Source organism: Colletotrichum lupini, chromosome 3 (assembly GCF_023278565.1).
Source record: "Colletotrichum lupini chromosome 3, complete sequence".
Classification (NCBI taxonomy): domain Eukaryota; kingdom Fungi; phylum Ascomycota; class Sordariomycetes; order Glomerellales; family Glomerellaceae; genus Colletotrichum; species Colletotrichum lupini.
Window position 1 is genome coordinate 7,088,640 of NC_064676.1, and position 443,510 is coordinate 7,532,149.

The window sequence follows — 443,510 nt, forward strand, 5'->3', positions numbered from 1 at the left end:
TACGAGCCCATATCCAATCAGATGTGGCTGACAACGCATTACTATTTCCCCGCGGGCCTCACTGCGGTGTGACGTCTAGATCGCCGAATCCTAAAGAACCGAATTCAAAAACCCACATAACCCTGATACCCGGTCAAGGGCATTATTCACGTCTCCATTTCACTTTCTCTTCGTGTCACGAGGAATCGACTACTGACATTTTGTCGCCTTTATTCTGATAATTCAAACTTCCAAGAAAGACATGGCAGTCACGTCCACACTTTACACTCCCTTGGTGGAAACCCATTTCTACTCCACAGGTGGTTACCAGCTCTCCACTGTGTATACCTTGCAGCCACAAACGACACCCTTCACACCGAGAGATAGTACCTGTTCCATAATTATTGGTATCCCTATTACAGGGTAGTTGGTTCGAACCGTAGTTAACGAAGAGATTAATTGAACTATATAAATATCTGCGTCGTAGGTATAAAAAGGAGGTTCTAACTATAAGTTAGGCTAGTTACGATAATTATAAATAGGGCCCCTAATTAGCCCCTGCGCAGTCGGCTATATGCCATAGTTAAATTAGACTTCTAATTTAATACTAACTTTCTCTTTTTTTTATTAATTTAATTACTACGGTTAGAGGTATAATTTGACCTCGGGCCCGTTTACTAAGTCGTCTCCTTTTCCCCCTTTTTTTTACTCTTTTTATATAACCTATCCCTCTATTTATATAATAACTTTTCTACTACTTATAAATTATTCTAATCCCTTATTTAGTACTACTTTTATAAAAGCGTTTACGAAGTTATTTTTACTATTAATCTAACGGATCTTAAGTATCTCGCGCCTTTCGTATAATTACTTAAGGGCTATAATATCGATTATAAGCCTCTTTTCTTTCGTCGTTCTTAATTTAATAAGGTATTCGTATAGCGAGTAAGAATTAGTATAAATAACCGTTAGAATAAGTAAAAGGCTAATTCGATCGGTAATCTTCTTTAGCGTTATTAAAATTATATAAAAGAGGTTAACGCCGTTAACTATACTATAAACCTCCGATATTAATATACTTCTTATTACTCGCTTATTTTTAGTTAATAAGTAATAGATTATATTACTATATATAGTAAATTCGCTCTCGCCTATACTCTCGTTAACTAGGATAATAATGTACCCTAATTACGAAATAAGGTCGTTATTATTCGTAAATAACCTATTAATAAAGACGTAGAGCTTATTAGTCGCAGGGTCGATTAAGTAGTAAACGAGACCTCGATCGAGATTCGTTTATTACTACTTAAGCCGCTTATTAAGTACTTTAATATCTCGTTTAGTTAGATCTATAGCCTATACTACCCTAGCGTAATTAAAAATTACTTTAAGCTAATAAATACTTATAATATATACCCCTCGCGCGAGCTTAGCCTTATATTACTTCTTAATATTAATTACGTTCGGATTAACGAGGTTAATCTTCTTACCCTACCCCTTTTATTAAAAAATAACGGTCTCCCCTTTAATTATAAAAATCCCGTTATTAAATACTAAGGGGGTATTTATTATAAAGACCTCTTTTAGCTTTACTACGAAGCCCGCTTTTTAGAGCTCCTTATCCTCCTTTTTTATAAAGTTAATATTAGATAGGCTTAATATATCGTCGGTCTATATTCTAACGATCCTAAATTAGTTACTTTCGTACTCCGTAACTAGTAAATACGGGTCGTACGTAGAGGTAATTATTAATAGTTAATTAATATAAAAATCGTAATAGGTAGCCTACTAATAGGTGCCTAATTCTACGAGCCTATATAGTAGCTTAAGCACTTTAATAATCGTACTTTTTAAGTACTTACTAGCCATTTCTTTTAGTAAATAGGCTAGGATTTTCCTTATAAGCCCTGTGGCCGATTAGGTATAGGCCTAGGTAATATTACGGCTCTAAATCTCGTATCCCTTCTTCCGTAGTAATACTATTAATACTATTATTAATCGTTAGCTATAGCGCTATATAGTGGGCGATTATATAAGTAGCGTTGCCTTTTTAACGTCGCCGTACCCCTAAATTACGTATCTAGACTTCTCGTACGGGTAGGGTGTTCTTTTTTTTTAATTTTACGAACTATTTATAATTTAAATATGCGGAGGTTTATATATTTTTTTAGGTCGTATAAGATAAATCGATAGACCCCTCGATTATAAAGAGTATCTACTTCGATAAGATCTAATCCCTTATACGGCTTTTTAGTAGTTATAATTATACCTTCTTTACGTAGTTTAACCGCTAGCTCGAAATCGGCTTTCTCTTTTATTATATAAAAGGTATTAATTACCTCGTCGCTAGTAATAAATTGCCGCATTAGGGCTTACTATTGTGGTTTTTTATAACGTCTTGCTAGTAGTATTAGTGCCCTTTTAGCAATTTCCTTTTCCTCGTCGTTTATTAGTACTATTATAACGATTTCGTTAAGGATAATTTCCTATGCCTCTACTACGGGTTATATAGTTTCCCCTAGCTCTTTTTCTTTTTATAAGTTAGAAATTACCTCGTTAAGATCTATATAGTACGGTCTAACTATTATAATTAATACTTCGAGTAGCTAGTTACGATCTCTTGCGACTATATAAGAGCGCTCGTTAATAGAAATTAACTTATATAGCCTAGCCTACTATTAAGTAATTTCGCGCTATACTTATATATCCGAATTTAGTAATATATTTAGATTATCCCTTATATTGGGCCTATTACGCGTAGTAATTACTTCGTTAACTTGCTTTTTTATACTTACCTCGCGCAATACTCGTATTATTTTTTCAATTACTTAGGCTCGTTAGCTTATATTTAGCGACGGTAGCGAGGCTAAGGTCGTTCTTAAATATACTCTAAATACTAATAGCGTTAGTATAAGTCCGTTAGGCCCTATAGTATTATTATAATATTTAAGTACTATCTAGAGGCATTCGTCGTCAGTAAAATCCGGATTTTCCTCTTTAATAATTCTAAACGCCCTTTTTAATTATTAATATACTCTCTTTACTTTTTTAATACTATAGTGCGCTTTAATAGGTACGACTTTTAGCTATATACTATAGGCCGTCGTATTATCCCTAAATTTTACTAACTTAAAGCTAGTACTAGCGTCGGTTCTAATACCGTCTAGCGGTCCCTAGTATATATCGATCTAGCTTTTTTATAGGGCTACCTATACTATTTTTATTTATAGATCCCGGAGGAATTGCCCTACTTAGAAAGATATAGCTACGTTGATTATATATAGTACTAGCTAACTATTTAAGTAAAAGATATTAACGACGATTTCCTAATTAAAGTTAAGCTTATTACGCAATTTAAACTTAAATCTACGTAGGCTTTGCGCATTTATTTAGTATTAGTAATATACTTTTATTAACTACTCTAGCGCCCCTATTTCGATATTATTATTATCTAATTACTTTAAGAAGTTATATAGCCTCGTAACTAACGGGTACCTAAATCTCTGGTATAGTTTTCTAAGCTTACTTTTTATTAAGTAATTAATCGACTTTGTGTCGTTAGTAAGCTTTATAAACGTATACCCCTATCGTCGTTCGACTACCTCGAAGTGCTTACCGCTAGAGATTCTATTCCTCGTATTATTAAATATAATACCTAGTCGATCTATGTCTTTTAGATATAAGAGAAATGGGGTATTAACGAGTAAAATATAAAAAGTTATCGTTCCGAAGTGCGTCTCTACTTTTACTATACCTAGGGCGACGATTTCCTTACTTAGGCCGAAACTAATCTCTATAATACCCGCTATTAACGTATTAAGCGTTATTAGTGCGATCTTTTATAGTACTTAGAATTACCCTTTTCCTCTAGTTAACTATTGTAATACCCTAGTATTTAGAATAATCCTATATAAATTATCTAAGCCGTACTTTTCGCTCGCGTAGAATACTTATATAAGCTTAATATTTAAGGGATCTAAGTAGTATAAAAAGGACCCCTCTAGCTACCCCTAGATTTACTTAGTACTATATTCCTTTTTTTTAGATATTAAGAGAAATAGCGTCTTCTCTTTAATTATTAAGAGAATAGGCTTCGGCCTTATTAGATTTGCCCTTTTAGCCGCCTCTATATCCGTTATTTAAGGGACCTTCCCTTACTATCCGTAAATAAAAGCCTACTTATTAAAAACCTTTACTACCCTCTATTCGTTTAGCCTCGTATATCCTCTAGAGGCTAACGGGGCGAAAAAAGAGTAGTTAATATCGTCGATTTCGTTATAGTCTAATTCGTTAATATAGGGGGTAAGATCTTCTTTATTTTCTAAATCTCCTATAAGGGGTGTATATTTTAGGCTACTACTTTAGCTACTATTACTAAGTTCTATACCCCCGGATCTGCCCTTATATATAACGAGGAATTAGTTAAACCGACGAGGGCTAGTTTTATTATCTATTACCCTCGACCTTTTATACTATTCGTACGATTTAGTACGCTCTTTCTCAAAGTAGTTACTTAACTAATATCTATCCTTTTTATAAATATAATATTACTTCTTTTATTACCCTACTTATAAGTTAAATCTCTGCCTATTTAACGAATCTAGGCCTCTTTACTAGCGATTACTATATCTAGCCTCTTTTCCTTTTTTATTATACGTTCGATCGACTTAATATTACTAATAAGGGCCGTCGTACGCTTAGAGGTAGGTTTAACGCGGTATTCTCGCTTTAATATTAAAACTAGATCTTAGCCTCGAGTAGAGCGTCTCGTAATCTTTAAGTGCCTAGTATAATATAATCTTTACCTCTAGTATACGCTAAACTATAATATAAAGATATCTAACTTTTTACTCGTTTATTCCCTTATTTAGCTAGGTTTTCGCTAGCTTATCGATTCGATTAATAAGCTCTTCGAGGATCTCTACTCGTAATTTACCCTCTATTATCCTAGCTATAAATATAAAAAGAATCGCTCGTAGCTTAGATAGGAGCTCTAAGTTCTTATTATAAGTCTCGAAGCGGCTTTAGATTACGTTAATTATACTAAAAAAGTCGTTTTAATCGAGATTACGTACCGCTTCGTAGTAATAATTAAAAGCTTTGCTTATAAGTACGATATTAATTACTAAATAGTACTAGTATTCCCTAATTCTAACTTTTTTATAGTAATTATAAAATATCGTTAGGGTTTCTTATAAGACCTTATACTTCCCCCTAGAGTATAATTTCTTTTTTAAAAAGATCTTTTTAAGGTTTATAAATTACTTTATATTCGCTACTAGACTTTTAGTATCTATATGCGAACCCTACGTCGCTACGTATTATTAATAACTTCGGGTCGTCTACCTTTTTTTTTATTAGCCGATCGGTACCGAATTTCGTATTAGTAGCGGTAACGAGTTATAAATCGAAATAGGTAGAATTATTAATTATTATACTTCTAGTACTATATTTTGCCCCGGTATATCTTTTTACGATAATAGATTTCCGTTAGTAATTATAAGGAGGAAATCTAAGTCGTTTACCCTTTTTTTAAATTCGTTAAAGCGATTATACGCTCTATTAACTTATACCTAGTTTTATAATATAAATTCCTCTTTTATAATTATTACTATTAGTATTTCGTATAGCTCTCGCGATTATAATTATACTAATAATACCCCTCGCCTATAAAGGAATTTATTAACTACTTTTACGATTCTTAAGCTTATACTCGCGAACTATTCGTTTAGCTAGTAGCTAAGGTCGTTTACGATCTTATAAAATAGGGGTTACCCCTATAGCCCCTTTTTTTTATAAACCTTAGTTAAATAGATTAATACCGCGTTAATTTACTCGCCGTTAGGCTAATTTGCGATTCTATATATTTACGTCCCCTAATAGTCCGGGTTAATATTTACTTATTTATAAGGGATTAGGATTCTATTTAGGATTAGGTTTCGTCCTCTTTTTCTTTACCCTAACTCGCTAAGGGGCGTGCTTTAACTTATACCCGTATTAACGGTCGCTAGCGTATTTAATCTTAACGAGGATATATCTAATCTGCGCACGGGTCGTAATAAATCCGTACTTTCGCTACTTAATAAATTTATCGGGGTCTAAGAGATTCCCGCTTCCTCTTACTATCTCGCTACTACTCTCGTTTTTATTATTTTAAGTAATTATTACTACCTTTTTAGATCGCTAGCTATTATACTTATTAAGATCCTCCTTTTTATTTAATAAAAAAGGGTAGGTTTTAGTAGTTCTTTTTAATAATAATAGCAGTAGACGTTTATATTACCGTAAGAAGATATAGTAATTAGTCTCGGGATCTTTACTAGTTACCGATTTCTATTATCCCGTATACTTCTAGCCTCTTAAGCCTCGTGCTCTTTATAATCTCTAAATAGTTTCTTTAGTTAATTTCTAATCGCGGGCCAGCTACGGAAAAGTCGTTTAGTAAAAAAGCTACTCGGGGCGATAGTAAAAGGCTAGTTACTTAAGTAGTTCCGTTAATTAACGTAGTTTAATATAGTAAATATCGACCTCTCGTAAGTAATAAAGGGCTATAATTACTTAATTCCGTATAATATTTAAGAATTACCTCCTTTTTTATCTATTTTCGTAAGGTTAATTAGTACGAATCTCCTATCCTATGCGGTATTAAAAGGTCGTCTCTTTTACGTAACAAGATACCTTACCGATTTATAATAGTAAAGTTTAATTACTAATTAGTATTAATATCCCTATTATAAAGTAGTTAGTTCGAACCGTAGTTAACGAAGAGATTAATTAAACTATATAAATATCTGCGTTATAGGTATAAAAAGGAGGTTCTAACCGTAGGTTGGGCTAGCTACGATAATCGTAAATAGGGCCCCTAATTAGCCCCTGCGCAGTCGGCTGTATGCCGCGGTCGAATTAAACTTCCAATCCGATAATAATACCTCGAGCTATCCGGTGCGTAGAGGCCAAAAGTGAAGATATCACATCGGGCTTCACTTGTTACGGTCTACAATTTGTGGGAGAGATAACGACATCGGTACTAACACAATGCTTTCCGGAGAGTTACATAAACATCTGGAGACCTTTCGACGAGTTTAGTAGGACCTCCTTGAGCCATGCCACACAAACTACCATAAGCAGAAAGTTAGCCTTGAAAGGTGTACATGTACTAACAATTTTCGAATCAAGGTGATATCCCGAGTTTGGCTTACCCAGGCACTGCGTGCATTAGCGGGTGGACAACTGCGTGTTCCACGGATGTCACGGAGACAAGTGGAAAAACGCATGCACAAACTTGGTGCTGCCCCTCTGGCTGGGGCTGTCTCAGTGCTTCGAATGGTGGTATCCCTCACCGGGAATGTACAAGCCTCCTGAGTACTCCGACTGAAGTGTGGATCAACAACGTTGTAACTACGAGAGAAAGTGAAAGCACCATTACGACATCTTGGACGAAAGTCTTTCTCTCAAACCTGCCTAGAGGGGGCCCAATCATTATCAATCATCCTGTTTTTCCACTTTACGGCAAAGTTCCGCCTCGTCAGGTTGAAGGTGCCAGAGAGACCTCGTTATCTGGAGGGGCAATTGCTGGTATTGTAGTTGGAATCGTGGTTATACTCATGGCTCTCATTGGTTGTAGTTGGTCTATATGTCTTAAGAAGAGAAAGCAAGAACGGGGAACCCGGCTGCTACAAAGAGACACTGCCGTTGGGAGGGGAGAGCACTCTTTTGTGAGAGAAAACCATGACTCGAAAACGAAGTCACCAAATCATGATCGAGACGCTCAAGAGATGTGTACGTTAAGGCCATCTGCGGTAGAGCTCCCGTCCCATAGCCGAGCTGCCGAGGTCGAGGGAGATAGTCGCCCAGTTGAACTGGAATCTTAGGTAAACATTAGTAAAAGGAGCAACGAGAGCAAATTCGAACAAAAAGAAGCTACGTACTACCCCAAAGTCAAGGTCCATTACCGGGCGAGGAAACGTGTTCTGATATTCGACGCAGAATTAATCCTGTTTTCCAGATTATTTTAGCCCTTATGTGCGTGAAAAGCTCAGCAATTGCAAGTAAATCTTTCCTCCATGATTGTTTGGTAGGGTATACTTGCATACACGTATTTTCCGAGGTAAGTCATCGCAGAGTATCCTATAGATATATCCAGGATCTTCGACCTAGTATCTACGGCATCCTTCTGATAGACACAGGCCTCGAACGGCTACCCCAAAACATTACATAGTTGGAACGCGACGCTGCAAACTTGTATGTGCTTTGATGACCAGTTATGCCAAAGTTGGATTGAAATCACGCCTACAGCACGCATGGAATCGGACAACAGCGTGACCAATACCGTCCACAAATCATTGAAAGCTTATCGACAAAGAAGCCATTTGTTCAAAGTTGAGCAAACATCGCCGGGTTCCCTGTATTGAGACGTGAAGACTAATGCTCGCAGGGGCAGAGCCCGTGACGTAATGTGGAGCTTGAATTCAGGATCAGAAGAAGACGCATGCTTCATTTGACAATCTTCATCCCATGTAGCGAGCGGAGCTATGCCTACCTACCTTACCTAGTATTCAACACGCCTACTGTTCAAAAAGCAAAAACAGAGCCACACCGCCCAAGAGTGAATAGCCACGAAAGTGTTACTGATCAGATTTAACACTTGGAGATAGGTTCAGATGGCCATATCAATGAAGTATCTCTTGAGAATTGATGCAAAAAGGGACCGCCTTCGTAACTGTAGATCGGATGTTGGAGATTGAACCAGCCATCACCAGGCTGCAACTAAAAGTACGTTTGCCAATACTTGAAGTATTTCGGTACAGTTTTCAGCCATCGCATCTTAACCATGCATTTGCTCACTCATGTGATGTAAAAATGTTTCAGCCACAGGACCGCAAACATCTCCTAAGCTTGGTTCAAGATCCATTAGCAGGCCGTGGATGTTTGCCAGTAAATGCCTTTGAAGCCTGGAATTCCAAGGCGATCATGGCTTCAAGCTGGTGTAACATGACGTTTGTCTCGACTACTTGTAGCTCACGTCACCGTGCTCTTCATTGTAACTGGCAACGTTTGCTAACATTGCCAAACCAACAAACAAAACAGTCTGCTTGCCCCTTAACATATTGTGCAGCTTTTGGCGAATGATGTGATGACATCCGAAGAGCACGAATAGAATATCTTGACGGCTTCTGTTGGATGGTGGTGCTGGACGCGCAAGTCTGACCATTTGACTCTCCTGGACTTTCCAAATGCTTCTGGAGAGCTGGAGTCAATCTTTTGTACATCTTCGTTCTGATTGCCTGGGACGCCTGATAGATGTTCTTGGAAGTATTGGTTGCAAAGAGGCTGCATCATAGCTGCTAAGCGGGCCAGTGAGATCAATCGTTAAGGGGGCACGCATCCTCGGAACATGCAGGGAAGCTTAAGGAGATCAGATTCGTCGACTTCCTTTTCTTTGAGCCAAGAAAATAAGTGGAAAGAGCGGAAACCCTTGAGTTAATGATGCCCATTGCGAGATCAAGTCTTAACAGTGCTCTACGGTCTGCCAATTGTCCATGTCTGTTGGTTTGCTTGATTTTCCGTAGAGTGAGATTACGACACCACCCGTCCATGAAGATCAATTGATTACCTTTCCTATTTTGAGTAGTGTAGTCTCGATGTAGGATTGGATTCATGCAGCAGCTGAAGCTAGTAGGCAATCATGCATGGTTGGTCGCGATTGCGTCCTTCAAAGGAGTTAAGCAATAATACTCGATACGAGTTTTGGTTGCCGAGATGTGAGATACGGCTTCATGTTCATTTTAGGGGTTATAAGTAGCGATGGCTCTTCCTTCGTACGAGATCTTTTGATATCATCCCAAGGTCCAAACCAGCACATACACGCTTTATCCAAATCTAACCTGCACAGCAACGCCCACCATGCGAGCCAGCCTTCTTCATTTGATGTCATCAGCCACGATGATTGTTGCTGTAAGCTTGAACCCGACCAAGTCTTTGAAGCAAGAGCTAACTGATCAGGCTGTTATTCCCACGGATGTGCCCAAGGGCTACGGGCTGTACATTCCCGAATGGGAGTTTCAGACTCCAGAAGGAGAGAACATCACCATCAAGGGTACAATCCAAGAGGTCTATGCTACCCTCGGTAGTCTTAGTCCTCAGATGGCCCAGATGAATGGCTTCGACCTTGAAGCAATTTCGAATATTGCTCGTAGTGACGTGGAGAAGCGCGCCAAATTTCCCAGGGTCGATTGCCAGAGCTTGGAGGAGGGTCACACCGACATGTATGAGACGACCATGGAATACCTCAGGAGAGTTCCAGGGAAACCGAAGAACTCTGCTGGCCCGAGAGAATGTGGCCGCGTTAGCTGTGCTTGGAAGAGTGCGACTTGGTGGTGCAATGATGTGGGTTCTCCACCAGACTTATTCCTCAATTCTCCTTCATGAGGGTTGCATGGTTTTTGCTGACAAAATTCAGGCTCTGGAGGAGAAGGAGCTTAGTTCATTCGGTGAAATTGCCGATGGCGTACAAGTGATCTATCACGAATGCACCGACGTCGATAAACACTACTGGTGGTCCTCTGGTGAAGCTTACACCGACGATGATTGGAGTGTCCAATTTGGGTACGCACCATGCTAGGGCGGTCAACCAGATCAGAGGAACTCTATGAATTTCGTGCACTGCAAGAATGACGCTAGACACTAGAGATCGTACTTTTTTCGCTCAGTTACCTTGGCATGCCAGCTTATGGTTTTCTGCCATGAGGAAAGTCGATATCATAGTGGGAGAATACCTTGAGTAAAGGAAAGAGGGGGAGAGCTGTCAATACTCACATTTCCTATTCGACCTATCATTTTTTGGCTTGCCTGCGATCACAAATTTACAGTCCTTACTTTCAGTAAACTTAAAACTATATTGCAACTACCGAATGCATTAGCAACTTGAAGCGACCATAACTTCCGTCTATATTAATGCGGGACACAAATTGAAGTCTAGAAATCTGAGCAAAGCAGGGTCACATTTGAATTGTGCATAGTGACATGAGTTACAAACTTCCACCGTTGAAGAAGCCGATATCTCCGGCGAAGTTTCCGGCATCCATTTCTCTACTTTAGAGGCTCACTACCTAGGTGTTTCAGCCGAGTACAATGATCCCTCTTTTCTATTCACACCCATGTTGTTGGGAAATCATGACCTAAAGCTGACCGAGACCTCTCCGTCTTCTCTTGCTTAAACAGACCAATAAGCGCACGCTAATAGTCGCATATCTTTGCCTTTGGATGATGTTGACGGCTCCTCCGGAAAGAATGAGCAAAGCATGGATGGAATCGCGCCGTGAAAGGAAGGCTACGACAGCGCAATCTCCTATAGCATGTACGCAGCTTGATTCCTACTCTCGGCCGAATACCTCGGCTATTAACCCCTCTCATCTCGAAACTGCCATTTACAGAAGAAAGACGAGCTGGCCTTACAATACTATGTCGTACCGAAACTTCATGATTTGGTTAGCTCTGCTGATCCCCTTATTCATGCGCCCGGTAACCGTACGGCTAGAGGCCCGAGTGGCTCCGCACCGTGAACGTGGGGCTCATCCGAGCATCGCGGGCTGCTCCGCGTCGCCTCATGTCATGGCTACAATTAATATCTTGACTGATCCAGACCACAGATTTTGCCCTAACCTATCTGTACGCGAAAGGCTTGATTGATAATCAGCCCAATAATAGCTCAGTGCGTTGAACACTAACGACAGGCTGGAAAAAGGGGATGGGGCTGAAGATACACCCGACGCGTCATCTACGAGTACAACAGCTTATTACACCATTGCGTATATAAGCTTGTCTTGGACACCATGGAACTCTACCTAGCCAGATTTTCTGGGATATTTCAACACTCTTTTCTTTCCTATACTCGAAGAATTCGCCATGAGGGGTCGTTCTCTTACTCTCGCCACTTTGGCGTTAACAGCGCAGCTCGTTTCAGCGCTTGCACCCGGTCTTGAAATCGCCCTTACCTTGGACCGCGCAACTCAAGGCATCAGTATCTCGACTGATGGACGAAAATTCTTGACGCAGAGATATTCTACGACGGATGCACCTCAAGCCGTAGAGCTTCTTAGCAACGGCACGACTGTTCTGTACCCCGACTCAACGTGGAACTCCTGGACCTCAAACTCCACCCTGGACCCCAAGAAGGCCTTTGTCAGCATTGATGGTGCTCGCATCGGCCCCGATGGACGATTCTGGATCGTCGACGGCGGTACCACTGATAGTGATCGCAATCTTATCAATGGATCTAGCAAGCTCGTTGGCATCAACCTCGAGAGCAACCTCGTCGACAAGGCATACTATCTCGATAACCTTACAGAGACCGGTAGTGTCATCGACGATGTCCGTTTCAATGGAAACTACGCCTATCTCAGCGATACACTTGGCGCATTGGTGGTGATGGATCTTACCACTGGTCAAGGTCAGCGTGTACTCGTGGGTCACAGCTCGGCTCTGGCCTGGTTCCCCATGGCCTACAACGGTAGTCTTGTGCCGGGGTACCAGGGCGGAACCAGCACTCTTTCCGTTGGCCTCGATCAGATTGAGGTGTCCCCTGATGGTGTCTATCTGTACTATCAGCCTTGCAACGGCGGCATGTACCGCGTTAAGACCGAATTCGTCAACGGAGCCTTGACGAACAGCACTCTTGCTGCCAACCTCGGAGACTACGTTGAGCCATTCGCCCTGACCCCTTCCACTGGGGGCACCACTATTGACGGAGACGGAAACATCTATGTTAGCGACACCAACCTCCTCGCTATCTGGAAAGTCAAGCCGGACGGAACTTCGTCCATCCTTGTTCAGGATGATGCTCTGGTCTGGACCGATCTGATGTGGGTGGATGCGAACAAGACCCTTTGGCTTCCCGCCTCGCAGATGCGGCCCGGGGCGAACGGACTAATGGCCGATGGGCCTCACAACATTTTGACCTTTCCCATCGAGGCAGGTCCGTCTTTGATTGACCATGCCTAAAGCCAAGCTCACAGCACCACCATACAACTCTTACATCTTCTGTAAAAAACTACCATCTATAGACCCTGTGTATACATTAAATCTGATGACTCTTTGGGTTGGAACCCAAGACAGTCGAAAGTTTCCTGCTCATATCATGACTCTATATCTTATGGTTCCTCCCCCTCTCCGATAAGACGATGCCTTGCCTCCTTAGGTCTAAAAAGCTTCTTCTTTCATGTGTCTGAATGACACGGCTCTCACCACGCAATTGGTTTTGCGTTCAAAACTTGCAAACCCCGCTTTTGCACTATTTTGATCAAGAGACTTCGTGAATCCTCATCTACGTATGAAGTGGGCTGGTGGTATGACGTCGTCCAGGCAGGAAATCATGACTTGCTTGGCAGATGCCAAGTCGGAGAAATTCCGACTAGCAACATGAAAGTCGAGGTCCACTACACGGTGAAAGGTCCCATCATCCTATTTGCTCCAAATCCTGATTGTCCAGTCCGTAAATGTGATTTACCCAACGTTGAGAGGCCGCAAATTTCAGCATGAGATATTTGTGGTGGGGTCTTGCAGAAATGCACTGAAGCTTAGACTGACACACTGCGGCGATGTCTGCTTGACAGGTTGACACAAGCGTGAAGAACTCTGGAGCCACCTCGAGTGGAGCTAGCTTCCACTTCCCCCTCATTACATCCCCTGTACCTGTAATATTGGTGGCTTCTCGCGCTGGATCAAGAGATCCAGGCCATTCACGGCTTTGAGCCTTGAGTAAACTCACTTAAAAACTTGGTAGGCGGAATGGCAGGGTTCAACAGAGCCTTGCGCCATGCGATCCATCAAGCTTGGAGCTCACTCCGAGAAGTCTTCAATGACGTGGGCAGCTGAACGGTAGCATTCAACGTTGAAGATATCAGTGTGTGAGTGATGTCTCTTTCCCCGAATCACATCTTCTCCAGACCTCTCTTTTGCCCCTCGTTCGTCCATCACCCCACGTCAAGGTCTCACAATAACACGGCCAGCCGAACGACAAACCAACAGCATGTTTTCCCTTGCGAATCTGTATGTCAGACCGGGACGCCGCATAGTGGGGCGCTCGCGTCATCCCGCTCCGGTGATTCGACCGAACGACGCCCTTGGCTCCGTCCTCGGTCTTGGCCGGACGGATACCGGTGCCTCTCGCGCCCTCTAGGGCCTTGTCGCCAAGTCCGCCGAGCCTTGGGAGACCGGGATAGTCTCGCATCTCCGCCCCCAGCTCCCACCCGCGATGTCACGACAAACGGCTGATGGAGGATTCGCTAAATCTCTTGTCCTATGTAATTCCAAGACCTTATATCCATTCTCCACTTACTACAGCGCGTCGCGCTTATGAGTGGTCTTTCGTGAACCCCACGAAGCGTAGACTGAAAAGCAAGATTGCGTGCTTGGGATGAACGCCTCCTGGCGGCGGGCGGAAAGTGGAAAGTTCTGCAGTCCAGCCGGGTCGCGTTCAATATTTCTCGAACTCAATAAGTAGACAAGCATCGACAAGCGGTCTGGTACGTACCAAGGCACTGAGAAAGCTTTCTTCCTCTCCTGTCCTTTTCCTCTCCACCTCGGACTATCTTACTCAAGGCGATCTCTTGTCCCTCAGGGTTTCGTCATCCAAAGCCAGTCGCATCTCATACTTTGTTTTGCACTCACATGTTGACGACCAAAACTGCAACCTTGATATCGCACTCTCGCCGAACGAAATCCGGCCTCTTCTGTCGGACCGGACCGGACCTGCGTCTTTCTCGGGCCGCAAGCATCAACACGTGGTGATGGACGTGCTCAAGAAAATCGGGGGCTGGTTTGCTCCTCCGCCGAACAAAGCAGAAGACGGCCGTGATGCGTGGCCCTCAAGGGCCTCCTTTCTTCTAGCATCCATGGGTGGCTGCGCCGGAATGGGCAACCTCCTTCGGTACCCATCCCAGGTGTACAACAACCATGGCCTGCAGTGGTACATCCCATATCTGATGGCCGTTTTCATCGTTGCTATCCCGGTTCTCGTACTCGAGATTGCCATTGGACAGGCCTACCGTGGTGGTAGTGTTGTGGCCTACGCGAATGTCAACCAGAGACTGAAGGGGTTGGGACTATCGTTGATCTACGTTGGCTTTGTTGTCACGCCATACTTCGTCGTCAACTTGGCGTGGATTATGAGCTATTTCCGACATTCCTTCACCAGCCCATTACCATGGACCAACGAGCCCGATTACTTCTTCAACCGAAAGGTCGTTGCCAACGTTGACCCAATCGAGGGCAATCTAACGGCAGATGGCAGCAGCGTTTTGAACTACACCGAGTATCCCGGTACCGCTCTATTGGGGGAGACGACCGGATGGGCGGCCTTCACCTTCTTCCTCATGTATATCTCCATTTTCCGCGGCGTCGGGCTCACTGGCCGCGTCGTGTACTTTACGATGGGCCTGCCTATTGTTGTCACCATTGTGCTGATTGGTAGGTCTGTATCGCTTGAGAATGCGGGTGAAGGTGTGAAGCTCTACTTCGCGACATGGAGAGGCGACCAACTCGCAAGAGGTCAGGTCTGGCAGACAGCTTGTGGTCAGGTACGAACGCCCTTATCTACCCGCTTTATGTTGAACTTCGAGACTCTTCTCAGGGTACTCATTGAAGATGCATTCCACAGACCATGAACTGACCATTCTCTAGGTCTTCTTCAGCACGGGAGTGGGTTTCGGTTACTTTACATCGTATGCCTCATATAATCGACAGTATTCCAACGCAGTCATGGATTCAATCTTGATCGTTTGCAGCAATGTGCTCTTTGAGAACATCGCCGCATTTGCGGTCTTCGGCGTGGTCGGGTACCTCGGCATGCGACCCGACCCAGAGAACCCCATCGGAGGCTTCAGCGTTGGCTTCCTCACTTTACCTCAGGCAGTGGCCGAAATGCCCGGTGCCAATTTCTGGGCTGTAGCATTGTTTTTCACACTCATGGTCCTCGGCTACAGCTCAGCATTCGCCATGTTGGACGCCATCGTCACCCTGGTGATGGATACGGGAATCAAGGCTAGCAGGCCTATAGTTGTCACGACTCTTACGATCATGTCCTTCCTTCTGTGCCTTCCATACTGCACGGAGTTCGGCTACTACCTCCTGACTGGCATTGACCGGTGGACGAACGATGTTGCATTAGTCTTCGTTGTCTTTGCCGAATGCATTTCATCAACAAGTGTTTACCGTTGCAAAGATGTTATTGGACAAGTCGGCAAGCCAGCTTTTCTCATCTACAACACATGCTACATCCTAGCTATGGTCCTGGGAGTGGCCATCGCCCACGCTGTGCACCCAGGAGCTGGAGCTGGTGTTGGGTTCGGTATCTTCATCGGCGGAAGTATCGCCTCAAGTATCATTGGCAAAATCCCAGACTCCATTCCACCGAGGTTCTGGGGAAAGAACGCTTTCATCAGCAAGTTTTGGTATCTGGCCTTCTACTCTGTAAGTGTTCGTCTTCCGTTACAAAGACAATCAGTCTAACATTGTTGGTCAGGGAAACCAACTTCGGAGGGATCTCAACGTAGTCATCGGCAGCGGAAAGAACTGGAATATTCCGACATTCTGGCCCGTATTACTTCGCTACATCTCAGGGCCGATCTTGGCTATCGTCTACGGCTTTTCATACCCATCATTTTATGAACTCCGCTACGATCCATTGCATATCCTAGGCTTTGCTGTCGGCCACGTCGCTTTGATCTTGATTTTAGCCGGCTTCATAGTGCCGCGCTGGTTCAACGTCTTCATCCCAGTGCACCGTCGGAATGAAGGCAAGATGGCTTACGCTCCAAACGTCACCATCGGTGCAGACGAGGCTCAAGCTATCGCTGCTGGGACAATGGAGCAAGGAAACTCGCAGGCTCACTCGCACTCGGACGAGGGTGTTGGCAGAAAGGAGTCGCCTACCAATGACGGCCTCATTACAGAGGAGGAAAAGAAGACCGCCTTATAGAGCAGCTATGTGCCTGCAAGAGTATACAGTAAAGCGAAAGGGCGATTGAATTCACGGAGGACGATACATTACGTTGGATTGCAATTAACATGACATAGAATAATGTATCTCATCACCTTTCTCGGTATTCACTTGGCAGTCGTTGAATCCATTTCCGCTGGCTCCATAAGACATTCCGCTCACCGTCCTAGGTGAATGTTTCGACTAGTGTACGTAGAAGATCAAAGGCCAGTTCACCAAACCAGCTCGAAGCTCAGTGCAATTGAGTCAGGACTCTTGATTCAAAATTCTTTGAACAATTGTCGATCGACGCTCGGGGCATGTCGAAACATCTGAAAAGCCGGACAAGCCGAGGCTTGTTGCATTCTATGCGGAGGGGACACGGTTCGCCGGTGCGGGGAGGACGGCTAATGGACTCCAGCTAGAACCTTGAGAATATCATGATTAAGGTACATATGGATCATCTACAACTAGAGCAACTCCATACAACTCGTTGATTCTTCGGAAACTAGCTAAAAAAAAACTTCCTTGCCTTATTCCTTCGCAAGTCAACCAAATTTGATCATGCCTCTCAGGACCAATCTCCCAGGTCATCTCGCATCGCGCGCAAATGACACCGCGCGCATAGCATCGGCGTCCGGATCTGCAGCAGATAGGCGCCATGGGCTTGCTGAGCTCGCTCGAAATGAAGACATCCAGTACATTGTCGGCGACTGGATGTCAGAGTACAACATGACATCAAGGGGTGTCGCGAAGGCGACTGATCCCACAAACTCGTCTGAATTTGAGCCTTCATTTCTCGAAGCTATCGAGCCTGCGCTGCAATACTTGGATTCCAGGCGGATCAAACTTGCCGTCAATGCTGGCGCAAGCGATACGAAGAAGCTGCATGATGTTCTAGTTCACATGATTAGCGAGAAGGGCTTGAAGCTTAAAGTCGCCTGGATTGAGGGCGACGAGGTAATTGATGTTGTTAAAAAGGGGCTGAAGTCTGGAGAAGGATTTAAGAATCTGACAACGGGTACTTCACGACCCAACCAATCCCATGGCTTATGGTGCTAGATGCTGACAAGTCTAGGCGAGAATATCAAGGACTGGCCTTACGAACCCATCTACGCTCAGGCATATCTGGGCTGCTGGGGAATAGTTGAAGCATTCAAGCAAGGGGCTCATATCGTGTTGTGCGGCCGTGTAGCTGATGCTTCGCCGACCATTGCATGCGCAGCATACCATCATGGCTGGAAGCGTGATGACTACTCGCAGCTGGCGCACGCACTTGTTGCAGGTCACTTCATCGAATGCACGACTTACGTGACGGGCGGAAACTTTTCTGGGTTCAAGAGCTTGCCTGGTACTTCTGTCGAAATTGGATTTCCGATTGCCAAAGTCGAGGAAACTGGCGAGTTTACCGTCTACAAGCAAGCTCGAACGGGGGGTATGGTGACTCTGGAAACGTGCAAAGCTCAGCTTCTCTACGAGATCCAAGGGCCATATTACTACAATTCAGATGTCGCGGCCATCCTAGACAACATCAAGATGACACAGGTGGGACAGGATCAAGTGTATGTCGCCATCACAATACCCATTGAAAACTCCCACTGACATCGCTACAGTCGAGTCTTCAACGTCGGCAGTATGAAGCCTCCTCCGACTACAAAGGTTGGCATTACAGCCAAAGGCGGATATCAAGCCGAAGCCCATTACTTTCTTTGCGGCCTCGACATCAATGAGAAGGCGGCATTGTTTGAGCGTCAGCTTCGCCACGTTCTTGACGTAAAGTCTTTCTCTTGTCTCAAATTCAGCACCAACGGCTCTTGTCCAGAGAACCCCAAAAACCAAGATGCAGCAACTGTCGATCTCCGCATCTTTGCACAAGCGCGCGACCAAGCAGCGTTGTCGCCCTTGAAGTTCCTGAAACCAATTGTGGATAACATCATGCAAAGCTACCCCGGTGCAACATTCCACCTAGACACGCGACAAGCAATCCCAAAGGAGTACCATGAGTACTGGGTTAGCATTCTCCCGCAGAGCGCAGCAAAGCACGTGTGCCATTTACCGTGGAAGAGTCAAAAGGTCGACATTGAGCCCCCGCGGGACGCAGTGGACTTTTTGTACGACCAACCGACGTACGAGACCAAAAGCCCGACTGATGTGGCGACCTTGGGGCCAACTACAAGGGCACCGCTTGGGTATGTCGTACATGCGCGGTCGGGCGACAAGGGCTCCGACAGCAACGTTGGATTCTTTGTGCGGAATGCCGACGAGTGGGATTGGTTAAGGTCGATGTTGACGGTCGGGAAGATTCGTGATTTGCTAGGAGAGGATGACAAGGGTAAACCGGTTTTCCGTTTCGAGCTCCCACATCTCCATGGTGAGTTATTCTGTCCTTTAAAAAGGTCGATGGTGTCGTGTTTAACTGACTTGGAGGTAGCCGTGCACTTCCTATTGAAGGATCACCTGGATAGGGGCGTCTCTGCTAGCTCGTCTTACGATTTCCTTAGCAAGAACTTGGCAGAGTATCTACGATGCAAGCATGTCGACATCCCGGACAGGTTCTTGGCTCGTGGCAGAATCTGAAGGGCGAAATGGAGATATTCTTGTGAGGCAAAGACGCCGGAAGAGGTACACATAGGTACTTTTGCGATCCAAGATGGGTTACACCGAGGATCTGCGGCGTCAGCGGTGGAATTACGGGCTAACCTTTGACCGTAGTATGACGAGCCTCACGATGATGTGGCTGGGTGACGATTTGGTACACCACAGAAGGAAGAGTTGTGGTAAAGCGAATCATGCAACGGGAGAAAAGAGCCGAGCTCTTTGGTTCCTCTGTGGCTTATTACCCCGCCAAAAGCCTGACGACATAGCGTTGGCTGCCGCTTATCTTTTTCGCCGTTTGATGGCTGGGGTCGAGTTAGCTTGCAAAGCTTCTTGTCTCAGGCATATTCACCGGTACACTGAACCCGGCCCTTTAGATCAAACGAGACTTTGATTGTCCCTTCTGGAATTCAGAGAGTCTTGCGCAGGAACACAATAAGAGTCACGTTCTTTGGATGTTGGTTGGTTTAGATAACGAAGGTCAGCGGCGCAACACTGTCTTCCCTGTCGTGGCAAAGCCGACGTACGTGCCATGGTAATAAAGTTGCCATAATACCGGTTTTACCTTGATCCGTTTGCTCATCATGTTTTAGTGCTAGGTATTGACTAACGGAACATTGAGGGTACATAGTAGGTTGAAAGCCCACGTGGCACAGTCTGACGGTCGACACAGCTCGCCAGATCCCAAACCCTAGCATTCGGAAACGGCTTGGGGTGACGCGATGATGATAGAGTGGCGGACCAGAAAGAACAGGGCTGAGGCCCAAGGGCACACTCTTTCTCATGATTGCCAAACAAATCACCGTCCGGAATTCGCAACCGGATGCGTGGTCTACCATGCCGGAATAGGCAGTTCTTGATGCCGGTCAGTCATCCTTAGGGGGCCTTTGGGGGCGGAATCCCCAACCCAACCCAACCGCCGGACCACTCACTCCATGAATCCACGTCTCCGGAGCGGCTGCTCCACTTCGCGCCGGGAGCTCGGGGGGTCTAAAAGATGTCCCACTGATCTCCTTTGCTTCTCGGGATGCTGCAGCCTGTAAGCCTGCAAAGCCACCACGGATACCAAGGTACTTTGACAGGACCCCTCCCTTGCTGTGCTACTGTTCCTGGAGTGAGTGAGAGTGAGCGAGGGAAAGAGTGATAGCTTATCGGAGACTACTTGACAAGCTTGGGCAGACATGGCGGTGTCTGTCAGGTATCACAATAGGATCAGCCCCTGGTGAGACGCCATAGCCATGAGTCTCCGAAACGTCATTTGTGGGCTTGCTTACTTACTTTAGGCATGGGATTCCCTCTCAGTGGTCAGATTGATGATCTTATTCAAAACCATCTCTACCAAAGTTCGCGGGAAAACTCACCTTTTTCCGGTTGCCGTCCACCAGCACCTCAAATCCAACGAGTATCACCGTTCTATTTCGCCAGCTTCTCTTTCATGCTTCGAAGTAATCGGCCTCAGCACTATTCACCTCAATATCCGACCACGAAACATCAACATCATGACGAGACTCAGCGACGCGATCAAGGATGACCATCGGAAGATCGAGCAGGCATATCGATATATCCTCACATCAACCACTCTAGAAGACAAAGTCCGATGGAGGAGTGAGCTCAGCCTCGAACTGGCAAGGCATTGCATCAGCGAGGAACAAGTCCTCCTTCCAATCCTCACAGATCGACTGGCCGATGGCGAGTCTCGTAGCGCCAGGAATCACACGGACCGCGAAAGCGTAAGTTTAGCGTTGCCGCCCACCCATAGTCACATCGGCAAATTGACCGGTCGCTTTAGTTGAAGGAAAAGATTTGCCGCCTCCAAGCGATTCCAGTCGACGATGACAGCTTCGAAACCGAGTTAAGGGCTCTCTGGGTAGACCTGGCAGCCCACGTCCGCGATACCGACAACCAGGACGTGGCCCGGTTGGAAGAGTGCCTCACCATGACCGAGTCTGAGGAGCTTGCGAGGCAGTTTCGGCTCACGATGTCCTTGGCTCCGACGCGGAGTAACCCCTCGCCTGATCGCGGTCCGCCGTCTCAGCAGATCACAGACTTCCTCGCCACCAAAACTGGGCCTTGAATGCGCATGGCCCGATTTTGCGGGGTTGGTGAGGAGGGAATTCTGGGGAAGCATGGGTGAGACGTCCGATGATATACGGCATTATGACGGAGCAAGACCCTAGTGGTCACAGTAAATATTAATCATTATGGGTTTCTCTCAGTATGCTGGTTGCACCCAAGATAATGGCCTGGATTTCAATACTCTGACTACATCTCTTTTCTGACCTCGCATGTACTGTAACAAAACACATGATAAGCCTGAAGCCGACCGACCCGGAGTCGAGCAACTCCGGATGGGCCCGATCGGTGTCGACCACGGCGAGTTTGCCCCGGTATCTCTTTGTCACTTTCACGTCATAAGACCACGGCTTGCAGCACTTCCAGCACACCAGGACCACATCCATCTGTCTTCCAAATTTTCGCAGTTCATCTTTTCCTACGTAATCTTGTTGCGCAGGTACCCTCAGCTTGCGGAGCCAGTGAAGGTAATAGTGACTGCGGCATCGGAAACCGCCGGAGTCAACTCCGTTAGATACCAAAACTGCCGATGCATGACATGTGCCATAACTCTCTTCGTTCATACTTGGTCGCTCAATCATGCTTTGGCAATGCGCGCCAAAGCCAAACCTCCATTTGCTTGTAGTCCAAAGCTACCAAAAACCTGATTTAGCTCACAGTTCCAGACAGTGAACGCATGTAAGTTCATTACATGTGAGAGCATTTGCTCCACTTTACCATCACAAGGTGGTTTGAACCTTAGTCAAAGATGCACTTTCTTAGAACCTGATTGGAAACACTGTTACCCATCCGACCGTGAGCTTACATCACAATTTCCCAATATGCAGTCCTGAGAGGCAAAGTCCCTATTCCCCACAAGACTTTCTGTGGTCGGCGAGATAAGCGGAGGTCTAGTGCCCTTGGCCTCTGAGTTGTCGATTCCTGTCATGTTATTTAAGCTGGCTCCCCATGATACGGCCATGAAAGCCTATGGAGCTCTCATCTACGAACTTCTGAAGCCCCCGAGATTTCAACTCATCAGTCAACATTCAATATGTCGTACAAAGATTACGATGTACGGGACCAATACTCAACCCGCCGGCGGCACCACTCACCAGCCTACTCCGACTTGAGCGTCGGAAGTCCAGGGTACAGCCCGACAAGGGATGCCGGCGCTGCCCACGTCGCACACCAGCACTACGAGCCTCCCGATCGCAGAGGCCGCGTCGAAGTCTACGAAGAAGATAGATACAAACCAAGAATTAGAGACTATCACTACGAAGAGAGGCGTCCACGATCGCGACCAAGATCCGAGGTCTACGACTCCGACCGCAGCCATCGTAGCCACAGGGATGGGCACCATCGCCACCACAGCCACACACACAGCAGAAGCAAACGGAGGCATTCCACCTCCGGGCCCAATTGGGGTCAGGCCGCTGTTGCAGCTGCTAGTGCCGGTATCATTGAGGCGGGTCTGGCGCGGCATGACAGGGACCGAACGGCAAGAGTGATGACGGCGGCGGCGGGAGCCGGGGCGATTGACGCCGTCGCTGGGAAGCATGGAGAGAAGCCGTCTAGGACTTGGGAGAATGTTGTCGGAAGCACTGTTGGCGGCTTGGTAGTTGATCGTGTGGCTCATGGATCGGGACGCCGGCATTGTTGAGTTCACGGCGAGGGGCGCCCGGGTTCGGCGAGACGCAGCGCTTGCGTCGAGCCATGGAATTTCTTTAGCAAACACTCACGTAAAACCAGAGATATGCAACACTTGTTCAAGTTTTTCCCAGATCGTATCGAGTTAAGCAGTTCGTCTACGGCAACTGTTCTGGACCCTCGTCTTCGGAAACAGTCCCGAATTCCCAGCTCACGATCTCCGAAGTCCGCAACTGGCCGCCATCCGATCCATGTCGGTAAGACCAACGAGAGGTCCTCCCATCTGATTCCTGCCGGTGGGTGTCGGTGCCATTGGCTAGAACACCACTTACTTGAGACTAAGGGCGGCTCGATACAACACTATCGCCAAGCGATTCGCGGAGGATAAACGAGCTTAATCTAAATGCCGGATGAACTGGCCCCGCCAAGCTAGCATTGGCACCTTTATTCCATTATCAGTCTCACTTAGCGATGCAATCCGTTCTTGCCACCACCTCATGACCTTCCGCTCGTGGGATGCCGGAAGGGGTCGCCCCGTGCTCGCCGGCCTGGAACATCGTCGCGGTTGAGGGAGTCGTAAAGTCCGTTATGGACCATGTTCACGGCAGATTCGATATAAAATGATGAATGACCTCCCTTTCTCATGACCTACGCCGTGCGCGTTTGGATACTTGATGCTAAAGGAAAAGCAATAACTTTACAACATGAAGCTTCTCGGTCTCCTCGCTGCTGCCGGCCTCTGCCAGGCCCACACCATCTTCGTCTCCCTCGAGGCCGACGGCGTCAACAGCGGCGTCTCTCAAGGCATCCGTACCCCGGAGTACGACGGTCCTCAGACCGACGTCACGTCCCAGTACATCGCCTGCAACGGTGATCCGAACCCGACAAAGTCAACCGACAAAGTCATCACCGTGACAGCCGGGTCAACAGTGACAGCCGTCTGGCGCCACACCCTGACCAGCGGGCCTGAGGACGTCATGGACGCCAGCCACAAGGGACCAACTCTTGCCTACATGAAGAAGGTCACCGACGCCAAGACCGATCCCGGTACTGGCGCGGGATGGTTCAAGATCCAGGAGGACGGGCTGAGCAGTGGTGTCTGGGGAACGGAGCGCGTCATTGGTAATGCTGGGAAGCAGGCTATTACTATTCCCAAGTGTATTGCCAACGGACAGTACCTTCTCAGAGCTGAGATGATTGCCTTGCACGGCGCCAGCTCCTACCCGGGTGCACAACTGTACATGGAGTGTGCTCAGATTAATGTCGTTGGCGGGACCGCGGCCAAGAGCCCGTCGACTGTCAGCTTCCCTGGTGCTTACAAGGTCTGTTGTTGAATCGTTACCATCAAGCCACATGAGATGCACTGTTTACTGACTATCGTCTCAGGGATCCGATCCCGGCATCACAATCAACATCTACTACCCCGTTGTCACGAACTATACGATTCCAGGACCCGCGAAGTTCGCTTGCTAAATCTCAACATGTGCTTTCAGCGCTTTTGATGCATCAGTATCATTAGTCATCAGTACCATTAGTGGTACGGATGAACTCTTTGATGGTTGGAGACGGAGATTAACTTCATGTACATATTACCTGAGGAATCAAACTTGCACACACTGTGAAATTTCGATAGCTCTCCCAGACCTATGTTCCATTGCTTCAGAGCCTCTTGTATCATAGCTGGGTAATCGGCGCCAAAGCCTTCCGTTTATGGAATTCCGTAATGAATTCCGTAATGAAGAGCTTGCAGTCGAACTAAGAATCTTTCTCCTCCCCTAACACCACGCATAATGCTCATTGTTAATCAAAATCGGAGCGTCCTCTGGTCCCAAATCCTCGCCATCCTCGAACCATAGTAGACTAGCAATGCTATTACTCTGCCTCTCAACGTAAACGGCATCTAAGTCGCTTTGATCCAAAAGGTCCTTTACCATGGGAGATGGATCCCATAGTTGTACCTGGTCTAGCCTCCAATCTGCCGCCTCTGCTTGAGCAGCCTGCATCACAGCCTTCAACGCAGCAGCTTGCTCTGCATAATCTTTCATCGATATCGTGATGTTTGCTTCGCGTGGCTTGTTCGCAGTCTCATCCCCTTCTACCACAAGGCGTAGAATATAAAGAACATTCTTATTATCTGCACCCTCAATGCTATGGGGGTCTGGGTGCCTGTAGTAACGACGAACCCAAGTAGCCCAGACCTGTTTCCCAGCCACTCCAGTGATGACTCCCTTTATCACTGCCTTTTTACTAAAGATCTGCTTGGTAGCAAAGTCTTCTTTGCGAATGTGCCATAACATATGATTCAAGTCTGGTAGAATAACCACCCGCTTGCGTGACGGACTCGGTGTGGCCATGTCATTTTGTATCATGGCCTTGTCCCTGAGGCATAGGCTCTCCAGATCCGATTCGAAGATTGGCCGTGAAGTCGCAGGTTTCTTCATCTTTGCAGGCGGCAACACCAGGTGCCCGTTGATTGGGTTTGGTGTCCATCCCATCTTGGTATAAAACTCCTTTCCTATGTCTGAGTACAGGACGCTTCCAATGATCCTTCCGTTCTCGGACTGCCAACCGCGCAGAACCGTCGCTAACTCCTTCATGTGACGAGCTGCGAAGCCGCGGCCGCGAAACCTTTCTGGACAGAAGACGCTGGCGGCCCCATGAACGATTCTCTCCGTCATGTTCCCCATGCTATCGCTCACGAGACAGCGTTTGCGAAAGGTTTCACATGAGCAGAAGATATTCCGCTCATTTGGCGGCGAAGTTTTGTCAACGAGAACCCAGGTCGTCATGCCTCCGTCTTTTGCAAGTGGGACTGTGGTGAGGTACGCGGACTCGAGCATGTACAAGGGCTTAGTCAAAGAATCTTTCCATTCATCAGCCGTAATTGTCCATATCTGGATGCATTCTTCGGGTGTAGGATGGTCGAGGTGAAGATCTGAAGAGGAGGAGCTAGCGATTGCGACTTTAGACTTCGCCCGTGTACTTGTTAAGGAAGCCATTGTTTGTCTCAAGAAACCATGTGGCCGATTGAAGTTCAATTTGAGGTGATTTGAAGTCATCGGAAGCTTAGAGTTATTCCAGAAGTTTAAACTGAAGTTGCGCTAACAAGACAGCCGCTAAAGCCCTGAACAATTTTATGACCCCCCTGCATATTGCACACTTTGATGAGCGGGGTACCCCTAAAGTTGCTGTTGATACCTGGATTCGTGATCAAGACAATCCGTGCTTTCATCAGTGATAGCAGTGATGGAAAGTTCGCTGGCGTCTCACTTGACGTTAATAAGATAGCTTGAGGTTTTAAATCTTCAAAATTTACCAGTCTATTTACAGGTAATGAGTTTACAACTGAATCTACAGATGAATTGAATCGAGCTTTTCATACACAACATCCCCGCGCTCAGTGGCGGTGGGGAGCTCTTCCAAGACGCATGGGTCTGCTGCGAGCGTGCCTTCTGGCATGCGTAGCAGCTGGGGCCGCGGTGGAGTTGGAAACAGGGCACGAGGTGTACATGACACCGCGGCCGTTGGTACCAACATAGACAACGTTGGCCTCGTTGGCGGAACCAACTAGAGCAGCGCCGTCGAGAGCGCCAAAGCTGTAGGTGCCCTGGAGGTCAACCCACGAAGCACCGAGATCGGCGCTGGCGTAGAGCTTCTTGCCGTCGGCGGCCTCGCCAAAGACGTACAGGTTCCAGGCACTGCCTTCGCCCTTGCCGACGGAGACGGCGTGGGCGTTGGAAGGGCCAGAGATGGAGGTGAAGGTCTTGCCAAAGTCGGTGCTGTGGAAGACGCCCGAGTTGGTGGAGACGAATAGCTCGCCGGCTGTGGCGGGGTGAGCGGCAATGAAGCGGATTTCGGTGACGTTGCTCAGGGGAGACTCTGTGAAGGTGGCTGCACCGTCGGTAGAGACGTAAAAAGTGGCCTTGGAACCGGCGTAGAAGACGTCGTTCTTCTTCTTGTCGCTGGCGATGACGCTGCTCGCGGGGAGGGTGCTGTTCTCGGGCTTGCCTGCGTTGCGGATGACCTGGACGCCCTCGCTCTTGGAGGACCAGAGAATGACATCGCCGTCGGCAGAGTAGGCAACGGAGCCGTCGGTGATAGTGTTGCCGGTGGAGTTCACAACGGACCAAGTCTCACCGCCGTCGTTGCTGAGGGCAAGCTGAGGAGAGTCGGTGGCCTTACCGATGCGAGCAACCTTGTTGGGGCTGTTGCCGGCAAAGTCAACGTCGACACTGCTGGCCCACCAAGGGTTCGTCCAGGCGGATTGAGGGGCCTTGTCGACATCGGCGGCGGTCTTGTAGGTGAAGCCGTTGTTGTCAAGAGTCGCGAAGAAGAGCTCAGGGCCCTCAGCGGCACTGGCCAAGGCACCGACTGCCATCTCCTCGATACCGGAAGCAAGACTCTGGATGGTGATGGTCTTGTTCTTGTCCCAGTTGGTCAGGTCGTTGCTACCGTACAGGGTAAGGCCGGTGCCGTAGAAGAACTTGTCGCTGTTGGTGGGGTCAATTGAGAGGGACTCAATCATCCAGCCGAGCTTCTTGGTGTCGATGTCGAGGAAGTTCGTCTCGATCCAGGGAGCGTTGGGGGCGCTGATGGTGTACTGCGGCGCAACCTTGCCATCGGCACCGTAGCTCCAGATTCTCTTCCAGGTCGCGCCGGAGTCAGTGGAGCGGAAGAGGATGGCATCGGGATACCAGCTGTTCAGGGTGGCGACAACGATCGTTCCAGGCTTCTGCATATCGACACCGAGTCCACCAAAGCCGTAGTAGAGATCGCTACCAGTGGTGGGGGTGATATCGGTCCACTTGCTCGAAGTCAGGTCGTACTTCCAGACACCGCCCTGGGTGCCATCGTAGGGGCCGGTTCCATCGGAGTAGGTGAAGTAAATGACCTTCTCGGCGGGTTGGAGCACAGCCTTGTGGGGGAAGAACTTCTTGGGCTGGCCATCGACAGGGCCCCAGGTGGCACCGGCGTCAGTGCTCACGTAGACGGATGCAGTGGTGTTGTCGGCGGTTCCAACAAAGATTCTCGAGGTCGCACCGTTGACGACGTCGGAGGTCTCGTCGAAGGTGACGAAGGTCAGACCTTGAAGGTCACCGTTGTAGGCATCGCTCGCTGCGCCAGGGCGGAAAGTACCGACGGCCTCGAAAGTAGAGACCTTTACGGCAGACTGCAAGAGGCACTCCGCCAAAACCGTTCTTTTTAATAGACCTATAGCTACCGTAAATTTAAGGCATTAATAGCGCAACTTTCTTATATATACAAATAAATATTATAATAAATCCCGTACATTATTATAAGGAATTATTTACGACTATAAGTAGTAGTAATTACGTAAGGGTGATTACGCTGCTTAGCGAAAGTAAGGTAGCTAGGGGGCATATTCTCTTTATTAATTTCTATTACTAATTAATTTCCTTTTCTTCTTAACTAACCTAATATTCCTTAAATAAGGTAAGTAATCTACTTACGCCCCTATAGTTACTTATTAATAACTATATTTTACTTTATTATACTTTATACCCTTTTTTACTTTACTTTTATTACTATTACCTAATTATGTATGCAATTATAAGTATAATATTCGTAATTTACTAATTAAAAATATTAATTAAGTATAATTAGGTAATTTATATATAATTATTAATATAATTTTTACTAATTAGTAATTATATTTCTTTTTAAGTTAATATATGCGCAATTATAAATATAATTACGTATATATACCTATTTATAATTTAATTCTTTTTATTTACTTTTTTCTTTAGTATTAACTATTTATATATATATACTAATAATTTCGTATAAGACACTCCCTTTTTTAATAATCGTATATACTATATAATACTTATAATAAGCGCTTAATATAGCGTTCTAGCCCGTATTAAAAGTATATAGCTCCTAATAGTCCCTATATACTAACTTATATAATACCTTAACGACCTTATATCTTATAAAATAACCTCTTACCTCCTTATTAATACGTATACTTCTATATAATAGCTTCTTTATTATATAAATTCTTATATTATTTATAAGCTCTTTATTTTCCCTTTTAAAAACTTTTTATTAAATCTATAACTTTAATATTATATAGGTTAGTATATACTACCCTATATTATTTAATATTATTATACTAACTTATATAATCTAGCCCTAGCGTTAAATTAAGTTTAACCCTAAAATTACTAAAAATAGCCGTTATATACCCCTAGATATTACTATAACTCGTACTTAAGCTACTAATACTATTTAAATAACCGTATATAGTAATGCTAAAACTAGTACTAAGTTATATACTTATTATAAAGCTAGTAAAAGCATTTTTACTAATTACGTTACTTTTACGAATAAGGGCTACTCTAATTATAATTATATATTTATTATATACGAGTATACGCTTATTACGCCTCCCGTTATTATTTATATATTACCCTATATTACTTTATATTTATTTATAATTTATTAATAATTTATATTAACTCGTAATACGCTTACTAAGGTTATTAAGCGCGGTTATAACTATAAAGGTCGTAATAAAGTCCGTATTAGCGCTCTACTTAAGTCTTTAAGTACTATCCCCGCTATATACCTCCGTATAATAATAAAAGCCCTTAAATAAATAACTAAGTAGGCTAAAAATAATAAAGAGGGTATATATAATAGTATATAGGATTATAAAAAGCGGTACTAACTTATATAAACTCTAAATAAAAAGTAATTAATTTAATATTTTTATATAATATAGTATAGGAGTTTATATAGGTATATATTAGGATATAGTATAGTTAGGTTTAATACCCGGGTAATAAGGCCCCTATAGAGTTATAGGGTACTTATTAGCTATAAGCTAGAGTATACGCGCTTAGTTTAGCCCGTAAGAGGCCGTAATTAATTATATAAAGGCTCCCCCTAAAGTTTAACGTTTTTAATAAAATTATAAAACTTTTATTTATTATATATTATTATTATATACTTTTCTATCTTTTTTAATATTATAAATCCCTATAAGTATTTATATTTCTATATATATACTTATAAGACCTTATAAATAAAAAGATACCCCTATATATTACTATAATTATATATAAATATTTACCCCTTATTTAAAATTTCTTTCTTAGTTTCTTATTTTATATATTACTACTTTTTTAAAATAGCATAACCGCATATTAATCTTTTACTATATTAAACGATAATTATTATAAAATTAAAAAGTAATTAGACTTATAATATAATTATTATATATATCTTTGTAATTTTTGATACCAGAATTATAAAGCGAACTTTCGAATATTAACTTTTAAAATAAGACTTATAATAAGAAAAATATACGGTCTTTTTTAAAGATCTATTAATTTATATCTAAGAATTATTCTTTCAATAATACTTAAATAATAAAAATATTCTTTTTTAATTCTAGTCTAAAAGATTTATAATTACGGCTATAGGATTATTAACACTTCGTTAACAAAATTAGCTTTAGTAACGATAAATACTAAAATAACTCGTAATTATATAATAATAATTAAAAAAGTTTTTTTTTAATATACTAGAGGTTACTTACCGTACTAAAGGGTATAGTAAAAAGTATTTTTATATATAGGTTCGCTAATAAGCTTATATTATTAACTAAAATAAACTTTATTTTATATATTACAAAACCTTTCTATAACAAATTTAAAATCGGTTAAGTAAAATAAAATACTAGTATAAAAGGTTTATAACTCCTAAACTAAATTATATTTAGTTTTTAAATACGTGTAATAAGCTTTTACTATTTAAATTTAAAATCTATATTAATATTAATACTTATTTATAATTTATTATATAGTTTTATATAGGGGTTTTTACTTATACGTCCCGGAATATACTTATATAATATCTTATTATTATTTAATAACGGGGATTTACGCTATTACGAGTTCGTTTAGACTAAAACAAAAAACCGTTCTTATATCTAATATTTATTACTACTTTTTTTAATACCGTTTAATAATAAAAAGTCTAATTATATTCTATAATTATTAAATCTTTAATAAAAGTATTTATAATATTAAAATTAAGAGTTAGTAAAATCGTCTTTATTAAAATAGATTAGTATATTAGTGGGTAAGTAATATATATTTTAATATATATAAGTATACTTACGTTTATAAAAATATTTCTAACTACTTAAGTTCTAAGGGCTATTTTATATAGATATACTCTCTAACTAAATTATATTTCTATTTATATATATACTACTAATTCGTTCTAATTTTATTAACTTCGTATAAATTTAGAACTCTTATTAAATTCGTTATTAAAAAGGTCGCCCTTATGTTATTTCTAATTAGCTATAGTAACTATATTATTAACCTATATTACGAACTATATAAAACTTTATATAGCTAATTAACTAAGACTAAGTTTAATAATTATTAAATACTATTTAAAATAGTAATAATCTAAACGTATATCTTTCTTAAGCTATTTTATAGATTTATACCTTAATTATTAAGGGCTCCCTAACTATATTAGCTAAAAGTACGAAGTTTAGTAAGGCTAATTATGCTTATTTTAAAGCGTATTAATATTTTCGTATTTATTTAAAATAGTATATATATAATAAGCTTTAACTAGAAGTTATTTTACTTAGTAAACTATAAAGTAATATTATATAAATTAAATAGAAATTAGAAAACTTTAGAATTAATCTTAGAGTATTAAATAGCTTCGTAATTATAAATAATACTAAGGACGAAAAGAAATTATAAATATAATTATAATTTATTCTAAACTATTTACTAACGAGAATACTCGTTTCTATCTTTATAATATACTAAGTTATTTATTATTATAAACTTTATCTTCTTATCGAACTATTATAATCTCGTTTTTTTTATTATTTTTATCTTTTTTAACCTTTTTCTTAGCCTTTACCTCCTTCTTAACGATCTCCTTTTCTTACTTAACTAATAATTCCTCTTTAATTTTTATTGTTAGTTTAATACTAATACTTATTAAAAGCCGTGTTTTTAAAACATTTCTATACGTCGTTTTACCTAAAGTTTTAGTTATAATTAGCTTTATATAACCTTTTCCTTTTTTTATTAGCTAAGGTTTAATAACTAGCAACTTAATTTTAGTTTAAAAAATAATAAAAAGTTAGTAATTATCTTTTTTATATAAAATCGTAGCTTTAAAAAGGAATCTCTCTAAATTTATAGCTTCGTACGCTACTTTATAATATTCTAACATTTTATAAAAACAATTTATATTAATTAGAAATACTATCTACTCTATTAAAAGAATTTATTAGTTTATTATAAAATATAAAATAATAAATCGTATTATATTTTAATATAAAATAAACGTTAAAAAGTAATTAAACTAAACTTTCTTAATAAACTTTTTAATGACTTAAATATTAATATAAGTTATTACTTAGAAACCGTTAAGTTCGTTTTTAAAAAAGAATGCGTTATATAATATAATAAAAATATTAATTATTAGTAATTACTTTAGCTCTTTTTTGATTTATTAAATACTTCGTTCTCGCTCTTTTAAACTTATAAAAAGAGATTTTATTAATATTAAAACTTATACGTTTATATATTCTTATTATATCAAAAAGGCAAAGCTTATATAAGTATTATTATTAATCGGTCGTTTTAAAATAGCTTTATAAAAAGGTATTATAAAGTCGATTAGTTTAGTAACGTCTTATATAAAGACTAAAAGTTATTATAATCTATATTATCATATTTATAAGTGAGCTATTAGTTTAATAACTTAAATAAAGAGTAATTTTTATTTATAAAAGGGCAAAAAGTAGTAATTACTTCTATAATAAAATTATAAAAAAAAAAAAAACTTTTATATCGGGGTACGATATTATATAATTTTATATACTATTATATAATTTAATATATTATAAAATTAAAATATTTCTTAAACCGTAAATCTTTATAACCCCTATTTATAAGTTACTATACTAATCTAGACCCTATCTTAAGCAATAGGGTAACTGTAAAATACGATTTCTACTTTAATATATAAAAAAAGTGTTTTAGCAGAGTGCCTCTTGTAGTCTGCCGTAACCTTGGAGAAAGTCGCACTTAATCAATTATACTCTGTCAGAAAACCGAATTGAGGGGAGATCGTGGATGGAATTCTGCTCACCAGCGTCTGTGCTCTTCCACAAACCGTTGCCGCTGCGGGCACCAAAGAAGATAATCTCCGAGTTCTTGGGGTCGACAGCCAACCGCTCACCGGTTCCGCGACCGGGCATGTTGCCGCCGACCTTGAAGGGAAGAGTGGTGGTCTCCCAGGTCTCTCCCTTGTCGGAGCTGCGCGCGAAAGTTCCATTCTTGGGGTCCCTGCTATAGTTTAGCTTCGATGCGGGATGTCAAGTTGAGCTGCAGAGCAGTGCTTACCAGTCGTTGGTGTACATGCCAGTAGCAATGTAGACCTTGTTCGCATCCTGGGCGTCAACCGCAAGAGCGTCGATGCCCCATCGGTTCCAGTTGGCGTCATCGGCAAATCCGTTGGCGTCGGTAATGGGAGTCCACGAGTCGTCGGCGTTCAGTCTGTACAGACCTCCAATGTCGGTGCGTGCGTATGCGACTCCCTTCTCGGTTGGGTGGAAGACGATGGACGGCACGAAGCCGCCACCGCCTCCGGTGTGGACGTTCTTCCACGAGCACGCGGCGCGAACGGACGCCGCGGCCGCCAAAATAAGACCGGCGCTTCTCATGATTGGATGTGGTAGGCTAGGTCACTCGAAACTTGAAAGAATGGTGAATCGTAGATGGACCAGCCAAGTGAAATGAATGTTTGGTACTGTTAGAAAAAGAGTGAATGTCGCGAAAGCGAACGTGGTGAGAAAAAGAGAGTAACTGAACCAGAAGATAGACAGACAAGAAAGTCATACGAAACTGCTCCATAGGGGACTGTCAACTATTTACATCACTACCAGTTCACCCCCTCGGCTCGGCCAGGACGACCATACTTGGTTAGTAAACAGGATACATGAGCCGAATAGGCGCGAACTTCCTTCTTCGCGATGCACTACCAGGGGAAGAGCTTCTGGAATAGATTGAAGGCATCCCCACGAAAGTTTAAACCCAAGAAAGTTGTGGGCAGAATGCCGAAACCGAGTGATTAACGCGGCCCGCCCGATTCACCCAGCAATCAGAAGCATCCGGTTACAGCAAGACGACATGGTTGTTGGCTCCATCAGCAACTCAATAATCCACCAGTGACTGCTCGGTTTGGCGAAGAAGGAGGTAAAGTGAGGCAATTAGCTTATAACACGTGAGGCCATGCCATCCCGGAAGTTGAAGATGGTTGAAAATCTTAGCCAATTACGCTGTATTTGCGCTGTGCTAGTGTGTCAAGTTGAGCTGGAGCTCCTTGGGACCTTTGATTAAGGGGTCAATGGGACAAACCAGCTCGTCGGTTTTCAGATACTAGCGAGCTATATCCCTGTCCCTTCAGAGGCTGAGCTCAACCTGACGAACTTATGTAAGCGGGTTTTCAGTGTTTTTACGACCGAAAGAAGAGTCAGTTGCCCTTCGCGGCTCAATGTGGTAGTTGTCTAATTGATTATCGAACACTTATTCAAAACTTGGGCAGACTTTCTACAAGATTCTAGTTTACATGCCAAACTCAAGAGTGAGGGGCCTTTGCGAAGCCAAAGGCTCTGGAGTCGAGTCAATCTGACGTCTATCGTAGAAGTTACTTTACCTAGTTCAATCGCAAAAGTGGAACATTCTCCCTTTCCAATCATAACTTCCAGCAATCTTACTAGACTAAGTACATGCAATGAAGGTAGAAAATCAGGACCCCATCGCTTGATGATTGGGATCATATATCGGACAAGACTTGCAACAAATAAACTCTCGCGATCGTTGCGGCGAAAAAATCTCACACCTCTACGACTCTACGTGCTCGAGTCAATAGCGCAGGAGAGACCCACAGGTCGTTCGCCCCAGCGGACAAAGCCTTCAGTACTCTGGAGCGACCTGGCCTTGCATCAATAGCTAAAATCGTGATAAAAAGCCTATATGGAAGACTTTCATCTCTCCTTTACGGACCAAAAGTTTCATCAGACCCGAGCCTTCACAGGTAGTCGGACATCTTTTATACCAGCCAACCTTGCCCAAGTGAATGAATTGAGACAAATTATTTTTGTACGCGCTCATTCCTGCCTCTATGCATTTTGAAGCCTTGGAAGGGTATGTTGTTGTTTGACGTTCCATACAAAATGAATCGGCTGATTGGCTATTTTTCACAAGCTTGCTTGAAGTCAGCATTGCAAGCAAAAAGCAATGTCAGCGCAGATCTTAACTATTCCTTCATTCATTCATGCTGTCAGCGAGGCAATACTTTATTTATGCTGACCAATGTATGCGCCTGGTGTGACACGGTGATCATGGCTAGAGCAGCATTGGTGTGAAGATCCAAAAAGGTCATGTCTCCCTGATTCAAGGGCCAAAATTCCTGTCACTCCCTTCCCATGTTACTAGCTCACATGCGTGAGTTCTTGTTTTTGTGTTTATTCGAGAATTTTCGCAATTGACCATTCAGGCATCGTCTTGACGTTGAACGAGATCGACGCTAACATGATTATTTGAGATTTTGGTCCACCTACACATCTAGCAACTCGACTTCACAGGGCTCGGCGGATCGTGAAACAATCCAGCTTGCTGTCTCTGCTTAATTGAGTCCAGGTAGGCGGTTCTCGGTCTGCAGCTTAGTGGCCTACCTAAACTAACAATGGATCGTTGACATCATGTTCCGCCCAGAACTGGGCTAAATTCGCAAGACTTTGTCGGCAACAGCCGCCAAAATACCAGATTGGGCCTACAGGTCGTCCTGAAGTCTGTCGTTCGATCTATCGCCTGCGTCTAGGCTGTTAAGGTTCGGACGAGCGACCCTCTGAACCTCGCCCGACTCTCCCCTGAGCAAACAGTCAAAAGTCAAATTCTGACTAGCGTCATGGTTACATCCCCACAAGCTCCCGTTGCCCACGTTTCCGTCCCTGGAGATCTTGGAAAAATATGTCCCTGAACCAATCTTCATTGTTCACGAAATACTGAGAAAGGGTCCAAGCAGTAAGCCGCTGTCTGACCAGAGGACCCTAAGAACGGTGGTCATCGGTGTAAGCCCCAATTTCTGCGGTGGTGCAGTCTGTTCACGCGCTAATGCAAACAAACTTAGCCAGGAACGCAATAGACTATGTCTAGCGTGGACAAAATGAGCGTGATCTTCTAGCGCCCGCCTCCAGTCTAGCCGAATATGCACTTCAGCTCTCGTAAACACTCGCGACAGGATCTATTCCGGGCAAAGCTCACAGCGTCCGGTGGGATGGGGATCGAATGGAGGAAACATGTCATACGATATAAGTGTCTTGTCAATCCTTTTCACTTCCAGATATTGTCTATATACCTCCAAGTCTCACGGGTCGACTGATCACTCTCTTTTTCATCTAACTTTTCCTATACTCTCCTTTCAAAATGCGTGTCACTTGCGCCGTTTCTACGTTCATTACCATATTGGGCTTGACCCATGCCGCCCCGGCTGACGAGGAGGCACGATTCCACGCCGAGCACAAACGCCAGCTCGGCACCAGCGCAGGCAGTCTTGGAAAGGATGCGACTTTCGACTATGTCATCGTCGGCGGTGGCACTGCCGGTCTGGTGATGGCTAACAGACTGAGCGCCAACCCCGATGTTACCGTAGCTGTGATTGAGGCCGGCACGTTCTACGAGATCACTAACCTTCTCATCGGCCAGACACCCGCCGGCGATACTCTTTTCGCTGGCGCTAGTCCTCTTGACACGAACCCTCTCGTGGACTGGAACTTCATCACGCAGCCACAGACCGGTGCCAACAACCGCAAGATTCACTATGCTCGTGGCAAGTGTCTCGGTGGAAGGTGAGTTCCAAAGTCGTGAAGTTACATTTAATTTGGCAAATAGTCTAACGCAACATCAGTTCCGCTCGCAACTTCATGATCTACCAGCGCGGTACCAAGCAGTCCTACCAGAAGTGGGCAGATGCCATCGGCGATGATAGCTACACCTGGGACTCCCTTCTTCCGTACTTCAAGAAGAGTGTCAAGTTTACCCCGCCCGGCCCTACTCGCTTCCCCAACGCCAGCGCAGAGTACAACCTCGACGCTTTCGATGCCGCCGGAGGCCCTCTTGACGTCTCCTACGCCAACTATGCTCAGCCTTTCAGCACGTACCTCGAGCCCTCCCTCAATGAGATCGGCATTCCCCAGGCCCAGGACTTCAACAGTGGTGAGCTTATGGGTGCGCAGTACTGCTCCGACACTATCCAGCCTAGCAAGCAGCAGCGCGAGTCCAGCCAGACCTCGTTCCTCAACGAGGCCATTGGCCGCAAGAACCTCAAGGTTTACCAGCTGTCTCTGGCCAAGAAGATTCTCTTTGACAGCAACAAGAAGGCGACTGGTGTTGTTCTTACTTCCAATGCTGGCATCACCACCTACACCCTCAAGGCCAACAAGGAGGTCATCCTGTCCGCCGGTGCCTTCCAGAGCCCCCAGCTTCTCATGGTCTCCGGTGTTGGCCCTAAGGACCAGCTCAACAAGTTCAAGATCCCCATCGTCGCTGAGCGCCCTGGTGTCGGCCAAAACATGGAGGACCACGTCTTCTTCGGTCCCACGTGGCGCGTCAAGGTCCAGACTCTGACCCGTCTGGCCAACGACCTCATCTACACTGCTGCCCAGTTCGCCTTCGACTACTCCATCCGCAAGATCGGCCCCCTCACCAACCCCGTCTGTGACTTCCTCGGCTGGGAGAAGACCCCTCGCGACCTCATCTCCTCTGATACTGCTGCCATCCTCGACAGCAACTTCCCTGCTGACTGGCCCGAGATCGAGTATCTCACCGCCCCTGGCTACGTCGGTGACTTCTCCAACCTTCTCCTCACCCAGCCCAAGGACGGCTATCAGTACGCCACCATTCTCGGAGGTCTCGTTGCTCCCATGTCCAAGGGCACCGTCACACTCGCCTCCGCCGATACCAAGGACCTGCCTCTCATCGACCCCAAGTGGCTCACCGACCCAACTGACGTTGCCGTTGCCGTTGCCACCTTCAAGCGCCTCCGTCAGGCCTTTGCTAGCAATGCCATGAAGCCCGTCTTGGCCGACAACAAGGAGTACTTCCCCGGTCCCAAGGTCGAAACTGATGCCCAGATCCTCCAGAACATTCGCAACACTGTCATGACCATTTGGCACGCCAGCTGCACGTGCCGTATGGGCAAGTCTGACGACCCCATGGCTGTCGTCGACAAGGATGCCAAGGTCATCGGTGTCAGTGGTCTGAGAGTTGTCGATGCTAGCAGCTTTGCGCTTTTGCCCCCTGGCCACCCCCAGAGCACTGTTTATGTCTTGGCCGAGAAGATCTCTGCCCAGATTTTGGCCGGATACTAAAAAATACTGAGTTGGTTTTTGTCCTAAAGAGTCGAGGGACTTGCATATAGATAAGATTATGTCTTTTGAGAGGAGCGATACATACAACAAGTGTCACTGAACACTCTAATGTAATTAATGTCTGTAATTATATGAAATTCATGACGAAAACCTTTCACGTTGTATAACAAACCCTATAGACGTTATTGAGGGACTGTTGTTAATTGCATACCTTTATCGTCGCTCCGACTTACCTCAAACCCTACGACGAGGAACTGAGTGGAACGGAGTGGAACGGAGTGGAACGGAGTGGAACGGAGTGGAACGGCAAACTCCAGCCGTGGGATTGACCCCCTGCCCTAAAGAGTGGATGGATTTCGGGCATAGTTGCCGAGTCGAAACCCACTGGCGTGATCGCCTCATCCGATCAACTGACAGATGTGGACTCTGATTGTCATTTTTGTGGGTTGATCTCGGCAAACCTGTACAGTGTAACCGTTCAGTCAGTGACCGAATGCGCCATGCCGAAGATCTTAATTACCAATAATTGATAGAAGACCTATTGTATCTATGCTTAGTCTCTTCTTCCTTCAAAGCCAATCACCTACCTCGAGTAGTTAAGCCATAACACAAACTGCAACCACCTTCAACTCAGGTCAAGAAACCTGAGGTATCACTACTTGCCTGCGCCAATATGCCTGTCAGCAACAATCAAGCAGGCTAGGACGGGCTCAGGCTTGGGTTCGCCGCAACGCATGTAGAACCTCAGTTGGAGAACACCACTTCCTGAGTAGACCCTGTCATCTTGTTGGACAAGGTGCATCTGGTCTCCCCATTGGCAACACCCAACGAATGGCTCTCGGCGAACTTGCTGCACATGGTAACTATGTTCTACGCTAAGCCGGGATCACTTCCATGTTCTGCATCTCATGCCTCCATATCTCGTTCTCCCAACAGCAGCACCTCCGAATGTCCGATGCGTTGATGCGGCGTAGCAAACCGGTACTTATGTCCTACTTAAGAACTCATCTACGAACGCGAATATTCACCTTGGACTCTTTCGTTGCCCTCATCGTCTCAGTTAGCATTACCAGCTCACCAGTGGCGATTGGTAAAGGCACTGCATCTTATTTATTATCCGTTGCCACCAATACTCCCCGTACCAAGGGTCAAGATGTCATCGTTCATCGGAGTCGCTCTTGGCGCTCTGTCATTGGTGTCAGCAGCAATCATACCCACGGGTAACAAGACAACTATCATCGAGAGAGATGTTGTGATTCTAGGCGGAGGTGCTTCTGGAGCTCACGCAGCCGTAAGACTCCGCGAAGACTATAACAAGACAATTGTCGTCGTGGAAAAACAGAACCGCATTGTAAGTGCGAATCAACTGGATCTGAAAAGAGTGAAGAGCCTAATGCCCACTCAGGGCGGTCACGTCGCAACCTTCACAGACCCCGAAACTGGAAATCCATATGACTTTGGTGTAAACTCATATACGGATTACGGCGGCGCCCGCGATTTCTTCGCCCGCTTCAATATCCCTGTGCAGACTCCAGTCAGACAGGTATTGACGACCACGTATGCCGACTTCAGCACAGGAAAGACAACCAACTACTCCTTACCGGCTTCCGCGGACGCTACAGCTGCCCTGAAGGCTTATCTCGAGCAGTGTGAGAAGTACGAATCGTACATTCTTCCCTCCTATGCAAACTTCCCAAACACAACCGTTGGTGTTCCTGAAGACCTCACCCTCAAGTTCTCCGACTTCGTCAAGAAGCACAACCTTCAGGCGGCTGTTCCTCGCATCTTTCAGACCACCGGTCTTGGTCTGGGCAATATCGCCGACCAGACAACTTTGTACGTCATGCAGGGCTTCGGCGCACCCATCACTCGGTCATTCCTGGGCACGGTTGGTTCCTTCGTGCCTGTATCCAGGCGAAACCAAGACATTTACGATGCCATTGCAGACCTCCTCGGCGACGATGTCCTCTACTCGTCCACAGCTATCAAGACCTCCCGTACCGAGGATGGCGTGGAGGTTCTTGTTTGTGGCCCCGACAACAAGCAGACACTGATCAGGACCAAGAAGCTTCTTGTCTCTTTTGAGCCTACAATTGCCAATTTTGACGGCATAGATATCAGCGACGAGGAGGCGGCTGTCTTCTCGAAGTGGGAATGGACTACCGTCCACGCCGGCATCGTTTCCCACCCTTCCTTGCCCATCAGCTACTCCCTCACGAACAATGTTCCCACAAACTGGATCTCCCTTCCTAAGACTCCCTTCGTTGGGCGCTTCGATTACCTCGGCGGCAACAACTTCCGCGTGCTGATCACCGGCTCCTCCAATTACGATAGCACTCAGGCACAAGCTCTAGTCAGAAAGTCCCTCAAGTTGCTAGCTGACGCTGGTACGATCCCGAGCCTCGGTACCGAGCAGCTCAATGTGAAAGCCTGGGCTAACCACGGTGCCGTGAGCCTGCGTGTGCCTGGCGCTGAGCTGGCAGCTGGACATATCACTGAGCAATACGCTCTTCAGGGTCGTAGAAGCACATACTACACGGGAGCTGCATGGTCTGCGCAGTTCACCACCATCTTGTGGGAGTACAACAACCAGTATCTCCTACCAAAGCTGCTGGCAGAGTTTTGAAAGGTCATGATGTCGCTTTGAAGGCTGTTGATGAGGAACATGCAGCTACCTTAGACCAGAACATGATGGATAATATCATTATCAAGAAGGGCCAAGGTCGAAGTGACAACACTTAAGTGTTTATTCCATCTCGCTATCCAGAAAGTCAACATAGAGCAGGCAGTGCAAACTTCAGAGCTGGGTGGCAACAGAATCTCTTCGGTGCTGCAGATGTCCATGATCTCGTCACGGCAACAGAGTGGACTCAATAACGAATCGGTGGGAGTGTTTGCACGCCTCAAACTGAACCGCGGAGTCCGCCAATCTAGCAAGCCCGCAATGCCCGGAATCTCGCCACTTTCTACAGCCCACCTGCCATCTGATGTGGAATCTGCTAAATTTCTTAGGTCGGAGACGTGCTTCAACGGGATCGCATCCCGGGAATCCCTGAAGTGACTGCAAGGAACGAGCCCCAGCTGCAGTGCATCGGGCTGGGGCCTCACTCCACCCGCTCACAAGGGCCCCTGTTCCAGGATCTTGTCAACAAAAGCGCCATTTTCGGCCGAAGAATAACAGGATATCATCCCATCGGAACGCGATCGCAAGAATGGCTCCATGGTAGCAGCTTTTGTCTCATCCGTCGGACCGCACTCGGACATTGTCAGGTCATGAGTGTGTATGTTAGACTTCAAGGCTGGCCTGGAAATAATCACGAGTGAAGTGCCTTTGGCGAACCATTGAGAACTTGGTGCGGAGAGGGAGGTCAGCTCACGTATGCGGCATGGCACATACATGCGTACGTGTTGTTCCACTGCATATGCAATCAGATACTGAAATGTCTATGAGTCATCTTTCTCGTATGCCGCTCATGAACGGTTGGAAATGCTAGTCAAGATGTTCAGATCTCCTGGCAAGCTCAGTAGTCTTGATGATCCCATGCAAGTTGCTCGACTGGACTTGTATCGCAGTTTCTTCTTCTATGCGCAAGGCCTTACTTCGATCATACTCGCTGAGCATTATGCCTGCTGGAGGTTGCATGGTCTGCAGTCTGATTTCATCCGTTTGTGTGCCATATCGTGTATCCAAGGCCCATTCATCGAGTTCGTACTGATCGCTTCTGGTTGTCCCGTCAGTACGGCTGCGGAAGGTGTCGTACTCGAGCGTCCTCGGTCCAGTGCCTGTCTGTTGCGACCGCTTGCCACATGCGTCTGGAATATGCTGATTATATGCTGATAGGTTGAGCAACTTGTTGACAAGAGGTTTCAAAGCCGGTGCGCATGCCGCGATGATACCGACCTGCAACTGTAGGCTAGGTGCGAAAGAATTATTAGTTTCAAGCCACCGAGCATTCTGTAATTGTACCTACAAGCCCCAGAATTGGATACTTCTGTTGAAAGTTTTATCAGGGTCGCTGTCGTTGTTGAGCTGGTATACTGCTTTGACTATGCCCATCGCGACAGCACTTGGGATTTCATTAGTCACGGGAGTCGAGCAATCATGACTTTGAATCATTCGATACTCACAAGTAACCTAAGCTCAAGATTCCAATTGCGTAGAGACGAAGTCTGCGCTTCATCTGCAAGTTCCATATGACTGGCACAGGTAGGGTGGCTAGAATTACGTCGGTGAAGATGTTGAATCCTGAAAGTGCGTGAGCGATATCACCATGGCACCGAGGCCATGAGACACAGGAACCCAACTTACCTGTGTTTATTATACCAAACAGATTAATGTTATTGCCATCTTTACACTTTGGAGGTGGTGTCGTGCTCCTGTCCCAAAATCCTGACATGGGTTTGCAGTGAAGGAAGAACGGAAACATGCCGCCAATCGAGTAGAACAAGACAAGAGCTTATTCGGACCGTCAATACTTGTCGGAAGAGGCCGACGAGTGTGATTTACCTACCAATAGTTGACCACAACGCCCACTTGTACCATCCAGTCTTGCTCAGACGCAAGAGACTAAGGGCGATAGAGACCTTAAGAAACATGAGAGCGCCGGCGGCGGAGATGATCGCTTGCCAAAAGGCGACGTAGTTGAACACGATGTAGTCATACTTCTTGTCGATGGTCGAGAAGTGTTTGCCAAGACCGTATTGCGCCTGAATCACGAATGAGATCCATCCTCCCCAGGCGCAGATCTACACACCCGACCAAGTCAGTCTCTGCGAGCAGCAGGATTGGAGCTCGATGCGGTGTACTTACCGCCGATAAGACCATGACCGTATCGTCCCACCCAGGCGCCTTGATGACCCATATTCTGGCGTATATCCGCAGCGTAACGCTCAACTGCGCCAGGAGATGAAAAACAGTTACGACAGCGATGATGCGCGCGGTGTTACTCTCAGCTGCCCATGCCGGGTTAAAAGGCGCGGGAGCCGTTCCGTTCGTGTTGTTCATGTCTGCCCATCATAGATCGTCACGAGTAGTGTCCTTTTCAGATCGCCAAGTTGGAGGCGACCGGTAGAAAAGGTCTGGTGAGAAGCAGAATGGTCTGTGTGTGCTGAAGTGACGGGAACTCTCGTAGTTGTTCAATTAGTGAAGCGAACGCGAGTTGAGAGAAAGAAACTTTGAAGGTGAGGGAACTTTGAACTATATGCGGCAATACACAACAAGCGGCGGTAGTTAAAACTTGCTGAGAACTGTTTAGAGTTGGCTATAATAGCCTATTCAAACTTCAGACCAGAGCATTTTCCGATTCATGGATCAGACTACGTAGCGAGGGCTGGAGATGCAAGTTGAGTCAGATATGTCACAAAAACGTTGCCTCCCTCGGTTTCAATGGTTTCGGTTAATATGTGCATGTTTTCAATGTTGCATAACGAATTTGGACTCTGTTAAAAAGAAATCCGTAATATTCATAATATTTTCGTCAGGTCTAACTCTATAGCAGGCTGCACGTTGCTTGTTGTGGATACCTCGAGCGGGTAATCGAACTGGGTTGCTTTTATGTGGAGGGGGGGTTGGACGTGATACCCTCTTAGAGCCAGAAGGGCGACCATTTTTTCCAAGAAGCACCGTCCTTTGTAGTCGATGGCCGAGCGGTATGATTCTCGCCCTGAGTGGTGAGAGCATATGTTGGCTCACGGCCCTACATAATGCCATGGATAGCTTCTTTTTTCAAACATTCTTCATCATAGTAATTTTGGTGCAGAGCAATGTTACCACGTGTTACCTGCGCATTCATATTTGTAACCTTTGTGATGGAATACGAGGACACTTCCAGATGGTAGCGAGCTCGAGTCGAGATTTCCTTTCCTTTTTTGCCCTCTCCCTCTACAGGAAGAGAAACAGCGAGAATACCAAGTAATCCGGGCTTTCACCATGAACAGCGTCAATTGCACACCGAGGCAGTCATGAGGCAATTACGAGACGAGCACCTCAGACTAATTATCACTGCTGTCATTCATTCAATTGAATTATAGTACACGTGATCTTGTCATTCATATTAGGGTAATGTGCAGTAAGCAATATGTACATCAGAAGCAGACTAAACACAAGCAAGGGACATTATACACAAGTCCAGCTATCAGGAGAGTTGGGGTCTCCGGACTTGTACACGTTGCGCGTGGGGTATTTGCAGTGCTTCCTCGTGAAAGCAACCTGGCCGCCCTGCGTACCATTGACAAAAGCAGTGCCGAGGATCGAATCCGGCGCGACGCCCTCCTCAACCCACCGGACAATGGCCGAGAGAACATTGCGTTCGGGCTCGAACCCGGCAACAGCAGAGTCCTTGTTGCCAATGAAGCTGGCGCCGGGACCGCCGCTGCAGTGGTTCATGCCTGAGATGCGGAAGTACCGGTAGAACTCGTCGAGCTGCGCGGACGTGAGGCCCATGGTGCGCGAGACGTGGTTGTAGTAGCGCGCGCTGTTGTCGCTGCTGATGATGGGGTCCTGGAGGCCGTGGTAGTGCAGCACCTTGGTGCCGCGGTCCTTGACGCCGGAGAGGTCGCCCTTCCAGGTCTCGATACCGCCGGGGTTCTGAGCGGCGGCGGCGGCGAAGTCCTTGGGGCCGATGGTGGCCGGGTCCCAGGTCGTGTCGTTGTAGATGACGTTCTGGAACCAGTCCGTGGTGTAGGGGAACGCGCGGCCGGCGAGCAGAATCTGGGTGGGCTGGGCACCGGGTTGGAGGCGGGGGTAGACGAGACTTCCGTCCTGGCCGTACAGGTCGGAGAAGACGGTGCGGACCGTCTGGGCCTGGACGCCGGTCAGGCAGTTTGCCGTCTGGTTGGCACCGCAGATGAGAGACTCGGGGCGGTACTGGCACAGATCAGGGTCCTCGATGATGCCGTCGACGTGGCCGTCGAGACCGTCGCACTGGTTAAGCAGGTCCTTGTAGACGAGAGTCCAGAGATCCGCCGACAGGAAAGTCGGCTTGTCGGAGGTGCCGGTGGCGGTGAAGAAGTGACCGCTCCAGGATGTCAAGTTGTTGAAGGCGAAGGCGGGCGCACCAGCCACGATACCGTCAAAGTCGTCGGGGAAGTCTTGGGCTTCCTTGAAGCCCTGCCTTCCACCAGTCGAGCATCCAAGGTAGTATGACTTGGTGTGCTCCTTGCCGTAGAGGGCTTTGGTCGTCTCCTTGCCAATGACGACGCCGGTGTGGAGGGATCGGTAGGCAAAGTCCTCAATGGTGCCGGGGTTGTTGAGGAAGGGCGAGCCAATGGTGCCGTTGTGTCCATTGTTGGCGCCGACTGCAGCGAAGCCTCGTGAGACGGCGTAGGCAATGTCCTCGTATTGAATACATCCGCCAGTGCCTCCATTGCCGGTGCTTAAGAAACGGCCGGTCCAGTTGGACGGGAGCCAGGCCTCAATACTAACGTTGCTGATGGGTCCGGTAGTGGTCAACATGGACACACGGCAAATGTCGACTCCGACGACCTGACCAGGGCGGGTACATGTCGGGTGATTCTCTGGGAAGGTGATATTGGTTCCGGCAGAGACGGGAGTGGAAAACCAGACGGTGGTGTTTGGGAGCTTCAAGTTGTTGGCGAGGGCGCTGCAGTCGTCGGCGAAAGCGCTCATGACGTACTGAGCCGCTGGCACCAGCAGCATCGCAGAAAGGTTGACGGACTTCATGTCGGCGAATGGGCGTTGAATAGGACAGATTCCAAGGTCCATTCGAGACTGGCGGTCCTCTACGCCGAGGTGTTGGGGCTCAATGGCTTCTTTTATAATGGCAATGGAGTAGGTACTGTAGTCGAACTGGTATCCAGAAGTAAGGTAGTCTCCAATGTGACGATGCCAGGCCGTTCATCTCAACACAACCCTGGCAAGAAGACTAGTAGCAAATCGATGCCCACCCTCGGCGATCCCTTCGGGTGGCGTGCCGGTCGGCGTGGAGTGACGGCAGTTAGCCACGGCATGACTGGACAAGGCGAGCTTCCAGACAAAAGCAAACACTGGGCGGTCTATGCCCGATTCAAGGCGAGCATCTGGGAGAGCTCTGACAGCATTAGAATGAGGCATAGCGACCTGCCTTTTTCTCCCCACACTGGTAGACTACACGTGTTAGCTTGAGGGGATAACCATGCATCGGCAATGGCGAGTGCGGAGAAGGCGACCAGGTTGGGGTATGCTCTCCGGGGGTTGATCGCGGCGGAAGAGTCTTCTACCGGGCGGAAGACAGGCCTCGTCATGTTCACTTTGTGGCTTTTGCTCATGTGAGCAAGAGTCGTGCCAACTCACATTGCTCTGAAGCGGAAGTTGGGTCGCGCGCGGCAGGCAAGGAAGAGACGACGAATCTAGAGCCAGTTCAACTCTAAAACTGTGATGAAGCTTGTTTGGATGGTGGAGGCTTTTGCTGACGAGAAGAGCGGAGAGTGGAATTAGCGTAGCCTGTGCGATGGGGAAGAACTGGAGAAGCGCATTTCCCCAGTGTCACTCGATGCAATGAGACGCTTCTCCACGTGCGGGGAGACGCCGGTTTACCCGGGGGCTGGGTAGTCTGGGCCTTGGAAACCCAACATTGGTAGCGTTTGTGACGGAGGAGCTGGAAATCGATATCCCAAGAGAATGGAGGGTCGTTATTGAGCACCGGGTTGTTGAGTAATCGTATGCCTACGAATATCTACACAACTCGAGAGAAGTGTGATATACGTGTTTCGAGAGCTTCAGAGATCACTGTACGGGTGTTCCCTCGTTGTTTCTCTTGCGGATCCATTCAAAGTGCCTCTGTGAAAAAGTTTGATGTTTCAAGAGTCAGGACTCTGAACAAAACACGCAAAAATCCGCTGGCAGAGGCCCTCGGATCGTTCGAGTCGCGCGGCGGCCCGACAAGCAACACCCATGTATCTGACGTTGCCTCTTTCGTTGCAACCATTTGCGGGAGTCCCTGTAGATCTGACCCTCTCGAACTCCTCGACACTGACAGTTCTCTACTACGGAATCAATTTGTTTCCTTTTGCTGATTTCTTGCTTATGGATCCTACCTGCATACGCGTCCAGATGGCCTTTACTCCCCTTAATATCGGAGAACGAATGACGTTCAGAGCGGCCTGCCAAAACGAGACGTGTGAGAGGGCTATACCTGCGGCATTATCCTCGGCGTCATCTAATCTTTTTTTCCATCTACGACGTTGCACACATGACACCTTGGCATTCCCCAAATGGACACTTTTGGATTTCTTTCAACCACGGATCATGAGGTTTTAGACATAACCCGTGCTGGCTTCCCGAAGATTTAGTGCAGAGGGGTATTTGGGGTTTCGGCACGCTGCGTGACTTAGCTGCATGATGTTTTGCGCCCCCAGGAGGGGGGAGTTGAGCCGTGAGGAACGCAAAGTCCGACTGACTCGGAAAACCCGGCCTCCATGTCATGTCCCTTCAACAATCTCATCCATCTGGGGACCCGCCGACCGAAGCCAAGTCGGCGCAGCCGTCGATCATCACTTCCAAGCCGTAGCGATAGAGTACTGACTGAGGCACTTTGTCTCTTTCGGTCCGTTGATACAAGGGCTATCGCAGACTTTACACCGCGGAAGATTCCGCCTGCTTGTCAGTCATCCGATCGAGAGAAGAATTTGACGCTTTGATCACCGCTCCGGGCACCACTGTAACGCTCCGTATGGAGACGCGACTGGAGCAGAGTAGTCGTTGATATCCAGTGCACTACAACAGTAGTCAAGAGATAATCCGTAATAATGCCGCCTACAAATCCGCTGTGTTATGTCCGTAGGGATGGCCTCCGACTAGATCTTGGACCCGACGACGCGGAGCTAAAGGATGTGTTAGTACTAATCATAGGGCCGGCCGGCAACCACGATGCCGGGTTTCCGCCTTCTATTAGCGCACCCACACAAGCAGGTGGATTTATCGACCGCTGCGGTCGTAGTCGCTGTCTCTCCCTTCAACCTGACGTCTTGAAGCACCCTTCATCGATCAGCAAAAACACTAACACACGTTAAAAAGAGTACAAAATGTGTCATTTGAATGATGCTCTCAGCAGCCAATGTAGCGGTCCGAAAGACAATCCGTGCGAAGGTTTCGGACCGAGCCACCGTAGTAGCTTTCTTCATCGACTCATTCGCTTCCATGCCAGAGAGAAGTCTATGTACTCCCTAGCACCTCGTGCTCTTCACAATGAGAATCGCGGCGAAAATGTTGGGCGACAGGTTAAGTAGGTACTTTGAGCCAGGTCATCCTTGGAGTCAGAGTAGCAGTCGGATTGAACGAGAAGCTTTATTCAAACTCGTAGTGAATAGGTCAAATTTAAAGAATTTTTGAATCTCGGCTCTAAAGACTGAGCCTTAGTTCGTGAACCCTCACCTGTACTGGGGATAGTTTTCCGCAAGTCACTTCTGAGATAGTGTCAAGCCCAGTTCCGATCATCACACCATGGATACGAACGTATCAACTACATCAGCCAGCTGGGCAGAGTTTGCAAGCCTAAGGCTATCCTCATCGCTTCCTGCGTCCAAGTCCAGCCTCTATTGGCTAGCCTTACTCGTACTAGCTTCAATCATCGCAGCACCTCTTCGACACAAGTTCCAAGATGTCGAGATCTACCCAGTCATCAACAAGACTAAGGAGGAATACCTGACAGGCGGGCGAGCCCTCCTCGCCAAGGGAGCCAAGAAATACGGCGGCAAGCCATTCAGAGTCTTCACCGGCCAGGGCAGCACCCTCACGGTTCTGGCGCCTGAGTTCTGCCACGATGTGAAGAATGATAACCGCTTGAGCTCGACCGAGTTCCTCCTGGCCTACTGGCAGGCCGGGACACCGGGGTTCGAGCCTTACTTTAGCTCAGGAAGCGAGCTCATCCGTGAGATGATCCGAACTCATCTCACTCAGAGTGATGTTGGTGAGTCTTTGGAACCCAGCCGGCCTCACAACGTGCTCATCTAGGCCGCGCAGCCAAATTATCACAACCGCTCGCAGACGAGGCAGCCAACGCTCTGAAAGACGTCTTCACGGACAACGAAGGTACATCTAACCAATCATCTCATACCCTTATTTGAGATACTCATGTCCTCTCTAACACCATCTCAGAATGGCACGAAATCATTCTCGCCCCGACAATCGCCCAAATCGTCGCCCGCGTCTCTGCCCTGGTCTTCCTCGGCCCCGAACTCTGCCGGGACCCAACCTGGCTCACCATCACCATAAACTACCCCCAAAAAGCCATGGCCGCCGCCAAAGTCCTCCGCTCCTACCCGGCCCCCGTCCGCCGCTTCGTCCACTGGTTCCTCCCCTGCTGCCGCGAGCTGCGCCAGATGCTCCGCACCGCGCGGCAGGCTATCGAGCCAATCTTGCAGAAGCGGCGCGAGCAGGAGGCCGAGAAGGGTGGGGTCGTGTTTGATAACGCGTTGGCGTGGATCGAGAAGCTGGCGAAGAAGCAGCAAGATCGGACGGCGCAGAATGCGGCGTTTCAGCAGCTTGGGTTGTCGATTCTTGCGAATGCTTCGAGTACAGATATGGTGTCGCAGAATTTGCTGGATTTGTGTGTGAATCCGGAGGTGACGGAGGCGTTGAGAGGGGAGATTGTGAGGGAGACGAGGGGTGGGTGGAAGAGCTCGACGTTGTATAATCTGAGGCTTTTGGACAGTGTGCTGAAGGAGACGTTGCGTCTCAAGCCCATTGCGTCGGGTCAGCTACTTTCATCGACTACGCATTGTGCCATTGCTAACTTGCAAATAGTGGCTCTTGGGAGGCGCGTGATGGAAGATGGCGTGAAATTGAGTGACGGCACCGTGCTGCCCAAGACGACCGGCGTTGCCGTATCATCCGCGAACATGTGGGATCCGGTAAGACATTCCATCTCTTGTCGGCGGTCTATGCCGACCAGATCGCTAACTTCCTGAACACAGGAGATCTATCCAAACCCAGAAACCTTTGACGGCCGACGCTTCCTCCGGATGCGCGAGGGCGGCAACAACGAGCACAACGCGCAGCTCGCGAGCGTGTCGCCGGAGCACATGGGCTTCGGGCTCGGCTCGCACGCGTGCCCAGGTCGGTTCTTTGGCGCGAGCTCTGCGAAGCTGATCATGTCGCACATCTTGCTCGGGTACGAGTTCAAGCTGGCGGATGATGTGGACAAGAGTAGTGTTGAGCCTATGCGTTTTGGGTTCTCTACTCTGGCGAATCCTAGGGCCAAGGTCCTGATCAGGCGTCGCAAGGATGCTGTCTGAGGCACGAAGGGAGACTTTACTGAGGCTTGCGTGCTGCGGATATCTGGTGTAAACGGAAAGACAATACGGCCAGGCGACAAGGCTGTTGGAGCTACCGCCTTGTTGAGGTGACCCGGTCCAAGGCCTCGTCCTAAAGCAATCATGTCATGAGACTAGTGGAGACAATTAATCGCCTAGGAATCAGGAATCAGGAATAGCCCAGAATGATCTCAGAAGCTACTTCGAACGAAAAGCGTGTGCGATATCGAGAAATCCGGGACATCGGCTCGACGGGCAGCAATGCGAAACCGAGAAATTTCTCGTCAATAAGCTTCTCTTTTGGGTAGCACTAATACCACGTAGCCAAGCAAGATATATTGTTTCCCGAATTGATCGCGGAGCCTCTGAGCAGTCAAACTCCCAAGAACGGGAATCTCCGCCCAAGCGATTGGCGGAAGAAGTTTCCGCGCTGAGGACTGCATGGCGGGGTTGGCTCGAGAAGCTCAATCATCATCGGAGGGGGTAACTTTTGCTGCTCGTTCTCGATACTTCTTAAATCTTGAACACGATTTCAAGCTGGAATTCGCAGCCGTCTTTCCTAGGAGGCTTCCCGCAGATACCTCCGAAAAGAGTTGACTGTATTTGGGAACTGAGGCCCGCTACCCGCGATGGAGGGGCAGAGAGCAGCCGCATCTCGCCTTGAGCACACACACGTTCTCCATAGGTGAGGGATGGTTAACGGAAGGATAGGGCAGGTCTGCGGGAACAGGAACAGAAGCTTAGTAGCTGGGACTGCACATCGATGAAGCACTCGAAGTGGAAAGAATGGTACGGATGCGGCCGAGAAGTGGCGGGGGATGTGCAAGCCTGATCGACGCGATGTCACTTGGCTCACGGATACGGAGGCTTACGATCCGGGGCACTCATTGAAGCAGGCCGTGTCTGCAGAAAACCTGCAGGACAGGGCTTGGCGAAGAGATAGATAAATCCTCAAAAGAAGCCTCGTCACGGACCCTTCAAAGGAGATTATTCGTGGTTCACCCGCTCGCCCCATCAACCCATCGCCGAGATGAAGTCCATTCTAGGCATGGCCCTCTGGGTCCTAACCCTCCTCAATATCGCCCTCGGCGCCGAAGTCGTCCCCCGCGCAACCTTCACCGAGGTGACGGACTACGGCTCGAACCCGACAGGCACGCGCATGTGGCTCTACGTGCCGCAGAACCTCGCCGCCAAGCCCGCCATCGTCGTGGGCATCCACTGGTGCAGCGGCAGCGCGCAGGCATACTACCAGGGCAGCCAGTGGGCGCGGTACGCCGAGACGTACGGGTATATCGTGATCTACCCGCAGACGCCGTACACGCGCGACAACTGCTGGGACGTGGCGAGCAAGATGACGCTGACGCACGGCGGGGGCGGCGCGAGTAACTCCATTGCGAATATGGTGAGCTTTGTGATTGCGCAGTATGGGGCGGATAAGAGCAAGGTGTATGCGACTGGTATCTCGTCTGGTGCCATGATGACGGTATGTTTTGACTTTTGCTCACCATCTCACGTCCTCTCCTTGCCAAGTATGCTGATAGGTGATCTTTGGTAAACTTGAAGAACGTACTGGCGGCGACATATCCCGACGTCTTCGCGGCCGGCATCGCCTACGCGGGCGTTCCGGCCGGCTGCTTCATGTCCGCGGACGACATCCCCGACTTTTGGAACTCGACGTGCTCGACGGGCCAGTCCATCTGGACGCAGCAGCAGTGGGCCAACGTCGTGAACAACATGTACCCGGGGTACACGGGGGCGCGGCCCAAGATGCAGATTTATCACGGCGCGGCGGACGAAACGTTGAACGTGCAGAACTACTACGAGACGATCAAGCAGTGGACGGGTGTGCTTGGGTACTCTGCGACGCCGCAGTCGTCGGTGGCAAACTTCCCCAGGAGCCCGTATACCAAGTACGTGTTTGGGGATAAGTTGCAGGTGAGTCTTGATGCTCTAATCACTGGTTGAGACAACATGTTGATCTTTGATTTGGAAGACGTTCCTGGGTACGGGCGTGACCCATTCGATTGATGTGTTTCCGGAAGAAGACCTCAAGTGGTTCGGTTTCGTGGTAAGTCTGGACAGGATTGGAGTTCCGGTGTAGACAAGCTGGCTGCTGACTGCTGCTCTAGACGCCGGTGAGCTCATCCGCTGCTGCGACGGTCTCTGCGACGACGAGCCGCGCATCTACGACGCTGCGAACCTCCACGGCGGCAGCGACAACGACCACGGCAGCCGGAGGATCCGGGACGGCACCTCAGTGGGGTCAGTGCGGCGGGATTAACTGGACGGGACCGACTGCGGTATGTTGCCACGGGGTGATGAGGAGACTGAGCTGAGTGCTGACATTCTTGGGGTAGTGCGCGAGTTCGTTCACGTGTGTCAAGGTCAATGACTGTGAGTGCCGATGATGCTTCTGTGAGTCTGATTGGGTGTGCTAATGGGTGTGAAGGGTACTCGCAGTGCCAGTAGTTGCGCGGAGTGATCATGACAGTTGAGTTGATGATTGAGCTGAGCATCACCAGGAAAGGATCATGGAGGTCGGGTCGAGATTCAGATTGACGAGGATGAGGAATGCTGATGAAAAACAAAGAATCCCCTGTTTTCAGCGTCAAGGTCCAGGTCTAGACTTCTAGAAGACAGACGAGAAGGGAAGCAATAAGCATCCAGCTGGCCTTGGCTGTTCCCTCATGACGCTGCTCGCAGGCACATGTGCACGTGTTTTCCTGGATTGATGGTGAGGTTGTGAAGATGGAATGCGACGAGGTCTGCAAGCGGCCGTGCAGCAGCGAGCGTCGGCCATCTTATGATGGTGTCGCTTTGAAAGGGCGATTGAGGATCTAGGTAGTACAGGTCTCAGATTTGGGGGAGAAACCCTTTCCGCGAAACATGAGCATTCCAGCGGTAAAAAGCAAACATGTGTCTCGGCAGAGGGGGACCGCGATGAGGTCTTGATCTCACAGTCTCACTTGAGACTGACGGAATGAGACAGTGGCCGATGAGTGAAGAAGTGCTCTGAATGTCACCATTTGATGTTTCATGCAATCGGTCGGCGGGTGAGTGAGTGAGCAAACGAGGACCGTGGCAGGTGAGTGAGTGAATAAGTGAGTGAGTGAGGCTATTCCCGGCAGTTCGTGATCCATCAAAACAAATCCACGTGGGTCATTGAGAGGCGACCATTTGATCATCATATTGTTGGATGGCATGGACCACGTGATGCTGGCCGCTGGTTAGCATCGGACGAGACCCGATCGTTGCTCGGGCATTGGGTTGGGTTGGGACCTTTTTTTGCATTTGCTCCGGCAAGCCTACAGGCCTCGACTTTTCTCATTTTTTTTAGTCTCTTTTTCAAGGGTCCGTCGGGTGGCGTCATTGGCGGCCCCGCTGGAAGATTTGCTGTGAGAACCTGGAAAGTGAGTGAGAGTGAGCCACGGAGTGAATCTCATAATGAAGAACAAGAGTGACATTGACACACACACCTTCAGAGGAATGCATTTCCAACGCCCGGAATAGCAAGTGTCATGTAAAAGACATGTCTGGGACAGATCCATGATGACGAGCAATCTACTGCAGACCGAGACAGGTCTGTGAAGGGTAACGTGATCTCGTGTCTCTCCCCTGGGCCCTCCTGTCTGAGCTTGGTGTCTCACCCCACAAGGACCGTGAGGGAAGTCGGAGCGTCGAACTCTTTTCTTCAGTCCTGTCATCACTCATTCGCGACTTGGAGAGTTCAATGTGATTCTCTCACCGCCATAAGCTGGCGGCAATTCCTCTCGTCCGGGGGCCTAGCATTGACCGTTTATATCTCCACTGAGAGGCAAGTTTGTGTGGTGCGTGGCAGGGTGAACAGTTGGTCAAGCTAGGCGCCCCTCCTCTGGCTCCTCTGGTGGCCATTGGTGCTGTTCTCGCGGCCCCAGAAGTCGCGCTTGTTCCTGCGGACTGACGTATCGCCTTCTCACGATCCTTGGCCTCAAGGGTGAGTGTGGAGAGTGAGAGAGAGCAGAGAAAGTGAGAGTGAGAGTGAGAGAGGCAGTAAACCCCATGCGGCATAGCTCCTCCTCGTCTGCATCTGCAGTACTTTTGAACCGGGTCTTTCCTGTGTTCCCGCTCTTCTCTCGTTGGTTCTTTTTCTTTTCCACTTTGTCTCTTCCCCCACCCCCGCGATAGACGTCGACTTTACACAACTTCTTCTCTCCACCATCATCGGACCCTTTTTTGCCCAGTCATCCCATCCATCACAAGTATTCCTCTATTTCTTTTTCCAGCTGTGTACTCGGTTACCCATGCATGAATCCGCAGTGGGGTCCGCAAGCGGCTCGAGCTTCACCAAGTCAAGTGTCCACACCAAACATTGACCGACCTTGAAAAACAAACGTTGAAGCTTTTCACACTTTCTTCCCATCCGCTCCAATTCCCAATTCCCCACGATCCCATGACTAGAGCTGCGACCGCATCCTCGTAGTCCGCGAGCCCAAACATCCAAACTTGAACCGAGGCAACCCTTCCTCAGAGTTCGGCTCTCTCTGTCTCTCTCTCTCCACCTCTTCTGCATCTTTCTTCATCGTTTCAATTGCATCTTTGCATGGCCCGGGGATGCTCACAAGCATAGACTTGACCTCCAATTTCTCTTAGTCCCCAGCATCCGTCGTGGTTGTTTACCCCAAATCCTTCCACCACTCAATAGCATCACCACGACATCATCATAGACACCACCTCTGATCAGCATCCCCCAAAAACATCCACCGCCATGTCCGACACACCCTCGTCCACAGAGGACCGCCTGCGCAGTGCCGTAATCGCGAATCACCTCCCCTCGGGATACGGCACAAGCTTCGACGGCACACGAAACCTCTCCAACGGTGACCTCGCTCACATAAACTCCAATTCCGCCCCGAACCTCCCCGCCACCGAAAATGACGACGGCGACAACGTCGAGGAGGCATCCTCCCTCCTTCTCCCCGGCGGAGACATGCATCGCGACCTCTTCAAAATTTCGGCTAGGGAACAAACCTTGAAGCGCGCCCAGACTTTCTCCCACCCGCGCCGCACCGAGTCCGGCCACGAATCCGACCTGCCCGCCGCCGAGATGCTTCTGCCCCAGGGCTTCCGCCGCCAATTTGTCATGCAAAAACACAACTACACTGCCGCCACACTCCCCATTACCCGCAACTTTGTAGAGTTCCTCGACTTCTACGGCTCCTTCGCCGGTGAAGATCTTGCCGATTCAGACGAGGAGGCCATTGTCTCGGACGACGAGGATGAAGAGGAGGCCCAAGACAGACCCCGCGGTGCACCTACCGAGACCCGTCCGCTGCTGGGAAGACGGCGGTCCTCGCGCTTCGCCAAGAAGGCCGGCGATGCCAGCACCACAAAGACCTTCTTCACAACCCTCAAGGCTTTTATTGGCACGGGCATCATGTTCTTGCCCAAGGCCTTCAAGAACGGCGGCATCCTCTTCTCCTCTCTGACCATGCTCGTCGTGGCCGCAATCTCCATGGTGGCCTTCCACCTGCTCCTGCAGTGCCGCACCCGCTACGGCGGTGGTTACGGTGACCTGGGCAAGGAAATCTCGGGCCCGCGCATGCGCTCCCTCATCTTGGCGTCTATCACTCTGTCCCAGATTGGCTTCGTTTGCACGGGTCTCGTGTTTGTGGCCGACAACTGGTTCTCCTTCTTGAAGGCAGTCACGGGCGGCGCGAATCCCCTCGACTCAACCGCCCTCATTGCTCTGCAGGCTATTGTCATTGTGCCCCTCGCCTTTATCCGCAACATCTCCAAGCTCGGCCCCGCTGCCCTTCTCGCCGACGTCTTCATCATTATCGGCGTAGGATACATTTGGTGGTACGATATTTCGGCTCTTGCTACCCGCGGCATGGACCCCTCCGTCAAGCTCTTCAACCCGAGCTCCTACACCCTTACGATTGGCGCCTCCATCTTCACGTTCGAGGGCATCGGCCTCATCATTCCCATCCAGGCCAGCATGAAGAAGCCGGAGCACTTTGAGCCCCTGTTGGCGGGCGTCATGCTCCTCATCACCTGCGTCTTCACCTCGGTCGGCGCCCTCTGCTACGCGACGTTCGGAGACCGCACAAAGATTGAAATCATCGACAACTACCCGCAAGACAGCCGCCTCGTCAACGCCGTGCAGTTCATGTACGCCCTCGCTGTCCTCGTCGGCAACCCCGTCCAGCTCTTCCCCGCCATGCGTATCATCGAGACCAAGATCTTTGGCTACCGCTCAGGCAAGAAGGATCTCCTGACAAAGTGGAAGAAGAACGCCTTCCGCACCTCCCTCGTCGCCCTCTGCATCGCCATCTCCATTGCCGGCTCCGCCAACCTCGACCGCTTTGTCGCCCTCATTGGATCATTTGCGTGCGTGCCTCTCGTCTACATTTACCCGCCCTACCTGCATCTCAAGGGCATCGCCGAGACGAGAAACCAAAAGATTTGCGATTACGCCCTCATGGCCCTTGGCCTTGTCGGCATGGTGTACACCACCGCTATCACCGTGGCCACCAGCTTCCTGTAGAAAGCGTAGAGCCCGAGAGCTCAGAGTCACAAGATTGGTAAAGACTTGAAAGACTTGAGAAGAGACTTGTTAGAGTAAAAAAAGCAGACAATGCCGGAGCGTTTGAGCTTGTATATGTGTATGTTTACGACCGGAAAACAAAATTAATACAGCGTAGAATTCATCTTCATTCATCTTTTTCGTCTACCTTGTGCAATGTGTGATGGATCTAATGCCTCTCAACGCCGATAATCAATCCTCCCGCCACCGAATAGACCAATCCCCCTTTGCAAAGCTAGGCTCAACAACCTTGCCCTGTCTGACAGCCTCACACTTCTTCCTCTCCTCGCCATGCCCAACCAGAAACCCAAACACAACCCCCCTCCGAGCAGCACACCTCACCATCTCCCTCTCGTGAGCCTTCCTCTGCCCCTCAGCCCTCTTCTCCCTCATCTCCTCCGTCTCCTCAACCCTCTCCGCCCGCCCCTTCTCCCCGCCCACGCTCCCATTCACCTGGCTCTGCGTCTGCGGAGGCCTCACCCTCGTCCCGCTGCGCACAGAGAGGCTCGCCTGCACGCTAGGATCCAGCTCTGTGGATTTGGTGCGGTCTACGCCTAGCATCTCGTCGATTATGTCCTCGCCTGCGTCTTCGTCGTAGGAGCGGCGTTCGCGGAGGGAGATGCCCTCGTCTTCGTTGTCAGAGGAGGACGATTTGGCGGTGATGACGCGCGAGGCGCGGTTTTTGCCCCGGCCGTAGATTTGGTCGGGGCCTTTGCGCTCGCCGAAGAAGGCTTCTTCGACGACGTCGCAGGGGACGAGGATCCGGGTGTCGCCCTTTGTTTTCTTGGGTTTTGTTTTTGCCTCGGTTTGGATTTCTTCCTCGCCTTGGAGGAACCGGACGAATACTTGTTCGATTTCCTTGTCTAGACGGCTTGGTTTCTTTGCGCGGCAGCGGGAGGAGCAGTATTTTGCTTCGACGGGGGGTTTTTGGGTTTCGGAGGCTTTGTCCTTGTTGGAGGTTGACTTGGAGGATGTGTTTGTGGCTGCGGTCTTGCGGCTGGAGATGACGCGGCCGCAGGTGCGGCAGTAGGGCGTTTGGTCGCCGTTGGGGAGGAGGTAGAAGGGTGCTGGCGTGGCTTGGGATTTGCCTGGTCGGGACCAGGAGTCCATCCAGCTCATTGTTGTGGTGTGGAGGGGTGTTTGTTGCGGGAGTTGATGGCTGTGGTTGAGGGGCCGGAGGATGGGAGTCGTGGAGATGATGGGAGCTCCGTGGGTGAGTCGAAGGCCGATGTCGAGCTGTCGTGGTCGAAGTAGCATCTAGAGGAGAATCTTGAGGACAGCGATGGTGTTTTGAAGCAAATGGACAAAGGGAAGGTAGCGAGTTTGGGGCTCGGAGGTTGTTGACCAGTGAGCTACGTCATCGATGTCATTCCCCGATTGGCCAATCATCGCCTCTCATTTAAGCGTCAGTCACGAAGCCACAGCGTGAGACCTCAGCTTCGTCATAAGCAGACAGATTAAATGGAAGCTTGGGAATAGTGTTGAAATGTAAGATGGTCTCCAATTTTCTGGAGTGATTTGAATGGAGAAAAGTCACATTAACCTCAATACATATAGCTCTTATTGTTGCATGCTGCTTACAAGCTGCTAACATAAATGATGAGTGCTCAAGTTATAAGAAGAAGATTCCTCATAGCGTCGCCTTCATGGATCCATTTGCCCCATATCGTTGACCATGGTGCCGTTCTGGATTGAGGCAATGTAGCTCTCATGTCTCTAGAGGAAGCATGCATGTGGATGCCCTCATCTATGAATGAGTAAGCCACATAGCATTTATGCCTGGGTATTTGTGTTGAGGTAAAACTCGACAGATAATCATCATCCTCATAGCTTCCCATCATTATTTCTCAAATGAAACAATCGTTCTATAGTGCAAGGTGTACTTTGTTCTTTCCTAAAGTACAATCACAAGCTCCGTAGATATGCCGGTGGGAAGCTCAACCGCCCCTTCCTGCTTTATCATGAGGCCCTCCTTCCTCTTGTGCACCACCTCACCCCCTTCCTTGGACGAAATTTCATCGCGCTTCATAGCCGTCCCTTCCCTCACTTCGTCCGTTCTGCTCCTTCCGTCGGGTCTTTCAGACGGTCGTTCATCACGTGAGGGCGGTTGAACGACCTCTTGAGATCTTCCGGCCCTCCCTCCTCCCCATTATAAAAGGCCAGCCTTTCTCCCCGACTTCACCCATCCTTCCTTTCTTCTTTCCTCTTCACCCCGACTCAGGTCCTTGACCTTGAGCTCAAAGTGGTTCCCCTCTAACTACCCCGAACAGCTTCTGGAGCCACCATCGGGGGAGTTCTTTCACTATTTCCACTCCTTGTTCGAATCCTCCGTCCAATTCAACACGAAGCAGGCTGGTAAGTCTTCATCTGCGTTCTACCCATTCGTCCGAGCAGTCGCTAACGCCATCGCAAGGTTACTCTTTGGACGGAAGGACTCGGGACCTTCAGCAGCGTCTCATGTCTCCTTCCACTCATTCCGAAGTGTCTTCATGAACGCTTCAATGTCTTCTTGAACGCTTTGAGTCCGGCACCAAGAGAATTGTATGTGGTTATCCCCTCGTCCCTTCCTTCGTCTGAGAAATTACTGATTGCCATCGCAAGTCTTGTCATCAGACGGAAGGAATTGGCACCTCCCCTTCACACCACTCAACACTCTTTGTGAAACAGTTTCTTTTCTTCACTTTCATTGTTCGAACACTTGTTCACCTCGAGAACACCAAGTCAGCCGTAAGTACCTCATCGTCCGTCCTTTATCATCCTCGTCTGAGCAATTGCTAACTCCATCGCAAGTCTTGATGTTGGACGGCAGAGCTCACCAACCCCGAGTTGCTTGCTTGAATACATGCTTCATAACTTGGAGCTGGCTCCAAACATTCATTGCCTGTCTACCAGAGGTATCGACAGCCAACAATAGCTTCATTCAGCGCTGGCGCTGTGGCATATTTTCGACAAATTTCATCACGTCTGCTGGTCGCCATCACCATCCGCAGCCCTCAGGTCGTCACTAGTAGCTACCAGCTGTTGCAAAGACTCGTCGACTGGGTGACATTCTGCTTAGCAAAGAGCAGCAGCATGCGCAGAACTGCAAAACGATTTGGTGTGTATGTCCTGCTTGTGTCACCCGAGATGGTATCAGACTGACCTTTTGTAGGTGTTCCACTACCAACCCAGCCAACTACACGATCCTTTCGCAATGTGGCTGTCTGGGAGGTTATTTCTGCCTGCCCAGATTCGTCCACACTCACCACGTCACGAACGGTCTGCAGCCGATAAGGGGTCAAGGACAGAATGGTCCGAGGGGTCCAAAAACGGCATTCTTTCTTCCTTTGCAGGCGGAGATACCAACACTACTTCTCCTCTTACCTATGGGCCCGCCACTGCCCACAGGGTCAGCGAGCACCATTGCTACCATCGAGATGGTTATGGCCCGGAAGGACGTGGCCCTATTTATACGATGGCTTGAGGGGGTTCGGTCGCGAATCCCCTCAAGATATTTCGGCCCAGGTACGCCATCAAGAGAAAGCTCGAGATCATCATGAAGACGCAGTTCGAGGGTCTCCAGGAAAAGCGACATCGCTTCTTTTTGGGGCCAGAGAAGAACAGGGCCCGAGACCTTGTCCAATGGCTCAACGCCCTTTCCGACCGGCCTCTGGAGCCACCTCGACCGGCAATGCCCACACTCGCGCGGCTCGGCCTACCTAGTTCAAGGACAACTGGGTCAGGATATTTTGCTCAAAACGACTTAAGACTGTCGCACTTTCTACGAATATTTATTGTTTTTGCCTTCATCGCCTCGCCCATGTGCTCGATGACCACAATCTGCCTCTGCCAGGCGATTTCAATCACTGAGACGAAGAATCTCGAAACATGTTCAAACCTTCAGCCCGGAATGCAGGCACTAGCCTAATTCAAGGACAGCATGCACATGATGTGGTGGGAAACCCCTCACATGTGTTGCTGTGGATCCATCTTTTGCTCCAAGCATCATCATCACTATCCGCTCCACAGCCTACTTCAAATGATCTCCAAAGACAGGCTGGCCTTGGCTCAAGGATAGTTCCTCTTGTTCAAACAGAGGTGCTCGAAGAAGGGCAGCATGACTCAGGTATGTCAACTTCTCGCCGAAGGCCCTCTCTCTTCAAATGACAGTAAAAGCTGACGTTCTTCCCGCTTGCAGAAAGATCAACCGACGCAATTTCACCTGTGATCGCCTCTTGCGCAGAACGCGGCTGGACCTTTACGTCGAAGAAACGCCGCGGCTTTCGCGGTCCCGGGCGTGGATTGTATCTACATCAATCCTCGTACTGATGAGATCTCTCTTGGCTAAGTCTCGCGTGCATCATCATCAGACGGATGATTCCGAAGACGACTTCGATGGTCTCTTCAATGCCAAGGTCAAGAACATTTATATTTCTTGGGAGTCATTGCGAGGTCTTCGAAGGCCTCTTCAAATGGGGAATTCGTCTCTCACGTGAGAAAGCCGCAAAACCATTCATTGCTCTGCTACTCGAACACATCATGAAGGCCGAAGGAATGTAGCATGTTCGAATGGAGGATTAAGCATCGTGGAGGAGAATGAGCTGGACCTATGACCTGCACTGGCAGAAACATCTGGGGATCACGCAGATTCACGATGGGGTTTCGACAGTAGCGAAGCACAAATGGTGGCAACGAATCAGGAGACTAGAAGTACAAACTGAGAGCAAGAATCGCATTTGAGGACTTCCAAGAATCATCATTGCAGACCCTCTGCACATATATGGGCAATGACTGGGTGACAACATGTATTCACGCATTGCAAAGGCTTTTGCGAGATGAGTGATTCGATGGTGTCAGAGATGGGCATGTTACATGGTTGATCATTGAAGCTTTTGTTATTTTACAGTCGCAACTTGGTATCTTGGCTAGCAGGGTACTATATATGTACAGCGATGCGTGTGTGAAGACATGGTATAAAGTACAAGAAAAAACCTTTCCCTTCCGGAGGCAAACGAGCTCAGCTCTTGAAGTGGCCTAGCACATTTACTGTCCAAAGGTGAACTCGGGGATATCAATGGTGGTGACGGTCCAGGTCTTGCCGCCGTCGCTGGTGGACATGTCGCCGGTGACGCCGTTGCCCTTGCCCATGGTGTTGATGTAGTTGGCGTCGGCCTTGTCGAGGATGATCTTGGTGTTGATCCAGGCTGTTGGAGGTCATTGTCAGCACACTGATTCGGTGATCAGGAGAGATGGAAATGGGACGGTGCACTTACAGTGAGCACCAACGGTGCCGCAGTCCTCGGCCGCGCACTCAACGGCGCTGCCCCAGCCCTGGGCCTCACCATCCTTGGTGGACAGGGTAGCGACGACCTTGTCGTTGATGGAGACGGTCTGGGTGTAGTTCTGGGACGCATCATCGAACTTGTCTGTAGGTTGATTTCCCGTTAGCAGCAAGCCACAACCTCATCAACCTCAAGAGAGCAGCTTACAGTGCATGGTGATCTTGTCACCCTCAGAGGCGTCGGTGCCCTCGGTCTGAACAGGCATCTGGGAGTTGGCACCGGTGCTGAGAAGGGTGTAGGCGAAGATGGACCACTTGTCGGTGCCGGTGTTGTCGTAGTTGGAGTTGTCGGCGATGGACTGGATCAGGTCGCCGTTGGAGGTGCCCATGCCAACCCAGAGGGAGGCGCTGCCTTTGTTGTTGGAAGGGGCGGCGGGGAGGACGAGGGTGGAGGTGGCTTCGCGGATGAAGGAGTCGGAGGCGACGGGACCGGTGCTGAAGGCCGGGCCCATGGCGGCCTGGACGCCGGCGACGGCCGTGACGGCCAAGGCGGAGAGCATCTGGGTGGTGGAAGGCATCTTGGCGGTGATGGTGGATGAAAGTTAGAAGTGAATGTTGGTAGTTGGTGAAGTGAAAAGAATGACTGTTTGTGAATTGAAATGGGCTGCGAACGGCTGATCGAATGCCGAGAGAGGCTAATCACCTTTCTTTATATACAAGCTTCAGTGATGATGTAGCCACGCTGCCTTATTGGTGGAATCATCCAAACTTACAGTTGCCATAACAGTTCATATCATCTCGAAATGGGTTTTCTCGCCTCTGGATCCAACAATGTTTCAACGATACAGCTTTTTAGTGGGTTTGATACTACGAATGGGCTGGACAGGCGCGGGACACGCAGGGTTACAGGCATACGGAGTATTACAGACTACAGTAGGACATGTTGGCTCGCTTTCGCTCCTCTTTGAGAGATCACTAAACCCGTGGGCCAGGAGTCGAGTGTGTATTTCCCTTTTTTGGCGAGATCTACATGTACGGTTGATGGACCCGGAGGACGTTGCCGGCGCCTGGTGTAACAACTCTGGGCCCTTTTGTTTTTAGATCAGGGATTCCCTGTGGACGGCTTCGACGGAGTAGCCCAGATTGCCTCCACAATACAGTATCCGTATGCACCTTACGAGACGGAGACCAATTACTATGAGATGACATGACACTGGGTCTCTGGAATGGTTCAGTCAAAGTCGGTGCGGGTTACTAATCGATGGTCGTCTAAATTGAAGCTGTCTCGTGTCTACCCTATAGAAGCGGCGTTTAAGTATCTGTTTTGGTACGCTATACGCTTATTTTGACTTTCTTGGCTGGCCATCAACGGACGTGACGCAGCAAGTTTACTGCCGTATGATGCAAAAAACTTCGCATTCCTCTACGAATGATACTTCTCGGAAACAGGCACGCGCTGGCCATATTGGGGGCCGTGTTGCCGTGTAAGAGGCCAACAGTAACCCAACGGCAATTAAAGTGACGCGCGAGTTTAATCAACTTGCCGCGGAGACTAACAGAAATAGGCGCCATCTGTGCCCATCAGTACGGCGAAATGTTGCCCCCTTTGTCTCCACTGGAACCACCACGCACACAACACACAAAACCCCTACTCCATGTTCGGTGTCAAGCGAAATTGATTCGAGCTGACAAAGTGCCAAAGTGGATGGGCGATGATGACACAGGACGAACTGGCAGCACATCAGGAGTCGTCCGAAACGACAGAATCAGTCAACGAGGGGGCAATACGAGAATCCCTACTCCGTTTGCGACCCAGTCTCATCAGTAGTGTTCCTCTATTCGCGAGGCATGGGTACGCAGTGATAATGTACACAGTTCTCGGTACTCGGAATGGGGAGCTTGCATGGTTGTCTCGCGGAGGAAATCCCCACGATTCACGGAGACTGGGCGTTGGCCAAGCGGCCAAGGGCGATCTACGCTACTTTCCCCTGAACTCCCGTCTTGAGGGTTCTCGCCTTTTCCTTGCCTCACTCGGATGACGGCTAGCATTTCCTGCACCCTTTCAGCCTCAGAGTTGCATCTCGAAAACTAGTCCTTGGCTCATTCTTACGACAAATGGTTCGATTGACAAGCTGTGAGATTGTTAAACTCAATTGCTGACAATCGTCAAAGACCGAGCTCCAGGTGCAGCGTTTTGAGTTAAGGTAAGTCCGCTAACTACGATTACCCGAAACTCTGATGCGCACCGGCTGACGCCAACAGCTAGGGAAAAGCATCATTTCTGCTCGGCTTCCGGAAGTGTGGGGGACCCAATCAATTGGTGGATTTACGGATACACAATCACCAAGTAAAGCCTGTGGGAAACTTTGTTTTATTCTTGCTCAGAATATGCCCTTACATGTCTTCGCCGCGAGTAATACTCAATCGTCAACCCATGGCGATGCCTTTGTCAATCTGACCTGACCTTCTCAACGTTTGAAGACAATGGAGCAATCCTCACTCATTGAGCACGGATGCTGGCCGGTCCACCGAGGCCACTGAGCAAGTTCTCCTTGCGCTGCTTGAGAAGGTAGTAGTACTGTCCCAAGTCAATCTGGTTGTTTGGTGCAGCAGCATCGCCCTTGTATGTGCCCTTTCCATGGCCATCAAAGTGAACCTTCCAGGCTGTCCGGATTGTTAGCATTGCTCTTTGAGAAACAAACGATTACATGCGACTTCAAGAGTGCACTTACTGCTGGCATCAAAGCCAAGGTACGACCAACTGTCGTTCAGGTACGCCTTTTCGCTGCCGACCTGGATGGTCTTGACGATGCCCATCTGGCCCGGTGCCGGGCGCAGCTGCTTGAGATCAGCCGCGAGCTTGACGAGTCCCACCACGAAAGTCGTGGCAATGTCCTTGGCCAAGCACTCGTGTTGGCCGTAGCTGAAGGCAGAAACCTCCTCGGCCTTGCGGTTCGCGTCGAACTTGTCGGGGTTGGCGATCTCCCCTGGGTTTCGTCCAGCGCCGCCCTAGGAAAGAAGATCATTGTCAGCACATGATCAGATAACGGGCGGAGAGAGTAGACTCACAAGAAGCATCACGACTGCAGTGCCCGGCTGGACTGGCTTGCCGTCGATCTCGGCCGGCGCCGTCGCAACACGCACGTTACGCTGCCCGCTGGTGAGACGCTGTGCCTCGCGGACGTAGGCGTGGAGTCCTGCGTCGTCTTTGTTCTGTGCTAGGTTCTGTACCTCTGCCCAGATGGAGGCATTCTCTTGGCGCAAGAAGAACGACAACACTTCGTAGAACTGGAGCAAAGGTTAGTCCATGATATCTTCACCGTGGTCAAAGAGGGGCAAAGCTTACCGTTGTAACAGGGACACCGATACCGCCGAAAGCAGTCAGCCACATGTTGTCGACTACTTGATCGACCGAGTTTCCTTGCGCCAAGAGCTCCTCGACAAACTTGTAGCCGCACGACCGCAGCGAATCTTTCTTGAAGTTGGCCCTGCGACCGACCGCGCTGGAGATGGCGTTGGCGATTCCAAAGCCAAGGCCACGACCGGCATGGACCTCCTTGACGGGGCCAGCCGTCGACTCGATAATAGCGTTAACGCTCTCAATCGCGCGGCGGCGACGGTTCCATGACTGAGCTGGGTCGTTGTCATTGACTCCCCAGATACGGACATTGAGCAAATGGTTGTAGAGCTCAGCATGGCCAAGGGTACCACCAGGGTTCTCGTCAGTGCGCAGATCAAAGTAGAAGAGGTCAGCAAGAAGCTGGGCGTTCAAGGGGATGGCAACATCGCGGATGATGTCCATCTGGTGCAGGCCCTCCTTCATCTTGAACGTCTCCTTCTTGACGAGCTCTGCGCCCACGCGGTCGATGAACTCGTGGATCGCGTTGTGCAGAGTCGGAATCTTGCTGAGCGCCTTCTTGATGTTGATGCGGTGTTGATAGTTTTTCTGCTCGTCACCCGCGAGCATGAACCAGCTGATGTCCCGCTTGGAATTCGTGAACATGGCCTCGAGAGGCCGGAGCCACGGCAAGACGAATTGCTTAGGGTTGCTCAAGACATACTTGATGGCCCCGCTTGATTGGGTGATGATGGCCTTGCGTGGAGGTGTTGGGTCTTCCAGGGTGTAGAGGTGGAAGGTGCCAATCTCCCTTGCAATGGTCTCGTTCATCTTCTTGGTGTACATGGGCTGCATGACGGCTACCGAGTTGTAGGGGAACCAGTTAGGCAGTCCTCGTTGGATGAGCTTGTACAGCATCGAGCCACCGAGGGTCTTGTAGTCCTGCTGGACCTCGTTGAAACCCCATGCCGTCAGGTTGCTAACGGTGTAGTCAATGGTGTTGAAGCGATCTGAGCGGACAAGAGTCACGGCGTCAGAGAGGACAGCTCGGCCGACAGAGTATGTCGGGCAGATACCGCTGCCAGTGTTGCGTACCGGCTTGATGTCCTCAATCATGAGTCCTGTGATGCGTTAGATATGTCTCAAGGATGAACTTCTGTCAGAATGAGCTTACCAGGGTAAAGCTCAACCATGTCAGGGTCGGTGTAGAGCTTCTCAAGGAGGCTGGCAATATCGGGGTTGGAGTTGATGTCGGTGAACTTGTCATACTTCTTCAAGCCAAAGAACTCTCGGAACTCGTTCAGCGACGCGACCTGCCACCTGCGCGCCTGGTTGATGCCCAGAACCTCGATGATCTTGAGGGCCTTGGGCACCATGCGAGCACCGAAGCATCCAGCCGGGTCATTCATGGCCTCCTTGAGGATACGAGCCAGATCCTCGTCCTTGAAGGTGCCGTCTTCTTGTCTCTTCAGGCCGTCAAAGGTGCGGACACTTGGGTCCTTGGGGATTGACTGCTCGTAATCAACGAAGGCCTTGCCAAGCTCCTCGATGCTGATATTTTGGAGGTCCGCAGGCTGCTTGCCCTTGAAGATCTTACCAAAGAACCCGTCGATCCACTTCTCATCCTTCTTGGAGATGCAAGAGTGGAAGCGATACAGCAGGTTGAACTCGACACTGACTTGGTTCCCAACGCCGCGGGGCACGCCATCGCTGTCGAATTGCTTGTTAATCTCAACGCGCGGGTCGAGGGTCCAGTCGCTCTTGGAGTGGTGCGTGTTGGTGATGGCTCTCAAGTAGTCGTGCAACGAGATGTTGATGTAGAGACCACCCACAATGAGACGTGCCACGTTGAAGAGGTCATGGTCTTGCTTGGCAACAGCCTTGGCCTTCTCAATGTCGGTGGCGTTGGGTTTGGTTTGCAGTGTGAAGCGCCCGTTCTCATTGATCTTGAGCAGGATATCGGCAACGTAGTTGTGGAAACGAGAGTACATGACCAACATGACGTTGACTCCCGCGGGCTGCCCAAGGAGACGCTTCTCGTGGAATGTGTCAGGCTTGAGTTTTCCTTCCTTCATCGTTCTGATCTCAAGCTGGTCCTTTAGAGATGAGCCGTACAAGGGTGCCAAGTCGAGGTAAGATGATGTGTCGCTCTTGTTCATGTCGGTCCGGTTGGTTCTGAAGATGTCGTGAATAATGATAGAGGCGTGGTAGAACAGCATCGAAGAGATACCGGCCGGGTTCTCCTTGAAAGACCCCTCGTCACGAGCCATCAACAGGTCAAACAGGAGACCCGGGTCAGGCTTGACGCCGTGAAGTCTCTTGGACGTCCTGACCGACTTGGCGTACGGCGTTCCAGCCTTGCCCAAATTTGGCTCGAGGATGTTGTTGAAACTGCCATCGGGAGAGCGGTAGTGGTGCAAGCCGTCAGGCGCCTGCGGTACTTGTTCGCGAAGACGGATATTGGTGCCAGGAGCAGTGAACTCGATCGAGTCTGTTGCTTGAGGCTCCTTTGTCTGTGGCTGCCCGTTGCTGTCGAGGACTACGCCTTCTTCATTGAGAGCGTCGTACTTGATGTCACCACCGACATAGCTCAGTGGGGGATGCTGAAGATTTCCCCATAATGTGTCAATGAGCTTGTTGGTGAGCATTGTCCTGGCCTTGGACGTGGCAGGCAGAGATGTAAGAATGCCAATGAGGATCTCGGTTGTTCTGCTTGACGTTAGAATTGGGCCATATCAAGCTCATTGGTGGTCGTTCCTACCCTTTCTTGTCATCAAGAGGCTCGCCCTTCGAGAGGAGCTCTTTGATGAGGCCGACAAGCTCCGCCGGGGAGGTTTGACCGCGTACGGAGACATAGTCCTTCAGGATATCGGCTGCAATCTTCGCCGGGTCATTGAAGAAGTTGGCCGAGTCTTGGCGCGCATCTCCATAAGACTCTCCAGCCTGGAATTTCTGAGTAAAGTTGGTAGCCATGATTCACCCGCTGCCTTAGAGTATAAGGGTGATAGATCAGGGGGAGCAGATGAGAAGTGAGGTTCGTGACTCCATGGCCCACACCAAGAGGCTCTGCAATGGTACTCATATATCAATCTCAACACTCAATCAAATGGCACCCATATCTGCTGACCGCTTGGCCAAGAGATACAAAATACCCCCTCACCTCGAGATTTCCAAGATCCCCTCACTTCATGATGGAGACTTGAGTGGCGTCCAGTCAAGCGGATGTTCACTGCGGATCTGCATGAGCACGAAGGGTATGCCGGCGCACCGAGGCATTTCCATTCGACCTCAAATACAAGGTAGAATGTGAAACCGTACTGAAAAAACCCTCCCAATGCGGTAGAATGACTGAGACACATCGTCGACATGTCTGGAGCCAAAATGCCAGCATTGCCTGTCGTGCCTGTTTCCTATGCCAGCCGGAGACATGCAGATTGTGGCGCCCTGAAGTGAGGGGAGGATGTTATCAGGGAGCCAGTCATGATTGAGGTTCACGTCGCAAACCGTGAGTTTGGCAGACTCGTTGTGCTTGGAGGAGGTTGAGATGGTGGAGGTTGAGAACTGAGTAGGAGCGTCGCTTCTTGCCAAGGGCTGTCACTCGTGAGACATATCTAGCGCTGTGTTATGTCGGTCAGCAGGCGGGGGGGAATTCCGAAGGTGAGGGGAAAGGGAGCATTCCGCAGCCGCACAAGAAAAGCAAAGACATCGGCCGGGTGTGATGTTTGATGCCCGAAGTAGCACGCTGGTGCAAACGGCTCCAAGCGTCCTTCGGACGGGCCGCACCGCCTGCAGGATTTCGGACATGATGAGTATTCTAACCTCATTCATTGGAAGACGGAGATCGCCGACAGGGTACATGACATGCCGATCGCCTGTTGCTGGCATGTCGTACAGGACAGTACGAGGCAAGACATTTCATGTGAGTTGAGGGCATGTCTCTACGATTGGTCTGAGACATACTATCTGATATGCTTTCCCCGCAAAGCAGAGCTTTTTGAGCTTTCACCGCAGATGAATTCAGATTCATTTACTACAACGCTATTGGTCAATGTTCGCTAACACGGCAGATCATTCTTGGCCTTACCGCAGGAGCAAATTAGGGCAAAGGTGGCTTGGCTTCATGTCTGGGCTATCCTGGCCTGATACGAACAAATCTGGCCCTCACCGCAACATAGCGTTCACCGGTGGCATCTCATCGCATATCAGTCTCAGCCATCATGAGAAATATCTCCGTATTGGGCGGCTCGCTGAGGTCTCAGGGGGCACGACAGGTCGAAAGTGGACAGACATTCCGCCCCGGATGCTAGTTATCCGTCCGCCCGTTGCGTGACACCATCAGCTCATGGGTGAATCACTACATGCCACTGGTGACTGGTTGACTTCCCTTGCTGGTCGATGCTGGACTAATTTGCGAATCAGAAAGAATCGTCACAACCGCTCTACTCTTTAATTAGGGAGCATTGTCCCTAGCGCACTGTTAGCCTTAATTAAGGCAATTCCTGGTTTCTATTCCTACGGTGAAATGGTCTGTACGGCAAATGGTATGGGGATGAATAGGAAATCAGTCTGTATTGAAAGCACGAGTATAGATAACCGATCTGCAAAAGGTTGACTATCGGTGGCTTCGTGCTACTACCGGTGTTAGTTCGAGTGTCTCGGTGCCGCATCGAAGCCACGAACAGCGCTTATACCTAAACAAATAAATCAAATATGAGGTTCATATTTGATTGTTTAATTGATTTCTCGCGCTATATTTAATTATTTAACTTATTTAATAAATAATTAATTAATTTAACTAATTTCTTAATTAGGAATTAAATAAAGCTATTATAAAAGTCCTTATAATACTAACTTATAAACTTAATCTCGATTAGCTTTTCTAATTAAAAAATTAACTTCTTATTTCTATAGTATTATTATAAAGCTAGTTCTTAAGATATTAAACCTCTTTTAGTATAGAGGATCTTATTAATAATTATTATAAAGTTAAAGTTAACTTCGCGAGGCTAAATACCCTCTCGTAATTTATTATTATTATAAGGATTATAAAAATATTAAATATAAGCTTATTTAATATTAAACAAGTTAGTTAATAATTAATTTATTATTAAATTAAGTTAAGGACTAGCTAAGGGATAATTTATAAGTAATATTAATTAAACTTAAGTACGTAGTTAATTACTACCTTTATTATTTAAAATATTAATATTACGGCTAGCTAGTCATAGTGAGTATATTAGTAAAAGTTAAGGCTACGAGTACTAAGTAAATAGTATCGTAATCGTAAATAGCTTCCCTAAAGCTATATTTATAAGTTATAAAGTAAATAAGGCTTTAGTAATTAATCGTAGTCTTTATTAAAAAGAGTTCTTAATAAAGATAGCTAAAAACGATTATAAAATCTAATACTAAGTTAATTACTAAAAAAGCTATAAAAAGTCTATCCTTAAGCCTAGCTTAAGTCTATATTATATATAAGTCCGCTTATAAATATATTCTTTATTAATAATTACTCTTATTCGTTAAGTAATTACTTAGTAAATATTAATAAGTAATTACTTAGAATAATTATAATAATTACTTTATTATATAATTACTACTTCTTATTTATATATAACTTATTTATAGTTCTTTTATTCCGTAAGAGTTATTTTATATTCTCGTACTTTTATATATATAATATACTATAGCTATTATAAGCCTATAGAGCGGGCCCTAGTTTTAGTTATATATATTAAGTCGTAATATTAAGTCTCCCTTTTAAAAATCTTATTCCTATAGACTTATAAATAAGTTATTATAGCCTAGGTTAGGGCTCGTTAAGTAGTTTTTTTAAAAATACTAAAATATTCGCTAGATCTTTAATATATTACTAATTAAAGCTTACTTTTAAAATCAAAGAGCGAGGATTCGAGATTAAAATACCTTATTTATTTTATTATTTATTAGAGTAAAAATATAAAATACTAAAGGGTAAATTAAGGTATTATAAGTATATACGTCGTAGTCGTTCTTATAACGCGACTACTAGTACTATATACGATCATAAGTTTCTTTCTTTTTTTATTAATATTTTTTATATTAATTATATTTATAATAAATCGTCTTTTATTTAAAGCTAATAAGCTAGAACGTAAAAAAGAAATAAAAGAGCTTCTTTTTTAAAAATAGATAGAGGCCTTACGTCGTACGTAAACTAAAATAGATTAGGTTTTATTAAAGTTAGATCGTTTTAAAAAAAAAAAAAAAGTATTTAAAAAGGGAAAAGCGATTCCTAATCCTCCTAATATTATTAATAAAAATAAGTTAATTATTACGCAAAAAGCGTAGTTTAGTAATACTTTTAGAGTAATTAACTAAGATATCATAATAACTAAGAGTTCTAGTTTTAATTTTAACTTTAGTATTTTAAAAGGGATTTTTAAGAGTTCTAGAGATTCGTAATAAGTTCTTATATATTTTTTTTATATCCGTGGTTTTTTTATTTAATTAAGAATTCCCGTATTTTATTCTTAACTCTATAGTTAATAATTCGTTCGACTTCGTACTCTAGTTAGTTTAGTTTAATAATATAATAATCTTTTATATATAAACTTTTTAATATAAGTTTAAGTAGTAAAATATAAAAAACGGGATAATATCGTATTATATTTAATAATCTTAATTCGTAATTAACTAATAAGACTTTCTTAATAATTTTAAAAAGTTTAAGTTTTTTATAATCTAATTTATTACTTAGTCGTTTTATTTTAATATTATAATAAAAGAAATAGGTACTATCCCCCTTTTTTAAAAATAGTCCTCTAATCCTTAATCTATTTACGTTCTTTTTTATATATTATTATATAAACTCGAGGTTTAGTAAGGCTTATTTATAAATCTCTTTAAGTTTACTTACGTTTATTATAGCTTTTATAGCTTATAATCCTTATTATATTTCTCTATATACTATTAACTAAAATCCGTAATTAAAATAAAACGGAGATTTTTTTATACTTTTACTAACTATATTATTATATACGAACTAGGCTATTAATAAAAGTACTACCTAATTATCCTAGTTATAGTTTATATAATAATAAAAATATATCTCGAGGATTTAATTAATTCTTTCTATTTATCTATCGGTTTACGAATAAAATAATATCGATAGTTTATAATCTATACTAAGTTATAAAATTAGGGATTTTTAAAATTTTAAAATAAATAGCTTATCTCTGTTAAAAATAATTTCTTTTAGTAAACTATAGTTTAAAAATATAACCTTAATAAATACGTATAATAAGTCTTTTATAGTACTTAATTCCTTATAGGGAATAAAGTATACGAATTTAGTAAGTCGATCGACTATAACTAGGATACTATCGTACTATACTTTAATAAATAGTTCTTTAGACTTTAATAGTTTAATAATAAAGTCCTATATAATTAATTACTATATTTTTATTAATAATTATAATAGTTATAGCTCGCTATAAGGCTTATATGAGCTATTTTTATTTTTTTTATAAGTTATATAGTTTTTAATTACTTCCGCAATTTTAGTATATATAGCGGATTTATTATAGTACTAATAAATCCGTTTTTACGTTTTAATAATTCCTTAATAGCTATATATTAGTATATTATAAATTTCTATAATAAGCTTAGGGGTTATCTTCTTAATTAAACTAGTATTAATCTTTTTAGTTATTATAAAAAGTTTCGTAGTTAGTACGAGGCTACCGTCCTTTTCTTATTTAAAAATAACTTATATTTTTTCGGGGACCACAACTTTATAATTAAGTTTTTTGTTAAGAGCGTCTACTTTACTATTTTCTAAACCCTTTTAATAAATAATTTAAAAATTATACTTAAATAAGAATTCGCTCTATTTAACTTATCGTTTATTTAGATTCTTATTTATTATAAAATTTATAAGGTTCTTATAATTTATATAAACTATAACTTCGTACTTAGTTCTAAATAACTATAGTCTCTATTCTTAAAATACTTTAATAATTATTATTAGTTCCTTATTATAGATTTACTAATTTAATTCTGCTCTATAAAATACTTTAAAATAGAAATAATATAAATAAAGCTTTTTTTACTTATTTTATTATCCTAGGACCGCTCCTATAGCGAAGTTTAAAGTATTAGTCTTAATTTTAAAAAGTTTTCGGGGGTCCGGGATTATAATAACTAGTTTAAAAACGACTATATTTTTAACTTTTATAAATACTTCTTTATACTTAGGATCCTAAATAAATAAGGTATTTTTTTATATCAGGTTATTAAGAGGTCTAATTATATTAATATAGTTTTTAAGGAATTATTAATAAGAATTAACGAATCTTAAAAATCCTTATATATCCTTAACGTTCTATAATATAGGCTAGTTCCTAACTACTTCTATTTTTAATACTTATATATAGATTTATTTTAGTATAATAATATATTTAAAGAAGTTTATTTTTTATATATAGAACTCGTACTTAGAGAGTTCGGTATATAGCTTAGTATTTTAAAGCTTTTAGAATATTATATAAATATACTTTTTATATATTTTAAAGTCAGAAGAGAAGATAAAAATATTATTAATATAAATAATAATAAAAATATCGACGTACTCCTAGAGTACGTAGTTAATTATTATTTAAAAAGTTATTAGAGTATTAATAAGTCCGAAGGGTATAACGAGGTATTTAAAGAGTCCTTTACGAGTTTGAAATACCGTTTTTTACTCGTCTCTTTCTTTAATTCGAATTTAATTAAATACTTTCTTAAAATCTATAATAATAAACTAGTTAGCTCTATAAAATAAATCTCTAAGCTTAGTAATAAGTAATAAAGGGTAATAATTCTTCTTCGTAATTTTATTAAGTCTTTTATAATTAATAATAAGTCTTAATTTTCTACTTTTCTTTAATATAAAGAATAAAGGGAATTTAATAAGAGAATTTAATAATTGAATATATCTCTTCTCGAGTTTCTTATTAATATATTTATTAAAATACTCTTATTTTTCTTAATTTATTAAGTATATTAAATAGAACCTAGGTTATATCCCTTTTTTAAGTTCGATTTTTATATCCTAGTTACTATATTTTAATAATCCTATTTCTTTAGGTTCTATAAATAATTTTATATATATTTAATACTCCTTAAGTATAATCTAAAGTTATTATAATCCCTAATTATTAATATTAGTTATAAACTTCTTAGAGCTTTTTATTATCCTAATAAAAGCTATATATTATATTTATTCTCGTTCTTTAGGAGTTCTTAGAAATCCGTTTAAACCCTTTTTTTTTTTAAGTTATTTAGTAATTAGATTTTTTTAGAGGATCTAGTTAGTAATCTAATCTATTTATAGGTTATGCTTTTATAACTACGAGAGTCCTAAAATAACGTTAATATTTCTAATCTCCGTAATATTATATTATAGTTATTTTTATTAATTATTAATATATATCGAGAGATATATAGTCTTTTAATTAATATATTTATAATTATAATTAACTCGTTCTCTTTTTATTATCTATAATTAGTATAATTTATCTTTATATACTTATAATAAGTTAAGTTTATTTACTACTCTTAATAAAATATAAGTTTTTTATACGCCGTTATTAATAATAGTATTTAATTTTTATTTATAAATATTGAGGTTAACTTATAAGTATATATCGTTATGTTATATAGTTATATATAAGAACTTCTTTTTTATTTTCGCCTCTTATCATTCTTTTATAATTAGCTTTCTTGGTTTTTTATTATTTATTTCTTTAAATAGGTTTCTTATTCGTATTTCTTTTAATACTCTTTCTAAGCCTTAGCTTTTTTAATATAATAAATCTAGTATTAGTTATATTTATAGTCTTCTTATTCTATATATTTATTATTAAAGTATTTTATAAAAAAGTTAGGGTCTAGACCGAATATAGCTCTATTATTATTATTAAAGCTTAGTAACGTCTAACTAAGTAGTTAATCCTCTACGTAGACATCCTTAATAATTTTATTATTACGTCTTTATAAATAAAAACGACTATCTTATTTGGATATAAAATACTAAAGGCATTTATTATCTAAGTATTTTACTTAAAATAATTCCTTATAAAAGGGGTCCTTAGGGTTAAATAAAAAGTAATCCTTATTTATATAGGGGGTTATTATAACCTTTTTACTTTCTCTAGTTCTATAAAACTAAATAACTTAGTTATTTTTAAATAAATAAATATATTTATACTATAATTTATTATTATCCTTTTTAGAACTAGTATTGTTAATACTAAGTAATACTTTATAATCGATCTTTATCTAAGTATATTATTAAGTAATATTACGAAGTTTATTTAAATTATAAAGTAATTTTATTTTATTAAAATAAAAGGAACTAGTTCCTATTTCGATATCTTCTTTTTTAATTTTAAAATCGATTCTTTTTTTATGAGTAATTCCGAAGTTAAGAGTTAGTCTCTTAAGTACTTCGATCTTATTTTCGTATACGAGGTCCTTAAGCTATTCTTTAACTTTATAAATAAATTTCTTATTAGCGTTGACTTATTATATTATATAAATAGACTTAGTTAGTATTTCGTTTAAATCGAGTTCTTTTTAAAACTTAATAAGTTATTTTTAGTTTATTTTATCTCGTTACGCTATATATACGAGGCTACTTATAATTTTTTTTATATTAGGTCCTTTTTTTTTAAACTTAAGGAGCTACTCTTTTATATTAACTAGGAGTTTTTATTTAATTCGTCTTTCGAAGAGGTTAAGAGTATTTTTTATAACGGGGTCCGTTTTATTCTTTTTTATTTTATTTTTATAAATTTAAAAGAGTATAGTAAGGTATTTAATATTATTCTCTTTAAGAGTATAGGGTTAATAAGTAGGTATCTCTTCTTTTTTTATTACTATTACTAAGGTTTTAATAAGTAATAAGGTAAGTCGTTTATTATTCTTAAATTATTTAGGGTACTATCCTATTTATTCTTTATTATTTTAGTAAGTAAGGTAGCTATTATTATAATAGGCTATTTATAAGAGTTATTTATAAAGAACTTTTTTACTTATAATATTAACTCGCTTTTTTAAAATAGGTTAGTATTAACTATACTTAGGTTATTAATAATCTCTAGCTATATATCCTAGCTTATTATAGTTATAGTATCTAAGGTCCTTTTTTTATTAAGGTTATTTTTTTTTAATAACGCTAAGGTTTATTAATCCGCTATAGTACTTAGTTATAATAATCGTTAGTTTATATTTATATTTATTATTAAGCTTAGATTAGTTATTCTAAGCGTTTTATCCTTTACGTTCGAAGCGTCGTTTATAAAATTAATTATTAATCTTAATTATTATATTAATATAATTATAGAGTTTATTAGGTCGGTTTTAATAAGAGAGGTTATTCTTAATTTCTTTTTTTAAGCCGTAATAAAAGGCCGCTATAAGTACTTTATTACCCTAATCGAGCTTAAAAATAATTTATTTAAATTTAGATATATACTTATTAACTAATCCCTTTTATATAAAGGTTATAAGCTTTTATTTAGTAATTCGTTCTTTATTAAGGTTACTAAAAGTTTCCTTAAGTCTTTTTTTAAACTTATTATAATCGTTAAAAATCTTTTTAATATTTTCGTCCTAGATATTACGTTCGTTCTCGAGGTAGTTTTTTATAAAAAGTTCGAACTAAGTAAGGGTATTTTTAAAAAAAAATAAAACTACGTAATAAACCTTATTAACTTTAATAATAAAAGAGGTTTTATAATAATATAAATAGGCCCTAGTTTAAGTAAAGAATTCTTAAAGAGTATCTAAGGACTTATTATAGGGTTTTAGTTTAAAGTACTTAGTTCTAAGTATTAAGAGAGGTCGGGGTATTATAAGCTAAGTATAAAGCTACTTATTCTTATTCTTAAATTTAAATATTATATTATATAGTTACTAAATAGTAAGTATAACTACTTTAATAAGCTATATTATACTATTATTATTAATAATTAATATATTCGTACTATTTAGTTAGTCTTTTATAAGATAAACTTACTAAATAGGAGTAATTAAAGTATTATAGTTAGCTAGTTATAGTAAGTATATTAATAAAAGTTAAGGCTACGAGTACTAAGTAAATAGTATTATAATTATAAATAGCTTTTTTAAAACTATATTTATAAGTCGTAAAGTAAGTAAGGCTTTAGTAATTAATCGTAGTTTTTATTAAAAAGAGTTCTTAATAAAAATAGCTCAAAGCGATTATAAGATTTAATATTAAGTTAATTATTAAAAAAGCTATAAGAAGTCTATTTTTAAGCTCGGCTTAAGTCTATACTATATATAAATCCGCTTATAAATATATTTTTTATTAATAATTACTCTTATTTATTAAGTAATTACTTAGTAAATATTAATAAGCGATTATTTAAAGTAATTATAATAATTACCTTATTACGTAATTACTATTTTTTATTTATACGTAACTTATCTATAGTTCTTCCGTTCTATAGGAGTTACTTTATATTCCCGTACTCTTATATATATAATATACCGTAGCTACTATAAGCCTGCGGGGCGGGCCCTGGTCTTAGTTATGCATATTGGGTCGTAATAATTAATTATTATTAATGCTATAAGTCTTTTATAATACTTTTTAAAATCGTAAGGATAATAAAAGTAGTTTATAATTATTATAATAAAAGAGGAGAACTTAAATAATAAGGAAGAGGAGGACTTACTATCTCGTTTATATACTATTTTTATTAATAATTATAAAGTCCTTTTTTTATATTAAATAATTAATAACTTTATTTAAGTATATCCTACCTCTTCTTTAGCTATTTTAATCTTTACTTAGGGTAAAGAATAATTATTATAATATAGAGTAGAGAGTTACTTAATTTAATATAATACTTATTAAGGACTTACTAAGTATTAATAACTAATAGTTAGAAGTATCTTTATAAGTTAAAATTATTATTAAAAAGTAACTCCGCCCGCTCTTTAAGTATATACTTAAACTAAATATAATAAGGGATATTACTTAAAGTTAAAGATTAAAAAAGAGGTTAGGATATAAATTAACGACGAGCTAATTACTAACGAGGTAGTATTATTTATATTAACTACGATTATAATATTATAATTTAAAAAGTTATAAAATCTATCTTTTTTTTAAAAAGTTTATTATATAACCTTTTCTATTTTTTAAAATAATTAATAAAATACTTAAAACTTATTATTACTTTTTATAAATAGCTATAACTATTTCTTTTACCCTAGCCCTAGTATTTTATTATTTAAAAATAAAGTAGCTTAAGTACTACTTTTAGTTTAGCTAGTAATTATTAGTTATTATTGTTAAGAACGTCCTTAATAAGGATCCGTTATTTTAGATCCTTATAAGCTCGACTAGTTATTAAAAAAGTATAAATTTACTTTCTTTTTTATAAAGAGCGCTATATTATAAAATATATCGAATTTATTTTATGTTATTATTAAGCGTTAATATAAGCTCTTATAATAACTCCTTAAAAAAATATATCGTTTTTATTAATTTTATTATTAACCTTGAGGAAGGCTTTATATTATTAAAATAATAAGTAAATAAATTTAATAACGTTCTAAAGCTTATTAATAGGGCCCCTTATATATTAGAAGTTAAGATCTTTTTAAAGTTACTTAGTATTAATTAATATATCTAATTTTTATTTAAATACTTTTTTATTATTACTAAATAAAAAGGCTTTACTAACGAAGTTAAGGATATAACCGTAATACCTAATCCTCTAGTTGAAAATATCTTTTTAAATATAAATATAAAATAATATAGGATATAAATAACCTAGGTAAGTATCGTTATTTAAAGTATTATAATAAATAATTACCCCGATTTAATTACCTAATTCTTAGTTATTTATTATAAACTTTATAATCTAAATAATATTAGCCCTATCGTAAGTACTATACTATTATTATAAAATAATAAGGTATTATATTTATTACTTAGTATAATTTAAAAAGTAAGTAAAGACGGTAATAATAGTATTTTATATTAATAAAGTTTATAAATCGAATAATAAATAGACTTTTATTATTAACCTCTAGATTTCTACTCTAATTATATTCTTTTTTAAATAAAGATCCTACTTAGCTCCTTTTTTATATTTTTATATAATAATAAGAGTTCGTTAATAATATTATAATTTAATTAATAAAAAGGGCCCGGAGGTAAGGATTTTAAAAAGTTATAGATAGGTTATTATTATTAATAATATACCTAATTACTAATCTTTTAATTCTTATTACTTAGCCCTTTATAATAGTATTAAAAATAAGTTTCTATTTTTTAGGTATAAAGTCGTACTCTAAGGATTTTAATAAATATAATAACTCGCTAGAGCTTAGATTTATTACTTAGTATTTTAACTTTAAGTAAGTCGTTACTAAGCTCGTAACTATTATTTTAAAATAAGTAATAATACTTATTTTATTATAATAATAATAAAACTAAAAGACTTTATTTTAACTATTTTTATTATAAATCTCTTAAATAAAGACCCCCTCTAAATAAATTTATAACTTCCTTAGCTTTATACCCTTTTATAATATTAAATTATTATTAATAAAAGTCCTCCCTTTTTAAATTATTTTTAAAAAAGTAAGGAAGTTATTACGATTCTTAAGGTTAGTTAATAATACGAAGCTAGTATTAATTAGGGTTTATAATTATAAAGTAATTTAAAATAGTTACTACATATTAAAAATCGTACGACTTATTACTAATTAATTAATTATAATATAATAAATTAATTAATATATAATTTAATTAATTTTAATAATAATTATAATAGTTATAAAGGGTTAGAAATAGTAGTACGTAACTTTATTAGTTTTATTAATATTAAAAAAAAAAGTACTAGTTAATTAGTATAGGTTTTTTAAATTCCTAGATATAATAAGATACTAAATCTAGCGCTTTATACTACTTAGGTTTCTTTTTTTTTATAATTATTATTAATAATCTATTTAATTAAGTAGTATAATACCGAACTTATAGTTATAAATAAGGAGTCGTAGGTTCGAATCTTATTATAAGTATTTATATTCTTAATTATAAACTTCTATAAGGCGTAGTTAGGAATATTAATTTTTAATTAGCCCGGCCCCGGATTTTTCTTTTTTTATATAATCTTATATTTAATTAAATATATTAAATATAGGGCCTTATGATATTTAATTATTTAACTTACTGAAATTCCTATATTTAATTGTTTGTTTGACTTATTTGTTTGATTGATTTGAATGGGTATGTGCGCTGGCCACGAACAAGTCTTTTTGAACTGAACGAATAGATGCCGTGTCCCATGTCGTGAGACGTGGTGACGTACTCTCCCCTCCCTATGAAAGCTAGATGAACATGATCGCCGCCCCTCGGCCGCTTTGAGACAATATTCTCTAGTACTGTACCTAGCGAGAAATGCCGCGCTTTAGGCTTGATTGGCAACCTGACGGCTGCGCTGCGATGATTACCAGGGAGTTGCTCTACGTGCAGATGGTCGAACATGTCCTCAGGTGTCGATATGTAAAGACATATATCGAGGCCTTTGGCACTTGCCAGTGGTACGGATGAAGCCCAGTTTAGCTTTTCTGGCTTGCAATCACCCCTATTCTCGCATACAAGTCCAATTCTATTGAGTATTCACCACATCAATCATACTCAGTTGCCTCCTTCCTTTCGCAGAGTCGTGATGGCCGACTTTTCTACCCTCAATGGCAATGCCAATCACGAGTCAGAAAAGAAGAGAACTCCCAGAAAGCTAGTTCTGTGCTTTGACGGCACCGGCAACACCTTCACCGGTTCCAACTCCGACACAAATGTGGTCAAGATTCTGAGTAAACTCGATCGCAACGATCCTGATCAGTACCATTACTACCAGAGTAAGTTGGTACCAGCACGCTCTCAACTGTTTCACCGCTGACAGATGTACTCGCCTAGCTGGCATCGGCACATACGACATCAATGATGAGTCTGTTAACAAGGGTGTAATTGGCGAATTCAAATCTTCCATCTCGCAGACTATCGACCAAGGAATCGGAACGACTTTCGATGCTCACGTTATGGCTGGCTACCGGTTCCTGATGCGTTATTATGATTCTGTACGTCTAAGTCCTTACCTACCTGGCATGGCGAGGAACTTGACGACTAACAAATGTGCGTTAAAGGGTGACAAGATCTACATGTTTGGATTTAGCCGTGGCGCCTTCACTGCCAAGTTTCTTGCTCGCATGGTTCATACAGTTGGGCTACTTTGCAAGGGAAACGAGGAGATGGTCCCCTTCGCGTACCGTCTCTACCAGCGCTACTTGGCTGGGGAGGTCGAAGACTTCATTGTGTCCCACCCCAAGAAGTCCAAGAAGGAGAAGAAGCACAAGAAGAACAAAAAAGCCCCCGCCAATGGAGATGTACCGACACCGCCACCTGAGCTAGAAGACGAAGAGCCGTTGCATGAGGGTCATCGTGATGATGAGGACCCGGCAACCCACGGGGCGAAGTACGCAGTCGCTAGGGACGAGATTGCCGCCTTCAGCGACACATTCTGCCGCAAGGAGAAGGCGATGCACTGTGGGAAGATGGAGGAGTCCAACATCAAGGTCTTCTTCCTCGGCATCTGGGACTGCGTCAACTCCGTCGCTGTCTTGGAGCGAACTGCACCGGTACCCGTGCCTGTTGTTGGCACTGCTCACCATGTGCGCCATGCTGTAGCAGTCGACGAGCGACGCGTCAAGTTCAAGGCAGCTCTCCTGGCCCAAGACATGAAGGAGTCAGACCACAACCATGAAGACATCAAGGAGGTCTGGTTCCCGGGCTGCCACGGTGACGTTGGTGGTGGGTGGCCTGCGTCTGCTGAAAGCAAGCTCGACAATGGCATCGAGATGACCTTCTGGGAGCGCGTCAAGAACTTTTGGACGACACGGAAGGAGAAGGCAGCCAGCAAGGCTTTGGGTTGTGACCGGCTCCAATTGAGTGATGTTCCGCTTGCTTGGATGATCCGCGAGGTGAAGCTTGTCGGCCAAAGAGAGGAAGTTGCGGCACTGAAATGGCGCGAGAACCTCGAAGTCTTTGAGAAGCGATTTGCAAAGAAGAAGGATAAGGCAACGATGGGTGTCATCCACGATTCACTGGCGTATGGCCGAGGTACAAGCTTCTTCCGCGTGCTCCTGTGGAAGCTCATGGGTAAGATCAAGTTTCCTCTATGGCCTCTATACAACGATACTGACTTCATCCAACAGAATGGCTGCCTTTCATCACTCGCTGGGAGCTTGAGGACAGTGGCTGGGAAAATGTTCGTTTCCCGCTCAACAAAGGCAGCACGCGAGACATTCCCAAAGACGCTGTTCTCCACGAGTCTGTTCTCTGGCGATTGAAGAACGACTCAAAGTACTGCCCGCAGAACAACCACGGTGGTCGGCAGCTCCCCTGCTTGAAACACGAACACAACATTGCGGAATGTCATCCTGTGGAAGAGCACATCCATGATGAAAATTGTGACCATCAGATCTACAAAATTACAAGGTCTGCCTCTGATCTTGCTACTCGGACTTAGGGGGGAGACGGTGGATACTGGAGCATGCGGTCGCGCAACCTTGCAAATGAGTCTGAGAAGTGGAAAATGGGGTGACGGGAAGTTTGGAAGAGGACTGTGTAAATTCATCTCGGAGCAAAGCAAATTGGTAATCGTTGATGATTGATGGGACCGCCCGCTATCGGACTATCCTCAAACTTGTTGTTACTAAAAGACTAACACGCACTTATGGGCCAGCCCCAATGATCGATCATCTCGAGAGCATGTCTAATCTGCTAGGCTTGTAGTTACTAGCTTTACGTATCAGAGCCTCCGTCCAATGGCTTGATCCGGCGATCGGTCTCGCTTCCCTCTTATCTCAAGAATTCCTCCTAGACATCACATGCAACGAAAAGCACCTTGGATGTTGGGGTTTACCCCGATGCTCATGCGACCAATTGCACATCACGGATGACAGCGGCGGAGCTGCGCCAATGTGGTTTGCTGACAATCGGCACCATGTCGTCCTTGGCCGACAGCCAGAATGTCACTCTGCGTGGAAATAAAGACCATTACCTCCGTTCACAGCCAGGGATTCGGACCCGACCATGTGGAGAGGTTGGGGCCGCTCTCGGCACCAAAAGACGCTATTCTCCAAAGCCGGATTCTCCAAGTTTTGATAAGGAATGGCCGGCGTCTTATCGACGTCGGGTTATCATCTTGATGTTCTTGATAGTCAGAAGGTTGGTGACACACAGAAATGATGCGGTTGAATCCTTTGGAAGAGTTTGTGTGATGCTACTCACATATAAGACAGTTACTCAGGTCGCGATGTTGCCCAGTAGAAAGGCAAGTGCCGGCGTTACTGCACCGGGATTTACCAGCAACAGTCACCAGCTAGCAGCTGTGCTTCTCATAGAATGCGGTCCTTCGCTTTTATCCTGGCTTCTTTCCGCCTAGCCAGCGCCAACTACGTCAACCAGGGCCAAGTGTTGAGTTTCAATGGCATCTCATACTATGCCGGCGGGATTGCTGTGGGCCAAATAGAAACTACAAACGCCTCGAGTCTCTCGCTTGCAGCTGCACAATTTCCCGGTCAGGACCTGTTCCCACTTACTATTATCGACACTTCGAGCAACGTCCCTTCAGGGGATGAGCTTCTGAATCTTACTACCGCTTACGATAGCTCGGATGACGTCTTTCAATCTGCCTTTCTACATGCGATCTATCTCCGCCCAAGCACAACCAATGCTCCCGCTAGGTCCAACAGTACTATGTCTCTTGACTCCCAACTATCACGTCAAGGCACCTCTTTGGTTCTATCATCCAAGGAGATCCATGGCCTTAAAAGTAGCGTCGTGACTGGCGTAACTGTCTTGAGTCTCCCTCGAGGACCCTACTTCGTCTCGGTCCACACTGGAAACGTGTACAAAGCCTACCGGCTGTACGACGATGATCACCTCGCTTTTGTACAAGGCGTAATTAGCGATGAAGAGGGCGCTTTCACTACTCTTCCTGCTGTTACTGAGAATGTAATGGCAAAGAGCATCGCGGTCCCTTCACGGTTGTATTACACTGAGACCGAGGAGCAACCCCTCGCCGGCCTCCGCTTCGGAGTCAAGGACATTTTCCACGTCAAGGGGGTAGGCACGAGTGGTGGAAATCGTGCCTACTTCTACCTGTACGGACGACAAAACAAGACTGCACCCGCAGTGCAACGGCTCATCGACCTTGGTGCTGTCCTCGTTGGCAAGATGGGCACTGTCCAGTTTGCCAACGGTGATCGTCCCACTGCTGACTGGGTTGATCTCCATGCCCCCTTCAACCCCAGAGGTGACGGGTATCAGGACCCCAGCGGCTCGTCCACCGGCCCGGGAGCTGGAGTAGGTGCGTACGACTGGCTTGATCTTGCTGTCGGCAGCGACACTGGTGGTTCCATGCGCGGTCCGGCGGGATCTCAAGGCCTCTTCGGAAACCGGCCTTCTACGGGCGCCATCTCTCTCGTGGATGTCATCCCCTTGAGTCCCGTCTCAGATACCGCCGGAATGTTCGCCCGCAGTGGCAGCCTCTGGGCCAAGGTCACCCAGGCTTGGTACCCTGACTTTGCTTCCAACTACACTTCCTACCCGACGACACTATACCGATCAACGGCTAGAGGAGGCGCTTGGTCCGGAGGAAACGTCAGCGAGGACGCCACCAAGGTCATCACAAGCTTCGTAGGAAAGCTAGAAAGCTTCCTACAAGCCAAGTCAACTCCAGCAAACTACACGCAGCTCTGGAGCGAAACTCACGGAGAAGCACCTGCAGATGTCAACGAGATGCTGTACCTCACCTACGGCGTCTATGTCTCTCATGATCAGTGGCAAGAACTCGGCAAGCCATTCTTCGAGGATTACGCAGCCAGGTTTGATGGGCGTCAGCCATATATCAACCCAGGACCCCTCGCCAGATGGCAATGGGGCCAGGTCCATTCGACAGAAGAAGTCTACGCACAAGGTCTCCACAACATTTCCCTCTTCAGATCTTGGTATGAAACTGAGGGTTATGGGCGACATGATCCCGAGTCATGCTCTGAGGGACTCTACATCTATCCTTGGTCTGTGGGCCAGCCATCCTATCGCGATGTATACATCCAGGCCCGAACTACACCGCCGCTGGGCTTTGACGACTCTTCAGTCCCGGTCATGGCCGGTGCACCGGAAGTCGTGATTCCAATCGGAGAGGTTCCTTACAACAGCACCAAGTCGCTGCACACGGAATATCTCCCAGTGACTATGGCTTTGAGAATGGCCAGGGGATGCGATCATCATCTTGCGAATCTGGTTAGTGATCTTGAGAAGGAAGGGATTCTTCGCCCAGTGGCTGCGGGTCGCCGCCTGTACCCTTAGGATTATGTCTCGTGCTAGTCCCCGACTGACCGGCCTGCATCGGGATCGGCCGGCGGGATCTGCATGTAGCTGTAGAGCGACCTAGGTCGTGTTACCCCGCAAAGTAGATGGTTGTGACGTCGATATACGCGCTTCGACGTTCAAGACCCCTCATAAGATGTAATCAGATTACTGATCTAGCTCAAGCCTAGGGTTATCAATGATATTGAGGTGCTGACGAGAAAAAAAGACCTGTCAATCCCTTCATTCGATGCATTGCTGAACAGTGTTATTATCGGAAGTCTGATACCCTTATTTGATCTTCAGCACTGAACAATACACCGGTGATACACTTCAGTCTTTGATCAGCGCGTTTACATCATGCCTTTCTACCAAATTTACCATACCTATCCTCTTGCCCAGAAGCAGCGGGAATCCATTGCGCTGTCCATCACCAATCTCCATTGTAGCACCTTTAGCACACCCGCCTTTTTCGTCCATGTCAACTTCATCAAACAAGAGCCAAAGTCCGATGATGGAACGTACTTCATGGCCGGAAAGTCGCACACCAGCAACTCGAACCGCATCGTTGCGCTAGTTCGAACGTCGGCTTCTCGCACGAAAGATGACTTTGACGCACTGGCAGCCAAGATCGAAGACGCCTGGAACGGCGCTGTCAAAGAGCCGGGTAAAGAGGCCGAGTTTGATGAGGCAAAACGGCTTTTGATGGTCGTGTTTACGCCGATGTTGGCGATCAGGGAGGGCGGGATGGCTATTCCCGACGCTGGCCACGAGGAGGCGTGGCTCAAGCAGCAACTGCCGTATTTCAAAGAGATGAGCGAAAAGCACGGAGTCAAAGACTTTACGGACTTGCTGGAGGAGTTGAAACAGATGGAATCGCTCAGGGGTCTTCTGATTTAGGTTATTAGATTGCGTCAAGCAGTCATAGTACGATCAAAAGTGTAACGCATTCCCTTGTTTGGCTTCTTGACATCCAGTTGAACGAGACCGTTACTCTCAGACGTGGTTCTCCTAAATTTCCACTTTTAGAAGTCATTTCTCAGCCCTCCCCACGTTTTTCTAAGTAGAGCTGGTGAAGGTTTGCGAAAACGGCCCCTTTAGCAGAGAGGGAGGGCCATTTCCAAGCAGCTCTGCATCAGACGGTTCAAGGACGATATGAACTGGGTGTGATACTTCAGACAAGCAAGGCAAGTTATGCTACGGACCGGGAAAGTCTGCAGCTAGTCCTCAAGATTGAAAGTTTCTCTCGAAGTGAATGGAAAGAATAAGTCGAGCGTCGTTGTAGATCGGCCACCGAGGCGCTATGTCAAGAGGCGCGGGGCTCAGATGATCTAGAACCACAGAAAGATGGCGGTTGACGAGAAAAGACTGCCGTTACCCACGTTTTGCGTTAACGGCTGGACGCTGATCGTCTAACGAGGCGACACGATCATCCAAATCATGCGTAAGGTTGATGCACTGACGACCTCCCTTTCATGGCTTCAGACGGGGGCCCAAAAACCAGTAAACTGTGTCGAATTTCGGGGTATTCCAGAGGTCCAACTGACGGAACAGGGAGCCGGTCGGCGCAACGTGGCAAAAGACTTGCTTGCGGGCCGTAGACAGGATGAATCCTTGCGTGAATCCGAGAAGCAGACCGGAGGTGGGATGATGTTTCCAACAAGAATCGGTCGATACCATGTTGCGATTTGATTAGGTTATGCCTCCTGGCAGGCTACTTGGTGTTGAAACTCAGTTTCGAACAACTGTGCAGGAAATTATTATCAACACCCTTGACGGAGTCGACAATTTATCAGGTCTTTCACGAGGGAACGGGTTCAAATGGTGATATCCTGATTCAAAGAATGCATTCAACGCCTAGCTAATCCAATCTGTTTGGCTCATTGCTATGACCATCGTCCGACCTTGATTACATGAGCCCAGTGAAACCCAGCAAATGCATGCCTTACCAGAAATAAATCACACATGCAAGTATGCCCGAGGATGCGTGTGTCCCCAACCGCCGCGCACGGAACCCCCTCATGCCTTGAGGCCCAAGTCGCCAGTCCTCCGCCGGATCTCGAGCATGGCCTTGGGGTCAACCTCCATAGTGAATCCAAAGTTGATTGTGTTGGGCTGCTGCTCAGCCGCCAGTCTCCAGTCGTACTTGAGAAGGAGGTGGCAGAGAATAATCTTGACCTCGTTGGCGGCGAAGAAACGTCCAGGGCAGGCGTGCTGACCGTGACCGAAACCAAGGTGCTCGGGCGAGGTGCTAACAAAGTGCGCGGCTCCATCGTTTCCGGCGCCAAGGGACTCACGCATGCGCAGGTAACGGTATCCGTCAAAGCGGCTGGGGTCCAAGTAGACGGAGCCATCGGTCATTCTTTGACAGCTGACAGCGATGCGGCTGCCCTCAGGGAGTTCCAGTCCGTTGGAGAGGTTCACGGGCTTGGTGGCTTCACGGTGCATGGCAACTAGACAAGATTCATATTAGTGATAGTTATCAGGGAGGTCAAGCGGAAACTTACCGATGCCAATGGGGTGAAGACGCTGAGTCTCCTTGCAGAAGGAGTCCAGGAGGCGCATCTTGTAGAGACCCATGCGAGCCCAGCCATCGGTGCGAATAACGTCGGTAATTTCCATGCGAAGCGGCTCAAAGTAGTCGGGGTACTTGGCGAGGTCGAGCATCACCTGGGTGATCAGATCAGAGGTGGTGTGGAGAGCGGCGAAAGAAAGTCCAAGCTGCATCATCGCAGGGTCCGATTTGGCGTCGTCGGATGCTTCCTCACACCAGTCAAGACAGTCATTCCACTCAGGCTCCTCCTCGCCGCGATCCAAAGCTGCCTTCTTTTCCTTGCGGCGCTCCTCCACAATGGGGTTGATGATCTCTCTGGCCTCCTTGACTTGCGCTTGGAGTTGACGACAGATGGGAAGGACCTGATGGGCAAGGTTACGTAGAGACTTGGGGAACATTCGGAGAAACTCTGAGGCGAGGAAGCTGGTTCGGGCGTATTCGGAGGTAATCTTGATCCAATCCTGGTTGCGACAGAGTTGCTCGCCGCCGAAGACGCGGGTGGACACTCTGGCTACGACCTTGAGCATGTTCTCCTTGATTACCACGGTGGACCACTCTGTGTTCTGTTAGCAGGCTATCCCAGTGCCGCTAAACTGGGATTCTTACCCTTATCCTCTCCCAAAACGTCGGTCAATGACAGCGTTGTCTCGTCGGAAACGGGAGATGTCAGCTTTGCTGCGGGTATGTTAGCTTGGGTAATGGGTCTCGGTGAAGCAATGCCTTGACTCACAAAGGAACTGGGTCAATCTTGTACGAATAACGTATTTGAGGACGGACTTTTGCGCGTTATTCTCCTTCAAAGGCTCAAAGCCGGGCATCTGGGCGTGGAAGTTCTACACCATAATCAATATGAGCTACACAACTTGTCGAACGAGAATACCTACCTTATCAAGAACGCGGTCGAAGCTGAGGTCCTCGTGGTTGCGAATCTCGTTGGCAAAGGGTACCGCGGGAAGGATCGTCATATCTCCCATGTCCGTCAAGACCTGGTAGGCCTCATCGGGGTTTGTTTTCGCCCTCTCCAACACGATATTCCGGACCTTTGTGATGAAGTCATACTTGACTTTTAGCCCGGTAAAATCCCACTTGTGCTTAGGGTTGACAATCGGCAGATCTGTGTGAGGCGCCTGCTCTGCTTGCTGTATAGAGAAGTAGAAGACGAAGAGCAAGAAAGCTGTGATGAAGTATGGTACTGGTTTCTCCAATGGGCTTGGGAATGCCTGCAATGTCTCGAGGGGTCCCCAGGAGGACTGGTTGGAAAAGGAATCGTTGGCGGTGGCCATGGTGGATGAGGATACACTCGTCGCTGTAGAGACAAGCTTCCTGCTGACAATACGGTGTCTTCTAGTTGGATAAAATTCTGGAGAATATTCCAAGAACTAAACGAACTAACGACGGGGAAGCTCAAAGAAAAGGGAAGCCGGCAAGCGGCCCAATACATGGTGTCGTAGACCAGGCATACTGGACGGACGTATCTTGGCTATGCCCGCGAAACGCCTATCGAGACACCAAAAGATGAGCTCAAGAGCTTGGGGCGCTGTGCTCACACCCGCTGGCGTGACAGCTGATGGGCGGTGTTTGGTTTCAAGGGACTTGCAGCCGCACAGTCCCGCAAGGTTTCTGTCGCTGCTATCTCGGCGCATGGACCGCATACTCGGACGATCTCAGCGCCGATCTGGGAGCTTAACAGTTGGGAGAGCACGGGAGAAGCAAAAGGCTTGGAAGCTTCGAGTTGGAGTGATCTCGGGTCCTTCTGTTGTTGGAGGCTTGAGAGGGCAGCTCGAGAGCACGTACGGGGCATTCGGGACCACGAGGTGACCGGGCTTTGTTGCTTATTTCAAGTTTAGGGACAACGGTGCTCTGCCACAGAAGGGCTGCAAGGGGGGAACTCTCGGTGGGGGTCGAGCTACATCTGCGACCAGACCCGACTTGGAATCGCGTCACGGAGAATTAAGAAGGATCCCGGTGTGGGCTCCGGAGCACGCGCAGGCACTTCCGTGCGGAGGACTGTAGATCCTCGGTGCCGGGGCATAGGCTGGTAGCCGGTTATGTCTATATCCCCTTATGTGGTTTGTCTAGTGCTTGTGCAAGCACTAATGTGTCCTTAATCTTGATTTCCAGCCACGCGCTGCGCATGAGGCTGGGTAGATAAAATAAAGCTCTTTTAGAAATTTAACATGTGCGTATGATAATTCCAACATATGTCCCTTACTCGCGGGTCATTAAACCCATTCCTAAAAATTCTCGACCCGATTTTCTGGCCTGATGCGATGATCGTCTTGTATCATTCAACTTGACGCCCGCTTCTAACCTTCCCGGCATTCCCTGCCGTATCATGCAGGATAAGAAAGCAAGAAGAGGGTGCTTCTATGGTAAAGGCTAGGAAAACCCCACATGAGAGGCGGCATCGGAGGCCGTTGAGCTGAAAGAGCGTTTATCTGTAATTCTCAATTTCTCAAATAAATTCATTTCCTCTTTTCTTCTGATGCCGGCACTGCAAAGCCGCTCAACGTTTACTCGAAACGGGCTCCGTTTGGTCTCTCGGGAAACAATAAGAAACCCGTCCAACGCTGAAACATGCAGGTGTTGGCTTCTAGAACACAGAATGGAACCCTTCACAGCCAATCACTACCATGTTTTCTTCTGTCTGAATTCCATGCTGGAACCATTGGGCAGTGTGTATGCCAATGCGGTGTAATTGGTCGTAAATTCCAGTCAACCTATATTTGCCTGCCCGGCGCATCATGATATGAAATTTCTGCAACTTGTCTAATTCTGGCAAAGGTGCTTGATCCAGACCGCGATCTGAGTTTTCGAGACAAAACGTACATAGCCCTTCAGAACAGCAGTCCAGCCAGTGATACTCCCCGAAGGTGCTGTTTATGTTTTAAATGATACAATCATGTTGCCTGTGTCTTATGGCAAAATAGACTTAGCTTAAGGCGATAAAGACTCGAAGTGTAGACTTTCTCAAAGAATTCGCCTCCGCATCGAAGTCTGGAATAACGCCGTCCAGATACTATACGTTTGGGAGTGCCGAAGACGCTGACTGGCTGGATGAGCTGGGCTGTCTTGGGTTGCCTAGCTATGGCCAGTGGTTCAACCCGAGTGAATATAAAGGCTTCTCGCGTAGGCGTCGTTTGTCGAGTTGAAGCGTGCATTATCAGCGTTTACGTTGATGGACTTCATGAAAGAGTCAGGCAGCTGTGAATCACAAACGACAGAAGCACTCTAAGTAAAAAAAAAAAAAAAAAAAACCATTGGTATGTTCATGTATGATGTAATTACCGCGCAGATTTGACACTTCTGTACGCCATCTTGACTATAATCCTAATCGAGAACATAGAGGAAAAGTCCGCTACGGATCTAAATGAGTTTTCGCATATCCATTACACGTATAAAGATGTCAATTAGCTGTATGGTGTCCCAAGTCTGAGTGGTCAGGTGTATCCGACTCCAGAACTTGCATTATCATCGTTCTTCTAAAGCCAATTTAAGTGTACGGTCAATCTTGAGTCGGCAAAAGAAAATTAACGTGAGTAATTTCGCTACTGCTAAGAAGCTCCTCAAGATCTAAATCATTAATGAGAGACGCGATGGCCGAAAGCATATGATGTTCCCCTTTAGGCGGTGGTGGAGACAGTTGGGCAAAGTAACTGCATGGCTACAAGCATACAAGGACTGTCCTCTCGAATATGCAAAGTGTCTAACGACAGAAGAAGTGATGAACTTATTCTCTTGACATCTGCTAAGCCACCAGCCCCTTGAATCGATTGGCTTCGGATTGTAAGCACCTGGCGGCTTAGACGGACGATTGCAACAAGCCCAGTCCTGCCACGTCTTTCAACATTTGGCCGTTGCATACGAACACTGCTTTTTAGTTAGGGCGAGGATATTCTGCCAGCAGCTCCCGCTATTCTGCCACCAAGTGTGGCTGCGGCAGGCCCTACCTCCGACCACAGAGCCCAGCTGCCCATACCCACCCACTTACCTACCTACCCACCCACTTACCTACCTACCCACCCACTTACTTACCTACCCACCTATAACTACTACTTCGTCGACCTCGCCGTCACTACCGCCGTTAATTAAAGCTATTCCTAACGTTAATATACTATAAAAAGAGAATAATTACGAAATTAACGATCCCTTTATTTATTAATATACCGTTAATTATAATAATTATAATTACGTAAAGTACGATTACTTATTTTATAACTAGCGCTTTTTTAGCTTATTTAAAACTAAAGTAATACTTAACGAGGCTATTTACGAGGCTAGCTTTATAATCTAAATTATTTAATATAAGCCCTTTATTAAGGTATTAATTATTATTACTTATTACTATACTTATAGCCCGTATTATAGTTAAAAATAGTAATATTTTATAAAGTTAACTTATTTAAATAAGCGTTATAAATCCTCGACTTTATTTATAAATTATTATTAATAAATTACTATTAACTTTTTAAATAATAATTAGCTCTTTTATCCTATTATTAGTAACTTTTATAACTATTATAACTACTTATTTAATAATACTAACGTTTTTATATATTATTACCGCGCGCTACTATATAATAAAAAGGACTAAATCGTTAATTAATAAAATAAGGGCATTCGACCTATTTAAATCCTTTTAAGCTTACGGTTAAAAAGTAGTAATTATAATAATATCGTCGCTTATAATATATTTAATATATTAATTACTTATTATTATAATAAATTAAGTAATAGGACCCTTATTAAGTAGTTATTTTACTAATTATATAATTTAACGAAGTATTAATACCGCTTCTAACGCAACGACGCGGGCTATATTACGAGCTTATTTATTATACTTATTACTATAATTTCCTTATTTTAATAATATCTAAATATTTTATTAATAGATTCTATATATAAAACTAACTAATTTAATATACCGTTATTTAATATTTACGGAGTAGTTAATAATAATTATACTTTTTAAATCGCGAGCTACTTTTTATTTAGTAAGAAAGAAGCTAATTATAATTAGGTTATTAACTAGTTATTAATATTATTCTAAGCTTATAAAATTCCCTTTTTATAAGTTATATATACGGATCGCGAGATTACTCTATTTAATACCCTTAATAATAATACTTAATTTAAAGTAGTACTATACGTACTTTATTATTAATACGTTAACCTTAACGTATTAGCCCGGACCTAGTATTACTTTAGCCTAGCTACGAAGGATAAGATTAATATAATTATATATAACCCTTATTTTTAATAATTCCTTATAAATTAGGGTAATCTCTTTTATAGCTAATTAATAACTATATACTATAACTAATTATTCGAATTTTAAATTACTAAGTACCCTATAATAATAGTCGATTATATTATTAATACTTAGCTTAAGCCGTAGTATAAAAAACTCGTACTTACTTAGGTTAACTAAATTAAGTATTTTAGTTATTTAATTACGTTAATTATTAAATCTTTATACGTAAGTATTAAAATACGAGTTTATTATTATACGGGCGACTTTAAAGCCGTATTTAATAAATTAGTTATTTTTTAAGTAAGTTAAGCGGCTATAATTAGTACTTATTAAACCCGTTACTAAGCTAAGATATTAAGTACTATTACGGGATTATTTTAAAAAAAGGTACGTCCGTATATATATTATAATACCTTTAAATAACTTTTATAAGAACTTAATATACTAAGTAAATAGCTAAATTTAAATTTATTAAAAAAGCTACAAAAGAGTATATATACTATTTAATTTAAACTACTTATAAGCTATTTTATTATTACGTCCTTTAGTAATATATTAAGGATATTACTTTAATATTATTAAAAGAGATCTATTTATATTAATTTTAGTAACGTTTAGAGCTTATTATTAATAATAATACTTCTATCTCCCTATTTAATCCCCTATAAGTCCGAGGTAAGGGTTATTTATAGGGCTTTATAGTAAGTATTATAATAGTTATAATAAGTAAGTTAAAAAAGCTAGCTATTAATTAAAGTACTTTTTTTAAATAAGAGCCCTTTATATTTAAATACGAGGAAGCTATTAAATACGTAAAAGTAATACCTATATTAGTATTACTATTATTAATAGTACTTTTAGTACTAAGTAGGGCTATTTTTACTTAATAAGGCTTTAAAATTATACGTAATTCTAATACGTATAAGCTTAATATAAAAATATAGTAAAAGTACTAGCGGGCTATTACTAATAAAGTAATTAACATAGTTAATAATAATATAATTAATCTTATAAGGGCTCCTCGGCCGTTAATATTTATAAAGTCGTAATCCTAATTAATTAGTAATTTTATATAGTTAAACGTATTATAGGATCTAGTTAACGAGGATTATATTTATAATATTAATTTTATAATAAAAGGCGAGATAGATAGACTTATTAATAAATACGAGGCTAAAGTAGAGTACGAGGCTAAAGTAAAAGAAGTTATTAAATTACGGACTATGGGCTATACGGAGTAATTAATAATTAATTAAGTAGTTAATTAAGTAATTAATTAGGCTACTTCGTTAATTACGTTAAATTAAGCTAATTCGTCGATTACCGTACTTTTTATTAAAATAATTTAATTAATTATAAGTTAATTAACGGCCTTTAATTAGTCTAATTTATCTAAATACTAACTACGCAAAGCCTAGTTTACGTATATACCCGAGACCGGCGGTCGTGTAGCGGCCGTAGCTACACTTGGTGGCAGAATAGCGGGAGCTGCTGGCAGAATATCCTCGCCCTTTAGTTATTTCTCTATTACTGAAGCGAGGGAGATATTCTCCAACGCACTGGAGAACAGGAGACTTCAAGCATTTGAACTCATCTCGGGAGCTTCTTCGAACCTTTTCGCCGGCAAAGTTCCCTTGGATATCCATGTAAGCGGAACCAATCGACGTCTTGGCGTTGCGGTCTCAAAGAGTCTATTATATTGACTCACTACCGCTTCAGGGAGGTAAATATCGCAGACGTTGTGGCTGGGAAAATTGAGTTCTGTGAGCCTGCAGGGCATAACTTTTCGGATGAACCGGATATAGCGCCAAGGTCACGATTCCCATGCTTCTCGATATTGATTCAGGGACTTGGTTGATCGCGACTCCCTGAAAACCATCACGGGAACAGCGAGGCAATTCTGGCAAAACGGAACAATTGGGTTTCTTGATGCAACTCCAGGAGATGGGGCCGGGCCAATTGACGGTCTGAACTGATTTCATCAACGTTTCTCTCGCCCTGGATCGAGTGGACACTGGGCACTATTTCGCTTCCGATAATGACTCGCACATGGGCGACCCTCGTAAACAAGTCGTGAACCTTAACCGGCGTGGTTTCTTTTGAGCGGGGTGATACTTGGCAGACGGGCTTTTTGAAAACAAAAGTAAATGAAATGAAAAGCCCCCGAACTTATTTAAACAGACGGTCTCCTCCTCCGTATTCACTCTTCATCCCTTTTGCGCCACCCTTGATCTTGAGTTGCTTCAGTCGCGATTTCTCGAGTACATACGTACATAGGTACCCAGCGTTCTTTATATACAGCAGACATCATGCAGCTCACATCTCTCACGTCGGTCGTGCTGGCTTCTTGGGCATTCCAGCAAGTCGCTGCTCTTCCCGAGATCCAAGAGAACACCAACATTATCACTGTTGCCCAGAGCGTTCAGGAGAAGCACCCCGAAGCATTCGCTGCGTTCCAGAAGTCGAACCTGATTAACCTCGTAGCGACCAACGAGAAGCGGCAAGCAGTTCCTGGAGATGGAAATCCCGACCCCAACCGCCCGCCCGTGATTCCTGAGAACATCTTCCTCCTCCAATGCTCCGAGGCCGGGTTCCTCGGCGAGTGCCTCTCGTGGGGTGCTCCTCCCGGACGATGCGGTAAGTTTAGATATATGCCGGTGGCCTGACTCACTCAAAGCCTCAATTGCTGATGCAGAATCCCATTTAGTCAACTACTCCAGCTTCAACAAGACCCAGGCTTTCCTTGACAAGTACGAGAATCAGACTACTTCTTTGAGCTCAAACACCGGCGGACTTTGCCAGTTCTACAAGTTCATGTCAGTATCCTTGTAGACTAGTTCTTACTATTTCTCAACTGACATGCCAATAGCAACTGCAACAACAAGGGTGATGACCGTGGTGTTTCGCTTAGCTACAACTACAACCTCGCTGTGGCAGATGACCAGGGCTACTCGGGAGACTATGGCAACCAGATCAGCTCTTGTAAGTGTTGACGAAAACATGGACCAGCTTTTCGAGTGTTTGCTGACAACTGCTGTAGGGAGATGTTGAATCCCTCAATGGAGTGAGATGGTCGTGCAGTATGAGAAATGACGACAGCCATGGCTCTCGGGTTGAGCTTGTGTGTATATGAACTGACTTGCGCGTTGACGCGAATCAATAAACATGATTGAAACGAACGTTCCTGTGGGTTGTTGACTAGTGGAAACGAAGCCGATGTAGCAGGCCACTCTGTGTTGTGAGCAAGCCAACGTAGCACATGGTGTTTGGCTTCTAAGAGCCTGGCAATATGGCATGATGTAACAAATGAAACACGTAAGTAGGGGGGCGACAAGATCGTTGGAACGACAAGATCGTTGGAACAGGCGGACTAATTGATTCCTCTTTTCTTCTTGTTGCTCGCTGTGATGAGAAACTCCAAAGTCTCTATCATGTGAGTAATAGAAACTAGTAGATGACAACTGTATAGTGTTCTTTAAATATACAGGTAGTATTCTCTATGGAAATGTGGTATGATAACACGTCTAGTAGTACCGGGAGAACTGTCTAACGTGTCTCTTCCTGAATTTGGTGTCCTCAGTGGTGTTGTTGATGCTAGCCGCCAGGGTAGCATCCAGCTCAGTGACAACGCCCGTGTCAACCGGCTTGCCCAAGTTCTCCGACATAGGTCTAACAACGTCGCAACGCAAGGCTTGAGCAGTGCTCATTCTCTCCATGTGAGTGTTGTTCGTCTGCACAAAAAGACGCTCACGGCCCTCAAGACCAGTGAATGGTCTCCACTCGGCAGCACCCTTTTCGCGATCGGTGTTGGGGTCCAGGTTGCGGATGAACGAGACCCAGTACTTGCGGAACTGCGAGATGATGGGCTTGTTGATGGTGAAGTACGACTCGGGCGCTTGGCCATCGGTCCTGTTGTTGCCCCAGAAGGCGTAGGTGTTCACAGTGTGGTACGCGCCGAAACCTTCGGCCTCGTTCTTGGGGTCCTGGACGGCGAACTTGTAGTTGTAGGTGATGGCTTCGTCGCGGGCCAGGTAGTTCTGGATGTTGCGGATAATGCAGTGGTTGCCAATGTCACCGATCGCGTCGGCGGTCTGCCTCCACTTGGTTCCGGAGTCGGGGTAGACGGTGCGAGGAGTGTTGATGTACAGGTCGTCAAGGATGGCGAGCGAGGCGTTGGACAGGGAGGGATCTTGTCCCAGGAGCCAAGTGTTGGCTTCTTCGGTAGAGTTGGTAGATTGAGGAGCAGAGTACATGGTTCCCTCCTGAGCGCAAGAACCCCAGATGGTAGGGACTTTGTTGTACTTGCCTTGCTTGAAGAGGTTGACCATGCTGTCGGTGAAGAGCTCGCCATCGATGCCCGGGTTGAACCAGCAGCTTGAAGAACGGACTTCAGACTGATTCAAGGCGCGAAGGCAGGTGAGAGAGTCGGCGGCCTCGGTGCAGTTCTTCTCCTTAACGAGGCAGTCATACTGGCCCTGTCCCTGCTCCATGGTGCGCATCGTAACCCAGCCGCCAGACTCCGCGATACCTCCTGCAAAGAGCTGCTTGCTGCCGAGATCAGCCGTCATGAGAAGACCGACAGCTGAACCGCCGGCACTGACACCGTCAAGAACAACCTGCTCAGGGTTTCCGCCAAAGTGGCCGATGTTGGTCTGAACCCACTCAAGAGCCTTCACCATATCCTTGACTCCGGCGTTGAGCCCGCCGCTAGCGCGGACCTCCTCGCCCTGTAGGAAGCCATACATGCCAACTCTGTAGTTGATTTGAACAACAATGACGTTTCCATCCGAAGCAATCTCGCTGGCATCCCAGTTTGCGTTCGAGTTGGACCCAAATCCACCGCCCTGGAGGAAGAAGACAACGGGCAGTCTAGAGTCGGTCTGCGCATCTGAGGGGGCTGTGACACTCAGGTAGAGACAGTCCTCATCGACGGTGAAGCGCGGATTGGTGCTGGAAACGGTCCAATCGGTGGGCTGTTGGGGAGGGCAGATGGGACCGTGTGCCGTGGCGTTGACAAGTCCAGACTGGACCGGGTCGGCCGGCGCGGCGAAGCGGAGGTCGCCGACCGGAGGGGCAGCAAACTGGATTCCCTTCCAAGTTGTCACGCCCAGCTCAGCGTCAGTCACGGCGCCTTGGAACTTGGCGTATCCGACATCAACGAGGGTGTCAACGGCCTGGACACCAGAGGCGAAGAAACCCGCTGCGGTGAGGATAAAAGCCAAGTGCGATCCTTGCCACATCTTGTTGGTAAGTCTGGGGTTTTTGGTGGTGAAATGAATGTAGTCGAGGAAATCTCGAAGAAAGAATGGAACGGTTTGCAAAGCGACCTTAGAGAAAAGAATGAAAGTAGTGCAAGCACTTGCGAACGAGAAGACGAAAGATAGATTGAGAAGTCAGTCAGGATCCTTTCAATTCCATCACGGACGTCCATACTCCGGCGGTTATGTACATCTTGTATGCAGACTCTTCAGCCTATTCCAACATCTCCTTCCTCTAGATCTGGAGGCTTGACAGCCCCGAAAGGCCATGTCTACAGTGCTACTGTACGCTTTCGAGTCAGGTCTCCGCTCTCTACTTGAAACGCTGCGGACGGTAGCGCTCCTTGGAGCTAGCACGCCACGGAGCAGTCCGTAATGCCACCCCACTACAGCGGAAGTTTAATAGATGGGACGAACCTTAGATCTTCGCCTGATTGCTAGAGAATCACCACCCCTGAGCGGCCACGAAGTTGAGAACTGAGGTACTGTGTCAAATCCCGGGCTTAGTAGATTACTTATCCTCTCAAACACCAAAGACTTATAGCGGCCAAAAATGTGATGAGCGCCGTGAACGCACTATCGTCTTCACCATTGGGCCAGCAACAATGACTTCGCCTATCAGACAAAGTCCGAGATCTCTAAATTGACAACTAGAGTTTCACGTTAATGCCGACCACTATGTACCTTCACTAAGAGTACGTACGATTGCGAACCCGAATGCTCGGAACGACCTATGGATGGTATCGTCTAGGGGCGGAGAGTGGGAGGTGGGTTCTGATGGAGAGTGGAATGCCAAGATAGCATAGATGAAACGTAGTCGCATCTGCCAGCACTTTTATACAGCGGTCCTCGCACACTAAGTGAAGTCTGAGACCCCAAAGGCACAGGGCTGCGGACTTTTCCGCCGCTGGAATTGACGATTCGACGAGGAATCCAACACTTGACCGTCTACGTCTACGTACAGGCAGAGGTTGTCGCCAAGCATCGTTACGTTGGAACAGTGGCGCAAACTCTGTCGGACCTACTGCTCGAATCCGGTGGCTGCTGGATGTGAGTTAATCACAGAACCAGGCCTATTCTCTCACACCTACGATTCCCTAAACTCTGATCTCCAGTACAACTTGCTATTCAATCAATTCCGCTGTGAGCTCAGGCTCTGGAACTTCATTCTCGCTTACCAAGTCACCCCTGAGGCCAGACCCCCGTTAAGCTTAATCACTTCTCGACTCAGGATGGTCAACCGGCCTTTGATAGAGAGATTAGAATCAATCATTCTGCGGGGACGCAGTCGTACTTGCTTGCACCTGATTGGCAGCCAGGCATCATCCGTGGACGGACCTTGTTCCGTAACGCGTACTCACAAAAGCAGCCCCTAAACTCATTTGATAGGAGAGGCGGCAGAGACACCAGGTAAGGCTTTGGCAGAATCGACGCGCAGTTGATTGAAGCAGCATGCGCTGAATGAGCGGTGAACACTTGGCTTTGGCTACGAGTTTGCGGCATTCCTTTGATACGGCTGCCGCTGTTCGTAACACAGTCAAGCAAGGGAGGCCAGCATTTCGTACCCGTTACACAGGCCCATAACAGTATTGATGACGCCTGAGACACATGGTAAAGTAGATTCGATTCTCTGGAGATAGAACCTGGCCTTGCAATGGGCTCCGCCTTTGGCCGCTTGAGTGACTTTGTTGTCTGACGGGCAGCAATGGCTGACGAATGGATCTGAATCTGGTGCAGTGTTCGTTTGTGTTCAGTGTTGAGGATAGTTGAAAAGAAGCAAGAAACGAACAGAATCTGATACGCGTAGACTCGATCACCGGAATCCTTCCTTGACGCGGCTACAGGGAGGCGTCCTCACAAAGTCTTTGAGTGGGCAGCCCGTTCAGTCAGCCCCGTGAAGCAGACAAACGTCAATGATTTAAGCGATAAGCCTGCCATGTTGCACGGCAGTGCTCAATGGATCCTCTCTTCCACCATCATCATCCGCGTGCTACATTGGCACATCTTGTATTTGTATCGTTCAGTATTTCGGTCTTGGCGGTCATGTGGGAAGGTTGTCAAGGCTGTCTGTTCGCCAGTTTATTTGCTGGCTATCCGACCAAGCCATACACAATGTCGAAAATCACACATAAGCGCATTCGTCTCACTCACGAAGATTGATGCTTCGAAGACATCGCCTCAACTCGCCAAAACCATCCCAGAGTTTTCGAATCGAACTTGCCCTACCCAAAATGGCTATCCTTCACCTCCTGACTCTCGGCCTCACCGCAGCTGCGATGGCATCTCCGGCCCCATCCAACGACGCAACACCCACAGACCCAAAGGAGGCCCTCGTTAGAAAAGACGACTGGGACAATTATCTCAAATACAAGGCTAGCTTGGGCACTCAGGCTTCCGGCCAGGCAGCTGTGCAACGCATATGCGACCTGGTCCTCTGTCTGGGTCCAAATCACACCGGGGAATGCAGCCTTTGGTGCCACTACAAAGGAAAGCTTCAGAGCTTTGAAGAAGCGAAGCAGCGAGAGATCACAATGTCGACATATTTCACAAAGTCCGATCGCTGTAATTTCTACGCGTATGTTGTGTTTAGGCCCTTACAGCACCAAGCCATGAATCAGAGAGCTGACTATGGAATGCAACTTGACTAGTTCTGGTGCGAAGAAGTGTGACATACCAACCCTGATGAGCCAGGATACCTTCCACCAGCTCATTTATCACGGAGGGGTTATACCTGAAGGTAATTTCATGGACAGACTAAAGGGAAAGATGGGATGCGTGGTCTGCTCCGACGATCCCAACCTGCATCCTGATTCAGTGCTTTGAGAGACCGAAGGCCGGTTAGGATGGTGCTGAAAGGTTTTGTACACGTTGGTGTCTACCCTAAGCTATGGAAGTATGAAAAGACGAATAATTCGCATGAAAACTAAGAATAATGAGTGAATTGATGGTGCCACCTTGACGTGATATTTAGGATTAGTAGTCGCTTGGCTTGAATACGGTATTTGGGGTTCCGAAGCTTGGATCTTGAGAGAGACTGGGTTTGCACGCCTGGCGTAACGGCATGCACGCTACCTGCTGCAGAATGTGACCGCATTACGTAGAAAGGTTTGTGAACCTGTTCCACACGGAGACTGGTCAAGTCGGCTACTAAAGAGCCCGGGAAAGTGATTCTCGGCTCCGGGACTCCCAGGCCGATCTAGAGCTTCGTTACCGTAGAACTTGTACTACGGCGAGAGCAACGTACGGCAGACTATAAGAGGCACTCCGCTAAAACACTTTTTTCATATGTTAAAGTAGAAATCGTATTTTACGGTTACCCTACTACCTAGGATAGGGTCTAGACTAGTATAATAACTTATAAATAGGGGTTATAGAGATTTATAACTTAAGAGATATTTTAATTTCGTAATATATTAAACCGTATAGTAGTATATAAAATCGCGTAATATCGTACCCTAATATAAAAGTTTTTCTTCTTTTTATAACTTTATTATAAAAATAACTATTACTTTTTACCCTCTTATAAGTAAAAATCACTCTTTACTTAAGTTATTAAACTAATAGCTCGCTTATAAATATTATAATACAAATTTATAATAACTTCTAATCTCTATATAAGACGTTACCGAACTAATTAACCTTATAATACCTCTTTATAAAGCTATTTTAAAACGACTAATTAATAATAATACTTATATAGGCTCTACCCTTTTTATATAATAAGAATATATAAATATATAAGCCTCGATATTAATAAAATCTCTTCTTATGGGCTTAAAGAAGCGGGAACGAAGTATTTAATAAATAAAAAAGGAGCTAAAGTAATTATTAATAATTAATATTTTTATTATATTATATAACGTATCCTTTTTTAAGAACGAACTTAACGGTTTCTAAATAATAACTTATATTAATATCTAAGTTATTAAGAAGTTTATTAAGAAAGTTTAGTTTAATCGCTTCTTAACGTTTATTTTATATTAAGATATAATACGATTTATTATTTTATATTTTATAATAAACTAGCAAATTCTTTTAATAAAGTAGATAGTATTTCTAATTAATATAAAGAATTTTTATAATATCTTAGAGTATTATAAAATAGCGTACGAAGCTATAAATTTAGAGAGATTCTTTTTTAAAATTACGATTTTATATTAAAAAAATAATTACTAACTTTTTATTATTTTTTAAATTAAAATTAAGTCGCTAGTTATTAAACCTTAGTTAATAAAAAAGGGAAAAGGTCGTATAAAGCTAATTATAACTAAAACTTTAGGTAAAACGACGTATAAAAATATTCCGAAAATACGGCTTTTAATAAGTATTAGTATTAAACTAACGATAAAGATTAAGGAGGAATTGTTAGTTAAGTAAGAAAAGAAAATTGTTAAAAAGGAAGTAAAAGTTAAAAAAAAGGTTAAAAAGAATAAAAACGATAAGAAAAACGAGATTATAGTAGTTCGATAAGAAGATAAAGTTTATAATAGTAAATAACTTAATATATTATAAAAATAAAAACGAGTATTTTCGTTAGTAAATAGTTTAAAGTAAACTATAATTATATTTATAATTCCTTTTTATCCTTAGTATCGCTCGTAATTATAAAACTATTTAATATTCTAAAATTAATTCTAAAGTTTTTTAATTTTTATTTAACCTATATAATACCGCCCTATAGTTTACTAAATAAAGTAATTTCTAATTAGAGCTTATTACGTATATACTACTTTAAATAAATACGAAAATATTAATACGCTTTAAAATAAAAATAATTAGCCTTACTAAACTTCGTATTTTTAGCTAATATAGTTAGGGAGCCCTTAATAATTAAGGTATAAATCTATACAGTAACTTAAGGAAGATATACGTCTAGATTATTACTATTTTAAATAGCGTTTAATAATTATTAAACTTAATCTTAGTTAATTAGCTATATAAAGTCTTATACGGTTTATAACGTAAGTTAATAATATAGTTACTATAGCTAACTAAAAATAACATAAGGGCGACCTTTTTAATAACGAATTCGATAAGAGTTCTAAATTTATACGAAGTTAATAAAATTAGAACGAATTAGTAATATATACGTAAATAGAAGTACAATCTAGTTAGAGAGTATATTTATATAAAATAGCCCTTAGAACTTAAATAGTTAGAAATATTCTTATAAACGTAAATATACTTATATATACTAAGATATATATTACTTACCCGCTAATATACTAATCTATTTTAATAAAAACGATTTTATTAACTCTTAATCTTAACGTTATAAATACTTTTACTAAAGATCTAGTAATTACGGAATATAATTAGACTTTTTATTATTAAACGGTATTATAAAAAGTAGTAATAAATACTAAATATAAGAACGGTTTTTTTCCCTCAGTTTAAACGAACTCATAATAACGTAAATCCCCGTTATTAAATAATAATAAAATATTATATAAGTATATTCCGGGACGTATAAGTAGAAACCCCTATATAGAACTATATAATAAACTGCGAATAAGTATTAATATTAATATAGATCTTAAATCTAAATAATAAAAGCTTATTATACGTATCTAAAGACTAAATATAATTTAGTTTAGGAGTCGTAAACCTTTTACGACGGTACTTTATTTTACTTAACTAATTTTAAACTTATTATAAAAAGGTTTTATAATATATAAGGTATAGTTTATCTCGGCTAATAACATAGGCTTATTAATAAACTTATATATAAAAATACTCTCTACTATATTTTTTAATACGGCGAGTAACCTCTAGTATATTAAAAAAAAACTCTTTTAATTATTATTATATAATTACGAGCTATTTTAGTATTTATTATTATTAAAGCTAATTTTATTAACGAAGTATTAATAATCCTATAGCCGTAATTATAAATCCTTTAAACTAGAGTTAAAAAAGGATATTTTTATTATTTAAGTATTATTAAAAAAATAATTCTTAAATACGAATTAATAAATCCTTAGAAAAAATCGTACGCTCTTCTTATTATAAGTCCTATTTTATAAGTTAACGTTCAAAAGTTCGCTTTATAATTCTAGTATTAGAAACTATAAAAATATATATAATAATTATATTATAGGTCTAATTACTTTTTAACTTTATAATAATTATCGTTCGATATAATAAAGAATTAATACGTAGTCGTACTATTCTAAAAAAGTAATAATATATAAAATAAGAAACTAAAAAAGAAATTTTAAATAAGGGGTAAATATTTATACATAATTATAGCGATATATAGGGATATCTTTTTATTTATAAGGTCTTATAAGTATATATATAAAAATATAGACGCTTATAAGGATCTATAATACTAAAAAGGATAGAAAAATATATAATAATAATATATAATAAATAAAAGTTCTATAATTTTATTAGAAACGTTAAACTTTAGAGGGAGCCTTTATATAGTTAATTATAGCCTCTTATAGGCTAAACTAAGCGCGTATACTCTAGCTTATAGTTAATAAGTACTTTATAACTCCGTAAGGGCCTTACCGCCCGGGTATTAAGCTTAACTATACTATATCTTAATATATACTTATATAAACTCCTATATTATACTATATAAGAATATCGAATTAATTACTCCTTACTTAGAGTTTATATAAGTTAATAACGCTCTTTATAATCTTATATACTATTATATATACCCTCTTTATTATTTTTAATTTACTTAGCTACTTATTTAAGGGCTTTTATTATTATATAGAGGTATATAGCGGGGATAGTACTTAGAGACTTAAGTAAAGCGCTAATACGAACTTTATTACGGCCCTTATAGTTATAACCGCGCTTAATAACCTTAGTAAGTATATTACGAGCTAGTACGAACCGTTAGTAAATTATAAATAAATATAAGGTAATATAGGGTAATATATAAGTAATAACGGGAGGCATAACGAGCGTATATTTATATATAGTAAATATATAGTTATAACTAGAGCAGCCCTTACTTATAAAAATAACGTAATTAGTAAAAATACCTTTACTAACCTTATAACGGGCGTACGACTTAGTACTAGTTTTAATATTACTATATATAGTTATTTAAATAATATTAGTAACCTAAGTACGAGTTACGGTAATATCCGGGGGTATATAATAGCTATTCTTAGTAATCTTAGGGTTAAGTTTAATCTAACGCTAGGGCTAGATTATATAAGTTAGTATAGTAATATTAAATAGTATAGGGTAGTATATACTAACCTATATAATACTAAGGTTATAGATTTAGTAAAAAGTCTTCGAAAGGGAAGATAAAGAGCTTATAAATAATATAAAAATCCGTATAATAAGGAAGTTATTATATAGAGGTATACGTATTAATAAAAAGGTAAGAGGTTATTTTATAAAATATAAAGTCGTTAAGGAACTACGTAGGTTAGTATATAGGGACTGTTAAGAGCTATATACCCTTAATATAGGCTAGAACGCTATATTAAGTACTTATTATAAGTATTATATAGCGTATGCGATTATTAAGAAAGGGAGTATCTTATACGAAATTATTAGTATATATATATAAATAGTTAATATTAAAAAAAAAAGTAAATAAAAAGAATTAAATTATAAATAGGTATATACGCGTAATTATACTTAGAATTACGTATATATTAGCCTAAGAAGAAGCATAATTACTAATTAGTAAAAATTATATTAGTAATTACACATAAAATTGCCTAATTATACTTAATTAATATTTTTAATTAATAAATCGCGAATATTACACTTATAATTACGTATATAATTAGGTAATAGTAATAAAAATAAAATAAAAAAAGGTATAAAGTATAATAAAGCGAAATATAATTACTAATAAGTAATTATAGGGGCGTAAGTAGATTACTTATTTTACTTAAGGAATATTAGGTTAGTTAAGAAGAAAGGGAAATTAATTAGTAATAGAAATTAGTAAGGAGGATATACCCCTTAGCTACTCTACTTTTACTAAGTAGTATAACTACCCTTACGTAACTACTACTACCTACGGTTATAAATAATTCCTTATAATAATATATAGGATTTATTATAATATTTATTTATATGTATAAGAAAGTCGCGCTATTAATGCCTAAAATTTACGGTGGCCGTAGGTCTATTAGAAAGAACGGTTTTGGCGGAGTGCCTCTTGTAGTCTGCCGTACAACGCCCCGCCCGCTCCACCGTTGCGGGGATCATCTGGAAATGATTTCTAATACATGCGTCATCCTTCAAGTCTCGAAGGGCTGTTTTTCGCCTCGTCGAGATCTCAAAAGCAAAGCAGGAACCAAGTGAAGTGTGAGACGTCACGGATACATCCAAATAGAAGGGACAGAGACAACGACAAGCAATTATGAGCACCGGCACGCAAGTCCAACGCTGGCAGACCCGTCAAGACGGGCTGGACAAGCTCTTCCTCGCCACGGCGTCCCTGCCGCAGCCCGGGCCCGGCGAGGTGCTCGTCAACATCAGCGCCGTGTCTCTCAACTACCGAGACACGGAGGTGGCCATGGGCCTCTACAACCACCACAAGACAATCAACCCGGCCGAGACAGACCCAATCGTCCCGGCTTCGGACATGTGCGGCTCCATCATCTCTATAGGTGATGGCGTCAGCAGGTGGAAGGCTGGCGATCGCGTCTTGTCGATTTTCAATCAGACGCATCTCAAGGGCCAGATTAAGCCGGTTGATATGAAGAGCGGTCTCGGTTTCCCGTTGGAAGGTGTCTTGCAGACGTACCCCGTCTTCTCTGCTGAGGGGTTGGTCAGGGCGCCCAAGCACCTGAGCGACGAAGAGGCCGCGACTCTTCCCATTGCTGCTGTGACGGCTTGGATGTCAATCAACCAGTTCCGGCCTTTGGGCCAGCCTGGTGGCCAGGGCGAGGTTGTGGTATGTCAGGGAACTGGTGGTGTAGCTATTTCGGGACTGCAAATCGCAAAGGCTTCAGGGGCCACGGGTAAGTGATGGACGCGCCCAGGGCTTACGGCTTTGTTGATTGCCGCTGACAATGATCTCGATAAGTCATCGTTACATCTTCCTCGGACGAGAAATTGGAAAAGGCAAAGGCTCTCGGGGCGGATTACACCGTCAACTACCGCACCACGCCCAACTGGGACGACAAAGTCAACGAATTCACCAAGGGCGAGGGCGCCAACCTCATCCTCGAAACGGGCGGGGCCAAGACGCTGCGGCAATCTTTTGAGGCGATTGGCTTCGGCGGGCAGATTGCGTGCATTGGATATCTCTCTGGTAAAGTCGACGATGTGGAGGACCGGACGAACGTCAACTTGCTCGCGCTCAAGAAAACTGTGACGCTCAAGGGTATCATCAATGGTCCGAGGGAGCGGTTCGAGGAGATGATTGAATTTTACGAGGAGAAGGGTATCAAGCCTGTTGTCGACCGGGTCTTCCAGTTCAAGGAGGCGGATAAGGCGTACAACTACCTGTACAGCGGAGGACACTTTGGCAAGGTTGTCGTCAAGGTCCAGGAATGAGCGTAACATTGAAGCTATGGCCAGATATCCGTGAGATCTATTGAGATGAACTCATGGCTTTCATGCGGAATTAAGAAGACTGACGAGGGTGGCATAGTGTAATGGGGATACGGGGTTGACAGCTCGGTGAGCCGAGGCATGTCCCGCAAGCCGATGGACTCGGACAATGATACCCCGCACCGGGGAAGCAGAAGAAGCATGGGGAAGTCAGGGACCCTGAGCTGTTTAGCTGACTCGGGGGCTGTCAGAATCCCCTGCAACTCGCCCGTTGCAGCTGTGTGTCGCCGGATGCGATGGTACTGCAGCTCATCTCACTCAATTGGAACTCACATGTCAGCTGTGCGTCTCGTCAGCTTAGTGAGCTTCGTTAGCTTCACTGTGAATCTCATCTCATGCTTCATCTCACTCTCTCACTCTCACTCTCATTCGTCTACTCAGTGAGCACATCACTCATCTCCCCACCTTGTGCTTCGTATCACAAAACATCTCCATCTCACAGAGAAGCAATCAAATAATCTTTCCGATCCTCAAGCACTATTCCCTGAGCTGCCGCGTGCCGGAACAGACGGCGTCGCAGATCGGTCTTCCGCGGACTTTGCCCCCCTGCGCCTCAATTCACGCCGTCGGACCAGAACAGTGAAGCACCCAAGCTCCAAGAGGCAGATAGAAACCGTGGGATCCCCCCCCCGCAGCCGAGAACATCATCCCACCACATACATACACGTTCGTGCCTCTTTCTAGCAGGTCGTAACACCATAAGCCAATCTGCGAGCTCTGGGAACACAGCTCCATTCGGCCGGGACATCTCTTTTCAGTCTTCAGTGACCCGAGAATCAGGCAATTCGTCCGCCCAGCCCGCCAAGATACTACCTTGACATCCCGACCAACCCACCCCTGGACCTCCCATCTCACCTGGTCTACCGTATTCATTCATTCCTTCATAAAGCCGACAGACAGCCCGTCTTCCCTCCTCTGCAAACACTCAAACTCACAAAAGGGCCATGGCGCCTCAACTGCAAAACGTGCGCGACATCTTCCCCCTCCCCCAAACACCAACCCAAACCCTCGCCACCCTCGCCGGCCTAGGCGCCTCCGCCTGGCTCCTCAAGCTCATCGTCCGCCACATCCTCCTGCGCAGCCCCGCGAAACCCTCCCACGGCTCCCCTTCCACAGCGGGTCCGACTTTCGCCGCAATGAGCGCAGACAAGAAGAAGGAGCTCCTCGAGCGGCCCGCCATCATCGTCGGCGGCGGTCTAGCGGGCCTCGTCGCGGCGTTCGAGCTCTCGGAGCGCGGCGTGCCGACCATCATCATCGACCAGGAAAACGAGGCGAATCTCGGCGGCCAGGCCTTCTGGTCGCTCGGCGGCATCTTCTGCGTGGACTCGACGGAGCAGCGAAGGATGGGCATCAAGGATTCGAGGGAGCTCGCTATGCGGGACTGGTTCGGCTCCGCGCAGTTTGACCGCGAGAAGGAGGATACCTGGCCGAGGAGGTGGGCCGAGGCCTTTGTCAACTTCGCCTCGGACGAGATGGAGCAGTACGTCAAGGCCAGGGGCATGGGCTTCCTCTTCAACGTCGGCTGGGCTGAGAGAGGCGCGGGTATGGCCGAGGGACACGGCAACTCGGTGCCGCGGTTCCACGTTACCTGGGGCACGGGGCCGGAGGTCGTGAGGGTGTTTGAGGAGCCCGTGAGGCGCGCGGCCAAGAACGGTGTCGTGCAGTTCCGGTTCCGACACCGCGTTGACGAGATCATCACCGACGAGACGGGTCGCGCCATCGGTGTTCGTGGAAAGGTCCTCGCCCCCGACGACTCTGCGCGCGGCGTCAAGTCCAACCGTGACATCGCAGGTGATTTCGAGATATTCGGGTCCGCGGTGGCGGTAACATCCGGCGGTATCGGAGGAAACGTTGAAGCCGTGAAAGCAGCGTGGCCCATCGACCGTCTCGGGCCCAAAGTCCCCGAGAACTTCGTCGTCGGCGTCCCAGCCCACGTCGACGGCCGCATGATTGGTATCGCGGAGACAGTCGGCGCCAACGTCATCAACCGCGACCGCATGTGGCACTACACCGAAGGCCTGCAAAATTGGAACCCAATCTGGCCCAACCACGGCATCCGCGTCCTCCCAGCCCCGAGTTCGTTGTGGCTCGACGCGACGGGCAAGCGTCTCCCGCCCTTCCTCTTCCCCGGCACCGACACCCTCGGCACGCTGAAGCACATCTGCGCCACGGGGTACGACTACACCTGGTTCATCCTCGACCAGAGCATCATCGCGCGCGAGTTTGCGCTCTCTGGCTCGGAGCAGAACCCGGACGTCACAGGCAAGAGCATGTGGCAGCTCCTCACGCGCGTGTTCGGCAAGAAAGGCACCGTCCCCGTGCAGAATTTCCAAAAGTACGGCAAGGACTTTGTCGTCAAAGATAACCTCGCCGACCTGGTGCAGGGCATGAACGAGCTGCAGCGCGAGCGCGGCGGGCCGGTGCTGAGCCTGGAGGACATCAAGGAGACGATTGAGATCCGCGACGGGCAATTTGATAACGCCTACTCCAAGGACGCGCAGGCCATGCTCATCAACAATGGACGGACGTACTGGGCTGATAAGAGGAGTCGCATCGCGCCGCCGCATAAGCTGTTGGATCCCAAGCATGGTCCGCTGATCGCCGTGCGGATGAATTTGTTGACGCGCAAGACGCTGGGCGGTATTGAGACAAATCTAGAGAGTAACGTCATGAAGGCGGATGGGGAGAAGTTCCCTGGTCTGTATGCGGCCGGTGAGGCAGCAGGCTTCGGCGGCGGTGGTGTTCACGGATACAACAGCTTAGAGGGCACGTTCTTGGGAGGCTGCATCTTTTCCGGAAGGGCAGCGGGACGCGGGATGGCGGATGAGCTCTTGGGGCCAGCGGAGGCGAAGGGACCAAAGTCGTACTTGTGATTGTCAAAGTGTGAAGTGTAGCAAATGTCTGTAATGGATGAAAAGGGCGCGATGGACGTCTTCGGTTGTCAACATTCAAACTTGAGTGGATATCATTACTATCAAACATTTGGTATGGCAAAACTTTCATGAGTCTGGGCCCTTCAGGAAGGCCGACGTTCGCACTCTCTCCATCTTGACTTCCGTCGTCACTCGGATCTGGCCCTGCCTGGCCCATTCTCCGCCGACCAAATCATCCGACTTTCGCACCTCGACAGTCATGCCTGATGCTGGCGATCGTATCCCTCCGGCGTATCCACGCTCCTCGTCCCCGCCCATATCACTTTCCGTGTCTACCGTCTGCTTCTTCGATCGTGCGGTGAGCTCCACCTCGTCATCGCCGCGTCGCGGTTGTGTGTGGTTCTTTGAGTTGGTCACTTTGGACATGGAGTTGCTGGCTTGTGATATCGTCTTGCGGACCATGGACTTGAGCCATGGCGGTGTGTAGTGTGAGATCATTGGTCGCAGGTGGGGGAGGCATGCGGCGATGATGTAGGTTCCTGTTTCGATGATACTCCAGCCGACGAGACCGACGGATGCCCCTAGTCGGAGTGTCAGTCAACTTGCGCATCTTCAAGAGTCACTACCAGGTATCACTTACATGTACGGTCCGAAAAGGCAGAGTTGCTAAAGAATATGACGGCCCTGATGATACTGGCAACAATGCCGCTGCGAAATCGTCAGTCTCGGGGACACCTTCCGCTCCCGCCCAACGCGGAATAAACTTACAAACTGCCGATCATGAAGATGCCGATGAGTGCAACGCGCTTGTGCGTCGGCAGCTTCAGGTCCCAAATAGTCTTGAGCGGTAAAGTCATGATGAAAAAGTCCAGCACGAAGCCCGGAATGCTCTGTGCATGGAAGAAGGCCTGAACGTCGACACACTTTCCGCCTGGAATCGTCCGGTCCCACCAGAATTCAATGGGCTGGCACTGGAAGCAAGCAGTGATGATGAAGGAGAAGCTCGTCGCGGCCAGAGTCACCAGCAGCACGTAGGCCGTGGTTCGCATAGCCCCCTTCCAGTTGAAGACGCGCAGGTACAGGCAGACGATTCCCATCTTGGGCAGCGCGACTGAGGTGAAGTAGATGATCTCAAACGCGAGGATGCACTTCGCCCACCCGGTCAGGAGGGCTGGGTGAAACTCCTCGACAAATTCTACATCAAGTCCCCCCCCCCTCTCAACGACGTTGAACAGCCACACGAAGGACACGAAGGACACGAAGGGGGCCTCTTAGTTCAGCCCGTATGAAACGTCGCGTTCTAGAATGATCGTGGAAAGAGAGTTTGAGATGGACATGGGGTAGCCTTGTCGTCATGCTGCGGCCCTCGAGGCGATCGGGCACTGGCTTCCCTTCCCATTCGTCGCAGCAGGGTACGACTCGCGACAATTGTAATCTTGAGCTTCTCCACCATCCTGGAAGCCGTCCTGTCCTAGGCCCGAATCGGACCTGTGCCGCAGCCTGCTGGCCACATCTTCCTGGTGTTGCCTTGGATGCTTCGACAAATGCTTCCTTGGAATCCCTTTCCTCTCCGCCGAGGATGACGGGGGCTGGGAAGGTGAGTTTCTGATTCACGTCGATGAGACGTTGGAGTATGACGGAGGGGGCACAGCATCAAGAAGCCAATTTCTGCCTTTCATTGGTCTAGACCCCGCGTGGTTGATAGAACTTTGGAGGTTACCGCAGCCATCTGATCATCTCGTTGAAGAGAAACTAATCATGTCCTGGCAAGCCTGGAAATAGACAAACACACCAAGCCTTGGGTGTTTCCTCTCCCACCTTGTTGCCCTTATTCTTCAGCATATTCTGCCCGAGCGCGGAAGTTTCTTTGCATCCTCCCTCGTTCTCGCTGGGAGACAGCAGAATATGGTAACTCCCGGTTGCGTTCGTTGGTGAACGGCAAAAGGCGACAGCACAGATGACTCGTCTCACTCTCGCCCGCGCGTGAAAGCTCTCGTCAGCCTGGCTTTCAGCGCGGTGCCGCAGCAGCGAACAACTGACCCATGCGCTCGTCTGGAGTCATGGGGTTCCTTGGTGGACACGAAGCCGATTTTGCAGGATTCATGCTCGACCTGTGGTTGCGAAAAGGCAGGGAAAAGCTGAGGGAAAAGAGCTTCAGCATGCGGACTATTGTTCAGGGCCCCACGGCGATCCGTCGGCTTATGGATACGTTGAGTGGATATTGACTCCATCGCGGCCGATCCCCGATCTTGCTTCGCCTCGGTCCTATTTCCTCTTTATGCTGGCTGCGACCCGGCTGGAGATGGAAATCTCTACTGTGTAAGCTGCCGACGCGTCAACCCTCGAGGTATTTCAAATGCGCCATGTGTCGCTACTGCCTGCAGGTAAGATATCCAGGAGATGAACACCTTATTTGATGCCGCTATCATGTTCGTTCCTTGACTGCTAGTCTTTTAGCATGTGCGCATAAAGACGGCTCATGGTGCTGACTACTCACTCACCTGCTGAAGAAGCTGCATCGCACATCTTTCTGCACCAGTCGACTTGCTCCTTGACGATCGTGATCGGCAGCGGGATTCTGGAGACGACTCCGTTCCTCCAGCGTCCAAAGCCGGAGTGACTGCTCAATTGGGCCCAACTTCGATTTCGTGCGTCGAGATCAGAATCCAGTGTATTGGTAAAGGCTGCAACCTGTACAAAGTATGCAGTGATTTCAGCGCTAGCTGCTGAGCCTCGGTGGTAAAGATCACAAATGTAACCGTACAGTCCTGGTGGGCGTTTCAGATCCTCATGGAGATGCATCCCTAATTCTCTCAAAAATCCGACCAGGTCTTCCCGCACCACGATTTCGACAGCCTGGTCACTCGTATTCCTGCAGCCAAAGGATCATTGGCACGAGTAGTATCGAGCAAAAGTCCCCCAAGGGAAATTTTTCCATCGGCTCGTGAGTCGTGACTGGTAGAATGGCACGACTGCGTCCAGACTCGAGAAGTAGTCAGCCAATTACGGAATATTCAGTTCGAAGCCGGTGCTGTAGGCTGGGATTCGTTCCATGATTAGAAGGGCGTGCCGGTGAGAGGAGAATACTCCACGACATTTGCAACCGAAAGACAAGTGTTCGGCCAACAGTCTTCGTCCGTTCTCTGTCTCACTCGAGCTATTAGACGTCGATTCCCTGCGTATCGTAGAAAGGTGGACGTGGACTGGCGATATGCGGTGCCACAAACGCATCCCAGCCTGGCATCACGGCAACTACCCTTTGCGACCGTGGTGATACTGCACACCTAATGCTCGGGATGCGACGCAATGCAGGCTCGACTTCAAGCCGTTGATTCCAAACTTGCTCTCGGTGATGCATCAATACTGCATAAGTAGTCGTGGCCCAGCGTTGCTGCAGTTCAAATGATGCCTCGATGCCTGGCGGCCCGCTGGTGCAGGTTGAAGAGAAGAGAGATGACAGGAGGGGTTACCATGCCGGCGAGGAGATGGTCCATCTGGGCGTCATGTCCAGGGATGGCCTTGATAGACTCGGAGTGACTGTGTCCCGTTTGTCAAGACATCTGACTGGATGCTCGCCCGAAATCAACCAGGTAGGAGAGGCCATCCACATCTTCAGTTTTGCAACTGCGGCAACCACCAAGACATGGTGCTCTTGGACCACGTATGCGACGAGGCTCTTCGCGTTGATTCGACGATCAAGGCAACTTTGGACTCTTTTTGAACATCGGTCAGGGGGAATTCCCGGAGGTGGTATCCAGCATCGAAGAGAACGCCTCTGGCCCGCGCTTCTGTAGACATCGAGTCCCTACTTCGGTACGGAGTAGTGCGCGCTGCATCCTGCCTAAGCGTTGCGGTTACATCGTGGACAGCATACTTCGAGGCCGCGCTGGTACCATTTCACAGGTCGCAGTCTAGTCGCATTTCGTGATGAATGAGAGAATGCTGGGGCATCGAGATCGAGATATTTCTCAGTGCGCGGGGAGGCATGACAGCACGCCGGTCTGTTAAATTGGTCCATTACAGCTTGGCTCTCCTCCTTCTCAGTGCCTTGGTAGGTGGCAAAGCTGTTGATTGGGATATAGTGTCGCTTCTCGGCCCATCATTGATGCGAGCTTCCAAAGTGCCTTGTCTGAATTTGGACGACTTGTCCGCTCGAGGCAATCGGCGAAGCGGAATCACTTGTTGCATGTGTATGCGGAAGAACATGGTGAGCGATGAGGTTGGCTGTTGGAGTGGTAGATGAGAAGTTGATGCCTCAATTATACACAGGAAAGAGTAGCTCGTGGCCTGAAGGCAGGAGAAAGTCACTGTCCCGATTTGACGAGGTGCGTTATCGATATGGGATTATGTCATCTTTGTTATGGGCCTTATCGATTAGATAATCCTAGACGTCTCCTCGGGAAACCTCCAAGTTCACCGCGGGAAACGGCCATTTACACCACAAACCCCTCGAGATAAGGATGAATAACATCAATAGCCACGGCCAATTCGGCAGACTATGCAACGACTTTGCCTCGATATTACCAGAGAGACACCTCGAACATCAGAACTATGGCGTCCGAGGCTGACAGCGGCTCCTTGCCCTCGGAGCGCCCCTACCGCTCCCACCTTCGCCCGGCCTGCCTGGCCTGCCGGAAGCGCAAGTCCCGGTGTAATGTCGACAAAAATGGAGGAACATGCTTGACTTGCCGAGCTCACGGAACACAATGCGAGTTCCCACCGGCTCCTGGTGGAGCTTCGCCGCGGCCGAAGTCTGCTTGGAGAAATGCCCAAGCCCGTACATCAAAGGACCTGGGCCACCGCCCGTCCCCGCCACCTCAGCCCCTGGCTCCGACGTTCTCCTCGGAGCCTCAGTACAATGACCAGACGAACCAGCTTACGTTGGCCGAGGCAGACCGGCGTGTGTCAAAGTCCTCAGATGGCCATCCTCCCATATTCTCACCCCAGAACAAGCGGTACCCTGAGCCCATTGGCGATGGCGGCGAGGATGAGGCACATATTGTAGGACCAGCAGACATTGAAGATACTCAAGTCTTGTCCACGTACTTGTCTAATGATTCGTCTGTTTTGAACCGGGGTAGGATATCGGTGACGAGCCCACGGCAAGAGCACGGAGGTGGCTCAAGGAAACCCGTTGTCTTTACCACGGTGAGGAAGCAGCCTATCGGTCTTCCTGACGACCGCAACCCGGCCTTCTTGAAATGCCAGATGATTGAGAAACTTCTTGAGCCAATGCTACCCGATGTTGTCCAGCTGTAAGTCGCAGTCAGCTTCTACTGATGCGTGTCGCGACCTGACTTGCATTCCTAGCTTCTTTGAAAAGCCCAACCGTTGTTTCCCCTTGTTGGATAGACAGTCCTTTGAGAAACGGTTCGCCGAGGACAGGAGGCACATATCGCCGGCCTTATTGGCCTCACTCTATGCGCATACAATGACCTACTGGGCGCAGTCCCCTGAACTCGTCACTCAACACCGGCCCGATACCAGGTTTATTTGGAATCAGGCCAACGATGCCCTTTACTCGGAAATGCACCTTTCCCTAGGCATCTCGACTTTGCTAGCCATCCTTCTCAATATCGCCGGTCGGCCATTGACTTCGATTATCGGCAACGGCCTTCAGCTTGGTTCCGCTATCTCTCTAGCTCACTCACTCGGCTTAAACAGAGACTCTTCCGATTGGGATATTCCAGAAGCCGAGAAGCTCCTGCGAACGAAGATCTGGTGGGCCATCTTTGTGTATGATAAGTGGTATGTGCAAGCACAACGCAAAGGAGCAATTCGCTTTGGCTAACGATTACCCAGGTCGAGTCTGGCGTACGGCACGCCGCCGCAGCTCAGGAGCGGCCAGCACGATGTCGCTCTTCCTACGGTAGAGCAGCTATGCGGCTCGGCACCGAATCCTGTCGACCACGAGGCAACGTCTGTATACTTGGCATTCGTCGCTCTGTCCCGTTTCCTCGACAGATATTTGGAGCGCATATATGACCTAGAAAAGACCTCAACTACCGGTCCTTGGGACCTGGAGGTCTCGCTCACGCAGTGGGAAGACTCACTGGACAACAACATAAGGCGGAGGATCATCCGCGGGGGCGAGAGTCTCGACATACCAGGTTCAGCGAACCTACGTCTCGCGTATCTCTACATCAGGCTATTGCTTCGGAAGTGGGAACTCGACGCCGAGAAGGCAGCCAACGCCGACCACACGTCTTCGATCCCCATGCGTTGCTATCTTGAAGTACGACGGGCGGCCGAGGAGATTGTGCTTCTGGTTCAAGAACTTAAAGATCCTCAGCTTGGCGACTACTGGCTCCCGCTTCTCACCTTTGCATTCACGTCCACCACCAAGTTCCTCCTCCGCTGCGCTTTAGAAACAGAGAACACCGTCAGCGGACTGGCGCAAAGTATGTCGCTGAAGCTGGCACGCGATCTCATCAATGCGCTGCAAATTCATCGCCAAAAAGCCTGGGACGTGGGAGACTTGTGCATTGCGCAGTATTCCGAGGTCATTGAGAAGCTAGCTACGTCCACATCGAGCGCAGAATTCTCCGAGCAGCCAGTCGATATGCCCGAGCTTCAAGAGTTCGTGTCGACAAGCGTGCCTGACATTGATGAGCTCTTCCCTAGTCTATGGGATATGTTTGGCCAGTAATAGATGATCGGGTGATCTTCAATGGCAGTCTGCTGCGTCGCCAGACCCCATATTGGCAATGCCGACTTCCGGACGGAAATAATGCGGACGGACTAATCCGACGGACTACTCCGTCCACAACTTCACATCATCAACACCTAACACTGGCAAGAGCCCCAATCCCATTGTACATCAACTTCAGCATATCAAATACCGCGCTGAGAGAGGCGACCCAGTACTTTGAATGATGAACGCGGTTGGCAGGCCCTTGAGAGTTAGATTTCCAACCAGGATCGCGACTCATTTACCCCGCACCCTCAACGCCAACTCTCGTAGGCTGTTTGCCATCACCTCACCCCGGAACTCATCGATAGACTCACATAACATGGAGTCGAAAAGAGTCGCTGTGCTCTACCAAGCCATAGATCCTCCTATCATCAATGGGGTGCGCAAGCCGATGAAGCCTGGTGGTCAGTCTTATCTCGTAAACATGCTTGCCCCAACTTCAACTAACAAATCTTAGGATACCGCGACTCAGGAGCCGATATCGCCTTCAACCTCCAAGGCAGCAAGTCTTTCAATGCGGTTACTCCAGTTTCGACGCCCTCGCCAGAGAAAGATACCGAGTGGTGCTTTCCGGATACCGAAGAGGGGATTCTAGACGCTATCAAGAAGGGAGCAACTCATCTCTGGGCCAACACAATCTTATTCGCATCTCACCCACTACAAACTTCCACGTCCCTCGGGAGTGTCCAGGATACACTCAAAGCGGTCGGGCATGGGCCTCTTGTTGTTGAAAAGTACGATGACAAGGAATATGTGAATGATTTGCTTCGCCGCATCGGTGGCTTTACGATGCCTCGCTCCTGGACAATCCACTCCGACCCAGCAGTAGCAACAAAGATTAAGCAGCTCCAATTGCCGTTCCCGATCGTCGCAAAACCCATTCGCGGACGGGGAAGTCACGGCGTTCGAGTCTGCCAAAATCTCGAGGATCTCACTGCCCACACCAAAGTCCTCTTCCAAGAGTCGCCGAGCATCATGCTGGAGGAATACCTCTCTGGCGAAGAAGCCACCATAACCGTGATGCCGCCGAATGGGGAGAAAAAAGACTACTGGTCCTTGCCCATCGTCACACGCTTCAATCATCAAGACGGGATCGCCCCCTACAACGGCGTGGTAGCGGTCACTGCCAACTCGAGAGTGATAACGGCAAAGGAGGAGGAGGACCCTGCGTATGGACGGATCGCGAGGGAGTGAGAGGCAGTAGCGAGGGCACTGGGCGTAGCAGCCCCCATTCGTATCGATGTGCGACGATTTTCTGAGAAGCCTGGATCCGACTTTGCTCTATTCGACGTAAACATGAAGCCGGTAAGCTTGTCTCTGCGATTATGCATGTCATTCGAAAGACTGTTAACAAGCCATCAATGTAGAACATGACCGGCCCTGGACGGCCTGGGCGGGATGACCAGGCGAGTCTGACGCTTCTGGCAGCTGAGGCGCTGGGGTGGGACTACCCAGAGCTGTTGAGGCAGGTGTTGAGCACATCGTCGACCTTGAAGACACTGAGGGGATTGAAGCCAAGGGAAATTTAAAGAAATGACGAGGTCTCCTGCAATGGCACACATTTGAAGCACTAAATCAAAAATAAGAAAAGAGAAAATACCAAAGGGATCATCGTGACTTCCCTCAAGGAATTCATTACCATGGAGCCTTTAGGGCGGTGTAGGTGGTAGAGGTAAACAAAAAGCCCAGACAGAAAGACATCACAGGTCACACAAATTGACAAAGAGAATGAGAAAGACGATTGTTTGTAATGCCAGTGTATTCTTTGTCACACCGGATGAGCAGCCTTTAGCTGCCAACGACGAGCGAAAACCTGATGCTCGTCGAAGCTGAATCACAATGAAGAATGAATGACCCATAGACCTGAATCCTCCTTGATGCCTGTTCTCAAACCCAGTCCGTCTTGATTCCCAAGTGTTCCCATGAATGAAAATGAATCCTCCACAAGTATGCCCAAAATCCACCGATCCAGGTTCCTTCCCAAACTTCTCAAGATGCTGAGATCACAGGAGTGTAGAGGTGTCATGAGACCTAAGCTGAGGCCGTAACGAAGACAGTCTGAGTCTCGGTGATGACGGGCTCGACAGTGGTGGCACGAGTAACAATCGGGGCGCCGATGATGCTATACTCAGTGGACGAGGTGGCAAGAGGAGTCGAGGTAGAAGCAGCGGCGATCATCTCGGGATCCTCGCTGAAGGTAGTGAGGAAGAAGCTGGGCTCCGAAGTGGTAGGAGTAGCGAAGGGAGTGTAGTCGGGAGCGATCGAGGGCATCGCAGGATCCTCGCTGAAGGTAGTGAGGAAGAAGGAGGGGGTGGTGGGGGTAGGACCAGAGAAGGGAGTGTAGATGAAGGTGGCAGTGCCAGGGGGACGAGGGTAATTATCCACACCAGCGGTGCAGATGTAGGGCTTGGAGCCATCGGTTCTAGTCGCGGTGACGCACCAGCTGGAGACGCGCTCGTGGATCTCCATGGTGGTAGACTGCTCGACAGGAGCAGCGGTGGCAATCTCGATGGAGAGAGCGGAGGTAATGTGAGGAGCGGTGACAATGGGAGCGTTGACCTGCTCGAGAGTGGTCTTGGTTCCAATGTCCATGTTGAGAGTCGTCTTCATGGGAGCACACATCTCCATGATGCCAGTGAGTCCAAGAGCGGGCTCGCTGATCGGGAAAGTGGTGCACTTATTGACCTCAGTAGCCATGGGCTGCTTGTGGTCGGCCATGGTGGTGGTCTGGTGAACGACCAAGGCCTCGGAGCTGATGCTCATGATGGGCTTGGAAGCGTTGAAGCCAAGATCCTTGCGAATGTTGTGCTTGAAGCCAGCGATGCCAGCCTGAGCGGGAATCTGAGCGCCAAGGCCGTTGACAGCAGCCTGGTTGTCCAGAACGGGCATACCGTTGACGGCAGCACCGATGATGGCGCCAGCGGCGGTGATGGCAACGTAGGACTGGAAGCGGAATATTTGTGAGTTTTCAGAACGCCAATATTTCTTTTGGGGGGAGGAGGAGGGATACGAGGCACGGGAACAAGCGGAAAAAGATCACAAACGAACCTTCATCGTGACTGAGATGAGTGAAGAATTGGAATTCTTGGTTGGTGATGATTTGTTGGTTGGAAGTGATGGATTGCTTTGTTGTTTGCTTGTGAATGTGAGTGTGAAAGTTGTTTGTGAAGAAGAAAGTGTGTGGTTTGTGTGAGAAAAAGAGAAGAAAGTGGGAGTGTGAGGATGAGCGAGAAAGGACTGAGTGGAAGAGGTGGGCGGTCGAAAGGCAGTGGGTGGGCAGGGCAAGAGATTTTCCGTGGGTAGGGCTAGCTTTTGTGATCCTTTCTATTCAGGCAAGAAGAAGAAAGAAAGAACGAGGCAGGAGCGATCTGAAGTATGTGAGTCGGTGGTGAGATGGAATACGCATGGAGGGATCGAGAAGGTGAGGTTATTCAGGGGCACACGTGACCGGGTGGAATATTGGGGGTGAGGCTGGCAACCACCTCTGAATGGCCTCACAAAGCACGCTAGCCTTGCCATCATCTTAGTCACTAATTGTTGAGAACCTGTGGTTGGTCTATTGTTCGATATATCACGTGTGTCCTCAAACAAGGCCATGTGAGTAAAGTATCACCACCGCCCCTCGCCCTCCACCTGCCTCGAATTGATCTCTCGCTTATCTGGCATTGGTGGATCTTTTCTGATGCTTCTGGGGATCTCTCGGATGTTTACTCATTTTTATCAAGAGTAACGCGATGTAGCTTTGGTCTTGCCTGGCTGGACAAGCGCCCAGGTCGGACTGTCTGAACAAGGCTGCCTCAACGGGTCAACCATGGGGCAAGGAGAGGGCCAAGGGAACATCACAGAGAAATTACGTAGTTAATTAGATCCAAAAACTCGAATAACTAGTTCTTGAGACTTGTGTTTCCTCCTCTAGTTCATGGTTTACGTATAGACATGTCCAGTTGTAGTTGCGGGTTGGTCGTACTTGAGTCTCATGCCATGAGGCAAAGTAAGGTAGTTGCTGAGCAACACGAGCTAAGGTACCATCATCAACACCACAGACATGGCTTACAGCTGACGGAAGTACCTCAACTCCAACCAGGTGCTCTTTGACCTTGATTGAGGCGTAGAAATAAAGCAATCCGTATGTCCCAAAATTATTCCGAGCCGGTGGCCTTCGGCCCGAGAACGACGCCACTAACAGCCTCACAATCCGCAAAGCCTGGGGTGGCCTTAGTTACGACTGTCCACAGAGGACATTTCTTTATTTCAAATGGGAAGGAGCATCTTTGGCGAGATGCAGATTGCTCTTGCCCGTGCCACGTCTGATGTTCATGCATTGGCAGTCTCCGGGGATAGTCAGGTTGCCAAATAAGCGCTTTGTTTTCCTCAACTACCTTCCGAGGTGGATCCAGCCAACATTATCTTACTTCGTGACCGTAATGAAATGCCAGACTCCCACGTGCCTGCTGTTGTTTGTAAATGATACCTTGGGCTGGCTTAGCCAATAGCTAATGAAGCTAGCTTCACGTGGCGACGTTACAATGCCTCAAGCCCGGGAAACCGGCTCAGGTGTTCTGACAGAGCTGATCCAATTGTCAAGGGACATTCCTGCCGGAGATCATCTTGGCGTGCATCAAGCCATCGCCGAGACGGGTAGACCCAAGACAACCGATTCCCGGCTGAATCTTGACTAGGAGAGCCGCACCCCACGATGAGAAGTTTCCATCCTTTGTACTCAGGCCAAGGATTCGCTAACGTGCCTGTTCCAGGACAGCTTTGGACTTTTTGACGTTCGTTTCTTCCTACAGCTTGTATCGTGAACAAGCTCTCTTATGTTTATCATGTGGTCCAGCCCTCGGCCGAACAGAGATTTCTGTCTTCGGCCGTCAAGTGCTCTTGCAAATCGCCGCTGAGACTCGGAGATCGAGTCAACAACTCGGCTGGGCAAAATTGGCACGCCAAGCCAAGCACAGGCCGGCGAAACGGTCCACCATCGACAGCAGAGTCATGTAACGGTCTCCCTCCGGCACTCTTCCCTCGGCCCTTTTTCGTCCCAAAAAAAGACCTCATACACTCGGGAAATCTCACCAAACAAGCTCAAATTTCAAACGACCCAACTGTCTACGGACAGTAGACGACCGCTTTGTCGGGCCCGCACACGCCCAATCTCTCGCTGCCTTGCATCCCATGTGTATGACCGTCAACATCCGTAGTTGCGATGGCGTTGTCCAGCCTACGTCTGTCGTGTGTCAAGTTGAACAGAGTTTTGCTATCACGTAACAGGGACAGTAATCGCACCTCACAAAGTGCCCGTCACGTGCTAAATCACGTATCTATCTTAAATATCATATATATAGACCTTTTCCTTTTATCTATTTCTACTTTAATAATTAAACTACTTTTATTATACTCCGTATACTTATTATTATATATTATAACTTATAATAATTATAAGCCTAGCTCTTAATTAAGACCTTATATTATAATAACGTACTTATTAATACGATTTTTATAATTTTTTTAAAATAACTAACTTACTTATACTTACTTTAGCCTAAACTAAATTAACTAATTACGATAATTAAATTAAATAGTTTAATATACTTTACGCTATAAATAAGGGCGTTAGGGTTTAGAAGTACGTTAATTTAAACGCTCTAAATTTTAACGTATTCCTCGACCCCTTTATAATACTTACTTTACTTTTAAAATTCGGACGATTAGTTATAACCCGTAATAAAAAAAAATTACGAACTTATTAAGCCTATTATAAGACGTTTAAAAATAACTAAAAAAACTAAAAAATCCTTTACTAATAACTTTTAAATATAATTCTTAATATAAACTTTTTAACTTCCTTAAGTATAAATAACTTATAAAACTAAGCTAGGTTTCTTTTTATAAAGCTAATTATACTATTTATTTTACGTAAATAAATCTATTCTTATACTATACTTATAAAAAGGATCTATATACTTAAAAATATTTAAAAATAATAAGAGCTTAATACTAAATACGAGTAACTTATAGCTTATAAACGTAATATTATTAATATATATATTAAAGTTATTACTCAGTAATTAATAAAACTAATTAACGCCATATTATATAAATACGTATTTTAAAAAGCAACTAAGAACGGCGCTAAGTTTAGTATATAGCGAATTATTAAATATTTAAAATAGGAATTTACGCCCCCCGAATTAGTAATAAAAAATGCGGTTCGAGAGGAGTATTAATAAGCCCTTGATAAAGCGAGGACTAGAATTAACTTTTAATACTAATATAAGGAGTAATAGTCTACTTACTTCCGAGCTAAAATATATAATATTTTAAAAATTAATAAAGAGATTACCGTATTTAACTTCTTAATTATAATTAAATCTAGACTTAACCCTATATAGGGCTAATATATATATAAGACTTTTAGTAAATTAATAGTTTTTAAAACGTATACGAGGGCCCTTAAAGAGATTATATATATATTTAGCTTAGTAACCTAGGACGTATATATTAAACGATTTTTAAGTTAAAGAGGGGCTTACTTTATTTTTATTAAACGCTCTAACTTAGTTAACGATATAAATAATAAGGGTAACGTTATATACCTTTATAATTACGTATACCTATAGTACCTTATAATATATTAAAAATTAAAATAAGTATTTATAAACTAAAACGCTAATAAGTTATTAATATAAATACTAAAGAGCTATATAAAAGAAGTCCTCGCTATTATTAAATTAAATAAGTAGAAATTACTTTATAATAAGCTTAAAAAAACTAATTAGTTAAGGAATAATAAAACCCCTAAGAAACCTAGGTTTTTAAGAGGATCCTCTGATTAATTTATAATAAGTTTATTAATAAACTAAAACGAGGGCTATATAATTATTATATTTATAAAGAGTTAGGACTTAGAAATAAACGTAATTTTTAGTACCCCTATAAGTAGCGCTTACCCCTTTTTTCAGAGTATAGTAATAAATAACTATAAAATAATATATTTAATTAATAATAAGAGCTTATTTAAACCTAAGAGTTACGTATTATTAAGTAATAAAAACTACGTTAAATTAAGAATTACTATACTACTTATTATTATATATAGTACTCGTATTATAAAAAGTATTTTAAACGGACTTAAGGAAAAGGGAACTTATAATTTAAAGCTCTAGAACGTTACTTATATTAAGGGATTTTATATTAATATAGTCTTAGAAACTCTACTAAATAAAAACGTACTTTAATATTACGGTCTAAATTATACTTTATAATAAGGAACGTTTTATAAGAGTATTATTAAAAAATAGCTTATTTAAAAAAATAATCTAGTCTTTTTTAAATATAAGCTCCTCTAATCCTATCCTTTTTTTATAAACCTTAAGTATATTTTATAGAGCTTAGTTAGTATTATATTATTAATTAATTATAAAACATTCCGTTACTTATATTAACGTATTTATAAAAGGTTTAATAGCGCGCTCTTTTAATACTTTAAAATAAGTTATTTCGGATTTAATACTCTTTATTAATTACTGTATAAGACTCGAGGTATATATATTAAACCTCTATTATAAGTTAAATATAAAATATATATATTATTTAAAATTAAAATAGTAATTTTAAAAGGACTACTTTTAAAAAGAGCCTTACGGCTATAATACTATATATACTAAGATCTTTTTTACTTCGAACTATTTTTTAATAAATAATAATATATATTTATAGTTTTTAATAAATATAATAAGTAGCTTAGGAAGTTCTCTTTAAGGACTAAAATAGAAGAGGAAGTACTTTTCGTATTATAAAGCCTCGAAGTAACGATTCGTTATTAAAAAGGAACTTTAATTTACTTTTTTAAAAATAATAATAAAACCGCTCTCTTAACTATAAACGTTAAATACGTATATAAAACGTAATATAATAAGCTAAGAATCGGAATAGAACTTCTACTTTTATATATATAAAAACCTATAAGTAACGTTAAAAAAATAAGTTAACTTATAATTATTAAAACTCGTAAAATATACCTTTTTATAAACCTCCTTATAAATTTATAGGACGAAATAGTACTAATAGTAATTTTTATTTATAACATTACCCTATAGGAGGCTAATAAAAAAAATTCGCTTATTATAATAAAAATTAACTAATAAAAACGGTATTAACGCTAATAATAAATAAGTTATTAAGTATAGAATTTTAAACTAATTACCCTATATCTTAGTAACTTTTACGTATATAGTTATTAAGTATACCCTTTTTATAAAGATCGTAAAAGGGGTATACGTTAAAAAGAGTTTAAAATACTTCCCTATAGGTATATAAAATACTTAATTAAATATATACTAAAAACGTATAACTTATATAAGGTCTAAGTACCCGCGCTTAAGTAAGTATTTATTATAAAAAGTATTAAGTTTAATAAAAAAGTCTTTTATAATCCTATATATAAAGAATAAACTATCGTAAGTAAGTAAGTAAATTTAATAATTTAAAAAATATAAAAACTCTTTAATACTAATAATAAGTTAGTTCGAGTACTTAGGGAAGTAGATCTAGACTTTAGAAATACTAATATTTAAAATAACTCTATAGTTAAGGATAGTATTATTATTAAATTTTTAATTATTTAGGACGCTAAGTAATTAATAAATATACTCTAGGGTATAATAAATAAGGCTAAAGAGGTTAATATAATCTTATTATTATTACTAACCCCTAAAATAACCCCCTTACGTAAGCTCAAGAATAAAAATAAAAAAGGGGATATAATAACCGGGTTATAAATAGCTTTACGTAGTTTATAGTCCTCTTTATAAGCGCTTATATATATTATAAAAGTTCTTAAGCTTTTAATTTTTAATAGCTTTTAATAAAACGCTAAAATACGTAATAAACGAGGTATTAATTATAAAGAAGTAATTCTTAATACTAAAGTTAATATTAATAAAGAACCCTTATAATAAACCTCTATTATTATATAAAAATTGAGCTTATAAAAACTACTTTATTAAGTACTAAATAAAGCTTTATTAGGTCTTAGATATTTAAACCGGGCCTATAGACCTTTATAACGCTTTAATAATAATATTTTTATAACGCTCTTATATTTAAATATAAAAAATAATAATTATTATAACTATTTCTAGGACTACTTTTTCTCTACTTTTATACTTAATTAGTAAAAAGCTATAAAAAAATAGTATAGGATATATAATACTTTATTAAGTAATAAAAGGAGTAGTTTATAGGACCTACTTAGAGCACTCCGAAGGAATTTAAAAACTACGACTTACTAAAATTAATTTCTAAAGCTTATTAAAAAAGTTTAGTAATATTAAATATCTCCTATTATAATTATAAAAACTACTTAGGGATATTATAAATAAAAAAATAAAAAAGCTAAGGGATATTAGTATATAAAAAGAGATTGATTATAATTTTAAATAAGGGATCCTATTTTTATTAAAATAAGTATATATATATAAATACGACGTTAATAACGAGGTTAGTAAGGTAAAAATACGTATATATATAAAGGGGGATATATAACTACTTAACCCCTTATAAAATACGTATATTTTAACGCTTATTATAAAGGCCTTTAGGCTTATAATAATAATAACTACCTAATTTAACCTTAAAATAGACTAATATAATATTATTAACGTATTCTTTAACGCGCTTCTTAAAAATAATAAGCTAGTAATTATTAAACTCTTAGAGGGATATAAAGTTATTAATAAAATAAATAAGCTTTAACGCGCTCTATATAGCCTCTAAGACTCGCTAATTCTCTAGTTTTAAACTTTACTTCTATACTTTATAATATAAATATAATATATAATTACGAAGAGATCTATATTTATTAAACCGTAAATAAAAAAGTAATATTAATATTTTATATTAACGACTTTATTATTCTATATTATTAAAACGACCGAAAAGTAGCTTAAGGGATTATTAATAATATAAAAAAATATATTAACTTTAAAGAAAATAAACTAGTTAATTACTTCTTTAAAATATAAATTTTACGAAACCGTACTACTTATAAAGTTTATTTTATTTATAATATATATATTAAATAAGTTACTAAGCGCTTTAACTTTATAAATTTATTATATCTAGCTACCCCTCTTTTTTAAAAAAAGTTTAAACTAAACGAGGGGTAAGTAATAAAAAAGGAAATAAAGAGTCATTAAGAAAAGGTTAGGAGTATATTTTATATAATTATTATAATTAGACTAGACGTCGCCTTTATTTACTTATAATTATTATAGTTCTTAACTAACCTAAGTATAATTTATATTAAAATAATTGATTACTATATTTAATATCTCTATATAACAAAATATCTTATGCTTTATTACGGTAATATACTAAGTACGTAATTATTACTTCTAGCTAAAAATACTAATTTCGTAAATAATACAGTAATATAACGATTATTTTAAAAATATATAATATTCTTTTTTAGTAACTTAATTTAATAAAAATTAGTACGCTAAGTAATAATTACGACGTTAATTACTAAGGCTAAGCTTCTTTATCTTAAGGAAATTATAAAAAAAACTATAGCTCTAAAGTGCTTTTTTAAGGATATTACCCTTAACCTAAGAAAAGTATAATTAATTAATTATAATAATTAATAAACGATTTAACTCGTTATAGGGAAAGGAGAAAGAATAGCTACTTAATTTTATTATATTAATATATAGAATATATAGCTAAAATAAGAGTATACTAAAAATAACTTCGAGGTTACTTATATATTAATAAAAAATATATTAATAAATAAACTTATTAAAAACTTTTTACGAGCTAAGTTCGAATATTTTTATATATTTCTTAACCTCTATAATACGTAAAAAGCTATTATAAATAGCTAAAATAGTTAAAAATAATTAATTTAAGCTATACTTAGAAAAACTTAATACTTAAAAATAAACGATAAATAGAACTTAGAGTACGGCCCAGAGGCTTAAAATAAATAAAATAAAAACCTCTTATAGCTTAAAAACCTAAATTCTTAAAATAACTTTATTTTATAGAATATATATATATAAAAATAAGACCCGGGCTTATATTTATTATATAAACTCCTAGTTTATAAAATATATAATTATTAAGAATATAATATTATTAAAAAAGAGGGTTAGTATACGTATTAAAAAACGCGTTTTACGTATTTTAAAGTTTATAAAACTAAGAATAATAAGGGTAGCGGGGGGTATAAGAGTTAAAATAATTATTAAATTAACGATTTAAAATATAAAAGCGAGTAGCGTAATAAGAGGTTAGTTATAAATAATCATAATACATATAAAAGAGGACCGGGGGTATATATTAAAAAAGTCTTTTATATAAAAGCCGATATAGTTCTTATATATCCTTTAGTTCTTATATATTTAATAAATAATATTACGGAGCTTAGTAATATTTTATTAAAACTATAGTTAAAAGTGCGCTTTTTAATAATAAAAAAAGATAATATATGTATAAAAAAGGGAGTATTACTTATAATAGCCTTAGTAAGGGCCTAGGCTATTAATTATAAAACGACTAATATATTAATATACCCTTTAGCTAAATAGCTATTAAAATAGTATATATACTAGCTACTACTTTTTATAAAATAACGATTACTATCCTTAGTATTAATATATTAAAAAGCTATTTTAAAATAAAATAAATATTAAATCTCCTATTCTTTAAAAGCCTCTTTTTTAAGCTTTTTAAGGACTAAGTATATATTAAATAAGCCTAAAATAATAAAAAGAACTATATTTATTATAAGGGGTACCTTAACCTCTTAGCGTTCTTTTTTACTTCTTATTACCTTTTTAAAAAGAGCTAGCCTTATATTTTTTAAATTTTAAAATAATATTAAATATAAACTTTTAAAATAATAAATATATAATATGCTTTTTTTAAAGGGTTTATTATTTAAACTAGTCTTATTTTTATTTTTAAATTCTAAGGGGGGGATAAGTAAAAGCTTATTAAAGCTTTTATTATTATTATTTACTTTATTATTACCCTTATTATAATTATTAAAAAAAGCTTTAAACTTAATAAAGTTCTTAGCGTCTTAATTAATAATTTTAATATCTTTTTAACTAAAGAGAGAGAGCTTAATAGCCGGGCCTTAATAAGTAAATAAGAGGTCGTAAGGGGGGGTAATAACTTAAAGGGGCTCGTTAATATTATTACTTATTTAAACTCTTAATAAACTATATAATACGTATATAAGAAGTATTATAAAAATTATACAAAACTTATCATTATTTTTAAATATATTAAATATTTATATTTAGAATAAAATTAGTAAACGATTTAATAATATAGGTACTCGCGCGTAATAAACGGGGGTACTTATAGTAATTACGAAAGATTAAAAAAAAATAATAACTAAGTAATACTATAAGAATTTAGATATATATAAAGCGGCTAAGTAGCCTTATTTTTAATAATTTATATACTAAAAGTAGTAGAATATACGCTATTTTAAGTTAGGATTCTATTTATTTTAAATAAAGGGATATATTTATAATAAACGTAGTTTAAAAAACGCATATCCCTTACGCTTATTTTTTATTTATTTATATTTAACTAAATTAGGCTTTTATAAGAGTATTTAGAGATTCTATTTTAAGTATAATAGCTCTTTAATAATAGTAATTAGAGGGTATATTACGTAATAGGGATAGTAATTATACTTTATAAAGTACCTATTACGTACTAAATTACGTATTTATTTTAGATATCGTATATATAGACCTTTTCCTTTTATCTATTTTTATTTTAATAGTTAAGCCACTTTTACTATACTCCGTATGCCCATTGCTGCGTGCCATAACTCGTGACATTTGCTCTAGTAAGGGGGACTTGGGATGAACGAAACAAGATATTTTGCAGCCAAGACTATGCGCCTCAGCGCCAGCAATCAACACATACTCGTCTCGTCCACTTCGAGAGAGACCACCATGCAGCCCAATACCGTACAATGCCGTACGCGCGAGGGGTAGCTGTCAATAAGCTTGTTTGTAGGGTTTAGAGTTACATAATCTCCGCAATCATTCAAAGATCGGCCCTACCAGCCCCTAAAGGCGATCGCCGTTCCTGTCTTAGTCTTATTTGGCGTTCTCTGGCGTCTCCGCACCGTCGTCAACCTCTGACTCTCGTAGGCTCTATTCTAGGAGCACCGGAGTTAAAGAACACCAAAAGGGTTCTCGAAGAAAAAGAGTAGTGCACCCCAGAGCCCTGGTTGAAGGTCTCCAGACTCCAGAGCCAAGAGGCAGAAGGGAAAACTCCCGGTAATTGTCCGCAGCGCATATACAGTCGTACCGCTGCATCGTGAACCAGAGCAACGACTCGCGGAGATCCACCGAGGCCACGACGTCCGAAGCCGGACTTCATCCCGTTGGTGTTTTGGGCTTGCAAGCCAGGGATAGTCGCCAGGGATGCGCCCATCTCTGCGGGGGAATGGTCCCATAGTGCCAAGCCAAAGAGCAGACATTTTTGGCTTCATCAAATTTCACTACCCTCTCACATTTCTCTACTGCCCAGTTCCCACGACTCGTTCGGCTCTACCATGATCTCCGCTGCCCGCATGGTCCGCAGTCCGTACCAAAGACCAGCTTACCATCCGCCCGGTGTCAACCTGTTACGTAATAGGGATAGTAATCGCACCTTACAAAGTGCCCGTCACGTGCTAAATCACGTGTCTATCTTAGATATTATATATATAGACCTTCTCCTTTTGTCTATTTTTATTTTAATAATTAAGCTACTTTTACTATACTCCGTATGCTTATTATTACGTATTATAACTCGTAATAATTATAAGCCTAGCTCTTAGTTAAGACCCTATACTACGATAACGTACTTATTAATACGATTCTTACGATCTCTTTAAAATAACCGACTTACTTATACCTACTTTAACTTAAGCTAAACTAACTAGCTATAATAGTTAAATTAAATAGTTTAACGCACTTTACGTTATAAATAAGGGCGTCGGGGTCTAGAAGTATATTAACCTAGACGCTCTAAATTCCGACGCATTCCTCGACCCCTCTATAGCGCTCACTTTACCCTTAAAATTCGGATAATTAGTTACGACTTATAATAAAAAAGAACTACGAGCCTACTAGGCCCGTTATAAAGCGTTCGAGAATAATTAAAAAAACTAAGAAATCCTTTACTAATAGCTTTTAAACATAACTCTTAATACGAACTTTTTAACTTCTTTAAGTACGAGTAACTTATAGAACTAAGCTAGGTTTTTTTTTATAAAGCTAGCTATGCTACTTACTTTACGTAAATAAATCTATCCTTATACCGCACCCATAAAGAGGATCTATACGCTCGAGAGTATTTAAAAACAATAGGAGCTCGACGCTAAATATAAATAACTTATAGCTTACGAACGTAATACTATTAATACGTATATTAAAGTCCTCGCCTAGTAGTTAGTAAAATTAGTTAACGCTATATTATATAAATACGTATTTTAAAAAGCTACTAAGAACGGCGCTAAGTTTAGTATATAGCGAATCGTTAGATATCTAAAGTAGGAATTTACGCCCCCCGAACTAGTAGTAAGGAATGCGGTTTAAGAAGAATACTAATAAGCCCTTAATAAAGTAAGGACCGGAATTAACCCTTAACGCTAATATAAAGAGTAATAGTCCGCTTATTTCTAAGCTAAAACGTACGATATTCCGGAAATTAGTAAAAAGATCGCCGTACTTAACTTCTTAATTACGGTTAAGTCTAAACTTAACCCTATATAGGGCTAACATATATATAAGACCTTTAGCGAATTAATAGCCTTTAGAACGTACACGAGGACCCTCGAGGAGATTACGTATATATTTAGCTTAGTAACTTAAGACGTATATACTAAACGACTTTTAAATTAAAGAGGGGCTTATTCTACTTTTACTAAACGCTCTAACTTAATTAACGACGTAAATAATAAGGGTAACGTTATATACCCTTATAATTACGTATACCTATAGCGCCCTACGGCGTATTAAAAATTAGAATAGGCACTTATAGGCCGAAACGTTAGTAGGTTATTAATACGAATACTAAGGAGCTATATAAAAGAAGTCCTCGCCGCTATTAAATTAAGTAAGTAGAAATTACTCTACGATAAGCTTAAAAAAGCTAGTTAGCTAAGGAATAATAGAACCCCTAAGAAACTTAGGTTTTTAAAAGGATCCTCTAACTAACTTATAATAAGCTTATTAATAAACTAGGACGAGGGCTACGTAGTCGCTATACTTATAAAGAGTTAGGACTTAGAAATAAACGCAATCTTTAGTACCCCTATAAGTAGCGCTTACCCCCTTTTTTAGAATATAGTAATAGATAGCTATAGAGTAATATATCTAGTTAATAATAAGAGCCTACTTAAACCCGAGAGTTACGTATTATTAAGTAATAAAGACTACGTTAAATTAGAAACTATTATATTACTTATTACCGCACGCGGCACTCGTATTATAAAGGGCATCCTAAACGGACTTAAAAAAAAGGGAACCTACGATCTAAAGCTTTAGAACGTCGCTTACGTTAAGGGATTTTATATTAATATAGTCTTAGAAACTTTACTAAATAGAAGCGCACTTTAGTACTACGGTTTAGATTATACTTTATAATAGGGAACGCTTTATAAAAGTACTATTAAAAAGCAGCTTATCTAAAAAAATAATCTAGTCTTTTTTAAATATAAGCTCCTCTAATCCTATCCTTCTTCCGTAAACCTTAAGCGTATCCTATAGAGCTTAGCTAGTATTATACTACTAGTTAGCTATAGAAAATTCCGTTACTTATATTAACGTACCCGTAAGAGGTCTAATAGCGCGCTCCTTTAGTACCTTAAAATAGGTTATCTTGGACCTAATACTCTTCGTCGATTATTATATAAGACTTGAGGTATGCATATTAAACCTCTATTATAAGTTAAATATAAAGTATATATATTATCTAAAGCTAAGATAGTAGTCTTAAGAGGACTACCCTTAAAAAGAGCCTTACGGCTATAGTACCGTATATACTAAGATCTCTTTTACTTCGAACTATTTCTTAGTAAATAATAATACATATTTATAGTTTCTAACGAATATAGTAAGTAGCTTAAGGGGTTCCCTTTAAGGATAAAAATAGAAGAGGAAGTGCTTTTCGTACTATAAAGCCTCGAGGTAGCGATTTATTATTAAAAAGGGACTCTAATTTACTTCTTTAAAAATAATAATAAGACCGCTCTCTTAACCGTAAACGTTAAACGCGTATATAAAATATAGTATAGCGAGCTAGGAATCGGAATAGAACTTCTACTTTTATATATAAAAGAACCCGTAAGTAACGCTAAAAGAGCAAGTTAACTCGTAATTATTAAAGCTCGTAAAATGCGCCTTTTTACGAACCTCTTTACGAATCTATAGGACGAAATAATACTAGTAGTAATCTTTATTTATAATATTACCCCACGGGAGGCTAATAAAAAAGATTTGCTTATTATAATAAAAATTAACTAGTAAAAGCGGTATTAACGCTAGTAGTAGACGGGTTACTAAGTACGGGATTCTAAACTAGTTACCCCGTATCTCGGTAGCCTCTACGTATATAGTTACTAAGCATACCCTCTTTATAAAGATCGTAAGAGGGGTATACGTTAAAAAGAGTTTAAAGTACTTCCCTATAGGTATATAGGATACTTAGTTAGATATATACTAAAAACGTATAACTTATATAGGGTCTAAGTACCCGCGCTCGAGTAGGTATTTATTATAAAGAATATTAAGTTTAATAAAAAAGTCTTTTATAATCCCGCACACGAGGAATAAGCTATCGTAAGTAAGTAAGTAAATCTAGTAATCTAAGAAATATAAGAACTCTTTAATACTAATAATAAGTTAATTCGAGCACTCGGGGAAGTAGATCTAGACTTCGGAAATGCTAGTACTTAAGATAACTTTATAGTCGAGGATAGTATTATTATTAGATTTTTAATTATTTAGGACGCTAAGTAACTAATAGACGTACTTTAGGGTACGGTAAATAAGGCTAAAGAGGCTAATATAGTCTTATTATTATTATTAACCCCTAAAATAACCCCCTTATACGAGCTTAGGGGTAGGGGTAAAAAAGGGGATATAATAACTAAGTTATAAACGGCTCTGCGCAATCTATAGTCCTCCTTACGAGCGCTTATATATATTACGGAGGTTCTCGAGCCTTTAATTCCTAACGGCTCTTAATAAAACGCTAGAGTACGTAGTAAACGAGGTACCGATCGTAAAAAAGTAATTCTTAACGTTAAAGTCGACGTTAGTAAAGAACCCTTATAATAAACCTCTATTATTATATAAGAACAGAGCTTATAAGAACTACCTTATTAAGTACTAAGTAAAGCTCTGTTAGGTCCTAGACGTTTAAACCGGGCCCGTAGACCTTTATAACGCTTTAATAATAGCATTTTCGTAACATTCTTATATTTAAATATAAAAAATAGCGATTACTATAACTATTTCTAGGACTGCTTTTTCTCTACTTTTATACCTAATTAATAGAAAGCTATAGAGGAAAGTAGTATAGGATATATAACACTTTATTAAGTAGTAAAAGGAGTAGTTTATAGGACCTACTTAGAGCGCTCTAGAGGAGTTTAGAAACTACGACTTACTAAAGTTAACTTTTAAAGCTTATTAAAAAAGTTTAGTAATATTAAATATCTCCTATTGTAACTATAAAAGTTGCTTAGGGATACTATAGACGTAGAAATAAAAAAGCTAAGGGATATTAGTATATAAAAAGAGGTCGACCGTAATCCTAAATAAGGGATCCTACTTCTATTAAAGTGGGTATATACTTATAAGTACGACGTTAATAATAAGGTTAGCGAGGTAAAAGCATATATATATATAAGGGGGGATATATAACTACTTAACCCCTTATAAAATACGTACGCTTCGACGCTCGCTATAAAGGCCTTTAGGCTTATAATAGCAATAGCTACCTAATTCGACCTTAAGGCAGACTAGTATAATACTATTAACGCATTCTTTAACGCGCCTCTTAAGAGCGAGAAGCTAGTAATTATTAAACTCCTAGAGGGATATAAGGTTATTAATAAAATAAGCAAACTCTAACGCGCTTTATATAGCCTCTAAGACTTACTAATTCTCTAGTTCTAAACTTTTACCTCTATACTCCGTAGTATAAATATAATATATAGCTACGAGGAGATCTATATTTACTAAACCGTAAATAGGAAGGTAATATTAGTATTCTATATTAATAACTTTATTATTTTATATTATTAAGACGACCAAAAGGCGGCTTAGGGGATCGTTAATAATATAAAAAAATATATTAACCTTAAAGAGAATGGACTAATTAATTACTTCTTTAGAGTGCGGATTTTACGAGACCGTACTATTCGTAAGGTTTACCTTATTTACGACGTATATATTAAGCGAGTTATTAAGCGCTTCGACTTTATAGATTTACTATATTTAGCTACCCCTCTTCCTTAAGAAGAGTTTAAACTAAACGAGGGGTAGGTAATAAAAGAGAAAATAAAGAGCTACTAAAAAAAGGTCGGGAGTATACTTTATATAGCTATTATAATTAGACTAGACGTCGCCTTTACTTACTCGTAATTATCACGGTTCCTAACTAACCTAAGCGCAACTTATATTAAAGTAATTAATTACTATATCTAATATTTCTATATAAGGAGATATCTTACGCTCTATTATAATAGTATACCGAGTGCGTAATTATTATTTCTAATTAGAGATACTAGCTTCGTAGATAACGAGGTAATACGACGATTATCTTAGGGATATATAATATTCCTTTTTAGCGGCCTAATTTAATAAAAATTAGCACGCTAAGTAATAGTTACGACGTTAACTACCGAAGCTAAGCTTTTTTACCTTAAAAAAACCGTAAAAGAGACTATAGCTCTAAAGCGCCTTTTTAAAAATATTACCCTTAACCTAAGAGAAGTATAGTTAGTTAACTACGATAATTAGCAAACGATTCGACTCGTCGTAGGAGAAGGAAAAAGAATAGTTACTTAACTTCGCTATATTAATATATAGAACATATAGTTAAAACAAGAGCACGCTAGAAGTAGCTTCGAGGTTACTTATATATTAATAAAAAACATACTAATAAATAGACTTATTAAAAACCTTTTATAAGCTAAGTTCGAACATTTCCGCACACTTCTTAACCTCTATAATGCGTAAGAAGCTATTATAAATAGCTAAAATAATTAAAAATAATTAATTTAAGCTACGCTTAGAAAAACTTAATACCTAAAAGTAGACGATAAACGGAACCTAGAGTGCGGCCCGGAGGCCTAAAATAAATAAAATAACCTTGCCCTATAGGGTATATATATATAAAAATAAGACCTAGGCTTATGCTTATTATTTAAATTCTTAGTTTACGAAGTACGTAATCGCTAGGAGTATAGCGTTATTAAAAAAGAGGGTTAGAATGCGCGCTAAGAAACGCGTCTTACGTACCTCGAAGTTTATAAAACTAAGAGTAGTAGGGGTAATAGAGGGCGTAGGAGCTAGAATGACTATTAAGTTAACGACTTAGGGTATAGAAACGGGCGGCGCAATAAGAAGTTAGTTATAAACGACTACGATAAGCATAAGAAAAGACCGGGGGCGCGCGTTAAAAAAGTCCTCTATATAAAAGCTAATATAGTTCTTATATATCCTCTAGTTATTATATATCTAGCGGACGATACTATAGAGCTTAGTAATATCCTATTAAAACTATAGTTAGAAGTACGCTTCTTAATAATAAAAAAGGATAATATACTTATAAAAGAGGGAGCGCTACTTATAATAGCCTCGGTAAGGGCCTAGGCTATTAGCCGCAAAATAACTAGTATATTAATATACCTTTCGGCCAAATAGCCGTTAAAATAGCGCGCATATTAGTTACCATTTCTTATAAAATAACGACTACTATCCTTAGTATTAATATACTAGAGGGCTACTTTAAAATAAGGTAAGTACTAGATCTCCCGTTCCTTAGGAGCCTCTCTTTTAAGCTTCTTAGGGACTAAGTATACGTTAAATAGGCCTAAAATAATAAAAAGAACTATACTTACTGCGGGGGGTACCTTAGCCTCTCGGCGTTTTTTTTAAATTCTTACTACTTTTTTAAAAAGAGCTAGCCTTGCGTTTTTTAGACCTTAGAATAATATTAAATATAAACTCCTAAAATAATAAGTATACGATATACCCTTTTTAAAGGGCTTATTATCCGAACTAGTCTTATCCTTACTCTTAGACTCCGAGGGGGGGATAAGTAAAAGCCCGTTAGAGCTCTTACCGCTACTATTTACTTTATTATTACCCTTATTACGGCCGCTAAAGAGAGCTTTAAATTTAATAAAGTCCTCGGTATTTTAATTAGTAACTTTAATATCCTCCTAACTAGGGAGGGAGAGCTCGGTAGCCGGGCCTTAATAAGTAAATAAGAGGTTATAAGGGGGGGTAACGACTTAGAGGGGCTCGTTAGTATTATTACTTATCTAAACTCTTAGTAAACCGCATAATACATATATAAGAGGTATTATAGAAATTACGTAAAACTTATTATTACTTCTAGATATATTAAATATTTATATTTAAAATAAAATTAATAAACGATTCGACGGCGTAGGCGCGTGCGCGTAGTAAATAGGGGTATTTATAATAACTACGAGAGGTTAAAAAGAAAAAGAAAAATAATAACTAAGTAACGCCGCGAGAATTTAAATATACGTAAAGCGGCTAAGTAGCCTCGCCCTTAGTAATTTATATATTAAAAGTAGTAAAATACGCGCTATTCCGGGTTAGGATTCTATTTATTTTAGATAAAGGGATATATTTATAATAAACGCAGCTCAAAAGACGCGTATCCCTTATACTTAATTTTCCTTTATTTATATTTAACTAAATTAGGCCTTTGTAAGGGTATTTAGAGATTCTATCTTAGGTATAATAGCTCCTTAGTAATAGTAATTAGGGGGTATATTACGTAATAGGGATAGTAATCGCACCTTATAAAGTGCCCGTTACGTGCTAAATCACGTGTCTATCTTAGATATCGTATATATAGACCTTCTCCTTTTGTCTATTTCTACTTTAATAGTTAAGCCACTTTTACTATACTCCGTATGCCCATTGCTGCGTGCCATAACTCGTGACAGTCTCCGAGTCAAACCGCTTCATATACAGAAGACGGCATTCTACGCCGCATTATGGCCGTGTTTTTCTCGCGTTCGACCGCACGTTTGAAGGATCAAGTTGCATGGGATTACCAAAAGAGTGATAAGACCTTGGGTGACAAAACTCCAGGTCAAACCTAACCCACTTGTTAGTCTATGTTGGGCTGAGAGGCAGGCGGGTACCATACCAACAGCTTCAACCCAAGTATTGATGAACCAAGGGACAAGGAACGCAGAAATCTATAGGCCGCATAATATTGAGTAAGCTTGTGTTCTTTTTGCATCTCCTAGAGTACATAATGTACAAAAAGATCGCCTCACATTGTAGAGAAACCCATACAAAGATATGACTTCCAGGACCTGATCTGGGAAAGCAGCCATCGAGTAGGTTATCACTGTTACGTTTCCCATTTGAATCCTGCAGCGACTGCGCCATACATTAGTTAAGGGTTCCCGGATGAGGGGTTGTCTTCTCATAGATGAACAAAGCGACCTCTCCTATCATGAAATGCCAACTGCGATCAATCAAAATACCCCACAAGACGCATCCTCCCGCCCCGAGTAGTGCCGCGGGATATGCAAGCCATAGATACATCGCGGGTGCAATTATATCATTCTTGCTTCTGGCGAGCTGGGACGCGAGTTTGTCAAGAACTAGAACACACCATTTCGATAGTACTAGTGCCTAGGATGAGGCCAAGCCAAAGCAAACCCTGAGTTTGGGTGCTGAATTGGGCATATGCCACTGGCCCCATTGTGAGAAAACAGACGACCCTGGACAGATCCCGCTAGATAAAGGACTCTCGTAACATTGTCACCTGATTTTGGCAGTGTATTTTACCACCAATACTGGAAGAATATGTAAGGAATGACTGCACACAAAAATCGAGGCTGGGCCACAAGCTTCATGAAGTGGATGGCCGGCATAAACATCCGCCTCTTTGACCCTACTTGAAGCTGCCGTACTCCCTGCAAAATCGTGAGGATTTTGAAACAGCCACGGTGTAAAAAGACTTACCCAGAGCCTCAAATTCTTTGTTATTTTGACGATGTTCCACTCTTGGTCCAGTAAGACACTGTCTGATATAGATTTTCGTAGGTAGAATGTTTCCGGTAAGAGTGATATCTCGAGTAGGAGGAGAACTCCGAAGGCAATTGCAGCATGATACTGCACGCATAAGATCCCAGCATCAACAACAAATCCTCCGACTATACCCAATATCAGGGCTGTTCACGTTTCTCGGGTGATGCAAGCAGGTCCGGCGGCCAAGGCATCGGACAGTGAGTCATTGATGTAGAGTCGTGCATGGAATCTCGGCGATTCCCAGTCATTGGACTACAAGAGACCAAGCTTGTATTCACTGCAAGATCATCCAAGGCGGAGTCCATTGCGTCGTAACGGACTGGTCTTGCTCCGGGCTTCTCCGCAAATGTTCCTTAGCACTACAAGTTGCGATTAATGCCAATTGCCCAATCAATGCAGGTTTCTTTTGTGCATTGGGTACGAACCCTCCGTCTCCAAGCGACAGCTAAGACCCCTGGCCCTTGGCACTTGAAGTTCACAAGCCTATTTGTCAAACATCGTGAACTGTTCGGTCAGAAAAGAGAATGGTTCGATAACCTACATCTTCGATTTGGACCCGTCGTTCAAATCGCGTGCAACGAGGTTTCGTTCGCAAGCTACATAGCAGCAAAGCAAATCTACGGCTCGGGAAGTAAGGACTTCTCAAAAACGGAGCTATACTCTCTCGTTCAGCAAGACGGTCACATGTAAGTGCCTTGCCACGGGTTTGTTTTTGACGCTTTTTGTGCTCATGGATCTGACATCTGCAGCAACCTGTTCACAGCCCTCGACTCAGATACCGTACCTATGACACTCTCTTCCAAATGTAAGCTCCGTGCTCTATGGCTAACGTAACCGATGATAGCATAGGACTATACGGCGCCATCTCGATGGCCGGTACTCCAACTCATCGGTTCTCCGACCTCAGATCATCGAGATGATAGACGAGCGGGCAGGAGCCTTTGGGGCGGTGTGTGCGGTTCCAGATACGGCAGACATTTACGTGAGATACCCGAGGTCACCCGCATGAATGTGGTTTCTGACTGTGTGCGTTGAAATATTAGTTTTACCTGCATGCATACGCTCTCGATTGTGTGACTGGGATGTTGTTTCATCCTCACAGAACAGACTCACTTGTCGACGCTGGTGACCAGCAGATGGTCAAGCTGCTATCTTATGCCGAAACCCGAGAAGGTAGATTCTCATCAAAAGCGCTTTAGAGTCAAGAAACTCTTTGGGATGCGTTCTTAACACTAACAAGTCTAGCTCACGACTCTGGGAGGCCTTGTTCCCGAAGCTGGTCGACCTGGAACAAGGAAGCAACTTTTTGCGAAAGTTTGTGCAAGACTCGTTGGAAACCGGAGACCACTCCGACTTCACCTTGGCACGACAGCTTTCAGAATCGAGCCATGTAAGCAGGCCTCTGGCAGAAGCTGAATGCCTCGACCACATTGGCGCTGGGATCGAAACTATAGGTGATACCTTGTGTTGGCTCATTTGGGAACTCTCTCGGCCCAAACATGAGGGAAGAGTCCAAAAACTTCACAACGAGCTTGTCGAAGCAGGGAATGATCGGCCTCTTCACGAACTGCCCTATCTGAGCGCTGTTGTTCTTGAGGACTTGCGTTTATTTGCCCCAGGAACGATGTCGCTTCCACGTTACGCGTCAAAACAGAGCGCCTTTATTGATGGATATTTCATCCCCAAGAATTCGATCGTGGCGTGTAACTCCTTTAGCATGCATCGCCTGGATGAGAGTACGTTCCCGGACGCATGCCAATTCGTTCCTGAGAGATGGTTGGATTCAGAAGACAACACTGATCAACAACGTTTATTTCTTGCCTTTGGGCTTGGCCCACGGACTTGCATTGGGCGGCAGTAAGCTTGGATACTTCATCCACGTCGAGTTAGAGGTTCTTGGTCAAGGGGTGAATCGCTAACGCAATGTGCGCTTTGTAATCTTGCTATGGCTGAGATGAGAGCTTGCTTGAATGCAGTCTACTCCAAGTATCGTACTAGACCCTCCCCGGATATGCGGTCGAGTATGGAGATGGACGATCAAGTTCTAACATCCCGTCCTCGAGATCTGTGCTACAAGACACAGTTCGTACCTTGGGACCTAGAGGCGTGGTTCTCCAGAGTGCCTTCATCACACGCAGTTGAGGATCACTGGCATCTGTTGCTTGGCAATCGGGCTGGCACAGGTATCCCATCGACTGCTACAAGGCGACAGTACAATGGTCTCCAGCTTTTCTCCAAATTCTCTGAGATGTGGATTTTTTTATTTGCGGATATAGTGGAAATAAATCGGAATAACGCCTGATTAGTTCTTCCCCCGCACTCGGATGTACTGTCGCCTTGCAGCAGTCGATGGGATAGAAGCTTAGAATATGAGCCCTAATTCCGGGTCATCACTCAACTTCCAGAGATCTTCTCAGTACTGGAAGGGTGGCCGAGTTGGTTATGGCGCCAGGTTAAGGTCAGCTTAACATCTGTTTCCTCGTGGGGCAACCCGCGCGAGTTCGAGTCTCGTCCCTTTCAAGATTACCTTTTTGCATGTCGTGGTGATATTGATATCCATTGTCCGATGATTTTTTTGGTGCGATTTGACGAATTCGGTGAACTCCGCCGATGCGTCTTTTTTGGGTACGTACCTCGAGAATTGAGTTCCGTCTGCAGAAATTGTTAGTGCAACGGAACGGACCAGTAGATGGGGCAGAAACGGCTCAGAGTGGGTTCTTCGGATACGAGGGACCTGTGAGAACTCTGCACTGGTGGGGCCGTCACCGACAATGTGCCGTGGACCAACCAGGGACGGTATTTCGTCGTGCACAGGCCACTTTCTCGCCCGATTCATCCCCGACTGTGGGTCCGGGCCTGGATTGATGTTTGCCCCATTCCGGACGTCCTCCGACCGGTCTTCCCAGCTGCTGTCGACTCGTCTCCACGCAGATGTTACACTCGCTGAAATTGTTGGAACGCACCATCATTTCATGAAGATTGCGCTGCTGCAGCCTTAGCTTCGGGGGGCCACGGGGGACCCAAGCGACCCAAGGTCCTCAAAATACAGGGGCGATGGATGCTGCAGGCATGTGCGCACTGCGCAGCGCTGCCTAGCGCTGTAGTCCACTGTCCACTGGTCCAGAGGTGCAATGTACCGAGGTGAAACGCGGTATTTTGCACTGAGTACTGGGACTGACGAAGACTTCAAGCCAAAGAGATATGTCTGTCAGAGCGGCAGAGCAATTGTTGAGACCCGACAGTTGTTGGTTACTGGTGGTCCGGTTCTTGGCCAATCGTTGCCGACCGTTGCAAGTACGCAGTACGCAACTTTGTGGATTCGAGCCTCTTGGACGACCTGGTCTTCTTCACGTGCGGACTTGCTCTGCTCCGCAATGCCTTGTCTTGCGTCGTATCATCCTACTGCTGCGCGTCCCAATTCCCTCTCGTAGTCGTCGACTACACTAGACCATATGGGTTCCTGGGAACTGTAAGCAACAGCTGGCCATGCGCAGCGCATCTGAGCGTATCTTGTCTCGTAAGATCACAGCTGCGCCGTTTGCTGCCCATCGCGATCGGCCCAGAAATTGGACGTCGGATGCTTTTCGCAGACACCGACCACGTGAGCGGTGGAAGCAGTATCGTCTCCGATCAAGGTGCTCGACGGATGCGCATGCCGCCCAGATAAGAGTACGGCTTGCGAGTGTCAACCTCCAAATGGTGTCGTATCTTTGGGTTGTTTCCGAAGGTCTGGCCGCAGACTTGTTTCGTAAAGCTAACAGCGTCTTATCTCGGGCGATAGGCGATTGCTGTTTTCGAACGGCGACCCAGGCAACCAGGAGCGACAAGGGGTTCAAGGGGATTCCTCGGCGTCCACAATTCCATCCTTGAGCCTTGAGATAAGCAACCACAGCAGTCTGGGGTTTCGGTAGGTCCCCCACGCAGTGATGGAGGAGGCCCCTTTCCGCCCCTACATCGAGTGGGCTTCTTGATGGCCACGGTCAGCAAAGTCCCCGTAACGTATCAGTTCGGATAGTCGTACATTGCGCAGATGAGCAGGATGTCTTTCCCCGAGTCCCTGGTCTGAATGGTAAGCTACGCCGTATGCCTTACCGAGGCGGGTGGTGTTTGGCGGCTATAGTCCTATCTTCGAGGCGCGCTGGCGCGGTCTGCGACAAGTTGACGTCTTGGTCAGGAGACACTTGTGGCGTTATCAAATCGGTTTCCCGGCGTGTAGGCCGCCCCGTGTTTGTAAATGCCGGGATAGCCATTGGTCTCGCTCAGTCTATACCGGCTGAGTTTCCTAGATTTAGGAAGACGTCGCGTGATCTGCGTAGGATCGATATTCCCGAGGGCTAGAAGTCGGTAGTTGGAGATGTGTTCAGGGCTAAACGTCGTCGTCACTCCTGTCAGGGCGGCCTGCTTGTCGGCCGCCTTCGTTCTTGCAAGTACCTCGCTAACAGGGTACAGAGTCGGTAGAGTCGGAACTGATGTTTCTCTGCCTATCAGTACCTTAGCCCATGGTGTATCGATGCCCTTGTGCCGTCCAGCACTCTGTATCAAGGATCTGTTCCGATGAGATGTTGGTTGCTTCGTCTACTCCGTACAGAGCCATGTGAGCGTCCCCGGCTGTCAGCGTTTATTGTCTCGCTGGGTGACATTACTCCGTTAATTAATCGCACGAGTGGTGTAGACGGCATAGAGTATGGCTTATCCGTACATACATAGGAGATGTTCCTTGGTCCCGGTCGATGGCAAGGGATTCAAGATTCAAGGATTGATGCAGCCGTAGTTCGCATCCTGCAGTCGAGCTAACATGGCCATGTCTAGAGCAAGGAGTAAGGATCTTCGTCAATGGAAAATGGGAGACTTTGGCGATGGCCCAGGAAAAGATGGAGGCGTCAGAGGGATGCGGTTGCCGCAAGGCTGGAGAGGATCCAAGGCGTCGGTGGAGGAAGGCACGGGGTGGGTCTGGTCACTGTCAGCCTTGAGGAAGCCACGATGTGAGGCAGGTGTGACGACGGAACCTGCGCACCTTCCGTTTGTTCTCCAAGATATTGCAGGTGGAAGGAAGGGAAGGTGCGATGTCCCCCTTCTTGAGATGCACCTTCCCGCCCACTCCATCTGGACGCAACCATGTGCTTCCGATCCGACGACATCTTGCCGCATTTCTCAGGCTACAGACGCGAGGTTCACTCCACTCAACTTCATGTCAAAATACGCCAGCGAACGTGTTTCTCTTGGTCTTCAACTCCACGTCGCATCCCGCTCTCATCGACAGCTGCCGTGGTCTTGGCGCCTCTAAACAACCTTCCTCACTCGAAGACCTACAGCGGGGTTCCCTATTAGACGGTCTCCCGTCCTGGACTACTCCCGACTCCCCCATGTACCTTGCCTTGCCCTCTCGGCTCCCGCATGGCTATCTACATACTGTTGCACTGCACTGCAACGGAGAATCTAGACGCAGATCTCTTCCAGGGCAAATGTCGGTTCATGGATGCTGTTGGTCACCGCCATGTGATGCCCTCGCTAATTCGTTTCCAGCTGCGGCTCAGCGGCACCTAAATGTTTTGACGTACGGGAACGAAGGATGAGGAGGAACCGTTCTCGAGACCCTGCGCGCGTGTCTGCGGGCGTTCGATCACCCTTACCAAAGTCACTGACCAGGTACACCTACCTGTACGCTGGTATCCTTATTCTGCATACGAGGTCTCAAATTCAACGTCACTTCGTCTAAATGGCTTCTAGTGGTGGTTGTATCGGGCTCTCCGGAAAGGCAATCGAACCTTTTACTTTGCCCGATTCATACGCTTTCTTTCGGGACTCCGCCAAGCAATTTGTCGGTCTGCACTCGGTGTGTTAAAACTCGCTCTCGCCATCCCCACTTCACCAGCGACCGTCATCGCGCGCGCCACACCCGCTTCCATCAAAAGCGAGGCATTGCGCATTTTGCTGCCGTCGCTGGGCCTCATTGGAAAGCCATTGAGCTGATCATGATGCAAGGCTATCGATTTGTTCCATCATGCCATCTCAGCCTTTCCCCGGATTCGATACGTATATACGTATCGTGAGTGTGCCCCTCCTGTTCAGCCTGGCAGTGGACAGGGTCTCCAGGGTCTAAGGGTACCAATTGCGCCATCAGCGAGCCTTCAGGCTTCAGCGCAAGTGGACGACCCAGCATGGCGGGACAAACGTCGACGTCCTTGTCGCGTGTGCTGCGATCGGGTGTCATCCCCCGGACTGGCCTGGCTTCCCTCCACCAAATAGCCGGGTTTGGCGCTGAGCCGGCTCGATAGGTGCTGAGGGAGAAATTTCTTGGCCTGACGACTCGTCTGTCTTTCCCATCAAGGAATCGAACGCTTTCCTCGCATCCCGACGACAGACATGAATGGTAGACTGACAGCCACCAACGATTGTCACCGACAAGTATCTCACCCGCGTTAAGCCGGCGCAGAGATACTCTTACGTACGACTCGGCTTGGCTCTAACTTGGTGCGGCAGGTGGGCGGATCATCACTGGAGTACCCTCTGTGACATCAGCACCTATTCAGGGCCTCCTCAGAGCCACTTCAGAACCACTTCTCACGGGAGCTTGCAGGCCTCACGATCCTAGTGGGCTTGGTTGTATCAGGGAGTTATTCAAGGTGTGCCCCCCGACCCTGTGTTGGCGCGCAGAGACAGCCTTGGGATTCCCTGTGCAGAACGGGGGGAGCCCCTGTCTCCCCCCCCATCTGCTCCAGTCTCCTCCATTTTCCTCCATTTCTCTCCATTCTCTCTCCATCCAAGCGCGTCCACTTGGCTCACTTTTCAAACGCTCACTCGCTCGCTTTGCGACCGCCAACCGTGTCGTCCTCCACCGTCGTCGGGATCAAGACGGCAAGACGGAAGATTGAGAGACTCCACGACTCGCACCGGGCGAACCAACGGTCTGCATTTGCGTGGAGAGCATGCGGCGCTAGTCGGGCAACTGGGACCACAGCACTACGTCATTACGCATTATGTGCATTGAGCAGGTCGAGGATGAGGACTGATGGAGAAATGGATCATTTCTTTGCTGTCTCAGAGGTTGACGATTTTTTTGTGCTGCCGCTGCCGCTGCCTCTAGGCACTCGGTCCCTGATTGTTTCCCCTCGACACGACGAGGATTATTAGACGTGGAGCGCAAGCCGCAACCACAAAGCGTAACAACGTGGAACGTTGGAGCCTCATCCGACGCCTCGCGGCTTCACGGCTCCTCGGGGTCATCCCTTTCGGCGCCGACGGGGGAGGGGAAAAGAGGAGAGTTTTCGAGGAGAAACATGGAAGAGAGCGTTGACAAGGCCTCAATTCTCAAAGTACCTACACATTTCCAACAAGTACGGATGGCTTGATTATTCGTACATCGCCCCCAACCCACCCGTGCGGGACAACACACATGCGCAAGAAGCCGCGAAGAACACACGAAGAATAATGCCTCCATGGGTTCCTAGCGTCAGCTAGCGGACAGCCAAACCTTGACCACTTGTCGAACCGCGGCACTGTAGTGCGGGAAAAGGATTTGCAAAGTCTCAATGTCTCGCCATCCCGCCGCCACTCTCCATGGGACTCTCAGGCCTAATCCAAGTCGTGCGACACACAGGCGCGGAGCAAAGTCCTAAGGCGCGCGGACCAATGTCCAAAGGGCCGCAGCCCAATCGGCTGATGATTAGGGACACAGGGCAGAGGAAATGCAAATGCAAATGCAAGACAGGCTGACAGGCTAGAGCCCAAAGTACCGCCGATAAATCCCATTTACCTTGGGTCGGGTGTTCCAACGATGGGCTCAATATGCTTTAGACCTGCGGTCGATAGCGCGGGACAAATTACCGCAACCAGGCCCAGAGCCGACACCGTCTGGCTCTACACGCGCTCTTACAGGCTCACTTCTTCGGCCTGGGTCTTGGCACCACACCAGATACGGCTGTTGCGAGCGATGCGATGCTTGAATGCTTCGATACGGCTGACGCTGGCCACATGCCAGGCACCTCAGCTCTATCTTCTCGGCCTTGCCTTGCACGGCGTTGCGTTGCCCTTCACTGTGCCGCAGGACGTCGTCCGTAAGCGAGAGAGAGAGCGCCCATGCTACCCGCGCTGACTGCCCGGCAAGTCTTGGGAGGCCAGAGTGTGGGCAACAAGATTGCTGTGGCACCGGTCGAATCCACCGGGGACCCCGAGTCAGACCAAAGAGGCCGCGAGAGATAAACAGACACAAGTTGAGGGAACCTACGCTAAGAAACCCTTCATCGACATTGTGCGAGCCCGCCCGCGCCCAGCAGTGCACACGGCGCCTGTATCCTGTATGGACAGATAGGTACAAGGACAGCACTGATAGGACGAGACATGCGACTACATATGGACGGACAAGGGGCTGAGAGGGGGGGCAAAGGACATGGGCATGGGCATGGGGGGTGTCGAAGGTACACTACAACTCTTTGGGAGTTTGGTCCCGCAGCCTACGTCCATGTCCAATGAGATGGACGTCATTCACCCATCCCGGCGAACGCGACACCAAGGAGTGAGAGAGGAACCGACTGATAGCCCAGTACGGGACGGCACTGAATGGAAGTTGTACAGTGAGGAGTAAGGACTGCCTCAACTCAATCGAGACCTTCCCTGCCGGCTGTTCTGTCTGTCAATCTGTCTCCGGCAGCCTGTCTGTCTGATTTGTCTCGTTTGTCTATTTTTTCGACCCTTGCCGGTTTTTGCCTCTTTTTCTTTTCCTCCTTCCTTTTAAACTCTTCGTCTTCCCATCTCCTCGGCTCTGGAATACTTCAGTTCCAGTTACACACGGCCGATCCTCCCCCAAATAAACTTCCCTTCCTCTTGGCTTTCCAAATCACATAAGGCCTTCACTGTCCCTCATGTCAATTGGAAGAGTCGTCTCACCTTTTTAACCTTTCTCTCCTTTCCGGTCCTCCCTCTCGTCGCCTCGGAGCCCGATTTTGACTTGCTACTCGACAGATAGTATAGTCAAACAACAAAACGGGCTTTCATCATGGCGCATGTGCTCTCGCAAGACCCCGGTGCTCGCGAGCACGATCTCGGCTTCAACAAGGGCGATATCAAGGATGGCTACACTACCCGACCCTCCCGTTCCGACGATGGCGGTGCCGATAACATGCTCGAGTCTCTGGGTTACAAGCCCGAGCTGGAGCGTAATCGCTCAACGCTGCAGGTTGCCTTCATGTCCTTCGTCCTCGCTGCTATCCCCTACGGTCTTGCCACTACCATGATCTACCCCTTGGCTGGCGGTGGCCCTGTGAACATTATCTGGGGATGGCTCGGCGTGTCTTTGATCATCATCTGTGTCGCTGCCTCGCTCGGTGAAATCACCAGTGTCTACCCTACTGCCGGAGGTACTTACCAGCTTTTCTTCTCCGTCATGTTTGCCGTTGCGACGGCCGGCCGGCTCCGAAATTCGCCAAATCCGGACTTTATGCTGACGACTTCTCTCTGATAGGTGTCTACTACCAAGCCTTCATGCTTTCCTCTCCCAAGTACCGCCGCGTGGCCAGCTGGATTTGCGGCTGGTTGTACGTGGTGGGAAACATTACCATCACTCTGGCCGTGAACTTTGGAACTGCTCTGTTCATCGTCGCATGCGTCAACGTTTTCGAGTCGGAACCTGGTGTCGGCGTCCTTGCTGGCGAGCCGTACCAGGTTTTCCTCATCTTCCTGGGTTTGACCTTCATTTGCAACATTGTGTCCTCGCTCGGCAACAGGTGGCTGCCCATCCTTGATGTAAGAATGCTTCTGCTCCCGCGTGCCCGGTGTTGTACAGTTGTGAAATGAAAGCATACTAAACTTTTCGTGACTTAGTCCGCGGCTATTTTCTGGACATTCGCTGGTGTCTTCGCCATCATCATCTCCGTCCTCGTCGTCGCCAAGAACGGCCGTCACGATGCCAAATACGTCTTCACCCACTTCGAGGCCAACTCCGGATGGCCCGATGGATGGTCTTTCTGCGTCGGTCTCCTTCACGCCGGATACGCCACTTCGTCCACTGGCATGGTTATCTCCATGTGCGAGGAGGTCAAGAAGCCCGCTACTCAGGTCCCTAAGGCACTCGTCCTCACCGTCTGCCTCAACACCCTGGCCGGTCTCCTGTTCCTTATCCCTCTCGTCTTCGTGCTCCCCGACATCACCTATTTGATCAACCTGGCTTCCGGTCAGCCCGTCCCCGCCATCGTCAAGGACGCCATGGGAACATCCGGCGGTGCCTTCGGACTCCTCTTTCCTCTCATTGTCCTGGCCATCCTTTGCGGTATCGGCTGCACCACCGCCGCCTCTCGTTGCACCTGGGCCTTCGCTCGTGATGGTGCCATCCCTGGCTCCCGCTGGTGGAAGGAGGTCCACCCCAAGCTGGACGTTCCCCTGAACGCCATGATGCTCAGCATGGTTGTCCAGATCATTCTCGGTGTCATCTACTTCGGCTCCAGCGCTGCTTTCAACGCCTTCTCCGGTGTTGGTGTCATTTGCTTGACTGCCTCGTACGCCATTCCCATCGGTATCAGTCTCTTCAACGGCCGCACCCACCTTGTCGGCAGCCCCTTCAACCTCGGCAAGTTTGGTGTCGCCGCCAACGTCATATCTCTCGGTAAGTACACTTTCCAAAACAAATTTCATCATTAGGTCCAAAGCTAACTCTTTGGCAGCCTGGTCTGCTCTTGCCATGCCCTTGTTCTGCATGCCCACCTTCGTTCCCGTCACCCCCACGACCATCAACTACGCGCCCGCCGTCTTCGTCGCCGCCTGCCTCATTTCCGGTGGATGGTACTTTGCCTGGGGCAAGAAGAACTACGCCGGGCCCCCTACCAACGAGGAGCCTGCTTTCTAAGCTCTCTACACAATTGAGCCCGAGGATATCTGCGACGGTCAAAGGCCGAAATGTTTTTGAGCTTTCCAGCATCTTCGGGTCGAAAAATTAAAAGTATCGACAACATACACTTGGCAACAGTGTGCATCCGTATGGGTTTCCTGTCACGCTTGGAAACAGTGAATTAGGAGCAACCCATTGGCAGCATTTGCCAGGAGGCGCCTATGGATTATGGCGCATCGGGCAAGGATACCAACAAAAAAAAAGAGAGAGAAACGAAGGCGGTCATGTACATAGGAATGATACCCCCAGTGCTTAAAATTCAAATTTTCAGTTACAACAACCACTTGTCGTCATTTGCTATTGTGATCTATTTCGCAAAACAGCTGCAGTCAGTTAAGCACCAAACATATTCTCATCCTCAAAATACAAACCGTTGAGGCCATTCGCAGTTACCTATCCCAAATTTCCGAGTCTTGCCACCCAAGCGTAGAGTATTGTTGAAACACCACATCGCCGAGGTACATCCGACCAAAAGCCAATCCTCCAGCTTTCGTCTGATCAACAAAAGCCCATTGTGAAGTTTGGGCCCAGCCAAACAATCGACACTGTACTGGACTGTACAAAGTGGACAGGGACTACCCTTAGTACTCCTCCGTGCCTCCATTTCCCCCCTTTTTCGGGAGGAGATTTTCACTGCAGTATTTTCTCTCTTCTTAATGGAGTTGTTTTTCTGGGTCCCCCGTTAGAGAAGCGTTGAACTTTTCAAATTGCCAAGAACCTCCATTCCGGCCGCCTTGCACACCCGTCCGCCCCCATGGGGGCACGGGGGCAGGCCAGACTGGGATAACACAGGCGGTTTAGAGGATGGGGAGTCAGATGATCCGTGATCCTCTCTTTGTTATGCCTAATTTGGATATGATCAAGGTGAAAGTGGGAGGAGGTCCCGGAAAATTTTGATCTAGAGAGAGCAGTATCGGCATTGGATGGAGTGTGTGGTGTGAAACAGTGCCTTGGTGTGGGCTCGCGCGGTCCCTCAGATACATACAATCCTTGGGTAAAGGGACCAGCAACCAACGGCGGTGACGTTGGAGCTCCTTACTCAACCAACGTCCTTTGCATACCCGGCCCCGCCCTTGGTTGCCCATTTAAACGCCGACCGCTCCTTCATGTCCAGAACGGGGTGGGGAACGCGGTCAGCGGAACTTGTCCGGTGGATTTGCCGTGTTTGATTTTTTAATGTTCGTGGCTCAGCCTGATTTTGATGTGAGGAGCTCGGGACACTCGGTGACTTGGTCACACACACACATATGCGGACTCTCGACTCGAGGGACGGGAGTGGATGGTAAGGAACTTGTTCATTCTTACGGCATGAAAGTCCACTCACACGTAAAACGTCCCTTTCGCATCTCAGAGCCTTGTCTTTCTTTTTGCTTGATATAGTCTCAAATGTGTAGACCCAGGGTCTCAGGGCTTGTCCCTGGGCAGAACGTGCTAGGTATCGATACATGGACCTGAATGTTCTTCAACGGGTCGATCCAGTGTGGCAGTCTTGAAGGGTGTTCACGGTCTGGCGAATCAGGACCGGAGGAGTCGGCGAGAGAGGGGGATGGGATGCGATGACGTCTTTCGTTCAGGTTTTCTAGAAGATTTCCGTTTCGGGGGCTTCTTTGTGTTGATCGTTTTCACCCCACTTTCTTCTCGGGATGGCAGGGCGTTGCGCTCACCTGAGACCTGAGTCGGTGAGGATGCCGAAGGTTCCGGGGGTTCGGTGAGATACCGTCGAGGTTGAGATCAGGCCTGGTTGAGCCCTTGATTTCGCGAGCGAAAAGATGAGGGCTTCACGCCTTACTATAGTAGGGCGCTTGAATTTGCTCAGAAGTTGCCGTGCTTGGAGGTTCCAATCTCCAGTATTGGCCTAGTCGAGATACATTGGCAAGTGAGAATTTTGATGGATGGCTAGACGAATGAGAGTCATTCTCATCTAGATTCTGATACCCAAGAACGAAATATGAGACTCCTAAATATTTGCAACTAGCTATGTACTCTTGTAAAGATATACATTCGAATGAAGCACACATGCATGAGAGTCTTGACTGCCGTCGCAAGCAGCAGTAAACGAGTTCACCTTGATCGAGCCTCCCAACTGCTTAGTAGCAAAGTTGAAAATACCAAAGCGATACGCAATGAAGAACTCCCACCCAGAGTTCAGTTTATACGCATCACCAAGCTTAGTAAACTCAACACCATCAAAACTGTAGAAAAAGTCGGCGTCCCTAGTCCCCGTCGGCCGCGCATCCAGTTCAGCCCGGAACCATATCTTGGCAGCGCCGCTCGGTACAGGTGCTGAAGCTACCTCCTTGCCTGGGTCAACGGGATTACCCGACTCCGCGTCGATGATGATACCCTGGATTGCTTTGAGGGTGTACTCGCTGCCGTTGCGATGGATACCGATGTACGCAGTTTGGTCGCGGAACGCCGCCAGCCCGAACCTGTCGCCGTCGGCCATGTTGCTAAAGTCGATTTCGACGGTTCCCTTGGGGAATTCTCCGTGGATTCGGTGGGTGAGGGTGTTTCTCGCAGAGTAAATGTCTTCAGTGACGCTGGCGGTGCGCAGGATCACGCCGTTGTTGACCTCGAAGCTCGCGACGTCGGGGTTGTGATTCCATTCCCAGGTGGGACCGAGTTCGCTTTCAAACGTGTAGGTCCGCGTCCAATTGTACAAGGGCTGAGATGAAAGAGGTAGAGGGTAGGAGGAGCCCCAACCACCGTTGCTTCCTTTCACGATCTCGGGGAAGCCATCCGCGCCCCAGACAATGGGTGCCAGCACAGGCATGCGGCCGGCAGGATACGCCCAAGTGAAGGACATGAAGTACCAGTCCCCTTGTGCCGTCTTGATGAGACTTCCCTGGTGAGGCGAGTTCCCTCCCTCCAGCGGCGGCGCAATGTTTTGGCCCAGGATCTTGGCTTCGTAGGGACCCCACGGACTGCTCGACTTCCAGATATAGGTCGTGGATCCGGGCTGGTCGTTGAGGATGTAGTACGTCCCGTTGATTTTGTACATCCTGTTACCCTCCACCGTCTCGGTATTGACATCCGATGCCTGAAGAACCTGCTGCGTCTTCACAACACTAAGACCATCGGCAGCGAGCTGCGAAACGCTGATTTTCCCGTTGCCGTAAACCACATACATCGTATCATCATCGTCGATCAGCAACCCGTTGTCATACATGCAATTCCCACCACCAAAGTTGGCGCGGTTATACCAAGGCCCCTCCACGGACGAAGCAGTAAAGACCCAGGTGATCCAGAAGTTGGTGCACCCAATCCAGTACCATAACCCATCACTCTCGCGGTACCGCAGCGTCGAGGCCCAGGTACCACCTCGGTAGGCACGGGGCCCGCCGGGCGGGAGGTCGTAACCGTCGCCGAAATTGAGACGGGGAATGGAGTGCCCGACGGGCTCCCAGTTGACAAGGTCGAGGGAGCGGAGGATCGGGGCGCCGGGGCTGTAATGGAAGTTCGAGGCGGAGAAGTAGAAGGCGCCGTCTGGGCCGACGGAGATGTCGTTGTCAGGGTAGTCTTCGTAGAGGACTGGGTTCTGGAAGGTTTCCTCGCGACATTTTCTGATGGTTGCGGCCGAGGTGAGGAGGAGTAGGGCTGCTGAGAGCAGCAGAAGACGGGTCGACACCATCGTCGAAGAAGCACTGGCAGGGGCAGCCCAGGAAATTGAGAGCTTTGTTCAGACTTTGGGAATCTGATCGATCATCACGGGACGCTTTCAGCTACATATACTGGAATGTTCTTGAGGCGTCTCCTTTGGCCTTTCTGGATTACTTCGGAATCATTGGTGCGGGAGGAGAGTGTCAGCCATCTGCAGGAACTTCTCGGCGGGTTGACGTCCGCTTCCTTAAATCGTCAAATGCGACGCTGTCACTTTGCGGGGTGAGAGATGCCAAGAAGAGAAACCCGCCCTAATTTAGCCATCTCGGTTTCCTGGTCTCCAGGGTTTAGCGGGAAAGGCCATTTCTTTTGGAAAAACATAGAGATCTTACCCGATTTCCAAGCCAATGATCTCGCCGCTACTATGTTGGTGCAGGATGACGTCCATCCTGTTGCGTTTTGGCTTGAGCAACGTCGCTTGCCTTAGTAGGACTTACACAGAGGGGCTAAGCAACATCCCAAGAAGTCGGGAGGCGGAATTAGACGCGGTGGGCGCTGCCGACAAGTTGTGATGTTGGCAAAATTATTCATTGCATCAGGATAGCTGGTAACTGAACGAAATGTCGGGTTCTTGAATACAACAGAGGACAGAGGAACTAAAGCACTTTATTCTTAGTAGCAGCTATTACCATAACGAACACTGAGCGGCCCCTTTTCATTCCCGTTGCTCAAGCTTCTGCTCGTAGACAACATGACTGTAAAACTTGTCAGAACCAATCTTTTCTTCTCAAGTGCAACAGGCAAGGGGGGCATTTCAGTGAGACTCACAAGTGCAGGTAGACGTGAGTCTTGCAGGCCTTCATCTCCTGGCGGACCTGCGAGAGCAACACAAGCGCCCCCTCCCTAGTCCCATCCAGTGCGGTGGAAAATAGCTTCAGGGTAAATGCGTCAAGCCCTTCGAGCATCTGGATAAGGTTGCCCATGCCAATGTCCTTGAGCGAAGGATCCTTTGCCCAAGGCCCGATGGGAATCTTGTAGTGTCGATGCTCGACGTTTTGAAAGCCGAGGTCTCTCACCCATGCATTCAAACTTGATCCAGGAGCTCCGTCTCGTCCAAGATTTGCGCAGGCTTCCATGAATAGGGTGGCTCATCGGTGTGTCTGGGTACTGTTGAGGGACCCATCGTTTGAGTCTAGCATCAGACTCAGTCTTGGAACTCCGCCCAGCCGCCAGGCGTCAGATTCCTAAATAGTCTCATTGTTACTATTCATCTTTCAAGTGCAGATGGTTGAGGGACCGCTCACTTAAAAATTCGGCTGATGTACAGTTGCCAGTCCGCGATAGAGCCAGCCATGTAACGGCTGAAGATGAAGGTGTACTTCTTGTTCCCTACCTAGGGGCTTTCGACGTCGTCGACCTCGAACTTGACGTTTGGAGGTACCCAAGACGGCTGAATGGGACTCAAATCAATTCCGGTTACCTCGGCATTAGGGAAGAAATCTCCCATCTCGGTTGCCCCTACAATGACATTATCAGTCTCGTTCACGAGCATTGGGGTCACATAGAAGCATCCAACTACCGGTCCCGGTGCCTATGTCTAGTATGCGATGCGTCTTAGTTTCGTTGATTGGTGCAAGGAACAGCGTGTTTCCAATGGTCTTGACCATCACGGTATGCGTTAATCCGAGTCTATCGGATTCTCTCTATAAAGAATATTGCAATCAGTGACTTTAACTTTAAGAAGCCGTTATTGTGAAAACTTCACCTCGTCATTTGGAGAATTATAGGCTGTGTATGTCGTTACCAGGTATGTCGCTCACAATGGGGACGATACGGATCAGCTAATGCTACTCACAGCCAGCTCGAAACGCGTGATACGTTCGACCATATTCAGTCGGATAGTCCACCATTGATGAAGACAGAGAGGCAGTATAAGAAGACCTGGTCCAAGTTCCCATTAGTCCTGCTTGGACCGAACCTGTAGCTGACGGTTTCAGGATTAGGACTGAACTCACATGCGATCATCCATGGTCGAGGCATCGTTCTGTTCATAAGAAACGCAACAGTCACGTCAGATTATTATAGAACTTCAAGATACGAACCCTAATCACTATTACTTCGTTGTTAACTTCGATGTCGGCTGATGTTGATGGGGCGTCTGCCGTAGATGCCGCGGTTGGCTGGACGGGTTGTGCCTCGACCTCACTAATTGAGCCGGACATGATGGTACCTGCACGCGCTGCAACTGTTTTCTGACACAACTGAGGGGATTCAAACGAGGTACAGGAGGCCCTCAGATAATGCCATCCCAGGAAGCGGGATTTCTGAGGTTTATCGTATGTTGGCACCAACGTAGCTTGGCGTCGCTTAGTTGTAGCAAATATCTGGATCTTCTGCAGAGCGGACGCAGCACTTACATGGAGACAGCGCATCTCACCAATTGAGGGTAAAAGTCCGGCTGGGTTATTGCTTTTGTCCTCAAGTGAGCCAACATAGCAAGGTCGAGTAGTTCTAATTTGACACGGATATGTTGCTAGGAATTAACAGCCCATCTGAGGCATCCAACGCCTCTAGCTGTCATCTAATAAACATATATGCATCGTCGTAGCTCATATGATACAGGACAGTGCCATTGACGGCTGCGTAGAAATTCTCCTTCATATCCCATTCTGCCACCTCAAGTGTCAATTCTTGATAACATAAAACTGAACCTCCGCAATCATTGAGGTCTCAGAACGTATTCTGGCACCCTTGGAGCCCCTGGTCTCATCGGCGGTTTCGCCATCTCCATCTGCCCCTTTTGATTCGGTTGGTCATCAATATCAGATGTCCACTGGATTATGCCTATCATCGGCTCCGCGTGGTTCAGTATCGGGTCGTTCTTGTTGTTCAACTCGGTCGTAAACTACTTGCCAGACACTTATCCGAATGTTGCAGCTTCAGTCTTTGCGGGCAATGATTTTTTCAGAAGCGTCTTTGGTGCGGGGTCCCCGTTGTTCGCAAACGGAATGTATACCAAATTGGGGGTTGCACGGGCGAATTCGCTTCTGGGATTTTTGTCGCTTCTGTTCATCCCTATCCCTTTCATGCTATACAAGGTAAGTCGCCACAAGTCTGTAAAATGATTTGCCATATCGCTGATTGCAGACACAGGTCGGTCCGAAGCTTTGCAGAGTGTACAGCAGACATGCGCGGAAGAATATCTAGAGTGACCTACACACCATGCCAGTCGTGGTTCCCGTGACAACAACAAAGGATCGCGAGTATTACAAGATCGGGTAACATTTTCACCATTCATAATTCTATTTGTTTAAATGTATGTATGTTCTCTAGTTTGTTGTGGAATCCACTCACATGAAACCCATGTTTAACGTTCACCTAATGGTGTTGTAAAGAAGAGTGCTTCATGGGCCTTTGTGATCATTGAACAATGATCAACCATTGAATAGGGATTAAACATTTGCTTTACTAAAGAGCCATGAAACAGCGGAGTAGCTATATTCTCCCAAAACCATTCTTGCCAGATCACCTCTGTGTCTACTTAGTTCCCTTATGCCATCGCGCACTTAGATACTGTATCTGAAGAGTTTGTCCTGTTTATCTGTCAAGTCACTCTCAGGAGCACCACCTGCATCCAAGACGACCTCATCCTGGCTCTGGATATTCTGGCCATCAGATTGAGCAGCATCTCTCTTCTTGTTGTCCTTTGCACAGAGCCATCTGTACACGACAATCTCGACAAACAGCAAGCACCACGTGACGATAGCTGTGACAACGCCGTTGAAATAGCGCGGCTTCTTGGTCCAAAGCTGAGGTGCGCCGATGCATCCTGCGCAGTACCCAACGAAGAACATTGCGTTGAAGATGGCGCGTTTTGTGTTTCCCTTCACGTTTGATGCCGTAAGGGAGAGAAGGATCGACCATACGGCGGTAATGCACGATGCCTGAGCATACAAGGTCAGTAAGATGTCAGGACACAGTGTCGAGAATGTTTGACTTACGATCCAAGATGCAGCAATCATACCCCACCCGGCATTGGTGGACAGTTTCATAAGAAGTACGTTGCCAATGAGGGGCGGCAGGATGAGGACGAGAGCCACCAGACTTCGTTGCTTGGGGAAGAGCATGCAGCCGCAGACACCTATCCACAGCATCCCAATCTGAACGGCGCCTATAAAACGATATTAGATACGAATCTTAGTCAATGTAATCCGACGACATACCAGATGGAGCAGTGTATAGCATGGTCTGGTACTTGTCGTAGCCAATGCTGTTGATAACAAGAGAAGCGAACTGGAGCATCCACGGTCAGCTGTTATCGCGATTTTGAGATATAGATGAGACGAACCGTAAGGACCGGAGACTGCATGGTGACTAGAACACCGAACCAGAACACAAACCAGGTTCTGATATCAAATACAGCCTCCTTGAGCTGCGTCATAGAAAAGGAGGTCTTGTCGCCACCTTCACGGTCCTTGGCCATGCGCATAGACAGGACTTGTTTCTGGCGCTCGTTCAAGAACCACGCATCCTTGGGGCCATTCGGCATGAAGAGGTAGAAGAGGACTCCGGCGAAAGAGGTAATTGCACCACAGACGAGGAACAACACTCTCCACGGGGCGAGGGCGTGGGTGTTCTTGGCGATGCCGTACATCAGGAGGGAACCGCAGATCTGAGCGACGCCGTTCATGGTGATCCAAAGCCTATCCATTATCAATAACACGGTATGTACGTCGGCTTTGGGAGATCTTACGCTGTTCGGAGGGCATGCTCGTTGCTTCGGTACCAGATACTTGTGATTGTGATGAAGGCGGGAGAGACGGCCCCTTCGGCGAAGCCTAGTAGGAATCGAACGGCAGCAAAGCCGGCGTAGTTGTGCGGGGCCGCGAGACACATGCAGATAATGCCCCAGATGACGCTGCGAAAGGGGTTGTCAGCAGCTGTATAAAGAGATTGCAGAAAGGGATAGACTTACACGGTGACTCCGACAAACTTGGTAAGGTGGAATCTGCTCATCAAGTAGATGAAAGGATATTCCGATACCAGCTGACCTGTGACGCGATGGTTAGAAACTGGATAGCTCGGGAAGCATCGCAGATGTACTTACCAACGTAGAAGATAGATGAACACCACGAGTATTGCGTGCTAGTCAGGTTCAGGTCGGTGATGAGGCCGAACACCTATCATCTTGTGGTTAGCAGCTTGAAGTTGGGGCAACATTTGATGGTTCCAGAACATAGGCAGCTTACACTGGCGTAACTAAGACTTTGCTTGTCCAAGTATTGCAGAAAAAAAACGAAGCACATCTAGACAAGCAAATCAGTCGAGTTGTCCATCAGTCATGGTTGCTAAAATTAGTTACTCACCATTGGCAGGATGGCCAGGTCGATCTTGCGGAGAACTTCCTTTTCCTCTTCAGGGGTATAGCCATCCGCAAGATCAACAATTTGTCCAGTCTTCTCCTCCATTGCTTCTGAAGGGACGTCGCCTCCTTGTTGCTTGGTCATCGCATCGATCTTGGTATCGCCGGACGAGGCCATTGTTGCCAGTGCTCGTTTGGAAAGTCTGAAGTCAAAGTCAAAACAGCCTTCGTCGACTGTCTCTCTAGAAATCCCACCCTCTCGGAGAACGGCAGAAGTGCCGGTTTTAAGATCCACGAGTTCGTCGTCTCCACATGTCGCATGGCATGTCATCTGTCGACCCGGGGTTATGTTTCCATCCCCCGCACTAAGAGATGCATATCAGGACATTCTCCAGAAATCCCTTCGATTGGATGTGACTAGTGAAGATAGCGGTGATACCGGAGGTGGGGCGAGCCATGTTGCCGACGACAAAGGAGGTTCGTGACAGATACCCGACGCGGGTATCGGCAACATGGCTCCGTGCTAACCAGGTTCCCGATGATAGACTGCCACGCTACCGATAAGTCTAGTAATGTCAAATGTAAGTGGTTGATAATTGCAGGATGGCGAAGTGCCGTGAAATGAAGCCAATCGGATAAATAAACATCTGTGGAAAAGAGTGAGCAGATATCCGAGTTGCAGGCACTGGAATTCAGCATTTGTAAACTCTTCGCTCCTTTTTTTGACTTTCCCCTCACCTCCGCCTCCATTCCAAGCTTGGCGTAGACAGCCTAACCTTTCAGAAGTCTTCTGACATTCACCATGGTCACCGAAGCCGACTTGAAGCCCTGGCTCCGTAGCCCCGTCCGACGATACGTCCTCACCAACGCCACCATCGTCGACGTGACAGATGGCAGCCTGCGCCCCAACGCGGCGATTCAGCTCAAAGATGGCTACATAGACACAATCACCGACTCGACAGACTCAGCAATCAAGACCGCTGTGGAACAAGGCTTCGAGGTGATTGACTGCTCCGGCAAGTTCATCTGCCCGGGCCTTATCGACTCGCACGTCCACTTCGTCGCGGTCCCTGGATTCGGCGACCTTTCTAAAGCATTCGGCAACGCCAACGATGTCTCACTTCTTCGCCAACCATACGTCGCCGCACAGATGCTACACCGCGGGTTCACGAGTGTGCGAGACTGCGGCGGTGCGCAGCAGGCACTGAAGGAAGCCATCAACGACGGTGTCTTTCCTGGCCCGAGGCTCTTCATCGCGGGACATGCCCTGTCGCAAGCGGGTGGCCATGGGGACATCCGTGGTGTTCACGATCACTCCGAGTGCTGCGGCGGGTCAACAAACGGGCTCGGAAGGCTATGCAACGGCGTACCGGAGTGCATGACCGCCGTCCGAGAAGAGATCCGCGGCGGAGCCGACTTTATCAAGATCATGGGCTCCGGCGGTGTTTCGACACCAACCGACAGAATCGACCACCTCCAATTCACCGGCGCTGAGATCCGAGCCATGGTCGAATGTGCCTCGAACGCGGGCACCTACGTCACAGCCCACGCATACACAACGAAAGCTATCCGGCATTGTATCGATAACGGTGTGCGGGGGATTGAGCACGGCAACTTTGTCGATGCTCCTACGGCGAAGCTCATGGCGGAGAAGGGCGTCTATCTTACTCCCACCCTCATCACATACGCTCAGATGGCGTCGCCGAAGTGGAAGGGCTATTTGCCGCCCGAATCCATGTCGAAGAACGAGGAGGTGCTCAATGCCGGGTTGGTGGCGCTCAAGACTGCGTACGACGCCGGTGTGACCATTTGCTTCGGTACAGACCTTCTTGGGCCGCTCGGAGCAGCGCAGTCGTTTGAGTTCTCGTTGAGAAGCAGAGCTGTCCCATCGCTAGCTGTGCTGCAGAGTGCGACGCTCAATGCCGCAAAGATGGCCGGCAGAAAAGATTCGCTAGGTCAGATTAAGGAGGGCTTCGAGGCAGATCTTCTCATCACAGACGCCAACCCTGTCGAGAATGTATCCATATTTGATGACCCCGAGGCTCACGTGTTTGGTGTCTTGAAAGAAGGCAGGATATACAAGAGCAGATGGAGCGGTCTGGTCGAGGATGCCGCAGTACCCGTCAGAATCAAGCCGGCGTTGTGAGATCTGTTTGAAACTTGGAATATTTGGAGATACTTAGCAGAAGAGGAGCAGCTTATAGAACCGCAGAAATCAAGGAAACTGCGTAATGAGATGGGGAAAAAAAAAGGCAATAGAAACCATGACGTACAATCAGCTGAGCATAGCAGAGTCAGCGACGCGTCGAGGTAACCTCGTAAAGTCCATGGAACTTGTGCCCTAACGCGTGACCGGCAGGCTTCATTCGCGAGAAAGGCCAGTGACAGGAAAAGTCGGAATCCCTCTCCAATACCGACGGGATGGGACGGGGTTGGAAACACAATGGTACTCTCCTAAATGAGGTGAGGCGAGGTGAACATTTTCTTCCTTTCACATCGCCGAACAGCTTCACCTCGACGCGTGATCCCTGCCGCCACAGTGGGGTCTGTTCTTATCGGCAAAGCGTCCGAAATGCGGAGAGACCCCAAGAACAACCATCTGGCTTCAGACATCTTTCTTTCTTCCACACCAACTTCCTCCCAGCACTGAACGCTCATCCCAGAGTTATCCGAGTCTCGAAGACCAAATAGACTCTCATCCATCATGACGATCCCATGTTCGTCATATGAAAGCGACACTTCCGCCAATGGAGTCTCCCGCAGAGCGCCGCCGCCGCCGCCGTAGAGTCCCGGATGCAATTCGAAAGCGGGCACCCCGGGCGTGTGATCGATGTAAGGCACGCAAGAACAAATGTATCGAGACTCCTTCTGGTGTATGTGTGCGATGTACTGAGGGATCTCATCCATGCCGCTTCGAACGGGAGCGTAGCCCAGCTGGTGAAGAACATGAGGCCTCGACTTCGACAATAACTTCGATAACCGCGGGCACAAGATCTATCGGCATTCCAGAGCGAGAGTCGAATCGGACAAACAACGATGTCTCTTTTACTCTCAGTACACCTTTGGGTCAAAGCATGAACGACGAGTTCTCTCCCGCAGATAGCGCGCCTTCAGAAGCCTTCATGTGGCCGCGCTTCCTATCCCGTCTACGGGATGCCTTTTGTCTTGACTCACAGCCACCATCGGGAGATCAGGATCTAGCAAGCCTGCAGCCTCGAATATCGGATACACCTCCAGCTGATCCTGCCGAGCGTAGGCGCATCAAGAGAGCAGTGAAGAGCTTTCCCCCACGCGGTGTCGCCGACTTTCTGGTGTCGGTTTGCATCGCTTACGGGACCGATATTTTCTTCTACCTTGACCAGAGCCACTTCATGGCAGAACTCGATCAACTGTATAATGACGAACAGTCGACTTTGAGAGAAGATGCCGGTTTTGTTTGTCTTGTCTTGGCAGTCTTCGCGCTAGGGAGTCAGTGGACAGCGCTGGCAAGACCGGAAGACCTGAGCAGTGCAGCCTCGACGGAAGATCGGAGCGTTGATCCTGGCCGGATATTCTACAATCAGGCTCGCATTTTGATCTCTGATTTACTAGACCGGCCTTGCATCAAGTCAGTTCAAGCGACTTTCATTCTGGGCGTTTACCTAATGCCGGCCAGCGCCATCAGTGCCTCCTATGTGTACATGGGATTAGCACTGCGAAAGGCTCTGGCTATTGGGCTCCACCAAGAACCTGACGACCCTTCTTTGACCGAGGACGAGAAGGAAACCAGACGGAGGCTCTGGTGGTCGATTTACTCCCTTGAAAGGTATGTCTCCTTCTGCTGCACCATGCCTCGAGACTTGCGCTAACAGCGATAGAACGGTCACCATCAAGCTCAATCGACCGCGATCCGTAGACCAGGAGATCATCACAGCGGGTCTGCCGAAACCAACTTCACGGGACGCGTCTCAGAAGTTTGACAACTTACAGCATCAAATAGCAAATGCAGCGTTCGTCAGAATCATTGACAAGCTTTCAGAGCCTGGGTCAGTTGACTTGAGTAGTCCTAAACCATGCCCGAAGGCTAATGTGCTCAGCAGAGGATGGTCGAATACCAATCATTCGCACACAGGAGCTTTAAGACGTCCCACAGATGCTCAAATATCTCTAAAGGCATGGAAAAAGGGGCTCCCGTCATCACTCAAGCTGCAAAATGTCGATCCAAAGTCATCCAGCTATCGCGCCGTTTTCCACCTGCACCTCAACTACTACTTCGCCTGGATCGACATGGGCAAGGTCTCCGTGGTGACTGTTGTCCGCGCTCGTCTGCAAACGATTTTCCACGCAAGCGCCGGTCAATCCGATGTGCCTAGAGACGTAGAGCAGTCCTCAGAAGCATGCATCAAAGCAGCCAAGAAGATGCTGGAACTTTTCGAGGGCCTTTGTCGCGGGGGCAATATGGCGCGGTTCTCCTTCACAGACTTTCAAGGATGCAGCATTGCCACGATTATCGTCCTCCTTGCCGGAATCCTGGACCGTGATTCTGGGTACGAGGGGCGGGTGGCTTTTGGACTTGACTGTCTCCGCAAGATGTCCAGCTTCGGGAACACGACAGCAAAGATGGGAGTCCGCTTCGTTGAGGCCCTACAGTCCATCACGAATGAAGCTAGGTCCAAGCTGGTGATGGCTCGGAGAAGAGAGATGAGTCAGGCTCAAGAAGCCTTATCAGGACAGGCAGAGGGCTACGGACGATGGGCAGAATGGCTGGCGACTGCTGAGGTGGTTGGCAGCCCTTCGAGCGACGAGTCCGATCTCGAGGGGGAGCAGTCGGGGCAGCCGCCGGCTCCTGCTCATGGCCCATTGATATCACCAGACATCATGCTCTCGTCTCCATGGGAAGAAGCAGCAGCTCTCCAGTTACAAGAGATGTCAGCCTCGAGTTTCGGCATGCCAGCGCCGGAAGGGGTGGCAGCTGATGAAACCACGTTGATGCCCTTGCCCACGGGAGAAGAAGCCTGGCTGCCATCTTTTGCATGGAATGATGACCAGATGTACTTGATGGGTTTGACTGGTATGGATGGACTAGACTTCATGGGAGGGATTTCATAGTGCTGTCGGTTTGCCCTTTGGACATAAACGGAGCAAGGATACATACAATCTGAAATGGCAACTGATCATGTCCACTTGCTAGGGCCAGCTCCTTGTCATCTGAGTTCACCCTCGTTCCCCTCGACTGCTTTGGATTTGGTCACTTTTCCATTGCCTCCAATACCTGCTCTTGGCACTCGTCTGGATGCTTCGAAGTGTCGACGACAACCACGTTGCCGTCGGGTCTGTACGGGTTCTCAATCCATCTTCGAAACAAGGCCTCCTGTTCGTCTCGTCCTTGGCACGCATTGCTGTCAACCGGAGGACTATATATCCCCGTACGCTGACTTCTCATCGCTACCCTCTTCTGCAATCTCTCATCTAGCACATCAATGTCGACTTGAGGTCTGCACTCGATGTACCAGTACTCAAAATCTACTTTTTCCGCCAGGGCTCTCCCACTCGTGATTACTTCTTCGTAGTTGCAGGTGCAGTCTACAATGAGATTGCGGCCCTGTATGAGCATGCTGCCGGCGAGCGCCCAGAGCGTTGAGTAAGCTAGCTTTGCGGCCTGCTCAAATAGTACCCCATTATCGAGGAGAGAGGACTTGATAACGTCAAGATCGAGGATGACGGCATCAAGAGGCTGGGCTAGGAGATTTGCTGTGGTGCTTTTGCCCGCGCCCGGCGCTCCTGACATCTGGAGGAAAAGCCGCCGTGGCGGACTAGAATCTTGAGAAGGCATTACGATAGCTGAGACGCTGAGTTGACCGTGTCTGTTACCAAGCGGGCTGCTGACCAGGTTTCCTCTGGCGCTGTGGCTGCAGAGTGTCTGCACAGACTCGAAGTCTTCGGGTGAAGCAAAGAAAGAGGCAATCAAGCTTAGAAGTACTTCGTGCTTTGAATATATTTATCGTGTCCCTTTGGCGTTTAAAGCCAACACTGAATCACTGACGAACATTCCTCCCAAAACCTGATCTCATATACTTTGTGCGTGCACTGCCACAGTGACGTGTCTCGATCTGCAGCATTCACTTAGCTCCCAGCCACAACGAACCGACGCCGCAATGTGAATGCAGCCTGAACCATTGGTACTTGCTTCGAACATCGACGCCTAGACTCCTAAAGCCCATCACCGAGCTCTCTCTAGTTGATTGCTGTTTCCTTGCCCGACCACTTGCTTCTCTGTCATCTCATGGACTAGGGCTTCTCCTAGTAAGCTCGTGTCCCTCCGGATCCTGTCCCAGTGGAATCCTTCCCCTCCTCCTAGACAGCCCATGCTTCATGGTTGCAAAAAACCCGGGCATGTCCGACCCTTCACCATTCATTATCATAGCCGGATGTACCACGTTGAAGACCGCAATGGCGAGAAGCATCGGCAAAGCTTCCAAGACGTAGAAGTAAGCCTCGTGTGTAATCAAGACATTGTCAATCCCATGGCCCGAAGAAAACTCAATCAGGCGGTAGATGATCCGTACTGAGATCATGCCGAGGGAAAAGTAAAGCGCCCAAAGCAGAGGTTTCCAGGAGCGGGATTGCTTCCCGGAAAGCTTGTCTAGGCTTTGCATCTCGACCTGGAACTTCAATGCCAGGGCGACGAAGATGAGGATGAAGAACTCTTGGAGTCCGATACCGCCCATGTAGATATGAATCGCCTTCATCTGTTCCGCGGGTGGCGCTGTTGGGCCGGCCATGCTGCCTCCAGTGAGTTGAACAGCAAATGATATGATGTCAAGTGCGACAAAGATCGCGGCGAATGTTGCGGCGGGAATGCGGAGGAGAGAGCGCGAGGGGTGAAAGAAGTAAATCATGCGGCCCAAGGTCATGTATGCAAAGGCGTTTACCCCTGAGAAAGCGTTAGACTTCTTTCAGTGGAAATGCAGCTCAGATCTTTGTACTTACAGATAGGCGCAAGCAAGATGAAAATCTGAAAAACGAGGTAGATGCCGTTACTCTGCTGATTCTTGCTGCTTGCAGCTCGGAAGATGAAGGCCAGAGTTTCCCAAATGCTCGCCATTATAATAACCCAACACCATCTCTAGATGCTAGTCAGATACTGAGCAACTCACGTCGACTTACTAGCAATGCTAAAACGTACGAACCTTCTTGTGCTTGGCGGCCTGCCAGATGTGGACGGCGGTCAAAATGCCGAAGAGAGCCGCAAACACCGCCGCAGCCGCGAAGCTAGGGTAGTAGTTCCAGATGGCACCGCATTCGCCGGGTGGGATGTAGCCATTGGCATCGGGCTCGATCGTCTGGACACACGTTGGGATGGCGATATCGATGGTCTTTGCTGGGACTGTGACGTAGCTATTCGTAACGCCGAGAATGGTGATGTACTTTGTCGCGATGAAGTCTCCCGTCGGAATAGATGATGTTGATGAAGAAGTTACAGTAGAGTCTTGACGATTTGCCAAAGAATTTGGCAAAGTGGGCGTGGGTGAAGGTCCTGATGGCAAAGCCAGGGCGGTCGCAGCCGCGGCCAACGTGATCCAAGACAAGTGCATCGTGATGAGTGTCGAAAGATGTGGAATGACGAGGAGAATTGAGCTTGATGATGTTGAATTTTCTTCATCTTCACAACGAAGTCTGCCATTCTCGCCTTTATAAGTGAGATTCTTAGGCCTTCATCGCTGGTGTAAGTGAATGTCGATAATCGCGGTGCCTGGCGATGCACAGCCCCCCACGTTCGCAGCTGTTATGTAAAGAAGCGAGCCGACCAATCGTAGACTCTCAAGGGGCGCAGCTTGTCGATGATAGCAATGTAGAGTGTGAACCCCTGCAATGTCAGCACGGTAGCTTGAGACCTGGCCGCGTGTGAGGCGTAGCCTTCCTTCGAGAGGTTTAGCGTCATCGAGAGAGAGACGTGCGGAGGGAAGCAGGCCCTGGGCAAAAAATAGCAACTAGATAATCATGGCTTGCGCTTCAATTGTACTCGAAACCACTCCTCCTGGACAGTGATAGGCCCTCCGTGCTCCCTCATCAAGAGAGCGACCTTCTTCCACATGGCGATACCGCCATTCTTCTCGTGGACGAAGCGTACCTCATCTTGCATAGCCGAATCTTTAATTCGCCGTCCTTCCGGTGGTAACGTCCCGTCATCGACGACATTGGCAATATGCTCATCGTGTCCGAGGTCCAGCTCGTGCTCAAACTCGACAATCTTGCGTCCGAACGCCAGAACAGTGTTGAAGTCCCAGAGGTTCTCCCTCTCGTGCGCAATCGTCTTCATGAGACTCAAGGCGGCGATTCGCAGTGACAAGGACCGGCACTTGATAAAGACGAATCCTAGCAGTGGGCTGAAACCCATCTCAAAGGTGAACTTGGCCCGTCCGATCCTCTGCCACATTTCTCGGAAGATACTTTCGACTTCGCGACCAAGCTCGATGATCCGTTGGAACTTGTCCAGATGTAGATCGTATACCAATTCGCCGCGAGAAAAGCACGTGCTGAGCCAAATCTTGCCTACGTGCCACTTCATCTCAAGCAGGCGTTCAACGAGCTCTTCTCGCATGGCGGCGCGCTGGCAATTATTCGGGGACTTTTGCACCATGTACGCTTGAAATGCCGCAGCCCAGTCATCTAGCAACTCGTCCATCTCATCTCTTTCCTGCATTGTTAACATATCCGGCTTGGGATGCGTCTCATCACCAAGGCGATATTCGTCAGCGGCCCGTACAAAGCGAATCGCGCGCACAAGTAACGGGTCCAGCGCTGCTTGAACCTGCTTTAAATTGTAGAACGGGGGGACTGGAACTGGATACGAGTCTGGTATGGCCGGAAACGTTTCCGGTCGGGCACCGAAGAAGAAAGGGAACACTCCAAGGCGACAGAAAGCCGGCGTGAGGTGCTCTCGAACGAATCGCGACGTAGACCTGGAACCATTGAGGATGTTTATGCCGTGCCTGCAATGGTCGATGGCACCCTTGCATTCGCCACGGAGCATATCGATACAAACGAAGAGGATGCACACAAACAGGACCGTCTCCTGGTTGTTTGTTGTTCGGAGGTGTTTGATCGCCTCGTTGTAATGCGCAACCGCGAAGGAATTCTTCTCCGAATGCCGGTCTAGGGGATCCTCCTTGAACTTCTCGTACAGCGAACTGATGGCCAATGCGGCATGTTTCGCAGCAAGCTCCTGGTGAGAGACCTGAGAGACAAGATGGGTCCAGAAGTAACTATCCAAGGGCCCGGACAAGACGGGGGCGACGACTTTGCGGAAGAAACTCAAGGCCCGGAGTTCTGCGTCCGACGCGGCCTGGGTCGGAGGTGGATGGATGCGGAGCAGCTGAGCCCAGGAATATGTCCCCGTTGGCGGTGTCACATAGCCATCGCATCTCCGGCCCGTGCTGACGCACCTGTTGCATGCCGGGCGTGCTTCATCACATTTAACTCTTCGGATTCTACGTTGGTTAGCTCTGACGTACGTGTATGAATGATGCCGTAGAGCTTGCGGCTGTTGGACTCACTTGCAGGTTACACAGCCCGTCTTAACCTTTGCTACCCCGAGTCGAGCCATTTGCGCGCCACAAGAACAAGCAAGCAATCAAGCGAGATGTTAGGGCTGTGTGGTTGTTGTGTGATGGAGGTGGAGATGCGCCCTGAGAGACGCGTTTCTCACCTATCTCGTAAAGATGCGAGGTGGCCTATGAAGAGACAGGGAGTCGATAGTAAGGTATGTTTGTTGTCAGGGAACGAGCCTCCTCAAGTAATGCAAGCTTGCGTATGACTAGTCCCCGCGCCCTCGTGTCGACTAGGTAGGTGGACGGACTAGGTGATGTGCCATGGAACTGAATCCCGAGCCACATAGCGTGACGTTGTCGTTCGACGGTGTTCGTTTCAGAAGCGGACAAGAGAGCCTGAGACCAGAAACGCAGCATAATACACAGTTTCCTGGCGTGTCTTTGTGTCCAGGTTGACCACCCTCCCTTGCACACAGCTCGTGTCACCATCAGCCACCTACTCCCATCCACGCAACTATACCAAAAGAAGATCGGCCGGCCGCTTTTGAAAATAAGCCCCGAATCCCTCAAGTAAGAGTCCACTCTCTGCGGGGCAAATGCGACCGGGCCAATCGGGCGCCGTGGACTCTAAATAAGGTCTGCTTATCTAAGTTGTTCTCTCTCGCTTCTTCCTTCGCTTCAGTGTCATCTCAACTTCAACAATGACATGACAAGACACCTTCATCTTTGTCTCATTACATGATTCCGTCATTACAGAGTCCAGACGCATTACCGCGTTACCGAGCAAGAGGAACCTTCCAATAGTGGCATTCAACCTATTGATGCCGAGCCTACTCGAAGTCAAGCGCGTCTACAGTCCAACGAATCACCTCTCGATGAACACGAAACTGTGCTGATAAGTAATGTCGGTGCTCATCCTCAGCACCGCTTCTAGGTCGAACTAAAAGAACGGGAAAACGGCCCGCAAGAATGCGGGAAGCTTCGTGGGCATCCGAGATCGGGCCCGGGAGGCATTTGGCATACCGGCCGATCTTGAAGACGCCGGCGATGGAGCAGCGGCACGACAAGTGAACACGCTGCCGTCGGATCTGATCGAGCATAGATATTGTGAATCATCAAGTCATATTCTCGAGCTGGCTTCTGGTAGATGACGGCCTCACGAAGCCGTGTCCGACACTCCCAGCTCTTCCCAAAGCGCTCAGCAAGATAGCAACGAACCAGACCTCCAGCTTCTACGTCCTCGTCGCATCTCCGACTTATCCGGCCAATGCTACATATGGCTCTCCGTCCGATGTCGTCCTTCCGACCCTCGCTAACTTTCGAAGCCCCGCTGGAGCCGGGCGAACATTGAGTCCTCGACCTGGCCGAGACTTTCCCCGCGTGCGCATTCACCACGGCGGACAAGGCGGGATTACGACGACACCGATGCCCGACCTCCCCGAACTGTTGCCCCCGCACGTCACTTCTGTCAAGTTGTCAACACACCTCGAAACACTCAGTCAGACCTCTGTCGCAGCTTGACGTGAACCGGCATCCCGTCAGAAATCTGCGGTGTGCCCTTTTCAGTCTGGTAGCACCGGTCTCCCTCCACAAGCATTTTGGGGTTTGTGGTATTCCCGCTGCGCAAAGAGTCAGCATTTAGGTCCCCATGATTGAACGAGTTCTTGAGGTATGCGGTTTTGGGAACTTACTTGAGGGCATCCCACTCATCCCAGGCGCAGTCAATCTCAAAGTTGCGCGCGAGGGAGACCAGGACCAACTTCATTTCAACTACGGCTAGCTCTTGGCCAATACAGGCACGGCTTCCGAGTCCAAAGGTCCTCCATCCGTGCTTCTTTGGGTGCAATGGATCTTCCGGGTCTGTCGTCATCCATCGCTCTGGCACGACCTCGTTGCCTCTCGGCCACAATTCCTCGTTGCGAGACTGCGAACGTAACCCGTCCCATATGAGGAATCCGCCGGTGGGATATTGCTCTCCTGTGATGCTGTCGGTGATGCGATAATGCGATTGTCCGTCTCGAATGACAGGAGGACCGGGAAACAAGCGCAGTGCTTCCTTGATAACTCCGCCTGTGTAGAGGAGGGAGTTGAGCAAGTGCGGCGACTCTCTGATCTTGGCGGTTGCATCTGCGGGGTCTTTGCCCAAGACTTCGTCGTGTTCAGCCCGTAGCTTTTGGCCAACTTCGGGATTCTTGGCGATGCAGTGTATCGCCCAGCAAAGAGCCGTGGCCGTCGTATCGTAACCGGCAAACATGAAGATCTTGAGCTGGGAGACGACTGTCTCTAAAAATAACCGGTCCACATTGACCACACCAGACATGGGCTTCAGCGCCAAGTCGATGATGGTCTTCAGCCCCTCCTTCTTCTTTGTTCCTTTGAGGGATCGCTCGATCGATGGTAGTAGTTCGCTGTACATTGTCTCCCTGTTCTCTTTGATAGCAGCCAGCCGCCACGGGCTGTACCACTTCCACATGGTGACAATATTAAGATGGAGAATCACCCTAGAAATCTGGTCCATGAGAGCACTTCTGAATCTGCTAGGTCCGTTTGTCTGCTCATGAAGCTCGATATCAAGCACCGCTCGGCCGATGACATCCATGGTCAAGTTGGTCGTGGTCTCCACGAGCGGAAACACATCACCCCAAGAGCCGTCGACGCCAGCTTTTTCCCGCATAATATCGGCGAACACCTCGACATCCTCCAACATTCCGGGAACAAGGCCGAGAACGTTTTTGTTACTGAAACTGGGGTTGAACCTCGCGCGCCACGTCTTCCACGGCTCGCCTACCAAACATGCGAGGTCCATTGCTTCCGTGATCGGGGCCAATGCCTTCTTGGTCCAGTCACTACGCGGCACGCTGGCGTCGAACATGTAGTGGCCTGCTGCTTCCGGGTGCACAGTGAAAACTAGCGGAGGACCCATAGGCCACATGTCGGCATAGATTGCTGAGGGACACGACGTCCGGCCGGGGAAGAGCGTTTCCCAGTTGTCGACGATGGCTTGAGCATAGTAGTTGAAGTGTACCTCTTTGGGTAAGTGCGAGGTGAGCTTCATGAGTAGGCGCAAGTGGCCAAATAGAAGCGAGTGAGGCATCATTGGCTATGTCGTGTTAGAAGCCTGGCTTCCCAAGTGTGCTTGAAAACTCACGACTCCTTGTCTCTGAAGCTTGCGAAACGTCATTCGCTCTTGGACCATTCGAGCCAAAACGTAGCCGATGCCAAGTGCTGCGGCCAGACCCAAAAGGCGGAACATCATTGCCATGGGGCTCTCGACCCCCGAAGCTGCGAAAAAGCCCATTTGAGCGGTCTCCTCTCTGATGTTCCGGCAGAATCTGCGGGTTCTCTCTCAAGTCACCTTCGTAGCTCTCTCTAGCGACAAGAGTGCCGAACCACCGTCTCTCTTATACATAAGTATAACGGGAGGACCCGTCAAGGATTGACATATGCCGCGGTCGTAAAATGACAAAAGGCAAGGCCATCATTGGTTCCACGATCAAATACCCCTCTCAGACCAACGGTGGTATCGCAGGCCGAGGAACAAGACTGATGTAGAGTCGGCCGCCTTCTTCATATGTGCATGCCCCCGCGGGACTCTGCATCGGGATTCTCCATTCTTCAGGCTTGGCTTTGCAGAAACGGGTCGAGAAAGCCGTTCGTTGCGGGTGCTTTGTGGGAACTTTGGGCGGGGATCTGGCGGCTTCTGGATCTGTGAGCAAGGGTTGTGCAGGGCTTCCGAGGGTAACCTGACTTATCGTAACTGCGCCGTTGGTCGGTTGGTTGAGTTTGGTTCTTTGGTATGCGTAGTGTAACGGTGTAACGATCGACAGCGGATAAGTGATATGTGCTCGCATATCCGTATTGGTGTTGGTGTCGCACATCATTTGATCATCGCGAGGTGGCTCTGAGTACCTCAACTTCGAGTGGTGTCATTGGAAAACTTTCTTGGTACCACAGCAGCCTTGACGTGACAAGTATCTTGACGTGATTGCAATTACTCGACGTACAACGAAACTCGTTGTTTCTTTCACTTGCCGCATTAACTACATCGTCGCTTGTTCCCAGGTGAACACATCTTACCTACTTCATCAACGAGGCCTTAATTGATACAAACTTTCATGTTATGAGAGACCCTGTATATTTTTCTCGGCCCATATTTCGTTGCACTGTCATTCAGCTCAGCCCATTCTGTGGCTGGAAATGTCGCCAGGCGTCTTCATACTATTTCGGGGTGAGTCATGCGGCAAACACAACTAACCCGATGAGACTCAACACATAATTAGAGCGCGATCTGAGCAGCGCCACCAATACACCTTTAAGAAGGAGGCAAAGACCCTTCTCTAAATCGAGATACTTACTAAAGAATAGTTATGGTTCAAGAGACCAAAGACCAAATTCATTAAGTGGGGTAATCTTTTCTTAATAAACTCACCTTCGTCCCCAAATGACTGCCAATATTAGTATCCCTATTACAGGGTAGTTAGTTCGAACCGTAGTTAACGAAGAGATCAATTGAACTATCTAGATATCTACGTAGGTATAAAAAGGAGGTTCTAACCGTAGGTTAGGCTAGCTATAATAATTATAAATAGGGCCCCTAATTAGCCCCTACGTAATCGGCTATATGCCGCGGTCAAATTAGACTTCTAATCTAATACTAACTTTCTCTTTCTTTTATCGATTTAACCGCTATAGTTAGAAGTATAATTCGACCTCGGGCCCGTTTACTAAGTCGTCTCCTTTTCCCCCTTTTCTCTATTCTTTTTATATAACCTATCCCTCTATTTATATAATAACTTTTCTACTACTTACGAATTACTCTAATCCCTTATTTAGTACTACTTTTATAAAAGCGTTTGCGAGGTTATCTTTACTATTAATCTAACGGATCTCGAGTATCTTGCGCCTTTCGTACGATTACCTAAGGGCTATAATATTAATTATAAGCCTCTTTTCCTTCGTCGTTCCTAATTTAACGAGGTATTTGTATAGCGAGTAGGAATCGGTATAAATAACCGTTAAAATAAGTAAAAGGCTAATTCGATTAGTAATTTTCTTTAGCGTCGTTAAAATTACGTAGGAGAGGTTAACGCTATTAACTATACTATAGACTTCCGACGCTAATATACTTCTCGTTACCCGCTTACTTTTAATTAACGAGTAATAGATTATATTACTATATATAGTAAATTCGCTCTCGCTTATACTCTCGTTAGTTAAGATAATAATATACCCTAATTACGAAGTAAGGTCGTTATTATTCGTAAATAACCTATTAACAAAGACGTAGAGCTTACTAGTTATAAAGTCGATTAGGTAGTAAACGAGACCTCGATCGAGATTTATCTACTACTACTTAAGCCGCTTATTAAGTACCTCGACGTCTCGTTTAGTTAGATCTATAACTTACGCTACCCTAACGTAATTAAAAGTTATTTTAGGCTAATAAATACTTATAATATATACCCCTTGCGTAAGCTTAGCCTTATACCGCTTTTTAATATTAATTACGTTCGGGTCGACGAGGTTAATCTTCTCGCCCTACCCCTTTTATTAAAAAACGACGGTTTCCTTTTTAATTATAAAAATCCCGCCGTTAAATACTAGGGGGGTATTTATTATAAGGACCTCTTTTAGCTTTATTACGAAGCCCGCTTTTTAGAGCTCCTTATCCTCCTTTTTTATAAAATTAATATCGAATAGGCTTAATATATCGTCGGTCTATATTTTAATAATCCTAAATTAGTCGCCTTTATACTCCGCGATTAATAAGAACGGGTCGTACGTAAAAGTAACTATTAATAATTAATTAATATAAAAATCGTAATAGGTAGCCTACTAATAGGTACCCGATTTTGTGAGCCTATATAGTAGCTTAAGTACTTTAATAATCGTACCTTCTAAGTACTTACTAGCTATTTCTTTTAGTAAATAGGCTAGGATTTTCCTTATGAGCCCTATAGCCGATTGGGTATATACCTAGGTAATATTACGGCTCTAAATCTCGTATCCCTTCTTCCGTAGTAATATTATTAGTACTATTATTAATTATTAGCTATAGCGCTATATAGTGGGCGATTATATAAGTAGCGTCGCCTTTTTAACGTCGCCGTACTCCTAAATTACGTATCTAGACTTCTCGTATAGTTAGGGTATTCCTTTTTTTTTAATTTTACGAACTATTCGCAATTTAAATATATAGAGGTTTGCATACTTTTCTAAATCGTAGAGGATAAATCGATAAACCCCTCGATCGCGCAGAGTATTTACTTCGATAAGATCTAATCCCTTATACGGCTTTTTAGTAGTTATAATTACGCCTTCTTTATATAGTTTAACTACTAGCTCGAAATCGGCTTTCTTTTTTACTATATAAAAGGTATTAATTACCTCGTCGCTAGTAATAAATTGCCGCGTTAGTACTTACCGTCGTAGTCTCTCGCGACGTATTAATACCCTTTTAACAATTTCCTCTTCCTTATTATTTATTAGTACTATTACGACGATTTCGTCGAGGATAATTTCCTATACCTCTATTACAAGTTATATAGCTTCCCCTAGCTCTTCTTCTTTTTATAGGCTAAAAATTACCTCGATAGGATCTATATAATATAGTCTAATTACTATAATTAATACTTCGAGTAGCTAGTTACGATCTCTCGCAACTATATAAGAACGCTCGTTAACGGAAATTAATTTATATAGCCTAGCCTATTATTAAGTAATTTCGCGCTATACTCGTATATCTGAATTTAGGGGCATATTTAAATTAACCTCTATATTGGGCCTATTGCGCGTAGTAATTACTTTATTAACTTATTTTCTTACGCTTACCTCGCGCAGTACCTATATTATTTTTTTAACTACTTAAGCTCGCTAGCTTATATCTAGCGACGGTAGCGAGGCTAAGGTCGTTTTTAAATATACTCTAAATACTAAAAGCGTCGGTATAAGCCCGTTAGGCCCTATAGTATCGTTATAGTATTTAAGTACTGTTTAGAAACATTCGTCGTCATTAGAATCGGGATTTTCCTTTTTAATAATTTTAAACGCTCTTTTTAATTACTAATACGCCCTTTCTACTTTTTTAATACTATAGTGCGCTTCGACGGGCACGACTTTTAACTATATACCGTAGGCCGTCGCATTTTTTTTAAATTTTACTAATTTAAAACTAATACTAGCGTCGGTTTTAATACCGTCTAGCGATCCTTAGTATATATCGATCTAGCTTTTTCGTAGAGCTACCTATATTATTTTTACTTATAAATCCCGTAAGAATTGCCCTACTTAGAATAATATAGCCTCGTCGATTATATATAGGACCGGTCGACTATTGAAGTAGAAGATATTAACGACGATCTCCTAATTAAAGTTAAGCTTATTACGTAATTTAAATTTAAATTTGCGTGGGCTCTGCGCATTTATTTAGCATTAGTAGTATACTTTCGTTAACTACTCTAGCGCCCCTATTTCGATATTATTATTACTTAAATATTTTAAGAGGTTATATAGCCTCGCGACCGACGGGTAGCTAAATCTCCGGTATAGTTATCTAAGCTTACTTTCCGTTAAGTAATTAATCGACTTCGTATTATTAATAAGCCTTATAAACGTATACCCCTATTATCGTTCGACTATTTCGAAGTGCTTGCGGCTAGAGATTCTATTCTTTGTATTATCGAATATAATACCTAGTCGATCTATATCTTTTAGATATAAGAGAAATAGGGTATTAACGGGTAAGATATAAAAAGTTATCGTTCCGAAGTGCGTTTCTATTTTTATTATACTTAGGGCGACGATTTCCTTACTTAGGCCGAAGCTAATCCTCGCAATACCCGCTATTAACGTATTAAGCGTTACTAGTGCGATTTTCTATAGCGCTTAGAATTACCCTTTTCCTCTTATTAACTATTACGATGCCCTAGTATCTAGGATAATCCTATAGAAATTATCTAGGCCGTACCTTTTATTCGCATAAAATACTTATACGAGCTTAGTATTTAAGTAATTTAAGTAGTATAAAAAGGACCCCTCTAGCTACCCCTAGAATTACTTAGCACCCTATCTCTTTTCTTTAGATATTAAGAGAGTAGAATTTTGCGCTATTAGATTCGTCCTTTTGCCTACCTCCGTATCCGTTATCTAAGGGACCTTCCCTTACTATCCGTAGATAAAAGCCTGCTTATTAAGGGCTTCTACTACCTTTTATTTATTTAGCCTCGTATATCCTCCCGAGGCTAACGGGGCAAAAAAAGAGTAGTTAATATCGTTAACTTCGTTATAATCTAATTCGTTAGTATAGGGGGTAAGATCTTCTTTATTTTCCGAATCTCCTATAGGGTATAGGTACTTTAGGCCGCTAAATTAGCTACTTTCGCTAGGTTCCGTACCCCCGGATCTGCCCTTATATATAACGAGGAATTAGTTAAATCGATAAGGGCTAGTTTTACTATCTACTACCCTCGATTTTCTATATTATTCGTACGATTTAGTACGCTCTTCCTCGGAGTAGTTACTTAACTAATATCTATCCTTTTTATAAATAAAACACTACTTTTTCTATTACCCTACTCGCGAGTTAAATCTCTACTTATTTAATAAATCTAGGATTCCCTACTAGCGATTACCGTACCTAGCTTCTTTTCCTTTCTTATTATACGTTTGGTTAACCTAATACTATTAGTAAGGGCCGTTATACGCTTAGAGGTAGGTTTAGCGCGGCATTCTTATTTTAATATTAAAGCTAGATCTTAGCCTTAAGTAGAGCGTCTCGTAGTCTTCGGGTACTTAGTATAGAGTTATTTTTGCCTTTAGAACGCGCTAGATTGCGGTATAGAGATATCTAACTTTCCGCTCGTTAGTCCCCTTATTTAGCTAGGTTTTCGCTAGCTTATTAATTTAATCGATAAGCTCTTCGAGGATTTTTACTCGCGATTTGCCCTCTATTATCCTAGCTATAAATATAAAAAAAATCGCTCGTAGCTTAAATAGGAGCTCTAGGTTCCTATTATAGGTCTCGAAGCGGCTTCGGATTGCGTTAATTATATTAAAAAAGTCGTTTTAATTAAGATTACGCACCGCTTCGTAGTAGTAATTAGAGGCTTTGCCTATGAGTATAATATTAACTACTAAATAGTACTAGTATTCCCTAATTCCGACTTTTTTATAGTAATTATAAAACATCGTTAGGGTTTTTTATAAGACCTTATACTTCCCCCTAGAGTATAATTTCTCTTTTAGGAAGATCTTTTTAAGGTTTATAAACTGCCTCGTATTCGCCGCTAGATTTTTAGTATCTATATACGATCCCTACGTCGCTACGTATTATTAGTAACTTCGGGTAGTCTACCTCTTTTCTTACTAGCCGATTAGTACCGAATTTCGTATTAGTAGCGGCGACGAGCTATAGATCGAAATAGGTAGAATTATCGATTATCGTACTTCTAGTACTATATTTTACCTCTATATATCCTTTTATAACAATAGATTACCGTTAGTAATTATAAAAAAGAAATCTAGGTCGTTTACCCTTTTTTTAAATTCGTTAAAGCGATTATATACCCTGTCGACTTGTGCCTAGGTCTATATTACGAATTCCTCCTCTATAATCGTCGCTACTAAGATTTCGTAAGGTTCTCGCGATTATAATTACGCTAGTAGTACCCCTCGCCTATAAAAAAATCTATTAATCGCTTTCGCAATTCCTAGGCTTATACTTACGAACTATTTATCTAACTAATAGCTAAGGTCGTCTACGATCTCGTAAAATAGGGGTTGCCCCTATAGTCCCTTTTTCTCGTAGACCTTAGTTAAATAGATTAATACCGTATTAATTTACTTACCGTTAGGCTAATCCGCGATTCTATATATCTACGTCCCTTAATAATCCGGGTTAATATTTACTTACTTATAAGGGATAGGGATTCTATCTAGGATCGGGTTTCGCCCTCTCCTTCTTTACCCTAACTTACTAAGGGTCGTGCCCTAGTTTATGCCCGTATTAGTAGTTACTAGCGTATTTAATCTTAATAAAGATATATCTAATCCGCGCGCTAGTTATAGCAAATCCGTACTTTTACTACCTAACGAATTTATCGGGGTCTAAGAGATTCCCGCTTCCTCTTACTATCTTACTACTACTCTCGTTTCTACCCTCTTTAGTAATTACTACTACCCTTTTAGATCGCTAGCTATCGTACCTATTAGGATCCTCCTTTTTATTTAATATAAAAGGGTAGGTTTTAGTAGTTCCTTTTTTTAATAGTAGCGGTAGACGTTTATATTACCGTAAAACAATATAATAATTAGTCTTGGGATCTTTACCGGTTACCGATTTCCGCTTTTCTATATATTTCTAGCCTCCTAAGCCTCGTGCTCTCCGTAATCTCTAAATCCCCTCCTCCCTCGTTAGACCGTCCCCTATACTATATTCCTAAGTAACACTCGGGGGGTAGTTAAGGGAGCTACGGGGAGGTCGTTTAGATCGCGGGCTTAAGGTCGTACCTATAAGATCTTAGTAATAATAAACTTTTTCTATATACTATAGATCTCTTAGCTTAATAACTTTTATATACTTCTTACTACGCTAACTAAGAATATTTACGTTTAGAGATCCCTTTTTTTAATTGCGCGGTACTCTTTTATACTATATTATTAAGCTCGCTCGTTGTGCTAATTAACTAAGCGGGTAGTCGCTATATAGGTATTTCTTTTTATTAATTTAACTAGTTAATTTCTAATCGCGGGCCGGCCGCGGAAAAGTTATTTAATAAAAAGGCTACTTAAGGCGATAGTAAAAAACTAGTTACTTAAGTAGTTCCGTTAATTAACTTAATTAACGTAGTTTAATATAGTAGACGTCGACCTCTCGTAAGTAATAAAGGGCTACGATTACTTAATTCTATACGGTATTTAAGAATCGCCCCCTTTTTCGTCTACTTTTATAAGGTTAATTAGTACGAATCTCTTATCCCGTGCGGTATTAAGAGGTCGTCTTTTTTATATAGCAAAATACCTTACTAATCTACGATAATAAAATTTAATTACTAATTAATATTAATATCCCTATTATAAGGTAGTTAGTTCGAACCGTAGTTAACGAAGAGATTAATTAAACTATTTAGATATCTACGTAGGTATAAAAAAGAGGTTCTAACTATAAGTTAGGCTAGCTACGATAATCGTAAATAGGGCCCCTAATTAGCCCCTGCGCAGTCGGCTATATGCCGCGGTCGAATTAGACTTCTAATCCGACAGCTAATCATAAGTAAGAAGCACCCACAGGCAATTGGAAATTATCGCTAGAACATAACCACAATGTCGGAGATCGACCCTTCAAGCCCACATATTGCCACCTTCATAGCCAAAGTCTCCGCCGAGCTCAATATTTCTCTTTCGCCACCCAAGGATGTAACAGCTTTCGGCGACAATCCGGCCTTGAAAGACGAGCTTCTGGATCTTCTGCCTCAGGGCAAGAAAACATCTACAACAACCTGGCCAATCCCTGAAACGCTTCATTGGGGAGTTAGTGACCTTTCCATTATACTTGACGGCAAAGGAGAACCAAGGGCTATCATTAAGACAACGTCGTTTGAGAGATGCAAGTTTCGGGATGTAAGGGAGGAATTCGCGCTTGCGGAGGGAGAGGGGAATTATCAAGAATGGAGAGACGGGCACAAACGATATTTCGAGCGCAGCGAGAATTCAGAGGATTTCAGTGAAGACGTTGAGGTGCTATGCGAGTGGTTTGAAGTAGTGTATCCTCAAATTACGAGGAAGTAGAGTCGAGCAAACCCATGTTGGTGAAGAGAATATGAAAACCGCTTTGGCTTGGATCAACAAATATCAACAGATAAGAGCTAGTAGAGCAAAAATTGTATCAAATAATCTTCTCCAAGAGCAATTGACGTGTATGGAAGTGCTCCGAGGCAAAAGAGAAGTGATCTGCATCTTGTTGCCTCGAAATGCAAAAGGGTTGGGCCCTAACCAGGATTCGAACCTGGGACCTCTCCCAGACGTGTCGTGAAGACCCTAAGGGAGAATCATACCGCTAGACCATCAGGGCGGTTGAACTCAAACTGAGCTTGTGATCGATGAGGTCGGAGGCGAGATGCCAGACTATGTTGTGTTTGTGGGTGGAATAGGGCTTTTGTCGCTCGTGGGGACGTTTGGGGGCCGAAATGAGGATCCGCGGGCCGGTCCCGGACGCCCACAACCCGGAGGGACCGGCTCTGGTGTGCCGGAACCCCGTGGTGCAGTGGTCCTGTAATCTGGCCAGCGGGCGCGGGTTGAGCTTGAAAACTGGCGCAAAGGGTGCTGCATATGGGGCAATTTGTGATAGGATCCAGGTCACAAGCGCACCAGCGAAGCCGGCTTTCTTTTTACACCAATGAACATTGAAGTCTCAAGAGTGAGAGACGAGTTCCTAGACTCTAGTCACTTGGGCTACATTCTGGACGCATCGAGAGTCTGCCCTTGGACGTACTCAAATTTCGACCCCAGGAATTCATTCCAAAGATGTTGGGCTCTCATTCCCTAAATTCCCGAAAATGGGCTCCTCATCTAGTTCCATGGGGATTTGGTGCCCCGCTGTGTGCACCCCACGTTGATGTGGACAGCTTGCATGGGATTTTTTCTTTCCAGCATGTTGCTGGACCTCTTGTGGGTTCACAAGTACAACGCGGCAATCCGGCAGAAAATTTTGGGAAGAAAGGGTGAGACTACAAATACTAGAGCAATAGTGTTGTGGTTTTCAATTTCTTGCCAGTCGCCAAGCGAAATGGAGTACTCTCGATTTCATCATGCAATGTGTAGAGGTGAGTCGAGCCGGCGGTGTGCTTTGCGGGACTAAGGAGACGGGGAATGCGGAGAAGATCTCCGAATGTAAGATCTTGAAAACCCGAAAAGAACTGCTTTCGAACCTCAGAAGCACAGGCGTGGTCTCGGACCTGGACGCTCATTTTGAGCCAAAGAGTGCTGTATTGCTGCACCCGTGCAGAGTTGGGGAATCTTAGAAACATTGCATTCCAGTTGGTCCCGGTTCTGGAGCTTCAAGCATAACTGTGACTAGCTCTCTCGTGAAGCAGATCACCTCAAGTGCTTACTTTCGAGCCGTAAGCTTATGTACATTAGTGCGATACCAGTCTCGTAGGCTGGACTGATACATCTAAGCTGCATTATTAATGCTCTTTGACGCTTGAGCCTGTGACACTACCAACCAAGTTCGCGTCATAACATGATGAACGCGTACGCCCAATGCCTCGATTGATCCGGCAGTCCGGGACAAACTTTGAGGTCGATATTTTCTTGGGTGAACCTTGATGTCGCATGTCTTCTCCTGGGAACATGCAAACTCTTTATGAATCTCCATTGCCCCAAAGATTCGTACATCAAGACGACTGAAAGCTTGACCAACATCCATAAGAAGAACTGAAATCATAGAGCGGCCTATATAACGATGCTCAGTTATAGAATTTGGATTGCGTTCCTCGCAACGGCTTACGCTATAGTTCTGCCGTCAACGCAGTTGCTACGTGAGGTCAAAGCCTCTTCTATCTCTAGCTATCGGATTAGAAGTCTAATTCGACCGCGGCATACAGCCGACTGCGCAGGGGCTAATTAGGGGCCCTATTTACGATTATCGTAGCTAGCCCAACCTATAGTTAGAACCTCCTTTTTATACTTACGTAGATATTTATATAGTTTAATTAATCTCTTTATTAACTATAGTTCGAACTAACTACCCTATAATAAGGATACTAATACTAATTAGTAATTAAATTTTACTATCGTAGATTAGTAAGGTATCTCGCTACGTAGAAGAGACGACCTCTTAATACCGCACGGGATAAGAGATTCGTACTAATTAACCTTACGGAAGTAAATAAAAAAGGGGGCGATTCTCGAATACCGTACGGAATTAAGTAATCGTAGCCCTTTACTACCTATAAGAGGTCGACGTTTACTACGTTAAACTACGTTAATTAATAGAACCGCTTAAGCGACTAGTTTTTTATTATCGCCTTAAGTAGCCTTTTTACTAAATAACTTTTCCATAGCCGGCCCGCGATTAGAAATTAACTAGCTAAATTAATAAAAAGAATTCCCTATACGACGACTACTTACTTAATTAACTAGCGTAACGAACGGGCTTAATAATACGGTATAAAAGAGCACTACGTAATCGAAAAAGGGGATCTCTAAACGTAAACATTCTTACTTAGTAATAAAGGTAACCCTATAGGAGTTATTAAGCTAAGAGATCTATAGTATATAAAAAAGTCTATTACTACGGGGATCTTATGGGTACGCCCTTAAGCCTACGATCTAAACGACCTCCTCATAGCTCCCTTAACTACCCCCCGGGTATTACTTAGGAATATAGTATAAGGGACGGTTTAATAAAAGAGGAGGGGATTTAGAGGTCCTAATAATATCGAGTTAAGAGTATTACGGATCTCGGAGATTAACCTAAGAAGAAAGTAGCTACCTTAAAGTAGTCCTGCGACCTCCCGCTAGAGTTACTATTAGCTTAAAAAAAGGCTAAAAAGACGAGGATCTGAGGGAAAAGAAAAGAATCCTCTAGAGGGCCGCTAAAGGGCTTCTTTTTATACTAACTTACGGCGCAAGATTACTAATTTTAAAAAATCGGTAACTAGTAAAGATCCCGAGACTAATTACTATATCTTATTATAGTAATATAAACGTCTACCGCTACTATTATTAAAAGGAACTACTAGAACCTACCCTTTTATACTAAACGAAAAAGAGGATCTTAGTAAGTACGATAGCTAGCGATCTAAAAGGGTAGTAATAATTATTAGAAATAATAAAAACGAGAGTAGTAGCAAGACGGCGAGAAGAAGCGGGAATTTCTTAGACCTTAATAAATTCGTTAGGTAGTAAAAGTACGGATTTACTACGACTAGCGCGCGGATTAAATATATCCTTATTAAGATTAAATACGCTAGTAACCGCTAATATAAGTATAAGCTAGAGCACGACCCTTAGCGAGTTAGGGTAAAGAAGAAGAGGACGAAACCCGATCCTAGATAGAATCCCAATCCCTTATAAATAAGTAAATATTAACTCGGATTATTAAGGGACGTAGATATATAAAATCGCGGATTAGCCTAACGGCGAGTAAATTAACGCGGTATTAATCTATTTAACTAAGGTCTATAAGAAAAAGGGGCTATAGGGGTAACCCCTATTTTATAAGATCGTAAATAACCTTAGCTATTAGCTAGACGAATAGTTCGTAAGCACAAGCCTAAGAATCGTAAAAGCGGTTAATAAATTTTTTTATAGGCGAGGGGTATTACTAGCGTAATTATAATCGTAAGAACCTTACGAAATCCTAGTAGCAACGATTACGGAAGAGGAATTCGTAATATAGACCTAGGCATAAGTCGACAGGGTATATAATCGCTTTAACGAATTTAGAAAAAGGGTAAACGACCCAGATTTCCTTTTTATAATTACTAACGGTAATCTATCGTTATAAAAGGATATATAGAGGTAAAATATAGTACTAAAAGTACGATAATTAACAATTCTGCTTATTTTGATCTATAGCTCGTCGCCGCTATTAATACGAAATTCGGTACTAATCGGCTAGTAAGAAAAGAGGTAGACTACCCGAAGTTACTAATAGTACGTAGCGACGCAGGGATCGTATATAGATACTAAAAATCTAGTAATAAATACGAGGCAGTTTATAGACCTTAAAAAGATCTTTTTAAAAAAGAAATTATACTCTAGAGAGAAGTATGAGGTCTTATAAGAAACCCTAACGATGTTTTATAATTACTATAAAAAAGTCGGAATTAGGGAATACTAGTACTATTTAGTAGTTAATATCGTACTCGTAGGCAAAGCCTCTAATTATTACTACGAAGTAGTACGTAATCTTAATCGAAACGACTTTCTTAGTATAATTAACGCAATCCGAAGCCGCTTCGAGACCTATAATAAGAACCTAGAGCTCCTATCTAAGCTACGAGCGATTTCTTTTATATTTATAGCTAGGATAATAGAGGGCAAATCGTAAATAGAAATCCTCGAAGAGCTTATTAATTAAATTAATAAGCTAGCGAAAACCTAGCTAAATAAGGGGACTAACGAGTAGAAAATTAGATATCTCTATACCGTAGTCTAGCGCGTTCTAAAAGTAAAAATAACTCTATACTAAGCACCCGAAGACTACGAGACGCTCTGCTCGAGGCTAAGATCTAGCTTTAATATTAAAGCGAGAATGCTATGCTAAACCTACCTCTAAGCGTACGACGGCCCTTACTAATAATATTAGGTCGACTAAATATATAATAAAAAAAGAAAAGAAGCTAAGTACGGCAATTACTAATAGGGAATCCCAGATTCGTTAAATAGGTAAAGATTTAACTCGCGAGCAGGGCAATAGAAAAAGTAGTATTTTATTTATAAAAAGGATAGATATTAGTTAAGTAACTACTTTAAAAAAGAGCGTACTAAATCGTATAAATAATATAGAAAATTGAGGGTAGTAAATAGCAAAACTAGCCCTTATCGATTTAACTAATTCCTCGTTATATATAAGGGCAGATCCGGGGGTACGGAACCTAGCGAAAGTAGCTAATTTAGTAGCCTAAAGCACCCGCACCCTATAGGAGATTCGGAAGATAAAGAAGATCTTACCCCCTATACCGACGAATTAGATTATAACGAAGTTAATAATATTAACTACTCTTTCTTCGCCCCGTTAGCCTCGGGAGGATATACGAGGCTAAACGAATAAAAGGTAATAGAAGCCCTTAATAAGTAGGTTTTTATTTATAGATAGTAAGGGAAGGTCCCTTAGATAACGGATACGGAAGTAGGTAAAAGGACGAATCTAATAGTATAGAATTCCACTCTCTTAATATCTAAAAAAAAGAAATAGGGTACTAAGTAATTCTAAGGGTAGCTAGAGGGGTCCTTTTTATACTACCTAAATTACTTAAATACTAAGCTCGTATAAGCATTCTACGCAAACGAAAAGTATAGCCTAGATAATTTCTATAGGATTATCCTAGATACTAGGGCATCGTAATAGTTAATAAGAGGAAAAGGGTAATTCTAAGCGCTATAGAAAATCGCACTAGTAACGCTTAATACGTTAATAGCGGGTATTGCGAGGATTAGCTTCGGCCTAAGTAAGGAAATCGTCGCCCTAAGTATAATAAAAATAGAGACGCACTTCGGAACGATAACTTTTTATATCTTACCCGTTAATACCCCATTTCTCTTATATTTAAAAAACATAGATCGACTAGGTATTATATTCGATAATACGAAGAATAGAATCTCTAGCCGTAAGTACTTTAAAATAGTCGAACGACAATAGGGGTACGCGTTTATAAAGCTTACTAACGACACGAAGTCGATTAATTACTTAACGAAAAGTAAGCTTAAATAACTATACCGGAGATTTAGCTACCTATCGGTCGCGAGGCTATATAACCTCTTAAAGTATTTAAGTAATAATAATATCGAAATAGGGGCGCTAGAGTAGTTAACGAAAGTATATTACTAATACTAAATAAATACGCAGAGCCTACGCAGATTTAAATTTAAATTGCGTAATAAGCTTAACTTTAATTAGGAAATCGTTATCGATATTTTTTACTTAAATAGTCAACCGGTCCTATATATAATCGACGAGGCTATATTATTCTAAGTAGGGCAATTCCTACGGGATCTATAAGTAAAAATAGTATAAGTAGCTCTATAAAAAAGCTAAATCGATATATACTAGGGACCGCTAGATAGTATTAGAACCGACGCTAGTACTAGTTTTAAGTTAGTAGAATTTAAAAAAAATGCGACGGCCTACGGTATATAGTTAAAAGTCGTACCCGTCGAAGCGTACTATAATATTAAAAAAGTAAAAAGGGCGTACTAATAGTTAAAAAGAGCGTTTAAAATTATTAAAAAAGAAAATCCCGATTCCGATAACGACGAATGCCTTTAGACGGTACTTAAATACTATAACGACACTATAGGGCCTAACGGGCTTATACCGATGCTTTTAGTATTTAGAATATATTTAAGAACGACCTTAGCCTCGCTACCGTCGCTAGACGTAAGCTAGCGAGCTTAAGTAGTTAAAAGAATAATACGGGCACTACGCGAGGTAAGCGTAAGAAGGTAAGTTAATAAGGTAATTACTATACGCAATAGGCCCGATATAGGGGTTAATTTAGATATACCCCTAAATTCGGATATACGAGTATAGTACGAAATTACTTAATAATAGGCTGGGCTATATAAATTAATTTCCGTTAACGAGCGTTCTTACGTAATTACGAGAGATTGCGACTAGCTACTCGAGGTATTAATTACGGTAGTTAGACTATATTATATAGATCCTATCGAGGTAATTTCTAGCCTATAAAAAGAAAAAGAGCTAGGGGAAGCTATATAACCCGCAGTAGAGGCATAGGAAATCATCCTTAACAAAATCGTCGTAGTAGTACTAATAGATAACGAGGAAGAGGAAATTACTAAAAGGGCACTAATACGTCGCGGGAGACTACGACGGTAAGTACTAACGCGGCAATTTATTACTAATAACGAGGTAATTAATACCTTTTATATAGTAAAAAAGAAAGCCGATTTCGAGTTAGTAATTAAACTACGTAAGGAAGGCGTAATTATAATTACTAAAAAGCCGTATAAGGGATTAGATCTTATCGAAGTAGATACTCTGCGCAATCGAGGGGTCTATTGATTTATCCTTTACGATTTAGAAAAGTATATAAACCTCCGCATATTTAAATCGCGAATAGTTTATAAAATTAAAAAAAAAGGAATACCCTAACCGTACGAGAAGTCTAGATACGTAATTTAGGGGTACGACGACGTTAAAAAGGCGACGCTACTTATATAATTGCTTACTATATAGCGCTATAGCTAACGATTAATAATAGTACTAATAGTATCGCTACGGAAGAAGGGATACGAGATTTAGAGCCGTGATATTACCTAGGTATATACCCAATCGGCTACAGGGCTTATAAAGAAAATCCTAGCCCATCTACCAAAGGAAATAATTAGTAAGTACTTAGAAAGCACGATTATTAAAGTGCTTAAGCTACTATATAGGCTCGTAGAATCGGGTACTTATTAATAAGCTACTTACTACGATTTTTATATTAATTAACTATTAATAGTTACCTCTACGTACGACCCGTGCTTACTAGTCGCAGAGCACGAAGGCGACTAATTTAGGATCGTTAGAATATAGACCGACGATATATTAGGCCTATCCGATATTAACTTTATAAAAAAGGAGGATAAGGAGCTCTAAAAAGCGGGCTTCGTAATAAAGCTAAAAGAGGTCCTTATAATAAACACCCCCCTAGTATTTAATAGCGGGATTCTTATAATCGAAGGGGAAACTATTATTTTTTAGTAAAAGGGGTAGGGTAAAAAGATTAACCTCGTCGACCCGAACATAACTAATATTAAAAAGTAATATAAAGCTAAGCTTGCGCGAGGGGTATATATTATAAGTATTTATTAGCTTAAGATAACTTTTAACTACGCTAGGGTAGTATAGGCTATAGATCTAACTAAACGAGACGTCGAGGTACTTAATAAGCGGCTTAAGTAATAATAAACGAATCTCGATCGAGGTCTCGTTTATTACTTAATCGACCTTACGACTAATAAGCTCTACGTCTTTATTAATAAGTCATTTGCGAATAATAATAACCTCACTTCGTAATTAGGGTATATTATTATCTTAGCTAACGAGAGTATAGGTAAGAGCGAATTTATTATATATAATAATATAATCTATTACTCGTTAATTAAAAATAAGCGGGTAATAAGAAGTGTACTAGCGTTAGAGGTCTATAGTATAGTTAACGGCGTTAACTTCTCCTATGCGATTTTAACGATGCTAAGGAAGATTACTAATTGAATTAGCCTTTTACTTATTCTAACGGTTATCTATACCGATTCTTACTTACTATATAAATACCTTATTAAATTAAGAACGACGAAGGAAAAGAGGCTTATAATCGATATTATAGCCCTTAGGTAATCGTACGAAAGGCGCAAGATACTTAAGATCCGTTAGATTAATAATAAAAATAACCTCATAAACGCTTTTATAAAAGCAGTACTAAATAAGGGATTAGAGTAATTCGTAAGTAATAAAAAAGTTACTATACGAATAGAGGGATAGGTTATACGAAAAGAATAGAGAAAAGGGGAAAAGGAGACGACTTAGTAAACGGGCCCGAGGTCGAATTATACCTCTAACCGTAGCGGTTAAATCGATAAAAAAAAGAGAAAGTTAGTATTAAATTAGAAGTCTAATTCGACCGCGGTATATAGCCGACTGCGCAGGGGCTAATTAGGGGCCCTATTTACGATTATTATAGCTAGCCTAACCTATGGTTAGAACCTCTTTTTTATACCTACGCAGATATTTATATAGTTTAATTAATCTCTTTATTAACTACGGTTCGAACTAACTACCTTATAATAGGGATACTAACACTAGTATTGTAGTATTCGGTGACTCTTTTAGCGATAACGGTAAGCGATCGGTGGTAATTCGACGGACTTGCGTTTAGGATGGATATGACTGACGGGATGCGAGTTATAGGGAACGGGGCTGCTCGAGTATCGAATAATGCCTGGCCTATAGACAAATAGTCAGTGAACCCCTTTCCGCTATGTCTGTTCTAGTTTAATTCATGTAACAGCCAATTCAGCTACAAGGGTCGCTTTTCGAACGGCATCGTCTGGGCAGAATATGTAGCAGCTAACCTCTCATTACCCCTTTACGACTATGCGGTAGGAGGTGCAACGACTTCGAATGCCCTTGTCCAGGGCTACACAGGCGCAAAGGGTGATATCGCTGTACCTTCTGTTCTTGATCAAGTCGTCTCGTTCTTGGGGAAGATAAATCCTCAAGGAGGAGCCTTCGAAGCGTACGATTCGATGGCAATGGAAAGCCCATTGCTGATAATGTTTGCTGGTGCCAACGATATCCTGTTTAACGCCAACATCAGTGCTTCGCAGTCGTATCAAATTCTTCGTCAAGCCGAAGCACAGCTCCGCGATGCGTACCCAAGTGCAAGAGTCTTGACTCTAACCCCGCCCGATATCTCCAGACTTCCGTATGGCTTCTACTTGGAAGACAATCTGGCAAAAAACCAGTTGCGAACTTTCACAGGCCAGCTGGGAGAACTACTCGACAGGTCAAAGACGGGAGCCGTCAACCTTGATCTTCGGCCGCTCTTCGACGACTTTGAGTACTATGCTTCTCCTCGGGCGTACGGATTTGACCCACTGGGAAAGTACGGCAGTTGCCTCGAAGGTGCATATGGCGAGACGCCGAACGTGACGATCTGCGGAGACCCAGATAGGCGGGTATACTGGGACGAATACCAGTGAGTTTTGGCTGGGCTCTTCTTTTCGATTCTTTTCCGAGCCGACTTGCCGTTTACCCAGCCTTCAGCTCTCATTCTGACGTCGTGCAGTCCTACAACTCATACACACTCGTGGATTGCCAAGGAGGTTCTAGACGTCCTGAGAGGTCCGTTCTGATTACCTCTTGTGGTTGAGGGAGCGAAAGTTGGAGTTCCGTGGTTGTCGGTTTCGGCATAAATGGAAGAATGCAAGTATACGGGGGGCAGCGTAGAAGTTTTCTTGGAAGCAGTTTTACAGAAAGAGCGATGAACAAAAGCGAGACATTGGATCAGACGAAAGAAGCAAACTCGCTGGGCCAATACCAAGTTCCAATTCCAACTTCGGTCCAAGACCAGGGGACCCCCCGCAGGTCTGTCCTGAAGAGGCGAAGGCATCCCAACCCTCCCCTGCCAACTCCACTTGACCCGGCTATTGTTGACGCCAACTCTCTGTGTCAAACAAGCACGGACGAGTTGTTTGCGAGCTGAGGATACTGCGTCCCGCCCGTTGCCGCTGACAAAGATGCATCCTTCAGGGGCGGAGTTCTTGGTTCTTCGTCAAGCTGCTACGAAATCCGATGTGCTGACCATGGCTACATAAAAGTCAGACAGACTGAACTGGATCAGCTATGATTTGTGATAAGATAGAAACAAGCTCAGAGTATTGAACTAATTTTGGTGGTATTCTTTCTGCATGTTCATGCTTCGGACTTGTACGATGGATCTCCATTCATCCATATTGGATGGCGAATTTCGAGTAGAATATTTTGACATGGTCCACAAGTCTTGGCAAGGCTCGTTGTCACAGAAAGCACGGTACGAAATTCAGGGCTGGTGGCCGCGTCTTATTCTCTGCCCATGATAAGCGGAAAATTGAACGCAATGACGTGGAAACAATTTGGCTTTAAGCGCTCTTGCGTTCCCGAAGCCGGACTTCCGGCCAAGGTGGATGAAGTTATGGTTAATTGGTTATTTGGTGATGTGGCTCAACAACAGACGAAAAGAGAAGCAATCTCGGAGGCGTCTCACCGATCAATGTCACAAGCCGTTGAAGCAGGGCAAGGCAATTCGCCAATAATGCGGACATGACTTCCCGAAAGCGTTCTTTGCAGTTAGTCGAGTGTTCCCTAACGCCGCGACTCTCCTGAGGCCCAGGAGTTTCCATCCCACGTTGCCGCCCAGAATTGTTTTGTTAAGGCTGGTCCCTGTGCAGGCATGTCCCCTGGCCTCATTTAAGCGCGACGTGCTGCCATCTGATGACGCGTAACTAAGACATGGTCCGCCCCCGGTAGACATGGAGACTAAGCAGCGTCCCATCACCTCTCTGGACTCTGCATCCCCGTTAAAAAAACAAGTGAAAACCCCCGAACTAGGAACAACGGCACCGTTCCCCTCGCCCTAAAATGTAAAGGTGAAACGAAGACGACGACGTCCCTCATTTACAGCAAACGCCCCATGGTCGGAAAATAAGGGAGCAGTGGGGACCCTGGACCCGTCTTCCTTGAAACACACGGCCGTGATGGGTTGAACATCGAAAGCCAACCACTCAGAGCCTCCCACACACACTCCAGTCATGTTCCCATCCTGGAGAAGATCTGTTGTTCCTTGGTCTGGTCTAGAACCCTCGAGGCTCGAGCAAGTTGTCGGTATCAGCACTGTTGACTCGCTGAGCTGCGCGCATCCACCCATCCATCTGCACCATCCACCCACCCACGCGGCATCCATACTCCTGATCCCGCCGCGGAAAGCTAGGCCAACAGTTGCCAAACTCCTGTTACCCCTGAGAACCCACCCGTTGGAAATTGACAGCAATATGGCGCCCATGCTTCTCACCACTGTTCTGTCTTGATCGAAAGCGGGAAAGTCGGGCCACCCTTCTATCCAAGCTGGACCTTGAGCCGCAGACAACTACCGAATAGTGGCAACTCGTCCGGGGCCAAAGTCGCCAAACATGGTTCTTGCTCTGCTAAACGCCCACATCCCGCCGGGCTGGGTCGGCTCCCCTTGTTGATCTGTGTCGTCCGATGGCGCAACAGTTCACCATGTTGCTCGACCAAGTTGACGCCATCCTGGCAAACCATGAGCCAAATCGGTGGCGGATGGCAACCGGGATCCCAGACGTCGAGATCGATATAAGATGCAGCTTTTCTCCTTCCAAGACCAGTCTTCTTTTTGCTCTCCATCCCACTTCGTCTTCATCACTTTCATTCCAAACACATTGAAGCTAGTCTTCTTTTTCCGTTCTTGATACCAAGCCTTTCATTCGTTCCTTCGAACCACATTCATTACCAACCTTTCCCACCTCACAAAACAACCTCTCAGTCAATCTCATAACTCAGACAAAATGAAGGCCAACGTTATCGCCGCTACCATCCTTGCCGCCTTCTCGGCTGGCGCTTTCGCTCAGGACCAGGAGGCCGAGTTCCCCACTGGCTTCCCTACCGACCTCCCCTCCGGCTTCCCTACTCAGGTCCCCGGCGCCGCTAAGCCCTCCGGCGGCTTCGGCGGTGGCTTCCCCGGCTTCCCCTCCGGTGGCTTCCCCACTGGCTTCGGCGGTGCCCGCCCTACCCAGGTTCCCGGCGCTGCTCAGCCCTCCGGCGGCTTTGGCGGCAACTTCCCCGGCTTCGGTGGTCACTCTGGCTTCCTGACCCGCACCCGCGGCTCCTCCGAGGAGGCTGCTGGCTTCGGCGCTCAGGCTGTTGAGACCCCCTTCCCCACCGGCACCCAGTCCGGCGGCGCTCGCCCTACCGGCAAGGGTAAGGGCAAGGGCAAGGGCAAGAACCACGGCACCGGTGCTCTCCCCTCCGGTGTTCGCCCTACCCAGGTCCCCGGTGCTGCTCAGCCCTCCGGCGGCTTCGGCGGCAACTTCCCCGGCTTCGGTGGCGATGCTCCCTCCGGCGCTCCCTCCGCTGAGCCCACCTCCGCTTAAGCGACAAAAACAACTTCGACGATGACAAATTCGGCTTATGGGTTTGACTTGGACCACTTGGTTCAGCAAACGGCTTTATCTGGAGCGTGTTTGGACGATTTCTAGTGATGGAAGATGTGTTTCTTTTCTTACTACTCCACGTGGAGCTTTCATTGTATAAATACAAAAGCCACTTGGAGTAGCTGGCTGGTACATTGCATAGGCGTTTGCTTTTTGTAAACTTATCAAATAAGAGCATCCGTCTTTTTCAAACTTCTGGGCCATGAATTTGCTGTGATTGCTAACTGAGAGATGTATTCACATCAACTGCTTTGGCTAATTCGAAGATTAATTCAGTCCCCGGAAGTTATAATTCGAATTTTCCCACTACGTTAGATGATGAACTTGGGATGCGCTTTTCATTCTTCAGCCGTATTTATTTGCTGTTCCGTCCTTTCCTACAAGCATGGTAAAATAATAGTAACGACGTCCGCGAAGCGAAGCAGTCAAACAAGGTTTGATCACAGATTCAGAAAGGTACAGTGCGTATTTAGCTTCTTGAGTTCTGAACCAAAGTCTAAAAGTACCTTTCAGAGCATTGGTTTCCATTCACTTACCCTGCACGACTAACTACATAGGAATGTCTGTAACCTCACACAACATTTTAATGTACCCCTATATCCGTCCGCGAGCCATTTACAGGCTCACGATGTTTCTTCTGTGGCACATTGCCAGCTACCTAAATCATGTATGGCGGTGGCAGACCACTTGTATTACGCTTGCCTCATCTTCTCATCTAATCGTACCTCATGCTCCAGTCTCGTCACAGGAGTTGAGTTGCTGCCATAACAGCAGCCAACGCAAAGGCGATAGTGGCAGGCTGATTGCTGTTGGCAGCGCTGGCATCGGTGCTCGAAGTAGCAGACTAGACTCGTGTTAGATATCTTGACCGTGATCCATGGTTGCCCCAGACCAATGACCTACCGAGCTCGAGCCGGTGGCAGATGCTGTGGAAGATGCACCAGCGGTGCCGGATGTTCCTGCCGTGGTAGTCGCGTTGGTCGTGCTGTTGGAAGCAGTGACAGGCGTCGCGTCAAGGTTACATCCGTCCGCGGCTTCTGTGACACCGTCTCCGTAGTATTGCCAGATGTCAAAGGTATTCGCACACTGAAGACATCCCTCGAAGTAGTCCGTCCAAGTGGAGTTGGTGCAGTAGCCGTCCTCAGCTGCTCCAAGGATGGCGTAGCCTAGATATTGTTATGAGTCTGTTTGATCCGGCGTATGGAGCACATCGAATCACATACCGCAGTTCTCGTGACACTCGTACTTGGCTCCGCTGGTGACCTGACGTGCGTGAAGGGGCACGATGGGGAGCCATTCCAAAGCCGTGGCAGTGGAGGCCAAGAGCGCGACAGCTGTGACGAGTTTCATGTTGACGACAATGGTGACTAGATGCGAAAGGTGGCGGATGAACTCGATCAATAATGACGAGGCAATAACTAGCAAGAAGGCTGCGCGGTAGAGAATACGCGCTGCGCCGCATCTATATAGTATTTACCACTGCAGCATCCCGAGCGAGCAGATTGTTTGCATACGCAACCTCTCCCGGGAATCCTCTTGGTGGATCGATAACTCGCAGCTAGATGTTCTTGGCTGGATGCCTTCTGCCGAAGGGCGAATCATGTTCTGGCGGCCGAGAGTGCCGAGGTGCTCAGGTCACATCGGCGCGGGTTGAAGTGGGGGATCAAGGATTGTCACGTTGCGATGGGCAAAGTTTCGAGCAGATTTCTGCAATGTCATCGTTCTACAGCAAGAGGCACAGACGAAACACCAGTTTGCAGTAAGTTGAATAAGGTAAGTTGCTGTTAAAAGTCCAGTTCACTTCCCCGATGATGAACATAATCCAAGGCAACTGAACAACTCAGAAGACATCTTGCATCAACAAACTCACTGCTCACATTTCCACTCTTGAGAGGTATGCTCATCGGCCAGATCCAAGTTCCAACACAGGGTTCCCATGCCGATGTGGTAGGACAAGATCTGGGCGCATGTTATGATTGGTAGATGGCATCTTATCAGATCATCTGATATCCGCTCTGCAATCTCGGTTTCCCTCCACAACACGACACACCTGAGGCCAGCATCTCGGTGCTCCTTTTCTTCGCCTCAGGCCGTTAGGCCGAGACATCTCAAAGGTTCTCCTCCGACTCGGCCGGGACCTTCTCCGGCCAACGGACCACAACCGCCGAGGAACACCGGCCGGATCGCCTCATTGTTTGAATGGAAGAAAAGGTTGGGCACGAACAGGCCCGGCCGCTGACACCCTTGTGATAATCCTGGTCCAATAATCCACCATCATGTGGAGTTTCTTCCTTCGCAGTCTTGCGGTGTGGGCTTGCTCCCCGGTCGAATACGCACCCAACCCCGTTCGCGACCGTTCGACCCAATCACTCCCCCGACATGCTAGTCAAGGGTTTGTCGTCTTTTGAAAGATCCGGTTCGTCGCAACGTGCTCGCAGCGGATCCTCAACAAACGAACCATGGCGCAAAACTCCCGATCGAGTCTTTGGACGAACCACGCGAGTTCTTACCGCCAAACTTCTAGCCCACAGATGCATGGCCAGCTCAGTTGTGCTAAACCCATTCCGCTCGTTCTTCAACGAAAGAGTCTTGTGCGCCGATGATGTTCCTGTGAATCGCAGGGGATCGTGAAAAAAACCACGGAAACCGAGTGGCTGGCCAACTCAACGCCCACCGCCTCTTACGCGCCCCGACTCGGCGTCCGTTGCCCGGGTGCTCAGTTGTTCGCCTCACGATGGCAGTCTATTGTCTATTAAAGACTGGCCAGTGGCCGCATCTCTTGTCTGAGTTTCTTTCTTGGAAGATATCCTCTTTCGAGGTCCACCTCGATACACCACCAAAACAATCATTCAACATGGCTCAGGCCTCGCCTTCGTGGCAAAGGCTGTTGGGGCTGCTGTCAGTGCTTCTGGCACTGATCCTCGGCGTCTCGGCCGGGGAGCACGGTGCTGCTGTCACCGGCTGCCCCGCCGATCTCGCCTCGGCCCCGGAACACACCTTTTCTGCCGGCTTCGACAACAGCACCGACGTTGCTGAGACTCAAGCAGAGCGCTCGCACGTCGAGAAGCTCGCGGCGACCAGCTTGCAAGGCATGGGTATGCTCCATCTCAACATCCCATGTGTTCTTGGGCCCACAGACTAACACTCCTTTCCCAGGCGCCCAATCCAGCTTCGAGGCTTTCCGAGTCGAGATTCCTGCCTCGTGTAACACTCCCAGCATGAAGAGCTCCCTCATCGAGCTTCCCATCAGCTTCGCTAGTCTGCACATGCACCTGCAGAACATCCGAACCAAATAACCTCGATGGCGGTTTGCCCAACACTCAAACCGCCGACACGAGATGAACTACTTCACCCGTGTTGGATTCGAACCTACGATCTCCGACACACTTAAACCCTCACGTCGGGGTGTGCTTGGTGTACCATGATATTACACATTAAGCAAGTCCCGAGCCCGACTGCTCAAAGAGATGAGCCGTCACACAACAAACTATCTACGACAGGAACGACATGACTATAACGAAACGAAACTCACGACAAAAAAACAATGCAACGAAACACGATGTCACGGACAATATCCCCTCAACCACATGACTGGTTGGGAAGTACGACGAACGACCTTTTCTTTACCTCTCAGATACCAAAACCTTCTCCCTCTTCACCGAGGTTTCAGCCACTTGGCTCTTTAAATACATCTTCTTTGTCTTGAACAAGACTTTCCGTCCCGATGCCAGTGAATTAACCCAAAGTCCGATAAGATTGACATGCTTCACTAATGTACAGAGTACTTTATGGGAATCTGGCGAGTTTGAAGTGATGCCGTTCTTGTCCACAAACGTTTAACTGAATAGCTTTCCATGCCCATACATACACACAACGAGACATGTAGATCTGCTGACAGTCATTAGTGCTGGTGTGAGTCTTCCGCTGATGTGAGTCTGGGAGTCCCCCAATCGCGCAGATTTATGTCAGTGATTTTGATAATAAAATTGACTTGAAGGCTGCCTTCTGTGGACGGCAACTAGTACGCATGCCATGCTGCAATCTATAAAACACTCCATGTAGACAGCAGAAGCGTCAGGCGCAAGGCATTATGTAAGAGAGCCCAGTGGAGGTATTGAAAGTGCATGTAACTTGAGTATAAGAAAGACGATGTGGAGGGAGAGAGATAAATGTTTGTGGGAATACAGGAAGAAGAACTCAAGCGGCCGGCGTCTTCGAATGGTCAGACACCGAGGAAAGTGCCTGACATTATCCGAACTCGAGTTTCGAAACCCGGACTTGGTTGACCATTCCGGTCTCAATGCCAGCCCAATCGTCACAAGGAAGACGGCTTGAGTCAGTTCCGCCATGACGAACGTCCTGATATGCTATTCACCCATTACTCGGAATCCCCAGCGCAGATGCGCGCAAAAGGAGATTGCTTTACAAAGTAAAGTTAACAATCATTTCAGGGTACTTGCGATTCCCATCTCTTCACCGCACCAAATCGTATTTCCTCTCAATTCAATACGTTTATCTGTAAGATATTATGTCAGCTATTTCCACAAGGTTTTTCTTTTAACCAGTTTAAAACTTACTAAGGTCAATGATGTTCATCTGCAATTCTTTATTGACTCCATCGGCGCAATAGCACGTCATCTCGACCTTTTTCTCGTTGGCTTTACCAAGTGAACACTTTTCGCATGACTTATCAAAACCGCCTCTGGAGTGAAACGAAGAAGATTAGCGGGAAGAATTCAGGGGAGGCTGGGTGTGTTCTAACCGTCTCCTCCATTGTATTTTTCCATGGTCGTTGACGAGGCATAAGTTTAGATTTAGCTCGTTATCATACGGCTTGCCGTCCAATGCGGTGCACCCGGCCAAAACTTTGTAGAAGGCGCGTCTCGGACATTTTTTACATGGTTTATAAAATGCTTCCTTGAGACTGACTTTCTTGCAGGGTTCCATGAAGCCACCTTCAGATTCAGCGAAGGAGGTTGTTGCAAAGAAGGCAATAATTGCGGTGATGATGCCGGTCATGAGCTTCATTTTCGCTACTCGTGAGGGACGATTGCGAATGAGACTGTGTCGTAGGGTGATGTGAATGGGAAGCAGGTCGAAATTCGAATACTGTTGCAATTGACTGTCTCCTATAGCGAGGCCGTTGTGTGATATATGAGTGCGAGATAGCGAGAGGAGGAAGTTCAAAGAGTAGACATTGGGATACCGGGCTATTTCAAGCCTAGTAACGAGGCCGTAGTCAAACCACTGTATGAAGGGCAAGGTAAGAACGGTCGCTATGATTTCTATCATCTTTTCTTGTTTTAATGTCAGCATGCAGTGGGCGGTGAACGTGGACTGTGTCTGAAAGGAAACTGCTCAGATCTCAAAGGGGGAGGTGGTGAAGCTCGTGATGTCTTCTCCCCCAATTGGAGCCTGGGAAAGTGCGATTTGGGGGCTGAGGAGACATGGGGATAGAAAGAACCACTGATTATTGTACTGATCTCTAATGTATATGGTGTCTGGCCTTCTGAGTAGGTGATCGAGGTTCTGATAGGTTGCAGAATGCCTCAAAGGCGGTCGTTCACGGTTCGTAACAAACATGTGAATAAGTGCTATGCACATCGTCTTTCTCAGCATGTTGTTTTTCCAGGGAACAGGAGAGAAAATCCACCAAGACTTACCGTCATTGCTAGCAGAGAAGGCTCGTTGGAGCGGGTTTCGGCGTTTTCAGGCTTGGCTATGAACACCGCCTTTGTTCCGCGGAACTTCATGAAGGCCAAGAGTTGTTGATGTTCTCTCTCCAAAGAACCAACCACTCGATCCGGCATGACCGCCTCATCAAATGACATTCATAGGTGCGCAAGAAGCAGAGTTTGAAATCTTTCGTATGGGTCCTCTACCTAAGACGGTCGATATACGGCACTCGAACCGACCGGACTGAGGGGTATCACCACTCACCTCGAGATACTCGCGTAAGTATTCTTGTTTATACCAAACTTTTCCAGGTTTCTTGCGACCCTGCGTTATATCTTTTTTTTTTCCTCTTTGATCACCTGACCCGGTTGCTCCTTCTTTCCGAAGAGGCAGAGAAAAAAATGAGGCTCATGAACACCGGGGGATTTATTTCTCCACGGCAACCAAATTTTGCAGCCTCCATCTATCAACCTCATCCTCTCCCACTCTACCCTACTACATTTTCTACTTTCCTACCGCACACAATTTCCAATCCTTTCCTTTCCAATATTATTTCATTTCACTATCAATTCAACAACCAACGCGGCCCGTCCTCGTCACACTCCTCTTCCCACGATCAAAGCACCACCAACCCAATAGCCTCATCGCTTCAATCACAGCTTTCCTGGACGATTCGCCATATCGAAATCTCACAATGCTCGAATTTCCACGCATCTTCCCTCAGAGATTCCTTTCTTGACGACTGCGGGCCTTATCGAGTGAGGCAAGCTTGCCGGAACGCGTCACTCGCGTCGCCCTTCGGATCCTTACTTCACCTCCAGCTTGGCGCCACGGCATCTTCAACTCTTCTCTCTCATCGACGACTTCAAGCGGTCCCTCCAATACCAACAGCTCAGGTAAGTGTGAAGATATCCCCAGATCTAGGCGACCTGGAACCCTTCGTCCGCCAACGGATTCTCGAGGAATGCCCCCGTCTACGCGATCACTGTCCAATATCGGTCCAGCACCCTCTTCTCATCATGTCCCATACTTACTCTTCCTTCCCTCAGAATTAGAGCCCAAAGAATTGATCGCTCTTGCTGCTTGAAAAGTCTGTCTAGAAGGCGGTGTGAAGCCTGCCAATTTTCTCCCCTTGACCTCACCTTCCCACCAGGCAAGTACTCATCTCCCCGATCTTTCGGCACAAAGCCGCCTCTCCTTCGTCCCTACAATCTTCGTCTCTTCACACTTCGTCTTTCTCTCTTCGTCCTTTCACACTCAGTCCTTTCATACTTTCCCTCTACACACCTCGTCCCGTCGCACTTCAGCTTTTCACATTCGTCGCTTCATACTTCTTTTTTCCACACTTCCTCCCTTCATATTTCCTCCCTTCGCACTTCGTCGCTTCATACTTCATCGCTTCATACTTCGTCCCGTCGGACTTCGTCTGTTCACACTTCGTATGTTCATACTTCGTCTCTTCACACTTCGTCTCTTCGCAATTCGTCTCTTCGCAGTTCGTCGCTTCTCTTGCTCATCGCTTTTCGTCCAATTCATGCTTCAATGCTTTCGAAATACCTATTCAACAAGTCTCTTTACTCATCGCTCTTTGCCTCAGTGACCCAAGGTTCACATGCTTAAGTCCACCAGTCACACTACAAAGGTATTTACATTTTCTGCTCTAGCATGAATCCCAGCTCTCAAATGCACACCATTCTAGCCCTACTCTACGACTTCACATTCTTACTGGAATTCTTGGCTAACTCATCGTGTTCTAGATACCAAAATCGGATGACGTTCACCGTCTGAAGAGATACGACGAGAGATACGACGATGCCTTCGTCGCATCTTCGGACGTATCGTCGCATCTCTAGGATTATCTCAGTCCCGTCTGAATGCAACTTCCGACGGACATCGCCATCTCGACATGTCGCCTGACCACTACCAAGGTATGCGCTGCCATTGAGGTTACAATCGCTCTTGCGAAATTGCAGTCTCCAAAGGCTTGCTCGAATCATGGCCCATAAGAAAGGGTTGGAATGTGTTTGTTCAAAATCAGGTACGTTAACTACACATTCAAGTAGAACATTACTTGTCTGAGAACGAGCTGGCTGTCCAGTCTCTCTCTGATCATTCCTCTTATTGGTGTCATGAATGTTTGCTAACAATAGTCTTTGCCAGACCTCTCAAAAGAGCATGGAGACAATAGAGCCTCTGCTCTCTCTATTGGTTTGTCTTCTCAAGACACAGCTTGTTTTCAGCCAGAAGATGCCAAGTTGAAACCAACTGCTCGAATAAGTCTACGTTTCCACCAGCGGCTCCAGCTCTGAGCAGCCTTTCGGCACTTCTTAGCGTCCCAGGCATGCCTGAAGCCATCGAACAACCGACGTGGCATCAACGAGGTCGGGGCTTGCTACCCTGGCCTCGCATTTGGGGTGACGTGGGAGACCACGACCACCCCGCGTGCATCACGGTCCCTCATACCGGCGTTGGAGTCTCCGTGTCCGCCAAAAAACCTCAGTCAGCTGTCTGCGATGTGGTACAGCGGACACGGCGAGTCCAACGCGGGAATCTCGTACATGAGAGGGCCGAATGGCGAATCGGGGCCTGCCATTTCCATCATTATGGCAGATAAGTACAGCGATATCGACGTCGACCGAGGTGACGATATCGTCTACTGCGGAAGCAATTCACTTGATAACACCTCGAGTAACACTCCCGCCGATGACGGACCGCCCGTTCGGGGTAATGCAGAGACTTGTTCGAAAATGCTTCAAGAAACCTCAATGGGCAATTCGAGATTCTGCCCAAAAGACCCCCTAACCGAAGTTGACGTTCCCTTCCGGGAGTCGATGGCATTAATCATGGCCCAGCGCCTTCAATCATCATGGCAGACAAGTACAGCGACATCGACGTCGACCGAGGTGACGGCATTATTTACTGCGGAAGCAATTCACTTGACAACACATCGAGCAACACTCCCGCCGATGGCGGACCGCCCGTTCGAGGCAACGCAGCCCTATTCAAGCCCACAGAGAAGAATATTAGACTTGTTCGAATATGCTCCAAGAACTCTGAGGGGGTGACTCGGAATCCTGTTCCAAAGTTGAACAGGAACTGGCGTTCTCGAGCCCTCAGAAAACCATTCTGAGGGTATTTCCACCAGCTACACCGGCAACTTCCCCCAGACGGGCTATTCTCATGTACTTCCTCTAAGAGGGCCGGTCCTGGCTTGCTCGAATACCAGAACAATCAAGATGCGCGCTCTTCCATTGTTCGAATAGCTATACCTAGCCCAGCTTCCGGGCGAGACTTTTGGCTCAAGATACGCCATCAAGAGAAAGTTGGAGATCATCAAGAGGTTTCCGCCCGAGGGACGATCCGGAAAACAACATCGCGTCTTCACTTCGCCCGTCAGGGATATTTCAGCTTACCTTCTCTTCTCGAACGACTCGACGTCGAGAACACCATCCACCCACGCTTCAATCAGTGCTCGAATGCGGAAATTTATTTTGCTCGAATGCTTGACAGCAGCATCAGTTCGACAACAACGCTTCTGATGCCGACACTCCTGACAGCAACATGAACGCCCGACGATTTGCAGAACAGCAACGACCAGGTTGTCGGTGGTTATCTTCAAGATCTCCCTGACCTCGATGATCTTGACGCTCACCTTAGGGACCCTAGCTCATTTGCTTTCACGGGCGCCGAGCAGAGTATCAACTTCCACACGAGTTTCGAGGGGATGCCCCCAAACGGTCCGGCCGACCAAGGCTTGGGCCCGACAGCCCTCCCAGAAATTGAACAGGCCAACAACAACAGCAATGACCTTGATTTTTAAGACGGAGTTACAAACGCTGCTCCTCCTCTCGTCTATGGGCCCGCCACTGGCCACACTGCCATGTGGATATTTTACGCTGTCAAGCACAGCAGCAGCAGTCCACTAGCAACGCGTCTTACTGCCACGCTCCTGGACAAGACACGGCGAACATGAAAGAGATCATGAACAACTACGGTCTCACGGCTGACGATAAGGACATTTCTCGCACACGCCCAAGTCACTGACACTATCACAATGATCGCCCACCACGCTCAGCAAGCCCACCCCGGGCCTATTACCGCTCGCGGTTATTTCGAATCAGCGACATCAAAACCAACCCTCGGGGCAATGCTGGCTGCAACTACCCCCCGCGTTTTCCGGAAGGCGATGTTTAGGGGGCGTTTGGGGTCCTGCAGAATTCCCTGGTTCCACAACCCTGCTCGAAAGCTTGTTCGAAAGCCTGCTTCAAGGCAATTTTCAACTTTGCTTTCAACAACCCCCGCAGGCGGGCGGCATTTCACGGCGCTGGACGCTTTATTTTTCTTCGACTTTCGAATGTTAGCGGCGTCACTACTCGAATAAGTTAAATAGGAGTATTGGAAGCCTCCATTTGCTACTGGGGGAGCATCCCAGATTATGTCTATCAATAGGTATACGACACAGGGAAGAAGCTCACAGAGGCCAACTGCTATTAGGGTCTAAAAGAGGAATTACTAAAATCTGCCCTTCCCTCGAGGTATACTACTAGCGCTCTATATATACCTAAGCTGCTCCTTTATTACTTAGTCCCCCTTTTTATACCCCCCTAAGCTATCCCTTAACTAACGAAGCCTAACTAGCGAGGCCTAATAGGGTGCTCCCTCCCCTAGGCTTCGTCCTAAAACCCGCTTACGGTTCGTATACGCTACGTTAATCCCTTACCTAGGAAGTCCTTAAATATATAGTACGAGGGTAGGTATAAGTAGCGCCCGTTAGCCCGAGTATAGACCCCTTACTCCGGATAATAGCCCTATAATTCTATACCCGGGTTACTCCTACCTATAGGCCGTCCTTATAACTGCTAATACCTAGGTAGTCGTTACCCTACTTTTATTTACTAATATTAACCCCCTTCTAAGCTACTATAATTCCGAATTCCTTTTCTCTTTTTTTTATCCGTAGTTATCCTTTTTATATATAGTCTCTTATTTTTATTAGTATCTACGCTACTCCCTCGTTATATAAATATTACGGCTAACGAATATCTCTTAGATCCCTATTTTCGTATACTCCCCGTGCCTAAGTAAGTCTCTTTTAAAGTCGTTCCGTAGTCGCTATTAACTCGTTTTAATATAACTATAGCCCCTAATCGTAGCGTCGCTATTATTAATAATAAAACGGTCGTTAGTGCTATAGGTACGCCTAGTAGCAGCCGCAGTAGTAGTCCGCTTAAAAAGCCTAATATCCCTTTTACTCGCCCTAACTTCGTATATATATCGCTACTTATATACTACTTATACTAACCGTTATAGACTCTTATTAAGAAAAAGAAAAAAGCGAACGCTAAAAAGATCGGGGTCGGCTAGGTACGCCCGCTCCCCTACCCCGCTTACGTTATATATAAAGCGCTCGATCCGAAAGCTAAGTATTATAATTAACTAGGTTAGTAATTTATAGCCCCTAGTTCGCTCTTTTATCTAATACTTTTTTAGGATCTAGCGTGCGTTATATTAAGTATACCGCGCAGAACTATTCTTATAAAAATATAATAAGTGCTTAGCGCTATCGCTACTCCGTCGCTTCTCCTAAATATTATACTAATAATATCTTAGGTCCCTAAGTCCGTAGAATTTATAATACGAACCTTTTAAAGTACTGCACTTACCTTTAATAATAACGTCTATAATTTAGAGGTTTATTACTCCGTTATCGCTCTATTATCGCTACTACTTAGGTCGCTAATATTATTCTATAGTTTTAGTAAACTTACTAAATCGCTACTAGTAATACGCAGAGGGCGCTTAAGCGCGCTAGTAAAAAGGCCCGCTCGACCCCCGTTATTAATAGCGACGATAATAAAATAGCTACGAGCTCCTCTTATACTACGTCTTCGTCCTATAACGACGCTATAATCGTACTATTTCGTACTATCCGTAATAAAGTACGCCGCTCTAATAACATTCTAACTAGTATATAGTCGCCCCGCCTACGCTCCGTATTCGTAGCTAATTATTTATAAATTCGCTAATAATCAGGAGATTATTTCTTCCGTAACGACCCCTAGGATAATAGCTAGGGCGGCCCTTTTATATATAAGGGCGGTCCTTTTATAAATAAGGGCAGTCCTTCTACGCGTTATAAGGATTAAAAGAACGGTTAGTAATTAGTACGTTTGCGCTACTTAATTATAACTATATAGCCCCTTTTTTTTATTATTAGTAGCTAGTTCGCTACGTTATTAAGCTCCTTAAGAGCTAGGGCGCGCTACTTAATTAAAACTCGTTCTTTATATATACTAATTAACGCTACGTCTTTAATATACCTAGCTAGCTCTTACGTATTTTCGTTATTACTATATCCCTTCTACCGGATTAGGTATTATCGCCTCCTCTTCGGCCCTCTATATTATATAATATCTTCTACTTCGTAAAGTAGCTCCCTATTTATATCCCCAATAAGTAAGGGCTTCCGAGGGGCTTCTTTGCGGTATTAATACGGCTTGAGTAAGGATATATAAAATATATCGTATATTTTATACTACGTTAATATTTCTAGTTAATAAGCGACCCCCGCCGTTCTAATTATTAATTTAACTTCGAATAGGCCTAGATACTTATTAGCTAACTTCTAGCTAAGACGCTACCTCCTAATATTCTTTCCTAATAATAGTACCTAGTTGCCCACTTTATATAACATATCTATCCTAGCTTTATTAGCTTATTATTTATATATCTCGCGTGCTTTTTATATAAAGGGTCGTAGAGCTTCTTAGTTAGCTTATAGTCGGGCCGTACGCTCCTTAGCTAAGATATTCTATATACCGTCTCGAGTCCCTATTAAGATCGACATAGGGTACGTAAATAGGAACCCGAGTAGGGCCTTAGTAGGCGCTTTACGGATTACTAAATACTAGGCGTTATTATATATAAACTTAGCTAAGTAAAGACGCTATGCCTAATCCGATTAGTCCTAAGTATAGAAATAATAAAAGTACTACTCTAAGTATTAGTTCTACCGTTCTATCTAACTATCCGTTTACGGGTAGAACGTAGTACTAAAACGCCTCTTTATTACTAAAAAGTAGTAAAAATAAGTCTAAAACTTACTTATAAATAACGACCCCCTATTAGAGATAATCCTTTTAGGTATTCTAAACTTAGTAAAGATCTTTACGAATAGGAGGTCTACGAATCCCTAGGCTATAAGGGTCGTCCTTATAGTAATATAGACGCTATACTTCGTAAATCGGTTTATTACGACGAGTACCGCGTCATAGGGGCGCCTCCCGATTAGCGTAGTTAATACGGGTAAGCCTATAATAAAATCTAGCGATATCTCCTATTATAGCCTAACCGGGGTAGGTAGGGGGCGTAATAAGCTATACGGCTTATAATAACGAGGCTTCGTCCGCTAGTATACTATATAAGTATTAATATAACTTTTTATATCCTTACTCACTCTATCTTAGTAATAATAGCGTTTTAGTAACGCTATTATCCGCTTTATACTATAATATCCCGCTATGGGCGTATCGTAATATACTTTAATAACCTCCCTCCTTAGCCCCTTATATAGTAGTACGTAGGCGCGGCTACTATAATATAATAGCCTTTTAGAGTTATATACCTAGCTCTATCGTTACTTCTTCTTAACTAAGTAAGGCCGTTAGTTCCTCTTAATCTACTACCTATTTTTTATAAAAGCGTCTTTTTATTAAGCGGCCCGTAGTCGACTTATTATTAATAACCCCTCCTCGCTAAATACTATTTTAAGTACTCTTATTATATTAAAGTCTTATAAAATAAGTAGCTCGCAATTTATAGTTCTAATAGCAGGCTTAAGTAGCTCTCTAAGTACTATATTATAACTCTAACGCCCTAGGCTCGTAGCCCCGTTATACCTCTCGAGGTACTCCTCGGAGTTCCCTCGAGCTAGAGCTCCTAACCTCCTTCGCTTACTTCTCCGTACTACTACTAGTTCCGCTTCTAAAATACTTATTATCCCTTTTACTTAGGAGCTACTCCCGCGGCTCGTCCTCGTATACCTTATTATTACGACTCTAAGGGGCTTTTATATATTTTTAGCTTTATAAAGGTCTTCTCTTATTTTCGATAGTAGCTCCTCTGCTTTACTATCGTTACTACCTTCGCCGTAATTAGGTCTTCGTAATAATCTATCCGCTAGGTTTTTTATACCCGGCTTAAACCTAATCTCGATATTAAACACTACGAGTTCGTTTAGCTAGCGTAGCTATCTCCTATTTAGTCTCTTTTTTATATCTAAGAACTATAAGTTAAAATAATCTATAAATACTACGACCTAATCTCAGCTATAAGCGAGGTAGTATTACTAGTTCCTTAGCGCGTTTATAATAGCTAGTAACTCCGCGTCTCTTATACTATAATAGCTCTCTATATCCGTTAATTTCCTTAACTTATAAGTAATTAGGTACTAATTACCCTTAAATAATTACGTAATTACTAAGCTAATAGCTCGAGCCGAAGCGTTTATTTATAACCGTATAGGTAGGGTAGGGTCGAAATATCGTAACATTAGCGCGTTAGTAAATATTACTAATAGCTTTTTAAACGACTCTACGGCTAGTATTAGTAGCTCTAATTATCCCGGTTTTGCCTTCCTTAGTAAGTCTATTAGAGGTGCCGTTATCTTAATATAGTTATTAATAAATCTGTAATAGAACCCCGTAAATCTAAAGAACGTTTATATATTTTTAACGCTCCTTAGAAGTAGCTAATTCGCTATAGCTTCGGTGCGCGCGGGTTCTATTTTTATACCTTCGTTAGATATAATATACCCTAAGAATCCTATACGTAATATATAGAACTCGTATTTACCGCCGTTTAGATATAGGTTCTATTACCGTAATTTTTATAGTACGCTACGTACGTGCTCTTTATATACTATATAGTCGTTACTATATATTAAGATATTATCTAAGTATACGATATAGACGGTATTAACTAGGCCGCTTAGAACGTTATTAATATGCGCCTAGAAAGTCGCGGGCGCGTTAGTTAGCCCGAAAGGTATAACTAAGTACTTAAACTACTCGTATTTAGTGCGAAAAGCCGTTTTTTACTTATCGCCCTTAGCTATACGTATATAGTAATACGCGTTCTTAAAGTCTAGCTTCGTAAAAATAGAGGTATTAAATAGTCTATTTAGTATCTCTCTAATTAGTAATAGCAGCGTTCTATCTTTTTATATAATCTTATTAATCGCTCTATAGTTAACGTAAAGTCGTAACTCTCCTCTTTTTTTAGGTATAAAGAGGATAGGTACTCTTATTAGGCTTATAGAGGGGCGTATCTAGCCCCTAGCCTCTATTTTTATTAAATAGTTACGTAGGATCTCGAGCTTATAGTTCGATAGTAAGTAAATAGGTCCCTAGGAAATAGGCGCTGCGTTATTTAGCTTAATATAGTAGTCGTGCGGTGCTCTATTTAGTAGCGAAATAGCCTTCTTTTTTAAGAATAAGTTATTAAAATCTTAGTAACGTAGCTTCTAGTCCTCGGCTACGCTCGCTAGTACTACGTCGCTATTTATAGCTAGGTTAATTATAATATGCGCGAGTATTACTAAAACTAAGTCGTTTAGTAGCCCCTTCTTTAGGGTGTCTAAGCGGATATATCGTTCGTAAATTAAATACCGCTACTTTTTTTATTTCTAACTAATTAGTAAGTCGATATCCTCTAGCTAAGGGAAACCGAGGATAAGCGTAGGTACTATAATATCGGCTATTACGAAGCGATATAGCTATATCTCTATTACGTAGTCGTTATTAGTAATTCGAAGCCGTAGGTAGTAGCTTCTTAACGTTTCTATCTATTTACCCTCGACGTTTACTAGTTACGGCGATAGGTAAATTCGTAAATTAGTATTAAAGCTATTAAGTAGCCCGATACTAACTACGTTCCCTTTTACTCCCGAATCGATAAGGGCGCTTAGCTTCTCCTATACGTAGTTTAGGCGTATATAGGTCGGGACGTCTAAGCGCCGCCCTTATTAATTACTAACTACTTTTCTTATTAAGATAGTATTCGAGCTCGTTACTAGTCCGCGCTACTTAGCTAGGGCGAAGTCTAATTAATAACTAGCGGCCTTATACCCCTTTTAATTATATCTACGGTATATAACGCTTAGGTAACTATTAGTAAAGTACCCGGTTTTACTATAGTTATAGTACTACTAATATTACTCCCGTAGTTGCGGGTAATCCCTTATAATATAGCCAGTCTCTTTATAATTATAATACGTAATATCCTTACTAAGTAAGTTATAGCGTGTTCTTTACGTATTCGACTTATTAGCACCCCGGTATCTTCCTACTAGCTCGTTCGAGTTTAAATTAGAATATTACCTAGGGGACGTTCGTAGGCTCCTTATTAATAACGAGGATTATTTAATACGTCTTACTAGCGATACTAGCTATAAGTAAGTCTATAAAAGTTCTATTTACGATACTATTATGAGGCATAGTTCGGGCCGTAGCTTACTTATTAGTATAGAGATCCTCTATTTCTTTATCGGGATATATTCTAATTCTATCTCGAGCTTATTAATGTGGCTAATAAACTCGTCGACTTTCTCTTTTTAGCCTTGCGAGGCGCTATCTAGTCGTATACTCGCTACTATTCCTTAGCTAGCGGGATTAGATAGGTTATTTTATAAAAAGGTCTTTAGTTCCTCTTATATAACCTAGTCTATTATAAAACCGGGGGTTCTTCGGTAGTTAAAGATATAATATATTTAAGAGGTTTTTATACCGCCGCTTAGGTAGCTAACTATATATACTACTTTATCGCGGTCTATTTTTATCTATTAAGCCTATAGGTCGAAGCGATAATAATAATTAAAAAAGAAGCTCTATAAATCCTATACCGATTTATTAGCGTATAATAGGTTAAGGAGGGATAGCGGTCTAAATATAAACGTTCTACTTACGGCGCTTACTTAAGTCGGGAGGGAGTTAGTAAATAGGGGCTTAGGTAGTACGAACTCGTCGCTTTATTATCGCTCGAGCGGCGCTTTAAGTACGGCTTTACTTATCGAACTATCCTTAGTCCGGGGGTTTATATTTCCGTTTATATCGAAGTTAATATTTAAGGCCGCTATAACTAAGACCGTAGCCCTTAGCGCAGGGGCTAGGCTATCCGAAGAGCTTTATAAATATTTTAAATCTACTCGTTTTTTATATAAGCGCTCTTCGTACGTTATAATAAGGATTTCTTTTTTTAATTATTGTTCTTATTCCTATAGTTCTATTAGCCTATCGCTTATCGTTCGGTTTAGGTATTAGTAAGTAAGGGTAAGAAGTTCGCTATTTTATTTAAAATTCGTTAATACTCCTAGTAATATAGTCTTTTTATATTACTACTACGTTAATAGTTCTACCGCGCTTCGTTCTTATATCGTTTATTAGGGGGGAGGCGACTCTAGGGGGTCCGATAGAAAAGAGTCGTCTTCTTCTTATTATTATAGCGCCGACTACGCTCTCTCGCTACGTCTCGTTCTTACTAGTATTTTAAGCTTCCGGCCTAGTCCCCTTCGTAAATAGAGATTTTAAACTATTAATAAGTATACGATATAAGAAAGAAGCTTATAGAGGCTAACTACTATTAGGGTCTAAAAGAGGAATTACTAAAATCTGCCCTTCCCTCGAGGTATATTACTAGCGCTCTATATATACCTGAGCTGCTCCTTTGTTACTTGGTCCCCCTCTTTATACCCCCCTAAGCTATCCCTTAACCAACGAAGCCTGACCGGCGAGGCCTGACAGTGTCGGGCGTTCGCATAGTCGCTCAGAAGGAGATGGCCCCTCTATATACTCGTCTATGCACTGGGGAGGGGAAAGGAGCCCCCGAGGGCATCAAGGGTGCAGTGTGGGAGAGTTATGCTCGAAATGACTGCTCGAATAGAAGAGAGCGCTAGAACGCTTCTCGTCAGGTCTCAAGATTAAGCACATCAGGATCCTCCCGGTGGACTCTTGATCCTTTAGGAGTGTTTAGGGCACTCCCGAGGGCATCAAGGGTGCCGTCTGGGAGGCCTGATGAATTCGACTCCGAAACATTGCTCGGAAAGTTGTTCGAAAATTTGTTCGAAAAATTGCTCGAATGAAGGGGGGCGCCGGACACCTCTCGCGAGGTTTTGAAGATTGGGCATCTTCATGGTCTCCTGCTCCTCTGTGCGATCATCTCGCACAGAAGGAGATGTTGCCCTAGTCAACTGAGCGCATCGTTGAGGTCCAAGGCACACCCGAGGGCATCAAGGGAGCGATTTGGGAAATCTGCAAGTGTCTCGTCGACGATTGGCAGATTTGACGACGAGGACCTCCAAGGAAGAACTCGGGCGCAGACAGGCAGCAGGAAGGACCACCGCCGCTGCAAGTTCAAGTACTACCAGCGCAGACAAAGCCGGTCCAAGTACCGCAACGTATACCGTTGCAAGGGCTATCCCGGAAATCACGATTGCAAGAACATGCTCTACAACCCTGTCGTTTGCACCCAGTCCGATGCAACAAACATGGCGTCGATTTCTCACTTCTTCAAACAAGAAACGCGCTAAGACATATGACCCAGCCAAGAGGATTCCAAGAAGCGTGCCACGATCACTCACGTAGAAAGGAGGATATGGGACGGAATAGTCTTCTGCTGGAGTCAGGCAAGCATCATCTTTTGAGCTGATGTTCGAAAACATTCTCAATAGGAGGAGCCTGTCCCAGGATGATGTCGATGGTTATTTCACTACAAGCCGTCAATCTCACCATCGACATCATCCTCGGAATACTTGAAGTCTTCGTCATCGCTTGGAGTCTGGTGGTTATCGGCTAGGCTGAGGGCCGCCGCAACCCTGATGACATTCCCAAATTGAAGTTGCGGGGGTGAGGGTATCGACATGGACGTGGGGAGTGCTCGAACAATGGGAGACACAGGTTTGAGGGCATGGATATGGATGATGGTGAAGGGTCAAAGGGAAGGGGTTACGGAGGTGGGGGTATCGATGTGGATTTGGGAAGAGACCGAAGAGCAGCAAGTACGGGAGTGAGGGGATGAAGGAAGCGAAAGGGAGTGTTCAAAGAGTCGTCTGAGGTTTGGAGGTTTGGACATCAAGCAATATCTGAGCCGAGGCGCTCTCTCATGGTCGGCGAGCCTACTACTCAACGTTTCGAACACGGTGTCCGAGAGCAGAGGAGTTGGACTGCATAGCTCGAAAGAAACAGAAGGAATTCATGGTGGAGAGGACGATAGGGGGGATTAGCTCAAGACTACAGAGCGTACTCATAGAGAACGGACAAAACGCCTTTCTCAATGATCAAGTCCGCAAGTCAGTGCATTTGTGAGAAAGGCCTTGGCGAGGAAAACCTATCAGAAGCCATAGACGCAGGCTGGACTCATTCTGGGTGTGTTTTGCACGTCTTCATCAATCGAAATCTGCTAGGTATATTCATGTATCGTGACACCGCCTCGCCGGGAATCATTCAAACTTTGGTGGATGTAGTCCACCTTTCATCGTAGTTTCAAAGAACTTCACTTCCCAATCGCCATTTTCATCTCTGCATCAGTCTAGAAAGAGAAGAACGTCGCCGCCAACAGCGCAGCAAATCCAAGACCAAGGGAAGGCGCAAAGCCACTTGCAGCATCAGGCTTGGCCGTCGAGGTCGCGGTACCAGTGACAATGGTGCCAGGAGTCGTCGACGTCGGCGTAGCGTCGGTCTGCTGCAGGATGTAGATCTCGCCCGTTGAATCGGAGGTCATGAACAAGCGGTTCTTGGAGTCCCAGGCGAGACCGACGGGGCGGAAGCACTGGTCGGGGCAGGTGCTGAGATCCTTGTTGTACATGATGTTCTTGAGAGCGTCGGTCGAGTCGCTCTTGGCGACGGGCTCGCCGTTGGAGAAGTCGACTGCGGTGAGGGCGTAGCCGACGGGGTTAGGGCGGTTGACTGCGCGCTTTGTTAGCTTTCTGATGGACTTGTGACCAAGGGGGGGGGGGGGGACTCACAGCTGCCGCGGAACGACATGAATGCCTTTGACCCGTCGTTGTTGAACTTGAGGAAGACGGGGGATGAGTGAGACTGGAAGGTCAGGCGGGGAGCGACGTAGTCGTTGTGGCAGCGGGTATCGTTCATGGTCGAGTTCTGCTCCATGGAGAACTGGTCGCCGACGTTGAGAGAGCTGTTGAGCGGGATGCTAGTATCCCAGACTGCAAAGCACCGCGGGTAACCGTAGTTGCTGGCGTCGGTCTCGTTCGCAATAGTACCGAGCAGGTTGAGCTCCTCACCGGGGTTGTTGGCGTGAATGTCGACGCCGTTGCGCGTGATATCATCAATGGAGTTGTCCATCGCCCAGACGTTACCCGTAGCCGGGTCCTCAGCAACGGCGACGGCATTGCGAATACCCCAGCCAAGAAGCTTGCCGTCCGTATTGAAGTCGAAGGGGTTGTTGCCGGACTTGCTCAGGTCAAAGGCCTTGACTTGAGCGTGGCCGCTGGTGGCATCGAGGGCATCAATGTCAAAGTTCTCGTCGACGCCGCGGGACACGACGAGCCAGTTGCTCGAGGCCTTGGACATGACCAGTGTGCGCGTGGTCTGGTCGTTGTTGGCCATGTTGTCAATGACGACGGCGGGTTCGGCGTTGACGGTGCCAGCCTTTGCGTCGTAGGCCCAGGCGAGGACTTGGGAGACGGAGGAAGCGTACAGGGTCTTGCCATCTTCTGAGAAAGCCATGCCGTGTGTGAGCTGGAGGATGACATGTTAGCACTATTACCACCTCCGGGGATTCAAGGAAGTGAAGCCTCACTTTTGTGTTGTTCACAAGTAGCTTGCTCTCGGTCAACGTCAGACATGTACCGCCATTGTCCTTGAATGTGACGCGGTGAACACCAACAGCGGCGTCCAGGACGAGCAGAGCACCCTCGCTGTCAACGTGAATTGTGCGAGGCTTCTTGAAGCCATTGGCGACGAGCTGTGCTTGCCAGCCAGCGGCGACCTGAGGAGCATTGTAGCTGGGGGTAATGATATCGGCGCATTGTTGCGCGAGCGCCGTGGTGGCGGCTGCTACCGCGAGCGCGGCAGTTGTCAATCCCTTCATTTTGGCTGGGGTGGGGTAAAGGAGCAAATCTGGATTCAAGCAATCGCGAGAGGCTACAACGCTGTCACCTTTAAGAACTGTCGAGCGTACATAAATAAAATGCCCCTGATATATTCAAGGTGAGGGGAAGCTCAGTGGCAAGGTGAAGAGATCAGTTAGCCACAAAATAGCTTCGGAGCAGATTGGAACATGTCCCGCGAGACGGGTAGCGAGGCATCTGTCGACTTTCAGGGTGGCTGTCCAAAACTCCACTTAAAAAACGAGAGAGACAAAGCTCTCTGGTTCGGGATAAGATGCCCCTCCATCATCCCCCCTCCATCGCCTCCTTGTGCGGCGGCTCGCGAGTGGTTGACATGTACGCGAGCGGGCGATCCTCTGTGCCTCTTTGGGAGCTGCTCACCTGCTCTAGCGCAATCGGTGGACGGTACGGCGACTGGGCGGCGGAATGGGTGGGTAAGTCGACCCATGGGAGCTCTTAGGGTCTTCGTTGGATGAGGGGATCAGAAAGCCTGAGAGGGATGGCATGACTGCGATGACGGTGGACGGATGGAACGACGCCTCACATGTGTGTGTCTGGCCGTGTTGGGTCCCTCGCATTGAGCCAACGCGCCGGCGTTGCTTTTGCGGCCAGCCACTCTGCATGGCATTGCTGCTGAGTGATGCAGACGGCAGTTAATGAGGGTATCGCGAGGGTGAAGCATTGGGTCTCTGGCTACGGGCTCACTACTCAGGCCTCAAGATGCTTTGGTGTTGTGGCATGCAGTCAGGAATGTTCATAGTTGTTGCCCTGAGCATTGGACCTTGCTTGAAGACAATACATGGACTGAAGCGGAATGAGAAGTCTTCCTTGAGTATCTAACATCATGAGAGACAAGGTCCGAATCCGGCGTCGAGGCATCGCTTCCCACCCAGCGACACAGGTCTGTCTAACAAGATCTGGATTGGTGTGGCGGATTCAGTAAGGCGCGAAAAAAAAAGTTGTTCGAAAGGCGCACATTCTCTTCGTAGCGTCGCAGCGTCGCGCCATGCTATCGGACGGCTCACGTTTGATGTGGGGGAATAAGCATGCAAGACAACCTTAGCTGCGTCTGTTCAGTGGGCACAGGAGCGGGATCCACGACCCGACGGTGGCCGAAGGAGGCAGGTCGTCGGATTTCCGTCTGCTTGGAGCTGGGTCTAGGCGGATCGCGGGTGTGGTGATTCTGGCGATGAGGGGCAACCCATGTGGTGGTGGCCAAGGATCGTCGTCGAGATGTTGCGACTCGAGACTTCACCATGATGTTGAGAGGCACTTACGGAACACAAGCATGGAGTTGCAAAGCCCAAGTCATTATCTGTATGTCTGTCGCTGATATGTCTTCACCGAGTTTGACACGATCGGGCAATACAGCGTCACGAGCGTGAAGAGAGAATGTGCGTCCACATGTCTCTCAAGGTGACGGATTCAGCTTCAGGCTAGCACCACCAGCTTGAGCTTCACCGCTGCTAGTATGGCGTATCTGGGATGGCACATGTTGGTTCCTGAACGGCGTCTTGGCTGGACTCTGGTAGCGCCCACAGATACGGGTTGTGCTTGCTTTTGGATTCTCGCCAACGGGAATAGACCGAAGTCACGATGTTGTTAATAATCAACAAAAAGAAAGGCCGCAATGCAAGCAAGAAATCCTCCGCTCCCATAGAGTCCCCATTTCCGTAGGGCGAGTCCACTCTCCGGCCCTCTCCTCGGCGCATCTGTCGGGGCCTCGTCCTCTACGGAGTACAGATCGATCATCACATATCGTTACACTTACCACACGGCATATCGGCTCTGTTAACCATGAATGAGTCTTGGCAAAAGTACGAGAAGAGCCAAGGCCTTGGTAGTGTCTGAACTCGTCCCTTTGCTTTGCCCTGACGCCCATTGACCAACCACCTCTCTGTGTGAGCTCACGCTTCGCAATCGCAACCATCCACCATCCTGCCATCCCACCACTTCGGACAAATATTTCTTACACTCCATCTTCTGAGTCTTGACACAAGCAAATCAAAGCCAAGAGCGTTAAAGCGTCTGAGCTAGACCACTCCCGTGTTACACCATGCACTGCAATCATGGTCGACTTTCGAAGACGCTGAGAATGTGCCCAGCCGATATTCTCATTTGATTTCTCTTGTCCAGTTAGACAACCTATGGTCGCGGACATGAAGTTTTTGCACCTCATAGCCCGCAGACCGCGAACATGCCTCGTCACTCTGTAAAAAGTGGAATACGAGGCTGAGTCCATATCTCGCATCCCGAGAATGGCGATAGAGGCCATTCTACGGCAACGGCACAGATAAATCAGCACCACCGCCCTCCTGTCACGCAAAGAAACCGCTTGGCGGCCATCAGACTTTGCTGCTGAGTGGTGGCTGCAGGGCAGGGCTTGCAAAGTTGCTTCCAACCCCGCACTAATCACTCTCTGATGGTGCCGGTAATAGGCTCATCGCCCATCCCATGGCCCGTATCGAGGCTGTTCCCTGTCTTCCCCGAGTCGTATCGCCCCTCTTCTCGACGAGAATCCCAAGTCCACCTTGCCTTGGCTCTAGCAGCTGTCGCTTCAGAAAGTTCAGCCCAGCCATCAAATCCCCTCCTCCCTCTGAACTTCCCTCTGAACGCGAAACGGAAGAGACACCGGCCCTACCTACACTACTGTGCAGTACAGGCGTTGCAAGTGGTGTTCGTCTGCTTTACCTGAGCTAAAACAGAGCTGTCTCCAGTTTCGCCTGTCAAACGTCAAGTTTGGGATCCTTCAAGAGGAGAACAGATGAGACGGCGTTCGATCTTCTGAAGTCTTTAGAGATGCTAGTCACCACACCGTAAGTTTGTGATACTCAAATGTCAAGACAGACCGGCAAACTCAACAGAGGACACTACGGCACTCCGGCACCGTGAATGGCGGCATGGCATACAGATAAAGTGAGTGCCTTTATGTTATTTACCAAACACGCAAATCCATGGCACGCCGTGAGACATGCGCCCAGAGCACGCCAACACTTGCTCGACAGGGGCGTTCCGGGTTCGAACCATTGATTCTGGAGCTTGCCGAGACAACAACGTGCTGAACTGATGGTCGACTCCGTCCAAGCTCCATCTTCCAAGACCACGGTGCCCATCTGTCTGCGCCCTTCACCCTATCACCAACCTCCTTGGCGTTCTCCGCCCATGATCAACTGGTTGCCACGCTGCCGTGCCATGCCCGCGATTGTCTCTTGCCAAGCATGCGTTCCTCACGCCCAGCATCCTCCTCATTGGGTGCCGTATTGCCCATGATCCAGCGCTGGACTGCTGGTCCCCTCGCCAAAATGGCCTTTAGGCTTGAGGGAGCGGGACATGCGGAGCACAAGAAGAAAGGCCATTCCACCTTGGATTTCACCCCCTTCTCTTCTTTCCACTCGTCGCTAACTTGACTGGTCCGAGTCTTCCTCTTCCATTGAAGCCTTCAAGTTTCCTAGCGCCATCTGCTCTACTCTCCAGCCACCCAACACACACACGCACACACAAAGTGGTGCGCTACGCTAGCTCAACTGGCGCAACCAGCCCTGGACTTTGGGGACTCGGCTCGAACTCGAGAATCGCGAACGAATACGGATACATTTGCGTGCTTACTTACTGCCGCCTGCATCCGCTACTGCTACCGCTGCTTTGCTACCAACGCCCAATGCCCCTCCATTCCATGTTCGTATGACGCGTTGCGAGACCCCAAGCCGGCAAACATCCGCTTCTTCTGGGTCCTTATTTTCTGCCCTTTCTTTCCTTGTGGATTCGCCTTGCTCAGCCGTGCCGCTTAATATTTGATACCCAGCAAGGTACGGCACGCTGAGCTGTAGAGGACCGGGACGAAGTGGTCCATCACCAGCCGATCTCTGCTTTCTCTTACGATCCATGTCGATCTGTTGTTCTTAGAGACGCAGCTCATTGCGACCTAGTTTCCCTCGAGATATCCTTCCCTCTCCTGCAACTTGAGACCTCTCATCATATTGGAGCGAACAAAGGTGGACTCGACTCAGGAATATACGGGCGAGGATTCTTCTACCTGCACTTTCACCGACTGCGTCTGTGCTCCCCCGACATCTGAAGCTTCGCACAGCATCGAGAGATCTTTCAACACCATGTTCACAAACACACAACGACTGCTGTCAGCCTTTGCGGCGACGGCTCTCTTGTTCGCAACCTCATCATCAGCCGCGGCCGTCCAACCCCGGCAAGGTCCAGGTCCGGTCAACGACTGGATCTCCGTTGACTCAAATGGCAATGCCCGAACCATCTCACCATCAGTCGTCACTAGCAATGGCGCACGCACAACAATCAGCCCGCCCCCATACTCATTAACAGGCTCAGTCTACACCGTCACGGCCACCACCGGTGGACTCACAACCAGCACAGGCGTACCGCCGCCGCCGCAAGCAAGCAATATTCAGGGATTTGGAGGAGTTTTCGCCGTGTGCAACAACAGGGTCGGCCAGGATGGGCCGTTTTGTCAACCTCGACGGGGTAGCACTCTACACGTGGAGTCGACGTACTACAGTAAGCTCAAATTCATCCCGTCCCGTTCATGTCTGAATCGCGGGACGGCCTCTAGTACCTCAACCCCGATTTGCTAACGATATTCTTAAAAAGTCACTTGGGATACGACATTCTTCGCAGACCCCGCCACGCCCATTGGCATCGTCGGCTTCGATGTAGACAACGGCATCACCGACAACGCACCCGCATTCTCCGTAACAAACCTCAGCGGCGGCGATGGCTGGGTTCCCTGGACCCCCCACCTCACCGACCTCGAAAGCAAGACCTCCAACAACATGGCCATCATCCTCATGTACAACGACCCGGACACGGGCGAAGAGAAAAACCTCACAGGTCCCGTATTCACCCTGAGAATGGCAATGGACACCGACGCACCCAACTCGAGACCGAACCTTCTGGCCATCCTATTACCCGTCATCCTCATCTCGCTCGCCATCGCCGCCTTCATGGTATGGCTGTACATCAGGCGCCGCCGCCGTCACGCGGCCGTCGCTGCCGCGGTGGAACGCCAGAACGCGGCGCATCCCACGGGACAGCCGCGGAGCATGCATGGGCAGAAGGGCAGCGCGGACATCCAGCTTGAGCCGACGAGTCCGCCGCCGGGTTCTATGCCGGGGAGAAATGTGTTCCAGGAGGAGGTCCGCAGACAGGAGCGGGAGAGGGCGTAACGAATGAGTGATACGACATAGGCATTGGGAACGGGTAATGACAGGAACCTGGTCTGGCGGAGATCCGTTTAGACTTGATGGAATAGGGAGGGGGTACTTCGTTCGGTAACGACTTTCCAGCGATATCCTCATCTCAAAATGAGGGCACGGGATCTATGACTATCTACATACCATGAATCAAGAGACGGATGGGATGTACCACCGCCCAACTTTGATGTTCTATCCTCAACAACAAGGCGGCGCTAATGCTATCAAATGTAGTGTGTGAGGTCTGACTAAACAAACCCAACGTACCCAGGCGGCCATAATGCCGGGTTACCAGAGTCAACCTCTTGACTACTACCGTTGCATTCAGCGGTATACAGAGAATGGCTTTGTTGAAACCACTGCTCTGATTCAAAGGCAAATCATGACCGTTGTCCGTCTAGTACCATGTCCATTAGTCGACCAAGGTATTTCCAGCAATGAGTATCCATAGAGATCCAACATCATGGTGATCAATCTACTGCGGTGGACTGCCGGCCGCATCGGACCCGCGGGTGGCCGCGGAGATCCGTTCGCTTGGTGGAGTATCAAGGGATCTATCACCACTCGCAACCTTCTGTTGCTCAACTCGGCTGCCACAATTTTGACTTGAGGGGGAATTTGGCCCGTCAAGTAGGAGTAACTATGAGCCAACTGAACCATGGTCCAAACGGACAGAGTGCTAGTCACGATTGGGTATCAGCATCCATCCATGGCATGTTGCAAGGTGAGCGACTGGCAGCAAGGTTGAGCCAGTCTAGATCGGCCTCGAGCGGCCTCGAGCTTGGCCTCCAAAGATCGTTCTGCTTCATTCCGCCACACAGTGAGGTAAGGCGAAGATAGGCTTTCAATATAGACAGGTGCGTTCCAGTGACAATGGAGAAATATCGAGTTGCCCGAGCTCCACATGCAGTCGAAATCAACCGCTTCTTACAATATACACTGAGTGACTGATTCCACGGAGACTGAGGTGCCGAGAGTAAAAGCCATAGACACTCTTTGGGTATAGTGAGTGGCATCGGCCCTTCGGGAACAGGCACGCTGACTTCTTCACGTTGTCCAGATCAAATCCATCTTCAGATCAAGTCCACTTTCATAACTTAGCGACGAACTTCTTGCCACCCTCCAAAGAACACAACCCGTTGGTCATCCGCACTAGATCCCTCCTCAAAATCTTCCCCGTGGCGTTTCTCGGGAGCTTATCGACAATCCAGACACCGCCTCTAAGCTTCTTGTAACCGCTGACTTGCTCGTCTACTGCTTTGTGGATTCCCCTCAGAGCTCCAACAATCTCGCGCCCCTCCATTTTGTTCGTGTCGTCTTCTTTCAGCACTACCCATGCGGCAGGAACCTCCGTCAACTGGCTCTCGTCCCAGAGGGCCCCGACACCAGACTCCCTCACAAGAGGATGAGAGTTGATAGTCTGCTCGAGTTCCGTCGGACTCACCTGAAAGCCCTTGTACTTGATCAAATCCTTTGTTCGCCCAACAATCGACAGCCGTCCCTGCTCATCTATACGGCACACGTCTCCGGTATTGTACCACCCATCGACGGGGAACGCCTCCCTGTTGGCGCTCGGGTTGAATGCGTAGCCCCGCGTGATATTCGGACCCCGGAGCCATAACTCCCCAGGACCGCCCAGGGGTGCGTCTTCAGTCGTTCCTTCCTTATGAAGAGCGGCCTCTATACCGGGCAAAAGCTTCCCAGTACATCCATCGGGGACAACTTCGTCAAAACCCTGGTAGGCCACATACCCAGCCGCCTCCGTCATCCCGTACGCCTGAATGAGCCTCCAAGGCGCTCGGCTGAGTAGCCTCGAGAGTTGCGCCGGCTTCAGCAGCGCGCCGCCGATATTAATGACTTGTGCCTTGGAGAAGTCATATCGCTCCGTTACATCCGAGTTTGCCAGGCCCAGCACCACGCTCGGTACGCCTTGGAACATGGTCGCTTGTGTAGAGCCCACGAGCTTGCCAAATTCTTCGATGCTGTACTGCGGCATCGCGTGATGGAACATGCCGGTATACGGGCCGAGAAAGAGGGGAGCCGTGGTCATGGCGATGTGAGCCCAGGGTGTGAATGCGACGATTCTGCAGGCCGAGTTGAACATTTGGCGCTTGTGGTCTAGGGCGACGAGTTGCATGACGTTGGAGACGAAGTTGTAGTGCGTCAGCTCGACACCTTTTGGTTTCCCTGTTGTTCCAGATGAAAGGTGTATTGAGGCCAGTCGTTTCGAAGTGTCTGGCCAGTGTGGTATGGTGAGCTGACTTGAAGCCGTAAAGTCATCCGGAATATGTCTCGCTTGTCTGCTTTGTTCCACGATAGACAGTATTGGCGGTGGTTTCCAGAGTACTCCCTCCTGACGAAGCTCGCTCGCCGCCACATCCACAGCCTCCCGGATGACGGTCTCTAATATTGAACCATACGCAACGATGAAGTGAGGTCTTGAGACCGCGATACCGTGGCCAACCTCAGATGCCTTGAGAGCATGGTTAATGGGACACACAACACCGCCTGTCCAGAGGATGGCATGGAAGATCTCGAGAAACTCGACACAATTTGGCACCACAATGACCCAGCGTGCCTGATCCGGTGGATTCAGCTTTTCCGCAAGCCCCCTTGCAATTCGGCCAGCGCGGTTCCGTAGCTCGCCGAGAGTGATGCTCCGGTTTGTCAAACTATCGGCAGCGATGACATGAGACTCGGGCATTGGGCTTGCGTTTGTGTGAAGCAATTCGGTGAGATTCAGTTCGCGAGGAATCTCGATACGTTTAGATCTGTATATTCTCATGGTCGTGATGGTCGGTGCATTCTCTCTTTTGAGTTTTGCTCTCAAACACACTGTCGGATGAACGAGCTCTCGACAATGACATGAACAACCACAAGATCCCAGGATGAAAGGAATAGTCGCAGAGTCGTATTCTCGATCAGCGTCAGGAACAGTCGGTACGAAATAGTCCGACGATGACGGCGAGCAAAAGAGCCTCAACTTGTTTGAGCCGCTTATGCTGTTGAACTCGCGCTTACATCCCACCTTTCCTAGACAACTAGAGTTACCGCGCGGGATGAGTGAGCGGTTTCTGCGGACCTTATTCGACGATTCCCTGCGTCGAATAATGAGGCAAAAGGAGGGCGCGGAGTAGCAGGGAATAGGTTGGCTACTGAAAGGAAGATACTCCTTCAAGCGTCGCCCTAAGGCGAAATGCAATCAGCAACCCTCCACAAGGTAGAGGAGGGGGGGAGACCGAGACAATGATGTGCGGAGAAGAGAGCACCTCTGCATGAAACTTCTGAATCACCATGGTCTTGGTCGCACTCGGGGAGCATCCGCAGGCGCAACTCTGCCAAACAGACTTTCTGCGGTGATCCTTGTGGGACGCTGTAGGTGCGAGGTCAAAACGTCGAGGCGGCAGCTCGAGCGGCGCCGTCGGCACGGTTCGGTGTTTTGAAGGGCGAGAGGGTCATACGATGGCCTCAACGTCGAAACAACGTTTCTAGTGCTGGAATGATATATCCGCGGGCTCTTCGATTCAAGGTTAAGTCACACTAAATAACATTCATCCTGCCATATGGATCCGCCTCGACGACCTATACGCATCGGCAATTGCTCTGGCGCCATCAACGACGGCATTGATCAGATATACCGCCTGGCCAAGTACGGCAATGTAGACGCCATCACTGCCGACTACCTCGCAGAGTTCAATATCGCCTGGAAGGCAATCGAGCTCCAGACCCAACCAGAGCTGGGATACGAGCCAAACTTCATCGAGCAACTCGCCTGGCACAACGGCGACGCAGCGCGCCTCGTCGCCGAGAAAGGCATCAAAATCGTCCACGATGGCGGAGCCCTGAACCCCCGGGGCCTCGCCAACAAGACGCACGCATACGTTGAGAGCCTTGGCATCCGCGACGTCAAGATCGCCTGGGTAAGCGGCGACAACGTGACCGATGCCGTAAAACGCGGCGCGTTCGGGCGAGTCATGCATCTCGACCAGCCCGGCGTCGAGTTTGATCCGCACTCGCAGGGTGACGATCTCCTCGCGGCCAACGCCTATACGGGCATGGCTGGCATCGTGCGTGCGTTGGAGCTCGGCGCCGACATCGTCATCTGCGGGAGATGCACCGATGCAAGTCCCGTAATGGGGCTTGCGACGTGGTGGCATGGGTGGAAGACGACGGAGTACGATGTGCTTGCTGCGAGTCTGATGGCCGGTCACTTGATCGAGTGCGGACCGTATGTGACGGGAGGGAACTACTGCGGTCAACGTGAGGTGCCAGATCTCCATCATGCAGGGTTCCCGATTGCGGAGATCGGAGCCGATGGCGGCGCTGTCATCACGAAGCCGGAGGGTTCCAATGGGCTGGTGTCTGTTGATACTTGTAAGGCGCAACTGCTTTATGAGATACAGGGCGTCTACTATCTCAATCCGGATGTTGTAGCCAATATTGAGAAGGCAACCTTCACACAGCTTGGTAAAGGTCGCGTTCGACTATCGGGTGTGAGGGGTTTGCCGCCACCGTCTACGACCAAGCTGTCCATCTGCTTGATGGGAGGGTACCAGGCCGAGATATCGGCGTATGCGACTGGCCTAGACACCGACTTCAAGTTCGAGGTGCTTAAGAGCCAGGTGTTGGGCCAAATCAACCAGTCCGATTTTACGACTTTGAGCATAGAGAAGTACGGTTCATCAGTGGCAGATCCGCGGTCACAAAAGCTATGTACGACGCAATTCCGCATGTTTGCACAGTCTCGGACCAAGGCAGCGTTTGAGCAGTTCAAGAAGGCAATCTTCTATAATGGCTTACAAGGCTATTGTGGTCTTCATCTAGGTATGGACTGGAGGACTATGGAACCGAGGCCGTACGTCAGGTACTTCCCGGCCCTGATACCACAGTCCCGGATTCCCCTGTTCGTGAGTTTCATTGGTGGTGAGAAACAGCATACCATCGAGGCACGTCAAGATGGCGGCACACCCCCTCGCCAGCCCGATTACGATGCCACAGTGCCGTTGTCGAAAGTCCAGCTGTCCAGGACAGTGAGGAGACCTCTGGGGGATCTCGTCTTTGCGCGGAGCGGCGACAAGGGAGGCAACGCCAACGTGGGCTTCTGGGTACGCAACGCTTTAGCGTGGCCATGGCTGCAGGCTTTCATGACAAGACGGAGGCTCATTGAGCTGCTAGGAGATGACTGGCAAGCTCGTTACGTGGTGGAAAGGTGCGAGTTCCCAGGGCTCTGGGCGGTTCATTTTGTGATCAAGGGGATCTTACAGGAGGGCGTTAGCAGCAGCAGCGTGCTCGATGGGTTTGCGAAAAGCCTCGGGGAGTTTCTACGTGCCAGAGTTGTTGGCCTGCCGGTTGACTTGGTCAAGGTTGAGGATGACCGCCGGCCACACAGATTTGAAAGCCGTGCCCGATCATCAAGGTTATGAAATCTCGAAAGTTTTGTGTATATGTGAATAGACAGGCCCTCTCTCTGAGAAGTCACTAAAAGGGGATCGACAATACCTTGGACCGAGTAGTTCGCGGAGGGCTCTTTCGCAGTGTCAACATTACTTGTGACCCACGACTGGCCGAGGGGATAGACTGCGGAGTACCTCGGTCAAGGTTCAAGCGCCTGAGAGCGCCATTTCGGCAGTGCGACAGCGTGGTCAGTCGTCTTACTTAGCGGTCTGTGTCCCCTGGCATTTGAGCCTGTTGCTGAGGCCATGTCAATCTTCGTCAACCTCTCTAATATCAGCAACTTCATTAATCACCATCATACTAAGTACTCGGTTCAACTCGATAGAAATAAGACTACACGCGATGGCTCCGAACGATAGGCCGGTAAAGAACGCATCTGGCCTCTACGACAATGTTGATTTCCGCAAAGCCGCCGGCTACGAACATGCCCCCATCAAGTGCGCCTACAACCGCCGTGATGTGCTACTCTTCGTAAGAAGCATCTCTGCATCTCTTGATTATGCTCAAGCCATGTTCTACGAGTGGCTGCCATTATGTTGGGTCAATGAAAGCGCCAGCTAAACCACTTGCTAGGCGAATGCCATCGGCTGTCAGAAGGAAGAGTTACATTTCCTCTACGAATTGCACCCAAACTTTGCCGCCTTCCCCACGTTCCCAATCAATCTCGCCTTCAAGCAGACGGACCAAGATGTCTTTGATTTTATTGCCCGTACCGTGACCGGCCACGTCCCGGGCTGTCCGCCATTCGACGCCCAGCGTTCCGTAGACGGAGAGAGAGGCATTGAGATCCTCCGCCCCATCTCCGTGTCTTCGGATGGACTTGACTTGGAGGTTCGAAGCAAGGTCATCGGAGTCTATGACAAGGGTGCGCAGGCGTTTCGCAGGAAATCGCGAGATACAAGGCTAACTCGCCTATAGGCGGCGCAATGATTCTTGAAGCAGAACAGCTGCTGGTCGACAAGAAGACCAACACAGCTTACACCAAAATGACATCCACCGCCTTCGGCATAGGACAAGGCGGCTACAACGGGCCCCGGGGCCCAACAAAGCCGGCCGTGAAAGCACCGGATCGCGCCCCGGACGCCGTGCACATCATCGAGACCACCCCGGAGGCAGCTCTTCTTTATCGCCTCTGCGGCGACTACAACCCGCTTCACGCAGACGAGGCATTTGGGCAGCGCGCCGGGTTCAAGGGGTCTATCCTCCAAGGGCTGGGCACCTGGAACATGGCTGCACACGGTTTGCTACAGAAGTTAGGCGGCGGCGACCCAAGTCGTTTTAGAGCGTACGGGGCCAGGTTCAAGAGCGTCGTTTATCCCGGAGACACCCTCGAGACGCGCATGTGGGTTGTCAAAAGCGGAGGCGGGGTGGACGATGTTGTCTTTGAGACGATCGTGAAGGATGATGGACGAGTTGCTCTGTAAGTCTACTCCAAGTGGCATCCTCACCGCCAAACCCTCCTTGTTGCGAGAAGGGACGCTGACAATCACGAAGGTCCAATGGCTACGCCAAGATTTTGCAAGCGAAACCAAAGATGTGATCTTTATGCCGCGCACGTGGAAGCTTTCCAGGGATACAGCTCGTGGCCTTCAGAGGAGGTTTCTGTTTTTGAGGCAGAGTTTGCGCCGTGTATCATAGTCGTCCAAACTCGGACTCAGTCGCGAATATAGGTCCATCTGTGCTGCTGCAATACCGGTCGTCTTATGACTTTTCGAGTCAGAAGAAGTAGAAAGAGTTGTCCTTCTTGAGTCGGCAGAGTTCAAGTGAAGGAAACGACGACACTGGCCAACAGGTTGAGGTAAGGCTTGTCCGTGCAGATTGCGTGCTGTTTGAACGGAGCATCTCATCGGCATACCAGGCAATGCTGGCCAGTGTCAAGTAGTCAAAGTTTCTGTTGGAGAAGACCAAAGTTGACCTCGGCAGGCCACACATCCACGCAGAGATTGCATCAAAAATGAGGTTGGATTAGTCTACGAGGGCACAAAGAGCAAAAGTTGCGTCGAGGGGGAATCGAACCCCCGGCTCCCCGACGCTGCTTGATGGCAACGGAGAATTTTACCACTAAACCATCGACGCGATTCATTGGATGAAAATAACGCGAGCTGTAAGATCTCTTGTAGCGAGCTTGCGTGACCGCCAAAATCTTGTTCAAACCCTCCCAGCTACAGATGCGAAGGAAACCACTTGGGGTCTCTCTTCTCACGATATGCCGCCAGTCCTTCAGTCGAGTTCTTGCTCCGAAGCATTGCCTCGGCCCATAACTCCTGTCCGCGCATAGTCGCTCTGCTAACGCCAGTCTCCCATGCTTCCCGCGCCGCCAATCGCGAGATAATGACGCTGTCGGGACTCAGTCCAGCGATCTGGCTAGCATAGTCGAGTGCTCTCTCCAGAAGCCTCTCTTGCGGCACAATCTCCTTGACCAATCCCCAGTTGTGTGCCTCTTCTACTGATAATGTCCGGCCTGTGAGTATAAGATCCATCGTCCGGTGATTACCAAAGAGCATCATGCAACGAGGCAATGCGCCGGCGAGGGCAGATACGCCGCGGAGGACTTCGGGGAGACGAAATGTTGCGTTTGGTGAAGCGAAGATGACATCGGCGTTGAGAATGACTTCAAAGCCACCACCTACATGCCCGTATTAGCTCTGTCTTAGCACCTGCATCCGCAGCATTGTCCTCAAATTCCAATGTCAAGCATACCGTGAGCGTGGCCGTTGCATGCGACAATGATCGGTTTCCTCCCTGTCCGATTGCTCATGCCCGCAAATTGACCTGGTGGGTAGTCAAAGGCGACGTCGTTTGTCTTGATGATATCCAATCTCTGCTTCAGGTCCATGCCGGCGCAAAAGGCCTTGGTTCCAACTCCCGTGAACACGGCGCATCGCAGCTCCGGTTCGGCATCATACCATTTCCACAATGCACCGAGTTCTATCGTCGCCTCCACGGGGAGACAATTCATATGCTCCGGTCGGTTTATCGTGACAAGAAGGATGTATTTCCGCGGAAAGGATATCAGACTGTGTTCAATATGCGGGTAGGGATTCTCAATCCAAGAAGGGACTGGCTTCTTCGTCCTTGGCGTCGCCATCTTCGTGATCGAGTGGCTCGCTTGGCTGTGAGTCTTACTTTGGGTTACTTGGTGCCGATGCCGTGGAACGCTGCGCAACCTGTAGTGATCTGTCTCGTATCACCCTGTTGCTGTACCTTCGAGGCTTCGATACCTAGCTCTGGTGTTCCAAAGAGTCGAAGTACCTCTCCATCATCCTTCTCGCCAAGTTGATCAACAGACAATCACCAGATGTCGTAGACACACCTCGTCACGTAATGATACCTGACTTCCCGGCCAGTTCAGTGCACAGTGACCTGCCACGCATGCCCAATGCCCACAGACGAGAACGAGCGCAACCCCTCCCCTGATGATCCGTTGACGGATGCTCCCTAGCGAGTCGCATAGGCAAGCCGCCTCGGCAATCCAGGCGGGAACATCCCTGTGGCTCATCACTGCGGGGTGTCCCACGATTTCGCTGTCCCTCTTTCAACCGCTGTAAAGACGCCAGAAACGTGTGTCCCGCTGAGCACGATTGGAGAGCGAGTCAAAGCCCCTGCGAAACCTGGCGCAATGGCCGTCGAGGAAGGCCAAAGCATCGGGGATGTGTGCCATGCAGGCGGAAGCCTTCTTACCCTCCCCCGATGGACGCGCCACGGAAAATAGCCCGAGTGGGGGTTAGGTGAATCCTGGATCCGGGATGTTTCCTTCGAGGACCGGATGCTAGGATTGTCGTGTGTTCTACGACTTTATTTGAGCCCGCGAAGCTTAATAGAGGGCGGGAGTATGCAAACGAACTCCGACACAAGCAGTTGACATCGTAATAGTATCACCAAGTGAGCAACGTGATCACGGCTCATCACAAGATCATCAAGACTGCTTCAACAAGCTCGAAATAAACCGAACCGCAGTATCAGAAAAATCCTCGGCATGATGGGGTTCAAGACAGAAACACCGCAGCCAGCAACGCCAGTTTTTCTCAGGCTTTCATACCCAGCTCCCCGGGTATTGCTTGTTCGAATGGACAGGCCAAAAGACCTCAACGCCATGTCTACAGCAGCCCAGTGGGAGATGGACTCGGTCTGGAAATGGTATGACCAGGAACCAAATCTCAGCGTCGCAATCATCACAGGCACGGGAAGGGCCTTTTCTGCGGGAGCAGACCTCAAAGAGTGGAACAATAGCATGGCCGACGACGCCGATCCAAGCCAGCGCATGGGCAACGCGCCTGCTTTCAAGCCCTTGAGCAGGAGATTGGGCAAGAAACCAGTTATTGCCGCAGTCAACGGTCTCGCCATGGGTGGCGGGTGCGAATTCGTAGTCAACTGCGACCTCGTCGTCGCCGCCGAGGACGCTTACTTTGGGCTTCCCGAAGTCAAGAGGGGCATCGCGGCCATAGGCGGCGCTTTGCCGCGACTCATACGGACCATCGGACTTCAGAGAGCAAGCGAATTCGCCCTGACGGGGCGTAACGTCTCGGCGCGGGAGATGGAGCAATGGGGTATCGTGAACAAGGTAGTGTCCAAGGAGAAAGTTGTCGAGGAGGCGGTGCGTTATGCCAAGATGATTGCAGCCAACTCCCCGGATGCCATTATATGCACTCGAGCTGGATTGAGGCAGGGCTGGGAAACGGCATCTGTAGAGCGAGCAGTTGAGTGGACGCTGGAGAAGGAGTTTGCAGAGCTGCAAAAGGGCGAGAACATCCTTGAGGGCCTCAAAGCATTCTCTGAGAAGCGAGAACCCCATTGGAAAGGTAGCAAATTGTAAGATGGACGGGATCTAATTCCAAACATGCCGTTCGAAGGGGAAAAGCAGAAGATCCCGTCTGATGAGAAACCCGGACGAACTAGATCTGTGTGGCCTTCCTCTCTCAAAGCTTTTGCTCGACCACCGTCTAGACTAATCAAACCCGTCGTCCGAAACCAGTTGAGATCGACCAGCCAGATTTCTCCTTCTTTGTATATAGTCGATGCATACTATGTACACAGTAGAAAAGCCTACCAGGACTTGGGTTGCATGCGCTGGCAACTGCACGTTTTTGTCAGCGTTGCAGATAGACCAGGTGATGGGAAGTGAGGGCAGCCATCACCAATATCGCCCATCACATCAGACTGGTGTACCGTCGGTCCGGCCCCAAAACGGGTTTCAACTATCAGTCCAGTGCAGCGCCTTTCACCAGCTTGACATCCCATCCCGATTCAACGATTTGAGTCAGCATCGAGCTAATGATTCGAACCACTGTCGCGGCCAGATGCAGAAATCCCAAAGTTGTTGTGCTCAGGTCGTGGGGTGGTCTTCCCCGCAGGCCGGCGCAGGGAGAGGCCCCGACTGCACAACCAGACTCTGTGAAAGAGTTTCGAAGAGGTTCGAGTCTTCCGGGGGACACCTTGGTATGCGTATGCCGTGGGACGGTGAAGCCGCGTTACTGCGTGTGAAGAGGGAGGGGCGGGCGGGCAGAGAAACAGATGGACACATGCAGGCAGACAGACAGACGGCAAGCAAGTCAGACCAAGACTTGCATTGCATGTCTTGGGGTTCATCTCACTGCTGACCTTGTCCCGTCACTCAACCCTCATTCGACACTACGCCGCACATATACAGTCCTCCGTCGACGTCTATAGATGGCACGTTGGTCGAGAAAGGTTGTATAAGACTCGAGCACGGCCTCGAGCGCGCAAGATCCCGCCCGTCGAAACCCGTGTGACGACTTTCAATTCGAAATACCGACATACTGCGAGCTGGTTCCTGCATATCGATACACCGATCATCCATCATGGATATCTCCAAGAACGAGTCCTATCGCGAGTTCGATGGGGCTTCGCTGGAGAAATACCGTGAGTTCGACCGCGATACCGACCGAGACGATGCTTCTTCGATCCGTTCCGAGGCGCTCGGCGATGATCTCCCTCCCGGCTACTACTATTCTCCTCAGTTCCTAGGGGCCATGGCGGTTCGTCGACACCTTTGCCAAGACCTGGATGTTCACTAATATCATCTAGGGGTTTTGTCTTTCAGCAATGTCGGCATACATCTTCTTGATCCTGCCAACCAACGTGCTGACATTCATCAACGCTGACATCGGTTAGTACATCCGGTAACGATGTAAAAGATGTCATATGCTTACATTAGATAGGTCCGAGCCCATATATCTCCTGGGTCAACATTGCCAGAACTCTCTCGCTGTCATTCACCTACACGATCCTGGGCCGCTTGTCAGACCTTTTCGGAAGACGATGGTTCTTCATCGGTGGCAACGTCGTCGCCATCGTCGGAATCGTCGTGTGTGCTGTGGCGCACAATGTCGAGACACTCATCGTTGGTGCCGCCATCTATGGCCTGGGCGAGACGGTCCAGCTGAGCTTCAACGTTGCCGTTGGCGAACTGGTTCCCAACAAGTACCGTCCTGTCGTCTTGTCTCTCATCTTCTTGACCAATGCCCCCATCTCCGCGTTTGGCCCTTTCGTTGGTGAGTTGATGGCGAGAGGCCCATTTGAGGATACATGTAGTTGCTCACTATATCTTAGCCCGGAAATTCGTCGAGAACCCCAATCTCAGCTGGAGATGGTGTTTCTACGTCAACATCATCGCCGTGGGACTCGCCATCGTTCTCTTGTACTTGTTTTACCACCCACCCACCTTTGAGCTTCTCCATGACCGCAAGACCAAGCGCGAGCTGCTCAAGGAACTGGACTGTAAGTTGACTTTCCTGGTTGGCCTCTCATATCCCCTCAATGCTAACATGATGCAAAGATCTTGGCATCTTCCTGTGGACTGCTGGCCTCACTCTTCTCCTCATGGGTGTATCTTGGGGAGGCGTCATGTTCCCTTGGGACTCTGCAGCTACCATCTCGAGCTTGGTTCTTGGTGTCGTTCTTCTGGTGGCACTCTTCTGCTGGGAGGCCTTTGCGGATCTGAAGTATCCTGCCATCCCTATCAAGTTCTTTGCCAACCGTGGTTTCATGGCACTTGTGTGCTGCGCAACGGTTGCTACAGTAGGGATTCCCCACCCCCTCCAACAAGTTCTGCGTGGCTAACAGATTCGAAGATGTTTTACTACTCCGCTGTCTTGCTATGGCCACAGCAGGTTCAGGCCTTGTACACGACTGATATCACCTACGGCGGTTGGCTCTCGGTAAGCAGACCTCAGACCAACGTCTCTCGCATGCAGCTAACAGTCATTAGTCCACTGTGGCAAGTGCTACAGCGCTTGGTCAAGTTTGCGCAGGAGGCATCGTGAAATGGGGAGGCAACGTCCGGTACTGGATCATCTTCGCGACCTTCTGCATGGTCGGCTTCGTCGGGGCGCTCGCGTCCCTGACCCCTGAGACACTGAACACAGGAATCGCCCTCACCATCCTCGGCCCGTTCTTCGTGGGCTTCATCGAGCTGGCATCTCTCGCTCTGGCGCCCCTATTCTGCAAACCCTCAGATATCGGCCTCGCCTCGGGTCTCCTCGCGTCCATCCGCTCGGCCGGAGGCTCCATCGCCGTCGCCGTCTACACGACGATCCTGTCAAATCGCCTGGCAACGGAGATCCCGGCAGCTATTCGCGGCCCAGCCGTTGCTGCGGGTCTGCCCTCAAGCCAGCTCCCGGCCCTTGCAAAGGCAGTGCAGGCCGGAAAACTGGCCGCATTCCCTGGCTTGACGAGTGCCGTCAAGGCTGCCGTGGCAAAGGTGCTTCCGACTGCGTACTCGAAGGCGTTTGAGACGGTTTATCTGGCGAGTCTGGGCTTCGGAGCAATCGCGATTGTCGGATGCTTGTTCTCCAAGGATGCTCAGAAGCATCTGACGAACAAGGTGGAAAGACGTATGGGTGATGGGAAGAGAGCTTGAAGGAGACTTGAGTTACTTGATCAAGGGGCAGAGTGATGGGGGGACTTGTGAGTGTATAGATCGTCACGCTTGTATCCAGGTTGTAGGAACGATTATCGCACGATTTGGTTTGAGGTGCTGGTGACTGTATTGCTTCAACTTCCTTCGCCTTGATTGTCTTCATTGCATGTGGCTACAGGACCGCAACCATCTATGGTCGCAATGGATGAGAAAGTTCTGACTTCGCGCGCAGCAAGACGCTGCAGAGCTTCCCCATAATTTACAATAATGAAACCTCCTGGCCTCTGCGTGATGCTGCTTTATCTAGGTCAAAATCCATTGTACCATCCTTCCAAGCTTCATCGAGCAGCTCCCATGTAGATCGTGCCAACTGAAAGAGATACCTCTTCTTAGCAGCCGACAGCACGTCATCCACAGTTTGTTTCCAGTCAGGATGCCGCTTAAGGAGTCGAGTTTCGAGACATGCCGTTATCAGAGGGAAGACGATGCCATTGCGGCACAACAGATGCTGATTCTCGGGCAGCTGACACGCCACACAAAAGAGATGAAGTCCTGATACTAGACGGTATAGAACAATTTCTGAACTTGGCAGTGCGTCCTGCTGATCGTCGCCAACGAATTGGCCGTCTTTCTGTGTCGCGTTTATAATACGCTGCTCGCGTCTGCGGATGTGAAGCATGCCGGCAAACCGCCAACAATCCCACAACAAGCACTGAACGTACTCGCCCATTTCACCTGGCCATCCCCAAAACCGACTTATGGAGACCTCCGCCGTCTCGAACGGGGTGTCGGCGAAGATATCCAGCAGCGAATGCGGCACACCAGTGATGACTTCCAAGGCCTTGACTCTTCCCCCTTTCCAGGAGTCTTGAACTTGTCGAAAGCGTCTCCAAATACCGAGAGAGGGACACTTTCTTCCTAGTACGAGACAGGGCATGTCCATGAGACCGATGAATTCCAAGGCATGCCGTACTGAGAGGTCATGCTCGGGATTGGGATTGAGATATGATATAGGAGCATTCAGATGGAAGGTTTCGGCGAGTAGTCCAATGACGGGTGTACACGGTTGTGCTTGAAGGAACTATGTGATCCATTCGCTTAGCTGAAAGATCTATGCCATGTCTGGACATCTGCGGTCTAAGGAGGGGACTGGTAGTGGTGCGATCCAGCGTCCGCCGGACTTAGTCGGCTATCATCGGGGTCACTTACTTGAAGAACACACAGCAGTACGCCAGAGCATGCCGTGGCAGCCGGCATAACATCGTAATGGGCCACGATTTCGCGCCGAAACTCCTTCAGAGCAGTGTCAACGTACTCCATTGAGGAGACAGACATGTCCGAGCTACCTTCATCAAGATAGGCTTGGATGGCGGAAGATAGCAATACTAGAGATTTGCTCTTGGCAGACATCTCAACAAAGAACGGCTGGACCCATGAGCACACTGATGTGCTGTAGAGGTTCATGAGGCCTGTGCGGAGAACTGTAAGCGTCACTCCCTGTTAGCGAGCTCAACGTGATATATCTCATCGAGTCAGCACTGGGACACGCGCAGTTGTGGCATACACTTATGGAAAAGCTCATCCGTAACATGTGTCGTCTGTACCTGAGGGCTGGGGCGATTCGGGAGTGCGATCTGACTTGCGAGAGTGTTGGATCCGGCTGGATTGCTAGTAGCATTGCTGCTACCTTCGCCGGCAGAGGAGTGATTCGCAGCATCATCCACCCAGCGCAGGGGCGTTGAGTATCCAGGGCATTGGATCCCTCGTTGAGTACAGGCTTCGCAAAACGGACGGCGGCGGTCACACTTTCGTTTCCGCCGCCGACAGCTCATACAACCGCCGCGAGCGCGTTGCATCTTGGTCTCTCGAATCTATAGAGTGGCAGCTCGAGATGGGATTCGTAGCCGTTGACAAATGGATGTTTTGTCCAAAATACACACACGCACACGGAGAAGTAGAATGGACAAAGATGCCGGCATGGGAGCTTAGCCTCTGTGGCTGCTTCGATTCAGGGGACATTGGGACTGGCCAAACGGAGCACAGACTAGGTACGGAATTCCCAGCATGATTCAGGGCTAAGAACATAAAGTTAGACCGCACTGATTAGCGAGTATAGGTGGCTACTCGAGCGTAGCACTGCCGAACCCCACGCACGGTAAACGGTGCATAGCAGATTTCCGGGTATTCAAGCAACAAAGGATGGTTGGCAAGGATGGCGTCGTCGGGTCACAAGTTCCTTTTCGGCAGCTTGCGGTAGTACTTGTTGGGGCATTACGTTATTTTGCGCAGTTGCTGTAGTATTGTCTTTCTACCTTACCTTGAGGGTGGAGAGTGGGCTAGCAAACTCCATGTGTTGCCCAGGTGTTGCTCTCATCGTCAAGCATTGAGAATCTTGTCAATGACGCCCACGGCTTCCAAACACTCTTCATCGCGGAACCGCGGAGCGATAATCTGGATTGCACAAGGTGCACCATCAGTAGCTTCGGGGATGTCTTGAAAGTTCAAAGGTTCGAAACATCAGCGCAAGTTTCTTGTTCGGAAGATCGGGGAAGGATCTTACAATCAGGCACAAAGTCCGCGATGGCCTTTTGTGGTTCAGAGTCTTGCGTCGCGGACGCGGTGCCAAAGGGAATGACCGCTGCAGGGAACTATTCAATGTTACATTAGCGACCTATGAGAATACTACCAAGGATTTCTAAGCAACGGGGTAGTTAAACACTCACGTCAATTAAACTCCACATGACTGTATACACGGGGAGGCCAAAGGTATCGTGTGGCACGGCAGTGCAGGATGCCCCAGGAGCCAATACAATGTCGAGGTCGTGTTCTTGCCAGGTCTGGCTCCATGACTGGGCATAGGCCGCGCGAGCCATGTTCAGTCCTGTGAACTGGCTTGGGATGTCCAGCTTCGGGTCGACAGGAAAGTCTCCAGTAGAGAAGGGATGCATTCCTTTGGCGACAGAGGCAACAAAAGGCTCTCCAAAGTCAGCAACAGCTGGCGCCGAAATGCTAAAGTATTGGTACGAGATCCTTGCGCCGAGGGCCACGCTACGCTTCGCATCCGTTGCAAGATGGACAACTTTGTGTCCAGCTTTCTCGAGAGCGGACGCGGCTTCAGCCAAGCTCCTGCGTACAGGAGGGTGTAGGGTATATTCGGGATCTTCGGGCAAGATCCCAATCGTCAAGGGCTTCGATCGAGGCTCGTCTAGGGTTCTCCAGGAGAGATTGATCGCGCTACCGTCGTATCTCCATGGGTTGAGCTTAGTTACGACCTCCATGAGGAGCGACAAGTCGTCGGCGGAGTTGGCCAACGGACCAAGAGCAGGCATCACAGCGGACATCCAATTCATGGGCCATGGAGAGAGAGACTGTCCTGCGAACGGTATGCGATCCACGGTTGGCTTGAAGCCATACACGCCGCAGCAGAAAGCTGGGATGCGTACAGAACCGGCCAGATCGCTACCGATGCCCAGAGGTGATCCGCGGAACGCGACAAGCGCTCCCTCGCCTCCGCTAGAGCCACCAGCTGTCAACTTTGTATTGTGTGGGTTGAGTGTTCGGCCGAAGATGTTGTTCTCGGAATCGCAGGTCTGAATACACTACGTTAGCAAATATTGTCTAGAGGGTATTCTGTCTGTGTAGAACGCTTACCATCATCGTTTGTGGAATATTGGTCTTACAACTAGCAAGGTTTCCTATCGTCAGATCTGCTTGTTGCAGCGATTCGTTCGCTCAGTCTGCTTACTAGAGAACTGCTCCTGCATCAAGAAGCAGCTTGACAAGGGCAGCGTTGCCTTTGGGACGGTCTTGCTTGAGAAACGCGACATATCCGACAGACGCGAAGTGCCCATCTACGTGAAGGCTGTCTTGAATGATGTCAATTGGACTATTCTTTGTCGCCGGACTCAAAGTCAGAGGCTATGTAGTGTTGTCCTACCTTTAAACTGAGAGGCAAGCCGTGGAGCGGACCAACAACTTTGCCTGTTTCTCGCAACTGCCTGTCGAGCCACCGGGCCCTTTCGATTCCCTCTTCGAAAAAGATCTCGGTGAGGCAGGACGTCTAGTATTCACAACAGAAAATCAGCCTGTTACTTCTGCGAAGCGGACTGTCAGTTGCAAGCAAATGTCCAAATACTCACCAACTGCTGAGCAACGGCTGCTCGCTTGCAGTAAGCAGTGACCACTCTCTCTGCGCTGAGTGTTCCTTGGCGAAGGTGTCCCAAAAGCTCACGGGCTGTGTAATTCTCGGTAATTTTCATTTCGTTGCTGTCGAGAATGCCTGACTTCTTGGCTGCTTGAAGATCGATGAGACGGCCCTCCTGTGCCGTGCCGGCGCCGCGAAGCTGTTCTAACTTGTCATTGTCCAAAAGCCAGTCCGAGGGTATCTTCTTCTTCTGCTCCTCGAAGTGCTTTCGAGCAATTTGTTCCCATTCCGCCATACTTGGCTATCAAAGGGTGGTTGTTGAGGGTCAAGATAAGGGGCGTTGACGATCTTCAATGAAGTTGGGTCCGAGTCTGGATGACAGGCCCTTGCGACCTCATTGCAAGGAACATGTCGCAGGAGATATATACATGAAGGATTGAAGAACTAAGGAGTATGTTCTACGGAAGTTCTTCTCTACTCGCTGCTCCTCTTCCTTCAAATCATTCCTCTGCACATCATCTGATAGCGCTGGCGGCGCACTTCATGGCCCAATTGGGATAGCAATACCACTTAGTGATTGGTCCTCCACAAATCCATTCCGACGGCTGCACCGAGATCTCAGCATCTCTCGGAATTCAGGACTCATCGGTCTCGTGAGAGCCAGATTTCACCATTTTCCAAGGCGACAGAAGATCCCCCGTTCGCCGGCTGAGCATTCAATGTGGTGATGCCTCGACAAGTTCCGCGTTGGGTTCCGAACGTTGAACGCGTCCATCGGAGTTCTCATTAGTTGGAGTTCCCACAAAGAACCAGTCAGCGATTCAGCATACAGGCTAGCACGAGTCAAAACATTGAAGAACTTCCAGCTCAGGATAGATAGTTGGAGCGAAATGGCATTGCGCGTGTTTGTTTTTTTCTCTGATATTAAGGCATGGCACCTACTATAACCAGAGACCAGGCCTAAAGTCTTGTCACGCTTGTTGCAATTGGCTTCAGATCTTCAATTTTGAGATGAGACAGAGTCTGCGCAAGGCTATCGCGCCGGCCTTATCGCATGGAGCATCGTATGTTTTGGGGCAGAATTCCCAGGAAATTTGGGGGCCAATCGGCTTCAAAAGGCTCTAACAACAGGACTTGATGGAGTGATATATTCTACAGTATCCGTGATGCGTGTTGATGACTCCAGTCTGGTCAAGAGGGTTTACTTCGTGAACGCACCAAAGGCAGGCGGGACCGCACCAGATTGACCGCGATTATCTAAGCAGCATGCACAAAGTAAGAGAATAGAGGAAATAATGAATTCTTCATAATAGTAGTGCACAATTCAACAACCGCGGTCTATGTATGGATTCGTTAACCACATTGGGTAAGTGTAGCCACCATCCCTAAGTGGGTAAATTAGATTACTTTTCAAAACTTGTCCCATAAGTAAGGTACTACGCTGGATGTCAAACTGGCACGTGCCTAGATGCATTACAGCCAGAAAACTGAACATGGACCTAGCCACGACTTTCAGTCTACTGATGGCGCTCTTGGAATCTTCAAGCTGTTCGGAGGCTCGGTCTGCTGACCTCGTGTTGCCTGACTTAAAACGCCCTTTGGATCTTGTGCGACGAGCCTTGAATAAGCCGCAGTGGATGGTGGCCCTGAGTCCCACTACGATGCTGTTTAGGTAGATGGAGTCAACATGAGCAGAAGTTTGACCGCCCACATAGTTCCACTCTCCCTATTTCGGCTGGGTCATTGCACAAAAATGTTGTAAAATCATGGATCAAATTCTTAATATTAAAGAAATCACTCTCAATCTCTTCAGCTTTTTAGTCCCGTACGAGAGCTATGATATTCAGCCGCCTTGTTCAAGGATGAGACACAAAAAAAGAACACCTCTCCTCTTCCAGAATCGAACTAGAGACCTTTCGATGGATGTGGATATACCATTACAGTCGAACGTGATGAACCAACTACACCAAGAGGAGGCTGTGGAGTGGCGGGACTGTTGTTCACTCTTATTCCAATGCGTGCTGGCGCCACCAAGCTGCCATGTTCTCGCGGTAGTTGCAATAACTTGAGAAAAATCACTTCAGAAACTGTTATTATGGCACACACTCTCGAGCTGGAAGAGTCAGACGAAGGTCCCAACTTGAAGGAGATCATAAATTAAGTACGGTGATCCATCTTCAGAGGCCTCTTTGTAGACTTACCTCCAGCACCGCCTCACGTGTACTCTTGTGATGTAATCTCTACAAGCCTCTTAGTACGTTGCGCTCAAATATTGATTGAAAATTATCCGGTGAGTGCTGTCGAAGTTTTCCTTCAAAGCACAATTCTAGAGGTTCGTGTATCTTCTTTCAGTAAACCGACACCTTTCAATGACTTTGACTTTCGCCATGAAAACACACTTGGGACTGGTCTGGTGACATTGGACGTCGCTTTCATAGAATCAGCAACTATGAGACTAGTAGAGACTAGGAGAACTGGATATCCTCCATTGACATGAGTTCAGATTCCGACTTAAGTGGTCACAAGTTTAGCAAGGTAGTATCGTTGGCCAAATCTAGGAGTAATACAATCATTCACTCATACCAAGATTCAAATGCTCAAACGTCATTCTACAGAATCAAGTGCACGTCGATGGGTTTCCCCAATCATCCAGTCAGCCCATACGCTGCATGATAGCGACAGGTGAAGTTGTTAGCCGTACACACGATGTCAATGTAACCCAACTTCAATGAAAGATATCTACGATCGGGGGATCTTTGCCCAGAACTCTCAGTCTAGAAATTAAAACGCACGCTCAATCTCGTAAAAATGAAAGGGGGGTTATCCCGCATTGAAGGATCTGCTTACCGGGTGACTATACTGATTCGGGTGTTACGAAGCTGCTGCCTAGAGTTAGCCAAGGACCAGGCGTTCAACTACATTAAAACACCGCGCATGGTGGAACCCAAGCTTTCTCTTATACTTGGAAGTGGCAGGTCTTCGGGGACCTTCTTACAGATATCGGCGACCTCAGCATACTTGACGATTCGCATTCGAGCGGTGAGGCTAACGGCTTCAACTTGGACTACTGCTGCGATTTGCTGACAGGCTTGCATCAAGTCAGACTCTGGCAATGATTGCGCAATTGAGCGTCTCGTACCTATATCCTAGTAATTTTCGCTCATCGCAAGGCGCATCACATACTTCTGTTTGGTGGCAAATTGTTGAACGAGGATCAAGGCTTCATCGGTAAACGTACGGCAACTGCTGTGATGCTGCCTAGAGGGGAGAAGACGGGCGCCGTGATGTATTGAGTAACCTCGGCCGTTCCAATCATGATATGATTCAACTCTGGATACTCATCTTTCAGTGGGATTATAAAAGTGTAGCTTATGCCCTAGAGTCGGATTTGTGCTTAACCAGACTCACGCAGACTTGAACTTTCTCAGCGGTTCACGAATAGTTTCCAAAACCGACATTCTCAACAGAGTAAGTGATTCATACAGAAAACAACGTGACTCATTTTTACAAACATCAAGATTGACATGAATTTCAGCGAAAATGCGCTTCTCCGTTGTCTCCATCTTTACCATCGTCGCAGCACTTGCTGAAGCGCAGCAATGCACACCCGGCCGTTACCAATGCAGGTGAGTCTTTTAGCCTCTTGAACCCATACTCTGAATACCCAGCTTTCATGCGAGCTCATCACTTGAAATAGATCAAATGTGTTTCCCGCGGTCTGTGACGCCTCTGGCAACTGGGTCGTTCTACAGCGTTGCCCAAACAATTGGCGCTGCATCGAGAACAACGGCAGCGTGACCTGTTCCCCGTAGCTCACTATGTCATGGAGCCTAGAGGTCGAGCTTTCGCCTATACATAGCTCGATAGCGAAGGCTTTGTTGAGAGATGATGGTTCGCAACCAGGCATGATGGTATGAGAGACTACATTCGATTGTCAAGGTTGACATCGCTCCTCAATTATTACACATGTAGAATCAAGCTTCTCCTCCAGATTGCATCGCCGTTTCCTGGCTTTCTAAGATTATTCATTGTACCTTATTGAAAAAGGCTGCAACCATGATTGAGAGTCAAAACCGTCCAGGAAATTGGAAGTGCATTGAGTAAAGTAATCCGACGCCGGGTTTAATCAGTTGCAGAGTGGTTCATGATAAGGCCAAGTACAGTGTTTAGGTCCTGAAGTCTTCTCTCAACGCAGGATGCCATGGGAAGACAACCGATCGACGGGAATGGCCTCGGAAAAAACAGAGCCCATTCACCCAACACTGAATGAGTAGCTCGGGCCCAGGCTCGTTGTGAAAGTCGACCGATTCCAAGTTACTTCCAGCGATAGCTCCAGCGACAGGAATCGACACGTGCTTATCAATATCGTTCGGGTACAGTGTTTCCGAAGACTCCTTCATCGGCTTGGAAGAAGTGAACACGTACCTGACTGAGTCGGGTCAACATTGAATCCCACCAGAGTTGTACTTTTCTTACCTATATCGTCGTCTTCACTCTCCGAGGAGCCCTCCGACTCTTCCTCAAAGTCCCCCTCATTCACAGAATCGGAATCAATATGATGATAATTGGTGTGAGAGCTTGCACCTGAATCGTCGCTTCGGTCATCAAATAGCACAACATCATCATCTTCATACCCTTTTGGCTCTTCATCCCCTTCCATGTCTTCTAGTACAAAAATACCGCATTAGCTGTACGGTTGATCATCGAGCAGGCCGCCAAGTACCAGTGGCTTCTCCGCATCCATTACCGCAACAACTATCTTGGCCATCATCCGCATGTAATTCTTGGAGAAAGTGTCCGGTTGCATTGGCCGTAAAACGGTATCAATAAAGCGCGTCAGTTCATCCACTATAGGATAGTTGCGGATATGACTGAGGGCATCTCGCAGCTGCGTAAGACGCTCTGCGGCGTGCGTTCGTCGGCTCCTCCAAGTGTGTCGGCTTCGGTCCTTTGCATGTGGATAAAACAGCCTAATACGTGATGCGAATATCGACTTACAGTATTTCCTCTCTCGCCCACCATCCTGAGTAGTCGCTGCTTTAACCTGAGCCTTCCCTGAGTCCGCCCGGAGCCTTGGCTGAGCGGACGTTCTGGTGTCGTTTTTCGGCCCCTGGCAATGAACAAAATTAGAACAGCCCCACACCAAGGTAACCTCGTCTATGTACTGCATTTGGATGGTTGCGCTCAAATGATACTGGCGGCGTATCCTTTCCTTCTATCAAGTCTCAACCTACATTGCGGAACCGTAAGTCTTTTACTGACTCGGTAATCTACCAATATGTGAGGTCAATGCGAAACTGATAATCAAGTTGAAGTAATACGCTCTCGAGATTCAGTACATCGTCATCATGGCGATGATGAGATTATGCTTATTTCCTTTCTTTTATTCAGTTAAAGTAAAGTGTGTAGGCCTTATGGTTTGATCTGTTCTCATCAAAAAGAACAACCCAACTCTGAGACATTTCAACGTTCCCAGTACCTTTAATCAAGACCCAGTCGAGTCACCGGGTGCTGGGATGCGCCGTTCCTAACCCTGGCCAACGTGGTGAGAAGCTGATCCGTACTGCGGGATATGCTGGATTTATCTGCAGCGTTGAGGATTTGAGCACCTGCATCCGAAAAAAGTATCTTGTTAAACTGTGTCCTGAAAGTCGGCGAAAAAGGTTGCTTACAGAAGATGGCGTTCAAAACATCGTATTCAGCTGAGAGAATCCCAAAGACTGCTGCGAATTCGGGTTCGTACTTGACTGTGAGTCTGCCAAGACAACACCAGATGGCCGAGAGGGATGTTGTCAATGCACTGCCAACTGCCAATGGGTCATCTCCTGCGGTATCTGAGAGAGCATATCCAACCCCGAACTGCAACATAACCCCGATATCCCCCACGTAACCTGGCCCAACTAGCTTAGGTTCGGCTATGTTGACTAGTCTAACCGCTTGCATGATCACTCCGATTGTTTTGACGGTGAACTACAATAGTTAGTCGGAAAAGAAACAAATTCAAGCGGCCTCCAGGGATATCAGCAAGCATACCTCCGGTACAACCCACAAATCCTTAGCAGGGCTGTGATAAGCCCCTATGCAGATGTTATAGACACAGGGGAGAAATAGGGATATGGAGATAATTCCGCGAACAATTTTTAAGCAGGTGTTAACAGGAGATGCTGGGTCAGCCGCCGCAGCAGGAAGCAGAGGTTAGTATTAGTATCCCTATTACAGGGTAGTTAGTTCGAACCGTAGTTAACGAAGAGATTAATTAAACTATCTAGATATTTGCGTAAGTATAAAAAGGAGGTTCTAACCGTAGGTTAGGCTAGCTACGATAATCGTAAATAGGGCCCCTAATTAGCCCCTATATAGTCGGCTATATACTGCGGTCGAATTAGACTTCTAATCTAATACTAACTTTCTCTTTTTTTTATCGATTTAACTATTACGGTTAGAAGTATAATTCGACCTCGGGCCCGTTTACTAAGTCGTCTCTTTTTCCCCCTTTTCTCTATTCTTTTTATATAACCTATCCCTCTATTCGTACAGTAACTTTTCTATTACCTACGAATTACTCTAATCCCTTATTTAATACTACTTTTATAAAAGCGTTTACGAGGTTATTTTTATTATTAATCTAACGGATCTTAAGTATCTCGCGCCTTTTGTACGATTACCTAAGGGCTATAATATCGATTATAAGCCTCTTTTCCTTCGTCGTTCCTAATTTAACGAGGCATTCGTATAGCGAGTAGGAATCGGTATAAATAACCGTTAGAATAAGTAAAAAGCTAATTCGATTAGTAATCTTCCTTAGCGTCGTTAAAATCGCATAAGAGAGGTTAACGCCGTTAATTATATTATAAACCTCTAACGCTAGTATACTTCTTATTACCCGCTTACTTTTAGTTAACGAGTAGTAGATTATATTACCGTATATAGTAAATTCGCTCTCGCCCATACTCTCGTTAACTAAGATAATAATATACCCTAATTACGAAGTAAGGTCGTTATTATTCGTAAATAACCTATTAACGAAAACGTAGAGCTTACTAGTTATAAAGTCGATCGGGTAGTAGACGAGACCTCGATCGAGATTCGTTTACTACTACTTAAGCCGCTTATTAAGTACCTCGATATCTCGTTTAGTTAGATCTATAGCCTACGCTACCCTAGTATAGTTAAAAGTTATCTCGGGCTAATAAATACTTATAATATATACCCCTTACGTAAGCTTAGCCTTATACCGCTTCTTAATATTAGTTACGTTCGGGTCGACGAGGTTAATTTTCTCGCCCTACCCTTTTTACTAAAAGACGACGGTTTCCCTTTTAATTATAAAAATCCCGCCGTTAAATACTAAGGGGGTATTTATTATAAGGACCTCTTTTAGCTTCGTTACGAAGCCCGCTTTCTAAAGCTCCTTATTCTCCTTCTTTATAAAGTTAATATTAGATAGGCCTAATGTATTATTAGTTTATATTCCGACGATCCTAAATTAGTTACCTTCGTGCTCCGCGACTAGTAAGTACGGGTCGTACGTAGAGGTAATTATTAATAGTTAATTAATATAAAAATCGTAGTAAGTAGCCTACTAATGGGTGCCCGATTCTGCGAGCCCATATAGTAGCTTAAGCACTTTAATAATCGTACTTTCTAAGTACTTACTAGCTATTTCCTTCGGTAGATAGGCTAGGATTTTCCTTATAAGCCCTATGGCCGATTAGGTATATACCTAGGTAATATCACGGCTCTAAATCTCGTATCCCTTCTTCCGCAACGATACTATTAGTACTATTATTAATCGTTAGCTATAGCGCTATATAGTAGGCGATTATATAAGTAGCGTCGCTTTTTTAACGTCGCCGTACCCCTAAATTACGTATCTAGACTTCTCGTATAGTTAGGGTATTCCTTTTCCTTTGATTTTACGAACTATTTACGATTTAAATATATAGAGGTTTATATACTTTTCTAGATCGTAGAGGATAAATCGATAGACCCCTCGATTGCGCAGAGTATCTACTTCGATAAGATCTAATCCCTTATACGGCTTTCTAATAGTTATAATTATGCCTTCTTTGCGTAGTTTAACTACTAGCTCGAAATCGGCTTTCTCTTTTACTATATAAAAAGTATTAATTACCTCGTCGCTAATAATAAATTGCCGCGTTAGTGCTTACTATCATAGTCTCCCGCAACGTATTAGTGCCCTTTTAGCAATTTCCTCTTCCTCGTTATTTATTAGTACTACTATAACGATTTTATTAAGGATAATTTCCTATACCTCTACCGCGGGTTATATAGCTTCCCCTAGCTCTTCTTCTTTTTATAAGCTAGAAATTACCTCGATAAGATCTATATAATATAGTCTAACTACCGTAATTAATACCTCGAGTAGTTAGTTACGATCTCTCGCGACTATATAAGAACGCTCGTTAACGGAAATTAATTTATATAGCTTAGCCTATTATTAAGTAATTTCGCGCTATACTTATATATCCGAATTTAAGAGTATATCTAAATTAACCCCTATATTGGGCCTATTGTGCGCAATAATTACTTTATTAACTTACCTTCTTACGCTTACCTCGCGCAGTGCCCGTATTACTTTTTTAACTACTTAAGCTCGCTAGCTTATATTTAGCAACGGTAATAAGGCTAAGGTCGTTCTTAAATATGCTCTAAATATTAAAAGCGTCAGTATAAGCCCGTTAGGCCCTATAGTATCGTTATAATATTTAAGTACCGTCTAGAGGTATTCGTCGTTATTAAAATCGGGATTTTCCTTTTTAATAATTTTAAACGCTCTTTTTAATTACTAGTACGCCCTTTCTACCTTTCTAATACTATAGTACGCTTCGACGGGCACGACTTTTAACTATATACCGTAGGCCGTCGCATTTTCCTTAAATTCTACTAACTTAAAACTAATACTAGCGTCGGTTCTAATACCGTCTAGCGGTCCCTAGTATATATCGATCTAGCTTTTTCGTAAAGCTACCTATACTATTTTTATTTATAAATCCCGTAGGAATTGCCCTGTTTAGAATAATATAGCCTTATCGATTATATATAGGACCGGTCGACTATTTAAATAGAAAATATCGACGACGATTTCCTAATTAAAGTTAAGCTTATTACGTAATTTAAATTTAAATCTGCGTGGGCTCTGCGTATTTATTTAGTATTAATAATATACTTTCGTTAACTACTCTAGCGCCCCTATTTCGATATTATTATTACTTAAATACTTTAGGAGGTTATATAGCCTCGCGACCGATAGGTAGCTAAATCTCTAGTATAGTCGTCTAAGTTTACTTTTCGTTAAGTAATTAATTAACTTCGTATCGTTAATAAGCCTTATAAACGCGTACCCCCATCGTTGTTTAACTATTTCGAAGTACTTACGACTAAAGATTCTGTTCCTCGTATTATCGAATATAATACCTAGTCGATCTATATCTTTTAGATATAGGAGAAATGGGGTATTAACGGGTAGGATATAAAAAGTTATCGTTCCGAAGTACGTCTCTATTTCTACCGTACTTAGAGTAACGATTTCTTTACTTAGGCCGAAGCTAATCCTCGCAATGCCCGCTATTAACGTATTGAGCGTTACTAATACGATTTTCTATAGTACTTAGAATTACCCTTTTTCTCTTATTAACTATTGCGATACCTTAGTATCTAGGATAATCTTATAGAAATTATCTGGGCCGTACCTTTCGTTCGCGTAGAATGCCTATACGAGCTTAGTATTTAAATAATTTAAGTAGTATAAAAAGGACCCCTCTAGCTGCCCTTAGAATTGCTTAGCACCCTATCTCTTTTTTTTAGATATTAAGAGAGTAGAATTTTGCGCTATTAGATTCGTCCTTTTGCTTACCTCCGTATCCGTTATCTAAGGGACCTTCCCTTACTATCCGTAAATAAAAGCCTACTTATTAAGAGCTTTTACTACCTTTTATTCGTTTAGCCTCGTATATCCTCCCGAGGCTAACGGGGCGAAGAAAGAGTAGTTAATATCGTCGACTTCGTTATAATCTAATTCGTTAGTATAGGGGGTAAGATCTTCTTTATCTTCCGAATCTCTTATAAAGTGCGGGTACTTTAGGCCGCTAAATTAGCTACTTTCGCTAGGTTCTGTGCCCCCGGATCTGCCCTTATATATAATAAGGAATTAGTTAAATCGATAAGGGCTAGTTTTGCTATCTACTACCCTCGATTTTTTATATTATTCATACGATTTAGCACGCTCTTCTTCGGAGTAGTTACTTAACTAATATCTATCCTTTTTATAAATAAAACACTACTTCTTCCGTTACCTTACTCGCGAGTTAAATCTCTACCTATTTAACGAATCTAAGATTCCTTATTAGCGATTACCGTACTTAGCTTCTTTTCCTTTTTTATTATATATTCGGTCGACCTAATATTATTAATAAGGGCCGTCGTACGCTTAGAAATAGGTTTAGCGCGGCATTCTCGCTTTAATATTAAAACTAGATCTTAGCCTCGAGTAGAGCGTCTCGTAGTCTTTAGGTACTTAGTATAGAGTTATTTTCGCTTTTAAAACGCGCTAGACTATAGTATAAAGATATCCGACTTTCCGCTCGTTAGTCCCCTTATTTAGCTAGGTTTTTGCTAGCTTATTAATTCGATTAATAAGCTCTTCGAGGATTTCTATTCGCAATATACCCTCTATTATCCTAGCTATAAATACGAAAGAAATCGCTCGTAGCTTAGATAGGAGCTCTAGGTTCTTATTATAAGTCTCGAAGCGGCTTCGGATTGCGTTAATTATACTAAGAAAGTCGTTTCGATCGAGATTACGTACCGCTCCGTAATAGTAATTAGAGGCTTTGCTTACGAGTACGATATTAACTACCGAATAGTACTAGTGTTCCCTAATTCCGACTTTTTTATAATAATTATAAAACATCGTTAGGGTTTTTTATAAGACCTCATACTTCCCCCTAGAATATAATTTCTCTTTTAGGAAGATCTTTTTAAGGTCTATAAACTACCTCGTATTTACTACTAGATTTTTAGTATCTATATACGATCCCTGCGTCGCTACGTACTATTAGTAACTTCGGGTAGTCTACCTCCTTTCTTACTAACCGATTAGCACCGAATTTCGTATTAATAGTAGCGACGAGCTATAGATCGAAATAAGCAGAATTATCGATTATCGTACTTCTAGTACTATATTTTACCTCTATATATCCTTCTATAACGATAGATTACTGTTAGTAATTATAAAAAAGAAATCTGGGTCGTTTACCCTTTTTCTAAATTCGTTAAAGCGATTATATACCCTATTGACTTATACCTAGGTTTATATTACGAATTCCTCCTCCGTAATCGTCGCTACTAGGATTTCGTAAGGTTCTCGTAATTATAATTACGCTAGTAATACCCCTCGCCTATAGAAAAATCTATTAACCACTTTTACGATTCCTAGGCTTGCGCTTATAAACTATTCGTCTAGCTAATAGCTAAGGTCGTCTACGATTTTGTAAAATAGGGGTTACCCCTATAGCCCCTTTTTCTTATAGACCTTAGTTAAATAGATTAATACCGCGTTAATTTGCTTACCGTTAGGCTAATCCGCAATTCTATATATCTACGTCCCCTAATAGTCCGGGTTAATATTTACTTACTTATAAAGGATTAGGATTCTATCTAGGATCGGGTTTTGTCCTCTTCTTTTTTACCCTAACTCGCTAAGGGTCGTGCTCTAGCTTATACCTATATTAGCGGTCGCTAGCGTATTTAATTTTAATAGGGATATATCTAATCCGCGCGCCGGTCGTAGTAAATCCGTACTTTCGCTACTTAATAAATTTATCGAGGTCTAAGAGATTCCCGCTTCCTCTTACTGTCTCGCTACTACTCTCGTTTTTACTATTTCTAACGATTACTACTACCCTTTTAGATCGCTAGCTATTATACTTACTAAGATCCTCCTTTTCGTCTAGTATAAAAAGGTAGGTTCTAATAGTTCTTTTTAATAATAGTAGTAGTAGACGTTTATATTACCGTAATAAGATATAATAATTAGTCTTAAGATCTTTATTAGTTACTAATTTCTTAAAATTAGTAATCTTGCGCCGTAAGCTAGTATAAAAAGAAGCCCTTTAGCGGCCCTTTAGAGGATTCTTTTCTTTTCCCTTAGATCCTCGTCTTTTTAGCCTTTTCTTAAGCTAATAATAACTCTAATAAGAGGTCGTAGGACTACTTTAAAGTAGCCGCCTTTTTCCTAAGTTAATCTCCGAGATCCGTAATACTCTTAACTCGATACTATTAGGACCTCTAAATCCCCTCCTCCCTCGTTAAACCGTCCCCTATACTATATTCCTAAGTAATACCCGGGGGGTAGTTAAGGGAGCTATGAGGAAGTTATCTAGATCGCAGGCTTAAGGGCGTACCTATAAGATCCCTATAATAATAAACTTTTCTATATACCGTAGATCTCTTAGCTTAATAACTCCTATAAAGTTACCTTCGTTACTAAGTAAGAATATCTACGTTTAAAAATCCCCTTCTTCGATTGCGTAGTACTTTTTTATACCGTATTATTAAGCCCGTTCGTTACGCTAGTCGATTAGGTAGGTAATCGTCGTACGGGGAATTCTTTTTATTAATTTAGCTAGTTAATTTCTAATCGCGGGCCGGCCGCGGGGAAGTTATCTAATAAAAAAGGCTACTTAAGGCAATAGCGAAATACTAATTACCTAAGTAGTTCCGTTAACTAACGTAGTTTAATATAATAAACGTCGACCTCTCGTAGGTAGTAAAGGGCTACGATTACTTAATTCCGTGCAGTATTTAAGAATCGCCTCTTTTTTCGTCTACTTCTATAAGGTTAATTAGTACGAATCTCCTATCCCGTGTAGTATTAAGAGGTCGTCTTTTCTACGTAGCGAGATACCTTACTAATCTACGATAATAAAATTTAATTACTAATTAATATTAGTATCCCTATTATAGGGTAATTAGTTCGAACCGTAGTTAACGAAGAGATTAATTAAATTATCTAGATATCTGCGTAGGTATAAAAAGGAGGTTCTAACCGTAAGTTAGGCTAGCTACGATAATCGTAAATAGGGCCCCTAATTAGCCCCTGCGCAGTCGGCTATATGCCGCGGTTAAATTGGACTTCCAATCCAACAGTTGGTTTATGTCCCGCAACTCGTGTTCTGTGCCGGGAGGTCCAAGTGCGTTTCGATTAACATTGGCTTCCGCATCTGTTCCGAAAAAAAAGGGTCAATGTTACAAGATACTCCTGTAAATGCTTCTTTGGGAGACTGACTTCTTGCTGCATTTGCATCCACCAATATACAACCTGCGTCGATAGCAGAGCTGATACTAGTCACAAAAGGGCATATTATGCACAACCAGAGGTCAACCTAGATCCAACGTCAGTATTGAGGAAATGTTTCGAAGACAGTGCGCCGTGATGACTCACTCTCTGAAATCCACTGATCTCATTTGCAGTTTCCGAATTTGTTGTTGTCTCGTTCAGACTGGCAAACAGTAAACTGTTTGAGTCTGATTTTGTTGAATTCTCGGACTTTGGCATGGCCGAGGCCCTGAATTTCATTGGAGGGGAAGAACGGGGTCGCAGCCAGGTATTGACTTGGTCTTTCGAAGGGAACCACTCATCCGGATTTCCAAATACGCTTGGGTCGAACGGCATCTTCCCAAACACAGTTCCTGAGTAGATGTTCAGGACCCAAGAAGGAATTATTGTCAAGGCATTGAGGAAGCTCAAAGGCGTATCAGAGCCGACGAATGCTTCCCAAAGTGTCGAAATTATGGGTAGCTTTATGGGCGAGGTCAGGACTTTCCAAAATTCGGCCATAATACTCGGTATGACTTCCACGACATTCGTAATAATAATCTTGACAGCGTCCAGGAGGGTCCAAAATGCATCACCCAGAAGCTGACCGATTGCTGTGAACGCAGTGGTCTTTCCGTTGAAGACCGACGTGAACTTTTGCATAACATCGGAAAGCAATTTGACGATATTCGTCACTTCTTCGTCAAAGGTCTTCCCAACTGCCGCCATGATGACTCCAATTAGACCAGACAAATCCGGTAGTTGGATCACGTCGCCGAAAATATCGTCAGCTTGTTTCATGACCCAGCCGAGAGGATTGAACTGGCCAAGCAGTTTGACAATTGGGTTGTCGAAGATGAAACCAATCAGTTTTGTGAAGAAGTTCGTCTCACCGGTATTCGGAGGTACTTCTCTCGTGTCCGGTATCCACTGTTCGAGTTGGGATTTAATAGTGTCAAACATTTGGACAATGACTGGTTGCAAGGCTTCGACACTGTAGCTAATGAAGTCTATGCCTGACCCGATGGCCTTATTAACAGTCTAAGAGCATCACACACTGATCAGCTTTCGCTTCAAAGATGAATAGGGGAGAAAGTAGAATTGGAGCACCTGGACAACTTACAACTTGAGTTTCCAATATCTTGTCAATGTCAAAAATGAAGCCAAGCCAATCAAGAAATCCCGTAATGTCGATTCCCAGTGCGGACTTCAAGAATCCCGCAAACGAGCGGATTGCTTCAACCATAGTGGTGATGACGAAGCGGAAGACCTTGCCGGCAATAGATACCAGGATCGAAACAGCTCCGTTCAATACGTTCATTGCAAATTTGAACCCCGCCGACAGACCTGACTTTATGGTTTCCCAGACATCACCAAAGAAGGACTCAATGTCTGTAACGACGTCTGTGACCCAGCTACCACCGTCCTTCTCGAGCACTCCATTTTCCTTTAGAGTAAAAGACTCGGTAGAATTATTCACCGCCAAAGCGTTGACTGTCGTGTTGGAGACTGTGTTTTGTACAGTCTTGAACTTATCCAGAACGCTGGCTGCAGCGTCAAAGTTGGTGGTATCCGGGAACTTGACTGGCCTGCCGTCAGTGGTCGTTGCATTCTGAAGTGATGCCGCAGTGTTGTATTTTGGCAGCTGCGTTGAGATGCGCTGTGTTGGGTCAACTGAAACAGATGCGGTGGTACCAAACTGGCTTAACATAACGGTGTAATGTGGACAGGCGATAGAGTCATTGATTCGCTGCACAATGTTGACGGAACCTGAATTGTCGGTGACCACGGAAATGGGCTCTGCAGTGTTGAGAGTATATGTGCTCTTGTTGATTGTGACGTAAGCCCACTCACTGGAAATACTCTGTACATAACCAGTGTTAGAGGCCGGACTATAAACGATTAGGTATAGGCTAGCTTACCAGAGGGTAGTCAGCTCCGAGGGAACTGCCCGTAACAGAGCTGAATGGGTGAATAGACGTTACGTGCGCGGCATAAGTAAGCGATGGAGGTTGACCATCTGCAGGCCGAACGGCAATAATATGCTCCTGCCAAAGAAATGATTGAGGGGTGAGGTAAAGGTGTTTGACAGTCTTATCGCTGTTGGTGATATAGATGAGTTCCGTAGAACCGGAAGCCACGTTGTACTGAGTTGATATTTCGAGCACATCAGCGCGTATGGGCAGGCCAGACGCCAACCAAGAGATACTGGATGAGCCTTTCTTGGCCCTGGTTCCCTCAAAATAGTAGAGCTCATTGGCAGTCGACACAGCCAAACCCACCAAATTCACATCATATTGTGAAACGACCACCTGCTTGCACGAGATAGAAGGCAAGACAACTTGCGGTGCGGCATCGGGGGTATTTTGGGGGAAGAACGCGATACCATGATCTGAAGCAGCAAACAAATCTGTAAAACCACTTGGGGCTGGAGATGAAAACAGACTATGCACATCGCCAAGGCCATCGAAGTCAAGTTGAACAGTAAGACTATTGTCCATGTTGGAAAAGGAACCGCCTACTGTCCCGTCGGCCATATCGAACAAAGTAAATGTTCCTTGAAAAAATCCCGCTGAAAGATTACCAGGAGCAACTTGTAAAATTGACTTGGGGCGAGGATATCCTGCCAGCAGCTCCCGCTATTCTGCCACCAGGCTATGGCTTAACCTCCGCTACCTCCGAGCCCGGAGCCCAGCTACCCATACCCACCCACCCAGCTACCCAGCTACCTACCTACCACACTTACCTCTAACCACTACTTCGTCGACCTCGCCATCGCTACCGCTACCGCTACTACTAATTAAAACTATTCCCAACGTTAATATACCATAAGAAGGGAATAATTGCAAAGTTAACGATCCCTTCGTTTACTAATACGACTACTTACTTTATAGCTAGCGCTTCTCTACCCTATTAATAAAGCTACCTAAGAGGCTAGCTTACTAGTTGCGATCAAAAGTAGTAACGCCTCGCAAAGTTAACCTACCTAAATAAGCGTCGCAAATCCTTAACCTCGTTTATAAACTACTAGCCTTTTAAGCGAGTTAATTAGATAGTTAGTTAATTAGATAGTTAGTTAATTAAGTAGCTAGGTACTTAGCCTAATTCGACGGAATCGTCGACTTAGGTTAATATATCAACTTAGGCTAATACGTCGACTTGGGCTAATACGTCGACTTGGGCTAATACGTTAACTTAGGCTAACGCGTCGATTACCGTACTTTTTACTAAAATAATTCAAGTTAATTAACGGCCTCTAATTAGCCTAGCCTATAAATACTGACTACGCAGAGCCCAGCTTACGTATATGCCCGAGACCGGCGGTCGTGTGGCGGCCGCAGCCACACTTGGTGGCAGAATAGCGGGAGCTGCTGGCAGGATATCCTCGCCCTTGACTTGTAGTGTTGCGGGGGTGCAACGGGAGCAGGATCCATATTCTCGGGTAATGCGGATATGGTGTAGTTGTCAGCAAGAAGGCTACCTGTAGCTTTGGTTCCTAGAGCTATGATGCCCTGTCCCTTCGGAGTAGAGCCACCACAGCTCAAAGCAGTGATGCTCAAAGCACTTGACCCACTCTTGTTGGAACGGGTTACCCATTTAAGCGCTATGACTGTTAGAAAAATGTCAAGATGTGGGAAGAGGGCTACTTGCAAGCTGGGTCAAAGGCTCCTAGGTCCACTACCGCAGTAAACAATGTCTGTGTCTGACTTGCATCGGCTGACACGCAGGCTATCACCATCGTATTAGATTTCTCAGTGATAGCCTGCGTGACATCATAGACTTGGACCGTGTAGCCAGCAGTAGTTACTGGACTGATCTTGTAGGTCTGCCACACTTCGTAGTTCCCGAAAACATGACGAAGGCAATAGAGTTGCTAATATGCTATTAGTGCGATGTGATCGATATTTTAGACGGAAGGGGCGCACATTGTCGTTACCGATAGAAAAAGCCATTGGCTGGCCATCTTTATCTTGAATAAGGGCGAGCTTGGAGACACCCCCGAATGCCGTGACAGGTGCAGTGTAGGAAGTAAACTCAGAGCAAACCTTGAGCCCTACCGTTGCGTCACTACTAGCTTGACTTTCAGACTGCCGTCGTCCTGAACCACAGATACGGGGGCCGGAACCGCCGTGTTGACTGTGAGAACTGGTGTGAGCTGAGCGGTCGCCATTGGTACAGCTTTAGATTGAGTACTGAGCAGACTTAGGACTTGTGAGAAGAGATTGTGATAACGTGCAGGTTCTCTGAACAATAATGAGGACACTTGATTTAGATTAGATGAAGTGGAGGAGTTGGTAAAGCTGGTACCTATCCATTATATTGCACCAAGCGAGTACGACGGTGTTTATAAGCACAGTCTCTATAAAATCCGGACGAGAAGATCCGAGATCTGTTGATAGTGCAGGGAATGTTGCTTCGCATTTGCCAAGAAACCTTTTAGACCAATGGGGTCTACAGGTCGAGACTGCCTGGGACCAACCCACCCAATGGATGTTTCAATTGACTTTTACAGCCAAGCTTATGGAAAAAAGGTCTTTTTGTTTTAGAAGCGAAAGACAGTGAGGACATGTGATGATAATGGTGCGGGGTTGAGGACGTTTTCAGAACAGGGGCTTATTTTAGTCTTGCTAATTGGTGGTGTTGATAGCTGAATAATATGTGATAGTGTAAACCTCTGCAGCGCACGTTTTTAAAGTGGCCTGACCTTCCGAGAACGGAATATGTGATATATTCAGCTTCTGCAGTATCACTTTGTTAAAGGTTGCCGGAGTCGTGGAGAGCTGAATATTTGCTGTTCAATGTCTCGGCTTTTGGCCCTTTACAGTACTGGTTTGTTCGAAGTGGCCTGATTTGTGGGTCTACAGGCTACGCTCCAGCTTCGACTACAGAACCTGGCGAATCATCAAGGCTCATTGACGGCGTCACGGCGATTCTAGACCGCAACACCTTGTTGGTTGCATATGCAGATTAATTCGAAAAGAGCTAAACAAATGTCACAGTATCAAGATGTTGTTAGTGTGCTCTAGAAGCGTACAATTGGTAGGGAATTTGCGTGAAGTGAAATCGCAAAGCTCTGGGTGAATATAAGAATCGTTCAACGGTACCAATCCATACCGCTGTTATACGTTCTCTGGCTCTGAGGTCTCCGTTAACAAGAACTATACCACCTATATACACCATGTCTAACTTTACTCCTGGAACGTTGTCTGAATTTGATCTTGTCCTGTCAATCACGCAAGACGCATTGAACGCCCAGTTTTTACATCTTTTCTTAACTCCCCTTGCCGACGATGACAGCAAATACCTGATCAATCACTCCCTGGTTCTCAAACCATCGCCAAAATCCCAAGCTGGCATCTATGGCACTATCGAATGTCCTCAAGTGTTAATGAATCTCCCTGCCAATGTGGACAATGCTAGAGTGGTTAAACTTGCATTCAAGTTTCTTACAAACTCTCCTAGCTCCCCCGGTGACCCGAGCAAAGGCGTACCGCTATATGGTTAGTTATCAAATTGCCTTGAGGATACCTGTCAATAGGTGTGTGACACAGGGAAGAAGCTCACAGAGGCCAACTGTTATTAGGGTCTAAAAAAGGAATTATTAAAATCTACCCTTCTCTCGAGGTATATTACTAGCGCTCTATATATACTTAAGCTACTCTTTTATTACTTAGTCCCCCTCTTTATACCCCCTAAGCTATTCCTTAATTAATAAGGCCTAATTAATAAGGCTTAATAAAGTACTCTCTTTCTTAGGCTTTGTCCTAAAGCCTATTTATAGTTTATATATATTACGTTAATCCCTTATTTAAGAGGTCCTTAAATATATAGTACGAGGGTAGGTATAAGTAGTGCCTATCGGCCCGAATATAGACCCCTTATTCTAAATAATAGCCCTATAATTCTATACTTAGGTCGCTCTTATTTATAGGCCGTCCTTACGACCGCTAGTACCTAAGTAGTTATTACCTTATTTTTATTTACTAATATTAACCCCTTTGTAAGCTATTACAATTCTAAATTCTTTTTTTCTTTTTTATTTATAATTATCCTTTTTATATATAATCTCTTATTTTTATTAACGTCTATACTACTCCCTCGTTACGTAAATATTATAGCTAATAAATATCTCTTAGATCCTTATTTTTATATACTTCCCGTGCCTAAGTAAGTTTCTTATAAAATCGTTCCGTATTCGCTACTAACTCGTTTTAATATAAATATAGCTCTTAATTATAAAGTCGTTATTATTAATAATAAAATAGTTATTAGCGCTATAGGTACGCTTAGTAATAATAGTAGTAACGGTTTATTTAAAAAGCTTAATATTCCCTTTACTTACCCTAACCTTATACATATATTACTATTTATATATTACTTATATTAACTATTATAAACTCTTATTAAAAAATAAAAAAAACGAACGCTAAGAAAATTAGGGTTAGCTAGGTACGCCCGCTCCCCTACCCCGCTTACGTTATATATAAAGCGCTTAATCTAAAAACCGAGTACTATAATTAGCTAAGTTAATAATTTATAGCCCCTAGTTCGCTCTTTTATTTAATATTTTTTTAAAATCTAGCGTGCGTTATATTAAGTATACTATATAAAACTATTTTTATAAAAATACGGTAAGTACTTAGCGTAGTCGCTATTCTATTACTTCTTTTATATATTATATTAATAATATTTCAAGTCCCTAAGTTTATAAAATCTATAATCCGAACCCTATAGAGCACCGCTCTTATTTTAAATAATAATATTTACGATTTAAAAGTTTATTACTCTATTATCGCTCTATTATTATTACTATTTAGGTTACTAATATTACTTTATAATTTTAATAAACTTATTAAATCGCTATTAATAATATATAAAGGGCGCTTAAGCACGCTAATAAAAAGGCCCGCTCGACCCCCGTTATTAATAATAATAATAATAAAGTAGCTATAAGCTCTTCTTATAATACGTTTTTATCCTATAACGACGCTATAATCGCACTACTTCGTACTATTTATAACAAAATACGCCGCTTAAATAATATTTTAATTAGTATATAGTCGCCCTACTTACGCTCCGTATTCGTAATTAATTATTTATAAATTCGTTAATAATAAGGAGATTATTTCTTCTATAATAACCCTTAAAATAATAACTAGGGCAGCCCTTTTACGCATAAGGGCAGTTCTTTTATAAATAAAAACGGTCCTCCCGCGCGTTATAAAAATTAAAAAAATAGTTCGTAATTAGCGCGTTTACGCTACTTAGTTACAGCTATATAGCCCCCTTTTTTTCGTTATTAATACCTAGTTCGCTACGTTATTAAGCTTATTAAGAACTAAGGCGCGCTACCTAATTAAAACTCGTTTTTTATATATATTAATTATTATTACGTTTTTAATATACTTAGCTAGCTCTTACGTATTTTTATTATTATTATATCCTTTCTACTAGATTAGGTATTATCGCCTCCTTTTTAGCCCTCTATATTATATAATACTTTTTATTTTATAAAATAGCTCCCCGTTTATATCCCTAATAAGTAAGGGTTTCTAAGGGGCTTCTTTATAGTATTAATACGGCTCGAGTAAGGATATATAAAATATATCGTATATTCTATACTACGTTAGTATATCTAATTAATAAGCGACCCTTACTATTCTAATTATTAATTTAACTTTAAATAAGCCTAGATACTTATTAACTAACTTCTAGCTAGGACGCTACTTATTAATATTCTTTTTTAATAATAATACTTAGTTGCTTATTTTATATAACATATCTATCCTAGCTTTATTAACTTATTACTTATATATCTCGCGTACTTTTTATATAAAAGGTCGTAAAGCTTTTTAATTAGCTCGTAGTCGGGCTACACGCTCCTTAACTAAAATATTTTATATACCGTCTCGAGCCCTTATTAAAATTAATATAAAATACGTAAATAAGAACCTAAATAAGGCCTTAGTAAGCGCTTTATAAATTACTAAATACTAAGCGTTATTATATATAAACTTAGCTAAGTAAAGACGCTATGCCTAATTTAATTAATCCTAAGTATAAAAATAATAAAAGTACTATTCTAAGTATTAGTTTTATTATTCTATTTAACTATCCGTTTATAAATAGAACGTAGTATTAAAATACCTCTTTATTACTAAGAGGTAATAAAAATAAGTTTAAAACTTATTTATAAATAACGACCCCCTATTAAAAACGATCCCTCTAAGTATTTTAAACTTAATAAAAATCTTTATAAATAAGAGGTTTACGAATCCCTAGGCTATAAGGGTCGTCCTCGTAGTAATATAAATACTATACTTCGTAAATCGGTTTATTATAACGAGTACTGCGTTATAGGGGCGCTTCTTAATTAGTATAATTAATATAAATAAGCTTATAATAAAATTTAGTAATATCTCCTACTATAGCCTAACTAAAATAAGTAGGGGGCGTAATAAGCTATATAGCTTATAATAATAAAGCTGTATCCGCTAATATATTATATAAATATTAATATAACTTTTTATATCCTTACTTACTCTATTTTAATAATAATAGCGTTTTAATAGCGCTATTATCTATTTTACGTTATAATATCTTATTATAAGTATATCGTAATATATTTTAATAACCTCCCTCTTTAGCCCCTTATATAGTAATATATAAGCGCGGCTATTATAATATAATAACCTTCTTAAGTTATATACTTAGCTCTATTATTACTTTTTTTTAACTAAGTAAGGCTATTAGTTCTTTTTAATTTACTACTTATTTTTTATAAAAGCGTCCTTTTATTAAATAGCCCGTAGTTAACTTATTATTAATAACCCCTCTTTATTAATTACTATTTTAAATACTCTTATTATATTAAAGTCTTATAAAACGAGTAGCTCGTAATTTATAATTCTAATAATAAGCTTAAATAGCTCTTTAAGTACTATACTATAACTTTAATACCCTAAGCTCGTAGCCCCGTTATACTTTTTAAAATACTCCTTAGAGTTCCCTCGAGCTAGAGCTCTTAACCTCCTTTACTTATTTCTCTATATTATTACTAATTCTATTTCTAAAATACTTACTATCCTTTTTATTTAAGAACTACTCTCGTAGCTCGTCCTCGTATACTTAATTATTATAACTTTAAAAAGCTTTTATATATTTTTTAGTATTATAGAGGTCTTTTCTTATTTTTAATAATAGCTCCTTTGCTCTATTATTATTATTACTTTTATTATAATTAGGTCTTTATAATAATTTATTTACTAAGTTCTTTATACCTAGCTTAAACCTAATTTTAATATTAAATATTATAAGTTTATCCAATTAGTATAGCTATCTCTCGTTTAATCTCTTTTTTATATTTAAAAACTATAAGTTAAAATAATTTATAAATACTACGACTTAATCTCGGCTATAAACGAGGTAATATTACTAATTTTTTAATACGTTTATAATAACTAATAGCTCTATATCTCTTATACCGTAATAGCTCTCTATATTTATTAATTTCCTTAACTTATAAATAATTAAGTACTAATTACCCTTAGATAATTACGTAATTACTAAGCTAATAGCTCGAGCTAAAGCGTCTATTTATAACTATATAAATAAAATAGGGTTAAAATATTATAATATTAGCACGTTAGTAAATATTACTAATAGCCTCTTAAATAACTCTACGGTAAGTATTAATAGCTCTAACTATCCCGGTTTTACTTTCTTTAGTAAGTTTATTAAAAATACCGTTATCTTAGTATAATTATTAATAAATTTATAATAAAACCCCGTAAATTTAAAAAACGTTTATATATTTTTAACGCTCTTCGGAAATAGCTAATTCGCTATAACTTTAGTACGCGCAAGTTCTATTTTTATACTTTTATTAAATACGATATACCCTAAGAATCCTATATATAATATATAGAACTTATATTTACTACCGTTTAAATATAAGTTTTATTACTATAATCTCTATAGTACGCTACGTACGTACTCTTTATATACTACGTAATTATTATTATATATTAAAATATTATTTAAGTATATAATATAAATAGTATTAACTAAGCCGCTTAGAACGTTATTAATATATACTTAAAAAGTCGCGGGCGCGTTAGTTAGCCCGAAAAATATAACTAAGTACTTAAACTACCCATATCTAATATAAAAAGCCGTTTTCTACTTATTACCCTTAGCTATATATATATAGTAATATACGTTCTTAAGGTCTAGCTTTATAAAAATAGAGGTATTAAATAGTCTATTTAATATCTCTCTAATTAGTAATAGCGGCGTTCTATCTTTTTATATAATCTTATTAATTACTTTATAATTAACGTAAAGTCGTAGCTCTCCTTTTTTTTTTAATATAAAAAAGATAAGTACTCTTACCGAGCTTATAAAAGGGCGTATCTAGCCCCTAGCCTCTATTCTTATTAAATAGTTACGTAAAATCTTAAGTTTATAGTTTAATAATAAGTAAATAAGTCCCTAAAGGATAGGCGCCGCGTTATCTAGCTTAATACGGTAATTATATAATACTCTATTTAATAATAAAATAGCCTTCTTTTCTAAAAATAAGTTATTAAAGTCTTAGTAATATAGCTTTTAATCCTTAGTTACGCTCGCTAATATTACGTTATTATTTATAACTAAGTTAATTATAATATACGTAAGTATTACTAAAACTAAGTCGTCTAATAGCCCCTTTTTTAAAGCGTCTAAGTAGATATATCGTTCGTAAATTAAATACTACTACTTTTTTTATTTCTAACTAATTAATAAGTCGATATCCTCTAGCTAGGGGAAACTAAGGATAAGTATAGGCGCCGCAATATTAGTTATTACGAAGCGATATAGCTATATCTTTATTACGTAATCGCTATTAATAATTCGAAGCCGTAAGTAGTAGCTTCTTAGCGTTTTTATTTATTTACTCTCTATATTTATTAACTATAGTAATAAGTAAATTCGTAAATTAGTATTAAAACTATTAAGTAAACTAATACTAACTACGTTCCCTTCTATTCTTAAATTAATAAGGGCGCTTAGCTTCTCCTATATATAGTTTAGGTATATATAAATTAAAACGTTTAAGCGCTACCCTTATTAATTACTAGTTACTCTCCTTATTAAAATAATATTCGAGCTCGTTACCGGTCCGTACTACTCGGCTAAGGCAAAGTCTAATTAATAACTAATAGCCTTATACCCTTTCTAATTATATCTATAGTATATAACGCTCAGGTAGTTATTAATAAAGTACCTAGTTTTACTATAATTATAGTATTATTAATACTACTCCCGTAGTTATAAATAATCCCTTATAATATAACTAGTCTTTTTATAATTATAATACGTAATATCTTTACTAAGTAAGTTATAATATATTCCTTACGTATTTAACTTATTAGCGCCCTAGTATTTTCCCACTAGCTCGTTTAAGTTTAAATTAAAATATCGCCTAGGGGACGTTTATAAGCTCCTTATTAATAATAAGGATTATTTAATACGTCTTATTAATAATACTAGCTATAAGTAAGTCCGCAGAAGTTCTATTTATAATACTATTATAAAATATAATTCGGGCCGTAGCTTACTTATTAATATGAAAATCCTCTATTTCTCTATTAAAATATATTTTAGTTCTATCTCGAGCTTATTAATATAGCTAACGAACTTATTAACTTTCTCTTTTTAACTTTATAAAGCGCTATTTAATTATATCCTTACTACTATTCCTTAGTTAGTAAAATTAAATAAGTTATTTTATAAAAAGGTCTCTAGTTCTTTTTATATAACCTAGTCTATTATAAACCCGGGGGTCCTTTAATAATTAAAAATATAATATATCTAAGAGGTCTTTATATTACTACTTAAGTAGCTAACTATATATACTACTTTATTATAATTTATTCTTATTTATTAAGTTTATAAATCGAAGTAATAATAATAATTAAAGAGGAAGCTTTATAAATCCCGTACTAATTTATTAATATATAATAAGTTAAAGAGGGATAGCGGCCTAAACGTAAACGTTCTATTTATAGTACTTATTTAAGTCGGGAGGGAGTTAGTAAATAGGGGCTTAGGTAATACGAACTTATTACTTTATCGTTATTTAAATAGCGCTTTAAATATAGCTTTACTTATCGAACTATCCTTAGTCCGGGGGTTTATATTCTTATTTATATTAAAACTAACGTCCGAAGCTATTATAATTAAGATTATAGCCCTTAGCGCAAGGGCCGGGCTATTTAAAAAGCTCTATAAGTATTCTAAATCTACTTATCTTTTATATAAGTACTTTTCGTATATTATAATAAGGATTTCTTTTTCTAATTATTGTTCCTATTTTTATAGTTTTACTAACTTATTACTTATCGTTTGGTTTAAATATTAATAAGTAAGGGTAAGAAGTTCGCTATTTTATTTAAAATTCGTTAATACTCTTAGTAATACGGTCCTTTTACGTTATTATTACGTTATTCGTCTTATTATACTTCGTTTTTATATTATTTATTAAGGAGGAGGTAATTTTAAGGGGTCCGATAAAAAAGAGTTATTTTTTTATTATTATAGCGCTAACTACGCTCTCTTACTATGTCTCGTTCTTATTAATATTTTAAGCTTCTAACCTAGTCCTTTTTATAAATAGAGATTTTAAATTATTAATAAGTATATAATATAAAAAAGAAGCTTATAAAGGCTAACTATTATTAAGGTCTAAAAAAGGAATTACTAAAATCTACCCTTCCCTCGAGGTATACTACTAGCGCTCTATATATACTTAAGCTACTCCTTTATTACTTAGTCCCCCTCTTTATACCCCCTAAGCTATCCCTTAACTAAAGAGGCCTGACCGGCGAGGCCTAACAATACCATGCTAACTAGATCTTCTCAAGACCCCTCTCTCGATAGTACATTCAAGTACTGGGATGAGAGCGAGGGCGATCCAGTGTTGAGGAGCGAGAACATCAATGGGTGGACTTTTAGCTTTAATTGCGAACTTGACAGCGCCGATATCCAGGATATCGAAGCCAGTCAGTGAACCTTTCACTTACCAATAACGAGAGGCTTCATTAGACTCATCACTGACGAGCACAGAGTATCTCCACCCTTCTACGAGTGCGGAGCTTCAGAAGGCAATTGACAACAAATCCTTCCAACCAGCTTCCCTTTTCTGTTTGTTTGAGACCGCTACGCTCGCAAGTTCGTTCCAGATGGCAGACGCAACAGGGAACACTGTGACAAACCAACAGGCTGTTACAAATTTCATCATTGCTATTACAACTCGTTTTGCGCCCCCATCTTCTCCTACGACAGTCGCCTCATCAGGCAACGGGTTGCCGACTCCGGAAAATCCCTTTGTTCTAGGATACGGCATCTCTCAGGTTGATCCGAAGCCTCTGCCCCAAACACCACAGTTCGATCCTCAAAATTTTCAGTTTAGTGTGAGCCATCAGCCAAATGGCTATGGGACGCTGAACTTCTTGATGCTTTTGGGGCCAATTACGCCGTTGACAAACGTCACGCAGAATGGTAACGCTGGCGTATTCGCTGTCCCTTTCCTTAAGTCTATTGGCGCCGATGCCCCGAGCCCTGCTGGTGGCCCTCAATATGACGGTACATTGGCAGTGTCTGCAAAGGCTTTCAGAGATCAGTATATTGTCAAGCAGTTACAAGACTTCTTTGCCATTCCCAACCCTACCCTGAAAGACGTCACCGTACATACAGATTCGAACGCGACAAACTTCACTTCATTTAACAGTTTCGCGACTAACAATACCTGGCATACCGATACAAGCGGTAGCGACGTTGACTACTTCAACTACAATGGGAGTTGGAACAACACGGTCAGTATCACAAGTAACTATGCTGGCCAGCAGATGCCGGTTGACGCCGCTCGGACCTTGAGTATTTCAGCAGTGGCATCTTTCTGGATAAAGTATCTCCAGACCGTGGAAGCAAGTAAGTTCAAACGACATTTGTCACTGAAGGTTCCTTTTCTTAACATGTATCGCAGGTTGGAAATACTTGAACCCATACTCCGGCATCCTTTCAGCCGAAACAACAGCAACTCCTATCAACCTGGCTTATAACGTCGCAACCGGCTCAAAAGGTGGATGGACATTTTCAGTCGACGGAGATAACACAAAGCTTCCCCCAATGGAAGACGATCCTGATAATCCTGGCCAAAAGAGGCTAGTACTCAAGGAGGAAAACGCTTCTGGAAACGGACTCGAAGTAATAATCAATAAGACTGGATCATTTTTCAGCCGGAGCATCTTCAACCCTACGTACGTTTCGTTCTTCTTTCCACCATTCAATCTTGCATTGTCGTTCTAAGTATGTGCCGGCCTTACTAACAAGTGACAGAGCGTTGATGAATGAGATGACAAACGGCCTTGCTCCTGTCGCCCGATCTGTTTGGGCGATGTATCAGGCACAGCTCTCTAATAGTCTGAGCTCACTGAATAGTCAGATTGTGATGCCAGTAAGTAAAACCTAGCATCTAAGAAGCGTTGTCAATATAGTAACATAACAACAGGTTGGCAATGTTTTCACTTTTAACGGACTGAGTCTTGATTCCCAAGGCAACCTGCTTACCCTGATGAAGTATCAGACCCAATCTGGTGATGGGAAGATAACGAACGTATAAATGGGGGACGTAGACTCGACGTGAGCTTCAATAAGCCTGGAAATGCCTGGATAGCTAATTACCGCGATTTACCCAGGCGGAATATCCTTGTGGCAGCATGGTTCATTAAGTTGAGAGTCACCATGAAAATCGAAGTTGGCTGTTTTTTATCGGTTTTGAATTGAGGTGACTTGAATGCGAGTTGTGGATTCAATAATGTAAGTCGACCCACCCCCTTTTGGCCACCCCCCCCCCTTTTGGCCACCCCATTTCTCCATCCTAGCTACCGCATTAAAACCCTACCCACGATTTTCAAACCACCACAATAATTATAAAAATCGTCTAAATATAATTCTTTTTTATATACTTATTTATCAATATATAATAATCTTATATACCGAAAATAAAGTTATTTAGGCTCTTAAGGCTATTAGAAGAGGTCTCTTAGTTAATCGGGCCTCGATTAAGTTCGGAGTTCTAAGGTTAACTCTTTATAACTATAAGAGAGGTTACTAAACGAGGGTAATAGTATTCGTAGACCTCTAGAGGCTTCTTTTATAATAGGAAAACTAGCCAACTTAATAAGTTCGTATTTAGTATAATCTAAGTATTATATTAACTTATAAATAGTTTATAAAATTCGCTAAGCGAGTTCTAAGATCTTAGGGGGATATAAATCCTCTTAAAAAGAGATAAATAGACGCTTTCTTAAGGAGGAACTTATTAATTAAGGTTTAGAAAAGTCGTACTATTAATTCGAGGTATCTAAATAGGGCTACTATTAATATAATTAAGTTATAGTTTAGATTACTTAATATACTAAAGATTAGTAATATTAAACAGGCTAATAAGTATAATATAAATAAGACTAGTATCCTAGAGAATAAGGGATTTAATAGCCTAGTTTTAAATAAAATAAAGACTATAGTAATACGAAAAAAAGAGCCTAGTTTGCGTGCTTAGGTATTTATAATCGAGTATATTTTTATTAATAGTCGAGCTATTAAACTACTAGTTATATATAAGGGAAAGTCGGTATAGTAGTAGTAGTTTCTATTTAAACTTAACCCTTATACTAGTTAAGAGTTTATAATAATAAATAATAGCTAGACGACTAATAAGACTGCCCTTAAGTAGTTAAAAACAGTGTTCTTATTATAAACTAAGACCCCCCCCCCTTAGGGGGCTTAGTATACTTAATAAGCCTCGATTATTAGTTCTAAATAGCTATAGGAGTTATATAATAATAGAATTTATATAGGAATACTATAAAAATAACGTCTACTTACTATTCTTATTACTATATACTTCTTATATCCTCTAGCCGTTAAATATAGCTATTTTTAGACCTATTAAGTTTAAGTATAAAAAGGAGCTTAGTAAAGAGGATATAGTAAATAATTCTATTATCGTTAAAAAGTAGTACTTCTTAAGCTACTATTAGAAAGCTCGTTTAGCTAGTCTAACGTCGTTAAATATACGAAGTAAGTAGAAAGTAACTAGACTATATCTCCCTAATATAGCTAGATTACTTACTAATCTAATAGTCCTACTTAACTTAGTTATACTAATTAAAAAGACTATAAATACTAAGTAAGTGACTAGTAATACTAAAAAAGCTATTAACTAAGTATTAGCGGCGTCTATTATTAACTAGTTAATACTTAAGAAGGCTAGCGAGCTCTATAATTAGTTAAAGTTATTTATAAAGCTTAGTTTAGACTATAATACTTAACGACTACTATTTAAAAAAGTAAAAAAGGTATTTAGCGAGTAAGCCTACTATTTAGTAATATCTTAGTATTATATTCGAGTTTTAAAAGCTAAAGTTAACTGATTAAAGCCGCGGAAAAAGAAGAGTATATTAATAAACTTAAATACTAGGTTCGTAAATATTTAGGATATATAGAGAGCTTAGGAGGACTTTAGTAACCGTCTAGTTAGTCCTAGTTAACTCGTAGGGGTCGAATTACCTAAGGAGAATAATGACTATATTATTATAGTAATAGAAGATAGTTAATTAATTAAGTATAGTTAGTGGCGATGTTTTGGTACTATGTTTTGATAGGGTGGCCAAAAGGGGGGGGTGGCCAAAAGGGGGTAGGTCGACTTATGAGATTACGAACATATATCCAAGGAATTATCTCAATTTCGGACAAATGAACCATAGCTTGTAGCTAAACCGCCTAGTGCATAGGAGCTCTATGAGACTTAGCAATTCCATCTTACCCTGCAAAAGCTTCGCAACAATCTATACATAGGTGGATAACCCTATCCCACTGCTGCATAACCCCCGAGAGCCAACCAATAATCCTGAAAGACCTCTTTCTCTCTAGCTTCAATCTTCGTCCAAGCCTCAGTCAAAAGCTCTCCAGGCTGAGTAAGGTTGTAATTAGGCAAGAGCTTATTCCACTTATCAGACACCTAAAAGCACTGTCTCCGGATGCAGGCAGGCATCCCTTTTAATAGAAATGCGCGAGTTCCTTACGGACCTCTATAGGGATAGGTAGATAATCCATCTTTAGGATCTATAAGGTTTTAACTTCGCCAGCGAGAAGTTTATTAGTCTTTAATTTTTCGATAGTAGATAGTTTCCCTAAAAAGTATTAGGTATTGTCGGATTAGAAGTCCAATTCGACCGCGGTATATAGCCGACTGCGCAGGGGCTAATTAGGGGCCCTATTTACGATTATCGTAGCTAGCCTAACTTACGGTTAGAACCTCCTTTTTATACTTACTACGCAGATATTTATATAGTTTAATTAATCTCTTCGTTAACTATAGTTCGAACTAACTACCTTATAATAGGGATATTAATACTAATTAGTAGTTAAATTCTATTATTATAGATTAGTAAGGTATCTCGCTATATAAAAGAGACGACTTCTTAATACCGTACGGGATAGGAGATTTGTACTAATTAACTTTATAGAAATAGATAAAAAAGAGGGTAATTTTTAAATACCGCACGGAATCGAGCAATCGTAGCCCTTTACTACCTACGAGAGGTCGACGTTTACTACGTTAAACTACGTTAATTAATAAAACTACTTAAGCGACTAGCCTTTTGCTATTACCCCGAGTAGCTTTTTTATTAAACGATTTTTCTACGGCCGGCCCGCGATCTAAACGACCTCCTCGTAGCTCCCTTAACTACCCCCCGGGTATTACTTAGGAATATAGTATAGGGGACGGTCTAATAAGAGAGGAGGGGATTTAGAGGTCCTAATAATATCGAGCTAAGAGTATTACGGATCTCGGAGATTAACTTAAAAAAAAGGCGGCTACCCTAAAGTAGTCCTATAACCTCCCGCTAGAGTTATTATTAGCCTAAGAAAAGGCTAAAAAAACGAGGATCTAAGGAAAAAAAAAAAGAATCCTCTAAAGGGCCGCTAAAGGGCTTCTTTTTTATACTAGCTCCCGGTACGAGATTACTAATTTTAAAAAATTAACTAAGGAAGCTATTTAGAGATTATAAATAGTACGAGGCTTAGGAGGCTAGAAGTATACGGGATAACGAAAATCGGTAATTAGTAAAGATCCCGAGACTAATTATTATATTTTCTTATAGTAATATAAACGTCTACTGCTACTATTATTAAAAGGAACTACTAAAACCTACCCTTTTTTACTAAATAAAAAGGAGGATCTTAGTAAGTACGATAGCTAGCGATTTAGAAAGGTAGTAATAATCGCTAAAAATAATAAAAACGAGAGTAATAGCGAGATAGTAAAAAGAAGCGGGAATTTCCTAAACCCTAATAAATTCGTTAAGTAGTAAAAGCACGGATTTACTACGACCCGCGCGCGGATTAAATATATCCTCGTTAAGATTAAATACGCTAGCGACTACTAATATAAGTATAAGTTAAAGCACGACCCTTAGTAAGTTAGGGTAAGGAAGGAGAGGACGAAACCTAATCCTAAATAAAATCCTAATCCCTTATAAGTAAGTAAATATTAACCCGGATTATTAGGGGACGTAGATATATAGAATTACGGATTAGCTTAACGGTAAGTAAATAGACGCGGTATTAATCTATTTAACTAAGGTCTATAAGAAAAAGGGGCTATAGGGGTAACCCCTATTTTATAAGATTGTAGACGACCTTAGTTATTAGCTAGACGAATAGTTCGTAAGCGTAAGCCTAGGAATTATAAAAGTAGTTAATAAATTCCTCTACGGGCGAGGGGTATTATTAGCGTAATTATAATCGTAAGAGTTATACGAAATACTAGTAGCGATAATTATAAAGGAGGAATTCGTACTATAGAACTAGGTATAGGTCGATAGAGCGTATAATCGCTTTAATAAATTTAGAAAAAGGGTAAACGACCTAGATTTCCTCCTTATAATTACTAATAGAAATCTATCGTTATAAAAGGATATACTAAGGTAAAATATAGTGCTAGAAGTACGATAATCGATAATTCTACCTATTTCGATCTATAACTCGTTACTATTATTAATACGAAATTCGGTACCGATTAGCTAATAAGAAAAGAAGTAAACGACCCGAAGTTACTAATAGTACGTAATAACGCAGGGTTCGTATATAGATATTAAAAACCTAATAGCGAATATAAAGTAATTTATAGACTTTAAAAAGATCTTCCCAAAAGAGAAATTATACTCTGGGGGGAAGTATAAGGTCTTATAAAAAACCCTAACGATGTTTTACGATTATTATAAAAAAGTCGGAATTAGGGAATACTAGTACTATTCGGTAATTAATATCGTACTCGTAAGTAAAGCCTCTAATTATTATTACGAAGCGGTGCGTAATCTTAATTAAAACGACTTTTTTAGTATAATTAACGTAATCCAAAGCTACTTTAAGACTTATAATAAGAACCTAGAGCTCCTATTTAAGCTATGAGCAATTTCTTTTATATCTATAGCTAGGATAATAGAGGGTAAATTATAAATAAAGATCCTTAAAGAGCTTATCGATCGAATTAATAAGCTAGCGAAAACTTAGCTAAATAAGAGGATAAACGAGCGGAAAGTCGGATATTTTTATACTATAGTCTAGCGTATATTAGAAGCAAAAATTACCTTATACTAGGTACCCGAAAACTACGAGACGCTCTACTCGAAGCTAAGATCTAGTTTTAATATTAAAGCGAAAATGCCGCGCTAAACCTACTTCTAAGTATATAACGGCCCTTATTAATAATATTAAGTCGATCGAACGTATAATAAAAAAGGAAAAGAGGTTAGATATAGTAATTACTAATAAAGAGGCCTAGATTCGTTAAATAAGTAGAGATTTAACTTATAAATAGGGTAATAAAAAAAGTAATACTATATTTATAAAAAGAATAGATATTAGTTAAGTAACTACTTTAAGGAAGAGCGTACTAAATCGTACGAATAGTATAAAAAGTCGAGGGTAATAAATAGTAAAACTAGCCCTCGTCGGTTTAATTAATTCCTTATTATATATAAGGGCAGATCCGGGGGTACGGAACCTAGTGACGGTAGCTAAAGTAGCGGCCTAAAGTATATACCCCCTATAAGAGATTTAGAAAATAAGGAAGATCTTACCCCCTATACTAACGAATTAGATTATAACGAAATCGACGATATTAACTACTCTTTTTTCGCCCCGTTAGCCTTTAGAAGATATACGAGGCTAAATAAATAGAGGGTAGTAGAAGCTCTTAATAAGTAGGCTTTTATTTATAGATAATAAAAAAAGGTCCCTTAGATAATAAATATAGAGGCGGCTAAAAGGGCGAATCTAATAGGGCTAAAGCCTATTTTCTTAACGATTAAGGAGAAGACGCTATCTCTCTTAATATTTAAAAAAAAGGAATATAGTACTAAGCAAATCTAGGGGTAGCTAGAGGGGTCCTTTTTATATTACTTAGATCCCTTAAATATTAAGCTCGTATAGGTATTTTATACGAGCGAAAAGTACGGACTAGACGATTTTTATAAGATTATCCTAAATACTAAGGTATTATAATAATTAACTAAAGGAAAAGGGTAATTCTAAGCGCTATAGAAAATCGCGCTAGTAATGCTTAATACGTCGACGGCGGGTATTATAAAGATTAGTTTCGGCCTAGGTAAGGAAATTATCGCCCTAAGTATAATAAAAGTAGAGACGCACTTCGGAACGATAACTTTTTATATTTTACCTATTAATACCCTATTTCTCTTATATCTAAAAGACATAGATCGACTAGGTATTATATTTAATAATACGAGGAATAAAATCTCTAGTAATAAGCACTTCGAGGTAGTTAAATAACGATAGGGGTATGCGTTTATAAAGCTTATTAATAACACGAAGTTAATTAATTACCTAACGGAAAGTAAGCTTAGAAGACTATATTAGAGATTTGGGCACCTATCGGTCACGAGGCTATATAACCTCTTAAAACAATTAGGTAATAATAATATTAAAATAGGGGCGCTAGAGTAGTTAACGAAAGTATACTACTAATACTAAATAAATACGTAGAGCCTATATAGATTTAAGTTTAAATTACGTAATAAGCTTAACTTTAACTAGGAAATCGTTATTAATATCTTCTATTTAAATAGTAAGCTAGTACTATATATAATCGACGTAGCTATATCCTTCTAAGTAGGGCAATTCCTCTAGGATCTATAAGTAAAAATAGTATGGGTAGCCCTACGAAAAAGCTAGATCGATATATACTAGGGACCGCTAGACGGTATTAGAACCGATACTAGTACTAGCTTTAAGTTAGTAGAATTTAAGGATAATACGACGGCCTACGGTATATAGCTAAAAGTCGTACCCGTTAAAGCGCACTATAATATTAAAAAGGTAGAAAGGGCACACTAGTAGTTAAAAAGGGCGTTTAGAATTATTAAAAAGGAAAATCCGGATTTTATTAATAACGAATGCCTCTAGATAGTACTTAAATACTATAACGATATTATAGGGCCTAACGGACTTATACTAACGCTATTAGTATTTAGAGTATATTTAAGAACGACCTTAGCCTCGCTACCGTCGCTAGGCATAAGCTAACGAGCCTAAGTAGTTAAAAAAGTAATATAGGTATTGCGCGAGGTAAGCGTAAAAAAGTAAATTAATAAGGTAATTATTACGCGCAATAAGCCCGATATAGGAGATAATTTAAATATATTACTAAATTCGGATATACGAGTATAGCGTAAAATTACTTAATAATAAGCTAGGCTATATAAGTTAATTTCCGTTAACGAGCGCTCTTATATAGTTACGAGAGATCGCAACTAGCTACTTAAAGTATTAATTATAGTAGTTAGACCGTACTATATAGATCTTAACGAGGTGATTTTTAACTTATAAAAAGAAAAAGAGCTAGGGGAAACTATATAACCCGCGGTAGAGGTATAAGAAATCATTCTTAATAAAATCGTCGTAGTAGTATTAATAAACGATAAAGAAAAGGAAATTGTTAAAAGGGCACTAATACTACTAGCGAGACGTTATAAAAGACTACGACGGCAAGCCCTAACGCGGTAATTTATTACTAGCAACGAGGTAATTAATACCTTTTATATAGTAAAAGAGAAAGCCGATTTCGAGCTAGTAATTAAACTACGTAAAGAAGGCGTAATTATAATTATTAAAAAGCCGTATAAGGGATTAGATCTTATCGAAGCAAATACTCTTCGTAATCGAGGGGTCTATCGATTTATCCTATACGACCTAAAAAAATATATAAACCTCCGCATATTTAAATTACGAATAGTTCGTAAGATTAAAGGGAAAGTCTAGCACGTATAGCTTTAACGAGGTAATGCGGGATATTCTTATAAAGAATATAAAGAGTGAATATTTATATAGAAGCAAGAATATATGAATATAGGGGATATAAGCGTATATAAAAGAGGTTTTTGTAGTAAAGAGAGTAATATAGTTGAATTACTATATGAGAAGTTGCTTGCTTAACGAAAGGTCTAGGTAGGCAAATACACGCCTATATATAGGCATAAAAACCTCCTACTAGAATATTCCATTGCTTATTAATTATAATATAATTAATAAGCGTATACGTAAGTGAATGCGTAATCGTAGTACGTAATTCCGCCTCGAGTAAATTCCAGATTATTCAGTTACCTTCCAGTACTTTCCATTGCTCACGTAAGCTTATATAAGCAGTATTGCTTACATAATCAATACCTATGATAATCTACAGAAATCGTAGATTAATATGGTATATAGTTTGCTTACGTAGTATTGATAATAAGGCGAATAATAAGGTAAACAAAGTTACCTTCGTAACAGAAAGGAATACCCTAGCCGTACGAGAAGTCTAGATACGTAATTTAGGGGTACGGTAACGTTAAAAAGGCGACGCTACTTATATAATCGCTTACTATATAGCGCTATAGCTAACGATTAATAATAGTAATAATAGCATCGCTACGGAAGAAGGGATACGAGATTTAGAGCCGTGATATTACCTAGGCCTATACCTAATCAGCCATAGGGCTTATAAAGAAAATCCTAGCCTATCTACCGAAGGAAATAGCTAGTAAATACTTAGAAAGCACGATTATTAAAGTACTTAAGCCACTATATAGGCAGGCAAAATCGGGCACTTATTAATAAGCTACTTATTACGATTTTTATATTAATTAACTATTAATAGTTACCTCTATATACGACCCATACCTACTAGTCGCAGAGCACAAAAGTAACTAATTTAGGATCGTCGGAATATAAACTAACGATATATTAAGCCTATTTAATATTAACTTTATAAAAAAGGAGGATAAGGAGCTTTAAAAAGCGGGCTTCGTAGCGAAGCTAAAAAAGGTCCTTATAATAAATACCCCCCTAGTATTTAATAATAGGATTCTTATAATTAAAAAGGAAACCGTCGTTTTTTAATAAAAGGGGTAGGGCGAGAAGATTAACCTCGTTAATCTAAACGTAATTAATATTAAAAAGCGGTATAAAGCTAAGCTCGCGCGAGGGGTATATATTATAAATATTTATTAGCCTAAAGCGACTTTTAACTATATTAAAATAGTATAGGCTATAAATTTAACTAAACGAGACGTTAAGGTACTTAATAAGCGGCTTAAGTAATAATAAACGAATCTTAATTAAGGTCTCGTTTACTACCTAATCGACCTTACGACTAATAAGCTTTACGTCTTTATTAATAAGTTATTTACGAATAATAACGACCTTACTTCGTAATTAGGGTATATTATTATCTTAGCTAATAAGAGTATAGGTAAGAGCGAATTTACTATATATAGTAATATAATTTATTACTCGTTAACTAAAAATAAGCGGGTAACGAAAAGTATACTAGTATTAGAGGTCTATAGTATAGTTAACGGCGTTAACCTCTCCTATGCGATTTTAATAACGCTAAAGAAAATTACTAATTAAATTAGCCTTCTACTTATTTTAACAGTTATCTATACTAATTCCTACTCGCTATACGAATACCTCGTTAAATTAAAAACGACGAAAAAAAAGAGGCTTATAATTAATATTATAGCCCTTAAGTAATCGTACGAAAGGCGCGAGATACTTAAGATCTATTAAATTAATAATAAAAATAACCTCGTAAACGCTTTTATAAAAGTAGTACTAAATAAAAGATTAGAGTAATTCGTAAGTAGTAGAAAAGTTATTATACGAATAGAGGGATAGGTTATATAAAAAGAGTAGAGAAAAGGAAGAAAAGGAGATAACTTAATAAACGGGCCCGAGGTCGAATTATACCTCTAACCGTAGCGGTTAAATTAATAAAAAAAAAGAGAAAGTTAGTATCGGATTAGAAGTCTAATTCGACCGTAGTATATAGCCGACTACGTAGGGGCCAATTAGGGGCCCTATTTACAATTATTATAGCTAGCCTAACCTACGGTTAGAACCTCCTTTTTATACTTACTACGTAGATATTTATATAGTTTAATTAATCTCTTCGTTAACTACGGTTCGAACTAACTACCCTATAATAGGGATACTAATAGGTATATTTCCTATATTTTATAAGATTAACTCTACTACTTATTATAACTATAGGCTATATAGCCTATAGTTTTTTTTATATAAGACCTTAGTACGGTATTAATAAATAACTTATTAGCTCATAGCTTTTTTTTTATTAGCTGTCCTGTTGCTTTCGGGCTGATTTTACTTCGCGTACACAAGTAGAGTTGGATGGTGACGATTCCGAGCACCCCGGTCTCACGCAGGAAGGGAACCCTGGCGGCTCAGGCGGGTCGCCTGAGCTGCAGATGAGCAACTCCTGAGCCAAACCTGAGGGGAGCCTGAGCTACCCTCTATAAAGCGGCGATGCTTCTTCGTTGATATTCCCTTTTCAAAACATCACGTACTTTTCTGGTTGTATGACACGATCCAGCTTCCATAGATGACCAGCGGTCTCCAAGCCCTCATGTGTTAGCCGAGCGTCAATGAATCGGCACCCATTATTGAAGACAAGAGGACGCCTCAGTAGAGGTGGACAAAAGCCATCGAAGGACTGGTCCGTGACGAAGTCGGAGACTGTTTGCTTCCGACATCTCACCCAAGTACGGTCCTCTTCCTTTTCTTCACATGTGTCCTCCATGATCTCTCCATTCAAGAGGTAAAGGGCGAGCATAGATAGACTCATGCTGTTTGATCCTTGCCGTAAGATGGCGTCATCTAGCCTGATGGAGCAGTGGCAGCAATTTGCGACTATGGCCAATCTATCGTGGCAGAATTTGCTGCCGCAGAACTCAATATCCTTTATGATCCTCGGCGACTGTGACCAGGGGGCAGAATATCGTCCATCGGGCATGGTCTCCCGTAATAGGAACTCGTAATTGGAAGTTGTCTTGAGAATTTGTTCAGCAACATCGGACAGACCGGGAACACGGCCATCCTCTGCAATTATGCAGGCTTGGCATAGTTTTGTGGATTCCGTCTGGAACTTTCGAGATGAGATCGATATGTCGCCCACTACGTTACCGAAGACTTTTTCCTTCTTTGTCTTCTCCCTGAATATTTCACCATCTTCTGGATGAGAGATGAGTAGTGTCATTTGTCCATCGCAACGATAGTTTTCCTGAAAAGTCCAGGCTCTTGTCCACCAAAGATCGGAGGTTATGGCGTCGAGAAGGGACAATGCTCTACGAAGCCTTTCCAGGGCACTCTCTGCGAAGGAACTTAAGCGGAACTCTCCAGAAGCATGTTTTGACACAAAATTGCCCTGGAAAACGTCTGCGAGAAGGCAAAGCTCTTCGTGTGATTCGATCGGTCGCGCTAGCAGAGCAATGGGGTGATTGCTCAGCTTGTAGACCATATCCATTGCCTGCATACCCCGAGTCTTCTCTGGGCCCGGCTCCTGGCAGATGCAGTGCATATCTATCCATACGTATTGCAGGCCAGGCTGGGCTTCCAGGTATCGCCGTATGCGGTCGAAGACCCGGTTGCGGACCCCAGAAGGTTCGCGATTCCCATTAAAGAGTTGTACCAGATGGTGGCCGGCTGTAGAATCCTCGTATGGTTTTGAAGCTTCCCACGTTCAAGACACAGCTACATAGTTCAGGTCTTTGAGGGCATTCAGGCCGCTTTGGCGAAGCCACACAGGGCGATCATCTTCAGATGCTGAATCGCGGGTTTGTGGGGGCCGTTTTCGGTCTCGGGTTTTATCAAGATACAGACAGTCGAGGTTTTGGATGAAATGAAGTGATTTCGATTGCTCAATAGTAGCGGTCTGGATCTCAAGGAGCTGGCGGACTAGGGACTGCCCACCAGCCGACTGTATCGAAGATAATGGTTAATCCTAATCGTCCACATCTATTCGTGGCTCCACCATGGCGACTGCTGTATTACAAATGCTTTCTCTCAGAGCCAGCCCGAGAGTCGTTGACGAGTTCCAGTCCGTCGTCATTCGGCCGAGTGGGATGGATGGAATAGGGAGAGTCTCCGATAGCGCGACGCGTCAACGTTGGGCCTTTCAGCGTCCGCCGCCAGTGATGATCGACGGAGCGGAGGCTACGGAGCGCATGATGGTGTGGCTTAGGTGCCGGGTACGTAGTCTGTTTGTGTTCCCACTTCCCGTCGAATCCCTGTATTTTGCACCTTGTTACTCTAAATTCTTGACTCTTGACAATGCGCCAATGTTGGGTGTTTTCGGGGGCTATGCTAACCAACTGTTGGTTCCGTCAGTACGGATACGTCACGAAGACTTCTCTAGTTGACTGGATCAGTCATCACTTGTCGGGATGTTCCCGATCTGGATCTTTGTCCCAGTGGACAAAGTCGTAGCAGAGGCAGAGGCTCTGTTGAGTGAGAACGGGGTGATCTTTTTGCCAAGTTGCCAAGCAAAGTGTCCAGCCTTCGAAGGCTTAGCGTCCCCCAAATCCGTCCAGACCTGACTCTTTGCTTTGCCTTGGGGTCGTCTGCTTCCCCTGCCGGATTCTCTGAGAGAAATTTTCAGGCGCACATTTGGATGGTCGACGCAAGAATCTCATAGACGGCTCATTTCTCTTCCAGCAATCTGAATCACTTCTACCAATGGACTAGCCCACTACACCTGCAGGTGATGAACTGGGTACCGGCACGACTATTCGTATCCGTACAGACCGTCCAGAGTAGACCGGGCTGTAGAGCTAGACCGCAGGATTGTATAAAAATGGGGTTTTCTGTAACGCAATCACTGGATTAGGAATCGTGATTGCGCGTTCCAGGTCCCTCCGTGGAAAAAGTCTAACTTCTTAGCAGCTCGTCCACCGGTGCACTGCATGTGGGCGAGGCCGGGTTCGTCCATAGTCAAGCCCCGTCGAAAGCCTCCCGCTTCCCTTCCGAATATGCTTGTATCTCAATTTCGAGGAAGCCAATCGGCAGTTGCCCAACTTGCGTGGAGAGCTGACGATTTGGGAGCACCTCATTTGCCATTGAATGGAATGTTGTGTTCCTCACCCGCCACCCGTGCATACCGACTGATCGGCTATCGTCAACAACCAGACAAGATGGAAAAGGCTACCTCGGCTGTGCGCAAGGGACTTACAATATGGCATGTAGAAAGTTTGGATGACGAGTCAACGGTTCAGCTGACATTTGCGTGAGGTTCATTGGCCGTTCACCCACCAGATGCTTCGCCAGCACGGCCTCGACCCAGGGTATCGCTGGGATGCTGTTAGTTCAATCCATCATTGTTTGCTCATTGGACACTAGAATCAAGGTCTCTGCGAGTGTACGCGCGTGCAGGAAACATGCAAAATTGTCTGGCATCCGGTACTTCGAACCGGATGATCGGTGTTGAGATGGGACGAAACAAGACACTGGGCAACTGTGTTCTGTTTGCCACCTTCTTTGGACCACCTGGAGCTCCCTGGCGTTCTCACGGCTTGAAATATACGCGAACTCAGAGAATCTTGAACTATCGTAATGCCGGATCCTGAAAGCCTTGGCCTTCTATTCCGCTTCCTTAACTTGAGCGTGCCAAGTAGCCAAGAGTCTGGAGACCCCGAAGAAATCAGGGTGAATCCGACGGCAACATTGACTGTGTTGGGAACTGGAATGCTTGCTGTTAGTGTTTTTGCTGGCAAATGTGCAGCTGGTCTATCCGACCCCCCGCAACCCGTGCTGAGCCACTTAAGACTTTGCTGCGTGTTAAAACACCGCAATCTACAACCACGGTACCACCTGCGTCAAACATAGACCTCGGCTGGCCTTTCTAAAAGAAATTCTACCTGTGGTCCGGGCACAGAAGCCTCTTCGATGCAAGGCATCTTTTTCGCATATGGAATAAGCTCATTGGGCAGATAGTTTGAACCCCATTGATGTTCACAGTTTAACGTGACGGATGTTAAAGGCATCAGGGGGGTTGTTAGGGGAAAACAACCCGAAGACGGGAAGCCCATGCTGCGTCGAAGTCTATTTTTACAGCGTCAGTTAAACAACACGCCAGCTTTGATTGGACAATGGCTTTGTGTGGACGCGCCTCGACGGCGGCTTTGGTCCAAGGGCGGGGAGAATTTGCTTCGGCATGTGGGAGGACGGCTCCGTCGACGGACCAGGACAACGCAGAAAAGGAGGCTTAAACGGCGGCCCCTACGGCAGACTGCAAGAGGCACTCCGCCAAAACCGTTCTTTCTAATAGACCTATAGCTACCGTAAATTTTAGGCATCAATAGCGCGACTTTCTCGTATATATAAATGAATATTATAATAAATCCCGTATATTATTATAAGGAATTGCTTACGACCGTAGGTAGTAGTAGTCACGTGAGGGCGGTTGTGCTGCCTAGCGAAAGTGGGGTAGCTAGGGGGCATATCCTCCCTACTAATTTCTATTACTAATTAATTTCCCTTTCTTCTTAACTAACCTAATATTCCTTAAGTAAGGTAAGTAATCTGCTTATGCCCCTATAGTTACTTATTAGCGATTGTATTTCGCTTTATTATACTTTATACCCTTTTCTATTTTATTTTTATTACTATTACCTAATTATATACGTAATTATAAGTGTAATATTCGCGATTTGCTAATTAGAAATATTAATTAGGTATAATTAGGTAATTTTATGCGCAATTGCTAGTGTAATTTTTATTAATTAGTAATTGTGCTTTTTCTTAGGCTAATGTACGCGTAATTATAAGTGTAATTACGTATATATACTTATTCATAATTTAATTCTTTTTATTTACTTTTTTCTTTAGTATTAACTATTTATATATATATATTAATAATTTCGTATAAGATACTCCCTTTCCTAATAATTGCGTACGCCGTATAATACTTATAATAAGCGCTTAATATAGCGTTCCGGCCCGTATCGAGGGTATATAGCTCCCGACGGTCCCTATATACTAACCTACGTAGTACCCTAACGACTTTACGTCCTATAAAATAACCTCTTACCTCTTTATTAGTACGTATACCTTTATATAATAGCTTCCTTATTATACGGATTCTTATATTATTTATAAGCTCTTTATCTTCCTTTTTAAAGACTTTTTATTAGATCTATAACCTTAGTATTATATAGGTTAGTATATATTACTTTATACTATTTAATATTACTATACTAACCCGTATAATCTAGCCCTAGCGTTAGATTAAGCTTAACTTTAAGATTATTAAGAATGGCTATTATATGCCCCCGGATATTACTATAATTCGTACTTAGGTTACCGATACTATCTAGACGACTGTATATAGCAATGCTAAGACTAGTGCTAAGTCGTGCGCCCGTTATAAGGCTAGTAAAGGTATTTTTGCTAATTACGTTGCCTTTATAGATAAGGGCTACTTTAGTTATAATTATATATTTACTATATACGAGTATACGCTTATTACGCCTCTCGTTATTACTCGTACGTTATTCTATACTACTTTATATTTATTTATAGTCTATTAACGGTTTGTATTAGCTCGTAATATACTTATTAAGGTTATTAAGCGCGGTTATAATTATAAGGGCCGTAGTAAAGTCCGTATTAGCGCTCTACTTAAGTCTCTAGGTACTATCCCCGCTATATACCTCCGTACGATAGTAAAAGCCCTTAAATAGGTAGCTAAGTAGGCTAAAGATAATAAAGAGGGTATATATAATAGCATATAGGATTATAAGGAGCGTTACTAACTTATATAGACTCTAAGTAAGGAGTAATTAATTTAATATTCTTATATAGTATAATATAGGAGTTTATATAAGTATATATTAGGATATAGTACGGTTAGGCTTAATACTTAGGTAGTAAGGCCCCTATAGAGTCGTAGGGTACTTACTAGCTATAAGCTAGAGTATACGCGCTTAGTTTGGTCCGTAAGAGGCCGTAACTAACCGTATAAAGGCTCCCCCTAAAGTTCAACGTTTCTAATAAAATTATAGAACTTTTATTCATTATATATTATTATTATATACTTTTCTATCCTTTTTAGCGTTATAAATCCCCGTAAGCGTCTATATTTCTATATATATACTTATAAGACCTAGTAAGTAAAAGGATACCCCTATATATCGCTATAATTATATATAAATATTTACCCCTTATTTAAAATTTCTTTCTTAGTTTTTTATTTTATATATTATTACTTTCTTAGAATAGCACGACTGCGTATTAATCTTTTATTATATTAAACGATAATTATTATAAAGTTAGAGAGTAATTAGACCTGTGATATAATTATTATATGTATTTTTATAGTTTTTAGTACTAGAATTATAAAGCGAACTTTTAAATATTAACTTACGAAATAGGACTTATAACGAGAAGAGCGTACGGTCTTTTCTAAGGATCTATTAATTCGTATTTAAGAATTATTCTTTTAATAATGCTTAAACAATAAAGATATCTTTTTTTAACTCTAGTTTAAAGGATTTATAATTACGGTTATAGGATTATTAATACTTCGTTAATAGAATTAGCTTTAGTAACGATAAATACTAAAATAGCTCGTAATTATATAATAACGATTAGAAGAGTTCTTTTTTAGTATACTAGAGGTTACTCGCCGTGCTAAAGGGTACGGTAGAGAGTATTTTGATATATAGGTTCGCTAATAAGCTTATATTATTAGCCAAAATGAACTATATTTTATATATTACAAAACCTTTCTATAATAAGTTTAAGATTAGTTAAGTAAGATAAGGTACTGTTATAAAGGGTTTACGACTCCTAGACTAAATTATATTTAGTCTTTAGATATATATAATACGCTTTTACTATTTAGATTTAAGATCTATGCTAGTATTAATGCTTATTCGCGGTTTATTATATAGTTCTATATAGGGGTTTCTGCTTATACGTCCTGGAATGTACTTATATAATATTTTACTGTTATTTAATAACGGGGATTTATACTATTACGAGTTTGTTTAGACTAAGGGAAAGAAACCGTTCTTACGTCTAGTGTTTATTACTACCTTTTATAATACTATTTAATAATAAAAAGTCTAATTATATTCCGTAATTATTAGATCTTTGGTAAAAGTATTTATAACGTTAAGATTGAGAGTTAGTGGAATCGTCTTTGTGAAAGTAGATTAGTATATTAGTAGGTAAGTGATATATATCTTAGTATATATAAGTATACTTATGTTTATAAGAATACTTCTAACTACTTGAGTTCTAAGGGCTATTCTATATAGATATACTCTCTAACTAGATTGTACTTCTATTTACGTATATGCTACTAATTCGTTCTGATTTTATTAACTTTATATAAATTTAGAACTCTTATCGAATTCGTTATTAAAAAGGTCGCCCTTATATTATTTCTAGTTAGTTATGGTAACTATATTATTAACTTACGTTACGAACTGTATAAGACTTTATATAGCGAATTAACTAAGACTAAGTTTAATAACTATTAAATACTATTTAGAATAGTGATAATCTAGACGTATATCTTCTTTAAGCTATTTTATAGATTTGTACTTTAATTATTGAGGGCTCCCTAATTATATTAGCTGAAAGTACGAAGTTTAGCGAGGCTGATTATCCTTGTTTTAAAGCGTATTAATATTTTCGTGTTTGTTTAAAGTAGTATATATATAATAAGCTTTAACTAGAAGTTATTTTACTTAGTAAACTATAGGGCGGTATTATATAGGTTAAGTAGAGATTAGAAGACTTTGGAATTGATCTTAGAGTATTAGATAGCTTCGTAATTACGAGCGATATTAAGGACGAAGAGGAATTATAAATATAATTATAGTTTACTCTAAACTATTTATTAACGAGAATGCTCGTTTTTATCTTTATAGTATACTAGGTTATTTATTATTATAAATTTTATCTTCTTATCGAACTATTATAATCTCGTCTTTCTTATCGTTTTTATCCTTTTTAACCTTTTTCTTAGCCTTTACCTCCTTCTTAACGATCTTTTTTTCTTACTTAACTAACAATTCCTCCTTGATCTTTATTATTAGTTTAATACTAATACTTATTAAAAGCTATGTTTTTAGAACATTTTTATACGTCGTTTTGCCTAAAGTTTTAGTTATAATTAGCTTTGTACGACCTTTTCCCTTCTTTACTAGCTAAGGTTTAATAACTAGCGACTTAATTCTAGTTTGAGAAATAATAAAAAGTTAGTAATTGTCTTTTTTATATAAGATCGTAGCTTTAGAGAGGAATCTTTTTAAACTTATAGCTTCGTACGCTACTTTATAATATTTTAAGATATTATAAGGATTCTTTATATTAATTAGAAATACTATTTACTCTGTTAAAAGAATTTACTAGTTTGTTATGAAATATAAAATAATAGATTATATTATATTTTGATATAAAATAAACGTTAAGAAGCGATTAAACTAAACCTTCTTAATAAACTTCTTAATAACTTAGACGTTAATATAAGTTATTACTTAGAAACCGTTAAGTTCGTTTTTAAAAAAGGATACGTTATATAATATAATAGAGATATTAATTATTAATAATTACTTTAGCTCCTTTTTCGTTTACTAAATACTTCGTTCTCGCTCCTTTAAGCCTATAAGAAGAGATTTTATTAATATCGAGGCTTATACGTTTATACGTTCTTATTATACGAAAAGGGTAGAGCTTATATAAGTATTATTATTAATCGGTCGTTTTAGAATAGCTTTATAAGGAGGTGTCGTAAGGTCGATTAGTTTAGTAACGTTTTATATAGAGATTAGAAGTTGTTATAGATCTGTATTATAATATCTATAAGCGAGCTATTAGTTTAATAACTTAAGTAAAGAGTGATTTTTACCTATAAGAGGGTAAAAAATAGTAGTTATTTTTATAATAAAGTTATAAGGAGAAGAAAAACTTTTACGTTAGGGTACGATATTATACGATTTTATATACCGCTATACGGTCTAATATATTACGAAATTAAAGTATTTCTTAAGCCGTAAATCTCTATAACCCCTATTTATAGGTTATTATACTAGTTTAGACCCTATCCTAGGTAGTGGGGTGACTGTAAAATACGATTTCTGCTTTGACATATGAAAAAAGTGTTTTGGCGGAGTGCCTCTTGTAGTCTGCCGTAGCCCCGACTCCACTGTCTCCCGAAAGCTTGCGCGTAGGGCCACGTCCGGATGCTTAGACTGAGCAGACCGGGGACCCTCCGGTCACTGAGTGACTGAGGAACCGGGATGAAAGGGAGAGAAAAATTAGACTATGTGGAGATGAGCCCGGGGCTGATTTGTTATGCACACGACGTCACTGGCCACTACACCCAAACGGTAGAGATTAAGCCCCTGCCAAGGCGTTGGACCTAGAAGCAATTGACGATGTGAGCGTGGCCTTTGCTCCAGAGAGAGTAAGGGGCAAAGGGGGCAACGTACTCGTAGTCGTCGTCCACACACACTACCATCCCACCTACCGCTGCACCGGTCATACTACCGAGGCTGCTATGACCCCACAGAAGAAGATGTTGACGTTGGCTGGGCCTGACATTGGGCTACCGGGGTGGCTTTACACTACGCTAACTCCGTAGCCGCAACGGGCAGCCCACGCAATCGAAAGCCTTCCGGGGCCACCGTCTACGTCTCCCGAGTCAACGAGGCTTGGTACGGCGATGGCGATATGACTTGAGCTCCACAGCTTGTACTCATGCGACGAACTGCCATCATGGCTATGGCACTGACGCGGTTCGTGGGGGAGGAGGGAGGTTGACGTTGACCGTAGATCAGAATGTCATGTCGTCGAGTATAATAACCCAAGGTCGAAGCCACCGAGAAACCAGAAAGAAGCTCTTCACCAGCATCACATTCACTCTTCACCAATACACCTTTCGCTTTCACTTCCAACAATACCCTCTTGTTCACTTCGACAAATCGTATAAACACCTTCTTTAACAAAGCTTTCCATCCTCAGCTCTCACAACAACCACCACAATGCGTTTCTCAACCGTCGCTTCCGGCCTCGCCCTCCTCTCCGGCGCCGTTGCCCACCCCGGCCACGACCTCACCGAGGAGATTGCCGAGCGCCGCGCTTTCTTGAGCACCATCAAGCGCTCCAACCTTGCCCACTGCGCCGATAAGCTCGCCGCTCGCGGTGTCACCGCCCGCAACGTCGCCCGCCGCTCCGCTCAGCTTAACCAGGCCCGCCAGAAGCGCAACATCAAGCGCGATGCTGACACCGTCCTCGCCGAGAGCCACAACTCTACCGACCTCGGTTACACCCTTAACACCGACGCCGCCACTCTCTTCTCCGGCAACAACTCTTGCGTCTTGACCCCTGAGGTTACCCAGGGCCCTTACTGTAAGTCATCTCCCTTGAAGCCTACATCTCTTAGCAGCCACTAATGATCCCTTGCAGACGTCTCTGGCGAGTATGTCCGCCGCAACATTATCGAGGAGCAGGAGGGTGTCGACATCGTCCTTGACTACCAGGTCATCGATGTTGACACTTGCGAGCCCGTTACCAACGTCTACCTTGAGATGTGGCACTGCAACTCCACTGGTGTCTACTCCGGCATCGTCGCCTCCGGCAACGGTGACTCCTCCGACGAGACCAACATCGACAAGACCTGGCTCCGCGCTATCCAGGAGACCGACTCCGACGGTGTCGCCCAGTTCGAGTCTATCTTCCCCGGTCACTACACCTCCCGTGCCACCCACATCCACTTGATGGTCCACCAGAATGCTACTCTCTACTCCAACAACACCCTCGGCAACGTTATTACCGCCTCCCACGTCGGCCAGACCTTCTTCGACCAGGACCTCATCTCTGCCGTCGAGGCCTTCGCCCCCTACAACTACAACACCAACACCCAGGAGATCACCACCAACGCTGACGACTCTATCCTGAGCGAGGAGGCTGCCACCGATGGCGTCGACCCCGTCATGGAGTACACCCTTCTCGGCGACAGCATCACTGACGGTCTCTTCGCTTGGATGGCTTTCGGTATCAACACTACTCAGGCCCAGACCATCACCCCTGCTGCTTCTCTCTATGCTGAGGGTGGTGTCGCCAACTCCAACTCTGGCGGCGGTGCCGGCGGTGCCGGTGGCTCTCCCCCTAACGGCACTGCTCCCGGCGGCGCTCCCGGTGCCTCTTCTTCTTCCGTTGCCACCACTTCCGCTGCCGCCTCCACTGATGCCGCTTCCTCTTGCTAAGCGTATCATTACCTGCTTGGAAAGTTTGATCGATCGAGTCGCGAACATGCATAAGTAAGCGTTGCGCTGCAATTACCCATAGAGATTTTCTCGGGGCATTGGTTGTCTTGGAAATTGCATATAGAAACGGCGTTGTTGTTTAGCTCCTGTATATCCCAAAACATCTTTGTACATTCATACCAATCAAACCATTTTATTGCTGGTAAACCGATTCGATTGCCTCTCACTGTGACATCGCCATTCATTTGGACATCTTCTGGGCTCTCTTCAAGCAGTCTTACAAATTTGCCCCTTAACCTTGACCAAGATCTACCTACTCCAGATACCTTTGCCTCAAAGTGCCTAGATATTCTCAACCGTCACTTTTACTAGACAGGCACAATGGAGCAAAGATAGTTTGACAAGTGTTCATTTGGCTCTTGATCATCTGTGCTACACTAATAGAATAGGGCTTCTCTTGAGCACTGCATCAATTCACTCAAGCGGTAGGTGTGGGCAAACAGGAGCAGGCCGAGCTCACACGTGAGATGACATTGGTCGGGCATGCCTCAGCGGCATAAGTAGGCACCACTGTAACATCGGCGATGACAGTCTTTGTAAACTCGCCACAGAACTTTTGGCTTTCCTCCAATCGACCCGGAACACTGGAGGCTCTGAGAGCACGGAGGCAGTTGTCTGCATTGCACGTCTTAGGCTTGCAAGCCTCCTTCTTCGTCATCTTCACCAAGTACGCTCCGCGTTCAATTGTATTGACGAAGATGAAGCCCGACTTGAAGTAGGCGTAGGATGACCATGTACCAGAGAACTGGATAGCTCCTCCCCCTGGAAGGGAGTCATCCTCGGGGTAGATGTCAAAGTACGCAATCTCGCAGACGCTTCCTCCTGTGGGATCTTGGGGTACAGATGAGACGTCCCACACTCTGACACCGGCGCCGTAGTTGGATTGAACGAGAAGGTCGCCGACGACGTATTGGTTATGGTCGATTCCCTTCACGGTGTGCTTGAACAGACCGGTCTGTTTGGGAGAATCGAGGGATCTGATGTCCCAAATGTACGTGACGGGGTACCCGTCGGCGGCAGGGCCGGCCAGATCATCCTCATCGTACTCGTCATCCATGAAGAGCCACTCTGTTGGAAGGTCAGCCACGAATCTCTGTCAGCCCGCTGTTCGAAGCGTCTCACCTTGCCAGTTCACGTCGTTGATCCAACCTTGGTGCGTGAATGTTGCGCCCTCGTAGCTCGTGCGGGAAATAATCTTGGAGTTCTTCTTGTCGGAAACGTCGTAGATAGTCAAGGTGTCCTCGTTGTAGCCATAGCAGATATCGCGGCCTTGAAATATGGCATCAGGACCTCTGTAGATGAGGCATTGCGCCTATGCTCAATCATATCAGCTTACATGAACATAGTTACTCAGAGGCTTTCAGCTGGGCAGGGGTTTGAAATACGTCGTGGACATATCCGTCTTGGCCATCGCAGCCAAGGGCAACGGGATTGCTAGGGTCCTCAAGACTGAAGAAGTGCAGGCCACCCATGCAGCCCTCCGCACGAGGCTGAACACCGACAGCAACAACGTACTTGGCCTCCTCATTGACGACAACGTTGTGACTGCGGCCCAGTGGGAGAGATTCGATGAAGTGGCCGGTCAAGTCATTCTCATTGGTGAACAGAATGGGTGCTTCGGTGGGATCGATATCCAAGAGCTAGCATGACAAGTTAACAATTATAGTCGCCGATGTGATTGGGGGAAGCCTCACCTTCGTCATGTCAAAGATCTGTATACCATGGCCCTCAAGCTCAGAGCCGATGAGCATGTAGTTGTGATACGGGCGGATTTCATGCCAGTATGCTCTATTGCCGACGGGCGAGTACGTTGGCCTGAAAGCGTACAGAGTTAGTCAAGTTATTGTTCCCTTTGCCCAAGTAGAAGGTCTCACAGGAATCCAAGGTTGAGCATCTTGCCCTCAGGCAGGATTTCGATAAATGTACATCCGTCAAACATGCCGCTGACTTTTACCAAAGAGTTAGCGAACTGATTGATTGATCTTTGGTCATCGATCTTCCTCACCAATGAACTCGCGACCAGATTCAGGATCAGTCCATCCCCATGAAGAGCTTCCGCTCTTCCCACGGTAATCGGCATTTGGCGAGCCCAGTTCGGCGTGATTAATGAAGTCATAGAGATCCATCTAAATCAACAGGATCGTCAATAAGACCGTCGCGCCAAAATGACCCGTTGAAATTATCGTGAGATAAACCTACGTTTTTGCATCTAAAGTTGTGCAACGGGCTATCAGGAAGGGCCTCGGCATAGCCATCGACGCACTTGGTGTAGCCTAGCCTGGGCCATTGAGATGAGTTCATGAGGCCGACAGCTTCTTCAGCTTCCCAGTGTGCCTGGACCAGTGTTAGCTTCATGTTTGCGGTCGCCTCACATTGGCCGATTGATTACAATTTTCGCGGACATGAGTCTATCGTGGATGACACCAGAGTCATAGAGCTCTATATGGAGTCAGTAAGGCCATCGATACTATAAGATTCATGAGTCCTACCGGCAGCACGAGCCTCATCCTTGGGGAGCTCTCTTCCATGAACCACAACTGCCGTCAGAGCGATAGCTCCGATAATTGAAGTAGACAGCATGATGCTCAACCACAACTCGTCGTTACTATTGTGACTTGAATGCGGGTACGATGAGGCTCTTTGAAGGTTCAGGGTCGAGGATACTGAAAAGTTACCCTAGAGGCCGGCCATTTTAGACCGATCATGGCGGATTCTGAATGCGACGTAGACTCATTATGTACTCGTTGAACTCCCAGCCCCGTGACATCACACATTGACCATAGGTTTCTCTCATGTTTCCCAAACAGGCAGGAAATGAACCTCTTGGCAGATAGCGGTGTTCGCAAGTCTCCAAAGACAGCGCCATTCAGACCACTGTTTATCTCCGTGTCCGAGTTGGCAACTCTTGACATGGAAAAAACCTCGTTTTTGTCAGGGTTGATACCCCGCCTTCCATCGGTCTAGAAGTAACGATCCAGTATGGATCTGGAAGGAGACAAGACAGTTAGGTGGTCAAGCCAAGACGGCCAAGCTTTCTAGATAAGCACAAGTCTTCCCCGCCGGAAACCGAATGTAACGCTGCGGAACATGTTGATGGAAATGGAAACCCCAATCGTTAACATCAAAATCAAATACCAAGACAGCGTGCAGGCAAAGACCTTTTTGAGGCTCAGCAATGCGCCAGGAAATGTTGATAGCTTCCACAACGCCGTTGGATCTAAATCTTCATATGGCTGGTAGGGGTTCGGACTTGGAGACCTCAGACCTTCATTACAGCGACGAATTTTCTACTTCGATACTAGAATTCTAGTGTTCTTGTGCTTATTATATCAAATATGAACCAATGAATGATAATGAATGTGTATTCTACGACACAAAGTGATGAGTTTCTGGTCTAGAACTGCGCAAGTGTCGTGGACCGATTGGACAGACCCAGTAGAGGACACAAGTTTCTGCCTAATCACACACTGAATTCGGAGCTTGCAGTACTTAGCAAGCAGTGCAATTTACCTGGCGGTCATTAATAAAAGGCCATAATTTAGCACCAGGCAGCAAGCTACAGATGATCGGACTACAAGTTGAGTCAGCTCTTTTCAAAAAACATCAAAGGTCATCATTTCCTCAGATCTAAGGTGACTCTTAATTAATATATAACGTCCGAGTGCAGCTCATGGCTCGAAAATTAGGAAGAGATAAGAAACAAAACAACACTATGCCGCTAATCATTTTCTGATGACCTCATATAGTAACCTCGCTGAATGGAATAGTGAGACGATAGTATTCATAGAGTACCAGTGATCACATGGAACACAATTGAGAAGAATGTACGTATTATACACAAACCACGCTTAGAGATCATGTCTCTAGCGCGCCCGACGTTCCAAACCTTCTTACAAATAGTTTAATGAGATGGGTCAAAGTTCAGCTCACAGCCTATGTAGGTTTAATGAAAGAGTGCTAGAAAGCAGAACAAATCTAGTCTAGGCCCGGTTCTGGAAAGCTGGCCTTGAAATGCCAAGCCTAGTCTTCATTCCACAAATAGTTTCACATCCTCATTTTCTTAACAGATATCCTCTTTGACTTAAGTAAGTTCTATGGCGACCTCGTCAGGTCGCCACCAAATGTCGAGCGGGCGTCCGCGTCGCAAACGCTGTTGCAGATGGGGCATTCCAGTCTTTCTGGACCCTGAAAACCAGCACTCCAGATGCTGCTTCTTTTCTAGAAGCACTGGCCACATTCCATACCGACCACAGCGTTTCAGAGCTGATTTTGAGATGTCGCCCGAAGTCGAATGTGGAAGTTTGACTATGATGGGATGAAATCCCAAATGTTTGGGAAATTTCTAAATCTGATATCCAATGGGCAAGCAGCCTCGGACCAATACTACAACGGCTTTCCCCGAGAATATCACACATGATGGGATGATCATCAGCCCTGGGAGAGCGGCACTGGGGAGACAAAGTCCGAGACCGAGCTCAGCAAATGTGGATTTGAATCGAAATTCGTTAGTCAACGAAGCTAACTTTGCAGTCGTGAACGACTCATGTGGCTGTTCGCTTATTTGATTGATGTATCTTTAACTTCAGTTTCACAAAAGTGTGTACATCTGTCGTGCAGGCTCTGTCATAATTCGTCCGCAAGCCACCTAATCACACGGAGCGACTCCATTACGCCCTGGTGCCTCTGGCTTACTTCCCGCAGTGCATAGTCCCCCATCAGAGCCATCGGAGAAAAGGCCCCTGACGCTTCCGAGCACCCATCTATATCCTGGCTTATCCCATCTTGGAAGTCAAAGTTGTATGATGTAGCCGAAGCCGAGAATCCTTGACCTCGAGACTGGCTAACGGCAGGTGGTGTCATGGAAACGGAGTTGAAGCGGCATTCCGTAGATTTGTGTAGTCTCTTCATCATTCGAGACAACAAGAATACGACTGAGTTGACGTCCAAGTCAAAAGAGCTCACAACGTTAAATTTGTTGAGGTTTCCGTTGGGTGTGTTGCTGCCTAAAAATGGTTGTGCCAGGCTGAAGTCACTGCCGGGACTCGGGCCCTGGCTCTGCCGTGAACATTGAAGACGGCCCCTCAGAGCGCCGAGGAGTTCTTCGTAAGAATCCAGGAGAAGAACATAATTTGTCATAAAAAGAGAGATAACGAGAGTCAGGTTTGGTGGTTGGTGTAGATGTTGTACTGGCTCTTTCGGAAGCTGTGGTACTACTTGTGTGGCGAAGCCGGAAGTGTCGGGTGCTCCGGTCCAGCAGGATGGCGGTGAAGTAGATCGTCGTCCTTCCACGCTCGGCCTCACTAGTGGCAAGCTTTCCACGACATCAATGAGAGTTTCTGTCGAGTACACGGTCGTGTTGATCAGTGTCGTAAGCCCGTCGGCGTCCTGTGCTCTGGTGATGTGCCGTGAGAACAGCAGAGACTGAAGATCCATGAGCCGCTGTGCTGCCGACTCGGATGATCGTGAAGTTGCTTCTGGTGATGAAGGCATAGTATCGCCGGCAAAGGATTCAGCGTGACTGAACTCGGATGGGTGATCACATCCTGGAATCCAGCTATCTTCTGTGTTGGTGGGTAAAGAGCCAATTGTTGTTGGGGGTGTAAGTGGTAGGTCGTGAGGTTGTGCTACAAGACTTTCATCTTGATGAGCCAAGAACCCCAGCGTGTCCGTATCCATCCACTCCGTGGGCATCAGCTTCGTGTCATTGCTTTGTAGGAGTCCGAGTAAAGGGTCCTCGAAGTTGCCAGTCCAAGTTCCATCTTCCTCCGGATGGCTCGGTATAATTCCTATCCCATATTGTTGGAAGTCGCTCGCATCGTGAACGTTGGATGGAAGCACTTCGGGCGGGCTTGTGATTGTTTGAACAGTGGTGTTGCTCGACATTGTCGAGGATCGTCGGAATGTGGTTGAAGGGGTTGACTGCGCAGCTTCAGGGTTCAAGCGCTTCTTTGCCGGTCTTCCCATGCGCCGCGGAGGGCTATAGAAACAGTCGATCTGGAGTCGTTGACATCTTTCGCACTTGGCCGCTCCAGTTTCTCTGGAGCAACGGCTCTTGAGAGCACGGCAGCGATCGCAGGCACTTCTTTGAGAGAACAGCATGTTGGCAAAGCGTTCATGTAGATGCACGACAAGGTCGAAGGGACGAGTTCAGCTCAGAAGCGCCAGGTGACAACGGCCGAAGTTTATATGACTTCGTTCCCGCGACTTGCGTACTACTCAAAATAAGTCAATTTTGCCAAGACATTCTCTTAGCCGCGCCAAGTTACCTGCGCCGTTCGACTCATGTCAGGGTTCTGGCGTCTTGCGCGGGGCGCGGGGGACACGTCAGATCTAGATGAGATGTCTCGGTTGAACCTACCCTCCCTCTTTGGGGACTAACCATCATGCGCATTGTCGATTTCTTATTTTAAGGTTTCAGGGAAACTTCCAACGTATGACATTGTCGATTCAGTACTTTGGTACCAGTATGGCTGTCAATACTGCGAATTCGACTTGGCAGAGACATTGGCTTTACCGCAACTCTGGAAAAGGTGCCAATCATTCGATAAGTGGGTGGTGTGCAGGTTCACCTGCTGAGTGGGATCGCGTTCCCCTTAGCTCGACTTCAAAGTTCTGACGAGTTCCCAGGGCTCTGCAACCTCGGCGAATGCTATGCGAACTCTCTTTGGAATTGGGGTCCACCGCCTCGCAGTGGTGTGTAACAAAGGTGGTGTGGCCCGGTGAGGCGTTCTAACCAGATCAGAAAAAGCTTCCTTTGATTGCCTGGTAATTACCGGACTTTCAACGCTCCTCGCGCCATCATGTCATGTTTTGTTACCTATCTCGCCAAAGGCACGGTGGATCATCAGTCAGGTGTTGTTTGGTGACAGCTTCATGGCTTCCCGTCTTCTAAAAACAACCCAGCGCCAAGGCCAAAGCCCCTCCTGTGGGGTCCCTATTTGGGGATCGACTTGGCCAAGAGATTGATAGTGGTTTGGTATAGGAAGAGGTGAAGACTGCATGTGTGTGCATAGCATACTCCGTACTTAGTCAACAAAAGACAGCGAGTCCAAAACGCCCGACCTATTTGAACGCCTCAACTATTCGTACGGTAGGTAGTCTTGGCGGGTTTGAGCTGCTCGAGTCGGCACCTTTGGCCTGTGTGCCCCGCCAAATTGTTGGCCCTGTCCTGTTGCGAGCAAGTAAAATAGGGTTTCTATTTACCCGACTGTCATATTCCCATTAATTCCAGGGATGGTTACCCATGACTGGGCCCAGCCTTGAGCCCGGCGAGCCGCCGAACGTGCTCGACGGCTGCTAGTGTCCGCGGGCGCGGGCAGCGGGCTTCTCCTGCCGCTTGATCGGCGCTTGCAGCACGTGAATCTTTGTCTGTAGGCTGTGGCTAGAATAAGTGACGTTGAAGCATGGCTGGGGCTCTTGGCGGCGAGAGTAAAATAGATTGCTCAAGAAACAACCAAGTGTTCCCCCCTTGGCATTAGGAAAGGGAAACGCGCCTGAGGTAACCTTGAGGGGTTCGCGTCTATCTGTACGGAGTACGAATCCGTGATCAAGCTCTCTCCCATCGGGAAACAGCCGTAATGTTGCGTTGCGTTGCGTTCAGTGTGTATCCGTATACACACTGACAATGGTGGATTCCGCTTGCGGACTTGTGAAATAGTACTCATTGCGAATTCGGTCTCGGGCATATCGAAAGCGGCAAAAGCCAGCATCAGAAACTGTGGGACGACAAGATGAACTCGCAGATCGCGCGAACTCTATCATTGGACTCTCTCGTTTTCGCCAGCGAAGTGTGAACCTGTGAAGCACGGTCCAGTGCTTCCAATCTCACGCTGCGGGCGTGCCGTTGCTCCTTGAGTCAAGCCCAGCGATGTTGTGTCCTTAGCTGAAGTCGACCAGCGAGACGGCCCGAGCGCATTGGGCAGCCCAATTTTACCTTTACTCCCGCGGAACACCTCTCAGGTTTGTTTCAGCTTGCCTTGCGGTACCATTTCTAACTAAGTATGGACTTGGGTACGACCGATGAGGCCTAGGAACGAGTCGTTAGGGGTCCCTTTTCAAGGGTAACCACTATTAAAGGGGCCTCTCAACGGGGTTACATATGGCCGCATCGTACAAGCCATGCTATGCTTGAATTTCGTAGTTCCTCCTATCCCCGATGGATATGCGTGCTATGGCAGAATGCTGTGCGCCAGCGTATCCGTATACCAGATGAGCTCATTGGGTAGCCGTAGCCATGCGTATCATCGAAATACTGTATTCGCACCTGATTCCTTTCAAGATAGGATAGAATGATGGACTAGGCTCGCAACAGCCACGTTACTTTGAGTACATGCGCGACGTCTCCGGACAACCCGAGGTTCAGAGCTCCGGTAGCGCAAGACGGCGGCACCGTGAGCGATCTGCAATCAATCATGTTATACCCTCGCAAGATGTGGGCTAGGCGTAGCTTAGCTTTACCTAGACACTTTGACCAGTCAACACGGAATCAGACACTTGATTAAACGCCCTGTTTTTCTGCCATGGCACACGCTCGCTAAATGTTGAATCTCTATCGCTGTTCGTCGCATGATTCGGAAGCATCTGCGAAACCCGAGCCCTTTTAGTCTCGCAAGCTCCGTCCTTTCGTCTTTAATTGACGCGTCAGTCATAATTCGGGTGGTTCCTTCAGGTGAACTCAGATACATCGGACCGGAGAACGCCGTAATATTGTTCCCTATTGCGAAGCTTGTGATTCTTTCAGTCGCCACGGGGTTGACGACTGAAGCCTCATTTTCTCTCCTCAGGACCAGCAACATCCCGTCGGCTTCGAGTGCGAGTGATCCATTAGGCTCAACTCTAAACCCAAGGATTCTTGATGAGCAAGCGGGCCGCTATCGAACCACTTCAACCCCGTCGGAACGATTAGTCAAGCGACGTATTTTCGTGTAGGTAAGTAGTCCGTAGTCATTATCTCGATACTACTAACGTGTATGGTCAACTTTCAAAACCTCTGCACTCATTTCTAAGCAAGGAACTTTTGATAGAACTTGGTAACGGCGCTCAACACTAGCAAGGACCACCATAAGAATGTCCAATCTTAGAAACGTCAGTGCCCATGAACCTGAGCCTCGGGCTCTCGGCAGTTATCCACGGGCTCGAGTCATTCTCTCTTTTCCTCACCTGCTGACTGCCTATTTCTTTTTTGGCCGAATGTCTTTCCACCCCATACCCCACGCGAAGCAGAATGATGCTATAGCCAGACCGAGGGATGGATAAACTCCTTGTCGATACTCGATACACATGCTAAAAACACTTCTGGCAGTTTTCCTCGGGTACGACTTACGGAACCCGGTTGCCCCGGCCTCAGTGATTTTCGACGTATCGAGATTTGGCGCGAATTTAGGTAGGTCTTGCTTCAGTGCCCCTGTAAAAATGGCGTTACTTACTGCCAGGGCCACAGCTGAACCCATGAGCTGAGAAGCGTAACAAATGATATTCCTACTGAAATCTGTTCCGGAGGTAAGTTCGCCTGAATAGCAATGCTTGGCTTAAAGTCATTCTGTTAGTCGGGCTTGCGGTCAGTGACCGCTGCATATGGCAAGCGGGTCTCACCAGTTGTAAAACAATGCCTCGTCCACCACCCGTGATGATTTGATAACCACTGGGCCACCGAAGTCGTCGGTGTGAGTGACGTGAACAAGCCACTAGCAATAATCGTTGCCGCTGTGCCTGCGACAGCCCACGGCAGATAATACCCGAACTTACCGACTTGAAGAGTATGTGTGTTCCGCACCCACACGTTGGGTATCCCGCACCCATACTAGGCTCGTTCAGGCAAGTGGTGGGCAGCACGTGATTACTTCGCCGAACGGCAGTCACGTGCTGCGCTCTCGGCGCGCCTTCCTATTGTTTTTGCTTCTATCTAGACGCGTATTTCCCTCGCCCAAACACCTTATTTTCTAACTATTTTCAACACAGGAAAGGTACTTTTTCTAATACCAAAATATAGGCTCTAGAGACGTATTTCCTCTGAGCAAATTATGACTTTCAAAGTCGTCGTTTTGAAAAACGCGTACAGCCAGTATCGGAAAGAGGGTGCAGCAGAGGAAGGTGCAGCAGAGGAAGGTGCAGCAGAGGAAGGTGCAGCAGAGGAAGGTGCAGCAGAGGAAGGTATAGGAGACCAAGGCGGGATGCGCCTTCCATTCTCCAGAAGTTGCCGGAATAATAGTGATTCCGGGCCAGAAGTGGCGCCTGCGGCGGTGCAATCACGTGCTGCCCACCACTTGCCTGAACGAGCCTAGTATGGGTGCGGGATACCCAACGTGTGGGTGCGGAATACACATACTCGACTTGAAGGGTGACAAGGACGTTAGCTAAACTCAAATTATATGTGGAATAATTCCATAGGCTTCCGTACCTAGCACGCCTCCGCCGTAGGCGAAAGCTAGCTGTGACAAGATGCTTGGCAAAACGTTGATCCCGCTCTGGACCGGCGTGGCGCCTTGTACTGCCTGGAAGTATGTAGAGCGGGAGCAGGTAGATCTGGATCATCGCCGAGCCAACAAAGGTGAAGTTTGTAGCGGCTGCGGACCAGACGGGCCTCTTACCGGCCATTGATGATGGGATGAGCCCGTCATCTCCTTTTCGATAGTTCCAGGCCAAGAATGTTACGAGAGCCACAGCAGAGCCGCAGAACAATCCTATCATCGTGGGGCTGTTAAAAGCATATTCGTTCCCACCAAGCTCGAGGGCCATGAGAAGTGACACCGCAGCACCAGCGCATGACGAAAAGCCGGTAAAATCTAGATACGTGTGCAATTTCGCAATGACCGCCATAGGACTCGGTTTCGGCACCTGATCGGGAATCTCGCACCATGCCAGAAACAGAAGGACGACGCCGCCAATCGGGAGGTTGATGTAAAATGCTATTTGAGTTTAGCAGGTACTCCGTAATACTTAGAGTCGTCTCAACTCGGATGAACTCCATATCTTACTCCAACGCCAATTGGCATAGTCGGTCAGTACTCCACCAAGAACAGCTATGTGTTAACGTTAATTAGTATTTTTGGCGAGACTTTCTCCTTTCTAGGGTGGTTTTTTGCACGTACGACCGCAAACGCTGCCAGAGTTTGCAACTTTAGTTTGACGTTAGCTACTGCTCTGAGGGTCAATAGCCTATACGTACGTCCGATGACCAGTCCCATAAGAGCTATTAGACAACTTGAATTAGCCAAGCATTTGTCAGACAAAACTCGCAAGGATTGATCTAGGGCGAGGATATCCTGCCAGCAGCTGCCGATATCCTGCCCCCAAGTGTGGCTGCGGCAGCCCCTGCCTCCGAGCCCGGAGGCCAGCTGCCCATACCCACCCACTTACCTACCTACCTACCTACTTACTTATAACCACTACTTCGTCGACCTCGCCGTCGCTACTGCTATTACTACCGCTACTGCTACCGCTAATTAAAGCTATTCCTAACGTAAATATGCCGTAAGAAGAGAATAATTGCGAAGTTAACGATCCCTTTGTCTACTAATACGACTATATAAAGTACGGCTACCTACTTTATAACTAGCGCTACCTTACCCGAGGCTAGAGCAGTACTTAACGAGGCTATTTATAAGATGGTAGTTATGATTAAAAGTAATAACGCCTCGTAGAGTTAACCTACCTAAATAAGCGTCGTAAATCCTTAACCTCGTTTATAGACTACCGCTAGTAAATCGCTACTAGCCTTTTGAACGAGTTAATTAGGTAATTAGGTAGTTAGTTAATTAAGTAGCTAGGTAATTAGCCTAATTTAACGGAATCGTCGATTTAGACTAACTCGTTAACTTAGGCTATTTCGTTAACTTAGGCTAATTCGTCGATTACCGTACTTTTTATTAAAACAATTGACGGCCTCTGATTGGCCCAAACTATTCGAATGCTGACTACGCAGAGCCTAGCTTACGTATGTGCCCGAGACCGGCGGTCGTGTGGCGGCCGCAGCCACACTTGGGGGCAGAATAGCGGGAGCTGCTGGCAGGATATCCTCGCCCTTGATCTAACCAGGTCTTTTCTCTAGAGGTACTGATCCGGCGATGATCGTCAGGCCACCACTCATCATGCCCGCACTTCCTATCCCCGCGATGACTCTGCCCATGATCAATATCAGGGACGAAGGCGTAGCCCCGCATACAAGAGATCCAATCTCGAACAAGACTAGGAAGACGAAAAAAGACCACTGCATGGATTAGATTGGATTTGGAAACATATTCGCTAAGAGCCGGGAAAGCCGCACCTTTGAGCTGAAGTAGCGGTAGATTTTACCCGTGAGCGGCTGGAAAGCGGCATTAGAAACGTGATAGGCACTGCCATACCAACCGATATCTTGCAAAGAATGAAGCTCGTCAGTTATCGCTGGAATAGCCTACAATGCTATTAGCAAATAACATGCTTCACTTATTTTCGGGGTGCTCTAACGGGAACAATGATAGAACTGTCAAGGAACATCAACCAGGCAACAACAATTACACATGTGATGACAATCCAGAGCTTGGCACCTGATAAGTACTTTGGTATCGGTGTCACTGGTATATCATTGTTCGGACCTTTGCCCTTCTCTTGGTCGTTCTCCGTGCTTGGACCGGCCTCCTTTTCTGTGATCGTTGTTCCTGGACTATGTTTCTCGTTCTCGGCGACAGACGGGAACATCTCTGTGGACATGAGACTGAGGTCTATTGATAGCAGCTGTGTCTCCGTCATTGTCACAATGCTCCTTCTTCTTCGTGTGGATATGGGGGCAGACTCGGGCTCTGTGTTCCGATCCATCTTGTGGCTATTCGAGGATGATTATTGGCAGGAATAGGGGCCTTCAATCGATGGGACTTTTTGTATCCCCTCTAAAATTGGGACTTGGACTTGGTACAGAAAGCTTTTCACAATCTGCATCGCCCGGAATGGGACGCAACAACCGTAATATCCGACGGGAATGATTACCAGTTCCGAAAAAGCTCCATTTAAGAAGCTTCCTTCAAGGCTTACAGGCTGACCAGTCGTAGTAAACACGGGGAATCCCCGACCGAATAAAGTTCATTTCATGGAAAAGATCCCTCGAAAGTAAGCACACAAGGCTTTGGACTACGCTGTAGGGGGCATCTTTTTTGTCGCAGACAAGTCAAGCATAGACACTCACGACTCATGAGACGCATGGGTGATGCTGCTTAACATTTTCATCTGTGTTTAGGAGAAAGCTTATTGTCTTTAGCCAGCGAATCAGTCGCTGCCGCGGAGCACGCAGGCTTAGAAGTGGCCCAGGCTCAACATCAAGCTTCAGTCTACTCCCTTCTCTCTTATTAGTGCTGCAACCTTGAGTCGGCCGAACAGACCCCCACAAGCCGGAGGTTCTTTTGGAGCATTACAATGGGTCACGGATCCGGAGAGACCTAAGAGACGGAGTAGCCCGGTGGCCGGGCTGCTCGCAACTAATTTGAGGGTCCCCGGGATATAACTAACACTTTAGATGCGTCCTAGGACCCAAGCTGTGCATGATAAGGATACAGAGAAACTGTCAGGCCTCGCCAGTCAGGCCTCGTCGGTTAAAAGATAGCTCAGGGGGCATAAAGAGGGGGATTAAGTAACAAAGGAGTAGCTTAGGTATATATAGAGCGCTAGTAGTATACCTCGAGGGAAGGGCAGATTTTAGTAATTTATCTTTTAGACCCTAATAGTAATTAGCTTTTATAAACTTCTTCCTTATATTATATACTTATTAATAACTTAAGTATATATAGAGCGTTAGTAATATACCTCGAGGGAAGGGTAGATTTTAATAATTTATTTTTTAAACCCTAATAGCAGTTAGCCTCTGTAAGCTTTTTCCTTATGTCACATACTTATTAATAAAAACATGCCTCTAGTTTCCAGCCAATTAAATCAACTTAAGTTAGCAAGCATCGTTACGAATCTTGAACTGCACTCAACAGCAAATTTGTTTACCTAATAGCCTGGATGGTTGTAGAAAAGGTTGAGCGGTTTTCAAAAGTGCTGGAGAACAGGGAGTGTCGAACTGCCGAACATGGTTTGATACAATTGCTCGATTTTAGCCAAGACCTCCAAGCTTCCTACACCACCATGTACCTGAAACCACTGCAGAATTTGCTGCTCTTGGGTTCGAATTACGCTCGACGCTCGGTGAATACTAGGAATTCTTGCTTGCCGAGGGGATCACTCAAGGTGGAACTGGTCGGATTAGTGGTTTTGATCCATTGTGCAGAGTCATCAGCGAAGTTTCCCCCTCTTGATTGTAGGGTGTGCGAGTTCGCAACGTCGCGTATGGGTCCTGTCCTTAAAATAGCTGCACCAGCCGCACAGCCAACCGCGCTCTCAGATAGCACGCGACCCTTTGCCAAATCGGTACAACCAACCAACAAAAGAGCTAGCCCCCAGTTGACATGTTTGAGATGTATTAGATCTTAGCAGCATACGATTAAGCATGAATCTTTACCCTGGAACGTTCCCGACGTAGGACGATCATGGCCGATCATCAGGAGTAATCTAGGCCTCATACAGCCACACCTTCAATGTGATCCACTGATGAACACCTTGATGGTTTATTCCTTTGAGCTATACTAGGTTATCATCAGTATCTCATCGTTGTCATCCCTTAATTAGAACTTCTGGAGATGGTTTTGATTTCTGCACAGCAACAATAGCCGGAATGAAGGGGGCCTCGAACCACAACCAAGTTGAGGAGTAATCACCGCGGAATTGATGAACGGCATACCGTGGGATGATATTCTGAGAGACGGTGCCACTTCTACCCGCAGTCCACTGTTCGGGAAGCCAAATTTAGAATCAGATGACTCTACCTTATCTACCTCTAAGACGGGATGACAAGCTCCCCCGTCATCAAGTAATCAATCGAGACGTTCTTTTGTTTGACGAACTCCCCCTCCACCTTTGGCACATACCCCGGAAAGCTATCCACAATTTGGCTCAACGTCCCCCATGAAGCCTGCCCATTAATGTCATACGTCTGAGAGCTGTTGAAGCCGCTAGTGTTGAGGTTGTAGTACAGCATCGGGAACTCCTCGAAGCTTGCGTTGGCATTGACGTGAGCAACGCGAGATCCGAACGGGTCTATCACGAAAGTCGCGCCGATAGCTGCGACAAAGGAGTAGGCACCGCTGAGAACAGAGTAGACGCTCAGGGTGCCGGTATTGACCCATTCGTTCTCCCACCAAAGCGAAGTCTCGTCTCCGACGCCGGCCAGATAGGGGAAAGGCGCGAAGTGAACATTTTCTCGCTGGACGTACATGTTAAACGTCATACTGGGGTACATATGCCTAGATTGAAAGTGGTATGGTCAGCTCCGGCACTCGTAGGAGCAAGGCGCAGTCAGTCGGGTCAGGTGGGCTTTGTAGACGTACTCTCCGCACTCCAGCATTCCCCATCGGCCGTAGTCAGTCTCTAAGACTTTGAGATCCTCGGCCACACCGTCACTGAAGAAGTATCGTTCTGCGCCTGACGGCCGAAGCTTACGGCGGTGGTGCATGATATTTCCTTTAGGGTCTATCAATGCCTGAGACATGTACATGTAGTCGCCGTCAACTTCTCCAAAGTTAAGGTTGGCGTAGATGCCCACTGCCTGGATCGCGGCAATCAGGCGGTTCCACTGCGCATCGCCAATCACGATGGCATTCTCAATGTACGACGGAAGGTAATCGCGCGTGAAGTTGTAGTGGCTGTCCGAACTCTTGGGGAATCTATTCGAGATGGTTCAGATACTTGCATTCGATGTTTAGATGGTTGAGCCTTAGGCTGAGTTGGGGCTTACCCGGGGAACCAAAGCTCTGGAAAGACGACAACATCGGAACCGCTAGCCTTGGCCTCTTTGATCAACTCGATTCCGACATCTACACATTCGCTGATGTTGAAAGTGATGTCGGTGTAGTCGTAGTTCGTGAGAGGCAGCGGCCAGTTCGGCGGAGGCGTACGGATTAACGCGATTGTCAAGTTTGATCGGTCCACGGTGCTGCTATTTGAAGTCGGAGCAGCAATCGCCGAGCCAAGGGCCGAGAGTGCCAAGATATAGCGGGAAAACTTCATTATGTTGGGTCTCTTCTGAAGTTATAGTCGACCATCCGGGTTGTCAATGGTGTAGTCTGGGTGAACAGAAAAATGCGGCGTAGTCCATTATCCTCGTCGACTTATATGACAACTCAACCTGCCTTCAACTCGAGCTGCCCTGCATCATCATGGCCTTATTGATGCATTCATACGTAATACAATCAATCGGTCTTGATTAATGGTATTCATGATAAGCAAGTTGATGACCCTGAAAATGAGCTCATTATCCCACTATCCTACATCACCCGCTCGGTGAATGGCATCAAGATAGCCCAGAGATGGGCCACTTGGGCCACTTGCCAAGTTTACAACGATGGAAGATTGTGGCTCGATATTGAAGAAATCCCTATCATGATTAGTTTAATCATGATAATCTATGATAAGGCTGTACACATCTACCGACTGCAGTGCCGATGGCTCACGGGGGTCCGTTGTGTGGATCTCGGGGTTTGCTCCGGCGTCGCTGCTCGGAAGAGATCCACTAGCGTCTGGTTTTCGGTGATTGAGAATAGTCGGACCGGATCACAAGTGACCCTCACTACTACGGCGCACACTCCCTTGGCTCCGAAGATCGCTGATAAGGATGCTGTAGATTTTCATCGGCTTGGTAGGTAAGGCGAGGGCCATCTGCTCAGCTGGCCCACATTAGGCTGTAAAGATCAGCTCGAGTTCCAAGTCGGTGTTTGAAGCAATCAGAAGGGCGGTCAGGTATCCATTAAGAGTTACATAATTCGAAGGTGAAATCGTCCGCTCAAACTTATCGGAACTATTTTGAAGCCGTGATAGTGGTGCTGTCTTGAAAGCTATAGCAAACAGGTATGATCCCGTCGATCATCGTTGACATGAGAGTTATACTTCGAGCCCCGGCTTAATTCCCATTGAGCATGGGTTTGATTAGCTACGATTAAAGCGAGAATTCGAGCGAGTGCTACTACAGAAGTTGAGTAGCCGTGCAGAGGGAAGTGTAATACTACATAAATAAAACAAGTAAAGTGACTGGTCGGGTGAGTACAGCATAATAATCGTGAATGAACCCGTCGCTACTCATCTCTCCCATATGTTTCTCTGCCCACCTTTGAATTGAAAAACTTGTTCCTGTCAACAGTCCTCGATTAGCATAAAAGAGGGATCAGCGGGGTTTAGTTCACGCATACAGGCATACCTCTTTTCCGCCCAGTACATCACGTACCAGGCCGCAGCCAGAGATGGCCCGAAATACCAGACCTGGCTCGCGAAGCGTCGCCATATATTGAAGGCAGCATTATGACCAGCCTGGGCCATAGGATTTAGACGGTTTGGTGCGATTCCGTACGTGATAATACCTCTTTGCTTCTCGCCACCTGAGACACATTGTTGATCAATCATCACGAACCCCTGCGTACCTTACTTGGTTGGGTAGAACGATGAGTTGTAAACCGAAAACGCATACCGATGTTTCCCCACCATCCTTTGTATCTGATTGAAAATTATTTAGCTAACATGATTATGATAAATCTCTTCCATATTGGTCCACAGCATATGAAAGAGCCGTTGGCACTTTTGAGAGGCTAAAAGGGGCTTCACTTACACACCATATTGTCCAATTGGGACATGTGGGCCGTTTCGCAGGGACTGAGTTGACTTCATTGTGCAGAGAGCAGAGTTAGACCCGGAGAGTCATGATATCCTGCAGTAGCTGGTGCTTCGAGATAGTGTCAAACTTGGCGAGATTCGCTATTGTCGAACCCGTCCCCCCTACCTTTATGTGCAACAGCGCTGGGGAGCAGTCTTCGGACTCACTTTTCGGACTCACGGTTCGGACTCACGGTTCGGACTCGGCCTAAGAACCCCGTGCCCTTTTCTTCAAAGATGGTTGAAAATAATTGTGACATAATCTCCGAGGCCTCAAATAACGAATAGAGTTTCTGAATCATTCATCACTATGCCCTTGACCTCCCACGACGATAGAACGGCCGGATGACTTGGAACGTCACCAATTGAACATAACATTACTTAACTTCAACACCGTTCTACTACCTAATAAACAATCTCCAAAAGCCTTAGCTGTGTGGCATTGGCATGAATCCACCCCAGTCAAGGGACGGTAAGTCGCTTGCCCAGAAAGCTCCGATATCCTCCAAATAATTCTCACACTCTGCATTTTGAACAGCGCTAGCGGGCTCAAAGGTTGTTCCCCCAGTCATATCCGATAGCAACGTCTTCGCGTCCGCGATTGCCTCCTTACATCGCTCTGTCATCTCATCCTCGACGGGTTTGCCTTTCAAGACAGCTTCTACTGCAGCAAGCACTATTGCAAAGAATACATAATCTTTCACATTCTCTTGCCCTGCCTCGATTCTCCGTCTAGCCCATGCAACACCAGCCTTCAGTAGCCAACGCTCTTCCACGACACGTAGAGCCGACCCTGTCGCTATTTTGCCTCTTTCTGATATCATGGTATTGAGATCTGCCGCGATCACACTGATAGCAATATGCTGTGCCGACCGCAAGGATCCCGAGCCGCAGACTATCAATCGGCCAAATTCGGGACAGTATTCTTCGTCATTTGCTTGCTGTATAAGCTCCGAGAGTGACTCGTTCGTGTCGGATACTGGCATAGTCCTGTATGTAAGATGCAGCGCAGCATCTATGCACTCGCGTCGTGAGTGGGAAAAGACAGAATCAGGTAGAAGCATGTAAGGCAAATGCAGCGCAAAGACGTATCGCATAAGTACCATCTCGCACATATGACAAGTCAATTGTCAGGCCTCGCCGGTCAGGCCTCGTCGGTTAAGGGATAGCTTAGGGGGGCATAAAGAGGGGGACCAAGCAACAAAGGAGCAGCTCAGGCATATATAGAGCGCTGGTAGTACACCTCGAGGGAAGGGCAGATTTCAGTAATTCCTCTTTTAGACCCTAACAGCAGTTGGCCTCTGTGAGCTTCTTCCCTGTGTCGTACACCTATTGACATCAATAGCGAGGTATTCTTGCCCAAGTTCTTGAGCGTAGTTGTCAAAATCTGGCGGGTGGCAGTAAGCTGCGGACTAAGCTGTAGGACTGTGGCGTAGTTCGCCTCCTGCTTGACCTTGTTCCACAATTTAGCGATTGTCAGTCTCAACGTCAGGGACTGGCCGAGAGCAATTTGCAGAGAGCTATCGGTGTGAAGACTGGGGTTTTTCGGAATGGGACGGACTGTAGACTCGCAGTGCAGCTGGTCGTCGTTCAGATTTGAGGGTAAGCTACAGTCAAAGTCCTCGGATGAGATGAGAACGGGCTGGCCAGACTCTATGCTTGCTTCCAGAACCAGCTCTAACACAGTAGTCCAGAGACGGCGTCGAATCTCGATCTGAAAAGGTAACATCCGCGGCAGCCCAATCGGATCTCGGTGCAACCCGATGCATATCGCAGACCGAAGAAGGTTGCCTGAGAGAGCTGAGATCCGGTCCCCATAGAGTGACTCTGTCGTCTGTTGAGCCAGCTGCAAGAGACACATGATCTGAATGCCCGAGATACTTGGCTGTGATTTCTCAGCGTTGGTAAGCCAAGATTGGGCCTCGTATATCCATTGAAGAGCGTACGGTCGAAGAGAGAACAGATCATCGTATGTTAGAGCTCCAAGTGCAAAGCAAAGCTGAAGTCTAACAATGCATTCGTGGTTGACCGAAGCGCGGTCTTGTAGAAATGTCTCGAGCTCTCTCTGCAGCGTCGGCACATGATTAATCCGATAGATCTGCTCAAAGCTCCGTAAGTAATTCTGAAGTAACGCGGCTGACACGGCGTGATCGAGTATGTAGGAGCCATATTGCCCGGGAGAGTTTGCGAGTATTCTCCGTGTTCTGAGGCATTCTCCCAGACTTTTGCAGTGTAGGAGGCCCTGCCAACACTCTTTCTGCTTGACCATTTCCTTGTCCAGCCACTTCAGCGCAGGCAACATCTGTAAAGCCGGTGAGTGGACGGTGCCTTGCATGTCAACGCGACAAACTGCTATGACTTACTAGCATCACTGAGTACAGCCAGTGACTTGGTGAAATATATCGTGATTTAACAATCATTATAGTCGGTAAAGATGTAAGCTCGGTGAGTGAGCAGATAGTAGGTGATTTCTCGGCTGGATAGAGTGGCTCTGGTGCTGGTCGGCGCGTAGAAGTCTCAGTCATCGCGAGAGGGAAAACAGTCCCCGGAGTCGAGATCTGACTGAGCAAGACGCTTCCGAATGAAGACGAGTGCCATGTTCCATCGGTGCTGCTGGTGAAGACCCGGTCTTGGTCCGCGGGCTGTGGTGTTTGGGCTAACATTCCATGTTCCGGGTCGGACTGGCGCTGTTGGATGTTTGACGGACTACCCTGTCGGTAGTTGATATGATTTTCCGGACTGGCAAGAGGAGCATTGGCAGGATAGACACATGTCCGATTCTTCGCACGTTGACATTTGCTACAAGGGCGATTGTGGTCACATCGCAGCTTTCGTTTCCGGCACTCGATACAGGCAAGGGCCCTTCGACGTCGTACCCTAGTCTCTTCACGGTGACTGGCGTCCATTGCGTCAGACCTTTCTGGGTATAATGAATCGAGAGATAGATCTAGACAGAAGGCAAAGAATCGGAGTTGTCAGGTCGATTGATGGACTTGAGCTATCGTGACGGGATTATGTTCGGGCGCGGGGTCGGGCTCGGGGTCGGACTATGCTTCGGGGTCGGGCTTGGATCAAGAGGTCTGTGTGGAGCCTAATGACAAAGGGAGTGCGTGTATTCAGACAATGGCTTTTGAGAAATGGTAGTGGATCTATTTTAGCTATCGGTATCTTTATGAGCTCGTTCGCTTGATGTTTAGAAATGTCCCATGTCAGTTCCCGGACCATTGCACTACTTGCATCGCTAGTTTTCATGGATGATTGACTGCCGCGTCAACATCGACTTGGGGTGTGCCTCACTCTCTTTCTCCATTGTGCCTCCTTATCAAGAGCCAACGCATTGTGAATTGATCCTTTGCGTTATAACTGCATGTGAAAATTTACTTCAACAAGCTCTCAAGTTGTCTACAAATTGTATTGCCGACTTCAACTGTTGTTGCACTCCCGCCCAGGTCACTGAAGAAACCAGTCAGACGTGCGCAAAACGTTGAGCAGCGAGTGAAACTTACGGGGTCCGTATCTCGTGTCCGCCGATATCCCTAGAGTCCAAGACCTTTTCGACTGCTTTATCAATGGCCTTTGCCTCATCAACCATTCCAAATGAGTACCTGAGCATCATTGCCGCTGCAAGAATAGTGGCGACTGGGTTGGCGATCCCTGCACACGAAAAGTATCAGCCTTTGACCGTTTGACCTCTCTGGTGTGACTAGGACAAGGCTCTATTATTACCCTTGCCCGCGATATCGGGCGCGCTTCCGTGGATAGGCTCGTAGAGACCGATTCCTCCCGAGCCAGGGGTGGTGCTTGAGATCGACGCTGATGGGAGCAGGCCTAGCGATCCCGGGACCACGCTGCTCACATCTGACAAGATGTCGCCGAACCTGTGAACCACGTAACGACTAAGTGAGCTAACTCGAACCAGAAATCTTGTTGGGGCGACAATACTCACGTGTTATCCATGAGCACCACTCCGTTGAATGAGCGAGGATCTTTGACCATAAGCATGGCAGCGCTATCAGCAAGCTGGTGAGAAAGTTTGATCTGCGGATACTCCCTCGCGAAAAATTCCGTCACGGCTCGACGCCAAAGTCGACTAACAGCAAGGACATTGGCCTTGTCACACGAGATGACTTGCTGAGGCGGCTCCGTCTCCATAGCCAAGTCAGCAGCGACCTTTGCAACCCGCTCAACTTCTGCCCGAGAGTACGCCCAGGCGTCCGATGCAAAATCCTCCTCTTCAGTCTTGTCTCCGAAATAAGCACCTCCGCAGTTTTCTCGCACAAGGATAAAGTCGGTTCCTTCTGTGAGCTCGGGTCGGATAGGGCCTCGGTCGACAAGAGACTTGCTCGCAAACTTGCATGGGCGCAGATTCGCAAAGGCGTTCAGTCCGTGGCGTAAGGCTAGGACGCCCTGTTCAGGTCGCACTTTGCCAGCACCCCTGAGGGTAATTGAAACCTCAGTCATTGCGGCTTGGAAAAGTAGTGTTGACCGTCTGACTTACCACTTAGGCCCACCGACTGAACCGAACAAGACCGCATCGCTTGCCTTGGCCACATCCAGGACTTCTTGGGTCAGGGCTACGCCGTGCTTGTCAATACTGCATCCGCCCATCAACTCCGAGCGGATCTCAAATTTAACACCAGAGGACTTTTGGATCACCTCGAGGACCTTGACAGCCTCGGCGATGATCTCGGGGCCAACACCGTCGCCTGGTAAAACAAGGATCTTGCGGGAAGCCATTTTGTTGAAGCGTCAAGAGAAGGTCGCTCGGAAGCAATGTAATAAGTTATTCTAAGTACTCAATCAACGAGCAACTTCACCGTGATGTTTCTGCTTGAAAGCCGGCCGACGGAAATGAGGCCTTGTGGTAGACGGAGGTTGGTGGATGTCGTTCTCCGCGTAAGCACCGGTCTCGGGGTAAGATATCCGGGGATGACGTACCCGATGCGGAGGGACTAAGTTGCCGCAAATAGCCGACTTGGAGAAGTTCTTCTTCCTCTATCTAATTGTCTTCGAAATAGTTCAATGCGTCACTTTGGTTCATCTCGGAATTTCATCTTTAACCCGGAAACCTATTCCCTAACTTCTTAATCCTTTGTTGCTTTGTTTACAGTCAAAAGTTAAGGCCTCGCAACGTTGGTGGTCAAGTCAATGTCAATACAGGCTTAGACATATGCGTGGTCACCAACCCTTGGCTCGGTCTACATTTCCGACGTGTAAGACTGCTGGCTAGTACGGCAGTTGTCACATGCAACGAGTGTACGTTCTGAGCAGCAATCGCAATAGATTATTTTTATGTGACTCCTCGAGAGCCGAATGGGCACATAGATTCATAATGGGTACCTGTATGCCAACTGGGAGGCCTGTATCGTAGTTCGGACTCGGTGTCGGAGTCGGACTAAGCCCTACCATAGCATACTTACTTACCTCGTCTAAGTACCATTCGAGCAAGTAGAGGACACTAGACAATCTGGATTATTCGAGACACCTACCCTGTAGTCGAGTCAACCGTGAGGCTTTCCATCGGCAGCGGAACCGATGAAGTGCCCGTGGTTGTTCCGCTTGGACAGTGGTAGTGGACAAAGAGTTCGGAGAGTTGCCGCGATTTTTGGCAGCTGCCTTTTGACACCTGAAAAAATTCTTTTCATTCCCATACTACATCAGGATCTACTTAACGTGGTGCGCATCTGCCACCCCGAAGAAGTGTAGCGACTGACTTAAACCAACTCCAAAGTTACAAGCTTGACCATTGAAGAGTCGAAGCCCAAGATGTTTTCTTCCAACTCTGGCCTGCAATACTGTGTTGTCGTTGCCATTTTCGCAATGACACTACTTTATCTCTTGCACCGCTCTCTTCTACCCAAACCCATCCCAGGAATACCTCACAACAAACATGCGGCCAAGAACATCATGGGAGACATTGACTCTTTCCTCGATAGCCAGAAACAAGGCATCTCAATGTTCAGATGGGTCGCAGCCCAAGCCGAGAACCTCCAATCGCCCATCATCCAGCTATTTATGAGGCCCCTTTCTCCCCCTACGGTTATCGTCACAGACTTCCGCGAAGCAGAGGACATATCCATGAGACGGTACAAGGAATTCGACAGAACCGATTTCTTGCGGTACATCTCTCAGCCACTGATGCCCCAGTTTCACATGATGATGAAGAGCGACGACCCCATGTTCAAGAGGCAGCGGAAATGGCTACAAGACCTGATGACTCCTGCTTTCCTGCACGGTGTTGTGGCTAAGCCCATCTATGAGAGCGTTCAGCAGGTGGTTGAGCTTTGGGAGAACAAGGCCCGCCTTGCCGACGGCCACCCCTTTGAAGCTTTCAACGACATTTATTTCGGAGCATTCGATGCCGTCCTGGCATTCTCGTACATCAGCAACTTTCAACACATGACGCTGCCAGGTCGACTGCAGCTGATCTCGGCCCTCGACCACATAGAACGCCCAGCCATGGCCGGCTTACCGGTAGTCTTTCCGGAGAGTGAACAAAGCGAAGTCATTAGGGCGATGCTGCAACTAGCCGAAACGGTCGAGGAAACGAGAAAAGCGGTTCTGCCATGGCTTCGATCATGGTACATCCACCAGACCCCTCGGATCAAGACCGCCAAGAGAATTAGAGATGAATCTATCAATCACGAACTTGAGACGGCCGTGGAGAGACTCGAGGCCAATGAATCTGCGTGCTCGGCGCTTGACCACATGGTTTATAGGGAGAAGCGGGTAGCCGAGAAGGAAGGCAGGGCCCCTGTCTACAAGTCTATCGGTATGCAGAGCGAAGTAAGTCACCGCATCGACACACGATTCAATGCAGGAGGTCCAGCATACTAATCACGATGCCCAGGCGTTTGGCTTCTTGCTAGCCGGGCATGAAACGACAGCTACAACCTTTGGCTGGGGCATCAAATACCTCGCAGACAACCCAGACGCCCAACGACGACTGCGCGAAGCCCTCCGCCAGTGCTTGCCCGTCGCGGTAGAACAGAGACGGAACCCGACCCACGAAGAAATTATAAAGACTATCATCCCCTACCTCGATGCAACCATCGAAGAAATCCTCCGCTTCGCTGGGACGACTTCGGTCACGGACCGTGAAGCGATGCAGGATACGACGATCCTCGGCCATCATATTCCCAAGGGCACAAACGTGATGATGGTGACAATTTGTCACGTAACAGGGATAGTAATCGCACCTTACAAAGTGCCCGTCACGTACTAAATCACGTGTCTATCTCAGATATTATATATATAGACCTTTTCCTTTTATTTATTTCTATTTTAATAATTAAGCTACTTTTATTATACTCCGTATACCTATTATTACGTACTATAACTCGTAATAATTATAAGCCTAGCTCTTAGTTAAGACCTTATATTATAATAATATACTTATTAATACGATTCTTACGATCTTTTTAAAATAACCGATTTATTTATACTTACTTTAGCCTAAGCTAAACTAACTAGCTACGATAATTAAATTAAATAGTTTAATATACTTTATACTATAAGTAAGGGCGTCGGGGTCTAGAAGTACGTCGACTTAGACGCTCTAGATTTTAATATATTCCTTAACCCCTCTATAACGCTTATTTTATTTTTAGAATTTAAATAATTAATTACGATCTATAATAACAAAGAACTACGAGCTTACTAAGCCCGTTATAAAGCGTTTAAAAATAACTAAAAAAACTAGGAAATCCTTTATTAATAGCTTTTAAATATAACTCTTAATACGAACCTTTTAACTTTTTTAAATATAAATAACTTATAGAACTAAGCCGGGTTTCTTTTTATAAAGCTAACTATACTACTTACTTTATATAAATAAATCTATTCTTATATTATATTTATAAAGAGGATCTATACGCTCGAGAGTATTTAAAAATAATAAGAGCTCGATACTAAATACGAATAACTTATAGCTTACGAACGTAATACTATTAATACGTATATTAAAGTCCTCGCTTAGTAATTAGTAAAATTAGTTAACGCTATATTATACGAATATATATTTTAAAAAGCTACTAAGAACGGCGCTAAGTTTAGTATATAGCGAATTATTAAATATTTAAAATAGGAATTTGCGCCCCCCGAACTAGTAATAAGGAATGCAGTTCAAAAGAAATATTAATAAGCCCTTAATAAAGCGAGGACCGGAATTAACCCCTAATATTAGTATAAGGAGTAGTAGTCTATTTATTTCTAAACTAAAACGTATAATATTTTAGAAATTAGTAAAGAGATTGCTATACTTAACTTCTTAGTTATAGTTAAGTCTAGACTTAACCCTATATAGGGCTAACGTATATATAAGACCTTTAGTAAATTAATAGCCTTTAGAACGTATACGAGGACCCTCGAGGAGATTATATATATATTTAGCTTAGTAACTTAGGACGTATATACTAAACGATTTTTAAGTTAAAGAGGGGCTTATTCTACTTTTACTAAACGCTCTAACTTAGTTAATAATATAAATAATAAAAATAACGTTATATACTCTTATAATTACGTATACCTATAGCGCCCTATAGCGTACTAAAAATTAAAATAGGTACTTATAAGCTAAAACGCTAATAAGTTATTAATATAAATATTAAGGAGCTATATAGAGGAAGTCCTTATGACTATTAAATTAAGTAAGTAGAAATTACTTTATAATAAGCTTAAAAAAGCTAATTAGCTAAAGAACGATAGAATCCTTAAAAAACCTAGGTTTTTAAAAAGATCCTCTAACTAACTTATAGCGAGCTTATTAATAAACTAGGACGAGGGTTATATAGTCGCTATACTTATAAAGAGTTAGGACTTAGAAGTAAACGTAATCTTTAGTACCTCTATAAGTAGCGCTTATCCCCTTTTTTAGAGTATAATAATAAATAGCTATAGAGTAATATATTTAATTAATAATAAGAGCCTATTTAAACCCGAGAGTTACGTATTATTAAGTAATAAAAACTATATTAAATTAGGAACTATTATATTACTTATTACTATACGTAGTACTCATATTATAAAGGGCGTCCTAAATAGACCTAAGGGAAAGGGAACTTATAATTTAAAGCTCTAGAACGTCGCTTATATTAAGAGATTTTATATTAATATAATCTTAGAGACTTTACTAAATAAAAACGTACTCTAATACTATAATCTAAATTATACTTTATAATAGGGAACGCTTTATAAAAGCACTATTAAAAAATAGCTTATCTAAAAGAATAATCTAGTCTTTTTCGAATATAAGCTCCTCTAATCCTATTCTTCTTTTATAAACCTTAAGCGTATTCTATAGAGCCTAGTTAGTATTATATTACTAGTTAGCTATAGAAAATTCCGTTACTTATATTAATATACTTATAAAAGGTCTAATAGCGCGCTCCTCTAATACCTTAAAATAAGTTATTTTAGACCTAACACTCTTCGTTAATTACTATATAAGACTTAAAGTATACGTATTAAACCTCTATTATAAGTTAAGTATAAAGTATATATATTATCCGAAGCTAAAATAGTAGTCTTAAGAGGACTACTCTTAAAAAAAGCCTTACGGCTATAGTACCGTATATACTAAGATCTCTTTTACTTCGAACTATCTTTTAATAAATAATAATATATACTTATAATTTTTAATAAATATAATAAGTAGCTCAAGGGGTTCCCTTTAAAAATAAAAATAAAGGAAGAAGTACTTTTTATATTATAGAGCCTCGAGGTAGCGATTTATTATTAAAAAGGGACTCTAATTTACTTCTTTAAAAATAATAATAAAACCGCTCTCTTAACTATAAATATTAAATACGTATATAAAACGTAGTATAGCGAGCTAGGAATTAAAATAGAACTTCTATTTTTATATATAGAAGAACCCGTAAGTAATGCTAAAAGAGTAGGTTAATTCGTAATTACTAAAGCTTATAAAATATACTTTTTTATAAACCTCCTTACGAATTTATAGGACGAAATAGTACTAGCGGTAATTTTTATTTATAATATTACCCTACGGGAGGCTAATAAAGGAGATTTGCCTATTATAATAAAAATTAATTAGTAAAAGCGGTATTAACGCTAATAATAAACGGGTTACTAAGTACGGGATTCTAAACCAGTTACCCCGTATTTTAGTAGCCTCTATATATATAACTACTAAGTATACCCTCTTTATAAAGATCGTAAGAGGGGTATACGTTAAAAGGAGTTTAAAGTGCTTCTTCGCGGGCATATAAAATACTTAGTTAGATATATATTAAAAATATATAACTTATATAAGGTCTAAGTACCCGCGCTTAAGTAAGTATTTATTACAAAAAATATTAAGTTTAATAAAGAAGTCTTTTATAATCCCGTATATAAGGAATAAGCTATTATAAATAAGTAAGTAAATTTAGTAATCTAAGAGATATAAGAACTTTTTAATACTAACGATAAGTTAGTTCGAGTACTTAGAAAAGTAGATCTAGACTTTAAAAATACTAATACTTAAAATAACTTTATAATTAAAAATAGTATTATTATTAAATTTTTAATTATTTAGGACGCTAAGTAATTAATAAACGTACTCTAGGGTGCGGTAAATAAAGTTAAAAAGGCTAATATAGTCTTATTATTATTACTAACCCCTAAGATAACCCCCTTATACGAGCTTAGGGGTAGGGGTAAAAAAGGGGATATAATAATTAAGTTATAAATAGCTCTATATAGTTTATAATCCTCTCTACGAGTACTTATATATACTATAAAAGTTCTTAAGCTTTTAATTCCTAACGGCTCTTAATAAAACGCTAAAGTATATAGTAAATAAAATACTAATTATAAAGAAATAATTCCTAACGCTAAAGTCGACGTTAATAGGGAACCCTTATAATAAACCTTTATTATTATATAAAAACAGAGCTTATAAGAACTACTTTATTAAGTACTAAGTAAAGCTCCGTTAGGTCTTAGATATTTAAACCGGGCCCGCAGACCTTTATAACGCTTTAATAATAATATTTTTATAACGCTTTTATATTTAAATATAAAAGATAATAATTACTATAACCGTCTCTAGGACTACTTTTTTTTTACTTTTATACCTAATTAATAAAAAGCTATAAAAAAAAGTAATATAGGATATATAATATTTTATTAAGTAGTAAAAAGAGCAGTTTATAAGACCTATTTAGAGCGCTCCGGAGGAGTTTAAAAACTACGACTTACTAAAGTTAACTTTTAAAACTTACTAAAGAAGTTTAGTAATATTAAATATTTCTTATTATAACTATAAAAGTTATTTAGGGATACTATAAATATAGAAATAAAAAAGCTAAGGGATATTAATATATAAAAAGAGGTCGATTATAATCCTAAATAAGGGATCCTATTTTTATTAAAGTAGGTATATACTTATAAATACGACGTTAATAACGAGGTTAGCGAGGTAAAAGTACGTATATATATAAGGGGGGATATATAACTACTTAACCCCTTATAAAATACGTATATTTCGATACTCGTTATAAAGGCCTTTAGGCTTATAATAGTAATAACTACCTAATTTAACCTTAAAATAAACTAATGTAATACTATTAACGTATTCCTTAACGCGCCTCTTAAAAATAAAAAGCTAATAATTATTAAACTCTTAGAGGGATATAAGGTTATTAATAAAATAAATAAACTCTGACGCGCTTTATATAGCTTCTAAGACTTACTAATTCTCTAGTTTTAAACTTTTATCTCTATATTCTATAATATAAATATAATATATAGCTACGAGGAGATCTATATTTACTAAACCGTAAATAGGAAAGTAATATTAGTATTCTATATTAATAACTTTCTTATTTTATATTATTGTAATAACTAAAAGGTAGCTTAGGGGATCGTTAATAATATAAAAAAATATATTAACTTTAAAGAGAATAGACTAATTAATTACTTCCTCGGAGTGCGGATTTTATAAAACCGTACTATTTATAAAGTTTATTTTATTTATAACGTATATATTAAGTAAGTTACTAAGCGCTTTAACCTTATAGATTTACTATATCTAGCTACCCCTCTTTTTTAAAAAGAGTTTAAACTAAACGAGGGGTAGGTAATAAAGGAGGAAATAAAGAGCTACTAAGAGAAGGTTGGGAGTATACTTTATATAGCTATTATAATTAGACTAAACGTCGCCTTTACTTACTTATAATTATTACGGTTCTTAATTAACCTAAGCGTAACTTATATTAAAATAATTAATTACTATATCCGATATTTTTATATAATAAGATATTGTACGCTCTATTATAATAGTATACCGAGTGCGTAATTATTACTTTTAATTAGAAATACTAACTTTATAAATAACGAGGTAATACGACGATTATCTTAAGGATATATAATATTCCTTTTTAGTAGCCTAATTTAATAGAAATTAATACGCTAAGTAACGGTTATAACGTTAATTACTAAAGCTAAGCTTCTTTATTTTAAAAAAAATTATAAAAGAGACTATAGCTTTAAAGCGCCTTTTTAAAGATATTACCCTTAACCTAAGAGAAGTATAGTTAGTTAACTACGATAATTAATAGATAATTCGACTCGTTATAAGGGAGAAAAAAAGAATAGCTACTCGACTTTACTATATTAATATATAAAATATATAACTAAAATAAGAGCACGCTAGAAGTAGCTTCGAAGTTACTTATATATTAATAAAAGATATATTAATAAATAGACTTATTAAAAACCTTTTATAAGCTAAGTTCGAACATTTCTATACACTTTTTAACCTTTATAATACGTAAGAAGCTATTATAAATAGCTAAAATAATTAAAAATAATTAATTTAGGCTATACTTAAAAAAACTTAATACCTAAAAGTAAATAATAAACAGAACTTAGAGTACGGCCCGGAGGCCTAAAATAAATAAAATAAAAACCTCTTATAGCCCAAAAGCCTAAACTCCTAAAATAACCTTATTTTATAGGGTATATATATATAAAAATAAGACCCGGGCTTATACTTATTATTTAAACTCCTAGTTTATAAAGTATATAGTTACTAAGAGTATAGCGTTATTAAAAAAGAGGGTTAGTATACGTATTAAAAAACGCGTTTTATATACCTCGAAGTTTATAAAACTAAGAATAGTAGGGGTAGCAGGGGGCGTAGGAACTAGAACGATTATTAAGTTAATAACTTAGGGTATAAAAATAAGTAGTATAATAAGAAATTAGTTATAAATAATTATAATAAGTATAAAAGAGGACCGGGGGTGCGTGTTAAAAAAGTCCTCTATATAAAAACTAATATAATTCTTATATATCCTCTAGTTATTATATATTTAATAAATAATACTACGAAGCTTAGTAATATCTTATTAAAACTATAGTTAAAAGTGCGCTTCTTAACGATAAAAAAGGATAATATACTTATAAAAGAGGGAGCGCTACTTATAATAGCCTCGGTAAGGGCCTAGGCTATTAGTTATAAAACGACCGGTATATTAATATACCCTTTAGCTAAACGGCTATTAAAGTAGTATATATACTAGCTACTACTTTTTATAAAATAACGACTACTATTTTTAATATTAATATATTAAAGGGTTACTTTAAAATAGGGTAAGTACTAAATCTCCCGTTCCTTAGGAGCCTCTTTTTTAAGCTTTTTAAGGACTAAGTATATATTAAATAGGCTTAGAATAATAAAAAAAACTATACTTATTACGGGGGGTACTTTAGCCTCTCGGCGTTCTTTTCTATTTCTTATTACCTTTTTAAAAAAAACTAGCCTTATATTTTTTAAACTTTAAAATAATATTAAATATAAATTCTTAAAATAATAAGTATATAATATACCCTTTTTAAAAGGCTTATTATCCGAACTAGTCTTATTTTTATTTTTAAATTCTAAGGGGGGGATAAGTAAAAGCCCGTTAGAGCTCTTATTATTACTATTTACTTTATTATTACCTTTATTATAGCTACTAAGGAGAGCCTCGAACTTAATAAAGTCCTTAGTATTTTAATTAATAACCTTAATATCCTCTTAACTAGAGAGGAAGAGCTTAGTAGCCGGGCTTTAATAAGTAAATAAGAAGTTATAAGGGGGGGTAACGACTTAGAGGGGCTCGTTAATATTATTACTTATTTAAATTCTTAGTAAACTATATAACGTATATATAAAAAGTATTATAAAAATTATATAAAACTTACTATTACTTCTAGATATATTAAATATTTATATTTAAAATAAAATTAATAAATAATTCGATAGTATAGGCGCGCGCGCATAGTAAATAGGGGTACTTATAGTAATTATAAGAGATTAAAAAGAAGAAAAAAAATAATAACTAAGTAATACTACGAGAATTTAGATATATATAAGGCGGCTAGGTAGCCTCGCTCTTAGTAATTTATATACTAAAAGTAATAAAATACGCACTATTCTAAGTTAGGATTCTATTTATTTTAAATAAAGAGATATATTTATAATAAACGTAGTTTAAAAGACGCGTATCCCTTATACTTAATTTTCTTTTATTTATATTTAACTAAATTAGGCCTTTATAAGGGCATTTAGAGATTCTATTTTAAGTATAATAGCTCCCTAGTGGTAGTAATTAGGGGGTATATTACGTAATAAGGATAGTAATCGTACCTTATAAAGTACTTATTACGTGCTAAATCACGTATCTATCTCAGATATCGTGTATATAGACCTTTTCCTTTTGTCTATTTCCACTTTGATAGTTAAGCCACTTTTACCACACTCCGTATGCCCATTGCTGCGTGCCATAACTCGTGACACAATTGGCAAGAGCATCCTCAAACCCGCCTTCGAGATTCCCGATACTCTACGGTCCAAGACAGCGCTCGACGCGTCGAGTCGGGTTCGAAGCTGGGAGTCATCGCCTTATCCTGTGGAGGACTTCAAACCCGAGCGATGGCTGGTCAAATCAGATAAGGACCCCGAGAAGACATTGTATGATGCCACGGCGGGGCCGCAGATGGCCTTTGGGCTCGGGCCTAGAGCATGCTTCGGGCGGAGACTGGCGTATCTGGAGCTCCGCATGTTGACCGTGTTGCTGATCTGGAACTTTGACTTTTTGTCGTGTCCTCCTGAGTTGTCCGACTATAGAGGCTACGACGGTTTGACGGTCAAGCCTCGGCAATGCTACGTCAAGCTATCGAAGATCACATTGTAAGGTCTTTTTCAAGGCCATCGCGAGGTAGCCTAGACTTTGACATGGTAGAGAGCCGAAGACCCTTTACCTAAGGACGTACATGTACATTATGTCACGCATATGAGGGAGGCGATCCCGGCCTCTCAGCCGCCTTGAATAGTGACGAAAGACATACACTGCAACGTGTATGCATAGACAGAACCAGTAGACTGAAAGGCGTCACACAATGAAAGGCATGGCACAGTGACTTGACGAGAACGAATTGCCTATCTAGTATGCTTTGACCTGAAGGATTCTCGCCACAATATGCAACGTTCTGTAAGCAACCTGTTTCTCAAGGCCACCGCGGCCTGTATGCTGAACTCCAGAAACACCATGCCCAATGCACCTATAGCCGCCCGATGCGCCATGCTAGGTAGGATATCACTCGCTTCAGCCTTCAAATGGCTAGTCCAACAAGGCCGTCGTAAGCACGCTCGACGGTCCGACCACCCATTCCAGGAATGGTCTTCAGCTGCGCCAAGGTCTCAATCTCGGCGTCTTCCTCATCCGCCAAGTGTTCCAAGTAATCAACGAGGTCCTGGGCCTTCTTCGAACCGAATCCGTGCAAGCCCTTGATCTGGGCAAGGTCTCGTGAGTTGACGATGCTCAACAAGTTCTGAGTTCGGGGAGAGGCTGGCCCGGCCGGGTCGGGAAGGACCATTTTGGGAGGCTTGGCGGGCTTTGCCTTTCGGCTCTTCGTCTTCGCGGCAACGTCCACAAAACTCATGTCCTCGTCTCCTCTGTCTTGTTGGTACTCCTCGTCACTGTCTTCGGCAGCGATTCTTCTGCGCTTCTTTTCGTGTCCGTTCCGAGGAGAGGATGACACTGGCAGAGACTCGGTGGGAAGCATGTTTCCAAGCTTGACCCTCAACTTCTCAATCTTGCCCAATAGCTTGGCCTGGCCTGGGAAGAAAGGAAGGGCCTCCTCGTACATCTGAAGCGCCACAACATCATTACCAGTCTCCTTGGCCTGCCTAGCAGCCAGCAAGAAGCGTAGGCCCTCTGAGCGACCATCGTCGCGTTCCCGCTCCTCATTCGCAATCCGGCGCTCCAGTGCTTCCAACCGTCGCCGCACGGCATCGTTGATATCGGGGTGAGCAGGTGCAGGTGCAGGCTCTGCCGTTTTGTTCTCCCTAGATGCGAGGATCTCGCTGACCTTTTTCTCGACGATGGCCTCCAACTGCTCTGCGGAGATGGAAAGCTTTTGTTCGGCTGGTTGAGCTGGCTGGGTTGGTTGAGCAATCAGGGAGGACTGCGACGGCCGTGCAAGTTTGCTAGCCTTGGCTGGCAATTCGCGTTCGACGAGGGGCTTCCGGGTCTGCGTCATGTTGGCAGTCGGTCGGACGGGGACAGCAGACTTGCTACGGTCGGTGTACACATTAAAAAGCTTGACCGGTCGCGTCGGATCGGCAGCTTTTTCGGTTGCCTTGGCTGCAATAGTGCCACTGTGAATGTTGTGGGCATTGGATAAGGGGCGGAGGGGTTGTCGTAGGGTGGATGTAGAACTTCCCGAGTTTGTACGCGGGACTTGCTTGAAGACGACTTCATTCTCAATTTCGCGGACCTCGATGCGCTTGGCTCTCGAGCTGACATTCAAGCTGCTCAGAGTGTCCAGATGGTAGCTCCGGATTGGGGCCAGGTTCAGGATCATGACCGTGATGCCGTTGTTCTGGCCTAGACTGAGGATGCGCGTCATCTTTGACTCGCGGTAAGGAATCCGTTTGTCCCCTCGTGAGATGGCGTCGATGCACTGGGACAGGACGAAAAGACTTTTGTTGATGGCAGCAGACTCTACCAGTCTCTCCTTTCCATTGTCGGTACGGCGGTTGTCTTCTGAGCCAGCCAAGTCAATGGCTGAGGCCACGCTTTCGCGGACCTGGTCTCCCGCCGTTTGGGTCACCTTGATTCTCATGATGGCATGGCTTCGACTGCTGTGGGCGTTGAGTTTCGTTGATGCCGTCACGCGGTTGTTATTCGCCTCGATATAGAGTCGGGAAAAGTCCTGAAGATCCTCGCAGGCGCGTTCGGATAGACCCACTACCATCGTCTTGCCATCTTTTTCGCGGAGGGGAAGGCCAGAGGGCTGACGTTTCTCGGGAGGTTCGAATAGGTCAAAAACCTTGTCGTTGTATATCTCGTAGTATGATAAGACAACGTCGACGGTGGTCTGGCCGCCGGTGTCCTTGGCGATCTTCTTTCCGCGCCGATACACACCGCTCAATAGCCGCGGGATGACACCGCGATCTGCCAGCTTCAGCCCACCTCTCATGGTGTGCGTCTTGCCTGTTCCGGTGACTCCATAGGCAAAGATGGTGACATCGAGGCCTTGGAAGAGTGCCTTAATGTGTGGTGCCACTGCTCAAGTTAGTATGACCGATGTCTCTCGATGATTCGTATCTAGCGTAAAGGTATCCGTACCCTCTGCTGTGAAGAGTGCGTCCTGTGTCGTCGATTGGTCGTAGACGCTGGTGAAGGCGAAGGAGAACTCCTCGCTCTCGTTCTTCGGACTTGGGATCTTGACCAGCGTGGCTGGCTTGCCCGGCTCAGTGCTGTCCGCGCGGACAATGACGTCCTTATCCAGCTCCTTTTCGAGGAGGGGACGGATACGCGCGACCACACGAACCGACATGGTGAGGCCAGACCGACTTTCGACTCGATGGTGAGGGTGGCAGCAGCCCAAGCCAGCAGGAATGAGAAGATGTCGAAGCCGATACTCGGGTTCCGATACTCGGGGGTGTGATGTCGGAGTTTGGAGTCGACGCGACGTGTCGAGGTTGGTTCGACGAGAAGACTTTTGTGGTGTTTGAACCGTGTTCGTGACTTATTCAATGTTGTGCAAGGAATATGGAAGGTTTGCACTGAGGCCTTGTCAACAGGGGTGTGGACATGGGCTGTTGCTGGGGTGATTGCGCTAATCTCCTCTAAGCGAATGAAACGAATCTCCAGCCCCACTAAAGCCTTCGAGCTTTGACATTGGCAGGAACATTCAGATACGTACTTGGTCCATAGGGGTAAGCTTAATCCCCTGCTCTAGTACCGACCCACAGACCAGGGTCAGCACACCAGTCACATCGTTAGCGCAAAATAGCTAATATAATCAATAATTATTCGAATCTAATTAATTTCTATAGTTAAATTAGTATTTAATATGTATTCCGTTAGTATTAATTACCGCTTAGTAATATATAAGTATTATACTTAATAATAAGTATAAAAAGTCTTTTAAAAGGGTATCTTAGGCCTCTTTAACCTATTATTATAATACGTTATAAATAAGGTTTTCTTATATACCTATAAGCTCCTATATATAATCCTTTATTTAATTTTAATACGTCTTAATAAGGTTAAAATTAGGTAAGAAAAGTAGCTAAAAAATAAAATAAATACTATAGTTACTAAGCTCTTATTAAATAGTTTTTATATTATATACTAAGGCCCCGTTTTATATTAAAATAAGATTATTACTATATATTTATTAATAAAAGCGAATCTAACTATTAATAATAAGTATAGTATAGTCTTAGTAAGAATTAGTACGAATACTACCCTAAATTTCTTTTTTAAAAATACTTAATTCTTTCTAATCCCTAAAAAAATATCTTTAGAATATCTAATCCCGCTTACGTTAATACCTCTTAATAATATACGTCAAGTCCTATTTTTTATTATAATAATGGGTAATATAAAGCTTATAATAATAACCGCCCGTAACTTATATCTTATCTATTTATAGGATTTTTTATTACTTTTTAACGGTTTAATAAAAGTACTCTCGTACTTAAATAAAATACTTAATTTAATTAGCCTCGGATATTAGGGGCTTATGATAAGTAATATAATAATAAAACCCGAGCTACCGTAAGGCTACTTATATAATATAGATACTAAATTAAAAATAAAAAAGGGTAGTTAATAATTATAAAAAGGAGGCCCGGTAGCCCTTTTTTAAAGAAGTAATATACTTAATAAGCTCTTTCTCTTATTATAAGCTTATAACCCGTAAGTAGCTAGACTATATCTAGCACGTATAGCTTTAACGAGGTAATACGGGATATTCTTATAAAGAATATAAAAAGTGAATATTTATATAGAAGCAAGAATATATAAATATAGGGGAAATAAGCGTATATAAAAGTGGTTTTTGTAATAAAGAGAGTAATATAGTTAAATTACTATATGAGAAGTTGCTTACTTAACGAAAGGTCTAGGTAGGCAAATATACGCCTATATATAGGCATAAAAACCTCCTACTAGAATATTCCATTCCTTATTAATTATGATATAATTAATAAGCGCATACGTAAGTGAATGCGTAATCGTAGTACGTAATTCCGTCTCGAGAGAATTCCAGCTTATTTAGTTACCTTCTAGTACTTTCCATTGCTCACGTAAGCTTATGTAAGCAGTATTGCTTTTGTAATCAATACCTATAATAATCTACAGAAATCGTAGATTAATATAGTATATAGCTTGCTTACGTAATATTGATAATAAGGCGAATAATAAGGTAAACAAAGTTACCTTCGTAACACTATAAAATAATTACTATTAACGGGGCCCTTATTACTATACGTACTTAATCTCTTATATATCTAGTCATTTTAATAACTTATATAAGCGTAAATTTTATATTAATGTATAGCGTACGAACGCGCTACTAATCAGCCTTAATAAGGTACTTAGTCGTACTACTTATTAAGTATACCATATTAATAATAATTCGTTAATAAGTAAGGGTAGTAAAAAGATAGGTAGGTAAGTAGGTAAGTAAGTAAGTGGTAAATATATAAGAGGAAAAGATCGTAATTAGTAAAAAAGCTAGGCTAGGCTAATTAGTAGGCCCATAATGAATTCGCGGCCTCTGGTTAGTCGGATCGCTTGTAGAAAGGTGGTGTAGACCTGCCCTATCGGTACTTGACAAGGGGGTTAAACTTTGGCCTGATACCGTAGTACTCCCCACCTCACGTGCCACTACGTATTCCCCAGGACCTACAGATACGTACCCTTCGGCACGGCACGGTATTGACCCGGGATGAAGCTCCGGGATTTTGCCGTCAGCTCAGCGCAAGGTCGACAGCCCTCCAAATTCCTGATGGAGCACCGCAGAGGGCGACAGCTGCTGGAGCTTCCAAGTCACGATCCGAACGACCGACGTCATCAGCCTCCCAGATGTCCGCCATGCGCGCTCAATTGCCCTTGCTGAGGACGGCGCAAGGTGTGCGAGCTGGTCAATTGCCTTCTTACGTCTGCAGGCAATGTAGAGGCATCCAGATTAGCGCTGCGCCGACGACTGAAGCGCCCAAGGTTGGCGGGGATGTCTTTGGAGCTCGAGGAGCGTCGCGGGATGCCGCCGGTATGGTCAATGGTTCAATGGCATGGAAGTTGGTACAGGAAGAATACTGACTGAATGACAACAGACGCTCGGTTCGAGGTCCTCGGATCACCATACTCCCTCCTCTCCGTCTCTCTGTCGCCGTCGCAGCAGCTTTACACCAGAAGGGGAACATTGGTAGGAGTTGCAGGCAAGGCTGAAAATGTGAGCATCGGTTCACACTCTGCCCCTCTGATCAACATCTAATCAAGAAATTACAGGCCCAATCGACACTTTCCATTCTTTCGCCCTTCACACGAGCCTTCCTCGGCGTTCCTTTCCTGTACCAACGCATTTCATCTTCAACGCCCCTCACGGCTCTGATTTCCACAAAGTCTCACACAACGACCTTTTCCGTCCTTCACCTCGATGGTACGACCGACTACATGATCTCCCAGCGCAATGCGCTTCTTGCCTGGACGGGCCACACACTCTCCGTATCGCCGCGTATAAGCCGTGGCCTTTCGCTTGCCCACTGGGGAAGCACTCACCTCACTGGCAGAGGCCTCGCTGCTCTGTCCTCCCCCGGTCAGGTGTACGAAGTTACCCTCGCAGAAGGCGAAGAGTTTGTCGCTCACCCCTCGCACGTCGTCGCATACGCCGTCTCTCGCAACCCTCCTTTGCCGATGCGCCTAAAGTCGAACATCCTCCGTCTCCAAATTCCCAACATCACTCGCTTCTTCCCCGAGACAAATTTCATGAAAGCGATGCGCAATACCGGTACATACAAGAATGTTGCTCGGTGGTTGTTCACTTTGAGGACGTCGCTCAGACGCACGATTTGGGGCGACCGCCTGTTCCTCCAGTTCCGCGGCCCGACAACCCTTCTCATGTCCAGCAGAGGCGTCAGAGTTGCTGATGCTCTCACCAATAAGGAGGTCAACGAGATTGCAGATGCGCCGGCTGGCGTAGTCCCAGACGCTGTTGAATTGACCACTAAGCCAAAGATCGAGGCAAAGCCCGTATCGGTCGAGCAGCCACCATCAGCCATCCATGTCGCCAGCGTATCGCGTGATGGAAAAGTCAGCTTCGAGGACGCGAAGGATCTCAAAGAGTTTGTGCGATAGAGGCGGAACCAACATCGGAATCAAATACAGGCACCCCTGTGCCGCGAAGCAGAATTGCCATGGCAATTTGATCAGACAGCCACAAGGCTGACAAATGTAACTTTACTGTGTAATAGACAACGAAACGGTCAGGTTACAATGCTGCATGTGGATCGACCTGCAGGTTAAGTCCGGCTGCTGTAGGACATTTCCGCCGTGGGATGCTTTAGTATCGGCCGGATCTTCTTTACTCGTATTCTCGTGATGTGTCCGTATGGATAGTTATCATCTCGGAGATATGAGTTCGTTCGTCGTCCGATCCCTGGACATTTCGCTAGAATAAACTTGATGGATGACAACTTCGGATACAAAGTCACAAAACCACGTGGTTTTGCGCCGTTGATGTAATCCGGCTTAGTGGTAAACAGCCACGGAGGCTGGTATTATTGACAAGCCTGACGTTCTAAATGACACTTCGATTTCCGACCGAGCGCCGAGCACACCCTTCCGAGACAATAGAACAGTGGTGATTGGTTCAATGGTCAAAGGTGAACAGCTTGTAGCATCCCTCATTCCAATCCAGAGTCTCTCGGGCTTCGCGTTTTCATCTCAAGACCGAGCCATAAAGTCCCTTTCCGGGACCCCCACCCCGGAACACGGCTCCGGGCTAGGGTACGAGGCGGGATCTTGCAGCCAAGGCGGGTTCTCATGAAGAAGATGATTTTGAAGATGCCAAGAGTCTGGATCAGGAACATTGAACCTATGAAGAATCATGAGGAGCATGAGCCTGGCCATTCTCCAAGTTTGCAGAATTAATCACTCTACTGGCCTAAGAGTAATTGAAGAAGCTCCCCTGTTGCACGAAAAAGATGATCACCTAGCTGTAAATGGGATGAAGCCTCACCGACTCTCCAAACGCTAAGCGAAGATCAGCAACCAAGTTCTCCTCGCTCACTTGAAAGTTGAAACCGCACTGGTTGATCGATCTAAGACGGGGTAAAAGCGACTGACCTAGCGGCCGATATTCGTTTCCGTGAATCACAAGCGCACGTTCCCACCGCGAGACTCCCAAATGACACTGCGACAGGCGACAAGCTCACAAAGCTAAGAGATGACTACCCAAGTACATTCGTCACCACAACAGCTGGCCATACCCTAGTTGAGCCGCTTGGAAGCAAGCGGTCCAACCTTTTCCCATTCTCTGCCTAACGGCTTAGGTTTTCACATTTCTCGAGTGGGCAAAGGGGCCTTCGGCCGGTAAGTCGCTTGTTATATCCGGCCCGCTAAGCTAAGGGTCGCCTACCCCTCCCCAGGATCTTGGTATCCAGAATTGCGGTGATCCAGAAGGGCATGGCGTTTAAAACCGAACATGGGTTTGTCTGGAGTCTTCTGCATTCTCCGAGTCTAACCCCCCAAAACAATCTTGTGTCTTTACGCTTGAAGGGCGAGAACTGCGCGAGAGGAGCTTATGCCAACATTTGTTGATTCCATGTCTATGTTCGATTAATAATTGTCCGTCACTTGAGCCGCACCATGGAACTTGTCGTGGAGTGTGGAAATACTTTCTTCATTCGGATATAGGCAGGGCCCCAGAGAATAAGAACAACACGAACTGCTGCTACTGATCGTGCTGGTATTACCTTGGACTATTACTTGATATAGTCCCATGTTTAGCCGACCAAGAAGCAAGCAATCTCGTTGAGCTATTCACCGACGATACGAAACGACGCGATAGTTCGCCCCACAAGCATTGCTCGCACCCAAGGGGTCCAAGGGAGTTTCTTTTCTAATCTCATCAAGGAACTTTTCGCCAACAAGATCTGCGCCCGCGGACTGAAAGGCGGCGCTGGCCATCGACGCTTCACTCGAAGCCACTTGAGAGAAAATATCGAGAAAGGGAGCAATACAAACCAATACGAAGCGGCAACCCGTCCGTGTCACAAAAGTTCGCTGAGGGAAACAGTCGCAACAACACCAGTTCAACCCCAGAATCCACGGCCATGCCGCGCTCTCAACACGCCCTCTCAACATCGTCCAACTCGTCAACCGTCATGGACAGGTCCACCGCGCCCGCAGACCCAGAAAAGTCGGACCACATCCCCTACGAGTCCTCCTCCTCCGCCCGCCAATCCCTAGATCGCATTCCCTCCCAGCAGCGCGACACCGAGGCCAACATCTACCCAGAACCCGCCAACGTCGTCGAGGCCGATCTCGAAAAGGGCGGCTTGGCGCACGCGACAGCAACGCAAGATGCCAAGGCCGATGGCCCGGTCGGTGGTGATGCACCGTCACCGCCCGCGGCCGGCCCGCCGCCGGGGATGAACCCGGCTGACTTTCCCGACGGCGGCGCCCAGGCTTGGCTTGTCGTCTTTGGAGGGTGGTGCGCACTGTTCTGTACTTTTGGGTTGATCAACTGCGTCGGCGTCTTCCAGGCGTATTATGTGTCTGGTCCCCTCAGCTCGTATCCTTCGTCGACTGTCGCGTGGATCACCAGTCTGCAGGTCTGGGTAATGACCTTTATGGGCGTCATTGTAAGTTTTTCCCCCGGAGAGCCTCTTTGCCGCTGTCTCGATAGCTGACGATTCGCTCCAGTTTGGCCGTTTATATGACACATTCGGCCCCAAGTACCTCCTCTACTGCGGTACCGTCGTCTACGTCTTCGGTCTGATGATGACCTCGCTGTCAACACAGTACTACCAGTTCATCCTCGCCCAGAGTCTCGTCTCGTCCATCGGCTCGAGCGCCTGCTTCAACGCCTGCATGTCGTCCGTAACCTCGTGGTTCTTCAGGAGACGCGCAGCCGCATTTGGCATCATGGTCTCCGGCTCCTCGCTCGGCGGCGTCATCCTACCCATCATGATGTCCAAGATGATTCCCCAGGTCGGCTTTCCCTGGGCCATCCGCGCCGTGGCATTCCTGTTTCTGTTCTTGCTCGGTATCGCGTGTCTGACAGTCAAGTCTCGGCTGCCGCCTCGCCCGCGCCCATTCGTCTTCAAAGAATACGTCGATGGTCTGCGTGAGCCGCCCATGGCTATCACAGTATGCGCATTGTTCCTCTTCTTCCTCGGCATGTTTTTGCCTTTCAACTTTGTCATCCTCCAAGCGCGTGCGCAAGGTATGGATGAGAACCTCGTCATTTACCTTTTGCCCATCATGAACGCTGTCAGGTAAGCACCTATCGCCATCATTATCTATACCATGGTACTAACAACGCGTAGCATCCTCGGTCGCATCGTTCCCGGCATTGTCGCCGACAAAGTCGGTCGGTACAACGTAATGATATGTATTACCTTCATCAGCGCAATCTTCTGTCTCGGCCTCTGGATCCCAGGAAAGAGCAACGCCGCAATCATCGTCTTCCTCATCATCTTCGGCTTCTCCTCCGGCGGCTTCATCTCACTAGGCCCGGCCTGCATTGCCCAAATCTCCGACATTAGACAGATTGGCGTTCGCACCGGGACTGCGTTCGCCGTTCAGTCCTTTGGAGCATTGGCTGGTAGCCCTATTGCCGGCGCCATTGTCGCGTCGCAAGGAGGCACCAACTATCTTGGGCTTCAGCTGTTCTGCGGCTTCTCGATGCTGGCGGCGGTTGGTGTTTTTATCGCGGCGAGGACTGTGCAGGTGGGATTCACGCTGAAAAAGGTTGTTTAATGGGAATTACGCTGGGTTCGAAGCGAAAGTCTAATCCTGGCATACTGCATGTCAGCAGGAGAATGAGAGTTTACCGGCCGATATGTCCGCAACCCCGATCTCCGCTCTAATCGCCGGCTCCGGTTCCGGCGCCGTTTATGAGCCGTGCCCGATCCTACCTCATGATCGGCTGCGCGTCTTTCTCCCGTGTCCGGTTGCATGCGAGGAAACAGAGAAAGAAACAATGGCAAAAACAACGATGAAAGAGAGTTTACATAGAATATTTGTTAATGGTGGAATAAAAAACGTTGCTGTCTCCAATACCTCTGGGCTTGATTCCCTACGTACACATCCTATGTAAGCTCACGCTTCTGTAGCTAAGATGTGGCTAACGGGAGTTGACAGAGAATTTTGTCAATGAAGCTTCAGCGATTGCAAGCGACATGGCCTCGACCAGTTTACATGTAATCATTGAGACGGAGTTCCCCATCTCTGCGACTCTTCGGAGCTCCGGAAGACCGCAAAGACTGCGGCTTACAAGGTCTTAATTAGATTTGAACGAGACAAACATCCTCCATAGTACAAGAATCCAATGATTTGAGACCAGTTGAGGTTGTTTGATCTCTCGCTTCATGTCTTGAGCTCCACCACTGTGACCTTCAGTTGCCGTCTACAAGGTCTTGTACAGGCGTAGGCTCGATTTTTGGGAAATCTTTCTCGAACTTACGACGGGAGCCATCCCAAAGTGAGCATAACCACGTGCACAACCTAACCCGAAGGGCCCGAAGGGGAAAATGAAGCTCTGTTGCATCTTTTCGATTACAATCTAAACAAGTCCTTGCAGGATCGCGATTGATTCCTCTAAGCGGTCTCGAGATCATGTCGAGTCATCAGCGATGGAGAACTTGTTGCTTTGCAAAAGTTAGCTTTGATTTGTGACCCAAGAAAGAATTTTGGAATTACCTTTGATCCCTTCTGCGACTTGGACAAGACCGTTGTAAACGGTCTCGTCGTCAATGGGGTGGGTAGCTCTTGGAATGTGAACTGACACTCTGAAAAAGGGCGACATTAAAGTAAGCAATGCCACACGTTTGGTCAAAGAGGGTGGGACTATCCTCTGACTCAGGGATCGACGCAGCGTTGATAGCGGTGTTGACAAAGAACGCCATTTGTTCGAGGTAGGAGGCAGAGCAGCATAAGTCGGGTAAGTAAGTGGTCGCGGAAGTGTCCGAAAGTCACTCGCCCCAGTGAGATCAACTTCATCTTCGTAATGGCCGTCTTCTTTCTAATAATAGGAGATATTGACGCCCAGGCCCTAGGTATTACGCAGATCTGAGTGATGTTTATGAGTGAGTTGATGCGGTCCTCTAGATTGGCGACGATGCAAGGTAAGGGGGAAAGGTTGAGACTCCATATTCGGGTAGGTAAGGGATGCCGAAATGGCTTGGTATGAACCTCCTCGTTGTCTTCGATCTCTCAGCAGCTGCGACGAGATTTAACTCTGACTGGCTTTCCCTGGTAATGTTGTAGACTGTTGAAATTACGGTGTCGACATTGTATTTCTCAAGGACGGCCGTGAGAGAATCAATATCAGAATAGTCTACAGCCACGAAGCGAACATTTGGGGCTGCGCCTCCGGGTTGTCCTGAGACCTAGGTGAGAACATAACTGTTAGTATTGAGTCTTATTACTAAAATGCATGGAGCATTGTCTTGTTGATAAGTACCTTTCTCGTCAGCACGATAACCTCATGTGTTCCTTGGGCCGAAATAGCTTCAACAAGATCACGGCCAGGGCCGCTGATTCCGCCAGCAATTGCCACAGCCATATCGGTCTTATCTTTCGTTATCTTACTTTCAACAAACAAAACCTTTCCTCAGTGATGGCGAAGGGGCTCAGAAAATTCAGTCTCTCCACACTGTTCGAACTTTTCGTCCTATATATGTTTGTGGATCAATGACGGCGTGTATCAAGAGCCTTGCTCATGCCAAGAGTGAAGACTCATCTCGCTCTTCGGACAACGCCAATGCGTCCGTCACATGGCAGTATTGCGGCTAGCAGCGTCATGAACCGGAGATTAAGGACAAGATTTCGGAAGCGCAAGAGTCTGAGCAGGCCATGACCAACAAGCTTAGAAATTCAACTCGGCAGCTTCCGTTAATATGGTCTGCCCCGAATTTAGCGGTGGGATGTGCAGCTGTCGCGGACACGGGATCTCGTAGGTTTCGGGGCTCTCGGGGACCGAAGACTCTTTTGGCCCGCCCCTCCCGACGGAGATAGATCGTTCGCTTTTACGCGATCCCAATCGTAAGTCTTCTTGATTCAAAAGTTCGGTTATCTTTTCTTCTAGGAGATTTTCATTCTGTTTGTTACAAAACCAGTACAATAGTATGGTACTCGACTCTATGTGTCTATCGTTGATCTCGCACCCAGCCCCAAACCTCGAGCTGGGATAGCTTGGTGAAATCCGACTAGAAGAAGCCCATGACCTGCTCCCCACCAAACATCATCTCCATGTCCTGGTTAGACTGCCCGTGTTCAGCCGCCAAATGATAATTGCCCGCCATAGCATTAGCCGGATAAAATTGGGTCAGCCCCAGGGTTGACAGAGACGGGACAGACGCCCAGTCTTGCTCGCTGCTTGTCTGGATGTGCTTTTCTGCAATCATATAGAGCTGTCGAGTAATGTCATAAAAGTCCTTTGCAGAAGGTGATAGATCGGCCCCCTGCTCAAGGCTGTCTGCAAAGCATTTGAGTCGTTGCGCGTCGCTCGAATCTTGAGTCTCGACTATGTGGCAAAATACCACCAGGAGTGGAATAAAAGGGGTTTGGAGTAGTCTCCTGAATACACAGTGGCACCCGTCAATTTCACAACGGATGATCTAGAAAATCGGCATGAATAGTGGTATTGGGCTTACCAATGGAGGTAGAGATTCACAATATGTAAGTCGCCGCTCATCAAGGGGACGCACTCAAGATGGGCGTCAATTGTCGAGCGTGCATATGCCAAGCAGTCCGGTGAGAAAGATGGCACAGAAGCTCGAGAAGTTCTTGCCCTGCATATCAGAGTTCCTGTCGTATAGTACATGACTTTGGCGGATATCGCAAGAACATCATCCAACTTCGTCGTTGGTTCGGTACCATTGGCAGAGGAAATCCTTGAGTTGACCTGATTGTACGTTACCATCATCATACTTGAACTGAGTAACAAGCTCCACGGTCCTACATACCAGATTAACGGGCTCTATCAACTTGAGATCAGCAAGCAGGCTATCTGCTCGCTCGGATAAGTCTTCCTGGGAGACAAGCTGTGCGCTTCGACTGTAGAGCAGATCGTAAATTTTGCTGTGAATTGAGGCATTCTTGACCCAGAACGGCACAACTTTATCCCACAGCCTTGGTAGACAGACCAGATTGAGCCCCTTGGGTATGTCAATATCAGAGTCTCTAATCATGGAGGCTCTGCCCACGCGCAAGGCAATACTCTTTTCCAACCCGTAGACGTGCCAGAACAACAAGGCTTTGACGTTTCTCGTACTTTCGTCATCAGCAACAATAAGACTCTCGTCATGGAAGCCTGCAGCCATGCAAAGCTGCGCTGCGAAGCAGATCAACCTCCATGCCAGCCACGGTTTTGCCATCTCGATGGCGTGCGTTGTCTGGGTTGTTAGTGTGGAACAAGGTCAACATATGATGGCTTGACATACGCCGAGGATCAATGCTTGTACGTTTTTGGCTTTTGCAGATAAACCGGCATCTATCGTTGCTACTGCGGCCGTGAGAGCGTTCCTGCACATTGCCCCCCAGGCGAGAGACTGTTTCCGAGGCTCAGACTGTCCCACACTGGGAGGACAAAAGTACTCTGTGAAAAGAGAATGCAGGCCCGAGTTCACTATAATGAAGTCAATGGCAGTATAGTCGTCGACGGAGAAATAGACGTTCCGGCAGAGGTCAATGAAGTCCGAACATGGGAGAAAACACCTCAAAACAAAGAAACTGCTGGGAGGGTTGTCTATCAACTCACAATTCTCAGCAAAGGACTTTGGACAATGACTTTGACACAAGATATAAGTTGATCCACGTACCTTTCAGTTGTCTAAGCACACCAACGACAGCGGCTATGGGCGGCAGAGGCATGTTTCGGTAAGTTACGGGCTTCTGGGCTAAGTGTCGTTGGGAAGATCCTGCTGGGCTCTGAGATCCCACGACTCTATGCGCACTAGCAACGGCATTCACGTAGCATGAGGTACCCAACTCAATGGCCGCACTTTCTGTGAGTCTTCTTGTTGCTGCCATCTGGAATCTCAGTGAGGAAGGGCCTTCAACCGGCGGAGCTTCATCTCCTGCATCATAATCTGTGGCGACGTGAGGCGTATCCTTTACGGAGAGCGGCACTTCTAAAGGGGCCTTTTCAGGGGTCAGCCCCGAGCATGAGCATTGTGTTGACGCCGCACTCTGTTGTTGTTTGAGCAGCAAGGACTCAATATTGGCTAAGCGTTTATCCAAAAGGTCAATCTTCTCCTCGCTGCGAGCCTGTTAGCCTGGAAGATGCTGCGAGGGAAGGAAAGGCTTGATCGGGAAACACACTACTGCAGGGATACATGAACCCTCTGGCGGGGAACCTTGGGCTTCTGACCAGCGCCAGTAAATGTGCAGTCCTGTGACGACTGTCGACAGTTGAAGCAAGGTACGCTTTTGTCACATCGAACCTATCAGAGTGGCTGTTAATGACTGGTGTTGATCACAGAGACAGAGACAATGATGCAGAAACTTGTGCCCCTAGAACATTGCTGCGTCTCATCTTGGAATCATTGCAACACGTCCACTTACTTTGCGCAACCGGCATAAGTCACACTAGACACATTTCTGTTAGATATGTACTTAAGTAGGACCACAATCGATCTTTGCTTACCGCAGTTGCCCTTGAGTCCATGTCAGCTATTTGGGCTTGAATGCAGCTGCCTCAAGCTGTGTCGAGTTGTTGGGGCAAGAGTCGTGGAATCTCCTCTCGGACTCCTCGGTCGCCATTGCCTGGACTCAGTGACATCCCGTCGGTGGGAGTGTAGTGTCGGCCTCCGAGGAGACCGAGCAGGGATGCGTGCACAAATTTCCATCTCCGTCTGTGGGCCAGATCCGAGATCTGAACGAGCAAGGGGTGCGGAGCAGTCCGCCCGGCGCTCGGCCCTCAACTCGGCGCCGGCTGCGGACCTTGGATACCAGTCACCTGTACTATTCATTGGTGCCATTGTGCTTGCCTGTCAATTAAAGTCAGGGTTGCTTATCGGGTGCTATTGTTCTTCGTACAATACAGGCTGACTGGTCAGCTTTCAGCTTATTATTTTGGCTAGCTGCCTTATTCTCTTGCGATTGTAGCAATACTCCGTGAGAAAGAAATCAGTAAATTCTATGAACAACAAGGTCCAGTCTAGAGATGCCCTTGTATCCCGGTGATATCGACTGAACTTCTCTAAGTTTTGACTCCTTTGAGGCCGCCCGACCTTACAAAGAGTATTGTTTAGTGTGTCTCATCGATTTAAGTAGAACCAACGCCGTGTGACAACTTCCTCGTCACGGCAAACTGCGCTGATCAAAACGTGTAGGATCCTCGGCAACGATTGGCTGATGAACAGTCTGTTCCATGGTATCGGCTGAGATGAGGGCACCAAGATGTTTGGAGCGGGTGACTCGACGCTTGCTGTCTTTGATTCAGCTGCAGGTACGAGAGGTGTTCTAGACAACCCCGATCAAAGGTTCCCCTGTCTCGTGGAAGAGTCAGCTGGACCGAAATCGGGTCTTCGAATTAGCGATCAACGCAAACATTGAGTCAAGATCATGGGCCCTTCAGGCTTGAAAAGGCTCAAGAAATCGCACTCGTCGGCTAAGAATGTTATTTTGCTGGCAGGAATGGTTGAAGCAAATGAATGGGACGAATTGAACTGTATCTAGACACGGTCATTATGACGCTATTGATCTCAACCCCTCAGCAATTGGCAGCAAAATCTGACAGAACACATTCCAAATCCGTGTGGTTGACTCATTCTGCATGGCGCTAAATGCTGACTTCAGCTGGTCAAAGACTGGCGGCGGGGATGCGATGTGGATTGACGGGGATAAACTTAAAGAGCCTGGTCTGTCCAAAGCTGCCATCATCATCAACATTAGTTGCCTGAAGAAAGTCTATTCTAACATCGACGACACTTTATCAACAGGCTCTTATGGCTTCACGAATGAGTACCGCGGACCTTGTCAATCATTTGAAGGCGATCTACGCTTCGTATAGACATACCGCGGATATCGATGCGAAGGGGATCTTTTTTTCTCCATCTTGCTACCAAATATGTCGCCCAAACCCCTCGTTTGCTGCGCACAATCGTGAGACAATCGTGCGCTACCTGCACGAGTATGCACCCAAAGACGAAAACGGGGCATCGGGGTCAAGTGGAAAGCCAGCGAAGAAGGGATATTATACGATACGACCACTCGAAAAAGAGGAGTTTGAGTTCGGCGCCGACGAGCAGACTGCTCCTGCCGGCTTTTCTTCAGCGTCGGAAGTCGAACAGAAGGCCAGAAGAGAGGGGTGGGTGGGATTGAGGGTTGATCTTTGGGATGAATCGCTAGGTAATGAAATAGACAGGAAAGAAGACCTTTTGGTCAAGGTGCAGTACTGGTGGCGTAGAGAGGAAGGCAACTGGATGCAGATCTTTCACGACATTATGTACATGGGTCCGCGTGATGGGAGTGAAGGGGTTGATGCGGAGGTCTTGGAATGACATCCAGACCCATCACATTTGCGAGACAAGAATGGATGACAGGTAACTCAGACGAAGGGTAGCTTGCTGGATGTCTCAAATTGTTCGGCTGGAGTTGGCTGTTGAAGTGTTTCGTTAATTTCATCACACTCGATTCCCATGTCTCATAATGGTTCGTTCTGTTCTGGAATCATTCAGCATGGTGAGAGGGTTAGAAACAGGCTTGTGTCGCGGGCTGGGAGATGAAGCCGCTTGGTATGTACATCCTCCTCAAAATCATTGACATGTCATCGTCTAAAGTACCTACGTCGGCATGGACGGTACGCTTGTGTACACTGTTATGTCCTGATTTTGGTCAACAGATCCGCTACAACGAGCGAGAAGAACTATCATTGACTGATGGGGAAAATCTACCAGACATTGTTACTTATGAACCAAGTTTAGAGGTAGTGTAATTACCAAGTGTCTCATTGTTGACAGTACAGTCACCTCAGCTTGAAGAGTATCACAGGTTGGCTCCACCTCCAGTGGTCTTATCTGCTCGGTTGATAGTTCCAGAATTCATGCCTGTCTCTCGTTGGATTTGACCAACATTGTCTTAGATTGAAATTTGACAGGAGTTCTAGGCGATGTCAGGATCATTTAGATCTTCTCTGAGCGATATCTCGGTCCATTTCATACCAGAATCACCCCGAGATGAATGTTGACTTTTCTGACTTGACCACAATTCACCACAGTGGGAGAATCCATCATGGGCTTCCGAGCTTCCCTAACCTTCACTATTGGCGTGTTAACTCTAACATGCAGAGCACAGAATCCGATCCCCGAGGACCAAGATCCGTGTCTAGATCCTGGGGTCCTTGCCTCGAAATGGTTCGACGACAACATGATCCGACCAAACTATGTTCCAGCAACGACGGAAGAAAAGCCTAGTCAGTGATACCTAATGCATTCTTTCCGCAGAATATGTTCCGCGAGCGGCGTAGGAGCCCGTAATGTCTTTGACTAACACATGCGAGTATAGTTGTTGCTCAGAGAATCTTCGACCAGCCCCAGACTTCAGAGACTGGCAAGTCTTATGTGACTAGTCTGGAGCAGACCAGCGTGCTCTACATGACGGGAGTCATTGTAGACTTACTGCAGGCTGATGTCCAAAAGACTGGAGCACCTGAAGACTTGCCGCGGTCCCTCGGAACAGGGTATAATAGTGCCATTCTTGTCGTAAGATCTATAGTATCCTCGGGCCTTGCGTGATCTTACTAGATGACTGACTTTGAGAAGGGCGAAAGATCAACACTACGGTTCTCTGGTCGCATCGAAACCCACAATGGCGCAATCAACCTGTATGCAACTGGAGCTGGGACGACGGTCACCCTGGAGGCACCCCAACTGTACAGTAGCGGCCCGGGAGCCATTGGTCTTTTTGCCATCCGGGGTGCCAATTTGGATGTCACCAATCTCCGCCATTGCTCGGGTGGCTACCGATCACCTACCCTCGCGGGCCTCAACATCAACAGCCGTGGGGGCGTCGCCCACACTACCAACCCGGGGTCGCCATTGATTTACTCACTAGGGCGAACCATGTCATCCAATCTGACCGGTTGGGCCGACGCGTCCCCTGCCATAATCATGGAGGGGCCTCAGTATGTACATCTAAACGGTTCAACCATCACTTCGGGAACCATCAGTGGTTTCCTGTTCTTCGATTGGTCCATCACGGCTCAACATGATGCCGGCACGTTGGAGGCGATGTCCCTCAATCTGACGGTCCGCGAGGGCCCGGCCTTTTACCTGGCAACATTTTCCGCCGAGATCATTCTAATGAATGCAAGGATATACAATCCTTCAGGAATTCTGCTTCTGGCGGATACGAACACAGCATCCCGGGACCTTGAGAGGGTCGAGCCGCAGCTTTGGAGCGGGAGTCCAATCTCTTCCAACTCTTCCCTGACGCTGATGGGCTCGGAAGGCATTTCCGGAGATATCGTCACCCGGGGTGGTTGTACCGTCACTGTCAATCTTCTGGCCAACAGCACGTGGCAGGGCTCCGCCAATGCATCTCTCATCAATAATCGTGGGGGCTTGACAGTGCAGATTGACGATACAAGCACCTGGATCGTAGCAAAGAACTCGTTCGTCCGAGGTCTGTCAGTCGTTGGTGGGGATCTTGGACGCCTCAAGGACCAGGGGTACACGGTTGCGTATGATCAGAAAGCCGCAGAGAGCTCCTGGCTCCAAGGCCGGACGTACACTTTGCAGAGCGGAGGAAAGCTTCAGCCGTGGAATTGAGCTGATAGCTGGCTGTTCTTGATTACCGATACAGAATGTTTTGCGATAGAACGAGTCATGGTGAGGAGATTGGAAGTCGGTGTTTGTTCATCCGTCTCTGACATTTTGCATTTGAAATCGAAGAATGGCAAATAGCACAACGTAACATGTCGGATCCGAGCAACGTTTTGCCCAATTGAAGGAATTTTTTAAGCTTTACGTACTCCTTGTCGACCCTACCCACCGTTCAAAGGCCGTGTTCCACAGGATCCATCTCGGCTAATCAGCCTAGTGGTTGTGAAGATCGAGGTAGGGACTTTTGGCGATGGCGCAATTGCTGTTATGTACGGGATTGGTGAAGAGACTTTTCTGCAACATAATTGTGTTTGTTTGCCACGAAGAACTCGGGAACTTCTGCTGCTTACTATGGCACAATATGTGAACACGCTCTCGCCCGAGTCGCCCCTATGAGATGATTGAACCGAGTCGCAGTGGGATGGCACTTTTGCCGCAATACGATGCAGTGCGCCGGCGATCCTGCGGGGCATTTCGAAAGGCCCCGTAGGGTTACATTCCTAGAATCGAAAGCCACCTTCAGAAGCCGCATATCCGCTTAAGCTCGTGCCATCGCGCGACGCAGGTAATATAAAGATGAAAAACGCCGATGACACCATCGCAATGGCTCCGCCAACTAACTGTAACGGTCGACTGACCTCCCACATTCGGGAGTTGTCTAGAGTCAGTAACGGCGAGTGGGCGAAGCAGTTGAACCATGGACGACTTCTTGATATAAGTTGCAACGCCCAGTTGTCGGAGGGATGCGTTCGGAAGAAGAAGGTCCCTGATCCCCAGAGGTTTGGCCAACTTGGCTCCCGTGTGGCGTTCTCTTCCAAGCATCTTGGCGATCAGCCGCCCTGAACGACCTCCACCATGTCTCCATCCCAAAACCAACAACAACAGGCCGCCGGTGAGCCAAAGACTGGCGGTCTTCACGATGGCGACGCCATTTCCGTCGACTCTCCCAGCAACGGCACGCCCGAGAAGCGGTCCGGCGAGCCTGCTGCTCCCTACACTGAGAGCGACATGGAGAAGCCGCCCTTTGTATTCACGACCAAGGCCAACGGCGAAGAAGAGGCCTTTGACGAAGACGACCCGAGACTGAAGGACATCCCGGCCTACGTGCGCCGCATCGTTTCGCTGCACGACGACCCGGATTTGCCCTGTCTTACGTTCCGATACTTCCTCCTGACCATCATTTTCGTTATTCCCGGCGCGTTCCTGTCGATGATGAGCCATTTCCGCACGACGTATGCGCCCTACTCCATCTTTTTCGTCCAGATTGCCTCGAGTTACTGCGGCGCCTGGCTTGCCAAGATCTTGCCGGCGTGGGAGGTCAAGGTCCCATTCACCAAATTCAGCTTCAACCTCAACCCGGGGCCGTTCAACGTTAAAGAGCATGTCCTGATTACCATTTCCGCGGCATCGGGCGCTACCTACAACTTGGGATACACCCCCGTTGCGATGGCCGAGCTTTACTTCAACTCCAAGATTCATCCTGCGGCGGCAATTTTCTTCATGTGGGGCATTGTGTGGACTGGCTACTCGTTTGCCGCACTGGCTAGACAGTTCTTGATCTACGATCCTCAGTTCCCGTGGTTTACGGCGCTTTGCCAGACCGCCCTGTTCGAGACGCAAAAGAAGCAGCGCGAGGCCCCGACGGCTTCGTCCCGCAAGCAGACGAGAGTCTTCTTCTGGGCTCTCCTCGGTATGACCATGTGGCAGTTCCTGCCCGAGTACATCTTCCCTATGCTCGGATCGCTGGCCTTCCTCTGCTGGGTGGCACCCAACAACGCGGTGGCCAACTTTGTCGGTTCCGGGTTCGGAGGAATGGGCTTCTTGAACCTTTCGCTGGACTGGTCCAACATCTCGACCAACGGATCTCTCTTCCTGACTCCGTGGTGGACGCAGGTTGTCATGTTCTGTGGTTTCGCCTGCAGCTGCTGGATCTTGATTCCGGCGGCCAAGTACGGCCACCTCGGCGAGTGGCACGGGCACTTGATGTCAAACAGATTGTTCCTCGAGAACGGCACGTCGTACCCGATCACGAAGCTGCTTACTGCGGATGTGTCGTTCAACGAGACGGCTTACGCGGAGTACGGTCCCCCGTTCGTCAGCACCCAGGTTCTGTGGACCATGTTCTTGTAAGGAAACCCCCCCTCGGCCTTTGGAAGTTCCCTCGTATTCTGACCCCTTTTCTTCTAGTGACTATGCTGCTTATACTTCTGCTATTGCTTGGGCTGCTCTCTTCGGCTACAAGACCATCAAGAGCAGTCTCTCGAAGATGATGGACCGCATGAGAAACGGATCGCAAATCAGCACGCAGTACAACGACCAGCTCAGCATCCTGCAGCGAAGTTATCAGGAAGTACCCTTATCTTGGTTTGCCGCACTATTTGCCGCCTCGGCTATCGCTCTCATCACCATCACGGCCACCGGAAACATGTTCATTCCCGTGTGGACCTACTTCGTTGCCATCGGAACTGGCGCGATTCTCGTCGTTCCGCTTGGCTGGCTGTACGCGCTTAGCAATTTCCAGCTGGCTATTGGTACAGTCAATGAGCTGCTTTACGGATTGATGGTGAACTCAGTCAGTGGATTTAAGAACCCGACTGGTGCTTCGGCGTACGGTGCCATTGCCGGAAATGCATGGTACCGCGCGCAGCTCAACCTCCAGGACATGAAGGTTGGGCACTACATGCATCTGAGCCCCAAGGCTGTATTCTTCTCCCAGGTCTTTGGCTCGTTCCTGGGTGTTCCCATCAACTATGCTGTTGTTCGCTGGGTCTTGGACACCAAGTTCGATTACCTTACGGGAGCAAAGGAGGACCCCGCGCATCAGTGGACTGCCCAGTCTCTCACCTCCAACCTCACCATGGGTGTGCAATACGTCCTCATCGGCCCCCGAAGGCTCTTCCAGCAGCACATCTACAAGGTCCTCCCGTACGGCTTCCTCGTCGGCGCCTTCACTCCCCTTCTCATCTACGCTCTTCACCGCGCCTTCCCCCGCGCCAAGTTCCAATTGTGGAACTCGACCATCTTCTTCTCGGCCATGGCTAGCTTCTACGGTAACATCAGCACCGGATACGTGAGCAGCTTGATTGGTGGCTTCGTGGTCATGTTCTGGGCGTACCGCTACCGGTACGACATGTGGGCCAGATGGAACTATATCCTGGCTGCTGCTTTCGACGCAGGATTCAACTTCAACATGCTGCTTACTTTCCTCTTTTTCGGTGCTGGAAAGATCGTCACCATGCCGAATTGGTGGGGTAACGATGCAGCGAGTTCCGAGCGTTGCTTTGCCCTTGACTAAGCTTGCTTGATGGCGAGAAGTTCATCCTCTTGTGTTGGAAGGGATTGTTGTAAACTCCCATAAGCAGGAGGCTGTTGTGTTGAGGATAGCATATTTAAATAAATGAGATGAATACTTAATCGTACAAAAGTTGCTCACTGGCAGCCAAAGTGATCTCAAGGTACTCAATGGTGCACTAATACGCCAGGACTAAACGAGGGAGCCAAGAAATTCCTTCTGGAAACCTTCTCAAACGGCCTCATCCCCCCCACCTTAGCGAGCATTGCGGCAGCCTGTCTCTCTCTCTCTCTCTCTCTCTCTCTCTCTCTTATTGACCACTTGCGCGAGTTGATGCTTTAATATCGAATTACCGTGCGCTGATTTAGGCATCTGACCCATCCCGTTGCGACCATAGAGGCTGTGGCTGGCAGAAGTTCGTTCCCTTTCATGATCGCATCGGAGATGACAAAATGCTACTCTTGACTTGCATCCTTGCTTCCATCTCGGATAGCTAAAGACTCACACGAGGTTGTAATTTGCTCATTTCAACATCTATAATCCTCGAAAGAACGCCGTCTTCGCTTTGACTTGAAAGTAGACTGTAGACACAACTCACCCACCCAGAAAAAACGAAGTCGATTTCTTCCACCGAGATCTCACGATGGACATGCCCAACACTATGCCCCATTCTCATGGCACCGAGCCCATGCCAGTCGTCTTCCACACCAAGATGGCCACTGCGCTGTTTTCCGAATCATGGACACCGCGGACGCCAGGACAGTACGCCGGTACTTGCCTCGCTCTCATTGTCTTTACCATCATACTACGTACTCTGATTGCCTTTAAACCCATGCTAGAAGCGATAGTGTGGGTAGGGGAGTATGAGAAGAGCCACTTGAGAGTCGTGGAGGAGGCCGCGCGGAAAGAAAGTTCATCTCCTCCTACAACAAGATCGATTTATCTCAGAGTTGCGTATGGTGCCTATGAGGTTATCATTGCCCTTCTAGGGTATCTCTTGTAAGTGCTAGCCAATCCCTGCATCAAATGGGACAGTCTTAATAATGTTTGCAGAATGCTGGCGGTGATGTCGATGAATCTGGGATATTTCTTGTCTATTCTTCTCGGTGTCTTTGTTGGAACGCTCTGTTTGGGTGGCATTGCGCGCAGCACAACATTTGATCATTGTTCTTGATAATATGAAGCTGGGAAATTCTATGAGTGTCTTCTAGTTGGTATTTTACTACGTATACTGATCTGACTCCTATCGCATAGCAATAATTATTGACCGTAATCTGCGGGATTTACTCGTTGACCCATATACACTTGACTCAAAATACTAGGGGTTTTAAGCAGTCACCCTTGTTGTTGAGCTTCTGGTGATCATTCCCGTGACATCACATCAGCAACAACGCGTCTGTCTCCATGAATACCACGTCGGGCAGAGATCACGCCGGGTCTAGCCAAATGCGCCCTAGTTGAATATACCCTGTCGTGCCTGTCCAACATGCCCCGCCAATCCTTCTCAAGGCTCTGCCCCTCCCCCCCTCCAATGCTGTGCCATACCAAGTCGCATTCGCGACATGCCAGTCATCCGAGATGCTGTGCAAAAGCTGCAACGACCTGGCAGATGGACGGAGTAAAGAAGCCGAGCGACATCCCGAACAGGCTCGCGGGCCATCATCAAGCCGCGTCCTCGTCCACCACGCGACGTGGGCCTCATTCGAAGATGCCGTCGCTGCTGGCTGCGACCTGTGTACCTCCATACATGAGGAACTGGTGGCAGAGCGTCTGATACCTGACAGCCAACCCGATACGGCGCGATTGTATGTGCAGGCTCACGCGCCTACAAGCATGCCAAGTGGCACCCTTGAGTTCTCGCCGTCCATGTAGGAAGCCTGCTCTCGAGATACGCAAGTCGATATAAAAGCCACTGACTGTTCATATCCTTGATAGGGTCTGTCGAACCGGAGCTAGCTTTTACCTGTTGAGGAACCAAGGTTAGACACCATTTGAGTAGAGACGTTGAAGCTTCGAGTGAGTCAGTAACAGCGATCAGGCGATGAGCACGCGGAGTCTTTGCGCCTGGTGGAAGGTGACATAGCCCAGGAGGATAGAGTTCTCACCACTGCGAGAAATTGGCTTGGAGATTGCATTTCAAACCATGCAGACTATTGCGGGAAGGATACGAGTGGGTTTGTTCCGACGAGGCTGCTTGACCTTGGGAGCCCAGGAAGTGATGAAGTGCGGCTGTCGACGTCTGTTCCTACCCATGAGAAGTATGCCACTCTCAGTCATTGCTGGGGCAAGTCCCAGATCTTGACGTTGCGACGAGCCAATATGAAATCTTTTCGGGCTGGTATCCGAGTTGAAACGCTGCCCAAGACCTTTCGAGATACCATTTCCATCCTGAGGAAACTTGGACTGCGTTATCTCTGGATCGATTCCCTTTGTAAGTGGCGTTCTGTAAGTCTGATTGATGATCGGGACCTAGGCGACTGACGGCCATACGTAGGCATCATCCAAGATTCAGTTGACGACTGGCGAAAGGAGTCCATCACAATGGCTGAAGTTTATCGCAACGGCGTCATCAACATTGCCGCGACGGCTGCTTCTGGTGGAAATGATGGGCTTTATTTCAAACCCCATCCAATTCACTCCAGGCATCTTCGAATATCCTTCACTCAGCCCATTGATGGCACTTCCCCCGAGGAAACGGGCAACGGGCAAAGATCAAATGTTGTGGAATTTGGAGATTACTTCCTTCTGAATAGCAAAATCTGGCAGCGTGGCGTCGAGGAGGCTCCTCTAAACACGCGTGGCTGGGTTCTACAGGAGCGCCTCTTCTCCCCGCGAGTTGTTCACTTTTCACGTCACCAGCTATTTTGGCAATGCGGCATGGACTACCGAATAGGACAGTTTGCGTACTCGAATGATCGTATAGGATCCTTTGGCAAGGCCTACACCAACCGTGATCCACGCGCATTTTCTCAAGTCCTTTGGCGTCTGAAACGCATGGCAAAGGAGAAGAAGGATCCGTTCATCCTCGAAGAGGCGTACCTTCCTTGGGAAGAAGTCGTGACGACGTACACGGCGCAGCACTTGACCAAAGGCGAGGACAAGCTTATTGCAGTACAAGCGCTGGCGAAAGCTATGGAGGAGGCGGTAGACGATTGCTATGTCGCAGGACTGTGGGAGAGCCGGCTGGTTGAGGATTTGCTGTGGGTGTGTTCGGCGCCGGGTGAGAGGGCGACATACTCGCGTCAGACGACGTGGCGCGCTCCTACGTGGAGCTGGGCTTCGATTGACGGCGGGGCGGTCAAGAAGGCGACGTTGACTGGGAGATATGCTGGGCGGAAAGTGTTTGAAGGAGAAGCTCTTGTCAAGAGTATTAAGCACTACGTGAAGGGGTATGACGGGGTGACGACGGGACAGCTCAAGAGTGCTCGTCTACAGCTCGAAGGTTGCCTTCTGAAGAGTGCCATATCCTGGGAAGGAGAAGCAGTGTTGAGCGACGGCCACGTCAAGGGCATCGGAATGAGATCCCTCGATCCTAGAATTCGCACCTTCATTGTTTGTCCAGACGAGTGGACCTGGGATGGGAATGACAAACCCAACTATCAGCTGCCAGCAGGCAGCATCCTGCTTCCGATAGGAACCCATCCCGCCTACAAGGCTACTGGAACGGACCCGAGTCCGTGTATTGAAGGCTTGGTATTGCACGATGCCGGTCGGAACGAAAGTCTATCGTTCTATCGCGCAGGCTACTTCAAGCTAGTCGCGGAAGGAACCATCATCAACGCTTGTTTGACAGGGCAAGCAGGAGCATTGTTTGCGAGGCACGAGAGCGCGTCTGGCGATGGAACTTGTGCTTTGAACTTGTTCTAATTCGGGGACTGTGCCGCGTGGCTTATTGAAAGTATGTACAGGAAGGAAATGTGACCGTGAACTGGTCACAAGAAGACACAGTGGTCTTCAAAAATACCACTCCGATGATGAGGCTTGCCAGCCTTTGAAAACTCAATGATGAACACATGTAATCTAGGCCGTAGCCTAACGCCAAACACCGCCCAATGCTACCCTTGAGTCAGATAAGCAGGCGTCGGAACATCAGTTCCAGTGCCCGCCTTGGGGGAGAAAGACAAAGAAGAAGACACAAGACCTAGAAGACTAGGCATAGTGTGCGAGGGGAGCATCCCTCTTGCCCATGCGGCGCATCATACCGCGAAGGGGACCGACGTTGGCGTCGACGAGCGTGTTGACCCAGACCTTATCCTTGGTCTCCTCGCTCTGACACTCGACGCTGGCGGCACCAAGAAGAAGAGGCTTCATGTTGCCGTAGATGGTCTCGTACTGGCCGGCGTTGGTGACGAAGCTCTCGTGGTAGATGCCAATGTGGTTGTACTGCTGCTTGATGCCGTTGTACCAGTCCCAGCCCTTGCGGTGGATGGGGTCGTGAGCGAACTTGTTGAGGCCCTCGACGTCGCGGAAGTAGTAGATGTTGAGCAGGGAGTTATTGCGCGGGCCGTCGGCGCCGAGCCAGTTGGAGACGTGGTAGAGGCCGTACTCGGAAGCGCGTTGGGCGAGGTCCTTGTTCATCTCCCGGAAGTATTGGCCGATCTCGCGACCGCCAGGGCAGAGGAGGCCCATGGGATGGTTGAAGCGGACACCGAGGTGGAAGACGACGAGGGACTGGGAGGCGGCGACAGCGGGGATGGCGCCAGTGGAGGGATCGGGGAACTGAGCGCTGGTGCGACCGCGGACGACACCCTTCATGAAGGGGTTGGACTTCTCGGAGCGAGTATCGAGGATGGTCGAGACAATAGAGCTGAGACCCATGGCCAAAGGCGGAATGACGGCGTACTTGGCGGGAATGGTGGAGAAGAGGAAGCACTGCATCAAGGCGCCGATTGCTAAGAGGGTAGAGAGGTTGAAGCCATCCTTGATGAGCAGCTGAAAATACAAAGTCATTAGTATTTGCTTTAGTGTGACGTAACACTCGGGTGTGATAATGAAGAAGAACTCACAGGAAGATGGTTGTACGGCTTGGTCCACTGGGGAGACTCGGTCGGCTTGAATATGCCGTGGAACCGCTCAGCGGTCTGGTACTCGGTAGCGGTGTCCATTGCGGGCATGGATAATTCGAGCGACGAGATGTGTATTCAAAGGCGGTTCGTGAATACAAGTGCGACGAGAGAAAGAATTGGTGGATAAGTGTGAATATGAGTGAGAATAGAGTGTGAGTTTGAAGATGAGACGTAACGGTCGAGAGTGACGATGAGGTTGAAGCTGTCGTGGAACTGTGTGATTCGAACAAGGTTGAAGGGTTGAAGGAGGGAAAGAAGAGGCCGGTCCCTTGGTTTAATATCTCGTCAAAGAAAAGAGAAGCCTGGAAAAAGGTCGTTCGTTAGCGCCTTTTGACTCCTTCCAATACAGCCGTTGACAAGCCTAGGTTGAAAACACCAGAGGCCAAAGGTGAATGAGTGAGGGAGTGAATCACTTGAACCCTTGTCTGAATATCTGGTTTGGTGGGGAAGGATGAATTGAAGGCTTCAGGCCCGAGTCCCGGCTACGTGGATCACCTGGATTTAGAGTGGAAAAAAGAAGCGAATGCGCAGCGGCGCTAGATGATTAGATCGGGACAACAGGCGAGATGGGCACGCGTGTTTGGCGATGGCGGTCGATGAAGGGCCCTAGGTCGTAGACTAACATACGAGAGCGGGTTAGCCTGGGAATCATGAGCGGAGCATCTTGAGTCCTTTTACATGGGGATAGGTACTCGTACCTGCAAGAGACACTCACTCGTTCTGTTACTCACTCGTTCTCTTACTGAGAAACAATACTAGAGTACTCCGTACTTGGTACGAATAAAGCCACACGGGACGGAAGCTAGAGTACGCCAAGCGAAGAGGAGGAACAACCTTGTCACCGATCAGCCGGGACAATTGACGGCTTTGGGGGAGCAGTTTGGGAGGGTCTGACAGCTTTAGTGCGAGATGACGAATGCCGCTCTTCGCACTCGCTAACACGGACAAACTCCCAGGCCCAACGGCGGTCTAGCGGACGACCGCCGACGTGGACCAGGGACGCGGCCGAGTGGTATGATGGGATGTGATTTTGCCATGACGGCGAATTCCACATGAGCCACATGCGTCAACGCAAAACGCTCCCGGCCCATTGCCCAAGACAAGGCCCCAAACGCCACCACCTGTTCATGCCGACGCTGCTGCGGATGCGGTTTGCGCTTGGGGTCTTGGTGGTCTTGTCGCATTCGCGTGATATTAGGCGCATTTACGAACCGCCGTGTTGTCTTGGATCACTGACCCGCACGTGGCTCCATCGCGTATCCTTGCTGTATTACCAGGAGTCTACCATTGTTCTGATGCAGATTGCTTTCTGCATGGCTTTCTGCATGTCAAACAGCCAAATAACAATTAGACGATACAGCAAATATTCTTACGCATTATCGGAGCACCTGCCAATTCCATCTTCGTTGCAAAGCCACATTTGAAAAATTAATTTTGGTTGTAAAGACATAGAGGTCGCGTGAAAAGGCTGCGATGAGTTTAGATGAGGCAGGTTATCTGAATATGGTAGGTCGGTGTACTGAAGACATATTTTATGAGGAAATGAAGCAAACTGGCCCAGTGTCTCCTATTGTTTAATTACCTTACCTGACATCAACGTGACTCTAGCAAGGCACTTTACCCAGAGTACTCTGGGTAATGTTGTATCGTAAATAAAGCATTTCTCCACAAAGCAGGTACGCAGCATCAGCACTTGCCGTTGGGAGGATATTATAGTCGGTATATGAACCATATAGTAATTCTGATAGATGTCACAACCATTTTGTTCCATAACTCACGGCCGAGTTCTGCTCAGCGGAATCGTTCCGTCGCTACAACTGAAGACGCCACAATGCTTGGTATTTGATGAGACCCCGTGATGCCGCGATTCTCGAGTCCCTAACTCCCAGTCTCGTTCATGCAAGTTCCCGTGCCGAGCAACTCTAGTTTGGTCCATTGAAAACTATGGCCAATCATCGGGTTCTCAAGGGTACCGATAGCCATCACTCACAGTTGAGATTTCGGGAAGTCAGGTTCGCCTAGCCAGCCAGAGCCCCAGAGCGTGATTATGCCGTTAGGGCAGCTCTGTGCAACACGAAGCGGGATGTTACGTGAATGCATGGATCAACTTCCGTAGAAAGGCCTTTCGAGTGCGACGTCGCCTTCCCTGTCTTACCTCTCCCGGGGGCATGTGATCTCTTAGTCCGACTTTGGGGTAGTTTGATCTAGGCTGCACGATCCTGAGAGGAAAAGGATATACCTAGATTTGGATCGTTCAGTGCATGAAGATATCACGGGCTCCCAGTTGATATTAACACAACGTGATCGAAAAGAAATGCACAAACGAGTGTCATATTCCTACAAATTTCATTCCGTAAAAAAATCCACAAGCATCAAATCCAAAAATTGTAGCCACAGCCCCCAACCGGCGGCTGGTTCTCGGTGTGGCACAGGGTATCATGAAGCCCCCCAACTGACAGACTCCAGGACGCCGCGCTTCCGAGTAGCTAATTAGACAGAAAATCAAAAACAGGGGGGGTTAAGAAGGGAAAATGGGGTGAGCAGTCCCATCTGCCCCGTCAAATTCCCGGCACTGAGGCCACAGATTGCCTCAATCAAGCCGATTCATCATCGCCCTTGGTGGCATTGGCGATTTTGATCTGCTCCACGTCCTCTGCCTGGCCCTCGAGGACCTGCATGGCTCGCTTCTCGCGGTTGTGCAAGACCATGATGCCCATCACCAAGCCGGCCTGGAGGATGTTGTTGGCCATGACCCAGAACCAACCGAACTTGAATCTGGGGGCTATTTTTCTGTCAGGAGTCGTCCTATCAATGACTCAATGAGGAACGCGTTTCTTACCTAGAGGTGTAGGGAATGTCACAATGTTCAAGCCTGCGAGAAGAGCCTGACCGACTGCGTTCATGGAAGCGACGACGACAGCACGCTCTTCAGCAGATCGGAATGTGACCTCGGAAGCCCAAGACATGAACAGCGGGTTGAGCGCGCCGCCGAGCCCGGCAACATAAAAGGCAAAGAACTTGAGTCCCTCGGGGATATTCCACACGGCCATGCAGATCGAACCGACAGTCATCCAACCGCAGATCCAGATGGAAGGCAGCCAGCGCTTACCCGTCGCATCAGCCCAGTAGCATCCAACCAACGCCGCCACAATAGAAATTGCAGACTGTCCGGTGGGAAGGTTGTTAATCTGGCTGATGGAGTAACGATCGTTGTTCGCCTTGAGATACAGGTTGAAAGGCTGTCCGTTGGTGATCATGGCCTGGTTGAAGACAAAGTACAAGCCGACAAAGGCGTACCAGTGCCAGCCCTTGAAGACGTCGGTGATGGCCTTGCGGTCGAACTTGACCTTGGGGGCCTCGGATCCACCCTCGGAGACGCGGCGGCGAGCAAGGGCGATTTGGTCGGATGTCAGGAGCCACGAGGGGTTCTTGGAATCAGGTCGAGCGGGGAAGACGACGGCGCCGAGGATGGCTACGGGGAGGGTGATGCAGCCGCAGACGATGAAGAGCCAGCGCCATCCCTCGAGGCCATTGACACCGTTGAGGTTGGTGTGGCAGGCGGTCTGGAAGTAGCCGGCAAACATCTGATTGTATCATGTTAGCCTTGCACCGTTGAAAGTATGGAACAGAGATGCACTCACAGTTCCCAGAGGACCCGCAACGTAGAACAAACTCAGCCGACGTGAGATCTCGGTGCTCTTGTACCAACATCCGATGCAGTAGATGACGCCAGGATAGGCCACACATTCAAACACACCACTGAAGAATCGGATGATGTAGACATGCTTGATATCTTTGACGAAAGCCGTGAGAAGAGTCAGGATGCCCCAGAGGATCTCGAACGCTGGGATAAGAACGTTGGGCCTGCGAAGGTGTCCGTGTCAGTCTTTGTGCTCAATTTCGAACATGTAAGTTTCCAACTATTTTCCTGGGCCTATTAGACTTACCGAACACGAGTGAGAATGATGTTGGAGGGAATCATGGCAGCGCAGTATCCTGCTTGGAAAACACCAGTGGTGTATTGCAAGTCATTGCCTTGCATGCCAACATCCTCTTTCATTCCACTGACGTAGGCATTTTGGAAGGCTTGGAGGTCGAGGAACTATTGACAAAGTCAGTCAACATTACACAACCCTATCAAGGTCGCAACTTCAACCCACCTTTGTGAAGAAAGTGAGGCAACCAAAGGTCAAGATCATGAAATCCTAGCACTTGTTAGAAGCTGCGTGATTGTTCCGCATTCAGACCCAGTGGACCTACAAGCTTGCGCAACAACACCTTCTCTTCCTTGGAGGTATTACGCTCGTACCAGCGCCACTTGTCCAGCCAACTGGCATTGGTAACTGGCTCCTCACGGACGCTCGTAGCCACGGTGTCGCCCGCCATGGTGTAGTTCGTCGGTCTCCGAGGCAATTCGCACCAAGGAAACTCAGGCTCAGCAACACGTAAACCGTACAACCAACCGAAATTGGTCACTGGAAGTGTTGTGCAGCTTCTTCGAGGTGGAGCTGACGAACAGAATGCTGTCAAAGGGCAACGGGGAATTGATGAGAGGCGGAGCAGATGAGTAGGGGGCTGCTGCGGTCGGAACAAGCAGAGGCGGACGAGGAGTAGTGGCGTGATCGCGTATTATACTCAATGCACCCGTCTATCTCTCTCCTCATGCTCCTCACGAAAGGCACGTCTCGGCTATTCACAACCGGATTTGGGAGTTGTTGGTTGACATTGAGAGGCGTGGCGCCCTTCATTGCCCCCCGGACGTAGTTACGTGGTGTTGCAACGCGCGCCAGAGATAGGCATCACCGGACAACCCAAGCGAGTCGTGAAAGTACGCCCCAAGGAGTTGACAGGGCATGCTCCACCTTCGTCCACACAAGCGGGATGGTTGCAGAGAGACTACGGAGTAGAGGGAGACTAATTACCATGTCAAGTAATCAAGCTGGGAGATAAGGAGGGGGGATAAGCGTCGGTGTGTTGCAAGGATCAGACGAAGCTAAATGGTGGAGCTCCTCATAGTTGTCAAGCCATGCCCGTATCTTACAAGTCTGAATCCCTTCAGACGCCCTGACTATTCCGCTCGCCTCCACCTCTCCTGAGATCCACAGCATTCGCGGGGTACGGCATACGACGGCCGGAGATCTCGCCGCGGCCCCTGCTACGTCGGGTGTCATGATGTTGGGAGTGTTGCTAATACAAACGAGGCGATTTGTCTTGAGTCAATTCGGCTCTTGTTGAGAGGTCTCGTTAGGGTGGGTGTTAGTGTGGAGCATTGTCCTCAGCTGTCATAAACACCACACCAGTCCACGTCCGAAGGCCGAAGTGCATCAGCACCACTCTGATAGAGAAACTGGAGGAAGATGTTTTGGAAAGAGGAGCTGGAGCCAAGACTTTGGATTTAGCTGTCGAAAGACAATCATCATGGGTAGAGACAAAATCACCGAGTCAGTAGAATGCAGAAAAGCGCCCTTGCTTCTCTGAAATTTTAGCTGCGAGATGGCGCATTGTGATAATTAAGTTGAATTATACACATCATCTATATCCAAGCACTACACTTCGAGATATGACAGCAGAGTTCGATTGTAATATTCCAAGCTTCACTCAGTGCTCTCCGACCAAAGAAGACCTCGATTATGTTGACCTTGTCAACCTCGATCTCTCAAATTTTGACGACATCAACCACCGCCAGCAACTAGCTGCGAGTCTCTTGAAAGGAGTCACCCGCCACGGCTTCCTATCTATCACCAACTATGGCGTTCCGGAAACACTCTACTCCTCCCAGGTCGATCTAGCCCATGCCCTACTTACTCTCCCACCAGAGGAGAAGTGGCCCTTCGAAACGACACCCGAACAAGAAAAGAAGGGACTAAACATTGGGTTTAAGCCTTCGGGAAGCCAGAAACATAAGCAAGGGTTTCATAAGACCTTGGATCATTACGATTTCCCGGCTACTACACATTCTCGTGACGATGAGCATCCCGGACTTTTGCATTCGCACCTTGCTCAAGTCGAGAAACTTATAAGTTACTTTCGTCAAGACTTACTGCCTAAACTTTTGGCACTCGTAGCGATAGTACTAGAGGTGCCAGAAGGCCACCTTCTTTCCACACACGCGTCTGCCACACAGCCATGCTCAGAGTACCTACGATATCTGCTGTATCATCCACGCCCTGCAGAAAGTGGGACGCAATACCGAGACTTATGGCTGGGAGGTCACACTGATCTGGGCTCCTTCACATTCCTCTTTTCTCAGCCAGTTTCCTCGTTGCAGATACTGCTACCATCCGGTGACTGGAAGTGGGTGCGCTACGTCCCTGGGGCCCTCATCGTTAATGTCGGTGAGGCCTTGGAGCTTATGACAGGTGGACTCTTCCGGGCTACCGTACATAGAGTTATCAAGCCGCCGCCAGATCAGGAAAGAGCGAAAAGGCTGGGCATCATCTACTTTGCCAGGCCAAATGACGACCAACAACTTCACCCCCTCGACAGTCCCCTGCTTCGAAGGCTGGGAATCCATGAGCACTTCGACGAGAAAATTTTCACAATGTCACAATATCTACATGCAAGGAAGCATGGATATAAGAGGTTAGGCTTTGACCATGCCCGGTCAAGGCTGGAGAGACTGGGGGCTGAGGCTGATGGAGGTTCGCCGCATGGAGAGCATGCACTTCCGTCCCTTCATGGTCTAGAGGTTACAACCTGAATAAGAAGAGTTTCTCTTGTCCAAACCCCACTTTCTTCGCTACATAAGCCGTTTTCCGTGTCCGAGAAAGTGAGGCTAATCGACACCATTCTCGGGCCCCATCAACCCCCTCCACAATGATCCACCACCATCCTAGTCGCTTCATGAACCCGCATCCAGCTCGTGCATCCCAATCCACTTGAAGCATCACCAGCTTCAACCGCGTCGATGGTTTAGTGGTAAAATTCTCCGTTGCCATCAAGCAGCGTCGGGGAGCCGGGGGTTCGATTCCCCCTCGACGCAACTCTTTTGCTGTGCGGCACCTATATCGCCAGATTTTTGCGTGGGAAGAAGTTGGCAGTCAATTTCAGGTATGGAGCGAAGGACATGAGCCACTATTTCATGATTCGAGTTGTCTTGGTATCATTTGGGCGTGTAGTTGCATCTACTTCTTTGCATCTCTTTCCTTGCAAGCATCAGAGTAAAAGTCGAGACCAGCCTCCAGACGCACTGCACCATACATGGAACTACTATCTAATGGCCTCACTGCTTCAAACTCTCTAGCCTTTTTCATATGCCTCAATGCAGCCTCGCTAGTTTCCAGCTTCGTTCCCGCATCTTTGGCACACGTGAGTGCATGCCTCAAATCCTTCATCGCCAGCGCCACATCGAACCCAGCCTTGCCATCAGGTGGCGGAGCGTAGGAACCACTGGTAATGCGCTTGCTGTAGCTCTCAAGAACGGGGCCGAACATGTCCGAGATCATGTTCTCCAGCACCGGCGAGCCGAGGCCCGTTTTCTCGGCAAAGACGTGGGCTTCGGAGAGGACCTCCATGAAGGAGACAACTACGATGTTTCCGGCAATCTTGAGCAAGCTTGACTTGGTGACATCTGTGTCCATGGGGATGACGGAGCGTCCCATGACGCCGTTAAGGTATAGAGAGATGGCTGAGGTCGCGGATTCGGGTCCGGCCGTGACGAAGATGAGTTTGCCGGCGGCGGCCATTGCTGAGGCTCCAAAGACGGGGGCTATCCAGCGTTAGATTGAAAAAAATCGTCTAAACAACGACCGTAAGTGAACTTACCAGCAACAAACTGGCCCCCGGCCTCGGTGATTTGTTTCGAAACAGCGGCGGAAGTATCGGGGTGGACAGTTGAGCAGTCGACATAAATCTTGTTCTTGATATCTCCAGACTTGATGATCTCATTCGTTGTCTCTTGGAGAACGGCATCGTTGCTCACCTTAATGGCTTCGTCAGAACAATCAATCGGATAGGGTGTTCTCGGGAGAGAGACTTCACTTACACAAGAGAAGATGATCTCAGACTTCTTAGCTACCTCCGAAACAGTCTCTGCAGGAATGGCGCCCAAGTCCTTGAGGGGATCGCCGCGTGATAATGTCCGGTTGGTGTAAATCAAGTTTGGTGCTCCGGATGAAGAGAGGAACTTTTGCAGGTTGGTGGACATGCCGATGCCCATTGAGCCAAGCCCAACCCATCCCACTTGTCTTTGCGCCATTGTGAAGATTTGAGTGATTGATGCAAGTCGCGCGATACTCTACGACTCTGTGTGAATTCATGAATATCCTCTCAAACACCTCGCGCGACTCTTCGTGGCTATTGCAGACGGTTTGTGTTGATAAACACTTGGCCAGTTTGCCGATAGCGGCGGCCGAGGCCCGAAGCACCGGACGACGCCTCCGAAGTGACTGGCTGGTTGAGGTCCCGGTCCCTGCAGATCTCACAGACGGTTTTTTGTGGGTGCGATGACCTAGCACCATGCTACCCCAAGGTGTGCTCCACGTGGAGAAGGGGTCTTTCGTTTTGAGCTCCACGTCGTGATGGCTATGATAGACGCAGATATCGTGGAGTTGAGAATGCGGTATGAGTCGCAGCTTGCGTCATGAACAATGGAGATGGACTCGGTCAACTTGCCGCGTTGGCAAGTTGTTGGGTTTATTAACCAGATACCGAGCTGGAATTTGCTTGTTCAGCACTGTTGCTGTCGTCATTCCCAACTCTGCCCTCACGCCATTATTCTTGTGTCACAAATACTGCAAAGGCTCAATCTTGCAACATGTCTTTCGGAAAGCTTTACTGGTACCCCAAGGCGCCTCGCGCCACTCAGTGTCTCTACATCGCAGAGTACAACAAGTGAGTTCTTTGCGCAATATCAGCCTGACTTGCGATGCGCGGATGCTAACCATGGTCTCACTACCAGGCTTGATATCGAGTTCGTCGAGGCATGGCCGATCAAGGTGGACGCTAGCAAGGGCGGCGTTGGCGAAGATTACCTCTCAAAGTTCCCTCCAGGCAAGGTGCCTGCCCTCGAGCGCCCCAACGGCTTCACATTATTCGAGTGCATTCCTGTTTCCATCTACCGTGAGCATAGGATACTGCCCTGGTGCTTTTGCTGGGAAGCTGACATTGTGTGCCAGTCGCGAAGCAGGACCCCAAGACCAAGTTGCTCGGCTCCACCCTCGAGGAGGAGGCCACGATCCTGAAGTGGGCCTCATTCGCAAATAGCGAGCTTCTGCCTCCCATTATGGCGTGGATTAACCCGGTTATCGGCAAGGCACCTTCATCACCAGAGATTCTTGCCGCGGCCGAGAAGAACAGTGAGGGAATGGTCAGTGTGGTGGAGAAGGCATTGAGGGACAAGAAGTTCCTCGTTGGCGATGAGCTCACGATAGCCGATCTGTTTATGATTGCTGCTATTGCTAGAGGATACCAATTTGTAAGTGCCCGCCTCTGGTTGCAGAGGAGAGATTCCCGGGAAACCAACGTCCTTCATCCGACTTCGGAGAGTGTCACTGCGAATGCTAATAACAAGTTGTCGCAGGTGTTTGCCAAGGAGTGGACGGAAAAGCACCCCGCCATCCACGCGTGGTACTGGCGCATCAAGAGCGATGACATCTGGAAGAAGATTGACGGCGAGCCGTACGTGCTGGACGTGCCCGGAGGCAAGCCGATCTGAAGGTGGACAAAACGACTCAGACGTGACAAACTGTAGGGGTCCAATCCCGGCAATCAATCGATATCCGAGGGGCAGCGAGGGGCAACGAGGGGCAGAGGAAGATAGAGAGACGCGTTTGAAGGGGGGGCCCGGAGCTGGTGAAGCGGGGAGTTCTCCGCTTCCGAGAAATAGCGGGGCCGGTTATCGATGCCCGAATCGCCAATTGAGGTGACCTGATTGGCTGCGCGGAGGCGGATAGCGAATTTGACTTAGCTAATCAAATTGTCCACATGAGTGAGGTACCTTATCTGTCACGTGGGTGGACAAGCTTAACCAAATCGGAAAATCTTTATCTTATCTGCTTATCCGTCGCCGCCGGCGTCCACTCGGTACGTACCTCCGAGGGGTCCTCGTCCACTTCCATTCCGTGAAGTTCCCCTCGGTGCCGTCCTCCTCCCCCAGACTTTGGCAAGAATCCATGGCGATGTCCACGTTCGCATTCTCCGACAAACAAACACGATATTCTCTTCTTTTCTACGATGGATGAAAGTCTTCCTCGTCCTTTCAAGTGCGCCACATGTAAGAAGGGGTTTACCCGTCAGGTATGCAAACCCTCTGGCATCGTGCTCTGCTGCTGGTCGTCACTAACACGACAGCTCCATCGCATAGGAGAACCTCAAGCGCCATGTAAATACGCGTGAGCCAGCCCATCTTTGTCGAAAGCGCAGCATGAGAAGCTCACCTCCGTCAAGATCACAGAGGCAGGAATGCGCCATGTTTCCCATGCAACCAGTGCAGCGCACGATTCGCGCGGAGGTACGGCCCAGCCATCGCGATCCTGCTCAGCTTCATAACCCAGCAGCCAGTACTTTGCTAGCATTCCAGATCAAGTTTTGCTGACAACAATGATAGCGATCTGAGGAAACGACATGTAGAGAACTGCCATGTCTCCTCCCAAGCTTCACCACCCAAGACGGCACCTCCTCCTTCAGCCATGAATACACCACATATCGACTCGCCCAGCACGACCGCTTGGATGGACGTCTTGTTGACACACCCACCGCCAGCTCAGAATGAAGTAGCAGAGCCAATGCAGCAGCACACCCAGACCTATGAGCCTCCATCTTCAGGGTAAGTTTGCGAACAGCTCAAGCTTCGTCTGGCACTAACGCTACGCCCACAGAGTATCCAGCGAGATTCGATGCGTCGAGGCTTTCTTCGATGGATTCCATCGGAACTTTCCCATTCTACACGAGGGATCATTCCATATCGTATCGACACAAGTTCCTTTGTTGAACGTAATCACCGCTGTCGGAAGCCTCTACTGCGAGTCTCCGTTCGACGAGGCCGCTCGGAAGGCCGTGTTCGAGTCTACTCTATCTGCACTACAGCAATATGTTAGTATGCCAGACTGTTGTTACCCTCTAAACCGGGCTGACAGAATGCACAGGTCGAGCAGACCCGATCACGATACCAAGAAATATGGGTTCTTCAAACTTTTCTCCTCCTTGAGTTCCTAGGCATCTACGGCGGCAACGACACGAATTTCCTCAAAGCTCAGCGCATTCACCGGGACCTAATTGACGCGATACGGCTTCTCCAGATGTCCCAAGACAGTTCCCTAGAGTCTCTGTCTACCAGCTGTGGTGAAGACAGTGGATATGGCGAGGAGGGCGACGAAGACGATATCAACGAACCGGTCAGCGCCGAAGCGCTCAGTGATCAATGGCAGGACTTCATCAAGAAGGAATCCAAGAAACGATGTGTCTACATGCTCTACCTTCTCGATTCGCAACTCGCCATCCTCTGCAACCTCAGACCCATGCTCTCCTCGCTCGAGATCAAGTACGATTTGCCCTGTTGCGAGGATATCTGGCTCGCCCGCTCCGACAGAGATTGGTACGAGCGCCGCCGGCAACGATTCAAATCCTTTGACGAGCCCGACGACAATGCCTATTCACACGAGACACCCCCGTCGCAAGGCTTCTTCTATGAAGCTTCGCAGACGCTCCTGCATTCAGGACGCGGGGACGACAAGGACAATGGCGGAGGGGAACGGCAGCCCAAGAAACTCAGGCTTCTATGGGCTTCGCCTTTTGCCGCCGTCATCCTTGTCACTCAGCTCCAGATGATGGCCCGCGAACTCACGCATGCTAGTTGTCTACTGGAACGGCCCAAAGCACAGCGCCGAGCCCTTTCCATCTTGACAGACAAGCAGCACGCGCAGATATCGCAGGCACTGAAAGGGATTGCCGAGCTGGTACCGCGTAACCAGAAGCCTGTCTTCAGTTTCTTTGACTTTGGGCGCATGGACGTCCTTCCAGACGGCTCGGATCAAACTCCGCTGTGGCACACGTTTTGGATACTATGGTACTACACATCCATAACTTTATCGCACCCGGACTCGCTCTTGGTGAGCGGTGTTGTTGAGTCTAACCTTCCTCTGGCGATAGCTAGTACGTTCCGTTTCTGCAGTTGATCCATGATATGTAACTAACTTTGGGTAGCCGCCGGCCACCTTGCAACACCACGCTCCAAGGACAAGCGAGACATTTACGAAGACAGGGATGTTTTTAGAATAGTAGGAGACATCATACCCATTTTTCCTGCTGCGCGTTTACTGACAATGGTTCCCCTTGTAGCTCAACGATCTCGAAATGGCCCTCGATCTATTGAACCCGATAAAGTCAACCGCACCGCCTTCTCTCGAAAACCCCTTCATCACACTGCTCGGCTTCAAGATCTGCCTCGTAGGCTGGCGCCTCGTACGCCTCACAATGCCCGCGGCTCAGCGTAGTAGCGTCGGCGATATGACTGGGCATGGTGGGATGGGTATGGGACTGGGCATGGGAATGGGGAACAATGCCAACAGCCGCTCTAATCCCAGTCGCTTTGTTCTGGATGCCATCATGGCCTGTGTCGGGAATGCCGGAGACGATGATGTCGAAAATGCGGCGGCTGCGCTGGCTATGTTGGATGACAGGCCTGTTGACCTTGCACGGAGTGAGGTGCGGTTCCTGGAATGGATCGTTGCCAACTTCAACAAGCGCACGACTTGGCCGGTTGGGAAGTGGGTGTCTACGGTTATGGAGGAGAGCCTTTCCAAGGCGAAGGAAGCGTATGCAGCACCACTTAGTGAATGAAGTAATAACTTTGATGCCGTCGACGCTTTATGTAGCAGAAACCGGAAGAATATTGGCTCCGACCTATTTCGCTTGTCGATGCTCGATCCTCGGCATCGAATAAGTTACTAAGTGATGAATTTGACTTCGCATATCATCTGACCTGATTGAAGCAGGCGTACCTTTTCCTTGGGAGGATCAGACTGCGATAATTTCAGCATAGAGAGACCTATTGATAGTCATACAAGGAATCATTCTTACTTCCACTCATCTATTGAGGTTTGAAATCACGTTCGACTGGCCAGTATGCTTAGGGAAGTAACCTGAGCGCGGAATCTCCAGACTTCAAGTTACGGACCACGATCCGCGTACCCCTGCGCAACATCATTAAGAACTTCATCACGCGAGATCCTAGAGTTTTGGATAATCATTCATTTCAATTCAGTGCAAGAATGTGCGCCAACCCATTTACAAAAAAAGCTCAAGACACTATACAGCCCATCTCCTAACAACAACGCTCAACATCATCCTTCAAGCAGTGCCAGTCTTGACAGTAGGCAAGCTATACTGCAGACGCGGGACATTATCAAACTTTCCAAGCGACTTGTGGCCTTCGGGGTCGGTGTACTCGCCATCAAAGGGGTCCTGGTGAACACCCTCCTCACGAGGGCGGTCAATGTCAAAGTCATAGCGCTTCCATCCGTGCTTTCTCGCGTCAAGGTAATCGGCCATGCAGAAGATGCGCTCGTCGATGGGCTTGTCGGTGCCCATGCGCTGAAGGAGAGGCGAGTCCTCAATGGGAACGAGCTCGCGCTCGTCGGCGGGGCGGGAGAAGTAGATTACGCCGATGCGGCGGAGGTGGCGCTGGTCCATGGGCGGCTCTGTTTTGCTTGTCTTAGCTTTGGAACATTGCATAGTGCGTTCGTGGTGTTTTCTTACGGATGACTCTGTGGATCGTAGCCTTGAAGAGGCCGCCGGTGAGGCGCTCGAGGGCCTCGCCAAAGTTGACGACGATTCCGTGCGGAACGTGACGGACGTGACGGTATCTGCCAGTCTCGTGGCAAAGAACTTGCAGTGCGGCGACGGGCTGGGAGAAAAGGAATGTCCAAGTGCCCCTAGACATGGTATTAGGGATGCTTCCCATCAGATGGGGCGGGAATGGGTACAGCTTACCAATCGGTGTGTCCAGCAAGAAAGATATCACGGTATTTTTCACTCTCCTCCTTTGATCGAGGTTCGCACATCATATATCTCAGGTATTCCGTCTTGGATCCACCAGGGGCGTGTGTGGAGAGGACCTTCTGCTCGGAAACTTCAAGAACCATGGACACAAGCTTCAGCAGCTTGACCAAGATGTTGGTTCGAATGTAGCTCATGACCTCGTACGTCTCATCCATGAACGGGCGGATGATCTCGGGATGGGGGCGGTCCTTGCTAGTGACGGGTCAGTACATGTACACAGTCTAGCTTCTCGACGTGCAGGAAATCACTGACGGATCATGGACAAGCATGTTGTAGTGGTCCAGGGCCTTGGGGAAGCCACCCTTGTGACCAAGGGGCCCTGCAGGCTTGTATCCGGCGTAAAGTCCACGAGCATCTTCTTCGGGAGTTACTTTGATCGAGATTAGCATGGTTCTTTAGGGACGGTGGTGGTGGAGTATGTACCTTCATAGGGAGCCTTCTCTTCAGGCTTGAGCGTCATGGCCGCATTGGCGATGCGCATTTGGCGTTCGTAGGTCTCATTGGAGATGCCGTGGTTTGTCAGGTAAAGGAAGCCATAGCCGGTAGCGGCCTCGTAGAGGTCTTTGGCGAGCTGTTGGCGGCCCTCAGGAGTATCGAATTTTGAAAGATCAATGTTGACAAGGTCGACGTAGTCAACTATGCCGGGAGAGGTCAGCTCATGCTCTTACATGCATTGGTTGGGCGCAACTTACGGTCCTCTTGTGTTGGCGGGGGCGGGCTGTACGGCGGGAGTTGGTTGATATCGGCGACCATGTTGGGCAATTTTCAGTTGGTCTCAAAGTTATGCAAAGCGTTGAAGGAATGGAGACCGATATTATTGTGTCTTTTTAGTTCTGTTTGCTGGATGTTGTTGTTGTTGTAGTATACTTGGACTAAACTCAGTTGAACTTGAAGATATTATATGAACCCAACTCTTGTCCCTGTCTGCTAGAACAACCAAACATTGACAAAGATGTTGACAGTAGGATACGTTCCAAATGAGTTGGGAGGACGTGGAACGATGCTCCGCGGGATGTCCGTCCACAGACACCACCCTCCATGTCCTCAAACTCGATGCTCAACCAGACGTGGAGCTTGTGGCGGCATTGACAATCCTAGCTGACGGGTCATGTCAACCAAGACAAAATCAAGAGGAGCTGCCCCAGAGATTGCCGATCACTTGCAGTAGCTCCGTCCGCATCGCTCGCGGTTTACGAGGCAGTGGAGGAAGTGGACGTGGAGCTCCTCCCACGTAGCGCGGGGAAGAGGAGCTCCACGCAGGGATTCAACGTGGCGTCGGAATAGTGTTGCATCACACGACTCAGTCAAGAGAGGCCAATGATAAACTGTCATACAACATACTCGTTGCCTCGGATGACTTTCGTGGCCCGGGATTTGTCGTCAACTTCCTGGAGTAGACTCAAGGTAACATACTCTCAGTATATCGACTGGTCCCACGGAAAAGCGGCGGGCATGGAGAACAGCCCTTCAACCGACTCAATCCAGTCCAATGGCTGGAGACCAATCTCGTCAAAGGATGGCAGATGATTTGTGTCATCGTCGTTCTCATCATCATCATCGACTCGATTGAAGGCGTTCACATCAGCAACCTCATCGGATTGCACCCTTTCCTCAGAGCCCCGACTTCTGGTGGCATCACCTCTGGCTCCTTCTTTATGAAACCACAAGCCATTGAGAAGCTTCGCGTACTTGGACGCAATATGGTCGGTATCGGTCGCTGCAGTTTCTAGAACTCCTACAAATCGCCGCATCAGGCTGGCAGTCTGGGCGTGCTTCCCAGACGAAATCGCGCCAGCGGCATGGGCTTTATAGAGAAACACGGCTGAGTGGATCTCATATCTGACCTCACAAGTCAGTTTCGACCTTGGAGCTGGAGAGGCTGGCGATTCTGCACTTACAAATAAAATCGAGCTGGCATGTATCGCAGGTGTCTCTCGGGATCAATATCTTCAATTGCAATCCTGAGCAGTGCATCTGCAGCATCAACAGCTTCATAAACCATTCGTGCATCCGGGCTTGCCATGGCAGAGTGGGGGAAACAAGAGACTCTCGCCACGTCCATTCCAGACAACGATGCTCTGTAGAGGACAGCTTGAAAAGCAAATGCGTTCACGTAGAGACGTAGGTACTTTTCCATCATTCTTAAACAGCACTTGAGGTGGGAGGGGGCCGTCAATTGAGTCCAAACCAAATCCCAGGCAGCAATAGCGCGACTGGCATCATCAATGTACTTGGTGTAGTCCCCACGAACCATGAGCTCAGCAGTCCGTTGCTTGGAAGCAAATAGGATGTCGTGGGCGTTGCCGAAGAGAGTAGTGAGCTCAACCTGCGCTTGAAGCAGGGACGCAAAGTCGTCTCCGGATGCATATTGAGGCTGAAGGGAGGGGAAGTCCTCCGCGGTGAACCGAGCTGACAACGCAGGGCCACGGGACCAGAAAGCCTGGCCCATGCGGATAGATATCTGTCGGTCGGACAGGTAGGTAACTGAACGAAAGCTTGTAAGCAGAGCGTCTCTAGTCTCGCGAGGTGAGTACTTACACGTCCAGGCAAGACGCCTTCTAAGCATCGCGGGGTCAGCCTCTTTGTCTGCCCGAAACGAGCTCTCTTCCAACCGTAGCAGATACGCAAGCCGAACGCCCAAGCCGACTATAGACCAAGCAGCCCCTTCGCCTCCATCATCATTCTGCCCGAGGGTGAGGGGCGTCCACTCTCCCAGCAATAAGAGACCCTCTACGCAGCCGACGCTGCGGATCGTGGACATTCCTAGCACAACATCGAGTATCAGGTGTCGCATATGGGCCCATATTGATTGGTGTAGCTCTGCCAAATCTGATCGATCCCGCGAAGCCACTACGAGGGCCGCCGTGAGGAGAAACGACTCGTGTTTTATCGTCTCGTGAAGGTATTGCGGGAGGAGAACGTTGGATGGCACTATCGGGAAGTAGGGATGATAATTAGTTGCATAGCTACACATGTCAGCGATGCTCATGCGAGACAAGCAATTTCAACTCACTGTCGTAAAAGATGGTGTAGAAGAGGCGCATCCAAAGCGCCATTTTTGACTGGTGGGTACTCCCCAATGTCTCGCTCGATAGTTGCTGGATTTACAGGAGAGCCGAATGGCAACAACGGATCTTGGCGAGTCTGTTGAACCGGTGAAAGTATCGAGCCTAGGGCTGAAGATGCGTTGCCGGGAGTCGAGTCGGCGGGGTTGTCCAAGGGAGGCCCGTCACCTTCTTCATCCTCGGCTGCTCGGGCGAGTATGAGTAGCGCATCTGAGGGGTTCTGAAGGGATCGATGCAACGGCTCTTCCCGGACTCTCGGAGTTTCTGCCACGGACTCTGGAGCAGCGAAGGATGCCGTTGGTGTTGTTGAGATTGCTGGACGAATATCACTGTCTTGTCGTTGTCTTTTGCTGCCCCGGTACTGTGAGAAGTCACCCCCGCGCCGAGAGCCAGCGAGTGAGCATTCGGCTCCCTCGCGGACGCATTTTGCGCATGGCGGCTTCCCGCTGTCTCCAATACTATTTATTACTTCTTATTAGTCCAAGGAAAGCCAAGAATGAGAACAATGTTGGGCTTGAACAAGGTTCTAAGGAATGATGCCCTTCTCGAGATGGCTCAAACAGAACGCGCTGTAACTGCTGCAAGGAAAGTGACCCACAAGTCGCACCGCGTCTTCCGAGCGCGGCATCTCACGCATGCTCGGTATTGTCTGACTCCAGTAGCTTTCGTCATGGCTTAGGTCCCGTCCGGGGAAGAGATGGGGTGGCAGATGTGAGATCCTGGGGTTGCTCGTACGAGGGCTGCGGGGGCCCAGAGACGGTTTTAGACGGCCGATGACCGGCTATAGACGACTATGGATGGCGGGGTCACAAAGTGGCACGCGGGGTACGGCAATAGACGGCGACGGTCCTATGCCACCACCATTCCAATGTCGCCCTTCGTAACTTGCAGACGCGTGAGGGGTCGACGGGAATAGCCAAAGTCAGAACTGAAGATGAGTGGCAATCATGAGTCGGTGCCCCGATTGGGCTGCCGACGAGTTTTCTATTATAAAGAACAGTATGAATCCAAGTCGAGGCGTCCTCCGACCTATGTTCGACTTGGTTGTTCTGTTATGTGCCTAGTTTGAAAGATCTTAGAAGCTTTCACGACGACAACTCTCAGAATCTACGAATCCATTACTTTCATTCAATCTCTACTCTCATTATGGCTCCCGGGATCCTTCAGTCCGAATCTCCAACCTTGGTCCCAGCGACCCTGCCTCAGGAGAAGTTGAAGCCAAGCAGAGATGCACCCGCCAACTCTACAGAAGATATCTACGGCAACTATTATCCTGCCAATCCAGAGACCCTCAGTCTGGAGTCCAATTTTGGCCCTATGGATCCCACGACCATCGGCTATCTTCAACCGACTGCTGCTGATACCCCCATTGATATAATGCGAGAACGCTTCGAACGTGATGGGTACCTTTTTGTGAGTTATGACGGTGCTGAAAGTCAGCTCAGGTTTGCTAACAACGATTAGATCAAGAACCTTCTTCCACACGAACCCGTCCTCGAATGTCGCCGAGCTTACTTCGACCATATGAGCCCAAGCGGCCTCCTTGAACCAGGTAGTGAGCCAGTCAACGGCACATTTTCAGGAAAGGACACTCGCAAATACCTCCCACCCGGAAATCTCCGTCGTCTGTTCGGGTTGAAAGATGACGCCGAGAGCGACAAGTACGCCGAGCTAATGGTCACGGCGCATGAAGCCGACTTTTACGTCAACTTCTGCAAGTTCCCAGAGCTCCGCGAGTTCGTCAGTCGCTTCACCGACTGGCCCTCCCCGCACATGCTCCAGCGAACGATGCTTCGCGCCTTCGTCCCCAATAGTGAGCTTACGCCCGTACATTTTGATCAAATGTATCTCCGAGCTGGACCACCGACAAGCTTGACTGCGTGGGTTCCTATTGGACCCGTGTCGCTCGAGGGAGGCGGCTTGATGTACCTCGAAGGTTCGACAGACATTGGTATGAAGACCGAAGATGACTTTGCTGCGCATTCCCATAATCTTACCGACGAGGAAAGGGTGAGCGCCTTCAACAAGAACATGAATGACGGCGGCTTCCTAAGCAGAGACACTGTGTCTTATGGGAAGGAGATAAAGAGGAAATGGCTGATTGCCGAGTATGAAACTGGAGATGTCATCTTCCATAACCCTTATATGGTGCATGCAAGCTGCAAGAACAAGGACCCCGACTCGAGAATCCGTCTGGCTACGGATCTGCGATTCGTTGATCCCGAGAAACCTTATGATAGGGTGAGCTCTCCGAACCCCCCGTGATCGCGACCGCGACTAACACGCCACAGCGCTGGATGAAGGTATATAAGCCGCTTGATGGATTGTAAACATTGGGTTTGGAGGAGGGCACTGTAGAAGCTCACAACATGTAAACTACTTTTTGGGCATTGCTCTCTAGCATAACAATTTGACATCATCCATGCGATCTTATGCTCTTGAACTCTTTGCCCACTCAAGTCGATGCATCTCCCACTGTAAGGGAGCTCAAGTCGCAAAGCGCGTGTTCAATCAATTGTACCCTTCTGGGCAAAACGTATCCTCAACAGAATCACCATCGTAGTGGTTTCTTGGACTGCGATTGAAGGCCCTGTGGTCGGTACAACCTGGTATCTGGGTCACTACTTGATTCCTTGCTACATTTGCCGTCGCCAGCATACCTCAGCTCTGGGACCAAGTTTCCCAAGCCGCTCATTTAGTCCTACACCAAGATATGCGCCACGTAGGAGAACGCCAAGCAAGGTCTTCCAAGTCGTCCTCGCGTGGCACGCCACGTCCATCTACAGCCGACGCTAAGTGACCTAGTCATCAACTAGATTCTGACTCGCTGTAGAGGCCAACACCCGACGTGTCTCTGGAGCTTTCAGGACGTGACCCCTGTTTCCCTGTAGACCCGTCCCCAGTACCCCGGATTTGGGGTTGCGGGGTGAAGGGCTGGGGTAACAGATGGGTGCAGTAGGGCACGCTGCTTCGGATTTTGCCCCGAGGTCCATACCAGTGACCTCCGTCTATTGCCGTGGACGTCGAGCGGGAGTGTTGACATGACAGGATGCGAATACGCAGTACGAAGAGTCTCAGAGTACTTATTTAGGCCATCCGAACATGATTCTTCGCAGTCAATGAGACAAAACATACATCAGCCGGGCTTTAGAACTGGCAACTGCATCTTTGGACCGGAAGCACAATCACGATGGGCATCTTGCAGAAGATCGTTCGCAATGAAGCGACAAGAAACGATCCTCCCGAGATATACAATGCCCGGGTCATTCTCATCAGCTTAGTCGTAAGTTACTTCTACTCAACGGCCCAAAGTTGGCAAGGCACTTACAGAGATCACCCATAGGCTTGCGGCGGTGCCCTCCTATTTGGTATGGATATGGGCATCATTGGAGGTGTCTTGACTATGGACACATTCAAGAAGTGAGTTGCCGGTGATCACCACAGTCTTGAATTCCTACTTCTTTGCTGATTATGCGCCCCTCTAGGCAATATGGCCTCGAGAATCAACCCAAGACCGTCCTAGCAAACCTTGAGTCCAACATCGTTTCTGTCATCCAAGCCGGAGCTTTCGCGGGTGCCTTATTGTCGACTTGGCTCGCCAACAGGGTCGGTCGACGATTCTCTCTCATTATCGCCTCAATACTTGTTTTTATCGGTGTGGCACTTCAAGCCGCCGCTAGTGGCCATATCGAAGCCATGTACGTGGGCAGGTAAGCAGACGAATCATGATGCAATACAAAAGTCCCAGCGCCGGCGAGCTAACTCATCTCATAGACTTGTTGCCGGAATCGCGATCGGAATTGCTTCATCTGTCAACCCGCTTTACGTCTCCGAGAACGCACCGCGGGGTATCAGAGGTCTCCTCACTGGGCTATACCAGCTCAGCATTGTGACTGGACTGACGGTTAGTCCACCCTTGCCTACGATGCGTATGCAACTAGACCTCGATGCTAATGCGAATGTCGATCAGCTTGCATTCTGGATCAACTATGGCTCGCTCCTCCACATCAAAGGCCATACACAATACATCATTCCACTCTCGTAAGCACCACATCTTGACATGGACAAGTACATCCTCTGACAACCCCCAGACTCCAAGCATTCCCGGCCGTCATCCTCTTCATCGGCATGCTTCTCGCCAACGAATCTCCCCGTTTCCTTGCCCAGCGATCTCCCGACAAAGCACTGGCGGTTCTCGCAAAGCTCCGAAATCTACCGGCCGATCATCCATACATCCAGCAAGAGATGGAGGGCATCTCCCGGCAACTCGAGGAAGAGAGGGCCCTCTCCCTCAACGCCAATCACTTCACGCTCCTGAAGGAGGCCTTCACTGTCAAGTCCTACCGCAGACGCAGCATGCTGTGCATCACACTTATGATGTGGAGCAACCTCACAGGTACCAATGCAATGACATACTACTCAAGTCGAATTTTCGCCAGTGTCGGGTTGACGGGATCTTCGACCGGGCTCTTTGCGACTGGCGTGTATGGTATTGTCAAGATAGTTGCCTGTACCGTCTTCATCGTATTCGTCACGGACTCGCTCGGCCGAAGGAAGAGTCTGCTCTGGACTGGAATCGTTCAGGTAAGCCAGAGCACCAGATCCAAATGCCAACATGGAGCTACGTACTAACACGGCACTTTCTAAAGGGAATCGCTCTCTTCTACGTTGGCTTCTACATCCGCTTTGACCCGCCCATCGCCGGCGAGCCCGTCACCGCTCCGGGTTACGTCGCTCTGGTAGCCATCTACATATTCGCTGCCACGTACCAGTTCGGATGGGGCCCTGTCGTATGGACCTACAGCTCCGAGATCCCTCCGGCCCGCCTCCGCGCCGTCATGATGGGCATGGCGACAGCAAGCCAGTGGCTCTTCAACTTTGTTGTCGCTAAGGCCACACCGAGCATGTTTGCCACGCTCGGTGAGGGCGGGTTCGGGACGTACTTTGTTTACGGCACATTCTGCTTCATCATGGTGGTGTTTGCGTGGTTTTTTGTGCCCGAGACTGCCGGTGAGTTTGACGATGACCTTGGTTGAGTTGAATATGTGATACTAATCTTTCACAGGCCTTGCATTGGAGAAGATGGATGAGCTATTTGAAAACGATTCGTTGAAAGACAAGCTCATCTGGAGAAAGAGACCCCAACTGAGCTCCAGAGATAGCACGAGTGAGGAAAGGGCGATGGATAAGAAGGATGCTGAGCATGTTGAAGTTGTTTGAGCCAATGTGTGTTCACGTTCGTAGGGCAGCTAATGCAATGAAAGTTATTCATCATGACATTGAGATGTATCGTCAATATGATTCCTTCACTCGAAGACTGGCTTAAGCTCTTCCACTTCCAACACTTTCTGAATCCCAGCCAACTTCTCCACCTTCTTTTGCAAGCGCTCAAAGTTGGGATATTCGCCCAAGTCGGTCATGTACACTGCCGACCGCCGGAAATAATACATATACATGTCAACCACCGTCAAGTCGTCACCTACAGCCCATTCACGCCCTTCCAGCCTGGACTCAATTCTTTCAAAGCACTCCAGGATATGCTCCCACCCCTTCTCCGCGACCGCCTTGCGAGCCTCCTCACCGTCAGTGAACCGGTACGGCCTCGCACACGCCGCGAGACTCGCGCCGAGGAACGTCCCGCTCAGCCAGTTCGTCCACTCATTCACCTTTGCGCGGTTGAGGGCACTGGAGCCCAGGAACTTTCCGGTTTGCTCAGGCGGGGCGATGCACGCGATGTAGGTCAGGACGGCCGGGAGCTCTGTGATGACTTCGCCGCTATCGAGGACGAGGGCCGGGACGTAGCCTGAGGGATTGATTTTGCAGTAGTCCTCGTGCGTGAAGCTGCCGTCTGCGGCCTCGAAGCGCTTCTCGGCGTTGGGTCTCAATTTGACGGTCTTGAAGGGGATGTCGAGGTGGTAGAGGAGTGCGTGGGCTACGAGGGAGCATGAGCCGGGTCTGTAGTAGAGAGTGATTGTAGGGGATGACATGATGAAAGCTCAGTTGTCTGTTGGATTTGTGTGCTATTATTTGTAAGTGACGATGTTTCCATGTCGACTGAAGTGCTACACTCACTCGTGCTATAAGGTGTTTTTACTTCACGTACTTGATCAAAGAGGATGGGAGAATTGACGCCCTTGAAGCGACAGTCAGCGCGGGGTTGATGTAAATGGTCAATCTCTCATGCTTACGTAGCTACATTCGCTGACGGAAATCCTTGTTGGGCTTAACATCAGGCGTGGATGTGATTTGGCAATTCTTCAGAGAGCGAGTCTTATCGTCAGGGGAAGTGTCCAAACCGGGCAGGACGGCAACAGAATGCGACAGTCAGATGGCTGCCTAGAAGAAGGGACTTTCGTACTTGTTCGTTGATTGCGACGTGGAACGTTTGGTCTTCCCTCTTCAAAGTGGCGACAATGAACAAATGAAGAGACCATCAATCCTAGTCACAAGTTGGGCCGCGCAATGAAGGGAAAAGGCACATTTTCGGTGATGGGGATAGCCTCAAAAAGCGCAAGTCAAATCCTGCGAGAGTGCACAATCGCTGTGGGGGCTCATATAAACCTCGGCTCAATCGAGGTGGGCAACTAAGAAGGTCGGGGCTTGGATAGAAAGACAGTATCGAGTACTCGCACGTTGATAGTAAAAGATCGGGATGAGTGACATATCATGGGTTTGCGAGTATGTTACTGGGGAAGCTCACGATATGCTGACTGGATATTCTGAGAACACCACTCGTTTTCAAGACCAGGTTAGCTCACCGAGAAGGTTACCAGAAGTGTCAATTTGCAACATGGATCATTGATATGACGCGGTTATGATGCGATCAAACCATAGAAGCACATGAGTCTAGTAACGATCTTGATTAGAGTATATGCATTCACAACGGGTTGCAAATGGCGCGTAGAGTCGAGATCAATCGAGGTTGAAGAGTGCAAAGTTCCACCACTTGCGAGAACCTCTCGCAAGATCATGTACTCTCGGCGCGATCATCCGAAAGATCACGTACGGCAACCAGTGAGAGTGCTCCTAAATGGCGCAGTCGGGACCAAAGATGCACGCAATCAGGCTTGAACTACCATGCCCCCGAAGATGAGGAAACGTGGCTGGCCTTTTCGGGACTCTTCGCCCACGATGCGAATATGGAAGTGGTACAGCAACAGCCACTAGAGAGGCGGGATTGGCGCCATGTGCCTGGCCTGGTGGCGGGGAGATTCTCCCGCTGTTCGGGCCAAAAGAAGGCCTTATCTGTGGTCGCATGCAGTAGCAGTTGTATCGGGCGTCGAGATCAGACGGAGGACTACGGCCCTGCATCGACTTTCGGGCAGAGTCGGTGGCATTGGGTGCCGTAGAGTGGCAGAAGAGAAGGAAAATGGCTCAGATGTTGTGCGATGCCGTTCAGCCTGATGTGATGGATTGGGTGGTCACTGGTGAAGCTGCTTTAGAGAGCGTCGGATAGTGCAGCCATGAGCACTACGGCGTAATAGAGAGAGTGGCCGAGAGAGACGGGGAACCAACCTCTCGGCGTAGCCTGGTGGAAGCTGGGTCTAGGCCCGACGAGGAGTGAAGATGGGATGAAGATATGGGGAGGGCGAGATATCAGACCCATGGGGTTTGTGGATATGCTGGGCAGAGCGCGAAGAGCTTTGAGACCGGTCTGGGCGTCGTCGTCTGCGGGCCGTAACGCACTAGGAAGTGAAGCAAAAGAGTTGCATGTCTAAACCTGTACAGACTTTTATCTCGTTTGCGGCTTCTTGGCTGAATTATGGACGATGAGATGAGGGGGGGGGGGGGGGGGGGGGGGCACTCGTCAGTTGCGTTCCAAAGCTCTGAAGCTCCAGCTGTCTGTGCCATGGCAAAGTTCCAACTCGATACAGAGCATAAAAGGCTGATAAGAGATCCTCCTAAGGTACTGGGTATCACAATTGTGAGCCCGATCCGATGACATGGGGATGGACGTCCCCTCTCCTCTTCCACTGTACCATCCGGGAATGGCCTACGCGGATTCCTGTTTCTGGAGAGGGAACGGAGCGAGGCCGGCGGGCGATAGGTAATGCAGGTGAAGAGGGAATTGGCCGAGGGTGCATGATTGCATCTTCAGGCGCCGTAGTCTGCATTCTGCATTCTGCAGGCTGCAAGAAGTCATGGTTGCCCAGCCGTTGTTGGTCTAGTGGTTCTGTTGGAGTCTACTTCGTCGTTGACTCTCATGCATGGAATGAAGAGAGTTGACCCGTCTCGAAGCACGTTTCTCGTCAAGCCATCCATTCATTGCTCATCCATGAGCCAAGCCGTGGTCACTGGAAACGGGAGTTGCATATTGGGGAGGATGTTTAAAAAGGCGGTGGAACCCACCGTGCTTGATGATGGCCCCGGAATGGGCAGAATTGGATCACCATTCTATACACAGCATTCACAGTTCCGAGCGGGTCTATTCCTCTGCAGCTCTGGATTAAACTCAGTAGGTGAGTGGTTGCATCCGGTCACGATCTCACTTGGTCTCTGTGCCGTCCGACGTGGCCTGATAGAGATAGACCAGACTTTGTGGTCTGCCTTTGCCTTTTGAAACGCATCAGTCAGTCCAGTGCAAGTCGGAGTCGCATTGCAGCAGCCAGCTTGAGGGAAGCCAGTTGTTTCGTCGCTCAAGGCTAGCCCGCATTCCGCGCCGCTCACCGTCTTTTCGGAAACCAAAACAGAGCAGAGCAGGCGGTTAGAGTTATCAACCCCGAGGCCGGAACACGCACGGGAAACGTTACGGTTACCAAAGTCTGTACACAAAGTACGCTTCAGCTTTGAGGCAACTTTATTGCAGAGTACAGAGTATCCGTAGAGAGCCTCACTCGAGTCACTATTTTGGCACTGGCCACTGAGTAGCAGAATAGGGGGCAAATAATTACCTCGAATTACGTCAGGTGGGTCGTAACTTTCCACGGTTTACAGGTAGCGTAGAGTCCTTTGCATCAAGCAATGTTTGACCCGAATTTACGGCGGCTCTGTCATCGTGTTCTGATGGTGTCTGCGCCATCCGGGATGACCGCGGCGGCAGCTCAACGTGGCTCTCCCAGCAGGACGGGCACTATCAGACGGTGGCGGGGATGGCTTCCGTTGGGGATCAGCCGCGGGTTTAGTACCGCAGTAGGCTGGTAGAGAATAGGATAGTGTCCGGTCTGTCAGTCCAGCGGCCAGTTCCAGTGGGCTCAGCTCAGCTCACGCCACGAGATGATGAGATGCTTAGTTGTAGCCTGGCGTCCCTTTCTCGGCTCACAATGTGTTGTCTGGATGCTGCTAGTGCAAAATCCAATCAACTGGTGAGGGCCGAGAAGTTTGTGGGCTATGGACGGGGGAAGGATCATTACTCAATCCCGCTATGGTGTTGTTTTGGGTCAATTATTGTATCTTTTTTGTTTGATTCTTTCCGATCCCCTGAATGCTTTTACGTACTTGGACCGTATCCCATTTCCCACCGAGATTTTTCCATGTTTCCATGTTTCTACACTGTAATTGTTGAAGACTTGTTGGAGGGTCCGAACAATTGGGATTTTTGAGAGATGCAATTTGGGTTGCATCACAAAGACATCATAGGGCACACAGACAACGGCAAGCAATGCAAGGTGTCACAAAGCACGGAGCTTAGAGCAGACAGAGACAGCGGCATCGACCAGGGCACATCCCACCATCCAAAGAGCCCATCAACTCGGGTCCATCTCCGATTACCATGGACTTAAGACAAGATAGACAGCCCCGGTACTCTAAAGCTGGCCCTGATGAACAGTATGGAGCACTCGATAGATCGGAGGCAATGACAGAACAGTTATTGGATCTTTTGCTTCTGATGGCCCCTTTTCAAAAGCATTGAGCCAATCCCGCCATAAACAATTCGTCCCATCCGAACCAGGCGAGTGGCCTGGCAGGGGGAGGGGGACTAAGTCCAGGTAACGGGCGAGTCGCGAGGAGGTATTCTCGGTGTATCCCGCCGCATCGAAGGGGTGTGGAGAGACTTATGACGCAGCCATTTCCACTTGGTCTGTTACATGTTCAAGACCTTGATCAAGATGGTCGTGGTTGTGTCTGTCTCCACGCCCAATCCCGGAACGATTCTTCCCTCCCCCACCTCCATGATCCATCTCTGATCTCTCTCCTTGGAGTCTCCTGGTACGGACAGGTACCTAGTTATCGAGTCCTGGTCTGGCAATGCTCTGGCGCAGAGAGGAACAAGCTGGAAGACGCCAGAGCTTGACCACGGTATCCTCCAGAGTCCCAGCATCTGCCAGGATTATGCAGCACCAAAATAGACCGTGGACGCTACGGAGTACTGTCTAATAGTGCAATAGCGGTAGAGGCCGCAGTGACATGTGCTGCCCCTCGCTGTCGGTTCAACACTTTGAGCATCTCGATTTGGGGTACTCACCACTATTTTTCAGCTCCGAGACACGGACAGTCGACTAGGCGACCACTTCAAATGCTCAACTCTTGTTGAATTGTCTCTTTCATTATCAATCTGATCTCATCATCCAGCACCTAGTTGCAGAGAGAAGAAGAGAGAAGAAGAGACGGTGGGAAAGAAGAAAGAGGCCCCTGACGCAACGGTACAAGCCTCTACCAAGCAATACGGCGGCATTGGCATCATCCACCAAGGCCAATCATTGAGCTCATGAGAAAGCAGCAGTGGGTTCTGCGGTGCTCAGGCCGTGGTCTGTCAGTCTGCGATCCCTGGCGCCGCTCTTTTGTGTTTTCTGGAGACTTTTTCTTGGAGACTGGCCTGGGCCGGAGAAGACCATCCACCCACCACCCATGCTCACTATGCTGGTAGTGTTGTAGACTTGAGAAGAGAGTGAGAGGATAGGAGCAAAGCGTCCTGCAGCCGTCGTACTCTCTGATACCAAGTATCTGTTGCGTGTGTTTACTGCTGAAAGGTACTTTGAATAATCCCTTCTATCGTATCACAGCACCAACGTTATTATTATTGTTACTATTACCAAGAATACATCAAGAGAAAATACCACGCGCGAGAGAATACCCACCAAGAGGCATACGCGGCATTCTTTTCTGTCCATTGCTTGCATTGCTTGCATTCAACAGACACGTTCCATCCAGGCTTGGAATTCACCTCCTTCAACTCCGTACCCCGGCTCAGAAACCCCCGCCACCTTGCGTCTCCCCCGTCACTCTGAACTCACCGTTGGGTTGGTTTGGTTTGCCATCAGGTCAGATCAGATACGGTTGCTTCCAACTTGACTGACAGTATCGTCTGGTTGCTTACTGCTTGCCGTGTTGCCCTGGTATCTGTCTGGTCTTGGTCTGGATGTTCGGCTCGGCTCTGCTTGCTCTCTACACTATCCGTAAAGACTGTAGCTATTGTCTCTGGTCTTGTCTCTGGTGTATTCCTCTCCATTGCTGCATCCCTCCCCCGTATTCCGTCTTGCGTCTCCAGATCCCCCGGTCCAGCCCCAGCTCAGTCAGGTCCAGCCTCCAAGCGGTCAACCGTCGTCTTTTAGTCTTGTCTTTGTCCGTCACTTTCTGAGCCTCTAGTCCTTCCGTGCTTGCTCTTTCCATCCATCCATCCATCCTTTTACTTTTCTTCCCTTGGTCACATTCTCATCTTTACATACACCTTTGCCTTCTCCTCCACAACTAGACGCAGCATCACCACCTTCACTTCATCTCAACCCTGGTCATACGTAGGGTGACATTTCCCACTTGAGGCTCGTCTGAATCTTCTGCCCGTGTCCCCCCTCTCGGCCTCTTTCTCGTCTCCCCCTGTTCCTTGGGACAGCCGCTAAGCCAAACTCTACACGTTCCCCGGCACACCACACTCAGCACCACCACCCACCGCTTTCGAGAGAAGAGCAGCAAAGAACAGAGACGGGAACAGTGTAAAGAGACTGAAGAAGAGAGAAAAGACGAGTCATGGAGCAACACTCCCCCGCGCCAGAGTCGACGGGCGTCAACCCCGCCAACCCCGTGCTGCGAAGCATCGCCCTGTCGGACGCCGTGACGCCGGGCATCCACCAGCACACGTACAACTCTGCCGACAGCTCGCGCGCCCAGTCGCCCAGCGGGAACAGCTACTTCCCTCCCTCCAACTACACCACCCACGACTCTCACCACCACCACCAGACTTCCTCTCAACAACAACATCAACCTCCCACGAGCGGCAACAACATCACGAGCAATCCCGCTTCGTCTCCCGCAAACACAGCTGCCTCAAATACCTCCAAAGTCCCTCCGTCGCCAGGCCCCGGCGACATCCTCAAGCGCATGACCCTCGCCGCCATGGGCCGTCGCGAGTCCCTCTCCCAGATTCGCAGCGCCAACCCAGACCTGCAGCTGAGCGGCAACATCATCTCGGCCACCTTCAACATTCCCCATTCCCTCAAGTACCGCAAAGGTTCCGACTGGGTGAGTTCACGTCTCTATCTCTGCTGTTCAAAAATCCCCTCAATTCGCCATCCTTCACCAGGACAACCCCGCTGACATCATCGCCATCACAGGAATTAAAGGCGCGCCGCGGCCAATCCGCCCTCTTCGACTCCTTTGCCTACCTCTCTTCCGACGAGACTCCCTGGAACCACACCGTTGTCGCCTGGACCGGCGAGATCGATACCCCCCAAGACGTCCTCTCGCCGCCCGGCACCCCGCCCGCTACGACTGTACACTTCTCCTCTCTCAACACCCTCTCCGCGCCCGTCCCGATCGATGGCGATGCTCGCCTGCCCACGCCGCCTCCCAGCGAGGGCCTCTGGCTTCCCAAGGAGGACCAGGCCCGCCTCGAGACCCAGCTCGCCCATAGCAAGACCATCAAGACGGTGCCCGTCTGGCTCTGCGACGACGACGAGCAGCAAGAAGCGGGCGTCCTCCTCAAGGACCAGAGCCGCTGGCGCCGCTACGCCGAACACGACCTCTACACCCTCTTCCACTACAAGCAGCACGAGCCCACCGACGGTCGCAAGGAGCGCCTGCAATGGGCCGACTACTACCGCATGAACCAAAAGTTTGCCAACCGCATCATCGACCTCTACAAGCCTGGCGACATTGTCATTGTTCACGACTACTACCTCATGCTGCTGCCCAGCATGCTCCGCCAGCGCGTCCCCAATATGAACATCTCCTTCTTCCTCCACTCGCCCTTCCCCTCCTCCGAGTTCTTGCGCTGCCTCCCCCGTCGCAAGGAGGTTCTCGAGGGCGTCCTCGGCTCCAACCTCGTCGGTTTCCAGTCCTACAGCTACTCGCGCCACTTCTCCAGCTGCTGTACCCGCGTCCTCGGCTTCCCATCGGATAGCGGCGGTGTCGATGCCTACGGTGCGCGCGTGCAGGTCGGTGTCTTCCCCATTGGTATTAACGCCGACAAGTGCGAAATGTACGCCTGGACCGACGCCGTCACCGAAAAGTACGACGCTCTCAAGAAGCTGTACGAGGGCAAGAAGATTATCGTCGGTCGTGACCGCCTCGATTCCGTTCGCGGTGTCGCCCAGAAGCTCCAGGCCTTTGAGCGCTTCCTCGAAATGTACCCCGACTGGCGCGAAAAGGTCGTCCTCATCCAGGTCACCTCCCCCACCAGCATCGAGGAGGAAAAGGACGACGATGGTTCCGAGTCCCGCATCGCGACCCGCGTCAACGAGCTCGTCATGCGCATCAACGGCATGTACGGCAGCCTGGGCTTCTCCCCCGTCCAGCACTACCCCCAGTACCTCAGCCAGGACGAGTACTTTGCTCTCCTCCGCGCCGCCGACATTGGCCTCATCACCTCGGTCCGTGACGGCATGAACACTACGAGCATGGAGTATGTCATCTGCCAGCGCGAGGGTCACGGCCCCCTCATCCTCTCAGAGTTCAGCGGTACTGCCGGTAGCCTTAAGGACGCCATCCACATTAACCCCTGGGACCTCAGCGGTGTCGCCGTCGAGATCAACAACGCCCTCACAATGACGCCCGAGAAGCGCATGAACATGCAGGCCAACCTCTACAACCACGTCACCACCCGAAACGTCCAGAGCTGGATCGATAACTTCATCCGCAAGCACGTCCACGTTCTCGGCACCCAGAAGAACGTAGCCGCCACCCCTCTCCTCGACCGCGCCACCCTCCTCAAGACCTACCGTGAAGCCGGCAAGCGCCTCTTCATGTTCGACTACGACGGTACCCTCACCCCCATCGTCCGCGAGCCCAGCGCTGCCGTCCCCTCCGAGCGCGTCCTGCAGACCCTCAAGGCCCTCGCCAGCGACGAGCAGAACGCTGTTTGGATCATCTCGGGCCGCGATCAAGAGTTCCTCACCCAGCACCTTGGCCACATTGCCGGTCTTGGTTTCAGCGCTGAGCACGGCAGCTTCATGAAGAATCCCGGCTCCGACGAGTGGGTCAACCTTGCCGACGAGTTCGATATGGGCTGGCAAGCCGAGGTCATGGCCTGCTTCCAGTCCTTCACCGACAGAGTGCCCGGTATGTTTGGATTGCCTTTATTGACGAGTAAATCACGAGAACATTTGCTAACATGAACAAGGCTCCTTTGTCGAGCGCAAGCGCTGCGCCCTCACATGGCACTACCGTCTTGCCGACCCCGAGCAGGGCATCCACATGGCCCGCGAGTGCCAAAAGGAGCTCGAGTCAACAGTGGCGCAAAAGTGGGATGTCGAGGTCATGGCAGGCAAGGCCAATCTCGAGGTCAGGCCGACGTTTATCAACAAGGGCGAGATTGCGAAGCGCCTCGTACACACCTACAACTCGGCGCCCGCGTTCGAGAAGCACCCCGGCCCCGTCGAGTTCGTCCTCTGCCTGGGCGACGACTTTACCGACGAGGACATGTTCCGCGCCCTCAACGGCCTGTCGGGTACCGAGGTCCAGCACGAGCACATCTTCACCGTTACTGTCGGTGCCAGCACAAAGGTCACTTTGGCGAGATGGCATCTGCTAGAGCCCGAGGACGTGGTCGAGTGTGTCGCGTTGCTGGCGGGAGTCGGTCTCGGCGGCGAGGCTCACGAGCACTTTGGCCAGGTCAACTTGGCTGCTCTGAGCACGGTCGAGGGACACATTCCCGAGTCGGAGAAGTGACTAAAGAAGAAGCCAAGTAAGCTGTGATGAGGGAAGAAGAGCATACAGCGGGGAGGAGTCATACAGCCGGGAGTATGGATAGAAAGCGGCATTCTTTGATTTTAGTGTCATTACCTCAGCCGCCGGTATTTGCCTTTTTTTTTTTCACCTGTTTTGATATTCACACAGACACAGACACACTCGCCGATGAACAGAGCGAAAAGTCATCGAGCAACATGGGAGGTGGTTGATACGAGGCATGATGCATGGGCTCAGCATGGGAGCGGAACAGCCCAGAGAGACGGGCTAGATGCATATAGACTATATTCTTATCCTACACATTGGACTTCATATCTGCACATTCGCTTCAATGCGATGACAATGTGATGCTTTTAGTGATCTTGGTGATGCCCCCCTCTTCACATGTCTTATTCACATGTCTTATTCACATGTCTTATTCACATGTCTTATTCACATGTCTTATTCACATGTCTTATTCACATGTCTTATTCACATGTCTTATTCACATGTCTTATTCACATGTCTTAGCAGCTCCAAGATGGTGTGTGTAACGGCCCCAGAAAACAACGTCACATTGACAGCGGCTGTGCTCGAGATCGTCGGATCTACAGCCCGGTTCCTGGCATACGCTCGGGCGGAATGGCCGAAACTCAATTGAAGCTTGTTTGCTCCGTTGGGACGGACGAATCACTTGTTTTCAATTGGAAATGTTTGGACGAAAAAGTAACCTGATCGTGTACACAGAGAGACTCGCAACTATCAGATTGACAACATCACGGACTCGTTGCCTCTCAGAGTATTATCGAATAGAATGTTGGTGACTCCCCAAGAGCACGTTTGCGCAGATTCAAGATCCTAGTCGTGTGGATCTCTTGGCGAATGCTACGATCCTCGGGGCTGGAGATGCGATTCTTGATGCTCAGTAGTGAGCAAACATGGCCTCATCCATCACTACGAGCACCTCGCGATTTGATGACTGACGTGACCACCTGTCGCGAGTAGGTAGATGTAATCATAGACAACGTCAAGACTCGATCTCGCTCATTATGTTCATTATTTCACCAGCCATACCCAGCGCTGTCTTGGCACATCCTGCCATAGCGAGGTCGGACCCATCACCGCTTTCGACCTCCCTCTTTGAGCTTCCTGATCCGACGTTGGATTATCAAAAAGAGAACGAGCACATTACAGAACCCTTGCTCGCATGAGATGCGGGGCAATTGATACGCATTGCTGGAGACTGCGAATTGTGCGTAGAGAAGCGTATGATGAGTTGTCGCGATGGTTTAAAGGTCGGTATGCTCGCTGTCTCTATACTCGACAAGCTGCAGCCACCAGTCACAGCAAACTCGTGACGGTAGATGTGAAGAACTTGGCCGAGAACCACGATGCGCTGCCTTTGGATCTTGTCCGCCCTCGCCTGGGTCGCCAAGGCCGCCGCTCAAGACATCACCGACGACGACTCTCCAAAGATTGAAGCACACCGCTTCATCATCGAATTCGCCAGCGCAAGTCCTCTCACCATCTCTAACTAACTCCTCAAGACTGACCAACAACAGGGCACCCACGCCAAAGCCAAACGCGACGAACTCTCCTCCACAGGAATCCGCGTCCTCAAAACCTTTGACTCGCCACTCTTCTCCGGCGCGAGTCTAGAAACAAACAACCACACCCTCGAATCCCTCCTCATCCTCCCAGACATCGTAGCCGTCTGGCCCAACATGCAGGCATACCTCATCGCCCCCGTCAAGCGCCAAGTCGCAGTCGACCCTACCGCGGCAGCAGCGCACGCGGTACACTGGGCCACGGGCGTCGATGAACTCCACCAACAAGGCGTCCGCGGGCAGGGCGTGAAAGTCGGCATCGTCGATACGGGCATATGGTACAAACACACCGCCCTCGGCGCGGGTTTTGGCCCCGGGTTCAAGGTTGCCGGCGGCTGGGACCTCGTCGGGGACGGGTGGGTCGTCGGCACCGAGAAGAAGCCCGATGCGGACCCGGCTGATGAGCAAGGGCACGGGACGCATGTCGCGGGGATCCTTGCCGGGGAGGATGTTTCTTCCGGGTGGGTTGGTGTTGCGCCTGATGCGAGTTTGTATTCGTATAAAGTCTTTGGTCCGGGTGATGGGACGGATCAGGCGACTATTATCGATGCGTTCCTCCGCGCGTACGAGGATGGGATGGATGTTATTACTGCTAGTATCGGCGGTCGAGGGGGATTCGCGAGTAATGCCTGGGCTGTCGTTGCGAGCCGGATCGCTGCTGAGGGCGTGGTCGTCACCATTGGCGCCGGGAACTCGGGGAACGGAGGGGCGTACTATGCTAGCACGGGCAGCTCTGGCGAGAATGTGCTCAGTGTTGCGAGTGCGGAGGTGAAGCGCGATGAGGTGAAGGGAGAAGAGGTGCTGCGGCCGTCGTATTTCACGAGTTGGGGCGGGTTATACGATTTGTCTGTCAAACCTGATGTTGCTGCGCCAGGGACGGATGTGTTTAGTACGTGGCTCGGCGGGGATGACAATGAGTTTGTGTTGCTGTCTGGGACGAGTATGGCTACACCTTATGTTGCTGGTGTTGCAGCGTTGTATATCTCTAAGCATGGCGGAAGGAGTATTCACGGCAAGGGGTTTGCGAGGGACCTAAGTATGAGGATCATCTCGACGGGGGCCTCGTTGCCGTGGTTGTTGTATAGTGGCGATGCGGATCAGGCGTATCGGGCGCCGTCGCAGCAGGTTGGTGGTGGGCTTGTTGATGCGGCCAAGGTTGTTGGATATCGAACGAGCTTGGAGCTGACGAGGTTTGGGTTGAATGATACTGCCAACTTCCGCGCGAATCAAGGAGTTCTGGTCAGAAACGGAGGTAATCAGACGGTGAGGTATACCTTCGAGGTTGAGAGCTGGGCTGGGGTTGAGATGCTTAAGGCTTTTGATGGACGTGATCCGGGAGAGACGCCGAGGATCAAGTATAGGCCAGAAATCGTGCCTAGCAATATCTCGGCGAGGGTTACGGTGCCGGAGGAATTTGTGTTGGGTCCTGGAGAGGAGAGACGAGCAGAGTGAGTTTTCTTCTTTGAAGAACGGATGTTGAGGACGAGGCTAACTTCCCTAGATTCATCTTTGAGGCGCCAGAGGGGGTTAACGAAACAGCGCTCCCGGCCTACGGTGGTCGTCTCTTGGTCAAGGGCGACAACGGGGAGACTGTATCCGTTCCCTACCAAGGGTTGGCTTTCGACTTGCAGAAGCAGATGGAAAGTCCCTTCCATGGGACCTACCCATGGTTGAGGTCGACGAGCGCGTATAGTAACAAGACGACGTGAGTGTGATGTGGTCATGGACCCGTTGGTACATGAAGCTGACTTGAATTGCAGCTTCAGCTTTGAACTCGCCAGTGGTATACAAGACTTCCCCATGATGTTCATGAAGGCCAAATGGGGCACAAGAGAGGTTCGGTGGGATGTAAGTCAACTTCAACGCCCGACCCTATGGCATTACGGCTTAATACTAAACCAAAGCACCAGATTTATGAATCCAACTTTAACGAGGCGCCAGACTGGGAATACCCTCCCGTGTCCGGACAACGAGGCTACGTCGGCTCAGCCACATCCTGGGCCTCTGCCGGTAAGACGTCGAGCTTCAACCCCGCTCGCCACAACGCCAGCGATACTTTCTCGTTTCCAGAGACTGATGTCGCGAGAAACGCACTGACGACGGGCGGGTTCACGACAGCGTACTATTGGTTTGGCAAGTTGGGCGACGGAAGTGTCATGGCACCGGGCAATTACACGTGAGTTCTTACACCACCGTCCCCAGCAGATGATGTGCCTTGGATCAAACGATGCTGACTTGGAAACAGAATGAGGTTTGCGGTGCTGCTACCATTTGCTGATCCCCAGCTAAGTGAGAGCTGGAAGGGGTTGACGACCAAGTTCACAGTCTTGCCGAAAATTGGGAACAGCACGGTCAATAGAAGGGGATTCTGGTGAGAAGCTGGGCGTTCTCCGTAAGAATATTGTGGATGATTTACTGTCTCGAAGTTCCCATAGGTGCATCGTTGGCTTGGGCAAGTCCCTGTAGTAGGTGCCTCGTCTCTATGGCAGTCGTTCCATCTCAGGTCCAGTGGCAGGCCCACTCATAAGTGTCCCTAGCATATACACAGTCCATCCACGCCCTCTTATTGAACTCTGAAACTATCTGAGAGGAAAATTGAGCCTTTCTTCTCCAATCCTCCTAGTGATTCCTGATTACTGAAGTCGTTGGACACCGTCATCGACGAGCTTGATCATGCAATCGCTGCCAAAGTCTGGTTGCTCCTGGCACAGAGTCTTAAACTCAGGCATCTGGAGATGCAGCTTCCGGGCCCATGGCTTGCCAAGCGTAATCTCCAAGAATGTTGCCCTGAGAATGTGTGTGTTGTCCACGTCTTGGTAGTCTGTATAGAGAAGTCGACCGGCATTGACCCAATCTTGGGGGCTGGGTTGGTGCATGCCTGTGAATATGGCTGCCTGTTGTGTACGGGATAATGTGTAGGCTGTGAGCTCCCACTCAACTTCAGAGCAGAGGACCCTCACCAAGAAGTAATCACCTAGTGTCCAGAGCTGAATGGCGGTGTGCAGGAAGGTGTCGTTCTGACAGACGCTGTAAAAGTCGAATACTGTTCGACGGTTCGCTTAGCCAATATCCTCCAAGGTGCCTCAAGGGTGAAGCTCGACTTATGAAAGGAGTATGTATTGTATCCAGTGGATTTCATTGACAACAGTGTAACCTTCCCACCCACGATCATCAAAGGCATGCAGGGAGAAATAAAGAGCAGGAGGAGCGGGGCGAAGGAGGTCTGCTTACCACCGGTGTAGATGTAGTTGAAGAGGAGATCCATTTGTTTCTCAGTGAAGCAGGTGATCTCGACAATGCCAGTCTTGGCCTCCTATTAACAAGTTAGATCGTGCATTTACAATCTCCATTGTCTCCATTTACAAAAACATACTGGCCAGTCGTCCGTCAAGCATCTCATGAAGTACTTGGAACGCGCGCACAAGATCGACTTGTGCAGATTCCATGTCATGCCTTCGCACTTGATTTGGCAGTCTGAGAGCATGCCAGTCTTGAGGAGCCTGTGTGTCCCCCTTTGTCAGCTCCATCCTATCGAATGACGATTGCGGGCTGATGTATTTCTGATCGAAGTAGCCGAGGCTGAACACGAGGCTAACCCGGATTTTTTCAAATGGTTCTTGCATCAGATGACTTACTCGTAATCATCGGATGAGAAGGTCATGGTGATGCGCTATGGCGTGTGTAGTATAGATGTACTGCAGCCAAAGTTGAAAGAGAATCTGGACAAGTTTTTATAGCTGATGCGAAGACGATATCTCTGAATCACAGCCTTTGGGGGCAGGACTGAGCCCGACTGAGTTGCTCCTGCCTCCTTCCTCATGGTAAATTTGTGTATTCCTGCTTTTTCTGGCAGCTTAAAAATGGAATATAAATGTCACAGAAGTATCTCTTAAGACGTATCCAAGCCATGGCCGTAGTATACGAGAGAATCAGATCTGCTTCACGCTCATGCTCGATTCGCCTCTCTTGAGAAATGATCTGAGCACAGAAATACTTGAAGAATTCACAAGTTCGATATCAAGATAGAATGTGTTGTAGAAGAGAATGAATTGCAGCAAGAGGTATCTAGTCTATATCTATAGCACAGCGAGTCCAATCAGAACGTCAAGGACAATTGACTTCTAAAAAAGTATGTACAAAGAAAAAAAAAGGTCAATGTCTGTCTGCCTTAAATGGTAATGTCCGCCGAGGCGCGGATGTCGCGCGAGCTGGAGCCGACAGAGAAGGTGTACTTGCCCTTGGCAATAGCCCACTGCTGAGCAACAGTATCCCAGTAGCTCACATCACGTCTGCGGACGCTGAAGGTCACGTCACCAGCAGCACCGGGGGCGAGGTCGATCTTCTCGAAACCGCGGAGCACGCGAGGGGGCTGGGCAGCCTCGGAGGGGAAGCTGACGTACAACTGGGCGACCTCGGCGCCCTGGACGCCACCGTCGTTCTTGATGTTGGTCTTGACGCTGACGACCTCCTCGAAGAGATCCTCCTCGCCACCGGGGACGAGGGTGCCGGTCGGGTAGGTGGAGTCGGCGGCGGTCTGGTTGGTGACCTTTGCGTCGACCTTGCCGTAGGTGAAGGCGGTGTAGCTGAGACCGTGGCCGAAGGGGTAGCGGACGGTCATGTTCTTGGAGTCGAAGTAGCGGTAGTCGATGAAGACGCCCTCGGTGAAGTCGCAGTCCTCGGTGTAGCAGATGGAGACGGGGTAGTCGTCGGCGTCCTTGGCAATGGTGTGAGACAGCTTGGCGCTGGGGTTGACGTTGCCGTAGAGGACATCGGCGATGGCGTTACCGCTCTCCTGGCCGAGGAGACCAGAGTAGATGACGGCGGTGATGTTCTCGTTGTCGATCCAGGCGTCGAGGATGCGGGGGCCGGCGGTGTTGACGACGACGACGGTGTTGTTGCAGTTGGAAGCGACGGAGGTAACCATGGCATCCTGCTCGTCGTCGTACAGGAGGCTACGGTCGCCACCCTCGCCGGAGTAGGAGTTGATGAAGGCAATGCAGACCTCGGAGTTCTCGGCGTAGTTGGTGAAGGACGGAGTCATGGCGGTACCCTGGCCAAGGTTGCCGAGGCCGCCGCCGCCGCCGCCGGTCATACCACCGCCGGTGCTGTTACCGCCTATGCCTCCGCCCATGCCGCCACCGGTGCTGTTGCTGGAAGAGCCGCCGGGAGGGCTGCCGCCGCCACCGCCGCCAGACATGCCGCCGGAAGAGGTGGAGGTGTAGGTGTTGTTAAGGAGCCACCAGATCATGCTGTTGTCGTCAATGGCGTGCTGGGTGATGGCCTGGAAAGGGGTGACGAGGTAGGGGAGCGAGAGCTGGCCGGAGCTGGTGCCGGAAGCAAGGTGACCCTGGTAGACGTCGCTGTCGGTACCCTGAACGCTGAAGGGCTGGTTGGGGCCGGCGAGGGCAGGGCCGGCGTGAGCACCAAAGAGGGAGATGGTACGGGGCTTCTGGAGAGGGAGACCAAGGCCGGAAGTGTTGGAGTTCTTGAGCAGGACGATGGACTCGCCGGCGACCTGGCGAATGAGCTTGGAGTGGTTGCCGCGGACGTCTCGGTACTCGGTGGTGGAGGCCTTGGAGGGCTGCTTGCCGTCGTCGTCGAGACCGACGTAGTAGTATCCAATGACGTTGCGGACGACCATGTCGTCGAGGCGGGCCTGGGTGAAGCTGCCGTTGTTGATGCCGGCAGTGAGGATGTCCTCGGTCCAGTAGGTGCTAGAGCCGTAGTCGAGACCGGCGTTGGCGGAGCCGTAGGAGGTAGACTGAGAGTTGACATCGGGGAAGACGAGACCGAGGAAACCGAACTCCTTCTTGAGGAGCTTGCTGACGAGGGCGTTGTTCTCGCAAGAGAGGGTGTCGTTGACGCGGGTCATGCCGCACATGACGGCCATCATGCCGGCCTGGACACCATCGGCAAAGGGCCAGGAGTAGAGCTCGTGGATGGTCTTGTCGTCGGCGTTGGAGGAGTAGACGTTGGTGGTGGTGGCGGAGATACCAGAAGATCGGTTAGTCTCCTGCTCGTTGAGGAGGAAATGACGGCCACCGGCGATGACACCAGCGGAGTTCATGCCGGAGATGGCCTTGCCCATGGCGATACCCGTGAGATAGGGGTCGGAGCCAAAAGTCTCGGGGGTTCTTCCACCGTAAGGGGTGCGGCCGAGCGGGCCGGCCTCGGGTCCGTTGATGAGGTTGTAGCCCATGCCGTAGAATTCGTCACCGATGGCCTTGAACTGCTCCTCGATGAGCTGACGGTTCCAGCTCATGGTCAGGGCGTTGGCCATGCTGAAGCCGGAGACGTAGAACTGGTAGTTGATGCCGGAAACACCATCCTTGTTGTTCAGGGCGGTCCAGGTGGCGTTGCCGGTAACGCTTTGGCCGGTGATGATGGAAACCTTGGCGGCGGTGTCGAGAGTCGCAACAAAGGCCTTGGCCTTCTGGTAGGCATCGTCGAAACGGCCGAGGGAGACTATTGATGACAGGTTAGGTATAAGTGGAAACCTTCACTTGTAAGAGATGTAAGTACGTACCATATCCGTCGGCGAGAATGGCGTTGGTGAGGGTGGAAGAAGAGTTGGAGGCAGCAAATGCAGAAGAAGCGAAAGAAAGAGCGGCGAGCGCGCCCGCAGAAGTAGAAACCTTCATGCTGGGCAAAAAAAGCGAATGTCTAATAGTGGTTGAAGCAAAAGAATGAAACTGGTTGATGGGTGTTCATCTCAAGTCTACATCTTGGCGAAACGTCTGAACTTATATCAACGTTGTGTTTCCATGTTTTCCCATGTTTCCTCCTGTTTGCTCCTGTTTCCTATGGATTGCAGTTTCATGCTCCGCCGTCATCGTTGCGTGGCCGATGGGGCGATAGCGCCGACGTCCCGAGTTTACCTCCGTAGTTCGTGGTGATGATGATCCACGGTGAGCCCCATCCATCGGCGAAGTTCCACGACCCGGCATGTGGGGGATGCTCCCGGACACCGGGCTCAGGTCTCGGCCTTATTCTTAAAGGTCTTGTTCATTGACAAAAGAATTCACCTAGATATTGTCGAAATCATATTCATTCGAATTATCAAAGCTCATTATATTTTCTGTATATTTTCTAACGATTTGAGGACTATTGTACGCTGAGCTGTTTACTATCACAGCTCTGGTGTTGAAGTTTGTAAGCGGCGGCGGGAGGCGATATCGCGCGTCGCCAGGAGACTCACGATAAATTAAGGCTGCGAAGCGGGCCACATCTGAGCCACATCTCTAATGGCGTTTAAGTGTCTTTATCATGGAGACTCCGATTTCCCAGGGTCAAATGTATGCGAGAATTCTTTTCCAGGGCAGCGGAAAACCCGGGACCCATACCGGGAAATCCGAACTCTACGTGGGCGACGCGTGGCTGTCTCCGTAGAGGGACCTCGAATAATGCTATTCCCTGCTCGACGCACTAGAAAGTTAGAAACTCTGCAATCGGAGCCCATGGACTCGGGAAAGGGAACTAAAAGAAGCGGCCTCGCCCTTGGGGGCTACCGGGCTAGAATGCGCAATGTTCTAAAAGGAGTATTTTTCTGCTCGCAGATCCCGGAGGCGATCTTGACATCTGCGAGCTAAACCACGTGGATGGTAGCATTGGGCTATCACAATCATAATTCACAAGTGCGCCATTTTGCTTGGCGATGTTATCAGATGGACAATGGTAGCTGAAGTGTTGGACTCCTGAGTTCCAAATCTCAGATCTTGATGGAAGCTGATCCGTCAGCCCAGCCAGAGACGTTGAGATACCTCACGGTCTGCCCACTACGGCTGGATATCTAGACCAGTGCATGTGGTTACGCGGCAAAGCTTTGGGTGCGTTCGAGGGGCTGATGATAGGGTGACAGTGAGTCGATGGCGAGACATAGGGATAAGAGGGCGGGCGAGGCCGACATCAACAATCAAAACTTTACATGGTACCCCCCACTCAATCTTTGACAGGAGTCGCCGCCATGCCGCTTCTTCACTTCCAAAGTTCCTAATCGGCTTGGAGAGAGTCCCGCCGGCACAACCACTCCGGAGCCCCTGACGTTGGTGATAACTGTTGACTGTTATGCAGATTGTTCCACATTGAAAGCTTTTGAGCCACAGCACCGCCTTGGACCGGATGAACGGCGTGTGAACCCGAACATGCGTCTTGGGACCCGACTCTAGAATTAGAAGAGGGCGGCCGCGCAGGCGATGAACTAAAACTTAGGCACGGCTCTAAAAACGGGCGAGCCGCATCGGCCGGACATAAAATCTAGCCCCCCGGCCCGCTTCAAGGGCGATAACCGAAGCTCGGCGATTTTGAGAATGCTTTAAGGAGCACGAATGCTCCAAGCGGCGATGCATACGTCACCTGCACTGCGTTGGCTCTCACCTTTTCGCATATTTTGCACTCTACCTAGACTTGTAGCCCGCGATGTTGATAGTGCTGAGCAGAGCCAGTGCTGAGTTGATGCATTTGAATTATATGGCCTAAAGATCCATAAGCGCCAGAAAGAATAATTCATACCATTAAAGCTCTTTCACAAGGCGCGTGTTTGAGTTAGGCTGGTTCTTCTTCCTATTCTACCACGGGAATGATCGGTGAGCATTCTCGGTGTGCCTACAGACCTTGGTCCGTGACTGGTGAGCCTCGGTAAGAAATTGCGCACCTTGCTGTACTCGGTGTGCTCGGTGTGTCTGGTGTGGAGCCAATCGGGCGGGCTCTCAAGGTGCCTTAGGCGCCGGCGATTGCATCATCCCGGCCGAGGCGCTCGACAATGCCGAGCCCGGTGCTTGCGACTTTTACGCCTCGTTGTGCATCATCGCCGCGTTTGACACCCAACCACGTACAATCCGGTTGCCGTTCCCCTCCCGCATCATCCGGAAACCACGATTGGCCTCATGTTTGCTGTCTGAACTCTTCAATTGTGGTGAGTTGCGCCGATCTCCGTCCATGCCCGTGATCGGATCGTTTATCGATAGCTCGGCTCAGCCCCCGTCACCCCGCCATTCGCTGACACGTCTCTCACCGCAGACTCCACGAGGAAGATGATCGAGTTGCGGCGCAGGGCACGATTACGATGATCATCCGAGCCGTCACCAAGGCTCCTTTGGCCTGCCCTCGAGGCATCTCCCACACCCAATTCTACCGACCGGCATGGCTTCCTCAAAGCCCCCGGGCCCCCATCCGCATCTTCCAAACGAGTGCACCTTCGAGACGCGACCAACCCAAGCCGCCGACGACGGCAAAGATCGATAATGGCGCCGATAAGACCACGGCACAGCTCTCCAAGGCAGAACCTGCCAAGGCGAAGAAGAGTGCGGCCGTCGATCCTCTCGCAACGCCAGAAAAGTCTACACAGGAGCAGCGCAAGGCCGACTGGGCCATCATGAAGGAGATGTCGCGATACTTGTGGCCCAAGGACAGCTTGAGCACAAAGTTCCGCGTCGGACTGGCTGTTTCCTTGTTGATTGGCGCAAAGGTCCTGAACGTGCAGGTTCCCTTCTACTTCAAGAGCATCGTGGATTCTATGAATGTCGACTTTGGCGCAACCGGCGGCACGGCGGTGACAATCGCGGGGAGTATGATCTTGGCATACGGTGCGACGAGGATAGGCGCCACAATCTTCCAGGAGCTCCGAAACGCCGTCTTTGCTTCCGTTGCTCAGAAGGCCATCCGGCGAGTCGCTTGCAACGTCTTTGATCATTTGCTGCGGCTGGACCTCAGCTTCCATCTGTCCAAGCAGACTGGTGGACTGACAAGGGCGATTGATCGCGGTACCAAGGGCATCAGCTTCTTGCTGACGAGCATGGTCTTCCATATTCTCCCCACTGCACTGGAAATCTCGATGGTCTGCGGTATCTTGACGTACCAGTATGGCGCCAAGTTCGCCGCCATTACGGTACTCACCATGGTTGGGTACACGGCCTTTACTATCTGGACGACAGCTTGGAGAACAAAGTTCAGGAGACAAGCAAACGCGGCCGATAACAAGGCATCGACAGTTGCCGTAGACTCGCTGATCAACTACGAGGCTGTCAAGTACTTCAACAACGAGAAATTCGAGGTCGCGAGATACGATCAGGCCCTCCAGGTCTACGAGAAGAGCTCCATCAAAGTCGCAACTTCGCTAGCCTTCCTCAACAGTGGACAAAACATCATCTTCTCCTCGGCGCTGACAGCCATGATGTATCTGGCTGCTAACGGTGTTGCCCAAGGCACGCTTACTGTCGGTGACCTCGTCATGGTCAACCAGCTCGTGTTCCAGCTCTCCGTACCCCTCAACTTCCTTGGTTCCGTCTACCGTGAGCTTCGCCAGTCATTGCTCGACATGGAGACACTGTTCAACCTGCAAAAGGTCAACGTCTCCATCAAGGACGCGCCCGACGCCAAACCCTTGGCTCTGTCCAAGGGTGGACAAATTAGATTCGAAAACGTCACCTTTGGCTACCACCCCGATCGCCCCATCCTCCGCAACCTGTCGCTTACCATCCCGGCTGGCAAGAAGGTCGCCGTCGTCGGTCCTAGCGGCTGCGGAAAATCTACCTTGCTCCGACTCCTCTTCCGTTCGTACGACGCGCAGTCTGGCCGCATCTTTGTCGACGATCAGGATATTCGCCAAGTCCAGGTGGACTCTCTCCGCCGGGCCATTGGCGTTGTTCCCCAGGACACTCCGCTTTTTAACGACACCATCGAGCACAACATCCGATATGGCGACATGTCAGCACCCCCGGAGCGCGTCATCGCCGCCGCTCAGCGCGCACGCATCCACGAAATCATTGAGCGGTTCCCCGATGGATACCAGACGAAGGTGGGAGAGCGTGGCTTGATGATTTCCGGCGGAGAAAAGCAGCGTCTGGCCGTCAGCAGACTCCTTCTCAAGGACCCGCCTCTGCTCTTCTTCGATGAGGCCACCAGCGCGTTGGATACCCACACCGAGCAGGCTCTTATGCTCAACATTAACAGCATTCTTCGTGAAAAGGCACGGACCAGTGTATTCGTAGCCCACAGACTGCGCACCATTTTCGACGCGGACCTCATCATCGTACTGAAGGAGGGCAACGTAGCCGAGATGGGTACCCATCGTGAACTTATTGACAGGGGCGGACTCTATGCTGAGCTCTGGAGTGGTAAGTCGCTCGCCTGCATTGGTGGTGATAATCTGACTGACGTCTTGTGTAGCTCAGGAAACCCTGTTCGATGCCGATGGCCAAGAACGCGAGCAACCAGAGGAGGATACGAAGAAGCCACCTGCGGCACGCTAAAGATACCATGTCCATTCAGTTTTTTATTCGAGACCATAGCAAGCATCCCGCTTTACCTCAACCTAGAAACTGCCTCTGCTTCGTGAATGCTATGGCCGAAAGAGACTATCGTCCGTCTTCTTCCTAGGAACTCTGCCCTTTCGCCGCCGCTGCCGTGCGGATAGATACGACATTCGATACCTCCACCCGGTGACGCTGGCTCGTCCATGATTTGGCAACCAGGTATCTTTCGGTTCCGCCGTACTCGTCCAAGTTGGTATCTCCTCATTCAAGAAATCATGGGGGGCTGTACTCTTGTCGGCCGATCTCAGCGTCCTGTTTGCCCATCCCGCGATCATATCCCACTTGTAGCCATACAGAAATGCTAACCCTATGACCCCAAACGTGACGGGGAGGGCCGAGATCCAGAAGATCTTTTGGTCATAGTTGGTATCTCTGATGTCGGTCGTATTCATTCCGAAAAAGCTGGTGATGAATGACCTAAATCTTGTGATCAGCCCCAAAAGTTCAACAACTCAAGGTGAAAGTTGACCTACAATGGCAAGAAGAACAAGGTAACTATGGTAAACACCCGAATCGCCTTTCCATGGCCCTCGTCAAGGATTTCGATTCTCTGCTTCGTCTCGTCTCTCAACACCCTCACCTTCTTCCGAAGAACTCCAAGTGCCCTATCGCGCTCCGCCAAGCGTCGCTGCTGTCTGCGCACGCACTTGCTCTCGAGTCTGAACAGAGATTTTCGTTCCTTATAGTAGATCCAGTCGGTCGTGGGGTACTTGAAATTTAACGGGGAAAAGAGCCTCTGGTACGCCCTCAATAGTCCTTGCTGCGAAGCGACCACCATCTGCAAAGCCTCCAACTCCTCTTCGAGAGTATGGATCTCTACAAAAGCCTGCCGCTTCGGCTTTCGGTTGGTATTGAAACGGAGTTTGGCAGTGTGGTTCCGGTAGTGACTGATGAGATCGACCTTTTCGTTGGTGCCTCGCTTGGAGATGTTATTCTGCAGATTGCTGATCAGCGCAACTGCCAGGAACTCGGGGCCTATTGGTGCGATAATGATCCTGTCCATGTCACCTCTACTGGTTCCCAATAGGATGATGTCCTCCTTCGCCCGGTCGAGGTGATTGCGAACACGCTCTGAGATTGCTGCCGCATTCCTCTTGAGATCCATCAAGCGTCGCTCAGCATGACGGCCGTATAACGAATCAGGAGTGACAGTGAGTCTGTTCATCCAGGAAATCTCCTTGGCTTTCAGTACGACAAGGCCAACGATCCGCTCAAAGGCCTCAACTAGGCTATTGGGCAGATGAGGTCGGCTGTCATGGCAGTTGACCGAGTCTCCCAGGCTAGTCACGCTCATGACCAGCTTGTGCAGCTCCTCTGTCCGGTCAACCATGTCTAGTAACTCTTCATAGAATAGCTCTAGACACGAAACCACTTCGTTCCTAGGAGCTTCCTTCGATCTGACAGTCCGGGATTCTTCGACTGTATGGCGGCGGATCCAAACGAAACAGGGATCATCAAATACCCGGTCCTTTCTCGCTTGGTGCAGACATGGAGTTCTCATGTGAACCTTGTGCCAATGGTCGAGTGCTTCTTCTGCTGACAAGTATTTCTTCACCTTGTCGCACTCATCGCAATCGCCTAGAGCTCTTGAGCCTGAGACTGAGGCTGACTCTCCTGGCGGAAAGGGGGTAGTAGGCCGTGTTATAAACCAGAAAAGCTGATCCGTTCCTTTCATCTCATCGATCGACCACTGAAGCCCCTGAAGGATGTTAGTTTAGACACAAACGTTTGCATTTTGCTTGAAGCCCTCACCCTCAATATTGCGTCGACTGAGCCCCAGTATCGTTTACAGACCGGATGATGGACGAGACGCCCCTCGTCGGGAAGAAAGGCGCTGAGCATACTTTGAGAAACGCTAAATATTCTCGACAGGAGGAATGATTCATGGTCCTCTTTGGAATCCATCAGTTTCCAAAGGTCATTACCAGATCGGAGATCTTCGCTTGATGAATTGTGTATAGGGTGGCGGAAGTATGTGTTGGGTTCAACCTTCGGGTCCAACTCATTTTCTTCGTTCTCGGTAGACCCAAACAACGTCGACGCTGGAGCTACAAGGCTTCCAGTAGACCCCTCATGTTCAATGCTGGTCTCTAGGTCTGGTTCCTGTAGATCGGCGTCAACTACAGAGTTTGAGCCTGGATTGACGTCCGGCCTCGAGTTAGTCTGCGCCACGCCCTCAGTTGCCTCTCCAGTTGGTTTGGGAGGAGATAATTGTAGCATGCTAGCTAGCCGCTGCGTAAGCTCGCCCTTGGTACATTCGAAAGAAGCCTTGTACCATTTTCCCATTCTATCCGACTCGATAGTAGCATTCAGATTACCCAGTAGCTGAGTAAGGGTCTTTTCAATCTCGGACTGTGATCTCTTGTCGTCGTCCCATGTTAGTCTCCAGGCAAGAAACGGTACAAAGTTGAGATCGCCTAGATCCAGTGGCGGTAAGCTTGTGGAGAGAAAACTTGTTCCAAATCCCCGATCGGGAGTTTGTCTGGTCCACGAGCCATTGAAAGAACTTGCGTCACTGCGTGTTCTTCTGAACTGCTCCTGATCAGTGAGCCAAGATGGAAGTGGCTCTGCTTCTAAAGGAGATTCGCGGGCATAAGTAAAGCTTGGAGTTCTTGAACGGCTTCGACGTCGTCTACGACGTGATACAGGAACGTCGGACGTGAGATTCGATCTCAAACTCCTCGTTGACATAGATCGAGTTGTTTGTCTATGAATTCGTGGGAGAGTAAATCTTCTTTCTCCAACAACCTCGACATATGGCTGGCCAGGCTGTAATCGTGGGCTAACAGTCTGCACGAGGTAACCATTGTCAGCTTCGTCTCGTCATGAAAATGATGTAATTACGTACTGTTTGACTCGTCTGATCCGATTCTTCTGTTTCCTTTTTAAGCTTGAAGAGCCTCGGGGCTTCAGCACCCTCAAGCGAGACAGATGACTCAAAGTTGGCCATGTTTCTCATCCTAAAGCTTGTTTCCGACATGGATGTAGTCAAGTCAACAGTGCCATCGAGTGATGAATTATCAACGCCCAAGTGTAAGTCAAATGACAGGGTTGAAGTTTCAAACGTGTCGCTTCCTACCTGGTCTAACCCGTCTTCTGAAGGGCTCGGAGAGTCACCACCATATTCCCACATACCGGGATGCAGTACCATCTGCATATCCATGTCGATCGGATTCAGGTTTGTGGCTCTCGAGTCGGACCTGAATGAACTAGGTGAATGGTGGAGAATCATCAGTACATATAGCGCACAAAAACGTAAGATCTCATTCATATCCTACCTCCGGCGCGACGCTCCGCGGCTGCCCAGATTGCTCCTGCTCCCCGCAGTGAGAAGCTTTTCCGACAGGGCAAGGAATTCCTCATTGGGTCTCCGCTGCGCCTCGTGTTTGTCTCGGATTCCGAAGACATAGTCCTCGATCGTCTCGCTCGCAAGTAAGTTCAGCCAGATATCTGCTGTGATTATGCCCCAATAATCGTTGACTAGCACGTAAGCAGCTGCATTTACAGGACCTTGCCCCTTAAGTGCCAGTGCCACCGCATGCTTGAGGAAGTCCTCCAATTCTTAGTAAAATTCCTAGTAGGATGAAGCTGGCGTCAACCGTGAAATCACTGCATATTTCCAGTCGGCTTTAACGACAACATGATACCGACACATGTCTTGTTCGTTAATGAGCCTGACGGTGTAAAGTCCTGCAGATGATTTCGTCCGGTCAATCTTGATCAGATTTTGTTGTATCTCTGGCGACAAGAGTTCTGAGAAGGTGACCATCAGGTCTGATATAGTCAGGAAGTGTAAGCGAGTGCCTTATTTAGTAAATGAAAAGCTTACCTGCACCAACTATTAGGGTCCAAATTTGCGGGACCTTCAATTTGGGCGGTCCATCCTCGTCAAGCTTGAAATTTCGTCCTCGAGAGTCAGTATTGGGCTGTGTTTCGTCGTCATAGCCATAGAGAACTTCTCGAAGACTCCTCATATAGTGCTTCCCGGGGAATCTTTTGGCTGAGCGCCTGTCGGTAAGAAGAAGATGAGGTGAAGAGATGAAGACTACAGGTTCGGTATCAGAGGCGTCTTCGTCTGCATAGACCCCAAGTGAGCTATTGTATCTCCCAATGTATTGGATCATTGAGCCAGGTTCGAGGTAAGAGCCATTTTCTGAAGATCTCTCACATTTCGCAGTGACTTCTTTGAGAACTGTAAGTGCTACTAGCCTAAGTGATTGGGATATGTATGGACAGTCTGATATAAGAGTCTTTACTTGTCGGTCAGTGACCACGCTTCTGTGTTTGTGAAGTTGCTCACGATTGTTCAAAGCTTACCTCCATAGTCGCAACATTCAAGGACTCGGACTGTACGTGTCTAAGGTATCTCTTTGTCAGTTTTGACATTTGCCTCATGGTTTGGGTTATTCTCACAGCCATCTTAACCGAACAAGAGATTCATCTGTAGCCCCAAACTCGTAGTCTTCCGGGCAGGCAAGAGTGATCTTTTGGTTGCCGGCTCGATCCATATAGAACTCTGCTGCATACGCTGTATTGAGCTCCGTCTTAGCTCCATTAATGAGATCTGACTTTTCTTGATTCCAAGCCAGAAGCTTTCCGGCAGTAGAGTTCATGTCATTGTCCATGGACGATTTTGTGCTGTTCAGATTTAGAACCCCTGAGTAGATCACTGGACCTTCAAGATTGTCCCAGTCCCAATCCGTGTCATCTAGCGTCGACTCTTCATCCTCGTTCCCAGAGAAGTCTCCGATTTCTCCCGTCTCTAGATGCGGCGTCTCTGTATCAGGGGCATTGACGTTGATCCAGTCAAAGCCTTGATCTTTATCTCGGGGGCCCGTCTCACCGCTATCGCCGACTTCAGAAGTCCCTTGATCTGAGCTTCGGATTCTGTTGCTGAGTTCAAGAAGTTCCTCGATGTGATTCTGTCCGAGCGCCAGCTGAACAATAATGGTGTCTCCATCTTCGGCAAAGGAGTATCCAAGATGTATCAATGCGCGCTTGGAAACAATCCGTGAAGGAATCCGCGTCGTGCCACGTTTTGGGCGAGAGTCACGTTGAAAGGAACTGACACTGGGTGTTGGTGACCGGGAAGGCGATTCCGGGGAGTCTGACCAATCATCGAACCCATCCTCTTCAAACCGGATCTGCTTGGGCTTGGTGGCCATGTCTGCGGCGGCAAGGGAGAGTTACTAAGCATGAAATGTTTTGGCGCTGGAAGCCGTTCGTTGGTAGGTCCAATGGCTTCCGCTACGCAAGGCTCAGAGGCCAACCCATCGCGGCGGTCAGTGATAATTGAAGCTCGATAATTTTAGTGCTGATGGATTTTGCGATAGCCATATTTCTCGCAGCCTTGCTTACTTAGGACGCTGCTTGAGCTAACCTCAGCTAGGGTTCAGCTTTGCAAGGGTTGCATGCATCATGACGCAGCTTCTGGTGCATTTCCTCCACACACCATTGTAGCATCGTGCTCATTCCGCCTGCTTAGAATGATGGCGGGAGATTACCAATATTTTGAAGGAGGGAGACGAAAATTTCTGTGTGCAAATTGGCGCTGAGGTCAAATCTAACTTGTTCCCGCGAAACCCAACAATATTTGCCTTGTAATGGCAAGTAAGGAGCCAAGACACGTTGCTGACTTCACATCCACTTTATTCAAATTCTGAACAGCATATTGAGGTTCCAGTCAACACTTGTACGGATGGTCGACGCGTTGAGGATGGATACTTGTGGACTCGTCTAAGAAGAAGATGATAGCTTTCATCGGAACAAACAGCATTCGAGGCTTTCAACCCACACAACATCCAACAATTCCTCGTTAGGTTGTGAACTGTTAAGGTTAGATCGATGGAACCATGATGCTTCAGACTAGTTCAGCAGTGGCGCCCGAGTCAACTTCTATTGACTTGCGGCTCAAGGTGACGGCGGACAAAACCCACTGCCTCCGTACCATGTTTCGGCGGCATCACGTCGAGCCCGAGTCACCGACCCACTTGACGGAGATGTTTGTTTTCTCCGGCCGGCCACATACCGAGACATTTCTCAACGGCAAAGTCTCTATGATATATGCTAATCCAGATCACATAAGAATATGCCGTCTGAACGATCCTCGAATTCAACTTCCCCTTCTTTTTGTTCACACCACATTATACGTATTTAAACGCAGCTATACGTTACGGCATCTGAACTCAAGCAACAACACAGACACACACCAAGTTTCCACTACCGAATTGAGCATGTCGTTCATTGAGAACCCTGCTGTCCCTAAGGGATCAATTGCCGTAATCACTGGCGCTAATGGCTACATTGCGTCTCACATCGCAGACCAGTTCATTCGATATGGATATAAAGTCCGCGGAACGGTCCGTAACCCGAAGAAGAGTGCTTGGCTTGTCCCACACTTTGAGAAGAAGTACGGGGTAGGGAAGTTTGAACTACATGTGGTTCCTGATATGCAGGTTGATGGCGCGTATGATGAGGCTATCAAAGGTAAGTGCTGTTGTGGCCCTCGAGCACGGCGTCAAGCTCCGAGAACCCGCCCTGCTTCAGGCATGCACTTTCGAGTGCACCGTTTTTATGTAGGGTCATCTGACTAAATATCATAGGGGCGTCAATTTTCGTGCACACTGCTACCGTCATCGATTTCAACGGCGACCCAGCCGAAGTAATTGGAGGTGCAGTGAAATGCGGGATGGTCGCTATCGAGGCAGCATACAAGGAACCAAACATGAAACGGTTCATTCTAACTTCATCAGCCTCAACTCTCATGCCACTCAAGAAGGAAAACTTCTTTGCCCTGAAGGGTCAGACGGTGGATGTGGACACATTTGGTCACGACGCCAAGGAACTGGCTTGGGCACCTCCTCCTTGGGGTGTTGAACACGGCGGAGCGATTTACGGCGCGAGTAAGATGGAGCAAGAGCAAAACATCTGGAAGTTCTACGAAGAGAATAAATCCAATCGTCCAGATATCGTGGTGAACTCGAGTAAGTCGGCGTTCGATACTCTCTGAGGCAACATAGAAGAAGCCTCATTCATCACACGACCGCACATGCTTACTCTCATCCTCTCTGCTAGTTGTTCCAGACTTCAACTTTGGAAGAAGCATCGACCCGTCTCAAACTGGAGGCTCGTCGTCATTCGGCCTTATTGTCGAACTCTTTGAGGGAAAGACACTTCCTGAGCTTTGGCATCTTCCCCACTTCTTCATCGACGTCGAGGATGATGCTGCCCTACACGTTGCGGCGGCTCTTCTGCCTGATGTCGAGGGTGAACGCATCTTCGCATTTGCCTACCCAATGAACTGGGACATCATCTTAGATATCCTTCGGAAGCAGAATCCGGGCAGGAAGTTTGCCGATAATTTCCACAATGATGAATATCCTGTGACAGTGAAGCCCATTGCGAGGGCAGAGAGCCTGCTGAAGAGGCTGGGCAGGCCGGGTTGGATCTCTTTGGAGCAAAGCATCGCGACCAACACCGAGCGACTGAAGACTCTGGACATTGCATAGACGGGTTTCAACGAGCCTCACAAGAAATCAGACGATATTCGCAACAATATGGGATGCGATGTGATGCACGATAACCGCTCGACGAGGGTCTTGGGACGTCATCAAGGGGAAGATGCTTACGCGCTTATACCCTTTCGTTCATAAGGACGCGGGCTGGGTGCACCCTGAATTAGCGCAATCCTTCGTGCGCACCTCACTGGCTGTATCGGAAACAGAAACGAGCGAGATGATTTGAGTGAGGATGCCGTTGTGTTTGCCATGTGCGGTGACTGTCCACGCGTTCCTGGCTTATGAACCCCTCATTGAGGATTGGCCAGTTATATGCATGTTTTCTTCGATCCTTCAGCTCAAACCTTGGCTATCCATGTTCATGACGAGTTGAACGAGCCTAGTGTAACATTCCCAATCCAGCGATACGCACCGGCAGGATAACTCAAAGCCAAACTTCGGATGATGGAATGGTGCGCCTCCGAGACAAAAACAACGGTCTATCTACCCCTCACCGACGCCACATCTCTTTTATCATCATCAAGTGCCTCACATATCTTTGGGGTACGGTAGTTGCCTGTTAGACAGCTGGCGATGGCTTCGACAAATACTTCCGAGTCATTTGGCAGCAACCAAGGACTCTTGCAGTCGCTCCAACAACATGCGACATCACCAATCATCACCTGGCTGTTGCTACCGCTTATTGGTATAGCTTTCCTGCGCCATGTCTTGCGACCAAAGGCAAACGAGCCCCCGAGCTTGCCGGGTCTCATCCCCTATGTCTCAAACACATATCAGTACATCACCGACAACAGTAGATTCCTCGAGCGCGCCACCGAAGCACTGAAGAAAAGCAGCGTGGTGAAGTTCAACCTTGGCGCCGACACTGTGTACCTGGTTGCAGGCTCTCACAATGTGCAGAAGCTGTTTCGCAACAGCTCGAATAACACGCTCAGCTCGGATAAGTTCATCGTCATGGTCAATGGGCGGTTGCAAGGGATGACTGACGAGGACGTGGCGGTAATGTACAACGATAGATCTGGTCGTCTAAAGACCCCGGCTGCGGGAACTGAGAGCATGCCTGAGAATCAGAGGTTCTGGGTCGGCTTGCATCACGTCTTCAACGAGCACCTCTTTCGCGCCGAGGCCACCGCGAAGTTGGCGGAGTCGTTCATTACCTTTTTCGGCGAGAAGCTCGACCAGCAGCCCCGTGATGAGTGGGAAACCTTGCAACTGTTCAAGTATCTTAAAAAGGATATGGCAGAAGCAGCGACGATCTCGCTTGCAGGGCGAAAGCTGATTGAGGACCATTCGGGATTCGTCGACATCTTCTGGGAATTCGACACGATCGCGATGCAGCTCATGTATGGCCTTCCAACTTGGATTAATCCAAAACCAAAACAGATTCAGCGCAAAACCCTAGCCATGATGTCAGACTTTCTGACTGATGCCTGGGCCAAGTTTGACTGGAACGGGCCCGATGCCGACGCGGACTGGGAACCGATCTTTGGCTCGAGACTCCAACGTGAGCACTCAAAATTTTGGGAGAAGAAAGGATTCTCGCTTCAATCGCGTGCTGGGATGTACATTGGAAGTATCACAGGGTATGAAACGCAGTTTCTCTCTGGTTCTGGAAGTAACCTGGCTGACGTGAAAACTTCCGTGTAGCATCAACTCGAATTCCGTGCCCCAGACGGCTTGGGCTGTTATGGAAGTGATAAAGGATCGGTCGCTCTTCCAGGCGGTCCGTCAAGAGGTTGATTCGGTGTCCATCATTGATCCCGAGACTGGGAATCGAACCTTTGATGTGGCAAAACTAGTTACCCTGCCTTTGCTTCAGTCCATCTACGTGGAGACACTACGAATGCACGTGTCCATCAACATCACTCGTGAAGTTATGGAACCAATGGAATTGGATGGGTATCATCTGAGTAAAGGCTCTTTGGTGCAGGCACCGACGCAGATTGGGCATCGTGAAGAGTCAGTGTGGGGTGTCGAGGGGCACCCTGCGTCGGAATTCTGGGCGGAACGTCATATCAAGTTTGTCGAGAAAGAGGATGAGGATGGCAAACTTCAGAGAGTCAAGGAGTTTGCCGTAGCCGGAAGACCGAGCGACTTCTTCCCATATGGTAAGCCGTATACCCCCAGTCATCTCCATGGCCCTGGCTAATATACGTGTTGCAGGTGGTGGTGTGTCCATGTGTCCAGGGCGTTTCTTTGCTAAGCAGGAAATCATGCTGGCTGTCGCTATGATTGCGTCTCGGTTTGATATTGAGTTTGAAGATTGGGTCAACTTTAATGGGTCGCACTCGGAAAGGCCTCCTATGAATGACAAGGCGTATGTTGGTGCGGGAGCTGTACCGCCGGACAGAGACATGCGGATGCGCTGGAAGAGACGGTGGTAAGCATTTTAAGAACCGATTAAATATGGACATCTATTTCAGTGGGTAATTTTGCGAGAACCCGTCGAATAGCGGCATAGATGAGCAAAGCCGTTGCGAACTACTGGGAGTTGGGCGACCCAATAGATTGTACGTGCACATTGAGGAGAAGGAAAAGGATTGAAATAGTGCCGTTAAGGTCATGATCATTATATGGGTTAACTAATGAATACAACAAGGTATAGGTACAGTGCTCGCTTTCATCAAACAAATTCCTTAGTTCATACGGTAAACAGCATCCTTCTTGAAGTATCTGCTGATATCGTTGTCCTCGCCGCACTTAGTGCAGGTGTGGAAGACCTTGGCTCCATCATGTCCTGGGCCGTAATGGTCAGGACCCATTCCTTGGAGTCCCGGGCCGGTGGTGCCAGGGACATGAGAAGAGTGCGTACCTTGGTTCAGACCGGAAGATCCAGTGTGTCCTCCGAGACCAGTGCCAGCAACGTTGCTGTGGGTGGTGCCGTGAGTGCCGGTAGGAGACTGGTTGTAGGGATCGAGCATGCTAGTCTTGGGAACGCCGGGCTCGTTGCCGGTAAGGCTGGAGCGGTGCTGGTCATGGACGGCACCAGCGTGGGCGCCAGTGACACCACCATGGGTTCCGGTGACGCCGCCGTGGGTACCGTGGGTGTTGTGCCCAACAGGAGAGTTAACGCCTCCAACAGTGTTATTACCTCCGAGACCAGACTCATGCAAATCATCGCGGTGATGTCTGTGAGCAGCCTGGCCAGCAGCCACGGCGGCTCCAGCACCAACGCCAGCACCGATACCAGCACCAGCAGCTCCATGTCCGGTGCGCTCACGGCCCATGTCTCTGTCTCTCATGCGAGTGTCGTACGGGTCATTGACGTTGCCGCCGGACAAAGCCGCCTGGGGGTTGTGAGCAGCGCTGTGGACGCCGCTGTAGGGGTCACTGCCGGCACCGCCAACTCCAGCACCGGAGCCGTGGGGGTGAGTAAAGCCGCGACCCTCCATAGAACGGTCGACGCTGGACGCAGGGTCGTGGTGCGTTGACGCCGCGGGGTTGTAGTGTCCTCCACCAACGGCCTGAGGACCTCCATGACCGACGGCAGATTCATTGGGGCGCAGGGGCAAGTCCTTGTTGAGAGCAGAGCCATCACGGCCGACGTCGCCCCAGTAGGGGTCCTGGGCGTTGGCGCGCTCAGCGTTGGCGAGGTACTCGCCCTTGTAGGGCTTGTTGTGGCCAACACCGTGGCCGACCTCGACACCGGAGTCATGGGGACGGTGGGTGCCAGCGACACCTGCGCCTGGCGCGCCGCGGTGGTCGCGGTCCGAATCAACTCTGGGATCCAGCTTGTTGGCGGCTCTGCCGGAGTGAGGACCGTGAACGCCATCGGGGTCGTTGTAGCCTGTAGTGGTGTTGCCACCGACACCTCCGACACCTCCGGTGGTACCGTGGGGGTTGCTGTGGAGACCTCCGGCGTGGCCGGTGCCGGTGGTGTTGTGGTAGGTGTTGTCGCCAGTCAGACCAGCAGTAGGAGCACCACGGTGGTCGCGATCGGAGTCGACTCTGGGGTCGAGCTTGTTGGCAGCTCTTCCTCCATGCGGGCCGTGGACGCCATCGGGGTCATCATAGCCTGTGGTGGTGTTGCTGTATCCTGCGGTGTTGCTGCCGGTCAAGCCTCCAGTACGGCCAGTGGTTGTGCCGTGAGTGGTGCCGTGGGTGTTGCCGGTCAAGCCGGAGGTGGGCGCGTCGCGGTGGTCCCGGTCAGAGTCCACTCTCGGATCGGCCTTGTTGGCTACTCTTCCGGCATGGGGGCCGTGAACTCCATCGGGATCATTGTAGCCAGTAGTGGTGTTGCTGGTGTGATGCGTGCCGGTACCGGTGGTACTAGGGATATGGCTTCCGGTAGTGCCGGTGGTGCCTCCGGTGTAGCCACCGGTTGTGGGCTTGGAGGTTCCGGTTGTGGTAGAGTCGGAGGGGAATGCTCCGGGTGGCTGGTCGCCCTCGTATGTGGTCTTTTGAGAGTGGTCGTCGCTGTGGAGGGCGTTCTTGATCTTAGCTCCCAAACCCATGATTCCTGATTGACTTATTGATGTTGTAGAGGTAGCAAAGAGTTATTGTAATAACAAAGTATAAGGTTTAAGGCTCGGTTTTCGGGGTATCAAAGTAGCTTGTGTTTTGTTGTTGGTATTAAATTGTATTGTTGAGTGTTCTTCTGAGTCGATTAAGCCGTGGGACAGAGAGCATCAAATACTGCTTCTCGACGCACGATGTTCATCCATTCTCGTCCAATAACCAGCGTGATGTCACCTTCGTCAACTTCTCTAGCCCAGAGGTCCAGACCGTCTTGCCGCCGTCTTCGCAGCATCAGCAGGCCATGTCTCAGCTCCGAATTTTCTTGCTATGAGCTCATGTGGAGTTCCACTGGCAAAAGACTCAGCTTCCGAGCGCAAAACTTCGGTTCGAGAAGCACCTTCATGACGGCGAGGGAGGGATTCATGACGTGAACTGCGGGGATGTGTGATCGAGCTTCCATCCGCTCCCGCAGTAGTGGAAGCTTGTCTCCGGTCTTGGCCGCGCTCCGGCACACGGATCCGAGGAGGTTCGCCCTTGAAAACAGGGAAACGGCCTCTCCACTCACGATGTGGGATGTCCCTCCATTGGCAGTCGTCATTTAGGAGGGGGCGCCACAAGGATACCCGCCATACGGTTACGTTACCCCAGGAAATTCAGGTTTAGCTAGTGCCACAGTGGCTGTCATATGTGGCGTTGTCTGATGGATGGGGATCTGCTGGGTGCAGTATTCAGTCTTGACGATTCTGACGCTTGAGACCCAGTCAATGGCACCGGCTGACGCGGCGAGACTCTCTCATTTGTCAAAGTCCTTGACAAAAATCCTGGAAATTGCACGGCCAACAATGGCAGTCTGTGAAGTTAGTGTCACTCAAGCAGAGAGGGGTTTGAGACGAGAATAGCCGATGGCAGTTGTGTGGAGGTAAAGCCCAATTATGACGCGGTTGTGCAACCAACATGAAGATTAACGCAAACAAGCTCATTCTTCGTCCTTGAGAGCTGAATCTTACGCAAGATTGCGCGGAACCAGGAATATGAGGTGTTCAACACCGTCTGCTACGTGGCTTCGAGACAATCGCCAGGCAAAGTCCCTGTCGTTGCCATGTTCAATTGCCTGCCGCCTGTCTCTTCATTCTCTGGGTGCCTGGCCTTCGCGATCGCTTCTTCTGGCTGTACCTTGTAAGCGCTAAGCCGTTAATCCATGTACCCTGCCCTGTTGAATGGGTTCATTTGCTCTGTCGCTGTTCCTGATCAGCGGCACCACCCCAATCTTCTTTTCTCCGACAAAACTCAATTCTACGACATGCGGCAGCCTTCCTCACTTGCATTAACTTCTTATCAAGCAGTACAGCATGCGAAACAATGTAACTTGGGGGCCCTCTGAGGCCAAAATCTGATGAGCGTTGGTTCGTCGATGGCATGCCTTCATGTTCAGACTTGGCAAGGGTTGTGCGTAGCTTGCGCCCGAGACAGCAGCCTTTGAGGGATTCTCGCGTCTCTTTACCCCGCCTGAAATCCTACGCTAAATTCTTTCGTCACCTTTCTAAATCATGGAGGCTGTCCCTGATGGAGGCGTTCGGTCGCGGAGGAATGCCCATCTCTTTATAATCGTGTTGTATCGGGTAGAATGTGCCGTGCGAAATGACTAGTCTCGCGCAAGTTTCTCTGGGATTTCTCTCGGCTTTCGAGTGACATACCAAGCATCCTACTGAGAGCTAGCTCAATCGTTTAGTCCACCGCGTTCTCTGTGCCGATACCGTTGCCAACATGCTGAACCGCCGTGGGCCAATCTCAAAAATCGTCGGCAGCGCTGTCGATGCTGCAAAGAAATTCCAGGGAGATCAGAAACAACCGTCAGCAACGCAAAAAACCAACAATGTGCCCATACAGCCAGTCCAAGCAGGGCAATCAGTCGCATCTGGCCACACAACAGTAGCGCAACATCAAGCGATGGGGGATGATTCCGACGTTAACGAAGATTGGACCCGAGCACTGGATGAAGCCCAGCTAGCTCAGTCGCAGTCCTCCGGCAATCAGCATGGGGTACCAGTTGAAGACATCGAGGGAATGCTGACCGAATTCATCGTTCACCACCCGCCACCAGAGACCTCTAACCTCGGAAGCGAGAAGCATGGTCTGTCAATGCCAGTCATACTCCCGCAACGTCGCCCCGAGTCTCGACACCGCGGTTTCGTGCGAGCTTACGCCCCGGTCCTACAAGAATGCGGCATAGATCAAGCCGCCTGGCTGGAGTTCCTCGACGGTTTCGAGAACAGCATCAAAGGAAGCCCGTGGTTCGGGGTCGTGAACGCTGGCGTCATGGGTGCAGATCTTGCTCACACAGTCGTTGGCGGGTTCGCGCCCATCACAATGCTGGTAACGCTCTCAGTGCAAACGGGGCTTGAGGCGTCGCGCAGGGGCTACGTGAACTACAAACAAAACAACTACCTCGAAGTCATGAACGAAAACTTTTTCAAACCTCGAGGCTTGTATGCCCTTGTTGTAAAGTACAAGCCGTCTAGCAGCGAAGTCGTGGAGAACATCGATCTGGATCACAATATCACCCAGGCCGTAGAAGGCAGCGAGAAACAGAGCAAGTGGAAGAAGCTACTGCACTCGGGTTCGAGTACAACAAAGAGCGAGGCCGAGATCCCCGAGCCAGCGCCGCTCGTCTTTCCTCAACTCGACAAGATGGATGAAGGGCAAAAGCAAAACATGGTGAAGAAGTTCGGAGACTCCATCTCGAAGTACTACGATCGAAAGGCGACAGACAGATTCAGGAAAGAACATCCTGATTCAAAGCTCATGCAAGAGGATTCATCTGAAGAAGAAGGTCTAGAGGCTTCGAGTTCGACGGAGGGACACAAGGGCCCCATTCGACGTCTGAAGCAGAGACGCCAGGAACGCTTCGAGGCGTCAGGCAGAGAGCGAAAATTTGGAAAGGAAGCTCGCGAGAAGCGGAAGAGAAACCGGCCGCTGAAGAAGTTGATGCGGCAAGATGCTCTGTACCTGATGGTCGTCAACCTCCCAACTGCGGATGAGATGGATGCGGTCCTTGCTCAAGTCGAAGGACAGTGAGTGAGCTCTTAAATGACAAAGGGTGTATCTAGATAGACTTCTTAATTTCCTGTGAGGAACAGGGTGTTAATGTCTCCGTCTTTCATAGATCTGAATTTCATACTAAATAGCCAATTACGCCTACATCGATTTCGTATCAACATTGTGCACCCCCTTTCCAGTGACTGAAATCTCTTGTGAGGCCGAATCTTCCATGCTCGCCTCTAGAATCCTAGGTCCTTCGAACTTTGCAGCAATTTCTTCCAGCTTGAGTCCTTTGGTCTCCACAAAGGTAAAGTATGCTATTACAAGAAAGATTACATTCCAGGAAGCGTTGATGAAGTAGAATTTCCACCCCAAATCTGCCATAGCGTATGCCATAGTAAATGAAGCCAGCAGACTACCCTATGTTAGAAGAGAGTCTTGAAATAAATGGTGTGGTAAACTTGCCCGAATCCAGAGTCCAGCATACGGAAGATTGCGATCCCCGTAGCTCGAAGCTTGTACTGCGAAACCTCCGTGGGATATAGACTGGTCATTGGTGTGATGGAAAAGGCGTAGAACCCTTGGAATAGGAAGATGACTGCAATCGTGCCGTAGATTCCAGATTGATTGGTTGATTCACCATATGCTACAGAGATATTAACCATTGACCTTCGCTCAGGTCACGTTCACGGCAGCTATGCCGGGCGAAGGCGTGGATCAGAACTCACTCTTAATGAGGCCTCCCGTAATGTAGAGCATGGCAATCATACCGCCCACACCAACGAAGGTTTGCTTCCTTCTGCCTAAAATGTCGAGCATGAAGCTGCCAAAGACCGCAACAGCAAATGACCAACAGTTCAGGATGACTTGAATCTGTGTTTGCTTCACTGTGTCCCTAATACCAGCCTGACTCAAGATCTTGGTCAGGTAAGACCTAGCCCCGGTAAGCGAAAGTAGAAGTCAAGGTATCTGAAGGATGGCACCTACGAGATGATGAAGTTGCCAAACATGTTGATCATGGGGCCAAATGTGCAAAGAATGGCGAGGCGTTTCCGATTGGCGGGCGTAGATACGATCTCTCTCCATGGGTTTCGAGGATACTCCTCTTCCTCCTTCTTCATAATGCTTCTGATCTCATGCAAACTCGCCCGTCCTTGCTGAATATCCTCGACGCCCTTACCTTGCATGATCACGAGAACCTCAAGAGCCTCATCATCATGGCCTTTCGCAATCAGCCAGCGTGGGGACTCCGGAACGAATGGCACCAGTATCACTGCCAACAAGCTTGGCACGAACTGAAGAAGAGAGGGAAGACGCCAAGACCAAGTGCTCTGGATGTTTTGGCTGCCGTAGTTGACAATGGCTGAGGCCAAGCTTCCCACATAGAAACAAGAAAAGAACAGACCGAGAATTCGGCCGCGCTTGCGAGCTGGCAGAAGTTCTCCGAGCAAAGTGGGAGCAGCGCCGTTGCTGATTGCAGAGCCGATGCCAACGATGATTCGAGCGATGACGAACATGGCAATGTTTTGCGCGGCGGCTTGGAGAATAATGCCGATTACTGTGATGACTGATGCGACGAGGATAGCTCTTCGACGTCCAAAGTAATCTGGCACCGGCTGCATCAAAAAGGCGCCCAGAATGCCTCCCATCCATGATGCAGCGTTGTTGAGACCTTCCAATGCAGGGGTCAAGTGGAAGTATTCGGTGTACGAGGGGAGGATAAGGAGGCCGTTCATGACTGAGGCATCGTATCCTAGAGTCTTTCATCTCCTGGTTAGTAAAATGCTTCAGTTTTTGGGGAACTGTACTTACTGCCGAGTTAACAATGGCTACAGCCAGAAGCAAAGGAGACAACACCTTCAAGTTGGCCGGTACCAACCTGGAGACATGTTTACGCTCAAAACCCATGTTGCTAATGAGTGTCTTTGGAAATGAATTGCCTGACTTCTCTTCATTATCATTCTATATTGTCGCATGGCTTCTTGATCGCCCTTATATCCCATTAATTGTGAGTCGTGGTGATTTGTGATCTGCTCAAGTTGATTGGCTGTCTCGAGGCCTCGGGTGAGTTCGGGCGAGCCTATCGTGGTCCACTTGGTAACTACCGGCTGGCACAGAGTTACTATCCCAGATTGTCATCGCGGGGAAATGTCACCTTTCATACGAGCTTATTCACTCGGGCGAGCTCGGGCGGGTCTTGACAGACTGAATTATCGGCTAGGCCGCCAGCGCGACTTGACATGGGCCGTCTTGGGGTATGGAAGATCGGATCGAAAATGCGGGATGACGGGCGGTGAATGATAAGCTACTTAAGATGGCATTTCTCATGCTTTTGGCCGCTAACGTATTCAAAACCCAGCTCATCAGAAATCTGAAGCAGCACAAGATTCCTTTCAAAGATGCCCGGAAGCGTCCGAGAGTGGCCCGCATGGCCGGAATACACCGACAAGGATCCCCTTGAACCAAAAGATCCCGACTTTCTTGACACTAAGAAGGCAATCATATCCCAGTATGGTGCCGGGGCGTTGAGAGAAAGCTGGGTTCGAGTCTGTGAACAGCTCAAGTCGGTCACGGATGAGATAGTCGACAAGGGTCGAAGCATCATTCCAGTCTTCGACGCCCACATGCTGCTCGACAAGGGTCTTACGGAAGCCGAAAGGGATGATGTGAAGAGAGTCGGCACATTTGTCATTCGTGGGGTCGTTCCCAAGACCGAAATAGTTCAACACTACGCAGATCTCAAAAACTACGTCGCCGAAAATAAGCAGAAGATCCAGGGATGGCCAAAAGAGACTCCCTCGATGCTGATGCTGTACGATTCACCCACTCAGAACGCCATAAGATCGCACCCAAACCACCTTCAACTTCAACGCCTCCTCAACCAGCTTTGGCACGATGAAAGTGGTGAAGATACTTCGCCAGACCCTTTAGTGTACTATGATGGAGTACGAGATAGACCTCCGCGACAAGAATTCCTCGGACTCGGGCCGCACATTGACGCCGGGAGCCTAGCTCGATGGGCAGATGCGGCATACAGAGAGGTGTACGGCAGCATCTTTTCCGGAAAACCTGAGCTACACGATCCATACGACCTCAGCCTAAGAAAAGTCGCGAACCAAGAGTTGTATCCAGGCGTTGCCCATTCATCGGTCTTCCGCTCATTCCAGGGGTGGACTGCCTTGACACGGACTGCCCCAAGCGAGGGAACGCTGCTCGTCTACCCCAACGTGGCTACTGTCATTGCATACATGGTGCTGAGACCGTTTTTCAGGCCTCCTGTCGACTCTGCGGATATGATGGATGCGACCAAGTGGACTCTCGATGACTCCGGCTTTTTTCCTGGAACGTTCAAGACCCAGAGCCAGCGGCTTAGTCGCTCATCGCATCCACATCTGAGACTATCAGAGTGCCTAATTCATGTACCGAAGATGGAGCCGGGCGACACTGTCTGGTGGCATGCTGATGTAAGTTTTGATGTGTTTTAGATTCAGCAGCCGCTAATCGTGTTTATGCAGGTCTGCCATGCAGTTGATCCGGTGCACGAGGGATCACAGAACGCATCTGTCTTATACATTGCCGCATGCCCCACCACTACAAACAACAAGACATATGTGAAGAGGCAATTGTCCGAGACTCTTGCTGGAAGGCCACCGCCAGACCAGCAAGAAGGAAATGGCTTGGATGAAAGGACACTCAGGGGATACGTGGGACTGCAGGATCTGAGTGCTGAGGCAAAGCGTGCGTTTGGTTTTGGGTTGTGAAGTCCATGGGGCCAACCTGAAGACAAGACAAGAAAAATACTACTTGTTTCTATGATTCTCACTGTAACTCCATGTTAGCCTCATGCAGTGAAGACCTGAGGATGGCAACTGCCGTCTCTGCTATGGCGTTGCGTGATTTGACCTCGTCCAGGTATTCAATGGCGAGTTGCACCTCGTCCGTTAAGTCAACTTCAGCCCCGGCTTTTGCTCTATGGGATTCTCTGAGAAGAAAGATGGCAGCAACGAAGATGTGCATCGACAAAGCCCTTCAAAGCGAGTTAGAGCCTCTCCGGGCATTACGATATTCGGAGACTTACCACTGTCGTCGCATTGAGACTGGCTGATCCCAGTTATGGGTAATCCAGATGATATCCATAGCAGAACGAATACACACTGCCCGTGCCCAATCATACAGACCGGGAGCTGCTAGCCACTCCTTTTGTAATGAACGATTGATGCGCATACGATGGTGCAGAAGCACGAGACTGATGTCGAAACGTTGCCATTTGATCCAGGGGTGGGTTAGCTCTAGCTCCTGCATTTCTTCGGGTTTGCCACTATCGGGTTGGAGATGGTTGGGCAAGGTGTTGATGACCTCTGCTAGTTCATCATCAGCTAGGCGAACGACTTCAGCCACTGATCGCGTGCCCTCCCGTAGTGCTGATCTAAATCTATGATAGACAGTCGAGGTTCGTGCCATGAATATGTGATACAGCACTGGGTGAGGACCTTCGTGATCAGATTCTGCCCAAGGCAGTGGAACATTGAAGTCTCCTTCGTCTACTTGAGGCACATAGTAAGGGACCGCAAGCCTATGTCGAGAATGAGCACTGCCTCTCTCACCTCACTTCTGAACGGAGACCTACCATTCACAAATGATCAAGGTCCACCATAGACGCCTTTGAGCTTCGAGGCCCAGCTCCGTAGGGGGACGTGGAGCTTGAGTGCCGTCCAGCCCGAGATTCTGTGCGATTCGTATTGCGCAGCTCCAGAGATGACGATATAGATCAGAATCTCCGAAATTGTGGAAGCACATGCCAAGTACTGCAATCGCCTGAACAGGGCGAATTGTGCTACTTCTCATATAATCTGCTTCTTCGAGACAGAACATGGCAGTCCTGTACCACTGTTGTAGCATACTTCCAATGTCTCCTGAGTGCCGACGGACACAGTCAGACGTGGGCGCATAAAGTTGAAAAGGCGGGCATGGCTTCACCTGCAGGAAGTATCTCCCGAGCTTCCTTGTCATCCATCATCAATAGGGCAGCCTACTAGAGGCAGTCAGATCAGTGCTGTGACCTCGGAAAGATTGGTTCACGTAGGGACTGACCGTGATAACACTGAAATACACTGATAACCAACCAGGATCGCAATCAGACAAGACAGTGCCCTTTTCTAAATTATCCATAAACTGAGTATGTTCTTGATCGAACTCGGGATATTCAAGGGCATAGTGGACCCAGGAATTCCACTTCTTGTCATAAGCGATTAGCAGCTCGCTAGACTTTCGGCAGGGTACGTCAACCGTACTCCATCCTCGGCGATGTCGAGACACCTGTGAAGATGATGGAGACTTGAATACCATTTCCTCCAGCGGGTCATGGCACTCCAACAAGTTTTGCGCAGTCCTCGGCTTTCGAAACGACGAATCAGAAGCGGAGCGGACCTGAGAGGCTTCAAGAGCTGTTCTTAGTCGCCGATTTTCCTGAACCAGCTCATCATATGTCGGCAACTTGACTGGATCTTTCCCTCTATGATTCAAACACCAGTCAGCTTATTAGAGAGAATATGCCCCAGATTGAGAAGCGACCTTGTAACTTCACCCCGCACCATCACGAGCTCTCGTGAGCATGTTTCAGGCATACCCTGGCGAATGCAAGTTGAGCACGGTAATCTTTTATCGCACTTGACCTTACGAGTAGCGCAGGATCGACAACTTCGTGGGGCGCGCTGTGTCTTGCGATATGAAGACGGAGTATCAGACGACATATCTGGATTTCTTGATAGAGATCACTCCACATTTGGACGCGTCGAGCAGCGGTCTGGGCCGAGGCCACGTTAGTGGCGACAGAGATGTTCTCTCCAGCCACGAGCCTGGAATGGAAATCGAACAACAGGAACTCAAGGGTAATGTTGATGTTGTTTACTTTCCGGGCTCGTCATGTACGTCAAGAAATGAGACAAAGATACGAGACGAGATGTTGAAAGGCGTGAACTCACCCGAACTCAGCCGAGAATTCCTTATCAGCGATGCGATAAGATAAGTCCGTTCTTATCTCGGAAGGAACAACGGTACGTACTATGAGTGCACCGAATCCCCTCACATTGCTGGCCCTCGAATTTCATCAGATTCGATACCATCACCACATCACTCTCAATAAGATATTGCCTAGAATAGGCTCTTGAGCCGACAGACTCTACAGAATCTGCCAAGCGCTCTATTTTAAGGACCTCAAACACATAAGAGAAACACATCTTCAGCATGGCGTCAGCATTCCATGGAGCCGTCATCCACTCGCTTGGCCCAAACCAAGTTGAGATACTTGACAGCGCCGGAATCATTGTTGGATCTGATGGACTAATTTCTGAGTTCTACACCCAAATATCCATCGAAGAGCTGTCCGCAAAGCTGCCCGGCGATCAAAAAGTCAAGGTTCTTGCCAAAGGCCAATTCATATCCCCTGGTTTCATCGACACGCACAACCACGCTCCGCAATGGGCAATGAGAGGCCAAGGGCAGGGCCTTCATATCCTGGACTGGCTTGATCAAGTCACATTTCCCCACGAAGCTCGCTTCTCCGACCCTACATACGCCCGCAAGGTCTACGAGAGCTGCGTTAAGGGCTTCCTCAAGCAAGGCATTACGACCGCTTCCTACTACGGGTCAAAACACGCCGAGGCAACAAAGATTTTGGCCGACATCTGCCATAAGCTGAACCAGCGGGCCTTCGTAGGAAAGTGTAACATGGATCGTAACGCTCCAAGCTACCTCCATGATGAATCAGCTGAATCGTCTCTGAAGGAAACGGAGGAGTGCGTCAAACACATTCGACAGATTGACCCGACCGGACAGCTGATTCGCCCTGTCTTGACTCCCAGATTCGCTATTTGTTGCACCCCCGACTTGCTCGAAGGTCTGGGTCAGATGGCATCCCAAGACCCAGAGCTAGCGATTCAAACGCATTTCAATGAAGCCGAGCAGGAGATCAAGGCGACAAGAGAGCTATTCCCACAGTTTTCCAGCGAGGCAGACCTCTACCAACACTATGGTCTCCTGAACCAGCGTTCAATTCTTGCACATTGCACCTTCATGACAGACTACGAGATGGAAAGGGTCAAGGAGCTTCAGTGCGGTGTTGCACACTGCCCCATTTCGAACATGACAGTTGGAGGAGGCTTCATGGCGGCCTCCATACGTCAGTTTCTGACCAAGGGGATCAAGGTTGGCCTTGGAACCGACAGTGGTGGCGGATTTTCGTCAAGCATGCTCGACAGCGTCCGTCAGGCAATCATAGCTTCCAACGCACGCGAGGTCATGTCAGGCGGCAAAGACAAGGCGCTGTCTCTAGACGAGGTTTTCTACCTTTCGACTCTCGGTGGAGCTCAGGTGTGTTGTCTCGAAGACAAGGTTGGAAACTTCGCCATCGGCAAAGCGTTTGACGCGATACTGGTTACAAGCTCCCTTGATGAAGCATTTGGGGTCATGACAGTCCGAGAAGAGACAGACAGCCTTCGGACAGTGTTTGAGAAGTTTTTGATGACTGGAGATGATCGTAATATTGCTCAAGTGTACGTGCAGGGCAGGCTTGTGAAGGACACATTATAGACCTAAGTTGGGTTTTCAAAGAGAGTTTATGACTAGAGTCGAGTATTCGGAGAGTGATACCAACAACAAAAATGTTCTAGCCACGAATTATGATCTCTCTTGACTTAAATTCGCGTGCAGCCATCTAGAATTTTACTTGAGCTGTCTTGAGAGAAAATTGGAGACCGTCTCACGGAAGGCTTCCGGCTCATCGGTTGGCGGACTGTGACCGGACTTCTCAAAGATCGCGAGCTCGCTATTTGGGATACCCCTGCTGATTTCTTCTCCATATTCAACAGGTACCACAACGTCATGCCTCCCGGTCGCAACGAGTGTTGGTGCAGTGATATCCTTCAGTTGTGACCGCACATCAAGCCGCGGAAGGTTGTAAGAGAAGGCAAAATTGTGCGTCTCGTAGTGCAGGTGCTCGTGTGCATCGTTTCCCTCAAAGGTTGTGTCTCTCGAGCCAACACTCGTGGAATCGTCTTTTGGCTTGTAGATTTCAACAATCTCTGCAAAGGCAGCAGCAAAGTCTTCGTTGTCTCGAATGTTGCCGCTGTTGAGTCGGACCTGCCTATCTGGGTCTGGTGTGATTCGGTCGCTGATGAGGATAGTCTTAATGAAGTTGAAGGCCCCAAGAAGGCCGCATGCCCATGTGTCTCTCAGGATGAGAGCCAGGAGACGATCAGGATATGAAAGAGCATACTGCAAGGCCACAAAGCCTCCGTAGGAGCCTCCGGCTAGAACAAATTTATCTGCACCCGCCCAGGATCTGGACTAATATGTTAGTCGAGCCGCCATCAACGCGATAAGCAACAGTTCAGTCCTTACCTCAACTCGTCTACATCAGCCACCCAACGTTCATCAGTATAAGGCGGCCTCAGTTCGCTTTTGCCGCTGCCTCTCGCATCATACACCAAAACTCGAAAATCGGAGGCTAAAAAGCCGAACGATGAAATCGGTTCTCTATGGTCGGATAAACCAGGCGCGCCATGCAAGACTATGATGAGAGGTTTGTTTTCGTCGCTGTCGCCGAGGAGTTTGACCTGGACTTTAGCCCCGTCACTAAGTTGAACTACGGAGAGGCTCGCCATGTTCTTACCGACGAAACTTCTTTGAGTGCTAAAGACGGTCTCTTGAAGCATGTGAGAGACTAAAGTTCTGCTTGGCCTTTTGTACACCGTGAGGGGATCATCCCGTGTCGGATTAGAAGTCCAATTCGACCGCGGCATCCAGCCGACTGCGCAGGGGCCAATTAGGGGCCCTATATACGATTATCGTAGCCAGCCTAACCTATAGTTAGAACCTCCTTTTTACACCTACGCAGATATTTATATAGTTTAATTAATCTCTTCGTTAACTACGGTTTAAACTAACTACCCTATAATAGGGATACTAATATTAATTAATAATTAAATTCTATTATTATAAATTAGTAAAGTATCTTGCTATATAGAAAAAACGACTTCTTAATACCGTATAGGATAAGAGATTTATACTAATTAACCTTATAGAAGTAGATAAAAAAAGAGGCGATTTTTAAATACCGTACGGAATTAAGTAATTATAGCCCTTTATTACTTACGAGAGGTCGACGTTTACTACGTTAAACTACGTTAATTAACGGAACTACTTAAGTAACTAGCCTTTTACCGTCGCCCTAAGTAGCTTTTTTACTAAACGACTTTTTTATAGCTAGCCCGCGATTAGAAATTAACTAAGTAATAAAAGGGATCGCCGGTAAGTAATAATTACCTAACCGCAATTAAGCTACGAAAAAGACTACTTAAGAAATATAAAATAGGGTACTAAGAGGCTATAAAAAATAAGATTTTTAAAATATTTAACCCCACTGCGTATAAGTAATAAGTAAGTATTTTTAGTAATTTCTTTAAAATATACGATCTTATAAAAAAGAGGGCTTAACTTCGTTAACTATACTTAACGGCCTATACGGTTCTTAATAGCTTATATAGCTCCTTTACGAGCCGCCCGGCGTCTATTTTTAACTATTCTTATAGAATACTGCCCTAAAAAAGGTAGGTCGAGGAAGGAAGCTATTTAGAGATTATAGAGAGCACGAGGCTTAGGAAGCTAGAAATATACGGGATAGCGGAAATTAGTAACTAATAAAGATCCCGAGACTAATTACTATATCTTTTTATAATAATATAAACGTTTATTACTACTATTATAAAAAGGAACTACTAAAACCTTCTTTTTAATATTAAATAAAAAGGAGGATCTTAGTAAGTATAATAGCTAGCGATTTAAAAAGGTAGTAGTAACCGCTAGAAATAGTAAAAACGAGAGTAGTAGCAAAACGGTAAGAAAAAGCGGGAATCTCTTAGACCCTAATAAATTCGTTAGGTAGCGAAAATACGGATTTATTACGACTAGCGCGCGGATTAAATATATCCCTATTAAAATTAAATACGCTAGTAACCGCTAATACGGGTATAAACTAGAGCAAGCCCCTTAGCGAGTTAGGGTAAAGAAAACGAGGACGAAACCCGATCCTAAATAGAATCCTAATCCCTTATAAATAAGTAAATATTAACCCAGACTATTAGGGGACGTAGATATATAGAATCGCAAATTAGCCTAATAGTAAGTAAATTAACGTAGTATTAATCTATTTAACTAAGGTCTATAAAAAAAAGGGGCTATAGGGGTAACCCCTATTTTATAAGATCGCAAACGACCTTAGTTACTAACTAGATAAATAGTTCGCGAGTATAAGCCTAAGAATCGTAAAAGTAGTTAATAAATTCCTTTACGGGCGAGGGGTATTACTAGCGCAATTATAATCGTAAGAGCTATACGAAATACTAATAATAATAATTATAGAGGAGGAATTCGTACTATAGAACTAGGCATAGGTTAATAGAGCGTATAATCGTTTTAACAAATTTGAAAAAAAGGGTAAACGACCTAGATTTCCTCTTTATAATTACTAACGGAAATCTATTATTATAAAAGGATATACCGGGGCAAAATATAGTACTAAAAGTACAATAATTGATAATTCTGCCTATTTAAATTTATAACTCGTTACCGCTATTAATACGAAATTTAGTACTAATTAGTTAATAAGAAAAGAGGTAGACGACCTAAAGTTACTAATAATACGTAGCGACGCAGGGATCGCATATAAATACCGAAAATTTAGTAGTAAATACGAGGCAATTTATAAACCTTAAAAAGATCTTTTTAAAAGAGAAATTATACTCTAGGGGGAAGTATAAGGTCTTATAAGAAACCCTAACGATGTTTTATAATTATTATAAAAAAGTCGGAATTAGAAAATACTAGTATTATTTAGTAATTAATGTCGTACTCGTAGGTAAAGCCTCTAATTATTATTACGAAGCGGTACGTAATCTTAATTAAAACGACTTTTTTAGTATAATTAACGCAATCTAAAGCCGCTTCGAGACTTATAATAAGAACTTAGAGCTCTTATTTAAACTACGAGCGATTTCTTTTATATTTATAACTAGGATAATAGAGAGTAAATTATAAATAGAGATCTTTAAAGAGCTTATCGATCGAATCGATAAGCTAGCGAAAACCTAGCTAAATAAGGGGATAAACGAGTAGAAAGTTAGATATCTTTATACCGTAGTTTAGTATATATTAGAAATAAGAATTACCCTATACTAGGTACTTAAAGACTACGAGACGCTCTACTCGAGGCTAAAATCTAGTTTTAATATTAAGGTAAGAATACTACGCTAAACCTATTTCTAAGTATATAACGGCCCTTATTAGTAATATTAAGTCGATCGAACGTATAATAAGAAAAGAAAAGAGGCTAGATACGGTAATCGCTAGTAAGGAGGCCCAGATTCGTTAAATAAGCAGAGATTTAACTTACGGGCAGGGTAATAAAAGAGGTAATACTATATTTATAAAAAGGATAGATATTAGTTAAGTAACTACTCTAAGGAAGAGCGTACTAAATTATACGAATAGTATAAAAAGTCGAGGGTAGTAGACGGTAAAACTAGCCCTCGTCGGTTTAATTAATTCCTTATTATATATAAAGGTAGATCTAGGGGTATAGAACTTAGTAACGGTAGTTAAAGTAGTAGCCTAAAGCATATACCCCCTATAAAAGATTTAGAAAATAAAAAAGATCTTACCCCCTATATTAACGAATTAGATTATAACGAAATTAATAATATTAACTACTCTTTTTTTACCCCGGTAGCCTCTAGAGGATATACGAGGCTAAACGAATAGAGGGTAGTAAAAGCTCTTAATAAGTAGGCTTTTATTTATAAATAGTAAGGGAAGGTCCCTTAGATAACGGATACGGAGGCGGCTAAAAGGGCGAATCTAATAGGGCCGAAGCTTATTATTTTAATAATTAAGGAGAAGACGCTATCTCTCTCGATATTTAAAGAAACGGAATATAGTACTAAGTATATCTAGGGGTAGCTAGAGGGGTCCTTTTTATACTATTTAAATCCCTTAAATACTAAGCTTATATAAGTATTTTATACGAGCGAAAAGTACGGCTTAGATAATTTCTACGGGGTTATCCTAGATACTAGGGCATCGTAATAGTTAACTAAAAAAAAAGGGTAATTCTAAGTATTATAAAAGATCGCGCTAGTAATACTTAATATATTAATAGCGGGTATTATAAGGATTAGTTTCGGCCTAGGTAAGGAAATCGTTGCCCTAGGTATAATAAAAGTAGAGATATACTTTAGAACGATAACTTTTTATATTTTACCTATTAATACCCCATTTCTCTTATATTTAAAAAACATAGATCGACTAGGTATTATATTTAATAATACGAGGAATAGAATCTCTAGTAATAAGTACTTTAAGATAGTCGAACGATAATAGGGGTATGCGTTTATAAAGCTTATTAATAATACGAAGTTAATTAATTACTTAATAAAAAGTGAGCTTAGAAGACTATCGTGATAGCTTTAACTATCTATAGCCTTACCGCACGTTACGTGACCTCGGTTATATAATTACCGAGGCCTACTTCGCTCGCACCCTCTATATTAGAGCGAGCTTCGTGCCTATTTCCTATTTCTAATAAATAACCGTTCTCTTTATATACGTCGATACTTTTATAATAACTCTACGATAGTTATAAGCCTAGCTCTAACTTAGACCCCTATACCTCTATTAAAAAGTCACTTCCTAGGGACTGCGGTTTACTATATCCTTTTTTATAATATTATTTAACCCCTATTACGTTCGTTAACCTTATTCCTAGACGAACTAATATTTTCCAAAAAGACTACCGATACTCCCGGGCGAAAGCTTAACTATTAGCGAGACTAGCCTAAGTAGTACCTCGCTCTACGAGTTAAGGCCTAGTTAAAGGACGTCTAGGACCTACTAAACCTAGACGACCTTATTTCCCTATCGAATCCGTTACTCTTTACTAAGTCTATTCTTTTAATCGAGGAGTACGTTAAGATATAAAATATTGCCTAAGATTAAGCGTATAAAACGGCCTCGACTAAATACTAACGAAAACTCGAGGAGTTTACGTAATAATAAACCGAATAGTTAGGAAGTAAGACTATAGTCGAACTAGCGACCGGAAACGCTTAAATTAAGTAACTAGTCGCTCTAACGAAACTAAAGGCCGTAATAGTAAATTAGGCACGTCTTATTAAAGAATATGCCTCCTTTATTTAGTAGACCGTATTTAAAACGATCTCTTATTTAAAAAAAGAGAGATCGTACGAATTAATAGATCGCTAGATCTCCTTTATAGTCGCTTAAGAAATCTTAGAGGACGCGAAGGAGGAGCTTATCGATTCTTTAAACTACTCCCTTCGCGCTATAATTAAAGTTCTTAAGTAAAAATACGTACCGAGCGATTCTAGTTCGCTTATAATTATAAGAGAGGAATTTAATATAGTTATAAGTAAGGCGAACTTTAGTATTAGCTTATCGACCTAGATTAAAGACTTTTTCTTAGCCTACCGTTAAGTAACGTAGTTTAAGCTACCCGAAGTCTAGGGGACCCTTGCTTTAAAAACTTTTCTCTATATAATTATACGTTACTTCGCCCTAAATTAGTCTAACTAGGAGCTCGCTAAGATCGTTAAACTAGAGCGAAAAGGGGAAGCGATCCTTAATATAGGGTATTACGCCGAGATCTTTAATAACCTTTTATATAAAAAAGCGGTATATAATAAGAATCGTAGACGAACCCCTATAATATTCGTAATATTAATAGGTCGCTTAGATTTCCCTAAATAGAACGAAGCGACTCTTAACTCGTTTACTAATTACCCTTATAAGGGGACCTACTATTAGAAACTAATAGATTATATAAAAGTAGAGCTTACTCTAATAGGTAAGATAAAGTTAGAATATATTTAGCTAGGCGCCGACGACGCTTAGAAAATAATTTCCTATTTAAACTAAGAAAAGTATACTAACCTCCGTACCGACCTCGCTTAAAAGGGCTAGATCTATACGAAACCCCTTTCTAAATAAAGTAATAGTAACCGAGGTCGCTTCGGAAAGACGACTAAAACTAGTAAGCTAAGTAATAAGAAGAACTCTAAGGGAACCTACCCCTTAAATATCGTAGCTATAATTATTAACGTCGGTCTACTCCCTAAGCTAAGCACGGAGGGGAATAGGAATAGTAATCTTACTATCTTCTCTATCCCCTTTACTAGCCTATACCTCCTTTTTAAGAGCATAGTTATAGATAACTACGGTACCGTTTACTTCGTTAATAACTAATCGCTTTTAGAGCCGGATTCTATTTAATAAAGCGATAGCTTAGAGAATATAAATTCTAGAACGGCCTCCTATCTTATTATTACTAGGGGAACGAGGATTATATATAATGTCCTTATAGGACCGAAGGGGCCTAAGATAGAGTACCTTACTTTCTATAATATCGGTTTTGTTAAGAACTTCTATATAAACGTCGTATTAGAAGCTCTCTTCCGAAAGACTAGTATTTAGTACTTAGGTTTCGACTATACCCTTCGGTTCGGTAGCGAATTTAAGAACGTTACTATTAAGTAGCTTAAGAGGAAGGTTAATCTAGTCTTTTTAGAATATAAGCCCTATTCGTCTTATTTTCTACCTAGAAGTTAGTCTTCGCTCGTTAATATAATTCTAGTACGTAGCGCTTAGCGCCTACGTTCCTTATACTAGTTAAGGAACGACCGATCGGATATAGCCTAGCTCTAGTACTTTAGATCTAAATATCTCGCGCCGGTAGTACTTAAGAAGCTCGTCCTAGCCGCTCGGGGGGTAAGGATTAAAAGACTAAGCCGTTTAGAATGCTAATACTATGCGACTACTTATACGAAATAGGTTATCTTACGACGTACCTTAGAACGAAAAGTAACCCGACCCTATTATAGGATCTTATAGGACCTCTTTAACTACCTACTAGCTTATAAACGAAGTAAATAGCTAATACTAATTAAAGACGAGTATTTAGGTAAGATCTTCGTCTTCTTACGAGTTACGAAGACCTACGACATAGTATTTAGGGTCTTATACCTTTTTAAACAATAGGTACGTATATAAAAGGGCGTAGCCGTTTATAAGATATAATAAGACGTAGAACGTATAATAATCGCAATTAATAACAAAACTCGTTTCTAAATATAGGTACGGGAGCTAGGAATAGACCTAGAGACCACTTCTCTATATATAAAAGAACCGAACGGAGGAGGGGAACGAGCTAGCTAGGAAATTATTAATAAAGCGATTAGTATAATATTAATAGCTAGCTTACTAAACGAACTCTAAGTAAAAGCTATATTAGCCGTAGCCTACCTATACGACATTAGCCCTAGGTAACGTATTAACTAGCTATCGCTAGTTTAAACCGAAGAAGTCTAGTTCGCTTACTATTTTAAGTAGTAGTAACTAATAAATACGCCGAAGCTCGCTCGCGATCTACGTCCTTATTAAGGGTAGACGTATGTATACGGCTATAGAGCATACCCTTTTAAGAGGGACCGTAAGAAAGGAATCGATAAGAGACGCTTTAAAATAGAGTAAAGGGGATATATCGGGTACCTCGTAAGTTACGTACTAAACGCCCACAACCTATATAGGATCTAGATCCCCTCGTTTTTAGAAATTATTATTACCCAAAATATAACGTTTAACGAGATAGCTTTTTACTTAAAAAATAATATTAAAACCGCAATTCGTCTACCCGAGTCGAGGGCCGTAGTAAATAAGATCTAATAGCCGCTTAAAATAATCGAACCTAAGCTCTAATTACTTAGAATCGTAAATAAAGAGGAGGCCGTATTAATTAATAATAAAGAGTAGCTATCGTTACTTATACTCGTTTTATAAGAGGCGAACAAGGCCGTAAAAAAGCCTAGTTCGTTTTTAAATAAACGAGGTAAGTAGCTACTTACCCCCGAACTAACCCTAGATTTTAAAAGTCTAAAATTAGATACGAACCTTGCCTAGCCGACCGAGGTTATAAGCGAGGCCGTAAGGGAAGTCGATCCTCTTACTAAGAAAATCGAAGACGTAATATATATATAAATAAAAATAGAGACTTTTTAGAGCTCTTATAAAGAGGATCCTTTTACTTAACTAGACCCTAACGAACCCCTTTAATAAGCGAGCCTATATTAAGAAGTAGGAGTAATAAACGACCTAGCTAGCGACTCCGATATAGCTAGTATATACGGCTAAAAAGAGGACGGGTATACTAAATAAAGCTAGAGGTTAAGAAACTAACCGCTAGAGGTATTTATTTAAGACCCGAGTCGACGAGAGCGACTCGGGTAGTACTCTTTTTATACTTAAGCAAAAAGAGACTAGGACTCCTTTTTTAATACGTATATACCTAATTAGTAAAAAGCGGTTAACGAGGCGACCTAGGGGTATCGGACGCTATATTATTATATTTATACCGTAATTAGTAAAACGAAGTACGTTTTACTAACCGCGGTCTAATCTAACTAAATCTACGCGAATTAATTAATTACCCCTCTAGGGAAGTAGAAGGATATTTTTAAAATACTAGAACCTCTAAGAAGTTAATTCGTAGAGGTAGCACGGTTAGAAATCTAGAAACTAAAAGAAATAAATACTTAGAAAGTAGTTAGCAGGGCGTCGGTTACCTCTAAGCCGATACCCCTTAAATAAGTATTTAATTATAAGCTAGATAGCGATAATTACTTCGATCGCTATAAAGCGAGAATCTGCGTTAAGGGGGACCTTTAAAAACGATACTCCCTAAAAAAGACCTACGTAGCGACGCTAGTTACTAAGACGTTTAGGGTAACTATAGCTATCGCTACCTAATTCGATTTAAAAGTCTACTAATATAATATCGTAAATGCCTTTCTAAACGTAATTAGAAAGCTAGGCGACCCCCCTATTATTTATAAGCTTTTAAATAGCTTTCGTAGGCTAGGAATATATATTAAACTCGAGCGGGCCTTATACGGCGCCCGCGACGCTCTACTATTATAATACGAGGAGCTAGCGTTAACTCTTAAAAATCTAGGTCTCTTATTTACGAGCGAGGACCCGTACCTATTCTAAGATTCTATTAAAAGGGTCCTAGTCCTTTTTTACGTAAACGATATCCTCGTTCTTTATTATAGAGACTACGTCTACGAGGCTAGTTAGGTAACCGAGTGTTAATAGGTGTGCGACATAGGGAAGAAGCTTATAGAGGCTAACTACTATTAGGGTCTAAAAGAGGAATTACTAAAATCTACCCTTCTCTCGAGGTATACTACTAGCGCTCTATATATACCTAAGCTACTCTTTTATTACTTAGTCCCCCTCTTTATACCCCCCTAAGCTATCCCTTAACTAACGAGGCCTAACTAGTAAGGCCTAATAGGGTACTCCCTCCCCTAGGCTTCGTCCTAAAGCCTACTTATAGTTCGCGTACGCTACGTTAATCCTTTACCTAGGAGGTCCTTAAATATATAATACGAGGGCGGGTATAAATAGCGCCCGTTAGCCCGAGTATAGACCCCTTACTCCGGATAATAGCCTTATAATTTTATACCCGGGTTACTCCTACTTATAGGCCGTCCTTACGACCGCTAGTACCTAGGTAGTCGTCGCCCTACTTTTATTCGCTAATATTAACCCCTTTCTAAGCTACTATAATTCCGAATTCCTTTTCTTTTTTTTTTTTATTTATAATTATCCTTTTTATATATAGTCTCTTACTTTTATTAGCGTCTACGCTACTCCCTTGTTACGTAAATATTATAGCTAACGAATATCTTTTAAATCCCTATTCTTATATACTCCCCGCGCCTAAGTAAGTCTTTTTTAAAGTCGTTCTATAGTTGCTACTAACTCGTTTTAATATAACTATAGCCCCTAATTATAGCGTCGCTATTATTAATAATAAAACGGTCGTTAGCGCTACGGGTACGCTTAGTAGCGGCCGCGGTAGTAATCTGCTTAAAAAGCCTAATATCCCCTTTACTTACCCTAACCTCGTACGTATATTACTACTTATACGCTACTTATACTAACCGTTATAAACTCCTATTAAAAAGAAGAAAAAAGCGAACGCTAAGAAGATCGGGGTCGGCTAGGTACGCCCGCTCCCCTACCCTACTTATATTATATACAAGGCGCTCGATTTAAAAGCTAAGTATTATAATTAACTAAGTCGGTAATTTATAGCCCCTAGTTCGCTCCTTTATCTAATACTTCTCTAGGATCTAGCGTACGTTATATTAAATATGCCGCGTAGAACTATTTTTATAAAAATATAATAAGCGCTTAGCGCTATCGCTACTCTGTCGCTTCTCCTAAGTATTATACTAATAGTATCTTAGGTCCCTAAGTCCGCGAAATTTATAGTACGAACCTTTTAGAATACCGCACTCGCCTCTAATAATAACGTCTATAATTCGGAGGTTTATTACTCCGTTATTACTCTATTATCGCTACTACTCGGGTCGCTAATATTACTCTATAACTCTAATAGACCTACTAAATTACTATTAGTAATGCGCAAAGGGTGCTTAAGCGCGCTAATAAAAAGGCCCGCTCGACCCCCGTTATTAATAACGACGATAATAAAGTAGCTACGAGCTCCTCCCGCGCTACGTCTTCGTCCCGTAACGACGCTATAATCGCGCTACTTCGTATTATTTATAACAAAATACGCCGCTCTAATAATATTCTAGCTAATATATAGTCGCCCCGCCTACGCTCCGTATTCATAGCTAATTATTTATAAATTCGCTAATAGTAAAGAGATCATTTCTTCTATAACGACCCTTAGGATAATAGCTAGGGCGGCCCTTCTATATATAAGGGTAGTCCCTCTACGGATAAGGGCGGTCCTTTTGCGCGTCGTAAGGATTAAAAAAACGGTTAGTAGTTAGCATATTTACGCTACTTAGTTATAGCTATATAGCCCCCTTTTTTCGTCGTTAGTAACTAGTTCGCTACGTTATTAAGCTCCTTAGGAGCTAGGGCGCGCCGCCTAATTAAAACTCGTTCTTTATATATACTAATTAACGCTACGTTTTTAATATACCTAGCTAGCTCCTACGTATTTTCGTCGCTACTATATCCCTTCTACTAGATTAGGTATTATCGCCTCCTCTTTAGCCCTCTATATTATATAATATTTTTTATTTTGTAAAGTAGCTCCCTATTTATATCCCCGATAAATAAGGGCTTCTAAGGGGCTTCCTCGCGGTATTAATACGGCTCGAGTAAGGATATATAGAATATATCGTATATTTTATACTACGTTAGTACGTTTAGTTAGTAAGCGACCCCCGCCGTTCTAACTATTAATTTAACTTCGAATAGGCCCAGATACTTATTAGCTAACTTCTAGCTAGGACGCTACCTCTTAATGTTCTTTTTTAATAATAGTACTTAGTTACCCACTTTATACGATATATCTATCCTAGCTTTATTAGCTTATTACTTATACGTCTCGCGTGCTTTTTATATAAGGGGTCGTAGAGCTTCTTAGTTAGCTCGTAGTCGGGCTGCACGCTCCTCGGCTAAGATATTCTATATACCGTCTCGAGTCCTCGTTAAGATCGATATAGGGCACGTAAGTAAGAACCCGAGTAGGGCCTTAGTAAGCGCTTTATAGATTGCTAAGTACTAGGCGTTATTATATATAAACTCGGCTAGGTAAAGACGCTATGCCTAATCTAATTAGTCCTAAGTATAAAAGTAGTAAAGGTACTACTCTAAGTATTAGTTCTACCGTTTTATTTAATCGTCCGTTTACGGGTAGAACGCGGTACTAAGACGCCTCTTTATTACTAAAAGGTAGTAAAGATAAGTCTAAAACTTATTTATAAATAACGACCCCCTATCGGAGACGATCCCTTTAGGTATTCTAAACTTAGTAAAGATCTTTACGAATAAGAGGTCTGTAAATCCCTGGGCTATAAGGGTCGTCCTCGTAATAATATAGACGCTATACTTTATAAATCGGTCTATTATAACGAGTACCGCGTCGCAGGGGCGCCTCCCGATTAGTATAGTTAATATGGGTAAGCCCGTAATAAAGTTTAGCGATATCTCTTACTATAGCCTAACTAGGGTAAGTAGGGGGCGTAGTAAGCTATACGGCTTATAATAACGAGGCTTCGTCCGCTAGTATACTATATAAGTATTAATATAACTTTTTATATCCCTACTTATTCTATCTTAATAATAGTAGCGTTTTAGTAGCGCTATTGTCCGCTTTATACTATAATATCCCGCCGTGGGCGCATTATAATATACTTCAATAACCTCCCTCCTTAGCCCTTTATATAGTAGTACATAAGCGCGGCCGCTATAATATAGTAGCCCTCTAGAATCGTATACCTAGCTCTATTATTACTTCTTCCTAGCTAAGCAAGGCCGTCGGTTCTTCTTAATCTACTACCTATCCTTTATAAAAGCGTCTTCTTATTAAGCGGCCCGTAGTTAACCTATTATTAATAACCCCTCCTCGCCGAATACTATTTTAAGTACTCTTATCGTATCGGAGTCCTATAGAACGAGTAGCTCGCGATTTATAATTCTAATAGTAAGCTTAAATAGCTCTCTAAGTACTACGCCGTAACTCTAATACTCTAAGCTTATAGCCCCGTTACGCCTCTCGAGGTACTCCTCAAAGTTCCCTCGAGCTAGAGCTCCTAACCTCTTTTATTTACTTCTCTATACTACTACTAGTTCTGTTTTTAGAATACTTATTATCCCTTTTATTTAAGAGCCGCTCCCGCGGCTCGTCCTCATATACCTTATTATTATAACTCTAAGGGGCTCCTATATATTTCTAACGTTATAAAGGTCTTCTCTTATCTTTAATAGTAGCTCCTCCGCTCCGTTATCGTTACTACTTTTACTATAGTTAGGTCTTCGTAATAGTCTATTCGCTAGGTTCTTTATACTTAGCTTAAACCTAATCTCGATATTAAACGCTATGAGTTCGTCTAGCTAGCGTAGCTATCTCTTATTTAATCTCTTTTTTATATCTAGGAACTATAAGTTAAAATAATTTATAAATACTACGACCTAATCTCGGCTATAAGCGAGGTAGTATCGCTAGTTCCTTAGTACGTTTATAATAGCTAGTAGCTCCGCGTCTCTTATACCGTAGCGGCTCTCCGTATCCGTTAATTTCCTTAACTTATAAGTAATTAGGTACTAATTACCCTTAAATAATTACGTAATTACTAAGCTAATAGCTCGAGCCAAAGCGTCTATTTATAACCGTGTGGGTAGAGTAGGGTCGAAATATCGTAGTATTAGCACGTTAATAAATACTATTAATAGCTTTTTAAACGACTCTATAGCTAGTATTAGTAGCTTTAATTATCCCGGTTTTGCCTTTTTTAATAAGTCTATTAGAGGTGCCGTTATCTTAGCGTAGTTACTAATAAATCTATAGTAGAACCCCGTAAATCTAAGGAACGTTTATATATCTTTAACGCTCCTTAGAAGTAGCTAATTTGCTATAGCTTCGGTACGCGCGGGTTCTATTTCTATACCTTCGTTAAATACAATATACCCTAGGAATCCTATATGTAATATATAGAACTCGTATTTACTGCCGTTTAGATATAAGTTCTATTACTATAGTCTTTATAGTACGCTACGTACGTACTCTTTATACGCTACGTAGTCGTTACTATATATTAAGATATTATCTAAGTATACGATATAAATAGTATTAACTAGGCCGCTCAGAACGTTATTAATATATGCCTAAAAAGTCGCGGGCGCGTTAGTTAGCCCGAAAAGTATAACTAGGTACTCGAACTACTTATATTTAGTACGAAAAGCCGTCTTTTACTTATCGCTCTCGGCTATATATATATAGTAATACGCGTTCTTAAGGTCTAGCTTCGTAAAAATAGAGGTATTAGATAGTCTATTTAGTATCTCTTTAATTAGCGGTAGCGGCGTTCTATCTTTTTATATAATCTTATTAATCGCTCTATAGTTAACGTAAAGTCGTAGCTCTCCTCTTTTCTTAGGTATAAAGAGGATAGGTGCTCTTACTAAGCTTATAGAGGGGCGTATCTAGCCCCTAGCCTCTATTTTTATTAAATAGTTGCGTAGGATCTCGAGCTTATAGTTTAATAGCGGGTAGATAGGTCCTTAGGGAATAGGCGCCGCGTCGTTTAGCTTAATATAATAGTCGTATAGTGCTCTATTTAGTAGCGAGATAGCTTTCTTTTTTAAAAATAAGTTATTAAAGTCTTAGTAACGCAGCTTCTAGTCCTCGGCTACGCTCGCTAGTATTACGTCGCTATTTATAGCTAGGTTAATTACGATATGCGTAAGTATTACTAAAACTAAGTCGTCTAGTAGCCCCTTTTTTAGGGCGTCTAAGCGGATATATCGTTCGTAAATTAGATACCGCTACTTCTTTTACTTCTAACTAATTAGTAGGTCGATATCCTCTAGCTAGGGGAAACTAAGGATAAGCGTAGGTACTATAATATCGGCTATTACGAAGCGATATAGCTATGTCTCCGTTACGTAGTTATTATTAGTAATTCGAAGCCGTAAGTAGTAGCTTCCTAGCGTCTCTATCTATTTACCCTCGACGTTTACTAGTTACGGTAATAAGTAAATTCGTAGATTAGCGTTAAAGCTATTAAGTAGCCCGATACTAACTACGTTCCCTTTTACTCCCGAATTAATAAGGGCGCTTAGCTTCTTTTATACGTAGTTTAGGTATATATAAGTCGGGACGTCTAAGCGCCGCCCTTATTAATTACTAGCTACTCTCCTTATTGGGATAGTATTCGAGCTCGTTATTAGTCCGCGCTACTTAGCTAGGGCGAGGTCTAATTAATAACTAGCGGCCTTATGCCCCTTTTAGTTATATTTACGGTATATAACGCTCGGGTAGCTATTAGTAAGGTACTTAGTTTTACTATAGTTATAATATTACTAATACTATTCCTACGGTCGCGGGTAATCCTTTACGATATAGCTAGTCTCCTTATAATTATAATACGTAGTATCCTTACTAAGCGAGTTATGGCGTGTTCTTTACGTATTTAACTTATTAGCGCCCCGGTATCTTCCCGCTAGCTCGTTCGAGTTTAAATTAGAATATCGCTTAAAGGATATTCGTAAGCTCCCTATTAATAGCGAGGATTATTTAATATATCTTACTAGTAATATTAGCTATAAGCGAGTCCGCAGAAGTTCTATTTATAATACTATTACAAGGCGTAGTTCGGGCTATAGCTTACTTATTAATATAGAGATCCTCTATTTCTCTATTAGGACATATTCTAATTCTATCTTGAGCTTATTAATACGGCTAACGAACTCGTCGACTTTCTCTTTTTAGCCTTACGAGGCGCTATCTAGTTATATACTCGCTACTATTCCTTAGCTAGCGGGATCGGATAAGTTATTTTATAAAAAGGTCTCTAGTTCCTCTTATATAACTTAGTTTATTATAAAACCGGGGGTCCTTTAGTAATTAAAAATATAATATATTTAAGAGGTTTTTACGCCGCCGCTTAGGTAGCTAACTATATATACTACTTTATCGCGGTCTATTCTTATCTATTAAGCCTATAGGTCGAAGCGATAGTAATAGTCGAAGAGGAAACTTTATAAATCTTATACCGATTTACTAATATATAATAAGTTAGAGAGGGATAGCGGTCTAAACGTAAACGTTCCGCTTACGGCGCTTATTTAAATTAGGAGGGAGTTAATAAATAAGGGCTTAAGTAGCACGAACTTGTTACTTTATCGTCGCTCGAGCGGCGCTTTAAGTATAGCTTTACTTATCGAACTATCCTTAGTCCGGGGGTTTACGTTTCCGTTTATGTCGAAACTAACGTTTAAGGCCGCTATAGCTAAGACCGTAGCCCTTAGTACGGGGGCCGGGCTATTTAAAGAGCTCTATAAGCGTTCTAAATCTACTCGTCTTTTATATAGGCGCTTTTTGTACGTTATAATAAGGATTTCTTCTTCTAATTATCGTTCTTATTCTTATAGTTCTACTAGCCTATCGCTTATCGTTCAGTTTAGGTATTAGTGAGTAAGGGTAAGAAGTTTACTATTTTATTCGAAATTTGTTAATACTCCTAGCGATGCGGTCCTTTTACGTCGCTACTACGTTAATAATCCTACCGCGCTTTATTCTTATATCGTTTATTAGGGAGGAGGCGACTCTAGGGGGTCCGATAGAAAAGAGTTATCTTTTTTTTATTATTATAGCGCCGACTGCGCTCTCTTACTATATCTTATTCTTATTAGTATTTTAAGCTTCCGGCCTAGTCCCCTTCGTAAGTAGAGATTTTAGACTATTAATAAGTATACGATATAGAGAAGAAGCTCATAAAGGCTAACTACTATTAGGGTCTAAAAGAGGAATTACTAAAATCTGCCCTTCCCTCGAGGTATACTACTAGCGCTCTATATATGCCTAAGCTGCTCCTTTATTACTTAGTCCCCCTCTTTATACCCCCCTAAGCTATCCCTTAACTAACGAGGCCTAACCGGCGAGGCCTAACACCGAGGGACTTAAAAAGAAGTACGAGATAAAAGACTAGGGGCTAGTCTCGTAATATCTTAAGATAAGGGTCGTTCGTAATTAACTAAATAAAAAGATCTACCTAGCTTACGATTAGTATCTCGAGAGGGTAGCTAAGAAGTTCGATCTTATTAACTCTACCGCTCTTACGACCCCGTTACTAACGGTCCTAATTAAAAAGAACCTAGGGATTATATCCTCGAGCAAGACTAAGTCTTTCTAAAAGAAGGTCGGATCGATATTATATATAGCGATTATAATTCGGCCTAACGTCGCTTTTATATACGCTCTGCTCTCTCAGTTCCTAACGAACCCGTCCCGTTAGTATTATTTTATTATAAATTAGGTTATATAATATCTTTTTTATATACGATACTTAGTAATATACTTCGGGATCTCGGGGGGTAGCTAAGTATTACTAATCGTAAGCGACGCTTCGTTTATAAACGATAAAGAGACCTAAAGATCCTCGTAAGGTTTTATAATCTCCTTTTTTAGTAGCCTCGTTTAGTAAAAAGTAGCTCGTTAGAACATAGTAACTACGTCGACTACGGAGGCCGAACTACTAAGCTTAGAATACATAGCTAAGGAGACACTCGCTTTTAAACGCCTTTTTAAAAATATCTCGCTCGAGCTCGGCGACGTATAGAAAGTATATTACGATAATCGTTAGATAATTAGATTTATAATAAAAAAAGGGGAACGTATCTTAACTCGCCTATACTACGTCGATATTTAGAATATATAGCTATAATAAGAGCACTCGAGAGGCTTATTCTAAGTAGTCTATATACTAACGAATAAAATACTAGCCGACGGTCTTATAAAGAACCTTTTTAGAGCGAGGTTCGAGCACTTCGTATCGCTCCTAAATATAAGAGATATATAAAAAATAATTATACTAAACGAGGGGACGTTTAGAAAGTAGCAAAACGGCCCGGGGGGCCCGGTTCTTAATTAAAAAACGTAGCCCATAGCTAGGGAGTATAAAGTCGCTCTAGTAACCCCGTCGGGTTACTTAAAAAGAGGCTATTTACCTAAGAGGGTAAGCGCGTATTTATTTAAAAAAGACTTTAACGCGGGCTATATGCCCAGAGGGATATATAAACCGATAAGAGTATCGATTCTAATTCGAATACCGTTTACTTTCGTAAGCGAAGTAGCCGATACTATTACGTCTTTAATAAGTTCTTTTAACGACGCCTTTAGTATAGAGAGAGCGCCTATAGACGCCTCTCTTACTAGGGCCTCGTCTATACGAACCCCCTTACCCTTTCCCTTACTTAAAAAACCGTCGTACTTAAGGGCCTTACGTAACGCTACCGTTACGCGAGTTAGGGTCTATATATCGGATTATAAGTAATAAATAGAACGAGGACGGCTCAGAACCTACTTTATAGGGTATAGGCGGTTTTATACTAATAGCCACGGCTACCGCTAACTTTTTTATTACCTCCTATTTAAGGTATAAGAACTTTATACTTAGGAACCGTATATACCCCTTAGAAATAGGGGCATAACCCGACTTTTTATAAGTTTAGTAGCGTTAGTATTTATTACTAGCACGCGAACCTAGGAGGTACGTACCGTCCGAACGGCTACTAAGGGCGCTCTTAATATACTTAAAGTATTCGTAACCGAATAGGGGAGGTAGAAGTACTAGCTCGTATTAAACCTTAGTACTAGGGATAGTACCGGGAGGGTCCGCTACTAAGAATTAGTTTTATAAACGACGATAGTTAAAAAAGTATTATATATATAGTTAACTACTCTATGCCCTTTAAGAGGAGGCGAGAGAGAGGGCTATAAACCTACTTTACCTCTCTAATCCTCCTAAAGAAAGTCTTTTTCTTTTTCTCCTCTTTATTTAAAAAGAGGCGAGAGAGGGGGCTATAAACCCTCCTCGCTTACGCCGTCCTCTTAAGAAACGAGGACGTCTTTTTAACTTTTAAAAGGGAGCGAGGGAGGGGGCTATAAACCCTCCTTACCTCTATTACCCTCCTAAGTAACTCGTTCGGCTATAAGGCCGCCGCTTATTAAATAAAATAGTTAGATTAATATTAAATAAATAAAGGCCGTATTACGACTAAAATAGGGGACGAGGGAATATTACTTACCCGTCTCGGGCTTATAGGGGGGGCTAGGGGAGCCGCCGCTCTTTTCTAAGGCCGTAGCTTTAAGCTTATACTTCTTAGCCTCCCGTATTACGGTAGTACGAGCGCAGTTTTTAGCTAATCGTTTTAGTAATATCTAAATAAAAACGATACCGTTAATAAAAATCCTTTCTTAACGATACGTACGTATAAGAACGCGGGTACGGAAGTAAAAAGTAAGGGTATATACGTACGGTAGTAATATAAGTATAAGTTAAAAAGGGAAAGAAAGTTAGCACCGTGGGTAGCGGCAAGAAATTTATATATTTACTACCCTTAACTTATAAGTCGATTATTTAGCTAATAAGAGGCCGTCCCTCGGTCGTACTTTCTGTTAATAGTATAGCCTTAAGATTACTTATAGTAACGAATACGGAGGTTAATCTACGGCCGATTTACCCCTCGCCCATAACTCTATGCGCAGACCGATTTACTTTATAATTCCTTTTATAAATAGATTCCTATATATTAGTATTTAGCTTTCCGCTTTTAGCGGACCTTTTTATAACGATACGGGTAGTTAGGCGCGCTTTTTCTAAACGTATATTTATCTAGGGGGGTGTATCGTAATAGCTTTAACTATCTATAGCCTTACCGTACGTTACGTAACCTCGGTTATATAATTACCGAGGCCTACTTCGCTCGTACCCTCTATATTAGAGCGAGCTTTGTACCTATTTCCTATTTCTAATAGATAACCGTTCTCTTTATATACGTCGATACCCCTATAGTAACTCTATAACAAAGACTATACTAGAGATTTAGGCACCCGTCGGTTACGAGGCTATATAACCTCTTAAAATAATTAAGTAATAATAATATTAAAATAGGGGCGCTAGAGTAGTTAACGAAAGTATATTATTAATACTAAATAAATACGCAGAGCCCACGCAGATTTAAGTTTAAATTACGTAATAAGCTTAACTTTAACTAGGAAATAGTTATTAATATTTTCTATTTAAATAGTCGGCTAGTACTATATATAATCGACGTAGCTATATCTTTTTAAGTAGGGCAATTCCTCTAGGATCTATAAGTAAAGATAGTATAGGTAGCCCTGTGAAAAAGCTAGATTAATATATACTAAGGACTGCTAGATAGTATTAGAACCGACGTTAGTATTAGCTTTAAGTCGGTAGAATTTAGGGATAATACGACGGCCTACGGTATATAACTAAAAGTCGTACCTATTAAAGCGCACTATAGTATTAGAAAAGTAAAAAGGGTATACTAATAGTTAAAAAGGGCGTTTAGAATTATTAAAAAGGAAAATCCGGATTCTACTAATAACGAATACCTCTAGATAGTACTTAAATACTATAATAATACTATAGGGCCTAACGGACTTATACTAACGCTATTAGTATTTAGAGTATATTTAAGAACGACCTTAGCCTTGCTACTGTCGCTAGGCATAAGCTAATGTCGGATTAGAAGTCTAATTCGACCGCGGTATATAGCCGACTGCGCAGGGGCTAATTAGGGGCCCTATTTACGATTATCGTAGCTAGCCTAACTTATAGTTAGAACCTCCTTTTTATACTTATTACGTAGATATTTATATAATTTAATTAATCTCTTCGTTAACTACGGTTCGAACTAACTACCCTATAATAGGGATACTAATATTAATTAGTAATTAAACTTTATTATCGTAGATTAGTAAGATATCTTATTATATAAAAGAGACGACCTCTTAATACCGCACAGGATAAGAGATTCGTACTAATTAACCTTATAGAAGTAGATAAAAAAGGAGGCGATTCTCGAATACTATACGGAATCGAGTAATTATAGCCCTTTACTACCTATAAGAGGTCGACGTTTACTACGTTAAACTACGTTAATTAATAGAACTACTTAAGTAACTAGCCTTTTACCGTCGCCCCGAGTAGCTTTTTTATTAAACGATTTTTCCACGGCCGGCCTGCGATTAGAAATTAATTAGTTAAATTAATAAAAGTATAGTATAAAAGAGCACCGCGCGATTAAAAAAGGGGATTTCTAAACGTAAATATTCTTACTTAGCGGCAAAGGTAACCCTATAGGAGTTATTAAGCTAAGAGATTTATAGTATATAAAAAAGTCTATTACTACGAGGATTTTATAAGTATAACTTTAAGCCCGCGATCTAAACGACCTCTTTATAGCTCTTTTAACTACCCCCCGGGTATTATTTAAGAATATAGTATAGGGGACGGTTTAACGAGGGAGGAGGGGATTTAGAGGTCCTAACGGTATTGAGCTAAGAGTATTACGGATCTCGGAAATTAACTAAGGAAGCTATTTAGAGATTATAAAGAGTACGAGGCTTAGGAAGCTAGAAGTATACGAGATAGCGGAAATTAGTAACTAATAAAGATCCCGAGACTAATTACTATATCTTTTTATAGTAATATAAACGTCTACTACTATTATTATTAAAAGGAACTACTAAAACCTACCCTTTTCTACTAGATAAAAAAGAGGATCCTAATAAATATGATAGTTAGTAATCTAAAAAGGTAATAGTAATTACTAAAAATAGTAAAAACGAAAATAGTAGCGAGACGGCGAGAAGAAGTAGGAATCTCCTAGACCTTAATAAATTCGTTAAATAGTAAAAGCATAGATTTATTACGACCCGCGCGCGGATTAGATATATCTTTATTAAGATTAAATACGCTAGTAACTACTAATACGAATATAAGCTAGAGTACGACCCTTAGCGAGTTAGGGTAAAAAAGAAGAGGACGAAACCCGATCCTAAATAGAATCCTAATCCCTTATAAATAAGTAAATATTAACCCGGACTATTAAGGGACGTAGATATATAGAATCGCAGATTAGCCTAATAATAAGTAAATTAACGCGGTATTAATTTATTTAACTAAGGTTTATGAAAAAAAGGGGCTATAGGGATAACCCCTATTTTATAAAATCGTAAATAACCTTAGTTACTAGTTAGATAAATAGTTCGCGAGCGTAAGCTTAGGAATTATAAAAGTAGTTAATAAATTCCTCTATAGGCGAGGGGTATTATTAATATAATTATAATCGCGAGAGCTATACGAAATATTAATAATAATAATTATAGAGGAGGAATTCGTATTATAGAACTAAGTATAGGTCGATAGAGCGTATAATCGCTTTAATAAATTTAGAAAAAGGGTAAACGACCTAGATTTCCTCTTTATAATTACTAACGGAAATCTATCGTTATAAAAGGATATACTGGGGTAAAATATAGTACTAAAAGTACGATAATCGATAATTCTACTTATTTCGATCTATAACTCGTTACTATTATTAATACGAAATTCGGCGCCGATTAGCTAATAAAAAAAGAGATAGACGACCCGAAGTTACTAATAATACGTAGCGACGCAGGGTTCGTATATAAATACTAAAAATCTAATAGCGAATACGAGGTAATTTATAGACCTTAAAAAGATCTTTTTAAAAGAGAAATTATACTCTAGGGGGAAGTATAAGGTCTTATAAGAAACCCTAACGATATTTTACGATTATTACGAAAAAGTCGGAATTAGGGAATACTAATATTATTTAGTAATTAATATCGTACTTATAGGTAAAGCCTCTAATTACTATTATAAAGCGGTACGTAATCTCGATCGAAACGACTTTTTTAGTATAATTAATATAATCCGAAGCCGCTTCGAGACCTATAATAAGAACCTAGAGCTCCTATCTAAGCTACGAGCGATTTTTTTTATATCTATAGCTAGGATAATAAAGGGTAAATTGCGAGTAAAGATCTTTAAAAAGCTTATCGATCGAATCGATAAGCTAGTAAAAACTTAGCTAAATAAGGGGATAAACGAGTAAAAAGTCGGATATTTTTATACCGTAGTTTAGCATATACTAGAAGTAAAGATTACCTTATACTAAGTACCCGAAGACTACGAAACGCTCTACTCGAGGCTAAGATCTAGCTTTAATATTAAAATAAGAATGCCGCGCTAAACCTATTTCTAAGTATACGACGGCCCTTATTAATAATATTAGGTCGATCGAACGTATAATAAAAAAAGAAAAGAGGCTAAATATAGTAATTACTAATAAGGAGGCCCAGATTCGTTAAATAAGTAGAGATTTAACTTACGGGCAGGGTAATAAAAAAAGTAATACTATATTTATAAAAAGGATAGATATTAGTTAAGTAACTACTCCGAGGAAGAGCGTACTAAATCGTATAAATAATATAAAAAGTCGAGGGTAATAAATAGTAAAACTAGCCCTCGTTAGTTTAACTAATTCCTCGTTATATATAAAAGTAGATCTAGGGGCACGGAACCTAGCGACGGTAGCTAAAGTAGCGGCCTAAAGTATATACCCCTTATAAAAAATTCGGAAAATAAAGAAGATCTTACTCCCTATACTAACGAATTAAATTATAACGAAATCGACGATATTAACTACTCTTTTTTTACCCCGTTAGTTTCTAAAGGATATACGAGGCTAAACGAATAGAGAGTAATAAAAGCTTTTAATAAGTAGGCTTTTATTTATAAATAGTAAGGGAAGGTCCCTTAGATAACGGATACGGAGGCGGCTAAAAGGGCGAATCTAATAAGGCTAAAGCCTATTCTTTTAATAATTAAAGAGAAGACGCTATCTCTCTCGATATTTAAAAAAAAGGAATATAGTACTAAATAAATCTAGAGGTAGCTAGAGGGGTCCTTTTTATACTACCTAGATCCCTTAAATACTAAGCTCGTATAAGTATTCTATACGAGCGAAAGGTATAGCCTAGATAATTTCTATAGGATTATCCTAAATACTAGGGCATCGTAATAATTAATTAGAAAAAAAGGGCAATTTTAGGTACTATAGAAGATCGTACTAGTAATACTTAATACGTTAACGGTAGGTATTATAAAGATTAGTTTCGGCCTAAGTAAGGAAATCGTCGCCCTAGGTATTATAGAAGTAGAGACGTATTTCGGAACGATGACTTTTTATATTTTGCCCGTTAATACCCCATTTCTCTTATATCTAAAAAATATAGATTGACTAAGTATTATATTCGATAATATAAAGAACAGAATCTCTAGTAATAAGCACTTCGAGGTAGTTAAATAATAATAGGGGCATGCGTTTATAAAGCTTATTAATAATACGAAGTTAATTAATTACCTAACGGAAAGTAAGCTTAGAAAACTATACTAGAGATTCGGGCACCCGTCGGTTACGAGGCTATATAACTTCCTAAAGTAATTAAGTAATAATAATATCGAAATAGGGGCGCTAGAGTAGTTAACGAAAGTATACTATTAATACTAAATAAATACGCAGAGCCTACGCAAATTTAAGTTTAAATTGCGTAATAAGCTTAACTTTAACTAGGAAATCGTCGTCGATATCTTTTATTTAAATAGTCGGCTAGTACTATATATAATTAACGTAGCTATATCCTTCTAAGTAGGGCAATTCCTCCGGGATTTATAAGTAAAAATAATATAAGTAGCCCTACGAAAAAGCTAGATCGATATATACTAAGGACCGTTAGATAGTATTAAAACCGACGCTAGCACTAGCTTTAAGTTAGTAGAATTTAGGAATAATATAACGGCTTATAATATATAGCTAAAAGTCGTACCTATTAAAGCGCACTATAGTATTAAAAAGGTAGAGAGGGCATACTAATAATTAAAAAGGGCGTTTAGAATTATTAAAGAAGAAAATCCGGATTCTACTAATAACGAATACCTCTAGATAGTACTTAAATACTATAATAATACTATGGGGCCTAACGGACTTATACTAACGCTATTAGTATTTAGAGCATATTTAAAAACGACCTTAGCCTTGCTACCGTCGCTAGGTATAAGCTAACGAGCCTAAGTAGTTAAAAAAGTAATACGGGCACTGCGCGAGGTAAGCGTAAAAAAGTAAATTAACGAGGTAATTACTATATATAATAGGCCCGATATAGGGGATAATTTAGATATACTACTAAATTTAGATATGCGAGTATAGTGCGAAATTACCTAATAGTAGACTAGGCTATATAAGTTAATTTTCGTTAACGAGCGCTCTTATATAGTTACGAGAGATCGTAACTAGCTACTCGAAGTATTAATTATAGTAGTTAGACCGTACTATATAGATCTTAATAAGGTAATTTCTAACCTATAAAAAGAAGAGGAGCTAGGGGAAACTATATAACCCGCGGCAAAGGCATAGGAAATTATCCTCGATAAAATCGTCGTAGTAGTACTAATAAACGACGAGGAAGAGGATATTACTAAAAGGGTACTAATACTACTAGCGAGACGTTATAAAAGACTACGACGGCAAGCCCTAACGCGGCAATTTATTACTAGCAACGAGGTAATTAATACTTTTTATATAGTAAAAAAGAAAGCCGATTTCGAGCTAGCGGTTAAACTACGTAAAGAAGGCGTAATTATAATTACTAAAAAGCCGTATAAGGGATTAGATCTTATCGAAGTAGATACTTTTCGTAATCGAGGGGTCTATCGATTTATCCTATACGACTTAGAAAAATATATAAACCTCTATATATTTAAATTATAAATAGTTTATAAGATTAAAGGGAAAGGAATACCCTAGCCGTACGAGAAGTTTAAATACGTAATTTAGGGGTACGGCAATATTAAAAAAGTAACGCTACTTATATAATCGCCCACTATATAGCACTATAGCTAACGATTAATAATAGTACTAATAGTATTATTATAGAAGAAAGGATACGAGATTTAGAGCCGTAATATTACCTAGGCCTATACCTAATCGGCCACAGGGCTCATAAGGAAAATCCTAGCCTATTTACTAAAAAAAATAACTAATAAGTACCTAAAGAGTACGATTATTAAAGTACTTAAGCTACTATATAAGCTCGCAGAATTGGGTACTTATTAGTAGGCTACTTATTACGGTTTTTATATTAATTAACTATTAATAATTACCTCTATGTACGACCCGTGCTTATTAGTTACGGAGCATAAAGGCGACTAATTTAGGATTATTAAAATATAGACCGACGATATATTAAGCCTATTCGATATTAACTTTATAAAAAAGGAGGATAAGGAGCTTTAGAAAGCGGGCTTCGTAATAAAGCTAAAAGAGGTCCTTATAATAAACACCCCCTTAGTATTTAATAATAAGATTCTTATAATTAAAGGGGAAAACGTCGTTTTTTAATAAAAGGGGTAAGGTAAGAAGATTAACCTCGTTAATCCGAACGTAACTAATATTAAAAAGCGGTATAATACTAAGCTCGCGCAAGGGGTATATATTACGAGTATTTATTAGCCCGAGGTAACTTTTAATTATATTAAAGTAGCGTAGGCTATAGATTTAACTAAACAAGACGTCGAAGTATTTAATAAGCGGCTTAAGTAGTAATAAACAAATCTCGATCGAGGTCTCGTTTACTACCTAATCGACCTTGCGATTAGTAAGCTCTACGTCTTTGTTAATAGGTTATTTATAAATAATAACGACCTTACTTCGTAATTAAGGTATATTATTATCCTAGTTAATAAGAGTATAGGCGAGAGCGAATTTATTATATACGATAATATAATTTATTACTCGTTAATTAAAAGTAAGTAGGTAATAAGAAGTATATTAGCGTCGGAGGTTTATAGTATAATTAATAGTATTAACCTCTCTTACGTAATTTTAATAACGCTAAGGAAGATTACTAATCGAATTAGCTTTTTACTTATTTTAATAGTTATTTATACTAATTCTTATTTATTATATAAATACCTTATTAAATTAGGAACGACAAAGGAAAAGAGGCTTATAATCGATATTATAGCCCTTAAATAATCGTACGAAAGGCGCGAGATACTCGAGATCCGTTAGATTAATAATAAAAATAACCTTATAAACGCTTTTATAAAAGTAGTACTAAATAAGGGATTAGAGTAATTTATAAGTAGCGGAAAAGTTATTATATAAATAAAGGGATAGGTTATATAAAAAGAGTAGAGAAAAGGAGGAAAAGGAGACGACTTAGTAAACGGGCCCGAGGTCGAATTATACCTCTAACTATAATAGTTAAATTAATAAAAAAAAGAGAAAGTTAGTATCGGATTAGAAGTTTAATTTAACCGCGGTATTTAACTAACTACGTAAGGGCTAATTAGGGGCCCTATATACGATTATCGTAGCTAGCCTAACTTACGGTTAGAACCTCCTTTTTATACCTACGTAAATATTTATATAGTTCAATTGATCTCTTCGTCAACTACGGTTCGAACTAACTACCCTATAATAGGGATACCAACATCCCGCTTATAAATCAGGTCTCGATTATGTGCATTATGTATCGAGTCACATCGCGTCATCTAACAACATTATGACACAGGAGTCAATAGTCATGCTTTTGACAGTCGAAGGATCGAGACTTGAACGGAAGTGGCAAGCTGTCAGATTCTTGTTTCAAGAACGAACCAAAATCTGGGACTTTTGTCGCGGCCCATAGTTACCACGCTGGGTTGGAGAGAATAGAGGTCATCAAGTCGCATGATTCTACTCCGAAGCAGTAAGTCTATTATTTGACACCGTGTTCATCGTTGTCGACATCTGGAAAATTAATAATTACCCGGTAAAACAATCGGTCATCTCCATCCAGCTTGATGACTCAGCATATAAATCAAAGCACTGAATGCTCTCTTTATTATATAGACTGAGATTAAACCGAGGCAATGAAACTGTCAAAATCACAGAGGGAGGCACCGTTGTTACAGAGGCAGGTTTAGAGGGTTGTTGAAGACGGTTAACCTTGAAATCAAGTCACTCGACAGGAACCTTGCTCTTGGTCACAAAACCAGCATCTTGAGTAACGGCTGCATTTTATCTAACATCACGGTCTC

General features: G+C 45.6%; 134 protein-coding genes and 5 non-coding genes across 139 annotated transcripts; 68 read left to right on the plus strand and 71 right to left on the minus strand.

Moving 5' to 3' along the window:
- Window positions 1-7,014: 7,014 nt before the first annotated feature.
- Window positions 7,015-8,620, plus strand: CLUP02_06861 (uncharacterized protein; the record flags this gene model as incomplete). Its single annotated transcript, XM_049285858.1, has 4 exons — window positions 7,015-7,064; window positions 7,199-7,694; window positions 8,166-8,383; window positions 8,452-8,620. The coding sequence occupies 4 exons, from the start codon at window positions 7,015-7,017 to the stop codon at window positions 8,618-8,620; spliced, it is 933 nt and encodes a 310-aa protein (XP_049143001.1).
- Window positions 8,621-9,882: 1,262 nt separating this feature from the next.
- On the plus strand, window positions 9,883-10,600 carry CLUP02_06862 (uncharacterized protein; the record flags this gene model as incomplete). Its single annotated transcript, XM_049285859.1, has 2 exons — window positions 9,883-10,365; window positions 10,439-10,600. 2 exons carry the CDS (start codon window positions 9,883-9,885, stop codon window positions 10,598-10,600), a joined length of 645 nt encoding a protein of 214 aa, XP_049143002.1.
- Window positions 10,601-11,883: 1,283 nt separating this feature from the next.
- Window positions 11,884-12,978, plus strand: CLUP02_06863 (major royal jelly protein; the record flags this gene model as incomplete). The annotated part of the gene is made up of 1 exon (XM_049285860.1): window positions 11,884-12,978. The coding sequence occupies one exon, from the start codon at window positions 11,884-11,886 to the stop codon at window positions 12,976-12,978; it is 1,095 nt and encodes a 364-aa protein (XP_049143003.1).
- A 1,535-nt stretch (window positions 12,979-14,513) lies between these two features.
- Window positions 14,514-16,954, plus strand: CLUP02_06864 (Sodium:neurotransmitter symporter family protein; the record flags this gene model as incomplete). Its single annotated transcript, XM_049285861.1, has 3 exons — window positions 14,514-15,554; window positions 15,658-16,446; window positions 16,499-16,954. Coding segments are annotated over 3 exons (2,286 nt in total), but the record flags the coding sequence as incomplete, so codon positions are not given.
- Window positions 16,955-17,149: 195 nt separating this feature from the next.
- On the plus strand, window positions 17,150-19,531 carry CLUP02_06865 (uncharacterized protein; the record flags this gene model as incomplete). The annotated part of the gene is made up of 5 exons (XM_049285862.1): window positions 17,150-17,163; window positions 17,503-17,975; window positions 18,033-18,516; window positions 18,568-19,325; window positions 19,386-19,531. The coding sequence occupies 5 exons, from the start codon at window positions 17,150-17,152 to the stop codon at window positions 19,529-19,531; spliced, it is 1,875 nt and encodes a 624-aa protein (XP_049143005.1).
- A 73-nt stretch (window positions 19,532-19,604) lies between these two features.
- CLUP02_06866 (HHE domain-containing protein) lies at window positions 19,605-21,623 on the plus strand (the record flags this gene model as incomplete). Its single annotated transcript, XM_049285863.1, has 10 exons — window positions 19,605-19,706; window positions 19,927-20,072; window positions 20,143-20,148; window positions 20,206-20,263; window positions 20,318-20,353; window positions 20,430-20,537; window positions 20,586-20,663; window positions 20,729-20,771; window positions 20,852-21,279; window positions 21,339-21,623. The coding sequence occupies 10 exons, from the start codon at window positions 19,605-19,607 to the stop codon at window positions 21,621-21,623; spliced, it is 1,290 nt and encodes a 429-aa protein (XP_049143006.1).
- A 1,032-nt stretch (window positions 21,624-22,655) lies between these two features.
- On the plus strand, window positions 22,656-24,724 carry CLUP02_06867 (glycosyl hydrolase family 61; the record flags this gene model as incomplete). Its single annotated transcript, XM_049285864.1, has 4 exons — window positions 22,656-23,229; window positions 23,462-23,508; window positions 23,962-24,573; window positions 24,638-24,724. 4 exons carry the CDS (start codon window positions 22,656-22,658, stop codon window positions 24,722-24,724), a joined length of 1,320 nt encoding a protein of 439 aa, XP_049143007.1.
- A 302-nt stretch (window positions 24,725-25,026) lies between these two features.
- Window positions 25,027-26,250, minus strand: CLUP02_06868 (uncharacterized protein; the record flags this gene model as incomplete). Its single annotated transcript, XM_049285865.1, has 1 exon — window positions 25,027-26,250. The coding sequence occupies one exon, from the start codon at window positions 26,248-26,250 to the stop codon at window positions 25,027-25,029; it is 1,224 nt and encodes a 407-aa protein (XP_049143008.1).
- A 398-nt stretch (window positions 26,251-26,648) lies between these two features.
- Window positions 26,649-28,633, minus strand: CLUP02_06869 (fungal cellulose binding domain-containing protein; the record flags this gene model as incomplete). The annotated part of the gene is made up of 2 exons (XM_049285866.1): window positions 26,649-28,421; window positions 28,586-28,633. 2 exons carry the CDS (start codon window positions 28,631-28,633, stop codon window positions 26,649-26,651), a joined length of 1,821 nt encoding a protein of 606 aa, XP_049143009.1.
- Window positions 28,634-33,305: 4,672 nt separating this feature from the next.
- Window positions 33,306-33,992, minus strand: CLUP02_06870 (Cel74a; the record flags this gene model as incomplete). Its single annotated transcript, XM_049285867.1, has 3 exons — window positions 33,306-33,337; window positions 33,419-33,615; window positions 33,673-33,992. 3 exons carry the CDS (start codon window positions 33,990-33,992, stop codon window positions 33,306-33,308), a joined length of 549 nt encoding a protein of 182 aa, XP_049143010.1.
- A 2,764-nt stretch (window positions 33,993-36,756) lies between these two features.
- On the plus strand, window positions 36,757-38,699 carry CLUP02_06871 (GMC oxidoreductase; the record flags this gene model as incomplete). Its single annotated transcript, XM_049285868.1, has 2 exons — window positions 36,757-37,178; window positions 37,238-38,699. The coding sequence occupies 2 exons, from the start codon at window positions 36,757-36,759 to the stop codon at window positions 38,697-38,699; spliced, it is 1,884 nt and encodes a 627-aa protein (XP_049143011.1).
- A 1,153-nt stretch (window positions 38,700-39,852) lies between these two features.
- On the plus strand, window positions 39,853-41,325 carry CLUP02_06872 (amine oxidase; the record flags this gene model as incomplete). The annotated part of the gene is made up of 1 exon (XM_049285869.1): window positions 39,853-41,325. The coding sequence occupies one exon, from the start codon at window positions 39,853-39,855 to the stop codon at window positions 41,323-41,325; it is 1,473 nt and encodes a 490-aa protein (XP_049143012.1).
- An 864-nt stretch (window positions 41,326-42,189) lies between these two features.
- CLUP02_06873 (uncharacterized protein) lies at window positions 42,190-43,704 on the minus strand (the record flags this gene model as incomplete). Its single annotated transcript, XM_049285870.1, has 6 exons — window positions 42,190-42,613; window positions 42,671-42,766; window positions 42,828-42,945; window positions 43,009-43,155; window positions 43,211-43,445; window positions 43,510-43,704. The coding sequence occupies 6 exons, from the start codon at window positions 43,702-43,704 to the stop codon at window positions 42,190-42,192; spliced, it is 1,215 nt and encodes a 404-aa protein (XP_049143013.1).
- A 1,110-nt stretch (window positions 43,705-44,814) lies between these two features.
- CLUP02_06874 (tannase and feruloyl esterase) lies at window positions 44,815-46,380 on the minus strand (the record flags this gene model as incomplete). Its single annotated transcript, XM_049285871.1, has 1 exon — window positions 44,815-46,380. The coding sequence occupies one exon, from the start codon at window positions 46,378-46,380 to the stop codon at window positions 44,815-44,817; it is 1,566 nt and encodes a 521-aa protein (XP_049143014.1).
- A 2,757-nt stretch (window positions 46,381-49,137) lies between these two features.
- On the plus strand, window positions 49,138-50,930 carry CLUP02_06875 (cytochrome P450; the record flags this gene model as incomplete). The annotated part of the gene is made up of 4 exons (XM_049285872.1): window positions 49,138-49,603; window positions 49,681-49,725; window positions 49,792-50,546; window positions 50,610-50,930. The coding sequence occupies 4 exons, from the start codon at window positions 49,138-49,140 to the stop codon at window positions 50,928-50,930; spliced, it is 1,587 nt and encodes a 528-aa protein (XP_049143015.1).
- Window positions 50,931-51,978: 1,048 nt separating this feature from the next.
- Window positions 51,979-53,356, plus strand: CLUP02_06876 (PHB depolymerase family esterase; the record flags this gene model as incomplete). Its single annotated transcript, XM_049285873.1, has 5 exons — window positions 51,979-52,431; window positions 52,512-52,883; window positions 52,942-53,016; window positions 53,078-53,248; window positions 53,306-53,356. 5 exons carry the CDS (start codon window positions 51,979-51,981, stop codon window positions 53,354-53,356), a joined length of 1,122 nt encoding a protein of 373 aa, XP_049143016.1.
- On the minus strand, window positions 53,074-54,995 carry CLUP02_06877 (uncharacterized protein; the record flags this gene model as incomplete). Its single annotated transcript, XM_049285874.1, has 9 exons — window positions 53,074-53,201; window positions 53,245-53,569; window positions 53,664-53,800; window positions 53,915-53,960; window positions 54,020-54,171; window positions 54,228-54,351; window positions 54,425-54,530; window positions 54,596-54,637; window positions 54,694-54,995. The coding sequence occupies 9 exons, from the start codon at window positions 54,993-54,995 to the stop codon at window positions 53,074-53,076; spliced, it is 1,362 nt and encodes a 453-aa protein (XP_049143017.1).
- A 697-nt stretch (window positions 54,996-55,692) lies between these two features.
- On the plus strand, window positions 55,693-57,474 carry CLUP02_06878 (transmembrane amino acid transporter; the record flags this gene model as incomplete). Its single annotated transcript, XM_049285875.1, has 1 exon — window positions 55,693-57,474. One exon carries the CDS (start codon window positions 55,693-55,695, stop codon window positions 57,472-57,474), a length of 1,782 nt encoding a protein of 593 aa, XP_049143018.1.
- A 231-nt stretch (window positions 57,475-57,705) lies between these two features.
- Window positions 57,706-58,632, minus strand: CLUP02_06879 (uncharacterized protein; the record flags this gene model as incomplete). The annotated part of the gene is made up of 1 exon (XM_049285876.1): window positions 57,706-58,632. One exon carries the CDS (start codon window positions 58,630-58,632, stop codon window positions 57,706-57,708), a length of 927 nt encoding a protein of 308 aa, XP_049143019.1.
- A 1,676-nt stretch (window positions 58,633-60,308) lies between these two features.
- On the plus strand, window positions 60,309-60,521 carry CLUP02_06880 (uncharacterized protein; the record flags this gene model as incomplete). Its single annotated transcript, XM_049285877.1, has 1 exon — window positions 60,309-60,521. One exon carries the CDS (start codon window positions 60,309-60,311, stop codon window positions 60,519-60,521), a length of 213 nt encoding a protein of 70 aa, XP_049143020.1.
- Window positions 60,522-61,380: 859 nt separating this feature from the next.
- CLUP02_06881 (uncharacterized protein) lies at window positions 61,381-61,821 on the plus strand (the record flags this gene model as incomplete). Its single annotated transcript, XM_049285878.1, has 2 exons — window positions 61,381-61,618; window positions 61,691-61,821. The coding sequence occupies 2 exons, from the start codon at window positions 61,381-61,383 to the stop codon at window positions 61,819-61,821; spliced, it is 369 nt and encodes a 122-aa protein (XP_049143021.1).
- A 714-nt stretch (window positions 61,822-62,535) lies between these two features.
- On the minus strand, window positions 62,536-63,351 carry CLUP02_06882 (uncharacterized protein; the record flags this gene model as incomplete). The annotated part of the gene is made up of 3 exons (XM_049285879.1): window positions 62,536-62,696; window positions 62,766-62,918; window positions 62,982-63,351. 3 exons carry the CDS (start codon window positions 63,349-63,351, stop codon window positions 62,536-62,538), a joined length of 684 nt encoding a protein of 227 aa, XP_049143022.1.
- Window positions 63,352-65,200: 1,849 nt separating this feature from the next.
- On the minus strand, window positions 65,201-69,083 carry CLUP02_06883 (linoleate diol synthase; the record flags this gene model as incomplete). Its single annotated transcript, XM_049285880.1, has 7 exons — window positions 65,201-65,232; window positions 65,303-65,437; window positions 65,506-65,782; window positions 65,843-66,061; window positions 66,120-67,231; window positions 67,285-68,819; window positions 68,872-69,083. The coding sequence occupies 7 exons, from the start codon at window positions 69,081-69,083 to the stop codon at window positions 65,201-65,203; spliced, it is 3,522 nt and encodes a 1,173-aa protein (XP_049143023.1).
- A 213-nt stretch (window positions 69,084-69,296) lies between these two features.
- On the minus strand, window positions 69,297-70,024 carry CLUP02_06884 (uncharacterized protein; the record flags this gene model as incomplete). The annotated part of the gene is made up of 4 exons (XM_049285881.1): window positions 69,297-69,339; window positions 69,424-69,701; window positions 69,800-69,896; window positions 69,972-70,024. 4 exons carry the CDS (start codon window positions 70,022-70,024, stop codon window positions 69,297-69,299), a joined length of 471 nt encoding a protein of 156 aa, XP_049143024.1.
- A 4,871-nt stretch (window positions 70,025-74,895) lies between these two features.
- Window positions 74,896-75,054, minus strand: CLUP02_06885 (uncharacterized protein; the record flags this gene model as incomplete). The annotated part of the gene is made up of 1 exon (XM_049285882.1): window positions 74,896-75,054. A coding segment is annotated over one exon (159 nt), but the record flags the coding sequence as incomplete, so codon positions are not given.
- Window positions 75,055-81,853: 6,799 nt separating this feature from the next.
- CLUP02_06886 (uncharacterized protein) lies at window positions 81,854-83,710 on the plus strand (the record flags this gene model as incomplete). The annotated part of the gene is made up of 4 exons (XM_049285883.1): window positions 81,854-82,043; window positions 82,102-82,262; window positions 82,329-83,340; window positions 83,397-83,710. 4 exons carry the CDS (start codon window positions 81,854-81,856, stop codon window positions 83,708-83,710), a joined length of 1,677 nt encoding a protein of 558 aa, XP_049143026.1.
- Window positions 83,711-84,139: 429 nt separating this feature from the next.
- CLUP02_06887 (uncharacterized protein) lies at window positions 84,140-87,456 on the plus strand (the record flags this gene model as incomplete). The annotated part of the gene is made up of 3 exons (XM_049285884.1): window positions 84,140-84,411; window positions 84,588-86,490; window positions 86,905-87,456. The coding sequence occupies 3 exons, from the start codon at window positions 84,140-84,142 to the stop codon at window positions 87,454-87,456; spliced, it is 2,727 nt and encodes a 908-aa protein (XP_049143027.1).
- A 1,119-nt stretch (window positions 87,457-88,575) lies between these two features.
- Window positions 88,576-90,393, minus strand: CLUP02_06888 (cytochrome P450; the record flags this gene model as incomplete). Its single annotated transcript, XM_049285885.1, has 5 exons — window positions 88,576-89,009; window positions 89,064-89,666; window positions 89,717-89,785; window positions 89,841-89,943; window positions 89,995-90,393. 5 exons carry the CDS (start codon window positions 90,391-90,393, stop codon window positions 88,576-88,578), a joined length of 1,608 nt encoding a protein of 535 aa, XP_049143028.1.
- Window positions 90,394-96,673: 6,280 nt separating this feature from the next.
- On the plus strand, window positions 96,674-97,415 carry CLUP02_06889 (uncharacterized protein; the record flags this gene model as incomplete). The annotated part of the gene is made up of 4 exons (XM_049285886.1): window positions 96,674-97,001; window positions 97,072-97,180; window positions 97,234-97,346; window positions 97,405-97,415. The coding sequence occupies 4 exons, from the start codon at window positions 96,674-96,676 to the stop codon at window positions 97,413-97,415; spliced, it is 561 nt and encodes a 186-aa protein (XP_049143029.1).
- Window positions 97,416-97,888: 473 nt separating this feature from the next.
- CLUP02_06890 (carboxylesterase) lies at window positions 97,889-99,604 on the minus strand (the record flags this gene model as incomplete). The annotated part of the gene is made up of 1 exon (XM_049285887.1): window positions 97,889-99,604. One exon carries the CDS (start codon window positions 99,602-99,604, stop codon window positions 97,889-97,891), a length of 1,716 nt encoding a protein of 571 aa, XP_049143030.1.
- A 1,672-nt stretch (window positions 99,605-101,276) lies between these two features.
- Window positions 101,277-102,445, plus strand: CLUP02_06891 (uncharacterized protein; the record flags this gene model as incomplete). The annotated part of the gene is made up of 6 exons (XM_049285888.1): window positions 101,277-101,312; window positions 101,360-101,377; window positions 101,430-101,635; window positions 101,701-101,736; window positions 101,793-102,197; window positions 102,271-102,445. The coding sequence occupies 6 exons, from the start codon at window positions 101,277-101,279 to the stop codon at window positions 102,443-102,445; spliced, it is 876 nt and encodes a 291-aa protein (XP_049143031.1).
- A 5,533-nt stretch (window positions 102,446-107,978) lies between these two features.
- On the plus strand, window positions 107,979-109,120 carry CLUP02_06892 (zinc-binding dehydrogenase; the record flags this gene model as incomplete). The annotated part of the gene is made up of 2 exons (XM_049285889.1): window positions 107,979-108,582; window positions 108,648-109,120. The coding sequence occupies 2 exons, from the start codon at window positions 107,979-107,981 to the stop codon at window positions 109,118-109,120; spliced, it is 1,077 nt and encodes a 358-aa protein (XP_049143032.1).
- A 1,001-nt stretch (window positions 109,121-110,121) lies between these two features.
- Window positions 110,122-112,050, plus strand: CLUP02_06893 (FAD binding domain-containing protein; the record flags this gene model as incomplete). The annotated part of the gene is made up of 1 exon (XM_049285890.1): window positions 110,122-112,050. One exon carries the CDS (start codon window positions 110,122-110,124, stop codon window positions 112,048-112,050), a length of 1,929 nt encoding a protein of 642 aa, XP_049143033.1.
- A 126-nt stretch (window positions 112,051-112,176) lies between these two features.
- CLUP02_06894 (uncharacterized protein) lies at window positions 112,177-116,256 on the minus strand (the record flags this gene model as incomplete). The annotated part of the gene is made up of 15 exons (XM_049285891.1): window positions 112,177-112,631; window positions 112,691-112,758; window positions 112,819-113,245; window positions 113,301-113,655; window positions 113,700-113,718; window positions 113,771-113,802; window positions 113,869-113,962; window positions 114,022-114,315; window positions 114,367-114,492; window positions 114,548-114,922; window positions 115,058-115,193; window positions 115,255-115,441; window positions 115,521-115,587; window positions 115,676-115,936; window positions 116,072-116,256. The coding sequence occupies 15 exons, from the start codon at window positions 116,254-116,256 to the stop codon at window positions 112,177-112,179; spliced, it is 3,081 nt and encodes a 1,026-aa protein (XP_049143034.1).
- A 345-nt stretch (window positions 116,257-116,601) lies between these two features.
- On the plus strand, window positions 116,602-120,273 carry CLUP02_06895 (fungal specific transcription factor domain-containing protein; the record flags this gene model as incomplete). Its single annotated transcript, XM_049285892.1, has 8 exons — window positions 116,602-117,305; window positions 117,361-117,798; window positions 117,853-118,686; window positions 118,728-118,913; window positions 118,970-119,148; window positions 119,202-119,913; window positions 119,953-120,049; window positions 120,112-120,273. The coding sequence occupies 8 exons, from the start codon at window positions 116,602-116,604 to the stop codon at window positions 120,271-120,273; spliced, it is 3,312 nt and encodes a 1,103-aa protein (XP_049143035.1).
- Window positions 120,274-120,775: 502 nt separating this feature from the next.
- On the minus strand, window positions 120,776-121,798 carry CLUP02_06896 (uncharacterized protein; the record flags this gene model as incomplete). Its single annotated transcript, XM_049285893.1, has 2 exons — window positions 120,776-121,687; window positions 121,793-121,798. The coding sequence occupies 2 exons, from the start codon at window positions 121,796-121,798 to the stop codon at window positions 120,776-120,778; spliced, it is 918 nt and encodes a 305-aa protein (XP_049143036.1).
- A 1,442-nt stretch (window positions 121,799-123,240) lies between these two features.
- On the plus strand, window positions 123,241-123,423 carry CLUP02_06897 (uncharacterized protein; the record flags this gene model as incomplete). The annotated part of the gene is made up of 1 exon (XM_049285894.1): window positions 123,241-123,423. The coding sequence occupies one exon, from the start codon at window positions 123,241-123,243 to the stop codon at window positions 123,421-123,423; it is 183 nt and encodes a 60-aa protein (XP_049143037.1).
- An 8,448-nt stretch (window positions 123,424-131,871) lies between these two features.
- Window positions 131,872-132,352, minus strand: CLUP02_06898 (uncharacterized protein; the record flags this gene model as incomplete). Its single annotated transcript, XM_049285895.1, has 3 exons — window positions 131,872-131,928; window positions 131,993-132,263; window positions 132,291-132,352. 3 exons carry the CDS (start codon window positions 132,350-132,352, stop codon window positions 131,872-131,874), a joined length of 390 nt encoding a protein of 129 aa, XP_049143038.1.
- Window positions 132,353-140,021: 7,669 nt separating this feature from the next.
- Window positions 140,022-140,755, minus strand: CLUP02_06899 (polyamine transporter 3; the record flags this gene model as incomplete). Its single annotated transcript, XM_049285896.1, has 5 exons — window positions 140,022-140,137; window positions 140,189-140,240; window positions 140,322-140,427; window positions 140,486-140,654; window positions 140,713-140,755. 5 exons carry the CDS (start codon window positions 140,753-140,755, stop codon window positions 140,022-140,024), a joined length of 486 nt encoding a protein of 161 aa, XP_049143039.1.
- A 294-nt stretch (window positions 140,756-141,049) lies between these two features.
- Window positions 141,050-142,945, plus strand: CLUP02_06900 (uncharacterized protein; the record flags this gene model as incomplete). Its single annotated transcript, XM_049285897.1, has 8 exons — window positions 141,050-141,068; window positions 141,182-141,281; window positions 141,344-141,383; window positions 141,442-141,770; window positions 141,834-141,864; window positions 141,929-142,066; window positions 142,128-142,257; window positions 142,284-142,945. The coding sequence occupies 8 exons, from the start codon at window positions 141,050-141,052 to the stop codon at window positions 142,943-142,945; spliced, it is 1,449 nt and encodes a 482-aa protein (XP_049143040.1).
- A 25-nt stretch (window positions 142,946-142,970) lies between these two features.
- Window positions 142,971-145,724, minus strand: CLUP02_06901 (uncharacterized protein; the record flags this gene model as incomplete). Its single annotated transcript, XM_049285898.1, has 15 exons — window positions 142,971-143,027; window positions 143,085-143,154; window positions 143,217-143,327; window positions 143,405-143,420; window positions 143,484-143,547; window positions 143,612-144,023; window positions 144,105-144,289; window positions 144,338-144,421; window positions 144,488-144,551; window positions 144,612-144,722; window positions 144,775-145,050; window positions 145,106-145,141; window positions 145,177-145,222; window positions 145,266-145,617; window positions 145,671-145,724. 15 exons carry the CDS (start codon window positions 145,722-145,724, stop codon window positions 142,971-142,973), a joined length of 1,938 nt encoding a protein of 645 aa, XP_049143041.1.
- Window positions 143,506-143,604, plus strand: CLUP02_tRNA087. The gene has a single exon. It is a non-coding gene; the product is annotated as a tRNA-Leu (tRNA).
- Window positions 145,725-148,858: 3,134 nt separating the features above from the next.
- Window positions 148,859-149,283, plus strand: CLUP02_06902 (uncharacterized protein; the record flags this gene model as incomplete). The annotated part of the gene is made up of 2 exons (XM_049285899.1): window positions 148,859-149,138; window positions 149,189-149,283. The coding sequence occupies 2 exons, from the start codon at window positions 148,859-148,861 to the stop codon at window positions 149,281-149,283; spliced, it is 375 nt and encodes a 124-aa protein (XP_049143042.1).
- Window positions 149,284-149,470: 187 nt separating this feature from the next.
- On the plus strand, window positions 149,471-151,918 carry CLUP02_06903 (amino acid permease; the record flags this gene model as incomplete). The annotated part of the gene is made up of 5 exons (XM_049285900.1): window positions 149,471-149,596; window positions 150,047-150,437; window positions 150,542-150,822; window positions 150,901-151,678; window positions 151,737-151,918. The coding sequence occupies 5 exons, from the start codon at window positions 149,471-149,473 to the stop codon at window positions 151,916-151,918; spliced, it is 1,758 nt and encodes a 585-aa protein (XP_049143043.1).
- Window positions 151,919-153,620: 1,702 nt separating this feature from the next.
- Window positions 153,621-156,008, minus strand: CLUP02_06904 (glycosyl hydrolase family 43 protein; the record flags this gene model as incomplete). Its single annotated transcript, XM_049285901.1, has 3 exons — window positions 153,621-153,815; window positions 154,026-155,604; window positions 155,953-156,008. The coding sequence occupies 3 exons, from the start codon at window positions 156,006-156,008 to the stop codon at window positions 153,621-153,623; spliced, it is 1,830 nt and encodes a 609-aa protein (XP_049143044.1).
- A 267-nt stretch (window positions 156,009-156,275) lies between these two features.
- Window positions 156,276-156,696, minus strand: CLUP02_06905 (methyltransferase domain-containing protein; the record flags this gene model as incomplete). The annotated part of the gene is made up of 2 exons (XM_049285902.1): window positions 156,276-156,315; window positions 156,389-156,696. 2 exons carry the CDS (start codon window positions 156,694-156,696, stop codon window positions 156,276-156,278), a joined length of 348 nt encoding a protein of 115 aa, XP_049143045.1.
- Window positions 156,697-156,953: 257 nt separating this feature from the next.
- CLUP02_06906 (methyltransferase domain-containing protein) lies at window positions 156,954-157,782 on the minus strand (the record flags this gene model as incomplete). The annotated part of the gene is made up of 5 exons (XM_049285903.1): window positions 156,954-157,151; window positions 157,326-157,348; window positions 157,416-157,501; window positions 157,576-157,604; window positions 157,663-157,782. The coding sequence occupies 5 exons, from the start codon at window positions 157,780-157,782 to the stop codon at window positions 156,954-156,956; spliced, it is 456 nt and encodes a 151-aa protein (XP_049143046.1).
- A 706-nt stretch (window positions 157,783-158,488) lies between these two features.
- CLUP02_06907 (uncharacterized protein) lies at window positions 158,489-158,662 on the plus strand (the record flags this gene model as incomplete). The annotated part of the gene is made up of 1 exon (XM_049285904.1): window positions 158,489-158,662. The coding sequence occupies one exon, from the start codon at window positions 158,489-158,491 to the stop codon at window positions 158,660-158,662; it is 174 nt and encodes a 57-aa protein (XP_049143047.1).
- Window positions 158,663-159,126: 464 nt separating this feature from the next.
- Window positions 159,127-161,672, minus strand: CLUP02_06908 (major facilitator superfamily transporter; the record flags this gene model as incomplete). The annotated part of the gene is made up of 11 exons (XM_049285905.1): window positions 159,127-159,504; window positions 159,562-159,731; window positions 159,784-159,853; window positions 159,909-160,263; window positions 160,314-160,478; window positions 160,536-160,611; window positions 160,668-160,740; window positions 160,810-160,866; window positions 160,927-161,253; window positions 161,309-161,476; window positions 161,661-161,672. 11 exons carry the CDS (start codon window positions 161,670-161,672, stop codon window positions 159,127-159,129), a joined length of 1,851 nt encoding a protein of 616 aa, XP_049143048.1.
- A 52-nt stretch (window positions 161,673-161,724) lies between these two features.
- Window positions 161,725-163,068, plus strand: CLUP02_06909 (amidohydrolase; the record flags this gene model as incomplete). The annotated part of the gene is made up of 1 exon (XM_049285906.1): window positions 161,725-163,068. The coding sequence occupies one exon, from the start codon at window positions 161,725-161,727 to the stop codon at window positions 163,066-163,068; it is 1,344 nt and encodes a 447-aa protein (XP_049143049.1).
- Window positions 163,069-163,648: 580 nt separating this feature from the next.
- On the plus strand, window positions 163,649-166,010 carry CLUP02_06910 (thiamine repressible genes regulatory protein thi1; the record flags this gene model as incomplete). The annotated part of the gene is made up of 2 exons (XM_049285907.1): window positions 163,649-164,727; window positions 164,780-166,010. 2 exons carry the CDS (start codon window positions 163,649-163,651, stop codon window positions 166,008-166,010), a joined length of 2,310 nt encoding a protein of 769 aa, XP_049143050.1.
- A 78-nt stretch (window positions 166,011-166,088) lies between these two features.
- Window positions 166,089-167,097, minus strand: CLUP02_06911 (ABC transporter; the record flags this gene model as incomplete). Its single annotated transcript, XM_049285908.1, has 5 exons — window positions 166,089-166,101; window positions 166,154-166,286; window positions 166,338-166,810; window positions 166,945-166,988; window positions 167,047-167,097. The coding sequence occupies 5 exons, from the start codon at window positions 167,095-167,097 to the stop codon at window positions 166,089-166,091; spliced, it is 714 nt and encodes a 237-aa protein (XP_049143051.1).
- Window positions 167,098-167,182: 85 nt separating this feature from the next.
- Window positions 167,183-174,330, minus strand: CLUP02_06912 (C6 zinc finger protein; the record flags this gene model as incomplete). The annotated part of the gene is made up of 15 exons (XM_049285909.1): window positions 167,183-167,835; window positions 167,892-168,027; window positions 168,092-168,614; window positions 168,710-168,822; window positions 168,925-170,347; window positions 170,413-170,445; window positions 170,494-170,553; window positions 170,611-170,635; window positions 170,686-170,917; window positions 171,171-171,302; window positions 171,476-171,914; window positions 171,958-172,071; window positions 172,144-173,552; window positions 173,601-173,784; window positions 173,969-174,330. 15 exons carry the CDS (start codon window positions 174,328-174,330, stop codon window positions 167,183-167,185), a joined length of 5,838 nt encoding a protein of 1,945 aa, XP_049143052.1.
- Window positions 174,331-178,075: 3,745 nt separating this feature from the next.
- Window positions 178,076-178,306, minus strand: CLUP02_06913 (uncharacterized protein; the record flags this gene model as incomplete). Its single annotated transcript, XM_049285910.1, has 1 exon — window positions 178,076-178,306. A coding segment is annotated over one exon (231 nt), but the record flags the coding sequence as incomplete, so codon positions are not given.
- A 3,465-nt stretch (window positions 178,307-181,771) lies between these two features.
- CLUP02_06914 (uncharacterized protein) lies at window positions 181,772-182,236 on the plus strand (the record flags this gene model as incomplete). Its single annotated transcript, XM_049285911.1, has 1 exon — window positions 181,772-182,236. The coding sequence occupies one exon, from the start codon at window positions 181,772-181,774 to the stop codon at window positions 182,234-182,236; it is 465 nt and encodes a 154-aa protein (XP_049143054.1).
- Window positions 182,237-182,432: 196 nt separating this feature from the next.
- CLUP02_tRNA092 lies at window positions 182,433-182,519 on the minus strand. The gene has a single exon. It is a non-coding gene; the product is annotated as a tRNA-Pro (tRNA).
- A 543-nt stretch (window positions 182,520-183,062) lies between these two features.
- Window positions 183,063-183,305, plus strand: CLUP02_06915 (uncharacterized protein; the record flags this gene model as incomplete). The annotated part of the gene is made up of 1 exon (XM_049285912.1): window positions 183,063-183,305. The coding sequence occupies one exon, from the start codon at window positions 183,063-183,065 to the stop codon at window positions 183,303-183,305; it is 243 nt and encodes an 80-aa protein (XP_049143055.1).
- A 4,272-nt stretch (window positions 183,306-187,577) lies between these two features.
- CLUP02_06916 (uncharacterized protein) lies at window positions 187,578-187,817 on the plus strand (the record flags this gene model as incomplete). Its single annotated transcript, XM_049285913.1, has 1 exon — window positions 187,578-187,817. A coding segment is annotated over one exon (240 nt), but the record flags the coding sequence as incomplete, so codon positions are not given.
- Window positions 187,818-190,974: 3,157 nt separating this feature from the next.
- Window positions 190,975-192,040, plus strand: CLUP02_06917 (GDSL-like Lipase/Acylhydrolase; the record flags this gene model as incomplete). The annotated part of the gene is made up of 4 exons (XM_049285914.1): window positions 190,975-191,023; window positions 191,094-191,142; window positions 191,203-191,883; window positions 191,974-192,040. Coding segments are annotated over 4 exons (846 nt in total), but the record flags the coding sequence as incomplete, so codon positions are not given.
- A 1,738-nt stretch (window positions 192,041-193,778) lies between these two features.
- CLUP02_06918 (uncharacterized protein) lies at window positions 193,779-194,084 on the minus strand (the record flags this gene model as incomplete). The annotated part of the gene is made up of 1 exon (XM_049285915.1): window positions 193,779-194,084. One exon carries the CDS (start codon window positions 194,082-194,084, stop codon window positions 193,779-193,781), a length of 306 nt encoding a protein of 101 aa, XP_049143058.1.
- A 161-nt stretch (window positions 194,085-194,245) lies between these two features.
- CLUP02_06919 (uncharacterized protein) lies at window positions 194,246-194,830 on the plus strand (the record flags this gene model as incomplete). Its single annotated transcript, XM_049285916.1, has 1 exon — window positions 194,246-194,830. One exon carries the CDS (start codon window positions 194,246-194,248, stop codon window positions 194,828-194,830), a length of 585 nt encoding a protein of 194 aa, XP_049143059.1.
- Window positions 194,831-195,505: 675 nt separating this feature from the next.
- CLUP02_06920 (uncharacterized protein) lies at window positions 195,506-196,240 on the minus strand (the record flags this gene model as incomplete). The annotated part of the gene is made up of 4 exons (XM_049285917.1): window positions 195,506-195,527; window positions 195,637-195,734; window positions 195,794-196,056; window positions 196,114-196,240. 4 exons carry the CDS (start codon window positions 196,238-196,240, stop codon window positions 195,506-195,508), a joined length of 510 nt encoding a protein of 169 aa, XP_049143060.1.
- A 1,504-nt stretch (window positions 196,241-197,744) lies between these two features.
- Window positions 197,745-198,186, plus strand: CLUP02_06921 (uncharacterized protein; the record flags this gene model as incomplete). Its single annotated transcript, XM_049285918.1, has 2 exons — window positions 197,745-197,985; window positions 198,047-198,186. 2 exons carry the CDS (start codon window positions 197,745-197,747, stop codon window positions 198,184-198,186), a joined length of 381 nt encoding a protein of 126 aa, XP_049143061.1.
- A 605-nt stretch (window positions 198,187-198,791) lies between these two features.
- On the minus strand, window positions 198,792-200,700 carry CLUP02_06922 (uncharacterized protein; the record flags this gene model as incomplete). Its single annotated transcript, XM_049285919.1, has 9 exons — window positions 198,792-198,825; window positions 198,955-199,102; window positions 199,149-199,257; window positions 199,347-199,387; window positions 199,468-199,592; window positions 199,722-200,187; window positions 200,223-200,305; window positions 200,358-200,497; window positions 200,554-200,700. The coding sequence occupies 9 exons, from the start codon at window positions 200,698-200,700 to the stop codon at window positions 198,792-198,794; spliced, it is 1,293 nt and encodes a 430-aa protein (XP_049143062.1).
- A 1,740-nt stretch (window positions 200,701-202,440) lies between these two features.
- On the plus strand, window positions 202,441-204,386 carry CLUP02_06923 (YDG/SRA domain-containing protein; the record flags this gene model as incomplete). Its single annotated transcript, XM_049285920.1, has 6 exons — window positions 202,441-202,494; window positions 202,727-202,774; window positions 202,906-203,290; window positions 203,419-203,627; window positions 203,830-204,084; window positions 204,150-204,386. 6 exons carry the CDS (start codon window positions 202,441-202,443, stop codon window positions 204,384-204,386), a joined length of 1,188 nt encoding a protein of 395 aa, XP_049143063.1.
- An 8,463-nt stretch (window positions 204,387-212,849) lies between these two features.
- Window positions 212,850-213,281, minus strand: CLUP02_06924 (uncharacterized protein; the record flags this gene model as incomplete). The annotated part of the gene is made up of 1 exon (XM_049285921.1): window positions 212,850-213,281. One exon carries the CDS (start codon window positions 213,279-213,281, stop codon window positions 212,850-212,852), a length of 432 nt encoding a protein of 143 aa, XP_049143064.1.
- Window positions 213,282-214,147: 866 nt separating this feature from the next.
- CLUP02_06925 (glucose sorbosone dehydrogenase) lies at window positions 214,148-216,138 on the minus strand (the record flags this gene model as incomplete). Its single annotated transcript, XM_049285922.1, has 4 exons — window positions 214,148-214,524; window positions 214,584-215,319; window positions 215,381-215,700; window positions 216,072-216,138. The coding sequence occupies 4 exons, from the start codon at window positions 216,136-216,138 to the stop codon at window positions 214,148-214,150; spliced, it is 1,500 nt and encodes a 499-aa protein (XP_049143065.1).
- Window positions 216,139-219,799: 3,661 nt separating this feature from the next.
- On the plus strand, window positions 219,800-220,882 carry CLUP02_06926 (uncharacterized protein; the record flags this gene model as incomplete). Its single annotated transcript, XM_049285923.1, has 2 exons — window positions 219,800-220,214; window positions 220,308-220,882. The coding sequence occupies 2 exons, from the start codon at window positions 219,800-219,802 to the stop codon at window positions 220,880-220,882; spliced, it is 990 nt and encodes a 329-aa protein (XP_049143066.1).
- A 172-nt stretch (window positions 220,883-221,054) lies between these two features.
- CLUP02_06927 (uncharacterized protein) lies at window positions 221,055-221,519 on the plus strand (the record flags this gene model as incomplete). The annotated part of the gene is made up of 3 exons (XM_049285924.1): window positions 221,055-221,144; window positions 221,181-221,300; window positions 221,361-221,519. The coding sequence occupies 3 exons, from the start codon at window positions 221,055-221,057 to the stop codon at window positions 221,517-221,519; spliced, it is 369 nt and encodes a 122-aa protein (XP_049143067.1).
- Window positions 221,520-221,999: 480 nt separating this feature from the next.
- Window positions 222,000-223,613, minus strand: CLUP02_06928 (AMP-binding enzyme; the record flags this gene model as incomplete). Its single annotated transcript, XM_049285925.1, has 1 exon — window positions 222,000-223,613. One exon carries the CDS (start codon window positions 223,611-223,613, stop codon window positions 222,000-222,002), a length of 1,614 nt encoding a protein of 537 aa, XP_049143068.1.
- An 859-nt stretch (window positions 223,614-224,472) lies between these two features.
- On the plus strand, window positions 224,473-227,903 carry CLUP02_06929 (uncharacterized protein; the record flags this gene model as incomplete). Its single annotated transcript, XM_049285926.1, has 6 exons — window positions 224,473-226,325; window positions 226,486-226,550; window positions 226,689-226,834; window positions 226,937-227,228; window positions 227,282-227,783; window positions 227,858-227,903. 6 exons carry the CDS (start codon window positions 224,473-224,475, stop codon window positions 227,901-227,903), a joined length of 2,904 nt encoding a protein of 967 aa, XP_049143069.1.
- Window positions 227,904-228,358: 455 nt separating this feature from the next.
- Window positions 228,359-228,439, minus strand: CLUP02_tRNA091. The gene has a single exon. It is a non-coding gene; the product is annotated as a tRNA-Gly (tRNA).
- An 86-nt stretch (window positions 228,440-228,525) lies between these two features.
- On the minus strand, window positions 228,526-229,451 carry CLUP02_06930 (carnitinyl-CoA dehydratase; the record flags this gene model as incomplete). The annotated part of the gene is made up of 2 exons (XM_049285927.1): window positions 228,526-228,989; window positions 229,064-229,451. 2 exons carry the CDS (start codon window positions 229,449-229,451, stop codon window positions 228,526-228,528), a joined length of 852 nt encoding a protein of 283 aa, XP_049143070.1.
- Window positions 229,452-230,456: 1,005 nt separating this feature from the next.
- CLUP02_06931 (enoyl-CoA hydratase/isomerase) lies at window positions 230,457-231,176 on the plus strand (the record flags this gene model as incomplete). Its single annotated transcript, XM_049285928.1, has 1 exon — window positions 230,457-231,176. The coding sequence occupies one exon, from the start codon at window positions 230,457-230,459 to the stop codon at window positions 231,174-231,176; it is 720 nt and encodes a 239-aa protein (XP_049143071.1).
- Window positions 231,177-231,686: 510 nt separating this feature from the next.
- CLUP02_06932 (uncharacterized protein) lies at window positions 231,687-231,884 on the minus strand (the record flags this gene model as incomplete). Its single annotated transcript, XM_049285929.1, has 1 exon — window positions 231,687-231,884. One exon carries the CDS (start codon window positions 231,882-231,884, stop codon window positions 231,687-231,689), a length of 198 nt encoding a protein of 65 aa, XP_049143072.1.
- A 298-nt stretch (window positions 231,885-232,182) lies between these two features.
- Window positions 232,183-234,242, plus strand: CLUP02_06933 (fungal trichothecene efflux pump; the record flags this gene model as incomplete). Its single annotated transcript, XM_049285930.1, has 6 exons — window positions 232,183-232,359; window positions 232,539-232,875; window positions 232,934-233,101; window positions 233,160-233,401; window positions 233,455-233,541; window positions 233,592-234,242. The coding sequence occupies 6 exons, from the start codon at window positions 232,183-232,185 to the stop codon at window positions 234,240-234,242; spliced, it is 1,662 nt and encodes a 553-aa protein (XP_049143073.1).
- Window positions 234,243-234,501: 259 nt separating this feature from the next.
- On the minus strand, window positions 234,502-236,221 carry CLUP02_06934 (uncharacterized protein; the record flags this gene model as incomplete). Its single annotated transcript, XM_049285931.1, has 4 exons — window positions 234,502-235,323; window positions 235,452-235,739; window positions 235,847-236,113; window positions 236,189-236,221. The coding sequence occupies 4 exons, from the start codon at window positions 236,219-236,221 to the stop codon at window positions 234,502-234,504; spliced, it is 1,410 nt and encodes a 469-aa protein (XP_049143074.1).
- A 397-nt stretch (window positions 236,222-236,618) lies between these two features.
- Window positions 236,619-238,681, minus strand: CLUP02_06935 (uncharacterized protein; the record flags this gene model as incomplete). Its single annotated transcript, XM_049285932.1, has 7 exons — window positions 236,619-236,734; window positions 236,803-236,890; window positions 236,966-237,832; window positions 237,894-237,924; window positions 237,988-238,108; window positions 238,212-238,302; window positions 238,382-238,681. The coding sequence occupies 7 exons, from the start codon at window positions 238,679-238,681 to the stop codon at window positions 236,619-236,621; spliced, it is 1,614 nt and encodes a 537-aa protein (XP_049143075.1).
- A 1,590-nt stretch (window positions 238,682-240,271) lies between these two features.
- On the minus strand, window positions 240,272-240,362 carry CLUP02_tRNA090. Its single transcript has one exon. It is a non-coding gene; the product is annotated as a tRNA-Tyr (tRNA).
- Window positions 240,363-241,926: 1,564 nt separating this feature from the next.
- Window positions 241,927-242,198, plus strand: CLUP02_06936 (uncharacterized protein; the record flags this gene model as incomplete). The annotated part of the gene is made up of 2 exons (XM_049285933.1): window positions 241,927-242,012; window positions 242,084-242,198. 2 exons carry the CDS (start codon window positions 241,927-241,929, stop codon window positions 242,196-242,198), a joined length of 201 nt encoding a protein of 66 aa, XP_049143076.1.
- A 354-nt stretch (window positions 242,199-242,552) lies between these two features.
- Window positions 242,553-244,329, minus strand: CLUP02_06937 (uncharacterized protein; the record flags this gene model as incomplete). The annotated part of the gene is made up of 6 exons (XM_049285934.1): window positions 242,553-242,815; window positions 242,863-242,981; window positions 243,081-243,288; window positions 243,406-243,550; window positions 243,621-243,656; window positions 243,892-244,329. 6 exons carry the CDS (start codon window positions 244,327-244,329, stop codon window positions 242,553-242,555), a joined length of 1,209 nt encoding a protein of 402 aa, XP_049143077.1.
- Window positions 244,330-247,672: 3,343 nt separating this feature from the next.
- Window positions 247,673-247,993, minus strand: CLUP02_06938 (uncharacterized protein; the record flags this gene model as incomplete). Its single annotated transcript, XM_049285935.1, has 1 exon — window positions 247,673-247,993. A coding segment is annotated over one exon (321 nt), but the record flags the coding sequence as incomplete, so codon positions are not given.
- Window positions 247,994-251,561: 3,568 nt separating this feature from the next.
- Window positions 251,562-254,262, minus strand: CLUP02_06939 (uncharacterized protein; the record flags this gene model as incomplete). Its single annotated transcript, XM_049285936.1, has 4 exons — window positions 251,562-251,630; window positions 251,852-252,766; window positions 252,849-253,589; window positions 253,648-254,262. The coding sequence occupies 4 exons, from the start codon at window positions 254,260-254,262 to the stop codon at window positions 251,562-251,564; spliced, it is 2,340 nt and encodes a 779-aa protein (XP_049143079.1).
- Window positions 254,263-256,904: 2,642 nt separating this feature from the next.
- Window positions 256,905-257,309, plus strand: CLUP02_06940 (uncharacterized protein; the record flags this gene model as incomplete). The annotated part of the gene is made up of 2 exons (XM_049285937.1): window positions 256,905-257,226; window positions 257,278-257,309. 2 exons carry the CDS (start codon window positions 256,905-256,907, stop codon window positions 257,307-257,309), a joined length of 354 nt encoding a protein of 117 aa, XP_049143080.1.
- A 7,302-nt stretch (window positions 257,310-264,611) lies between these two features.
- Window positions 264,612-266,591, plus strand: CLUP02_06941 (uncharacterized protein; the record flags this gene model as incomplete). Its single annotated transcript, XM_049285938.1, has 6 exons — window positions 264,612-264,771; window positions 264,836-265,699; window positions 265,755-266,028; window positions 266,108-266,225; window positions 266,280-266,364; window positions 266,572-266,591. 6 exons carry the CDS (start codon window positions 264,612-264,614, stop codon window positions 266,589-266,591), a joined length of 1,521 nt encoding a protein of 506 aa, XP_049143081.1.
- A 5,807-nt stretch (window positions 266,592-272,398) lies between these two features.
- CLUP02_06942 (uncharacterized protein) lies at window positions 272,399-272,632 on the plus strand (the record flags this gene model as incomplete). Its single annotated transcript, XM_049285939.1, has 1 exon — window positions 272,399-272,632. The coding sequence occupies one exon, from the start codon at window positions 272,399-272,401 to the stop codon at window positions 272,630-272,632; it is 234 nt and encodes a 77-aa protein (XP_049143082.1).
- A 3,927-nt stretch (window positions 272,633-276,559) lies between these two features.
- CLUP02_06943 (uncharacterized protein) lies at window positions 276,560-280,351 on the minus strand (the record flags this gene model as incomplete). The annotated part of the gene is made up of 13 exons (XM_049285940.1): window positions 276,560-276,598; window positions 276,705-277,870; window positions 277,942-278,072; window positions 278,192-278,498; window positions 278,576-278,781; window positions 278,895-279,017; window positions 279,092-279,213; window positions 279,281-279,308; window positions 279,369-279,486; window positions 279,533-279,650; window positions 279,706-279,902; window positions 280,165-280,237; window positions 280,301-280,351. The coding sequence occupies 13 exons, from the start codon at window positions 280,349-280,351 to the stop codon at window positions 276,560-276,562; spliced, it is 2,679 nt and encodes an 892-aa protein (XP_049143083.1).
- Window positions 280,352-286,191: 5,840 nt separating this feature from the next.
- On the plus strand, window positions 286,192-287,415 carry CLUP02_06944 (uncharacterized protein; the record flags this gene model as incomplete). The annotated part of the gene is made up of 2 exons (XM_049285941.1): window positions 286,192-286,558; window positions 286,616-287,415. 2 exons carry the CDS (start codon window positions 286,192-286,194, stop codon window positions 287,413-287,415), a joined length of 1,167 nt encoding a protein of 388 aa, XP_049143084.1.
- Window positions 287,416-287,893: 478 nt separating this feature from the next.
- On the minus strand, window positions 287,894-289,830 carry CLUP02_06945 (uncharacterized protein; the record flags this gene model as incomplete). The annotated part of the gene is made up of 7 exons (XM_049285942.1): window positions 287,894-288,543; window positions 288,598-288,787; window positions 288,861-289,115; window positions 289,170-289,290; window positions 289,350-289,422; window positions 289,481-289,601; window positions 289,675-289,830. The coding sequence occupies 7 exons, from the start codon at window positions 289,828-289,830 to the stop codon at window positions 287,894-287,896; spliced, it is 1,566 nt and encodes a 521-aa protein (XP_049143085.1).
- Window positions 289,831-292,098: 2,268 nt separating this feature from the next.
- CLUP02_06946 (uncharacterized protein) lies at window positions 292,099-293,439 on the minus strand (the record flags this gene model as incomplete). The annotated part of the gene is made up of 1 exon (XM_049285943.1): window positions 292,099-293,439. The coding sequence occupies one exon, from the start codon at window positions 293,437-293,439 to the stop codon at window positions 292,099-292,101; it is 1,341 nt and encodes a 446-aa protein (XP_049143086.1).
- A 4,062-nt stretch (window positions 293,440-297,501) lies between these two features.
- On the minus strand, window positions 297,502-300,267 carry CLUP02_06947 (efflux pump; the record flags this gene model as incomplete). The annotated part of the gene is made up of 8 exons (XM_049285944.1): window positions 297,502-298,379; window positions 298,449-298,493; window positions 298,563-298,589; window positions 298,640-298,674; window positions 299,041-299,067; window positions 299,408-299,472; window positions 299,738-299,866; window positions 299,920-300,267. 8 exons carry the CDS (start codon window positions 300,265-300,267, stop codon window positions 297,502-297,504), a joined length of 1,554 nt encoding a protein of 517 aa, XP_049143087.1.
- A 2,050-nt stretch (window positions 300,268-302,317) lies between these two features.
- CLUP02_06948 (uncharacterized protein) lies at window positions 302,318-303,546 on the minus strand (the record flags this gene model as incomplete). Its single annotated transcript, XM_049285945.1, has 3 exons — window positions 302,318-302,783; window positions 302,868-303,203; window positions 303,275-303,546. 3 exons carry the CDS (start codon window positions 303,544-303,546, stop codon window positions 302,318-302,320), a joined length of 1,074 nt encoding a protein of 357 aa, XP_049143088.1.
- Window positions 303,547-304,607: 1,061 nt separating this feature from the next.
- CLUP02_06949 (uncharacterized protein) lies at window positions 304,608-308,084 on the minus strand (the record flags this gene model as incomplete). Its single annotated transcript, XM_049285946.1, has 6 exons — window positions 304,608-304,662; window positions 304,730-304,941; window positions 304,997-305,022; window positions 305,792-306,168; window positions 306,516-307,480; window positions 307,542-308,084. The coding sequence occupies 6 exons, from the start codon at window positions 308,082-308,084 to the stop codon at window positions 304,608-304,610; spliced, it is 2,178 nt and encodes a 725-aa protein (XP_049143089.1).
- Window positions 308,085-308,555: 471 nt separating this feature from the next.
- On the minus strand, window positions 308,556-309,915 carry CLUP02_06950 (3-isopropylmalate dehydrogenase; the record flags this gene model as incomplete). The annotated part of the gene is made up of 5 exons (XM_049285947.1): window positions 308,556-308,631; window positions 308,685-308,832; window positions 308,905-309,056; window positions 309,125-309,613; window positions 309,677-309,915. The coding sequence occupies 5 exons, from the start codon at window positions 309,913-309,915 to the stop codon at window positions 308,556-308,558; spliced, it is 1,104 nt and encodes a 367-aa protein (XP_049143090.1).
- Window positions 309,916-310,510: 595 nt separating this feature from the next.
- Window positions 310,511-320,553, plus strand: CLUP02_06951 (cytochrome P450 monooxygenase; the record flags this gene model as incomplete). The annotated part of the gene is made up of 7 exons (XM_049285948.1): window positions 310,511-310,540; window positions 310,641-310,747; window positions 310,917-311,964; window positions 311,999-312,340; window positions 319,980-320,362; window positions 320,415-320,456; window positions 320,541-320,553. The coding sequence occupies 7 exons, from the start codon at window positions 310,511-310,513 to the stop codon at window positions 320,551-320,553; spliced, it is 1,965 nt and encodes a 654-aa protein (XP_049143091.1).
- Window positions 320,554-320,615: 62 nt separating this feature from the next.
- On the minus strand, window positions 320,616-323,361 carry CLUP02_06952 (kinesin motor domain-containing protein; the record flags this gene model as incomplete). Its single annotated transcript, XM_049285949.1, has 5 exons — window positions 320,616-320,756; window positions 320,803-322,742; window positions 322,806-322,971; window positions 323,034-323,278; window positions 323,340-323,361. The coding sequence occupies 5 exons, from the start codon at window positions 323,359-323,361 to the stop codon at window positions 320,616-320,618; spliced, it is 2,514 nt and encodes an 837-aa protein (XP_049143092.1).
- Window positions 323,362-325,233: 1,872 nt separating this feature from the next.
- CLUP02_06953 (major facilitator superfamily transporter) lies at window positions 325,234-330,713 on the plus strand (the record flags this gene model as incomplete). The annotated part of the gene is made up of 15 exons (XM_049285950.1): window positions 325,234-325,251; window positions 325,374-325,740; window positions 325,805-325,923; window positions 325,980-326,816; window positions 326,942-327,020; window positions 327,233-327,431; window positions 327,503-327,606; window positions 327,850-327,985; window positions 328,118-328,229; window positions 328,479-328,734; window positions 328,794-329,335; window positions 329,397-329,971; window positions 330,023-330,449; window positions 330,511-330,599; window positions 330,668-330,713. The coding sequence occupies 15 exons, from the start codon at window positions 325,234-325,236 to the stop codon at window positions 330,711-330,713; spliced, it is 3,906 nt and encodes a 1,301-aa protein (XP_049143093.1).
- A 109-nt stretch (window positions 330,714-330,822) lies between these two features.
- CLUP02_06954 (uncharacterized protein) lies at window positions 330,823-331,603 on the minus strand (the record flags this gene model as incomplete). The annotated part of the gene is made up of 5 exons (XM_049285951.1): window positions 330,823-330,934; window positions 331,004-331,104; window positions 331,162-331,260; window positions 331,375-331,465; window positions 331,524-331,603. 5 exons carry the CDS (start codon window positions 331,601-331,603, stop codon window positions 330,823-330,825), a joined length of 483 nt encoding a protein of 160 aa, XP_049143094.1.
- Window positions 331,604-331,801: 198 nt separating this feature from the next.
- CLUP02_06955 (uncharacterized protein) lies at window positions 331,802-332,262 on the minus strand (the record flags this gene model as incomplete). The annotated part of the gene is made up of 2 exons (XM_049285952.1): window positions 331,802-332,086; window positions 332,161-332,262. The coding sequence occupies 2 exons, from the start codon at window positions 332,260-332,262 to the stop codon at window positions 331,802-331,804; spliced, it is 387 nt and encodes a 128-aa protein (XP_049143095.1).
- A 643-nt stretch (window positions 332,263-332,905) lies between these two features.
- On the minus strand, window positions 332,906-335,367 carry CLUP02_06956 (uncharacterized protein; the record flags this gene model as incomplete). The annotated part of the gene is made up of 7 exons (XM_049285953.1): window positions 332,906-333,275; window positions 333,576-334,093; window positions 334,142-334,446; window positions 334,520-334,959; window positions 335,022-335,143; window positions 335,265-335,288; window positions 335,347-335,367. The coding sequence occupies 7 exons, from the start codon at window positions 335,365-335,367 to the stop codon at window positions 332,906-332,908; spliced, it is 1,800 nt and encodes a 599-aa protein (XP_049143096.1).
- Window positions 335,368-335,372: 5 nt separating this feature from the next.
- CLUP02_06957 (uncharacterized protein) lies at window positions 335,373-335,680 on the minus strand (the record flags this gene model as incomplete). The annotated part of the gene is made up of 2 exons (XM_049285954.1): window positions 335,373-335,470; window positions 335,539-335,680. 2 exons carry the CDS (start codon window positions 335,678-335,680, stop codon window positions 335,373-335,375), a joined length of 240 nt encoding a protein of 79 aa, XP_049143097.1.
- Window positions 335,681-336,661: 981 nt separating this feature from the next.
- On the plus strand, window positions 336,662-339,472 carry CLUP02_06958 (uncharacterized protein; the record flags this gene model as incomplete). Its single annotated transcript, XM_049285955.1, has 5 exons — window positions 336,662-337,011; window positions 337,484-337,503; window positions 337,921-338,115; window positions 338,208-338,404; window positions 338,465-339,472. 5 exons carry the CDS (start codon window positions 336,662-336,664, stop codon window positions 339,470-339,472), a joined length of 1,770 nt encoding a protein of 589 aa, XP_049143098.1.
- Window positions 339,473-340,381: 909 nt separating this feature from the next.
- Window positions 340,382-342,821, plus strand: CLUP02_06959 (uncharacterized protein; the record flags this gene model as incomplete). The annotated part of the gene is made up of 2 exons (XM_049285956.1): window positions 340,382-341,652; window positions 341,714-342,821. 2 exons carry the CDS (start codon window positions 340,382-340,384, stop codon window positions 342,819-342,821), a joined length of 2,379 nt encoding a protein of 792 aa, XP_049143099.1.
- A 640-nt stretch (window positions 342,822-343,461) lies between these two features.
- Window positions 343,462-346,685, plus strand: CLUP02_06960 (heterokaryon incompatibility protein; the record flags this gene model as incomplete). Its single annotated transcript, XM_049285957.1, has 5 exons — window positions 343,462-343,817; window positions 344,411-344,623; window positions 344,754-344,797; window positions 344,857-345,249; window positions 345,313-346,685. 5 exons carry the CDS (start codon window positions 343,462-343,464, stop codon window positions 346,683-346,685), a joined length of 2,379 nt encoding a protein of 792 aa, XP_049143100.1.
- A 282-nt stretch (window positions 346,686-346,967) lies between these two features.
- CLUP02_06961 (uncharacterized protein) lies at window positions 346,968-347,923 on the minus strand (the record flags this gene model as incomplete). Its single annotated transcript, XM_049285958.1, has 2 exons — window positions 346,968-347,750; window positions 347,825-347,923. 2 exons carry the CDS (start codon window positions 347,921-347,923, stop codon window positions 346,968-346,970), a joined length of 882 nt encoding a protein of 293 aa, XP_049143101.1.
- Window positions 347,924-347,959: 36 nt separating this feature from the next.
- On the minus strand, window positions 347,960-350,054 carry CLUP02_06962 (uncharacterized protein; the record flags this gene model as incomplete). The annotated part of the gene is made up of 11 exons (XM_049285959.1): window positions 347,960-348,097; window positions 348,232-348,366; window positions 348,441-348,582; window positions 348,663-348,774; window positions 348,831-349,049; window positions 349,122-349,201; window positions 349,258-349,436; window positions 349,501-349,576; window positions 349,663-349,806; window positions 349,875-349,948; window positions 350,040-350,054. The coding sequence occupies 11 exons, from the start codon at window positions 350,052-350,054 to the stop codon at window positions 347,960-347,962; spliced, it is 1,314 nt and encodes a 437-aa protein (XP_049143102.1).
- A 424-nt stretch (window positions 350,055-350,478) lies between these two features.
- Window positions 350,479-352,632, minus strand: CLUP02_06963 (uncharacterized protein; the record flags this gene model as incomplete). Its single annotated transcript, XM_049285960.1, has 8 exons — window positions 350,479-350,666; window positions 350,724-351,468; window positions 351,526-351,748; window positions 351,832-351,986; window positions 352,045-352,089; window positions 352,145-352,359; window positions 352,402-352,462; window positions 352,558-352,632. The coding sequence occupies 8 exons, from the start codon at window positions 352,630-352,632 to the stop codon at window positions 350,479-350,481; spliced, it is 1,707 nt and encodes a 568-aa protein (XP_049143103.1).
- An 812-nt stretch (window positions 352,633-353,444) lies between these two features.
- Window positions 353,445-354,584, plus strand: CLUP02_06964 (uncharacterized protein; the record flags this gene model as incomplete). Its single annotated transcript, XM_049285961.1, has 1 exon — window positions 353,445-354,584. One exon carries the CDS (start codon window positions 353,445-353,447, stop codon window positions 354,582-354,584), a length of 1,140 nt encoding a protein of 379 aa, XP_049143104.1.
- A 201-nt stretch (window positions 354,585-354,785) lies between these two features.
- On the plus strand, window positions 354,786-354,866 carry CLUP02_tRNA088. The gene has a single exon. It is a non-coding gene; the product is annotated as a tRNA-Gly (tRNA).
- A 142-nt stretch (window positions 354,867-355,008) lies between these two features.
- On the minus strand, window positions 355,009-356,081 carry CLUP02_06965 (6-phosphogluconate dehydrogenase; the record flags this gene model as incomplete). The annotated part of the gene is made up of 3 exons (XM_049285962.1): window positions 355,009-355,592; window positions 355,649-355,805; window positions 355,869-356,081. The coding sequence occupies 3 exons, from the start codon at window positions 356,079-356,081 to the stop codon at window positions 355,009-355,011; spliced, it is 954 nt and encodes a 317-aa protein (XP_049143105.1).
- Window positions 356,082-356,639: 558 nt separating this feature from the next.
- Window positions 356,640-360,661, plus strand: CLUP02_06966 (elongation factor 1-gamma; the record flags this gene model as incomplete). The annotated part of the gene is made up of 9 exons (XM_049285963.1): window positions 356,640-356,716; window positions 356,784-356,944; window positions 357,001-357,299; window positions 357,405-357,502; window positions 358,431-358,649; window positions 358,702-358,915; window positions 358,969-359,974; window positions 360,026-360,087; window positions 360,161-360,661. The coding sequence occupies 9 exons, from the start codon at window positions 356,640-356,642 to the stop codon at window positions 360,659-360,661; spliced, it is 2,637 nt and encodes an 878-aa protein (XP_049143106.1).
- Window positions 360,662-361,171: 510 nt separating this feature from the next.
- Window positions 361,172-362,635, minus strand: CLUP02_06967 (uncharacterized protein; the record flags this gene model as incomplete). The annotated part of the gene is made up of 6 exons (XM_049285964.1): window positions 361,172-361,521; window positions 361,580-361,755; window positions 361,814-362,074; window positions 362,135-362,252; window positions 362,306-362,518; window positions 362,575-362,635. 6 exons carry the CDS (start codon window positions 362,633-362,635, stop codon window positions 361,172-361,174), a joined length of 1,179 nt encoding a protein of 392 aa, XP_049143107.1.
- A 174-nt stretch (window positions 362,636-362,809) lies between these two features.
- CLUP02_06968 (uncharacterized protein) lies at window positions 362,810-365,381 on the minus strand (the record flags this gene model as incomplete). The annotated part of the gene is made up of 8 exons (XM_049285965.1): window positions 362,810-362,885; window positions 362,950-362,976; window positions 363,042-363,181; window positions 363,217-363,280; window positions 363,320-363,721; window positions 363,781-364,848; window positions 364,896-365,276; window positions 365,323-365,381. 8 exons carry the CDS (start codon window positions 365,379-365,381, stop codon window positions 362,810-362,812), a joined length of 2,217 nt encoding a protein of 738 aa, XP_049143108.1.
- A 92-nt stretch (window positions 365,382-365,473) lies between these two features.
- CLUP02_06969 (uncharacterized protein) lies at window positions 365,474-365,896 on the minus strand (the record flags this gene model as incomplete). Its single annotated transcript, XM_049285966.1, has 3 exons — window positions 365,474-365,687; window positions 365,758-365,796; window positions 365,877-365,896. The coding sequence occupies 3 exons, from the start codon at window positions 365,894-365,896 to the stop codon at window positions 365,474-365,476; spliced, it is 273 nt and encodes a 90-aa protein (XP_049143109.1).
- A 197-nt stretch (window positions 365,897-366,093) lies between these two features.
- Window positions 366,094-367,277, plus strand: CLUP02_06970 (phytanoyl-CoA hydroxylase; the record flags this gene model as incomplete). Its single annotated transcript, XM_049285967.1, has 3 exons — window positions 366,094-366,360; window positions 366,412-367,188; window positions 367,239-367,277. 3 exons carry the CDS (start codon window positions 366,094-366,096, stop codon window positions 367,275-367,277), a joined length of 1,083 nt encoding a protein of 360 aa, XP_049143110.1.
- An 860-nt stretch (window positions 367,278-368,137) lies between these two features.
- CLUP02_06971 (uncharacterized protein) lies at window positions 368,138-370,167 on the plus strand (the record flags this gene model as incomplete). Its single annotated transcript, XM_049285968.1, has 8 exons — window positions 368,138-368,230; window positions 368,291-368,367; window positions 368,433-368,657; window positions 368,722-368,851; window positions 368,918-368,988; window positions 369,039-369,531; window positions 369,597-369,957; window positions 370,013-370,167. The coding sequence occupies 8 exons, from the start codon at window positions 368,138-368,140 to the stop codon at window positions 370,165-370,167; spliced, it is 1,605 nt and encodes a 534-aa protein (XP_049143111.1).
- Window positions 370,168-370,253: 86 nt separating this feature from the next.
- Window positions 370,254-370,934, minus strand: CLUP02_06972 (uncharacterized protein; the record flags this gene model as incomplete). Its single annotated transcript, XM_049285969.1, has 1 exon — window positions 370,254-370,934. The coding sequence occupies one exon, from the start codon at window positions 370,932-370,934 to the stop codon at window positions 370,254-370,256; it is 681 nt and encodes a 226-aa protein (XP_049143112.1).
- Window positions 370,935-371,063: 129 nt separating this feature from the next.
- CLUP02_06973 (uncharacterized protein) lies at window positions 371,064-372,296 on the plus strand (the record flags this gene model as incomplete). Its single annotated transcript, XM_049285970.1, has 6 exons — window positions 371,064-371,092; window positions 371,181-371,311; window positions 371,375-371,523; window positions 371,627-371,722; window positions 371,782-371,918; window positions 371,963-372,296. 6 exons carry the CDS (start codon window positions 371,064-371,066, stop codon window positions 372,294-372,296), a joined length of 876 nt encoding a protein of 291 aa, XP_049143113.1.
- An 89-nt stretch (window positions 372,297-372,385) lies between these two features.
- Window positions 372,386-374,294, minus strand: CLUP02_06974 (uncharacterized protein; the record flags this gene model as incomplete). Its single annotated transcript, XM_049285971.1, has 8 exons — window positions 372,386-372,632; window positions 372,752-372,856; window positions 372,945-373,111; window positions 373,243-373,341; window positions 373,429-373,800; window positions 373,880-373,934; window positions 373,994-374,081; window positions 374,153-374,294. 8 exons carry the CDS (start codon window positions 374,292-374,294, stop codon window positions 372,386-372,388), a joined length of 1,275 nt encoding a protein of 424 aa, XP_049143114.1.
- Window positions 374,295-374,417: 123 nt separating this feature from the next.
- Window positions 374,418-376,818, plus strand: CLUP02_06975 (uncharacterized protein; the record flags this gene model as incomplete). Its single annotated transcript, XM_049285972.1, has 13 exons — window positions 374,418-374,463; window positions 374,524-374,639; window positions 374,731-374,873; window positions 374,951-375,007; window positions 375,104-375,195; window positions 375,273-375,286; window positions 375,388-375,494; window positions 375,577-375,747; window positions 375,826-375,835; window positions 376,021-376,124; window positions 376,184-376,401; window positions 376,471-376,619; window positions 376,759-376,818. 13 exons carry the CDS (start codon window positions 374,418-374,420, stop codon window positions 376,816-376,818), a joined length of 1,287 nt encoding a protein of 428 aa, XP_049143115.1.
- A 30-nt stretch (window positions 376,819-376,848) lies between these two features.
- Window positions 376,849-379,986, plus strand: CLUP02_06976 (glycosyltransferase family 20; the record flags this gene model as incomplete). Its single annotated transcript, XM_049285973.1, has 3 exons — window positions 376,849-377,340; window positions 377,433-379,377; window positions 379,439-379,986. The coding sequence occupies 3 exons, from the start codon at window positions 376,849-376,851 to the stop codon at window positions 379,984-379,986; spliced, it is 2,985 nt and encodes a 994-aa protein (XP_049143116.1).
- Window positions 379,987-381,374: 1,388 nt separating this feature from the next.
- Window positions 381,375-384,056, plus strand: CLUP02_06977 (subtilase; the record flags this gene model as incomplete). Its single annotated transcript, XM_049285974.1, has 7 exons — window positions 381,375-381,498; window positions 381,562-383,038; window positions 383,092-383,295; window positions 383,351-383,438; window positions 383,501-383,766; window positions 383,836-383,961; window positions 384,026-384,056. 7 exons carry the CDS (start codon window positions 381,375-381,377, stop codon window positions 384,054-384,056), a joined length of 2,316 nt encoding a protein of 771 aa, XP_049143117.1.
- Window positions 384,057-384,223: 167 nt separating this feature from the next.
- On the minus strand, window positions 384,224-385,251 carry CLUP02_06978 (uncharacterized protein; the record flags this gene model as incomplete). Its single annotated transcript, XM_049285975.1, has 4 exons — window positions 384,224-384,633; window positions 384,822-384,903; window positions 384,964-385,090; window positions 385,226-385,251. 4 exons carry the CDS (start codon window positions 385,249-385,251, stop codon window positions 384,224-384,226), a joined length of 645 nt encoding a protein of 214 aa, XP_049143118.1.
- Window positions 385,252-385,758: 507 nt separating this feature from the next.
- Window positions 385,759-388,231, minus strand: CLUP02_06979 (uncharacterized protein; the record flags this gene model as incomplete). The annotated part of the gene is made up of 2 exons (XM_049285976.1): window positions 385,759-388,055; window positions 388,117-388,231. 2 exons carry the CDS (start codon window positions 388,229-388,231, stop codon window positions 385,759-385,761), a joined length of 2,412 nt encoding a protein of 803 aa, XP_049143119.1.
- A 175-nt stretch (window positions 388,232-388,406) lies between these two features.
- Window positions 388,407-389,973, minus strand: CLUP02_06980 (uncharacterized protein; the record flags this gene model as incomplete). Its single annotated transcript, XM_049285977.1, has 6 exons — window positions 388,407-388,581; window positions 388,704-388,800; window positions 388,865-389,015; window positions 389,223-389,304; window positions 389,370-389,751; window positions 389,913-389,973. The coding sequence occupies 6 exons, from the start codon at window positions 389,971-389,973 to the stop codon at window positions 388,407-388,409; spliced, it is 948 nt and encodes a 315-aa protein (XP_049143120.1).
- Window positions 389,974-390,311: 338 nt separating this feature from the next.
- CLUP02_06981 (iron-sulfur cluster transporter ATM1) lies at window positions 390,312-392,836 on the plus strand (the record flags this gene model as incomplete). The annotated part of the gene is made up of 3 exons (XM_049285978.1): window positions 390,312-390,385; window positions 390,606-392,701; window positions 392,754-392,836. Coding segments are annotated over 3 exons (2,253 nt in total), but the record flags the coding sequence as incomplete, so codon positions are not given.
- Window positions 392,837-392,925: 89 nt separating this feature from the next.
- CLUP02_06982 (uncharacterized protein) lies at window positions 392,926-398,064 on the minus strand (the record flags this gene model as incomplete). Its single annotated transcript, XM_049285979.1, has 11 exons — window positions 392,926-393,316; window positions 393,373-394,598; window positions 394,652-395,437; window positions 395,559-395,606; window positions 395,645-395,689; window positions 395,748-396,099; window positions 396,178-396,440; window positions 396,510-396,673; window positions 396,729-397,149; window positions 397,217-397,256; window positions 397,313-398,064. 11 exons carry the CDS (start codon window positions 398,062-398,064, stop codon window positions 392,926-392,928), a joined length of 4,488 nt encoding a protein of 1,495 aa, XP_049143122.1.
- A 687-nt stretch (window positions 398,065-398,751) lies between these two features.
- On the plus strand, window positions 398,752-400,407 carry CLUP02_06983 (NAD dependent epimerase/dehydratase; the record flags this gene model as incomplete). The annotated part of the gene is made up of 4 exons (XM_049285980.1): window positions 398,752-398,900; window positions 399,090-399,385; window positions 399,502-399,882; window positions 399,974-400,407. 4 exons carry the CDS (start codon window positions 398,752-398,754, stop codon window positions 400,405-400,407), a joined length of 1,260 nt encoding a protein of 419 aa, XP_049143123.1.
- Window positions 400,408-400,989: 582 nt separating this feature from the next.
- On the plus strand, window positions 400,990-402,800 carry CLUP02_06984 (uncharacterized protein; the record flags this gene model as incomplete). The annotated part of the gene is made up of 3 exons (XM_049285981.1): window positions 400,990-401,999; window positions 402,064-402,524; window positions 402,580-402,800. The coding sequence occupies 3 exons, from the start codon at window positions 400,990-400,992 to the stop codon at window positions 402,798-402,800; spliced, it is 1,692 nt and encodes a 563-aa protein (XP_049143124.1).
- Window positions 402,801-403,052: 252 nt separating this feature from the next.
- On the minus strand, window positions 403,053-404,870 carry CLUP02_06985 (uncharacterized protein; the record flags this gene model as incomplete). Its single annotated transcript, XM_049285982.1, has 1 exon — window positions 403,053-404,870. The coding sequence occupies one exon, from the start codon at window positions 404,868-404,870 to the stop codon at window positions 403,053-403,055; it is 1,818 nt and encodes a 605-aa protein (XP_049143125.1).
- A 152-nt stretch (window positions 404,871-405,022) lies between these two features.
- On the minus strand, window positions 405,023-405,472 carry CLUP02_06986 (uncharacterized protein; the record flags this gene model as incomplete). The annotated part of the gene is made up of 2 exons (XM_049285983.1): window positions 405,023-405,199; window positions 405,272-405,472. 2 exons carry the CDS (start codon window positions 405,470-405,472, stop codon window positions 405,023-405,025), a joined length of 378 nt encoding a protein of 125 aa, XP_049143126.1.
- A 1,349-nt stretch (window positions 405,473-406,821) lies between these two features.
- Window positions 406,822-407,949, plus strand: CLUP02_06987 (uncharacterized protein; the record flags this gene model as incomplete). Its single annotated transcript, XM_049285984.1, has 1 exon — window positions 406,822-407,949. One exon carries the CDS (start codon window positions 406,822-406,824, stop codon window positions 407,947-407,949), a length of 1,128 nt encoding a protein of 375 aa, XP_049143127.1.
- Window positions 407,950-408,069: 120 nt separating this feature from the next.
- CLUP02_06988 (uncharacterized protein) lies at window positions 408,070-410,155 on the minus strand (the record flags this gene model as incomplete). The annotated part of the gene is made up of 7 exons (XM_049285985.1): window positions 408,070-408,333; window positions 408,375-408,582; window positions 408,638-408,847; window positions 408,901-409,673; window positions 409,726-409,742; window positions 409,793-410,021; window positions 410,078-410,155. The coding sequence occupies 7 exons, from the start codon at window positions 410,153-410,155 to the stop codon at window positions 408,070-408,072; spliced, it is 1,779 nt and encodes a 592-aa protein (XP_049143128.1).
- A 157-nt stretch (window positions 410,156-410,312) lies between these two features.
- Window positions 410,313-411,674, plus strand: CLUP02_06989 (uncharacterized protein; the record flags this gene model as incomplete). Its single annotated transcript, XM_049285986.1, has 2 exons — window positions 410,313-411,377; window positions 411,429-411,674. 2 exons carry the CDS (start codon window positions 410,313-410,315, stop codon window positions 411,672-411,674), a joined length of 1,311 nt encoding a protein of 436 aa, XP_049143129.1.
- A 58-nt stretch (window positions 411,675-411,732) lies between these two features.
- Window positions 411,733-413,663, minus strand: CLUP02_06990 (uncharacterized protein; the record flags this gene model as incomplete). The annotated part of the gene is made up of 6 exons (XM_049285987.1): window positions 411,733-411,940; window positions 411,992-412,486; window positions 412,541-412,826; window positions 412,891-412,942; window positions 413,005-413,447; window positions 413,609-413,663. The coding sequence occupies 6 exons, from the start codon at window positions 413,661-413,663 to the stop codon at window positions 411,733-411,735; spliced, it is 1,539 nt and encodes a 512-aa protein (XP_049143130.1).
- A 493-nt stretch (window positions 413,664-414,156) lies between these two features.
- On the plus strand, window positions 414,157-415,500 carry CLUP02_06991 (guanine deaminase; the record flags this gene model as incomplete). Its single annotated transcript, XM_049285988.1, has 1 exon — window positions 414,157-415,500. One exon carries the CDS (start codon window positions 414,157-414,159, stop codon window positions 415,498-415,500), a length of 1,344 nt encoding a protein of 447 aa, XP_049143131.1.
- A 132-nt stretch (window positions 415,501-415,632) lies between these two features.
- CLUP02_06992 (uncharacterized protein) lies at window positions 415,633-416,624 on the minus strand (the record flags this gene model as incomplete). Its single annotated transcript, XM_049285989.1, has 2 exons — window positions 415,633-416,251; window positions 416,311-416,624. The coding sequence occupies 2 exons, from the start codon at window positions 416,622-416,624 to the stop codon at window positions 415,633-415,635; spliced, it is 933 nt and encodes a 310-aa protein (XP_049143132.1).
- Window positions 416,625-420,123: 3,499 nt separating this feature from the next.
- On the plus strand, window positions 420,124-420,342 carry CLUP02_06993 (uncharacterized protein; the record flags this gene model as incomplete). The annotated part of the gene is made up of 1 exon (XM_049285990.1): window positions 420,124-420,342. A coding segment is annotated over one exon (219 nt), but the record flags the coding sequence as incomplete, so codon positions are not given.
- A 19,164-nt stretch (window positions 420,343-439,506) lies between these two features.
- CLUP02_06994 (uncharacterized protein) lies at window positions 439,507-439,668 on the plus strand (the record flags this gene model as incomplete). Its single annotated transcript, XM_049285991.1, has 1 exon — window positions 439,507-439,668. A coding segment is annotated over one exon (162 nt), but the record flags the coding sequence as incomplete, so codon positions are not given.
- Window positions 439,669-443,510: the final 3,842 nt, after the last annotated feature.